This window comes from Cavia porcellus, unplaced genomic scaffold (genome assembly GCF_034190915.1).
Source record: "Cavia porcellus strain 051 isolate PalLab524CR breed Dunkin Hartley unplaced genomic scaffold, mCavPor4.1 scaffold_4, whole genome shotgun sequence".
Classification (NCBI taxonomy): domain Eukaryota; kingdom Metazoa; phylum Chordata; class Mammalia; order Rodentia; family Caviidae; genus Cavia; species Cavia porcellus.
The window spans coordinates 88,054,299-88,631,014 of NW_026947487.1; the positions used below are offsets into that span (position 1 = coordinate 88,054,299).

The 576,716-nt window shown below is 35.0% G+C and overlaps 1 protein-coding gene across 5 annotated transcripts; it reads right to left on the minus strand.

Annotated features, from left to right (window-relative positions):
- Window positions 1–71,300: 71,300 nt before the first annotated feature.
- Cdh8 (cadherin 8) lies at window positions 71,301–409,233 on the minus strand. Of its 5 annotated transcripts, XM_063247432.1 has the most exons (14): window positions 408,777–409,233; window positions 395,046–395,495; window positions 284,920–285,214; window positions 246,487–246,606; window positions 219,844–220,011; window positions 215,969–216,156; window positions 212,204–212,457; window positions 192,471–192,607; window positions 141,006–141,127; window positions 126,915–127,032; window positions 78,874–79,125; window positions 77,359–77,541; window positions 76,246–76,412; window positions 71,301–71,518 (listed from the first exon to the last, which is right to left on the minus strand). In XM_063247432.1, the coding sequence occupies exons 2-14, from the start codon at window positions 395,295–395,297 to the stop codon at window positions 71,498–71,500; spliced, it is 2,277 nt and encodes a 758-aa protein (XP_063103502.1). In that variant the 5' UTR covers window positions 395,298–395,495; window positions 408,777–409,233; the 3' UTR covers window positions 71,301–71,497. The 5 variants fall into 5 exon arrangements, with proteins under 5 accessions (XP_063103502.1, XP_063103503.1, XP_063103504.1 ...); XM_063247433.1 differs by lacking the exon at window positions 76,246–76,412 and having other exon boundaries at window positions 77,322–77,541; window positions 408,777–409,232; XM_063247434.1 differs by lacking the exon at window positions 76,246–76,412 and having other exon boundaries at window positions 408,777–409,231.
- Between the last annotated feature and the right edge of the window lie 167,483 nt (window positions 409,234–576,716).

Sequence of the window (576,716 nt, forward strand, 5' to 3'; positions counted from 1 at the left end):
GGATACAGACAAACTATATCATGGCTCCTTTATGTCCTTTACCAAGTCCAGTAAAAGTTGTTGGCCCTACCAACATAGGCTTCATAGATCTGCAAATGACAATATTGGTCCTAGCAGGAAGCTACAAATTAAAGAAGTGAGTGAGAATAGGAAAGAATGTTTAAGGAAAAGCTTAGTGATCTCATCCCACAATCATTATTTTCCTTATTGTTGGCCAATGTTTTTATGCTAAGAATGAATTCTTTTTAGATGCAATTCCAAAATGCACAGTATTAGTAAAAATCAGTGTATACCTTGTTTTGTATGTATATGGTTTTATTTTTAATGATATCTTTGCTTCTCAAAGCAGTAGAAAGTATGAGATATATAAAATCTTAAGAAAGAGATTCCAGGTTGCTACCACTCTGTTCAGCACTTTCCTTGACTCTGCTGACACAAAGGGAGTGAAGGAGAGAGAGAAATAAAAACGTCCTTTCAAATAACTTAAAAATACAACACATATTTAGTGAACATAGCATATACTGAAATCCAATTTCCATTTATGATGACATTACAAAATCAAGTATAAACAATTAGCAAACTGTTTACAATATCTTTAAATATTCACTAAAATGAGCTGTGTAAATTTCAATTGCAAATTTCAAGATCTATCTCAAGTTCTTATTTCTTACAAGGAAAGTTGTTTTCAGTGTTACCAGAATTTTTTTTTCCTGTAAAGATTAGTTTAACAAAAAAGGACAAAGCACACACACACACTCCAACAATTATACATCCATTAATATTTTCCAGTGGAAAATATTGATGTGTCACCTGAGGGAAAATATTATCAGATATCAAAGAGCATAGGACAGTTAAATGTGATGTTTAATTGAACAATTTGTGAGGACTTTTCTGAATAACATCATGCTATTATAAGAATTGGTTGTTAATGAGGTGGATGACATGAATGCCACCTCAGTTAGCCCTTCATGTTTGCTTAAGCATAAGTTTTTGGTTTTTTTTAGAATTGTTTGACTATAAATTGGAATTCCACATTCTCTGTGGACATAAATTCCAGGTAGAAACATGAGCACGAGTATGTGCAGTCCAATTTTCCATGTGCTATTGCATTTTGCAGACCATACAAAACAGGATGGACAAAGCAGTCATTCCTGTGGAAATGTTAATTGGGAAATTATGATAGACATGTATAAATATAACATCATTTAATTTATTTTAAAGGGGAAAAATACTATTTGGGAATGTTGGAAGTATATTTACAGTATATTTTCTTCTCAAAATGCCAATCATCAATAATATTGTTCTATAATTAGAGCATACAGTATTTGGAGAGAAAGAAGAATATGGGATTTTGAAAAGAATGTTGTGAGAACTTTAATAGTTAACTCACTTTGGGTTTACTCTTTACTCATTCTGATCACATTAACTCATTGAATTGCTATCACGTAACATATAACCTATGTGTTACTATGATGGGAAATGAGAAAGGCACTATTACTGCCTGCTGGTGCAGGAACTCTCATTGTAGGTAAACCAAATATACAATAGGACAGTCCACAAGAGGAAATTCACTTTTGTTGTTGCTACTAAGTTTCCTTGTACCTCTCTATGTGATAACTTACAGACCAAGCATAGAGAATTAGTTGCTTACTAAGAGATGTTAAGTTAGAATATATTTTGTACTGATAATCCTACCTAAGCATATAAATAACATATATCAAGGTTGCCAAATGAAGATGGAGTATAATTTACTGAATGAAAATAAGCAGGAAATAAGGACATAGAAAATATTTAATAATTTTGGAAATAGGGAGCCATTGAAATTTTTGACAGATAATGTTAGTGTTCAGTTCAATTGTTAAAATCAATGTATATTATCCATCTAGATATGGATTGGACAGCATGTTACCTACTGTCTGCACATGCTCCAGTCTATCATCTGCCCTTCTCTCCGTCTGGTATCTCATTTTAAAAACTATATTTTCTAGAATCTATCTTTAAAACACTGTATTTTCTAGAATCTATCTTTCTGTGGTTTCTACTTGTTTTTTCATTTAAGAAGATACCTTGATAGGAGTTTGGAGAAATACTCTTCTTTCCAACTTACTTTATGTTTGGATTCCTATGCTGCACCTGACATAGCTGCAACATGTTTCCACAGTTGCCTTCCAAACTGAAAGATCTTGCTCAGTTGCTGGTTACTTATTGTCTTAGTTACTTTATGATCGTTGCTGAGACAAAATACTTGAAGCCCAAAGTTGGGAAAGGAAAGGTTTATTTCTAGCAGTTTTTGGAGGTTTCAGTCCACACTCAGTTTGCTCCAGGACAGGCAGGCATGGGTGGGCTGCATTTCATGGCGGCCGCCCACAGCGAACTCAAACCAGCAAAGAGAAAGACACACCTTCTTCCTGCCATTACATCACATCCTTGCACCACCCCTATATGGGTGGAGCAGTGACACCATCAATCCAAGTACTAGACAATGAACCAATCACAAATGCACAATGCAAACTCATGAGGCTTGGGGATCATCCCTGTTAGTTTGATAGGTTTTCCATGACTTTCACTACCACTGTGAGCAAGTGTATATGTATATAATTCAAGTATTTATATATAATTGAAGGGCTTAGTGTTCTTTCTGTTATTGAGTCTGAAATCTTGACATCTACAAGCCAAAGCCCTACAGAACAGAGAGAGAGATAATGCAACATTCTGTCCTAGTTTAGAACTTTAATATTACATATGCATTATTCTGGATAAACTGGAAAGATATAAGGACATTTGTACTATTTAGAAGATAAAAGTTAAAATTTAAATGTTTTTATGGTAAAGACAAGGAAGAATGATTTCAGTTTTGGGAGGACAAGGTTAGTGTCTAGGGAGAAATAGAACATACAGTTTAGGACTTGATGTGACAACAATGTTTTCAATGAGAATATCATTTTATATGTATTAAGTTGCCTATTTCAAGAAAGAAAACAAAAATGTAGAATTTTACTATAGAAAAAATTATTTGCTATTGATCTTTATCTTTTAGTATTGACCCAGTTTTCTGTAATGCAATTTATTATTTCTCATGAGAAGTTTTCTTTACATATTTTTTGTAATGCAACTGTGTTATTAATGGCATTCTATTTTTTTTATTTTTGTGTTAAGTAGTGAATTTCCCTTTTATTTGTGGAAGATATTTTTAGTTGATACACAATTCTAGATTGTGACTTCTTTCAGGACTTTGTACCTGTGATTTCATTGCTTTCTTGTTTGCATAATTTTGTGATATGAAGTCTGTTGTATTTTTTTATTTTCATGGAAATACAATGTAATTTTTGTTTCATTTTTTGGTCTTCCTCTTCAAGATTTTCTTTTATCTTTGCTTTTCAGTTGTTTAAATGTGATGTGCTAATGATGTGTATGAATATGTATTATAATCATTTCTTGTACCCATCTCTAAGCTTCTCATTCTTAGGTTTATATTTCAATATTTTTGTTTGATGTTGGAAAATTATTAAGATTTCCTCACATGTTTTGCACTTCTATATGGTATTGTCCCAAACTTTTTGCTTGTATCATTGCATTTTTTCACATTGCATAAATACTACTGATTTTCTCAATTATTCATTTTTTCATAATGAAACACCACTAAATAGGAGGCATGTAAAATAAAAGCTTATTTTTAATAGTAATGGAGACCAGAATGTCTCAGATATGCTTGCCAAAAAGGTTAGATTTTGAAGGGAGGGAAGATTTCCAATTTTCATGATTATCTTCTCCTGTGTACTCACATGCCAGAAAGACAAAAAGCATTGGATTTCCCCCCTCTTCTTATAATAATATTGAGCCCTCCCTGGTGGACTTATTGTGCATTTAGCCAAATATCCAAATATCATCATATTATGGAATAACATTTAAATCATAAAATTTGATGAGGCCTAAATATTCAGTCTGTAATACTACATTCCCTAAACTGCCAACATTCATTTTTTCATCTTAAAAAAAAAAACATTTAATGAATCTTACCATTACAACTATTTCTAGTATGAACTCTAAAGCCTAGTCTCATTTAAATAAAATATAAATATAATATGGTGTGAATCAAGCTATGAATTTGTTCCCATTCTTCAGATATAAAACTTCAGGAAGGGTTTTCTGTAGCCTCCTACTTTGCCACAAGAATTTTCAGATTGACATCTGGTGAGATACTTTTAAGATTCTGAGACATATTGTAAAAATCTCTGTATCTTTGATTCTGAAGGATTTTGTAGATACAAGTTATAACACACACAGCACTTAGGGTTTCACTCAGTATTACTGAATGCATACCTCCTAAGTCTGTGTCCCAAGTTGCTCATGATGTGACCCAAGTGAGGCAGTATTCATATATTCATGCCCTAGTTGTCCTTGAACTTGGAGGAAATTATTTCCTTCAGATCTTAGATTATTTTGTTTCATTGTGATCTCAGGTCTGTGATCAGTTTAAGAAAAGTTACGGTACCCATCTGTTACAGCTTTTTTCTTGTTAGGATAATGCAATTTTCTTTCTTGCTTTCAAAATCCTACACAGAAAATGGAAATCCTCTGCATATTTTATGTTATATATTTTGCCCTTACTTCTTCATAGTGTTCTAGGGATTTTCACTTTTGATCAAGAACAAAAGCAAAATTTCTACCCGTAATTATGTTTTTGCTACCTTATGTTTTCTCACATCAGTTCTGAAAAATAAAAAGCTGGTGACCAATGAATGCAGTAATCCCACTTATCAAAGAATAAAATGCAGTAAATACTTTTACTTTTTTAACTCAGGAGTATCTCATCAAAATGTGTTGCTCACCACTGTGTATCCAAAATCTTATTTTTCTTCCATATCTTGAGAGCCAATATATACTAATATAGTGACAATATTCAATAAAAGTGAAATGTATCAGAAAATCTAGAACTTTCTCTAAATATCAGATTTTGACACTGGATATGTCATTTCTGGATAGGATGATTACAAAATTATAAGCTTTAAACAGATTGACGGGGACATACTTATATTTTGCTTTGTTATATTGTGAATCAATGATGTGCTATTTTCAAAAACATCACAAATACTTCATGGATTTACATAAAAATTTCATGATCTGAGTCTATAAGCTATTGGAAGACTATGTGCTTATATTTTCTTTTCTCAATGCATTGCTCTGATGAGACTCTGTGTGACCTAGTGTTCAATAATATGTAATCTGCCAAATTTCAACTGTAGTTTCAAGTACCTTCAGTTTCACAGAGAAATAATGTTCACTGATACCATCATCATCTCATTACATATAAATGTACACCTGCTAAACGAGAAGGTTAACACCTTTCTTGACACTTTCTGTAGTTGGGGTCACTGACACTATGATCCTTTGTTAATATTTAGATAGGATTAATCCTATTAATACCGAGTACAAAATAAATAGCATTTAATCTTATTTTAATGGTGGTGAAATAAAGAGCTTTTCAGTCATTCTAAACATGGTTCATCTATTTTTACATGATCTTGCAAATAACCAAAGAAAGGAAGAAGGAAAGAAACAACATTTATCAAGCTTGTACAGTACACTAGATATTGTGAGAAATGTTAAGTACACTGTTTTTTGCTCTGATTCTTCAACCAAATAAATAGATTTTCATGAAAAATCATCAGTGTTTTTGAGGTCAAAGCAAACTCTGAATTGAGCCTTCCGGCATTTCAAGTTCTACAGAATGTCCCCATATAGGAATGAATAATTCAACTGAGCATATGAAAGAAAGTGAGAATGACAAGAATTATGTTATTATAGGTGATTTAGTTGAAATCATAAACCTATTGTTTCCTGCAGAAACAAAAAAAAATAGATCATTAGAATAATTAGAGGGGGATTTATCTGAGTTGGCCTACAGCAACTAGTTCTTAACTACAGTTACATGATAGATATTAGGAGATTCGTTTAGAATTAACTGAGCAGAAGAAATTAGCTGACTAAAGATACAGCAAATGAGTGGGAATCATAAATTTTGATAAACAGGATCATAGCATAAAATACTAAAAATTAAATTTAAAAGCTACAGTAGATGCAACACTTGTACAGGACTGAAATTATGAATTTCAGGCCTGTTGACCTAGAGAAATTGCAGTGTGTATTGCTCAGAAGGGACTAACATGAGGCAGTAATTTATGTTTTGGAAGAACAAGTGATAAATCATGAGTTTGGCGAAAGACAACAGCACTGGATATAGAATTATATATATGTAAAGCCCATCTCACTATGTGACCATGTAAATCCAACACCTCCCAAAATGAAGGGTTAAAATCCCTATCATTGGGGCTGGGGATTTAGCTCAGCAGCATAAGCGCCTGCTTTGCAAGCGCATAGTCATGAGTTTGATCCCTGTTATTGATTAAAAAAAAAAGAATAAAAAATACGTATCATAATATTAAAAGTAAACACCATCAATTGAGTTTACTATTATTCTATATTTGGCTATACTTTTATGTCATATATTACACAATATTGTATTTACATTGCCTTCATGTTATTAAATAATTCCATAAAATGAGATTTCACTTGACAGATGAACAACTTGTTTCTGAGATGCTCACATAATTATCAATGGAGGAAAGATTCAAAGTCACATCAACCAACAAAATCACTTACTGCTATCCCTAAATTTCTCACAACAAATAAGCTCCTGGGACATATATATTGAATTTAGATCTTAAGCCAAATATCTGCCCAGAAAACAAATTCCTAAAAAGTAAGAAACTTGGTACAACTTCTGAAGAGGGAGAATTATGGAGTGAGATAGGAAAACCTACATAACACTGTGGGAGTTCTATTATTATTGCAATTTTATTTTATTTTATTTTATTTTAAAGAGAATATAAAACAATACAAATACAGAATCTCAAAACAAGATGATAGGAAATTGACAATGGTTATTATATTGCATATTGTCTTCAGGATAGTTGCTCAAACTATCAGACATAGGAATGAAACAGATTATCTTATACATATATATTTTCCTTTGTCTTTCTCTTTTCCTTTCCTCCACTCTAGTTTTTACTTCCTTTTGAACAATTTCTTTCCCTTGCATGACAACTATTGTATATTTTGGGTCATTTTTCCTCTTTCAGTTTTTCTATACCAGGGAGACAATTTTTCTATACCAGGGAGACAGTTTTTCTATACCAGGGAGACAATTCAGTGTTTCCACATGTAAATCTGATTCATTTCACTTATGAGTATGATCTTTAATTGTATCCATTTACATATAGAAGCCTCCAGTTTATCTTTATACATAACTGAGTAGTAGTATTCCATGGTGTAAAAATTCCCCATCTTTTTTATTCATTCCTTTGTTGAAGAGAATTTGAGTTTATCTTTATTCATAACTGAGTAGTATTCCATTGTTTAAAAATACCACATGTTTTTATCCATTCCTAAATTGATGGGCCTTTGGGTTGTTTCCAAGACTTAGCTATTACAAATTGTGTTGCTATAAATAGGGTTACCCATGCATCAAGTGGCATGGATGTTTTCAGTTCTCCTGGGAAAATATCCAGAAGGCTAACAACTGGGTCAGATACGGTGGTCAAACTTAGGTTTATGGAGAAATCTCCAGACTTCTTTTCACAGTGGCTATACCAGCCTACATTCTCACCCACTGTTGAAAAGTGTTCCTTTTCCCATACACACCTGCCAGCATTTGTTATTGGTTGATTTCTTGATGATAGCCATTTTTTTTCTGGAGTGTGATGAAATCTTAGTTATGTTTTAATTTGCATTTATTTAGTGACCAAAGATGTTGAACATTTTTTCATATATTTATTTACCATTTGCTTTTCTTCATATGAGAAATATGAGAGGCCTGTGTCTCAGATGCCAATTTTTGGCCTGGATCTTTGAAATAGGGGTCTGATTTTTTTGTTTTTTAAAATATTCTAGACAGAATTATTTTGTGTGAGGGACGGTTGGCTAAATTTTTTCCCTTTCTTTGGGCTATTTTCTCATTCTGTTCACTATTTGTTTTGATGTGTAAAAGTATTTTAGTAAGCTGAGATTCCAGTTGTTTTATTCTTTAAAATATTTCCCATGTAATTTCATTTTTGTTTAAGAACTTTCTACCTACTCCTGTGTCTTTAAGATTTCTACCTAAATTTTCTTCAAGTCGATTTAGTATTTCTGTTTCAATACTCAGATTTTTTATCTATTTTGACTTCAGTTTATTGTACATGTGTCTAGTTTTACTCTTTAGCATGTGGAAATCCTATTTTTCCAGCACCATTTATTATTTATCACTGTCTTCCTTCCAGTGAAAATATTTGGTTCCTTTGTCAAAGATAAGGTAGCTGAGTGTCTGTAGTTTTGTCTTTATCTTCTAATATGCTCCACTGATCCTCAGGTCTGTTTCTTTTTGTGAGTACTATGCTCATTTAATCACAGTAGCTATGTAGTATAATTTCAAGTCAGAGATTGTGATGCTCCTACCTTGCCTCTGTTGTCCAGGATTGCCTTTGCCATTGAAGGTCTCTTCTGGCTCCAAATAAATTTTAGAAATGTTTTCTCTAGATCTCTGAGGTATGTTAATGTTATTTTTATCAAGATTACATAAAAGTGTGTAAGAGTGTTGGGAGTATTCCCATTTTCACAATGTTGGTTTTTCTATCCCTGAGAAAGCAATATCTTTCCATTTTCTGAGATCCTCTTCAATTCCTTTTTTTCAAAGTAATATAATTTTCAGTGTATAGATCTTTACTTCCTTTGTTCCACTGAGATTCCTATTCCATTTTTTGTATGTTAATGTGAAGGATCTGATTTCTCTAATTTCTCTCTCAGTGATTTTTTTGTTCATACACAGGAATGCCATTTTTTGAGTGCTTACTTTAGATCCCGTTATGCTACAGAATTTGGTTATTAAATCTCAAAGTCTTTAGGTGGAGTTTTTGGGGATCTTCCATGTAGTATAATGTATAATATGTAAATAATGGTAATTTCAGTTCTTCTTTGCTATCCTTATTATAGCTTACATTATTATGTAATTACTGAAGTTAAAGTTTCCAGAAGTATACTGAATAGCAGTTATGCCACTAGACATCCTTATCTTGTTCCTGATTTAAAGTAAAAGCTTTTAGTTTTTGTTCATTTCATGTGACATATGCTGTTAGTATGTCATAGGTGGCTGTTATCACACTGAAGTAATGACTATCTATTCTTATTTTCTATATATTTTTTATCATAAATGAGTGCTGGATTTTGCCAAAAGCTTTTTACGAAACTACTAAGATGATTATGTAATTTTTTACTTTGGTTCTATGGTTATGATGTGGTGTATTTATTGATTTTTGTGTGTTGAACCATCTCAAATTTGTGGGATGAATTTCACTTTATCAAGGTATATAATCTTCTTGATGATTTGCTGCATTCTGTTTGTTAGTATTTTATTGAGAATTTTTGCATCAATGGTCATTAAGGAGATTTGACTATAGTTCTCCATTTTGGTCCAATCTTTCTCTTATTTTGATATCAGAGTAATACTTGTCTTCTGGAATCAGAGAGAAATGCTTCCCTTTCAATTTCATTAAAGAGTTGGAGGATTACTGAAATTAAATCTTTTCATTAAATCTTTTACAGCATTCAGCTGTGAATCCATCAGGACCTGTTTTTTGTTGTTGTTGTTGGTGGTGGTAGTATGATTTTAATTACATTTCCAATCAGTAACTGATACTGAGTTATTGAAAACTGTTTTTATCTCGATTCAAATTTGGTAATTCATGTAATTCTATTAATCTGTCCATTTTTCTTTGTTTTTCATCCCATGAAAGTAAAGATTTTGAAAGTATGTATTGGTGATCTGAATTTTCACAGGATCTGTATTGATTTCACCCTTTTTAACTTCTATTGCATGAATTTGAGAATATTCTTTCCTTTTCTGTAGGTTTGGCTAGGGGTTTAGCAATTTTATTTATTCTTAAAAAGAAGCAACTCTTCAATTTGTTAATTTTTACATTGTTTTCTTAATCTCAATTGCATTAATTTTTGCTCTGATCTTTATAATTCTTTATAATTCCTTCTCTGTGTTTGGGGATTGATTGTTCTTCTTGTATTAATTTGAGCTGAAATAAATTGTATTGTGTATTTGTGATTTTTCCAATAACTTGATGTGAAAAGGCAGTGCAATAAATTTACCTCTGAGGAGTGATTTCATTGTGCTCCAATGGTTCCTATAACCTGTATTTGCATTTTATTTCATTGCAGATATTATTTAATTTCTTTAATCTAATCTGTAAACCATAGGTTGTTTAAGAGGGTGTTATTTAATTTCCATGCTTTTTTGGAATTTTAAAGTTTCTTTTTTCCATTAATTTCTAATTTCAACGCACTCTGGTCAGATAATATGCGTGGGAAATTTTCAGTACCTTTGCATTTATGTAAGCACATTCTATGTGCTAGTATGTGGTTTATTCTAAAGACTATCTTATGTGCAGCTGAAAAGAATGTGTATTCTGATTTTGTTGGATGGAATACTCTGTGCACTTCTACTAAATTCATTTATTCACAATAAATGAATTCAATTTTGCTATTTGTTATTTTTTCTAGTTGATCTATCTCTTTGTTACAACGGAATATTAAGGTACATTGTTACAAGTGAGTTGTTGGTTATTTGATTTTTGATGTCAATTAATATTTGTTTTATATAGTTGTATGTTCCCATATTTAGTGTATATAAATTTATGATGGTTATCTCTTTCTCCTGAAGTTTTTCCCTAGAAAGTATATAGTGATATATGTCTCTTTTGATCAGTCTTGGTTTGAAGTTCATATGGTCTGCACACAACAGCTACTCCTGCTTTTTTTCTGGGTTTGTGTTGCATGTTTTTCATTTTTTAACTTTTGATTTACAGTTTCTGTGGCTGTTTTGTTTTGTTTTGCAGTTTGTTGTTATTTTGTTGTTTGTTTGTTTGTTTTTGTACCAGAGATTAACCTCTCAACCTCATGCTTGCCTGTTAGAGTATGAACTGTTAAACTTTATCTTTTTAAGTTAATTTAATTTAATTTTAAAGAGATTAACATAACACAGCACATAAGAAAGCAGATCAGAACAGAGCAATGTAACACAGAATCTCACTAAAAGATAACCCATAATTAACAATAACTACCACAATGTCTCTTTCTTTGAAATAATTGAGTATAACTTCATATACCATAGTATCAAACATATCAAAATAGTATAAAAACATACAAGAGAATAGAGTATTGCAGGACATTCATGTTGGGAGCAGGAACCAGGGGTCTGGCAGTGAACGGGTGTGGAAAACCACACACTGAAGCTGGACCTCAACCAGTTTCTTATCCTGCAGTAACCTCAGCCTTCTAGACAAAGCATCGCGCTGATATTAACCTGGGAATAGCTTCAAAACATAAGCAAAGAATTTTCTCATGGACCCAGGAACATGTTTATCTCCTGGACTGCACAACAAAGAAGTTTCTCATGGGCCCAAGAACATGTTTACCTTTGCTGTATGCACAAGAAAGTGTCCTGAAGTGACTTGTACTGCTCTTTGTTTTGAAACACTATAAAAACTCTGAAGTCCTTTAATAAATCGCCTTTTGCCTCCTGAGCAACTGGTCTCCCTGCGTCTTCAGTCTCTCGCCTGACTCCTTCCCCGCACTGGCCGCGGTGCATTCAGAACCAAATAACGGAAAACAAACAATGGCTACTATGTTATCTCATTTTCCATAGAATATTTATTTATTCTTTCACAAGTAATACAGTCCAATAAGGTACAACATGATAGACGCAATGGAAACATAAGAGCAAAAGCATGGTAAGTTTCAAAGTAAGATGATGTTATACCAGTACTGGCTATTATAATGACTTGTTTCCATCAAGCTTGTTTCCATCACAGTTAATAAAATAAAATAAAAAAAAAAACAAGGACAACTCATTACAATTAACCAATGTGATCATTATAATGCTTCAAAACAATGTAATGGGGAATCCTAATTACCATAAACTCTTATGTACTCTTACTATTTCTTACGCTAGGGAGATTATACAGTATTTATACATGTGAGTTTGATTTATTTCACCTATGAGTATGCGTCCAAGTTGTGCCCATTGGTTAGTAAATATCTCAATCTGATCATTCATTATAGCTAAGTAGTATTCCATTGCATAAAAATACCACAACTTTTTTATTCATTCCTCAGTTGATGGACACTTAGGTTGTTTCCAAGATCTGGCTATTACAAATTGTGCTGCTATAAACATGGATGCACATATATCACTGTGGTATGATATTTTCAGTTTCTTATGGAATATGCCCAGAAGTGGAATTGTTGGGTCAAGTGGGACCTCCAATCCCAGCTTTTTGAGGAATCTCCAGACTGACCTCCACAGTGGTTGCACTAGTCTACACTCCCACCAATTGTGCAGGAGAGTTCCTTTTTCCCCACAGCTTCTCCAGCATTTGTTGTTGGTTGTTTTCTTGATCCTGGCCATTCCTTCAGGACTGAGATGGAATCCCAGTGTTGTTTTAATTTGCATTTCTCTAATGACTAATGATGATGAACATTTGTTCATGTATTTATTTGCTATTTGCATTTCTTCATCTGAGAACTGTGCATTCATCTCAGATGCCCATTTTTTGATTGAGTCTTTGAATTTCGGAGATCTGATTTTTTTAAAAAAATTCTTTATATGTTTTAGACAGAAGTCTTTTGTCTGAGGGACAGTTTACTAAGATTTTTTTCCCAAGTTTCTGGGTTTTCTTTTCACTACGCTGGAGATTTCTTTTGATGTGCAGAAACTTTTTAATAACATGTGATCCCAATTATTGATTCTGGGAAGTATTTCCCTTGAGGTTTGATTCCTGTTCATGAATTCTCTACCTACCCCAATTTCTTCAAGATGTTTACCTATTTTGTTTTCCACAGAGTTAGTGTTTTAATTTAATGTTCAGATCTTTGATCCATTTAGATTTTCATTTAGTATATGGTGATAGGATTGGGTCTAATTTTAGTTTTCAGGATATGGAGAGCCAGTAGCACCATTTATTAAAGAGATTGTCATTTTTCCAGTGAACATGTTTGGCTCCTTTATCAAAGATAAGGTGGTTGAGGGTGTTTGTAGTTGTGCTTGTATCTTCTCATCTATTCTATTGATCATCAGATCTGTTTTTATTCCAGTACCATGTTGATTTTATTACAGTAGTTTGTAGTAAAATTTCAAGTCGGGGATTGTGATGCTTCCTGCCTTGACTTTGCTGCCTAGAATTGGCTTTGCTATCCTAGGTCTCTTCTCATTCCAGATGAATTTTAGGAGTGATTTCTTTAGGTCTGTGAGTTATGTTGATGGTGTTTTCATTTGGATTGCATTGAATCTGTATAACAGTTTTGGGAGAATAGCCATTTTCACAATATTTATTCTCCCTATCCATGAACAAGGGATGTCTTTCTACTTTCTGAGATTATCTTCAATTTCTTTTCAGGGCATTATATTTTTCCCTGTATAGATCTTTTACTTCTTTTGTGAGATTAGTTCCTAAGTATTTCATTTTTTTACATGCTAGTGTGATGTGTGTGGCTTCTCTTATTTCTCTCTCCTTGATAAAATAAATAAATTCAGCAATGTAGCTGAATATAAAATCAATGATCAAAAATCAATAGCATTTCTATGTACCATTTAAGGTTACCCTAGTCCCGTTAATTTCTTTTTGAGTTAAATGTGTTTCTTGTGTAGAACACATTATTGCATATTATTTCTTGATTCATAGTTTAAGTCTGTTTTTTATTGGTAAACTGAGTCCATTTTCATTGTTGTTTATAGCTGATATGTACTAACTTATCTTGTCATGTTATCTTCCTGTTGTGTGTTTCCTTCTTTTCCCCTCTGTTTAATTGTTTGCTCTGGTTGATGTCTTCTATCTGTTGTTCTTAGAATTGTGGCCATTTTTATATGTTTTGAGAATATCTTTGAGATTTCATTGTAGGTTTGGTTTCATTGTCATGAAATTCTTCTCTTGTTATTTCTTGTGGAAGTGTATTACATCTCCATTAACTTTGATGACATTTTGTAAAGTATATTAATCTGTTTTGGAAACTGTTTCCATTCAGGACTTGAAATGCTTCTGTATAAGCTACTTTACTCTTGATGGTTTGTGTTGAGAAATCTGACAGGATACATGTTGACTTACATTTATAGGTAATGTGTTGCTTTACTCTAATAGCTTTTATATTCTGTTCTTGTGCAAATCTTCGGTGTTCTTGATTATCGTATACTGTGTGTAGCCTGATTTTGTTTGGGCTTAACTGAAGTTCTATATGCCTCACTTACCTGTTTTTCAGTTTCTTTTTTTGGAAATTTTCTGCTATTGCTCCTGCAAATAGTCTTATTACTTTCTTTGCATTGACTCCTGCATTTTCACTGACTTCTATCAGTATGTATTGTTTTTCTTTGCATCATCTTGCAGCTATTGAATATCTATTTGCTGGTTATTTACTAATTTTAAGAGATCTTCCCCATTAGGATCACTATCTGTAGTTCCATATTCAATTTTGCCAGCCTTCAGTGGAATTTTTTTAATTTCATGGATATCTTTTTAAATTTGTTTTATGAATTCTAACATTTTCCTATATTGTTCATTCAAGATTTCTATCATTTTCCAATGCCCCTATTATTTTAAAAATCTGTTCTTTTGGTAAGCTCAATAATTCTTTCATTATGGTTATAATTTCTTTTTTTACCTGAGAGTTTTTCTGGTATGATTTCCTCTGCAGCCTCATGGAATTTTTTCATTTGTTTGTTTTGTTTTGTTTTGTTCTTTCAGCTACTATCATTTAAGAAATTTCACATGTGTGACTTCCAGTTTATTCTATGTCCATATCTCTTGGACTTTTTCTAGGTGGACTGGACTGGTGGTCTGAGATTCCATTTGGCTTCTTCATCTTATCTTTTCTATTTCAAAAGTTTTACTTTGTTTTCTGTGACGATCTTTTGAATTTTCTTGATAGGTAGCAATATCACTAGTATCAAGGCATGTCTAGGAAAAGTCTGCTTCAGAGATACTTTTATGTGTAGGATAATCAGGGTTTGTATCAATCCCAGGACCCTACCTCCCATGGTTACTATCATTGTATTCTCTACCAGTATTGTTTTTAATTTTCATCTGTTATCTATACATTTGGTCTAGTAAAAGGGGTTGGGACAATTACTGTAAATTTGGATAATGGAAAATTAAAATTTAAATACCTACAATAGTTGAAGTAATGTAGAAAGTGTTTTTGTGTGGGGGGGGTAATTATATCTATTTAAACCACTAAGAACTAGAATGTCTCATCCCATTTTATAGATGAAGAACTTGGGACTTAACAGACTTCCATAAGACCCCACTTCTAATAGCACTAACACTAGAATATTTTGTTTACCAAACCTAAGCTCTTACCACAACTAGAGACTCATTAGCTAGGATAAGCACAGGCCTAACAGGGGTTATGCTGATGCTGACTCACTCTGCTGCTTACCTGTTGCTAATGTTACTACCATTGGAAACTGTCTGCAGGCTCCAGAGGGGTGGGAAAGTCCATGACAAGGGTAATTAAAACTTTTCTGATAATTGATGATACCTGAATTCTGGAAACCTAATAATTTCAACTGCCTACTGTGGTTCTTTGAATAGATTTATGGAATTTTTATTTGGAGAAATTCAATAAGAACAAATAATTGTAACAATAATGAATTTACACAAGAAAATGTAATAGTTAAAGGGGGTAAAGTAATTGAGAGTTGGACTGTGCTATGCATAGTTATCAGGATAAATATATTCAAGAAATAAAGTTTGAGAGTTGTGTGCAAAATAAGTGGATGAAAAGATACTATTTTTCATTAGCAGCACAATTAATCAAAATATAAGATCAATCTAAAAAAGTAGAAAATAGAGTTAGTTGCATGAGAAAACGTGGGTACCTTACCTTTGGGTTTTTTGCCCGATCTACATGGAGAGCTGGGAAGTATCTTCTCTCTCAAACAGGAATATACTCAGTGCAGAAGAATGTATAAAATGTCACCCGGATGTCTTTGCGTAGCTCAAGCTTATACCTATTTCTTCCTTACTCCATGTTTATAATGAGATCATCTTATTATATCTTAATTTGAATATAGTAAAAATGAAAAAATCTGCTAATAAAGCCAAATTAGTTTTCCACAAGACCAAAAAAATACTATTTGAAATTTGATTTGAGACATAGTCAAGGGTTGTAGTTAGCCTTATTTTTATCTTTACAATGCCCAGCCAGAAAGACAAAGGAGTCTAAGTAACTGAGACTACTACTTCATGAATTTTGTCCCAAGATTGTGATATACTAATAAATGTATGTTAACCAAAACATTCTTCCCTTGGCAGCTTTCTGAAGGACCCTAATTAGAACCAATGGCACTATGTGGTTGAATTTCATTTGATTTTTTTTTCTTTTTCTTCTCACCAGAACAGGAATACTGAAGAAGTAGCTGATATTATTAGTCTGTTTTAAGCCCCTACAAAAATGACATTTATCTCTGCAATGAAGCAGAATACCATCATTCAGCATCTGTGATCATCCATCTAAAGATTCTTTTAGAAATGCTAGATAAAATTATGTCTAAATAAAGTAAGGCCAATGTTTTCTTCTACCATTTCATTTTATTCTTTTGCTGAAAAGAGTAGGCCTGTTTTTTTCAGAAAAGACTGCACTGTATAGGTGGTAAGAACTGACTCACAACCCAAAGTTGAAGAGCCAGTCACCCCGGTTCTCAGAATTCAATTTGAGAAACCTGTATTAAACAGAGAATGTATAGGATAAATGCTAATACCATGAAAATATTCAAAATTATCCTTGATAAAGAACAGACAGAATATTAAACTATCAAGCTTATTTCCATCCATTGCCATCTTGACAATTGTGTGTCGCTTCATCAATATTATAATAACCAAGAAGAACTTTGGTGTAAAGAGAAAACTTCTGTTATGCAAAACTCTTCTTGGTGTATCAGCAAATGTGATCAAGAAAATTACTCAGAAATTCTAAAAGAGGAACATGATGAAATTATTAAGTTGATAAAGCTTATGAACAGAGTTAAATAGAGAACCCTAAATTATATACAATATTAGCAGCACAAGGAAGTTTTCAATGTCCAAGTTTTTTTAAAAAATGTTATGTACTAACACAGAATAAGATGCAGACAAGAAAGTCTTTTGTTAGGAACTGAAACCAAATAAAAAATATGCCACTGCTGGAGAAGCTTTCTGATGATGAGAATGGGAAATAAGAATGTTGGCTCATTTTTTAAACAAATTGTTAAATAGTATTTTATTGTGAAAAATGTATTTATAGTAAATTTTGAAAGATGATCCAGAGGTTCCCTTGAAAATCTGCACCAATTTTCCTGTTAGTCTTAACTGAAAGAGTTTTGGCCCAGACAGGACACTGTAGCCAGTAAAGCCAAGGGACTCTATGTCCCCCACCCCTAGGAATCTACCTCTGGCACCAAACTGGTGCCAATGGGCTACCTGTGCATCCCTAATACCCCCTCAGGCACCACCTAACCTAAGCTACATATATGCCCCCACTCCACATGTTCCATGGAGAAATTACTGACCCCGGGGTGGAGATGCTGCATCCCAGGGATTCTGGGGTGTCTCTCCCTGCATTCTCAAATAAAGGTCATTTATATTTCATATGTCTTATCTTTTCAGCTGCCATCAATCCCCCACAGTTGTATCATAAGGTTCCCTGACTGAGAACAGCAGATGAGAGACCCCTGGGGCTGGTTCCCAGTTTGAGTCCCCTGGTGTTCAGAACCAGGACCAGACTGTATCCTGCATTAATTCCTCACTTCTACACTCAGGAGCTATAAGCTTGTCACTGCCAGTTTGCAAACAACACCAACCCAATTTACTACAGGTAATGAGCAACTCCTGGAGATTGCCGCCAGACCCCAGGCAGGTTTTCTCTCCATTTCTGTGGGTTCCCGTGACACTCTCACATCCTTAAGACAGCCCAAGACATGGTCTTTGTCAGCAACCTGTGTCCACAATGGAGGACTCTCACATCTTTGTGTTTGGATAACCCAAGGCAGAGCTTTCCTGGGCCAGCCCACACTGAGAGACTCTCATATCCTTCAGAGCTCTTTAAGCTCTCAAGGGCAGAGCTGTTACTAGACCCATGTGAAGTCCACTTATAATAATTGGTGATGACCAATTATTAGGAGTTCTGGAGACATCTAATATACTGATCAGTCTGCAGTAAAAAGTGATGACTTTGAACTTGGCAGACCACAGTCCATTGTCTCATCTGGATGTAACTCCATGGGCTAGACCTCACACAAGATTTTATCTTGGGGACCACTTCCTGTCCCCCCCCCAAACCATACCTGTCTATGGCTTATCACACTGATGACAAATTTACAAAACTCTCTATCTTTAAGCCTTTGTTTTGAGAATGTGTCCTTTCCCTCCAGAGTCCCCGTTCCTTTTGTTTCCTGGATGCCTCCTCCCCCCCCCCCACTGTGCGTGCTAGCCCTTTCCCCACTAGGCTGGGGGCGAGTCCAGACAGTGTTGAGAGATATGCATGGGACTGCTTTAAGCTGCTTCGGGCTTTGGGCAGCTTTGTGCTCTTGCACCGCCTTCCAGCTCCTCTGGATGTCTTGTCTCTCATGTGGCCAAGTCCTTGTCCACGTTTGGCTTTAATACCATGCCATAATCCACGTGTCCTGCGAGCAGTTTCAGCTCCACATGGCAGTTTGGCCATGCCAGTCAGCTACCAGCCTCACGCCTCTGTGAACAGCCCCAGCTTTATGCTGCAATGGGCCGCCTCCTGGCTCCGACCCCCCCCCTGCGAGCCCAGCGCTGCCACTGTTGCACCATCTCCAACTTGCACATTTCCAGGGGCAGTCCCAGCCCTCCCTTGCAGCACCATGTCCAGACACTGACCCTGCCCCCACACTGGGCATGCTCTGTCTGAGTGCCACAACAAAAACAGATAAACAGCAGCTCGGTGGCTAGACTCAGAGATGCTATTTTTTTTTTAACAAATTCTCAAACAATTTAATCAAGATTAAATTAGTGGGCATTACATCAGACTTTGGCTGATAAACTTGGGACAGTGGCCACCTGGTAATTTTACCAGTCTCGTTTATCAGTCAAAGCCATCACTAATCTCCTGTTTCAACAACTAAAATTGGGAGGTATTTTTAAATTCCTTTTTGCTATAAACCACCAATAAGGGTCTATGTTAAACTTACTGGCTATATTATACTGTATTGTCTTTTGTAAATTCTTCTTGCTGTGGACCATCAGTAATGTTCTATGTTGGGCTTATTGCCTGTATTGTACTGTGTTGTCACCTATCTCCTGTTTAACAACTAAGGTTAGGAATAATTATGGATTCCTTTTGCTGGGAACCACTGGCTCTTTTCCGGGACAGGGGTTGTGTGATATATGCAAAACAGAAAAACCAGCACTGCGGCAGAAGCCAAACTTAAACCTTTTCCCATATAAAACACAGTTATATAGGTTTCTCTCCTAAATAAAAGAGTAAAAATTAATAAACAGGCCATCCTTTAAAAATCAGGTGGCATTAGACATTGTAATACCATAAAGAGATACATATATATATATATATATATATATATATATATATGACATAAATAACATGTCAGTTCCTAAAGTTCTCTGGACCTTGTCCTCCTTATGAGAAGTAATTACTAAAGTTATAAATACCCTGTTGACTCCTGCATACTTACTTAATTCTACAAGTACCTTTTACGGTAGTCCAAATCCCAAATAAAAAGGCAAAACTTGACCTTCAAACCTTATAGAGATCTTAATATATTTTTTTTTTATGTTTTCAACAACAGAGATAACAGTGACACTTGGAGTTATGAGACTGGTAAACCTACACAAGGTGGAGCTGCCTCCCACCCACCATGGACCATGCTCAAATGCATCAGAAATCATTGGGCAAGAGAGTGCCCCATCCTGGCATTCTTTGTGACCTTACTCCAGGGATACTGGACTGTCCTAGCTACCAGAGAGTGGGTAATCCATCCTAACTTCTAGCCCTCACATGAAATTCCTGCACTGCCAGATTCATCACTGAAACTTGCTGCCAAATACTGATGGGGCTCAGGGCCAACAGCCCCGTTTGTGGGTGTCCATCTCAGAGTCCAAGTCGCACTAAAAGTCTCAGGTAAGACAATTCTCTGTATTTGTGGACATAAAGGCCATATATACAGAGTTCGCCCTGAGTTTTCAAGCTGCTATATTAAGTCCTCAATCTCTATGATGCAGTATTGGTGGTCAACCTATGCCATTTATAACAAGGCCTATTTCATGCAGGTCCCAGTCCTAAACCTTAAAATGCCTTTTATACAGACTGACTTAGACACACTGGGGCCTCAACAGCTTCCACCTGTTATTGCTAGTAAACCTCTCCTCAGTGATATAAGACCACCTCCTTCCTTTCTTATTCACCAATTTCTCAGGCAACCCTGGTCAAGACTGATAGATACATTTTGTCTTCTCACTTTGTTTATACTTTTTCAGGATACATAAAAGCCTTTCCCACAACCAGGGAAACTGCTGATATACTTGCTAAAGGTCTGTTACAGCAAATCATTCCAAGGACTACAATCAGGTTACAACGACCCATACCTGATATTCTTGGCAACCTCAACAGAAATCAAAGTTGCTAGACTGCCATTCTGGTTTCACATCACTCAGGCCCTAAATCTAACCATCCTGTTGCCTATTCATCTCTGCCTTACAAAGACCACAGCCAGGACTCTCAGGTTGTCATGTTTTGTTATCTGATTTGTTTCCTAATTTCTTACATTTTATTAATGATCATTTTTACAGCAGGACTCTTAACAGCATTTCCTAAAAACTCCAAGGTCATGCATACCAGAGACAAGCCTTACCTACCTACCATTTTAACTTTTACATTTTCAGATGAGAGAGTAATCACCTCTCATAACTTCACTCCTCCTAATCCCACATTTAATTTTCAGAATTCGGCCTTACCATGGAAATGTTTCTACCTCAACATGGTCCTGATATAATGGCATGTCTAAATCGAAGGCACCTTTCCTTTTACCTCACCTGGGTCCTTAAATATGACAGTTTCATGCCTCCTCATAACATCTTGTCTCTGTTTTTCCAGTCTAACATACGTGCTTTCACCAGTGAAGTTGTCCTGGCCAAAACACCTGGCACCAGCTTCTACCTGGGCATCAACCATCATCCTGTCAACTCCCCTAGACCCCAGTACAGCACCCTCTGCCAGCAGGAAGCAGTTAAAGAGAGAAATCTTCACCCCTTTTCATAATAATAATCATAAGATGGGATATGAAAGAGTTTTGGCCCAGCAGGACACTGTAGCCAGTAAAGCCAAGGAGCTCTATCTCCTCCACCCCTAGGAATCTACCTCTGGTGCCAAACTGGTGCCAATGGGCTACCTGTGCATCCCTAATGCCCCCTCAGGCACCACCCCTAACCTAAGCTACATATAGGCCCCCACTCCAAGTGTTCCACAGAGAGATCACCACCCCAGGGTGGAGATCCGGGGAGATTGGGGATGTCTCTCCCTGCATTCTCAAAATAAAGGTCATTTATATTTCATACTTCTTTTCAGCTGCAGCTGGTCCCCCACAGTTATGTCATTAACAAATATGGATATGCAACAGTACTATAAACTAATCTCACAGACTTTATAGGGACTTTTGCAGTATTCCACTATTGTATTTATAGATTTTCTGGTTCTATTGAAGGATAATATTTTCTATTAACTTTTAAATTACTTTCCAATGATTGAAACCATGTAAAGACACACTTTTGAAGCTGGGAAATGCAAACTGCAGAGATATTTCCACTTGAGGTGCAAAATAGGAGAAAGAAAAGCACAGCCCTGAGGCCAAATGTGTCCAGCAACCACATATACCAGGTTATACCTGTTGTTTTTAATGTTGAAATTTGAGAAGTCTCAACTTTAATCATTTTTGTACCAATCTTGATAAGTGGATATTTTGTCCACAAGTCATGGAACCAATAGTACATGAAACTGAGAATTTAAACACATTTATTTGGCACTTTAAATTCTTTGTTTGTTTGCTTGCTTTGTTTTGTTTTTGTACCAAGAATTGATTTTACTACTCTGTACTTGCCAAGAAAGTGTATGAACTGCTGAGCCAAATCCCTGACCCTAAACCTGTTGTTTTGAAATTCTAAAATCAAATATTTTTGTTTAATACTATATCCAGATGTCAAAATCTGTAAATCATGCTGAATGCATCACTGCTCTATAAATATCTTTAAATTTAGAGATATTACTCCAAATTTTATATACTTAGTCTTAGTTTATTTAACTACAGAATGACAGGAATTTCATATATATATATATATATATATATATATATGTGTGTGTGTGTGTGTGTGTGTGTGTGTGTGTGTGTGTGTGTTAGTGTATTCCTTACATTAAATTTCAGTTTTATCTTTACATGAATGAATATAATGAGTGTATTAATTTTGAAAAGTTAACACAAATGCACATCATATCTTAATTCTATTTAACCATTCTATCATCATCAATTGCCCCCCCTTCTCATTTGGAAAAGATCTATCTCCATTTCCTATTATTCTTTTAATTTATTCTTTGTGTTTATCATAGAAGAGAAACCATGTGATTTAAAAATTTTTTGAGACAGTGTCATGTAGTCCAGGCTGACCTTGAGCTCACTGTATAGCCCAGGCTGGCCTTGACTCATGGTGGTCATCCTACCTCAGCCTCCTGAGTGCTGGGACACGTGCCACTATGACCGGCTGAAATCTTATGATATCTAAACCTGTGTGTCTGATTCATTTCACATAGCCTCAGTATTGGCCTTTTGACAGTGTGCTGTGTATAGTTAGAGGTTGAATTTATCTGCTCATTGCTCACTGCTAGGTGATGTGGTAATGTGTTTATGTACTCTGTTGAGAGTAATGGTTTAATTTGAATGCCACACCCTGGTTGTCCAAATTGCATTTAACAAAAATTAAATTGTTTGCCTCCTCCCAAAAAAGAATGAAAATGTAAACAGATTATAGGACCATGAATCTTGATTTCTCTGTTAATACATAAGAATCATGCTAGCCTCACATTGATTCTGTGCATTCAAATAATCAGGTCATGGACTAGCGCCAACAGAGCAACAACAAATGAGAAAGAAGTTTTGGAGGTCAGTAGAGCTAAGCAGAAAGGATGCTTTGTCTGTGGTTTACCACATATTGTATTTCTTGCTATTCTGTAACAATTTTTGTTGAATCTAATAAAGTTTTCATGTTTAGTGACCAAGACTTGAACTTGTTTGCTTGTTCCCAGAAAACCACAAATGTTGCAGTCAATTCACGCAGACTAAGAGGCATGACATTTTCAGGGTATAGACTTCTCAAATGTTTAGTGGGCCAAGATGTTGAGTTAGAATCTCATCACCTCTACTTCTTCACATCCCTTGCTTTTAAGCCTTCTTGTGTATTGTACAAAAACCACCAAGACAGTGGGAAAGGATTGTAAAAGGTTAAATTAAGTAGTTTTAACTTGTTTTTCTGTCTCTGAGGTCTCCAAATTCCATGCAAATCATTACAAGACCTATGCCAGGAGGTTCAAATGAATCACTAATTTCATAATGCATTAATTGCATATTCTCTTCACCTTTCTTATAAAATCTCTATTTCTTTCAGACATTTCCTTTCCCCAAGAGAAACTAATAGTTGAAGCCAATTTTGACATTCATATGTTCTGTCAGTGAGGGATTGAGTAACATGTATTTGACACAATTCTCCTTAATGAAAAAAAAAAATTCTCTGAAAGGATTTTATCTGGGACAAAGTTGCTATTCTTCCACTTGAATTTCTTAAGTCTGGAGGTGAAACTGAGGATTGCTCCATCTCTCTTGAAAGCATAAACCCAGACTGCTCAAATCAAGTTAACACAGTTTGGCAGATGATACTAATTTTAAAAAACTGTATCCTCAAAGATGCTAAAGCTGTCTTAATTGACAGAACATAAGACACCACGAGGGTTGCATCAATGAGAATATAAATATTTTTAATGTTTATGCTTCATGGATTTCAGTTCTTACATCAGTTGTGTTTGATAATATACTATGTTATGGCTTAAAAAGCATGCATTACAGTCAAATATGTGATAAGCTTTAAGTATGTCTTTGTTCATCTTCCTTCTTTTTTTTTTTTTTTTCATTTTTTCCAGTTAATACCAGACTTGTCATCTCTAGACCCGACACAAGTTCCCTAAGTACATGTTTCAGTTAATGGCCTGGTAATTTGTATTGCAGACATAAGGAAGGAAACACATACTCTGTAAGATTTTTACTTCTTCCTGGAAGAGAAAGGAAGATTTCAGTTTTCAGTAATGACTCTTCCCTAACTATAGAGTAAAGGTAGAAGAACAAAAGAAAAAAAATCATTGAACCCAACAATAAAAATATAAAAAAGCCTATTGCCCCAGGAAGAATGACAATTTCAGGAAATTCGTTTTATGCATTTTATGTTCCCTGCTCACAAACACTAGTCTAAGAACATCTCCACTTATTTCCACTTACTAATGTCATAGCTGTAATTTTCACTCATCTCTGACACTTCTTTCATGAATGACTCCTTCTGCCCAGCTGTTCATCCCACTGTCCTTGTCACTCCACTAATGGCATTGACAGCAGATTTTGACAGAAACACCAGGCATGATTGGACAGTGAGTAGACTCTCTGTGATTCTCAGTGTCTGGTAGCAATGTGAAACTCAACAGTCTGGTGTCGTGACTAATCAAAACCAATGCTTACTGCCTCTCTGTAAGCGCAAGCACATAAATCTCTTTGTTTTGGCCTTGTGTCATTACTAGGTTTGGATGTCTAATCCAGAGTCTGGACCACAGTTATTTGCAATAAACAAGGCCCCCCCCCTTATCTAGAGACTATTTTGTTAATAATTTACTGTGCTAACTTGGAATACAAAGTTCCCAACAATGCTCCAACATACACATGGAGCTTTTAAAAAGTGTATGATGATATGCCCAAACAAGTTTGAGGTGAGTTGAGTTTGCCAATTTCCAAACTATCATATAGTGTTGTTACTTCTTTTGGCACATTGTGTATTACTAACAGAATAAAAATTTGATGTGACCTGACTATATTTTTATAAATTCATGAATTTAACAACTGAGACTCTAGAATAGTAAAAAAAAAAAAAAAAAAATGACTACGCAAATAGGATAAGCAACGATTTAGTGATTATATAACAGTTTTTCAGATAACACTCCCAACCTATTTAATTGGAAGCATTTTGAGGTTTCAAATGTAAAGTCTTGGAATAAATTTCATACTAACTATGGGCCTCCTATATCCAGTATCTACTGCCTTCATCTTGATATTTAACGAGATGTTTTTGCTATATTGTGAGAAAATTTTCTGAGTGAGTTTTTAACTACTGTGAACAACTAAGGAATTTAACAATCTAAGCATCAGTGGTACTTAATAAATTTTCTTTGGAAACTTAGAAGTAAAATATTTTAAAACTTATAGTCAATTTTCAATTAAAAATTCAGGTCATTAGTTTATTGATTAAATAAAGTTGAGTAAAACACATACTATCAATCATCATTATTGTTATTTTCTAGATAAGAAATTTAACTTCTAAAAAAATTGCTGTTAGTAGTGATGACATAATTAGGCTACCTGGTTTTAATAAGTAATATATTTCCAATGTGTTTTACATATAAGAAAGTATTTACACTCAATCAAAAGGTACCTGGAAGACTGATCAAGACACTGCTCATTTTTGTTGTAATAAATTGATGAGCAAAAGCAGACATGAGGGATATTCCTCCAAATATATAAATAACATGCAGTGAGGGTAATAGTGACAAGCATGTCATATCTATCCTTTCAAATGTGTTTTCTAAAATTTCAATATAGCAGAAAGTTCTCTTCTAGGTAAAATGGACTTGAAAACAAGAAGACTGGTAATTTACATCCCGATATATTGCTTTCATCTAATTCCATTGCAGACATATATACACCTGTTTAGATCATATATGATATGTACATGTTATCTTGTGCTATATGTTTGATGACTACATTTTGGTAGCATTGCCTTAGAAGCTTTTGTTGGTTTATAATTTAAATATGATAATGTTAACTATTTGAGATTTTGCAAATGCACTTAGTTGCAAAACATAAAGATATAAAAGTCTTCTAAAATTTTCTTTTGCTAACCTTAATAGTTTACGCTATTTACTCCTCATTCTAGCCACTAATAATAACAGATTTTTGTTTTCTGTCTTTATATTTTACTTTTATATGTGATGTGATACAAATTAAATTTACAATGTATGGTCTTTTATGTGGTTTTTTAAAAATTATCACAGTTTATTGAAGATTCTCTCATACTATAATTGTTTCTGCTTATAATTGCTGAATATTAATGGCTAAATTGTATTTTTTTTTCCAGTTTGGGAGTGTCATAAATTAAGTCACTGTTGAACATTTACATGGAGGTGCCCTCAAAAATATTAACTTTCATTTTGCTAGCCTAAAGGCATAGGCTTGGGACTGCTGGTTAAATACTTAGTGGTTCTGATAATTAGATTGATATCAATGTGGTGATACCATATTGTTCAGATGTATCGTCAAAAATTATTGTGTGTATAGTAGAGTCTTTTATGGGTTAAGTGGCTTTTTCATTTTAAAGATAATAAAATCCAACATAATAAAATAGAACACAATCAATCAAAACAAAGTAGTGAAATTGGTACACAACTTTGAAGTAGGATACTAGATAAACAATAATGGCTACAATAGTATATCTTGTTATCTTTACATTAGTTGTCCATTCCATTAGGTGTAGTAAAATCAAATCAAAATGAAGCAGAATAAAACCAATCAAACAGAACATTGAATAATGCAAAACAATTAAGCAGAGCAAAATAAAACATTGAGAACAACATTTGCTTTCAAAGAGAAGATAGAAGAAAATCCCCCATATTTGCTATATTGCATACTTTCATCTTCCCAGTAGGTGATCAGACTGTTGACGCTAGTCCTGCAAAATAAACTGAACAATACAAGCATTCAGTTGCTTTTTGTACCTCAGTTGCAATCAACTCAGCCTGTCCTCTGAACCAATCAATTGCTTATTGGGGTAGGGGAGTTGATTCTCAGCCTGCTCTTGGGCGGTGCTTTCTCTAGGCTCATATGGGTGCTATCTAATTTTTCTCTCCCTGGGTCCCTCTATAGCTTGTGTAGCTTACCAGGAAGGCTGGCTAGTTAGCTTCTTAAGTGTCTTTTTTAATATTATACTTTTTGGCTGACATTTAAGAGTATGGGTTTTAAAAATGGTGGATTGACGGTCCTCTATGTTACATGTAATCTACTAATATGTCAAATGTAACCTACATAAAATGAAACCTACATTTGTCTGAGCTAGCATGTGGATTATTTCAATCTGGTAGCGTGCAGGTCGAAGTTCTATCGTCATGTCCCTCAACATCATAGAGATTGAGGGCTTGAGCAATTAGAATTCATAGTTTATTCTTTTCTCTCCAAAGACTATGGCATTCGGTTTTGTTGCTAAACCAAACTCTGCAGTAATATTTGCAGAGAATATCACACTAATTATTATATGTTAACTATCTGATTGCTACTCTCTAGAAAGACTTGCTTTATTCTCTTTTTAAAATAAAAGACATGTAACCAATTTGCATTGTTGGCATTTAAGAGATGACCAGGAGTCTAACCACAATGACAGAAGCCAAGTTTAAGTTATTAAAATTGGAAATTATGACCATGTTTTTTTCTCTCTCTCTTCCTTTCCTTTCCTTTCCTTTCCTTTCCTTTCCTTTCCTTTCCTTTCCTTTCCTTTTCTTTCTTTCTTTCTTTCTTTCTTTCTTTCTCTCTTTCTTTTTTCATTCTTTCTTTTTTTTATCTTTAATTCTTTCTTTCATTCTCCTTTCTTTCATTTTCTTTCTTATTACTGGGAATTGAATCTAGGGCATTTGCAACAGCTCTTTGTTATTTAATTATTTATCTCTTTATCTTAAGACAGAGTCTCACTAAGTTTTTAATTTGCCTAGATGTTGGTGTTATAGGTTTGTACCATTTAACCCAGCTACAAAATGACTTCTCTGGAACAAGATGGAAGAAAAGAAGTTTCATGAATTCATCTAAAATGTTAAGGCTCTAGATAGTCTGCTGACTGTAATAGAAGAAAAGTATTGAAAATTTCAGATTGAATTAATGCAGTTTTAGTGACCCAGCTCAAGAACACTCATTGAAAAGTGCTTAATTTATTGGCTTTATGAAAAACAAAATCTTCATAACATACCTCTGCTATTATCTGATTTCTGGAAAGAGTGTATCAGAGATCATTTCCTCTCAGGGTCTAAATTACCAGAGGAAGTTCCCTGCATTGACTAAATACAGAGATTGATGTCTATTGGCAAAACTTCAGACAGCCATATTTCTCAAACTGATGCCAATGGCATGACTTTGGAAGCCTTGATATGCATTACTTCTCAGATTCAAAGTTTTAGACTCTAGAAAAACATTATCTGATTTGTGATTCCTTTCCCCAATAAACATAAAACATATATTGGAACTTTGTATCCCATATACACTAAATTACTAATTGAGAGAACACTATTGTGTGATGGGTGGGCTTTCTTAGCTTGTAGAATGAAAAGAGAGTGACACAATACATTTATGAGCATGTATATACAGAAGATGAGGAGGAGAGAGAAAGGATTGTCACAGTGCCAGCTTCCAGAATTGTCCCTTTCCTTATTTGTGATTAAAAAATAAGGAATAATAAAAAAGTGTCAGACTTAGAGTTAGCTCACTGACATAAGTGCCTGTCTCGCAAGTGTGAGATTGTGAGTTCTATGTCCTAAAAACAACAACAACAACAACAACAACAACAACAAAAAGCCTCGGTATCCTTTAGCAATTCTATGACTAAATAAGGCTTGGGTTATTATTAACTTTTTTAGGAGGCAGAATTCACAGTGAAATAAGAATAGGGACAGGGATGCCACTCAGGGTTCAAATAGGCTTCCTGAGTTATGAACTATTCTTTAGGTTTCACTAATCTTATAAAGTATGGGGACCAATGATGCTTGCTCTCATATCCTTAGAGATGCTTTGCAAAGAAGCTATGGGTTTGAGTTTTTGTTTTTTTTGAAATGCAATGTGTTCCCAGTGCATTTTCCAATTTTGCACAGCCTGTCATTAGGTGGTGGTGACGAATCTCTCACTAGTCTTTGTTAAGAAGTGGCCTTCAAGTACCACAGAGATGTTTTATGAGGAGTTTAAAGTTACCCAATTATGATCTTTCAAATGAATCAAAAATAGGGTCTGGTAATCTTCTGAGGACATGAGCTGAGGCTCTGTAGAGTCAGAGATGAGAGTAAATAGCAACTATTTCTCTGTATGGGTTATTAAATAAGAAATGGAACTAGCACATCATAGGCATTGAAATAAACAAGGCTTGCTCATTTGTTGTCTTGATTCAGTTTTGTTCTGCTCTGTAATTTCAAATAAATCCAGAAAACATACAAAAGTACTTTACTTCAAGGGAGTTGAAAAAATATCCTTTGCCTTTTACTGTATTTCGCCTTTATTCAGTGGGCAATCAAAGAAAAAGATATATTTTTTTCTTGTTCTTGAGTGTTAAATTTCATTTCTCTAAAATAACTACTGAAAATTTAAATCTATGAAAATAATATCTAAGGAAAAATACTTGTGCATTTTTTCTGAATGCAATTATAGAATCTATGTGTCTGTCCCTACTATTTAAATATTTGGAGAGAGCCCCTCCAACAAAAAATAGGGAGATCATTTTGCTGATTGTTGTATAATAACTGTCTGATGGATCAGAAGAAGGCCATGAATACCACACCTTCAAGAATGAACTATGTAACTTTTTAGGCTATATCTTGCTTAAGCCTTGACTATTAACCAGGTCCTGGACTGCCATTATACTTTTCTGAACCTGCATATGGTCTAAAGTATTTCTCATCTTATTTGACATAGCCACCTATGTACATTTTTGAGATCTGTGATAAATGGGAGTAAGTGATCATTATTTTGGTAGGTATTTTTATGAGTATTGTCATTAAAATATATATTGTAGGGGAACCGCCTATACTGGGTGGTGACAGGTGAATGCCTACAAGTGAACTCTTAGCCAGGCAAGCTTGGTACCTCATTCAGAATCTGGTAGGGCCTTGCTCAGTGCCTCAGAACAGCTGAGGGCCTGCGGTAGGTTATTTGAGCTCTTGATGGACCCTGCCCAGTGACACTGAGTGGCAAGAGAACCACCTATGCCGAGCAGCATGAGATGAAGCCCTGCACAGCAAACTCCACCTAGCCTCGCAACATTGGGTCCTCCCCACTGTCCCTTAGCAGCTGGGGAGCTTGTTTGTGCCTATAGCATAAGCTGAAGCCTTGCACATTTTATTCCATCTAAGTATTCAGCCTTGGTATACCACTCAGAACCTGATAAGAATGCCACCCAGCAACCTCAAGCAGCCAGGGGCATTCAGAGTGCCATGTGGGGTGTGCTGAAGGTCTTCTCAATATACCCTTCCATTTAAGGAATATTTGAATGCCACTAGAGACCTAATAAGGCCTGCTTAAAGGTCCTCACTGAACTGGGGAAACTCCTTGCACTACAGACAGACATCCTTGACTCAGGAATCAACTGTGAAATTGCATTTGGTTTCTTCAGGGCAATGTAGCAAAATAAAAGAGCAAAATGCAATCTCAAACCTCTAGCTCATCCCAAATAAGCCTAGGAGACATGAACATAGAAGAAATTGCAAGATACACAGTAGAAACCTCTGGAATAATAGCAAAGTAAGTAAAGAAACAACTCCATGAAGCTGTAGAGGAACTCAGATCACAAATGATTTCCCAGGTAAAAGAAGAAATGATAAATGTAAGAAAAGAAATGCTGAACATTTCTAAAGAAGATATAGTTTAAAAATTTGAGAAGCACTACAGAAATACACAAACCTTGAATGAACAATATAAGAAAGCAGTATAATACATGAGACAGATTCAAAGATATCCAGGAAATCAAAAAGTCAATCAAAAGCTGGCGAAACTGCCTGAATGAATGTGAAGATAGATTTTCAGGCACCAAAGATGACATTGAAGCTAGTGAACAAGAAAGGATAGATCTCTTAAAATAACAAGGAAGCAGGAACAAAAAACAAAAAAAAAAACAAACAAACAAACAAAAAAAAACAATTCAACAGTTGCAAGGTGATCTAATGAAAAACAACATAAGATCGATAAGTGTAAATAAAAAAGATGACACAAATGATATCAAAAGACTTTTGACAGAAGTAATGGCCAAAAATTTCCCAAACATGGTAAAGGAAAGTCACATAGAATTAAAGAAATCGTATAGAACTCTAATTGGTCATAACCAAAATATTTCTACACCCAAATATATAACAACTGTCATCACAGAAATTCAACATAATAACAAAATATTAAAACCTGTTAGAGAAAAGAGCCAGGTTACTTACAAAGAAAGACCATCAAAATCACAGCAGACTTCTCAACACCAAATGTAAATTAAAGAACATGTAGTGAAAGATTTCAATTCCTAAAGGAAAACAACTTCCAATACAGATTGATACTGCAATAGTATCCTTCAAAATTGATGGAGAAATAAGATACTTCCTTGACAAGCAGCAGCTGAAGAACTTCATGACTACCAAATCAACCCTGCAAAGGATATTGAAAGATATTTCAGACAGACTTAAAAATAACTATGACTACAAGACCACCAACAGAAAAAATAAAAAGCATTATGCAAAGAAAACAATTAGAGTGGAAATCTAAAGAACCAAAAGCGGAAAGATAGCATGACAAAAATGAGCCAATATATGTCAGTAATAACCATAATTATAAATTGCTTAAATTCACCAATTAAAGGAAACAGCCTCACAGAATGGAGCAAGACACATCTAACAACATGCTGTACAAAAGGACCTCATCTAACACAAAAGGAAATTAATAGAGTAAAAGTCAAAGGATGTAAAACAATACTTCATGCAATAGGACTACCCCCTCCCCCCAAAAAAAGCAGAGGTAGCCACTGTTTGCAGACAACATGAACTTCCAATGAAAAATGATTAGAAGAGATAAAGAAGATCACTGCATACTAGTTAGGGGAAAACTTCAAGAAAAAGAGACAACAAGGCTAAATAAATGTACATCTAATATGGGAGCACTCAGCAATGTAAAACAAATGTTAATAGAAATGAAAACTCAAACAAACAATAACACAATTATAATGGGAGAACTTAACACCCATTGACACAAAGAGGTAGATCAACTACACAGAAAATCAGTAAAGAAATAACAGAACTAAATCACACTCATGAGCAAATTGACTTAGTAGACATATACAGTGTTCCACCAAACAACATCAGAATTTACATTCTTCTCAGCTTTACATGGGGCTTTCTCTAAAATAGACCATGTCATAGCCCACAGAACATGCTTAAGTAAAGGCAAATGAATGAAAATATCCCATGAATATTATCTGATACTAGTTTCATGAAACAAGAAATTAATGACAAAAGAAGTTGCAAAAACGCCATGAAGTATTGAAAATTCAAAAATACATTCCTGAATAATCAATGGGTCACAGAGGAAATTAAAGAAAAAAATTTTAAAAAAATGTCTACATGCAAACAAAAGAAATACAAATACAACTTACTGGAACATGTGGAATGTAATGAATGTAGTCTTCAGAGGGAAACTGACTGTGGTGAATTCCCAAATTAGTAAAACAGAATGAACAAAAGTAAATAACCAAATAACTCAAACATCTAGGAAAGGAAGATAAATTCAAGCCCAAAGCCAAAAGAAAGGAGGAAATAATAAAAATTGGATCAGAATTTAATGCAACAAAGACTAAGAAAACAACACAAAGAATTAATTAATCAAAGAGTTGGTTCTTTGAAAGAACAAATAAAATTCATAAGCTACTAGACAACTTTATTAAAAAAAGAAAAGAAAAAAACTCAAATACGTGCAGTAAGGAATGAAAAGGTGGAAGTCACTACAGATCCTGTGAAAATACAGAAGATCATCAATACTTACTTCAAAAATCTTTACTCACATAGGTTCAATAACACAGAAGAGATAGACAGATTCCTAGAAACTTAAGAATTATCAAAGCGGGATCAAAAGATGTAAAGCTGCTGAATAACCCAAATTCAGTTAACAAATTGAAAATGTAATTAAAACCTTACCAACAATGAAAGGCCTAGGTCATGATGGATTCACTACTGAATTCTGTAAGAAATTCAAGGAAGATTTAATGCGAGCACTCCTCAAACTCTTTGATGAAATTGAAAGGGAAACAATTTTCCATAACTCATTCCTGGAAACAAGTATTACCTTAATATTAAAGTCAGAGAAAGACCCAATCATAAAGGAGAACTACAGGCCAATCTCCCTAATGAACATAGATGCAAAAATCCTCAATAAAATACTGTCAAACAGAATGCAGCAAGTAATCAAGAATATTATACATCATGACTAAATAAGATTCATTGGACTAAATGGGAATGCAAGGATGGTTCAACATATGCAAATCAATAAACATAAAACACCATACCAATAGAGCCAGAGACAAGAATGGCATGTTCATTTTAACAGATTCAGAAAAAGCTTTTCATAAAGTTGAACACTCATTCATGATAAGAACCTTACAGGAAATTGGAATAGATGGTCTTTACCTCAATCTAATAATAGCCATATATGACAAACCAACAGCTAGTACCATATTAAATGGTCAAAAACTGAAAGCCTTCACTCTAAAATCAGGAAAGAGACAAAGATGTCCATTGTCACCACTCTTATTCAATATAGTTCTGGAAACAATTAGTCAAGAGTAATTAGACAAGAGAAAAATAAAAATAATGAACATTGGAAAGGAAGAAGTTAAATTATCACTATTTGTAGATGACATGAAGATCCCCAAAATTCTATTGAACGACTTTTAGATATAACAACCAAAAACAGTAGCTTGATACAAAATCAACACTCAAAATCAATAGCATTTCAGTATGCAAACAACAAACTCACTGAGAGAGAAATAAGAGGAACCACACCCTTCTCAGTAGCTTCTAAAAAATGAAATACTTAAGAATCAATCTAACAAAGGGAGTACAAGAACAACCCGGTAAGAATTACAATACTCAGAAAACAGGAAGATATCCCTTGTTCACGAATAGGAAGAAAAAAGTGTAAAAATGGTCATCTCCCAAAATTGATATACAGATATAATGTAATTCCAATCAATATTCCATTACCATATCTCACAGATCTAGAGAAGTCATTCCCAACACTCATCTGGAATCTTGTCTTAGTAAAAAGATTTTCATGTCAAAAGAAACCTCCAAGAGAGTGAACAACAACAACAACAAACCCATAAATTGGTAAAAAATATTTAGTCAACTTTCTCTCAGAAAAAGGACTTCTATCTAGAACATATGAAGAATTTTTTTAAAAAATCAGACCCCTTAAACTCAAAGACTCAATCAAAAAATGAACATCTGAGATAAATATACACTTCTGTGCTTAAGAAATACAAATGGCAAATAAATGCATTAAAAAGTTCAGCATCATTAATAATTAGAGAAATACAAATTAAAGCAACACCCCATCTCACTCCAAAAAGAATTGCCAGGATCAAGAAAACTAGGATCAAGAAAACAATAACAAATGCTGGAAAAATTTTGGGGAAAAAGAAACTTTCTGCATTGTTGGTGGGAGTGTAGACTGGTGCAATGACTGTGGAAATTAATCTGAAGACTCCTCAAAAAGCTAAGATCGGAAGTCCCATTTGACTCAGCTATTCCACTTCTGGGTATATTCCCAGAAGAGCTGAAAAACATCATACCACAGTGTTTGTTATATGTGTACCCATGTTTATAACAGCACAACTTGTAATAGCCAGATTTGGAAACAACCCAAATGGTCATCAACTAATAAATGAATAAAAAGATGTGGCATTTTTATATAATGGAGTACTGCTCAACAATAGAGAAGGATCACACTGCGGCTTTTATAGGTAAATGGACGCAACTTGAGGCCATATTTTACGTGAAATAAATCCAACTCACATGTGTATGTACTATATTATCTCTCTAGTATAAGAAACTGGAAGCATAAATAAGAAACAAAACCTTCAATAAATCTTGTAAAAGTGTACGAAACTGCTCAAACGGGGAAAACAAGTCAGGGAAAAAGATAAAAGGAAGGCAAAAAGAAAAGATAAAATTTTACATATACATTAGAGATAGATGATTGTATTACTAATTCTATTAGCTCTTGTAACAAAACACCTCACATTCATAGATTAGATCAACTTTGCATGTTTACATCTGGTAATCTGAATAACTCTTCTGAAAATAACTATGCAAAATAACAACCTTAGTTATGTTCCTACCACCTTGTTTTGAAAGCCTATGTTGTTATTTTGAGGTCTTCATTATTACTATTTATTTGTTTCTTGTTTGTCTTGTATTTTGTTTTGTTTTGTTTTTCCCTCTAACACAAGAAGTATAAATGTACAGCTATAGGGTTCTACCTGCCTACATCTTCTCCTAAAGAGTTTACAAGAATTGATTTTATTACATATGATATCAACCACTATGTAGAAGAAAATGAGACACCATGGTAGGCATTGCTGATTTTCTATCATCTTATTTTTAAGTTCAATAATTCTTTTATTCTTTATCTTGATTGGTTTTAGTTTATTTTCTATTATTTGATTTCAATATGTGTGGAGGTATGGATAGCTATTTAGAAAAGAACAAGGGACACTATGTAAGACATTGTTAACTTTCCTAGTGTCTGGTTTTGAAGGCATGTAATGCTTTCATTCTTTTGTTTTGATTGGTTTTGTACTATTTTGTTTTGTTTGAATTCACTATGTATGAAGATATGGACAACTATTTCAAACAAATCAAGAGATATTATTGTAGTTCCTGTTGTCTTGTTTTGACATTACTTGCATTGCTTTGTTCTGATCTGCTTTATTCTCTTTTGTTTTGCTTTGCTTTGTTCACTTCAAAGTAAAAAAAAAATTAGAAAAAAATCGTATTGTATCTCTGTCTGTCTCTGTCTTTGTCTGTCTCAGTCTGTCTGTCTGTCACTTTCTCTTTAGTCAGAGTAAAATTATAACGTAAGGAAGTCTACCTCTGTAACTCACTTTGATTTGGTATTTATGGATTTATTTTCAATTTTCATTATGACAAAATATATATCATACTCAATTTTCTATCTCAATCATTTTAATGTACATTCCAGTGATATTAAATACACTTATATGATATGCCTCCAATACCACCATTCATCTCCAGAACATTTTTTATCTTGCAAAATAGAAACTACACTTACTAAACAAAAATTCCTGATTTTTTTCTCTCTTTAATCCTTGTCAGTAAGTATTCCATGTTCTGGCTTTATAGTCTACATTGAATGCCTCATATAAATGGAATCATCTAGTATTTATCTTTTTGTGACTGCTTTTACTTAGCACATTGTCCTTAAGTTTCACTCATACTGCATCATTACTCAAAATTTTCCTTTTTAAGAATGTAAACTGGTAATACTGCTATAAAATACAGTAAGGCATTTCTCAAAACATTAAATGTAAAATTATCACACAATAGGTATATACCATTTTGGAGGTATATTCCCAAAAGAACTGCAAGTAGGGACATTATGATACATTTGTACCCTGTGTTCAATATCTACAGCATGCAAAACAGGAAAGATATCCCAGTGTGTCTGGGTTGGGAGAAGGGTAAGAATTATTTGCTAGTTTTGTACAATGGAACATGCATGTTCTTTTAATTTTGATAAAAACTCCTGGAAGTTTTATCACTTTCATGTCCTCATAATAAAATGTTAGTATCACAAAGTTAACTTGTACAAGATTAACAAAGATTTGTGATTTGGATCTAGTGTTATCTTGACCCCTGTGAAGGATAACAATTGGATCACAATCATTTCATTCCTTTAAGGTGAGAATAGACACTATGTCTTATATTCAAAAAGAATTTCATTTATATATCAGTTTTTACAGAATTTTTGCTATAGAATAAAGCAATAAGATTTACATACACCAAGTACACACAGTGAAAATAAGAGGATTCACAACTGTTTACATGACACACATGTGGACATGGGAAGGCTACAAATTCAATTTAAAGGAGCTAAAATGTAAATCTTCCTTTACTCAATAACTTACTTAGTGACTTGAAAGAAGATGTCTCTTGTATATTTCTGAGTGATTCTTGTATTGTGCTCTAGTCAAGAAAAAATATAACTGGCCTGTTCTCCCGGCATTTGGTAACTTGAGACAGGAAGATCACCATGAGTTTGAAGCCGACCTCATCTACATAGTGAGACCCTGTGTCAAAGCAAAACAAAACCAAAAATAAAAAGAAGAGAAAGAAAGAAAAAATATGCCTTAGTACAATACACATAGAATTTAAAGTACACTTGATTGAAAGTACATAAATCTTAACTTATTTTTACATAAAGTATTGTATTTTTGATGCCATTAAATTATTTTATAATGAATATGAAAATAGTTATTATAAAAACTTGTAGCAAGAATACAATGATATATATAAGGCAGTGATTGTGGAATAAACTTAGTTTTCACACTGTAAATTATAGAAGTGTTACCTATTACATTTTAATTAAAATATAAATTCCACATTTGTACTATATTCAAATAATGTCTCCTCTGATACTTTAAAACGCCATGTTTTATATGTCTCAATGTCTGGCACAGTAAATATTACATAAGATTTGTTAAATTAGTATGAAAGCATTTAACAACTGCCCAAAAATGGGAGTCTTTGGTATGATGCTCATATTGTTATTTTTTAAAAATCTATCTTTATCTCTTTTCCACAGTTATTTCACTGTAGAATAAATTCATAAAATAATATCACTTCAAATTTTCTTTTTTAATGTAAAATGAAATATAATTTTGTCCTCAAAATTAAGGAACTTTTCCTTACATAAGATTACACCTCTACCCAGAAGCAAACAATTCGCTGAGGGACCTTTATTAAGGATTACAAAAATAAATAGGCAAAACAATGTGAAAAAGTAGGACAGAGAAGCTAAAGATGTCACCAGAAAGGATACAATTTGAAGCACAGTCTCAGCTTTGGCTCAGTATCCATATGTGCTATAACTCAATACTGGATTATGAATTATAACTCAATATTCTCGAAGAAGAAGCTGGATTTTCATAGCCAAGAATCAGCCAATCCTTGGTTTTTACCTATTTTTACTCTAAGAAGGCAAGTGGTAAAAGCCAGGCAATTCTTCTAATATCGATGTGTGCAGGCAAAATCAGCCTAGTATCCAAAGGTTGTACTACAAGATTTCAGAAAAAGCACAGCAAGTACATAGATTGTAAAGGGACAGAGGGAGAAGTTCCAGGTCCACTTGGACATATTCAGCCCTGTCTCGGGTCTAGCTGATGATCATCTATGGAAATATCATGTTCTTGTTTTCTAAAACTCCTGCTTTCAAGGAAGAGAAGAACAAATCCTATAAAAGAAAGGAAAATATTTGGTAGAGAAAAACAGAATCCTTTTGAAAATTTCACAATGAGAAGCACTCATCGGTTTAAATATAGAATTTTACAGTAAGATCTATTTTGCTTAGTCCAGGACTCTAGCTAGTTCACATAGATACAATTCACATAACATGGTATATCCTGTTTCGAGGGTTTTCATGACATCTTGCCCTTTGATACCTTAATTGAGTCTTATAGTCTTTAAATTCTGCCAGGTCAAATGTTAGTGGTTTTATTTTGCAATTACAGAAATTCAAGTTTGGAAAGGCCATGGGATCTATTGAACATACATAAGAGTAAAGAAGCAGAGCTGGTACTAGTTTTCAACATATTGTCTTCAAATCTGGTCTTTCATTTGTTAGCAAGGCCGAATCTCAGTTCAAAACATTAGGAGCCCACAAGTAAAACTTCTTATTTCTTTATTGAGCTCTGATTCCAGTCCTCATGGACCAGTGAAGTACATGGTGCGCAGCTAAATTTACCTCAGTTTCTGTTCCTTCCGTTTGTCTATTTTGTATCTCAAAGTGTTCATCTTGCATTGGTGTGCTGGTGAATTATTTGTATTTACATTCATCAGGAAACACTACAATAGCAAAACTTTGACTATATGTTTTAATTAACTTTTGAAAACCTCTCTGAGTCTATTCCAGGCGTAAAACTGATGTTCACTAAGAAGTTGCTGTTAAATGAAGCAGTATCATGGATCTGCAGAAGATCAATATACATTAACTCTCTTTCTTTCATGTATTCTCCAGTACTAGAGCATTTTGACTTTCTTTTTCATATTTATCTATGCGATTAACCACCAAAGATCACCTTAGCTGAAGAATCTTACAAATGTTACTTCCTACATAAGTCTATTTCCTATTACTACAACTAAATATCTAAGGCTGAGTACAAAGAAAATAGGTTACCTCACAATTTTGGAGATTCAAGAGCAAAGCACCAATATTTGCCCAGTTCAGGAAAGAACCCCCTTAGTTCATTGTAGTGGTAAGAATGTGTGTAAGAGTTGACATCACATGGTGGGACAGGAAGTCAAGAAGTGAAGAGGTGACAGTTTGGTTCTTTCACAAGGACCTCCTCTGATAAGAGATAACTGGTGTTCAATGATTGCTACATTAACCCCTTCCAGTGGTAACATACTCAATATTACTCAGATTACCTTGCACTAAGATTTATCTTGTTAAGGTGTTACCTTCTGTCTTTACCACACTGAATTCCAAACCTTTGACAACTATTTACACATTATATGCAAACCAAATCATTTGTCAAAGTCATCTACAGTTAATTCCATCCACTTCTTAAATGAAAAACATTTTATTAAGAAGTTTCTTAGTGGAGTTGTCCATATACATATTATCTCACATTGACAAAAGATAGTATCAGACATTAGAAAAAGAAATAGTAACCAAAAATGAGGTTGTATACATTATAGATGGTTAATTATCAGCTAGGTATAGAATAGCTCACATATATAAATAGACAAATTTAAGAAAATCTTATGAGTAACATGTTATGACATACTATTACTACAAAAATTAATAAGCTAGGAAAATAACTACTAGTCCAACTAACCCTAATTAGCATTTTCTGATCTGAGCATCCTCTCAAACATTTGGTAATTCTTAGGCAGGAGATGCAGCATGGAACTCCTATATCCTTGTGAGAGGGCATTATATGAACAGAAAGAGTAAGGAGGGTTTAATAAATGGAGATGAATAAGATTAGAAAGATAAGTGTATGTGAACTGGTAAGTAATGAATGAAAGAGCAGAGGAAAGATAAAGTTTCAGAATGAGAGTTTTGGAAGAGTAGGTCATTACAATGAAGTTTGTGTTAGGAAGACAACTGTGACCAAGAGTAGGCGCATTGGGAATTGGTTAGAAGTATGTCTTGTATGTATCTCCTAATTTAGTCCCAGTGAGAGAATATCCTTGCATCTGCAATAAAGCAAATGTGAGTAGAGATGAAAATGAGGCTGTATTTCTCAACATATTGGAGAAAAAAATTTAAATTTAAAAATGAATTGTATACAGACCACCTGTCATTAAGATTCAAATTTGTAAAAGGGATGCTTAGATGATATTATTCATCAAGAGTTTTTGTTTCTTTTATTTAAGAAAATAAAACAGGAAAAAGAATACAAATGACAAAAAATTTCAAAAAAAAACAGGAATTTCACACTAATTAACATATTGCATGTTATCTTAGGAATAGTTGCTAACATTACATACAAGATTTAGGCACAAAAAAATGACCAGACAATGAAAGCACAAACTGTTCTTCTCAATGAACTGACAGAGATCAGTAGTATAACTATCCATCATGTACATATGTACGTATGTATATATGAGTTATATACATACACACGTCTAGATATGTATACACGTGATCTTTTCCCATCTTCCTTCTCTTTATCCTACAGCAATTGTTATTTCCTTTTGAGTACTTACTTTTCCTTTCATTATCACAGAATCAATTGTACACTTTGGATCATATTACTCTTTCTCTTTCAGGTTTTTTTTTTAACACATGAATTTGATCTTTTAAATTTTTAAATTTTTTTGAAGTATGTCTGTACTATTAAGTTTGTGTCTGGCTATGGAAATAGCACATAAGTACTGTCTTAATCTTCCTCACATGAGATATCACAAAAAGCATGAGCTCAGGGGAAAATATAATGCATTTGCTTATTTTATATGGGGGAAATATTCACTGTAGATAGAATGCTGGGAAATAAGGACAAAGGATAACGTTTAGTTCTGACATATAATGTAGAATGACATCGTTTTATTTGGGGCTGCTGCAACAGATTATCAAAGATTGAGTAGTTTAAGTAACTTTTATTTTTCACAATCCTAGAGAGCAGAATTTGAGATCAGGGTGGCAGGAAGATGGAGGCCTTCTTTTACAGGTAGTTGCCTTTTTGACATATGTTCCTGTGGTGAAGAGAGAAAGGAACATTACTGTATTTCTTCTTTCAAAAACAGTCATCTCATCAGTGAAAACTCCATGTCATGACCTAATTATCTCCCCAAGTCCCATTCCAAGTATCAGGACACTTGGGATTGGAGTTTCTGTATGAACTTTGGGGGAACACTAGCCCTTAGCCAAACATCCATAGCTGTCATTTCCCTAAATTTAAAGCCAAACTTAATCCGTAATCTTTGCAGAACTTGAGACCAAGGAATAACCAGAACACAAGATAAAAGAAAAGAGGAATGGAAGACAGGAATTAAGTATGTGATGATACGGTTTAATCTGCGACAGTCCATTAGAAGAGAGGGCCCTGGGCTAAGCCACACTAGGTGAACTTAACAGCAGAACAAAACAAACAAGCAGAAAACATTTATGGAAAATAGTGAACACGCATAAAAACAGGGCGTATAGTGTAAATTTTGGTGTGCTTATCTTTCAGCCTTAGCAGTCATTAAAATAATTCTATTGTTTTCTTATATATTTGGGCCTAAGTAATCATTTAAATGGCTATCTATCAATATAACTGTAAGACTTTGAATATATATATATATATGTTTATATTATATGAATATATATATATATATATATATATATATATATATCTTATATATTTGGGCCTAAGTAATCATTTAAATGGTGATCTATCAATATAACTGTAAGACTTTGAATATATATATGTTTATATTATATGAATATATATATATATATATATATATATATATAACTTTTCAGGCAGAAGAATTTAAGTGTCTTGGTATTCTGATCCAAATATATTAGCCTGATTTCCTCTGTAGATAAGGGGGAGGTGTGAGTATAAATTTTCCCCTCTCTCCCCTATATATGCAACATCCAGTCACACGTTATATCTAGGATTTGTGGCTCTACCTTTACTGCAGAGAGTTTTAAATCAATATCCAAGATTCACATTCATATTGTAATGCTGCAAATAAAAGGAACATGAAAATTTAAATGGCAAGAATTTTAGAATAATTTATACAGACTAGCAAAGCAATATTTTTCAGAAGTGAGAAATTAAATACAGTATACTGCCTTAACATTCAAAAAGAAGCAAGATGTTGGTTCTTAAGCCGGTCAGAGTTTCCTAAGCCCAGTATCAGAGCAGGATAATGCTTTTCTCACAGGTGGGGAATTACAGTGGACAGGGAGGAGTGCCCAGCAGGGAGACCTGCAGTGAAGAAGCAAAATCCTGAGTGGATGCACATCAGACTCTCAGTTCCTATTTTAACGACAGGAAAGAAGAGTTAGGCAGAGAGCCACACCCAAGTCACACTAAACAGTGTAATTCTTCTACACATTTATATGATGGGGTCTATTTAGGAGAAATTAAAGCTGTTCTGAGAATTAATAAAATTTATATTGAAAATTATGATTACTTTAGAGATAATACTAAAATTTTCCACATATTTGTTGTAAGTTGTACTGTTTTTTCATATTTTGAAATAAATCATTTGTGACAAATTTAATAATGGCCAAGTGAATGGCTGTTAAATTATTACAAAGCTGACATTTTCAACATTGTAAATAGAGGTTGGTTGTTCTTTGGTAAAATAAGTACTTGCAAATTTAGAAATCATCTGAAAGAAGTCCATTCTGCTTGATATCAGCAAGAATAGATTAACTTTTTGAAGTTAAAATTCATATTGAAAACTTCTATGAACTGTCTCCTTCTCATGAGATGTAATTTAATTCTACCTTTGCAGGTAAAAACTTGACCAGGTAATACAACATTACATAGGAAACGACTTCACATCTCAATCAAACACATTCTCTTGCTCTAAATTTGGTCTCCTCTATTCTTGTATACCAAAAATTACCCCACATTATTTTTTTCCTATGGGAAGTATTAAGTCCTATTTATGTCACAGTATTTAATTTCTAAATTATTTCTTTTGAGAATACTTCCTAGCCTCCTTTCTGGGAAATAATTTCATATACAGCTTTTATGTTTTCATATTTTTAGCAACTTCATTTGTAAATGTTCAAATTAAAAAATATTAAACTCCAGAAATTGTCTTCGGCTTAACCAAACACTGGTTTAATTAACACAATACATTTTCTGTTGGAGAAAATAGACACAGAGTCAGCATGCTCATCTGTTGCCTTCGTATTTGTTTCTAACATTGCCACACTCTCTTTGATGAAACTGATATCAGGAATTAAATTAGAAGTGACGCATTGCACATGAGAATTGTGCAATAAAGGCAAGTTCGAATTTTCATTAATAGGCACATATGCCAAGAAAAAATTTCTCACGGTAAAACAAACAAACAAACAAACAAACAACAACAACAACAACAAGAACAAAAAAACTGATGAATGAACACTTACATGTTCAAATTAATTTTCCTTATGCTTTGAGTACTCATTTTGGTGCTTGGATTAACCTTGATTTGACTTTTGCTAACCACATCAGTCAGGTTTCTTCCAGGAAAGAAATAAAACACTAAGATGATTTAATGAATAAGTTAATAACATGTGATCTCTAAAAAGTATAAACCAGCTTAGGGAAAGCACCGAAGGTTGGTTGAACATTTACCTTCTCTAAATATCCATTCTTAATACCCAGAACTAAAAGTAAAAGATTTGGTGTTCCTGTAGCTGGGCAAGTTTTGGAAGGAGGAACTGAAGGAGGAATTGAACATATTCAATCCTTAACAGACCACTGCTCTGCAGGGAGAAAGAAGTATCGTGACTGCATTTTTCTCTCTCTGTCCAAATGATTACTACAACTGTCTTTGTTCCAACACACTGATCTCTGAAAGAAACTGATCCGGTCTTCCAAAGAGAGTACTCCCTTGGACTCTTTAGCAAATTAGCAAAGTATGATAAGCATGTGAGTAATTAAATAACAAAGCCACTGACCAAGAAGCTGTTTTTATCATGCTGTGCAAGTAGGTTACTACTAAATTCATTTACCGCATATCTTCCCTTTAAATATAAAATGAATTCTGCAAAAGCCAGCACAGTGAACAGTAAGCAGTAGTGTTAAACTCTGCAGTAGTGTGGAAGATAGCTCAAATTGTGTTGCCTTAATGCTAATGATCTATGAGGAACAAAAATCAACATTAAGTTGACTTTTGCTTTTGATTTTCTTTTTATCTTAAGGTAAGAATAGTACGAGTTGGTGCCAAGTCCTGGTTTGAGAAAGCAAATTTTGTCCGTATGCTTCTGCAACCCCTGAACGAGCGATGCACTGGATTTGGCTGTGATTATTAGCAGCAGCAAGTGGAGGTAGGCCTAGTGCCCTGAAGGGAAAAGCATCCTTACAAGGACCTCAGCTGTGTGTTCCGTTAGTAGAAAAGTTAACTTAATTAGTTCTCAAGACAGCACTACATCTTTTTGTTGTTCATCATTTTTTTTTTGTTTTCCTACGACTCTGTTAATTTATTTCAGCAGGCTCACAAAGTAGCTGCAAAGTAAATTATGTACTCTCACCATGCACTTGATTTATGATGCTTTCCTAGAAGAAAACAACTCACATAAAGCTCTCAAAATTACATATTCCTGTTATTTCTCTCAAAGTATTTCATTCTTTCTTTTTGTGATATCACTCTATTTACTTAGACACTGGTGCCTGTAAGCATAAAGATTTAGAAAACTATTTTGACACCTTAGATTAGGTAGAAAGTTAACACATTTGAGAACTATTTTTAAAGAGGATAAGTAGTGAGACTGACTTTAGTAGTTAAACTATTTCTGGAAGAAAAAAGCCTACATATTTCTTACACAAATCAAACACAAAACTTATACAAATCCTCAGTATTTTAAATTATTTTTTTCCATAAAAGGTGTAATGAGTGTCTTGTCCAGGCCTTGTTCATATTTTCTTCTGAGATAGGGTCTCACTAAGTTGCCCAGGCTGAGCTTCAACACATAACCCTCCTGAGACCTTTAAAACCTGAATTTACGGGCATGTACCCCCATGTCATGCTTATGTGTTTATGTTAAGTGAATTCACTGAGTACCAAAAGGAAGAACTGAATTGTCTAACAGTAGCATAGAATTCCATGCAAAAACTCCACTCAGCCCAGCAGCCTCCACAGGCAGGATTTCAGAGTTGTCCCTTGTACTCTTCCATTTCAGATCCAGCTCTGACTTGAGTCCTTTGATAGCACATTATCTGACTGTAACATGGAAATGTGACAACAATCTGTTCCAGACTCTAGTTATTGGAAGATATCATCTAACTCATATTATCCATGCTGTTTCATTGTGTTTTAAAATGATTTTATGTCAAAAAGCAGCAGATAACAAGATAGCAAACATATAGTAAGTACTGTGTTAAAAAATAGTACCAGCATAACCCATCTTCTTGACCCACTATATGTTACCATATACTATTTTTAGTGTTTTTTGCTAATTTTTTCAAATATTTTAAAAATGAAATAATTCCCTATCCTTTATTTTATGTGCTATTAAATGAGGAAAATTCTTAATCCATTAATGTACAGAGAACACAAACTCAGCCATAGTAAGCAACAATACCGTTTCCTCAAAATTTAGTAAGTTGAAATTGCCACGGCTCCTTTAGAATTCTAAAGATTAGATTAGGGAGTTCTGATTCCCTTTTGTTCCTCCTACATTGTGCTCATAGCAGAGAAACACGTGTTAACAAATTGCTCTTTTGTATTTTCTGTTTATCTAAACCCCCTAGAAGGGAGTTGGAGCCGGAATCAGAAGGCAATCGACATTGACAAGGAAGCATGCAGTCACCAGGATGACACACATGGACTGTGGTTGGTATGGAGTCTGAGTCACTGGTGCTGAATCTGGACAGGGACTGTGGGACATTAGGGAGGGTAGTGGTGGTTGAGGCCTGAGAAATAAGTCCTAAAAATATCAAGATATTCACATATGGCTTTAATTCCTGGGTTGTATTTTCTGTGAAGTGCTAGTGTTCATTTTAATTTATAAACATTTATCAAGTCACATAAATTATCTCATAAATTAATGAGAAGCACCCATACACATATATGAATCTGCACATGTGATAAAGCAAACAGATCTGCAGACCTAAATAACAGAGAACTTTCAGCTCTGGTAATGAAAATAAATAAATCAATGTGAAGTAAAGGCTTGTGCAAATATTTTGAGATAGGGGCTACAGTTTCTCACAGGTAGCACACACACACACACACACACACACACACACACACACACACACACAGTATAGCAATCATTTGGTCCTCTAATTAACATTTGCCTGGCCTGTGTCATGTTATGGTATATCTGTCCTCCGTGTATATATTTTAGGTATTTTCTGTCCTATGCGATGCCTGCTATTACTGATAGGTAGGACCTATCCTTACCATTTTAGAGATAAGGAAATTAAAAGATCCTATATTATATATTTAGAACATAGTAGACTGAGCTTGTGACAGCTAATATTTTGATGTCGTGACTGGATTAAGGCATACTTTCAGAAAAGTAAAGCACCCCTTTAGGTAAGTCCAGTGGAAACAAAGAGTGATGGCCAGTATATTTGGTATCTGGTATCTTCTGCCCTAGTGCTGTTCTTCCACTCTATGTCCCATATGCAATGAAGACTTTGTTCCACCATGCCCTTCTGATCCTGCCTGCAGATCAATCTGTGGGGTATCCCTGGAGGTGGAACAGGGATTAAATAAAAGGCATAGGGGAGACAAAGAGAGATGGAAGCAAGTCGAGATAATCCGATCAAGTCCCCGTTTATTCAGGAAGTGATCACATCTTTTATAGGCCAAGGGCGGGAGGTGGGACAGGAAGAGGCTAAGGGGATGAATACAACAGGGTCACCCTTTACATCCGGGTATGTGACATAAGCAGAAGAGGATTATGGTTAATGTAGGCAGATGCAGTGCCCATAGGAGAGAGAGAGACAGGGAGGCAGCAATGGTCTGTCGCTCACCTCCCTACACCCTTCCACCATGATACTCCTGCCTGAGAGCCTGCCAACCGTGGAACCAAGGGAAGAATTAAAATTTCCTTTTTCAAGCATTTGGTGCTGAGAATTTGGCCCCAGAAACAGGAAAGATGAGTGCTACAGAGATTTCAAGTGTGAAACAAGACTCCAGATATGTCCAGGTTGATCATTCTGTTATTTTGCTTTACATGGTAATTATTACTTAATGGAATATTTATTACGTGACTGAGCACACACTTGGCACTGAAACAATGGAACAGAACCATTCAAAGACTCAGGTATTCTGATGCCTGTTTCTAGGACAGAGACAGGGACGGTGACAGGGGCAGGGAAAGGAAGCCATGCAAGAAATTATTTTGTGTATAATAGCAAAATCAACAGAAAAAAGAAAAATAGAATGATGTTAAAGAAGACTTTAAAGACATGTCAAATAAGTTGAAATGTAATATTCAAAATTTAAAGTTAGATATTACAGAGAGAGACCCTGAGGGATAAACACACTCTGTCTGTTCTAGAATTGAGAAAGATTGTGTGGCTGGAAAGCATAAATGGAGCATAGTAGAAATTAATGAGGAAACAGTGTCCAGAAGATAATTTATGCATGATCTGGTGGTCATCTTAAGGAACTGAATAATGTTTTCAATGACCACAGTATTTGCCACCCCTATTTCACTTACAATGTTTTAATTGAATGAGCAGTATATTTCCATTAAATTCTTCGCAGTGACTGAGATTCTCTTTTATGATTTTCAGAGTATTCTTTAATAAAGTTATTGACCTTTTTGACTGACTAAAAAAGTTTAAATTAAAATTCTTATATACACTCTGAGAAAATACTCTTCCCACCTAAGCAATATTTCCCAGATTAGCTTCCATATGTAAAACCAAGACACAAACTCTGAAGGTCTTATTTCTATGTCTAGCATATTAACTAAAATGAGGCAAACACCATTAACAGAAGGATTACCTACTTAGAAAGTTTATAATGGAACTTTCTATTTTGCAAACATTATTAGATAATTTTATTTGTTCCAAAAAAGAAATTTCTGGCTGTAAAATTTGTAGAAATTTTCAGTGGTTTAAAATTAGATTTAATTGCTTAGAAGAAAATATATATATATTGGAATAATTAACGAAGAATTAACTTGGATAGTTGTGTAGGTTCACAATCTTAAGACTGAAGGGACTCCTAGGGAATTACCTGCATTCAACTAATCATCGCCAACGTGGAAGGGGTGTTTTATATTCAACACTTCCCAGCATAGGTCATGGCAGTGCACATCTGTAATCTCAGCACTCAGGAGGCTGAGACAGGATGTTTGCCACAAGTTCAAATCCAGTCTGAGCTACATAATGAGTTTAAAGTCAGCCTGAATTGCATAGTGAGACCCTGTCTCAACCTAAAAAAAAAAAGTAAAAAGAAGCTTTTAAAAGTGATATTCCAGACTTTAAAATAAATATTTTTAGTCTGAAAAGCAAATGTTAGTTATCTTTTTAAAACAGATGCTAAAGACAGAAAACCAAATTTACCAATAAGGGAAATTAATTCCTATTCAAAATATTTAATTGTTGGTTCATATGTACTCGCTATGCATACTAATGAATTTTGCATCTTGTTTCACGCATGCCCTCATTGAGCACTGAACAAGTTCAACTCTTTTGTACCCATAACTCCCCCACTCCATACACACACGTCACTGCCAGTCTTTAGGAATTATTGTTCCACTTTCAGGTCTTTTTTGTTTCTTTGTTAATGTTTGGTTTGTTTGTTTGTATGTTTCAAAAAGTACAAAGAATACTTGGTAATTATCTTTTTGTTTATGATTTATTTTACTCAGTATATTGTTTTCAAGTTCAATTATTTTAGCTGATATATAAATGATGTGCATAAAAGCTGTATATGTTTTGAGGAATTGATACTTACTTGAATCGATCTTGATCTTGATCATTTTCATACCCAGTTGAATGCCTGAAGACAAAATCAATTCCACAGCCAGCAACTGAGTATAGAAATACAAGACTTAGGTGTCAGGTGCTAAGATCTAGAATCTACTTTACAAGCTACATATGAGATAATCATTTCATAAACCACACAATTAACATTTGGACAAAATGATATTTTCTTAGAATTTAAGAAGACAATTTATTAATTTAACATGTTAAAAATATTTGAATAATCTATGCTTTTCTTCTTCAAATTTAATAGTTTTGTATATCTCTGTAGTTACAGTATTTTTGGAGGCTGGGGCAGAATGATCATACATTCAAGCCCAGCCTAAAAATTTAAAATGTGTGCTGAGGATGTAGCTCAATGCCAAGGTCCTGAATTGCACCCTCATTACCTACACATGCAAAAATATATATAAAAAATAAAAATAAATTGTTGTCAAATATACAGGCATTATAAATAAAATTATTTATATTTTATGTGAAATAACTTTTACATTTTAAAGCATGATGTAAGTTCAGTGAGTTTTCTGATTCTTATCTGTTAAATTAAGGTAGGACTTAATGAAAGATAAATATTTAAATGAAGAATATAAGGAAGAAGCATGTAACTTCTGGTTAAGGGACACTAATTGGATTATAAGTATTAAATAACTTTATAGAATTGTCCCTGAAAAGTATAAACAATTAACTTATGCATCTACCCTATGATTCTTAAGTGTATGTGCTTTTAAGGTATTTAGAATTTGCAATGACCTAATGAGATATTTTATGAACATAACATTCATGAATAAGTAGCCAGAAGCACCACAAATGCTGTTCCAAAGTGTATCCTCTCCCACTCTAACTTCTCCTCAACCTTTTCCCCATTATTCAGTGTAAGAAGGAATAGAGGGGTCAGAATGGGCTTCTGTGTCCTTACACTTCTCAATGAAGTAGCCATGGAATCCTTAGCAGAAAAGTGAAGAAGAGAGTTGATTATCATTGAAATATATATATATATCCATTTTTAATATAAAAAGAAGTGAAGAACAGTCTAATTATACTTCTAAAAATTCCTATTTCAGGATGATGTTTTCTGAAGGACCCCAAATATAAACCACTCATATCTTAAAACTTCTAACCTAATATCCCTCTTACAACACAGACTCTCTAGAAAATTCTTACAGAAGAAATCTAACCAGCTCTACATGTATTGGTATTTTTGGTGATTTGATTCTAGTCTTAACACTAGAAAAATTACTTGACTTGTTTGCTTTTTAAATATCACAGAACTGTTAATTACCACTCTATAGTTGCATAATTTAAGGCTAATTCAAGTCAAAAATATATTTTCTTACTTTAATTAATATTCATTCACTATTTCGTAGTTTCCATGGTTTTGGCTAAGACCGTAACTTTCTAGGTGAGGTTATTCACAGTTTATATAAGGAAATGTAAGACTGATTTTGTCACTTAATTAATAAAATGCTGCTACAATTAAAATAGCAATAATATGCAACTTATATCATGAGACTGTGTTTTGCTTAGTTGAGAAAAGGGAGGTTGGTGAAAGTGTTGGAAGAATTTACTGAAGAATCAGTTTGCAACATTTAAGAGGAAAGCATGCTGCAAAGTAACCAATGCAAACATGTGAAGTAACTGAGAAGCAAGGGTGATAGCGGACAAGGAAATCCAGCTTGTGTGGTGTGTCACCTCCCCAAGACTTAGTACAAGGAGAATAACAACAGTAGATTTAGGCAGTCTACAGAGAACCATGAGACAGCATGTGTCTGTGATTTTAGACATAAAGTCATAAAATATGACGACTGATAGACTATGGAGAAGATGTAGACCCAGGAGTCTTCCTAGAAGCCTGTAATTTTCTCATTCTGCCTTGAGGAATCCAAGACAGAGATCAGTCCTTTCAGTGTTTCTGTCCTCTAGAATCAGACAACTGTAACTCCCACTGTCTGAAAGCCACCAGATTAGCATATTAATTTCTATAAAATTTTTCACAAAATAGTTGAAGTGAGCTAGAACTTTTTTTTTGCTTTGTTTTGATTTGTTTTTACCACTAATTTACCTCAAGTTGTCTCCATAATCCAAAGAAGTCCATAGACCTTTTTTTTCCTACTGCTGAGTAGAATCCCAGACCTAATTTTTAGAAAGGCCACAATATGAACTCTTATTGTGCCCCAGGTTGGCTTTACAGGAGAACTAACAATGGTCTTTAAAAAGTCTTAGTATCCTTGTTGCATATCAGAGTAATTAAATCAAAATCTCTTCAGAAAGACATCAGTATTTTGAAAGTTCCCTGGTGATGATCATGTACAAAGCTGAGAACAATTGATATAATAAATGGTTTCTCAGCTTCAACAATATTTCTATTTAAACCAGATACTTCTTTGTTGTACAAGGGTGTTCTACACATTATAAGATGCTGGATAGGATTTTTAAATGTCAAACTTTCTATCTGTCCCACGGCATTAACCAAAAAGTAGTCTTTACATAGTTAAATATTCATGGGGTAAAATTAGTGCCCCTTTTGAATCTTAAGGTGTAACAGTTTTGCCTAAATCTTTTCACCATAGGATTAAAACATTCCCTATTGATTATTTTTATCAATAACTTGAGGTCTTAATTTGCTCATCTATATTTTGAGAAAACATTTTATAATCACGTAAACTTCTGATATGTCACAGTTACTGTAAAATGTCAGTTATTATTCCTTTTTAGATATTCCTCTATTTGAGGAAAAGTTTTACTGATATTTTGAGTCCCAGATCATATTCTGAAATGTATAGATTTTTATCTTGGCAAATAAAGAAGCAACAGATATTGTTGTACAAATAGGCAAATCTTTTAAGAGGAAAAGATTGTGAAGTTACAGTAACTCTAGAATAAACTGAAAGGTTACTTAGCTGAAGACATGATGGCTATTACTGGAGTGTAGAAATTTTTATGTAGATATATGTTTTAAGCTCTCTTCAGTCTATACATAGGAGTGGAAATGCTGTGTTACACAGGAATGTTTTGTTTAACATTTAAGAGTCCATTACAAAATAGGTCCAGCAAACAAACAGGTTCCTGCTCTCCATGAATTCATCAACCCTTGTGATCTCACCATGTATGCTGATGTCTTACTCTGGTTTTGATTATTTTTTCTTTAATGATTAGTAATGTTCAGTACCCCTTCACATGGTTATTGATTATTTATATACTGTTTAGTTTTTGAAATTCTAGGTTTTTTAAAATTAGTTTATTTAGATTTTTTTCATTGTGATACAGGTATTTATATTTAACATTTTGAATTTAAGTCAGAGATATGACTTGCTAATATTTTATCACTTTTTTCACTTCTTCAAAGTTGTCTTGTGATGATCAAAATGTTTTTTATTTTGATGAAGTTCAATATTTGTATAGCTTTTGTTGCTAATTGTTTAGTGTCATATAGCACAAAATTTCCCCCAGTCCAAATTCAAATTTACACATTCAATTTTTTTTGTAACTGCTGCTTTAGTCACATTCCATAGGTTTTGATAAATTATATATACTGTTCATTTATTCGTAATGCTTTATAATATATAATTTATCACGTTTTTACTCACTGGTTACTTAGGAGTGTGTTAATTTATTCACATCTGTGAATTTCCAAAATCTTATTCTCATATTAGCAATCCCATTTTAATTATTGTAAGAAACATATTTTCTATTAACTCAATTATTTTAAATTTTTTATAATATATGGTTTATCTGCTAAATATTCTTTGTGAACTTCAAAAATGTGTATTTTATACCCATTATATACTATTATAAAAGTTTGTTAGACTTACCTACCCTATATTATTGTTCTCATCTTTTATATTTGTGTTAAGTGTTTTTTATGGTATGCATTATTGAAAATGAGGGATCCAAAAATATATTTAAATGTTCTACTTGTATATTTAAACCTTCAGTTTTGTTTCATATATTTTGGAATTTATAGGAAGAAAAAAGGCAAGGAAAATAGAAAGCATCCAATCTCAAAATACAGCAGCATTAATAAATTGTGTCATTGAAGTTATTTTTAGAACACTGAGTGGGAGTGGGAGTTTCTGGACTTTGTATTGCATGCTAAAGCTATAAATTCACACATACATACATTTAGTAAGTATCTAGGGAGGGAAACATCCATAATCTGTATTACGCGTGAAAATGTTGTTTGTAAATTGCCTATTTTGTGCTGACAAGTTTATTCCTAATAAAATAATTTTCAGTTAAAATTGTAAGATCAGCTTGATGACCTCTTTTACAATAAGATATTCTTCATCTTTAAAAAATATATACTTTATCTTCAACTTCTCTCTGTCTCTCTCTCTGTCTCTCTCTGTCTCTCTCTCTCTCTGTCTCTCTCTCTCTCTCTGTCTCTCTCTCTCTCTCTCTCTCTCTCTCTCTCTCTCTCTCTCTCTCTCTCTCCCCCAGTGTCTCTCTCACGTGTGTGTGTGTGTGTGTGTGTGTGTGTGTGTGTGTGTGTGTGTGTGAGATGCTTGAGATCAAACTTAGAACCTCCCTTTGGCAGATAATCTCTGTACCGCTGGGCTTCATATCCAGCCCCCTCCACCACTTTTTTATTACTATTCCCAAGTTCTGTCCTTTTCATTATGTTATTAATAACATGGTTGCATATTTGATTTTAAAGCATCTCGTATTAGCAACACATATTTGATTTTTTTTCTCTCTGTTATGACATTTTCTGTCTTTGTTTGAATCATATAGTCCATTTATTTGTAAGTCATTGATGGTTAACATGTATGTTTACTATTTTCCTGTTTGTTTTGCATGTGTCATTTATATTTTACTTTTCTAGTTTTCCATTACTATTTACTTTTGTCAAACATGTTGAAGTACATTCTAAATCCTCTTATAGAGTATTTCTTGGGGCCACATTCATCACATGTGCACATTTGTAAGATTTTCTTCTAGGTTTTGGGGAATCAACTGCAAGTGACTTTTCTAAAAGTAAAACTGAAGAGGAGATAAGTGATTAATTCTACTCCTCCCATTATATTTATCAGCTGTGCAGCGGAGCACAATGTTATTTCACACACAGTACTCTCTGCCTCTCTCTGCAAGAGTGTAGATCCTGGAAATTAGGAAAGTCTGCACAACAATACTGTTCTCTGAGGCAAAAACAGATTTACCACATGTACAAGGAAAAAAGATGTAAATGATACTTTTGAGGACACAGAAAACCATATGAGCAGACCTATAAATCTATGAGAAATCGGGTATTATGAAGATGGAGATGGATTTGATGAAGTCACAAATAGCAACTTAGACCTCTGACTTGATGTGCTTCACTTAAAACTGAAGCATTTGGACTTTGTTTTATCATGGATAATGCAGTCGACTCATTTAGGGACTTGCACTTTACTGAAGAGAGATATTTTTAAAATTAGCTTTATTGAAAAAACCTTTATGAAGTCACCAATGTAAAATTCCACACAAGATTAGATATATAGCTCAATGACAGAACACTTGCCTAGTTTGTATAAGTTCCTGGATTCTATCAGCAGCATTGAAACAAAATTCATGTACTAATTTGAAAATAAGGCAGCTAACTTGACCTCCTGTTAGATTTTCACTTTTCATTTTTGCCATATAATATGTAAGAAATTGGGCACAGTGATATCTTTGAAAACATATCTGGCTAAGCCAGAAAGGAAACGGATAATGAAAATAGAAAATACCTAGCTTCAAGATATGGTAGTATTAATAAATTTGTATTATTGAAGATGATACTAGAAGACTGAGAGTCTCTGGGCTTTAAATTCTGTGCTAAAGCTATAAATTCTCATATACACATATTTGATAACTGTTAAGGGAAAAGAAAGTACTAAAATCAAAAGAAGAAATTTTTAAAGGTGGGGGTGTGGCACATGAAAATCACTTTTGATAATTGCTCAGAAGATTATTCCTGAGAAAATAATTTTCACTTAAAAATGATCAACTTGTTTACTTAGCAAGTTTAACGTACAAAAAAAATACCTTTCCAAGACTGTCTATACTTTATAACTATGCACAGGATACAAGGACCAATCCTTCAGATAAGTGTGTGTTGTGTGTGTGTGCGTGTGTGTGTGTGTGTGTGTGTGTGTGTGTGAGAGAGAGAGAGAAAGACAGACAGACACAGACATAGACACAGACACAGAGTCGAAGTCTCCTGATATTGTTGCTTTCTTACAGATGCTTTCTCTAACCTCTCCCCCTCTACTTAACTGAGAAAAATATGTAAACAAAAAATGTAAATTGTCTTCAGACTTACAATGGATTCTAAAGTCCCTTGTAGAACACAGAAAAAGACAATAGAGTGAAAATATTGAAGATTAAATATAAATTATACATCAACTTTCACATGAAATTAGAAGAGTTCTAAGATTATTGGGCCTACAATTTCATTGAAATGAAATGTCTTTTTTAACATGAAAGTAAGTATAGTTTAGAATCTAATTGGCTGAGAATTCTAAGTTTCACAATTCTAGATAACAATTTTACACTAAAAATAAAAAGAGTCCCTAAGGATTGTTGTCAACTTTTCTGAAGACTACAAAGGTAATAATGAAAGTCAGAAAATGTAAAAAGAACATTATTGGACTTTTTTCCAATTAAAAGAAAAGCAGGTAGAGATCTGGGAAAAAGATGAGAAACCAAAAATTCTGCTTCTTACTTCTTTTGAAACTTCTTTAGTAGGTTTGAAAGTTCCTTTTCTGTATTTTAGTAGCTACGAAGTAGTAGTAAAGATGGAAGGAAAGAGAGAGAGAGAGAAACTGAGAAAAGAGAGGAAGACAGACACAGAGCAAAGCTAACCAAATTATATCACGATACCTGGAGCTCTCAAAAGTCTGATGAATGATTCTTTTAAAACTCCATGATCCCATTTTTCTTCTTTCTTTTCTACAGCACCGATGCTTACACGTATCATAGCATAATAGTAACATCCCAACATTAGAGTGAGACACCTCTTATTGGACCCCTAGCCTTCATTTCCTCATTTATAATTGAGTTAATATTTGAATTCACCCAATTATTGTGCTTTTGAAGCCCCACCGCTCATAAACTCCACAACTTCCACACACCTCATTCTGACTTTTACCTCCTAAGAGAAAGGAATTTGTGGATTTGACCTCAGAGAGGTTAAAAAATGCATCTCCCATAAAGACTAACATTGGATGAATGTATCTCCCCACAAATAGTACTTTTGATTATTTATGATCTGTCCCCTTCATTATGCTATAAATATGTGGGCAGTGTATGTTACTTTATTTTTTTCAGTGATCTTACCCAAGTGCCCAGAACAATGCTTACCATGTAGTAAGAGATATGGTTAAACAATGTTGTGAATGTTTTTAAAAATTAAACAGCATAACACAAGACATTAATTTCCTTCAAAATATTTCTCTTGTTTCAGATATAACTGTTTTATCATTCTTGCCACTTTCTAAAGCAGTTTCTAACCTTTTTGTGGATACCTCCATGTTCTGAAAAAACTCTAAGCATGTATGGCAATTTTTACAAACTAGAGACATGTTCGTGTGTCCTCATCCACTCTATTCAACTGAATCTGGTGATGTGTAACCTCTATCTTTCCCCAAATTCAAAACAACCATGAAAGGTGAATGTTTTGAATTGATCTGGAGTATGGAAGCAGCCATAATGATATAAATAAAAGACATGAAAATAAACTTCTAAATTTCCTTCAAAACTTTTTTTCCTTCAAAACTTTCCAAATAATGGCATAAGGGTGTTTTCATAGGAATTAATGGCAATGTGTCTTGCATTGTAATATTTTTTTTTAAATTAACATTCACCATAGTTTTTCATCATACCTCATAATACTGTACTTGGTAAATAAGTGAGTAAACAGACAAATGAATAGGTAAAGGCAACATGTGTTAAAACCATTCACTTATTTGCTATTATTATGAAATGTACACTGACAATATTATGATATTAGCATATAATAAGTTAGTGATCATTAAATTTCTATTTTAAGATTTACGTTTAAGGAGAACCGTGCATGAGTAAGAAAGTGTTTTCCAACATCATTTTAGGATTAATTCCACTTCCATGTAAATTCTGATTTTTCAATTGTCCTTTAATCTTTAGGTTCACCTCTGGTCCGTAATAGAGCTAGGTAAGCATATTTCTGATCTTGACATAAACATACTGTTTTTCTGCAGCCAGTGAGGAGAATCAGTATGACAGAATCTTTTTAATGGATTCAAAAGTGTTCTCCATGTACTGGGCCTATGTTTTTGTATTGAGTCATATATCCAACAGATACAGTCCTAGCTAAGGCCCTAATGAAATCTTAGAAATCACACTTAGTGATCCATGAAGGGGAAATCAATTTGGATACTGCTAAGTGAAAGATTAAAGACCAAAGAAGCAGCGGAGAGCCTCTCTATCCGGCCACATATTTCCATGTCCCCACATAGAAGGCAGATTAAATTAGGCTCTTTTGGGGAAAATTTGGATTCTTTAAGAATAAGTGTGTGGGGATATTATGATGCAGGTCTAATCTTAAACTCAATTTAGAAAACATTAACCCACATTCCTTGAATCCACATCTCCAAATGTGAAGAATTTTTTGCTAATGAAGGCAAATGTTTCTAGCTGAGGTCATTACAAATCTGCGGGAGGACAGAGGGTTCCTTTTCAATGTCTTATCGGGCAGTTTTTGCTTGTCATGCTGTTTTCAGGCTTGCTTGACAGCCATCTGTATGGGACACTTAAGGACCCTGCAGTAGAAATACAAGAGGGAATAAAAATCTCATTATTGAATGCTTCTGTATTTTCTAAAGATTTGGACAATATCAAGGTATTTTCTCTTTTTCAGTGTTGATATGTTCTTAAATGATGTAGTGTATTAAAAAAAAAAAGACAATTTCACACAAAGAACTGTTACTGACCCACTGATTATTCAGGTATATTTGACTTCTGTTTTTATGATATAAAAGAATGTGTAAACCCTTGCAATTAAATGTTTAAAGAAAGACAAATGCACTTTAATAGCATCTAAAGTAAATATTTAAAATTTAAAATTTAAATTTAAAAATTTAAAAAAACTGGGAATACTTTAATTAACAGAATTTTTTTCCATAATGATTCACTAATTTAATAAATGAAAGTGAAACAATTAAAATGAAAAGTACTTCAAATGGATAACAACTTCCGGTATCTTCCTTTGTACTTCCGGTAGAAATACACTAAAAATCTCTAGGGAAAGAATAGCTAATATTTGAATTCACCCGTGTATGTAAGGTGTGTGTATGATGAGGGGGGGGGGCAAAAGAAAGAGACAGAGGCAGAGAGACAGAGACAGAGATAGAAAGAGACAAAAAGACAAAAAAACAGAGAAATAAAGAAAGGGAAAGTAGGGAGCAAAGCTGCCTGCAAACCTGTAAAGGCATTTTGTGAGTTCTAAATTAGTAGCAATTTCCACTGCACATTAATTTTCCTTTAACCAGCCTTGAGCACCTAGAAAAATTTTAGTATCTTACTCCCCTGCATTTCAGTGAGATGCTTGTAAATTCATTTTGTCTTATTATGGATAATATACATTCCAGGAGGGAATTTTATTGTTTTTAACTGTGGTTGGTCTTCCATTCAAAATTGTAATGCCTCTCGATTTTATGGGCCATGAAATATAGTTCCCACAGCCACCTCCTGTTTCTCGCAGCCTCACTTAAACCACTGGTCCATATTCTCTTGGGAATATCAAACAATACAGTTTTTAGCCACATAAATTTCCTTTCCCTTACCTTTTTAAGAAATAATAAACTCCTTTATTTCAAAGCCTTCCCTCTCTAGTTTCTCTATATTTAACTAATATTTGTAGAATATTTACAGTGTGTCAAGGCAGGTTGCTAAAAATCTATGAAATTATCTCTCTAAATTGGTACAGCTCCAGGCAGCAGTTATCATGAGCCCTAACTTAACAAAGAAGAAGAAAAAAAAAAGTGTGGAAGAATTTAAGTAAGAGCTAGTAAATGCTTCCACTTAGAATAACCTTTCATTTACAGTTCTGAATCTATGTCTCTGCCTCTATCTCTGTCTCTCTCTGTCTCTCTCTCTCTCTCTCCCTGTCTCTGTCTCTGTCTCTCTCTCTCTCTGTCTGTCTCTCTCTCTCTCTCTCTCTCTCTCTCTCTCTTTCTCCATTACATTTTTTTTTTTTTTTTTTTTTTGAGACAGGGTTTCACTGTGCAGTCCAAATTGGCCTTGAACTCACTTTGTAGCCCAGCCTGGCCACAAACTCTTATCCTGCTTGTTCACCATCGTGAGTGCTGGGTTTACAGTTGTATGCCACCACACCTGGCTCTATGCTACATTTTCATAATTCATGGTTACTACAACTTGTAATCTCATAATTTCCTGAAAGAATTAGAAAAATAAATGTGTGCACAAATTCATCTTTAGGTATAAACGGTAATTAGTACCCAAAATTTTTATTGCAGCAGAAAACCTGTATAACCACCCATTAATTCTCCTTACAATTAATGTAAAAATTCAGTGCTACTATTAATGGATGTAATTACGTACAGTAGAAAACAGTAAATCCTATCATGATGCTAATAAAATATAAAACATTCCTGAAGCATCTATGAACTTTGTAATAGCTGAAACATCAGGTTACAGCATTTTACCTGTTAAGACAAAATTGTGCACAATATACAGATTTTTTTAAGAAATTAGTATCAGAGGCTGGGGATTTAGCTCTGCAGCATACGCACAAAATTAAGTGTTGAAGTAGGGACATAACAGCATAGCATATGGAGATTCATCTAAAAATGATAAATATTAATAAAAACGTCTCAGTATGGGAAAACATAATTTTAAGTAAGTAAAGATAAGTTTCTAAGAGATATTTCCTTAAATAAGTTGATATCACAAGGTTTTACAAATGCTCGTAGTTCCCCAGAAGCTTCCTGGTACTAAAGTGCATAGATGTTTTTGTTTAGGAGCAGCTCTGAGACCTGCCTCTGATTCCCTCTTCTTTCTCCCCATCAGAACAGTCTTCTTCCTGTTCTGTCAGCCCACACACTCTCCCGCAGGGCTCCATGTAAATACCACCAATTCAAAGAGCCACCTCTTTCTGCTCCATCAGAATCCTTTCCCTGTCATTCTCATTATTTTATAATTATTTTTGTCATTTTACTGTTCGTTTAGATATTGTCTATCCCCTGCACTTGATTCAAATAAAAGGTACTTGTTGGTGGCAGCAGCCATGATGCTAACTTGGGGATACTTAACCTTTTCTACCATGAATAGAACACAGTAATTGCTTAATAATTTAAAAGTTATTTTAGAATAAATGCCTAGACCATGATTTATTCCAACTTGTAAGTGAGAAAATGGTGCCAGACCCCTCACAAACTTACTGTCCCACAGTCCTTTCTGGACTGCAGCCTCCATTTACCCTTTCTGCCTTGTCAAGGATTTTGATCCTACAGTTGATTACCGCTTCTTAATCATCATTCACCAAAATCTCTTTATTTAGTCATTTATTCCTAATAACTTGGGACAAAAACCATTAGTTGATTATTCAGAATCAAGTTGAAAACATTTTAATGTGTTCCCTTAACCTTTAAATATCCTTGTATTTCTTTTTCTAAAGAAATTTACCCTGAAAAACTGCTAAACTCCACATATAACTTCTGCCTCTAGTCCCTAAACCTCTACTCTAGCTTTCAACTATTCAGTTTACTATAATCCAAATGGTTCAATCCGTTCTACTGTCCTGATACTGTGTTGACAAATTCACAAAAGACAAAGCCAATAAGTATTTTCAGGCCCTATCTCATGAAGTCACTTAGCTCATGTAGCCAAGGAAAACATTCTCAAGGCCTCTCTTCTCTTGATATTAAGTAATGTACTTTCTTTTTTAAAAAAAATCTTTGTGCTTTTTAATTATATTGGTACATTTTCAGGATACATAATGATCCCATTCATTGTAAGGAATTTGTACTTGTACATGAAATGTCTTGATGCTCTTTTTCCACTCCCCCCTCCCTTTCTTCTGGACTCATTCTCTAGCTGCTCTCTTTTTGTTATTGTTTTATTTTTTCCTACTTTGATTATTTCTCTGTGTGACTGGTCCTTCTTCTGTCTTCTTAGCCATATTGTGATTTCGCTCATTAATTAGCACATAAATACTGATGAGGCTTAAAATTCCATCCCAGGGTGTTCGGGAGTTTCTTGTGTGTAAACTTTCCATTCCTCTTCTCACTATGAGCAATGATGGTCATCCTACCACCAAGAACTGATTTCATCATTGGCTAACGTTTAAGTGAACATTAATCATGATGGTCTACAATTTCTGCTTGCTCCTGTCTAGCTCTCCAGTTTCATCTCGTATTACATTTCCCTTTCCCTGCTCCAAAGTAACCACACTCCTCTTTCAGTTTTCTTTTCAACTAGTCAATTTTTTTAATCTTTTCGATTTTCTTTCCTAGCTTTATGAACTGCTTCACTGTGTTATACCTCCATTTCTTATTTCTCTTCTGATTGGATTTAATTTCCCATATCCTTGTAATATTAACTTAAATGCAATTTTTTTTATTTGTCAATTTCCTGGTTAACTCAATGAAATCAACTTCCCTTCTCATTTTCTCTTATAGATACTCAAAACGATTCTACATAGCATGCCAAGGCTCTTGACCTATCATACCATCTCTCTATGATTTAGAAAAGCTTTCTTCCTCCAGATGATGAATTGAAAAAAAAAAAAAAACAAGGTAACGCTTCTGTGTGAATGAACAGAACTCCTTTCCATAAGATAACCCAGCCACAAACCTTGACTCTTGGCTTCCCTTTGCAGACAACTGGGATTTCTGCTTCTACTTATATCCAATCGGGTTTGAGCACTTTGTGCAGAACACAATCCATGGTCATTCACACTGCCAACTTAGTGACACTTTCTACAGTTTATAAGTTAGGATGTTGGTATTCATGTATATCTAACTGCCCATATCTAACATTATTAGATTAAGGAAGTCAGGAAATATGCCATTTTCTCCCTTTGCAATTGTGTACACAGTAATATATTTAGCAATTGAGAGCACTCAATAAGCATTGCTTGAATAAATAACTATATGACAGGTGTCTGTCAAAAGACAAGGCTTATTTTTCCTTTTTTCACATGATACAAAAATATATAAAAGTATACATCAGCAGGTGGCAGAAACAAATAACTTCACATAGCTGTCTGTTTAATTTCTTTCTTTGAATGAGAATTTAATAGTCTGTTACTCCTACTCTCAATGGCGGAGGTATATAATCTTTTTTTATTTTGCCAGATATATTCAGGAAATACCTCTTCTTCCACATAGCTGAGGCTAAAGAGGGACTCACATTCTCTAGAAAGCATGAGGTCAGTTTTCCCTATGTCATAAGTGTAAGAGGTATAGAAGCATACCAAATTTATTTTCTTATATTGTATTCTACAGCTACAAATAAGAATCTCTCCAAATGTTTGTACAGGCTAAAAGGTAAACCAGATCATATTGTAAATCTTATTTCTAAGCATTGCTATCTTTGGGTATAATGAAAACTCCAGAAAAAGTGACAACAATGCTCAAATTGTTCATGAGTAATGAAAAAAAAGCATATTTTTTCTTGAAGAGAGTAAAAAGCAGTTTAAAGAGTCCAAGAAAATATGGAAAGTTTTCATTCTACTTGGAAGTAGAACATTGTAAAAATTGCAGAAACAATGAAGACAGTTTGAGTATCTTGAAGAAATCATGTTGATGCAAATAAATAAAAAGATAATTCTAACACCTCTGAAAAATATTATGTGCAGGCAATTAATCCATGGGTAGTATATTTCAAATTTTAGAATCAGAAAGAATAATTATGTGGCAGGAGATACAGGTCAATGGCACAGAGGCTGCCTGGGAAGCTCCAGGGAGAATTCAATTCCTGGCACAAACACACAAACACACACACACACACACACACACACACACACACACACACACACACAAATGTAGCTTTGTATTTAGTCTTAATCTGTAAATGGGTAACAAAGTAGCATTTATTGTATAATGTCTTATACAAAATTTTAAAAATAGTATCTTGTAATACCTAGTAACTTTACCTAGTAACCTGTAGTTACTTGCAATACCTAGTAACATTTTAAATTATTTATTCATTCCTGCTTTCTCTATAGGTTCTTATTCAATGAGTTAATCAGCAATGGAATGTCACAAAACAAAAAGGAGTGATAATTTCTTTGCCCTACTTCTGTTTCCTGTACTGAAGATAAAACACCAATTTTCTTTCTAACTTTTAGTGAATATTTTTCTTTTCCTCTCAGAATCAAAACTACTACAGGTTTTCTTTCCACTGCTGGGTTTGGTATTCTATACAACTTTCTTGCTTTACCTTAGCTATGCTTATACATTTGAAGTTATACACCCATAAAACCATTCACGAGGAGCAGACAGAACTTTCCTTACCCATCAAATGTAATAGAGAAAAGCCAGTCAGCAAGAAGTTAAAATTGCATACCTTGGGGCCAGGGATTTAGCTCAGCAGCATAAGTGCCTCTTGGCAAGGGCAAGGTCATGAGTTTGATCCCAGGTACAAAACAAAACAAAACAAAACAAAAAACAAACAAACAAAAAAAAAGACCAAAACATAAATGCCTTAGTTATCCAGATCCAAAACTTTTGAAAATTAAAAGATTGATTTGAAGAGATTGGTTCATGAAGGTGATAACTGAATTATTCAGAAAAAGTGTAGTTGACCTGGGATAACTTCCAAGTGGGATCATTAAGGATCATTATTGCTTTTCAATACGTTTTTCTGTATAAATCAGGAGAGGATAATTTATCCTTAATTGTGATCATATTGTAAATATTTGTGATCACAGCATAACAGATGGTTAAAAGAGATAGTTACAAATCTTCTTGTTTTCTTTAATATATGTTCCCTTTAATTGATTAAATGGGATTTTACAAGATTTGATTTTACAGATAAATTGGTGGTATAAAATTGAGAAATTCATCTGATGGTCTTATTTAAGCATCTCTACCCAGGTTGGAGACTTTATCTTCAGAAAAAATCTTGAAGGCATTTTCATCAATGCCCTACAAGCACATCTGTAAACAGGTTGCTATTTCTCTCTGAGAAACTTTGTTTTCAGTTCGTGCCAACCTTTGACATTATCAGGATTGGTTGAAGAGAATATTCATTTTGTTATATGATTACAACAGTATCACTGAGTGGTAAAGCTAATAAAACTGTTTTCATACTTTATTAATGCCAGAATATTTTCAGATATAAATGTAGAAACTGTATGGACCTAACGTAAGAATATTAGCCTATATGTGACTACTATTCCATCAATTCAATATGGGCCTTTAGGGAGCATTTGAAATAGACTGAGAAAATAATGTCATAGAAATGCCACTTTCCTCTGCAAACAATGGTAAGAACGATAATGAATTCTTGCAGGTTTTCACAATGAGTCATATCCTAACCAGGACAACTTACAAATGCTGAGTTTCTATGGATGACCTTTCTGGTGTGACTGAGAAAATATTGTGAACAAAAGCTCTAAGTTCCTTTTACGAGGAAACAAATATTCTAAAATCATCTTTGCCATATTTAGAAAATTTCAAAATCATCTTTCCATCTTCTTTTTGGCACAGAATTTGCTGATTATATTTATATGTGCATTTAAAAAAAATTAATCTGCATTTTTTCTCCTACATGTGAACATTTTAAGGCCATTTTTTGTCTTTAGTTTGTCATTTTTTTAGAATGGACCCCTAACTCTTTTTGGTTCATATCTGATCTTGGTGCCCATATGACCCAGTCTGTTGTGTCATCTGACAAGTTCCCCACAGTTTATCAGTACTTCTAGTTACTATCACTTACAGTAGGTCACATCACTTAATTATCTCCTGTGTTAGATTTTTGTCTCCAAATAGCTATGTTCCTTATTTTACTGTTTAATTCCCAATTTCTTATGCCACAGGAATTCATGCAGCATAGTTACAGGTGATACATGAGTACCTTGGTGTGATGCCCTCAAGAGGATGGAAAATATATTAACTTTGATTATATCCGACTCCTGTTTAAAAATCCTCATGTTTGTCTTCTGATTCCAAATGGGATGTTCAAAGCTTATTCCACAAAATGCACTTATCTAGAAAGATGGAATTGGTTTTTAAGTGGAAAAAAATCATAACTGCATTTGAAAAACCCTGGGGTAAACAAAATAAAAGAGATTTGATTGCATTAAGATTTCTAAGAGCTTTTAGTATGTGAATGTGAATTGTGACCCTTAAAGAGTCTAACAAACAGGCTGGGCATTGCACCAAATGTGAATTATGCTGGAAAATCGAAACTCAGAACACTTGTCACAGTCAATTTTCTTTTCTATGTAACGCAGTCCCACATCCCGGGGACAAAGTTTCAGTCTCCGCCTGGGTTCCTTAGTACCCGCAAAATATCAGAATCATACTGCCATCCATTCATGTTTTCATATTTCTGGCTCCCCACAAAACTTTTTCTTAAGCACATCTTTTGTTACTCACTTTACATTTATTTTTAGTTGTACTTTTGTTTACCTATTACACCTCAAATGCAAGAAGTTAAGTCATTCTTTCTTCTAAAGTTACCAAAAATAAATATCCTTAAATACACAAACTTTAAAATGTGAGCTGGAGATATAGCTCACTGGCACAACACCTGTTTGGAAAGTGCGAGGGCCTGCCTGAATGTGATTCCAGTTACCAAAATAATAAAATAAATAAAAGTGTATTCTCCTTGATATATATGTTTTTAGATGATATGGGTGCTTTTGTGCCATAAATTTTATTTTTTATTTATGTTTTTGTTTTCACTTCATAGTATTCCCAAATGGATATGAACTGACCTCTGGAATTTATTTTATTACTTTCAAATGCTCCATATTAGCATGTAGTATTTATTGAGTGAATATAATCAATATCCATTTATCTGATGAAAATGCTTAAATAACATATGGTTTCTCATACAAGAGAAACTCATAATATAAATAATGACCAAAATAAATGATCAATAATACAAAAGGAAAATGGATCTTTTACGTAAGTTTAGGAGGCCAAGAGAGGGAAAGAATGGGACCGAAGAAAAGGCAAAATAAATGGAAAAAGAATTATGATGTGTTAAACACACGTGTGAACACCCAATGAAATATATAATTATTAGGTACTATAAACATGTCCCTATAAAAACTAAATACTGAATAAATATATTTAAAAGTCTATTTTTCTGTAATGTAAATGCATAAAGTGTTTTCAGTATCCTATTTTTCTTTAAAAAAACACAATTGGTCATAACTTTGGACATCTACACTTATGAATCCACACAAAAACTACTCCAGAGTTTCAACCTTTAGGTAGCATTGCTGGATTACAGTAGACATGTATCACTTTTAAAATTCTCACCAATACTTAATGGTAGTCACCATGTTACATCTCTCTCATCAATTTAAAGTGATATCTGACTGCATTTTTTAAAGTCAAATGAGTTGAATTTATAGTTTGCATACTTAATCTGCTTTGACAATTGCAATAAGAATTTTGTATGTTTTTAAATAGTTTATTTCTGATAGTTCATTGTAGTTTCCTTAATTTATTTTGTGCAGTTGCATACTAAGTGTTTCTTAGCCAGTGGTCTGAGGAGCACTCTGTTTTGTACTTCTCCAATAGTTTTATTTAAATTTTCTATGGGAAGATGGAGCTCGATCAAAATTAAAACTTGAAAAAAATAAAAGCCATGTTGGTCGTGCATTCAGTTATACTTATGATTAAAATGGAATTATAATATAGCTTGATTTTTAGGTAATTACATCTTGAATACTTTAATTTCCTTCATCAGTGACATATGACTCAGATTTAGCTGCACTGTTGAAGTATTTGCTTAGTATTATTAACAGCTTATCCATGTATTCTGTAACTTTTCTATGCTTATGATGATCTAACATGTAAATGACATATCTGTTATCTTACTGGTAGATCTAAAAAAATTTCCTACTGTTAATTCTAGAGTGGTAATGATGAAAACACCCCTTAATGGTTATTCTTGAATAAAGACATGAATAGAGCCCTTACTATCATTTTAGGGGAATGTCATGAAACATTCTATAAGTTATTTTATTGCTATAAAATCAAATAGTTTATCCTTTGTGAAATTAGAGGCAGTCTATGCTTATTACTGTTTTGTGATGGATTTTAATCTTAAATAGATTATAAACTTCATTAGATTTTCTCTTTAAATGGAGCATCCATTACCTGGGAATAGAGGTATATGCCTATAAACAAAGAACAAAGGGAGGCAGAAGCAGGAGGACCACAGGTATCAGCCCAGCAGGAGCAACCTAGGAAGTTAGAAAAATCTTATCTCAAATTATAAAACACACACACACACACACACACACACACACACACACACACACAGACATGATAGTGATGTAGCTCTGTGTGGAGGCCCTGACTTCAATCTGTTTACCACATTAAGAAAAAAACATCCATTGATGTGTTCATATGGTATTTTTGTGTTTGATACTCAATGAATTATTATATTAGATGATCTTTATGTTCCTTAAACGAACTCTGTTAAAATGAGGATATGACGTGATTATAAAATACTAGATTTCATCAGTGATAGGATAAATGAGTGTAATTTTAAGTTGTTGGTTTATCCTTGCCGAATTTTAAGATATATACAAGTATTATTTAGGCTCTGAGTTCTCTCCTTCAGCTTTTCACTTGGTATCATCTTTGTACCATCTCTTACCAGGCTGACCAGTTGAGTTCATAATTTATGTGCATGCGATAGCACAATATGTATCAATCCCTGAACTCATGAAGCATTAAATATTTTCTAGGAAATCTTAGAGAAATCTAGAAGCTTTGAAGCATGAAAAAATAAAACAGCAATGCCATGATTTTAGAAAATGAAAACATCTGGCAAACTACTACAGAAGACTGTAAATGTTAAAGGAAAGGAAAAATCTTACTATGTATGAGCAATATTATTTACCATATATGACCAATATATTATATATGACCAATTCCCTAATATATAGAGAGACATTATAATGTCTATATTAATATCTCTATATATTTGTATAATAATTTATACATAGTAAGTGTGTCTAAGAAATATGATGAAACTTTTAAAATTTACAATAAAAATTCTTATTTTGCAGGCTAGTATCACTTCACTTTTGTGTACCTCTTCAACTTCCAGCGAACAAGATGAACATTATCAGAAAGCATTAATAAACATGCAATTCAAAAATATTTGAAGTAATCATTTTTTCAGACTTGTTCTACCTACACCACAAGGACAAAATATTTCTTTTCTTGAGGATTGTTCTTCAACCCAAAGCAGAAAGATAGACCTCAAGAATGCTTCCTTGACAATGTGTCATAATTATATAGTAGTATAAAAGCACATGTGACTTTTGTTGCTTTTTGTTAAGCATGGATAACTGCTTCAGTATATCATTTGCTTATTTTTATTAAGAATTGTTTCCAGGAAGTGAACCCATCATATGCCAGCAAATGAAGAAATCATTGAATTAGAGCATGCATTATTTTTTATTTCTAGAAAACTGGAAAATATGATGCAATCAGACTGACTTCACTATATCACCATGTCTTGTGACCTTCATATATTTGAGTATTAATAAGCAGAAGATTCAAAGAGTAGTGAAATGCTTATAATGGTCCCTGAGCTGGTTAATTTTATGTATCAAATTGACTGGGTCACAAGGTGCCCAGAATCAGCATTATTGCTAAATATATCAGTGATTTTTTTTAACTTTAGTAATTGAATGAATGAATTCAGTAAAGGAATAGTCTTAAGCAATGTAGGAAGTGAATATCATATAATCCACTAAATTAATAGTACATCATATACTTCTCATAAGACAACTACTGACATTGTCATCTCTTGACTTATTTACTATATCTTTTTTTTTTTTGGTATTGGGAATTGAATACATGATGTTGTGTTTGCCAAGCAGGTGCCTGCCGTGTTGCTGAGCTATATCCCCAGCTCTTACTCTATCTCACACATGTACATGTATATGCATACACACATGTACACACAAATGGCATATATAACTGCATTTATTTCTCTAGGGAATATCACTAATATTGTCATTTATACACATCATTTTTGTACTTCTTCTGGATTAGCATACCTACTATCTTTGTCAATTTGTGATACATTTAAAAGTTGGTTGTCAGCCTTTGTTATCCCAGTCTACTCTATCTTAGCCAGTGGCATTAAAATCCACAGAATCATATAGTAATATCCCTTTAAGTCTTCTAAAATTTAATTTTTTTTCATTTTGCACTTTTTCTATCATTACTACAAAATTTCTACCTACTATCTACTATATGTCTGGATTTTAATTCTTTCGTGTCTATTACCAGTGCAATAGGAAGAACCAAGTTATAATTTGTTCATTGGGCTAAAGCAACAGTTCTTCTGGCTTCATTCTGGTATCCTATATTTTGTTTTTCTATAAAGAAACCTAAATGAACTTTTAAAAACTGTAAGCCAGATTATATCATTCAATGGCTTTCAGATCCTATCAATCACTTCTTTCACACAAATTAAACATGACCCTAAAATCCCATTTGACAAAGATCTGGACATTGTGATTTCTGCTCCGCTCTCCATGTCTTATTTTGACTCTTTTGCCTTCATCCTTTATGATCTAGATCTCATTTCCATCTGTGGCATGTGTTCCTGGATTACCATAAGAGAAAAACTAAATTTTTTGCTTTTGTTTTGAAATTGACAACTCAAATGTCAGCTTAATTGATACAAAGTACTTGTTCATAAATCTGTTTTATTCCATGTTCCATCATACTAACATCTTTGTTTTTGTTATTTTAATCATTTACCTTTCTCCCATACAACAAGGTCTTTGAAAAAATTCAGCCATTTGCCTGTCCTCTTCACTGAGGTATTTCCAGTATCTAAATTAGTGGATTATTCTCTTATCTTTTAAGGAAATAAGATTCTGGAATTTTTGTCACATGGAGAAATTCACTTTGTGAGAAACTATTGCAATGAAGTCCATTAAAGAATCCTTCAATTCAGCACCACCATTCATTTTTCAGTGCCTGAAAATTAAACTATCCTTAATCTGTAGTACCCTCACCTTGATAGTTTATTGTTAAGCAACTCACTCTGGCTATCCTCTGGCAAGATCTCATGCCTTGGAAGGCCATGATATTCTTGCTCTGTGTTCTCATAATACAGCCTCCTCATCTCTTATAGTGTAGTGAAATTCATTGCTGTATCACTTATAAGCTTTTGAAATTTATCCAATAATACTGCTGCTCTATTAGAGGCGAGAGAAATATATTGAGTCTATGCTTTTTTCAGATACAAGTGTATGTATATGGAACATATATTGTAAAAAAGGATTTTGTTAAGAATGATGTTTTAAGTTTATTTGCAATATTGTTATTTATAGCTCTAACATTGAGCCTTGATCATCCATTCACATATTCAACAATCAAATTTAACAAATATGGAGTATCTTTCTAACTTTAGAGAGTCAGTTAAAGAAAACCTAGGGTATCAGTAAAGAAAATTTTAGTCAAGGGATAGCATACATTAGAAAAAAGTTATCCTAATCCATTATTCACAAATTGTTGTGTTCAGTCTTAGACAACGGTTGTTAAAATCATTCTCATATTTATTGGGGAAGCATAGCATGGCCCTTTAGACCTTTGCATGTACAGAGGAGGTCTGAAGGATTTAAAATTTGCCTTTAGTAACCTCTCTTTTCCTTTTGTAGTGCTGGCCTCTGTTCATTGAAGTCACTGTTTTCCACAGTCTTTTTCTTCATGCAGCATCCTGTGATACTCCTCCTAGCAACCCTCTTCTGTAATCTGTGAATAATAATAGAGATATCTATTATCTATTAGTAGAGATACCTGTTAGAGGTAAGACTTGCATTTACGGTGTGAATCAAATGGTGAGACATTCCCTAAGTTGGGAAAATAATTCCCACAGGCACCATGACCTCCATCAAATTCTGGTTGAGATCTAGTGAAAAGTTCCATAAATAAAGGATGGGGAGCATACACACAAAAACAGTTGCAGTTTCACAATCCCAGAAGTCATCCAGAAGTCTGGACTTCAACTTCTCTCTCACTTATTCAGTGTGCAATTTAATCCTGGAAAACGTGACGAGGAATCTGAGTCACTTTCTGTTTGCCATGAAACATGCCATAGCATATGCAATATGAAAATGTCCTAAGAGCATCCCATTTCTGAAACTTCTTAATCTTTTATGTGACTTTTTAAAAAGTTGTTTACTCATTTTGTTTCCAGAAAAACAGAGTTCTTTTACAGTTCTTGTTCATTCCCATCTTTAAAAGAACTAAATTAATATTTAAACCTACTCTACCCTGAAGCTTTCTTGAGCCTCACAAAATGTCATTTACTTTTTCCTTGTGCTTCCATAGCACAAAATATAACTCATTTTATTTTAGTTTTCTAAATTTTATCAAAGGTAGGAAAATAGCTCATTTAGACCAAGTAAAAGTATGAAGAGAAACAAACCCTACAGTGTAGCAGGCCACCATGTAAGAGAGAAGGAACACAGTGGGATAACCAATTTTCTATTTCCTCTCTTTAGACAACTTTTATTATGATTGCAGATAAAATTCTTTAGTACTAAAGGGAAATTAATTTCAGAGAAACTGAAGTATAAACATAGATTTATATCCTATTTAACTATAGGCAAAAAAAATGTTTTAACAATTAGCTTAGTTGTGTTTAACTTCACTTTATAAAGATAATACATGTGGACCTGCCAACACATTTAAATCTCTCATATCAAATACGATGCTTAACTCTTGCACTGGTAGATGCTCACTAAATTTAGTTGACTAAATTCTTGCATTTTAGTGCATCAAGGCAGAGGGGTTTTAATTGCATATACCTTATGGAAAGAGGATTGTTTCAAAAATACTAGAGCTATCTTAAATATTAAGAATGCACCACTTAACCCATAAATATCTGATGAACATATGTAAAATATTAAAATAAATATTTTATTTATAGACAATATATATACAATCCCCTACTATTATCATATACAGTAATTACTAAGTAGCAAAAACATATAGTCAACATGAATCAACTGAGTAACATTGCAAAGAAACTTTGCATAGAAAATAAAACTGTATTGGAATTGAAGAAACATAAAAATGTATGGGAAAATATTTCCTACAAAATTATTTTCTCCACAGAAATACAATGATACAGAAACATCTAAACCAGCCTCATACTGTGATGAATTTAATTTTATTCCCAGGTATTATAAGTAATTAGTTTGTTCACAAATACAGTTTTCTTTTAAAGCATTTACCCGTAGTCAAATTGCTTTCAAATTCAAGGTTAGATTCAGTAAACAAAAAAACACCCTTCCAGGTTCTGGTGGTGTATAAGATTGTGAAATTAATTTTTATAAATTATCTTCAGCAGCTTAATTATTTTCTGATGTGTATATGCATAAATATATGAAAGTGTATGTATATTTCTTTAATGTTGATATTCATGTTTAAGTTGTGCATTTATACAGCCTTCGTAAGTGATGCCCACAGTTACCTTATCTTTTTGACTGACAATGATGGGATTTCAGTCATGCTCAACCTTTCCGACAGTGCCAGTGATGGGATTTTTTGAAATCTTATTACTAGTTGCACTGCCTTGATCTCAGATGGAACTTTCAATCAAAAAGGCAATCAGAAGGTTATACATTCGCGAGATTCCCTGCAAAGCCAGTGATCGCATAATACAACTTGTTGGAAGGGACTACTTGCCTTCAGTCCTTATGTGGCTATAAAGAATAATTGACTACTTAGCTCTCAGCACCCGCTTTTTCTTCTGCAAAGTACGGCATAGCCCCTCACTCTGTTGAGTCTCAGTGTGGAGTCTGGCTGCTCCTGGGAGATTTCTAAGTCTCATGCAGAGACTTGTCTTACTTTAAGCATATGATTAAGCAACTCTCCCAAAGACATATTTGTCTATTCTCTAAGCATTCTAGCTATACTGGTGATGCCTATGAATTCAAAGAAGACATATATATATATATATATATATATATATATATATATATATATCTTTACCCAAGCATTTTCCAAGACATTTTCACTGCAATTTTTATATCTTAGAATTTACAATACTGTGAGGCAAGTTAAAGTTTTTATCATAATTTAATTGTCTTACTATAAATTACTTTTCAATTTCCTATGTCTGTACTCTTAAAAATCATTGCAAGAAACAGCACCGCACCTTCATACTGTATATGCATATGAACGGGTAAGAGATATTAAAATGTCTACTCACTAAAGAAGAATCATACGTGAAAATAATCACACACATATATATGATAAAAATTAATATTGATGGAACAGAAAACAATACACAGACATAATCACTTTAATAAAATTTAAAATGTATTAGTTAAGTTGAGCATGGAATAATATCTAAAAGAGGTTAACACACTTGATTTCTTTTGTTTATGGAAGTTAAGTTAGGTCTTTTACTGAAGTAAAAGCTTCAGTCAAATTGAGGGTGTGTGTGTGTGTGTGTGTGTGTGTGTGTGTGTGTCTTCAGAAATATTTTTAAATTGAGGATACTCTAAAAGAATTATTTAGAGAATATTTCACTATTATGAATACAGTATTTCTCACTTTATCCCATATTAGAAAAATCTAAAATTAGCTTTTATGCACAAAATGCTACAATGATCACTGTAAAAAAATTAACAAGGAATTCATGCTTTTTCACCCTCTCTTTTCCGAGGCAAAATAATTTTGAATCAAGATACGGACATGTGGTATATCAGAAATTATGTCTCAACTACAAAAAAGAATAATCTGATAATAATTCTATCAATTACTGACACTGGAGGATATAGATTTTTTGTTCCTGAAAAGCAACAGTGTCATATTTGTGTTATTTCTGATTGTGTGATCTATGACATTTCCTTGTAAACTAAATAGAAATAAGTCTGATGAGTGAGAGAGAAGGAGTTTCACCTTGATTTAAAATGTGTAAGATAATTGGAATACCACTATTGATTGTTACAACTACTATTAATATTTTACCACCAAGTCCTGTTTCAGACACTGTACTGACATGCTATACGTAAGTCACCCTGGATCTTCATTTGACCTCTATAAAGTATTGCTAGCTATTAAATTCTTAGTATAGTTTTCAAGTATTTTGTTTCTGTCACAGTGCAGACAGCTTCCATAAGTTGCCACCTTCTGTTTCTAAACCAAACCAAGGTTTATTTTATATAGTTCCCAGTCAATGAGTGAGGTGGCAACTGACCAAAGCCTGCTTTTGCCCGTGTGGTCTTATTCTAATGGACAATCTTTTTCTGATGCCTGGGCAGATCTGCATTGTAGTCTAAGTCTCTCTTGCAATACTGGTTCTATGATCTTTCTCTGTTTTTTCAAATTTTAAATCTTTAATCTTGTCTGAAGGATTTCCCTACCCAATACTGCTTTCTTTTTTAAATGTTTTTCTTTTAATATTGTCTCAGCATCTGCTTCCAGAAACACCCAAATGACACAGCTGAACTCCACCCTCCTTTATGTAACTTTTGGTGTCTTGTTATTTGATCATTAGAAAGCCTTTTATTTTCTTCAGACATTAAAAATATATATGAAGACTCTTACAAATGAAAGTAGGTTCTTGGGATGGTTTAGTTAAATATTTTAGGATTTTAGTTAGAGTTGATACTTTTGTTAAAAGGTCTTCATTTAGCTGGAAAAAATAATGACAACAAAGGTATTTATAAAAATATATTTCACAAAGTAGGAAACAATACAGGAGTTTTTCTGAATACAATACATGGAGTAAATAAACAATATTGCATTAAAGCAAAGTAGAAAATTAAAATGATCTGCATGTAGTACTTGAGTTTTATCATACATTCTCTACTCCTAAATGGCAGGTTTGCATTACAAATTAAATATGTTCACATCTTCTAGTGCTGTTCTTTTTTTTTTTTTTTCTTTTTTCTTTTTCTTTTTGTAGTCTAAGACATTCTGTGCATCACCATGATTAGGGACAGAAGTGCTAAAAACATAAGCAGTAAAATTATGTACAAATCAGATCCTTCTCTAAAATAGTGGGGACAATTTGAAGCAAGTTCCTTGGGCATAGGTTTATATAGGTATCTAAAAGACTAGACTTTAAATATTCACAGGAATCAATATACTTTCTGATGTTTGTGCTTGTAGTAAAAACACCAAATACTAGGATTATGAACAAAATAGAAAAAGTCCAAAAGGTTCTCTGGGAAAATGCTATTCCTGCCATCAACAGTCACAATAACACTTTCTACTCTAAAGAGACTATTGGCTCTCCTTTTTATAATATTGCCTGCCATACTTATCTCATTGAAATGTACAGGTATTAAACATTCATTGTATATATATTTTATAAAACAATCTAAAGGATTATTAATGAATATAATTTAGGGCTTTTTCCATATAGTCCCTTAATCTACAGATTACCAACTTAATGAATAAAGCATTGATGGACATCAATAAAATATTTATTTTTAGGTTAAACAAATATTTTCACGCACTAGCAATAAAACCTTCTGTCTCTTCTGTAGTCCACTGTGGGATACAGTAAATCTTTGTGTCCTTGTGGAAGAAGATGAAGTGGAGGGAATGAGGAATCCTGCTTCTAGAAACAAGTTTGTTTGGAAGGGATTTCTCTGCTCCCACCACTGAGTTGGCAGTGCCCACCCTGCAATGAATTACAAACATGAAATTTTTTAAGGCTTGACACAATATTTAAAGATGCTATTCAGTCTCTAGTGAGTGGGGCCAACAACTGTGTACAATGTGTGGTCACCGTACTGTATAATCTAGGAGGCCTCTCAAATCTCCAAAAAAGTCATAATGTACAGCAGACCAAGTATTGCTTTATCATTTGTGACGGGATCCTTATTGGTGAAAGGGAAAAAAACCATTTGCATTCATAAAAATCCTTGCAGAAGACATATCAGCAGCAGATTCCTTGCAGGTCCATTTTTCTAAGAAAGCACCTTTTAATTTTGAATTTTTCCTCTTTTTAAACCATTTCTCTAGGCATTAGCTAGGATCCCAATATTTGTCTGTGGCAGTCAGGTAAATATCAAATATTCAAAGACTTCTAGACACTCCACATACTTAATTCACACGCCACAAGATTTATAACCTCCTAACATATACTTTTTATTTTCATTATTTTTTGGTTCAACATTAAAATGTGGTTGAGTTTATAGATGATTGGCGCTAAACTTGCCTCTAAAACAAAGAGCCACATCGGTTGTATCTAAGGGGAGTGACCCTAGAATATTACAGAATGCTCAGTTCCAATGACTTAGTCATCATCCACTGTCAAGTTTCTTTGTCACTTTCACCAACAGAGTAGAGTTCTCCCAGTCTCTTAAAGCGGGGCCCCCAGTCACTGAGGTAGTCAAAATTCTGGTCTGAGTCTGATGTGGTGGACTCCAAGGAGCTGAGAGAGCCAGCCACAGACCCTCGGCCTTCATAGCCGTAAATTTGAATGGAGTCATATGGTGGGGCCGTGGGGTCATTATCTGCCTCATGCAGCCTTACATTTATAAATTCATCGACATCAACACCATTTGGAACTGGAGCAAGCCCTTGCCTTGGCATAAACTGCAAATCTGGTTTAATATCCTTACGGGGTAAAAATCCATTAATTCCATCTGGGTTTTGTAAAGTCGCAATGTCAAAAGCCTCTGTGTCCTCCTCCCCTCCTCCTTCGTCATCATAGCGGATGATATTTTCTCGAACATCTTCATCATCTTTGATAATTAATGGCTCATTTTTGTGTCTCCTCAGAGTTACAAACAGCACCACAATGACTGTAGGGAAAAAAAAAAATATCAGTTAACCAAAGGAACATATCATTTTATAAATAGCACACCATATAGGCTAAGAGAGAGGGATTTTAAAAAACTTATGATTGTATAACTTGAATAACCCATAATAGGGCTTTAAACTAAACTCATTTCTGATGGATGAGTACCAAATTTTGCATGAATATTATTTTGGAACAGTTCAGCTTCTGAAATGATGATTGAGCATAGTTAAGTGGACAGGTTTGCACAGAGTGGGAATGAGAGCTAAATTTCATACTAGTATCAACTCTAGAGTAAATGACAGCAGTCACATGACTAACTTGCGGTGTACTTTTACAAATCATTTCATGTTTTTTGCTTCTGTGTTTATTATCTGTTTAAAAAAGTAAGTTAATTCTAACTAGTGTATTTTGTGTTTTACAGTTCTTCAAGTCCCTCTCCAACTATTATTTTTGCACACAAATGAATAGCAGGATTGTCCAGGCAATTTCTTTTCTTGGATATAGGCTGGAACTCTTTTACCTGCAAAAGTAACCTTACTGGTGGGGAAGGGAAAAACAATGTGTACCTAGCTAACCAGGTCAGCTAAAGCTAACTTGGAATACAATGTATCAGACAAGTGTTATGGAATACAGGGCACTGGAGGAGGAAGACAGATGCAACTGAGAAGACAGTAACTGATGCCACCTTTAAGGTGTTTTATTGTTCAAGAATAGGACAACATAAAAGCTTTCTGTTATATTTTTCTACCATCCAATCTCACTTTTATAATTAGAATTTTAATGGAAGAGTTATAGAAGCTTTCCCTTAATTTGCAATCTTTGCTTTAATTTGATGATAATACTAATTAAAACAACATTGGAACGTAAAGCTCTTTTGAGGGAAACATAATTTTTGCCAGTCTGTTTGTTTTCTTTTTCTCTGCTTTGGGTTATGATAGACTCAATAACCCAATCGCAGAATGCATAGATGCAGCAGTAATGTGGGCATATGGACGTCTCCTATTTCAGTGGAGTGGTAGGCAGCAGAGTATTTAGATGTCTTCTTACATAACAGACACTTTTTTAAGCACAGAGAAGGCATCACTATTTCTATCAATGTAATGCTGTTTTTATGGTTTGTACATCTTCTCATTGGTGACGGCATAGAAAAAAACACTGAAAATTCTCTCTCTCTTCCCCACCTGCTAGTGATCGTCTAGTGGGGGGGGGGGATGATTCTCCTTCCCCCTAAATTGCTGATGCCTGGCCAGGTTAGAGTTTGCTGCCCTTATTTACAGTCACTTATGAACCAAAAATAAGAAAGCTGACATTAGATTTTGAAGGAAGTACATACCTAGCAACAAAATGATGCACGCTAATATGGCAATTAAGGCGCCCATACTGAGGCCAATGGGGAGAACATAGGCTTCAACATTGCAGGACTGGACAACACCATCACTGCTGCAGCCGCAAACCCGGATGGTCAAGGTGCTGGTGCTGCTCAGAGGGGGATTCCCACTGTCACTGATCACAATCGGTAAAAGGTAGACTTCTTGCTTCTGGCGGTTGAATCCATTATGCTTTGCCAAAATGCTGAGCGAATTATCTGGAAAAAGTGAAAATTACAATCAATTGCCTCATTGCAAAATGGCTTCCTAGGAGCTGGGAATTTAGTTCAGTGGCATAAGCACCTGCCTGGTGACCACAAGGTCACCAGTTTGATCCCTGGTAAGTCATTCAAAATGACTTCCTAAAGCATATTTGTTTTTCTAATTCATCAGTCCTCTGCAAACCCCAGGCTCTCCCCATCCCCATCTTCCTTTGTCCGAATTTTCCAATTGCCATGAACCAAAGTATTCACTCCATAACAAGGTGAATGAATGGAACCTCATTTTGAACTGAGTTTTATTATCACTTTATAAGTACAGAAGATTATAAAGTTATCTACCAGCATTCTTTTGAGAAATGCACATTAACAAAATTCTTCATAAATCCATAAGCAGTTTATTTTTTCTCTCATTTATATTAATAAGGCATTCAGCTTGGTTGACTGGAGAGAATTTCATCACATTTGAGATTTGTTTCAAAGATTCTTTGTTAGCATGCACTAGGCCTCAGGTTCCATTCCCAGCACTGCCAATAAAGAAATCTTTATTAAAATAAAGACTGTACGCTAATACAGCACGCAAGCTGATGTACTTTGTCAACTTCCACAGGAACCTAAAGAGAGTCAGTAATGTCTAAGAAATTTATACAAAAGTTTAACCAATACTCAAATTATTGCCAGATAAAACAGATGTACCACATATAGAAAAGTTTTATAAACAAACTTGCATACAATGCTTACAGATGTAAGAAAAAGTGGGAAGTCATAAGAATAGATTTTCATTTTGCGTGCCAGTTGTATGGCACTATATTTTGATTATCTGGACAATAAATAAGAACATTTAACCATTGCTTGAGGAAAACTTCCAGTTGTAAGTAAAACTAAACAGTAAGATGTTCTGTGCTAACACTTCAGTTATCAAAATTTCACCTTCAAGATAATCTTTTGGTTGCTGTTCAGCCCATCTCATGAACTACAGTCCAACTAAATATTATTAAGCTTTTTTCTCATTTTGATTAATGAAAAACACATATGCTTAAAAAAACTAATTTCTCATATTGGTATTTTAGCAAGAAAATAAAAAGAAATTGGTTACTGTGTGTACTGTTATTTGAGTAAAATGAAGGTTTCAATTTTTTTCAAAGAGTGAAAAACTCCTAGGTCTGGGGCAGAGGATTTAGCTTAGTGGCATATGTGCCTGCCTTCCAAGCAGGCAGTTGTGAGTTCTATCCCAGGTACCGACAAAAATGAAAAAGACAAAACAAAACAAAACAAAAAACTCCTAGGCCTTAGAAATTGGCTAGTTTTTGCATGTTTTACCTTTTTTTTTTTTTACACCTAAACAGTTATGTGAAAAATTTCTGTCAGTTTGTGGTTATTACTGCACTAATAACTTACAAAAGAGTCAAATAAACAAATATTAGTAGTTCCCCCAAAACTGAAAGGTATTCCCAAAACCTGATGTGTGTCTTTTTCTTCTGCTTAAGATATAAATACGTCTATAATGTCTTACTAGTCAAACAGAAAAAAAAGAGCTTTGAGTTAATATTTTTTTTTTTCAAATTTCTTCTGGTTGTGCCCCATTATACAGTAATTTGCACATAATTTTGATGGAGTTAAACAGCTATATCAAATGAATCCAGTAATCTATATTTCCACAATCTAGAAGAAAATATCAGTAAGCTAAAAGCAAAAGATTATTGTCTCAAAAGAGATACAGGATGTATAGTTGTGTTACATTTTCAAAGTATGTGGCAACTTTAAGTACAGTTAATTAGTGCAAGGAACATTTGTGGTTGATTTTGTATTCAATGGTTTAAAACAGAAGATGGGAATGGTTCTTCAAGAAGCAATTAATAAAATAACAATAGGGCTTTTGTCTTTCTGTGGTTGACATTATTTATAGGGGAAAGTAACTTTACATATTCTCTTTGTAGACTATCAGAATAATTTAGGAGCTGCAGAAGAATATTCCTCGTTGCAGAACAATGCCATTTTCTCTTTACTTTGAGAAGTATCAGTGACTACAACGTTAAAGTTAGAGTCATTTTATTTTTATTAATTTTGAAATATGCATATATTTTCCCCTTTCTACATATAGGAAATCATTGAGTGAGTAAGGAATTCTGTGAGTCATTCTAACTAAATTTTACTTGTTAGTTTCAGGCAACAACAATTCTCTTTATGCTCCTATTTTAAAACATTGTGTATGTATTTATTTGTATAGATTATAAATGTATTGAGTTTTTGAGCGGAGTGAATAAAATTATCATTATTACACATAAAAAATCATTAAATAATAGTTCACACAATTCAAGTTAATGGTTTTGAAATACATTTTTAATATTACATAGTGCAAATACAATCTACTCAATCTACTTAAAAATGTGTCACTTTTTCATTTCTTCAAAATCTTAATTTTAATATACTCAGTGTTATCAATCTGTATTATAATCACTTTTAAAGATCTATTATAGTAATTCCTAATTTTACAAAATTATTTTCATAATACTATATGCCTGGTATGGATTATTATGAGGAATTCATTTTGTATGATAATAATTGACTTTCTCAAGGTTCATTATGGAATAATATCCATTATATATTCCAAAATGCTAATTTCTCACAAAATTACCTACATCCTGATTCTTTAAGAGATGTCTACTCTGCTCCAAGAGTCTGTTTTCCAAACCCTGAATTAACATTACTCTGTCTAAACATGAAAGTTTTATGTCTTTAAATTTATGAGGGTATTTTTCCTCCATCAATTTGTTCTTCAAGAGCATTTTATTCTTGCTCATTCACTATAATGTGACAAACAAAGAATTAGATTATCAAACACCACAGAAACTGCTAAAAGAAATTTGGTAAAATTATATAAAATTATAAATCAATTTTGAGGACAATAAAAACTTTATGTTCATTAGATTTGCACCATTCTCATTTCCTTAGTTTTCTTTAGTATGTGCAAATAAAAGTTTAACTACCCAATTTTTTTTTCATTTTTTACTGGATTTAGCTTTTCTAAAATAAGTTACATACTGAAAATTATATTTTTGATGTACTTTGCTTATTATAAATATAATTGTTTTGTACATTGCTGTTAATTACAGTAATATTTCAAAACTTTTTCATATCAAAATATTTCATCAGAGAATTCTACTTAAGTGTGAGATGCCTTACATACTTGCTTCCCAATGAAAACAAAAATTACGAATAGAAATACATGTATTGTCCCAATATATAGTTCTGGAAGACAATCACAAATAAAGAAACATTTATTTAAGAAAGTAGACACGGGCTGGGGATTTAGCTCAGCAGCATAAGTGCCTGCCTGGCAAGCATTAGGTCGTGAGTTACGTCCCCAATACCAAAAAAAAAAAAAAAAAAAAAAAAAAAAAAAAAAAAAAAGAAAAGAAAAAAAAATAGATAAATAATAGTAAAATCTTTGAATGCCAAAGCCAAAGGCACCATCTGTAAACCAAAAAAAGTTTCCGTCAGTGCTTTCTAAGGAATTCTAACATGATTAACAATTGAATTTTCATAAAATAAGAAGTTAGAAGTAAGACAACATTTTAAAGTGCTCAAAACACACAAATCAATCAAACACAAAACCTGTCAACTAGAATTATAGCCAGCAATGCTATCTTTAAAGTAAAATATGTATTAAAATAAAGATATTCCCACAATAACACCAAAATGGTTTGTTTGTTTATTTATTTATTTATTTGTACCAGGGATTAAACTCAGGATCTCATGCTTGACAACCAGGCACTTATGCCACTGAGCTAAATTCCCAGCCTAAGGAGATAGAATTTTTAAACAATAATATGAACCAATGAACAGACAATTATGCAATTTTCCACTCAATAACAGATCTATTCTTTCAGATACAAGTGGACCACCCTGCAGTGTAGACCATATTAAAAAATGTCTGTTAGTGAAATTAATGTGAAATATGTTATACAAATATTGCTAAATACAACAGAAAATTAACAATAGAAATAATCTTTGAAGCTCAAAAATAGGTAGAAATTAAATGATACAGTCCTTAATAATGCATGTTTCAGAAAAGAGAGTAAAAGGGGTATTATAAAATGTTATGAAATGAATGCAAATGAAGATACAACAAACAAAAGATATCATATACAGCTAAAGCAACACTTACAGTGGAATTTTTAGCTTTAAATGTATACACTAAAGATACAAAAAGTTCCCAAAATATTAATTTAAATTTCTACTATAAGAAGTTGGGAGCAGTAGAGTTAAGTAAACCTAATGCAAGCAGAACAAGGGAAATATAAATATTAGATTGAAAAACTAATGAAACATAGAATAGAAAATAAATCTGATCATGTTTGAGGTAATTCTTTGTATGCATTCTCTACAATTAAAAGCTTTTATATATTTATTTCAAAACACTAGTACTTCAAATCATTTTCTCTTACCATACTCATCGCAATTGGTAATATAATTTTGAGTACCAAAAATTTAAGAACCGTAATTAGTTGTTTGTGGTCTGTTTTATTCTCAAAGACATAAAACTGACTTTCATAATTTAGTAAAATATTTTATACAGCTAATGTAAAGGTGTTTTAATTATTGTTTTTGTTACATACACATTCATATTCTTTTTTATTTTGTTTCTTTTTTCAGTACTACAGAGAAAAAAAAAGACAGTCATTAAGGGATTCATCTGTGCCTGTCTCTAAACTTGGCTTCTATTTTGCATTATTTAAAACTTTTTAGTGATTCATATTTTGATGCATTTCCATTTTACATGTTCTTTTTATCTCTGCATCTTAGTCTATTCTGCCCATTTTTTGCATTTATGGCATTAATTTTTCCTTTTGAGTATAGCAACAGAAACACATATCCTGGTAATGATTTTGAGGAAACACTGAGACATTTTCTAAAAATAGAAAAGTGAAGAAACAAACATTGATACCCACTGACACATTATGGTACCTCATCTAAAAAAAAAAAAAAAAAAAAAAGGAAACTAAATTTCTTGAAGTTATATATTCAATATTTTCCAAAAAAATAGAAACATATTTTGAAAAGGTCTTTTTAAGAAGTGTTTGGACTGAAAAGTATTGGCATTTTCCAGGATAGATGAAGAGCTAACGAAAGACCATAATGAGTAGTTAAGTTGACCAATAGTATTTGAATATTTTAAACAACAATATGCCTAAGACAGTTGTAGAATTCCTTTCTCTTTGACTGAGAAATACAAGGCATATAACAAGTGAAGAAATATTTAGGAAGATTAAGAAAATACATTGGAATTTTATTCATATCTTTTTACTTCAAAACTGAATCTGGATGGAAAAAATTACACAGTAATAAACTAATAAAAATTAAGTCTTTGTGAAGCCTAACTTCTCCAGCATCATTATAACTTCCTGCATAATTCATTGAAGTATAACAAAATATTAAACCTTTCACAAATAAGTGGATACTTGAGCTACCTAATTAGATCACAGGCTTATTTCTCAATGTTTTTCCATTTCTTTCTTCGTTAGATTTTCCTTTGTGCCACCAGATGTCAATATCTCAGTATGTACATTCTGAAATAAATATAATTTTTAATAATGTCTATGTAGGCATAAAATATTGATGAAGATACATTTAATTTTCAATACAAAACAAAAAAAGATCATCACGGATTCTGTTGAAACTTCCCAGATTAACACCAAAGTTAGTGTTTAGTCAATAATTTACAATCATACATAGACTGTATTGTCACTTTTTAACATAGACAAATATTGTACAGGTTCTTTTTGCATGATAACTCTCTATCTCTAGACATCTATAACTTAAATATAGTTGTCATTTTCACCTTGAGGAGACCAGGTTAGAATTTTCACTTAGAAACCCTATGATTGATCAAGTAGTACATGGATTTTTTTTTTTACTTTTTTTGGTACCGGGGATTACGCTCATGACCTCATACTTGCCAGGCAGGCGCTTATGTTGCTGAGCCAAGTCCTGGGGTCAGCACATGAATCTTAATCAGGCTCTAAGGCCAAATTGCTAATATAAAGCAATATTTTGATTATGAGAAGATGGTACTTTGTGGAATCGTGTCTCTAAAAATATTGCTTATTAGCTTCATATTCTTCCTTAATGTTGTTCATTATAACATGTATGGGACTACTGGTGTAATGATCTGACTGAGAGAGTTCCTTTCATCCCACATTAGGATGTGAACATCCTAATCCATGGAACATGTATGCTACTTTACTTGGAAGAGTGCTTTTTTAAGATAGTTATGTTTCAAACTTGAGATGCGCATGTGGGATTATGTGTTGGGCTGTAAATCCAATAATATGTCTTGATAAGAATGAGGCAACTAAGACAGAGGAAAAAAAGAGTCAGTGTTACCCATGAATAAAGATGTACATGATGAGGCCACACAAAAGAAATCCGTATGGCCAGCAGCAGTTAAAAGAGCAAAGGACAGAGACTCTCCTTGAGTCTTTGGAATGAGCATAGCCATTCCAAGAACTCAGCTCCAGATTTCAGGCTCTAGATCTCTGAGACAGTACATTGTTTTATGTTTCCTGGAATGTGCCAGTTTGGTATGGCAGCCCTAGAAATCAAGCGTGCTCAGGAAACCTGATTAAATACATTCACAGCTCACAGAGGCAGTAGAAAGTGTTTTTAATTCCATTTTACATATCAGGAGCAGGGTTTTTAAAAGATAATGTGACTAGTTCAGTGGTTTTCAAATGGAAGATCAGAATTACAACCAAGTCCAATGTATTTTCTATGGTATTTCTCTGTCACCTTGCTGAAAAGTACACTAGAAAGCAAGGGATGGGTTCTAAGAACATAATAAAAAAAGCTCTTGGACAAGACAAGAAGTGAGGATTCTACAAGGTTTTCCAGGTCATGACACTTGTATTAGAGACAAGGAGCAAACTAAGTGATCAAAGCCATTAATTATGTTTAAGAGAGACTGTGAAGATATTAAAGCAGGATGCACTGGCACACACTTGTAATTCTAGCTACTTTAGCAGCTAAGAGAGGAAAAAATAAGTTCAAAGACAGTTTGGGAAACTCACTGAATCCTTGACTCAAACAAAAAAAAGTAAAATCGGCTGAAAACGTAGCTCAGCACTCACTGGGTCCATTCCTTAGTATCAAAAGATTGAAGATATGCAAATCAAAACACCACATCTTGAGACTAAACAAGATGTAACATATGTGCTTAAGACAGCAGCGACAGCAAACGTAACACCCATAAATTCAATATGAATAGGTGATGATTTCTGATTCCAGAGAGAAGTCAAGTACCACAAAGTCAATCCTGTTTTACGTTCAATCTCACAGTCCTAGATCTTATGAATTTGAAGGTTTTTCCTTGCACTTAATTAGCATGATTACTCTTACTTAGCATGCTCCATGCACATTTTAAAGAGCCCTTACTGTGCAAACAAAAGGTAAATTTATTCCACTCTATGTGCTGACAAATGAAACGTGAAGATTAATATTATCTGCATTTTAATGGATGAATACATGTATTAACTAACACACAAAAGTGAAAACTGTACCATGAACCAATTTCCAATCACTTTGAATGGAAATTTTAAGCTTTTATAAATATCAACAGGTTTAGAAAGAACATTTTAATTGCTTAGATCTACAAAGATGTACAAAAACATACATTTTTAGCATACAAGTTGGAAAAAACTAAAATAAACATATAACAAAGTCCTTTGTAGAATTTCTTGGAAAATTTTCAGAAGATAATTCAATAACATGCAGATTAGAAATCTGCCATTTTCATAAGATTGACTTGTACCATACATGTAGATACATCTAAATATTTAAGAAACTATAACAAATGCATTTTCACTGTAGTTGATACATTTGCAGTAACTGGACCTTTGATATAAGGAATAGTTTGAAATAGAGTAAGATCTCTTTGAGTAACAGTTTAAATGAAATACACATTTTACCCAAGATATTGAATTCTTTAAATATTATGAAAGTTTAAGATATGAAACTAAGCACATGTAGTAGATTATTACCTAGATACTTTGCTTTAAATTGAAGGATGTCAAATAACCCTATAATTATCATTTTCTTAAGTCCTGTGATTTCTCTTAAAATTTGCATTTTCAAATGTGACAACAATGCATGAATGTTTCATCAAACGTGTCACCATATATGATACAAATCCATTTTTCTTCCTATGATCCATCTCTCCATCTTCATTTCATTCAAGTCTTCATTGATACAATTAATTCTGCCTTCAGTTATTCAGTACCTAATATCTAAAGATATTACTGACAGGACAACTCCATGGACTCCCTCAGCCCACATATTACCCAATGTGGTACAACACAATGGGACATCCTTTGAAACAGAGATTTTTTTTTTTTTTTTTTTTTTTTTTTACTACTACATGCATATGAGAGTCTATTAAGTGTATTCCTGTATAGAAGTTTCTATGGTAAGATTTCAATTAATCATTAGTGAATGAGTAAATACATATCTACCAAAGTGAACATTTGATTATTAATTTCAAAGAACTTCTGAAATAAGAGAAGACAATGGACTGTAATTGGCACAATATCAGTCAGTTGATTTTTCAGTCTTCAATTGTCCTCCCTGTCCTTCTGTCTCTGTTTCTCTGCCCTGTGGTCCACTATGACAACTGTGGCTAATTTAAATCTCTATCATCAAAGACAAAGGACAAAAACCCTTAAGGACTGTGGCTCAGGAGAAAAGGGAGGGTTTTCTACTAAGTCAGCCTAATCTCATCTCCTTACAAATCCTTCTGCATTTTTCCTCAGTTTTTCTCTAAATTTAAATGAATTTTTGAACCCTGAGCTCTCAGTTTTATTATATTTTTTTCTGAAACATCAACTATATCCCTCCTTCACTTACCAAGTAGGCATATCCACTTTAATTTTCATTAATATTTTAATAATGATATATTGATATCTAGTTTTTTATCTCCACAGCTTTCTTCATTGTTATAATTTATTATTGTTTTTGTGACTATGATTATATATATGTCTCCTTTTGTGTCCACTGATATCACATATTTATCAATATAGGGATGTCCCATCACTCTTCAGTACTCAGCTAAGGCTTTACTATGCTTTGTGAAACAGTTGATAGGAACAAGTAGTCCAAGCAGTTTGAAATATCTATATGTATGTTCACAATTTGATTTTTTAGAAAGTACGTGATATGTATTATTATTCATCGGTTACTTTAGGAATATTTAATAAGCATTAGGGAACATAAGTCAGTGCATAACAAAAGGCTCAAAATAAAAATCTATGCATAAGCATAGATACCTAAAACATACCAAATCCTATTCAAATTGAATGCAATAAGAGAAGCATACATTACTGATTTTGCCTTCATCTTTGTGAAAATTCTAAATGAAGTGCCTGCGTATGTGTGCATATTTTAAAACATTACATTATATTCAATAGAAATATATAAGAAATGATTATCAAGTTGGATTTTTAAAAAATAATTTTTAAAATAATCACATTATATTCTAGAAACTGTGTCCATTTTCACGCTGAAAGTTTCAAATATGCTTCAGTACTTATTTGTTATGTCTGAGCAAATATAACTAAAGGAGTATCATGTTAAAATGTCATGCAATCATTTAGATAGAGATATGCATATTAAAATGCGTATTTGTGGATTTTGCCCTAAAAAAAACAGAGTAAGAACTTCTGGAGATGGGCCCTGGGGGGCATCTACATTCCAAATAAATTTTGTATGCATAAAAATCTAGAAAACTTCAGCACCATTGCATTTTATTATTTTTCTTCCCTAAGGTGTTAACAGTGGTTAATGGGTTGCCCCAAGCTGTCTGAGCTTCAGTAGGGAAATTAGTATGCTCTGGGTTATGTAATCCAGCAGGGTTAGCAGCTGATAGCAATTTTCTTGCATAATTCCTTCTTTCAAGGTTTAGTGGTAAAATAGCTGCTAAAAAAGTTGATAAACGGCACAAGAAAATGCAGCATCCTATTGTGAGCCTAAGTTCAGTGTTTGCCCTTGAATCATTTTAATGTTTAATATGTTATATTCAAAGAGCCTGGTTAAACATATATTTCTGGGCAGAAGTCTTAATATACAGTGAATGAGAGAGGATGGAACGCAGTTATGTAGATAAAATTATCATTTAAGCTGTGGTCACATTATCATTCCTCTCAGGTTGCTGAAAATGCCACGTGCTTTTGAATCTTAAAATCCACATTCTTTCTAGTATTGGAAATTGTACTGTTTTGATTATTCAAAAATGACTTTACATTAAAGGTCAAACTGATTTGCTTTTCTTCAAATTCACCAGTATATTAATAGGTTAAAATACAAATGGAGAGAACAGAAATAAAATGATTGGAACAAATAGATACCTGTGTAGGTCACCCTTCTTTCTGAAACCGAAATCACATCAAACTCATTCAAATTCTTCTTATTGAAAATGTAATCTGATAAAATTCCCTATTGTTAATGCACTATTGAGAAATCCAAATACATTTTGAAGTCATGCATGATTTCATTTTAATACTTTCTTTTAAAATAAAAAGATTTTGGGATGAGTCTTTTTGAATATTCTCAAGATGATATTTGATTTTACGGTCGTGCCATTCCTAGTTGGCAATGAACATGTGGTATGACTTGGAACTGGTAACAATTAAGATCCTTATCCTTTAATTTGTCACATTTTAGCATAAGAGCTGTGCTTAAAAAATACAGATGTGCACAGAGTATACTCCCTTTTGAACATTCTGATTCCAGAATAGTTTATATGATATATAGGTCTTTTTTGTTTCGCTTTTATCCGATATTGATGTTATTTTGAGACAGGAATTCATAAGAAATTCACAGTAACATTCAACTCACTACTTTGTACAGGCTGGTCTTAAACTTTTGGCAATATTCTTTAGCCCCACACGTGCTGGTATGAGGGGCACAGTCCATTGAGCTCAGCACTTCTATCTGCTTTTTTTTTTTTTTTTTTTTTTTTTTTTTTTTACTGATAATTGAACCTAAAGCCTGCCATGTACTCGTCTTTCACTCTATTACAGGGTTACACTTCAGCCCCTATTCTTCTTCAAGATGTATTTCATCATCCTGAATGCAGTATCGTTTAGTGCCCAGACTCAGAATATATCAAGAGTTGTGTTTATAATGCCAAATTCATTACTAACCTTGTTGTACTTTAAAATAATTTATCTAAGATCAGTAAACACTCTTCTAATATAGTAATGACTAATTAAGGAAATGAATATAGAAATTCTTTGAGAAGAAATTATGTTATCCCATTTAATATTTTTTCCCAAGATCTTTTTGTGTTCAAAGTGCTCAATAAAATAAACAACTCAGTAGTTGTCATTACTAAATATATAACAATCATGTATTTTATATTTGAAAGCAAAAGTTTTTAGGAATGTTTGGATTGCATATTTTCATTGTTTATAATAAATACATATTTGGAAGCCTGGAAGAAAATATAAAATACATTTTTAAAAGAAATATATGTATTTATGTTGATAAAGTTTTTAAAATACATATAGAAGTAGAATTATAGGAATGGAATAGGATTAATTTTATGGTATCTTGATGCAATATAGAATAATTTGGAAGTAAATATTCCACGTACAACATAAGTCCATCATTCAATAGTTTTGATAATCCACATCATTATTTAAAATTAACTTAATTAAAGACAAGCCCACATGAAAGTAATAGCATGAAAATCCTACTTTGAAAGGAGGATTAGAACTCTCTAGAGATAATGATGCTTGAAGCTGTCTGTGGTTACTTTTTGTACCTTTATCTTTGCCTTCTAATACATTAGGTTGCTTATACAGTAGGGGTTATATGAGAACTTTCTCTCTCTTGAAGGCCTTTTAAAGCTCATGATTATGGAAATGGTAGATATTATTTTTTTTTATTTTTTGTCTTGAAAACTTTGTCCTACCTTGCAAAATTTTCACATGTATGTATCTAACTGTGCACACAAGTTTTCTAACTTCTGAGGAACATTTTGAGTGTTCCCTAGGAAATACTCACATCACTTCAGGATATATTTCAATCATCAGTAAAAGTTTCTTTCTTTTTTTTTTTTTTTTTTTTTTTTTTTTTTTTTGAAATGGTGTCTTTTATGTCAATTCTCCTTTCTTCAAGTGCAAATCAATTTTATTAGAAAATTAATATACAGCATTTCCCCTTATAAGTTTCATGACATTTATATCTTTAGTGATACATGGTTCTAGCTGTATTATGTTTTCTTGCACTAAATATTTTATGAACAAATGCAACAACTATAATTCATATGTACACAGATTTATTCTTTATTACCATGCAATATTCAATATCACTCACTAGATTTATCATTCTTTTTTATTTGGAAAAAAAATGAGTCACGTTCTCCAACTTATTCAGTGAGTTTTAATGAAAAGAAATATGTCATTTCATATTTAAAAACTATTCTGCAATATAATTAAAAAAACTCAAGCAAATCTGTAGCCGATACTAACAATATTTCTGAGCGGAAGAGATAGAATATGGGTGTGCAGGTAGTTGCTATTAAACCAAGGGCTATAATGTATTATGTGAAAATAGAAATAGATAGAGCTGAGCAGAAACAGAATCTGAGAAATATCATTAGAGTTTTTTTTTTTTTTTTTTTTTTTTTTTTATCTTAAACAACAAGCTAGACACACATAGGCTAAGATTCTTGAGAAGACTGAAAAAAACAACTGGATGCAAAATATTACAGATACGGAGTTCTAACCTAAATCCATGGCTATGACAAGAATTGGAAAGAACTGAGCTCTGATCACTTAAAGAGATCACTGACTATATGAAGTATTCAATGGAAAAATCAGAAAGATACCCTGTAAAAGTAGGAATAAACTAACACTGGGTTAATGGCTAGTCTAGGTCTGCCCTATCCGTTTGTATTTACATAATAACTCTCCTACAGTTGAAAGCTGTATGGAATTATATAATTGCCGTCAAACAAAGCTCAAGAGACAATAAGAACTACAGCAAATCCCAGATAACAGACAACCAACAGCTATAGGGCCCAATGGTTAAATACAATCAAAAGACATATAAAGAAAAACATATGCATCTCTAATCAACAGAAAAGTAAGCCAAAAGAACCGAACACAAAATGACAGTTGGAAAGACACTCAAAATATTAAGTGACATGTTTATTTATAAGTACTTAAAGGACTCAGAAATATAAACATATTTGAAATAAAATAAATTTAGTAATGCATGAAAATTATGGAGCTTAAAATAATTACAAGTAAAATTTTAGCTGACAGATGTGACAGTAATTTAATTATGATAGAACAAAATATTTGTGAACTTGAACATTATCATAGTAACTATTCAAATTAAAGGAAGATAATAAATGTGACTACTAAAAGAAACAAAGCAAACAACTTTAGTTTTCTATATGATAAAGCCTAGTAGTTTAATATATGTAATACCAAAGGGATGCGAATATAGCTCAGTGGCACAGTATCTGCCTGGTAAATGCAAAGTCTTCAGTTCAATGTTCAGTACCAAAGGGGTATATATAAATAACAAAATCATTAAAAATTGATATACTGAAAAATGTTTTCACCACTCGACTGCATGACTGAGAGGTATTCAGTTTGAAAGTAATTATTCCAGATACAGGACATAAGTTCAGAAAAAACACTAAAGGTTTGAATTGGCTTGCATGTGGATTACTAAAACATAATATCTTACTACTTAACAAATGCATTAAGTATATATTGATTAAGTTAAAAACAATATCACTGTGACTTCATTATGTGTGGAAACAAATGTGAAGGCTGTGATAACAGGATGGCTACTGTGAACACAGAAATTTCTCATTGCAAGCTTTTATATTACATTATATGTTCAGTAGTATAATGTTACATTGTGCTAGACTTTATTAATTAAACTCTAATCTGAGATTAATGATAATAATAATTAGAAATATATTACTAATGAAGTAATATAAAATACAGCATAAAATGATCAATTCATTCCCAAAGAAGGCAATTTAAAGAAGAAAACACGGCAAGAACATAACAGAATGGAATAATAAACACAAAGCTGAGAATAACCAACATTACTTACAAATAGACAAAAACCTTATGTAAAGAAGCAGACATTGCAAGTCTAGATTAGAAGAACCAGAAGGATGCTAGCTGCAAAAGCCTTGTGATATCATGGAATTGTAAAGTTTTCAAGTCATGAAGAAGATGACAAATGAAATTATTAAAAGGAAAATAATATAAAAAATTATGAAAACTCTAATTGTAAAATTTCTTGGGTATTAATTTTAGTATCAAGCAAAGTAAATGTTAGAACAATTATGTTTCCATAATAAAGAAAGATCTTTCATAATAAATAAAAGGTCCATGCAACAAGAAGACACACTGTAAAAATTATATCAACATTATCTTGTGTGACTTTTGCTAGGAATATAGGTTTGTTTCAACACTGAACACTAATTACTGGGTTAATATAATAAAATAAATGAAATCACATGATCTTTTCCACAGAACAAGTGATTTAGAAACTTATTATACATTTATAATAAAAATGTCCAGTAAACTATAACTAGGAAGAAATTTTCCCCAATAGATTGAATCAATAATAAAAGCCTTTTAGATACTATGTTTAATGCTGAAAACTTAATACATTTTTCACTCATCAACACCTCTCCAAAAAAAAAAAAGTATTCCCACTAATGGACTCATATGTAAACTTTCATAGGAACTTTATTCACAATAACTAAAAGAAGAAATAACTCCAGTGTCTACCACCTGGTGCATAGATGGTCAAAATGTGGTGCATTCAAATAATGAAATAGTTGTTAGCCATAACAGGAAATAAAGTCCTCATATTAACCACAACTATTTATTTATTTATTTATTTATTTATTTATTTATTTATTTATTTATGGGGGATACTAGGAATCAAACTCATGACCTTGCACTTGCCAGGCAGGTGCTTATGCCGCTGAACTAAATGCCTGGACCCAACTGCAGTTTAAATAAACTTCAAAATCATGCTAACTTGAACATGACAGATACAAAATCATATACTATATTGTTTCATTTCATTCATTATAAAATGTCCAGAAAAGACACATTTCTAGAGCTAGAAACCAGTTTATTTGCTTTTGTGAAGCCAGGCTATTAACAGACAGTGAGTGTGAAAAGACAACAGTGATGCTTCTGAGGTGCTGGAAATGTTCAGTGTTAAACTATGAAGATGACTGTACAACTCTTCTTCACCACACCTCAGAATAGCATCATTAAATCACAACATATGGCTTCTAAAAACTGTAAAAGAAAATGTGGAAGAAATAAGGGTTTCACCATGTTTATATCAGCATTCACATAAAAAAGCAGGATATTCTAAACCTTTAAAAATTAAAAGAGTCACAAAGATAAAATTATGACCTTGTGTTCTATTCCCAGAATATATTTTAAACTATTCTGTGCATGAATTGCCTCCTGACAATAGCTAGTATCTTCAAGAGTTTCATTTGGTAATCTGGATTATGCTACCAGTATTCATGAGGCTTTGCAAAAGATGTAGAAACCCTCTCTGAATCTCCGAGAAAATAATCTCTCAAAATAAAGGAGAATAAGCTCATAGAAGTAGTACATATTTTAAAAATAACCATACAGCTCAATAAATAAATCCTGCTGTTTAACTCACAGAAAAGAGCATTTTCAGTTTTTTTTTTTTTTTTTTTTCTCCTTTGTAAAAAAAGAAACTTAAGCTAAACTTCTGAAAAGAGTGTCATTATTTTATTTTCATAAGAAGTCATTTAAGGGGGCTGGGGATTTAGCTCAGCAGTATAAGTGCCTACTTGGCAAGCACAAGGTCTTGAGTTCAATCCCTGCTTTCGCAAAAAAAAAAAAAAAAAAAAAAAAGGCATTTAAGAAGGGAAATCATTTCGATGAGTATTTAACGGCTTACTACTTTCTACTGATCAGATACAACGGAAGTTTATTTATTAGGAAAAACATTAATTTTATGCTATTTTTTAACTTGTAAAGTACTAAAATGAAATGAAACCTGATTTCAAAACACTCTCAAGAGACAGTGAATGTGAATTTTCTACTAATATTCTGAACTCTTATTTTTAAATATACATTTGTGAAGACCTTGACATTCAAGACAGTGTGGTTTATGGAGGTGATGTAATGCTTGTGTAGTTACTTTTGCCATATGTATACAGTTCAATATTATTTTGGTTTTTAAAATTATTACTTTCTCAGTTTATTTGCAATTAAAATTTGCAATTAATGATGGGTAAGGTTTTTTTCTTGACTACTCATCTGTTCTTTTAGCCCTTATTATGAAGTCAATAAGACTTGAAAATTGCATGCATTTTGTGTTCCATTTTTTAATTTTTATTGTATCACATTGTGTTTATCTATTTATTTATTTGTTTATTTATTTTTGGCATGGAGGATTGAACTCACAACCTCGCCTTTGCCAGATAGGCGTTTATGCTGCTGAGCTAAATCCCCTGCCCAAGTTCCATTTTTTAAAAACTTAAATACTTTTTCTGTCTAAGAAGCCAGACCAGCATTTGTAATTATCCAGCTGAATTCTTGGATTTTTTGACTCATCTGTGTAAGCTGAAATGAGTGGTTTGCAGTGACAGCTGAAATTGAAAGTGGTAAATTTTACCACTGCCCACTAATAACTACTTATGCATTAAAGTATCCCCAACTATATGGATCATAAGTAGCTATGTTAAGAGGAAACTTAGAGTATACTAGAACATTTATGAATGAATGATTTGACATCTGAAACTTGACACTGATATATAAAAGTATGGCAAATCATTGAAGAAATGAGTGAAATAAGATTAGATCTGAGTTGAGAAATTTTATACAATGGAGATTTAGGCATGCAGAGTTCAATAAAACATTTTGGCTGCTTTTATATGTTCCTAATACTTCTCAATGTAAAAAGTATAAAAATAAATAACCTAGATAGACATTTTCCAATAACATCTTTGCTTTTTATTAGGTTAGCGATTTGTACAAAATGTTATACCTCCTCAAATAATCTGTTGCCTAGCTAAAAAATTGAATCATACCATATTCCACATGGTGCTGTTAGAAGTCTTAAGAAAGTACCATATGTGTAAGTAGTGTAGCATGATTTATGAGAGAGGAATTTACAGTTTTAATTGATAATCTGATGATATACGACATGTAACTATCTCTCTATAATGTTTATAATAGTCATCAAGAATAATTTTGGAATTCCTTCTTTTTGGCATTCTCTAGTCAGCCACAATCAAGAACTGTTCGAAGAGTATATTGACAATGATAGCTTCCTTAAAAGTCACATGATTTATGGTAGTAAAAATATTTAAGTATCATTTAAATATTAGCGTTTTTCTAGAGGGACTGGTTTGGGTCATTATTGATTTTGTCAGTCACCACTTTCACTAATACCTTTATAGGGTTCTTGGTTACAAATTTCTGGATGTGGTCCCATTAAGAATGTTATGAATGGAAACTTATGAAACACACTTGGCCTATGTTATTGCTTTGACTTAATGTTTGTATAGAAGGCATTATTTCAGCTATCCTTGTTAGCCATGCTGAAGAACAGGAAGTATGTTTAGTAATTCTACAAAAACTAACTAAACACAGAAGAATTTTGAGGACATATTTTCTCAACTATTCACACACTCTTGCACCCTTTTGTTTAGCACAAATGGTTTCTCTCATTATGGCATTGTGTCTTTCTCTTTTTACTTTTCTCTTTCTCTCACATAAAGAATGAAACTTGGCAAATATGTCATGAGCAATGATTCTATGAGGATAGAAATAATATCTTCTTCAAAACACTGTGATCAATTGTATACTTTACTCATACTGAGTATAAAAGATTGAGCTCACAAATGGAACCAAAACCTAGAAACAAATCTTTCATTTTCTTACTTTTTTCATTATGTAAAGTAATAGCCTTTCTTCTGGCAGATTTGTAGGTGTGTGTAACATATTTTGATCATTTTCCTCCATCACCCTCCTTATTCTATATTCTTCCTAGTTTCACACTTTCTTATATGAAGGTCAAAGTATTTATTTTGTTCACATCCATTACTCCTATTACCTACTATTGCACCCTTTACCCCTTCTCTTGTATTTTGTTCTCATTTCCTAAAAATAGCGTCCCGTTCCACTTTCTTGTTGTGTTTGTATGTTCCAAGTATTAGGGAGAACATGGGAATTATGTGTCTTTTTAAATCTGACTTATTTTGCTTAACATGATCAGATCTCCCCATTGTTCAGCAAGTGACAGGATTTAACCCTTCTTTATGACTAAAAAGTTTTTTTCTCTTACTGGATTTGTTTACCAGGTAGTCATTGAGAAGACTTCCAAAAGTCTTTTTTATGGAGTACCCATTATTGACATAGTAATATAAACGTCTAGTTAATTTCATGGAGTTTGAAATCTGGTGTGGGGAACAATAAAACCATACCAACAATAGTATCAGGAGAAATCACATAGCTATTTCATTAATTATAGATATTGAATGAGTTATGCAGGAATTTAAGTTAATACTGTAAGTCTACATTAAGGTACCCTAACAATCATCACTAACAATGTTTTTTCTTTCTTTCTTTCTTTCTTTCTTTCTTTCTTTCTTTCTTTCTTTCTTTCTTTCCTTCTTTTTCTTTTACTTTGGTTATTCACATTCATTTACTCACCTTCCAGTGCTCTGTTCCATGTTGCAGGAGATGCTGACCTCACAACTCTTGTGTGCCCTGGAGTTTGGTGAGGTGAAGCGAAAGGAAGCAGTGGCTGAGGCTTTGAGAGCAGGAGAACAGGCTTCTCTTCCACTTCCAGAGGCATTTCCAGACAGAGCCCAGCCTGCTAAGTGACCTCAGCTTCCCTGTGTTTCTTTTGGTCTCTTGTGATTTTAATGTCTCTATCAGACCTCCCACTTAGGGACCGGAAATTCTATTTTTGTTGTTGCTGTTGTGGTTGTTCTTTTGTTTTGTTCTTTAGTACTGGAGATCAAACTCTCTGCCTCATACAAGGAAGCAAGCATTGCAGCACAGGGCTGCATCTCCAGCGACCCCTTCTCTTTATATCTCTGACAAAGGGCACTCTTAACTTCCTTTGCCAGTCTTGAGGTTGTTGCCCCTGTCCTGTTTTACAATTCAGCGTTTTTCACTGTCTTAGCAACTATTGTCTTGCAATCATTTTCTTGTTTTAAGTGTTCAACATTTTAAAATTATTATTGTTTTCCTTTCTTTGTATTCCTTGTGAACCCATTCAGTTTTGGAATGAGAATAGAGTTTTGAACTAAATGCTTTGTTCTCTAGGTACTATTTAAGAAAAAGATAACTTTCAGAATTTTCATAAAGGAGAAAACATAAGAATTTAGTCAATGAGATACCAGAGAAGATGAAAATTGTTACAGTGCAAATTAAATCAGACTTGGAAGTTAGGGAGAAGCACAGAAGAAAATGAGATGAGTCACAGCCTGACTCAATGACAAGGGAGTACTTTTTTAAGGCCAAGAACTGAGTCAACAATTGATAGTCTCAGTGGGGAGTCTTCATGAAAGTTGGTAGAGGAACTGATACTCTGAGTAAGAGAAACACGTAATAGATAATTTTCTGTACTTTCAGTAACAACTTTTAGGGCATTGAAAGTTCGGTTTCCTTTTATATATTATGGGCATACTAATGTCAATTACCTTATATAAAAATGGAGGGGTGAAATGGCATAGACTATGCAAGCTGTTTAACATCCTCCAGGAATATAATGATCATGTTAATTACTTCATATAATTATGATTATTGTTAATGTTATTATCATCATTATTATTACTTTTTTGTACTTCCTGTTCATTCAGAGCTCTATTCTTCAATGGAGAAGATAAATCTACATTCCTCCTTTCATAGTTATTTACTACGTGTTTATGGCAAAACCAGTGGTGAGCAATGAAAGAACAACTTGCTTGCTCACCTGAGAATGAAATTACCTTAATTAACCCCTACTGTGTTCGACAGATTCATATGGTAAATGCCCTTGCTGCGAGGGTCTTTGTCGTGATATTACAGATAAATAAATTTATATAGGTCTGTTGTTAAGGTTTAAATTTTTATGTAAAGCATGATGAGTTATCTAATCAAAGTAGGTTATATAACCTGAGGAAACTGAATAAATGTCAAGTTGCCAGTCTTACATTTGACTGAAGCAAAACATGCTGATCATGTTGGGATAGTTCTGGATCCATGCAGCTTATTTTTTTCAAACTAAAGTAAAGCCATATATACACCAAAGCATTCTGTGTAGATAATCAAACAAATAATTAACACTATTCATCTGAAAATGCTTTCATTCTTTATATAACATTTTTATGACAGCAGGAGTTTTGGCTAAAATACTAATTTCTCCAATTTCTTAGTCATTTACTCTGTATAAGGCACTATTCCCAATATTAATTTCCTTAACTAGTCTTTTGATTTTGCCTGTACAAATGAAAAGCAAAATGGGAAGTGCAAAACTGCTTTCTTATTCCAAAGTTCATATTTTAAAAAGCAGCAGTTGGTTTTGTTCAAGTGTCACTTTTTAAGTACCCCTCATCTGGTTCTTTTAGCTCTGATGTGCTCTCTTTAATATGTGCAGATTACTAAATATTCCTGCTGTGTAACCTTCCATCTGCCTACCTCAGGTCTGCCACTGTCTTCCGCTAGCTTTTAAGCTCTCTGTAGAAAGATCAAATCATTAATGTTATTAAAGATGTCACACTAAAATTGTTATCTATGCTGGAAATACTACTTCGTAAAGAAAAGAAGAGATTTTTAATTGGAAGACTTGCAGCTGTAAAACCCAACAGGACTGCAGTTTGTGTTTCTTTATACTTATTGAAGTGACTGCATTTTAGGTTAGTGTTTGTAAATTAGGGAGACACTTCTCTATGTTGTGAATGTCCTTCTGAGGTCTGGAAACAGAAACCAGGCTTTATCAAATAGCATTTGAAGCCAAAGAAATAAAAGTTTCCTAACTGCAACCATGTATTTTGGATGAGAGAAATAGTCATAAATGATACATTATTCACTTTCTTGTCACCAGGACAAAATACTTGGTATCCACAATTTAAGCAGAAAACAATTATTTCTGGCTCACCATTTTAGAAAGTTCAATCCATCATATACCGGCTATAAAGCATAAATAGCACAGTACAGAGGTCAGATGCAAAGAAGCTACTCAAATTATGGTAGCCAGTAATCAGAGAGAGTGGGAGAGGGAGGAACTAGGGACAAGAATACAACTTTCTGGGTCATGACCCCCATAACCCCCTTCCAAGCAAGCTCCACCTCCTCCCGGCACATTTGCTTATGAAATAACCAATAAGTTAACCCTCTCTATAGCATCCCTTTGAGGCATTTACCTTCAAAAGTGCCACTTCTAAATACATGGAACTTTTAAGTGGCAGTTTAGATCTAAACCGGAAGAGACAAGTTTTATGAAGAGTCCTCTAGACCAACTCTCTAACTTCTGAAGCATAAAAATATATGCAAATTGTATAATTTCCTCTACCCGTCCTGTAAATTATAAGTGACTTGAAATATTTCTTAAAGTTGTGGCTGATTAAATAAATCATTGCACAATATTCATGGACGTCAGTGGATAGATGTTTGTTTTATCTTCCCTTTTCCTTCAATACTGCAATAAAAATATGATAAAATGTGATTATGAAAGGAAGCTGAGAATGTATAGTCTTGACTTCATTTGTTAAGGCAAATAGAATCGTAAAGTTCACAAAGTGTATAATAATGAACTTTTGTTAATATGTATTGTACATATACAGATTTTATGTAATAAGACTTCTAATTCCTGTCGCTGAACACAATATTTGACACCCACAACACAAAAGAGCAGTTTGATTTGTTTCACATTTGAAGAGATTCATTCCATGTTCAGATGGTTCTAAGACAAAACCACCATGATGAAAAGATATTGTGGAAGACAGCTGCTCACAGCTCTGGCACTTAGGAAACAGAGAGAGAAAGGAGGAGCCAGGGACAAGAATACATCGTACATGTTCTCCAGTGACTTATCTCTTCCATCAAGACTCCACCTCCCAATGCATGTGATTTCAGGAGTATATTTTAGATTTTAAACTATGATATTCTAACTTTGGATCTTGTCTATCTCATTATACAAAATGCATTAAGTCCATCTCATAAAATAGTAGCTAACCTCTCAACAGTTCCAGCATTGCTTAAAAGTTCAAATTCAGTCTCCTTTAAGACACGATTCAAAGTCTTAGCTGTGAGTTGCTATGCAAACCAGAAAGAAATTTTAGTACTTACACTATACAGTAACAGAGTAAAATATTTCCATTCCAAAGGGAGCAATAGGGATATAGAAATAAATTGGATCCAGTCAAGATTGAAAATCAGCAGGGCAAACATTAAATCTGGTAGTTACATGTCCAGCACTAGGATCAAGTTTTGGAGAGATGTGCATTCGGAGGACTTGCAGAACCCCCACTTCAGTGGCATCATAATTTGCCCTCCACATTGCTTCTGTCTATGGGTGGCTCTGCTCACTGCTGTGACTTTCCTCAGCAACAATTTCAGGATTCTGGCATCTAAAGATTTCTGAGGTTTCAACTCTGCTTTTAGTTTCATGATCACAGCTTCATGTGTCACCCTCTTAGGAGCACATTGTCTGCTGTCCTAAGCTCTACTATGAAATCTGCATAGATGCCTCCATGATTCCATAATTCTTACACAATGCAAACCTGTATAACCAGCACCATGAAGTAATGTCATGGTTCGTGGTTAATTTGAGTAATAACCATGCTATCTTTGACCTTTGCTGTAGAAACCTCTAAATATCTCAACAACTACATTTGGAAAAAAAAAATACTCTTTCCTAGGAGACTATATATGAGCAGATTTTCCAGGGGCTCTCTTCTCAACTTCTTTTGCTTTTTAAAATTTTATTCTATTACTATGAGTTTACAACACGTGAAGTTTACATTTGTCTTATGGAATAAGTATATGTATGTAACACATGTTTATATTTTTATTCCCCTTCTTCTCCCTTCCCATTCCTTCTTGATTCTCCATCCCCTTTCCATATTTTCATTGTTATTGTTATGATTATTTTAGCTCATGTTCATAGCATGCAGCATTTACATTCATTTTGGGTATTTAACACATGTGCCTGACACATAAATATATTTACTTCAGATTTTCTTCGTGCCCCTCAAAGTGTCTATAAGTTTATTCTTTTGGATTTTTGAGCCTGCAAAGCATTGGATCTTGACAATTCTTGAAATACGATTTAACCTGGTTTTTCTATTATCTTCATACTGTATGTGACTTTTTAAAATTGTAGTCTTTTTAGCTGCGGTGCTGTACCTTGCCCCAATTTTTAGGTTTTTTTTTTTTTTCTGACAAAACTGCAGACTTTTAAAATCATGTGGTGTTTTTTGCTCTTGATTTACAGTGTTGATATGTAAGAATCAGCCAGAAGTGCTCATACTACAGCCTGTAAATTGGGCTTTCTTTCTTTCTTTCTTTCTTTTTTTTCTTTCTTTTTTTGTACTGGGGATTGAACACATCTTGCACTTGCTAGGCAGGCTATTACACAGCTGAGTTAAATCCTCAGTCTGAATTCCCTTCTTTTCCAGATAAATTAGTCTACCACCTTTGAATTTAGTCTCATACAAAACTTTTAAGACAAGACACACACACACACAAACACACATGTACACACAAGCACACACACACACACACACACACACACACACACATTCTTGACTATATTTTCCAATATAGTACTAATACCTAACTGAAGCTTCATGAACCTGGCTTTCATTGCCTACATTTCTATCATCAATCTAAGTCCGAACTCTGACCAGTATTACCCGTCAACTCTGAGTAAGAGATTACAGGGGTTTCTTAGCTAACATCTCTATACCTTTCCAAACCTCTCCTGCAAATCAGTTCTAATGGTTTCCAAAATCACATACTCAGGCACAGTCCTACCAACAGCCTCACATTTCTGATAACATTTTTCTGTTTTAGGTAGCTTTTCCACTGCTGCACTCAGGGCCTGACACAATGTAAAAGAGAAGAGATTTGACTTGCCTCACATTTTAAATATTCACTTCATGGCTGATTTACTCCAAAGCAGAAACAATGTGTTACAGGGCGTGGCAGAGAAAATTTGCTTAACCTCATGGTATCCATGAAGCAGCGAGAAAGGAGTGGCTAGAATACACAACTTCCGAGCCATCACCCTACCAACCTGCCTCTTCCAATGAGTTCCCATCTCTGAACAGAGAATTTGAGGGACATATATTTAAAATATAAAGAAAGAATAAAATAAACATAGAAAATAAGAAAAGAAAGATACATGTTTGCTAAAAGGGAAGAAAATTAAGAGATAGAGGTGGGGAGTGAAAGGTGGGGGGAAGAATGAAAAAGAATTAAGATGTGTTATATATGCATGGAATGTAATTATGTACCAAAATGTATACTAATTAAAGTGAAAATCTTTAAAAAAGAAATGCTTATTAATAAAATATTTTCAGTTGTGTATTTATACGGAAGTAATTAAGCTTGAACCTGGTTTCACATATATCAAGCAATTGGGCTACTCACTCTATATTTACTTTAGTATTACGATCTTTAAAGTGGAGAAAATAGCAGTCCTAGTCCAAATGAGCTCTAATGATCTTCATTGAATGTGTGCAATCTGTAAAATTCGGGCTGTATGTGGTCCCTTCGAAACCTTTACTTCTTTCAACTATTGTAGTCATTTTTATCACCCATTGTTTCTCTTTATTCAAACTAAGTGGAGGTCAGAAAAATCATCAGTTTCTTTTAGCAAAAAAAAAAAAAAAAAAAAAAAAAAAAAGAACACTAAGAATGAAAGCAAGGAAATGACTCATTCCACAAACAGAAAAAACAAGAGCTTCTCATACATACATCTCTGTGCCTAGTATTTGTTTTCTGAAACCTCTTTTCAAAGGAATTCTTATGGTATGCTGGACCAGCAGAAAGAGACGCAAAGATGTATTTATTTGTGTTCACTCATTTATTTTATTATGTCACTTGCAGTGTTATGCCATCTTTGTCATTCCAATCTCTGCCAAAGCAGATCATATATTTTCTTAATTCAGTTTTGATTCAGTATAAAAATGTAGCCTCTTACAAACTCTAATAAAAGATGCCATATTTCTTTGCCTATCAAAATAAGAATTCAAGACATGAAGAGCAGCAATTCTCACTAGGTCTAACCTCCTGCAGGGTCTTAACTTGCCTAAAGAGCACGGTTTTTACAAGACTTCAAGAAGGAAGGGTTTTGCTCCTTTTACAAGTGTTTCTCTTTCCATGTGGTTGGAAGGCCACTGAGAAGTCAGAGGGAAGGAAAGACCCTGGCTGTCTGGGATAACCCTGGATGCAGCACTCCAGAGGTCTTAAGTTCTTAATGATTAGTATCCCCATGTGGTTTGTTTCTGCAGAATTATCCCACTGAGATGACAGTGGGATTATGAGGATTTGGATTACATAAATTCCCTTTCACTCTTTCTCCACCCAGGGGTCTATCCTTCCTGAAGAACCTCAGGTCAATTCCCTGAGAAAACACAACCCATTTAAGAAAAGGATTTTCATCTTTCTCCATAGAGTGGATGGGCAACCCTCCCTATTTTCTCTGCTGGTCTTTATCATCTTTAAGTAAAGTTCTGAAAAATGTAAGAAATCTCAAACCCATTTTGCATCTAAATTCTTTTAATAAAACACTGGGGTAAATGAGGCACACGTTTGAAATGACAAGATATTTCCTTATGTGCTTACGTTTTGTTTGTATATGGAGGGGGTGTTGGCGATAGAAACTAGAGTCACACATGTGCTAAATATGTGTTGTCCTGATGAGTTACATTCTGGAATCTATGTCTCCTTTAAATTTTAGGCACTTATAGCACACATCTTTCTCATGCAAGCCACACACCAAAATATTTATAACATGGGAATGGCCAAAGTCTAGAACCCAGGAGTTGAGAAAGACTCACTGAAATCTTCCAAATTGCTCTAAAGTATAGAGATGTTTTAGTGTACAGCTTTTTTTTAACTTCATTTGATAAAGTCTTAATGTCCTCTTTGTTATACAGAAGTTTTCAATGCACTACTGAGGGTTTTAGAATCAAAGTCATTTCAAGTTTGACTCTAAACTCTTCTGAAATACTGAGAAAATATCACTTTTCTCAAGTCTTTACATTCAACAATATCACCTCTTAGGACTATCATAAGGCCAAAATGAGATAAGGTATGTAAGTATTTGGCATCTACCAAGTGTGAGCAGAGCCAAACTCCTCTCCCTTTCACAGGCATTTTATCCCTCAAATTGCCTCATTTCTAGTTCACACACATCCTCTGAATGCTGCCTTTACCACTTAATTACCACTTGTTTGCTCCATGACACCAGGGCAATCATGTACCCTAAGTGTTACTAAGACCTAATTTCTACAGCTGTATGCTGAAGATAACAATCCCATCTCCTTTGTGGCCCTTTTGAAGAAAGGAGTTGTTGTGGCTTGCATCTCATGTGATAATAGGGATTTTCGGAGGTTGTTGGATCTAGAGTGTGTGACGCTGGATTGAAAGTGTGATGCACGCTTACTAACTTAGTTCACTCTTTTTTAATTTATTTTTTTAGCATACTTCTGGGTGTGGATAATGGAAGTACCACTCTAGGTGTGCTTATAGCCTGAATGCAATGTAAGGGGAAAAGGAAGGCAGATGTCCTACTTACTACTTTACTGCCTCCTATGTACTTCATCATAGACTGGTTCTGCTCAGCCTTGCCTCTCTGACGTGCCGCCCTGATGGAAACAACACAACTGTGGGCTGAAACCAAGAGCCAAAATATATGTTTCCTCCTTGGATTTTTAATGTCAAGTACTTCATCTCAGCAACAAAAGAAGTAAGACCTAAATGATCAGGGAAAGTGAAACCATTGCTTTTCAACTGAAGACATAATCCTTGTTATGTTTATTGTGACTTCAAAATATTTTTAATATTTGTCACTGATGATAACAATCACCAGGTATTTTGTACAAGAATTAAGTATGAAATATTTCTGAAGATTTTAGGAACAGTAATCAAAATAATGTTATGGAGATTTATTAAAATGCTTATTGTTTTCAGGTAAGGACTAAATTTTAGAGACTTCTATTAACTTATTCAAGGTCACTTACTAATGCATGTCACCATGAGAATAAGACAATGTGATCATTTTATAAAATACATTGCTTCAGATTGTCTTCCCTTTCGTAATGTCATGTTAGTTGAAGAGTTACATTATGCTTCAATAAGCCTATAATCAAAGCAACAGTCTACAAAAGTTGACATACTTCAAGAAGGATAAAGAACAGAGTTTGCTTGACATATTTTGAATAATGGGTCCTAGATGAATTTGTTCTGTGTTTGTTATTATAGTACCCACATTTTAAAGATCATCAAGTCAAGAGAGTCTCTGAAGAGCTTTCCAGCTCCTGAAAGCATGATTGGAAAGAAGGTACAAAGATAAATTCTGAAAGAGAATGATGTGTTTCTTTCTCACACCTTAAATGCTGGATTTTATTGTTACTATTTTCTAAAATTCTGGAATAACTCGATACAGTTGTATCAGGCTATAAATGGCCTTGCTAAATGAGTTTTTCTTACACATGATGCAAAAATGATTTCTTTCATCTCTGTAAGGCCTTTTCCACATGATAAAGATGAGGTACAAAAGAACACCATTTTATCAATAAGTATAATACGACCTTCAGAGTTTGGTCAATGCTAGAAGAAATGGGAATTGTGAAATATTTATGCTCCTGTGATAAACAGGTACACTTTTGAATTTGTCACTGATCAAACAGTAGTAATATATCTCTCCATTTTCTTATAGTTTCACTTTTTTTGTGCCAAGTAACATTTTATTAACAATACTATGTGTGAAAATCTGTTTATTGTCTAATGTAAGAAAATGCAGAGGCATATACATCATTATAAATTATAATTGGTACCTGTGGACTTTTTTTTTTCTTAACACAAATTGTTTGTTATATGTGGTCATCATCTCCTTCAAGAACTTTTATGATATCTAAAATTACTATTAATGCCACCTTTTTAAATTTTATAATCTCAACCTTGCTTTTACTTAAACTTTCACTGAGTCTTTCTCCTACCTCATTTTGAAATATTTAGAACCACAATTTCTTTTGATATATCTGGCTATCTAGTCAAGCTATTTCTGTGTCTTGGGTAAGACCTATTTATTATTCTTGATAAATTGTGTATTTTTGTTGGGCACAGTCACCTTGAAAAAAATCATCCCTCAGTAATTTGTTTCAGAGTTGACTATCAGTGCTATTTGTGCTATAGTCTCCCTTATTATTGTGTTTCTCACTGTTTTAGTTATCAGTTTTCAAAGCATCTTACAAGGCAAAAGGTTGTATGTGCACTTTTAGTAAGCCTTAACCGTTACTGAACTGAGCTTCTCTATTTGCATTATCAGGCACTATCACTGGCATTTATATTCATTATGATTTCACATAAGTTTTCCTTTCCCCATTTTCATCTCTTAAAGTGCAACTAAGAAAATGTGTCTTCCAACTCATAAGCTCTGAAAGACATACTTATATATCAATTTCTCCAAGAAATCTTCATTGCCTTTACCTGTCACCCCAGTCTTGTTGGGATCCATATGCATGCTATCTTATTGTGACATTCAATATTCCATATTTAGAAAGACAAATCAATGGTGATAGGGTAGAACAGGATTTTCAATAGCCTTGCTGAGGAGAAGGACTATAGCTTTAAATTTTATGCCCTGTATATTTCACAATGCATTTCCTGGTAATTATACGAAGGCATTTGATAAATGTGTCTTATCAAATGTGCATGAATGGGTAATAAATTGAAAAATGCATAAAAGATAGATTCTGTAATACTACTGTGTAGCCAAAGAATGGGCAACTTAAATTCAGTTAGCCATTCAGTAAACAATTTTTGGCTGCCTTGATCAATGTCTGGTCATCTTGATAGATAGTCATGGATATACGGTTAACTACTTAAAATTATGAACATATAAACAAATTAGATATTTTGTATCATAGAATTAAACTACATTTTTGTAACATTCAATTTATTAATCAAATATTTTAGAACAAAAGGAGCCATTATTAACAGATATAATAGAATAATTTATATAAGCCTAAATTCTACAGGCCATATTATGTTGAGAATTTATCATACAGTGTGGGAAAGAGTTTCATGACAGTCATTTGCTGATATGAATTTGAATGTCCTATAAGTGCAGTGATTCTTAGATTCTCCAATCAAAATTTATCTTAAGTGCTTTGGTTGCTTATGAACTGCATCTTTGGGTATCTTTCCTAGTCACTTGCTATTGTATATCATTATTACAGTTTACTGATTTTTTTTTCTGCAATAGCTCATATTTAGAAATGAACAGTTTCCTTTCTGCTTTTCAAAAAATTGTTAAAACTTTGTTAACTTCCTTTCTAAGAACTGTACTTATCTGTTCTAAAACCTAGTGTTACATAGTGTAGGCTTTTGTTACAATGACTCATTAAGTCAGTAAATCTAAAAGAATATCTACTGCATTGCTCCACTTCTGAATTTATTCCTTTAGAGAGCATGTGCACATATATTATTGAGACTCTTAATACAGATAGTACAATTGGGGTTTCAAGACTATTCTCCTTCACCTGAACCTGGACAATGCCCAGGCCACCACCAGCACACATCTTTTTCTTAAGGCCAATTAACAAGAAGCAGAGATGAAAAGATAGCCCACCCAGTCAGTTCTGGTAAAATCTGAAATACCAAACCAAATTGCACTTGTGCCAGACCTACTGGTGAAATAACCTTTTTTACTCAGAACTCATTGAAGGTTCACACATACGGAACACTTCTCTTATTCCCAATTATAACAGAGTGAATTATCGGAAAGGACATACTCAGTAGACACAGACAACACCTCAGTACCTGTGAATCATTCTGCAAATCATTCTCTGGAAAACTTAATAGGAAATGTCCTGGGCTAGGCACAGTATTTAAAATTCTTAAGCCCAGTGATTTTAGTGTTCTGCCATTTCCCTTTCTGCTTGCGCAACCCCAATCACTGTGCGCTATGCTCATCTAATTAAATTTTTGTTTGCATTGTATCACTGCAGCTGCAATGTCCACTTCTTTATCATTCGCAAGAACCTAAGAACCAGTTCACATCTTAATCATCCTTGGTAATACTGCCACAAATATTTTCACTCACATAATCCTCAAGTGTGTGTGTGTGTGTGTGTGTGTGTGTGAGTTGCACCTTGATGTGTCAAGCTAAGAAGACAGAGTTGTCTTTCTTGATTGAAAAATGGATCCTGTTTTGCATGAAATTTTGTAATGGCTGCAGCTACACCTTCCACAAAAGAATAATAAACTTCTATTGTCCTGTGGAATAATTTTAATGTGCTTTTCTCTGATGAAAATTACTGAGTATTAAGTAAATTTGCTACAATTTTCCGATTTTTGTGACAATATTCTTAATAAGTTTTCTAACCTGTAACTATGCCCTTCCAGTAAGTTCTTCAATAATGACTTTGTAATAAGCCTGTATCTTTATTAGGCCAATGGGACAGTGTAGCAATGTGGAAGAGCATTGGATGGTTGCCCTTTATCCTTTACCTGAAAGTTGAGTCTCACCTTTGATCATGTGCATATTGACCTTCTGGATGGTGAGATGCACACAATGAAATCATCTCATCACTCAACTATCACTAAAGTCAATCAGCACGTAGTCTAGTAGGCTTCACTAGACCTTTCAGTTTATCAGAATCAGTTCAGACACGAAGAGTCATCCATGTGACTACAATCATGGGAAATGAAAAGCATTGGTTTTAAGTAATGAGATTTCTGAGCAGTTTCCTCCACTTAGAATATCAACCAATAAAAATAATCCATTGTTTAAGAATAATCATTACAAAAGAATTGCAAAATAAGTAGATTTAGCCTTTGGGCTCGCTATAATATAGCCATAGTATAAATTCTGGAAAGGAAGTTAAGACAATGTTACCAATTTCTAGAAATACAACAAACAAACTATTAACTTTTAAGTAAAGGCTATTTAAAGTAGTGGCAAATTGCTGTAGTAAACTGGCAAGATGGTCAACTGAACCATCTAGCTGCAAAACAATGGTCCAAACACCTGTAGTTAATGGCGCAGATTATTTTTAAGACCATTTAATAAACATAATGCTGGACATCTATAATACCAGGATTCTGCGAAGCTAACACAGTAAAGTCTTAAATTTGAGCCTGGCTTAGGAATCTTAGTGACTTAGCAAAACCGTCTCTCAAAATAAGAATACGAAGAATGGGATAGAGATATAGCTCAGTACAAAGCATCTAGTTTCAATCTGGTTTTAATACCTAGTACAACACAAACATACACACACATACACACATACACACCCCAAAACAAGGATCTGAAAGATTTATGGACCTTGGCAGGATATATCCCAGACAAAATGTTAGAAATTAATTACTTTCTTATAATAACTTGTAATAAGGTGCAGAAAAAGAGAGATGAGTAAGCAATTATTCATTCCAAGCATGTTTTAATGAAATTAAAGATATAAGGATTCGACAATAAAACTGTTTGCCTTCAATTCTTTTCTTTCAGTGTGGTAAAATGTTCTCAAAGTATAAAGTGACTGGAGTATAAAATTACAGATTATGACCTATGACCAAATCTAACACGCCACCTGCTTCGTGGAGTTTTATCAAAATACGGCCATACAAATTATTCAATGTACTAATTTGTGAGGTGAAAGGCAAATTTCAGTATATGCAAGAGAGATGTTAGAGCTCACAAAGCCTTTTGTGAACCCGTATAAAAAGTTTTTTTAACATTTAATGTTGGATAAAGATAAAATGTGAAGCATGGGGCATTCCTTATTAAGGTCTTCAAAAGATTTAAGTAAATCCATAAAGTAGCTTAAATTTTATTAACATATAGGAAATACAATGATGTTTTCAAAGTATAATGATATTTTTGCCAAAATTCACCAGAGTAGATCCATGTTTTTATCTCCTATTCATAAAAATTTATACCATAAAGAAACATTTAGGCATTTAGATAACATTGTTGTTGCTGCTATTACTGTTATTATATGAGTCACGTAAGAAACAGATTTTGAATGCAAACATAGGACCCTGAGATTCCAAGGGAAGCCACATACACACACACACACACACACACACACACACACAAAAAAAAAAAAACAAAAAACAAAAAAAAACACCTGATGTGAATTTGATATGGTGAAAGATAGTGAAATTAAACCATCTCCATTTTATAAATATGTTTGCCACTCTAATGAATTCCAGGTTAATTTCAGAAGTATTTTATATAAGATGAGACACCTTCTCCATGTCAGGTACCTTATACACATTATCTCCTATTCTTCTATTATAATACTAAGAAATTACTAAATAATAGCTACTATTATAAGCATAACTGTAGTACATGCATTGCATCATTATCACATTTAATCCTTAAAGTCACTTTTATTGGAGACATTGCTAATCCAAACTCATGGATAACACAATGAAAGCAGTTGGTTCTGAAACAAGAGACCCACATAGAAATGGACCTGCAAACATCATAATCTAAGTCATGGGATTTTGTTTATACCTATATTTTACTTTTGTTTCCTTTTTACCAGCATTACTCTTAATTTCAGCACAGGGAAATCTGATGTTGTGAGAGTTCCTTGGCAGATCCAATGTGACAGTGGACTTGCTTTGTCCTTGGAATTATCCTTCTAAACCAACGGGGAGGTTGAAGGAGTTGTCCACACTCATGAATGGTATGGAACATCCAGTATCTTCCAGTGCTTGAATTATAATCTTAAACAAAAATCACACCTAGAAGGACCCTTTGAGTTCAAATGTTTTCAAATCATGACTTGAATAGTAGCGAGACTTCATAATGTTGAGGCTGAAACGCCGATGGGGCCTGGAGGCTCCCTGGTTCTCTCTCCTATGAATATTACTTTCATTGAAGCTCCACATCTATGTGCAAAACATTTACAAGAATACCTTTAAAAGCAGTTCTCTTTCTAGGCACAGTATACATTTTATGCAAATTCACATAACATATTTGAGACTACTGGAGCTTGAGAGAAGAATCCATTTCCCAAAGACACTCCAATAAAGACCCAGTGATACATGGAGAATTGTATCTCAAGTCCCTTGCTTTATTCCCTTTATAAGTACTGCTGTGAGTTTGTTAGTGGAAAAGAAATTCCTAATCAGTTTTTTGTACAAAGTGATTCTGTTGTGCCCCATAAACAAAGAAAATTTAACCATATATTTAAATAATAAGTTATGTTACTGTGGCCTATCTCAATGGTTGGATAAATGGAAAAATACAACTCTCTATTCAAGAAACTTGAATTACATACAAAATGAGGTTATGACTATATTTGAAATGATTAATTTAATTTATGGCCTCTAGAACCACAGAGTCTTTGGTACAACCTTCAGTATAATCTGTTATATTATTTCTCCTCCCAGTGATGACAATGATGACAACTTCAGATTCCATATCTTATGGATTATAAATCATCTCCAGGTGAGAAGTGTTCTTTGGCTTAGATTGTAAAACATTTTATTTGATCATCACTTTCTACCAATATCTACCATAAAACTAAACTCACAGTCTAAAACAATATTGTTTTGGTTTTAGAAATGAAAACCAGATTTTTGAGTAAGACTGATGCAACTTTTGAAAGATCTGTTTTTAACCGATTCATGACAACCTAGTTATGTAGACACTGAAGTGTTTGCAGATGTTTCAAAATGACCTGCTTTTCACGTACATCAAATTTTGGATCTATCTGTAAAAAAATGGATTGATAGCTGCTATCAAATTTGATAGCAGATTCTGGATATATAAAAATTTTTTTCTTGCTGTAAAATTTTAGCTGCCTGTCACTTCCATTATATTATGTCACATCTCAAAATGACATATCGCAATGTAACGCAATGTAAGTCACAAAATAGACAACTGCAATTCATAACTTTCTGAAAAGAAGACTCATTCTTTACTGAGAAGCTTCTCCCGGAGGGAAGTAAAGGGATCCCGCTGCTGAGGTCACTTACAGCACTAGAGCCGCTGGCCTTTCTATGACTCTTATTTATTCTGCAGTTACCAAATATGACTTCCTTTTAAAACTGACTTTCCTCCATTCCTTCTGATTGGCTTAGGACTATCAATCAAGGGGCTCCAGTGGAAAAGAAGAGTTGAACAGAGCACTCAGATTTCTCAGCTGCAGTTAATCTAGAGCAAACTGTCCTGTGGATCAGAAGCTGGTGTCATGATCGTGAGCCCATAGACTAATGGGTTCAGGAACTTGACAATGAGATCTACTTCAGAAAATATGACAGGGGAGATGCACTGAGATCAGGAGATTTTCGTGAGAAGTTTGGGTAGAGACCTTGAGAGAACAGATCATATAATTGTAACCAACAGACCTAGGAACAGTTCACTCCTATACACACACACACACACACACACACACACACACACACACACACACACCAGTCAGGTCACTCTTCTCTTCCAAGGACAAACATAGAATTTTTCCAACAAATTATATGTTGCCTCTAGTAATAAAAGAAAATCTTTCATGACCTCCCTGATAAAAGCACAGCAGGTTGTGAAATTCAAACACGCTTTCTCTTGCTAGGGCTGTTTTTACCACTCTGAACACTCTACAGGGAGAATCTGCTGACAACAGTCAAGCCAACAAGAAGACAAAAAATTGGAGGGACAAGAAGAAACAGAATCACAGCATCATGCAACATCTTTGAAGAAGAACCTGGAGGTGGTCATTTAATAGGTAACTTCAAGGCGATATTTGTGTTATTTGGGTCCATTTCCATTTATGTTACATTTTTCAGAGAAGACAAGGGCTGAGAGGTCCAGTGACTTATCAAAGACCAGTGGCAGGTGATGAATTCTATAGCCAGGATCCATTCTGTGGAAAATGACTTCCTTGCCTTTTGTGATCCTTTCTATCCTTGCTCACTTTTATCAGTGTTGCCTCTGATAACTTTTCATGTGTTAGAAGCCTGAGAAAGACAAGAATTGTGTGGGATCATGGACAGTAGTATCATAGCGTGACAGGCTATTCCTTTTCTTATTTCCCAAGTTTGCTATATTGTATTATTTATTCTCTAAACTCTTGCATGCTTAGATAAGCAACTAATGAATCCTGTATATTACCAGGCTTAGACTCCAAACAATGTGTATGTTTCTGTTATATATGCCTACTATATAATAGACCTACAATAATAAAACTGGCAAAGACACAGAAATTGATCAGTAGATTCTTAAGTTTCTCTGCCTGTTATCTAGGACCTGTTCACTCATTGAATTTCTGAGTTACACTGGATCTCTTGCCAGAATTTACAGCATTCTTGACTTACTAACTTTTCTTTTCATCTTTGGTCTTCTAAAGAGCAACTGAAAGTCTGCATGATGAAGTACCTTGACTGGTTTCTCCTCTGAAAAATGAGTCAAAGGTGAAACCGTTTTGTGCCAAAGGTGGTGGCGGTCATGGGTGGTTATGGCCACAGTGGTGGTGGTGGTGGTGGTAGTGGTGTTGTGTGTATGTGTGTGTGTGTGTGTGTGTGTGTGTGTGTGTGTGTGTGCACGTTCACTTTTGGAAATTCTTTCTGCCATGTTATATTTAAATATTTGAATCTTCTCATATCTTATGATCAATATATTAAAATTAAGAATACATTTCAGAGTAAAGATTTTTTTTTACCTAAATTAAATTTCATTCTTTTTAAAGCCAGATTTATGATGTCTCACCAACTTTGTGATTGGGTTCCTTTGGACAACAATACTTGAAATATTATTGGCTTTTGCCCTGCTTTTTAATACCTGCCCCTTACCATTTGACTTCTGAGAATGAAAAGCTCTTGTATGCAGTTCTTAGACAGTAAAACTCCATGTCCTCTTACTCAAAAATAAGATCCAGTACATATTCCAATGATGCATTTCAATGAAAAACTGATCATCCAAATTTTGATTCTCATTTTTCAATTTCAAATTTAGATACTGTGTTTTTGAAAGTAATGAACAAATATTTTTGTTAATCATTTTTAATTATTTTCAAAGATGTATAAAAATTAAGCAAGTAAATAACATAAAAATTATGACTACCTTTGTAAATGTGCTCTACCTCCAGCTCTTTGGTTTGTCTATGCTTTAACTTCATTAGAATATTGAATTATATTATATCATCATTTCACCCAGAGTTATTCTTTTTAGACTGCTTCTTTTTTTCTTTTGTTCTGTTCATGAGCAAATGTGCTCTGCTCAATTACACCCATTGAAATACTAAAGGTTCTATATTTTGTTCATATATTAACCTACCTGGAAGAGCTATGTTAGAGTTGATGAAATGTTGTTTTTAAACATCATCTTTTTAGTGAAACATTAGCTTTCTTTTTTATAGTTTCAGGCAACAAGAGTTGCACTCTTCCAGTCTCAAATAGTCCAGCATCCTACACTGATATATGCTTCCACTGCACCCACAGAAATTTCTACTTGGTTCTATAGGGACATAATCTCTCTACAGATATTCAGGGAAAGAGAATATGGGTCTAGGACAGGATTATTCTTGTGCTCTTAAGCTTTAAATCATTTAAATTTTAGGTTGTATTACTAAAATGGAATAAACACCAATTATATGTAGTCATGGAGCTACAAAATTCTCGTTTGCAGAAAGCAGTAAATATTTTAAAAGGCTTTACTTTTCATTTAACATATTTACACTTTTTCATTTTTAAAAATTAAAGGAATTTCAGTGCCAAGTTTTCTAATGCATCATGTACAGGTTAGCAACTATATATTAACATTAAAATAAGATAATCCAGATGGAACAAATACTAATGGAATTAAATAGTGATTTTTTTTAACTTCTAAAATTTCCCAACTATTCACTGGATACTTTCTGTCTATTTTATTTTTGGGAGTTTCAGTGATTTAGAAGATGAGAGAGCACAAATGTACACCTATGGAGTACTAGTTATTTAATCTTTATGCCTGTTAGAAATTTGTTTTTAAATCAAAGAGCTACTGTAGCTCTTCCAAACAACATTCCTAACAGGTAGATCTCCTTCAGTTAGGAATGATTTTTGTGGTGAGTCATAGCTGTTTTTGCTGTTGCTAATGGTTTTATACTATTATCTGTACATTGTAGTTGTGTAACTTTGTTTTGGAAGAAAACAGGTAATAGATTTTAGGTAACTGCCTCTTAACCATTTTGAAATTTTCTTTGTTGAAATTTAGCCTATTAATATTTAAATCAAAATCAAGCTTTATATTAATTTTTAACATATGCGTCAAAGCCTGACTGAAGTGTTTTTTTCTTCTTTTCTTTTTTAAGATTTGAAACTACCTTCTGAAAATATTTTCATAAATAACTGATACATATAAAATGTGTTTGCATCAACCTATCTCTCAATATCAATATTGCACTGATATCTAAAAATGGATGTGAAAGCCTTTTAAATAGGTAGGACACATTAGGTATTGGGCTAAAATCAAAGGAATTACTTTTTTAAAATAGTTTTATTGAACATAGTAAGTTAAAGATCATATATATATATATATATATATATATATATATATATATGATGGATTTTTATTTTGCTAAAATCCAGAGAATATAACACATATATCCAAAATACTAAATGTCGCTTTATTAATTTTCTTTTTATTACCAAGCAAAGATTTATGAATATAAAGTTTATAGATCTTCACACAATTTTTCTTTGTAATTGACATTTTAAAACGTTTAAGCATTAAGTTTTCCTTTAAGTGATCTATCTGTATTTCTGACCATTCTACTGAATCTGCAACAGACATAAAACCATAATTTCACTTTTTCATAATTTTATGGAGGCTATCCATTTCTGAACGATCTCACAGATAAATCAAAGCTGAATCAATTACATACTCTCACAGAGTTCTTGTATTACCTTGTATTCAGGCTTAGAAGTTATACAACACTATCAAATTCTGAAATATAGTAATCTTTTGCCATATATTTATTGAGTTCTTTTAGTATATGAGAACAATTTAATTCTTAAATATGCCCAGAATTCTTCCCAAAGACACTGAGAAAGAGAAACTATGATGTTTGGAAGGGTAAGTTTTAATGATGCAACCCAATATTTTCTGTGAAGGAGATTTATGCAATAATTGCTATGGGGAAGACCTCTTTTGTATGCATTGTTTTGAAAGTTAGTAAAGTAATCAAAGCATATGAATCATCACGCAAATCACAGGCATTTATTTATTTGGCATTAATGCTGTATTCTTTTATTTGTTCAAAATAGAAAGTTTAATTTAATATTGTCAAATATTTAATGTTTATTATATAACGTTTAAAACCTGACCCAATGTCATATCTCCATTAATTAGTGATCTCAATACTTATCTGAATTCGAAGCTTAAAACACATCTTCTAATTCCAAGCTTGACCACACAGAATGTAAAAAGGGAAGAACACTTAGCCCTCCAGCATTCATCCACTCATTAGAGTGTGAGGAGACTAAATTCCACGTAAGAAAGTAAATCACACAGGTTGACCTTGTTGACACTTGCACTGCTTTCTGGCCAAAAAGAAAAGAACGAAATGCAGAGGATAATTGTACTCAGCCAACTAGATATGCCATCAGTTTTGTTGATGCTGTTGTTGTTATTGTTTGTTTGTTTTTACTCTGACTACACTAATGCAAGGAGCCTCAGAAAAGCGATAGAGAGAAGAAATTTTGGTAGCCAAACTGCAAGAATGAATGCAAAACCAATGAGTAGCTCAGAAAGTTCCAAGGACAACAATTATTATCTTCCTCCATGAAGTGCATCAGCATATTCACTGTGCATTAGCATTTTACAGAACAGATAGAACAGGGAAATAAATCAAACATCATGTTCCAATACCAACCTAATTGTATTCTCTAGTAGACAGGAAGTTACAGTACATTGAATACTGTACAATGTACAGTATTGTACATTGAAGTATTGTACTTTGAATTATGGTCCTTTGGCCTTCCTTTACTGACAAGTATCTGAATTAATATTATATAGAAACTGGAAAAAGAAGAAATACATATAGTATGTTGTGGTCAAAACTATTATAGATTCTAATACAGGTGACAATTGAATCATCAGTCCTATAACACTGACTGTTCTGCAAAATGAATTATAATGACACCAGTGGGTCACTGTCAATTTGGAAAGAGCTTTGATCCTACAACTAGGGACAGTTTTGATAATATGTTCCAACATACCTTATCTGAGTTCAGTCATAATGGATATACTAATATGAAATTTGGAGGGAGAATTAGCTGTCCAAAGTTATGGATGTATACCACTGCAATGAACAACCAAACAGTTCCTGAAGATTAGAAAGAGGAAATCAGTGACAACCTAACTTGTCTTTATGTAAGGTCAGGTTCACAAATTGGGAAAGCCTTGAGAGGAAAGTCTGCTTAGTATGAAAGTTAGAATGCAATTTTACTTTAAAGCATAATGAGCCTATGTTTTTCTCTATTATATGACAGAAGTGCATGTTAAATTATAGTTTTCTATCCAAGAATTCAAATTGATATTCAAAGCCTGAGTCTTGAGATACTAAAAATAGATTGTACAAGAGAGAGGAAGCAGTGCCTATTTTATCCACTCCTTTGTCCCCAGTACCCAAGGTAACAACTAGTGCATGGTAGACACTAAATAAATAGGCATCAAGTGAATCAATGAGTAAAGAATGATAAAATCTATCATTAATAACCTCAGAGAACAAAAGAGGAGACAGCTCTCCACTCATGTCTGCCTTTCTCATGTCATACTGTGCTGCAGAGGACAGCAGAGAATAAACTGCACGATAACCCTTAACCACCTACTTTTCAGCTCATAGATGAAGAAAGTGTGAGTTATCACAGTTTATTAGAAATTAGCTCAAAACAGAAGGGAAGACAGAGGCTACATATTTTAGAAGAAAGAAAGGGGAAAGTAATTTAAGTAATTTTAAAAGAGTAACCATTTCTGCATGTTTAAAACAAAGTGTGTACAAGAGGAAATAAACATGCACTTTTAATGTTCTATATGTTCTTTTGTTTTGTTTTTGTCTTTACACAATTGAAATCCACCCGCTGCTGTTGTACTAGAGATTGAACCTGTAGTCTTGCCACTACATATTTAGCCTGTTTTCTATTGTCATTGGGTTTGCTTTTGCAGAGCCAGATGAGGCATGGTTTCACTAAATCACTAAATTACTTTAGCGAGGCTCAAAGTTATGCTCCTTTGGCCTCTGATTCTTGGAGGGCTGGGATTACAGATGTGTGCCACTATGTTAACACACAACTGAGATGACATATTTAACATCTAAAGACCTCATAAAGTAGTAAATTACTAAGATGTTCTTACTTGAAAAATTTTGTTTTTCTCTCAATTCTCAAAAATTCCATTTTACAATGTAAAGAGAGATACACTTTACCTCTGTGGAAACTTAAATTTTCTAGGTAGTTTTCATTTTCATTTTTTATTATATTACTCTATTGAGAATTACATGCAAGAAATTCTTGAATTACCCAAATATTCCTATTTTCCATTTTACCTTTCACTCTGCTTTCTTCATGGATGATTTTAGCTGGCATGATCAAAAACTGGCCAATTAGGTAAGTAGCAATATAATAAAGTATTGTTAATTATCTGCAAAATACTGTATTCCAGATTCTTTCTTAACATTTTATATTACAAAATTGGCAGGTAAGAAATTTCAGGAAATTCCAAAATATAAGAAAAAGAGAAGAGGAGGAAGGTGAATGTATTATTTTTATTTAATATATACAATAAACTTGATAATGAAACTGTCAGAGGACCATTTTATTATTATTTGTACTTGACTTGAATGAATATTGTAGAAAATAATATTCAGGAAAAATCATAGGAGTAAGTTCAATTTCCACTTCACAGATAAAGTTTCAAGACTCATTCAATTATTTGAACAAGTTCTTGCATACCAAAGTCAGAAGAGCTAGGATTCGAATATAAATATTCCTCATTCTGAATCCTCTGCTCTTCTTTGATCTACAAGGTCTCTGTTTTGTATTTCATTCTAATTCTTCCCAAGTCATTTTTGCCATATTTGTCTGTGTGAAGTGTCCCTATTAGGGCTGCCAAATTATCCAACTACCAAATTATCCATCTATCTTTTCTATCCACTTCTTTGATAAACTGAGGCATCCCAAGAAGGTGGAGTGTGTTACTCAGGTCACATCTCAGAATGTCACATATGCCTGTTGTATCCACAAAGGGCTTAAATGTATTCTAAATGCAAACATCTGGCTGCAAAGAGATGAAATGATTGTGTTTTAATGTGTTTTTAGAAAAAGAAAATTTGCATAGACTGACAGCTCATTTTGCTTCCACATTCAATTTTAATCCTTGGTTGTGCTTTCCTCAGAACGGGCATGTTTGTTTCATATCCACAAACTCCCAAAACTTATTTTTGTGTTTGGAAATAGATGATAAATCAGTAAATAGTATTATTTTAATGAAACAAGGCACCATCAAAACTAGATGAGTGAAAAAGATTTCTTTAAGTAGTTCTTTATATAGCCCCTGATGGTCAGCTCATCTCTTTATTTTTGTTTACAAGAATGTAAAGCATAATTCTCAAAGTAATGTTCTCATAGGAAGAGTTTTGCCCTATGGTTTCTTCAAGATAGCCAAAATAGCTCTAAGGTAACTAAGCATGTGTCCATTTATTTTATTTTACTTTTTTTGTCTTTCAAAATCATAAGGCTCTGCAAGGATGAGAAATGATTGCTAGAAAACTGACAGAGAAACTCTGTTACAATTCACAACTTTGAATCATATTCTGTAAATCACACATATAAGTCCATGTTATGTATCTAGATTACGTCCCAGTAGTCAGTAATCTCAGAGCTAAATTGTCTCTATGCACTATAGTATACATACTGAGGAGAGTTTTATGTCTGAGCAGAATAGCACATTTAAAATTTTTAATATGTATAAATAAAATCTTAATTTATGAAGGTAAACTTGCACTATTTTGTTTAAAAATGGGAACCAGAAAAAAGAGGTTAAATAAAGAATATCTATTTTTTTTCTGTAACCTAACTGCACAGCCATGTGCAACTCAGAAACAGATGTACTATCTATTTTTCTTAGTTTGCACACTGCCCTTAATTATATGTGACAAAATAAAACATAAGTGCATTTTCATTAACAACACATTGCTGGAAGCACAAACAATAAATTATGAATTGCTAAAGCAGAAGCCTTTGAGTCATGTATGCATAATGCTATTCTACATATTCGGCATTTCTGTTAAATGTAAATATAATACTACTATTTATTATTCTTCATTGAGGTAAAGTGCCATGCTCCATAGGCGTGAGGTCTAAAATTTAATGGGAAGCACACATAGTCAGTGCTTGGTGCTATGAGTTTTCTTCTAAAAAATGTTACTATATGAATACAGCAGAAAATGTAACCATATTGGAAACACAGATATATAGGCTTTCATTATCATATTAATTTAAGTACTCCAATGTATGGCTGCATGGAAAACCCAGTAAAAATGAATTATAGCTGAGGGGATGAGGGCTCTTATAAAAGCAATATGAAGACAAAGTGTCATTTAGGAATATTCCTTCTTGATTTCTAAGCAATCTGGGACAATGGAAAACTCTCAGATGAGAGATGGCCAGGAAGATCACCCATGGCCTACTCAAGTGGCCTTCTTTGCTGTGTGGAAGAGCAGCAAGTTCTTTCAGGTGCAGTACAGCCTGGATGGGTGTAGGGTATAGGCAGGTTAAGGCAGAAGAGAGTGACCTATCTACTTAATTCCTACATCCTGAATAAAACAGAAAAATCCTAAGAAATGCATGGAAGAAAAGAGGGCCCACACTTTCTGGCTTGGACCCAAGGATATTTATTTTCATTTTCAGGCAGTAAGTTTTGATGTTGTAAGACAGAAGCCTAGAATAAGTGAACATAGAAAAATTGTGCATAATTTTCAAGCTTGTGCAAAATGATTCTTACAGATAAATGATTACCCCAACTTCTTGTATTAGGATTCAGTGATATTAAAATTTAGGAAGCTGGATTTATCCATTTGTGGCGAAGCCAAATTTCATTATGGCAAAGGAAATGTAGGAAAACATACAGAAAAGTTTTCCCATATTCAAAACCAAATCTAACAATTATGCAGATGTTTCTGCGGTTGGTGAGCATTTAATTTTTTCTCCTTATTCCTACTCTTTAAAAAAAAAAAAAGTTTTGTCTTTCATCTTTTAGACTACAACACATTACAGTACTGCAAAACTGATTTTTTGCTATACCTTCTCGAGTCAGTATGTTTACAAAGATTAATGAAGCCCCTTTCATAATTACTGCTTAAAATTAAAGATTCTCTAGAGCAAAATGTACAGAGACATGGCTGACCATGATGTGCCAGACGAAACATAGCACAACACAAGAAGTTTAGAACTACTAGATTCATATGCAAATAATTCTGTCCCACTTATTTATAAGTGATTTTCTTTATACTAAGAGATACACTTCTTTACATATACCCATCACTGCTTAACTAAAATGCAGGTGGAAATTGTTATTCTCACTTACAGTGATTTGTTCAGAATAAGGGTATTTTACAAATGCTACATCCACAGTTGGAAAAAAAGATGATAAAATATATATAGTTGAAGTATGCTCCTCACTTGAGATAAAAGTTCTAAAGATACACCCTTAATCATAGTCTGAATGGATAACTATGCTAGTGACACTGAAGTAATGCAGGGCATGCATATTCCAAAGCTCTTATTAGCATGTGCATTATTCAGATCAATTATCAAATTAACACCTTTGTAATGAGCTTCTTATCAACAACATTTAAGTCTGCTAGAAACTATTAACCAAACCAATTCATACTATTAGGCTCTGTGGGTCCCTTACTGTCTTTTCTTAAGCATAAACAGGATCTAATCATGTTCATGTTCACTGTATATCTCTCTGCTTCCCACAGACTCTCCTAAGCAGAGTTGTTTATCCTCATGTATCTGTATACATGACTCAACAATTTCAGCGTAACTGCTGCACTGTTCTCTAGTAATTCCAATGAAGGTGTTTTTGTTTTTTGTTTTTTCTTTTCCCACCTATAATGTGCAGATTGGAGAAGATCAGGTTTCTGCAGACCTCAAATTTCCCGCAAGCAAGATATTTCAGTATCTGTAAAAGGTCCATTTATCTTTCCTGTCTCATCATATTGAATTCTTGAGTATTTTCCATTCCCACAGTTAGAATTGGAGCAACACTGAAATATGGCCAGCAAACCTCTCGGTTTATAAATTCACCCAAATAGAAGATGGAGAAACCATTGTCTGAGCTCTATAATTCAAAAATTCAAGGAGCTAGAATTTCTTCAGTTATGTACAGGTCATAAATGACATCATATTTTTGACCTTTCATAATCTATATTGATCATGATCTATATTGAAGGCTGTCTTTCTATTCTGGTAGAAATATGAACCTGTATATTTAGAAGGAGAATTATTTGTGAAATCATTAAACTGCGTAAGATACAAGAGACAAGACATTTCTCTCTTTTTTTTTTCTTTGACTATGAATTAGTTGGCTGAAAATTGCATTAAAAACAAGCAACATAAAACAGAAGAAAATGTGCAATAATTTTGATCTGAAAGACTTCACTGAATATTTCTTAGAAAATACCAAATACTTGAAAATACTTCTCTTAAATATTAAATTACAAAGCGGAGTAATCCATCCTTAAAATGTGCATATGGATATATTGCCCCATCTCAAAATCGGTACATTGGTCTGGTGGACTGGAATTTGTAATTCATAATGTACTCAGTCAAGAAACATCAAATCCTGACAATGTTAAAGTCCATCTTAAGAAGAAAAAAATCAACTTCAAATATGACATACAATTTGATTTTATTTCTTATTTCTAGCATAAAATGGGCAAGTACTAGAGTTTGAGAATTTTTACTGTCTTCAAGTTCTTTCATTATTAAAGATTAATTGGCAACAAGCCCAAAAAATATCTGCCAATCTACCTACTGACCTAAAACCAAGACTGTAAATTTCACAACTTTGTTCTACATATTAAAAAGACAGAAATTATTGTTTTTATGTTTAATAGGGACTGCTCAGGTGGGAAGGTAGTGGTCTATGAAGCTAAACAGTCATGAATTTCTCATCTATGTAGAGGAAATACTGCATAAACTTTATATTGCTACTCTACAGACATATGGGTTCATGATTTATTCTTTGAGGAGATGTTGAATATTTGGATTCTAAATGCAAAATCACTGCGATCATTTGTCCTACCTTCTACAAGACAGCCTTGGTTTATGATGTTTTCCAGACATAAATATAAACAGCATCTCTTTTTGCTTACAAAAATAACCAGTTGGAATAATAAATTATATGGTCACTTTTAAGAAAGTAAATGCATATGTAAGTTAAAATAAACAATCACAACACAGAGTGCCATATGTATTCTCAATTATTCTGCATTTTAAAAAAATTCTTCAAAACAAACATCTATTAGAAAAGTCAGAAGTATAACTTCAAAATTCTAAGGCTATTTTGCAGGATCTCAGTATGTTATTTAGGCTTGTTGTGTACTCACTATGTTGACCTGGTCGGTCTCCAACTTACAGCGGTCCTTCAGCCTCAGCATCCCAAGTTTTCTGGTCACAGTGTATATCAACATGTCTGGCTAATATAGCTTCTGTTTTGTAGTACCAAAATAAAACATAATCTACAAGACTTTGAACATTGTTTTGCAGGGTTTACTGAAATATATGAGGGACCTAAAGGTTTCCTATGAGTACAAACCTGTCTTTTATGTTTATTCCAAAAATTAGAGCAAAAATGAAATTACTGTAATATTAAATCTCTCCTGAAGTTGTCTTAAATATAGGTCAGAATTATATCTTCCTTGGTACCTAATATATTTTCATCCATCCAACACTTTTATAGGTAGCTCTTCCCAGGGCAAAGATGTAACAAGTGTATCTTAATACTATGATATCAACAGAAAATATGTAAGACCTCTTAGCATTTGGAATCAAAAACATTCTTTTCATGGAGAATCATTTAAAGTGTTTTATATACAAAAATAATTCCAGAAACTTCTTATCTCACTTTCCAAAGAAGCATGGGCATTCAGCATGAAGTGCACAGACTTCAGCTCAGTTTGGAGTTTCTGAGGTGAGTTTTGCCTTAGATAAATTTTTGTGGCTGTCATAAATAACAAATTTTGGCAGCATTAGTAGATTAAAATGTACATTATTGGGTTGGAGTTCCTAATAAAAGGTGACTAAAAAATGTGTTCTACATTTTTGAAGACAGAGAACAAGATTTCCACACTTTCATGTTTACATGTTTATAATTTATAATCTTAGTGAGTGATATATATATATATATATATATATATATATATATAGACTTTTTATTTTCTCTTCTGTGATATAATTACCTGTATTCAAGCAAACTCAGAGAAATAAATAGCATTATGTTAAAAAAAATAAGGCCATATGTTTGATGTGTGCCATAAAATGTTACTGCATAAAGAAAATTTTCTCAAAATTTACCACCTACTTTTAACAGAATATACCAAAAACCCAGATTTCATGTACCAAATTTGACATTCCGAATTGAATATAATGGGATATAAGTAATTCAGAAATTAAAAATATGCCTATAATAGACCAAGAAAACAGCTGAGAACATTACTTATATTGTACTGATGTTTTTCAAACAACTATACTAGTTCATATACATTACAATTAAATTAAAGATAAGTCATTGTTAAACATATATGAATTTAGGAAACAATTTACACATCACATAGGCTTTTAAAAATGATCTATAACCTTCATATGAAGTAGATCATAATTTTTATGGAAGAGTAATACACTCTGGTTTCTGAAGAAACAATGTAATGGACTAAATAGTCTCTCTGAGTGAAAGACTTAACAATAATATCATCTTAGGTTAGCTCCAAAATAATACTGATAAGAAATGTCCTTCAAGAAGGATTTTCTCATCTAATTGCTATTATTACAATCAGAGCAGGCTTAAAACAAATACTTCTAATGTGTGCCCACAAACTAGGAAAATTAGAATGGACATCCCCAATGACTTGAAAACATTTAATTAAAATTTATCAACAGTGAAATGCAAGCCAGTTCTTCTTGACAGATATTTCAGTATCTTAAAGTTCTTCAATATCCTCTGACAGACATTTCAGTATCTTAAAGTTCTTAGAAACTTTCACAGAGGTTAAATTGTACTCTTCATTTTATAAAGTAACGTGTTTGAGATATTCTCTGAGATAAAATTAATTTTCATCTGAACAGTTTTTATCTATTATTTCAATATTGGAAAAGGTAAATGATGTAATTATTCTGATGGTAGGCTGATAAACTGGATTTCTACTGCCTGTGGTGAACAGAAATAAATTTAAGAATATTTTTGCTATGTTATAAAACTTCATTCTATTTTAGAAATTTATGTTTAACTTAGTTCACAAAGTATATATGTACCTTCATTTTTCTTGATGGTGAAATTTGGATTGTTGGCCATTTCTGGAAGAAGACTGTATAAGAAGTAATGTCCATTTTTGGGATCATCTTTGTCCATGGCGCTTACAGTTTGAATGACCTGTAACATAAAATTGACATCAGCATTTCTGACCAAAACACAAAGGTTGCGATTGCCTTTAAAAGTTTAGCGATATTCTTTTTGTGATTGGAATCTTTGGTCCCAAGGCCAAAGACAATTTCAGCTTTCTATATTGTCATGAATGGTTTGTACCAAGAACAAGGAAAAAATCCATCCCTTTAAAACCTCACCTGAATAAGATGATGAAAAATAAGCATATTATCTTTGTGCCCATTTGGAGTCTATGACTTGAAATACTAAAGTTAAGTGTATTTCAAAATTCGGCTTGGCAATTATAGATTTCTTTCCAAGTTGCCACTTTTAGGTATCTAGAATGAGATTTGGAATTGTTACAGTGTTTGCAGTGCTGTTCTCCAGGAGGAAAGACTTAAATCTTGAATCCTCATAGCTCTTCTTTCATTCACTCAACCAGCTTACAAGTGTTTTCCAAACAGAGTGGTCCTGGGCACAGGCATCACTGCAACAAAGATTCTTTTGAGTTGCATCTGTTCTTTCCCAGTAATGGATACTGTTTTTAAAGCTAGTGGATAACATATGTAAACCATGTTTTACAATGTGTCCTGAGATGAATAAATTATCAGGATTAAAAGAATTACCACTGTGCAGAGAACAGCTTAGATGACACAAATACTTGGAATCAATGACTCCTCCATATGCCTGTGTCATTTGCAGTTACATTAACTCAATGCTAAGTTGTGTCTTAGAATTTCAGAACGTTATCTTAATTCATATTTATGATTCATTTTATGATTCTGTGATATTTATTACTTCAATATAAGACACTGGACAAGAGTTCATATAGTGAAAACACAGTTCATATTTTATTGTAAATAGCTACAATATAAATTCTACAAAAGTACCAATCAAGCACAGTAGTCAAAGTGATAATACATTTACTATAACAAAAAGTAAAGGAGAGCTATTCACAGGTTTATAGAAGGATGTAAGCATCAATAATTATGAACATGTCTGTTTCAACATTTACATGGTATGACTGAAAAGTAGTCTGAGATTAAATTTTTAAAAGTTTTACAGTAAAGGACATGTGGTCGTTGAACTCTCCTAACGCTGTACTTTGAACACATTTATTCTGTCATCTTGCCACTTCGAGAAGCAGTTCGCTAAAGCTTCCTCACGTGCACTGCCATGACTGGCTTGATATCTTGAATCAGTTAAAAATATTTAGGTTCCATGGGTATTTCACCTTTCCAGAAACTCAGAAGTCCACAGTCCATCACTCAGTGAATAAGGTAGATGGGGACACAAAGTAATGTTTTTATGAGACTGTCTTTTACTTGAATGTTAGAGAATTTACTGCACATTTTGTCACAGCACAGAAAGATACTCAGGAGAGAGGTCTGACTTCCAGAACCGCTTCGGGAGTGACAGAACAATGGGATAAGTATGTTAGAGATCAGGGGAAGTATTTTGAGAGAGACAATGGCAATGTGTCTTTTACTTTTATAGTTTTCAAATTGAAATATTTATAATACATATCTTCCTTCTTTTGTCTTCCTTCTTTTAATTTCATTAAAAATTAAAAAAAAAATCATTTCAGTTTACCAGTGGGTTGCCATTACTTTGTGACTTATGAAAGAAACAAATGGGAGAAACTTTTAATAGTTACAGCACTTGGAGTTGTACAAAGCCCATAGAATGTATTGACATTGCCTTAATTTAAAACAAATTAATGCCTGTAGACTTCTAATTATTCATTTTTAAACAAAAGCCATATTCTTACTTGGCAAGTATTTGAATTTTGTTAAGAAACTAGTGATCTAGTGATGTTTGTAGCTAGTCATATTTTTAATTAGTTTGATTGATGATATACCAACACTGGACAAAACCTAACTCATGGTGAAGGCAGTGAGGCTGTCAGTAAGAGAAAGAACTCGGGACAGAAACTTGTTGAGTGGAAGTTGCAATTTTACTCTTTGTCCTTTGTGTGACATTAAAGAAGTAAAGTTTCTGAATCTTCAATTCTTCCTATTCCTAAAACATAAAAAATACATACTTTCATAGGAATCTTCTGATACATGAGTTACATTTATCTAAGTCTCTTAAAACATGCTTTTTTTCAATTAAATGGCCAATAAGACATTGAATACTATTATTACTGTTATTATTATGGTCATTTCTATCTGTTGATGACATCACTTTAGTAAGTGTCACAAAGCTGGTGTTACTCAATAAGGATACAACCTAATCAAATTAGAGAAGGATGAAATTATGTTTACCATTGATGAACATATAGCATATTTGCCTTGACATTTAAGTGCACAAAGAGTTTCAAAAGTTCTGATTTCATTAAAAATGTATAAAAATGCCAGAGAGAAGATTTGAAACATAGATAAGTCATTGGGAAAACATGAATATATAAATATTTATCAGGGAAAAAAAGAATTCTTCACTTTATATGGTAACAACTGTGCTGGATTTTCATATTAGAAAGTCAAAGGACTGGTCAGGTCTTTCTGTGTACAGATTGAGAAACTTTCACTTTGGAATCTGAGTCATTTACATTGCTTTCTTCTGATGAGCCTTGTTCTGTTTTTATTATTCTTAAATTTACCCTCCCTAAAATAAAATTAAAAAAAAAAAAAAAAAGAAAAGAAATTCTCTTCTCAGGTGTAACTGTTCAACACTGTGTGAGTGTAAATGGGTATGTGAAGCCAAATGAAAAAATGATTTCTTGGTAATGTAGGGTAGAGTTCAGTCATAATTAAGTACATAACTGTGCTGTACTTCTAAGATGAAGTACTACTAACTTTAATATTGTTTATAAGGCATGTTCATGTAAAAGTTCTTAATGCTGGTAATGGCATCTCAATGGGGGATGTGGTGATTAAGTCATCATAACCAAAATGAAACAGGCAACAATTTAGCTTACCTGGAGTACTATAACTACCTGTCATGCCATACCTCAGAACCTTAGTGCCGGAATTGAATATATTTCTTTCACCATTTGTAAAAGCCAGGAGCTGATTTGGCATGCAATTTCTTTACCCTTGCCCCAAAACTCCTGAAATGGAAGGTATCAGAGTATAGCCTAGGAATCTGCAAATTAAACAGTTTTCTGGGTGATTCTGCTGCACAGTCAACTTGAAGAACCATTGTATTGAGCAAGGAAAAGTGTTTGGAGTTCACATTTCCTTCATCATTCTTCATACAGAAAGTTTAATTCATTAAATTTATGTCAACGTCGGCACACGATGTGTTGGGAAAAAAGTGATTAAAATGGTGAATCCTTAAATCATCTTCCAAATATTCCATAAACTCTCTGTGATAAAGACTGAGATAAGCCATGTTTGATATTTCATTTCATACAAATTCAAATAACAACCACCTGGGCATTTTATCTAATATTAGAACTCAGGATATCACTTGAATGATTCTATGTCTTTAAAATACATAAAAATACCCACATTAATAAGGCTGAAATCTTCATGATAAAGTAATAACATACTACACTTAATTTTAAACACAGAACAAAAACAGGAGCAGATAAATTTAAGGAAGTGATCTTCTAGATATGTAAGTTGTATTGATATGCTGCCCAGAAGGAAAACAGAGATTGTCAAGTTTCTCCTGTAAGCTACTATCTTCAATTGGGTTTTAAATAAATTAGATAACTAGTTGATGGGAATGATTTGAAAACTTCTGAGCTGGTATGATTTTTAACATTATGTTTCTAAACTTCAGTATAAGCATTGCCCTTTCTATTGATGGCGTTAGGATGCAGCTGAAAGTCGAATGCTTAATTATTTAATACAAAACTTACTCAACTTCAAAGGAAGCTAAAAGCATATATATATATATATATATATATATATATATATATATATGAAGAAAAAAGACGTCTGTAGTGTCAGGAATACTTTCAAATATATGCTTGAATTTTGAATTTTGTTGGGAACAGCCACTGTTTTTGAAACCATGGATTTAAAAACAAACTTTCTAAGGCATAACACTGAAAAGTGAGAATTAAATACCCTGACTTTGACTTTATAATGAAATTTTGTTCATAAGTTATCCATAATTCTATATCCAAATCCAGTTGTTTAAACAAAGACTATTTATTATACTTTATTTTGGGTTAATTAACTAAAATATATTTAGTAATAGTAGTCCCTTCTTGGCCCACTAATAACTTTTAACAGGCAAACAATCAGTAAACAATACATTTCTGATTATCTGATCTGTTAACAAGCATAATAGTGTCATGGGATCTATTAGAACAATGTCATGAGTTCTCGTAGATAAGATTCATTGATTCATTCTTAGGTGTCAGCAAGACAATCTATGAGATTTCCCCCATCACTGCTCTTAGAACAATATTTTGCACATAGCATCTATTCAATAAGCACTGGACTAATGAATTAATGGATGGAATATATATATATATATATATATATATATATATATATATATATATGATGGCAGACATATTTTAACAGCATTGCTAATCCTCCCGATGTGAAGATTAAGCTTTGAGAAACTGAAAACTGTAGTGCATCAAATACCTTGTATCATTCCAATTCCCTACTTACAAACTCTCTTCTCTCAAATATGGCAGTTTGCCTGAAAGTATTGGAAATATCATACTTTCAGTGTATGTCTTTATATCAGTTTTGGCTTAAAATTTCAATGTTTTGGCGACCACGCATGACTCATCTGTCTTGTTTTTGCATATTCGTAGTTTCAGCAGTATAAGACTGATTTATTCTGATGGATAGGACTCACTACCAAAGGAACAGTGGAAATCATAGTTCTCTCTAAGCATGGACAACATGAGAGAGGACAATTCTGCTGCAAAAATTTAAATAGTTTTAACAACCTCAGGAATATATCTCTGTTTTCCAGGAGAAATTGACAATGACAGCAAACCAGGAATCTGCAATTGAAACATGCCCAGCTTCTCAGGTAAAGCTCAACTTTTCATGAAATCCTCCAGAAATGATGCAAATTGAATGATGACATAAAATCAATCAGTAAAAGAATGGGAAGTCATGGTTGTGCAGAAGAGGTCATGTATTTTTTTTTTATTTTCTATTTTCATCTATTATTGCTAGTTTATCAATATTAGTTTTCCTGACACACTAATGTGTGTTTTGTAGAGCAGTACTTTCAATTTCAAAAGCAATAGGTCATCCATCCATAAGTGAGTTTCACATGGCTCTCATCTGTTAACATGAATGTGACATCATATAAAGCTACATATGCACATATACGTATGAGGGCCAAGTCCATGGTTTTACATATGATGTGCATAGCCAAATAAAACAAATCAAAATATGTTGAGAGTTAAATCTTGAAAGGGGTAGAACTACGTTTACAAGAAAAAGAAACTATGCATCCAAGAAAAATTGAGTTATAAAACTAATGTTAACTCTAAGCAATGTCAGTTATCATCAATTACTTCAAAACTGTACACAATATTTCAAGTCTAATCACAATCCATGTCCATTTGAAAGATATTGTCAGGATATTTTAAATAATTTGCAATGGTAATCCAGTCATTTTCAAGATTTTTTTACTACCTACTCAATGTGTTTTTCCATGTCACTTTTTCTTACATGTCACATCTTGTTCTAAGAATTAGATATACTAGATGATCATTTAAAGTATGTATCTTTGAAGTCTAATCTAGGGAATAAGACAAGAGAAAGCACAGAAATTTCTATATGTCTTTAAATTCTAAATTAAGACTTCAGTCTTCTATGTGTACACTTGGCACTTGTAACCTCTTATACCCATTTTAAAACCTCCAAAATTTTTTGTATAGAATCATTCTCTCCCTTTAGTTTTGACAGTAAATTGTAGTAAAATAATACAAAAAAAGGATACTGTTACTATATACCAGGTTAGAATTTTCTATATTATTTTACTTCCTGTATTTCTGTGCATATCTCTGAATACCTCATGTATACATCAATTAAGTTTCACAATGTTAAAAATAATCATATGCCCTGCTTTATGAATCCTTCAGTAACCCACTTCTGCTAGCATGATAAAATCCACATTTCACAGAACAGCTTAGCGATATCAACTCTTTTTTCAGTTTACCGTCTTTTCTACTTTTTACTCTCTTACTTCACAAGAATATCATATTTAGAATACAAATTTTACTACCTATGCTGAAAATGTTATCTATTGTTTCTATCTCAGAACTGTTTTTCCAACTGAATCTGATCTACCACTATTTCTATAACTTTGTCTGGAGAAACTTGAAAGATTTTTATAATAAACTAAGCTTGATAAAGATCAAATGTCATTTAACACTTCTGGAAATTAATGTGTACTTACAAATGTAAGGGAATCTTACAGGTCATCAGAACAAACAGAAAACTGTGTGTTTGTTTAATTCAAGGATTCTTAACCTCATTGGGTGAAATACACACACACACACACACACACACACACACACACACACACACACCACCACCACCACCACCACCACCACCACCACCACCACCCCAAATCTCTTCATATATTTATGTCACCACAAACACTTTCTTGGAAACTTTCTTTTAGAAATCTTAACCTTTAAAGCTTTACCAAGTCTTAATTTTCTGGAAGCGTTTTTTTCAACCTCTTTGTGAAAGTGTTGTTTCTATATAACTTTGGGGTTATAGTACTATTACTATTCATTTCTTTGCTTTTCCAGGAATCTGTCAGCCTCACTGGTACTAAATTGCATCCAATTTAAGTGCTTAGCACATAGCTCAGTCATAAAGCTTCTACTTAGGGTCAGTTTGACTTTCTAAAAAAGTGTGCTTCTCATCCTGGCACTTAAGAACAAATACAGCCAAGTATTTCTGTGTATCCATTGTCTCCCATACTAACTCTAATTCAATAATTCAGAGGTCAAAAACTAAAGAATATACCAATCTGTGATTATCTAAGACTTTTAAATCTTAGACTTTTAAATCTAAGACTCTTACACAATTTTCTCTGTGAATTATCTGTGCCAATTAGATTAGGGACCAGAATAAGATATGTAAAATTTATACTCACATGAGTGTTTCAGAACTCTTTCAGAGCCTATAAGTAAAATCTTCCTAAAAGGTTTAGATACCATGTGTTTCTGTATGTTGATCCAGTGAATTTGAAAAAAAGAATAAAAAAAAGAGTCCAAATATTCATATGGGGAAGAAAAAGTATCAATTCTTTATAACTTTGTCCATGAAAGTTAAAATACATATAAATCATCATAAGAAGAGCTATTCCAATATAGGATTATAGATCATTCACTGTTTTACGACCCATTCAGGAATCATTTATAGTATGTTCTTTCAAACTAGGTCATTCATATATAACAATAACAATGAAACCTAACAAACACAATGTATGAGTGGTCCTTATATGAAATGATAGGAATCAGAAATGTGTATTCCAGATGTTTTCAAATTTTTGCATATTTTTGTAAACTTACTAAAATATATATTCATAAGTGTAGTGAAATATCTTCAAGATGAAACCCAAGTTTTAATTTTTTTATGCTCCATGTATATTACATACCCTTACACTTATGGTTATTTTACAGAATATCTTCAGTTTGTTGTATGTATGTTGAAATGTAATGTGCTTTTTATGGTTTATTTAAGTATTATTTCATGTATTTTATTAATTTACCATTTCTAACTCCACCCAAAATGGTATTTTATGCATTTTATTGAGGCATGAATTTTATAGGTTTTAAAATCAATCCTTATGCTCTCTTGTGTATGCAGATAGATCATTAAAGATGCCTGCTGGCAGGAAAGTTAAAATTAAATCTCCCATATTTATTGTTTCACAACAGTTATAAAATACTATAATTTAATTTTATTGCTTCATATTTATTAGAAAAAGGCCCACAGAAACTGAAATAGAAATTAAAAAAATAAAAAACCCATCCACTGCTCTTATTTACCAAGGGATAATTATCTCTACTTCGTGTATATATATATATATATATATATATATATATATATTTTTTTTTTTTTTTTTTTTTTTTTTTTTCATTTAGGGTTGTAGGAAATGATTTTGAGTAAAGTATGCCACATGTTAAGGGCTTGAATTTCTCTCTTTTCAGCTAACACTCCTTTTTTATTTTATTCCTATGGTTATTTTTGTCAAAATATGTCACACAGGCAATGGAATTTCCAGGTTTTGCTTCCTTGAAAAGCGTTATGAGATCTTAAAAAGTAGCTACCAGTCATGGTTGTAGGTAAAAACCTGCACTGTTTTTCAGACTCAGTCTTTGTATCCAGCACTCAGAATGCTGGTGTTGATAGTCCAAGGTGTAGTCAAAATATACCATAAATGGTTGACTATAAAATCTTATTCTAGTAAGAGATGCATTACAATGAATCCCTTCAAACTCTACCCCTCACTGTGAACACATTTTTCCTTTCAACCTTATCCCTTTCTGAAGCTGTTCTGACAGTTTACATTCCTGAGTACCTTTATGATCTGTGATCAGAAATGTGACAAATGCTAGTGCTTAGCATCACTAAAGGAAAATTAAGCTGGCAAAATTTACAGTTTGTCCTCATTCCCTTTATGTAGGATTTTTCACCATGCGTTTTCTACCTCTTACTCAAAATCAAAACAATCTTAAGAGGTAAAACTTTGAGTTGATTAAAAACATTCATACCGAGTCTCAAACTGAGACTCACCAAAGAGAACTTTCAGAACTCCTTCAGAAATTGGCAGGAATAATGAGATAAGTGTGTTTGAAGAGAGAGAAGTTTTTTAGGGGATGGGGTGGTTTGGGGAGGGATTAATTGTTACTCATCTTTTACTGAAATCTCTTCTTTTTATTTAAACATGCACCACATTTTTATCATATTGCATATGTTAAATGTCTGTATGTTATTGAATTTAGACCAGTCAGCAGCTTCCTAAATGTCTTCTCTTTATCCCTCGGGCCAGCACCCTAGACCAGGTTACCTTTATCTTTTGCAGGCACAGTCACTTTAAATAATCTTCCGACATTGCTACATGATCATATTGGAGCCCGCATGCGTGTGTGTACACGTGCCCACGTGTGCGGATTTATATTGGACACGAAATTATTTCTGACCAATCTCCTGTTTGCTTATTACACTCTAGCCAGAGATTCTTTAATTCTTCCACCAGACCAATGTCTTCCTGCCTCAGAGTCTTTGCAGGTGCTGATCCTGCTGACAAGTCTCCTTTTATGCCTAGTCTCTTTTAATTTTTCCAGCTTCAGCTTAAATGAGACATATGTAAAATGTAACTTTCTCTGACAACAGCATTATTTCCTTGCATTTTCTTCATTCTAGCTTCTTTCATGTTTATTTCAACTCAGCTTTTAAATTTTTTACTTATATTTTTTATTTATTCTATTCTTTTCCTAATCTCTGTTCCTCATTAAGCTTCATCAGAACATTCTATTTTACCTTTCATGCTGCTCCCCCAGGTTGTCTTACAATGATTAGAATCTTGTAGATACATAATAAATAATGTTCAATAAGTAAATGAACAGTTTTTTTTTTTTAAATCAAGGAGGTTAACATGTATACTTGATGCCTATGAGTAAAACAATTGTTTCCATGGTAATGCCTAATGCCTCAAAATTAATTTTGAAATATTTGTTATGGCTAAATGAAATGAACTAAAATAGAGTTTTAAGATTTTGAAAATATCTTATACATTTCCAACGTAAACCTGATTCATATCACTAAGAAATATGAGTGACCATATTTTTTTTTTTTTTTTGAGCTGGAATAGTCCCATAATAAACAAACCTTTTGTTGTTACAGTGTTGGCTGAGATAAAAAGATGAGATTCCAGGAGGTAAAACAATAGATTATTAGTTTGTGCTTCTTCCAAGTCAGACATAATTATATGAGATTACAGGGCAGATTACAGCTGGTACAGATAGTGCTAAAGCTCCCAGTAAACTCAGCATCCGTAGTTATAGGAGAAAATGCCTTTGAAAGAAAGAAGCTCCCGAGCAGGCTGTCGTCTAATTTTCAAGTTTTCTGAGGTAAAACAACAGACTTTGACTCACCTAGAAAGACAACTGTCAATTCAGTCTCCTGGGTTGATGAATTATCTGAAGCCAGTTTCGCTAATTCGGTGTTCTACAATCACCACTGAATAGTGTTATCCCAAATAACATCTTGATGAGGAGTTAAGTCATTGAGAGGAGCTCTGGAAGCTGCCACTGGCCCCCGCTGCTCTCCAGTCTTCTTTCAAGTATGGTTTTGAATATGATGATGTCAAGCATACTGAAAGCAGATACTGGTTTCTCCATATGTGCTACCTGTTACCTCCACCTGTCCAGTCAGATTACCATTCCATTCAGACAGAATCTGGTTCATCCCCAGCTCAGTCATTTCCAGTACTTGAAGTTTTCTTTCCCCAGTAAAACTTGCCCTACATTGACATGTGTTTTCATTGAAATATCTCTGTTTCCCCTCACCTCTTCTTTCGTGAATGTTTGAATCATTTTCTTGCAAATTTATCATTTATAGTTTAATTATATATTTGTCAAAATGTTCTATTTTGATGAAAGCCTGATTCTTAGCTGGTACATATAATTAAATCTTCTGGTCCGAGCCAAGCTGTGGTACACACAGCGACTGTATGGTTAACTTACTGACAAAACCTAGCACGGTATTATGTCTGCCAGACGTAACTTTGCTAATTTTGGAATGATCATGTCACCCTCCCATTTTACTTTAGACAACAGAGTGGTATAAACAGAGAGCATTTTCTCTAAACTTATTAAACAGAGAACCAAGTAATTTGTAGTTGACTATATCAGAAATATATCAGAGTCTAAAACTGTACACAATCTAGTATCTTTGATTTAAGACAAATTTTTTCAATCAACTCAAAAGTTGCTAAATGGAATTAACTATGATCACCAACAAAATATGTTGTTTACTTATGTAGCAGCAGGATTATTTAGAGAATTCTAATCCAAATTATCTCTGGTTGATTTTGAAATTGTAGTTTTAATTTTCCTGTGTTGGTGATTGCTACTCTCTTCATGGCACAAATTCAAGCGCCTTTATCTTTTTTTTTTTTTTTTTTTTTTTCACAATCATGACAAGATGGTAGAAACAAGTTCTGCTTTCAAAGTGAACTTGTTCCTCTTTTAACACACATGTTTTATGAACAAAGGGGTCAGTCTGTTCTCTTTATTTTGAATTCCGACTATGTTTAGGTGTGTTCAATTCTGTGGAAAAGAACAAATTGCAATGGGTTCTCTGTATTTATCTGAATGCTTTCAACATCTTAACAATTTATGCAGATGGAATTTTCTGGTGGTTGCCCTTGATTATTGCTAAAGATACCCATTTGCACCTAGCAAGCTGATTCCCTTTGTATTTAACCTTAAATCCACACCTTCCAGGTGAACGAAACATTTGAATGTCACCTACCCTCCTTTCCTGAGGCTATTATGAAGCAGACATTAATTGTAAAAAAAAAAAATTGAGATAAAGATGAATTTCATGCTAATTCAGTTTTTGACATTTATTTTTCATGACAGCATGATCATCTGAGAACGAAGTTTCTAATTCCAAAGTGAGTCAACCATCGAGCAAAACTACGAGAGATGATTAAAAATGTCTCAATGTCAAATTTATGTAAGTGAGCACTATTTGGTGTGAATAACAAATACAAGTTTTAGAGAATATTATATATAGAAATTACATTCTTAACATTAAAAATGACCTGGGAATGCCTTAGGATCAAATGTGAATTATGGCTGACATAGAGTTCAGATAATTCAGGAAATTCAACTACACAACTATATATGCCTAAACCAGCCAGTTATATGTCCACAAATGTCATTCAACAGTGTGTGGTGGACACACCCATAATGAATACATATTTCTGCACAGAATGAGTCATTCATTTTGATTTGCAAAAATCATAAAACGAAGCATTGATATTTTTTATTTTGATCTTGCAGAAAAAAAGTGAGAAACAATGTAATTATTCTAAAGATAAGAAGATCTGCTGAGAAATCATTAAAGCCTTGGAAACAGTCAAAATCCACAAGATATAACCTTCAGATTGCTAGACATCCAAGAAGCATGCTTGTCAATATAACAAGTGAAGCTAATGTTGAGTTGGTGAAATATCAATGTCATTGATTCTCTGAATTTCTGTGATGTGTCCTGCATGAGTAATGAAGATTCACTTAAATTCTCAAGTATTTTACACATTCTGTAGGTTATCAAAGGCTAGTTTATGCATGTGATTGGCTTCCTGCCCCATGCAACTGTCTGTCCTTGAAACTGACCTGCTGAATTTTTGTATTTTGATCAAACTAATATATATATATATATATATATATATATATATATATATATTAGACACATACATTGCCATTCTCAAAGGATTACAATTGAGGATGTTCAAAAAATACTGTTGAGGCCCGGGGATTTAGCTCAGTAGCATAAGCACCTGCCAATACAGTTGACAGAGGGCAATACTTTATGATAAAATTAAGAAATATTTGTGCTAATGTGGAGTGTTATGTAAATAAAAATATATGCTTTCTAAAACTTAAAGTTTTGATGAGATCATGATATCTAGATGCTTAAAATTAATGAATTTTATGATTAGACTATAGCTTCATTTTGTAGGGGTGATGTATCATATTTTGCAAATGATGCTCATGATGTAGGGGTGATGTATCATATTTTGCAAATGATGCAAATGATGCTTATCTTTCACATGTGTAGAGTAGTGTGGGGGAAATGCCTATAGCTTTATGGGCAGGCAATACATTCATCTTTTATCATAATTCCATAAAAAACATAGAGCTACAGTGTTATTCCTTTCTTTAGAGAAAAACAAAAAACCCTGACTTTTGTCAGGTAAGTTGCTTGGCAAATAGTGAGTTTAATTCTTAACACCCACATGAGGCACAAGAATAGTTGGATTAACAACTCCAATGTCATGCTGTCAGCTGCTGTTTATTTAAATTAAAATGTCACCATCCAGAAATAAAGTAGGAAGTTGAAAAATGATAATGTTTTAAACATACAGTAACTTTGGCACCTTGTTAGAAAAATTCTATTACATTGTGATTTTGTAGAATTTTACATAGACTGTTTCCATTTTGACATTCAGAGTATAGCAGGTTCTTACTTTTGCATTTCCTCCTTCCCAGGCTCTCCTTTCATTTCCTTCCTCTTTCTCTCTATCCCTTCTCTTCTCCTCTTCCTCCCAACCTTCCTCTTCCTTTCTCCTTCCTTCCCTCCCTATTTTCTTCTTCCTTTCCTTCATTTCTTCTACTCTTCATTCCTTCTTTATTTGCTTTCTTCCATCCTGCTTTCCTTCTTTCCATCACTTTTTCTTTCTATTGATTGTTTTGTTTTTGTCTCTATTATCTTTATCTATGCTATATGAGGCAGGTGAAAAGAAATGCCCCATCATCACACAATTATTAGATATTTTTCAGGCATTGCTAACAGATATCACTCAACTCGTGTTTAACTAAATATATCTACATATGTACAGATCTCAGTATTCACACCCCATAACTTTCCTTCTTGGGGTTCACTATTTTGTGCTATTCACATGTTTGACAGAAAGAGAAAACTCCCGTCCCCTGAGGTTTTCAGTGTCTCCTCGTCATTGGAAGGTTAAAATTGAGGCTCTCTATCTCTCTCTCTCTCTAAGTCGATCTCCAGTTATCATGCATACCCAAATACATTTTTAGATAGTGATTTGGCTCTGGGTTCATGGCGCAGTAGGTTTTTCAACTTTTAGGAGCCAGTATGCACAAAAATAGGAAGAGAATGAACATCTGAGAAGGAAAACTATTTCCTTTTTGTTTCCATTTGGATGTGTTTCTTGCCTGTGACTTGGAAAATCGTGAACGATGTAAATGCGCACTATAATGCAGGTTAATTAAATATGAGACAGTGGAATACAAACATATTCAGCATTAACAACATGGAGATATTTACTTGGCCGGGTTTTCCATTTTCACATAAAAATGCCTCATATTCGGATGCGAATTCAGGGGCGTTGTCATTGACATCCAGGACTTTAATAGCAACAGGCACTCGTGATATCTGACTGTGGTTCCCTATGGGAAGGAAAAAATAACATCAGCATCGAGGGCATTACACTTTTACGTGCAACTCAACTTTCCTTCTCTGTATCTATTTTCATTTCCCTTAATTAGGATGATCTCAACATGGTGATTATGGAGTCTGACCACTCATTAAGGAAGTATATCAAGTGTTTGACTACTTTAAATTTGCCCAATTATTATTTCAAACACAGTTTGCTGGTGTTTCGCTTGAAAAAGACCATATCCTAAATAAATTACAAAAGATTTCCCTGATGAAGCAAAGTTTGCATTATTGGTTAATCTCAATATTTAAAAGAACAAGTATTGTAGGCAACAAGGATTCATATATTTGCCTGTTTTGGTAGAAAATCAATTTTGAAATATTGTTTGGCTAATTACCTATACCTGAATATATGTATGTGAATATGTATAGATATATCTAGATATCTATAGAGAGAGATAGAGATAAAGACAGACAAATATGGATGCGGATACAGGCATATTGCTATCTAGATGGATATTGCTATCTAGAAATGAACACTGAAAACCCACTGTAAGGCCAGAACCAAGTCACTTGTTGAGAACGAGATCTTAATAATCACAACAGAGATAAAATTAAAGGTGGGAAATCGCATAAGATTAGTAAGTTTAAGGATCTTTTACAATTCATTTTGGGGTAATTCCAGATGAGGAAAGTCCAAGTTATTTGAGTCTTTTCATTTTCATTAATATTTTCATTATTGTAGTTGGTAATAATCTAATCTCTTAGGTTAATTCTTATAGTAGAAATTCAATGTATATCCTAATTCACAGGTCTTTAATGTTGAAAAAAGTAATATTTAACTGTCTATATCTATGTATCTATATATGCACACATACACACGGATTTGATCCATTAATGCTGACTTCAACTATACCATCAATACTCCTTTATTATATAGACAATATGACTCTGACTGTATTATGTAGTAATCTTTTCTTGTTTTTATTTTTCTTTTTCCAGGCTGCCCTAAAAATCTCTATACAGACTAGGCCTGCCTCAGGCTCCCCAGTGCTGGGATTACAGGTTTGTGCCACCACGCCCAACTGTATGTAATAATCTTGATCTGTTGTATATTATACAGAATGCATCAGAGATGCTCAATTATTTATCATTGTTTCTGTGGCACTGAATATGTATAAGTAAGCCGAGAGGGAAAAACTGTTTAGCTTTTGAATACTAGCTGACTTGCACTTGCTGTATCAATCTCTTTATTTTGACAATTGATTTAAGTTCGGATCTCTAAACACCTTCAGATACTTTCAGAAATTTTTGTATGTCTTATTACATGCAAAAATAACCTCTAGAGAACACAAAGAAAAATTATAGCCATGCTACCCATTTCAGGCTATTTAACCCTGGTGCACATACTTTAGGATTTGAATTTAATTAATTCCTCTTGCTAATTTCTAACATTCGAAGTTAACTGTGAGTAGCTTAATCAGTCACTTTAGTGATGGACTAAAGTCCACTTCTATAAAATCAATATGACAACATTAAATGTCTCACAAGTTACACCTTTTTCCTTTTGCTGTTTTATGTCTAACAAACGACTCCTTTTTCATTCAGAGAGAAAATATGCACCCCTCCTAGCTTTGAGAGAATGAAAATTTTGCGAGGCATGTAACCTGTCTCTAAGACAAAGAGCTGATGTTTTACGCTTTCCACTCAACAAAACTGTGCAAAGGTTAAATTTAATAACACTATGTTTAAGTCCTTAAAAGTTTATATCTAATTTCTGCTCTGACTATATGTTTAAAAGCAACACTTGGAAAATAAAGTGAAGGGTATTCAATAAACAAAATTAGGAGCCTTGTCTTTGCTTTCCACCACCTACATAATCCTTAGCAAGTTGTGTAAGCTCATTTTATCCCAAAGGAAATGAAAAATCAAGAATTTAGCACGTTATTTTTGGACTTATTATGAACACTATATAACAAAAATAAAGGTTCTCTCATAATACTGAGCACATATTCAAGGGCATTGTATCTAATGTCTTTGGAGTCTTTCAGTATAAATGATACCATGCATATTAAGTGTCTATGTGTCTGTGGTGGGCAAAATATATCAAAAAAGTCATGTCTTATTTAATCTTCACCAAGTAGAAATAAAATTGATAATGGAATTCCTTTAGTCTAAATGTGAATAGCGATGCTTGCTTTCACTATTATTAAATTAATATCTAACACAGAAATGCAATGTTGGACTTTCAAATATGATCTAATTTCAAAATAAGATAATACAGAGGAAGTCATATGCATACATATGTATACATACATATATATACATACATATATATATATATATACATACATACAACCAATTATTACCTTTTTCTCAAGTGTTTATATGTTTGTTATACATAATTATCTCAAGGGTGCTCAATATTAGAAGATTGATTCCAAGTATCAGGCAAGATATATAATAGACTGCACTACTAATATTTTGAAAATTATACTCATAATTTAAAATCTTTCCATAGACAATGTATCATTATACACCTATGCCACACATAGTATTTCTTCCCAGAAAATTCCTTTCATTGATTATATTTCTTCTGCAACTCTCTGTATTTCATTGGAAGAACTGTTGCTTTCTCATTTGTTTCTGCATTATGCATTTTTCCCGTTATATAATGATTCTTGTTTATGTAAATAACTATAGAAAATTTCTATTATATAACTTTATATTAAACATTCAGTTAAGAAACCGTTGTCAACACAGACAAAATAAATTGCACAGTAGAATAAACTGAAAAATGAATATACAGTCTAAAAAATGGAAAACATAAGGTAAGAAAATTCTATCCTTCTCTACACAGTATTTTGTTGCTTCTGAAGAGAAGAAAACACTAAACTTATTGGATAAGTTTCAAAAACAATGGTTGGCTAGGCCAAGTCTATCAATATGATATCCATTAAATTTTCTTTCTCTAATATTGTACACATACATGGGTATGTACACACATAAACTTGGATATATACATATTCCCCCCTATTTAATAAAATGATAATTATATGAAAGCCCATGTTTTAATTTTTCACTCATTTTGATTATTGCAGTTGCTGTAAGCTGCAAATATCTTCTAATTTTAGAGGAATGCAAGAAGCAAAATTCAAGCATCAAAGACAGGAAAGCTCCATGAACCTCTTTGGGGGGGGGATAAAATAATAACATTAAGTTAAGTACTTTTTTCTCCTGTATAATATCAGGTCCAGGGTGGCATTTACTGCAAAGACCTGAAAAAGTAATATCAAGTTCTTTTTAGAATCATGGTGGAATCAGGGAGCTGACTATTAATGTTGTTAAAAGATGATGAATGAAGCTTCTAACAACATCTTCCAATAAACCATATTTTATTAGTTTCAGCATCCTCTACAAGCAAATAATTACTTTACGTGTAATGAGCAATGGGCACATTGCACATTTTTGTTTAGTACTATAGTGTGTTTTATGGGAATCTCAAAACTGAAGGTATAATGTGTGTTTCATAGCTAGAAAATACTCACAATATGCTTTTTACATATTATGTTTAACCTAAATTCAATTTAATTTTGTACCTAATAGGTACTAAAATGTGCTGAACTGATGTCTTATTCCATTGCATTAAGCATCTTTTTAGGTGTTCTTTTTCCCTCCTCGTTTTCCTCCCGCTCCTTTTCCAACTCTGTCATCTGGATGCTTGTTGCCAGACATAGAACCAGGCCCTTGTCCGTGGCCTTCTAGTCCTGAAATAAATACGAAGATATTTTTGTTTTCCATTTGCCATTTTATAGTACTTTTCCTCTGGAATGAAAAGTAATTCTAAACTCTTCCTACTGTGACATAGATATGTTAGGAAAACATTCAGATCATCAGAGTTTCTATAGTTTAACTTTCCTTGCAAAAGAAAGTGGGCAGTTAAATCACACTAAGAACAACTCTATTCTTCTCTTCTATAATTATTGAATTCCTTGTTATGCATCAAGATTTAGCCAATGCCACATTTTTAAGGCGGTGGGAAGATTTTTAACACAATAAATATTTATTTGTTGGTTGCTTTTCTTTGATTTTTTGAATTCTTTTTGGTTTTATATATGGTTTTTATTTGTTTAGATTTATGGTGTGACAATATGACAAATGTCAAAGACTAAGAAAAAGTAGTAAGAATTATTTCAAACATCTCTTGAAAAAGTCTTAAGGGTGTAACAAGTAAAGAAAAAATGTTTAATAAAGGATACTGAAAATATGAAGAAGGAGACTGTCATATATGTAACAAGATCTGCTTACTAATCTATCTGCACAGTTTAGCAAGATAGAAAACTCACTATAGATTAGCACAATGGAGAGCAAACTGAGCCTTCTGCACTACTTCAGAACTATCTACGCACACAAGGGAGGAGAAGGATATTAACATTCTATTATAATACCAGTTTCTAGTGGTAAGGAGAAGTGGGATGGCTTATTCTACCCAGTGTCAGCTCTTGGAACTTCCTGGAGCAAGATGCCGTTGAGGATACTGAGTTTTGATCACTTCTGTCATGGCTGATGGTTTTATGCTAGGGGAGGTGAGCCAAGGAAACCTGACTACCACCTCCGCCTCTTCTCAATATTATGAGCTGCTAAACAGTGCGATGTTATTTGCAGAAGGTTCTAGAGTCCATCTTGGCTTTTTGGGTTGGAGTTTAATTCCTATTTTAAGATATCAATAGAATTTAAGTGTGCATGGCAATATGTGTCTATATTCTGAGCTATGTGAGAAAAGCTAACATTCTCTGGGGGAATTCCCAATTCAAAGGGTAAAAAACAAAAAGGATCATATGTGATTATGTAAAGGGCTGTACTGCTTAGCATTAGGGTCTTTGGAACGTGATTAGGTTTAGATAAAGTCACTAGGGTATGTATCATCTATGATTGCATTATGCTAGCTTTTTAAGGGGGAAAGGTACAGGTAATAAACACATCCACACTTTTTTGTCTCTTGCCATTGAGGCTCTGACCCTCCCAATAAGGCCATTACAATGTGTGGCACCTCAATACTGACCTTCCAGGACTATACACTAAGTACAATTATTTTCTTTACAAGTTATCCCGCTATAGCTATTTCATTACAACAATGCCTAATAAACAATATATCATTTAAAATGATGCACCAGAGCATCATAGCACAGAGATTTTCCTCAGAATAGAAGAAATTAGAAGGCTGTAAAGCAGAGGGCTCTGAATCTCTTATGAAGGAAGAAAATACAGAGAAATGAGTTTAATTATAAGATGATCTCAAAACAGTGCATATAGCTACTATGAAAGATAAATGGAAGAATACTGATAAATTTGATAGAGTGGATTGGGGATAGAGGCTAAACCCTAGTTTACATAGTTGTGAAGATAAATGAGGAAAGACTCAGTTGTTAAGAACCAGGAATCATAACAAATACTTCCCTTACAAAATGTCCCTTGAGAGAAATCCTAATTTAAACAGATTAGTTTTCAGAGCAAATTATCAATCAAGCCAGTGTTGAAAGCCTAGAAAAATCAACTGGCAATTAGTGGAGGCTAAAAGTGAGATTTACCCAGAAAGCCCAGGTATTTGTGGAAATACTCAAGACCTTGCCTCCTGGACAGAAAAAAGAGGTCACCCATTGGAGGAGGAAATGTACTTCACTAAAGTAAGGCAGCAAGTCACTGAAAAGAAAATAAATGAATCAAATAACTAGCTAATAATACCAATTCCTGAAGCAGGGATAATAACTGGTGTTAATTCATTGTCTAATCAGAAATGCCAAATTTTCAACAAAAGTTAAAAACACTAAGACAGGAAAACAAGCAAATAGAAAAGTATGACAAACACTCCCAAAAAGCTTGAAAAACAGTATGTTAAAGTGATTATATGTCAGATTCAACTAAAAGTTTAAAGTAGTCATTAAAAATATGTTCAAAGTACTAAAGTGAGTCACAAAAGAAAAAATAAAGGGTAAATGACTATTCACTTGCAATAGAAAATACCATAAAGTAGGTGAGAAGTATTCTTTTAACCTAAAACTTTCCCAGTTGAAAGATAACATAACTAAAGTGAAAACTTACTAAAGGGCTTCAAAAGCATATTTTAATTAGCCCCAAAATTTAATGAAGCTGAAACTTCGATAAACAAAGACTATGCAATACAAAGTACAGAAGATGGAAAAGCATGAAGAAAATTTAAAGAGCTCCAGAGCCATGTGGAACAGTATTAAATGCCTCAGCATGTGCATAATGGGAAAGAGGAGAGAAATGAGAAAGATGAGGAAGAAACATATTCGAACAAGACAATACTTAAAAATGGCCCAGGTTTATCAAAAAAACTAGTGCACACATCCTGAAATTCCTCCAACAGATTTCAGCAGGCAAAACTCAAAAAGATTCATGAAACCATAATGTTAAAAATGCTAAAAGTGAAGGGCAAGCCAGGTGTGGTGGCGCACACCTCTAATTCCTGCACTCTGGAGGCTGAGGGAGAAGGATCCCTGTGCGTTTGAGGTCAGTCTAGGCTACAAAGTGAGTTCAAGGTCAGCAAGAACTACATGGCAAAACCGAGTCTCAAAAAGACACAAAATAATGTAACAGGCAGGAATAATTCGAAAGCAAGAAAAAAGATAAAACTAAAGAAAACCTCAGGAGGAAATCTCAATGGGACCAGCAATTCATTTCTCATTGGAAATTATGGAAGATGTAAGAAATTAAGCTAAGGCATTGAAGTATGCAAAGGGAAAAACCTCAACAAAGAACCCTTTATTCATCAAAGATAACTGTAAATAATGAGGTAGAGATGAATTTAAATTCCCAGATAAATAGAAATTGAGAAAATATATTACTAGGATACCCCCAAAATCCCTCAAGAAATAGTAACTTTTGCATTTATTCTCCAATTTAAAAAGAACCTCACAGAATAATTAAAATTTGCATAAATGACAACTATGCAAGTACCAAATATTTTATAAATATGAATTTGTTTTATTGTCTTAATTATTAAAGTGATTATATAAAGTATACATGCACAAATATACACATACACACATATATACACAATTGGACTTTTACATTTGAGGGTCCATACCTGCAGATTCAACTAGCTCAAATGGAATGTATTTGACAAAGTGAATTATGTCTGTAATAAATATGAATAAAGTTTCTTTTGCTCCCTTAACAACATGAAATAAATTTTCATATGGTATTTATGTTGTATCAAGTACTATAAGTAATCTATACATATCTGAATCTATACATATCTGAAATTACACCAGAGGAGGATCATAGGTTATATGTAAACAACATAGCATTTTACATAAAGGTTTTGGGCATTTATTGCTTGCAAGATCCAGTCCGATTTCTGGGGCTGATGCCCCTGGATACTAAGTACAACTGTAAACAGCTGTACTGTGTATCTGATGACATACAGAAATGTATTTTTCTACTAACAGTAAAAATGTGATGGCCTGCTGCAAAAGTGTACTGAGATTGGGAATTGATAACAGATGATTATTGAAGTCTACAACAGAAAACTGAAAAACCAGAAGTTAGATTAGGAAAAACAGCTGGCTTAGCCTTTCTTCACATTCTATAAAAGAAGATAGTTCTGTTAAGAAATAATTACAATATCATTGGATTTTGTAACATTTGTGTGTATGTCTTTGCTAACTAAAAAAGGGGGCAAAAGTAAAATAATAGAGCTCTATAGGAATAACATTATATATATGTGTATATATATATATATATATATATATGTATATATATATATTAGCTATATTTGAAATACCCATATATGTTTTGTATATACCATGTGCATATTTTTGAAATAGATACATATATTATATATAGCAGAGTTGAAGTAGGTAGGTTGAGAATTATCCCTTTTCAAGAAAACATTGACTGGGACTTATCAATTCTGTAGTTAGGAAACAGATCATATTATGTGTTTAGTTTGTTTCCAACTTGAGACAAATGCGATTTTTGTCTTTTATTCCCCCTACTATCTTTTTAGGGCCATTCTACAGAGTTTTCAAAGCCTATCTAGACTGATTCATGCCTGTCTTGAATTTATAAGAAGCAATTGTGTCTGCTTTTCCATCATAGCTCTTCTATTAAGGCCTATTAAAAATGTCATCTTCTTTAGAAAACGTGTTACTTTCTCTCTGCACATCAGTCACTCTCTCCTATTTTTATTCTTTGTATCATCACAAGAGAAACACATGCTATTAGACTTAGATTATACTCAAGTAATCTAGGAAAATCTCATCTCAAAATCTTCAAGTTAATGAAATATGGAATTTTTTTTTCAAATGTGGTAGTGACACGTTTCTGCTAGTAGAATTTGCACGTCTTCATGAAAGTCACAATTTAATTCACTGAATTCTTTCTAACGGAATCCATGATGAACTAAAATGATATAAACACATACTCTAAACGCTCAATGAGGTTCAATAATTTAATGTCATATGCTGAGAATTTTGATAAAATCTGTTATTCATCCATTTATTAATTAAGCCTTCTTATATTCAGGGACACGAGAGTTATTATGTGTTTCTCAGTTACCCAGACAAATTTCCTATTACAATATAATCCGTGTTACTGAAAGAGAAACTACTTCTTAATTTTCCCTACAAATTATTCCTTAGAGAATGCCTTCAATAACACATAAAGTAGTCTATTTAAAAATAAATAAGGTAGATATGCCTTCAACTGAGAGTCAGAAATTATGACAAAAAATAAAAGCCCGGAGACTTGCATTCAAAAATCAGTATATTCAATGACACAAATGCCCAGAGTCAGTGCTGGTGAGGAAGGGAGGAAACAATGAAGTTGGAACCACTTAGGTGTTTGCCGCAGATGCTAATGATCAGTGAAAAAGTCAGGCTATTTTGGCTCCGCTTTATGATTTTTAAAAATAGCATAAAAAACATTGGAAGTCAGCTTTCATTTTGTTCCATTTCCTTAAGCATACGCCTACATTAGATACATGAATGTCCAAAAATATTCCTTGATACTGCCAAAGCAGGGAGAAAATCAATAAAGCAAAATAAAGCATGCAAACATGAAACTGTTGTCCAATATCTCCCCTAAATATGCTATCTTTATATCAGATGAATGAATATGATTGAAATTACAAGTTATCTTTTCCAGAACAAGTGTCATATTTAAGTACTGAAGATTTATTTTTATCTAAATTAATGAAGTGATAACAGTCCAAATTTAAAAAATATTATAGAGTAATAGAATTAATTAGATATTCTTCTAAGGAAATTATTCATGTCCTTTGTGACTGGCCCCAAAATGTTTGCCTTTCATCTGATACATAAACATTAAATATAAAAATATTATAATTAGAAACTTGATTAACATTCATTAAAGATTAATTTTCTAAACACAAGAGATGGGGCAAAGTGGTCTGGGAGAAAAAAGCCCGTCTCAATTGGCCACAAAAGCAAGGCTGTTTTCACATATGATTGAAGAAAAGGCTGAAATGGCACCTTGTATAAACAATTTCTTGAGTTCTACCATTTGAATTGTAGTGACTTCCTGTCACCTCTCTGTCACACAACCTCATGAATTGCCCATTAATTTTGCCCTTTTATAATCAAAGGTAATGGAATACTGCCAAGTGTAAGTTACTTGGGAATTTGTTTCTAACTGGTTTCCATGAGCTGCTGTTTTTGCAGGCATCAACAGAAGTAAACAGCCTTGCCTTTTCAGAACGTAAGAGAAAAAATAATTTGTCAAATTTAGATATACAGTGAATTTAATAAATAACTATTGAGATTTCTACAAGTAGAAAAAGGATGCCCTGAGCAGAAAAGTATAGTCAATCAGTGAATACAAAATATGAGAATTAATAATTAAATGAGGATATTAGAAGTAGTGAAATTTTAAAAATATAATGATGTGATCTGATACAAAGATAACAATTTAAGAAGTTTAAAATAAAACTATCTGTAATTTGAAATAGGATTTTGAAAAGTAGTTGCAGAAGTAGATTTAAGATCCCAAATGACTAAAGACAAGAATATTGGGATAAATTTTCCCATATATGTTATGATAATTTCTAAATAAATGGTGATAATTTAACAACACATAGGAAATTAGTTCTGAAACAACTTAGAATGAACTTAGTTAAAAGATGCTAACTAATGAATATGACTTGCAATATTTTTGATAGGATTTTCTCTGTGCAATATTATTGTTTTAAATATAACTTTTATTTACCATAACACCTATGAGGATACACTGGTTCAAACACAGTGCTATGATGTCTTGAAATATCAAGAAATTTAGACATAGCGGGCTAGATAACTGCTAGAATTTTAATAATTTTTATTACAGGACTATAAAGCTAGTTCTAACATGCCAGACAGTATATAGAAGTGTCACTATTTTATGACATGAAATCTCAGTCATATGGACAGAGTAGTTTAATGAGATAATGATTTTAGGATATAATAAGCAAAACTTACTGGTTTTAGCTTTTCTAAAATCAAAGAATCAGTCATGTCAGTGGAGGATTTTTTTTTTTTTCTCACTGAGAAAGCTAAGAATCTAAGAGGTATGTAAAAATGCCTTAAACCGGCTTTAAATGCTGACTGTGTGGAGAGTCCTAATTTTACTCTCTTTGGTTTGAATTTATATGTGTATTATTCAAGTCTTTTCATCTTTATTTATCTTTATATCTAAGTTTTATTTCTGCCAAGAAATGACTTGCATATTGATGCCTTTTAAATCTAATCTAAAAAGCACGTCTATTATTTAAATATGTAGTCCATTATTATTATTACTTATGTTTGCATTTGATTTTCTTGTGATTTTTAGAAAATTTATTCGTTTTTTCATTTTTCAATGATTTTATTTTTCATTAATCAATTTCAATTTTTCCATTTCTTCCATTACTATATTCTAGTCTTCTATAAGTGTTATTTGAGTGGTAATATTAAATGTAATATATATATATATATATATATATATATATATATATATATCCTTGCCTTATTTGAGCATCACTTTTAGTAATACTTCAGACATTTCAAATGCAGTTTAGGAATGTTTGCCATGCATTAATTTTTTGTAAAATGTCTTAAAAATCTTCTTTTCTCTGTATCATTTTTGTGTATTTTAATTCTACATTTTTGTTATGTATTTTAATTATATGCATTTATTTAATTCAAGACATTCTGAAGGGAATAAACTATGCCTAATTTAGGAGATTTTTCAATCTCTCTCTCTCTCTCTCTCTCTCTCTCTCTCTCTCTCTCTCTCTCTCTCTCTCTCTCTCTCTCTCTCTCATATCTTCTTGCTTCCCAAAGTGCTGGATGCTTTCAAATAGCATCTATTTTATAGTTTTGTTACTGTAGGGAAGTTTTTCTGATATAAGCCCGTATCACAAACATAAAACATTTATTTTCCTTACATATCACACTGTAATAAGCTCTTTATTTCCCTAAGGAAACTAAATTGTAAATCATCCTGTGCTTGTTGAACACTGGACAAAATCTAAACTTATTTTAATCCTCTGATTTGAAAAGCACACTATGGTCAGTGTCTAACAAAATCTGTGGAAGGTGATTAATGCTGTGTGATTTTTAGTTAATATTCTAAAACTACCAGTCTCTCTCTTAAGACTGTGTTTCCTCGGTTTCTGCTTTGATCACAGTGAATTCAGCATTTACTATGACAGTAGACCAAAATATATGCACCACATGAGTTAAAAATATACATACATAATTAAAAATAAAGGATTAGCAGAGCTACCGAAATGACTGTAGTGTGACCCAGTACCTTCATGTCAAGCACACAACATTAAAATGGATAATGTTCATTTACTCCAGATGTTAATATTAAATGGCTTGAATACATTTGAATGAAGACATAGATATGCATAGTTACATCTATACATCATTACTTCTTCCAACTGTATTTTTATCCACAAACCATCTGCTCATGTATATTAGAAAAGTAGCTAAGTGAAGAATATTATGTATTCCTGTAATAAAATTTAACATAATTGAATAAAATATGTAAATCTAGAAGTAATAGTAAATGATTTGTGTTTTTTAATGTATTTGTAGAGAAAAATATAGGTGGCCTCACTGTAGTGGCACTGTGCTGTTTAGAATCTTTGTAACCACTCATCTTCATTTTTATTTTATTTTAATCTTAGCTAATATTTTGGTCCTGCACAAAGCTTACTGTATAAGAACACACCTACCTCATTAAAAGAAAGCAAGCCACTGTGCTAACTTTGGACTAAGAAATTTTATCCTCCAAGTTTGTAACATAGTTACTGAAATGCTGATTGAGACACAATGCATCGGGTTCATCTTGAAACATAAGCAAAAGAAAGAATGCAGAACTCTTTAATCTTGTTAACAAAATAATTCCCAAAATAACAAAAGTAAAAAGTGCTAGTGGTTAACTTTATTTCTGAAATCTTGAACAATGGGGAAAAAATCTATATATACTGCCAAGAAAACCTTTATTTCAAAAAAAAAAAAAAGTCAAATGCAAAGTGAGAAAAAAGAGAGATATAATGAATTTAATGAATAAAAGAAATAGGGAAAATCTAATAAAATTGTACTGCAAGCAAAACAAACAAAAACCTGCTAAGTTCCTCTTGGCATCTGCAATTTGCTGTCATTTGTGGTGATCTTGACTGGCATGGTTGGGACAAATCTTTGGGAAAAAAAAAAAAAAAACAATAATAAAAGCCAGGCATGGTCTTGCTGTCCTGTAATCCCAGTAACATGGGAAACTGAGGCTGGAGAACAGTTTGCAAGTTCAAGACCAGCCTCAGCTATACAGTAAGTCCAAAGCCAGCCTTAACTGCATAGCAAAAACCTGTGTCAAAAAGACAAAATAATACTAATAATAATAATTTATCTCCATAAAGTACACCTTGCTGTTATAACGCATCAGCTTGATGTACATTTTCTCTGTCAGGGCACTTGAATCGATCAGTGGAATTAACCACTTCAACTTTATTCCTCTGCTCCATTAGGTGATACAGAAATTACATGCTCAAGACCCAAACTCTGTGAATTCATTATATTCAGTACAAGCAAGCTGACAGTGAAGTCCCAATGGCAAAGGCAAATCCTTCTCCATGAATGACTGGTCCTTGCCTTAGCAGGTATCGCCACTCTCAGCATGCCATCATCCCTGTGTGCCAGGCTCTGAGCTGATAATGGAACACTTATCCTCAGGCACAATGATTTCTTTTCACCATAATCCTACAGAGACAAGGCCATAGCTAGTCTTTCATAAACAGCATATGACTTTAAAGTATCATTATAAACGGTCATTTATTCAACATATATTGACCTCATGCCACTGGGTACCAGGTACTCTCAGAGGCAGTAGAGGTAATAAACAGTAATAAAACAAAGAAAAAAAAAATTTCACTGATGTATACCTGAAACTTACTATTAAAAATAAAACTAGCGAATATAAAATCGACACATTTTGGAAAGTATCAGGCCTTTTAAGGGAATGCCATAGCCCTAGCCAGATTCATTTTCTCAGTGCTTATAAAACAATTAAGAGATGAAATTTCAAGTTGTATATCTTGATTTCTTTAGTTTCAATGATTAATTCTTTCCTTTATCTATGGTATTCTGATATTTGCTTGTGAATCCTCATCCCTGATATGGGGAGGAAATAAGACCTACTCTGCTCTCTTAGTGAGAGCTGGGGTATTGTGTTGTCAGCAGCGGCCCCCTCCCACCACCCCCCCGTGGCAACCACTGATGATCACAGCGCAATGACTTCCACAGGTAAATATGTTCCAGAATAGTCATGCTAACTGATGCTCTGAAGAGGGCACAGGCCATTTGGGAAGTAAACATTTTTGGGGGGGGCGTAATTCTCTTTTGTATTGAGAGAACCAATGAGTTTATTGGATGCTGGCTATCCATGCTGAGAGTTTACAGTATTGAGGAAGGGCTGAATAGAAAATTAAATGTGTTTGAATCTTCCACAATGAAAACTTCAAGCAACTTTTCCCAAATTCTTGTATATTACTGTGTGAGTGAAATATGCCTCTGTGGACCTAATGTGGACTTCAGAAACCAACTAGGAAAATAATATTTCAAAAGAGCCCCAGAGTTTGATCAGGATCAATATAAGAACCATGGTAAGAAAACTTGTTTCATTTAGGAATGCTTACCTGTTTACACACTGAATGTTGTGAGAATAGAAATGATAGCAATAATATGTGCTGTTATTTGTACATGCACTTTGTGATGCTTTCATTCTAAGAAGAATCTGTCTTCTGGCACTAGAAATTTAGACTTTTATCTGATTGAGACACAGATATTGCAATTCATCAACTTGGGTATCATTAGTAGAATTTAAGCTCCGTCTGGAAAGGAAACTTGAGTCGTAATAGCTCTTTGCAACCAGCATATAGAATAGTACATGGTACAGATACACACCCAAAAGTCAAGATAATTTCCCTCTCAGGGTTTATCAGGCAAATTTATACTAAAACACCAAACTAACTACAAATTGTTGAGAGTAAAATCATGCTTCGTGTCACTTTCTATATTTTGTGTCAAATTTCCAAGCTATCTCCTAACTGACTCAGCTGCATCTGAGATTCAGACACCTTACCATTTGTGCATTAAATTGTGTTTCTTGTCATTATTTCAGGAAATACGAACTGTGTCATGCAAACACTCTCCATTAGAAACTTTGTGTAGTGGGCAACAAAAGTAAAATAAACCATCAGTTGTATTTTTTTTTTTTTTATTCCAAAGAAGAGCTAGAACAGGTTCTCAAGAGACTAATAATAATAATAATAATTTCTGCAAGTGTGCAACCATGGTGTGACACTGTGATAGAGCAAGGGAAGCACAAGACAGAAGGTAAATATGGGTAGGTTTAATTATCTTCGCTAACCATTAAATTAAAACAAACATTGCTTTTTATTCTGACTCATGTTTCTACTACCAAATTTATATTGGGAAAGTATCTCAATGTTGATTCAGTGAAACTAAATTAGAAGTTGTTACAATTTGCCATCTCTTTTGGTGCCTACACTAAAACTGCAGTTCATGCATTCACAGCACTCCAAATTACAGTTTTCCTATAAGCAGGTTGACTTTACCTTATTATATAACCTGCAGCACCCCTCTTCCTACTAAGATTTTACTGGTAGAGTTGTTGCCCCAGAATTCTCTACAAGGCAATTCTCCCAAATACAAATCCTACCAATGGGTTCCACTGTGTAGTTTCTCATTCTAATATTCATATGGATTCTTAATTAACTGCAATGGAGCAATTCAGAATTTTATAATTTCAAATATTGTCTATCCAGGTGACTTTTGAGCATTATTTGAGAAAGAAGTGCAAGCTTTTAATGTCTTGCACGTAAAACTTCATTATAATTTCTTCTCAGGAAATTGTTGGAATTTATTCAACGCTAAAAGGAATTAATTGCCTAATGTAAAAGCAATTAAACAAATCATTTAATCATATGAATAACAATGAGGCTAGTTTCAGAGTAACAGAAAGTGAAGGCAAAGACAGGAAAGGAAAAGAGAAAATTGAGAATGATAACTGTGCAGTTACTGTTTAATATGTACTGGTGTCAATTATATAGATAGCAACACAAAAGGAAAGAAAAATTGGCAACCTCCCAAAGGTCATACAATTAATAAATACTGAAGCAATGCATGGTTTGAGATTCATGCGTACCCAATTCTGAAGCACATTCAAACTTTTTGCAGTTATTTGCTTGCCTAAAATTTTGGTTTTCTTATAGACATCAGAAAAGTCTTACATGATCAGAGTCATATATGATATTTACAAAGTCATACATGCACAGAAAAATTATTCATAAAAGGTAAAGTACTTTGGGATAAGTACTTTCCTAGTTCTTTATTTTGAAAATATTTTAAGACAAATAAATTACCTAAAAAGAAATATTAAACTCAAAATGTTTGACTTCAATGAAACAAGATCTAATGCATTTATAAGATAAAAGTTATTGATCATCAATTTAATTGATTTCTTATTTTATGGTTCACACTGAACATATTGCAATTCACAATCATTTTTCCTAAAATTTTCTTTCAGAAGTTACACCCTTTTAATTTGTATATTTTAAGTCAGTCATGCACTGTAAGATAATTTTGTGTAAAGTACAAAGAATGAATAAAATTTCACTTGAAAATTTGTTTTACGTATGGAAATTCAGTTGTTGTAGCAATGTTTGCTGAAACAATTATACTTTTACCCCTGGATTTGTGCTTTTGTACTTGTTGTCAAAATAAATTCACCATATTTCTGTTGGTCTATGTATGGACTCTTAATTTTGTTCCATTGGTCTATTGTCTCCATCTTGATGTCAGTGTCATAGGGTCTGAATACTATAGGTTTATATTAATTATGGGATTTAGGCAATAAGATTTCTTTTAACTTCCCATTTATGTATCTCTTTATTTTTATTAATATAATTTTATATTTTAAAAGGTACAAGACTTTCATTTATCATTATATATTTTATTAATTTTCATGGTAAGAAAACTACAAATGTTTTTTAAATTCTATCTTAATAGTGTATTCATATGTAGAAATAAAACTGATTTTTGTGAATTGGTCATGTTTCTTGTAAATGTGTTAAACTACATGTTGGTAGTTGTGTTGTTATTTTGTTGATTCTATAACATTTTCTCCAAATGATGATTCATATCTTCAAGTAAAGTATGCTTATAATTAACAAAAAGAGTCGTCACCAGGCATAGTGGTGCACATCTCTAATTCCAGCACTTGGGAGGATGAGGCAGAAGGATTACTGTGAGTTGGAGATCAGCCTGGGGTACATAGTGAGCAGAAATTCTGTTACAAAAAAACTGAACTTGGAAGAGGTGTCCAATCATATTTTTGAGACTTGATAAAGATTTCGAGCAAAAAAATGTATTAATAAGATGAGCATGAAGAATAAAAGATTGGCTTATAAAGTGATTGCATCAAAACAATGTAGTGACCAGAACAGTGTACTAAAATGCAGGGTCAGCAAGCAATTACTAACATGCATTTGAACTCCTTTATGTGTGCTCCTCACTTCATTTTTGAAAACTGAAAGATAGAGTTGTGGGTGAACTTTCTAGTGAACGTCTAGAACTCTAGGTGTCTGTGACAACTAAGCAAGTTATAGTATTGCTCGATAGTTTTACACATTGTTACTGGCTAATATTGCTTAAACTAAATAATAATGTCAATAATCTGCTCGTTTTATCCCTTTCACATTCATCTCCTCAATCCAAAATTTATCTCCTATTCTCCCCTTCATTTGATAAACATTTATCACGAACTTTCCACTACTAGATATTCTTCTGCTCATAGTAGCAAGCTTCTTTTCTAGATGTTAGGGAGATACCTGTTTGTAGCCTAAAGTGTTCTGCTCAGGAGAAACAGTTCATGAGCAATAAACATGTAATAACCATATCATATAGTATGTTGAAAAGGATTAACTGTTAATAAAACAGAGTAAATCAAGATCAGGTGAGGCTTGTTTGAAAAAGGAAATTCAAGGAATCAGTCACGACTATACCAAGGGGATGCATGCTCTAGCCAGGGTAACTATTACTGCTGAAAGAAGACTAATACATATGTATGTCCCATCATAGTCTGTTGAATGATTAACAAGCACAATTATTTTTAAGGGTAGTAATAGCCTTGTGCATGATTCTAACAGACCGCAAAGTGAATTATGCATCCTATTATTGATCACTGAATTTAGTTAATATAAGTGAAAACTGTGATAGGCATTAACTAAGAATTAATCCTGGTTTATTAACTTCAAAGGATGCACTCAAGTGCTATGTTCTTGCTAGGTATTTTAATTACTTAAAAAGACACATTCCCACCTCAGAATATTTGTAAGTATCCTTTCTTTTGATAAATCTTGACAATATTTTTTCGTTTCTAAATAACGAAAGGGTATAAGCAAAGGGTAATACGTAACAAAATCCAAAAAACAGCCATAAATATTATTTAGTCATTCAATAAATATTTGCTGTCCATTTACAATGTGATACTATACATGATAGGAGTTAGAGGGATGATAGAAAAGTGTTCAGTACAGGCTCTCCCCTTGATGGCATCAGTCTAGAGGGACAACAGATGGCACATACACAAATAACTATAATGAAAATTTAGATAACTCTGCCTCCTCTGCACCTTCTTGTACTTATAAGCAACATATACAGCTTACAAAAACAAGCAACAGTTTCATCCGGACCTTAAAGGAAAAATAGTATTTTGAGACACAGACATATGACAAGATATTTAAGGATATGAAAAAAAAAGTCACAAGTGAAGTCCAGAGGCAGGGCCTTCACCAGCCATCTAAGATACAGGTGAGGAACACCATGAGTTTTGAGGAAACAGAGGAGATAATTTTAATTAATAATAGTATAGACATTTTTAATGTGGGATGAGGAAGAACCCATAGTAATTTATGAGTATATTTTTTCAAGTTTTAAATCAAAGACATGTTTTTGATAATTTATATTTGTCATAGATGTTAAGAATGCTAGATAAAGATATGAGAAATTTATCAAACAATGTAGGCACAAAACAGACTTTTCTATGAACTAACAGGGATTAGTAGCAGTTATTCTCTCATATAAATATGCACATCCTTATCACTTCTAGGTAGCAGTACACAATATACTAACAGTTGTTAATCTCCTATTATCTTGCTTTGAAAATTTGTATCATCATTTTTATTGTTTCATTTTAAAAAATTCCAAAGCATAACACTGAACTACTAAACTCATAATTTAAACTTTAAACTTCATTAAACTATTTTACTAATTTAGTGACTTGCTCATGTACAAAACTTGATAACTCATTGTTAGGTGATAAATAAGATGAGGCAGATTCAGATTTCATAAGCTACAAAGAGTTTTCATCTCTTAATTATGACTAATAAATAGTACAGACTATAATTCATAATTTAAATCCAACCATGAGAGCCAAAACAGATGTGTTTACACTATGCCAAAGTTAGTCTCTAAGGTGAGCTTACTTGAGTTAGAAGTGGAAGAATAGTAATGTCAAATATGACCAGCAGGCAGTAATAGCTCCCACATCTTCCACCTATTATTACATTCTATCTCTTTCTCTGTATTTATTTCGTGAAAATTAAATCTTTTTGACAGCATTCAAACAAATAAATTATAGGTACTACTTTTAAAACATACAGGCAGGGATGCCCAACATTTCCAGTTCTTAATGTTGGCTTTCAAACTGAATTCTATTAATGGAGTCCCTCCTCTGTTTCTGTTCTAGAAAAATATATAAATTCTCAAACGTAAGAATTCATTACAGCTCACATACATGGTGATCAAAAAATTCAGCGACAATTCTTTAAAAAATATATTACAATGAAAGTGACATTTTCACTGTTCTACAATCATATCCCTTCACTTTGAACACATTTATTTCATTGTTCTGGCCATTTTCCCAAACACTGTAAGAAATTCCTTTTCCTGTCTTTGGAATGCGTGTTCAAAAATAAACTGACAGATGCTGCCAAGTGCCATCCAACAGAATGACAGGCTTGCAAAAATGTTAAGCTGGTGTGTCTTCATTCTCTCTCTTCATTGGATCTCTTGGTACAATATGACTTCCGGTTATTCCTCAAAATCAACATTACCATGAAAAATAAGCATCCTGAATTGATTCAGGATATCAAAGGAGCTGCAGTGGTACAATGAAGATATTTGTAAGACTCGGCTCAGGCTCAGTGTGTATTACATAATGTTTAACCAATGCATTTTTACAAAATCAGTGGATGAATAAAAATGTATTTAAAGGGTAGGAGAATAGTCTGGATATATGGATGGACTATTATGGGGCAGCTATTATCAAAAACAGGTTTTGCTTAATATGAAATGTACTCATTTGGAAATTCAAATCAAGTTAAGAGGTATATGGCAGGCACCCACTATCATCAGAAGAAAAGATTCATGGTAGATTCAATTCACCAGAGTTAGGTTACAGATTAAAGATTACAGATAAATTCAGGCCTAGCAATGAGTAAAATACATTGGGTAAATTTCAAATATTTACTTGTTAGTGAACAAATATAGTATTAATCTTAAGAACTCATAATTTTCATGATAAATCACAACTAACTCACCTGCAATAGTTAGAAAGCAGTCAACTGAGTGAACTGTGCTATTTGAATTATATATTTTGTGTATGCATTTTAGGCATTTGATGCATTTATAATATTAAGTATTCACTAAATTATATTTTATATTAATATATGGAGGCATGTGTATATATGTATATATATATATATATATATATATATATATATAATATTCATTAGTGGCTCAATTTTATAATATTTCTTTTACTTCATGTTTCAAAATATTGAAGATGATACAGCAAGTTAAAAAGTTTAATTTCTCAGATTAGAGAGAAATTTGAATTAAGTATAATCTAGCTGTCCAATAAAATATTAAATAGTAAGTAATGTAATACATATAAAGATATTTTTTCATTGCATAGCAAGGGAAAAGTGAGTATTTCAATTACATGTGGGGTACAATTATAGAAAATAATTAAAATTAAATATACTAAATTATAATAGAGGCTATTTCCAGATTGTATATTTATATAGAATACTGTTGTCTTTCAGATTATCTGTATAACTCATGCATCGATTTTAATCATGGAAAAGTTACATATTTTTAATGTTTTAAATATTGAAATTGTTTTACCTATTTTATTTCCAGTCTCATAAAACTCTAGCAATTTGCACATTTTGTGTCCCTATTACAGAAAATATAAGCATTATTATGTTGCACAATTTCTGTTGGTTTACATTCCTTTGCTTTCTCAATACACAGCAACATTTTCCTATTGAAAATGTTTAACGTAAATTTTCTGTCACCCACTCCATTTGCAAATTCACTTTTCGAAACTTTTAAAAACATTTTCAAGAAATTCTCCAGAGGAAACATTATATATAAAATTACTGAAAAAGTAAACTAAATCATGAATGGTCACTAAGAGAAGCCTATTTTGTTTTAGATTTATGAGGCAAAAATACCCTCCCCCACACACAAACACTTACCGTGGATGACTATACAAAGCCAACGTACCAATGTTTTTTATTCTACGTATACTATTGATGTGTAAATTGTCAAATACAGTTAGTAATTACTGAGAGTGTCATTTTAAACATAATGTGCTATATTAACAAGGAACTTGGTACAGTAACTTATCTAAACAAGCACATACATTTTTTACGAATCTCAGGTTTGTTTGTTTTGTTTTCATTCTCTGAACAATGTTTCTCAAAGTGCCTTCACCAATTTCCCATATTGAAGTCATTCATAGTATTTCAAAATTACATTTTATTAAACTTAAATTCTAGTGAATAGGCACCCCTGAACTTTGGAAGTGATATTTGTAGTGTCCTAGATTTGGATTAGTGTTGACTTTCCCCAACCAGATTTCCAGTGGATGAACCCTTCTTTTTGAATCCTCAGAGATTTGGATTAAATATCTTTGCAATAAGGTAATATAGACACTGCACTCCTGTCCATGTTCTATTTTGTTACTGTCTCTCTTCGATTTCAATACTTTGTCTATTTGCCACACAAATTCTTCTGAGTTAAGGAAAACAAATTTTACAAATATTCTAAGACTGTGGAGGAAACAGAAAAAATTTAACCAGTTCAAGAAATATTACGTCTCAGATCTGATTAGACTACAAAGATAGGCCTTAAAACAAAAACAAAATAGTAGTGGTTGTAATAGTGATGATAATGATAATGTTGATGATTATGATGTATTTGCTTTAAGCAATTATAAAGTACAAATAAAACATCTAAATGAGCTAAAGAAACAAGTAAATCTAAAGAAACAAGTAAACTTAAAAAATGGTCTCTGCTTTTACGATATTTTATATGTTAAAAAACAACAATAAAATACTTATGAGGTATCTCATATTTAATAATTTCTAATATTTATAAGAGCAAACTATATGTTAAATATTATTTAATGCTTTAAATTATTCTGAAACTAGCAGTTGTCTTTGTTAGCAATCCTATTTGTATCATGAAATTTATATTATGATTCAAAAATATGGTCTACAAGATTTTTGAAATGCCTCCCATTGAAAGCTTGTCTTTACATGAAAACCAGTTTCTATGACTGATGGTGTGTGACAAAGTGGTTATATCCTAATTTGTAGGCTCAAGTCTGAATATGTCACCTGTTTCCCCTTTCTAACTCCCTTAAGATGGAACTCTTGGAACCTACACCCCGGAAAGCCTTTATTTTTGCTTTTTTTTTTTTTTTTTTTTGGGTGTCTGCAGTCCCATCTTGGAATTAGTCAGCTGGTACCACATTCTTCAGAGGCAAGCTGACTCTGAAAAGTCCTGTCCAAATTTCATATTTGTAAACAAATGTTTAGTGTTGCTGCTTCATGCCACTACCTTTTGCGATTGTTTGATATGTTACAGTAGATAACAAAAATTTTAGTGCCCAGGAGTAAGGTGCAGCTCTAAGGAAATTTTAAAATACATGACAAGCTTTGGAACCATGTTGCAAGCAGTGCTTATTCAAAAGATAGTGGAAACTTAAAGGGCTTCTGGAGACATCACTCTTGCAATACTGAAGAATTCTGAAAAATTGACTGGTGATTCTTATTGTGATATAACTGAAACAAGGAACATGTTCCTGGAAGTTAAAGGAAAGTAGATAATCATACAGCAGGAATGCTGAGATCGCTACCTGTGGGGTATGCAGCGGAAAGAAAAGAGGAAATGCACACAATGAAACTGATGATGTACTTAAAGTGATTTCAGGCAGAATATCAGAACTACTAAGTGGTTTCTTATCATTGACCACATAGAATGTGAATGAAAAGTGATTTTAAGAGGTTTTTTTTTTTTTTCCAAGAAACTTGCCAATTGAGTTTGAAAATTCTCCTAGAGAAAATCATATCCCATGTTAAAAGTTTCAGTTCACAGATAGCACACAGACTGGCAAATCACCCTCCTTTTATGTTAACATCTCAAGAAGATCTGGGTTTCCTCTTGGGAACTCTCTGTCAGATAAACTTTCAGAGCATCATACAGACCAAGAGGTTCTTCGAGTCCCTCTGATAAAATCTCCAAAGTATTGACCACAGGAGATTCACTAGGTGCCCAAGGCCAGGAAGTACCCATCCTGAAGAGCAATTTTATCTAATGAAATAAATCCCAAAGTGTCTTATAGGAAGTTTGCAAAGTCTTTAGAGAAAATGTATTGGCTTCTACTAAAAGTAACAGCAATGAAAAGTAGCTCTAGGACTCAAGATATTTCTAGGCAACTTGCAAATTGAGAAGATACTTTAGATTTAAGTAGTTTCGGAAAAGAAACAGAGACAAAAGAAAGAGAAGGCTAGGAGGAAGAGGAGAAAGATCAGGGAGAGAAGTGAAAAGAAAAAGAAAAAAAATAAGGAAAGGAGGATCAGCAAAAGGAGGAAGAGAAAAAGGTGTCAGAAGAGGCATCAAAAGCCATGAGTATAGAGCCAAGTGTCTATAAGGATTAGTTCAGTGGATCAGTCTTGGATGCTGATCAATGAACCAGCACGATACCACCAATTGATTTAAAGAACTGCCCTTTACTAGTGACTATTATGTGACTTTCAGATTCTCTCTTCTTGAATAATGGTGGCTTCAAATATCCCCATCTAACCCTATCACCTGATATGGGGTATAAGGTAGACAGACAATTTGATTTTATAGCTTATACGACTTCCCTAAGAACTTTAATCCTCCCATGCTCTTCGTCTTTATTTAAGATGTCAATATCCTTAACCCTAAGATTGAAATGCTACTGCACTGAGTTAAAACTGTAGTGCTGTTTTAGTAGGAATGAAAAGAAGTTGTGGCCAAATATGTGTTCGTTGATTTCGAAACATGGAACAAAATTTTAATACCCTTTGAGTTGAGTCCTTTCTCTTGGATCTAGTGTCACATACTGCTTAAGAAATAGAAGTTGACAGAATTATTTCTGCGTCAATATCAGAGCTGCCCTAGTCATAAAACTGCTAGGTATTACTCTGTCATTCTTAAGTTGTTTGTTCTTGGAAGTCAGAGATCATTGATTCCAAATACCAAGCCATGTAGTGCAAAACTCTTCTGAGGATAAATCTAAACAAACACTAGTTTTGCAGCTACTTGGATGAGCCAGGTGAATCTCCCAGGCTCTGTGTAACTACACCAGTTTTAATCATGTAGATGACAAATAAGGTGACCCTGTTTCCCTGCCAAATCATAAATTTATGAGCAGCTTATTTGATTGTTATTGTTTTAAATCGCAAAGCTTGGATTTGATATGCAGTATCAGATACTTAACAATATCACTTCTGAATTTGAAATGTTAAAAATGTTTAAGATCTATATCTGTTTTTATTTCTGTGGATGGCATTGAGATTTTGTTATAAAAATTGGTAGTATAAACATAATTACAGAGCGAGGGATTTAGTTCTGTGGCCTAAGTGCCTACCTACAAGCCTGAGGCTGTGAGTCCGATCCTCAGTACCAAAACAAAAACAAAAAACCTCACATAATCGCATGTGGCCAATATAAGAAACATTAACAAATGACTTCAATTTTTAATATTTTAATATACATTTATGATAGATAATAGTTATATTTAGTTGGGGAAACTGTCACACACACTTTTACATACATACATATATATATATATATATATATATATATAGTATATAAAATATATCTAGATGATTTTACCTCCTTTTTATATATACCTCAATTTAATTTTAAATAAAATTCCTCAAAATGTGAGATAATATTTTTGAATATAAAAACGTAATGTTATTTAATTTATAAGATATGTCTTTAGGAAGATAAGAAAGACACAAAGAAAATTTGTTATTGTAGTTTCAAAAACAATTTACATATCTGTGTTTTATCCAAAAGCAATTCCTTAATTCTATGTAACAAACTCACACATGTCTCCCCATGACATAGACTTTCACGTAACACATCATGGAGCAAATGTATGATGCATGTACACGTATACGGATTTATGTATAATTTAAAGTTAATTTATTTCTTTTAAAAAACAAATCAATACTAATTTCTCTGCTATAGCTTACATCATACTTGATTTTTTATAAAGGGTAGCATGGTTGCTTAGGGAGGAAACAATTGTCAATCTTAGTCTTCTAAACTCTAAAAGCAGCCCGTATATTTGAAAATAAAATTCCCAAGTTACAATCAGACGCAATCCTTACAACATGAATGATTCTACTGCTTGGTATAGGAGTAATCTAAAGATTTAAAAATTCATTTCCAAGAACACTTCTTATTTTATGAATTTCATAATGCCACCTAGTTTTGATACATATCACTCGAAATTTGGCAACTCAAAGGGAGAATTTGTCCTTATGTCTTCTCAGTGGTAATTAATTCCTAAAGCAAAGAACATCATTTATTGGTAGGCAGTGGTTATAAATCCTGTCTGAAAATAACTTTACCTGAGAAATTACCAAAAACATGATGTGTGGGTCCCATACTACAATAAATATAAATACCATAGTGTGATCCAGGCAATAATAAGTTTAAAACCTGTATTTGTTTATATACCATTTATCCCATTTATATCATTTTCAAAATGATGTTATAAAATTAAAAATGGATCAATGGTTGTTAGGAATTATGAATAGGGATCTGACTAGAACATAGGCAGGGCTGGAAGGACCCTTGAGGCAGAGTTACAGCTCTGTGTCTTGCTTGTGGCGATGTACCACATTAATTTACACATGTGATAATTTACACAGTGATAAAATGATTATGTGCATGCATTCACTTAATACTTGTTGAAATGCAAGTAATTGGATGAATCAGATTTCATTTTGCAAAGATAATGGTTGCAACATTGCTCCATAGTTTCACAAGACACTAGGATTTGAAGAAACTGTACATGGAAGTTCTCTAATGATTCTAAGAACTGAATTCAGATATACAATTATCTGATGTAGAAGTCTAATTTACAAAAAAAAAAAAAGCCTACTGTCTCCCTAAAATTAAAACATATGTTTTTCAATGTTATAAATAGAAGTTCTCAGATTGTTAAAGAATGGGATCCATTTTGTGGTTTTTTAATTCATGATCCACTCTGTGGGATGAGAAACACCAACAAAACTTCTTAAAATTTCAAATTCCCATGTACTTCTAAAGAGGTGTGCTGAGTTGTGAACTCAAAAATGAAGACTAAAAATTCTGCAATTTAATAATCATTTCAGGTGAGTGTGATGCATGTTGAGAAACACTAGCCTAAGTTTTTATTTTGTGTTTGCTATGAAATGTGAATTTGTAGTAATAAATAGGTGTTAAATATGAATGGAGCCTTTCTACTCAAAATTAGTTCCCTGGCAGGCAATATTAGCCTCCCCTGGAATGTTACTAGAAATGTAGAATCTCCACTGCAGACATAGGAAATTCGAACCTGTGATTTAACAAGATCCCCAAGGAATTCCTCAGCTTATTAAGCTCACAGAGTATTTGCTAACCAGTTATTATATGCATTTCATTATAATGCACCTGTGCTTAAGTGACAGCCCGAGCATGTGGGTAACAACTTCCTGTTGGGACACTGATATTAAGTGAGTTGCCTTTGACTGTACATCCTATAAGTACTCCACAGATAATTTGGGCTTCCACTGGACAGAAAAGGATAACTGGGAAGATGTTTCATGTCTGGATATGTTCAAAATCCATGTTGACAAATACTGTGTAAAACGGCCCAGTCTTTATCAATTAGGCCAACTCCTATGGTCTAGTTCTGGTTTCCAATCATCTACAACAGGAAATATCTTGAACTGCATCCACTCTAGCCATGGTTGGAATAGATATGATTATGATTCACTCACACAACTCAAATAGTGACACTCTCTGTACACTCAACTCATAATAGAAGCCTTAGATCTACCACCCCCGTGTATTTTGGCTTCTGGACAGCAGGTTGTCTGCACTTTGTCCTCCTCTCCATAGCACTTCATCAATCCTTCAATGTGACTCACTGAGCACAGGCGCCAAGTCTAAGAATGTGAAGGTATACTGTCAGCCACCAGGGCAGAAAAGGTAATCTAATTATCCTTGGGTTTTCTGCTTATTTGTCTTCCAAGCTTCCCATTCTGTGGAAACATGCAAGCTGAACCAAGTATTATTTCAATGCACAACTGAAAACATAAAAGAAATAATTGAACATAATTATATTTAGTGTTAAATTTAAGAAAATAGCCTAATCACATTGAGTTGACGGTTTGGAGACTTTATGGGGAAGGATTTTTTTTTAATTGCTTTGCTGAATAATCAGGGACCAAGACTGGAATGTGCTTCAAAGCTCTAAAGACTAGAGTAGTATTCAATCTATTTCATATATCTTTATAAGAGAAATAATATGAAATATACAAAAGCCAAAAATTAAGTGTGTAACAGCAAAACACAGGCTAACAGAGCACAACTGACATTGATTAATAACAGATAAGAGTGATAACTACTGTTAGTGAACATGATGTTGCAAATTCTCTGGTAAAACATGGATAATCAAAAATGAATAATGTATCATGAGCAACACATAAATATCAAATACATTAATGTGTCTACTGTAATTAGTTGACAATTCCGATGTGTCGTGTATGATGAAAGATGTTAAATATGGCTTCTCTCCTTTAGAGCACATTTCACAAAATATAAACTAGAGCTAAGAAATATAAAAAAAAATTTCCCAATAATCTACAGCTAACAAGTGACCCAGACAGAAATCGAATAAGGGATGTTTACTGACAACTCCATATCTTAAAAAAAAAGAAGATTAATTAAAAGGATTTGGAGAAAAGGAAAAAGTTATAGGGAAAATTAGCTGAAAAATGAATGGATTTGAATTTATATAAAATAATGTACCATAACTTCAACACTTTTCTTCTCTCACATATCATTTCAAATGTGTTCCATCTATCTTGAAAAAGTAATGATAATTATTATAATCTATAAGCAATTTTAACATTTACATTCAATTATTAATGCTGCATAGTAACTCATATGGATTCCCATAAATATGTCAGAATGATGTTACTGTATATTTTGGTTCATCTAAGTGTTGAAATGTGCTAGAGATTCTTTGTCACTGTAGTCTGCTGTCCCACGAGCTAGCAAGGGAAAACAGGCAAACAAATGTGTTTAAGGAACATGTCAAAGACTGCATCACTTACACAAAGGACAGCATAGACACATAGACACAGACAACAGATAGCACTATCCAGACAAAAGAGTGAACATAAATTAGTTCTCAGTTCTTAAATATTCTTGTTAATATCAGAGTAAATTTAACCCCCAGTTCTCCTTACCCCTTTGTCTTTAAGATGCTCTCCTTTGCCTGTTTGTGTCTGTATCTATGTATAATTTCCATCATGATAAAAGGTAAAAAAAAATCATGTGTTATATGAGCAATAAAGACATAATAATTAATGATGTAATACTGTAAAATGTCTCAAGCAACTATACAGCTTCAAATGTCAGCTGGTGGCTTGGTCCAGCTTCTTACAACTGTCTTAAAAAAATGATTTTCCTTCTCATTTTATCTTATTTTCTGCACTTGAAAAATAGGTCTAATAATACCTGCCCTTTTCAAATCTCAGAGAGTTGCTGCAAGGATTAATGAAATATTGGTAAAGACCCATAAACTGGCTCAATTAAGATAACATCACATTACTTTATTGAATTCTTCAGATAAAATCTCTGTAAATCTGACCTTTCCTCTTTGGAATAACACACACATGAGCATATAGAAATTGTATATATTCAAAGAGATGATTATTGGATAATACAAGTGAACAAATTAAATGTGTTAGTGAGCTTTCCTGACCCTGGACACCACACATATTTTAAAGGGGGAAAAGCGTAATCTGACACAAGTTTTAATGCGCAATCTAACGTCTTTAAGGCTGGAACATTATGGTAAAAGACAAGAAAGAGCAAAGCTACTTCATGGCTCAGCAGGACAACAGTGCCAAAGCAGAAGGAACAGCAGGGGATCCGACAATCCCATACATACCTCCATGACCGTGCCATACTTTAAAGTGAGTCTCATCAATCCCTAAATTTAATCCTGAAACCTATACAGTAGAAACTCCACACAAATGACCACTTCCCAGGTCTTTTTAACTTAACACCTAAACACATCTCCTTAAATCTTGTGTAATCTCCAAAAAAGATAAGAGCAAGCTTTAATTCCACACAAAATGACAAATATATTGCATACAACCAGAAAGATGATAATCCTTTTCCCAAAACTTCAAAACTTTCACACCTTTAAAAGTTGACCTTCTGGTCTCGTGAGACTCTTGTAACTCTTGGATGTAAACTTCTGTAAAGAAAATTAATAATAATAACAACAATTACATAATCTCAGGGTATAATTACACGGAGTAAATTCCCATTGCAAAAGAAAGAAATAATCAAATAGAAAACTGAACCAAATCAATACTGAAACTCAAATGGCAATCATAAAGTCTTGCATCTACATGTACAGCATCTGAATACATGGTTGTAAAATGTGAATTCCAAAGCATCCAGGGAGCGCCACTCTTAAGACCTTGCTAATTGTAAACCACAGACCTCCTTCTTGGGCCTGCAGCTTTCTTCAGCAGACATCACACATTTCTAGAACATCCAGATTCCTGAAATCTCAACTTTACTTTTGGCTTCCTTCTCACAATTTTAAGCACTGCCCTCTCAGGGGCTCCACACTTGTCTGCCCAACTCTTCTTGAAACCATCCTGAGCCTTTACCCTTGCATCCTGAATGCCAGTAAAGCCAGCATCATATGAACAATGCTAAGGCCTACTGTCAGTGAAAGCAGTGGCCAGGCCTCCTTGAATCATGACTACAGTAGACAAACAGTGCCTGGATAACTAAACATAGTTATCAACCAGCAAACCAGCTCTCCATGAGTCTTCAATCAGGTACAGCATGGACTATCTTCTCAAGTAAAAGGTTTACACTTTTGTTTCCTGTGCCTGTGTTGGGAGCCGCCGACACCGGTCGCCTTACTTGGCGGACGTAGGGCCTGTGGGTGGGAGCGGAGCCTGAGCTAGATTGCCCCTCCCATCGAGTGAGTCAAGTTGGCGCCTGCTTCCTGCCCCCTGATTGCGCTGGCGACTTAAACAACCCGCTCTGTAAGATAGTCTGCCTAGCAACAACTGATGTTAGCCAATCAGCCCGCATCGCGCGCTTTGAACTGATTGGCCACTGTCACCCTATAAAAGTGAATGCCTCTCCCGCCACGAGACAGGAAGCACAGAGAAAGCACAGAGAGAGATAGAAAAAGTCCACCGGCGAGAAAGGGCTGGTGGCAGAGTGGAGGCCTCGCGGGGCCCACGCGGAGATAAATAAAGGCAAGGTTGCACACCGCCAGACTTTGTCGTGTGTCTTTCCTGCCGGCCGGGAGCGACCCCGACATGCCTGCATTAGGTGGCACCCCTGTTGATTTGTTAGGTCATCATTTTTCTTGCCCCTGTACAAAATGCTAGTTCTCTTTATAATTCTCTCTAATCTCTTTAACAGCCACATCTTTTTTGGCCTCAACTTTATACATTATTTCTTCTTGGCTAAAATTTAAATGTTTAAAAAATTTCTGCTCTGCATTTTAACTCTTATTCTCTCAATAAATCTAGCTGAAGGAAGCTAGCAGAACCTATGGCATAGCTTGAAGCTTGGGTTATCTTGAAATATTCCCTTCTGAATTAAATAGTATCTAACTTTTAATCTCAGCCTACGCCAATGCCCCATTACATGGGCAATATATGTTGATACATTTTTCATCAAAGTGTGACAAATGTGAAGTCCAGTTAAATGCTAATAGACTCTTTGTTCATAACTGAATCATTTAGAGTGTGACTTTTACTGAGTTGGTTCTACCAGCATTTAGATCTTCTGAGATCTGAACAGAATCACCTATATGTCTTTATTTATTACAAACTAGGGCTTCTCTGGACTTCATCTCCAAACCCCTCCAAATTTCCCAGCCACCCACTTCCAAATGTTTCTAAACCACATTATTGGGTATGGTCATAAAAATGACCACCCCTCTCCCATATGAATTGTCTATATTTATCAACTTTCTTATCACTGGAAAGAATACCCAATGCTTACATTTTGAAAGAGTGGAAGTATAATTTGGTTCACAATTTTATTCCATGGTCAAACTGCCACAGTAGAAAGACTATGGTAGATGAGTGAAGCAGCTCTGTGCTTAGAGGCCTGGAAGTGGAGGAGAACTGAAGAGAGACGGGCGACATAGGCCCACGGGCCACACTTTCTTGATTCTCTCTGCCAAACTGAGACGTGTGCTCCAGCAATCTCTGGGGCAGAGGCAAAGCCTGCTCCACTGGAAACTACCCTAATTAAACTACCCTAATTACAACAAATGTCTAAATCTCAAATAGATCTGAGGAATCAAACCTTTTGAAAGACAATGGACACACTGAAGAAAAGAGAAACTAAGAAAAGAGGTAATGTTGAAATACTGTATGCTTTTATTCCAAATTGTCTCCCCATTCCCAGATGAGATTACTGCCATAAAATACATGATCCCAAAGATGTAACAGATGTACAAATAAAGTTTGATTATTTAGGTATTCATCAAAATTATTTGGGCTACGCATCAAGCTTTTCCCACATCTGTTGTTTGGTTGTGTGTGGGTAAAATGCTAGTTGATTAAATTTCTCCTTTTTTTCTTATAGCTGTTTTGGTATTAAAGAAACAGAGATAGATTTAATAGTGTTCTCAGACCAGTGCAAGAAAGTTCTAGTGCTGTGCTCTTTTTAGGCTTTTACTACAAGAAGAAACTTTATTATTTCCAATGATACAACTTTTATTTATACTAACCCAGGGTAACAATAGATCTGCACTAATTTTTTTTTAATTAGTTGTTTAAGAAATGCTAGGCTTATTCAATGGAACAAGATAAAGTTTTTTTTCCCCCCTTTGGTGCTAAATAAAATTATGATGTAATGCAAGATAACTGCCAGGAGTCCAGGCATTTTTGAAACTGACATAGTTTATTGCTGATGGAGAGACAAAGTTAGTAGAAATTTTAACCTGGTTGAGTGCCACTCCAGTGATTTTAAAGAAATCATTTATATTTGTGCACTTCAAGTTTTCTAAAATAGGGATAACAAAACCTGTTTACAAAATCATATATATCACATACATAAATTTATCACTATTTTACGCCAATGTTATATGCATGGAGGTTGTGCTAAAAACATTCATTTGTCTCCTGTCTCATTCAAGTGATGTATGCTCTAAAAAGTCACTTCAGGGTAAGATTTTCCTAACACCTTTAAAGAAGGGTCAGGCAGCAGCCTGCTTCAAGCCAGATCTTCAATTCATCCTTTACAAAGATAATCTGCTGCTAGGCCAAAGAATACTGTACCAAGCAAGGCAACAGGTAAGCCCCTTCCTGGAAGAGGGCAGAAACATGCGATCTAATTGTGTTTCCTCTGCTGTACTCACAGATCCCAGTGTACTTAACTGAATGACTTGTAAATGACTTGGGAATACATATGACACTATTCACACAGGTTCTAGGTAAAGCAATCACTTCAAAATTGACTGTGATACACAGTGTGATCTAATGATGCACATATTGTTATCAGTGCCACAGTTTGTGTCACTTGAGTCAATCTGTTTTATATTTGTTCTTGCAGAATGCATATTTGGTAAGCACTTTCTAATTATGAATTCATGAAAAGCCTTAGGGTTGCAGAAAGACTTTGCACTGTCCAGATGCACAATCTTGAGGAAACAACTTAAAATTTCTGGCTTTCAGTTCCACCATGTAACACATAGGACAACAGCATCCCTGAGCCTGTCCATAGGGTTGTATGAGGCTTGAACATAGAGTAAAGCACAATCAGTTTCCAAATTGCACCATATTATAATTACAGTGTAAAGAATTCTGCTCGTCAACAAAGAGAAAATGTGTAAGCCAAAGTTATCCTTGCCTGGCAGGAGTGGTTCATCAACCAGGACATCAGTCTTTCTGTGGTGACATCTAGAGAGATTTCCTTGAACTCTACTCTACTCTACTCTACTCTGCTCATAATACTGCAAAAGACTTAGCAACAGGAAAGTCTTGATCTAGGCTTGATTTTGTCTCCTGAGAAGCAACCTGATTTGTCATGATCCTAGAAATGTAAATTGCAATAGCAACCATTTCCTTAAGACTGTCTTCATTTTTACTCAGCCCCTCATGGTAGCCAGCACTGAGTGAGCTTTTACTCCATACTCCATACTGAGAATGCTACTAAAGATGCTACCTGTGCATCTTCTCTTGGTATCCAGCCTACACATTAGCAGCAATGCAAGTCTTTTTTTTTTTTAAATCAATGTATCTTAAACCAAATTACCTCAAACTAAATGAGAACGTAAATGCTTTCCCACAATAATAGCACCCAATCAACTTGACTTTTGATTTTTATGTGTTTAAAATTTTTCATTATTTTCATTGAAGTTTGGTTACCAGACATACCTTTTGATATTTACTATATTAGAATCTGAAATTTTTTTAAAAGTCAAAATACTAAACAATCATATACTCTGGTAGTCATTCATCAACAATATCAGTTCTTATCATGTGGACTCTGTAGAACACCATCCTTACTTGTGAAACTATAAGAGAGAAAGAACCAAATAGAGATTAAGAAATTTTGTGAAAAATATTTCGATCTTGCAGAAGCCTTAAAAATATCTCAAACTCTCTATGAGGCTCTGGACTGCATTATTAGAACTTTGCTATTTTAATAGTTATTTCAATAATTTATTATTGAATAAAAGACTCAGTAACACAATCTTGTTGAATTGGTTTCAACAGCTCTATTATTTTTATGACTGTCCACTATATTAGATACATTTCATGCCAACATAAAAAAGCAGTATTATCTAGATCTTATAAGTGATGAAAGTAAGGATTAAAGAGAATATTTCCACAAATCTTATGACTTAGAAATTTTGTCAGTTTACAAACTTGTGTTCTTCTGTCCTTAAACTTGTGTTCTTTATTATCATGTAAGGTAAAGCCACTGAGAATTGCCAACTAGAAATAAAAACTGGGTGATTCATTTAGCATAGACACTGCAGAGAATTCTGAAGTTCAAAGCTACAAATAAGACAGGCACAAGAATTGAACCTATATTTTCCAAATGTATATATCACACTAACAATTTTAGCGTTTTAACATTAGATTTTTTTTTTTTTTAATCAGTACCGGGGATTGAACACAGGACCGCCTGCTTGCAGGTCAGTTGCTTATGCGGCTGAGCTGAATCCCCAGCCCATTATTAGATGTTCTTATTGCAATAAAATTAAAGGTAAAAATATTCATATGAATAAAACGCTGAGTCAAAATTCATGACAAAGCTACACTGAATGAAATAAGTATGCCATCTTCCATGAGTATTATTTCTATTATTCTCTTCCCAAAGCAAATCTCAGTAATGTAATTTCCAGGGGATTTTTTTTTCCTTATTTCTATTATCTATCTCGAGGTTTGGCAACTACTAAAATGTCTAAAATTTGCACCAAGATTACATTTCAAAAATGTTCACCTACCCACAGTTAGTTGCATGAAGCAGTGGCATGAATTTCATCTTTGACAATCGATCACCTTGATTTATTAGATCTGTGAACTTTCTGGGTCCTCAGACTTTTCCTGTGTCCTGTGTGACACATTTCTAAACACATCTTCGGGGTACTTGCATCTCAAATTTGTTGTGAGGTTTGAATGAAACAAAATAGTATTTTCACAGCTACTAAGTTTCTGCCTCACAAATGTTAATTTTCTCTGTATTATTGGTACAATGGGGTGTTACACAGTTTTATGGCTCTAGACATTGAAGCAATAAGGATCACAAGGAAAACAAATTGGAGTATGAGTCACCTATTTTGTATCCATAATACTTCTTTGGATCATTATTCTTATGATGCCCAAAGAAGGGTAAATTATCACCAGAAACATATGTTTGGAATCTTTTTATATTACATATTACTTCTTACTTTTCAGGTCAAGTATGCATTACCTCAAAAGACTAGGACAAGATGTGCTTTAAACTGCAGAATGTTTTTCAGATTTTTTAAAAAAAATAAGTACATACATGTACTGAAATACCTTGAGGACAGGGCCCAGGTCTCATCATGAAAATCATTTGTTTTACGCAGTTTGGCAAATTTCTTGAAGGCAGTTGTTCATAATATTTTAATATTTGTGCATTAAAGAATGTTGACAGTCTAGAATTTTTCACTTGTTAGAACTCAAAACATTTGATATTTTTGGAGAATTTCTGATTTTGAATGATTGCATTAGGAATTCCCTACCTGTTCTAGTTACTCCTAAAACGTACGTACTCAAAAACCCACGTGGCGACAACTTATTTATAATGGAGGCTGTTATACCTCTTACTGCATGTAACATACCAAGAGGAACAGACCTTCTTTTCATCATGAAACTCCTCAAACCACCTGGATGACCTCACAATAGCATTTGTTTATAATCTTCTTGCATTTTTTCTTCATTTGTCAAAATGCAGCATATAGCTTCTCATGAAGACTCTCACAGAAATCATGGTTTACAACTCATTGTTTCCTTGTGTTTGTAGTTTCAATGCTTTCTGTCTCTCCCACTTAGGTCACATCAATGAGGACATAAACCTCCTCTCATAGAAGCTCCAACATGATAACTTTCCAGGTGCTAGTTTTTCAACAATGTGTATCCCTGAGTAGACTCTTTGACACTCTGTGCATTGTTTCTGCAATTGTGTCAGTTAGTAATGGTTAATTTTATCCTAACTCTTTAAAATAAAAAATTCTAGGGGATAGAGATTTAGCTCAGCAACATAAGCACCTGCCTTAAAAGTGCACAGTCATGAGTTCGAACCCTGGTAGTGATTAAAATTTTAACAAAAAGAAAGAAAGGAAGAAGCAAAAAATGACAATATTCTAGACAAAATAAAACATTTAAGTGGAAATAGTTCAAGTGAAATAATGAATTTCATCATTTCTTAATTTCATTAAGATCTATAGTTTATATGCCATGTCATTTACAGCATATATAACTTTTAAAAAAATCCATGTGTGACCTATAATTTGTAACAGATATGCATATTTTTAAATTTATTTTAGGTATCATTAGACTGAGAATTCACCAAACACATTAATTTCTTTCTCAAAGCATTTTATATCTTTTTCTTAAATAAACAAGTGTGGGTTTCTATGGTATTCTGTGAAATTCATTCTTTGTTTCTTTGTAACCATTACATAATTGTATTGGAAATGTGAAAAACAGTTTAGTGGGAAATCAAATGCTGGCTCAAGATGAGTATTTTTATATTCAGAGATACATAAATATGAACTGGCAAAGACATTTAGATACTGTGCCTAACACCCTATCTAATGACAAATCATATTTAAAAGCCAGCAAAGAGAGGAGACAGAGAGTGATTTTTCTAAGCACAGATTTTCTTCACAGTGCATTAGGTTGTGTGTTTGCTAAACAAACTGTTAAATAAAAATCTACCCAGAATAGCTCTTTAAAAATCATTGTCTCTTACACGTCCAGCTCAGAATAAATCACCTAAAAACAGCAGATTCATAAAGAGTTGTTTCCATTGCTAAAAACATTGCCTTGCTAATTGAAGACATTTTTATATCAGGTACATGAAAAATTTTATTCCTACAATACTTCCTGTTAACTAACTGAGTCTGAATACTACAAACTTCTTTTAGTGATAAAAATAAAACAATCTAGGTGAAGAAAATTGTTTAATTTCAAGTAGATTATGTTTTTCGTTTGAAAAGCAAAACATAAAAACTGGATAAAAGTGATAGAGAATTTTTGAAATAGTAGGAAATTAGAACTAGTTAATACATTTCATGTTATCTTAGAAGTATTTCCCAGGGTTACAAGATTCAGGCATACAAAAAAAAATGGATCAAACACTCAAACAATGAAAGCACAAACTGTTCTTTCTGATGAACTACCAGAGAATTTCTACCTATTTTTTAATGGAAACTACGTTGGAACTCATGTGTCTGAATGCAGTGTACAAGACTTCTTTTCACACTTGTTATTCACAGCTTTATTGCCTCCCTGATCCCTTTTATTGTTAGGCATCATTGTTAAACTATAGCAGTGGGGGTGTGGAGCCTGTGCCAGTACCATTCCATGCTTATCTCAGGGGATACCAAACATAGGCAAACTTCAACTGTAGTTCCTCACTTAGACTTTAGCGTATTTTTTAGCCTTATTTTATATATGTTACTATTATATGCTTGCATTATGCATTGATTAGTTTCTTTTGGGAAGGTGATATATAGAATACATTTTAATTCTTTCTTTATTCTTTTTACTGCCTTCCCTTCCCAACTCTGGGTCCCATTTCCATTTGCAAATTTCCTATAACCCTACTTCCTACTATTTTAAATTTATTTTTCTCTTTGTTTATATTTTAGGTTTCTCATGTAAGAAGAAACTATACAATATTCAAGCTTGTATGTCTAATTTATTTCATTTAATAATATGGTTTCAGATTGCATCCATTTGCCTACAGAAATCCTTCTTTATGATGGAGCAATACTCCACTGTGCATAAATGTTGCAAAATCTATTGATGGACCTATAATCCACATTCCTCTGGAACATAATTCCCATATACAAATGCTAAATTTCTTAAAAATCATTAGGGCTTCTTCCAACCCACACCACCCTGTCATATACTTCAGTGGAGTAAAAGCCTACGATGATAACCCAATAAACTATTTTATGAACAACTATCTGAAGGATTGTGTGACCAATTAAACTTTGGACATAATGGGCTAAACCTGTGCTGCAATCTGACTTGTTAACATGAATCATCTGCCTGCACAGAAGTGGGTTATCCATAGAATAATACATATGTTAATGTGCAAAGGTCTGGCAGAGGAGGTGGATAAATTTAGGACTGAATCCAAGCCCAGCCATCTAAATCTAGTGAGTTTGAGCTTTGCTGTGTTTGTTTATTAGTGAAACAAGAATTGATGATGCTGACTCCTAGGTTTACTGTGAGATTTCAACATAATAAGTAGCATAGAAGGGGTTGGAACGCTACCTGGTACATAGTAAGTAGTACCACTTTTAATTGTATATTTGTGGTGGTCACCAATGCTTACAACCTCCAGTGGAATTTGCTTTTCCTCTATCCTCATTATCCAATTTCTGTCAATTTAAATTTTTCTTCCACTGCACTATTGTTTTATCATGAATTAAAACTTTAGGGATCATAAGAGTACTTCCCATACTGTGGTCCCTCATCTAGAAGTATAAACTCTCATATGGGAAACAATTAGAAATACAAATTATTCACCCAATAATTTTAACAACCCTTCAAGTGGTTCTGATATACCACAAAATTAAGGAACCAATGGATCCTTGTCGTATTTTTCTTCTCTCCATCCTCTATGATATATCTATGACAAATTCTGCCTCTAAGTTCGAATGTTAAGATTATTAACTCTGTTTCTCTTATTTCATAGTACTTGATGATTCTTTTGGACCCTGGGAATAAAATGACTTTGTTACTTAGCATCTAAAGGTAACCATAGCTGTCTTCACCTACCTTATAACTACTTATTTCCTACTGAGTTCCCTCATCTTCAGTAGGTATTGTAAACGCTTGCCCCCTTGATAAAAAACATTTCCTAGGGCTGGGGATTTAGCTCAGTGGCATAAGTGCCTGCCCTACAAGTGCGCAGTCCTGAGTTAGATCCCCTTCCCCCCAAAAAAAGCCTTTTAAAAAACATTTCCTAATTTTAAAATGCATTTATGAAAAAAATTCCAACATGTATTTTATGATTGTGATAAAAATATATTTCTTACCAAGAATCTTCCCAGCAAATATCATCTATCCCAACCAGTGGGGAAGCTCCCTCCCTGCATGCTACATGGTGTTATACCAAGTGATTTGCTAGTTTCAAGTGCAAGCTTCTACTTCTTGACCTCTCTTTAGAGATCAAAAAGCAGATATCACAAAACAAACCTGTGTGTAGGAGATAATGCATTTGTTAATTCACTTAATATAGCTATCCCATAATGTGTACATGTATCAAAACAAGTCACAGGCAATCGCTCTGTATCACATATCTGTCAATGAAAATAGCTAATTATTTTTAAAAGATCATGGAGGAAAGTATCAGAGGCAATTTTTTTTTGATTTCCAAAATTTTACCTCTGAACAGAATCTCAACTCATGAAACACTTAATGAAATAAGGTGAATCTGTCTGCTCTAAGTATTTGTTTATAAAGCTTTAGAGAAATAACAACCGACATGAGAAGATTGATGTATTATGTTTCAGAGAGTTTCCCTGTGAATTTTGGCTCTGTGAATTTGGGCCTGGATAACGGACTGTACATCTTATACTTCCACATCATTCCTCAGGTTATTTTTGGCAGGTTTGTCAAGAGCTCAACATGGTTTCTCTTAAAAAGTTGCTGGTCAAAGCATATTAGTTTCTCTTTCCTTAGCTGAATTGGATTCCTAGGTGAATAGAATTGGCAGCCGTCAAAGGAGCAGGCATGGCTCTTCTTTTAAGAAACAGTATAATCTTCGACCTCGGGTGACATATGAGGTGAATCCTTTTCCTAGAGGGACTACAGAGACCAAAAAATACCAGCCATATAAGGATGCAGAGAAACTGACACTTGCCACCTGAAATAAGATGGAAACAGGTTATCAAAGGGAAAATGTCCATCATCTAGCTAAAGACCAACCTGAACTGACCCAGAAATGCAGGCAGATGGGGTAGAAAAAAATGGAATCGAGGCTTATTTTTGGCTCCAGATGGTAGGCTTTGGATTAAGGAGTCCTGTAATCAAAAAATGTGCCGCATTTTCTTCTTTTGGATTTGCTGCTTTGTAACCTGCTTTCACTCATTCAATACAGATCAGATTAAACGATAAACGGCCTTGTTGGGTAATGAAGTGTGGGCCAGCATTATTCTGCACTTGCCTCAGGCACTCAGAAGGAAAGCGAAATGAAGGTTTCTAAATCGGAAGCCTGGTTCCTTGGGGAAGGAGATAGAGGACCTGGGGCGCCTGTGCACCAGCACCTTTCTTACGGTCCCTGGCTCCCCAGATTGGTTAGTATTCTATGACAGTCCTCTCTGAGCAGTCAGTGCCCCATGATTTTCATACAACAGCAACACATTCATTCCTGGCCTTTATTTCTCAACTTCAGTCTCTCCAGAAACAATGATTTCTTTAAAAAATAATAATCCAGAGACCATAGCCTTATATGTTCTTGTCTGCCTGCGGTTTTTAACTAAGAACTAGGTAGCATAAATTAAGGCAAAGATCTTTTCCACCAATCAAATAATAGTGTCAGTCTGGGGTCAGAATTTATAAGTGTACTCCCTGATGGTATTAACTCCTTATTTCCTTTATTTATTCACTCATCTAATAAATATTTATTGTGAGCTCAAAGAACTGGACTAGAACCCCAGGATAAATAAGTGATCAATAATAAAAAATAATAAAGTGTTTCATGAGAGCAATGGTCTTAACTATTTCTACACTTAGCAATGTGTTTTCAAACCTCAAGCAAATATGTGTATAATAATCCTCAGCCAGTGATGGCAAGGAAAAGAAAACTACAACAGTGATAACTCATAGCAAAGGAGCCTGATCCAACTAGAGATATTAGGAGATAAAAATAATCATAGCTCACACTTAGATTAACATTTATGTGGCAGAAATTTATTCTGAGCATTACGGACACTTAGACAGATTTGATGAATTAATATAAATTGTTACTACAACAAGGATTATGAAGAGTCCATGGTTAACAAGTTGTTGGCTGTTAAAAATAATAGGAACTATCTTTGCTCCCAAAGAAATAAGGTGTTGAAACAAACAGCTCTGGATGTGCATGGACAATCCTGATGAGAAGGTTCTAGAAGGAAAGCAGAAGGGCCCCCCTGTGTAAGTTACAGAACAAAGTGCCTCACTGGTCCTCCACAATAAGCTTCCCCACCTTAGTTTGAAATAAATTCTTTTTTTTTTTAAATAATATTATTTTCAAGTCCTTTGACCAAGAAGTAACATTTATTTATCTACCCCTTTCATCTACTCTTGAGAGGGTGACTTATTAGGTCTAATACAGTATTATCGATTTTGGTGCAAAACTAAGATTTGAAAAGAAAATTGCTTGTTCCCCTTGGTCATGTATGCTGGTTCTTATAGCTCTGGCACTACCACTAGCAAACATGACCCAGCCCACCAAATGACAGAAGACCACATAAAGCATAGATAAATTACGTCGGACAAGCCACAGACTAAACGGGCAACTTTTACATGTAAAACCCATAGTCTGTCAACCCAAAGTAGTCTACTGCTGGCCCAAAAAAATTATCAAAACAAGTCCAAACCAAAATAATTGTTCAATTACTCCATAGAATCCGAAGAAATATATGTTTATTTTTTTAAGATACCAAGTTTTATTATATCGTCTTATGTAGCAGAAATGAAACTATACAATATCTCAGATTCTGGAATAATAGGAAATGTGGCAGCGGGCAACTTGTTTAGTTTAAAACAGGATAAAAGGGACAAGATGATAGAATGATAACAAAAATAAAAGAGGAAAGGTGTTATTGAAATATGAACATCCATCTATGTACATGTTTATTTTATATACTTTATCTGTTTTGTTATGTAACAAGAGAATAAGACAAAGAGATGTTGTAACTTATTAAAGTCCCACACAGATAATGCCCAACATTTAGAATAAGGCAAACTGACTTTAAATTTGATGTCTTTAAACAACCTTTACAGTTTACAAAATAAATGGTTATAACAGTGCTTATGAACGTGCTTTTGCCTGAGAAGGGTTTTTAAAGTTGTTAACATTTTCTGGATATTTAGAATTGATAGGGGAAATAGGGAAACTCTATTGGAAAATATCATTTTAAAAATCATGCCCTAGATATGTTTCAGATATAAAGTGTCTTATAAACTCATAGGAGCAATTTTGGAAAGCTGATTGAATCATGGGTGCACTACACTCATCAGTGGATTAGGTTGTTGGTGAATTCATTCCCATCTGTGCTATTTAAAAATGGGGCCAGTCTGGAAAATATTGGTGACAGATAATGTTACCTGCAAGAATATATCTTGTCTAATTCTCCAACCTTCTCTCTGCTTCTTGGCTGCCACGAAATGAGAAGCTTTCCACAATGATGCCTTTCTACCATGTGGTATCTGCCTTGGAATCAATCAACCATGGACGGGCCCTTTTCAAATCATTAGCCAGGATAAATCTCTCTTCCCTCAATTTGCAGGTGTCTGGTATTATGACACAGTGCCACAAAAGTAATAAATATCAAAAATTTGACCAGGATTTGGGTTTCTGGTATAATAATAACTGATCATGTAGTGTAGAAGCCTTTGGAACTCGTTTGGAAAAGACTGGAGATATGAACCTAGAATGTTACAAGCAGCACACATAACAATGGATCACATGAATAGAATGCTGAGAAGAATGAACACAACAAAAACAAATCTAGAAAGGTTTCAGCTTGTAGTGATGCTAATACTGGAAACTTAACACAAGCCCATGTGTATTGTACCAGAAAGAAAATATGTCTTTTTTTGGAACATGCCTTGAGATTTTATGTGAAAGTAAGATTAAGGATGGTGGACCAACTAATCTGGAGGTTGGAAATTTTAAATTCACCCAATATTTAAGCTGTCAAATGGATACTGCTTGTTGCTTTCAGCCACAATTATAGTGAAAATCAGGACAGGAAAGCAGAAATGAATAATCTGAAACAATTTGCTGATGGCTAGAAATGAAACAACTATAAATCTGGGCCCAAGGAGAATTTGGTTGGGGAAAAGGATCTCATTAAAAGAAGTCAAGTACTTGTTATCGATACAATATTAATGATGGCTTGAAGGCATAGCCAGAATCATTAAGACTCCATAAATAACAGGCTCAAATGTACAAAATTATAAAAATTATATTTGAGATTAAGCTTGTGCTCCTCCTGCTAAAGAAGGGCTTCCTCAGGAGTTACTTCCCTAGGACTCATTTCTGCATGATCAGGCACTCAGACAGAAAGAAGGCACTAATGCTATCTTCCAAGGGGGCCAACCTACTGCTCAAATATGCAGCAGACATTGGCATCACCAATATGGGTCTGTTTTTTCAAGCATGCAGAAAGCAAGACTTGGAGACTTCCATCCTGAATCCAGAAGACCTTGGAGGACAGGAAAAATGTGTGACAGGATCAGAACCCCTGCTAAGAGTGCATAAGAGTGGAATGTATCAATCTGTGAGAGTTAAGCCAAGGGTACAATGGGATCCCTAGAAAGTTGAACATGGCAGGAATGTGAAACATTTGCTCATGAAAAGTGCCGGGAGGGCCAGACAAAAAAGAGGGGATATGTGAGTTGAACTGGCGAGGTCACAGGAGTGGGGCAGTCCAAGTCTTTGAATTTCACACCTCACTACAGCCTCCACTGGGTACTGGATATGGAGCTAAAGGATTTAATGTGAGCCCCGCTCAGTTTAATTCTTGATTTAGTCAAATTCTTTTCTTTACTCTTTTGGAATGAGAATGTTAATCTGTGCTAATGTGTGTTGAAAATACTTAAATTTCTTTCTGATTTTTATAGAGACTCATAGCTAAAAGTTTACCTTAAGTCTCAGAGTAGTCTTTGGACTTGGACTTGTCAGAAATGATAGAACTCTTAAGGCATTGGGAACTCTTCGAAATGACCTTCATGCACTTTTCATAGTGACATGAACATGGATTTTTGGGGACCATGGGTGGAAAGTTATATTTTAGATCTAAAATATTACCTAAACATATGGCATTCAGAAACACGCCTGTTCAGAAGGAGTAGGTGACTGAGTGTGTGACCTGCAGGGGTATATTCTTGTCCCTACCACTTCCTGTCTCTCTCTGACCCATGGCTGCCATAGGGTTACCAGCTTTCCACTGTCACGGCCTTCCACTACGATGTGTCTGCCTTAGAGCCAGCCAGCTGTGTGCTGCATCCTTTAAAATCTGAGACAGATTAAACCTCACTTTCTTAAAGATCTGGGTACTGGAATTTAGCTCCAGTGACTAGAAAAGCTAACTAAGACATCCCTCAAATAATCTCAAAGTAATAATTGCAGAAGAAATTCACAATTTGCTAGGTCCTCTGTATGAAGGTGATGTTCATTTAATGACAAAATGGTTACTCTTTGGCATAATGTTCTTTGATTACGTAAAAATTGAATTGTCTCACATTGTAATTCATACCGTAATTGTATCAACATAGCCTTGTCATTAATATGTAGAATAAAAAATATACATTTATTTACTCTTCTCATGCTTTTGAATTTATACCTGTATATTCTTTATTTTATAAATGGAGAAACTAAGCAGAGAAAGCAGCTGAATAATTTACTAACAAAAATGTGTAGATAGTTTAATAACAATGACTAGAACCTAGTCATTGAGTTTAGAAGCCTGTTTGTATAACATCCTGCTCATTTTCTTTGATTTCTAGACTGGTATCTATATATGCTTTCCCTTTTCTTATAACTTTCCCATTCCTAAAGAAAAGCCAAAGTCTAAATATAAATCAACCCAATATCATTTTACCTTTATGGTTTATTCAAATACCTAAAATCTCTTCAATTTCCTGAATCTGGTATTCCAGTATACTGTTTACAGTCAGTTTGTCACAACTTACACCCAAACTATAGTGCTGATGTTTGCTTCTTATCTCTTTTCTATCCTTTATCCACATTGAGAGGTACTATTCAAATTTTCAGGAATATGATTTACAAAAGAAGAATAGGAAAATTCAGGAAGAGGAATTTTATTTTCCAAGGTAACTCTTTTTCAAGATCACAACTATGGGACTATATATTACAATGGCATCCTAAGTGGATACAATCTTTTTGGTCCTTCCCATGGTGCGTATTATTTTTAATTGAAAAAAAATGGGAAATTGAAATGTTATGAAAAAGAAATTGTGAGAAGAAATTGGTAGAATGCAGAAGAAAGAGAAAAACTGAGAACTCTCAAGTCACTATGCAAAGAAATAAAGTACACATAACAACAGCTGGCAAGAAATTCAACAAGGATTACAATGAAGTTGACATGGTCTATGTACTGAGTTATACTCATTTTCAGTTCTCATTAGTTATCTTCTTAGTCTTGGAATGGCACAATGTCCAATTCTTCCCTAAGAGCAAGTGTGTATTGGATGCCCATTTCTCTCCTACAATCAGGGCTTCCCCACATTGTTCCCATATTTGCTTTATTATATGTCTCTTTGTTCAGAACACTGTTCTCTACCGTACAGCACTGTTCCATCTACCTGAGTAGGAGGATCTTGACAGAAACTTGACTTGCAACTATATTATGAGGCAGGCTTATCCCTCATACAATGCTACAGCCTCCCTAGTATATGCAATCATTTAAACAATAATGCACCTAAATTTCACTGCCCAATATAGAATCTTACAGCCTTTTCTTTTCTGTGAAAATTATCTTACTCATCCATAACTTGTCCTCATCTCCTTCCCTTCCACTTTGTGAATGATATCCACCTTAATGACACTCTACACTTCATTGAGATATAGGCAATAAACATGGATATATAAATATTTTGAACAAATTATTGCTGTATGATACAGGCTTTCGTTACCAAGGCATTTACTGTGTGGAAAAGAAGAATTAATAGATGGCATAAAATGAGTAGATAATTTTATATTATGCAGTTATTAAAAACTCTAGCTAAGGATTGGGTCAACCATAAGAATATAAACAATTTGTATAGCATTTTTAAAGATTGTACCTGTATTCCATGCTAATGGGTACCATAATATCACTTTTAATTCTGTTCTGCCTGTGCTCCAAAGTTTAAAGAAAAATTAGTATTTTCATTTCACAGATGAAAACATTGAGAATAAAAGAGAAAAAAGTAATGTGCCCAGGGTTAAATGCCAAGACATGGCCAACACTGTAAAGCCATCCAAATTCAGAACCCAAGACTCTTCCACACACTGAGAAACCTATAAAGATATATATATTTTTTCTAAATAGCTTGGGTTAGACACAGCAATTATTCTGGAAACTGGGCCTTGTGCCAGGAAGAAACATTCCTTAAGTACTATCAAACTAGTGTTTTCCCTGGGAGATTTAACCATCATTAGTGAAAAGCTTCATTTGCAATATTGTATGCAGCCCACTGTAGTAGGCCAGAGCAATGCATTATCACTAACTCAGAGAGATTAATTTAATGGGCAATTATATGCTTCCTGCTTTGAATACTTTCAGGTAACCAATAGCAGTGTGCTTTCTGTAAATGCCCATTGCCTGCTTGCACTTATAAAGCCTCGGATTTTATCCACTTGCCTTTCCACATCATCAAGATCTCTGTGAAGGACTCTAAAATTGGCATTCAGTGCCCGTACAATGTGCTGGTCCACTATGTGCTAAGTACAGCTTAATAATTTAGGCACTGTCCACTAATATCTTGTCTCTCTCCTGTGGCTCTGCTTATTCCTCTCATTCTCTACTCTGACTTACTTCAAATCTCAGTTTAATGCTCAGTGAAATCTCAAATGATCAAGACATAGAAATATTTTAAAATTAATGAATAAAAACCATCTTAAGATTTTCTCTTCCCTTGTTTTTCAGGATCGATAAATGTTAATGTTTGTCTATTGTAGGAGGAGCAGAAAGTTGTGGATAGTTTTCAAAAATAAATTTTCAAAATTCTCACTTGAGATTTCGATTTGTTAGGTCTTGGACTAAGTTCAACACTGTTTTTTTTATGTTTATTTCCTTGTTTAAAGCAACTATCTGAATAATTGTAACTGATGATCCATTGAAAAACACAGTCCTCTGAAATGTAATATGTCACATTTTCTAGTCTATGTTCATTAGTTTGTCTCTGAAATAGGGATAGAATTCCAGTTTGAAAATTTCCAAACATTTTGCTTATCTCTTAAATAAAAACTGCACAGTTCTTTACAAATTCTAGAATGGGAGAGTTTGAGCCTCTAAAGTGAATCTTTCCTCCACTGTACCTTTCTTTTTACCCCAGTATTTTACTTTGTTTAGAAAAACTACTTCATGGGGCAGTGCCAAGAGCTCAGATGGAGCACAATGTGGAGAAAAGGCCTAAGAAAGGATTATGTGAAGGTGTATGGAAACGTAAATTCTGCATTTAAGCAAAGCTCCAATTCTGCATTTAGAAACCTCCCCTCAGTGTTGTTGTGTATCAAGTACTAGACAACTTAAACTTTGTCTTAACTTCATTCTTTGCTATTTACACATGATGACAATGTTTTCAGAGTACTATGTGGTTTAAATGCACTGTAGGGCTGACTGCAATATTTTTTCAGGAATCATACTCAGACATATTTACCTTAAGTTTCTACTGTGAAAACAAGCAGCAGCCATGGATTGCTGCTGCAGTGGATGGCCTCAATCCTAGCAGAGTTATGCTACAGTAGCATAATCTTTGATTGATACAATGGCATACAACTACAGGTTCCTGGGCTGAGATATGTCCTTGTTCAGGATGGCAGAGTGGATCTATTACCACTGCAATACTAGGGAAATGCACACAGTGAACAATCTCAGTCTTTTCTAAGTGAATCTGACACAAGAGGATAAAGGACATCGGCATTCTCATTAAGAGATAACAGATGGGCTTCCCCAAAATCCACTTTTTAGCTTAATTTCATTTGAGTAAATCATTTTGTCTGACGAGATGGCATTCTGAGAGTAATTTTAAAATGTCCTCTCTGGAATGAGAATTTCTTTACCATTATTAGAAATTCCTCCTATGGGGCTCTGTGATCCTGGGTAGTTTAATATTCACCTTGTACAAATAAAATAAATCTCCTTTTAATATTTTTCCAAGACATAATCTGTGGCTTTAGAAGACAAACCTTACATGACAGCCTAAATAATCAGACCAAATTTCTGATTATTTTTGTAGCAAGTCTAAACAAATTTCTAATATTTTTGTAGCAATTCCAAATGTTTTTAAGTTCTCTGTGAACTTAGTTATGAATATTCCTTTAATTAACTAGAATAATAGTTTATGATACATTTAATGTTTCTTGATTTATGCTCTACCCAACAGTTATTTTATTGTCAAAACTTAGTTTTCTTATATGTTCTCATTCTTGTTAATAGTAAGACAGCTGTATGAAAAATTTCAAAAACTATCAAACTGACAGTACGTTTAAATATATTTCAACATTTCTTAAGGTATAAAACCTAAACATAGCTTGTTTCTTGGTCAAAATGTGCTCATGTTGTTTATGGATTTTTAAATTTCTGAATTGAAGAAAAGATAACTTCCAAATATTTTCAGTGAACAATGCATGTGTGTTTTATATTTTTGTATTCTATAAAATTCCTGATCAAGCTCAGGTTCATCATATGGGCAGTGGCACACACTGTCAACCCCTTCATGGAACCAAGTTTGAAACTTTCATCTGTGACAGACTTGAGACATTTCTCTGAAATTGTTAAGATAATTTTACCTGCTCTACTTTTGTGTAGTTTGGTTATCTTGTATATAATACAATCATAATAATACTTCAAAAGTAATCTTACCTACTTATTTTACTGATTTACATAAGAGCTTATTTTTCTATTTATATTGATTTTTTTCCTCATACCAGGATCAAACTGCTAAGCTGTATCACCAGTCCTGTTTACTCTGAGATTAGAGCTTGCCTAGATTGAACCTCAGACTTGGATTCCCTTTTTCTCATTTTCTGGAATACCTTAGATTACAGATGTGTGCCACAACATCTGGTTGAAATAATTTTTAATATAAGGAAAATGTTCATCCAACAGCTCTCTTTTTGTTCTTATTATTAAGATGGTGCTTCTTGAATTTTTAACACTTACTGCCTCTTTCCTTACCTCTCTGTCTTTCTTTTACGATTATCTCAGTGAATTTCAATGCTCTTTTGATAAGGAGCTACTTCTGGGTCTCACTGGAAGGAAAATTCTAAGAGGAGAAGACTTTTGAGTCCATTTTACTCTCTGTTTTATCTCCCATCACTAGATGAGTGGTTAGAAATAAAGCCTCCATAAATAAAGAATGAACAAAAGAGCAAATGAGTGTCTTCTCTATGTTTAATGTCCTCCTCTCCCAGGAGTTAAGTGCTCATTGCCCTCCAACATCTGCCTTTCTGTCATTATCACTTCTCTTTGATTCCTGGCATACAAGTCTGTCATTTCTGCATTGTTCTGAAATACAAGACCCTGTTCTGTGTATTCATTCATTGCTGTTCTTTAGAACACAATGCATGATTGCTTACAGTGAAATTGCCTTGATAAATATTTAAGTAAAAACATCCATCGCATAAAGAATGACACGGGTTAAGGATAAATTGTCTAGATTTGTTTTTTTTTTTTTTTCAATGTATGAGAAAATCCTTTTAAAATTGCCCATGTGTCTTATAGAAAATGGTAGATCTACTGAGCTTTTAGGAAAGTCTTAAACTAATCTAAATATATACAGTTTTTCTTAGAGGCTTAAAATGATAATAGGGCTTCAACACTATAAATTATACAAAATTCAAAACTTTTCCATTCTAAATGGATTTAGCACTTCTAGACAACTAAAACCTCCATATGATATGTTTTGTTTCCTGCTTCCTTTATGTTACAAGGGAAAATCACTGCTATCATAACATGTTAGGGCAGAAAATAATATTTGGCAGAAAATGCAGAAATTTCTCTGCTTTATTTCCATCTAGAATCAGTTTGTTAAGATTAAAATTATGTATTAAGTGAATCAACATTTCTTTGCCTGCACTCAAGGTAGAAACAGTGTTTACCCTTAAATCTGTTCTCCTTTACACCGATGTTCTTCTAGTTTAGAAAGCTCCATGTGGAAAATTCTTCTGATATCTGGGAACAATGAAAACTTATGCCTCTTCTGAACATCTGAACAACTTTTTGCACAGAAAAGAATGTCATGTATCTCAGAGGTATTTCCTCTGCTCATATTACCTATCAGAGATCATAGAATTAATTTAAGAGTACATACCTATTAATATCTTCTCCCTCTCACATATATTATGCATCTCCATGAATATTTTTTACTAATCATTGGTTTTCTTTTGTACTAGAGACAAAATCCAGGGCTTGGCACATATTAGGAAAGCATTCTAATGCTTTGCATCAGACCTAGCCCCTTAAAGCTGGTATCTGTTTTCTTATTCAGACTCTGTTCACTCCTAAATGCTTCCACACTGTATTACCTTCTTTGAATTAATATACAATTTTGAAGGTCTTATCTCTGACACAGAAAGAAGATGCTAAAATAATGTGTAAAATGTGTGTTTTTTGGACATAAAATAGCCTGAACCTTTGGCATGTTGTGATATAATAAAAAATTAGTGATACAGAGTCCAAATTGGCAAAGATAAAGTAACAATAAATTTCATCATTGAAATACTATTTAGATGCAATAGTCTTTTTGTTAATTACAAAGAATCTATGCTTATTAACAGAAAGATTATTAACAGAATTACAGAAAGCCTAAGTGTTATTTTAACAACCAGTACCTCCTTTCTTATATAATAGTTTAAATTTTTATACATAACTTTAATTATATAAAATTTATGATGATAAAATTTAAATAGTCTATCATTGCTGTGTAAAATATATTAAAACTTAAAAAACAAAATATAAATTATGTGTACTCTCCAAAATGATCAATATTAATAGTGTGATGTCCCCTTCCATATTTTTACATGTAAATAGATATTGGTAAGTATGTAGTTTAAGTATGCCAACAATTGTTTCTATATTGTATAAACTGTCTTGTACAATGTATATTTTATAGTATATATTTAATGTAGAGTTCTTGAGCTTAACTTTTTTTAGCTACTCTTTTGCTCAGTATTTTCTCATATTATGTATTCAAAACATGTTTAACTTAATGTGTACAAGATATAAAAGTATTACGTTACAAAAAAGCTTCCTTCCCACACATCCTTCAAACATTCTGGTGACTTACTCTTATGTACATTACTTTATGTTGAGCCGATACATTCAACTGAAGCTTGTTGCTATCAGTTATATAAATTTCATCACCAGCTTGTCTAACAGACATAGGGAGCACTTACTGATGGATAGGTCAACTGAACCCAGTCACACAGCAAAAAGGGAATAAACCCAGGCACTCACTAATTTCCGTTGCAATGATTGTAATGTTGTGCCACACACTTAATTCTCTGTCAAGTGGTGTTGCCAGCGTGATCTTCCCATCATCTGCATTTATGTTGAATTGTCTCTCCAGATCAGTGTGACGGTCGATGGAAAACCTACAAAAGAGATATATATCTGTACACTATTTCAGTGTTTATATGACCCATACATTCCACAGCAGATCTTTAGTAATCCTTAGAGAGTCATAGTTGTGAAGTCAAATGAATTAGGAAACTCTGGGGCATCATAATTTGTTAAGAAAAAATGACTGAATGAGCCACAAGAAACTTAATAATTATTGTCCAAGGAGCCATTAGCTACATATGTAACATGGAGGTTGTAAACTGCCGTCAGTTTCAATAGGTAGCATCTTCAAAAATGGATGCTGATGAAGAGTTAATTGGACCATCCATCATATTTATTAGACAGCCTGTGATAATTAGTAGTTGCCACAGAATATCATTTAAAACAATAATCCCAAACCCAGAGTAAGATGGTATAAGGCAAGATGCTATTCATAATAATTCCTGGAAAGCGCTTTTTAAAGTTCTATGTTTTAGAAGTTTTGTTTACTTTTGGTTGTTAATGGTTTGATTTGTTTCATTTTCATTTTAAATGCATTTGGTTATTCTGTTCATCTCCACCCATGGGAATCAGAAGGTTATTTACTATTTAGTAAATTTCTTTAGCTTTAAAATAAAAATTTTAATACATTCATAACACTAAACCTCTCCAAATTAACATTTTTCAAATGGATGTGTTAGTAGTTCTAAAGAAAACCTGTTCAGATGAGACAATAGTCAAGATGTCTAGTGTCTGCAGCAAACTGCTCTTCTGGAACACTTAAGTATCAAGTTAATGCAGACATTGTTTCCACATCACTTGCTGATTTTTTTTATAACAAGATTTGTCCTCTGGCTAGAGATATTTATATTCAATAAAGTTTTTGTTTTAAGGAATGCAAAGCATACCCAGGATGATACGCTTGTAAGAAAGCAGAGAGATAAACTAAAGCCGTATTGAACGGAAACCCAAATGATTTTATAAGCAACCCCATGCCAGGAGGGAAGACCAAAGAATGTCTAGAAGATTGACGTGCACTCCTAGGAAGTGCACAGGAAATGTCATTATTTACTGATATTCATTAACCTCAGATCTGAAATTTTACTGACCACAATTTCTTTTCACATTATTTAAAAACATTTGTTATAGATTCAAAACTAAAATGGTTATTATAATAAAATTGGAAAAACTGATTTTCCATAACCTTCCGTTGTACTTTTGTATTAACATTGTAATATTGTAACATATTTTTGCAAATATTGTGCATGCAAGTACTTGAATACATATGTACTCATTTGTTCTAAATCTACTAATGAATTATAGTATATAAGTAGATAGCCAAGTAGGATTAGAGAGAGGTATATATATGAATTACTTCTTAATATTTTACTTGTCTTTCTTTAGAAATTATATTGATACCCTTTACATTATGTTCAGAGGCCACTATAGCAAAGAAAACATGAAACATCAAGAGGAGTATAAAGCGTTAAACTTCTTTGAGAATTATTCAATGATAAATTGTGAAAAAAAAACATGAAAAATGAAATTATAGCTTGACAATAATAACTTAGATATAAATAAAATTAAGCAGTGGCTTTTATCCACATGTCAGATATTTACACACTATATCCCCACACGCCTGGGTGACTTGAGAAATAAAGGATTCCAAAATTCAGAGGCAGATATAGATTAGGAGTGACCTGAACAAAATTCTGAGAATGAAGAGGTGTTTACTGTACCACATCTGAAACTGTTGCATTATGAAAACAATACCAAAGGCCATTTTATTGGGGAACAATAATTGTTTAGACCAATGAGATCCCAGGTTTAACTATAAAATATCTCTACAGATATTTGCAGTATTTTACTCGATATCATATATACTGTGAATTTTTAAAATCCTAAGAAATATTCAGAAGGTTAATTATCACTTCCTGTATCCTATTCATAAAAAATGTTGCAGGCATTTTCAAATTTAATAATTTTATTATTTTACTTGTGATATTTCACGCATTCATGCACAACCAATTCCCTAAAGAACATAGTAATAGAGAAACAGTATAAACAGGAATATTCAATGAAGTCCAAATCACAAGCACACTTCATGGCTATTTGGTTGGTATCCACTAATTGTTTTGAAGAAAGCCTAGAAGAAACAGTAAGGACAATGGTGGTAATTGAAAATTAACCTTTAAAAAGTGTTTATATAATCACATCCAAATATATGTTTTTCAAATCACAAACTTGGAGCAAATTGTATTTCTATTATTTATGTAGCATCATTTCTGAGTTAATTGGTAAATTCATTTAACTTCAACTTCATTGTCATTAAACTATGCATCTGTCATTACGTGTATCCAAAGACTGGTTGTGAAAACTAAAAATGAAAAATACATCACTTTCTGCACAGTAGGTACAAGAAGTGAAGCATCATCATCATCAATAATATCATTCAATAAATGAAATCTTAATAAATATCTGTACTTGGAGGATAGTAAAGAATGTCTGTGGATCATTTATAAGTGCTACACAATAAGAAGACATTCTGATGTTAACTATCCTTCTATAACTCTAAGCCATGGATATTTTTCTCAGTGTTTATAGCTCCAGTCCATGAAAGGCATTATGGGGTAAGTCACACGAGTGTATAAAGGCTTTATGGGGTGAGTCATAAGGATGTATAAAAGAGGCTGTTAGTGTAGTCTTTAGTAAGACCTGAGGTTAGCATGTCCTACTATTACAAGGTTACACAATGGGAGGAACCTGAAGAGAAAGGAAGGGCTTAGTTTAAGGTGCAGTTAGAGTCCACTCCGACCTCTTCAACAAAAACCTTGCTACCTCTGTAGAAATTCCACACATGTTCTTGCTTAGAAAAATTATGGTAAGCCCTCCCAAGAGTGGCTCAATAACAAGAATATTCAGAACACACAGTGGTCAACAAAAATGTTTTAATCACCAAATGTGTTCCAAACACTTCTTTTTTCATCCTTCTGTCCTCTGTTTATTTTACTATAGTAAATCATATAAAATACCTCCCACAGATAATAAAATTTGAATGTCTGAAATTTGGAGAGATTTTCAAATCTTTTATATAAACTTACAATATTTTGTGTAACTTCTCCACACATTACAATGTACTTTAAATATTTTAATTACTTGTAATATTCAATAAAAAATGAATGAAGAGTAAACAGACATTACACTGTATTGTTTAGGTAATAATAACAGCAAAAGTTCATGAATGGTTAGTATTTGCACAACTGCCGCATCCATAACTACACAATGCAGGAATGAGACCTGAGATGAATAATGCGCAAACAATGGATGCTGAAGAGGGAGTGAGGGTCACAGAGGTGGTCAGAAGTTACAGCAGGTGCACTTATGTGTCAATTCTTTTGAATGAATCACATGCATACTTGGCATGGGAAAATTTAAGTTTTGATTTCAGGAATTTTCCAGAATTATTTTTTCTGAATATTTTTCAATCTGTGGTGAGTTGAATATACTCTTCTTGGAATCTTTGTTTGTATATATAGAAGGCCCATTGTATAATGAATGAAAGAAAAGCAAACATTCATAAATCCCAGGATATCCATAGAGCATGACGGGTGAATGGCAGGACTAAAATAAACATGCATGTTTGATTTGCTCTAAAGTTCAAGCGTAAACCACCTCAGGAAAGGCTCACCCATTCATGTCTACAGAACCTATTTGAACTCTTGTAAGAATCGGATGAGATGGAGTACATGGCTCATTTCACCGATGCATGTGTCGTGCACTGTGTGTCAACCACGGTACCAAAGCTCTCACAGTGCTTACAGGACAAGGATGTCCTTGGACACTTGTGTGTGTATTCAATAGACTAACCCAAAAACTGAGTCATGAAGTGGCAACAGTAGAATGTTGGGTGCTTCCTCCCAAACTCATGTTGCCGTGCTAGCCCAAGGTAATAGTGTTAGAAGCTGGGGGCTTTGGGAGGTGATTAGAGCATAAGGGCTCTGACCTCAGATATTAAGTTAGATCCCTTATTTAAAAAACAAAAGTCCAGGGAAGTAGGGAGCTCTTTCCCAATATATGAAAACATGACTTCAAATCTTGGTGGAGGTCTTTCATCAGAGCCTGAAAGTGCTGGCACAGTGATTTCAGAGTTCTCGACTTCCAGAACTGTGAGAAAGAGTTGTCTTAGTATATAGGTCATCTAACATATGGTGCATCTTTAAATCAGCTTAAACCAACTAAAACAAAGAGTTTAAATGTAGCTCCTTTACTTATTTTGAAATACACTGATTTGGATATATTATAGATGCCTTAATATTAAAAGAGAGCATCTAAGTTAAGATGATTTACCAAATAAAATAATTAATATTTAGATGCCTCCCAAAATCCAAGAAAATCCACTACCTCTTATCTTTTTTGCATAATATCTTATTTGAAATTTTAATTCATTATTTTTTGTAAACTATGGTCTGTAATTTGAAGGCACAATTTGGGTTCTGGCTTTTTCTTTTTATCCACAAGAAAACTGCTATCCCATAGGTCCCTCACACACTCCTAATCTTAATACAATGAATACACATTATGCACTGAAAACGTTTAAGAAAAAAAAAAAGACAAGATGATAAAGAGAAACATGGAGGGAGAGGAGGAAAGGAATGGAGAGGGGATTAAAAATTTAGAAAAAAAAATGGGTCAAGCATGTTAGCTAGGAGGATTGTTGTGAGTTTGAAGTCAGTGTAGGCTACATAATGAATTCTAGGCCAGTTTGCACAACCCTGCCTCAAACAATAACAACAACAACAAAACAACAACAAAACGACAACAAAGAGAATTGGGTTGTGTTATGTACATGCATCAATCCCCATAGGGATAGTAAAGATTACGTGCCACACACATGTACCAATACAAAAACAAAACAAACAAAAAAAAAAAGCAGTGCACGGATCCTACTGTGACAAGGTACGTTTTATTCTTACCTGATAATTCACAAAAAAATACTTTGATAGGAAAAGAGGGTGGGTTATTTGGATTTTAGAATCTAATATGCCATTCACATCATATGCAATGAACACAACCTGGAAAGCTGGAGAATCTTCAGATGACTCTGATATAGGCGAAATCTCCTGGAAACTAGAACATTAGAACAAAAAATGTTCTACAATGAATCCTGGATAAAATCTGACTTACAATCATTCCTTTAATGTTTACATAAATCCTTTGAGAAATTCAAACTACATACTAAATATTAGGATCAGATGATCTATGTTATTGATAAAATTTATTTCATGCAGCAGTGCTCTACAGTAAAAGAGGTGACAAACAAAATAAATAAAACAATGGGATGATTATTCAATCTGAAACAGACATCTAAAAGCTCAGATTAACTGTGAGAATGGAAATACAGAAGTGGAAATACATATGAACAAAACTATTAATATTCACATCCTTTAGCAGCTTTGAGAAGGACAGATTTTCCTGAATGATTCTCGTTGTGGTATTTATGAATACCACTGTTCATCATATTGGATGCTACAATAAAACAGAGAAACCTCCAAGTTGAAAAAATGAGAAGCTGAATTTGGGTCTGGCTCAAAGTTCGTACATAAAAGCCTTCAACAGCTACCCCAGTTTTGTTAATCTTCCTTTCTTGGGATATCTGTCCTATTGTTTTTCAAAAGTCACCTGACATTAACTCTTTACATACAAAAACAATTTTGACTCATATCTTCATACACAATAACACCAAATAAGCTAGACTTGTGTACCTCTGATATTCAATAAGTACTTCACCAGTAAATCTGCAATTTTGTCCAGAATGTGGATTATTTTCTCTGAAATATGGGTTTAAAGAAATGTGAAGAGCAAGAATGAAAGAGAGGAAAAAGAAATAATCTAGCTTTCACCTCTCATATTCAAAGGTGTAATGTCTTCTAATTTTATATTTAAATCCTAACATTTTGATCTCTGTTATTGAAATCTCCATATATGAACCACAACTCGTTGATCAAAAATGTGAAAAACTAAGAATGTCTAATTAAAATATTACTGTACAATTTAGATGAGTTAATGCATTGTAGACATTTTTATCCTTTTTTGAGTGATATCACAGGGAATGTTTCTTATTATTTGAGGAAGACAGTCAGTTGAATATCTTTGTATTAAACAGCACAAATATATTTCAAACATTCTGGTGTCTGAGTTTCATACAGAGAGAAACATAATTTTGTGACATTCCCACTTGCTAACTTTCACACAAAAGAGGAAGGTGATTCATTCGATAGAATCATTATGCGGTGTCTTTTATTTGATTTAGGAAAAAAATATAGAAGTCTCAGCTTCTAGATACAGCTTGGTTCATTTGTCCCCTCAGTTTCTGTATCATTTTATCCTTTATTCTACATACACTTTGGAAAAATAACCTTATACAAATCACATTGTGTGCAACATTAGAACAAAAAATGATCTAGAGTGAATGCCAGATAAAATTTGACTCACTATCATTCCTTTAATATTTACAGAAAACCTTTAGAAAAATTCAAACATTATTTTACAGCCATGAGAATCATGATGCACAAAAGAAAATTTTAAATACAATGATGGTTGCAAACAAAGAAGAATAGAATGCTGTATTAAATCTATGAACGGCTTATGTTTAAAATTTAATTTTTTATTTAATATAAACAGTGATTCAGTTGCCTCTTACTGACAAGTATAATGTTCAGAAAGGAAATCTGTCTTCTGATAATGACTTAGAATAAAATGTCAAGCTCCATAATGGAGACATGCTTGCATTGTGCGTGTGTATCTGTGTATGTACACATGTGTTCACAAACACCTGTGTGCACATACATGTGTGTGCTGGAGGAAAAGGGGACTGTATAAGTGAGTAACAAGAGGCAGGGTCTGTTTCAAAGCAGAGGGATGCAGAGATTTTTTCAGAGAGAATGTAAATGTATCTTCCATAGAGAAGCACCCATACAGAGAGCTGGAAGGGTTGGGCTTATTTAGAAACCAGAGATGCTACTTAAGTTAATTGGTACTGCAACAAAAGCTCATACTAATCTGTTTATGAAGAGAAATACAATTGCAATAGCAGTTTTGGAGGTTTCAGTGCACATGCACAGTTGTTTGACTTGGTTGCCTTTGAGTCTGTGGCAAGGCAAATCACTGAACTGACAGCTTGGTATAAGCACAGCTCTCAGTGTATGTCCAGAAAGTAGAAGGAGAGAGCAAAACACACAAACTCATACTAGCTTTCAAAGGTGAGCCCCACAGTGTATTCAGACTCCCACTGGACGACCATCTGTAAACGTTCCACAACCTCCCTATAGGTCCTTGGACTGGGCACAGCATACAGATGAAGGGTCTTTGGGGAACATGTATGAAAGTTGTAACAACAGAATTAAAGACTACATGCAATGGCAGCTAAAATCTGAGAGAAAAGCGTGCAATCATTTCCCTACCCACGATAACTTCCATTTTACATTTCATTCTTCTTTCTTTCAATTTAGTTGAGTCTCTCACACGTGGGAGCCAGTGCATTACCTACCAAGATAGACATGGCCTTACTCTTATTTAATATAGGCTAAATGTGGGTAAAAAAAACAAAAACAAAAACAATAAAGGGCCTAAGTTTCTGCTTGGCAGGTGCAAGGTCATGAGTTCAATCCCCAGCAACAAATAAATAAATAAATACATAAATGCAAGTAAGCCCTTTGAAAAAATACAGTGATATAACAATTAAAAAGATACAAAGGGCTGAAGTACACAAAATATTTAAAAATTTATTGTATCAAAAGAAGTATATAAAAACTTAAAATACTAAAAATATTACCATCAATAGAAATCAAACATGAAATCTCTGAGTTACGAAGATTTACAGCATGTTTGAAGACTAACATATGTTACTGTGATGCAAATTTAGGAGTCAATGGAAGAAATATACCAGAAAACAAATTGCAAGAACATTGGAGACCATGCCAATATATATTTTTCCCTTTGTAAATGTGAAATCACTTGGAAAGAAAACCGTATGTGTGTGTGTGCGCATATGCGTGTGCGGTGTGTGTGTTTGTGTGTGTGTGTGTGTGCGTGTGTGTGTGTGTGTCTCAGGGGAGTGCTATGATCCAAACCACAACTGTAGTAGTGGAAATATACACAGTGTTTAGAATATGGTAACCACAATTAGCCATGTGAAGCTATTTAGTTCTTGCAAGATAGCATGCACAACTAAACTGAAATTATTATTTAATTTAAATTTTTATGTAAGCTCAGAGTTCCATGTGCCTGGACAGCACAGATTTATACTGAGCAACTTGCCAGCTGTGTGGGGATCAAAAATGAACAAATAAGGATGTTACAGCTATTCAAGTGAGAGATTGTGGTGTGCTGTGTGAGCTTAGAATACAGAGTTACCAGGACATGGTGATTACTTAGATATAGGAAGTAAAGGGATTGGAGAAGTCTTAATGAAGTGCTCTTATAGAAGGCTCATAAATTCTTCTTATATTGCTTTTCAAACTAGATAAATGTTCTCTGGCCTCTTTTTCTCCTTTAAGGCATTTCAGTGCAATTATTCAAATGCACCAAATGAGTTATAAATATTCACATAAACATTAGCAAAATATAATTAAATCACTGTTAAAATACATGAAATCTGGAGCTTCCAGCAGTTACGTGAAAATTATATATGGTATATGCCTTTTTGTACTGGCAGGTTAGGAGCAATGAACATCAGTTTGTTTTATACTGAAGCCACCATGGTAACCTTCATCATCATTATTCACCTTGAGGACAAGGAATGTCCATGAGTGTCCCCATGTCCACACAGACCCAAGGATACCAGGGAACCTAGGGTTGAAGGGCAGGTCTTACTTCTATTAAATAGTATCTCTTTGGTGCTAACAATCATGTCAATAATGATTTCTGTTTACAAGAAAAGGAGGAACAGTTAGCAAATATTACAGAGAATAAAGGACAGTGATGGTGTAGAAAAAATATGCAATATTCTACATAGACTATGTGTAGAATATGGTCTACATACTGAATATAACTTTTAGCTATGCATTTAATGTGCTTACTCTATTCTTTTTAAATTTCATCTTTGCTATGTCTTTTATAGTGGTTTCTTATTTAATCGTTCCCACAAATTGGCAAAATGCTCCATGCGGACATTATAGAAGCTTAGTGTCCATAGGTATCAAATGAGGATGATATCAGTTTTCCCAAATCATAAAGTTAGTGACACATTAATAACATCCTGATTAGTTCTTTTGACACATAATGAACTACTATTAGGCATTAGGGAACTGTTAACATGGTAGTATTTTATTAGGTCTTTTTTCTAATTTTGATCAACGTTGTTAGTGCAGAAAAACATTTTTAGAGAAAATATGCACATTCTAAAATAAATGAGTATTATATAACTGCGTTAAAACTTTTAAAAAGTCACAGAATCTTGTATATTTTGTTATTTTAGTGAATATCTAGACTTCCCTAGAAAATGCTAAGGTCTTTTCATTAGTCCTGGGAATTAACTAATAAATAAATTGTTGTCAAATTTTAAAAACTAGTGATACATTTATATCAAAATGATCTACTTATTTATATAGCAGTAGGAATAGCACAAGCATGTCATTTTAGTGTCTTCCCATATATTACATAATCCAATCCCAGGGTACCTAAGTATTTTATACATGAAATTTCCATACCTGAAAAAAGGCCTAATCCACATTTTTAAAAAGTCTGTGTATCTGTATAAATTCAAAGCACAGGATCATGTGTTTGGTATACAGAAAATTTAGCCAAAAATGCTTCCTCTTATGTCAAGGAATAAACCTCTTCACACTTGGCATCTTGCTGTCTTTCTAATACAAGGCCTTTGGCATTGGAAAGGCATTTAGGTCATGTCTTATTCTCTGCACCAAACAATATATCTCCATGACTTTGAAAATTCCCAAACACTTCCATAAATCTTATTCTCATTTACTATCGAGCTACATAACTCAGTAGATCATCCCATATTTGATTTGTGCTTGGAGGCCCCTTTGAAAGGTATTTCAACCAGGGTCATCCCATTCCCTAAAGTGCAGACATCATACAACGGGAGTTCATCTAATAAGCTTTGGATAGGTGGACGAAATTGGAATTTGTCCATTTTAAAATTGTCTTCTTAAATATACCATATTATGTTTTACTTTGTAACATTCAGTCAAATCTGGTTGCCCTGTATCTAAAGCAAGGTTGGATAACACATTGTGTTAGACCAGAAAGTTGAAATATAAGAGAAAATAAAAGACAAGTTGAAATTACTCCCATAAATATTGGAACATCAAGATAAGGATGTCAGTGTCCCTTTGCCATGTTACAAAATCTGAGATTTTTTTCTGTCTTATGAATATAATAATGCTAGATATTATTTCTTGGCCTATACTAGCATTTTTATTTCTTTCTAAATATAAGCAATATTATGATATTTGCTCCCTGAAGAAAAGAGTCTTTGCCAATTAGAAGAAAAGGAAAGAGAAATTTCTTTCAAAACCATAGATTAACATTTTCCATTTCTTTGCTGTTTTTTGCCATTCTAGGCTCCTTACTTTAAAATATACTATTAATATCTGCAGTTTGATAATCATTGATAACTAATAGCTTGATTACCAAGTCTTACCACACTCATAATAGTTCAGGTAATTTGATTTGCCATTTGTGTTCATGGCTCAGAGTAAATCAAATCTATATTTATGACAACATAGACTGATACATACAGAGGCAGCCTAGAGTCTAGACAGCGACAGCAGAGCAAATTTAGACAAATGAGTTCCTTATTGAAGGAGTCCTGTGTGTTCATTCTTGATGGATTCAGAAAATACTGTGCAAAATCCCTTTCAGGAATGATGCAAGAACTATGAGAGGTGAAGTCAGTAGACAGCCTTCAGTAATCTATTCCTGTGACTGAGGCAGGTCCATCTCCACATATTACTAGGATGCAAATAAAGAGGTACAAATTCTCTCCCTTTTTTTCTCTCCCAATATTTTTCTAATGGGCTGCATTCCTTCCAAAGAGGCAACTAGGTCTGTACTGCAGTTTCATATTTCCTTTCGTCTATCCTGCTCTGTCTCCTTTTATGCATAACTTGCTTTTGGCCTCCATCTAAGTCTAGACAACACAACTTGTAATATATGTGTATAATGATGTGAAAAATGTGTAATTCATAAGAGTTAATGTAATAAAATGTAATGAGAAATCTATGAATGTATTAGTACTCAAATATTAAATATGTATGAACAATGATACACAAAGCACTTCCTTCCTCACGGATGCCTACTATCTTATTAGAGAAGAAATACTAAAGTTTATCACATATGACATCAAGTCTATGCTAAGTGAAATTTGGTTTCATGTTTCCCATTCATCAAGTCAGAGAAATCTTGCTGAAATTTGAGAACTTGCCAAGACATGGAAATGTAGAGGGTACAGTTTGGCTGAGGCAGTTACCAGCCTCAGCTCAAAACACTGGTATGATAATAGTCTCTGAGGGTTGGAGAAGGGAAAAGATAGAAGAAAAAAGGAGTTTACAGTCAACTAATGGAGGAAACAAATACATTACTCTTGAAGCATATAGCTTCATGGTACTTGTCTGGATGCTCTCCTGATAGTCTGCATGATGACTGTGTTGATACGTAGTCCCTAAAGCTATACTAAAGAGCGAGCTTTTGGCAGCAGACTCAATATTGAGTGCATATCATCACCGGCCTCTGGGCTATTCAGGGCTCAGCATGGAGAATCTCAGTTCTTATCAAGTATAGTTATGTTTCAATACAAAGAGCTTATTTGATGCTAAAATTTTTAAAATTATCTTGAGAGCCTTATCTTAAGGGAACTTCAGAGACAGAGTAATACCTGAGAATAACACAGGAGCACACTGTGTAAACTACTGCTGAAAATACAAATCCTTATCAGTCTAGTGTAGGGGTTGTCATTTCTTTTTGTAACGTAAATATTTTAGGGTTTGCTAGTTGTACTGTTTCTGCCACAAATACTCCTTCCTGTACTTGTAAGGCCTAAAAGAGGGAGGACAATTACCCTTCAATAAAATTTTATTTTATATTAGTCTTAGGCTGGACTTGGTCCAAGCATAGGGCTGTGTAATATGGGTAATACAGGGTTTCTGTAATACAAAGTATTTACTAACATCAGTAATTCTTCTCTTAGTTTTTTTTTTTTTATTCCTCTTAAAGAACAGAGAGACACATCAAAATGCACATAGTAATAAAATGCTACACAGTCTGCTAGGGACAAGTATGATATTTACAATGATGGATATATCAGAATCTAGAAACAGTTTGGTACAGAGCTTAAGTAACTTCCCTTACATGAAAATGACAACTTCTGTGCTCCAGTTCCTCTGCAGAGAAAAATAAGGCTCAAAGATGAAATGCACAGTTTATGTTCTCTCCTTCTTAGAGAGCACATTGTACCTTCACAAATTAACTGATCTGGGAGGTCCTAGAGTAAATAAGCTTGGATTCAAAATCATCTTACCACTATATGTCTATTCCCAATTGTATTTCTCAGAGCACTGATAGGAAATACTGCCCTTGGAGAAAGGCAGTGTATATCTATTTTTCAAATTTAGCAGGCATAAGTGCACTTTTATATCATACAAAATGTTTTGGCAAACATTAGTTTGCAGCCTCTATATGGGAAATTTATAGGAAAATACAATTTTGAGACAACTGTGAGTGAAGATGCCATTTAGAACCACACGTAATGAAATAAACCCCTTAGTTATGAATCAGTTATTGTATTTCACTGAACTCCAACTGTTTCTTCCTCACTGCTTAATTTCATTCTAGCCTTTGTTATTATGCCTAAAGAAACCATTTTAACATTTTCTCACTTGTGCTTTGAGAATCAAAATATCCATCTAAAAGTTTTCAGCTTTTTGCCTCTAATTATTCCACTCATGTTCTAATTCCTTTAAAAAATAATGTTTTCTGAGTTTTGACAGGTTCAAGCTTCTGAGGTGTCTGCGTCACATATTATTTATTATTCCTCTAAAAAATAAGAGAGAAACTACTATGCCTTTACCTAAAATAAAGAGAGAGGGAAAGAGAGGAAAAGAGCTGAGGACGGAACATGTTTTAAAAATGAGAGTAAAATAATTAAAACAGCCTATATTTAAATTATTATCAAGTTTTTTAAAGTATAGAATATTTTCACTTTAACACTGTTGACTATTTCTGGTTGCTTTCATTCAAATTCCAGTGGGAAATGTCTCCTTATGAGCTCCTAAATATCCATAATCCATTTTTATCAATTTTAGATTGAAGTTTTATTAGATTGACAATGGAAAACCTAGTTTTCTCATGTGTTTTCAGGCAATCTCTTTAACACAGAATAAGTTTATGATGGCACATACTGTGTTTTTACAGAAATTACCTTGAAAAAGTTGAGTTAAACTTGTACAACTAAATATATTAATCCACACGTAAAAGCATGAATAACTCATTGGTGCAAATGAATGATTGGCTGTGTGAATATATGACATTATAAATGAACCAATTAGAGGTAAATGAAGAAAATATAGTGAGTTTTTTTGAAGCAGTTGATATTTTTTTTTAATTTGGAATCTATAAAACATTTAAGAAAATCTGATTAAGAAAATATAAACATAAAATTAATCAAGGTTTAATTATTTAAAAGTACTGTCTTACACTAGACTTTTATATACCACCAGTGGGAATGAAAAACAGTAAAATTATTATGGAAAACAGTAAAAATAGAACTATAATATCCAGCAATCTCACTTCTAAATACTCTAAATTGAAGCAAGGAACGTAAAGAGATACTAGCATTTTTATGTTGACTGCAGTATTATTTACAATAACCAAGATGTGGAATCAACCTAAATATCCACTGACTAATGAGTGAGTAAAGAAAACTTGTGTCAACACAATGGAATATTATTCATAAGAAGGAAAAATGAAATCCTGCAATAGCTCCAATATAGATGGAGACATTTTGTAGTGTGAAATAAATAACTCACAAAAGATACATTACGCATGATTCTGTCTACATGAAGCGTCTAAATAGCAAACTCAGGGAATCAGAATGAAAGCTGGTAGTTGCCAAGGACTGGAAGGAGGGGCAAGTGAAAACTTGCTAATCAAGTGTCGATTTTTCATTATGAAAAATGATTAAATTCTTGAAATCGGTTCAACAATGTCATGCCTATACGTAACAAATGGTACTGTACCTGTAAAAAGCACTGGAAATCATGAGTTTAATGAGTGTTTTCAGAAAAAGAGCTCATGAACAGCTAGTCATGTAATCTGGATGAATTATAAAAATGCAGTACCAGGGATGGAAATCAAAAGAACAGTACAAACTTGTGTGAAGTGAGCACTTAAGTTTCAGATGTCAATGAGGACTATGGACCCATATAGGCACTGTGATCGGGTGTCAACCTCCTACTTTGCTTGCTAAGTGGCCATCACGCCTAATTTTAACTTAAGTAATTTATGTAATCTTATTCTGGGTGAGTCATCTGAAATAAATAAGGAGCAAGTACCTGATAAACAGTTGTGTGCATCCCAAAATCATGGCAATAACCAATAGTGACTTTAAATAAATTTGAAAGGGAAAAGCAGGTCACACTAATTTTTTTTTCAGTTTATATGAAAGTGCTGATTTATTTTTAGAACTTACTTTATCCTAGGAATTTTTACCTTCTACATAGTTTGCTGTGTGTCTATCAAAAAATATGGGCTTAGTAAACATCAGCTGTTATCATCCTTCTCCTTATTCAAGATTCCATACCCTAGTGGAGCATGCACAGACACAAAGACAATGGTCAGAATTTACTTGAGTTTGAAACTAGTACCTACAGCCACCTGCAATGTCATTATGCACAAGCAACTCTTCCTTTTAGAGCTTCAATTGCCTTCTTTGTAAAACTGAAAACGTACTGAGCACTTCTCAGTTTCTTGAGGGAGTCACATATAATAGCATCTTTGCATATTTCCTGATTCATCACATGAAAATAACATGATTTCTTCCTTTGCCTCCTAGATCGCCATATGCTTTACAGCCAGTAATAACAAACTTATACAAAGTAGCTAGACAGATGAGCAAGTGAACACCCACCCATGCTCTGTTTAATTCCACAGATTTGATGCATTTTCCTTCTTTCTTACTCTGCACCTTGAATTCTATGAGACTGTTTAGAGAACAAAGATGCTTTTCTTTCAATTGTAAATGTTCCTGCTAAATCACATTAACGTGTACAGATGTAGTAGTAGTTGTAAGGATCTGTGCCATATTGGTAGAGAACAGGCATCATATTATAAGAAAGGCTCAGTACTACAGCCTGCATCTGAAGATCCTTCTGTTCAAGGCTCAGATCCTAGCCTACAGCACTACTGGAAAGCAGGAAGAACTTTAGAAAGTTTAGCCAGGTGGGAAGAAGTGGGATCATTGGCAGTGTGCCTTTGAAGGGGATTTTGAAACCAAGGACTATATTGGTCTCTTGTTTCTCTGCTTCTAGCCCATCAGGAGATGCATAGCCTTCTTAGCCATATCATTTCTATGACATCCTTTGCTGCCATAGGCTCAAAGGAACATGGTCAAATAATTATGGCCTCCAAAGCTGTGAGTCAAAATAAACCTTTCTTGTGTTAACTTTATTATGTCAGATATTGGTTCATAGTATTGAATATATAGCTGACAAATCCAGGTAAATACAATTTAGGAAGTTTGAACTTTTATCCTCAATTTTATTCAGCTCTTAAATGGGAATAAATAACACATCTTATATAAGAGTGTTAGAAAATAAATTTGCCATATTAACATAGTCCCTGACATATTAAAAATTAGTAACAGTATTAGTAGAGGTAAATAAGAAAAGAACGAAATGAGTTATACTATTCAGGATATAAAATAATAAAAAAAAAATAGTTCACTGAGTCTATGGTCAGCCATGTTAGAAAGAATCTGTTAATATAAAAATTAAATTTTTTGTTTGCATCTAAAATATAAAATAAGTGGTGGTTTATCTTTCATTAACCAGCAATGTTTATAGAAACAATGTTATCTATTAACTTAATTTATCACCTTTTTGACCCTGTGAAGAGGACAGTAATATCCCATTCTGAAGAGGAAACTGAATCTCAGAGAATTCCAGAGACTGAAAGTCTGCCAGAAATGCAGTAGAGATGTGATTGGAAGGTTTTTCTGCTTCAGTTCAAAATATGCCATCTTTTGAATAGTTTGTGCACACTGTATTACTGAGAGATACATTGTATTCCAGAATGCAGCAAATACTTAATTAAACTTCCTGGTAGGGAAAAGAGAAAGCATAGATTGTGCTCTATGTCATTATCTTTTTGGCTTGACAAGGGAGTATATGGATATACAGACGCAGACACAGATATAAAAATCAGTATAAGAATCTAAAAATACATGAAATTGGAGCTAGGCAATGTGCTCTAAAAAGAAGCCTCACAGGAAGTTGACCAAACAACCAATGACTGTTTTATTTAACATGGCAGATGCCATTATAAATACCTATTTTTTGATGGATGGTAAAGCACACACATATTATCATAAAAGTTGGATACATCATTGTTAGCATATGAAATGCAATCCTCCTAAAGAGAAAATAACGCATAGCTATTTATTACTCTATAATTCCATGAATATCCAATTCTTTTTTCTGTTTAGAAGAGATAAATAGCTCTAAATCTGTCTACTAGCCTCATGAGGAACTATGAAATGCTCTGACTAGTCAAGAAATTTGATTTTCTACTCAAATCAACCAGTTGTGCATAGACAGAGGAAAGCAGCTCTTCATAACCCAGCTGGCAGGAGCAAGGGGCTGTGGAAATGCAGAACAGATGCAAAAAACTGCAGCTAGTGAGCCTCATACCCTTATTTCATGAAGCCCAGTCACTTCCTTCCAGGCCTACGTGGGGCCCGCATTCTAGACTGATACATCAAAGCACATGTAAATGTTTGAAGTGCTACCCATGCCTTCTTTAGAGGGGACCAGAGATGCCTAGGAACTAACACTTACCTGACAGCTATCAGAAGCACATATATGTCTGTGTCACCAAATAATACTTTATCTATCCATCATTTTCAGGTAGCAGGGCCCTACATCCCCTTTTACTTGCCTATAAATGAAATGCTCTTTATACACTAGACAGTTGTTGCTGAGAAGCTTCCAGAGTCCTCTACATATAACTTTCCAAATAATAGATGTAGCAAGAACAATCAATGTCAATGAAAAATGCTGCCTGAATCCCTGTGAATTAGAATTCTTATCGATAAATCACCACTTGTCCACCAGTATAAAGAATAGATCATATTATAATGTGAAAATGTATACGGAACTTATGAGCATGGATTTAAACCCGGCTCTGTTAATTCAAAGTTACTTTCTCTGTGGAATGAAAAGTGACTCAGATCCCAGTTCTAGCTGATTAAGGACACATCTCTTTATAGAAAGTCCATTTCAACTGATGCCATGGATACCATGTTTGGGCTGCATTGTGATTGCCCCATCATTTGAACCCCTGTTATTCCTTGGGGCCATTGGCTTGTTATCCTCCTGAGCCCTTAGGTGTTTCTTGCTGCCAGGAGTACAAATCTTGTCAAATCAAAGGCTAAAACTTGCTCATTGACTTGCTTCTTCGTTGAACCAATCTTGTTTACTACCCTCACAGTGTGTGTCAGGCTTGAAGATGCAAAGAAAGTGACAAGTCTTCCTTTCTACATTTCTTTTGAAAAATGGAGAAATATGAATATAAGCATATTGACTTAATCAACAAAAATGGTTGTCTGCACTTATATCCTAATTCCAGTATACTGTTCCCCGAATAATAGCTCCAGCACAAAGCTACTGTACTCTGCAGTCCAAAAACTGGATTCTTATATAATTATTTTTTGTTTGTCTATTTCCTGCAGTAGCATTTAGCACTTATCTTTTTGTCAGATACTATTATCAAAAATGAGTTATAATTCCCTAAAAATTAGAGATATTCTATATGTCTGGACTGTGTCAAATTGCTTTCAAAGTTAACCTGTCCAATGCACCATTCTTAAAATTCTTAGGTAGAGTGTTATTTTCTTAGAGGTTACATTCCTGCCGAAAGTTTTCTCTGTATACTTATTGAGTGCACTCCTATTTATCATTCTAAACTTAGAAATAGATGGGTTAGGAAAAAAATACTTCTGATTTGAAAATAATTTATTTTTGTCCAAACTCAAGTTATTTCAAGCACTGAGTGATTTTCAGAACTTTGCTCTGTGTCACAGCTTTAGGACCTTTGTGAGTAATAGAAATTTAATACATTTTTTAAAAAGCAAATAAATAAAACCTCCAGAAAATCCACTTGTCTATATTTTCCCTGAATAAAGTAATTGGAAGAATGTCTGACCTAGATATCTGTGACTTGGAAATTGAAAGTATTCAGTGTGAGCTGACATCTAACATACAGATTAACTGGACAGTTTTTTTAATTGTATTCTTCTCTCTGTCTCTCTGTCTCTCTGTCTCTCTCTGTCTCTCTGTCTCTCTCTGTCTCTGTCTCTGTCTCTCTGTCTCTCTCTCTGTCTCTCTCTCTCTGTCTCTCTCTCTGTCTCCCTCTCTCTCTCTCTCTCTCTCTCTCTCTCTCTCTCTCTCTCTCCTTTCTTTATCTCCCCTCTCTTTTTCTCCTTCCCTCCCTCCTCCTCTCCCTTCCCTTGCCTTTCTCTCTTCTGAGTTCTCCTCTTTGCAACAAATATTTTAAAGTCAATATTTGAAATCCACACTGAAACACATCATTAGCCAAGACTTCACCCTTGGAGACCAGCATACAAGTTATAGATTTTCAGTGTGCCTTCGGAAGGAATCTATTTAGCTTGAGCACCTGTACTGTCATTTGGATGACTGGCAAAAGAAAAAGATGTATACAGATCAACAGGGAGAAAAAAAAAGTAGAATTGAAACACATTTCTAGACAAGGCAGAAAAACTTTAATATAGGATTATTTCTCATCCTGGGAAAAATTCAGAGCAGAGAAATTATAAACAAAATACTTTTTTAAAAAAGACAGAAAGATTTTTGAGTGAAATGTACCAAGCCAGATCTGCTCACCAATCACAAATGTCCATGAACTGAGAAGATAATTTCTAAGTCAAACACCAAACACAAAACTAAAATAGAAACCTCTCAATGCATTGACACACTGGTCTCATGCCTCTAAATTCTAATATATAATTCATTGTAGCTGTCAAAGGATACAGAAGACAAACTAGCAATGCTTTCCCAATACTAAAGAAAATAAAGCAAAAAACATAAAAGATCCACACAAATGTGCTGCAAAACACTTGCAGTTATGCAATCATTGAGCTCTACAAGAGCTATAGTAACTTGGTTTATCTTGATGTTTCTAGGTGCAGACATTATAAATAGCTCTTAGTAGGAACATATATGCATGTGCAAACACACACGAAGGCATGTGTGCACACACACAATAGGTACTGACCAAAATTCCACTGTATTGTGAGTGTAGTCCCAAAGGCAGTGCCAGAATGGGTATAAAATTATGTTTTGCACTGATTTGCTTGGTATTTGGAGTAGCCAATATTTCATTTAAAAAGTAATTACCTTATAGGACTAGCAGTGACATCAGGATCACGAGCAGTCACTTGCCCAATGACAGAGTTCAGAGCAGCATTTTCATGAACTTCGAGAAGGTAAGTTGGTGAGGAGAAGACAGGAGGCTCGTCAGCATCTTCAACAACAATTTTCACTGTTGCTGTGTCTTTAAAGGGTCCCCTGCTACTGAAACGAGGGTCAATATGGATGTTGGCTGCCTCTACCTTCAGCGTATAGGATTTTTTGGTCTCAAAATCCAGAGGCTGTTAAGAAATGACAAAGATGAATGTTTTTCACTAATGACCACAGCAGCAAGAACAAATGAGTATAATGCTGATGGATGAAAGTTATGTGCATTTAAGCCCATTTGCGAGTCTTAATGAGATCACTCTCCATTCCCCCAGATTCAACCTGTAAATTTTACAGGCATTTATTGGTATCTGTTTATTATAGAAGCGCAGTGAACCTAATCTCCTATTGTTTTGTTTTGTTTTGCTCATTTCACTTGGAATTCACAAAATATTCACAGTCATGAATTGTGCCATCAAAATTTCACTTCAGAGTCATCATAAAATTTTACTAGTGATGGCATGACCTGCATACTAATCAGCCAGTTAATCGGGCCTCTGCTGGTAGAAGATAAGGCAGCGTTGAACACAATCTCTATCTGAGAAGAATATTTTATCATTTCTGCAACAGTGTGTGAAATGCAAAGAACTAGAAATAATCATTGTTTAGTCCAAGGAGACATTATAAAGCATAATTTAGCACTAATCCAACAAAGAGTGTTTTCTTATTGCATTTCCAAAGCTCTGCTACTCGACTGATCATGTGGCTAAAATGAGGCTTATTTTTTAGAGTATTCTTAGAAGTTCTCTATTGTAAATTTCAAGCTATGACAAGGGTGGGCATACAAAGAAAGGCACAGGCACATACAAATCTGCTTGTGTGTCTATTTTGAAGGATGAGTTGAAGCGGTATAAATAGCTAAAGCTAGGTCTGACTGTGTACCTACCCACCATTAAATAATTTGAAGTTAGCTCTTTGCACCATTTCTGACAAAATTTTTGACATATTAATATTTCATTCCTCGATTGTTCAAGATACTTTAGTCCATGACCTACGCAAATGTCATTAGGTAGCAGAATATGGTTCCTTTTAATACCCAGAAGCTCATCTTTATCAGAATACTTATAGAGAAATTCTTAGCAAAATAAAATAAAATGCTCCAAATTTCAAGGACGCAAATCTGCTGTAGTTTATGTCTGCATTAGAATTTATCATAAGAAACACAGTTTTCAATCTGCAATGCAGATTTTTAAAAAAAATAAGACACTGAAACGCAAGCAAGCATCAGTGAAGTCTTTCAAAAGTTTTGTGCAGGCTTAAGTATATATTCTTATTTCAGAATCTTGTGTTGATTTCTAATCTGAATTCACATCTAATGTGTCTTAGTTTTTCCTCTCAATATTTTCTAGTAAATGATGCAAACAGTCACTTGCTTGTTGATTCTGAAATTGCTAGGCACGTGCATATACATGTGAATGGATGATTCCACATCAGCATATTCATAATTTGCCAATCGCTCCTACTGTAACAGTTGAGCAGTTTTAGGTTCTTTGCAGACATGTTTCAGTATACTAGATTACATTTTGTTTCATGATTTCATTTTTAATTGAAAAATAATACCTGTGTACATTTATGGAGTAAAATATGACAGATAGTTCTATGTGTATATTATAAATATGATACAGTAAAGCTGGTTAATAAATCCACTATCTCACCAATTTGTTTACTAGGAGAAAAGAGAATATCCAATATGTATTCTCGTCACTTTGAAATATACAGAATATTATTATTAGCACATTATTATCAGTACATTGCCCAATAGTCAAATCTTACTGGGGCTTTGGAGAATTTGATTTAACCTTATTCCTTTCTCCATCATTTTTTCTCTCCCAGCTCTCAGTTTCTGATACTTTTCTAGGCCTTCTTCTCAAGATTGTTCCAGACATAAGTTTCTGTAGCCCATCATCTAAAGAAGCTGAAGATCCTGTTCCTACTCAAAAGGAGAAGTGGGTACCCTCTCCTCTTCCCTCTGATTGGCTTCGGCAAGACTTCAGAGAATTCCTGCTGCAAAGGTGCTTCAGTAAATAGTCAGCTCAACATAAGGACAATATATCCAAATACATTCCACAGTGTTCTTAGGTTTATTTCAAGCAAAACAGATACCTCAGGCACTGTAGAAATGTGACTCCTTATATACTGTTCTATAGAGTAAAATACATGTATGTATTTCTCAGTGTCAATGTACATGGTCTATGAGTTTTGGTTTCAAACTTATGAATAATAGTGCATAAAACACTAAAACAGATAAACGTTTCAAATTTGTAAAGGCAGGTTATGGTAACAAAGGATAACAATTAATAATAGCAATAAAATAGGGCCAGAGGCATACTACCTGCCTGGCAAGCACAAGGTTATGAGTTGGAGGTCTGGTACCAAACCAAACCAAACCAAATCAAACAAGAAACAATAAAATGAGATTAGAAATAGCTAGCCAACGAAAGTGCAATTAAATAATTGACTCAAGTAGAACCCTACTGTACTCTGTTGTATCTCTGAGTTTTGAATACTGACAGCTCTTAATTCTAAACTCAAGCCAGGATCCTGGTATGATGACAATGTTGCTAACCAGAATTAAAATAAATGCAGACATTTTTTTCTTACACTAAATTTTAAACATTATATTTATACAAAGATATATCCAGAAAATCCTGTGCTTCCATGCTTAATACTTCTGCAATGAGGAATTTTAAAAGCAAGACCACTGAAATTAGGTGTTTGTATAGCATGATAGACTAAAATAGTAAATTTAGAGTTATATCAGTTTAATGTGAATCAAGAAACATTATATTCTACCAATAGTGTGTCTAACCACCAATTTTTATTAAAGAATAAGCAAATCTGTTTAAAAATTAATCTTTTTTTCAGAACAAAGTATGAGGAACAATATTAAATAAAATAATGGTCATAAAAATGCATTTTTTCTCACAAATACATTGTGCACTTAAAACAATGGATTGCTTTACACATTTTTTGGAAGTCAGAATTTATGATGAGAAATACAAATTTAAACACTTTTTCATATCAATCATATGAAAACAAGTTGCTGGTGAAAGCAATCTCAGACTGACTATGCTATTTATAGCGATGTTTGTGTCCCAAATGGTTGTCACAAACCCAGAAGCAAGGCAGGTAGAGAGCAGATGTGGAACAATTATATAGGCAAAGACTAGAAACTTTTGAATTTTTCGCCTGTTCAGGACAACTGAGATGTTTTCTCACTGAGAATCCTCTTAATAAATTAATGCCTTAGAATACTTTCTTCAAATATTATTGATAGTGTATCAGCTTTTATTCTTCCTTGGTTGAGGGTTATCTGCAGGAAATTAGTGAGAGTGTCCTGTACAAAGACCATGTAAATGCCTGTGGCTTAGGAGACACTACTGAGGCATAGATTAGTAAAGAAATGTACCAAGTAGGGTGAGACACAAGGGCCACCACAGAAGCTATTTACCAGTGATTTAGCTGAACTGTGGAATATTGTCTCATCGTGTTACAGGTGCTAAAATGAATCTAGCTCTTCTGTGTCATCAATTAATTGAAACTGTTTCCAGCTATAAAATGCTGTCAATTGACTTCACTCAAACATGCTTCCAACCTCATTTCATAGAAATGTTTCAAACATAAACCAAGTTGTTCTCTGCTTACCTTTCGTAGTCTTATGATGCCATCTTGGGCCTGAGCATCAGAAGTGATTTCAAAGAGTGCTGTTCCGTCTCCATCAATGATGTCATATGATGACTGTGCATTTTCCCCAATATCCTGGTCATTGGCTTTGACCCTTCCTATTGCAGTACCAAGAACCACGTCTTCCGGGACTGAGAAGTGATACAGACCTTAGAAAAGAGAGAAACACTGAGCACTAAACACCATCTAATTCAGTAATTCATTTAGTAAATATATGTTAAGTAACTCTTGTACCAGGCACTATCAAGACAGTGATGTAAAATACAAAAATATCGCTTTTCCTCTGTGAATTGTACAGTATTTAAAATAAACCAGTCACAAGCATTTCCCAGAAGTAATGAACTCTCTTTAAGACTTTTTGACTATACGGAACTTATTCACCTGTATGTTTACCAAGTATATATTTGGAACAGCTATATCAGAATATTACTATGTCTGTGTGAATGTTCTCTGCAGTTTGCTGTATAATCTCATTGACTGCCTGTGGGGATATTCATTGTTGCCCAACATAAAATAGTAAGCTAATTTCAGCACAGAAAGATGCAATGTGTAACACACTGAAAGTCACTTTTGAACTCACTTTTATATTTACAGACTTGCAGACCCTTTTTGATAAAATCCAATTACTAAACTTCTGCTGTGCCCTGCAGCAAGCTGCTCAAACACATGAAACACTCCTCTTGTTACTGAAGTCTTCATTGCTCTGAAGACTAAAATCCTACCTTCAAAATTCCCTAGGCAAAATACAATTACAGTGTATTTTCATTCTCCTAGAGGGACAGTAGAACATGCCTAATTAGTGGCATTGGTCCTATTTTTATTCAAATTGCTGCCATTGTGAGATTGTTGTTGCTCAGCTTCAGGTAGTGAAAGTAGATGACGCTCCAACCATACTATTACCATTTTAATAGTCACCTATAACATTTAATATAGGGTAGTCACCTACCCTATAACTTTTGCACTTTTTTCCTGAGGGTTTTACCTGGTCTTGAGATTTTACCTAAGGTTTGTCTGGTTGGACCTACCAGAATATTACTGGTCCCACAGAAGCAAGTTCAAAGACTAACAGGAGTTAGTATATAAAATGATAGTCTCTTCTCTTCTCTAGTAGGACAACTGAGTTATTTCTTTTGTTTCTTCCCAACAGTTTAGAATTTCCAGTCATTTCTAGTGGTAACTGCTTCAGTCATGCAGGCGTTTTTTGGAGCTCTATCTATCTTTCACTCTCCCACTGGTGTTTCTTGGAACTAACTTCCAGTTAAATGACTTATTAGTCACGTTATTGCCTCGTTCCTGTTTCTGGTGAAGCAAAATTCAGATAGTCACAAAATTTTAATCCTTTTGCAACAACAAGGGAAAAATAAACATTCAGTGAACTATAAGACCAAAAGGAAAAACTGAATCTGGAAAACATTACCTAATTGTGTTGGAACTCAATCACTGAATCTCTTATGTAAACCAAAGTTCATTTTACCCAAAACAACAAAACATACTAAACAAAATTGGTTTAACTGATGAATAGTTTCTTCTAGCACTAATACTTTTTGACTTAATGAGGAAATAAAAAAGATCTTTGGAATCATGAAATTTTGGAGCTGAGGAGCAAAAAAATTTTCAAAGAAGTTTTACCGTAAGGTAAGCATTAAAACCATTGTGTGGCACCCAAGTCTCCCAGAACTCTCACAATTAGTTTAATAGTTCCATTTTCTTCATACTTTATATTCTGAGTGAGGCTGGAGATGTCTTTAGGTATTCTTATTAAGTAAATAAGCCAGCAAGGGGCATGAATTGCTGCCAGTGCTCCACTGAGGAGTCTTGTGAATCCAAGCAAATGCAACATTCCTTTATCCATTGCTGTTCTGAACATTCTCACCACTTCTATTTGTGTGATCATAGTTAATAGTTATTACCTCTAAGAAAAGGCAAGCTTTTGAAGCTCATCTGCAATTGCTGAATTCAAGGAATCATTTTTGTGAGAAAGAAGATTTGCATATTAGTGTATTAACTATAATGCAACTGCAAAAGAAAGGACTTGTAGGATAGGATAGGAAAAAGGGTGACTTCCATTTAAACAATTTTTTCAGTCCATTGCTTCCTACTTTATAAATGGTTAGATGTAAAAGTTGGGATAATTTTGTTAAAATATATATCTGTTCTATATTTTAGCCCTGAAATTTCTGCAGATAAATTCTCAAAGCTATGTGAAATGTGTCTGTTCAATCTTCACATTTTCTTACTGCTTCCCACTTCTCTTCCCTCCTTGTTTTAAGCAAATGGTTTTCCTGTGGTGTTTCCAAATCTAGGAAGGTGCACCAGGTGGCATTTAATCTCAAATATCGCAAATTTAATAACTTCACTTCTTTAACTGCAAATGCAATCAACCCTCAGAATTCTGCCAGTATTAACTCTTACATATTTATTACAACTAGAGTCTATTATGCTTCCACTGTTACCATTTTTTCTTACCAAAGTTAACAACACCTTTTAAATGAATGTTTATAAATATACATTCAACTAGGTATAGTATGGACAAGATGCTAGAAGACCAGATTTCCTTTTGTTCTGATTTATCTGGATCCAAACTATCACTTCAACTATAATCTAAAATATTTTAGTGATTTCTCAGTGACCTTTGACTTAAGATCATGGTGCATAAAATGACCTACAAATTGAAGTACAATACTGCTAATTCCTCTCTGGCCTCATGCAATACTATCTCCCTGGTTTTCTGTTCTCCAGTTTCAGTGAAATTCTTCCTATTCCCATACAAGTTAATATACCTCTTTTCATGGGGCTTTTGTATGGTGTATATTTGACATACATAGCATGATTCTTTGATATACAACATTATTATTTTATTTTATATACAGCATTTTTATAGTCATCAAGAAAAAAAAAGAATACTGGATAAAGAAAGGGTGGGGCACATGGTCAATGAAATATGATGCAGCTTTTTAAAAAACGTAATCTTTCAATTATGACAACGTGCTTGATCCTAGAGGAGAGTATGGTAAATCAAAAAACTCTGAAATGAAAAGAAAACCATCATCTAATGTTATTTATATGCACAACTTTTAAAAAGTAAATACATGTACGGAGGACTTAATGAACATTCTTTTAGCTACAATGTCTACTTTTCCTCTCTGGTGTCATCCTCTTTAAGCAAATCTTATTCACTCTTCATATCTCACTATAAAAGTTCTCAGGTCAGAAACGCCTTGCAGGATCATGGCTCTATGTCACTTTCCTTGGACAGAAGCTCAGGAGCAAAGTGTTCCATGAACATATAAGAAAGCTGGCCAATAATCGCCTGACTCAGGGACGTGGCTGCCTGAAATTCTGCTAAGGTTTCCAAAGTAGAGCAAAGCCCTAGAAGGGACGAAGACAGTCAGTGATCACTCATGTCCCTCCCAGTGACAGGAGGCAGGATGTTGGTTTGCAGTGAGCCCACTGTGTTTTCTTTCCTACTAGACATTGGGGATTTGGTTTCTTTTATACAGCAGGATTAATAATAAATCAATATCTGAGCTAGGTTTTTATCATTTTCTCAAGTTTACTCAAATTCTTAGTTATTACTATGCACTTGATATTTGAAAATTCATCCAAGTTCATTGAAATGAACTTGGGATGTATTTAGCAGATAGGATAGTTGGTTATACATATATACACATCAATACATAGAAAATATGCAAAAAAATATATATATATAATTTGTCATACCTTGCAAATATATACTCAATGTATATTATCAGTTTGGGGAAGGTCACTGGATATTATAATATGCATTCAAGTGAAAATATACTCAGATTCTCACCTAATACAGGAAATCTACTTACTCTGTGCAAATTTTGGAGGATTGTCATTAACATCACTAAGAGTCACGGTGAGGGTCGTGGTCCCAGACAGGCCACCAGAATGTCCACCCATATCTTTGGCTTGGATAACAACCAGATATTCTTCCTTGGCTTCTCGGTCCATGTTGGGAAGGGCAGTTTTTATAATAGCTGAGAGAAAGAAATGAAAGAATCACTTCCCTGCCAAGGGCTCATTAGCAATGAATATGTGAGTCTTACACACACACATTCACGGGCACGTACACAAACTTGTGTTCATACATGAAGTTTCTACTCTGATAGTTTTCCATTTTCTCCTCACATTTAACTGGATCATATCTCTGACATTAATGCTGAGAAAGCTTATAGTCATGCAATTATGAATAACTTGAAAAACTATGTTCCATAATGCATAGGATAAAACTTGCAAAAATATACATTAGAAAGTAAACTGCCCACCAAATTAAAGCATAAATCATAACATTGCCACTTTCACCCAGGAAAACCCTGGAAGTGAAAGAATCCTACAATTTATCATATACCCAAATTCCTCTAAAAGATGAGTAAATAGATGAATAGCTTGAAGGCTCTAAGGTCAAAGATAAATTATCCTGAACCTCACAAATACATTAGAAGATGAAGGAAATAAAAGCATTCTTAAACTCAAATGTAAACGACAAATCGGAACTAATACAGTCAAGTTTCTAAATTCTAAGGTACTCTTCAACTACATTTATATTTTAGTGATTCAGGTATGTACTGTACTGTACATACCCTACTGTAAGAGTGAAAAACATTTTAGAAAAATGAGAAGAAAAATAAAAACACATAATACAAAAATCACATAAAACGATACTTCTAAAGCTTTGTGTTGTTTTTTTTTCTGCTTATTTTCAGTTTCGTGTTTTTGTTTCACCATAACAATTTTTTATGAAAGATTCAAAATTTTCTTATTGACTTTTGAAGTTATGCTTAAAATATTTATTTAGCCTTCTCCCTATCCTCCTACCTTTTATTCTCACACAAATATCCATGACATTCTGCTGTGTATAATTCTACAGTTATGAAATATGCCCACATGTAAAGATGCATATGTGCATACAAACACTTGTCTGCAAATCTGAACATGATATAAGAGTTTTCTGAAACTTATGTTTCTGAGATCCTCTCTTGTCAGTGTAAAATGGTCCACCACATTACTTCTTATAGCCTCATAATTTTTCATTTTTTGAAGCTATTGTGTAAGTAGCTTAAAGTTTTCCATTTAATGGGTGTTCAAGGTATTTCATTTCTTCCCATTTCACACATCTAATAGACATATTATTTTGCCACTCTACTTTTTTATTTCTTATATTTTATTTAACATAGAATCAAGGTGCCCTCCATACTGTTAATGTCATAATAAAAATTATTATGGCTATCCTAAAATCTTCTTGTTGGATGGATGTATATTACATAATTTTTTCAAGTGATAGGAAGCTGTCAAGATTAAAGACACTTGTATCTTCTCATTTCTAGTCCCAGAAACACCATAAACGTTTACTTTGAATTGAGGATGAGGCACTCTATTAGTCAATTTTGAAGCTGTAATCCTCTTTTTTTTTTCTTTTTTCATTTGTATGCTCTAATTGAATCATCTGGCTGTAAAAGATTTTCAAGGAGTTCAAGTTCATGAATTGCCTGAGTAGCAAGCAAGTACAAGAGTAGCCAGTGAAATCTAATACTCCCAGCACTGAGCATGCCCTAGGGAAAGCTGAATGTTCTTATCATGTTATTAGACCTTGACATGACTTTTATATCAGGACTTGCCTTTTGGGGAGCACTCAGTTGGATAATCCTGCTTACTGGGAAACATTTAGAGTAATATAATAACATCTTTAAATATAATTATTTGTTTTAGGATATGAACATATCATAATATAATACAGAGATAATACCTAGATGTTTAAAATAAAAACAGGAAAATAATAAAGACAGAAACATAGCAGCCATTCAGATTTGACGACGGTAAGGCATGACTGAAGGGAAAATGAATGAGGAAAAAACACACACACACTAGTGATATCTCTCAGACACTTGAAATTAAAATAATTTTGTGACTCAGTTTAAAATAGCTGGGTGTCAGTGAGTTAATTCAGAAAAAGAGTGAAGCATCACAGTAGAAGCTTATCAAATAGAATAAGAAATGCTCCAAGGATCTCCACTAATTACACAATTTATTATGCCTTCCAACATTCAGATACACAGTTTCTTAAAATACATCTGTATTGACAAGTTTGATTCCCCTTATGAATGTTCTCTCATAATTAAAGCTAGTATTTTGATTCCTTATCTTTATTTTCACACTTCATAGCTTTGTGATCATTAAAAATTATAAGATCCATCAGGACTCAATACTCTACCCTGCAAACTGAAGATAATAACCATTACCTTGTGGTAGATATACCAAAGTTATGCAAAATAATGCTCTCAAAGTTGTGGGCATTCAGAAGTTACCCAGAGAAACTATTTCCCTTCTCACTTCAGCTTCCCTTGCCAGCGTTGATGGAAATGGTGGTTAGAGTGCTGAATATTCTCCAGTTGTTCCTGCAAATTCATTTTCTGCTCTCTTACACTTGGTATGAATGAGAGATCTTAATGTAGTGTTTATTTTTTTTTTTTTCAACTAAATCTTTCGCTTGCTAACTTTCGGTTAGGTTCTACCAATACAGGTTATTGTAGGAGATTGCAAGAGTGGGGCAGGTTAAGGTTTCAGACTCTCCAGAGTCCTTCACTCCATGATTATGCATCCCTTGTTAGGATCCTTATTCAGGGATATTGGTTAGAGCACACCTCGGCAAGGCATCCAGTAATTCTCTCAGTTCTTTCAGGCACAGGAGTGATGAAAGTACTTCCCTTGCTAGCATTGGGAAGCTTCATTAATGGTCTCTAGATTAGGTCATGCTTTTTGTCACCAACCCTTCTGAAACTCTCTTTCCCTACACCATTTCTGGTAAGACTCTAAGAGATATGATTAGATCATTGGTGCTTTAGCCAAATGCTCAAAAGTTCACCAGCATGCTATTCTACAGACCCCTCCCCACCTTAGCAGCATGTCAGAGTGACAATGTGTTGCGTGGCAGAGACCAGCTCCTTGAGAAGCAGGCAGGTGTGTGCCTCCTTATCTGTAAAGTGAGAACAATTTCTACTCAGCTAAGTGAGCTGTTCAAGAGGACCCAGCTGGGAAGGGGCTCTGCCACAAGTCTTTACTCATTCTTTTCTTTAACATCAGGGGTGGCTTTCCTAATTTCTAAAGCAGGAAGTCTCCAGTTTCTTCAGGACAAGCAGCCTGCTTAATTGGCTTCAGTTCGAACTCTCTAATAAACCATTCCCGCTTTGCCTGAGCCCACTGCCTGTATTCTCAAGCCCACAGCTAGAGCCCAGTCATCTGGAAGAAAAGACAAAATTGCTAGAACTTCTTTTCAGCTACCTTTTGGCTATAAAGGGGGGGGGGTGTTAGAAACCACAGGTGGCCTTAATCTCCCATTTTTCTCTTTGCATTGAGTCTCACCTAAACATGTTACTTAACATTTTCATTCCTATTGAAAAGGCAGATCATTTCCCTTCCATAGATATTGCAAGATATCGATAAACTCCTAAAATAGAAGATTAACATTGTCTGAAAAGTCTCTATTTCTTTTCCTCTGCTTTGGCTCACATATTTTCCAATGCATTAGTAGCTTTAGGCTGTTTGTAGACAAGAGAGAGATCTTCCCTATTTTTAAAATCATTGTTTGTTATTTAATAACTCCTAACATAGTGCAGAAAATATAGTAATTAGGGCAAGGTTTTTTCTGTCTGTCTCGGATACGTGAAGGCAAAATGTTTGGTTTATGGATTTTAACAAAGGGACTTAAAACCTCAATTAAATAGCATTTCTTACCTATTTCCAACTTGGATTTTAAGTGTGCAAATAGGAGATGGCTACTACCTTTCAGCTTAATAAACTAAAACACCTTTTAATGGTTCCTCATTTAATAACTTTCCATTGCTCAAGACATGGAGGCTGTCCTACTTTTTCTTAAGAGTGGTCAAGCAGCAACAATGCACATACATATCCCCTGTGTGCTTGTACTAACATCTTTGCAATACCCAGAGACATGTTGAAAAGTTTATGTATATTTAAGCTGCCCTACACCAGCTTACTAGCAGGTAAGGTTTTCAATGTTTTAACAAGCTGCATGAGAAACTGATTTCATTATTTATTTATTTATTGGGAAGTTAGTAAAATCCCTTGTGGATGTTTGATAAATTCACAAATGAATAAACTTAGATTATTTTTTAAGCCATGGAAATTCCAGGATAAATTTGAGTTGATACAATTAAAATAATCTCACTACACCTAAGATCATAAATTTCCAACTCACTAATGGTTGTATATTTGGGATACAAATTCTCTTGTCACACTGCCTAGCTTAGGGACACAACTAGTCTGGGGAAGCTTTTTTCCTTGAAAATTCAGGATTCTAATCAGTTGGTAATTTCGAGAAGTTTAAACTTCAGTTGGTGTTCAGAGAAAAAGTGAGTGAGCCCTATAGGACTCTGAAAAGCATTAACTACATAGCAGATTCAGAGCAGAGAATGAAAGGATTTGCCTGTAGGGTAGTTTCCCTGAAGCTCTGTTTTGAAAATCTAATCCAGTGAGATACATAATGAGAACATGTCTTTCTCCATGAATTTAATTCATTGAGGATTTGAACCTCCAACTATAAGTAGAGGCAGGAAGCTGGGGGATTGGAGGTGGCCCCAGACAGGAAGACTAAGAAGTGGTGGAGAAAACGTGTTTCTCTGAAGCCAGCATCCCTTATCTAGCTGTAAAGATGCGCATGTGCTTGATTCTCAGATAGTTAAAAGTTTTATTTTGTCTTTATCCAATCAAGTAGAGATTTCCCTAGTGCAGAAGTTTAAGAATGTAAATCGTAGACTGACCTAAATGCTCCCTAACGCGAGGCAGCTGTTCCTGATGTCTCATCACACACGGGAAGTACTTCTGATTTGAATAAAAATTTCAGTCATCTCAAACATTTAAAATGTATGTCTTTTTTCTCTCTCTATTGTCTTTGGTATTGTCATTTGGGAAGCATTTTGTATCTATCATGAAGTCTTCTTTTTATACTTTCTGTGCTTTTCCCAGATTGAGAGGCTTCAGGAGAAAGGCAAGGAGATGCTGATTAACTCTTTTGTCATTTTGGAGGCTGATTACTGTAATTCACCCATCGCGGGTCTCCCAGATTGTGCTACTCAGAGATTGCAGTTAATATAAAATGCTGTGCTAAACTCATCTTTTGAATAAGGCTTGTTGGACACATTATTCTGGTTATGAAACCATTGGCTTTGTTATCCCCAGAAACCCTTAGTAATTCGGTGTCTATTATGTTACTAACCGTAAAACAGGGTCTTTCACTTATGAGGTTAAGTGGCAGATATTCATGACAGATTAGTTCTTTGAGGGGTGCATATACAGCATACATGAGTTATGTTACTGTGTGGTTTGTACTGCATGATATCTGTCACGAAGGGTAAAAGAGAAATGGAGACACATGTCCACCATGACGTAGGATCACAAAACAGCAAACCTACATACCTATTTTTTTTTTTTTTTTAATCGGTACCGGGGATCGAACTCACGACTGCCTGCTTGCAAGGCAGGCGCTTATGCCGCTGAGCTAAATCCCCAGCCCCCCCTACATACCTATTTTGCAAACAGAAAGTGCCACATTTAGACAAGCACATTAAAAAATGAGTCAGCCTCCATATAATATGAAGAAAATTGTGTTTCCCTTTCCTTATGACTAGTAATTTATAAATTGAGCAGGTAGGTAGATTGAGATATATACATATGTAATTTGAATGACTTTGATTTCGAGAAATTGCATTTCATAGTCACAATTAGAGCATATATGTGAACACAGAAGTTCTTATTCTTGATCCTTAAAGTAATAGAGTATAGCAAGTATTTATACAGTATTTATATTTCATTGATCATTTATAAGTAACCTAGAGATGATTTAAAGTACAAGGTAAGATATGCATATTTTATATGCAAATATTTTTCTACTTTATTTAAAGAATCTGAACATCTAAGCATTTTGATATTTACAAGAAATCTTGGTAGCAATGCAGAATCACTGCATGTATTGTTATCTTTGTGAAATATAATAACACCACTGAAAATAAATTGGTCAAATGCTTCAGGAATCAAAAGCTTGTTTATACACCTGAACCAAATATTTTTTAAAGCTTACACTTTAAGAAAATCATAGTATTTGTTTCTTCTTGATACTTCAAGGCATAGTTGATCACTTTTCTGTATAATATTTTAAAAGGAAAATAGTTTTCATAGAGAAATATTAAATTAGTGATATAAACTATAGAAATCAAAGACATACATTGTTAAAAATACATTTAAAAATGTTACAAGGATTTTGTAGCAAAATGAAAATGTTTACACTAAAACATTACTCAATTTTCTCTGAAGTAATGCATGCAATGTTTATACTATGTTATAACATGCATATAAAATTTGGAACCAAATATGCACAACAATAATTTGATGGGTTTCTTTGGGCATACTAGAGGAATATTACCCTCTATTTGCCAGAATTCTAGCAGAAAACACAAATCTTTGTATGTTAAAAAATGAACTATGCAGTTAGATTGATGAAAATTTGTTTTGGTGGGATTATTAGAAGTCATATGATCATAGACAGGTCATCTCCCCTGAGCCTCACCAAACTCAAAACAAAATGTTATAAACTGTTAAACTAGAGTTTAAGATTGGTATTATAACATGATAGTTCAAAAAAACTATTTTACTTTATACAATACATGCACACATACATATACTAAAATCAATATATGTAAAGAGATAATTATTTTGTATTTATTTATTTATTGGTACCAGGGATTGAATTCACGACCTCATGCTCGACGTGCAGGTGCTTATGATGCTGAGCTAAATCCCTTGCCCTTGTATTTATTCTTACACATATGTATATACATAAATGGTACATATATGTCTAATTTATTAATGTTTTCTCTTATACTACATAAATATACACATGAAATTTTAAATTTACTTATCAAGTCAGTGATAATTAGCACAAATATATATGATTTTTAGGTAGAAAAAAGATACTATCAGATGTGAACATCTGTACCAATTTCAAAAAAAGGTTTCCACATTAGTTACCAGATCATTTTTTTTTTCTTTTGCATTCAAACTTCCACATGATTTTTGCCAAATATATTTTACCACAAATTTGTAAACAGCATATACACTTGATTCCCCAGGCACTGTCCCTTCTTCAGGCTTGATGCCTTCACAATCTTTGTGTGGGTAATGCAGCCTAGACTATTTCCCCCCTTCATTCTACCTCTTAAAATTCTAGTTAAGCTTTCAGCCCCAGCCCTGGTGTCTCATCAGCCAGGAAGCCTTCCCAGGTGGAACTAATTACTCCCTTCCTTTTGATCTTACACACCTTTGTTGGAAACTTCTTCACAGCATTTATTTTATGCTGCTTCCCCATTCTGCCACCTCTCTTACTGTTTAGCCTGTCCTGATAATAAATGTCTATGTATAGAAACCTTGACTCATTCATTCTGCTATACTCAGAACAGAACCTAATACAATCCCTGACATATAGTAGGTGTTCAAAAAAAACATAGAAAGGAAAATATTACAAAGAGGAAAAAAGAAGATAGGAGCTGATGACAAATGAACAAAGAGAAAAAATGGCAAATAATATCTTCCAAGATGCTTCGGAAACTCAGTTGTTGAGTATACAAACATTTGATAAACACTGTCATGTCTCCAGGAACTAGAGATATGTAAATATTGCTACAAGGTCACAGAAATACTAAATATTAGGACTTGACCTCTTATCTTACTATCTTCAAGGTTCAAAGACTATTTCAATCTGAAACAATGCAAAAAGTCACATGTTGAATGCATGCCAGTGAATGCATGCCAAGGAAAAATACCGCACTTTAGAAAATGTCAGTGAGTCTGTAGACTCAGGAACCCAGGGGTTCACATTGTTTTCCTAGGCATTAATCCATTCAGAATTGACATTTGGGGTATTAATTAAATGTCTTCTGTATAAAGTTATGATGTAGTGTTCTAATATTTTGAGTATTCTCAGAAGTCTTTGAAAAAAAGAGATAGTGCCCATTGACTAGGTATTCCAGTAATACTTTGTGAGTTTAATTACCTGAGAATGTAATAACGAAAAAGACTTTTCTGATATATTTGCTTTACCAATGAATGTTGTTCTCGTCATGCTTGTTCTTTTTGAAATTCCATAGTTATTTGTTTCTTCTACCAAATACATAGATGTGACATTAAAATTCTCCTAGAACAACTGATAGGGAACCTTAATTCATTCCCTAGAGTTTCCAAGTGTAGTGTCACTTGAATACTAAGGGTTCAGGATATGGCTCAGCATGGGAAAAGGTCTAGGGCAAGGTCATATAGACCATATAGACTGCACTTGCACAAGGACTCAAATCTCTGTCTCTAAAATCTAAGTTATAAAATATTAATGAAATAATACATTCTGCTTTTGCTAACAAAAATCTCTATAGAGTTCTCAGTAAGATGTTTGTCCAACAATTTCTTCCTATGCTATCACAGCATCTTAATGAGTCTGTTTGATAGGTGACATTTTTCATATAGATTTTATATCTTAACCCGTGCATGCCCTGAATCATTTAGCTTTGAAAATTTTTTCTAGAGAACATCAAATCTGAACGATTTAAATCTACCACTATGGATTATTCAGTTGCTCAGTGTGTAAAAATTGGTTCCTTAGATATACATTTCTTCTCTCATAATGGTCATATCCTTAAACTAAAACTCCATAGCTCCTTAATTATCCTGTTGTATTTATAGATCACAGCAATGTCTATACTCACATCTATAGGGAATAGCATATAAAATCCTTGTAAAGCTACTAATAGTTACACCTAATTTATTTATCTTTATATGTAGCATACACAGTGACTTTAGTACATGCCTTGTTGCTGTTGTAGTTTTGGGTTCCCCTCTTAAATAATTCTGCCTGAGCCACAATTTCCAGTATCAACACATGGCTGGCCAATAACTGATTCTACTTAAATTGTCAGTTTTGAGTTACATTGAAATATTTGCAATTATTCCTATTCAGAATTAAGGTGAATTCTTTTCCCCTAAGTGAAAACACTTCCAGAGATTCCTCAATCAAGTAGAATTATTTCTGTGAAGAACATGATGGCACTATTCTCTCCTCAAGGCATAATTCCAATAACTAATTATACATATAATAAGTATGGTTGGTTCAAAAAGCAAAGTGAAATTCACTGTAAAATTGAATGATTTGTCCTAGCAATTCAGAACTTAACTAGATAAGGACAACAAGTTTGTAGATGAGATAAAAACATGCTTCAAAGTGGCCTCCTCAGAAATAGAGCCAAGATTTGCAGTGAGTCTGGGTAGATGATTAATTTCAATTCTTAGAAACTCAGAGTCTTCATCTAGAAAAGGAAGATGGAACCACTCTCTAGAGTTTGAATGAAATAGTGCATACCGTAATTCACAGAAGGTAGCATATGCTCAAAATAATTCTTATCAAATCAGTCTTATCCTCAAATGTTAAAGTGATCTTCATTTTTCTCATGCTTCAAAGGAACTTGCTGGCCCTAGATATCAATCAGACATGCTATGTCTTATTGGTCACAGCCTGCCAATACAGACAAGTAGGACACAGTTCATAAAGAGCTCAGATTTGATATCATGCACTGGGTTTGATTTCTGAGTTTTTGACTTCCTGACATTATAGGTAAACTGGGGAATTGGCATAACATCTCTTATTTAGTTACTGATTTTTCTTCTGTTTACATGAAGAAAAAACTTACTCTAGATTTTTTAAAGGATGATTGTTAAGGTAGAATACACATGTAACATATTTTGGTAATAATTAAAAACTAGTAATTAATTGATCAGTGTGACAGCCATGACAACTACGACTGAGACGATGTGATTACTCTAAGGCATATGGCTGGCTGCGTCGAGCTGCAGGCATGCAAGGTAGCAATTTGCTTTCATTGCTCTCACACAGGGCAGAGAGGCGCAACTACTTCAATGAGAGAGGTACTGAGAAGGAAGATTCTCCTGTCAATTACGGTAATGGCCTCAAGGGGCATCACATATGTACTGATGATTTGCCTAACTCCTCCTCAGTAAGAATCAGGAAGTAGAATGAACTACAAAGATATATTCTAGAGCTACCCACTACCACCATGCCACCAAGGCTTTTCTTTGTCAACCAAAGAAGTTTATGAAACACTGTTATACACAAAAATGATAGACATCCAAGTAAGGAGAGGAGTTACAGGCTAGAGTCACTTAAAATTCTGACAACTTTATTCTTCTACAGTAATTCACGGGGCGCAGATCTCACAGCTATCCCGGGATAATTGGCTCACCTCTCCTGTGGTTCTTTTCAGCCCTAAACCTTCCTAGACGCTTGCTTGCTGTATTTCATGAATTCTGGTTTTGAAATCCTCCCACATTCTCCTTTGGAGGTGGAGGCTTTTTTCTTCCCCAACCCAGTGACTTTCCTCCTTTCCTTCATATTATCTCTGAAAATAGAATTCTCCTCCTCCTTCCCTCATGCTTTTCATCAGAAAAAGCTGCTGTATACCCACTTATTCCAGTTGGTGACTATTGCAAGACTTATTGTCAGCAATTGGCACAACACTCACCACTGATTTTCCCTCTTGCTTATATTCATTGGTTTTAGTTATTGTAGACCTTTTTCTATGTTTCCATCAAAGCTGTTTGTACTCATGTAGTCAATACCTTTCGGCTCCCACTCATGGAAGGATGAGGGCAAGTAACACTATTTAAAAAATACTGATTCTATTTTATACAGAAAAGAGGGAAGAAGAAGTATGCTAAATAGCTTTCAGGGCATGAAGCTGTCATTCCATAAGAGTTTTTGAAGCACTTACTGCTTACCCAACACCATCTCAAGTACCAAGGATATGGTATTGAAGAGAGACAAAGTGGCTAAACTTTGCAATCTTTACATTCTCAGTAAGATAGCAGCGAGGTGGACCACAATATGTAGATAAGTAAAACAGGGGGGTAGGAGGCTACAGGAATTTTTCACTTATAAAGGAATAAGTGCTACTTGTGTGGCAGAAAATCTAAGGCTGATACATGTAGTCTGCAAAACCATTTATTACCATGGTTCTTGTATGCAGAAGCCACTATGAGCAGCCCACTGCCTTTTGTGGAAGTCACAAACTGAGTGCGCTTATTTCCCTACGACAGAAAAATAAGCATAGAGAAAAGGGTGCCTAGCTCCCACCATGATGGAGATAGTTAGACTGGCAAAACCAAGAGATGGAATCTGACTTCCTACAAGACAAACCAGACATAACAGCACTGAAAATAGAAAGTGAAGTTTTAGTTAATGAAGTTGCCATCCAAAGAATTACTAAGAGCAGATTTTTTTTTTAGAAATGTTATTCCTTAGTGAGCATTTTCAAAATATATCAAATATTACTTTTCAATAGACTGAATGACTTATGGTACTTGCTCATTTTTTAAATTTTATAATAAATATGTGTATCTTTATTTTCATAAGATTTTCAAAATGAATTTTTCAAAAAATTAAATGATTTTCCTTTGCCTTTCACTTCCTAGTTCTCAGGAATATGTCATACCTCTCCTTTCTCTCCTCCTTTTAGTCCTATGTGTATATTTCCTATGGATATCTTAGTTCCAAGGAATCTATGAAAACTACACATTATGGGATATGAGAGTACATGAATGGATGGATATGGAAGCTTAGTCATTTCTTAATGTTTGCTTCCTTCAAGTCAATTTAACAGATATTCACTAATTAGTTTCTGTTTGCAGTGCAAGACAGGATGGGGGTCTTGTGTATGATTGTCCGCACCTAGATACCTAAAGTAGGTAGATAGTCATCATAATGATCTAGAGTCTGAAGTTTATTTGTTTGTTTCCTACTTTGTCCTCAGAACACTAATAATGCAAGCTCCTGATCTCCAAGAAATTTGTGGTCACGACTTGGCACGTGACATTTTTATACACTGATGCTGAATACCTGACAATCTTAAGAAACAACTTCTGTAGATGCATATAAGATCAACAATGGGAAAATTTACATGATACTTGAAAAGCAATTGTAGGCTAAAACAAAGGTACAAATGTTTTCAAATACAGCAGTTGTGTTTTGAGTAAGTCACATACCCTTATAATCTCTCTGGCTTATTAAGTGAAGAACACTATTATTTTTCTCTTGAACATGATCAAGATATTCAATCAAGGAGATAGGCATGGAATTATTTGAAATATATACTTTTCCTGCTTTTTAAAGTATAACATAGTAAATGACTTAAAGTGACATCACTAAAAAATTATGTTGAAATATAGAATTTTCTTACTCCCATTTCAACTGTTCTTTCCATAGGCAATATAGTATGTTTCTTCAAATATCCTTCATAAACATATACATTTTCTGAGAACCCATGTAACACGTCAAAATGCATCTTTTATTCGAAGCAGATTTATCTGATGATTATGGTGACCTTCAACTGTTTTATTTAATTTTCTTTTTTTTTTTTTTTTTTTTTTTGTCTTTTTTGTTTTTATCGGTACCAGGGATCGAACTCACGACTGCCTGCGTGCAAGACAGACGCTTATGCCGCTGAGCTAAATCTCCAGCCCCTAATTTTCCTTTTTTAATGAATCGTTATTGTGTTTATCTTAGAAGGAACCAAAGACGAGGAAATGCTATTAATATTTTCTAAACTTATCAATCACTCTTTTCATAATTCCTTGTGTGAAATTAATTTTGTAGTTGTTATATTAGTTAGAGTCAAATAACATTTCATAAATCTCTGAGTCTTCATGTACCTAAATGATCTACTATGACAATGAAGTTCTAGGAATGTATTTGTAGTATGAGTGGATTTAAAATATTCAAAGAAATCTTGTGGGAAGGAATCAGGATACTGATAAATAAATGAACATTTCCTTTTTTCTTAGTGATTTTTCTACAGTAGTAACTGTCAAAATACTCCAAAGTTAAATGCAATTTCTTAAGTACACACAGCAGGGAAGGTTAAAGTATGTTTTATTTCCGTTAGTTCTCCATCTTTGCATAAACTTGGGCAGTCTGATTCAAACCAAAGACCTTGGAGAAAGCACATACTCTAACAGGATAGAGGATACTTCTAACTCTGCTTCTTAGTTTTCCATCACTCTATCATAATTCTTAGCACAGATAATGGTTTTGTGTATGTACTTATTTCTGTTCTTAGTATCTTCTTCTATACATGTCCCACTCTATCAAACTTTGGTGTCAGATCTTAAAAATCATTTTTTTCCCATTTCTGCTTCAAGATTTTCTGTTCTAAATTATATGCCAAGGGCTGGGGACATAGCTCAGTGGCACAGTGCCTGCCTGGCAAGTGCAAGGTTGTGAGCTTATAAGTAAATAAAATTATATCTCCCTTGATCACTTTGATAAATGTCATCACACTATATTTAAATGACTTCCATCACTCCCTATCCTAAATGTAGAATCTTAAAACCGAGAACATCCTGTAATACATGCCATAGACTGTGTGACTGTGTTCAAGTCACTTTATCTCTTTGGTCCTCTTCATGTATAAAAACACCACTATATTTTCTCCAATGTAAAATTACCTCATGAAAAAAATTAACCACTTTCAGCTGGCAACCCTATTCTTCTTACTCAATTATCAAAGTGTCTTTTCAAAACCTTTTACTGAGAGCAGAGAGAAAATAAATAAATTGACATTCCTTGTTTATTGATGTTCATTCAGCTAGCAGAACACTACCTGGCACATTAATCTCTGGGTAAATTTTAATATTTTCAGTGACTGAGGATATGAATGAAGTTTTTTTTTTTCTCCATTAACTTGTGAAAAATTTCTATGATTTGAATGTTTGTACCCTCTAAACGTCATTTTGAAATGTAATTGCTATTGTAGAAGCATTAAGAATGGTACTTTTAGGAGATTATTAGGCCCTAAGGGCTTTGTCTGTATAAATGGATCAATTCTATTATTGCAGAAGTGAGTTTCTTAAAAAGGGACAAATCTGACCCCCATTTGTCTGACTTCTTATTATACCATTGCTCTTCAGCTATGTAATGCCTCATAATGTAGCTTCGAGGCACTCACCAGGCACTAGTGCCTTGATCTTGTGCTTCTCCTCCTACTGAATTGTGAAAAAAAAATATGTGCAGATTATAAATTACTCAGTCTGTAGTATTCTATTATAGCAGCACAAATGGACCGAGGCAGATACTCTATATAAGCACTTGCAAGTAATGTCCTCCTGCAGCCCTGTAATCACAGTGCTTACCTCTTCACCTTTGGGATTGAAATCAGCCACAGAATGCTCAAGCCAGGGCAACACTGCCCTACTTAACAAAAAGGATGTGGTGTAATCAATTTATGCCTGGGAATCCTTCTGAAATACCTTAGAAAAAAATTACTGTTGCGCGTATTCACACTCTTACGTCAATATTTGCACATGTGACAATCCAGCACCTTGACATTTATTGAAATGATTCCAAACTTAGGCAAACTGACTCAGAGACAAGTGTTGGCACTCAGTGAGGAGGAAGACAGTCCTTTGTCAATGTGACAACTGCACTGGTGCATCAAATACGTGGAAACAGGATCTACTGGGCTGGGTGGGATGAGAGGAGGCTCAGAAACGCCGTTTCCTCCTCAGATGTTCTCCTCTCAGCTGGGCTTTCTGTTCCCGTGCTCCAGAGCTGCTCCCCCAAGACAGTAGGGGTGATTTTGCTTTGTGTATTAAATATAAGCAGAAAGTCAGTGTTTTTTAGTCAAGTTCATTTTCAACCTAGTGGCTTCTGTCACCAGCAATTTTCAGTTGCAATATGGCCCACTATTAAGAAATATTGATCTAGGTGGGTTATATTTTAATTATAGCCTTTCAAGAGAAATTCTGCCTTTGGTAAACTACAGAACTCAGGAGTTATGTGCAAGTTATGAGTTGGAGATTCTTGTTATCTCCATTTGAGCACTATAAGAATTCTGAAAAGTAGCAATGGTCATTTATGCTTAAGACAAAAACAAACAAACAAACAAACAAACAAAACAAAACAAAACAAAAAACAAGAAAATAAAGCAGCATCTTGGGGATATGAAATACTTTGGTCAAGGCCATGAAACTAAAGAATATTGAAACAGACATCCAACCTGACTGTCTCCAAAGTTCACACCGCGGACCTCTAGCATGTTGTCATTTTCCCTGCATTCTACATCATGTTGCCACCACATTGAATCTTTTCTGTCAGAAACATTGACATTCAATGGCTTTGATTTGTTAAACATAAACGTCTGCATGTTACACTGAACTTGTGTTTGTCTTTCTGTTTCCTTCTAACATTTTGGTTTTTGGTTACTTTAAGTGAAAATTTTTGGTAACTCTTTTCCAGAGTATTGGGAGCACATTGCTTTCAGTTCATATCAGATGTAAGTAAGCCAGGTTTTGCTTTTAAATACATTTCCCCCCAGTCTATTTTCAAGTGTTATGGAAAGTTATGTCATCTCAGAATACATTCCACCATGAATACTTAATTACTGTAATATCTTCTAAAGAGTAGACAGAGAATAAAGCATAGTAGGATGAGTTTATTTCTTCCTATTGAAGAATAACTCTAGAAATACATGATGAGAAAAAGCACAAAACCAGTTCTATATTGATTAACACTATTTCAATATCTGATCATTAAAATCATGAGCAGGTATCTCATAAAAGAAAGATTTTTAAGCCTATGATTTTGTAAAGTTAGCAAAATGTTGTTATTAAGAATGCTTCTTTGTTAGAAAGTCAGATGTAAACCCAAATGCTTTGACTGAAGACAGAGAGAGAGAGAGAGAGAGAGAGAGAGAGAGAGAGAGAGAGACAGAGAGACAGAGAGACAGAGAGAAGCAAGTTAATTCTGTAAGAATGTTACAGGGTTGCTTTTTCCCCTGCCCCCATTTTGCAGAGGAGAAACTGAGGATCAGAAATATCCATCCCTGGCTCATTCAATTACCAAAGATTTTTACCTGCTTTATTGTCCCAGGCCAGTACATAGTAAGAATGTTCAACTATTCCCTTTTGTGTCTGAAGTTGCCAATTTATTCTGCTGAGAGTGAAACAGGAAAATCAAATTTTCAGTTTGCGTCATCATGGAAATATAGCCTTTCTATGATTATTATTTCAATCACAATTCAGCAGTCTGAATTCCTGTATTTAAGAGATTCACAGGTGTCAGAGTGCAAAGGTGGTTTCTAAGGTAGGTAATACCTTAGCAACAATATGAAAGATAATGAGATACAAAGGAAAGCACCAATAATATTTTGTCACACAACAACATTTTATCATTCATGGAAACTATTTTTAAAGGAACTTTCGAGACATAGACATATAGAGATGAACATGTAGAAATATGTATATATGCAATTAGAGTTATGCCTACATTGATGAATTAATTTGACACTTCAACTCTGTTAATTTTATTAATAATTAAAAAAATGTTCTGAGTTCCAAATTTCTCATTCTCAGGACTATATAAAACTGCTGAGCTCATAATAAAATAATCACTTAAAATAATTTAACGAGCAAAATTAAATAGAGATGATAGGAAACAGAAATAAACTTTAAGTATACTTTGATGAGATGGGAATAGGTGAGGAAAGGGAAGAAAGTAAGGAGACATAGAAAGGCCAAGATGATAGAGAGATAGAGATAGTAGGTCAGCACATCACAATGGAGATATTTATTATATATTGTAAACATATAGTTATATGTTTTTAAAACTTAAGTGGCAAAATGCACATATCATTAAATTGTCCAATGACTCATAATTTTTGAATAATTTTCATTTTTTATACCTACATGATTTGTCCTTGCCTGTGAAAACTCTACTACTGTGTTTTTTATGTGCTCTGTGCACAATAGCTGTACACATGATTTTGAAGATTCTGTAATATTTATTTTAAAAGGTATTAGTATAGATAACCTTGTATTTATAAATAATGATTACATAGTTTTTAACTATAAGGAAAAATACTTTCCATATGTTTTAGCAATCATATCCAACATTTCTTTTAACTCACAAATTGAAAGTGTCTCAAGATTTTGAAGATGATTGATTCTGTTGGGAAAGACTATTCTTTGCAAGTAGCTCCATTTTGGGCTCTCCCACTCAGCATTCCTGTCATGGAACTTGAATCTAAACTAAAACACACACATACACACACACACACACACACACACACACACACACACACATAAATGTACACATAGATTTTTTAATGTACAAGGAGTCTCTACAAGTTTGCATCTTGTGATATTGACTAATTTTGGATAGTTTTATTAGGTAAATTATGTTTCTTTATAAAACAGTGAACATTTCTGAGTACAGCATCACACACTTGTAATTAAACAGAGGTTGAAAGATCACAAGTTCCAGCCCAGTCTGGTCTATTTAGCAAGAACTCTTATCAAAATTCGTAAAACATAAATTATAAAAGGTTTGGGGATGTAGCTCAGTGCAAAGGTCCTGGTTCCAGTTCCATTAAAAAGAATCTAAATAAATTAAAATAAAACCAGTGAAAACTAAGTGATATCGTTCTTTAGCAAATAAATGTTAAATAGCTAAAATGAAACTCAGAGCTACATTTAGAGAAAAACAATACCAACATTATAGAAACGCAAAGAACAACTTAATTATTTAGGGACATGGTATAAATGGCTGGGAAAATTTCTGACCCGATCTGAGGTATAAACAAAGGATGAGTGTCAGTGAAGAATAAGTATGTGTTTTGCTTCTGTCTAAACTCACCACGAAGCCCTCCAACCTGACATCAGTGTGTGACATGTTATGGAGCCTGTATGTTTAATAATATTGAGGTTCACCATGTCCCTTTCAGGACCTTTATCCAAAAACACTATCTCCTTCCTCTTGCTGTGGTCAACTCTTTACATACTTAAAAAATATTTCTTCCAAAGACAGAGGGAACGTGAAATGCACATTACTTAAAGCTTATCCAAATCTATTTAATATTGTATGCTCCTGATGTGAGGGAATTATTTTTAATCATCATAAAATACTTAATATGGTCACAAGACTTACTCAGTCTGCTTTCTTTCCCTTAGGAAATATCAAACAGGAAAATAAATCATTGTTAAATCAAAATATGCAAGCACCCAGATGTCACATTTACTGATATGAAGATTTAATCGTCAGTAAAGCAGGAGAAAGATGACATTTTTGAGGATGCATATCAGTACATGTTAAGCACAGACCTATTAGAAATTCAAAATTAAATTTTGTTCCTCCTCATCACCATTGTCATTAAGTTTGGTCATGTCAAACAATACAATGAGTTGTAAATTTAGGTACCAAATAAAATTAATCACTTTAGATTCTCATTACTCACCCACCAATTTATTCATCCATCAATTTGTCCAACAAATATTTATTGCAATTTATATAACCAAGCATTTGTCACTTGTCTGATTTTGGCCATGTAATTAAGAATTTCCATAATCCTTATCTTTAATGAAATATTTTTAAATGATCACTTTATTTGGTTTAAAGATTAAACAAGAGCACAAAGACATGAAGAATCCTATAGTAGTTTAGGTCAAAAATGATTCCTGACATTTCACATGCTTGGAAGGTGATTGAATTATGGGATCTTGTACTCAAAATCGGATCATTTAGGAAGTCCATCACTGTGGATATAATCTTGAAGAGTACATTCTTTGATTCAGCTCTTCTCCCTCTCTCTGTCTATCTCTCAGTTCCTCACCACGTCTCTCTGTCTCTGTTCTTCCTCTCCCTCTCTTTCCCTCTCCCTCTCTCCTGATTCTCACTGGTTGAGCACCATTCTTCCATGATAACTTTCTGCCTTCTGCCATGATGTTTCTACCATGGTTTCACAAACTACATATTCTGAAAACCATGACCCCAAAGGGACCTTTCTTCCTTTAAATTTTTAGTGTCAGATGTTCTGTCCCAGGTCTCAATAACAGGAAAATGACCAATACATAAACCATACTATAGTGCTTCATATAGCTTTTATTTTGTGTCCTCTAGTGACTCATCCTGTAATGTAAAGGCCATGACAAGGGCAGCTATCCTTCTCTGTACTCTAAAAGAAGTATAGAGTCACACTGATATATTTTAATCCTCTATGCTTCCGTTGAGTCTGTGTGGGCATGCGTGTGTGTTTGTTGTGTTTGAAATGGATGCCTCTTTGCCCATTTTGTTCCTTAAAATGTTATAAACAGCTAAGCTTTGTATGGTGTAAGACAATGGAAATTAGAGAGAGTGGTTTAAGACAATAATTCCCTACAATACAGAAAACCACTCTGGCTTCGTCCCAAATTCTCCTGCCCAGTGGTCTTGTGTCTGATTTATGCTGAGAATTTCCAGGAGAATTGGGATACACCCAGATATCTCAGCACCAGCAACCTGCCTCTTCTCTACCACTGCCCACCCTCTATAAGAGATGACATGATCTCAGGGTCGTCTGAGAGTCTTAAATTTGAGTCAGCTGCAGGATGTGTTGAGATGCCTAATAATTTGAACTGAATTTGACATGAAATGATATGTTTGGCCCGTTGTGATACAACTGTGTCAGTTGCTAAGGTCCCTGTTCTCCAAGTCAGCCTTGTATTTCAAACTTTCAACCTCAAATGCAAGAATTTTAAAAGATAATTTAACACTGTTCAAGTATGTTCCCACCTACCACAAGGCAGTAGGTTATTCTATGTGGAAATTTCTCATCACAGAAACAGAACAGAAGTATAATATTTTGTCTCATTCTATGTACACTGAAATAAAAATAATATTGATGATATCATTACCCTGTGAGGCTCAAAAAAAGAATATATATATATATATTTTTTTTCCAATATCAAGAATGATTATAAAATGAAATTACTACTAATGTTTTTACCATTGGACTTACTGAACACACGATACATACATGAATAAAAATCCTTAATCTGTACAATTAATGTTAACAAAATTTAACTACTTTGTTATAAGAAGTAAAAAGCATTCAGCCAAAGTCATATACAAATTTGTAAAAATATTTATAATTCTAAATTCTAGGCCAAGATTATCATACATAGGAAAATCTCTTCAAGTGTAATTTCCTGATACTATAAATCACTAAAAACTACTAATTTCTAAATTTCACGTTAAAATCAATATTTTTTCTGACCACCATACACTTTGACTTTGTTGTTGTTGTTCATAAGATCTCATTAAACAAGCTCCTTAACAAATAACCTTCATTCATTAAATGGCTATCAGTTTTCTTTTCTGTTTGTCTGAGACAGGATCTCATTATGCAGCTCAGGCTGGTCCTGAACTCAGTGATCCTCATGCCTCAGCCTCCCAAATGCTAGGATTATAGGCATGCACCACTATGCCCAGATTCTGCTTTCTTTTTGACTCATTCTCTGGCATCACTAGCTCTATGAAGATTTTCTTTATTTCTTTTCTCCATCCAAGTTTTCATGTTTCTTATTTTCTTTCATGATTATAATGTGAACCCTGTGTCATATGTATTATGATCAATAGTGTTATAATTTCATTACTTTATGATACTTCGTAAATTTAATGTATATTCAGTATTTATCATATTCAACACTTTACACCGAGTGCCTAGAACATGACCTAGCACACAGTCACTAGATTAAAAGACAATAACTTTGAGCTATCAACTTTCTCCCAACTATCAATGTATATCCCAAAATTCTTGGGCTGCCTGAATACATTTAAAACTACTTTGTGCTAAACAGATACTTTAGTCAGCACTCCTAGCATTAAAAATGATAATCTATGCAATCCTGATTAAAAACAGACCCTGCATGTTTGCAATTTGTCACAGAAGGTATAAAAATGACTCAATTCCGTGAAGACATTCCAAGAAGACTCCATGTATTATCTTGATTTTTCTAAAACAGAACCATTCATTTCATGGATTTCTTTTTTATCCCAAGGAGTATTTTTTTCCTTAGTGCCTTTTCACAAGTTCCACTGAGACAAATGTTATTTGTAGCTAATAAAGAAAGATGGTCTGAGTTTAATAAAAAGGTCAATGAATTAAGTTAGTTTATTTTTAAGCAGGTCATTTTTCATACTCTCACTTGCCAGCAGCAAAGTTTGGACCGTCCTAAAACTTTACCAGGCTCTTCTGAGATAATTAAGCATTTATTATTCACTTGCCTTGTTTCATTTAGACTTTCTGTCTTCAATCACCACGGATGGACTACAACTGTTACTTCACTACTGTCCTCAAATTAGTGATTTTTAAATAAATGCCATATTTCTCCCTTTCTGTACCAAAAATGTCGCAAGCAAACATATGGTATTGGGGTGATGAGGAAAAAAAAAAAAAGTATTTTTAGAATACAAATAAACTATTTTCAGCCTTTGAAGAACCAGAAGAAAAGCTATTCAGAAAAATCTTGATTCATTTTACAATTACTGCTCCCTTATATCTTATCCAACTCTACACTACTTCTAGACTCTACTTATGAAGAAGTCCTGGGCCTGCTCCCTAGTTCTATAGGTTCATTTCCAAAACATTGGTATATCTTGCCATAAGCCTGCTTATGATTATTAATGCCAAAATGCTTCTTGCAAGAAAAGTAGAGGTCCATGGATATGCATAAAAAAAATAGGGCATGGAATTGAACAGATTCACATTGAGTCCTGGGTCTAACATTTAATAAGAGATATATCAAGTAAGACACTGTTCTCTCATCAGCAACCTAGGATCTCACTAATTACCTTCCGAAATAGCGTTACTAAATTGCTACCAAAGTATTACATGCAATAATTTAACCTAAATTGGATAATTGATGCAAATACAACTAACACAGTGTCAAAAATGCAAGTGTTCAGTAAGTGAGATCGCTATTATGTAGGATTTTATTGTTTTTTATTCTGTTGTTAAAATTTGATAAGGAGTTTTATGTGAAGTGAAGAATGATTCTCACATTATTGTCTTTTTTGTAGTTTGGTTTAATTCTTTATCAAACAGAGCACTGTACAAAGACAATGATTTTTATACTTATTGTTGATTTTTTTCTATTTTTAATACTAGTAGTAGTACCACATGGTCTCTGGGATATGAAGATACACGTTAATACCTCTCATTTGCTTGTATAGTGGCCCCTGAACACTTCTGTCTTTCCATCTATTGACCAGTGAACCTGACCCAGTGAATCTTGTCTCATGGTTCATTTTTTCAAGCCTCAGAACAGTGCTACATTGCCTAGACAAAAGAGATAAAGTCCAACTTCAAGTGGGATGAATGCTAGTCCCAAATGATTCTCAAACAAACAATACCATGTTAGGATAAAATTTAGTATTTGAATTAATTTATTTCAAAGCAACCAATAAAAGGAAAATAGACTGGAAGCCAAGCTGTATTTTCTAGCTAGATTCTCTTACATTTTCCTTATGAGTGTAGAATTTGCTTTTCTTGAGATTAATTCAATCCTATCTCCTTTTCACCATTACCTTATTCTAATTCCTCCTTGTCTTCCTCCCTTTATCTCTCTTTCTGTTTTCCCTTTCTTACCCCTTTCTGATCTTCCCTCTTTTCCTTGTTTATTTCTTTCCTCTCAACTACACACTGTACACTCTCAGGTGTCACACAATCTGTGAAACACACATGCAGAAATCCCAAAATTGCACGGGTTCCCTTGTTTTCCTTTGACTACACAATCGTTGTGGGAACTGGTCTCAGGATACAAAAAGTCAATAGACAAGATAATTCCTGACTTATTTAAGCTCAAACAAGAAAATAAGCAGAAAAAAAAAGCCAAAATTCTCTGTTTTCTTAGTGAATACCTGAAATAAAGGGAAGTACCTCTGCCTGAGGGAAACACATTGTTATTACAACAGAATATAATTCCATAACGTGGGAATGTAATAAGCAAAGAGAGAACACAATTTGTCTGTTTCAAAGTTGAGAGTTCTGCTTAGTGTTCTTGCAAGAAAAAAAAATAAGATACATAAAAGTTTGTTATTATCCTCTAGTGTCTCTCTCTCTCTCTCTCTCTCTCTCTCTCTCTCTCTCTCTCTCTCTCTCTCTCTCTCTTCTCTTTTCCCCAGTGTGCATACTGAGACAGACAGAGGTTTATTGCTTGCCCAATCAAATGAGGCTTGAGCTGGCCAGGCACATCTCAGTCCAAGACAGAGAATAGTAGTTGAGCTAAAGCCTGGCGAGTTCTGTGTAGCATGGGTTCCTTTTGAGGGCTATCTTGGTTTCGGAAATCCTGAGAGCTTAGCTATATGCTGTCACATTTTCATTACTTCATCCTGCTTTGTCTCCTCTTCCTTTGCATAAGTGGTGGATCTGATATGCATGACTTCCATGCATAAGCTTTCCTTCCAGCCCCTTTAGCTTTCACAGGCCTAAAAATCCCAACAAACCACTTACACTTCTAGCTCCATCTCAGCATCTACTTCCCAAGGTAAGCAATTGGTGCATATTTTCGAACACCAGCAAATGTATTTAATTTTCATGTGATCCCAAAATTAAATTCCAAGTGTTCAATGCTATTTTCCTATATATATTTAATATAAGAAGCTTAGTATTTTTCATCTGTTTCAACAAAATTCTAATTCTCTCCCTCTGTCTCCCTCACTCAAGCCCACACATGCACACAAGCACATGTACATTATACATCCAAATTATTTTTAGAAACAAGAGAAGAAGGCTTCATACAATCCTTTTAGGTTCAGTGTGAACTAACCACTTTTTGCTTGTATCCGGAGATGCAGGCATTTATGCAAAAATATTTACATTCTCATTTGTAGGTATGCAGTATGGTACAATCAAAAATATGGTGAATATTAGTTATTACAATAAAAGACACATTGTTATTATTATCAGTTATTATCAGTCTTCCTCATTCTGAACACAGATGTCTCATCATTCTTGCTACTTTCAGAAACAGCTCTGGAAGTTGGCTTTTCTCTCTTGGATTGTACTTTTGTGGGTGCATCAATGTCCTGAGCAGATTCAAAATATTTACCTTTCATGGGCCATTTTGACTGGAAAAGAACCCAGAGTCACTTGGTAAAAGATACAAAGACTGCAGTGGGTGAGGACATATCTGACTTTTTTTGACAGAAGTTGTAGATATTTTGAATTTTTTTTTTTTAGATCACTGAGGTTTCTGCAAAAGCACAACTAAAGACACAAAAGAGGACTTCAAGAACTACTTCAAAAAGTGGCAAGATGGATGGGAACAAGATGTGTAAATCAGGAGACAGTATTTTGAGGGAGGTTAATGGCAATGTGTCTTCTACTGCCATAAACTGTTTTAAACACACACCCTATTTTTTGATCAGCTCTTGCATGTTTCACTAAAAAATATAGTGTTACTCTATGGATTATTGAATGGCCTGTATCTTTTACTGCATTAAATCTGCTTTAGTGAAAAAAACAGAATTTTTATTTGCTCCATATTTATTAAGTAACTACTCTGTGAATCATACATGAATCATTTCTCTCCATAACATTATCCAAAATAAAGTCAGCATAGTCTTTCTAAAATATGAATCAAACAATTTTATATCTGTCAAGTTGGAATAGAGAAAACTACATCAGGTGTGTGTTCAGATGAGATTCATTATGCTGGGTTGAAATATAAATATTAAATATAACTGACAGCATTTCATTAAGCAAATGAGATTATGTATCAATACAACTTGAAATTTCCCAAATTTTCTAAGTTAGTAGCAACATTCAGTTAACTATATCTCATAGTTATTTATTCCTAACTTCTAAATTATTTAAAGGACAGCAACATGCTTCTTTTACTTACGTTAAAAAATCTGTCTTCCAAAATGGATTGTGTGATGCTTGCAAGCTAAGGCTAGCCTTTGTAATTTTTTGTTCTCCCTATGTTTAATTCAGTCCCTGGCACACAGTGAATGTTCAATGGATATTTTCTGGCTTCGTATCTATATTATGCCGGGAATGGTGAACAAAAAGGCCCCAGTGAACTAATGGGCATGAAGCAAAAGGGAACACTAGTCAACTCCACTTAGCCAGTTAATATATTGCTGTGTCACAGAAGCCCTTGCCCCGTGATGAGAGCCTATGAAGAGCAAAGTTGAGAGAAATCTGACAGCATCTCTGCAATTAGGGACCTGGATATGAGTCCTCATTCTGCTCTCGGTTCTACTACTGTAATTTTGGCTAAGTTATATGGCCTCTAGACTTTCTTTCCCCATGAAATCCAGAATTGACTACCTACATTGAAATTTTTACAAGATCCTTTTGGGGTATGAGATAAAATTTACGACAGACTTCCTTCTCAGCTCAGGAAGAATACATAATTATTGCCCTAATCAGAGCATTGTGAAAATACATTTTTCTGTTTGTAAATCGAAATTCAATTTTAATCCATGCATTATTTACAAATAAATGTATTTTTTCACATTTAAAAGCATAAGGATTTTATTTTTTGCATTAAAAACGTGAAGAAAATTTACATCTTAAATGTAATTAATTATTGACTGAAAGGCAAGTCATATACATTTATCCAAATAATACTGAGACCTCATGAATCAAAAAATATTTTTGCATGCCAAAACACTGAAATTTTCTGTGCCGAAAACTGAAGACAAAATCACTAGATGCAGAAGAAATATAAAAACAACCAAAGACAGTTTTAATAGCTTCTCTTAATAATTTGAGCAATAGTGGTATTAATAATTTTACATATATCATAATAAAAACCCCACAGGATTTAAAACTGCCGAGAGAAATAGAAATACTCTCTTAATATACTGTAAGTTAAAACATTTAAAATGAATAATTTCATTACAAAATTCAGTAATTTACAAACTATCTTCCAAAAGTATTTAAAAAGATACTTTAAAATTTTTTTAAGATAACTTACTTTATGGTCTATAGAATCTGTAATATCAGACCTCAAAATATTGTTGGGTTTAATAGTAGCCTTAAAAATATTTTCACAATATCTTTAATGTATAGTCATCCATATTTTCTCTTCAAATGATGAATTTAATGGCAAATTTAATAATAACTTCAATTCATTGAATAATTTCCACATGCCGTGCACAGCATGCTTGGCCTCTTCATCTGATCTTCATAAGAGGATAGTATCAAGTACAGTTTGAAACTTAAAAGGTTATAAGCATTGCAGATCCAACAGATAACTAAATTCATATTTAAACCTAATGTTTAACATTGTCTGATGCATAAGCACCATTTCCGCTTTTATGCCATCATGAAATGTGGTGTGAGACCACCTGTGTAAAAGATGTAATTCTACATGGGCTTAACAATATATTTTAATCAATATCAAAATGAATGCAGGGATCACCATGTACCACATCGCACAAATTCAGATATTATTGGTATTGCCCGTGAAATACTTAACTGAGCATTTCATAACCCAAATCCCAAGGAAAGTGTTTCCCTGAAGCAAAAATATGATAAATAGAATTTAAAATTTAAGCTACAAACCTGTTTCCGGCTCAATGGAAAAATAAGGCTGCCCTTCCAAGATACTGTAAACCAACTTTGCACTGTTCCCGTAAACTGGGTCATCAGCATCTGTAGCTGTGACATTAGTGACAGATGTACCTATTAAAAAATAGGAAAAATGTAATCATTAACACATTATTTTTTGCCAGGAGCTAAATTTTGCCAAGCATAGCATGCAGAAATTCATGTGTGCAAATAAAGAGAGGAAGAATTTTCTTTAAAAAGATGGAGATAATTCCTTTGCCATAACTTCAATATTCAAGTCATTTAAAAGAAAAAGAATATCATGAGGTTGGAGTGCTACATAAAGATGGTTCTTTTAGTATCTGGAGTATTTAAGATTCCTTTGTAGTTTTCACTTTATGGATATCTACTCAATTCATAAAGCCTTGGATAATATAAAAATTAATCATACCAAAGAAATATAAAAAGTAAGGTTAATAATGTAATAGAGCATGTAGCATTTAAGTTTTGCAAAAGCACAACTGAAACTACCTGCAAAAAACTGGCTTTTGGAAATATTTGCACAGAAATATCGCAGGATTACTTTAACCCATTGTCGCTAATTCTCCAGACTATCAAATTAGATTGGAGCCACCAATTAATGAGCATGCTTAGGTAACTAGTCCTATAGACAACAGAATCCAAAGTTTTATTTTAAATTAATTTTCTCTTCTTCATTCATTTATGCATTTAATGGTTGAACACATATGGCTCTATAAATTGATGCACATATGCATTTAAAACAATCTATCTCTCTAACCCTCAAGAAGCTTGCAGTTTGGTGGAAGAAAGGAAGATAAGAAATGAATAGATTCACACAGAAATTCAGCTGAACATGTACAGCGCCAAGTGGACTCTATTATGTGGATCAGCACAGACAGGTGATCAAAAAGACTTTCCTAGAACACTTTTTGCTTAAGTTAAATTACTAAAGAATTTTAGCTAAGAGGACAATAGCGAAAGAATTCCAAGCAGTAAGTCATGCATAAGTAAAGGCAAAGTAGTGAGCGAGGGATATTCTGGAAACTTCTGAAGTTAGGGAAAACTTAGAGAAGCCTCGCATGATGATAAGGATCATGAGGATCACACCTTCCTCCTCCACTAAGTGCAGACACATATATTGATTGGAGTCATATTTAATAGCAAAATGAATGAATGAGTGAATATATTAGTCAGTGTCGAAAATTAGTAGATTGTAAAATAAAGATTTCTTGCAGGATTTTCACTGAGGTGTGCTCTTGGGAAGCAAAAAGGAAAGACAAGCTCTTAGGAGTAAGCCATACAAACAAAACAAAACAAAACAAAACAAAACACAAACAAACATTATATTCTTCCCACATACAGTGGCCCAAGGCAAACACTTCAATTTCACAAAATATGAGCAGATAGAAAGGAATTGAACAACAACAGCAACAACAACAAAAAGATGGAAACTCAACAGCACAAATATTAAATACTATTGCTCCATGTCTAATACCCAGGAAGACTGTAGTAAGATGTGATCTCAAAAGGGCTTGAGTAGACCTATTGCTATGATTTGCTGGTTGCAAACCCTATAGCCTTTCTCTTCAGCAGGTTCCAATCGCAGTCTACAACTTTTCTTGACAGGCATTCTACATTTCCAGAATTACGGACACTGAAGAATCTCCAAGAAGTTTTGGCTTCACACACTTCTGTGTATATTATCTTCTCAATGACAAATTTCCTGACATCCCAGGCTGTCCTTGGAAGTGTGGGTAGAAGCCTCCATGACAACACAACTTTTACATTCTTTTACAACTTTTACAGTCTTTCCTAAATACTGGCACCCTGTGAATGAGGCCAAGGTTTTTCTCCAGTTCAAGCAATAGCTTTGAATCCCTTGGATAGAGGTTCCAGAAGCTTTTGAGTGCCTAGAGAACCAAAGTCAGGGAAACATTTCCCTAGGAGTCGTTATATGAGCAGAATATCCTGGAGCACTTTACAAGTTTACTTTTTTATACCTTTCCCCTTGCCATAGATGGAGTCTGGTCTTTTCATGAAATGCCTTCTAGATATGTGTCCTACTGTACTGATGCAAAGAACTCAGCTTGTTTTCAATGGTGCTCATATTTTTAGCAATCACATTCCCCTTGGCCCCAAATTTACAAGTGTTTCCTTTCTGGCTCAGCTACACAATTTTCACATGTTTAGGTTTTGCTTAATGCCTTCGCTTTGTATTTTAAATCTAGCTGAAAGCAACCAGCAGTTACCATGTAATAACATAAACAGTGAGCAGGGACTGGGATGTAGCTCAGTGGCTCAGAATCTGCCTGGTAAACACAAGGTTGAGATCATGACTTTTATCCAGGGTACACACACACACACACACACACACACACACACACACACACACTAATTAACTTTGTTACCAGTGGTCTACCTTAATTCTTACTCCATGTGGTTAGTTAATCGAATGGCCTTAATCTTAGTCTCCTAAAATGTTTCCAGACATGAGCAAAGCGAAGAAACAATTTCTGCCAGAACGTAACAAACACATGTGACCTCTAGATTTCTTATACTGAAAATAGATTCCTTATTCCCAACTGAAACCTTTTGAGTATGGCCTTTCCTATCTGCATTCCTACTAGTATTCCAATAGACTGAGTTTCTGCTATAGCCACCCATCAGGTTCTGCTTATGTGTAGTGCTCTTTAGCAGGCAGCTCCCTAGTATTTCAAATTCCTTTGCAAGGCAATTCCAAAGACTTCTAAATCACATGGTCAGGTATAGTCATTGCAAGTATCTCAATCTTGGGATGAGTTTTCTGTATTAGTCTGTTTTTCTACTGCTAAGACAAAATACTTGCTATCTACAACCTACAGAAGAAAAGACTGAATTTGGCTCATGCTCCTGAGGTAGACAGTCCGCAGTAGACTAGCACCAGGAAGAAGTGGCATGGGAGAAGGGCATGGCTGTGGAAAGTTACTCAATCCAAGGCAGCCAGGAAGCAGAGAGTGAAGAAGCCAGAGACAAGAATTCAGCTTTACAGGTCACATTCCTAGCGACCCATTCACTTCAATCTGGCCCCGTTTCTAAACATACTAAGCTTCTGAGGGACATTTTAGATCTACATAACACAAGGTATCTACTAAAGTCAAGGATTTTACTTAATATGCTGTTAAATTATGGAATCTTGAGTGTTCATTCACAGTCATTACCTAAAAAATGAAAATAAGAGAAGAAAACAGTAAAAAAAAATCTCCCTGACAAAGAAATATCTTTACTAAACAATTGTTTCTAGGAGACAACATCATCATATCATATGAATTATTTATAGCCTTGTTTTGGCAGATAATAGTGTAGAGTTATTAGTTTTGAATACCGAATAGTTCTACCTTGTTCTGAAACACTTATCATTATCTCTTCAGGCAAATCCTATAACTTGTCCTAGTCTCAGACTAAAACCAACACCTATATTTGGGTTAAAGTGAGAGATAAACAAAACAATGTATGTAGGTGCCTAGAACAGAAATTATCACAAGCTAACTAACCTCTAAATAAGAACCATGTCTCTGGATTATCTTCTAGCTTTGAAAAATTGCAAGAATGATATGGTGGAGACAGTGGTAGAGCATTTCTAAAAATCTATTTAGAAAGGTAGATTCTATCCTTCCAGTGTGAAGCCACAATTCAAAACAAAAATAATATGCACCAGACTTTTAAAAGTTCATCTTCACCCTCTTACTAAAGACATTAATTTTTGTCATGATTACTTTGAATGTCATGATTACATTCAGGTTTTTTGTTAAGTAAAGCATTTTTATACCATTCATATGGCACAAAAAATCATAGACACCATTTCTCCTTAAATGGAAGATAAAAATCTCTTCTCCAGGGTTTGCTATCACAATAAATGATAATCATTTCCATGTCTGTACTTATCATAAATTTATCTTATCATACTTTAAGAGGCATCCCATCACAGTACCAGTACAGGACTGAGTGGGCAGGCTTCTGTAATTCACACATTGTATGAGTCAGCTTTTCTTATGTAAAAACAATCATTCCTTTCTGTAAACCTCAGTTTTACGTGAAAGTTAAATGCAGTTATTGTAAGCACACAAAAATAGCAGAGAAAAAAAAAAAAAAAAAAAAAAAACTTGGACTCAAATTGTCTTGAACCAGAACACTTATTTCACGTTGTCTCCAAAACTTAGTAATGTTTTGTATTAGGTCAAATAAAACTTTTCTAAGTTTTGTTTTTCTAATCTTGGAAACAAAGGATATAGTTACTATTACTTCATATACTGAGATAATTAAATGTAAATGTTTTGCAAATAGTATAGAATTTTTGGTGTTTCATCATTTTAGAAGCTTACTGTCATTGTTGTTAGACTATATGCATATATATAGGTGAAAATGAATAATACGCCAGTTTTTAGCAATTGTAAAATGGTAGATATTTTAATTTAAAATTTTCATTTTGCATAATGGCTTTAATAGTAGCAGTAATCTATAAATTGAGGAGGAAATGAATACACAAGAAATGGCAAATGGAACAATATTAGATTAGATAAGAGGAATCAATTTTGTTGTTCTGTGGCACAGCAGGGTGATTATAATTAACAGTAATGCATTATATATCCCAAGGAATTAGAAGAGAGAATTTTGAATGTATTCATTAGGAATAAATGATTAAAATGTAAGTTGATAAATATATTAGTTTCCCGCAGTTGATCATTACCCAACAGATATGTAAACTGAAATGTCACAATGTACATCATAAATGTGTACAGATGATTTGTGTCAATCAAAACTAAAATATATGTATCAATATACTCACATGATTGTTAAGAAATATATTCATTTACAAAATTGCTCAAGTTAAGTATATATACACACAATTTCACATCCATCCATCTAATCCTCCTCATATAAGACTCCTCTTTCAGATGAATGTGCTCTGTGTTCAAAAATTTTTTAAAAAAGTATTAAATGTAGTAGAACAGGCAGGTTGTTGGAGATACAGTGTTGCATGCTTCCTGCTTCCTTATGTTATTTGAGTGGATGGCTTTCAAACACATGCTATAGCTCCCAGCTTATGCAAATTCCCATGATTTTCAAGATGACATACTAGGCTGGAACCAAACAGGGCTAAGACAAGCTTTTATTTATATACTCATCGAAGATATGCCTTCCTGATATCTGGCTTCCCAGAAAGCCACATCCTTCAATTTTAGACATATGGAAATAAAAAGGCAGCACTACTTTCCAAAAAGAATGATATTTCTCCTAATAATGATTCAAGACTGGTGCTGACCTGAACCCTGGAATAGATGTGTGTGAAAGTTTTGTAGACACATTTGTCAAGCGATTACCTATAAGGGGAAAATGGATGTTTTGAGGTTAATTTTTCAGCAGAAAAGATTTCTAGTCAAGTTGCAGTGTAGGCTTCTCCCAGGAAATGTATGCAGAATGCAGACCACGGAGGAGGCACACTGAAAAGTGTGAGACTCACAGAATAATGTTTCCTCAAAGCGGCGAGTGTTGGTGTGTGATAAATAGGACCCTGAGTAAAATCCAGGAAATATAAAAACCAGGATTCTTTGTTTGTGTTTTCATTTGGAACTGTTTTTGTCCCTTTGTTGAGTATACAAGAGACTCATTTAGCTAGTGACTATAAATTTGACACTGTGCCATTTCTCCAAGAAAGGCCCTATTATAATCCAACTTGATGCTGATCCTAATTATAATAATATAGCTGTTGTATTTCTAGCTGTTGTCAACAAAAATGATCCCTGTTACCACAATTCATCCAACTACTATCAAGTCAAGTATGAAAACATTGATTCCAAGGTGGATTTTGCTTCCAACATAAGCATTTTTCTGTTTCATTTCTTGGTTAAGAGAAATTTGCCAATATGCCACTTGGATTTTAAAGAACAGAGGGCCTACAGTATCATTTGCCAATTGCCACACCTAAAAGTTTCCTCCCATTAGCTGTGGGACTCACATATTTTCTTCCAATCATGACAACAAACACTACAAGCAAAATTAGCCATCAAAGATGTTACACTGTCAAGTTAGAGGCCCTGTTTGCTGACAAAGAAGATGAAAGACTTTTGGAAAATAACATATTGGGGTTTAGATAGTGCCACTCTGTTAGCGAGGCTCTCCTTTTTATGAACAAGTCAGCACACCAATTCTGCACATTATTCAGAAAGAAAAATGCTGGTACTGACTCCCTTAGCAGGAAAACAATGGTCTGGTGTAGCGTGAAAATGCACACATTGAAAAAGCTGAAACTATTATGATAAGAAGAACAGAAATTCCACTTGCAAGTATTCATCTGCAATAAGGTCTTAGAGAATAAGCAATCCAATAGCAGGAGGAGAAATCGAGAAATAGAACCTTTGCAATTGCTGAAATTCAGAAAGACGTTCATTACTAGCCTCCTGCTATTGTTTTTAAAAATTTGAATTGAGCTTCTAGCTCCTCTGTTCCACGATCAGTACAAACAATTCATGGACAAATCCATTTCATGCATTTCATTTTGCATTGTCATGTGAGAATGTCTTAGTTAAACACACATTGTCATAACAGGTCATGGCAATTGTATCACTGTTTTCATTATTTCAGTAAAACTAAACCTTCCACCTAGCTTCTCTTTCCCTCCCTATTAATTCCCTCAGGAACTATACACAATAGTTGCTAGAGCACAGGTGTCAACATGACATTTTCTGGTTGTCATTGTGTAATAGAAATAATTTAATGTGACCTGTTTAACATGTTTATATTTATATTAATGCACATTAGTATTTTGAGTATTAGGCCTTGAATGTTTTAAATGAATCATACCTACTATATTATTTTAGTTTTGTAAACAATGATCTAGCATATTGGTTACTGACATTCCTGGATCTCTGTAGATTTTGTGTTTGTATATTTGTCTCTTATTACTCCAGTTGGATCAGATCGCAATTATGTATCATTAAAGAAAAAAATGAGAAATAAATGCAGGCAAGTCAATGTATTTTTCTTGCTACATCTCTAACTGACACCATCATCTTCAACATTCATTTCTCCAGACCAGCATCAAGCAAATTTTCCCTGTGGGAAACTTGGCCTAAATCCTACCAGTATTTTTCAGGTTTGCTGCTTAATTATAGAAGACACATGCCAAATATTGAAACCTCCAAGGAATACCTTAGGGGATCTTAGCAAGATGAGAATTAACCATGTATCAGCAGGGCCTTTAAAAAATTAACCCTATGTAAGGAGATTTCTTCCCCAGGCAAGTTTAAGGAAAATAAATAGTAATGCATACCATACAAACATTCAACAGTAAACAGAAGACAAGGTTTCTGCATCCTTTCAGGAAACTCTGCCTTGAATTCTGGTGAGTTAATGAGGAAAGTTATGTCAGACTCATAATAGACGATTAGATCCTTCTGTTGTTTGGTTATCAACCTTGATGTTAATCAAACCCAACTAACTAAGAAGCAGAAGTAGGTACACTCCCCATTCCACAACAAAATCCTGGAAATACAGGGATTATCAATGATGAGTTCCTCATAGGATTGGTTGGTTATTTGCAAAGAACTACCCAATGCTCACTGGATGTTCTGCTCGTATGCTCTCACCCTGTACCTGAACCAGCAAAAATATCAGGTACTCCAAACTGAATTTATTGTTGGAACAGGGACAGATTCTTAACTGCAGTCACATGGAGGGACAGCACTGAAATGTATCTTGTCATTTTTTTTTTTTTCCTACATGATTTGGGACATAACCTGGGGAAATAAAAATTCAGTTCCTTTATTTTATTCTGGAATATTTTGAGATCTAAACAGTTGTGTAACTTAATGAAACACTCATGAACACTTAACATTTCGCTTACAAAATGAGCCTGAAAATTTCAGAAACAATTAAAACACTTCAGAATATGCAGTAGATGTCTTCTATTCACCCATGTATCATTCCAGCTAACGTCTGTAATGTGCATTGAGTGAAAAAATGGAAAATATTGTGTGAAAATGTGCAACTGTAAAATCTCACCCACGTTTACTATGCACAAGAGAGAAGCATTCTCCACGTCCTTTACAAATAGTGCTATCATGGTGGCCAACACACTGCTTCTGCAAACAGATAATGAAGACTTGGAGACCTGGTAGTAAAAATAATAAGCTGCCTGTTTTACAGTTCTGCGTTCTTAAATAAACCCTCTAAATATCAGGATAACTCTGCTTCAAACATTATAGGAAAAAGTAATCTATTTTCTTTCCATAGGTTGCCAACTGCCAGCTATTGGGACTTTGCTAAATCGGTTAGGTATGCGATGAAATTCTACACATTCTAGAGAATTAAACTGGCATCATCTATACTTTAGATTGGCAGTTGTACCCATTCTGACCTTGCACAATTACGCTACCAATAAAAATGCAGGTGGCTTTTTCACTGTGTAAGTACAGCGTGCGGCAAGTGGAAATGTCACTCATTTTGTTTTCTTACATGAATGCCTTTATTCATTCACACTCATAGCATGGCAGTTTGCATCACATATAATGCATGCCAGACACAAAATGAGATGTGAAAAAACAAGAATATCCATGAGAGTGAGTTTCTGTCCCACTAGTGTTTAAAGAGTATATATTCATCTGGCATCTCTATATTACAAAAAAGTACAAATCTTGGGTATATGTTTTTCTAGAAGATATCAAAGTACAATGTAATTATAATGCCGGATATTTCCATTGACACTTAAAAGAGGCTGAGCTCATATCCCCATCTATCACTCAGCATTCTCATCAATCAGGATTTCTTTACAGAATTAGGACTGTTTCATTATCTAAAAGGCAGGCATAGTGAAAATCTGCTGCATAATCTCTGAAGCCCAGAAAGGTACCATAAATCAGTATTTGCTGGTGAAGGGGCCACTGTGTGAGCCACATTCCTACTGTCTCTAGGACCTGCTACTTTATGTTCAACACAGAGTGAATTTAAGGCCTGCGTATTTTAGAATAAAAATATTAATATAATGGCACCTTACTTTCCGTCATCTTACAATCATTGTAATTTATATGCTAGAAGCGAGAAAAATTTTTTTACATTTTCTCTGGAACTCTCAAAATATATATTCTTCTTTTTGTATTTTTTGTACATATTTGTATTACACGATGACTACATTTCTTGTGGAGAGTTGCTACATGTACATAACACATCTCAAATCTTTTTGAACCTCATTAGCTCCCCTTCTCCCCCCACTCCTTGTAAAATTTACATACAATAAAATCTACTTAAAAGGAAAGACAGAAAAGTAGAGGAGAAAAGAAAAAAAAAAACAGAAGTGAGGAAAGCAGGTTGTTTTGGCCCTCTTTTTAACATTATAGACAAATTCCATTAAAAATAAAAAGCGGCAAAAATTCTAAGCTAATTGTGCTATTGGGAAGAAAGAGATGTAAATGAAATAGATCAGATTTGATGATCATTACAAGAACTATGATTTGAATGAAATTTTAATATGTCAGCTGTAATTGCACATTCCTATGTTTAAGCTATTCCAGAGAGCTGAGGCAGGAAGATCACAAATACAAGGCTGAACACTTGGACAAATTAACAAGACCATATCTCAAAATAATAAATAAATCAAAAAAGCTAAGGATGTAACTCAGTGCTCTCTGGGGAAGGGTGTTTACTAACTTACACAAAATTTAACTATTCTATTCCTGCTGCCACCCAAGATGTTCCTAGCAGGGATGTCTGTTGGGATTATTTCTTTTTTGGACCTTCACTATTTCCATACCTTGCTGGAGAAATCTTGCTATGAGTCAGGCCTTGTTTTGAGTACCTAAGTAATTGCAATTAAAAGATCCTAGATTTCCTGAAAGACAGACTAGTGAAAGGCAGAAAACTAAACAATTAGCTGTCAAGTGACATAAAAGTTCTATATCTGACATAAAAAGTGCTATATCATAAAAGTTCTATATCTGACATATCTGACTGAGGAATACAGAATGCAAAGATCAATCTGTGAAGCAATTTTTTTGAAAGGAGATAATGAGATTGACATCGGGAAAAGATAGTAGTTCAATGAATAAAAAGGATCCTGGATCAAAGTTCCTAGATGAGGTTTCAAAAGGAGAAGATTTCCTTGCTTTAAATTAGTCTGTTTCCCAAGTTTCTTAATAAAATGTAATATTAAGAAGGAATTTTAAATAGAAAATTTACCAAATTAATTTGAATATTCTAACATTTCCAAGTATTTCTTCCTTAACACAATTCCTATGATTCCCAAGTGTACTCACTAGCCCAATTCAAGGTCATATACAAGATCATATTCAAGGTTTAGTTTACTCTAAAACTAAATCATGCCCTGTTCTGAACTGTGAAAACACATTTTTTACTCTCTCTAGGAGAACATTTTGCTTTCATATATAAATTGCAGGGCATACAGTCTTTCCTTCTATGGGCTAAAAGCTTTTTGAGAACAGTACTCTTTCTTATCAACTTTTCCTCTAATTCTCAGCTCTAGGAATAAGCCACGGGACACTGGAATTCTCAGTCTCTTCAGAGGACTAAGCAAGAAATGTCTTTAAGCCATTCAGTCTGGCAATTTATTAAAACAGCCCCAGGTGACTAAGATATAGAAGATCAGCACTTATTATCAGGGCCCAAATGATAATCTTAAAAGCTAACACTTAGTTCTTTTCCATCTGATTCAAAACCATGCTGTTACTTAAACAAAAATAAAACAACAACAACAAATAAAAAAGAGCAGGAAGAGAGACATAGTGCATGCTCATACATACTGCTATTATTATTGTGTTTTAAATTAAATTTTATTTCATATACAAACAGTTTTGGACATAGGAAAGACATTGAGAGCAATGTCCTGGTCATATTGCCACATTCTAGTTGAGATAGGGACAATTATACCTCTATCTCCATCTTTGTGCTACAAACTCTACAGATTTTTAAAAATATTTTCTTACTCATTTTTGCATTCTAAAGATATCTAGTAATAAAAAATCATTGTCTCATCTTTAGAAAATTCAGCTTAAAGAAGTTAAATAAATTGCATTAGGATAAGTAGTCATTAAGTGATAGATCCAGTTAAAACCCAGTTTTATTTTTTTCCTCAGGTTCAGAGAATCCAACTTGTGGGCAATCAAGATGATATATACCTAACAGTCCAACTAAGAAATTCACACATTTAATTCTTATAAATAGCCTGAATTATGAGTGACATTATTAGACATTAGTCTTGGAATGAGATAGGTCAAGAAAAATGAACCACTGGATTACAAAGAAAGGCAAAATAGAGTAATCTGTTTTCTTCTTACCTTATTCTTTGTTTCTCAGGTACCATGAACTTACTTCTGAATATTAAAGTTATATATATATATATATATATATATATATATATATTACATAAATGTGTTTTCTTAACTCCAAAGTCACCTTTAAAAATTTATGGAAGAAATGTGCTCACAGTTTATACAAAGTAGTAAAAATGTGGTCATATTAAGAGAGGCATAGTACGGAAAGAAATACACTAGAAGGCATTGGTACATGAATGCCTGCAAAGATTGGAAGATATATTGGAAACTATTTCCCTAATTCAGATTTTGGTAAAATCAGAGTATGTGAAAGACCAAGCATTAGGTTTATCAAAAATAATTAAGGCTCTGCCAACTTCATGAAGGTTTTCTAAGCAAGTTTGAGGTCTTTCACCCTGTCTTCCCACTCTTTGCTGGTCCTTGCAGAGCTCATGGAGTAAGAAGAGAGAGACCTAAAATGACCACCACTGCCTAGGCCACATATCTCCAAGCAGCACAGAGTGACTCTGAGAACTGCTACTAGTGAGAAGTGGTAGGTGCTATAGAAGTGTGTAAAGTTGTCCTAATGAGATCATGTGACTCATGGCTCAAGGTCAGAGGTAGTCTATGATTTTGGAATATTGATTTAGCAAGTGAAAAAAGAGTTATCAGTTTATGTGTAGGTATAGGACATTTTTCCCCAACCCCTAAAATCTGGTCACATTTTAAAAATTGAGTTTTATGTAAAAGAGCATTCAATGTGTGTGTGTGTGTTTTTTAACTTTTAAATTTTTAATCACAATATCATATTGAGTTGTCAGGTTGAGTACTCCTAATCCAAAAATTTATAATTCAAAATACATATTTTTCAATGAGAATGTAATACCTCAAAAGAAAATTTTGTGCCTGAATTCAAGTGATTTGTTTGTCAAAATTCAGGTACACTAAGAATGTTGTATTACCTTATCAGCATGCCCTCACTAATGTAAACAGTGAAACAGGAATTTGGCAAATAGGAAATTTATGACAAAAATGAGATGTAATATTACTATGTTCCCCCTTAAACCTACTTAATAAAATCTTTAAGACTGTTAAAAATAAATAAATAAGACAAACAATTTTTCATCTATGTATATGTAGCAGTTGAATAAACAAATAAATTTTGCATTTAGATTTGATCTCTTTCCAAATTATTTCTTTATGTACATGCAAGTAATAGAAAGTCCAAAACAAATTTAAAGCTACTTCTGGTCACAAACATTTTGGATAATGGGTTCTTCATATGCAATAATTTTGCTAGATGCTTATTAAAAGTAAAAGTAAAAATTAGCAGGATTTGAAACACACAGAGAGTATCAAGAAACTTATAAAAATCTTAGTTATGTTTTGATAGTAGTTTAAGTGATACAAACAATTACCACAATTTATTATTTTCAGTTATTCTTAGTTATCATATTTAATAATTTTGAATGGAATATGAAGAGAAAACCATGTTCTTTTGATTGTTTTTGATGTTTTGTTTTGTTTTAAGATAGGATCTCTCTACATGGTCAAAAATGACCTTAAACTCACTACATAGCCCAAAGTGTCATCAGACTTGTGGAGATCCTTCTGCCTCAGCATACCAAAGTACTGCAATTACAGACATAAGTCATCACGCCTCACTCAAAAGACTACATGCTTTTACCTGCCAGCCATACTTCCCAGCTATGTTTTTTAATATCTGTGAAGTTTTTCTACTTAACATTTGTTGTACCTCTGTGTTTACCCTTAGGACTAATTTGTAGTTGACCACAGTAATATGGCCCTTTTAACCAACATTTTTGTGACAGACACTCATTGATTCAGCAACTCGCAGAATGTTTTAAAAATCGATAGATCCAGAAGGAACTGGCAGGATTTCATAATATCACATCTCATTTTTATCACAAATTTTCCATTTACCAAGTTCCTGTCTCATTATTTATATCAGACAGTGCATGCTGATGAGGTACACAAGCCGCTCTGTCCCTTTTGGCAATCCATTTATAACTGAAGCACAATTAATATCTTTACAGATGTTTTCCAAGCAAAAAGAAAAATGTGACAGCCAGAATTTTGTACATTTTGGAGGATAAATGTGTGAAGTAAGCAGCACCAGGATCTGCCTATAAACAGTGGAATTTGGGTTTTTCCTGTTTTAAATTCTCCAGAGAGAGATTTTCAATGGAGCATTTCACACATAATAAGCTACCTTCACCAGCAGCACCTCAAATTTCCCAGATAATAGTTAGGAATCAGGACAGCCATCAAACATTAACTTCACACATGGCCTTTATCCAAAGACAAAGTATAAGGGGAAAGCCACTAAATTTGTAATGAATGCCACATTATTTTAACCTTTTTTTATATCACTGTTAATTGAGGTGTTTTGCCCAATATCAATACTTATTTTAATTAGATATTAATAGCTGCCATCAAATACAGAGGGGCTATTCTGTTTTGGGTCCAAAGATTTTATTACTTTCTATTGTTTTATTCTGAAGAAACTCTAAAAATTGAATTTAAATCACACTGTCTATGCAAATGTACTCAATAAATGGTAGTTTTTCATTCATTCACATACGAAGTTGTATATGCTTTCCTTATGATATTTGTGCCATTGTTATATTGTCAGCACTCTTCATGCATTAGGAGAGGGAAGCGTGTATGCTTTTTAAAAGTTGTGTGTTATGTTAAATTTTTAATTACAAAATTAATACATAGTCAATGGTGGGAAACACACTTTATGAGGGAACTCGGAAACACCTTAGAAGACACAGAAGTGAGAAGGCTGGGCTTTTAAGACTGCAAAGAAGTGTTAAAAAGTTAATTAGCACCTGTGTTCTAAAGAGCAGTCAAGTACAATTTAGGACAGATGGGAGGGTCAGAATCTGTGAAAAATATCCAGAAGAACCTGGTGGATTATAAAAGATAACAGCTTAAACTTCACTTTTGTTAAGTATTTAAACTTATATTTTGTAATTTTTCTGTTATTCTCTTCTAAGTTTCTGTCTAATTAGAGCTTATCTTGTGTGCCTATATGTTTTCATTCATAGAAACACAGGATGAATACAGTAATTAATATTACACAAGTGATTTTAAAAAAGATTAGCTATTTGGATAAGCACAAGTGTCCTGTAGATTTAAAACGTATATAAACCAACCTGAGATAGGCTGAATTGTGTTTTAATTCCACTTCATTCTTGGTGGCATGTCCTGCAGGCTAGCCTTGTGTTTGAAAAAATCAAAACTTTTATAGCAATTTTTCCTAAATTGCGAACCACACAGCCTACTTAATGCAGAACCACATTATAAATTTGCTCAAGCAACAGATCCCCAGGCCCTCCAAACAAAGAATTTAATATGCAGGGATAGATATAAAACTCATCCGTTCACGAATTAATTAGTAATTAAACAGCCATGTGGCACTGGCTAAGCTAGAAATCTATTCCATATATTTTGAATATTTTCACATATTATGTCTAAATGAGTCAGTAGAATAGATTTCTACTTAACCCAGCCCAATGAAGTAGTTCTATTCATCGTTACTTTTTATTTATAAAAGATAGAGTTAAAAAAATGAAATCTTTCCTTAAACCTTATGCTGTGGCCAGGCACAATGATATAAGCTGTGGATTCAAAATTAGGCAAAAGGTACTTGCCCTTAAGAAGTTCTTAATTTTGTAATATTGGGGAGGAAATACTTGAAAATCTCTAGGTAGCTAGGTAGTCATATCGAGGGACAGCTTTCATAGGGAAAAGTACGCATTTATAAAACTGTAACAGCTCTGAACTCTTGCATTTTTCTCAGAATATGTCATGCAGTTTCTGCATTTTTTCCTAATATACAATGTTATTGTATATGTAGACTATGTGTCTACAAATGTTTATTTCAGTAACACTTCAGAAAGATGTACCATAATTATCTTATTTTGTTTTTAGTGTCTCTTGGCCACATTACCATGGACCCCAAGTGGAGAAATTCACAGCATTTTAGTCATTCACTATGTGATTTGCAGATTTGTATCAATTAGCATCACCCAGAAATATGTTAGAAATGACTCTTTATCTCCACTCCAAACCTACCAAATCGTAAAGTCTAAAAGTAAAGCTCATAAAATGTACTTTAACTTTTTAAAATGTACTTTAACAGGTAATACTATTTAGTATATTTTAAAATTAGAGAACCAATGGATTATTTTAATAGCAACACTATCATTATACCAGATCAACACAGTCACCTATGACCTATAAAAAATACTATTATAATGTGTTATATAAGAGCCCAGCTTCTTTGTATAACTTTACAACCATTTGAGGGGGGAAGATAATTATGAAATTTTTAATTTGGTTAAGAAGTAGAGTGAAAAAATTCCATAAACTCTTAGAGAAATATAACAATACTTAGTGTACATTGCAGTAGGCTTTAAATATTTTTTAAAATATATTATTTTTAAATCTGTCAGAATGGATATAACTTATAAACTTCCTTTTTTTCACCTAATACTTTCCAATAATTATGGTATCTTATCACCAAATGGTAATGTGTTGTGACCAAAAAGCCAGTTTTACTTTTCTGAGTGTGGTAAATTAAGAAATATAAAATATAACACAGTCATCAAGCTAATTATATTTTTCCTCCAAAATTAATATATGGTAATGTATCTGAGTATAGTCATTACAGTTACATACTTTATGAAAGTCTGAATGGTCATAAATTTTCAGGCACACGATTTTACAAATTTTAGCTGTTGATACTTTCTACTTCCCTAGCACTCCCATTAAAGTCAAAGGTTCAGATTTTGATGGCATTCTCCTGATGCTCACTTTTTATACAAGGCCTTTGTACTTTAAGGACTTGGAAATGGCTAACACTGAGAACCCTGAAGATTTTGTTTATTGACAGTTTTCAGTTAATCTTAGAAATTACATCTGGATAGGTTTTAATTCCTTATCAGAGAAACGACTTCTGCTTGTTGGGACTTGCCTATTTCTCCTCATATTCATTTTGAGGAGAAAAAAAGAAATAAATGTTATGAGATGCTGCCTATAAAAGAATTCTCAGATACATGCATTCAGACCCTCACAGTGCTCTCTTCCTGTGAAATCCACCAAGCAATCACCAGAAACAAGCTAATCTCAACTTTTTGTTTGTCATTGCCTCTTTCTCCTTTACTTCCAAACTGAACATTATCCCAGATTTAAAAGAAAGCATGTTTTGTAAAAGAATCATCATAGGTGAGGTATCTAACAAGAGGTGAAAATGAGAGACTTAAAAGGCAACACTATTTCAGAAGGCATAGAAATCTCATGCAAATATTAAAAAAAAAACTCATAAACATAATTATGATAACTATACTTAAGCATTAGATGTCAGTTTTCTTACATCTTAAATTATATCTGTGTCACCATGTGATTTTCTTTCAAAAGAGACTGCTATATCCCCAAACCCAGGGAAATAAAACACAATTATTTTAAATACTACAAAAAATAAATGATTTTGTCATCTTCTGACAATAAGCCTTTTTAGTGCTACAACTTATGTTTGAAACTGACAAATGTGTTAAAAAATTGTATAATGTGGAATTTTAAAAAAACAAAACAAACCAAAAAAAAACAACTTCCTTGGCATTTGCTGAAATTCAGTCCTTCGGAACTTGGATTACCTTGAATTGAAGCCTTCAATTTAAATAATTTCTCGGGCTCATTTTTGCTAAAATAATACAGGATTAATGATGTTTCATGTTCTTATGAAGATGTAAGAATTCGCACATGAGTGCTTATATGGAGAGATGCCTATCCGAACAGGAAAAAAAAAAAAAAAAATCCCTGTAGGATAGAATTTATATTTCAGAGTAGAGAGCTTGTGAGTCAAAGCAGCTATTTTTGTTGTTGTTCCAGCATCTACACATTTTTCTCTTTGATTTGGAAAGAAAGCAACATTTTCTTTCCAAGTTGGACAGTATATATCACACAAACCTACACACAAACAGTCAGACATTGTAACGTATAGAAACGAGACATAATGGAGAGAGAATGCATTGTTGTGTACAAAAGACAGAGGCAGAGAGAGAATGGGTGGAACAGGCAAGAAGTACTAGGAAAGCTTTGTTTCTCTGAAATATTAAAGAGAAATGTTTTAGAAATTATAATGACCTACCATGCATAAAGAGGACATTAGAAACTAAGAAGAAAGGGGGCCAGAATAGACTTCTTATAACTTTTTCTTTGTTACATTGGAAAAAAACTGACACATAAAGACAAACATGTCTGAGTGATTCCTATCTAGGAAATATCTGAGGAAAGTACAGTGCAAAGCCCAATGGGCCATGCTGTTGGTTTCGCTTGATCCAGCCATCTGGCCAGATGTTAGAAGAGGTGAGGTTGGCTTTGACTGCTTAATTTGTGTTTAACTGCAACTTGTTAGTTATAGGGGGTAGCCTTAGTCATAAATTCCATTTCCAATCCTGAAAATGATGATGGCTCCAGGAATACCTTAAATAACTAACCTCAAATAGAAGACATGTTTCGGCCTCTCTGACTGAAGGTATTTCAGTGTAACATCACTGGCTCTGATCTAATGTGAAAGAATGGGAAGTGAGGGAAGCAATGTATATCTTTCAAATAGTTACGATTTTTATTTTAAAAGACACATACACTTAGTATACAGGGGAGAACTCTACCTCCAAGTATAGCATAATGTTTTTCTTCTGTCAAAGGATTTGTGGTAAGGCTGAGAAGAGACCAAGCACAACTTGACTGCATATTTCTATAATACAGACTGTTACTTCAGTCAGTACATTGTTTTGATTTCAGCAATTAATTTTTAACTACTTAAATAGTTCAGTTTGTTCTATAGGTTAAATCAGATACAAATGACCAGTACAGTGTTGGTCCACAGAAGTAGCAGTAACTGTGAAAATGATGACAGTGAATGCCAAAATTCACTGAGAACCTACCACATGCAAGACATTAAACCCATATTTTATTCGTGACCTTAGACCTAAGGTGCTTTCTTGTTTCTGAGACAAAATACCTGATACCACTAATTAAAAGAGGATGAGTTTATTTTAGCTCAGAGTTTGTAGAGGTTTCAGTCTCCATAGGCTGGCTCCAAGGCAGGTAAGCATGGCCGAGGGGCACTGCAGGGAAGAAGCAGTTTACCGTAGGACACGCAGAGAATAGGAAGCAGTGCACCTCCATTTCTCTTGTTATTTCATTTGCACCACAGCCTATAGGTTGTTGCCACTCATACCCAGAGTGAGCCTTCTTGTTATCCAAACCCACAAATATGCCAAGTGAATCAGAAGACTGATCCAGTTATCAGCTCCCTAACCCAGCATTACCTCACAAAAACCCAGTCCTGTGAGCACGTGAGGCTTTGGGAAGATGCAGAGACATAAAGCATAATACATTGTTATTATTATTATCATTATTATCTTTTCTAAATTACCAGCTAAAAATTTAATAGTGTCCAGTGTTGTTATATGCATATTAGTTCTCCAAATAACAATAAAATAATCCCATTTTACAAATAAGAATTGGGTTGGCAGAGAAACCATAAATCCAGATTTGCATGTATAATGAGTGGCCTTTATGAGCCCCAGATCACTGTCCAGAATCTATCAGGTCTCTGCTGTACCACACAAGGCTCCTTTTAACACCTATTTTATAACAGGCTATCTAATTTACTATTTGAAGATTTAATCCCTTGTCTTTGAATGCAATTAGTGCATTCACCTTCATATCCTGCCTGAAAGGGTTTTGGCCCAGACAGGACACTGTAGCCCATAAAGCCAAAGGGCTCTATCTCCCCCACCCCTAGGAATCTACCTCTGGCGCCAAACTAGTGCCAATGGGCTACCTGTGTATCCCTAATGCCCCTCAGGCACCACCCCTAACCTAAGCTACATATATGCCCCACTCCACGTGATCCATGAGAGATCACAGACCCTGGGGTGGAGATGCTGTGTCCCAGGGGATCGGGGTTGTCTCTCCCCACATTCTCCAAATAAAGGTCACTTATATTTCAATCTTCTTATCTTTTCAGCCGCGGCTGGTCCCCCACAGTTTTATCATTGCCTAAGTTTCTAAAACCACAAAAAATAAAACATGATAGAGTGAATTTCACCTTCTGTTGCCCAAATCTCACACAAATGAGTTCCGCTGAAAGTACATTGCTAAATAATTTCCACGGTTTCCATTATACACCCATCTGATGACACAAATTAAAAGATAACAATAAATAAATCAACACATTTATTTTATACTGTTGAAGGAATGAGTGTTTTTGAATAAGATAAATGTCTCTTAAATAGCAGGGAAACATTTGAATATCAAAAGAGGAATGAATGAGGGAGACCATGAGCTTTTCCTCTGTTGAACGCATAGTACTTTCTTTCCTCTTTTCTAAATCAATTTGGTTCATGTTCAGCTGTTGAACATACAATATCACCTAAAATGAATTCTCTATGTTCATGTTTCAGGGTTAGCTGTCATATCATTCTGAAGTCAATTTGGATCTGGAAAACACTCTAACACCAAGATGTCTCACGTTTTAAAGATTCCTACATTCTTGCATTCCTTGGTTGCTAGTATTTTGGCTAATTATCTGCCAGTGTTCTCAGAAACTTCTCTCTTCCCTGGTCACTCGTGAACCTCTCCTAATCCCTCCCACTATATCCCTCAGAAACACGGACCTGAAGAAAGCCACTCTGCTACCCACGTAATCTTACTGCAGAAAATTATATGGGTTATTTTCTAACTGTGAGTGAAATCTGTAGTCTAACACTGCTGATTGTCTGAGTTTTAGCTTCCTTTCGCTCAACATATTTTTCCCAGATAAAACTGCTCTGTGTAGGGAGCTTGTAATAGACTTTTAGGACAATGATGACCAATGCAAAACAAATTCAGCCTTTTGGGTGTTTACAAACAAGCACAGATAATAATGCCAGTAATTAGTTAAACAAATAGTTACACAGAAAAAGGGGGGTGGAGATGTAACTAAGTGGTAGAGTGCCTGCCCAGCATGTCTGAGTTCAACATGAAGCACCAGATGGAGGGAAGATCCTAATACATTCGCTTTTTAATTTGTTGATGGCTACAAAAGTGCCTCATATTTATATGTACACATGATAGCAGCAATGTGTAGCATAGGTTGAGAACTCTGGGTAAAGAACTGAAATGAAATATTACTTTTGGACAGTGACTTCTACAACAATAAAAGACAAAGGGTAAGAATACAGGGGAAAAATAACCAAGGAAAACTTGTATCCTGAAGTAATAAAATGATCAACTTTTCTAAACAAACTAAAGTGCTAAATTCTGGAAATGTTTTCCTAAAAAAATATCAAAAAAGACATCAATTTTTACACATTGATGCTCAGAGTATTCAGAAGCAGTTCTTCTGATAGAGAAATAATATCAAAGTAAACTTTTTTTTGACAATAGTTAATTCCTCAGAGTCAGACAAAGCTCACATTTCTAGAAATTCCACATGTCAAGCAAAGTAATTTTTCATTTCATATTATTTTCCTTTTTAAATCTTATTTTCAAGAAAAAACTCAGATTCAAAGTTGCAAATTTTCTTCTTATGATTGCCCAACAGTTAAGGGAATATCCGTGACTCCAGTGTTGTTCTAGTTTCAAAAACCCAAGCCTTCAAATGTAATTATTTTAAGGAAGCATTAAATCACACACTAAACTGGGGATTTAGCTCAGCAGAATAAGCGCCTGCTTTGCAAGCACAGCGTCATCATTTCAATCTCCTGAACTGATAAAATAAATAAGTAAATAAAAATAAAATATTTTTTTAAAAAGTCACACCCTAGGACACACATTCTAAAGCTGTCCTATGCTTGCCTTCGAATATCACATATCTTAAGTTTTCCTTAAAGTGACTTGTACAGTAATAGAAGTTTTGTGGAATATAAAGAGCAATCAAATAGCTAAGATGTCAAGCTTTTGGAATTAATATGGAATGTCTTTTCTCTTCAACGTAAATGCCAGGTTAAAGGCAGGAGACTCCCCCTTGAGAAGACAATATGGCTTGTGTTTCTATGGCTGGAGGAAGAATAGCTTTCAGCTTTCCTTTCTCAACATTGCTGGTAATGCATGGTAACAACATTAATCAGGATGTGTTGAAATATCTCCCAATAAAATGTCTTTTACTTGAAAAATATTATTTAAAACCTCCCATCCTGAACCACACACCTTTAAATTCATCCATCTGCTTGTTCATTTGAATATGCTAATTTCTTAGCCCTGGAAGTTGAAAGTTGGTGCTCAAATGTTTTCCATTTTGCAAATATCAAAGTTTTAGCAATTTATTAGAGCTCATGTAGTCTTGTGAACAGTTTCTGCTCTACTTACATGGTTTAACTTGGAGAGGGTGACATGTGCTTATTTTTTATTAGTTGCAAAGTTCTTTAAGAAATGGTCACAGCTCCTTATAACCATGATGAAACATGAAATTTTAATTGATACCCTGCCATGTAACCTTTATGCAAGAACTGCCCTGGATGACATTTCCAATCATCTGTGGATAACCGAGGTCATAATGGCTTATGCTGTGGCATATTTGAAGATTGTGGCAAATTTGAAGATTGTAGGCTGTCTTCCCTTCCAGCCCACTTGCCCTTTGGAACCAGCTACAATTAAGAGAGAGCATTTATTGGATGTGTTTTGGCTTGATGTACACCAACTCATTGCATTTCACTTTGCTTTCCAAAATACACCAGTAAAGTCTCCCTGAGTATACAAGAAATTGATATTAATTAATTTTGAAACTATAATTAGGTATTTATAAGCATTTTACTCTTCTTTAAAATCTCTTGTTTATACCACAAAAATATCTCAATCTTATTCTATTATGTGTTTTACATGTTTTTGATGCTTTTAAATATACACTGATATAGCAAGGAATAAGCTGGCTTCTACTGCCCTCTCATTCAACACATGAATCCCACCATTCTTAACCATGTGCCTTCTACTGCAATAGAGGACTTTAAAATGGAAACACTCATGGTATCTTTGATCATCCCTTGCACACAGTGCATTAACTCACTTGTGTAAACTACAAAGCAGGCAATACTTACTCACACCATTAGAATGAATATATTCTGGAATAGAGCAGAAAAAAAGAGCTTAGGAGTTGGTGTTATTCTAAATTTCAATTGGCAAAATACTTTCATATACTTGTTCACCTTGTGCTGTTATGATACACACATTTCACATGCAGACTTTATAGTTCAGTACAAAACTTAAAAGTGCACAGAAGACAAGATAAAGGAAAGTCTGTAGAAAACCTTGAAAGGGAACAAGAACCGCTGTCCGTGCTAATGAAAACATCTAAGTTATGTGTTTCTTAATGCTAAATCAAGTGTTGGAAACGATGTTGGATTTGCATTTTATCATATAACCTCACTTGCTTTGCTGCATATTCTGTGAAAAAAAATAAAGGTTCCACAAGATAACTGTGTGATATTTACAGCTGTAGAGACAGCTCTTAAGAGAGATTCTGGGCTTTTTACATCTAATTTTGGTTACTTGTTACACATACATAAACATGTGGGAATGTTTGACATTATTTCACTGTCACCCAATGATATTAGCAGCCTTAATAATTACACAAGAATAGCAACTCAAAAAATGAAAAAAGCAAAAAGGCATCCTTAGGTGATTACCATTATTCACATTATTCTGTCAAGGTGGAAAAAGGACAATAAAGATGTTTTCAGAAGTGAGTTGTACTCTTTGTTTGAAGTCATAATCATCCAGTTTTTCTTAGTAGTTGTTTCTATGCGAACAAAGTACAGAAGCCCACAAGTTACCTTACATCCATTAGAAAGACCTAAGACTGTAATTGGATGGAAGACTCACAGTTCAGTCAGCATGATGAACTGAGAATACTCTTTCCCTAATTCTCTTTTTCCCAGGTCAAGGACACATATGTGACTTTCTTGTGCTTTGTAGAAGGAATGTGCCACCCCCACCTCGGTCCTAACTTTCCTAAAGATTTAAGTTTCCAGCTCATCAATTTTATCTGTGCAGCAATTGATAGCAGATGAAGAAGAAAAATTTCCTCTTTTGTTCTTATTATAAAAATAAGTGCTACACATTCCTAATGTCTACACAAGCTTTGCCATGAGGAGCCAAGATCTTTTACAAAAAAAGACACAAATGACAGTATTCCCAAGGTCTGCATAATAAGATAGCTGCATATAATTTGTTTGGACATTACACTTTTACCTTTGTGTTCTGTGCCATTTAGCAAGGCAGAAAGACACTATAATGCACATGTTCTAACAGACCAACATTCCTTTGAATAACTAATTTTCAAAGTCACTCACAGCATCTATTGGACAGCATTAAATCCTTCAGAAAATATTTGTTTTTAATCAACGCAATACATCCCTGCCTGTTTTGACTGGTTCTCTATGATAGATAGAAGCTAGAAAGGGAACTGCCTGAGGCTCACTATGTTTCAAATAAAAAAAATATTCTAACAGACATCTCATAGTCTTTCATATTTCCTTTTCTTTGTTACCTAATCTATAAAGTACCTTCTGTTCCCACCTGATGGCTCCCAAATTTGGGTACTTTTTTAAACTACTCAGACATTACTATTTTAATATCTGCTCTACATTCCTTGGAAATATCCATGAGGGAGATGATTCAACTCAATATGACCAAAGGTCTAACTGCTGGAGTACCACTCCATCAATGGGGGGATGGGGAGTTATGGTGGAATTTTTTTTTTCCACTTAAATCTTTGGGGGGGGGTATTTAAATGTTCCTCAAGGAGCCTCTCATATTGAAAGCTTGGTTGCTGATTTTTGTTTTATGGAATGTGATTGAATGAAGGTTGTGACTTCATCAGTGCATTATCACATTAATATGACCATCATTTGATCTTACTAACAATATTGAGAAAGAATGAAGTAAAAGATGGGGCCTAGTTGAGATATTGGATCATGGAAACACAACACTGAGGACAATATATACTCCCTGGTTCTCTCTCTTGGGCCCTTTTCCTCATTTTCTGCTTCTTTCCTGCCATTAAAAAGAACAGAAGAAATTGAAAATGTTACCTTTTGCCCCAGAAGGAGCTATGTATTAAGTTGAGGTCCAAAGAAGCTGCTGAATAGATTAGTGTCTTTAAACAGAAACTAACTGCAATGGTACCTCAGTTCAACAAACTTACTTTGTTCCACAATTCTAGGTATCATAACTGCATTTGTGTTTGTGTTCAGAAGATAGCCATGGTCACATTCATCATTCACTGTGAAGTTTGTGAACAGAAGCGAAATTTTGCCAAACGCTTCTGTTTGCAAGATTAATTATTTGCAAGAAAAAACATAAATTAACCTAGGTACTTTGTAAGGAACAAAAAGTTAGGTACATTGAAGGTATCGTAGGAATTAGCAAAATGATTTCCACTATAGGCACAAAGGTACAAAATTGTCAACCTTTTGTTTGAAAATAAAGTCTCTGAGATCCTTGCTTGAGAATGATTTCCTACTCCTAGAGAACTTTTCCCTTGGATTCATTTCATCATGCTCAGCCAACGAGGTATTCAGGGGCTGCTGCAGCATTGAACCGAAGGAACTAATTTACTGCTTCTCTTACAGCATGCTCTAGTGTCATTTACGTGACAATGCTTTACAGGCACACAAAATGCAAAAGTTGTGACCAGAGAGGCTTATATGAGGTACTAGGTATTGTTTTTCAGTAATGAATCAGCTGTTCAGCATTACTTGCATAATGCGCCTTTTTCTAAAAATATAAGTAGTGTTTTTACAAGGCACCCATCTTACAGCAAAAGGTAACTGAATTGTGTCTGTCATGACCTTGTTCTCTATCAATTTAGGAAATCGGGAACTGTATTCCAGAACTCGATTTTCCATGTTGTGCAGGTTAAATACGACATGAGATTTTGAAGGCAGAAGTGGAGAAGACAGAGGCAAAGTGACATAAATTACTAGACATCTCTCACTGGACTTAGAAGATCTTTGGATCACTGTATTGGAGTGTGGTAGACACACTTATAAGTTTGTTGGCAGCTACAGAATTTATTCTTTCTGGTTCTCTGGTCTTGGTGAATGTGAAACACTATGACAAAAGATACCAACTCCTATAGTTTGCCCCTTTATGGAAATTTGGGATAAGAGAGAAAGATGTAATGTCTAGCTTATCTAGATGGTTCTACTTTGTCTACTCAAATTATAGTACATTCCTAGGTTTTCCAACTCACTTTCAAATTTCAGACCTATGACTGGAGGCAGAAACAATAGCTTTGGATGCATTTTTTCATAATGTTGTAACATCTAATTTGTGTAACACCATTATTCTGTAGATTTGAATGCTATTGCTTGTTTGAAGGGGGTCCTATTCTTACCAGTGAATAAATCTTGCATAGCTACTTCATGTTTCTGTCTCTGTTTTCTTACTTGTAAAATAAGAAAACTAATATTCAACTAATAAAGTAATTGATAGGATTGAAGTATTATAAAATGCTTAGAATAGTTTTTGACAAAATATTTACTGAATATTATTCCTTCTTTAGCAATAAAATACTTCTTCATTATACTTGCCTTAAACTAATATCAACACTGGAGATTTCAGAATGGATAATGTGTAATATTTACATAGTTATTTCTAAAACCATAAAATTTATTTGGTGACACTTCCCTCAACTGTAATGCATTTTCTGAACTCAAATATCTTTTGGTAACTTGTGATAATTCATAATTGCTAGATGATGGTGCAACTTGGAAAGTGTGACATGGTTATAAAGAGAAGATTCTATTCGTCACACTTCCTGACATTAGGGAAATGAATAAAACCATATCTTGCAGTGGCACAAGTATGATCATTCATACTATAAACTCTTTGATAAAGACACAAAGGATAAAATGTCATTCTTGTCCCCTGTGTTCCATATGATCCATACGTTCTCACCTACAATCCCAACTTACAATTGTTATGTCTTTTTCAAGATATAAAATGTATATAAAATATATGAGCCCACCCTTGTATCTCTGTCCCCTACTGGTTGATATACATAGATTCAGATTTAACAGTCTTGTATGTCTTTCCTTCCACTTCCGTCTATTGACCTGGGTGCTTATCTATACAGATCAAGTTACCTTGCCATATAATTTACTTCCATATTTTTTGTGTGAAGTGACTGATACATCATAAAATTTATTCTACAAAACTAATTCTGTAAGGGTTAGTCAAAAAATAAAGTATTAGATTTAAATTGAAGAGCAGCATCTCATTAATTAACTAACAGAATTATCAAACTTATATTACCGAGATATAAAATTTTTAAAAAATAATATGTGAATGCAGGTGTTAGGTAACTCCACTGGCTCTAGCAGCAAAGTTCTGAGGAGAGCATCCTATAATCTGAAAGTATATTGAGAAAGATACACGTTTATTTTCTAAACCAAGACTTTAAAATTTCATAATTAAGTGTTTTGGAGATTCTTTGACAGGCAGTTGATCTGTTGTTCTACCAACTGAGTAAGGACAAAACTTGATCTCTGTCAGTGTTTTCTTTCAAACCCCACTTAATTAATCACTTTTAGAATGGTTATGTAACAAAACAGAAATTTTACTACACTAGATGCTAAATTATAGAAGCCTAAGACAAATGAAGTTGGAAAAATATGTAAGAAAAATTTGTCCATTTCTTGAATTAATAAATAGACTGAATCTTGAAATATTAATTTTAATGTAAGAACAATGAACAATAAATAAAAATAAGAATAATAAAAACTAAAGTTCAGGATCACAGAAATGTCAAGGCAGAATTCCACTGTGTTCTCAACTTGTATAATATAAAGTTTTCTGTCAGGGTTTTAGTTTGCCTTGAGATAAGTGTAGATTTACTGATTTGAAAACAATTTTCAGTATTTGGAATTCTAGAATATTTCTTGAAAACAAAGTGATAGATATCTTATTTTCCTCAGAAGCGCTCAGAGTAGACCTGGATGAAATACTTACCATAGAAATTTTTCAGAAAACAGAGAAATGAGGTTTATTTGTTAGAGAGACAAACCAATGAATCTAGATGTAGTAAATAACAAAGCCAATGAGGTGGTAGATACATGTCTAGGAAACAGAAAGTCAACCTGAAGATAATCAAATTTAATTGAAGATAATTCTGAAAAGGAAGCATAGAGAAAAAAAGGAGGAAAACTTTAAAAGGAAAATAAATAAAATTTGAGCATTAACTACTAGTGTGAATTACCTTGGAAACTAGGGTTTAATTAGTACACAGATGGATTGACCTTGTTTAAAAACATAGGTTGTGCTGTATCATCAGTGTTGTCCCTTCACTTAGAGACTGCAAAGGCTAAGTCAATTCTTTAATTTAATCTTAATTCTCTAAAACATCCATTTAAATTGTACTCATGAATAGATGCTACCAGTTTCTAAAATAAATTGTTGACAACAAAATACAATTTTGTTGTATTTTGTTGTATTTCTTTAGGTATTCTAAAGAAAATGGGTCAGTGTACATGGTAGGAATAGACCCAGAGATTAAATTTGATCCCAGTGAGTTCAAATTTCAAATTCTATATGGAATTTTTGAAATACATTTTTCATAATATTGTTGAGAACAAAATGAAAGTGTTGCCAATATTCCCACTTGCAAAATCAAATAAGGTATTTTATTGTCAATTATACTATTCTAATGAAATTTTGCTAGCTTAATTTTGAAAATTCATCTTCTAAAAAGAAATACACAGATTTGTTTATTTATTGGTACTGGGGATTGAACTCACAACCTTGCACTCTCCAGGCAGGTGCTTATACTGCAGGATTAAATCACCATTCCCAAAAATTTCTTTTGAAAGGGACTACTGGAAACACTTCCTTGATGTGGTATTGACAACTTAATAGGCATGAGCCTCATGCATCTCAGACACCCCTCCAATGAACATTTCTAAACACTTGGTCTTGAAATGGCTAAAAGAGAAGTCTCCCTAAAATACATAATTAACTTCCTTAAGGTATTCCCTCCGTGTTAGTTTATTTCCATATTTGCTTTATAATTTCCATCAAAGAACCTAAAATGGAAGCAATCATGGACATGAGTAGATCAATGTGAATATCCTAAAAATAGTGAATGATTTATTAGGGACATACAACGGAGGAATTGTACTTTTCTGTTCCCCATAATTGACTCATGTAATGTAATCATGTAAATCAAGTATTAAAGAATAAAAAGCATTAAAGCAAAAAAAAAAAGTGGTGGGAGCATCATCATCAATAAAATTATGCAAATAAACTTTGTAAGTATTCCCATTATCACTCACCAAACTTACTCTTGACTACCATGTGTAAGTAAGTTGATAATTACTTAATTCATTTTAGGCTTCTCTCAATTATCCTATTTGGATATTGTGTTAATTTTTAAACACAGACTTCAGAAACACAAAAATCTGCATTTAAAAAAAAATGTTTGTTTTTTCCACTATGTGTGTGTGTGTGTGCTATTCACTATATATATATAGTCAGCCATTTTGATAACGGTTTTTATGTGCATAATGAATGCTTAGCTTCTTTATGCAGAACAGAAATAACAAAATCTTCAACCCACCTCAGAATTTGAAATCCACAGCTTTTATTGACACTCATATCAGATATAGCAGCTGGATTTCTTTTGAGAGTGTTTATTTCAACCTTCCTGATTTCCCAGCCATGGTTTCCTAAAGAATTTCCATTTTATTCCTCACTCTTAATAAAGCCAGACAAAAATATATTCAAACCCATCAAGATATTTTTCCTCCTTCTTACTTTACATCTCTCCTTTACATCTTTAAAAATAGAGAAATGCTGCTGAACTCCTTTCAAATCTAGATTAGATCAAGAAAGAAAGCACAATCTCTGAATTATGAAAAGGAAATGTGTTAAGATTTAAGGAAGTGTGTTAGGTTTAAGACATTTGTCAGTATGTAACATCCTTTCATCTTTTAAGATTATGTGATATAAATTGTTTCTTTAATACTGAGAATATGAAAAATTAATCTCTTTATTACTTTGGATATATTCTTTATGTGTGTCTAAGATATGAACTGAGCTATGCCAATAATAACAAGCTGATCTGTGTAAGCTATAGGCATCATAACTTGAGATTCACTTTTTAGAAGCTGCAAATTTCACTATTTAGCTGCAGCTAAATTAACATGTGGTCTTGCATAGAAACAAGAAAGTATTCTCTTTAGATGTGTGTTTCTAAGGCTTTTGTAGAGTAAAATCCTCTAATATTGCAGACTACTTCCTTTCGAAAAAGATTTCTGTAATCATGTAAATGTCTGCATCTCCTCATAAGGGCATACCTATGAATTTATTATACTATGATATATTAATATTTAAGGATTCGAATAGAAAAAGTTTGAGCACAGTTTGATGTTTAGTACATTGGACCATTTTCATTAATTTAATTTTGTATATAGACTACCAAATGTTGCCATAAATCTATTATATAATAATAGTTGAACAAATGTAGGAAGCATTATATAGTTTTTGTCTTCTTTCCTGTGTGAATGCCTTTGTCTGAACAATTCAATCCAAATGTCTTTAGGCGTAACTGGGTGAGCTTGCAGTCCAGCTTCTGTCTGTCAATACAAGGAGGTGAAAGGAGAGTAGGGAAATCAGATGGTTAGCTGAGAAAGTACCAACCCTAGTTATGCTCCTACCACCTTGTTTTAATGGCCTAGATAGTCATTGTTTTGGGCTCCTTGCTGTTGTTACTTATTTTCTTTTATGTTTTGTGTTTTTCTAGTAATTTGTTTTGTTTTTCCCTCTAATACATAAAACATAGGTATACATACAGAGGCTCATACATGCGCAGAACTTCCCCTAAACAGTTTAGGAGAGTTGATTCTATAATGCATGATGAGATGAACGGCTACTTTGAAGAAAAAGAGGCACTATGGTACCCATTGCTGATTCTGTATTATCATGCTGTGAAATCCAGTAACGCTATTATTCTTTGTTCAGAGCGGTTTTAGTCTGTTTTGTATTGTTTAATTTCAGTGTACAAGAAGGTGTGACATTACAGCAGCCATTGTTGATTTTCCTACTGTTTGGTATTGAAGGCTTATAATGCCTTCATAACTCTGTTCTCATCAGTTTAATCTATTTGGTTTTGTATGAATTCATTGTGTGTGAAGATATGGACAACTGTTTGGAAGAAAAAAAAAGACATGATGGTAGTCATAGTAGATATTCTGTTATCTTGCTTTGAAATCTGCGTTATTATTTTCTTCTGATCTACTTTGTTCTGTTTAGTTTTACCCTCTTGAAAATAAAAATAAAAAAGAAAGCAAGTGGAGAAAAATCATGACAAGGCCAATGAGTGATCTGATTAATCCTTATACTAAAGGTAACAACCAATCACATTTCTCACCATTGGGGAAAAAGAAAAAAAAAAAAATAGAATGAATCCTGAGGTGTAACTTCGTCATTGAGTATACTGAGGTGAGCTCATGGTTTCCTATACAAAGACGGAGTGCTTTTAAGTTTGTCACGAGAGGACATGACAAATTACTGCAAATCAAGTTGCTTAAAACAACAGGAATTCATTTTCCTGCAGTTTTGGTCCAAAATCACAGTGTTGGTAGTCTCAAATTCCTCCCTGAAGTATTCTCCCTTACTCTTTAGAGCTCCTCATGCATTCTGGCATGTAGAAGCTTGTGGTGACACAGTTCAAGTCTTTGCTTCCAACTCCACAAAACTTTATGTGTGCATGTTTGTCTGTGTTTTTATATGGTCTTTTTTATAAGAATTCAGTCACTAAATTGAGGGCCCAGTCTAGTCCAGTATGACCTGGGTTTAACAATTAAATCTGTGCAGACACCTTTTCTAAATAAGGTCATACTCGAAAGTTAAAAATAGACAACAAATCTTTATGAACAGAATTCTTTAGATCTACCCTGTCCACTAAGTTAAAGAACATTGACATGCTAATAGTAATGAACAAAATCAATATTTAGACTTTCATGTATAAATATCATTCTCCTTAAATGGAACTAGACTTCTTTGTATAAGTGGCTAATTTTAGGACAGGAGAACAGTGAACACATATGAGATTCAAATACTTTGTTAGTCAGAAATTAAAAATGTACTCCAATAATGTTGGAGACATGTCGATAGATGATAGAATACTCTTTAAATCCATATCATTACCAATTTGGAGAAAATATGAACATCAAAATAAATACTCCAAATAATCTATTAGGGCTCATTAAATGAAACAAAAATCTAAAACTCCACATTAATATGAATAAATACAAAATTAAGTACGAAGTGAGGAAAGCAATTTTCCCTTGATGAGAATGCTGTTATGACTTATGCTTAGACATCCCTTCAATGATTCATGCAGTCATAGGTGGAATTTTTCAGAGGTAGCTAGATTTAAAGTGTGTGATAATGGAATTAAGGGTATATAATTACTAAACAGTCCACTGATTGGTTTGGTATTGTTATGGGTGTGGATAACAAACAGGCCCGCTCTGGGTATGGGGGACACCACTCAAAGAGTGGGTATCCTGGAATGGATAAGAGGGAGAGGCAGGCTGCTGTTTATTTCACTACTTTGCTGTCTTCTGCCTGCCATGAACTGTTTCTCCTCTGTGATACCTCCACTATGCCACTGTCGCTAGAACCAGAAAGGTATGGATTGAAAATTCTACAAAGTATGAACCAAAATACAGCATTTTTCTTTAGCTTGGGATATTTGCAAGTTTATTTCAAAGTTGTCAAGATGAGAAAAGTAACTAAGACACAGACAATCAATGTATGTAGAATGAAAAAATCAAGAAAAATCTTCATTTCCAGCTCTTATAAAAATAATTAATTTCAATGGATGTTAAATTATGGGTTCAATGGATATTAAATTATGGATTCATAGTTTGATGTAGAATAAGATATTTATGAGGTTTGAATCTATTTCTCCACAGAAGATTAATCATAAAGAGAATAAGAATAATTTTACATGGCAGGCACATGACAAGCACCTCCTTATCCAAATGATCAAAGTTATAATTACCAATAATGAAATAAATTAGAATCTTGTATCACTTGATACAAATACCTAATGCATTATTTCCTATAGTGTCATATGTATATATATATATATATATATATATATATATATTCTGAATATAATTACAATGAAACCAGACAGACTGATTCTAACTAAGGAATTTTAAAGAATAGTTGTTCTAAATTGTCAATTGTAAATATCATAACAGGAAATGAAAAACTGAAGCAAATCGAAGCACCATTTCATATAGAATAGGAGTCATGTGGTTCGGGATAAGATCCTTTTTATTTAATTTTTTTTTCTGCTTCTTTTTCTAAACCTACAAGGACATTATTAGGACAATTAGAGACATTTGAGTAAGATCTGTGTATTTAAAGACAATGGTGTATCACTGTCACATTGCTTATTTTGATAGTTGTATTGTGGTTGTGCAGAATACCATTTGCACTGGGAGAACTTACTAAGGTAGTGGAGCAAAATGTCAACAGCTTACTCACTAAGAGTTTAAGAAACACATTTTGATTATATTTGCTACTTTTCCTGAAAAGCAAATTTATTCTAAATGTGCAAAATAAAAAACAAAATTTTAAAAAAGAAACAAAAAAATAATTCATATTATATATGGGTCTTCTTCTGAAACAGAATTTGAGGATGTATACCATTACAAGATGCATTTAGAAAGACAAATCACAATGTTAGTGCTAAGGAAAAGCAAAAGAATACAAGTAACACATAACTGCAATTTTCATAAGAAAAAATATGAATCATATAGTAATTTTAAAATTTTTCCTTTAGCTGTATCATTACTCAAGCAGAGTAAATAGGCTTGAATATTGTGGACAAACTTTTACTATCTTTTGGGGAAAAAAAGACTTCAGAAAGCAGTGATGTTTGCCTTTAAAAAATATTTACCAAGTTATTTTCTGACCTCTTGATATTTCAATTAATATTTTTTTTTGGTGGAGGTTACACTTTTCTTTTGTATTCACCACCAAAATTGCAGAGTTAATTCAAGTTGCTTTTTGTCATCTTTGTGTTTAATATATTAGCAGGATCTTAGCTCCAGTCATTCACCACGTGGATCTTAATTAATTTTACTGTTATTGGAATTCTATGTGATCTAATGTTCTCACATTTTTAAAGTACTTATGTTCTTTTAAAGTACTTATATTCTTATCTTGCAAATTTCATACCTTAACCGTCTTTCCCTTTAATTTAATTTTCAAAGTAGGCTTATCTCAGAGTTTGCCCACCTTTGAAACCCATTAACTGTTAGAAAATGCAGTAGAATCATCAGGCCCATATAAACTAAATTCTCTAGGGATATTATAATAGATCTGTACAATACACTGCTTAAAATCATGAGGAGCTAGAGCCACATGTCCGGACTTAAATCCTAACTCCTTTACTTAATATCTACCTTATATTAGCTATTAATTATCCTTTTTTCTGATTAAAAAAATATCAGGGAAACTAATATTGCTTCAAAGGTTGTAGTACTCTTGTGGATTTAGAACCGTGTAACACAGCTTCTATCATGTAGTTACTTTTCTATACATATCTATCACCACTACCGAAGACCTGATTTTGCAGAAAATTGAGGAAATTGTTCCAGTGTCGAGTTTCACGTAAATGAGTGCAAGGCAATGCAATCATGCCTAGCAGTTTAAGCACTGCTTACTGTCTTATCTCTTTATTCCTATCTTCAATAATATGCCGTCTTGAATAAAATAAAGTTAATTCCAGCATATGACTTTTTGAATTACAAAGTTAAGTCTTGTTGAGCAATTTTTCATTGATCAAGGTACTCATATAATACAGAAAATTTATTGAATTATACCAGTCTAAGTAAATAACAAAGGATGGTTTATAAAGATACTAATATGTTTTGGGGCATCAGTGAAATTCTAGACCAAGTAATTAGCACTTAGAAGAGTGATCATTGAATATTTCTAAATATACCTCTAGAGAGGGATTATCATATACACATAAAGTGAGCCTGAAATGGAGTCATTTACGCAAGTGAAAATTAGATTTGGAGCTAAATACTCTGAGTTCCAATTTCCAAGTCAAAAAGCAACTTCATTTTCCCCCAAACTAGGCTTATATAAGTAATCCAGTTTACAATATCCCTTTCCTCAATATCCAGTAACATTACAACTACAGATTTAGACCTTTAGAAACAATAAATGAAGGCAAATTTTCTTTAAAATGCCACCTTCGACACTGCTATTTTCCTATCCACAGTTAAAATCAGACAAGCTCAAATGTCTTTCTTTATTCAGTATTGCTATAAAAGTGAATTCTCTCATCAAGTTCTGAAATTCACAGTAGAATATAAAAGAATCATGTCTCCAGTTTCCAAGTAAGATATTTCTAAATTAATTTGGCTGCCATTTGGGCAAATATATATGTGTGTTTTGTCTTGACAGCTTGTCAACCAGCAGACAGTTCTCGAACATCGCATTCATTTCAGTTTAATATTGGTAAATTTCTCAATTAGAATTTTATTTTTCAATTTCTGCACAATGAAATCCCTCAGCCTTTGCTGGCATTCCTCAGGGCATACAGGTGCAAGTGCTGGCATTTTTGCAGTAGCAAACGAAGAAAAATGAAAGAAAGAAAGTGGGGTGGGAAGAGACAGGCTGAGAGAGAACAGTGGTAATGGGGAGAGAAAAGAGATAGTGGCTGACCTTCATCCTGATATTCACCTTCATGAGAAATGAAGAGAATAATTCATACTCGACAATAACATAGCACAGCTGTGTCTACTTCCTTTAACCAAAGAGGCTGGAGTCAAACAGAAACCAGACACCCGGTGCTTAAAATCAATACATAAGGGGAAGTACAGAGGTAAGAGGGGAAACAAATTAATAAAATAATTTCAAGAGCCACAGCAATCAGCAATTATGGCACAGTTATTTACTTTGTGACACTGTTTTACCTCGTGTTTTATCATGCAATTCTCATACAAAGAAAGCAAGAAAAGAATTATTATCCTTGCATTATAGTTAAGGAAAATAAGCAGTAATATAACCTCCCTGCACTTCAAAGTCAACCAGATAATAAAGGATGCAAAAGGGATTCAAACACAGACCTGCAATTGCAACACTTTATCTTTGATTTCTGGGAGACACGTCACAGGCTAATCATTTAAAGTATATCTATGTTGTATGCATGGATGTGTGGATGTGTATGCATATATGTAAGTGTGTATGTAAGTGTTAGTGGGTGTTATTTCTTTAAGTCTCAACTTTCTTAGTTGGAAAAAAATAAATCTAGAAAAAGGATGAATTTACAGGCACACATTGCATTCTGTAGTTAATAATATCTTTAAAAAGCTTTTCTCCCCTGAAAATATATTTACAATTGAGGAAGTTTCTAAGGTTTTCTTTCTCAACAAATCTATGACTTTCAAACAGAAAGGGGAGTTTCTGACATACTTATTGCCAACAGATAGATGGTTGGTATTAAGATTGAGAAAACATAACAATGAGGAAAAATACCACTTTCCTGTTCATCATTTCTTAGTAAGCTAAAGTATGCTGTGCATTTTGGAGATGCCAGTCACTCTTAAAAGCATCTAACTGAAATCTACAGAATAGGATGAAATAAACAGTTTTTCTGATGTAAATGAGTTGATCAAAAATAAGAAAAAAGTACCAAAAAATGAAAATTAAACAGTATTTCTCAGTTCTTGTTTTGTTTTTTTTTTTTTTTTTTTTTTTTTTGTATTTCAGAATTTAGAGGACGTGCATAGATGGAGCTTTGTATGTTATTGTGTAAGTTGTTTGTATGTATTTGTCTTTTTCATTTATTTTAGGAGTATGATGTTGATTGTTAGAAGATGACTTCCTGCTAAGAAGTCATAAAAATTCCCTAGAAAACTTTAATTTTAGTCAGATATAGGAACAATTTTGTTGTGATAGGAAAAAAAATAATCATAGACTGTGAAGACCTGAAATCATTTCTGATTCACCGTATCCATGAGTGTATCTACCAAAGGAGTGTTGTAGCTAAGAACAATGAGGTCAGATGGAGTCAAACCATCAAAACTTTCACTGACTAAGAAACCTGGGAATTTTTACTTGATGGAATGCAGACTCTGGTAGAATATAAAGGAGGTTTATTGCCAGCATAAATATACAGATTACCTAAGAATTAAGGTTAGAAAAATATAACTTACTAAGGTAATCTATTGGAAGATATGAACTAAAGGAGCAAAGTTAGATAACATGTTAAGATTATATTATAGGCAGGAGTGCCAATGTACTCTAGAAAACTCAAAGAGAAATAAATTTGGTGTGTCTTGTGTTTCATATAAAGGATTGTAGAGAGTAACAGGATCATTGATGAAATCAGAGCAGTTAGAAGTTTTACAAATTCCATAAGGAAAAGTTGGATATTTTAATATGGAGCCTGATCTTTCCATGGGCCATCAGAGGAAATTTTTCAGGGAGCTCCTAGGAATGTGGTTAGTACTTCAAGTAGCAGATGAAGAAGGGGATATGTATTGAAAGTCATCCACATAGACCAGATGGCTGAAGACACAGATTGACCAAGGTAGGCAATGAAAAAGGAGAAAAGAAAGGAAACAGGAATAGAGGAAAGCAAAGTAGAAGAGGAGAAAGACAAGAGAGAAGAGGAAGACCCACAAAAGGTTAGAGGGAGGAAAAAGAACTACAAGCTACAAAATAATTTTAAGTTGTCCATGACAAAAGAAGAGAGAGTTGTTCAAATGTAGATGTAGCAGATCAAGGGAGTACCACACTGACTGGCTAAAATAAATTACAAATACCACATCCACATTTGAGTAGGTAAAAGATGATCTGCATTTTAGCTGATAATGGGCCCCAGATTAGCCTTGAGATCTGCAATCAGTCCTTTGCATTCATTTGAACCTACAGTAAAGATTTGTGAGGATCTTTCATCCACATATTTCTTGCTATTTTTCATATGTGCGTGTGTGATTTTACTGAACAGTTTTATTTTATTGCATAGAATTTATGAAGAGAGTTCTTGATTTTTTTAACTCAATAATTTAACATAAAATTTGGGATATTTAAATGAAGAATATGTATGTCTGTATTTACCTGTTTCTGGCCGTCAGTTTATTTTCACCTGCTTGTATAAGCATGCTTGCCTCTTGTCTTACTATCTTCACATTCTAATTTAGGTGAATTGCTGCCCCCGTGCACTGTTAAATGTACTCAAACTTGGTGTATATTACAAACATAAAACTCACTTCTGTGTTTCTGTACTTTAAATATTGCACCCTTCCTATTGCTTTGGTCAGACGAAAGCTTGAACAATGTTCCTTTCACTATTTCAATTTTGAAGTTTTTGTATTATGGCTGGGTTTGGAATAGGAGAGTAGATACAACTTCAGAAAGAAAACCACAAAAACTAAGTTTTGGGACATGGATTGTGCATGCAAAGTATAGTAGATGTTTTGATGCCTCAAAAAAAGTAGAAGTGCTCAGTAGTGACTTCAACAGCTCCTACAAAGTGTTCAGTTGAGAAAAGCTGGCCACAATCCTAAGTCCCATTGGTAGTGGTGGCTGCCTACCCCATAGCAGATGCAGAGGAGCTCAAGTCCATATCTGGCTGACTACAGTCCTAGATGGTTTCCTGTTTCTCTATGCACTACATCTGCATGTGAATATGCACAAACAAATAATTAAACATGAAGCAAATATCAATAGGATTAGCTTGGCATGTTGAAACAAATCTTGATAAATCCGCCTCAGTAACAATACTCAAACTACAACTCTACGAGAGGAATACAAATTCAGCCTATTGAAGTATTGTCCTGTAAGAAGAGATATTTTAATAAAACTGCTCCTTTGTCAGGCAGCTCCTATTACTAAGGGAATAAAGCTATTGAGCTGTGGAATTTAGGCCAAAAGGGGGAATTTGGAAATGCAAATTAGAGATAAGTCAGTATTAAATGTCTCTCATTCAACAACACACCATCCCTGATGCCAGAAGCAATTTTAAATAGGACTCTTAGTGATTTAGTGAAATTGGAAGTGTACATACCCAGAATGGACATCTCTGGCACAGTAGCATGATAAGGTCCATTGAGAAACTCAGGTGCATTGTCATTGATGTCTTGAACTTTAATAATAAACTCAGAAGGAGGCTCCAGAGGTTTGTTCGTCTCCCAGTCTACTGCCTGGGCCGTTAGTGTATATTCAGCCTTTTCCTCTCGGTCAAGTCTCTTAATAGCATGGATGTCTCCAGTTATATCGTTTATTTGAAAGATTGTCCCAGCTCCATCACCTGATAGGATATACTTGATTTTTTTGCTTCCAGGATCCAGGTCTGTGTGTAGCTAAAATGAAAAGTAACATCAGTTAGTGATGGAGTATTCTGCAAAGTTCTTTTTCTACCTACTTTATGTTTGTTTGTGAGATTAGTTCTTTCAGCATCACCGCATCAATTTCTACTAAGAGTATCTATGCAAATACTCTGCATAACACTAGGGATAGCTATCAGAAACAAATATAATGAAATTCATTAAATAAATTAGAGTAGTTCTTAAGTGCTCTGACTTTAATATAAAATTACATGCTTTCTAAAGGATAAAATGGTCAAAGAGAAAATACAATATATATGTATACTCTTTTTCAATTTACTAAATAAATTTATATTAAATTATTTACTTATTTTACATTCTTTTGAATGTTATTATTAGCTACCTTTTATGAATTACTACCTCTGTGCCAAGAATTATATAATCCTTCATATAATAATCATTCTCTTAAATTTTACAAAACTCTTATTTAATATTTCATTTAAATATGAATAACTTGAGATATGACAAGGCACACAATAATCACTTCAAGATTCATATTTTATAGACTAAAATTAGCTTCAGATTTCCTGCTATAATTATACAAAAATTTTCTAATAATCTGACATATTAAGATCTTATGGTTTCTGTAGGACTTTACTTTTTTTTAAATTCTTACTCTTCCTATGGTCCAAGAAAATCCTATTTTATAAAGAAGAAGCCTGAGGCCAGAATATGACAGCATATTTGCCCAGAAATGACAATTTTCTACAAAAAAGACAACTTTCCAAAAGGAATCTAAATCCATTTAAAGTCCCAACACATATTTATTGAATGCATTGCTTTAGTTTATATACCATAAAAATATTTGGACTGGCATGTTTTGTAGGCTATAGGAGAGGATTCCTGGTTTCAAATCTTTACATTGTGTTATCAGGAGGATATAGGAATATTTTGAAATATTTGCTTTTTCCTTTCACTATGTTGATTTTGCTTCAAAAAAAGAAAAATGAAAGGAAATGGGAATGGATATTGTTTTTGTTTGCATTATTAAAGAAAAATTATAGAATTACATTTGCAAAATGTTTAAATATGTATAGTTTGAGTTAAATTAAGTTACTTCAATGCCGTTGTAGTTCCCATTATTGTTCCATGAAATGTCAAATATATGTCCTTTAAATAACACTGTCTCATTGAAAGAAACTCTTGGAAAATCAAAAGACATTGTGTTCTCTTGGGATCCCTTTTATTCAAAACAGGCTCTATCACTTTCTGTGCCAATTTGAATTGTATTTAGCGCTTCAATAAATGAAAGAAAGGATTATAAAAAAGACATAAAATAGGAACACAGAATCCAAATGCATCTAGATATACTACTTTACTTTTCCATATTTCAAACAATAAAACAAAAGATTACATCGAATATTTATTGAATCTCAAAGTGTATTCCTTTCATTTATTGTATTAAATTTATGAACAAGAACAAATATTGAAATGGCACTTTATCTTAATGAATGTGGGATTATAATTCATTAATGTGATATTAATCCTAATTTATGATCATTTTAATTTATGTGCATTTAAAATTTTCCATTAGCATTTTTATTAAAAAAAAGAAAATTTGAATAATATATCATTCGTGAAGGCTTCTATTCATATGCAAGTCACTCCAGAAGCACAGGAGATATCAGTGTGTGTCACTCTTGCCACAAATTTTTGCAAATTAACAAATAAAGTATTCATATTAGACTTATTGTATTTGTATTAGAACTTATTTGTATCATATTTTCTTTCTGACTGCTGATAATCACTGGTATGTAAATTGAACTATGGTCTTAGGTTTTGATGATTCCTTGTATGTCACAATAACCAAAGGAAAGGCAGAAAAGGACAAAGAATTTTAGAAGAACAAATCACAAAAAATAATACATTTATTTAAGTTTCAGTTACTAAACTGTGCAATAGATTTTGGAACCTGAGACCATCCATCTGTTCGAAAATAATTACAACACATAAGTGACAATATTAAATGACTTATATCTGAAACCATTTTGGTTTCATAACATTAAATCCTCCATAAATCTCTTGAAATGTTAGGGTAAGCCAAGTAGCAATTGAATTGTACACAAGTCCCCAAGATTCATTCAAAATTAGCTTTTCATACATATAACACTCAGAAATAAAATAGAAAAAAGGAATTAAGGAAATATTATTTGGTTCTTCTTTTTCCAGAATTTTTTTTTTTAGTTCATCTGGTTATATTCTAGATCCTGAGGCCAACAATAGTCCTAATAAGGATATTGAAATTATATGTTTATTCACTCATCTCATTATTTGTATCATGCACATATTATGGTGTGTGTAGGTAACTAATTTGACATTACAAAGATAAAGCTATGAATGCAAAAAAACAGAAATTTAGAGAGACAGACATACCATCATCATCATCATCATCATCATCATCATCATCATCATCATATGTATTGACTATTACCTGGCAAATATTCTGTACGTGTACAATGCAAGTGTGTATTCTAAGTATATCTTACATATGTTTCTCCATTCAGGGCATAAAGTAAATGATCCTGGTGGTTAGACAAATCCACCTTGTTTAATTTTCTGGTTTTTAATTTTCCCAGCACCCTGAATAAACAAACACCATGACACTAGAATCACACACCTATCTCTGAATTTGGTAATAAAGTGAAACTTGAAAAGAAAAATTTAAAGAACATGTTGAAACCACAAACACAGTGTGTTTTGCACCAGGAGGAAAAAAATATTAATAAAAAGCATTTTTACCTTTGTGATTGTCCATTTTTGCCATTCTTAGAGTTCTAAAAGCAGCTTCTAAAACTGACTGTTTAAAACATATGGAATGATAATTGCAGATTACTGAATTCTGAAACTTGCTATATTTAAAAGTCTTTCCAAAAAAGTGTATCTTTTAACAAACTGTGACTATTTCTCCATTTTATCAATAAAATGACTCAGATTAATGAGACTTTCCCAGAAAATACATAATCATCATGCAGCAATATTAACACCACCTATTTTAAGATTAATTTAGGGATTCATATGCATGCGTGAAGATCTATGATATGCAAGAAACAAGAATACATAAGAACAAAGAAATTATACATATGAAATAAGGTTTAAAGGAACAGAATAGATTATCTCAAAGAAGTAATGGTTAAAAGTTCATTTCTCAGAAGAACAGAAAATGTATGCCAGACACACTTTATAGTAGGGTTAAGTATTCCTTTAATATTAATTTTTTAATGGTAATGCAGTCTGCATAGAATATAGAGAGAAAGGCAGATAGTAACTGGAAGACTAAGAAGCAAAATGCGGCTACACTATGCAATTTGGAAAGCAAAGTAAAGAGTTTAGATTTTACAAGAGACCGTAAGTAGAAAGATTTCAAAAAGGAGTGTGTCCAAGACCTGATCATAGTTTTGTTGGTATCATATCACAGAGATTGCTACATACTAACTAGAAAGCATCATAAAGGCACAGAGAGGGGCAGATCAGAGAAAAACCTAAGACATCAACTCATACAGATGCCTCAGTGACTATTAAATCCAACCCATTATCCAGGACCTGTGACAGGTGTAACCAGAGGAATCCCAAAGCTTCTGCAGCCTAGCTGGAGAAACCCAGGGTCAAAGAAGCAGTCGTGATTGTAGGCATTCACGTTAAGTCTTCAGTTTCAGGACTCACAGTAGGACTGCTACAAAATTGAGGGGAATTCTAAGTATCAGCATCAGCCCGTCCTCCTCACCTTCCATATATTTGCTTAACGCTTCTCAATTAAAAGATAAATTTATGCCATAAAAGTTGTGGGAAGGTGCATTTGCATTTCATCCTACTTTGTATTCCCTCTGTCTAGTAACATATTTGTCATATTGTTGTCAATAAATTTTTTAGAGTAAAATGATTGTAAAGAAAGGGAGAAAAGAACATTTATTTTATTTTCAAAACAGTGATTTAAATTTTAAAAAAGCAATAGAATTTAGAAAACTAGATCCAGGGAATGTGAAATGCTTGAATTCCCCCAAGTAAGTATTCGAATTTGGCACTCAGTATAGGAGCTAATATATTGTGATGGGATTCTTGGAAAGAAGGTTCTGAGCTGGATAGATACCTATGTATATGGATAAAGGATAAAAAATTTGTGAATATTAATAACAATGTAGTGGTAGCAATTATATACAGCCATTATCATGGTCAGAGTTAGAGTAAGAACCTATATCTCTCTTGTGGTTATACATATTTATTGATAGGAAATAATGATTTCTCTGCTCTCACACAGAATCTTCTAGGACCCCATAGTAATCTAGTATAAAAGAACTTAGAGGAGATACATTTTTCCCTGTTTCCATTTTAGTACAAAATTATGAATCAGTTATTGGAGAGGTTCAGACTGTGCCACTGTGACTTCTTCTGGTACAATGAGGTGAGGGCTACATCTGAGCAAACGACAGGACAGATCACCCATTGATTGAAAACTGGTTAACTCGCACCAGAACTTATTTTGTGGTTCTGCTCTATCCAAAGGACTATACAGGAGAATTTACTCCAATTTTATTTCTTCTTCTAGAAAAGCATTTCAAGAAGAAAATAAACCTCTTTTAGAACCCAAAGGATCAAGAAGGATCTCTTCCACATAAATTTGCTATTTGCTGGTCCCAGATTTTCACGAATCTAATCACTCTTGGAGAAGGCAGTGCGGTTAGCACTTGAATCAAATTCACTTTAATACAGTTTTTATAAGTGGCCAGTACCTGTCTATTCGGGAGAAATGTCAGTATGGGTTACTAATCTAACAATGAATTATAATCTTCAAATCTCAGTCCTTCAGTACCAAAGTTAGGACTAGTTGCTTTGACACAATGTTTTTGAGCTACGGTTTGAAGTGAAAGGACAAGAACTTAATTTATGGCAGACACTCTGATATGCTGTTGGCGTGAGGAAGGAACAGCGAAGGAAAAAGACAAGAAAAACAGTAGAGTTCTTTTATGTTTTCTGAATGACTCCCCAGAAAAACCAAGAGCTAATGTTAACATCTGTTCTTCTTAACTTCTAACTCAGTCCTTTTGTGCACAACACAATATCTTCCAAAGTACGTTAACCAAACACGAAATGCACCCTTCGAGAGAGAGAGAGAGAGAGAGAGAGAGAGAGAGGTCCTAACATAATATTTAAAGTGAACTGGAGGACCAAGGGTTCTTGATATTTTAGTTAAAAAACACAATGATTGATGATGGTAGATGGGGTTGGGGGACGAAGCATGTCATGTTGGATCTTGTAATCTGTTAAATGCCTCTATGTGCTGAAAGGTTTTAGTAGTAGAATTAATATAAATAAGCCAAATTAACTTTCACTTAGGCCCTCCATTCTAAATGAATTGCAGAAACAAATTTTATAATGAAACAAAGTCTATGTAATAGACATAAAACACTCCAAGTTTTGGCTATGATCATGTTGTGATATGCAATCACTTTTAGGATCACCATACATTTAGAATATAATAGTTATTGAAATAATAATAATCATTCTCATCATAAATGTCATATAAACCAAATTATCCTAGCAGTTTTTATTGAATGAAAAAGAAAAACAGATATAAAAGAGTAGAAATGACACAGAATTTCAGAAAAATAAACAGTAAGAAGTCACCAGTTGATAAGTTACATACCATCATCTTGAAATAGTTGCTCGAGTTACCAAATTAAAGCATACAAAGTGACATTCAAACAATGACACTGCAAACAATTCTGCTCAATGATCCAACAAGAACTTAGTAATATGGTTATCAGTCCTACACACTTGTTTTTTATCTTTTTTTTTTGTCTTAAGGAGGGTAACAAAACAGAACAAAACAGTTTATAAGGAAACAATTTAAAGAAACATAGATTTTCAAAGCAAGTCCACTGGAGATCTTCAATGTCTATTTTATTTTCTCTAGTTTTCTTCCAAATAATTGTCCCCATCTTCACATGCATTGAATATATACTGAACATTAAGAGAACTAATCAGATCATTACAGGATGATGAAGGCTTTTTTCCCCCCCTGGCAGTTTTTTAAGAGTTGAAAAGCTAAGGAAGAAACAAGCCCTGAAAAAAATGCAAATGCACAGTATTCTACACTAGAAACAAGCTGTGCTTCAGAAAAACAATCACACACACACACACACACACACACACACACACACACACACACAATACATATACAGCTAGAGTTGTTCCTAATATTTTCAGTAGTTAAATCTGTGGGATTCCAGTAGCTCAGACACATGTTGTATTTCATCTGTTTCAGCTTCCAGTGTGAGTACTAAATGACTTGATTTTGCCATCAAGACTGACACTCAGACAAACAAAACTGGAAGCAAGTCCAAGTGGATTGCTGTTTGGGGGCATAGGCATCTGACAATATAGTCAGAAAAAGGAAGAAATTACTTGTGCTACATTTTTAAATGGAAAATTCTTCAAAAGCAGACCTTCTATGTACATCATCCATCACGAACCTTATCTCAAACATTGTACTTGATGCATCCTAAGTGCTCATTTAAGTCTAATTACGCTGTCTACATAGGACACATCCTAATTATCTACAACTTGCCAATGGCTTTATAAAATGAAAGGCTTATGCACCATAATTGCATTGTCTTTCTCAGATGTATACAGTCTGTAAGTGGAAGAATCAAATGTAACACTTTCAGGAAGATTCCAGACCATGCACATTTCAGCATAATTCTTAAGATTCTCAGGAAAATGCAACAGGTTAAAATGGAGATCATCTGAACTCAAGATGGAGGGGAAACAGAATCAAGAGGTCTCCCTAGTTTGGCCTGAAAGGGTAATGCATGTTATTATATACATTTAGAAGCTTGTGCATAAAACAACACAGCCAAGGTACAATGTATTGACCGATTTATCCTGTAGAAGTCTGAAATAGATCAGACACAGAAACTGAAAAACAGTATGTGTGCCTAACAGGAATGCAAAGGGACAATACTGACAAGAAGAAAGACTGGCCGAATCTCCTCCCAGAGACTGTGTAAGCCAATATTAATGACTTTGGCATATTTGCTACCAACTTCATTCTGAACTACAGCTTTACAGATTTGAAGACATGAAGTGTCAACCTTACAGTAAATCCATCACTTTTAGCCACGGGTCAATGTGACTTACATGTCACACTGTTTTGACCTAAAAAAATGCAATACATTGATGATAATAATATTTCTAGAAATTTAAGTTCTTATGATAATCAATCAATTTGTTAAATAAATATCCACACAAATTATGTGGGATCAAATTATTTTCATTAATAAAATTTAGCAAAAATGAACTTAAGGGAATTAATTCTAATACACTGATAAAAATTACTTATTATTAAAATTTTCTTAAGATTACTATAAGAATTCTAGGTCTAAAAATTGTTCTTTCTGCTTTCTTACAGAAGTGGAAAGTAGATATACCAAAAATTAACCAAATAACCTAGAAAAAGAATAAAATCTTGATCAATAAAATGAGATAAAATGAGATAAGAAGACAGACATAGATGCAAAGATAAAGAAGTAGAGTTGAGTTTTTGGCCAAATACCCATGAAGTAATATTAAAGTGAGTTTGTGAACAATATAGCAATTCAAGCAGCCTGATACATAGATTGATAAAAGAATAAAAATGAGCAAGATAAGTAGGGAAATTAAATGAGTTAAAATGAACAAGATAGGTAGGGAAAAGTTCTTACTGAAGAATGCATATTTGGATGAAAGAGCAGATAGCTAATTAAAGTAATTCTCAAGTATTTTTCCACTTATATCAATGAGATTCAAAAGTACCTGGTGTGAATCTCAACTTGGAAATAGCATCCTAGACAAATATTTAAATGTTTTCTAAATTAGGGTTTCCTCCTGTTAGTACAAACAAGACCACTTGGTAATATTAAAAAAAAAAAAAGAAAGAAAAAAAAGAAAGAAAGAAAGAAAGAAAAACAAAGAGAAACTTTTCAGATTATTGCGATGACAATACATAAATTTTTCAAAAAATTGCTATACTCTCACAAATACCATTATAAATATAGTTTAAATTTGGAAGCATAAGCCTAATACACCATCAAATTATCAGAATCAGATGTTAATAGTATTGCTTCTAGTGCCACAAATGTGTGTGTTTAAATGTGTGCAGGTACATGCTATGCAAGTTTTACCACTCCCAACTCCAGTTTGGCTCCCAGAATCTCCCAGAAGAAAATAACAAACAAGCAAACTCGAGGTCCTGAGTTCGATCCCCACCCCTCCAAAAGGGAAACCTCAAAACTGACCATGCCTTTGCTGTTTCACACCAAATAGATCTTTCAGAAATTTGTATTCTTTTACTAAGAATAATACTCATCAATACATGCATACTTATGTTTATCACAGCACAACTCATAACAGCTAAGTGATGGAAGTGACCCATGCACCCATAAACAAGTGAACGGATAAAGAAAACATGGTATTGATACACACTGAAGTGTGTGTGCACTACTTTGCTGTGAAGGACAAATAAGAGTCATTTGCAGGAAAATGGTACTATTGTAAATGCCACATGGTTTCTCATATATTAGTAATCCAAAGTATAAGTAAAAGAACAAAATAAAAGATAGGTCATAGGAAACAGGGAGGCAGATCTTTTACAGATGGAAAGAAGATTGAGAGAAGGAGAGAGATGTGAGGGAGGGGAGTGGAAGCATATATAAAAAGAAAAAAAAAAAAGATGTGTTATGTCCATGTGCCAACTCCCTATCATGAGTGTAATGATTATATACTCATAAAACTGAAATTTTAAAAATTATAGTCATATCTGATGAGAATAAATAATGTATTTTATCTCAGTTCTAATAAGAAAATGAAATAACTATTTAAAGTGCATTCTTACTGATTGAGTTGTTTTCTGTCTGAGCACATTTGAAATCCTATAACTCCTGGAACTTCAGAAGACGACTATATTTCAAGACAGAGCCTTTGAAGAAATGAATAAATCAAAATAAGGATATTTAACTGACTCTAATTCAGTTTGACAGATTTCTCTATTATTCTTCCTCTTATTATGAAGAGGAAGTTCAGATACACTGAGAAACACCAGGACTGCACCACACAAAGGGCCAACTAAACGCACAGTGTCAAGAAAGTTAACCACAAACCAAGGAGCAGAGCTTCAGAAGTCAAACCTGCTGGCACCATGACATTTGACTTTCAGTTTCCAGAATCATAGCACACTATCATTTCATTGTGTGAGCCACCTTCCCTGTGGTACTTTGTCAGTGTTTCACCTGTTTGCTCCCCAGTTTTGTGGAAATTACATGGAGGTAAGTGGCATCATTTCAGTGACACAATACAAAACAGAGTCCTAGATGAAATGATCTCTGGACACCTATAACATTCAACTCATACACTGGAGTCCAAGGTCTGCCGATGCCCCAGTGGAAAGGAGCATTTGATGGCAGCATCCCAAATTTGAAAGCTGTGGTACGGAAAGAGACACAATTGGTGTGCCGAGAATTTTTTCTTGGTAACAAATGCTCTTGGGAAACCTAACAAGGCCAGCAGGTAAAAGCAGGGAGATGAGGAGATGTATTTACAGAAAACAAGGGAAAAATGGAGAACTGTTAAATATGTTTTTGTAAATGAGACTCATATCAAATAATTATGTAGTAATTTATCCTAAAAAACCAGTTTATTCATTTTTTTCACTCCCATTAATATAACTACAGTGATTTTCAAATGTCTCCCAAAGAACGTGGATTAAAGGATTAAAAGCATAAAAGTGCTGTAGGGAGGTGACAAAACTTTCAAGATATGAGAAAAGAAAAGAAAAAAAATATTCTCTCTCCCTCTCTCCCTATCTGTCTTTCTCTCTCTCTCTCTCTCTCTCTCTCTCTCTCTCTCTCTCTCTCTCTCTCTGTCTCTTTCCCCATCCAACCTCGCATAATGTAAACAAATTTCATACACCACACACTGCAGCATGATGTCCTCTGCTACCAAATATCTGAAGCAATGTGACCAAGTAACCACAGACCTAAACTTCTAAAACTTAGGAAAAACAAAACAAAACCTCCTCCAAAACATGTTGTTCGGCCTTCTAGTTTGACTCTCTCTATACTTTGTCAAATTGATGAACAGCTAACACAATCATAATATTGTTAAGTAACGTGGAATATTCAAAATGATTGTTTTGAATATTAGAAAAGCTCTATTCTATTTCTTCTCTCAACTATTCTGTTTACACATTTTGTACTTAAATTTATAGGGGTCTGTGTACACTCACAATTGCTTCACCCACTTTTCAGTGTGTGTGTGTGTGTGAGAGAGAGAGAGAGAGAGAGAGAGAGAGAGAGTGCACACATTGTGATACTGCAAGTTGGATACTGAGTGGAAAAGAGAAGACATGAAAAGACCATAGAAAAATGGAATCATACTCTGATTGAGTTTAATTTTCTATATTTAAATTTAAATTAGGCTAGTTTTGCCATCAAGGTACAAGACAGTTCCACAAGTAGCCTTGTACAAATTGAGTTTCACTTCTGTCTCACTTGTAGTTCTCAGCAATAATTAAGATGTGCTGGGAATGCAGCATCCTGAGATAAGCAGAGACTGGCCGGCATAGCCAGAATTCTGTTTACATCCTCTAGAAATGAGATGTTCTGTAGTGCCTCAAGGCAATTAGTCCTTCTTTTCAGGTGTAAATTTTAGGGTGAGTTGCCTTCTGTAGTACTTCCTAGAAATGCAAATAAGATGAGCTGAGACATTCAGTTCGCGTGTCATAGAGCAGCATCCAATGACTCTTTCTGCCATCTGTCTGTAATAAATCCACGCCGTGGAGTTTATCATGTCTGTAAGCATTCTACCTAACCATATTTACATAAGTAGTACAAGTGTACTTCAAGATGAGTGGATAGAAGTGGCAACCAGGACTCAGTGATGCTGATTCACACGGAACAGTGGAACTGTCTGGTAAGTAGAACTGTAAGATTAATGAAGAAATCTTTCTTACCTCTGTTGGAAACATATCTGTCAGGATATGGCAGCAGAGCACTGGAAGAACCAGGAATGACCAGAGAAAGGTTCTCATAAGTGGTTCATGGCTGTCTGGACATCTCTATGGCCCTTGTTGGGCATCTAACCAGTAAAAATTATGTCCTTTTCACCATTTACATGGAATAGTGAGTAAAACTACTGCCACATCAGGACTAACTAAAATAGAGGTACCGAACTGAACCGAAAGTCATAGTATATCTCACTATCACAAAACCTGGGGAATTAAAAGCAAGCAAAGAAACAACTTCTATTAAGGAACATTTTTGATGAGAAAATAAAAATCCTTTTTTGGACTGTGAGCCCCATATACTCTTTTGTTTAATGTGCTGTGTAATACAGTGGGTCGAACACACAGTCTTTGGTTACATGCCAAAGTAGGTGGATCTTCTCGAGGAAGTAACCTGATTGCTTCTCTTGCAAGCCAAACTAACCACATTTTCGGTGGAAACTTTTTTTCTTGAAACAACAACTGAGAAACAAACTATAGCCACACTGACATTCATGTGTAGAATGTTTTATCAAAATTACAGAACACTAATCAATCATTTCAAAAATAATCAGCAGTATCTGCTGACCACATCGAAATCAAGACTTTCTACAAATGGTAAAATTTTAGAAAATCTGCACCTGACCTTCATGTCAAATCTTCTAAATATCTGAAGATTTTTTTGAAGGTAGATAATATTATATTTCTTTCTGATTATATACTTCAGTTTGAACATCTGTATAGCTCAGAAGACCAACATTTTCTAAATATGTGGTGTTATAAGATTACAAGTTGGCAAATGATTTGTTCAAAGTAAAGATAGACCAAATGATACGATGAAGAAAAGTAAAACTAAATTATTGATGTAGTTTCATATTTTTCTTGGAAATAGGCTTTTAAGAAACTATCATGTGTGGAGAATCAATGAAAAATTTCTACAGTTATCTGAAAGTTTATTAAAAATCTCCATCCTTTTTCCAAATACATATTTTTGTAGGACTCAATTTTCTTCATACAATTCAATGAAAACAAAATATTGCAACACAATGGATGCTGAAGCAGATAACAGAATATAGCTCCATGTTATTAAATCTGAAATTGATTTTTCTAACTATAAAACAATTTCAATCTTCTTGCTATTTTTTGTTTTGAAAAGTATAGCTATTTTCATTAATACATGTTATTTATGTAACATGTAATAAGTTTATTAATTTAAATTTTAACATCTTAAATATGTAAATTTTCTGTTTAAATTTATAATTAGTAAATGTCCTTCAATTATGCTAAAATTTTAGGAAGTACTGAATAAGTTGTAAAAGTAAAAAGCAGTCCAAAAATTTGGGTTACTTATCTAAATTTACTGTTTGGATTTGTTTTGTTCCCTGTTACAGGGTTTTTCTGTGTGGCCTTGAATTTTCTGTCTAGTCCAGGCTGACCTTCAACTTGCAGAAATCCTCCTGCCTTAGCCTTCCAAGTGCTGGAATTACAGTGGTTTGCCACCATTCCTAGCTAAACTCACCCTTATTTTACCTCAATGATGTTTATTATTGGAGAATTCTATATTTTTAGACACAGGCTGTTAGTCTACATTGCCTGGTTCATGAAAATTACAGAGACTAGAGTTGTATGATAGGCAATGAAAAGAGGAAAGAGGAAAGGAATAAACAAACAAATAAATGGAAATAATATTTACTAAAACATAATATTTGCCTGATGTCCTGCTTGGAACTTTACTACAAATGTTCAGTTTCCTGTAACTATGTAAAAAATATTGCAGTGATCGTCATCGTAGCTGATGACATGTCTTTTCTGTACTTAGTGATTAAGTAGGAGGCAGATGGAAGACCGACAACCACCTGCTCAAAACACATACACTGCAGAATATATGAGAGTGGCAAATAACATATCATATAACCTTTAATTTCATAAGGGATGAAAGTACAAAGTATCCTGTCTCAAACACATGGGTAATAAACAGCAGAATCATAATTCCTTCTCATTATAAAAAGCTATTTTTTACTAATATTTACCAGTCAGTATGGCAGCGCTAGGCATCACCCTCACCATGCAGATAAAATGATGAAGTTAGACATCCCTAACACCTAATGGTCAGTTAGGGGAAAATATCTCATTAATGTCCCTACCACATGACACTGGCTTTCAAGTGTATAGAATGTCCATGAGCTGAAACTTTTGAGAATCCATGATCTTTTCAATTATGGATCATAAAATAAATTATGATCAAACTCTCCAGAGACAAATGAAATATAATGTGGAATTCTATGCAAAATAGGACACAGTCTATGTTTGAATTTCTCTAGGATCATGCTGTCCAAATAATTTAAGACAAATTTTAAACATAATAAATAACAGGAGGAATTCAAGCTTGTCTTCTTGTACAGAAATAAATAACATACAGCTTTATATGTACTTATATGTAAAATTGGTATGAAAGTAATCACTTTAAACATATTTTTATTATGAACATTCATTTTGTTGAAGAAAATTTGGCTTAGTAAATAAACATTCACAGAAACATAAATCATGCCATCTCTAAACAACTAAAAAAGAAAAGAAAATTAGACCCCCTCCGCATAAAAGAGCAAACAAAAAATGGATGGATGAAATTAACAGGCAGTTTTGGAAGGACAGGTAGCCAATAAACACAGAAAAATGTTCAATATCATAGGCCATAAAGAAATGGAAATATATATATATATATATATATATATATATATATATCTTATTCAAGAAAGAATGGATATATAACAAGTGCTGATGAGGTTCTGTACTAAAAGGAGTTCTTTTATATTTTCAGCGGGAATATAAACTGGTACAAGCACTATGAAGATCACTATGAAGATTCCTCAAAAAAACAAAAGCAGAAGTTCCATTCCATACAGGTAAACTCCTTCTAGGAATCTTTCCAAAAGAGTTAAAGACATCATACTTCATTGCTACGTACACAAGAATATTGATTGCAGCACAATTCACAATAGCTAAATCTTTTGTGGTGGTACAGGCCTATGATGCCAGCATTCAAGAGTGGGAGGCATGAGGATTGCCATGAATTTGAGGCCAGTCTGGCTACATAGTGCATTGAAGACCAGCCTGAATTACATAGTGAGACACTGTCTCAAAGGAAAGAAAGAATGAGTAGGGGAGGGAGAGGGAGAGGAGGAGGGAGTGGGAGAGGGAAAGGGAAGGGAAGGGAGAGAGGAGGGGAGGGAAGATAGAAGTGGAGGAGAATGGGATGGGAGAGGAAGAGAAGGGAAGGGAGGGGAAAGGAAGGGACGGGAAGGGGAGGGGAGACATGTGAAATCATTCAAGAGGATGAAAGTATTACAGGATATTTAGCACAAGCTAACCGAAAACGAATAATGGTTTCTATATTATCTCTTTGCTTATAAAAAGTTTTGTTTATACTATCACATATAATAAAATCCAATAAGATACAATATGATAAAACCAGTGGAGACAGAAGAACAACAGTTTGATGAGACTTCAAAACAAGATGATATTAAATCAGCACTGGTTATTACAATGTATTATTTTCTTCAAAATAGCTGTTAACACCATCATAGACAATAATATCAAACAGCCCAGGTAAAACCTTACCAATTAATGAGTGAAAACATTATAAGGCTTCAAAGCAATATAATGGGAAATCACGATTACTGAATATTTTATGTATTTATATCATTTCTTTATCATTTCTTACACTAAAAAATTATTTGGTATTCATTCATGTGAGTTTGATTTATTTCACTTATAAGTATGCTTTCAAGCCGCACCCATTCATTATAAATATCTCAATGTGGTCCTTTTTTATAGCTGAGTAATAGTCCATAGTATAAAAATACCACAACTTTTTTATCCATTCCTCAGTTGATGGACACTTAGGTTGTTTCCAAGATCTGGCTATTACAAATTGTGCTGCTATAAACATGGGTACACATATATCACTGTGGTATGATGTTTTCAGTTCTTCTGGGAATATGCTTAGAAGTGGAATAGCTGGAACAAATGGGACTTCCAATCCAGCTTTTTGAGAAATCTCCAGTCTGACCTCCACAGTGGTTGAACCAGTCTACACTCCCACCAACAGTGCAGGAGAGTTCCTTTTTCCCCACAGCCTCTCCAGCATTTGTTGGTGCTGGGTTTCTTGATTGTGGCCATTTTGTTTCAGGAGTGAGAAGAAATCTCAGTGTGGTTTTAATTTCCATTTCTCTAATGACTAATGATGGTGAACATTTTTTCATGTATTTATTTGCCACTTACATTTCTTCATCTGAGAATTGTGCGTTCATCTCAGATGCCCATTTTTGGATTGGATCTTTGAATTTAGGGGTCTGATTTTTTTTAATTCTTTATATGTTTAGTCAGAAGCCCTTTGTCTGAGGGATAGTTCACTAAGATTTTTTCCCAGTTTGTGGGTTTTCTATCATTGTGCTGGAGATTTCTTTTGATGTGCAGAAACTTTTTAATAAGAGGTGATTCAAGTTATTTATTCTGGGAAGAATTTCCTGTGCAGTTTGATTCCTATTCAGGAATTCTCTACCTACTCCTATGTACTCAAGGTTTTTACCCAGTTTGGCTTCCAATAGATTTAGTGTTTCTGTTTTAATATTCAGATCTTTGATCTATTTAGATTTAATTTTAGTACATGGTGATAGGCATGGGTATAGTTTTAGATTTTTGCATATCGATAGCCAGTTTTTTTTTTTTTTTTTTTTTTTTTTTTTTGTCTTTTTCCTTTTTGTCGGTACCAGGGATCGAACTCACGACTGCCTGCTTTCAAGGCAGGCGCTTATGCTGCTGAGCTAAATCCCCAGCCCCCGATAGCCAGTTTTTACAACACCATTTATTAAAGAGACTGTCGTTTGTCCAGTGAAACTGTTTGGCCCCTTTATCAAAGATAAGGTGGCTGAGTGTGCTTGTATTTGTGGTTGTTTCTTCTAATCTATTCCATTGATCTGGAGCTCTATTTTGATTCCAGTACCATGTTGATTTTACTACAGTTACTTGGTAGTATAACTTCAAGTCAGGGATTGTGATGCCTCCTGCCTTGCCTTTGCTGCTTAGAACTGTCCTTGCTTTTCTAGGTCTCTTCTCACTCCATATGAATTTTAGGAGTGATTTATCGAGATCTATGAGGTATGTTGGTGCTATTTTTATGTGGGATTGCATTGAATCTGTATAAAAGTTTTGGGAGAATGGCCATCTTCACAAAGTTTATTCTTCCTATCCATGAGAAAGGGACGTCTTTCCATTTTCTGATATCATCTTCAATTTCTTTTTTCAGTGCATTATAATTTTCCCTTATAGATCTTTCAACTTCTTTCATGAGAGTAATTTCTAAATATTTCATTTTTTTGGTTGCTAATGTGAAGGGAATGGTTTCTCTTATTTCTCTGTCAGTGATTTTGTTGTTAGTGGATAGGAATGGTATTGATTTTTGAGTATTGGTTTTGTATCCAGCTACATTGCTGAATTTATTTATTATACCGAGGAGTCTTTCAATGGAGTTTCGGGGTCTTCTATCTTGTCGTCTGCAAATAATAATAATTTAACTTCTTCTTTTCCTATCTTTACCCCTTTTATTTCTCTGTCTTGTCTAATTGCTCTGGCTACTATTGCCAGTAAAATATTAAATAGGAGCGGTGATAAGGGACATCCTTGTCTTGTGCCTGATTTTAAAGTAAAGGCCTTCAATTTTTGGCCATTTAGTATGATATTGGTTGTTGGTTTGTCATAGATGGCCTTTATTATATTGAGGTAAAGACCATCTATTCCAATTTTCTTTAAGGTTCTTATCATAAATGAATGTTGGATCTTATCAAAATCTTTTTTCTGCATCTATAGAAATGATCATATGATTCTTACTTTTGGCTCTATTGATATGGTGGATTAAATTTATTGATTTACATATGTTGAACCATCCCTGCATGCCTAGGATGAATCCCACTTGGGCATGGTGTATAATCTTCTTGATGATTTGCTGCATCCTATTTGCCAATATTTTATTGATGATTTTTGCATCTGTGTTCATTAGGGAGATTGGTCTGTAGTTCTCTTTTTTAGTTGGGTCTTTCTCTGGTTTTGATACTAGAGTAATATTTGTTTCCAGGAATGACTTAGGAAGGGTTGATTCCCTTTCAGTTTCGTTGAAGAGTTTGAGGAGTGTTGGCATTTATTCTTCTTTGTACTTCCTGTAGAATTCTGCAGTGAATTCGTCTGGGCCTGGACTCTTTTTTGTATGTCAGGACTTAATTATTTTCAATTTTATTAATTGAAATTGGGTTATTCCACAGTTTTGCATCTTGTTGAGCTAGCTTTGGTACTTCACATGTTTCTAGGAAGCTGCCTATTTCTTCTGTGTTAACAAACCTTTGAGAGTAGAGGTTTTTGAAATAGGTGTTGATGATGTTCTGTTTCTATAGAGTCTGTAGTGATTTCAACTTTATCATTCCTTATTGCATGAATTTGAGCTTTTTCTTCCCTTTTGTAAATAAGATTGGCTAGGGGCTTACCAATTTTATTTATTCTTTCAAAGAACAAACTCTTTATAAATGTGTTTATTTTTTTATCGTTACCAGAGATCGAACTCACAACCATGCACTTACAAAGCAGGTGCTTGTGCCACTGAGCTAAATCCCCAGCCCATAGAACCAACTCTTCAATTCACTGATTCTTTGAATTTTTTTCTTAGTCTCTATTGCATTGATTTCTGCTCTGACTTTTATAATTTCCTCTCTTCTTTTGGCTTTGGGCTTGACTTGTTCTTCTTTTTCTAGATGTTTGAAGTGTAACATCAGGTTATTTATTTGTAGTCGTTCTGTTTTCCTGATGTGAGAACTCAGTGCAATAAATTTTCCTGAGGATGGCTTACATTGCATCCCACAGATTCCGGTAACTTCTGTTTTCATTTGCTTGTAGGCATTGCTTAATTTCTTCTTTAATTTCCCCTGTAACCCACTGATTAATCAAGAGTGTGTTATTCAGTTTCCATGTATTTGTGGGATATCTGAAATATTTTTATCATTAATTTCTAATTTCATGGTCCTATGATCTGATAGCATGCATGGGATAATTTCAACTCTTTTGCATTAATTTATATGTTCTGTGAGCTAATATATGGCCTATTTTAGAAAATGACCCATGTACTGCTGAGAAGAATTTGTGTTCTAATGTTGTTGGATGGAACACTATGTATATGTCTATCAAGTGCATTTGTTCACAGGTGTAATTCAGTTCTTTTATTTCTTTACTGATTTTCTGTCTGATTGATCTGTCCCTTGGTGTCGATGATGTGTTAAGGTTTCCTGTTATAAATGTATTACTGCTAATTTGGTTTTTCATTTCTGTTAATACTTGTTTTATATAACTGGGTGCTCTGAAATTTGGTGCATATGTATTTAAGATAGTTATCTCTTCCTCTTGAAGTTTTCCCCTAACCAGTATGTAGTGATCTTCTTTGTCTCTTCTGATCACTATTGGTTTAAAGTTCACATTGTCTGCAAACAGAATAGCTACCCCTAGTTTCTTTTGGGCTCCTGGTTGCATGAAGTATTGTTTTCCATCCTTTGACTTTCAGTCTGTGACTATCCTTTTGGATTAGATGAGTTTCTTGTAGAGAGCATATGGCTGGATTTTGTTTCTTGATTGATTCTGCCATTCTGTTTCTTTTGATTAGTTCATTGAGACCATTTACATTAATGGTTATAACTATTATATGTTGATTTATTGTTAATATGTCTTCTGTTGCATGTTTATTTTTCCATTCTGTTTGATTGTGTGCTTTGCTTAGTGTTTTTTTTTTTTTTTTTTTTTTTTTTTCCCAAGTGTATCTAATCTGTCTTTCAGTATTCTTTGTAGGGTTGGCTTGGTGATCATGAAACTCTTCAGCTGTTGTTTGTCATGGAAGTATCTTATTTCTCCATTGATTTTGAAGGGCAGTTTTTCTGGATACATCAATCTAGGTTGGAAATCATTTTCCTTTAGGATCTGAAATACTTCACTCCATGCTCTTCTTGACTTTATTGTTTGTGCTGAGAAGTCTGCAGTGATTCTGGTAGGTTTTCCTTCTTTAGTGATCTGTCTTTTCTCTCTAACAGCTTTTAATATTCTATTCTTATGTTGGATTTCTGGGATGGTGATTATTATATGTCTGGACGTAGTTTTACTTTGGTTTTGACTATTTGGAATTTTATATTCTTCACTGAATCTGATGTCGGTTTCTAATCTCTTGTTTTGGAAATTTTCAGCTTGACATCCTTTATGTTGTCCCTTTCTTTTTCATTTATCCCTATCAATCTTATATTGTTTTTCTTTGTGTCATCTTGCAGTTGTTGAATTGTTATTTCCTGATTCCTTGTTATTTTTGAAAGATCTTTCCTTTCCTGTTCACTAACTGCAATCTTGTCTTCGAGGTGTGAAAATCTAACTTCACTTTCATTGAGGCGATTTTTACAACTTTCAATGGAATTTTTGATTTCCTGTATATCTCTTTGCATCTGCTTTATGTATTCTGTTTGCTTCTTATATTGTTCATCCAGGGATTCTACCTTTTTGTTTAGTTACTCCAATTTTTTAACTGTGTCTTCTTTAGATGTGTTCAGCATCTCCCTCATTTCTTTTATCATTTCTTCTTTTACCTGGGATATTATTTCTTGTTTGAATTCCTTTAAAGCTTCCCAGAGTTGCTTCTTTATTTCAGTTACTTTTATGTCTGATATTTCAGGTGTATGACATATATTTTCTTCTATGTATGTAGTTCCTAAGGTTTCTTGGGATCCACTGGAATTTTGAGATTGTAATTTGGTTTTTTGTTTTGTCCTTTTCCTATATTTCTGTTTCAAGTGTTATTCCAAGGTTTCACCAGGGTCTGTTGGAAATCTTCTTCTATGCCTTCAGCTCCTAGGATTCTAGCCACCCAGTTTCCTGATTTTAGAGAGGGTCACTGGAGTGGGGCAGGCCAGTTCAAGACCTGTTGAGCTGGCCCAGTGCAACAGGAAGCAGTGAAGTTCCATGTCTACGGCCCAGCAAGGATCCCAAACTAGCTGGGCTCAGGAGATGATGTGGGCCACTCACCCCAGGCCACCCAGCCTCTGGAACTGAAGGTGCCTGTTTACTTAGAACTTTAAGAGTCTACCAAGCACGGCCACAAATTGGGGAGCCATTGCAGGCCTGCTCAAGACCCGCTGCACTGGTCCAGTGCACCTGGAAGCTGTGAAGATTCCTGTCCAGGGCCGAGTGAGCATCTCAAGCCCTGGGCTCGGGGGAAGGTATGGGAGACACTCACCCCAAGCCACCCAGCCTCTGGAACCGATGGTGCCTGTTTGCTTAGAATTCCAGAGCCATGATTCTTTTCATAAATGGAAATTTTCATATCCATTAATGAGGCAAACTAGATAGGCATGACTTGCCCATTATTGTCCTATGGTGAGAACATCTTCAGTTCTCATGTTTATGAGAAATGTTGTAATCAACTTCTTTGATCTAGAAATTGTAAATTGCAAATTCACTCCAAAGAAACCCAAAATCCAGGCACTGTCATAAATGTCTTTTTAAATTCTATGATTTTTAAATCATATATGAATTTATGCAATTTGGTAATATATATTTGCCTAATGCTGTAGTCAGAAGTTGCAAGGAGAACAATTACATACAGGACACAGAATTTATATTATTTTATGGTGGTCCTTCAGAGTTAAGTACAAGAAAGTACAGGAAATCTGTCCACAACACTAAAGATCTAGAATATCCAGTTAAGGATATCCCACCGCAATGTTCTCTATGAATCCAGCTGAAGATCTAGAGCTCATGGCAGTGCCTCCCATGAGTCCAGCTGGAGATCAAGAGCCCATGAGAAGGATTCATGCCAGTCTGTTTTATGGATCAGCCCTAGTAAGGCCCAAAGGTCAGTGGAGGATCCTGAACCATCTATGCCAGCAGGGTGAAGGATCTAAGCTAGTAAGTTGAGCGTCATATATTAGGGCCACCAGCAATGCTCAAAATAAGGACCAGGGCTTCCCAGAAAAGTACCACAGTAGTTCTCAGTGACAGTGAGGGCCTGAGCTCCTCCTCTGATAAGAACAGTCAAGGACATAGCAGGAAGACAGTGTGACAAGCTTCACTTGGAGATTAAATAGCACACATCTTCCCCTCCAAAGCCAGTAAGTAATGTTCAAAATAAAGAACAGAGCCTCCCCAAAGTTAACCACAGCCATTCTCAGGAGCAGGGTCCCAAGCTCTCTGTATCATAATGGCTGAATTCATATCGGGAAAGCTAGCATGGCAAGCTCCAGGAGAACCAATAGCTCCAAACCATGACACTTAGGAGAACCCACAATGCCAGGCTCTTCCTCTCAAGTCTCCTTTTATGCTGGCAACTTTCCTCAGGTGGGTCATCTACACTCAGCACCATGCTGATGTAATTCAGCTGGTGTTTTTGACCACCACTTTTTAATCCATAACACCTACATTGCAATATGTGGAAATGAATAACAGCTTACAGACAGATAAAGAAATGTACTAAAACTGTCATGTTTCTAACAACAAACACATTCATATATGATAATCAATTTTACAAATTATGTTTTGTATTTTATCATCCAATTCTCCTATATGCCTGAAGACTAGTTACTGTATAAGGCTCCATCAGTTAATTATGAATAAAGGAAATTAGGAATAAAAGAATTATGAATATTTATGCCTAGGACTTTTCATTACAAAATTAGCTCTTTTCATTCCACCAAACTGACAAACAAAAAGTGTTTCTTTGATATGAAATTAGCTAATAATGTATACCCATGCTCAATCTTTAGTCATCAGCATCCCCTGTGATGATTTTTACTTCTAATAATGAATACAAATGACACCATAACTTTTGGGGGAATGATATTGTTGGTTTCACAAATCTTGAGTTTCAAAGCTTCAATGCATAACTGTAGGAATGTCAAATGTATCCTGTTTCAATTTGATGCGATTTAGAACTAAAAATGACAAGTGCTACCCACTATCTGAATGATGGTGAATATTAAATAAATGCTACATATCAAATATATACCAATAAAGTAGTAGATTCAAGTTTCCTGCCTAAAATATCTTTCTTGACAGCAAACTGTACAATAATTTGCAAGTTGAAACAATTATTTTGATGCTTGCCAGGAACTCATTTCAAGACACACATGAGTATTAATTTGGTCATTATGAAATCCTAGCAACAGGAATCCTAAGACTCATTAGGCATGAACACATTTTCATATAGATACGTACATTTATTTAAAATAGGATAAAATTTAGAGAAGATCTCAATCATGTATAAAAATGGAAGGATGGGCACTCATCAACAATTTTTGGGAAAAAAATCAACACTCTCAAAGAAGTTCCCAGATAGATGCTTACAATGTTGCAGTTTCAGGAAACAATGCTTTAAAGAGAAGCCTTACAAATGAAACTGCAATTTCTTTTAGTGGTTATTTGTTCTTAAATCCTGATGTATGCTAAGTAAATAATTTATTTGATAGTGGCCAAAGCTATTTGTAATAAATAGTTCAAAATATCTTTGCTATTGTAATAATCAATTTTAGTTTCTGAATATTTGGGGAATGTTCTCTAATGTCTGTGTCCTGAATACTGAGATACTTTGTTCTGTGAAAATACAGTCATTCAATCCACAATAATTTATAATGTTTCTACTATGGATCTAGCACACAGATTCTCATCCTGTCTTCTTCCTATAGGTAAAGGTGATTTACACTCTTCTCATACAGTCAAGTTTCAAGTCATACTGTACCTAGACACCCTTTAAAGCTTCATAAAACCATAACCTGAAAGATGACTGGATTATGGGTGTGGTTGATATTACAGAAGGCCTCCCTTGATCTTAGTCAAAAGGCCAAGAAGTGACACAGTTGGTTTCATATTAAGACTCAGGATCTGGTAGGGAGAGGTAGTCACTGGGAGCGTGGCTGGCAGAGTTTATCTCCCTGCCTCTTCTTTGATTTTTGCAGCTTCCTAGAAGCCACACCATACTTCTGTGCCATGCTGCCAGTCCTTAGAGCCAGGTGACTACGAGTGACTGAAACTTCAACAAACTGTGAGCAGAGATAAACTTCTTCTCCTTTAAATTATGGGTGTCAAGTATTGCATCTCAGTGACAAGAAGGTGGCTAAGACACCTCTCTGCTCCTCTACAACTATGGGTGCTTAGAACATTTGATAACAAAGTCTTGCCTACAACTGACCTCTGCATTCACTACTGAAATATTTGAGAGTGATAAGCTTTCCAACCATTATCAGTGTGTGTACTCAAGTGAAGGTTAAAGCACATCACATTCAAAAATTGCACTCATAAATATACAGGACTTCGTGATTGATTGAGCAATATAATCAAGATAAATGAATATTACTTTCTGTAAAAAAATACTTAATCACTTAAACTGAAAACCTTTTTATCTATGCATGGCATCATCTTTAGTTGAAGCAACACCAACTTTGAACTTCTATTTTTAAGATCTCTCTCTGTTTGAGAGGGGAAAAAAGCAATTTAAATAAAGAGCTGTTAGTTGACCTGGAGAGAATTATTTATAAGACACTGTTAATGTACAATTTCCATAGAGTTGCTAATTGTTCCTTACTTTAAAATTCATTGTTCTGAGAATGAGTTGCATCAAGTAATGTAAACATCAACCAGGCAGAGGGCTTTGCTCTGCATTAGCATCCACAACACGATTCAGTCATAATTAATACACTTCTAAAATAAAGTGTTGACAGCACTCTTATTCAAATATATAGCATATGTTTATAGTCTCACACATTCGAGGTACACACATAATTACAGTATATGTGTGAGGGAAATTGCAGAGGCAGTCCAAGGAGCTGTGCTTGTACTAATTGAGAACTGCCACTGACCAATTAAAATAAGGGAGACCATAGGATGACAATACAGTCTACTACCTAAGAGACAAGGCTGGGCTGATTAAGTTACCAGACAAAAATGCAATGAAAAGAGCAAAGGCATTTTTTTCTTCTTCTTGTGACTTTTTAATAAAACATTGAGACTTTAATGGAAATCAGGAAACTCACTGTTTCTCCTTACCCCAGTCACTGATCCATCTCAATTGAATAATATACAGGTACTTGTAAATTGAGAGGTCAGAACCACAAGATTCAACTTTCATCAATAGAGATTCACCATTTGCAGGAAAATAATCATTTTTACTCATTAGAGATGTGCTTAATGGTGTCAGCTAGAGACACTATAGAGGATTCCATCATGTTACCTTCTCGTTTCCATATTTGAACCTATTAGAAGATAATGAATTATGCATCATCACAGAGAATTTCCTTAAATGTGTTTCAAAACATCATGTGATATGAATTTCAAGAATAATTTAAACTGGGATCATTCTTCTGCAAAATAATAATAGACCATTCCTTTGGGGAAATGTATGTCATGAAATGTTAAAATCATGACTCATAGTAAACAAGCATAAATAATTAAACTCCGGAAGTATATGTTTTAGTTCATGACAGCAAACAATGTAGCACGAGGTCATTAACTTCGTTTGAAAATGAAACCAACAAGACTGAATCAGGCAATAGGAAAAGATACAAGAGAAGAAGGAAAAGGTAGAAGAGCAAAAAAGTTGTAAATGCATTTTAAGAATCTACTACGTACCATATATTGTTCAAATTGCTCATCTCTAAAATATCACTGCAAGATAGTTTTTATTTTTTTCATGATGTAGATGAGAAATATAAGACACAGAGTACGCAAGTAGCAAGTTCTAGGATAGAAAACCATGTAGCTAATGAGCAACCCAACCAAGAAGTTTCGCTTGTAGACTGAATGTGTGCATGTGGATGCCTGAGTGTTGAGAGAAAGAATGGTATATAATACTAGGAGTAGGGAAAAAGTGTGTGTGTGTGTGTGTGTGTTCTAAACTAGGGGAAAAAGGAGTTAGAATGGACATTGTCTGAATTGTAATTCTTTGGCAAAAGACTGAAGTCATAAGACAATTAACAAAAGTACATGTATTAGAACTCAAAGTCTGACAGCAGCCCCTTATCCTCTACCTCACATCCCTTTCCAAAATCTTGCTTCCTGTCTTTGTCACACTTGCAACATGAACATGCTGATCTGTGTCCTTGCTAGCTGTTTCTTTCAAGAGGTCAACTCTTAAATTTATCAAACAGATGAAAACCATTAGGTGGTAGAAGGACACTTCTATGTCCTTAGATTTCTGTGACACCTGACAGATGGAGCAGATGCCCACGGATGACCCAGTGTTGAAACGATTGTTGTCTGTGTAGCAAAAATATAGACAGGATGCAGTGTGCTCATTTCCAAGTAAGAACTATTGAAAGATTCATAATTTTGATTCAATAGATTCCATTATTCCTTTTGTGAACCTACTTAAGTCTCATTACTAGCAAAGGCAATTATGAGGACACACACTGAAGATCTGCATGGAGGGTGTGCTGAGTTAATGGTGAAATCCAAGAGGAAACATTGGCTAGAAATGGTCTCATTTAAGATGTTTTTCATTTTTTTTTATGTGAAGTGACTAATTACTGCCATTGAACTCCGCCACTAGTACCTTTTATAACAATTTCTCATAGAGAATAAAAAGCAACAAATGCATTAAAATGCATTGCATGAGCTATGTACTCTGAGTACTCCAACAGGTAGACCTGGAAATTATTCACTTTCAGTTCTTTCCTTCATTTTTACCTTGATTCCTTTGTCACATAATTCAAAAGTATTGTCCATTAAGAAGGGTATGTGTTTTGTGGTCAGTTAAGCCTCAAAGCCTTCCCCCAGATTTGTGATTCCAGCATCGTGCAACTTTAGAAAAATTCACTTTAGTTAGCTTCAGTGTCTACATTGTTACAGGCATGTTAATTGCTCATGGAGTCAGTGTGAGATTTATATTAGATTGAAATACATCTGCGAACTGTTAATAATAGTAGAGCTTATAGTATAGGTATAGTGTGCATAGATCTTGATTACTGAATACTGGCTTATTTCTATTTACATATATTTTTCACTATGCACACACAAACTTCTTTATAGTGTGTGTTTTTAGGTGTGTAGAAGACTAGACCATTGACAATGTATACCAGATGACGTGACAAAATTTACAGTGAATGTTTAAATTTAAAATAGTTATTATAGTAAAAAGCATAATGCCACTAATTAACTTCAGACTCCTTTCTCTGTCTCTTAGGATTCATCTCATAGTTCTTGCCACTTTCTGAAGCAGATCCAGAAGGCCCTTTGATGTGAGAGGGAACTGTGATAATAATGTGAATGCCGCTTTTGAGTGCCACTCACCAGAAAGCCGGGATCATGAGATCATTTCTGTGTCCTGATCCATAGTATTAACTGGATTTGGAACTGTGCAAATTCTGGAGTTTTACAGAGTGAAAATAGCCATGAAAGGTAAACATTTTGAATTAGTGCAGGACATCAAGACAGTCAGGACAATACAACTAAAGCCAATTCATTAAAGAAAAATTCCGGAAATACTTCAGAGAGTGGCCATAAGAGTATTTTGGGCAATATTAACGGCGATGTGTCTTTTACCAAGTTATTCTTTTTAATTTTAAACATTCACTGTATTTTTTCTTACTTCATACAATATAATTATAAATGTATTATATCTATCTGTCTCTCTCTCCATATATATATATATATATATTCTAAAATTCTATTTGAAATGATACCAAAATTGTAGTTATAAATTTAATCATATGATTTCTACTCAGTCAGATATCAAAAGGCTTAGTTCATAATTTCATATAAAGCTCACTTCACTAACTAGATCTACTATTTAAAACTGGCCTTCTGGTGTTAGTCAACTCATGGCCAGTGTTGGAGTTAGTGACACCTCATCAACAGATCCTTTGATTCAGGTGTTTTTCGACACTTTGAGAAAGTCAGGGCCCATTGGTACTTCTTGAAGATGGAGCATTCAAGCAGGGGACGATGTGTGCAAGATGGCCTGCTGCACGAGGCTGAAGTCTCAATTATTTTTTCAAAAATTTAAGGATATTCATTGAATATACTGTTTGACAAGTTTAGGCTGCATAAAATACCAGAAAATCATTGTTTTAAATCCTGCAATACCTAATACTAAACTATAAGGAGACAGGGTGAGCTGCACTGCAGTATCGCTGATGTCACTCGTCCTTCCACTGAGTACAGTTAGTTCCACTGAATTGCACTTTGCACACAACACTTGCACTTTTGTGACCCACATCAAAGACTATCAGAAATTAAAAGTCCCATAAAACACCTCACTGTGATATTACATGGCTGGTGCTTTGCATTGCTCATTACACTGCCTCGTATACATCACAGAGAAAAAGCTTAGCTGAAAATACAAGTATTCCCAACACTGAGACAGTAACCAAATTTTGCTAGGTGAACTGGTGTATTAAATGAGGACAGTAATTGCTGAACACCACACAAGTGACAGTAATATTTGCGGTGCCATCAATAACAAATATATAATAATTCTATGACACAATTAGGTAGCTAAATTTACTATGATTTTTTTTTGCCTATGAACATGTTCTCTGTTTTCTCAATTTCTTTCTCAATTATGATCAATTTATGGATTCTTATTATTGATTTTTTTATTTTCAAAACAGTAAAACCAAATGAGATAAAACAGAAAGAGTCTATCAAAACAAAACTTTGAACATGGTACATGACTTTTAAAATAAAATACAAGTGAATCAATCATGGCTACCATAATGCCTCTTGTTTTCTTCAAAAGAACTGCCCATATCTTCAGGCTTAATAAAATCAAACAATATAGTACAGAGTAAAACTCATAAAAATAAAACAATTGAAGCAGTACACAGGAACTCAAAAGAAGATAATAGTAAAAATACAATGGGTATCATAATGCATCTTGTTATCTTCAAAGTCGTTCCCTATACCATCAGACATGATAGAAGCAAACAAACAAAATAGAAAGCAATCAGTCAAAACAAAACAATGAAGGCTATACAGGGCTTTTAACAAGCTAATAGGAAACCAAAAATGGCTACCATAATATATTTTGTTATCTTTGAAATAGCTATCCGTGCCTCAAACATAACAAAATTAGATAAACTGAAGCAGAATAAAACCAAATTAAACAGTACAATGAAAACAATATGGGTTTCAAATCACAATAATAGATTAGCAATGCTCCATGTCTTCACTTTTTAGACACTTCCTCCCCTTTCACTATACCAAGATGTATTGTGCATTTTGGATCCTACAAATTCCTTTAGTTTTTATACAAGAGAGACAACATCATATTCACCCATGTGACTTTGAACCATTTCTCTGATGAGCATGATCTCAAGTTGTATCCATTTACCTAGTAGGGCCTCAAGGTTATCTTTCCTTATAGCTAAGTAGTTTTCCACTATATAAAAGTGCCATGATTTTCTTAACCAGTCTGCAGCTGATGGGCAAGCTACGTGCACTTCTTTCTGGTTCCCTGTCACATAGAGCATTGTTCCCTCTCCTTTGACTTTCAGTCTATGCACTCTCTTTTGGGTTAAATATCTATTATTGATTTTTATATTTTGTCTTATTAATGTCTTTTTCTCTATGGTAAACGTTAGTTTCCTAAGGTAAATTAGGGACAGTTTTTGAGAAATTTAATTTCTTACCCATTGCATGCACATAGTAATTCCCGTACATTTTTATAATTCTACCTCTTTTAGAAAAATATCTGGTTAACCCTAAGACAAGCAGGAAGAATGCCGTGGTTTCAATGATTCTTGCTTGTCCTGGATAACCGTATTCATTCCGTCCCTGTGCTTTCCTTATTGTCTTTTTCTTCCTCTCTCTCATCCAACTCTATTGCTGACAAAAAGTACAAATTCAACGATCAGCTCATTTCCAGATGCCAACACTGCCCCTTATACCAGACATCTATTAATGGCTTGGCATAGTTTTTAACTGGTGAATGGAAGAAGCACTGTATTTTAGAGACACTAAAGTTGGTAAATGGTGTGAGGCTGTTTTTAAGTGTTCAATTTATAGGTGCTGATGTAGAAACCACCTTATCAAAATATCCTTTCCCTGCCAGTATTCTGAGATATCTCCATATTTGGGCCTTAAAAGGCTCTTAGCAGATAAGAACATGTACAAACAAGCAGATGATTATGTCAAACTGTGTATGATTGATTTAATGTGAAGTGATCTGATGTGACCTCCAAGAAGCTTGGCCTCAATGTGGAAGCACAGAGATCTTGGGGTTAAAAGAAAGATTTTAGGACTTTAGAGGATGCTTGGAAACAGACTGATGTAGTTCTTTTGGGACGCTGAGCTTGTCTGGTGAGTGAGCTGTTTTTGAGTAAGCCTGGCCTCCCCCTGACCCTTGGGCCTGTCTCTTCTTTGGGTCTGGCCCTGTCACATGTTCTCTGGCTGGAGTGCCCTCTATACCAAGCTGACATTATATAGGTAAGAAGGCCCTAGCCCAAGCCAAGCAAATGCCAGTGGACTCTAACCTCGGTTTATCTTTTTGTTTCACAAATTAGCCAGCCTTGAGTATTTTGCTACAATAGAAAGCAGACTAACAAGAGCTCACAGAGATTGATTTGTTTTTCTCTCTCTTTTTAAAATGTTCATTGTTGTCAGGTCTGTGTGCTTTTGAAGTACACACTCACATAGAATTGTTAAGGTTTGATTTCCTAATAAGTAAAGAGGGATTAAATCACATATTTAGTATTCTTAACATTAACTCAGCCACTCAGATTCCAGAATTTCTGCTCTTAATCATGTGATTAAAATAACAATTTCTTGACAGCACAGAGTTTAAATATTTTTGTTCTCAGCTATCTCAGATTGACTAATGGTTCACCCACACAAATCAGAGATTCTAAGGAAGAAACTTATTATAATGGATTTGTCAATAGACACTTCTAGTAAATCTATAAATGGTGAAATCCAAATAAAATTAAAATATGAATTAATTTGTATATACATACAAATTTACCTGACTCAAAAGCCAAAATTTAGTAATCGTAAGTCAGTTAAATATATGCTAAGCCTTCCCTTCTTTGACTCTGTTCCATAGCAAATATATGCCAGGAATTGCATTTAAACAGAAGGTTGATCATTAATCAGTTTGTAATCACAGTGGTGATTACAAATGAGTGGTTCAAAACAACTGCTTACTTAAATTTACATTCTGTGGTGCCAAGAGCAAGAAAAAATATTTAAAGTAAAGATAAATAGTATGAACAGGAAAGGTAAAAGAATGCTGTTACTAAGAAGTATAAACCCAGGAATTTCTTTTTAAAATTGTCTAAAATTAGAAACAACACAAACACAGTTGTACACATATGTATTTTTTCAATGAGAAATATACATTTGTTTCTGTCAGGTATGAATCATTTTCAGGTACAAATTAACCTAAAGGACAGATCCCAATTAGAAAACAGTGTAAGAATGATTTGTAACCAGCATATTAAATCTCCAATCTTGGCTTACACTACAACTATTTTTCTGTGCACCCTTGAAGAGAAATTTGAAGCTAGCTTATTTCTTTAATGCCAAAACAACAAGTTTACAACTCTGCCTTGACCTTTAAAATTCAGAATGCTTCATTTACAAACCCTGGGAGACACTTACTTGCTTTGGACTTAGAATGTGGGTTAAATAACTGTGTGGACTATTTATCCCATAAAAATATACCATAAAGTCTTTTTTTTTTTTTTTTTTGATATGGGTAAAATAATGTCTGGATTTAAAATAACAACTAAACATGTGTACCACACAGTTCCTTTCTTTGAAGACTATTAAGGATTTCAAGCTGTGATTTTTGTATTGCTAAGAAAAGTGGTCTCTAGGTATTTGAGCGCAACAAAACAAAACAAAAGGCCTTAAATGTCACCCCCAGTGAAATTTCTGATGTCACTCTTCACAACATAGCTTGAGGAGCCCAAAAGAGCAAATGTACACTTTCAGAAGACATGTTTCCAACAAGGCCAGGGAGCTACATGCAGATTTAGTGAAATGGACATCTAAAAGTTTGGCCTGGTAAATAGATACACCGGACAGGTGGGATTTTAGGATTTCCTGTGTATTTGGTTATCCTAACTTGATACTGAGAGATACAAATGCACTCATAATATCTCACTTAAAAAAGAAAAAAAATTGTAATGATGAGGACTTTTTAAACAAGCATTAGGAATCACTGATTCAGGGCAGGCAGGCTGAGGAAAGTACCATATTGGGGTGTCTTCATACTCTGAGCCCCTTTTCCTGACTGTAAGTAACCCTCACTTTCCACTATTAGAAAATATGACACAATAACATTTGGTTTCATCAAGAACTTCATAAAGGAATTTTTTGGCTGTCATAGGAGTAAATGTGAAACAAAATTGTTACCATTAGGGGATATACTTTTAAAAACTCTGCAATACTAAAGGTGTGGCACTGGGATGTCTACTACCAAGATATATACACATTCACATAAGCACATGCACATGACCAGGACTTAGATGCGAGATATGATAAATTATAACAAAAGTATGAAGCATTTCATGACAGAATGCATTGTTAATTTAGAAAATAAGCACTCCAGGACTTATTAACTTGAAAAACTTAAACATTTTTAACACAAAAAAGTAATCCATTACTGTGCTCTAAAAACATGTTGGGGATTTATATACCCCCACATACATTTTATATATATATATATATATATATATATATATATATATATGGCTTATAGAAGATTAACTTGGGTTATATGTGGCTTTGTTGGTTGGCTTTTTACATTTTTGTGGTACAGGAGATTAAACCCAGAGCTTTATGCATTCCAGGGAGGTTCTCTGCTAATGAACTACTAATGAACTACATCCCATACTTTAACACAATTATATTATGACTTAGAGTTACTGACATATACTTTAATAGTAGCTTAAGAGTTTTAGAAACTGTGTCATGACTTATGTTCTGTGCTTTAGTACTCACTTATTATTTTTTAAAAACTGTTACTAAGTACACTACTCTAAACCTGTGAGATACAATAATGAATAAATCATAATTGTCTCTTGTACTCAGGGCATGTATATTCTATTGGGTCTGATATTTTGATTTGATTTCCACAAGAGAGTATATAGTAAGTAGTTAAACAACATAATGAACTCAAGAGAGAGACATTCATAATCTTTAGTCTACTGTTTCTAAACCTTTTTTTAAAACCATTCTAAACTTTAATATGTGCAGCTCCTGAGAAATATTGTTAATATACAAATTTTGATTCAGCAGATATAAGATTGGGCCTGAGAGTCTTCATTTCTAAGACTCTCCCAGATAATATTGAGTTGTGATTCAACAAGCCAGGGATCTATGCAGTAAGACCCAGAAAATTCAACCTTTAGAAGGTAAAAATAGGAGACAGCTATTCCTATAGGAAGTGATATTTATCCAGGAAGTCACATTTATTAACATGTCTGGTATGTTCTTTCTTATTTCATAAAAATTCAAAAGGAGAGAATTCCTCATTTAAATCAACAGAAAATAATACTAAGAAAATTATACAACTAAATTTAAATCAAGGTTCATCTAAAGCTCTTTCCTTTTTCAATCAACTCTATTGTGGACCAAACAAAAGAAACCAATATTAGTTGAATAGTTTTAAGAAATCAAAATATGTCCAGGCTCATCAAGCCACAGAGGATGAGGACAAGAATGACACAAGGAGAAGCGGGGTGTGTAGGCTTCGGCTTGTTTGTGGTCAGCCTGCGTCTATCTTCAGGATTTTGGACTACACCCATTGTTATTTTAGAAAACTGATGAAAATTGAGATCAGGAGGTTGCCTTGTCCAGATCTGTCTTTTTGAAATATCAGTCTGACAGCATTGTGGAAAACTGATTGAAAGAATTTGATCATGAACTCAGTACCAATGTTTTTAAAACTAAATGTTTTTATTAAAGAATATATGATAAGCAAAAATAAATATATAGTTTAGTATGGCAGGAACACAAATAAAAGACATGATGTGACTTAAAAAAATTTTGTTGGGATAAAATTGTAATCACCATAATTAATTAACTATGTAGGTCTTTTTTTTTTTTTTTCTTTTCTTCATGTTTTTTGGTGGATCTTCTTGTATATCTTTGGTTTATAAATGTGACAAAAGATATAGTGTTCCTTTAACTTTTTCTATTTTAAAATTTCATATGACCTAGTAAATATTCTTCAAAGAATGAGACTCAAGTGACTGATAAGTGTTGCAGATAGAACAAGTTCAAAGTGTTTAAATTTATTTTCCTCTCAGGAGAGAATTAACACTGTAAAAAGGATGACTGTAATGATAGTACCACTATGTGAGAGCAGGTTACCTACTGCATTTGGACTAAATCAATAACAGAAGCATGCTTTATGGTGTTACCAAAGCACAAACTCAGAGGAAAGTCGAATAAATGAAGTTGCTTTTCCCCATTCCTACCAGAGGCAGTAAGTGATCCCAGACTGAACCAAAGCCAGAAGCTCATCCAGACCTCTAGAACACCAAGGCCCTATGTGTCGAAAGGTAATCTGCCCAAGGGACATGTGGACAAGTAGGTTTCAGAAGGTTTAGAAGAAAAATATAAAATATATTTAGGATTCTACAAAAAACACCTACCTTGTCAGGCCTTTCCTTAGGATAAACTCAGCTCATTATAAAGAGCTCCCCAGATGCTCTAGGTAAGTAACTACTTAGGGTAAATTGAGGGATTAAAAAATGAAAAGAAAATGTCAGAAACTGATTAAGAGACTATTTTATTGTGTAAACTATACATTGAAGAACATGAATTGTAGATTAGTTGCAGCTGATTTGACGCAAACACTATTTAACCTTAAATATTTTATCTCTATTGTAATTTTTAAATGGGAAAATAAGAGTCAAATTATAGAATGATGAGCTATCGGTATCTAGTATAGCAATTACTCAATCAGCAGAAGTTGATAGTATTATTTCACTATGAGTCTCACGACTCTTTCATTCTCCTAAAATGAATTTGAGCCTCTGTCCTTATTCCACTCATCTTTATACTCTGGCACTAAGCACAAGGCTTGGAGTACTGTTGGTATTCAAGACACGTTTGTAGAATTATATGATGACCACAAGCTCTAAAATCACCAGAGAATTTAGGTCTGATTGTCACCCGAAGCTTTTCAGGGATAAAAATGTGAGCTTCAGCTTCCAGTGAAATAATTACAACTGCAAGACCCAGCTCCAAAGATAGACTCCATGCCAAGTCCAAAACAAACAGAACAGAGAGGAAACGGTTGAGACAGTTGCTTACTAGAAATATTTTGAAAAATTTTAACATTGCTGTTAACTGTGTGGCCGTATTTTGCAAAGTCACAGCAAATGCAGCTTTATGTAAGAGGGGAGGAGATGATTATACATGGGTTGGTCATTAGATGGCATTATTGATGACAATAATCTGATGTTTTTCAAGTGGACTTTTCAAGTGTCAAAAGTCAAGCAGTTATCTCCATTATGTTAAACTAGCATGATAAATGTTAGTAGGGTATAATTATCCTATTTGGAATGCATCAATATTCAAGATGTTTTTGTGTAACTTAAAACCAGAAAAATAAAGTCAGCATATTATTTTTTATGAAATAAATTAACTCATGTATTTCCATTAAATTTCCATTAGATCCCAATGCAGGTTTATGCAGGCAGAATTCTGAGTGGGAAAATTTGGAATTGATTAATGGCAATATGATAAAACTAAAAGAAAAACTATATATGTATATCAAGATTTGGTCTTGGATCTTAGAAGTACAGTAACAAGATTGGAAATGAATGGCTGTGTTTCCTCATTTCCATCCCCGTGCTTACCAAAAACTCATATGCGGGTATGCTTCTTTAATGAAAGAGAAAGAGAAAGGAAGAAACCACATATTCCATATTTCAGTAGTTCTATTTATTTTTTTAAAAAATTCACTACTTACTATTTACTATTCACTATTTTTCACTTTGGTTTTCCCATTAACATTTTTGAGCATCCAGTGCATTCCAGACACTTTGAGGTGGATTCAAGACATCTAAGTAAATAAAACACACATGCTCCACTATTGGACTGTGTACTCCTTGAGAAGAAGAAAATAAACGATGCATCACAGGTACCTATTTTTAGTCTGTGTAGAATACAGTACAGGAAGTTGATCACTCTGTTTTGGAGAAGGTTGTCTAATATATATTCACTAGGCCTAGATTCTAAGAGAAAACAGTCACCTTTGTGAAGGATCATTACACATGTGTTACTCTCAACCATACTGAGTCAGTTCCTGCGCTAACTACATCCTTCAGAAGTTTACACACCTCTTAGTGACCCAGGGCCTATCCCTAAAGTGGGGATGATATTAATACTGATCTCATAGATATAAGAAACAAGCCAAACGCATAGCTAGATAGATAGAAAAATATGACATAAAGCAATGTCCGTTGTATGGTAAATTCTTAATATTTATTCACCTTTTATTGCATATGTTTCCCTAGTGAGAAAAATACAAGATATTTCAGAAATAATAAATACTGAAAGAAAAAGCATGAGTTGCAGCATATTCATAAATAGTTATACAGTGCTGGAAAAAAACTGTAATAACAGCCAACATTTATTGAACAGTTAACACTGCCAAACAACTGTGGTATGCTTTTGTGTGATTGCCTTATTTAATTCCGACAAATGCTGCCAGTGGAAAAGGATTGCTGAAATATCGCTGACTTCATAGCAGGAAGGAAAAGATGAGATTTAGCCTGACCCCCTCAAGGAGAGGATGTGTATGGCTAGGAAGAGGACTGTCGGAGTCAATAATAAGTAAATTGTTTTCCAAAGAGACATGTTCAAGTCATAATCACCACCTGATAGGAGGAAGACAGATTTAAATAATCAGAAGTCCTGCTGAATGGCATCTACTAATGAAGGACGGGAACCCAGAATTTAATTGTTCAGGAAACAGATGAAACTGAGGACTGCCACCATGGGTCCTACTTTCCTGATCATTTTCTTTGCCTACCTATATCTTGATGAATAAAACAGCCCACAAAGTAATTTGGGAATACATTAAGAGCCTTCAGATTGTTTCATTTTACAGGTTATTCTTAATTGCTAGGCAATATTATCTTTGATTATATTATTATAGCATATTGAAGTGTTTCTATAATTTGGATACAAATTGAAATCACCTGTCCCTAGAGGACTGTGTAAAATAGCAGTGTCCAAGCACTGTTTCCACGTATCCAGAATTCATAGATTTCAGGGAAATCCTTATTTTTAAAGCTTTTCAGGTGATTTTAATATGTACCCAGAATGCCTACCAATTGTTTTCCTGGTTTTCTGAAAAGCAATTATTTTCCAACTCTTCACTGAGTCAAATTAGTGAAATATGAATTTATAATCAGTGTAGCTCTCATGTGGAACTGTAAAACATGAGTGTAGACTATCAAAGAATGAAGAACAAAAGAGAGTTGTTGTTTCATATTCCAAGTTTTGTGCCAGGAGATGAACCCTCCTCATTTGCTACTAAAGAGAAAGGGAAAAGAGTAAAGCGTTTGCTACGCAATTGCTAGAAGATACTCAAATTTGTGTTGTAGAAAAAAAAAAATATCAAACTGACCAATTCGAGATTCAGTTGAGTTGAGAATTGATGAAACTTAAGTGGAACGTTAGTGACAAAAGAACCTTTATGCTTGCAATCTGCTTCTTCCTCTCCATTTTTCTCAAACCCTAGAAAACTTGCAGAAGTCAAAGAAAGTAGTGAATAGAACTTTATTTTTAGTGCAAAGTATTTTATTATTATTTTAAAGGTAATAAAACAGAACAGTAAAATGAAACAAAACAGTGATAAGACGTTAGGAAATTCACAAGAGTTACTATACTGCATATTGCTATCCTCTAAATTGTTGCTCAGACTACTAATTCCAGGGCTGCAAAGTCAATCAAGCAACACAAATGTCAGGTCCCTTCCCTACTTCCATTATCATCATCTCAGCCTTTGTCACATCTGGTAGCTTACAGGTGTGTGAGAGGGGGGTGGGGGCGGTGGAGGCAGTTTCCTTGCTGGTTCTCCCCGGCCAGCAGGGCCTGCACCAGCACACAGGGAGGCTGCTTCTACTTGGCTGATAGACAAAAATTTTTAATGAATAAAACCTTACAGCAATTCACTTTGTAAGTTTTCCCCAAATATCCTTCATTTCCAAATATTAGCTAATGGCAGAGATGTGTTCACAGTATATACAGCAACCAATCTAATCAGACTTTAAGAATCAACTAAATGTCTGTAAGGTGGACCGCTTGCACCTCTAAAGAAAAAATCTTCCAACAACAACTGAAGCCAGGAGTACTAAGTCAGAGGCTAAACATCTAATTGTGTTTCATTCTTTTATCAAAGGCACACCTGTTCCTAATTGCTTTCTTTATTTCTATTTCTGTTTTCAGCCAGGAGAAGTTCTGGGAAGATTAATTATAGCAGTTAATGCTTCCATTTGAAAGAGATGATACTCTGTATGTACCAAATATTATTAAATGTAATGGAATTAAATTGCTTTAAAAGCGACAAATGGTACAATTCAGTATTTCATGGATGCCCTGAGAAACTACATCTTATGTTAAACTATCAAAATAAAGTAATGAAGAATTTTTCAATTCCCTAAATCATATATAAAATTATTTCACCGAATGTATATCTTAGAGTATCCTAATGAAGCAGATATCTAAATCAGTGGTTGTGGATAACGTAATGAGAAATAAATTATGCATTTATTCCAAAGAGAACACATTTTACAATATATGTGATTTCCATGGTCCTATAAGTAATTTTAGAATTCAAGTAGTTCCTTCTAAGGGAAGAATACCATAAAATTGAAAGTGTTTACTCCTTGAAGTAAAATAATAATGCAGAGCCCCACACCCCAGCCTGTTGGAAATTGTCTACCTGAACCCTTGTTTTTTTGTTTTCTCTGGCATGATGCAGAGCCAGAATCCCTGCATCTGGACCACATGTCTAAGAAGCACAAATATGCCTTCTAAATGTGAGTTCTGGAAAATCGACACATGAGCAGGAGTACTGTATTAAGAGGAACGATAAAAACATTAAAATGTAAATTAATAACAAAACAGTTAAACTGAGGATAAAAGCTTGAAGCATAACTATCTGATAGCTGGTTTTTTGCCGACTGTAGCTGAATAATGCAAATATTCAAAGATCGTTGACTCCAAGAGGTTTTTTATCCCCAGAGGGTATTCATGGGGAAAGGAAATACCAAATTGAAGTTAGGCACAAGAGGGTTGTTTGTGCCTTTGGCCTGGCTTTGATGTTTATCCATCGCGTGCCCTTAAGCATTTTGTTCAACCTCTCTGTTACTCAGCTCACTCATCTGAAAACGGGATGATGCTAGTTCAGATCTCATGAGGTTTTTCCTGAAGAATGAATGGGAAAATATGTATAAAATGTTTAGCACTGTTCCTGCTGCTTAGCAAACATAAATAAATGTTGATGCTACTACATGTATCTTTATCATATAAATGTCTTCAGGTAACATAAAGCAGAAAGGGATGAAGAAAGCAACACAAGGCTTGTAGAGAATTACGCATTATTTTTTGTTGCTCTAATACCAAGTTGCTCTATTCATGGAAGTAGTGTTATTTGTTGAATATTAAGCACTCTCACCCTGGTATGATGGCACAAACCTGTAACACCAGCACTCTGGGAGGCCAAGGCAGGAGAATCATAAATTGAATCCCAACCTGGGAAACTCAGAAACTTACAGAGACCTTGTCTCAAAGTAGAAAATAAAAACACGTACTGGAGATGTACCTCAGTGTGAAGCCTCTGGGTTCAATTCCCATTACTGGAAAAAATGGAAACACTCAGAATTGCCCATCACTACAAAATACAAACACTGAATCCAGAATGGTGAATCTGTGTTAAAATACTTCAACTTCACCTTGTTTCTAGTTTGAATTATATCACATAATTCAATTCAGGAAACATTTGCATACAAAACACAACTTCTCAATCTCAAGTTGGGGGGAGGCTATAACATTAAAAAAAAAAAAATATCCAGGTCTTCCAAATTTGTTAAGATTGATATCTGCAGATATAATTCTAAATTCAAATTAAATTATGTTTGAAGGTGGGACAACATTTTATTTCCTACTTTGAAGATTTTATTCTGACAGTTAAATATTATTTATGCCATCGCTGGACAGAATTTCATCAAGTAACTTTTCCTCTGATGTTTGAGGAATCCAGCTACGTATCTCATAACATGACATTATAATTTATTATCGTTCCAATTAAAAATATAATTTATCTAAAACCTTCAGGTTTATTATTTATACTGAACCTTCTTAGTAGCTAATAAATCACTTGTAATTGACTATAATACTAAAAAGCTAAATACCAAGACCTACCATAATAGAAAAATGATGGGCTATGCAAATAGATCTGCCTCTCCTGCTGCACATAAAGCACCAAGAAAGGCTAAAGGTTTAACAGTTCACTTAAGCTGTGAAACAATATTGCAAATAGCTGTCACACACTGAATATCTGCCATTTTCAGGGACGCAAGCATGATTTGTCACATGGCATAGATAAGAAGAAGTGTGTGCAACAGCTCATAGAATCAAAGTGATAGATCCAGAATTCAAACTACAACTTTCCAGCTTGAAAAAGAGCACCTTATTCTCCAAACTATCTTCCAAACCCACATAAAGGGGTACATTCCCTTTTTGCATAGCTCTTGGTTAATTAATCTATTTTACCACAACACAAATAATAAAGTCAAAGAGAAAATAAAATCATTCTGTGGATTATATTTCATGGATAATGCATAAATATTTTAATGGAAATGAAAGACATACTAAAATTTTATTTCCAACACTTGTCTCCTTTTACATCTTTCTTGTCAAATTTTACCTGTCAGCATAAACAAGTCACCATAGGATGTCATTATACTGTGCTCCTTCCCCATCTAATATTTATTTGCACATTAAGATCTTGTTTCGGGCCTGAATTGGGTTCTGAATATTTGTGCTTCTTACCAGGGCCAGAATTTACAGCCCTGCTAATCTGAGCTGTGCTAATGGACTGTTTCGTCTTAGAGAAAGTCCTAGACAGCAGCTACTGCACTGCCTAAAATTCTGCCTGCATCTGATGTAACTAGGACTGAATCACAGCAACTTCCTGGCAAGAAAATACTGCGTGAAACACTTCAAGAGATGCTCTTTTCCCTGTCTTCATTTGTCTTTGAAGACCTAAGTTTTAAGGTATTTTGGATTATTTTTGCCAAGAGAAACACATGTGATGATAATCATAAAAAAGTTAGCAGCAATAGCACTATTAAGAAAAATTGGAAAACACAGGAATCACAGGTAAGCTCATAACCTTGCTAAATTTTAAACAAACATAGAATTCAATCAAGCTGAAATATACATAAAGAAAAATTAAGAGTCATTAATAATGGAGTGCTGTTTTCAAATAACTAAACAATAATCTACAAGAAAAAAAATGAACTGCATTCATTCTTGGTACTCATTTTATTCATGTGCAGAATTAAAAGATGTTTACAGCTATATGTTGAAATTTCCATAGAGGTGACGTAGAATTGTGGTTAATTGCTTTTTCTCTTCATTTTTTTGGAAGTTAAGATTTCTTCAAAGAGTATCTTCAAATAGTTCTTGCTTTGACCAAAATGATTTCAATTATAATAATAGGAAAAAGTGAATATCAAGAATCATATTTTTCTTCAAATACTTTGTTTTTCTTCATTTCTAGGACATTTATACTCCTGATTTTTTCTGACTTCATTGTCTTTCATACTCTTAATATCTTCTGTTAATATGTTTTTCTCTTCCATACAGATTAAAAAGTTAAAGTCTCTCCTGTACTGTCCTCAGACTCTGTCTCTATTTCCATGTTCTGAAGAAATTTCAACTATTTTACCTGAATGCCTATGATTCAAAAGTCTATATTCAGTACTGGTCTTTGCTATAGAAACCCACACTAATATATCCAGCATTGTGCTAGACATTGCACAAGAACAGTCAAAATTATCCTCCCTGTTAACATTACCTGAGCAGCACCCACAATTCCTGAGCTCTCCTTTCCATATAACACAGCCTTCTTCATTTAAGTGGTAATCCAGTGTACCCAGTCATCTAAAGTAAAGCACAAGAAGTCTTCTTTGACCCCTTTCTTCAACAAATACTATGTTTAAATAGTAAGTATTGGTGATTTGTCATCTAAAAATATCTCTAAATGATTTAGTTAGCTGATCTCTATTGCTACCTACATTCTCAGACCAACAAAATACAGTCTTTGCCATGACTACACAGTCAATTAAATTATTTTTCTTCTCCTATGTTTATCTCCTTAATATTTTCTCTATATACTGTAGTCTTCATGATCACCTTGAGATATTAACAATATAACCGTGATGTTGCCTCCAGTTTAAAACTCTTCATTATCCACCTATCACCTTCAGAAAATATGCTAAGCTTGCATTGTGAACTGGACTAGGCGATACCTGATTTTAATCTTAGTTTCCTAACTCAATACATGTCTCTTTATTCTCAACTCACAACTGTCTAATCATTCTACATATTTTTATGTTTTTTTTAACCAAATCCATCTTGTTTCCTGCTAAAGGCATGTGCACTAAATCCTCTTATGTTTCCATGATTGGTTTCTTTCAGTCATTCAGACCATAGTTTAAGACACAATCAATTGTGATAAAATTTTCCAGACAACTTAAACTTAATCATTCAATAATTCCAGAATAAAATAACTTTTTGCATCTTGTTTACTACCTTCCTGTCCTAAAACACTAAAAGTTGACCTGCATGGGAGTAGAAACCTTGTAATTTTCTTCAGCACCCCAAGAATATATTGTAATATTGGGTTTTGGGTGAATTGCTAAGTAACAGAATAAAAGAACAGAAATATATGATTGTATTAACATGGATTTTCTTCCATTGAGATTCTACACACTTGATAAATAGAAAATTCGGGAGGTATACTCTGTCCTTTAGATTATTTTGGGAACTTAGATTTTTTTTTAAAATGATATGGAGAGTAGATAGCATGATCATTCTATTCTGAGTCAAATTCTGGTTGGTTAAAAGCATAACAACAACAACAACAAAATTGCCCAGTGCCTGTGCATGAGAATTGGGTTTATTTGGATATATAAGACATTAATAGAATTCCTTGAATAAATATATATTTTACTTTTCTAGGTACTGTATTGACTTGGGATAATATATAACATTTTTATAGCATTGAATAAATCTAATCAGGTTGGTAGAAAATACATAAAAGTTTAATCCTTTAGTACAGTAAGTGAAATTGTATTGTAGGAAGATATTGTCAAATCCAGAAACTAAATATCAAAGAAGCTCTCCTTTCTGGGTTTCTGAAGGCAATATAACAATTAGGTAAGAAATTAGAGGAACCGAATCAAGGACAGTGTCAATCAAAGAAGGAATTTAAGTTTCCAAAGGCTGTGGAGGAAATCTCCGAATAGATAGAAATAGACTAAGGACATAATCAGCATAGCTGGAGAGAAAATAGCATATTCTCTATGATGAGGCAGAACTGTTTTTGCATTCCAGTTTCATTACATGTAAAGTGTGTGTCTTTGGCATATCACTAATTCCGCCTTCCTACAGACAGGAAGAAGGGAGACTTGAAGAATATCATTGTTCACTTCAGAAAAGCACTGTGAAGTTGAAATGAGACAGTAGTAGGAAGAAAGCAAGTAATACTGATTTCTAGAATGCTGCCCAGTGAATTTTTCAGCACTCAGTAAGAAACATGGAGAGACAGGAAAAGAGCTAACTGCATAGACATGGTCCAAAGTTGATGTTTGCTGATTTTCAAAGAAGCAGCATTTTTTGAAGGCATCGAATTAGCATGTCTTTCCCAGAAAGATGTAGATCTATTCTAAGAGTTCTCAATTTTCCTTTTTATACACTACTGTGAAGTGGGAATTCGGTTTAATATACAACATAATGACTTTACTAATGTCTTTATTAATTTTTAACTTTATCAGATTATCAAAATGGTTTCAACTGTCATTTATTTTGTTTCTTAAAAAGGAATAATATTGGTGCTAACTTGCTATGTTGTTCTAAGGATTAAAATGTTTAAAACATGTAAATCACTCAGATTTTAAGATAGGATGACTATGCATATAACAAACAGGAGCAGTGTGTCAGGTGTGGTTCCTTCTTGCACATTTTCCAAACAAGATTTCTCAGATTCAAGTATATCTATCAATAATGCAAACACAGAAATTTCTAAAAAGGTGAATTATGTTTACATGCATAATATATATTTAACAAACACACAGTATTTTTAATACTGAGGATATATCCTGACAAAGGTGTTATAGGCAATTTGTTCTATAGACATCACAGACTGCACTGGCACAAACCTGGATGGTACAGGTCAAACACTTGAAGTGATCTCTTGATGTAATCAAGAAACACATTAAACACAAGATACGTGAGACTGTTACTGACTTAATACAGCAGTACTGCTTTGAATTTTAAAAAAGACATCGAAGGAGTACAATGTAAAGTATTGATAACAATAAAGTGTGATTAAATATGTAAACCAGTAATGCTGTCATTTTTAGCATTGTCAAGTATTATGTACTGTGATTAATCGTATGGGCTTTCATACAACAGGAGGCACAAAAATTATCTTCTACCAGTACCAAACATGTGAACAATGTGTTGCTGTATAACATTTCAATGGATAGAATGTAGCTAAGCAATAGGTATTAGTTTAGTGCTCCTACGTTAGGGGCTATTGTCATATACTCAGTTTGTCATTGTTGGAAATGTTATTACATGTTGAATGGCATGTTTGAACACAAACACACATAACATTAAACTCCTGTGATAAAAAGAAGGTAAAAGTAAACTGGCCTATCTGTAAGATGACATGCCCCCTAAAAATCAAGTTCACCACATACACACACACTTCAAGGAGTGGCTTTCAGTTGAGGCTTTAAAATGATGGAAACATTTGTTATTTGAATCGGACGTGACCACGTTTAACAAAGATTCTATTCTTAAAATCTGTGTGCTATTAGCAATTTATTAAATTTTGGTGCCTCTTTTTATTTTTTTAAAGCTGAAATGAGAGTCTCCATTAAACAGGCTCCTCGTGAAGATTAAATGCAATAGTAGAAGAATATACTTTCCATTGATAGTATTTGTTCCTGCATGGATGGTTGCAAAGCCAAGTGCTCTTTTAAATTTGTTGCTCTGCTCAAAGAGAGACATGCTAGGTGGCAATGTCTTTGCGCCTCAATCATTCCTCTAAAATACCAATTTCATTTTGTGCTTGATAAAAGAAAGAGATTCAAGTTTATCCACTACAATACGTCATTTTTCTTACCCTTAAAGGTTACCTAAGTTCATAGGCAATATGGATTTGTGGGAGCATCCCTGCTCAAAGGGTAGCTGCAAAACCTAAGTTTGCTTAAGGGTTAAGAATTTGAGAAGGAAGAACAGAGCAGAGCAGACAGGGCTTGAAGAGGGCTAACACTTTCTTTAGGAAATCCAAACCCAGGGAGTCATCTGCAAAGGCTGAGAGATTAGCTTCAAGGGAAATAGCTATTCCAAGACACTGAGGAGAAATTAGAAACGACCAGCTGGTGTGAAGCAAGAGAAATATGTTGCTAAAAGGTGGTGGAGCAAGCTGTTTACAGAGAACAAGGCTTTCTAACAGCTTTCTGAGGCACAGTACTTTTTTCTTTGTTTTGGTTTTATTTCATTATTTCCTCCTCTTTTTCTTCTAAATCCTTTGTAAGGCTTTAGAATGAATGGTGTATAAAATGTGCAAAGAAATGTGGCTGAATCAAAGGATGCTATGTGATTTCCTTTCATTTTAGTAAGTGACATGCAGAATAGATTTCAGCATATTCAAAATTGCTGCCTATCAAAGAAGTCTCAGAAATTTCAGTCTACTTTCATATCTCCATCTTCTATTCTCTGGCTATCCCCGCTTTCACCCTATTACACATGAACACAGATGCTTGTGATCAAACACACACACACACACACACACACACACACACACACACACATACACACACAGGAAATCTGAGTCATGCCTAACGAAAGTCCTGTGTAAGGCCTGCCTCTGTTTTAGAGAAGACAATCAGGGATTCTTTTCAGTGCTGATTTTGCTTCTTTTGGTCTGCAATTTCTCAGAAAACTATATAACTGAAGATTCTACGAAAAGTTTGAACGCAACTTGGAACTGATTTTCTACTTCTGTTAAGTGAAAATTATCTCTACAAGTAATTGTAGAAACCACATGAATTGAAAATCCTGCATCCGTCATGGTGCCTGGCAGATTTCTAAATACAGTGTTACTTTTTATACCTGTATGTACAGAATTACTGGACAAGAAATTTATGGAAAAATAAAAGTGATTAATTTCATAACCAGGCCTGTCAAGACTTGAGGCAGAAATTCCAAAAGCTGCTGCCTGTTCAAACTTCTACGTTCTACTTTGAGATAGAAATTTATACTCATATTTATTTAAAAGACTAGGAAAATAAGTTTACAGGTACCCTCTTTGATACACAATAAGTGTCCAATATCTAGAAGTTTTGTTCTACCTTCTCTTTTCGCATACATTCACTCTCATGATTCTGAAGATAAAAATTTAAAGGAAAAAAAAAGGTTATTCTCATAATCAGTTGCACAAAGTAACTTGCCCAAGTAGACTCAGCCTAAATAGCCACCAACAAAGTATAAATCTCTACCTTTTAGCCTTGTAAGAAATATTTGGTAAATTGAATGACAGTCTCTTTATTTCCTTGGCTGGAACTAAACTATCTTACATGTACCCTTTATAAAAGAAAAGAAAAATGACTGATGATCCAGGTAGAATATAGAATAAGATTTCACGGTATCTAACACTGCCAAAACTAATTACCTATTCTGCATGTCAATTAATCTGCTCTCCTATTTATTCTACGGAAGATTTCATAGTAACTGAAATAGTATACTTCCACTAATTCACCAAATAGTATCTTGCTAAAGAATGTGAAACAGGTTTTTGGTTTTCTAAGGCTAAGAATTTCAAAAGCAGTGCCATAAGCACTTCTACCATAATCTCTAAACATATCTATTTTCCAAATATGAATACTATTAGACATACTATTTTTAAAGTGAAATGTATTTTACTTATGTTGAATGCATTATTGTCACAGTGATTATGAAGAAATAAGCAATTTTTTTTTTTGGTGATGCGCCGAAGTATTTCCTATAAAAACGAAAAACAAATGAATAAACAGGAACAATTTGAATAAACCTTTATATGTGTCTAGAAAAATGCTAAACATCCCCCAAGGACATATTGTTATAACTATACCACTCATAGATAGATTCAGTTTCTTTCTGTTATATAGATTCAGTAAACACAAGTTCAGTTCTTGCTATTTGCTAGAAGAATTACACAAAAGGGCAATAAATAATAAAGTGTCCTTGTCCTCATGGAGTTCTCAATCCGGACTGAAGTCTCTCTTCCTGGAATATATGAGTAAATGGGATGAAATTCAAGTTTGATTTACTATAAATCTGAGGGAATAGGAAACATAGTATTTTTTTTCTCCAAATGGAGTAAGACTCCTTTTCAGGCTTAATATATTACTTTTTTTTATTCTACATGTTTATTTCAACTCATTTGTAAGAGTTTAATTATTCTGCAACATTGTAAAAAATCTGAATATGCCTAAAATAAAATAATGTTAAAATATAATCCATGAATGAATAAAATATTAAAGTGTGTCAAAATGTTTTTAAATTTCAATAAAAATTGTTACTGGTTTATGTACAGAGCTGCTATGGCTCTACTGGCAAATATTAACCAGGTGGCAGGAAGAGATGAAAATAATCCACAAATAGGTTTACCTGATGGAATTTATATCCAAAGTATGATCAGGTACTCTGTGGTCAACAGCACAGAGCTCCTGATCGCATGTAGTTAACAGTCTAATAAATCTTCCCCATCTGTACTTCTGCTTAGTTATCCGGGCATTAGGAAAACCACACTAACAATGGCATCATAACGAGAAAATCAATTATCAGTCAATCAGTCAATCAACCGATAACTATAAAGCTGAGCTAGACCTGAGAAAATTAAGTTGCAGACTGAACTGGGAAGGTGTTTGGCTAGATCTGATACTGTGAAGAACAATAAAAATAGAACAAGGGTACACAAACATCTTGCATTCTGAGAAACCCAACCGATATGTCCTCATAAATATACTATGAGCTGAAAATATTAAAAGTCCGAAATTCTCTTAAAACTTTTAGCCTACCAAGCATCATAGCTTAGTAACACATGCTTAGTAACATGTGCTGTGGGGCACTGGCTTACTCTTGTGATCACGAGGCTGAAAGAATCCTGAGACACTACCTGCTGCCTAACATCCATAGAGAACATTAGACTGCATTGTGTAGCTAGCCTAGAAAAAGACTACAATTTAAAACTGAAGGTACAGTCCCTACTTAACGAGTATCACTTTCACAACTTCTTATGGTGGAAAAAATTCATAAACCGAACCTTTGTAAGTGATAGGTCACCTGTATAAAAGGCTTGACTAACATCTGCCTGTAAGAATTGCCCACTAAGGACTTTCGATCTCACGCATCTCTGAGTGTTCTCGTATATTGCTCTCGGCTTTATAAAAAATCACACAGTTGGAAGAAATGCACATAAGGCATTCAGATCATGGACAAAATGAGCAGTCAGCAAGCTTCTCTACTAAGTTGCTCATTCATCACTCAACAGATATCCTTCAGTATGCAACCAAAAATGACAAGAGCTCCCTCAAAGTGGCACAGAAGTTGCCGAGTGCCAATTCAAAGAAACAGCAGCCCAAAGGCAGACATAATATGCATAAATTTGACCACTTTCAAGAATATGGTGAAGATAACAATAATAAAGCTTCAATGCATTATCTTTTTGAAAAAAGTCATATTTCCCCAATGTTGACTCTCAATATTTTGACAAAAATGGAAGTTAACCTGTGAAACCCTTTCTTTAAATTACATGACTAATCCTGACGCATGTGGGTAAAAGTATCCTTTTCCTGTGGAAGCAGAAGTAGGGGAAGAAGTATTTTTAAAGTAATCATATTTACCAAAAATAAATCAAATGCATTTTCAACTATGTCCATCTCATCCCTAAACTGCAGAGACACACACAGGTCATCATGATAAAAAAATCTGATTATGCCTAAAATAAAATAATGTTAAAATATAATCCATGAATGAATTTTGTGTTCCACAGCAGGAAGCTCTTTCATGTGACTCCCACTAATACCTTTCACGATGTGCTTGAGCAAATGTGATAGTTAAGACCTCTTAAATTCCACGAATGACAGCAGCACACTGGTACTGGTTTCTTGCATCATGCATAGTCCTGAATAATCCTGCAATCAAAACAGTCAGGGGCCAGTAAATGAAGCTGTATAACAAAAATATTGATAAAGCACTTTATGTCTGTAAAGGATGAGTGCAGTACACTCCCTGTAAGTGATACAAGTTATAACAGAGATGGCAAGTTCTTTTGATCTTAAGTGGATTTTTTTTTCCTTCTCTGACTTGTCTGTTGAAAGATGGTATAGAGATATTTTTAGCTGAGAAGCTGCTGTTCTTTAGAAAGACAAGGTTAAGAGATAGTGCTAGTGGATACTAGACTTATTTAGCAATAGCACATAGTTCAATACTTGTTTGTTGAGTGAATCAATGCTTAAAGCATTAAAGGATGTTAGTGCAGAACATCATGGAGTATATAATTCTGTGTCTATCCCACTGATTGCTTTTGATTAAAATAGGCTTGGGACAACAATGGCAATATCAAGAAATACTATGACAAGATGTGAGATTATTGTATCTTGAGCTTCTCTCAAAAAAAGTTGAAAACAAATTTGTTTTTCACACTTATCCCCCAGCGTACTCAACTCTCATTTTCTGTTCTTCATAGCTTCAGTTCATTATAACTGTATTTTACAGCCTTTGAATAAGAATAACCAACAAGTTTATTTGAATGTGCATTCTGCTTTTTGAGGAATTCTACTGAGCATATACTTATATTTCATTTATTCCTCTCAATAAAGCTGTGAGAGATCTCAAATTATCTTCTTCTTTTCCTATGTGAGGATTATGGAGTTCAAATTGTTCAATAAATCATTCTACATCATTTAGGGAGTGAAAAATTCTGGGATTTCAAATCAGAGGTCCTGTATAGCTTTTTCCATGGAGCCTCCCACTTTATTGCATTGAACCTAAAAGCCTGAAAGTGCTTCTGAGCCACCATTACCCTTTCTTTAACTGCAGCACTTTTATAGGATGTTAACAATCCCTAGCACGCCTGTTCCTCCTCCTTTTCTCTTTACTCATTTTTAAAAGGATTTAATCTCCCAGTGAGCTACCACTGTGCTAAGCAGGAGAATCCTGTAGATATTCCTCACTAAGAGGAAACACATTTTCAGTGTAACAATGCAAGTCAATAGGAGAAAGGGATTTGCTTTGCAGGACTCTGTCGACTTTGCTGGAATTCACTCATTCTTAAAGCTGGTAGAATCATTTGATGTGCAGAGAAATAGAATAAACTCCAAATCAATTGCTAAATATTACTGCACATTCTGAAGACAGTGGCTATGTCTTCTGATTCATCTGTGTAGTCCCCAAAGCAGATGACATTCAAAGATTGTCTGTTACAATAAAACATTTCTTTGATATTTTTGAAAATTGATCCTTACTAAGAGGAGTTAAATGCAAAGTAAATTGTGATTTCTTTCAAAAGTTCATAAAATAGAAATAAATTGCCAGTAATTCGGTTACTGAATAGCACAAGAACATTGTATTGTTTCAATTAAATGTTTATTAGAAAATAAACATATTCCAAGCTCCCTTATCGTGTAAGGTGCTAAAAATATAATAGTGAATGAGAAGAAAATAATAATAGCAATGCACAATTCACAGTGGAAATCAGGCGTATGGTTTTAGTTGTAGCATACGTATTGCTAAGTGTTATAAAGGATAAGTATTAGGTAATAGGTCAGGATAAGATTTAAGTTTGTGAAAAAGAAAGGTTAAGTGTTAACAGGCTGATTAGAGGGAAAGCAGATGAGATACATTCAAAATACAAAACACAGTTCATTCAGAAATCCTGGAAAACAACCCATGTGTGACTGGACAGTCTAGCAACAAAAAGAGGAAAGATATGAGTTTGTGAATAGTGTTGAAGAGGGTTATAGTCTTCCAAGGTTCAGATCTAGACAGGGGCAGGATCATGTAGTATCTCTTAGGGGTCCTCAGATTGCATCTTCTTCAATTAATGAAAAAAGAAAGAAAGAAAAAACTTACACCTATTGTTTTGAGTTAATGCCTCAAATGTGAGTCATATCAAATCTTTATGATAGAGAGAAGAGAGAGAAACAGATGCATGGAGATCATTTAAATGCTTTTACAACAACTCATGAGTATAGATAAGTATTTGGATCTTGCTACATTCTGAATGTCTCCTCAAAGTTCTTACTTTTAAATGCTAATCCCCTAAATATAGCATTGTTTGAAAACATGCATTCTTATCTCAGTAGGTATTATGTTTTACATACATGCTATATAAAACATATGGACTTTATCCAGCAAGTGACAAATGATTTAATATAGAATTACTATATCCTAGAGATTTAATTTTGTTTACTGCTATGCTGACCAAGGTCATAAAACTATTTTAACTAGTGTATCAGTTTTACAATGTAAGATGACCACATGTGGAGATCAATGAGAAAAGTCTTCATTATGCTGAAGACTCCTGTGGGACATGCTTCCTGTCCAGGTTTTCTGTATGTCATCAGGACACATTTCAAATGTTGTCCAGCACTCTTGTACCACCGAGTGGAAAAACAGATATTAGATATAGTGTTTGTCTTTGTTGGTTACATAGTTATAACGCTCTCTCCTATTCTGCATTTCTCCTCAAAACAATTTCTCAGTGATAATTGTAATTATAAGAGTGTTCTTTAAAAGTAACATATAACATAATGACTATCTCAAATTTATTGGTATGTCTTGGTATCTCACAAAGATAGTCTTCTATTATATCATTCTTTCTTTTTGTTTTGAAAATTCAAAATGCAGCACAATATTTGTTAACAATGCATAAAGAAGAATTTATTACATTATCAAAAGTAGTTGTACAAAAGTTTGAATAATTTTGAATGAGGAAGTCCTAGCAGGGAAACTGCTTTGGATTTTCTACAAGAAATCAGACCATCTCCATTCAATATCTACTATGCTATAAATTTAGGTCTTATAGGGCTCTTGGGAATTCAGAATTATTGGGGGACCCTCATGACAAATGCATAAATACTGGAAATACCATTTAACAATACATGCCCAAATATGGATAGTCTTGTTGTTACAAGTACAGTGTGAGATAAAGAAAAATGAAATACAGAAAAAAAGCTATTCTGTACATTAACCAAGAGGTGGAATTGAGCTTTTTATTAAAGAAACTCATAGTACTTTGTTTACATTAAAACCATTAAGCTTAACAATAATTGCACTCAATTACTTAAGTTACATATATTAGTGTTTAAATAAGAGACACACATAAAATATGTTTTTCTCTAATATAAATTTCCATGTATACTTTAATAGACTAATAGCATCAATCCTGCAGACTACTGCCTTAAACATACACAGATTTAACTATTAATATATACAAGTACTGACATGAAAAAAATGATCTATTTGGATCTATTTCCTGAAATAATTTGTTTCATAACAGAGCAGTTGTTTGGTTGTTTCATTTGTTTTAAAGAAGACAAGACAGTCTGAAAAAGCAAAGACTTCACATGGCAAATCTTAATATAAACTTAAAGAAAATGTCTGCAGTCGACTCAGATAACCATTAAACTGCAATAAAATTCATCTTGCAAAAAGGAAAGAGAGAGAAGGTAAATTTATATTGTATTTTATTGTATTCGTTAATGTTATCTAATTTCCAAACTGCAGAACAAAGGTAATGCGAACTCTGTTTTATGAGGGCAAATTAAGCCTAGTTTGCACAAGCATAAAACTGCATCTATTTTTACAGTAAAAATATCAAGTCCCTGAATAGTATTTTTATGATGCTGCCTAACAGCTTTGTAATTCTTTGGCAAAGGGAAGTTATTTTACATCTCAGGAGTAAAACAGAAATAAAATTTTAAAAGTTAAAAAAATTCTTAATTCCCTGCAATTCCCTTCAATTTGAATAGTAATGGAACAGGTACATTGGTATTGCCTTTCTGAACTCTGAACACACAGACATGGATTTGAACTACTTCAGACAGGAGATGCACCTGCTTGACCTTTGCTGTGTCCTCAAAACTGGCATCACATGATTAGTTTCATTCTCTCAAATCAGCTTTCATCCTCCTGTAGTCAAAACAAGCCATGTTCCTAGGTCAGTCCTCATCCAAATAAAGGCAGAGTGGTCAGTGCCTGTGTGTAATATAGAGTGAATGCTCCATTGAGAACATTAGGTGTAGCTGGGTAATTTAGTATTTCTAACTGATTTTCAGACTGGATTAGGTGTTAATGTAATATTGCTTGGCAAATCATTCCAGTAGAAGCAGGTTAGTGGATGTGGTTATATATTCAAAATTAGGTTTTGGCCAATTGATTCTTAATTATACAATCTGAGACTCAAGAGATCAAAGTTAATAATCCTTTCTCCTCCTCTCAGACACAGATACACACACACACACACACACACACACACACACACACACACACACACACACCTTGAAAGTTTCTAGCTGCTCTCAAGAATCAAAGCCTATCTTGGCAGCATTTGTCTAAGAATAAAGCTTCAAATGTCTAAGCAAGACCACCCACAGTTTATCTGATTGTTCCCTTCAAGGAAGCCAGAAAGAATGTCGATTTAAGAGCCACAAGCAGCAGCTAAGTGTGGTTTAAAAGGAACACATTGGAAACCCTCCCTCTCTGTCAGCTTTACTGTTTCTGTGAAAAAGAGCACCAGTTAATGTGACTTCAAGAGACTTGAAACTATTTAAGTAGCCATTCAGCTTAGGTACAAAAGAGAAGAGGGCAGGATTTAAGGACAGGAATAAAAGAACCAATCTATGTGAAAAAACATATGTAAGTATATGAACACACACACACATGGATAAACATTCACTTGTTCTGTTCTGGCCACACAGGTTTTCTGAGCATACCAAATTTTCCTGTGGCACAGATCCTTGGATTTGTGATATTATCTGAGAATGCAATAATTTATATATGGCTCTTTACATGACTAGTTGTCTAACTCCAAGTTATACATTGCATGATATGCACTAGACTGACCACCATATTGAAAGCATTTTCCTTTCCTGTCTTGAGTTCAGATTCTCATATTTTCCCCTTCCCTCTTGGAGCCCAGCCACCTAGCACAATGTGTGCCTTAGAATGGGAATACAACATAATGTTCCATTAATGTCAGGTTCTCTATTAGAAAGGAAGTTTCTCTCAGGTAATAGTAATGCATGCTATTATAATAGAAAAGTGAACTGACAGGGCACTCTAGGGACTGAACAGCATGGACAGAAATAAGTTTTTGTCCTCGAGAGATTCATGTTTTATGGGGCTGAAGGTTAAGTAAACTGATCATATGGTGTACCTGATTAGAGATCACAAAATCTGAGCTTTAAGGATGCCTGGAAAAGGGATACCACTGCAGTCCACAGGAGGTAGAGAAAGTTCCTCACAACGAGAATCTAGGAGGTAGTTCCTGAGGGGTTGAGGTAAATAAAAGAAAATGTGACAGTGCTTTCAGTCATAAGGAAAGCATGTATGCAGACTTAAATTTATGAAAGTTCTTTGATCTATTTGAAAGTGAACTCATCTAAAAATATAATGATATGTGGAAAAGCCACTAAACAAATCAGAACTCTTAACACAAGAAAGCAAAATTGTCACATTCATCCATTACAACACAATAAAATTCCATCTTCATAATTTAGGTCAACCATTTTTGATTTGTCAAAGCCTTTTCTGTCACTGTTGTTTACTTTCTATTCTATAGGAAGGAGGAGAAGAGTGAAAGTTAAATGCATAGCTTCAGGAGTAGAAACACAAGCATCAATCTCGTTTTCCTGCTTAATCTTTCGACACCCACCTGGACAGTAGCAGGTTCAATCATCATTTCTTTCAGCTGTCATAAGGATTAATGATAAGCTTCAAAACATTTTACATATTTAAGTAAAACACACAAGGAAAAACATGTAAATGTTCAATCATCAAAAGTGTCTCTGTCCTGAAGACCTTCAGAATTGCCTGCCCATGAGGTTTTCCACTCAAAGTAGTATTTCAAAAATAATTTCTTTCTTTATTCAAGAGCATGACACAGCAGGCTCTCCCTGACCTGACACTGGCTACTTCCATGAAACTCCATTTCCAGGCAATGTGACCCTCAAGCTCTTCCATGGACATCAGCCTTCACATCTACTTAGTTCTCCAGGCAGGCAGAGCCCCTTCATAGCTGCTCACATGCACACCTTGCTTGTTCTTTCGATCTGAAGATCTTTTTCTCATTTACTCCAAGTTTTCTTTTAAAAAATCAATTCAATTCTCAGTGGTCTCTAAAATTCTTCTGAGAAAATTAGGGAACAGCAAGGGATCGGAAGAGGAAGAAACACAAGGCTATACCCCCTAACACGTCTTCCTATTAAAAAATGGTGTGGAAAATGGACAGCAAAATAACAGAGGCCTTGAGCGCTAATTTATCTCACTTGTCTTCAAGACTGGGAAAACCAAGATAGAGTAAACAAAGTTTTCTTAATATTTTCAAGGGCATCCGATTGGTGGCTTCTGTGTGTCTGGTTGCAGACCTCCTGAAATCCTGCTTAGCAATCTCCGGGCATTATTGTAAATATGCCATTGCATGGGGCTCCAGGAATAGAAGGAGGTAACAGGCAGATCAGCCCACGATGAAGTCACTTACTAAGCAGCAGCTACCTCATGAAATCGATGCTGCCCCCAAATTGGGTAAATCCTTTTAGAGGAGATTGGCTATTCAAACAATAAGGACTTCTCCGCAGCCACCTCCAAAGCTGAAACTGAGACAAAACTCAGTGATGCTTTCCTGTTAACTGGCCTGCTTGACTTTTTCAGTCTTTGAGACAACTCCCTTCCCCACACCAAAGCTGTATACGCCTTCTGATTCTCTCTGCGCTCATCTCACTTCTATTTCCACCAAACCTGAAGATTGCACATCCAGGATCACTACTCTTACCGTCCCCTTAGATTGCTCACACTGAACTAAATTCTTTCACTCTGTGCCTGTCTGCAGAATCCTCTTACAAAGGAAAGGACAGCATCTACCACATTATCAGCAACGCTGGTCACATGCCCAGCTAAAAGAACAGCTGCCTAATTTTTGGTGTGCAGTGCAGAATGAAAATCTGTGTGCATTTGGGTGAGGTCTGGAAACAAGTCATTTAAAGCACTAAAATAACAGTATAACCTTTTCACATATACCTTTTGCTTAAGTGGATGCTGTTCTCTCATTGAATATCGCCTTAAAAAGATATTAAGAATTTCAAGATGGTGACAATGGAACATTTACTCCAGCATAAGGCACTTGTGCACAACTGAGCCTCATGGCGTTCTTGAAAGACATCTGCAAGAAGGCACTGCTGTCTCACTAGAACCAAGTTCTTATGTCATAATGCCCAAATTCCCTATATTTTATATTCAGTCTATGACATAGATCTACACACTCATGAAAAGCTTACTGAAATATTTTTCTACATAATGTAACATGACATAATAAGCCCATACCCCAGTGCTCAAATGTATTGATTCTAGTGGTAAAATACCTACAGAGAAATAACTGGATAAAAGGGTGAATTTCTTCTAATTCAGAGATGTTCTCCTTCTTGCACTCACTAGGCTTATCTGTTTCCCTCCATCTCCCATTCTTCTTTCATTCATCTCAGGAACTGAATCCTTGTTCCTTCATCTACTGGCTGGATCTTTGTGGTCATCTGAGCAGTACGAGTTTCAGGACTCAGATCACTCACTTCCCTTCACCTTCCTTCCCTTGTACACTGTCTCTGAGAATTGGAGTTCCTTAAAGTTGTAAGCTAAATACTCTAAGAAAATCAAGGGAGCAGGGCTCTCTGCTTCTGTTCCTGACTTCTTATACATTATTCTTCTCAAGGAAACAGAAAGATCCCTTTTGAAAACATAAACAACATCACATCAGCTTCCCACTAGAAGTCTCCTTTGGCAATGAATCTCTGTCACATATTTCCCAAGCAAATCATTTTCCATGGTTTGTGGGGTTCTAGCATTTTGCTGTCTCTGTCCCTGGAATTATGAGGATGTTATATGCCAGTAGCCAGCCTTGCCTGGCTAGAACCTGAATGTATAAAGCCCGTATCACCCACAGTACGCCCTTTGCCTGTAATGCAGAGCTTGTCATATTGTAGGTACTTAATAAATATATATTGAAAAAAAAACTTTACTGAGCACATTGAGCTCATGGCTCAGTGTTCAAAAAATCCATTCTAATGTTTATAGATTAAAGTTTCTTTCTTTTTCCTGAGATCTTCTCTGCCCCTACCTCCTCAGGGAAAGGGCTTTCAATGCCTTTTCATTATAACCTCTGCTCTTCTGTTGACCTCTTCAAAGAAGAAATTCCTAACCATTCATAACTCATTGTTGTCTAACCCTGCCTTATGTGTAGCACTTTTGTAAATATAGCTCTCTTTCATTAAATGCAAAATGATTATTTGCTTTAAATCAAAAATAACAATAGGTACTTGGTATGATGTGCCCACCTGTATTCCCAGCTACTCAAGAGACTGAAATTTGGAGATAACCTTGGCAATATAAAAAGATCCTGTCACACACATACACACACACACACACACACACACACACACACACACACACACACACATACACACACACCCCTAAGCATGGAGCTCAGTGCTGGAATGGCTGCTTAGTTATTTGTGAAACCCTTGATTGACTCCCCAGACCAACACACACAAAAATAGCATTAGGTAAAATCTGTCTTATGAGCCTCCATGTCTTTGTACCTAGAACCATATCTAGCAAATTATTAAATTTATTAAAAGTGGGAAATGTAAATACTAATTAAGGATGCCTCCATATGAGTGAGTCTCTGTATTAGCCTTGCAGGTGTATAAGGGAAGACAGGAGTGTGAAGAAGGATAATCCAGACACTGAGTCTCTCACAGGGTTCCCTGCTAATATTAGTTGATTTGCACAAGCACTTATCTGCCCACCAAGAACAATACTGAGCTCATCTTCTACTTAGGTAGTCTATGCTGTTGGCTTAAGTCACTGATTCTGCTACTATTAGGTTTAATGGGCTTTACAATTAACATTGGTGCTGCACATCTTTCTTGCAAAAACTGACTATGAGCTATTTCTTCTACTTTTGTGGAAAAAATAGAATGCCATAGCCATGCAAAATGGAGTGCACGTATAAAATTTTTTCCAAATCTCAAGTCCCACAAATTGCCCACAGCAAATAATTACTAATTTCCTCATGTGCATTTCCCCAGATATTCTCGATACATATTCATGTTAGAATGCATGCAGCACTTCTTTTTTAAATATAAAAACAGAAAAATAAAATGGTGCAGCTTTATGATCATTCTTCAAAGAATATATTTTGAAAATCAGTTACAACACTCTATGAATAGCAGTTTGGTGTTGTCTCGATAAGTATACCTTTCCATGGGACATAATAGATAATTTATCTTAAAGAATTTCCTCTTGATAAATGTGTACATTACATGTCTGCTCTCCCAAACCAATCCCCTTAAGGAGCCTGGATTCTGAGGATGAAGGACGTCTGCATCTTGCATCTGCTCTCCTACTCTGCAAAACTGGTTCTTCCTTCAGGGTGAAAAACAAGATAGTACAACAGGACAATGGGGCAGATACAAAAGCCTGGTCCCTAAGTCTCCCTCTCTATGTCCTGTCCCTGTCACCATTGGGCATCAGTGAAATAATAGACACAAGAGCGCTAAAATGCTAGTGTATCATGGCCTAATACCCTTGCATCATCTGTATCGTTTTGATTTTTGTCTTGAAGTTGTAGCTGACCTTTTACTCAAATTTATTTTAAAATAAAATTTTATGTTACTAATAAAAACATAAGATCTGTATCCCATGCCATATATAAATGAAATCATAAAAATAAATTCAAGGGAAATAGTAATGTTTTTCAATTCTGTGGAGATGCTGTTGCCAGCTAGAAGCTCTAAGAAAGAAAGAAGGGGCCTCAGGACCTGGAGTGTTTTAATGTGTCTTTTCAGCATTCACTGAAGACTAAAAATACACTGAAAGTTTGTCCTCCATTGTGATAGGAACTGAAAGAAAAAGAAAAAAGAAGCAACAAACCACCCAATTTCTAAAGACTTTCTCAAACCTCAATACGAGGAACCAAATGTACCAGTAATGTTAATTGATTTTTTGCTGTTTTCTTTAATTGGGAATCTTCTAACAAATCAGATGTAAATGAATGCTTAGAAACCTACTTTTAATCTTGTTCAAAGCTTTCTGTCATGTTTATCTCTATAGAGCTAGAAACAGCCAATAGCAAAACAATTAAACCCTTGGGCCCTGCTCTCTAGAAAGTCCTTCAGATCTTTACATCAGCACAGGCTTATGGAGGAAGAGACTCTGAGTTGTAACCTTAGTGCAGTGTTGGACCTATTCCATGTGATTGGGTTTCAATCAGTCCCAAAATAAATGCATCCAACACCTACCTCTCACCCCTCTGTGGAGCAATATCCATCAGTGCTTTCTGCTTACTGACCTCAGAGGTGGTTCACTGGCTCAATTTCCTCTTCCACACCATCTCACTGCTCTACAGAGGACACACTGATTTTTAAGATAAAATATGAATCAGGTTATATTTGTTTTGTTGTAAAATACTTTTTGATTTCTTTCCTGTGCAGAAACCATAAAATCTAAACTCTCAAAACTTCAAATTCAGCCCTTATCAGACAAGGAGTCTGTGTACTCCTAGTTCTTTCCCACCCTGATTTATCTCAAGGCTGTGATTACATGTTGTTCTATGGATGATTTCTTTTCTCCCCACTTCTATTCTTCTTACAGCCTTTAGCACTAAAATTGGGGATGTATATCCTATACATAAGAAGTAACATGTTAAAATGGTCTCAAATTAGTTTTTAATATTTATTATGCATACCAAATTGAAATCCTCTCTCTCTCTTTCTCTTGCTCTCTCTCTCTCTCTCTCTCTCTCTCTCTATATATATATATATATATATATATATATATATACTCACATACACATCACCAATGTCTAATTAAATGTTAAAAGTTGCCCATTCATGGCCACTTTGTGTATAGTGAGTAGAAGTAACCTAATTACTTGTAATTTTCTATCAGCATCTTGTTTCTTTCAACCAACGTCTCATTCTGGTTCTTTATTAACATGCTTACGTTGCTGTAGGGGAGACGGGATGAAAGCAACAGGCCTTGTCCTATGGGCTACTGTAATGTTAACTATGGAGCTTTTAGTACTCAGTACAAGGCCAAGTTCAGTTTTTCATGCGTGTTTTCTAACAGTGCCAAACAAAAGACTGCTTTGCAACTGCCAAGTTTCATAATACAACATCTGAAAATCCAGTATTTATTACTCAATTTGCTATAAGTCATGATTCCTGGGCAACTGAACAGAAATATATGAACTGAGTTCACATAAGGGGGAGGATTCATAAAGTAACTCCTCTCTTTTGTTACTAAGCAAATTTCAGATAAAGATCAGGAAAAATTTGTGTCTCTTGAATGATCATTGATGTTGAGCATCTTTTTCATATATTATCTGTCCTTTATATTTCTCCTGCAAAGTGTCTTTTCATTTCAGGAAAGAAAAAAAAAAAAAAGAAAGAAAGAAAAAAATAAAGAAAATGCCAAAGACAAAAGCAAGGACTTAGACAGACAGACATACAAAGCATGTGACAACGAATTGTCTTCCTGGTGAAGCAGGCTGAGACCCATGGAGTAGTACTAACACACTTTGGGGAAGAACAGGACTGCACACTTCCAGCTACATGTACTCATTTGAAAGCAAGCACTTCCATGAAAATGGGCCGTAACATATGCTAAGGTTTTTTTTTTTTTTTTTTTTTTTTTGCATTTGCCGTGGTTCTTAACATGTACATACATGTATAGTAATGCATATTTCCTAATTATCCTTCTTTTTCGACTTGAATCTCTGACACTAATTGTTCTACAAACAACTGATAGGTTTGATAAAAATTGACACTTATTTAAGAGTTAACAAAATTGGCTTCCCAAGGTGAAACATCATGTTTGCAAGATTTAGAAGACTTATAAATTAATTTGTTGATTTTTTAAATAGCAAGCCTTTATTAGGACAATTCTCTTTATTGCAAATGTTACCTTGAAATGATAGGTATCACTTAATATCATATAATAGCCCATATATTTCATATACTTCTTTTACAAAGGTATAAGCTTGATAACTAACCAATTTTGATATTTTGATAGCTCACCAATTTGTACATTGATTGTTTTGGGCACTTTTTTAAAAGTGTGTTTATTAAGGACAATGCACACGTACACACATACAGTTGTATGTATGTTGAACTGCACAATTTATCTTCATAGAATCTATGTCCCAAGAAAAATACTAAAGAAAAATTCATTCAGTCAAACTCCTATAATCATGTCAATCAATATAACTATGTTCCAAAATGTAGAAATAAGTAATTTTTTGGCATAGGTGGAGAAAACCAGCATTCTAAAACAAACACCCATGCAAAGTTTTTTCTTTAGAAATTTGCATGCTTTATTTAATTTATTAATCAAAGAAATTATGAGAATATGTGCGAATATTTTACCTTTAGAGAGGAATAATTTGAGTGTTAGAAGAGATAAAATAGTAGCTGATCACACAAGCAGTAAAGAGGTAGACCTATTAAAGCACCCCAAATAAGGCTGACTTCAAATAGTGTAATTTTTTTTCTTTTTCTAGTACTACCGCATTTCTTCTCAACATGTTAATAGTGATAATTAGTAACCAAGTGAGAAATCTCAAGCTGTGGTTAAAATATTCTTATTACTTGTTTCGCAGTTGGACTTAAATAGAAATTATGACTTTAAGGCCAGTGGTTCTTTAACTAGAATAAAGCATACTTCAAGGATAGATTTATGCAAATCTCTGTGATCCCCTGAAAAAAGAAGTATAAGTGAATAGGAATTTTGCCCCTGTCGCAGAAATCATGTGGGAGACAATGAACCAGGTTATACACGTAAAAGTTTCCTCTTGTTTTGGATTTGCATGGCATGTTCTCCTTTACTACAATCACTCAGCCCAATTTTACAGATTAGATTATTATGTTCAGTCTATATAGTAGGTAAAGATTGTCTTAAAATTCTCAAGCTCAAGACCAGTAAAATAAAGTCGGGTGAGTAAAGCACAGTTTACTGGATGCAGTTGCAACACTTTCCAACCTGAAATGTTTACCCTCTCTTCCCTTCTAAAATACTATAAAGTAACAAAATTAAAGGAGCAGGGTCAGTGAAAGAAAAGCCTGGAGTTTAGTGAGAAAGCAATTTAAAAACATCTGAAGAGACATTCTGATTTCTACTTCTTAATTTAATAAATGAGACCTTGTTCTTAAGATCCAAGCATAATAAACTCTCATTTACACTGACTGTATTCATAAATTCACACTGTAAGAAACCTTCCAGGGTTGGCCCAAGCCCCACAGTTCTCAGGAGCATTCCAATTCTGGAAGAAGAAGGAAATTTCCCAGGAGAAGCAACAGCAGCATGAGTTCATTTCTTTGCGTGCTGCTTCAGAAAGTGACCTGAAGCCTGGCAGTATACAGGTTCCTCATCTAAGAAGGCTGGGGCACCACTCCAGACCCTTCACCAGCTAATGATAATTTTTCCTGGAAAAAGTCATGGTAGAGTGTTTGGAGTGTAAGATCTTTGAGATTATATGCACCTAGAGACGAGTACAAAGACAGAGAGAGAGAGAGAGAGAGAGAGAGAGAGAGAGAGACAGAGTGAGAGAGAGAGAGAATGAGAGAGAGAGAGAAAAAATACACTGAAACAGAAAAAGAGAGAGGAAGAATAAAGAAGAAAGAAGCGTGAAATCGAAGGGGAAGAGGAGAGAGAAGAAAAGGAAGATGTAGCAAAAGAAGAGATAATAGTTTCTCTTAAGCAGTTACATATTAAAGAGAAAGAGAAATGAATCCGATTAAGTTTAAAAGCCTTATTTCCTTCCTCCTACAAATCCAGTAATGATACAAATGACACAAAATAAGTAGCCTTCTTGTTGCACAAGTGAGACATATGAAAGCAGAGCTATCATTTGACTATGACAGTTTTTAGGAGTTAGGAAACACAACCAGGCAGAGAAAAAAAAAAACCCCTCCCAAGGCAGTGCCAGTGCCAAGTGGATTCCTGGGGAGAAGGAGTTTTCCCTGGAGGCTTTCAATCTGTATTTCCATCTGATCTGTGTAACATAGCAGGATAAAGAGTGGATTATGAGTCAGAAGAATAGATTTCAGAACGGAGGGTGTTCTCTTATTAAAATCATAGAGGCATAGAATTGAATCATGGCTCTGACACTTGTAATTGTTTGCTTTTGTATAAGTTACCTAATCATTAGTGAACTGAGATATGCAACTATATACTGCTTTTAGCAATGAAGTCACTGTGTTTCTGGGTCTGTAGCAGGTGCCTTGAATAATACCTACATTTCATTTTGAAATCCATGAAAGAAAATCTGGTATAGTAGAAGTCCTATGAGCTAAATATAATTTAACATTCTATTACTAGTACTAATAGGTTAATTCTGCTCCAGAAATGATTATATTCATTTATCCATATGTAGAGATGTAGATAAAAAACAAATAGTGCATTTGTTCATTTGCCAGTGATTTACTGAGCATCTAGAGATTTATTCTGCACTAGACCACTGGTGAGTCAAGATTATATATAATGTCATTCATGATGCCATTATCTTATATTGCATTCTCATTGTACAATAGAATGAATACTGATCTAGTAAAAGAAGTATGCCTCCTCCCCAGACTGATACAAGAACATGAATCAGGCTTGGGCTCAGCTTATGTAACATACTTTGGACCCAAAGAAAAGTCACCAATCTTAGGAACTTTGCTATAACCAATATGTGCATGTTAAAAGAATAAGAAAACTATTGCCTTTTCTGATCAAGTTGAGATGAATCGATAACAAAAATAACCTTCTTTGAATAGCTATGGCCAGGCCATCTGCTCATGGCTTGAGAGACAGGATTGCTGATCTTCAAAATATTTCATAAAAGCATGCATTTGCACACTATCTTTCACAAGGTCACTTCCTTCCTAAATTTAGCATGTGGAACTTTTGCGAAAGTCCATAAGGTGTCATAATGCATGTACTTTTAACTGCACCAGTTAATTTGAGCCAAATCTGCTGATGGGAACTCTAGGGGGAGTCTTTATCCATGTGGTTTATGAACTTAAAAGAGAGACTTAGTTTGGAAATGCATATATATATATATATATATATATATATATATATATATATGTCATCACCATCTAAATAAAATATGAACTTACAGGCAGCACAGGAAAATAAAATCAAATAAGCAATGTTAAAAAATGATCATACTGGTAAGTGGTAACTGAAGGGATGGTGTCAGAGGCATAGAAAAACAAGAAAAAGAAGTGGTTATTAATTCATAATATGAAAAAATTATAGGGTTAGAGATTTAGCTCAGTGGCATAAATGCCTGCCTGCCAAGTCCAAGGTCATGAGTTCAATCCCTGAAACAATGCATAAATACTCAATAAATAAATAAATCATATTAAATGCATAACAGTTTGTTTTCCAAGTAAATATTAAACATGAATAAATCTGGGAAAAAGTAAGAAGATGGGAAAAATGAGAAACAGCAACAAAAATTGCAAACCTGTATTCTACAAGAAAATAAAAAATGAATGAAACTTATTTGCCTGTAAGAAGCTCTTCATACAGACAGTTCCTATTTTGCAGTAGGGAAGACTTCAGGTGACTCACTATAAGCATCAAAGCATCACATGTTATTCCTGAGAGGAATGGCAAGGCCAGTGAAAAGTTGGATAGGTGATAAGGAGGTAAGATGTGGGGTGACATTGCATTTGCATATCTTTGTTACCAAGTTTTAAAAAAAAATTCCTCTAGGAATGCAGTGTGTGTGTGTGTGTGTGTGTGTGTGTGTGTGTGTGTGTTTCACTCTGTGTTTTGATGGGGCCTGGTACCTGCAGTGTCAGTAACAATGGCAATGTGATTGGCTTATAAGCAGAAACATCACCCAATCAAAGGTAATCACAATCTTCCCATCTTCCCGTGGAATGCCATGAAAGTGCAAGGTGATAGTGGATCATAATTTTCCCCTTTTCTTTGGAAGGAGCAGATAAGTCTGCAGTGCCAGGAACTATTATACTCAGGTTCCTAGAAGAATGTGTCTGCATAATAATCTCTGAGCAGAGAGGAAAGTAAATCTAAGACTTAAAGATGCGGAGCTCGGCCGAAGTTGTTTGAGGCTCTGTCATCAGAAATAGATAAAACCTCTGTCAATAGATCTGGCTTTAGGACCAGGGGTTTAGCTCAGCAACACAAATGCCTGCTTGGCAAATATGAGGTCCTGAGTTAAATCTATTGTATTAAAAAAAAAAAAAAAGAAAAAGAAACAAAAGAAAAGAAAGAAAACCAAAAAAGATCTGGCTTCAGACATTGTTCTCTCCAAGGAGCAGAAAATTCAGCTCATACTAGCCCAAGTGAGAAAGGTGGTTTTGAGGCGTAAGTAACTATTACTCAAAATCGTGAATGGAGTGCATAGGGTTTGCTGAAGCTCCTCCCACCACTTCCCCATAACACACATCCCACAGTTCAACACAGATATACACACAGCAATAGAGAAGAATTATTCCTGGGTGCTGAGAGACCTTCACTGTAACATCTGAAAACAATGCCATGAAACTTGATAAAACCAAAGACATCACCAGAAAAGTGATTTGAAAACTACAAGTTCTCAGTTACAGATAAAAGACTATGATTTCCAATTTGTAAATGGGTACCAAATCATTCTGCACATACAACATACACTTTTCCAAGTCCTTGTTATGCAGTACCTAATGCATGCTAATGTCCCATTCCAAAATAGTTGAAAGGGACCTTAGTGCTCACGCCTCAGTTCATTTTTTCTGTAAGGTTTGTATTCTCAGACTCATTCTCCAGTGAGTCACTCAGCCAGTGCCCAAAATAAAGTAAACAATTTGCATGAATCAACTCGCATAAAAGTTTTATGATGTAAATATGATTAGCCCCACTTTGAAATAAAATATTTTGAGAGTTAGAGGCTTTTCCAATGTAGATAGTAATGGATCAAGATGAGACTTTTCTATAAAGGAGGTAACATGCTACAGATAGCACATACACAAGCATATGCACTAATAGAATGATAACATATTTATCTCCCAATAAATTTTATAAGAAAAGGATTAGGCCATGTATTGAACTTGCAATAACAATCTGTTAGAATTGAATATTGTTTGAAGTAAACACAGTTTTTCCCTTTGAAGTCCACTGTATTCACCAGGACCAACCTATGCAGGAATAGGAGATCTGGGGTTAAAACATATTGGCATCATTTTGTAAGGCCTGATAAAGGATTTTACAACACAGAGAGGCACTGTGCTGGGCAGAGATACCATGAAACCTGTTCTGAAATTTCTGAACCACTTCAACAGGCTTGGTGGCATTATTCTTCATAGCACATTTTTTGGGAAGCCTGAAAACAAACTCAAAAACTGATAAATATAATTGTAGACATTCTCAGTTTTTCGAAAATTTCCAAAATACTCAATATATTTGATAGTACAGAAAATACAGAAGCCATATCACAGGAAAGTAATGACTGAACATTTTGTTCTAGCTTAGATGGGGTTCAAGGGTTTTAATTCTAGAAGATAGGACATTCAAGATGATAATACCCAGCAGATCTGAGCTCAGAGTGAGAGCTCTCTGTCCCAATTCCATTTGGTTGGGCAGATGGTAAAGTGCACTGAATTTCTCCAAATCACCCATCCTTGATGCCCTGTCAGCACCCTGATATCCTGATGGGAACATACAGAAGGTTTGGGGGTGGGGAGTTTGTGTGTTTACCATAAATGTATTGATAACAAGACTATGATTCTTTCTGACCTGACCTTAAGAGTAATGAAAGAATGCTTTCCAGATAGCACTCTTTAGAGGAAGAAAGATGAGGATGATCTGAAAATAATAAAATATATCAAGTATGTTGAAGTGTGATACAAAGAATTTTATTTTACTCTTAAAGAAGCACAAGACAATCTCCAGAAAACAAATCTTGTTGTCTTTCCCATCAAGGGTTTGTGATGGTCTACGGCAAACAATAGGAGAGTAAAGGGTAAAAAGAATGAGAGGCAGACAGAGATGGGGAATGGGAGAAAAAAGAAAAGAAGAAGATGAGACAAGTTTTGGACAACTTCCAATCAAGAAAAAAAAAAGCAGTATTTTGACATTTGAAAACTAAAGTAGAAATTCTATAGTGTTATGACATTTCTCACCAGGAATGGGCTACTGGATTAAATAAAAGTACCACTTAATACTTAGGCAAATAAGCTATGATTTTTCACAACTCTGTCAAATAATAGTAAAGATCATCTCCAGCCAGGTATTGCTTGGTCAACCTTAATACCAGCACTCAGAGAGCTAAGGCAGAAGGGTTGCCATGAGTTTGAGATGAGCCTGGGGTACACAGTGAATTCAAGGTCATCCTGTATTACATGGGAGGACCGTAATCAAAAGGAAAATAAAAGAAAAAGATCACCTCCTTTAGCAAGTCTTTCAAAGTCATTGGGTTAAGCATGGCATGCACATACAGTAGGAGACTTATCAAGACAACTAATGGTTGCAATAATAAGTAGAGTCAAAAATAAAGAAAATGATTAAGCGATATCAATAATAGCACAGAAAAGTTTCCACCATCTATTTTACACTTGTGAATTTTAAAAGGTTTTAATGTAATAAATATTTATAGTCAAATTAATAAATATTATTTATATAGTTGTATAATATACTATTTTGTAAAAAAAAAAAAAAGCCAGATTTGTTTCTGTGTTTATGAAGCCTTTCTTTGCAGATATTTTTATTTTCAAAAGAGCAATAGTGAGCCTGGTGAAGATCATTTCCACAATCACTGGGTTCGATAGTGGAAGGGAAGAACATCTGGCCAACATTATCTACAGCCTGCAAGGTCTGTGTGTACACTCATCACCCCTGAGTGCGTGACAACAAGAAGAAGGGTCTCTAGTGGATGTCAGGGCTCTAGAGACAAAACAAAGCTTGAAACAGATTATTGAGTTGTAGATTTCCTTTCACGCCTTTATATCAGATTCTGATTAAATATCATCGATGTCTACTCTAGTACCTGCATAAAATTGCTGCCTTTTCAACACTGTCCTCCTACGGCTGTTGCATGGCTGATCCTAGGTATAATTTGTGACAGAAAGCTTCCCAGGAAGGATGCAATGATGAAATGTGTTGCGTCTGAAACCCAGTTCAGGCTCTCACTAACCATGCAAACTTGAGGAGGTTGTATAGACTCTCAGATTCTTCATTTCCAAAACATGAAAAAAAAAAAAAAAACCTGCAAACATTTTTGTAGTTCACATGTATCATACATTCTCAGTGTCTTGTAGTTGAAGTTCAATAGGGCATTATTTCATTTTAAAAAGAGCCCAGATTGTTTTGTTTCTGTGATCTGTCTCTATCCCTATCTGTCTCTCTCTGTCTTTCCTTCTCTCCCTCTCTCCCTTTTTCTTTCTCCCTCTTTCCTTTGCTCCCTTTCTGCAATACAGTTTCTTAGACTCCTTTTCATATCTTCATAGACCACTACCACTGATGAACTTGAGTAGTGATTCCAAACTTTAAGGCATAACTTTCGGAAGAGTCATAGTCAAGCTATCAACATCTGAATCTGCTCTGTGAACAAAGGTTAACACACTTTGTATTGATTCTGTAAATCTTTTGACATTCTGCCACTATTTTTGTTTAAGTATGAAATTTCCAAAAAGTATTTTAGAGAGAAACAACACTGATAATAAGCTTGTAATTTGGTGATATTTGTGCTAAGAACACATCTGTTTATTACCATAATATAATGACCAAGGGGAGAGATCTTAATTTCAGGTAAAAGTTAAGACTAAGAACAGCTAAACTGAAATATAATGCCTTGTTATCCAAGTTGTAGATAACTTGTTCTTTTCACTGGAAGATTCACTCAGCATACAATTCAAATATATCTTATAAATGAACTTTAATCCATTTGAGAAAAGTGTGGAAAAGAGGCATCCAGTACAGTTGTCAATTTCCAGGTTACTTAATGGCATAATCTGCGGGCCTCTGAATATTTTGTGACATTACAAATTCATAACTGTAATAAAGGACACATGGCCACAGATTTAGACTACATCTGCATAAAACAAGCAGAACTTTCCTGCTGTGGGGTTAGCATTCAAAACCTGACATTTTTCTCTGGATTTGTATTATCTTTTCCTGCTTGTGCGGCATTTAACTTATCAAGAGATGCTGAGATACCAGCTCGTTAAGGCAAAGAGAACACTGTAATTATCTTTGATTCTTCAGCTCCCAGAGTATAATAAATGCTCAACAATGTATGAGTACATAATATGAGAAAGCAGGAGGTGGAAAGTTTGGGAAGACAAGTCTTGAAAATTTCAAAGATGTTTTCCCTAACAACTTTAAAGACAAGTGCTTTCTCCCTTAGACTTGTCTCTCCAAAAAATATGATGGTTGAATTGCCAATGTTATAAGTTATTAACAGCTGAATAGTTATAATGAAGCATTTTCTATGTCTAAAACAGATTAATATGTCCCAAGAATGCCCAGGAGTCATTCTGGAAGGTGAAATGAAAGAACCAGGGTAAGATTCCTTATTTTAAGTCAAAACAGGTAGAAATGGAGAATAACCTTATACATGGTAGCTGTTCCATAGGACTTGACATTTTATTTTTGAGATTCTGAATTTGAATTGTGCATTGAGCTGTGTATTCATAGACAAATCATAGTCATTGTCCCTTGTTCTTCACAACCCCAAAGGTTAAGTTCCCTAGGCTTGTTGGGAACTCACCAGATACCTAGAAGCATAAGCTTCCAGCACAAATGTGGTTGTTTTCATTATTGTCATTTTCATTGTTGCTTTCATTATGATGGAAGCTCAGAACTAAGTAAAATGTGCCCAGTTGTAAACAAACAAATGCAAATATTAAAAAAAAAAACTTTTCTCTATATTCACATTCAGTTTAAATCCAGATTCTATAAATTTATAATCTCCAGTTTGACAAGGAAATCATAATACTATCTGCATTCACCAGTGTTTTCTTTTGCTCTCTTATTAAAAACTTTACATGACTTAGAAACATATACCAAAATGCAAAGTGAATGGACTTGTTTAAAGACACTGTAACACAATGTTCCCCATATGTGTGCAAATAAGTGCGTTTGTGTATGGATGTGAATATCTTTCTGCATGAATTATGTTTTCCTTAGCCCATTAGTACAGCATTCAAGTCGTTTGTTACTGACTGTGTATGTGAGATAAATTGTCCTTCACTGGACTTCTCATTGCCATTATTGTCATTAGTGTTATTGGTGGTGATGTTGCCAGCGTTTTGAGGTGAAATCCCTGAGTCTATGAGCTCTAACAGTCCAGGTCCAACAGCTCACCCCAAAGTACCTATGAAGGAGGTAAGTATGGGAGAGGAGAGCAGAGGTGCTTTAATCAACATGGCCTTGATGGGAAGGATAGATAAAGACATTCAATATCTAATTGCAAAGGACTAACAGAAGCTTTGGGCTTTTATAGTAAAAAAGGACAAAGGCAAAATTAGGAATGTTACAACTGGGGGAGTTGCATAGCTTGCAGCAGAGGTAATCTGATCAAGCAGTGATCTGACCTATCATTAGCTCAAAACTGGATCTGGAGAGGTTTTATTGTTTGAGGGGGCAATTTGATTAACATCTTGAGATGACTCCTGCTCATAGGTGCAGCCACTGTCACAGTATGGTTTAATTACCTCCACTTTTGGAGTGCCTTCATCATGGGATGGTTTGCAAAGCTCTCCTTTTCCTGGAATTCAAAGCAACAACATGTTCGGGAAAATGAGTGGAGACTTCTAGGCATAGCTCCAGTGGATCTGGTAGTTGATATTGTAAAACCTGGCAGCTGGATATCCCTGAAAATCCTGAAAATCATTGTAAGTATTCTGATCATGGTATCTTCATTCTTGAAAGAGGATGAGATAGGTTAAATAAATTCAGGGATAAGCAATGTTGAATTACAGGCTCTTTTGAAGTGACTAAGAAGCCTACTGTATGCTGATCTGAGCAGGGTTCTCACCCAAAGTTTAAGATAATAAAGGAAATGTTCACACAATGAAAGAAATTGCGTCAATCTTTATTCTACTTTTAGTTACCAATTATGTTTCTGCAAGCCCAGCCTCTAGTCTTTTGCAAGGTGATAGGCTTCAATTACACATTTAATACAGCAAACATATTTCCCCAAATAAAATGCTTATAGAAATTTGATTCAAAGTATTCTTGCAGAATTAAGTGATTCTGATTTTCTTGGAATTAGTCACATACTATTAAGTCACATTTTTTCCATATTGTTAAACTTGGACAACCGCGCTGTACAGCTGACCATATACTGGGTGTCAGTTGTAGATATAGTACTTGCATGCACTGGTCCCCATCTTACAGACAGAGAAACTGACATGCTGAACTCTTAAACCAGTTATAAAAGCTCACGCCATTTGTAAGTGATTCAAGTTCAGATATTTTTAGTTCAAAGCTTATGTTTTTTTCTACCAGATTACTTCTCTTCAGCAGCACCTACAAAAGGCTACTTACAGCCTATTTCACTTGTAACAAAGTGGAAATTGCATTCTCTGTGTATAGAGCTGTAACACACATGCTGCTTTTGCCTAAAAGCTTCCTTACCTCCCTCCTGCCAATCTTTACCTTTTAATCCCTGTTTGAGTCTGCAAAGTAGAAAACCGCAGGCAAATATTTATTCATGAAATGAGCCATTTCTCCCATTTCTAACCCATCGGAAGCTGCTCTAGTTTCTCTTTAAACTTTTGAAAAGTAATTTGCTTCTAGACTGAAAAAGAAAACAAAAGCAGAGGAAATAAAGAATTTCAGCCCAAATGCAGGACCAGAAACAATGAGCCAGAAGTAAGTGTCTTTGCTAAAATACACTCTGCGATGGATTCCTGATGCAAAAAAGCCCCATGTCTTTCAGATATTAAAGGTAAGATATCACACAGAAATTCTGAACTTGCAGTGAAAGGTTCCTTTTCTCCCTTGTGGATAAAGTAATACAAGTACAGTGAAAAGTAGAGTGAACACCTGCAAGGTCCAGTTCCAAATAGAATTTTTCATTGAATGAAACTTCTCTCATTGATTATTAAACATCTTTACTTGCAGAACAACATGAATTCTAGATAAAGGTCAGCAGGTGCTTTGCATGGGTGCCTCAGCTCTATGATCATGCCCACATGGCAGATATTACTAATTGATTAGGGCACTTGACCTCACTAGGGCAGGATTAACCTGAGCATCCTTATAAATGTAACATTGCTGATGGATCCTCAGACAATCTGAATAAGAACTAGGGTAGAAAGTAACTTTTTCACCTCACCAAACATAGACTATAGACAATACTCAGGATGACTGTGATTTTGTTACTTTTTGTCTTTAACTTACAATTAAGTTTTTCTATAATTTTAGTCATGATTCTAATCAATGAATACACCCATACCTTTAGCAATGCCTTAAGATTATCAAATGAGAGATGACATTCAGCCATTAATATATGCACCAAATATTTATTAAGTACCATGTTCCTAGAAGGCTCTATGGTGCCCACTGGACAAACCAAGGTAAAGGTTCCACTTTCAGAGTTAGTGATTTACTCCACTTATAGCCCACTTTGATGAAATTTTTGTTTAAAACTTTATAAAAATTTACTTAGAGCTCATTATTTTTATTTTTTATTTTTTGTTACTGTGACTGTAGTGCAATTTGAAATCAAATAGTATGATGTTTCCACCTTGCTCTTTTTCCTTGGAGTTGCTTAGGTTATTCTGGCCCTTTTGTGTTTCTGTACGAATTTAAGTTTTTTTCTTCTAGTTCTGCGAAAAATGTTGTTTAGATTTTGATGAGGCTTGCACTGAATCTGAAGATCACTTTTGGTAAAAACGGTCATTTTAAAAATATTAATTCTACCATTAGACAAGAGGAAGGAATAAACGGGATAAGTGGGGAAGGGAATTAAGAGAAGGAAGCAGGAGGATGCATATGATCCAAATAAAATGAAACTCAATATTTTGTAAAATTAACAGGTAGTACTAACAAAATGAAAGTAATTTACTTAGAATTGGTGCCAAGTTGGATCCACTCCACTCAGACACCATCAGAAAATAGGAACCAGAGAAAGAAGCAGCATCCAGAGCCTAAGACAGTAGCAGAAGGCAGGCAGGATTCTACGTGGAGGAAACACAACCTCGGCGAAGCTTGAGGAAAGCAGGTATGTGGCTCCACAAAGAGGGCAGCCTTCCATTCAGAAGGGCTGCACATCGTGAACTCTGGCACTAGCATGTCAAGCAGGGAACCAAGGAAGTGCCCCCTGGGACTAGAGAAACAGTGACTATCTTTTCTTAGTACTCATTTAGTAACTTAGATTGGGGAATTTGAACCTACAACTCAACATTTGTGTCAAAATGCAGTATGTTGTATATGAAAACGAACAATATTGGCTTCATGCCCCTCTATTATGTATCAGCCCTACAAATTTGGCCAATGATTTTAACTCTGTTTTCCCATTGTCTGTATAGGTAAAATTGACACATCACCAGAATATCACAATAATACATCTTTCGTGTTATGAGTTTGTTTAAGGATGGTAAGGGTCTTCATATACTCTTTACACAGGGTCCTCACCCTACAGTTCCCTGGTCACTAATGGTTACTGTCTTTTTGTAAATAAAAATTTGTTGCAACTCAACCATACACATTCACTTGCATTTATTTGTTTACAATTATTTATTTGCAACAGGGTATATGACACTCACAGATCCAAAGACACTTACTATCTAAACATCCTAGGGACAAAATATCAACTCTAGAACTCTGGGTTAGAATACAGTCTGTGCAGAGAAAGAATTATGCATCTTTTTGTTAAAATACAGCAGGGTGATAAAAGTATTATACAGTTTTAGCATATTATGCATTGAGGTATAAAGTATTTAGGAACTAAAAAGCCAGATTTGGAAAGAACCTCAAGTTAACAACTATAATATTTAATAAGTCACGTCAGCTCTCTTTTCGCTGTTTTGCTGTTTTTGTTGTTTGCTCCTCATCTATACAGCAAGTTCATCAACGTTGCCTCTTCCAAACATTAAGCAAAACAATCTTTCCGAAATATTTAGAAGAGTGCCTGCCTTTCAGAGAGAATTTACAAAGCACTAGTTATTAATGTTTTATACCTTTTGACAAAAAGACCAACAAGATTTATAACCATTTAAACAATGAAGTAAGGAAATCCTGAAATCTGTCCAAACAAATGCAGATGGAAACCAACAGTTCCGTGTCCTCCATAATTATTTTAGAATGTGACAGTTTTCATTATATCAACTTTTTAATAAGACTGGTTTGATAAGTGTAACAATTTTATTAAGTTCTGATGTTCTCAACTTACAGTATCTAAGAATGAATATATTTCTTAGTTTCATGGGCTTCTACTTTGGCTGTTTGTAGTAATCTAAAGTTAAACATAGCTTTCTGTACTCACTTTAAATCAGAAAAATACATAGAGAGAGCCTCCAGGACAATACATAGAATTAGTCTCCCTATCTTTAAATGCACAAGGAATACATTAATTCATTCACTCTGTATGTCATAGAGGAAGGAGGCAAGAAAGTTATTGGAGCTAACCCTGAGCAGTGTGTGTGTGTGTGTGTGTGTGTGTGTGTGTGTGTGTGTGTGTAAGAGCCAGAAAGAAAAATAAGGAAAATATTACAGCAGAGATAGTAACACAAAGTTTGTCAAATAAATCAGTTCACTCCGTGTACATCAAGGAACATGGAAGCAATATAAAAATTAAGATTCACAAGTACTGTTTTGGAACCAGAAAATGAAAAGCCATGTCACAAGTTTATTTTGATAATAGAAACATAAAATATCTTTATCATTCCTTCTTTTTTTCTGCTTCACTATTTTCTTTTTCCCCAAATTCACTAATTTCTTTCTCCTTTTTCCTTTTATTGTGAGCAGGATACTGGCTCTCAGCAAAGAGCGGTATTACCTTATTTTTGTGTCCACTCTTTCTGTGACCGAGTGCTGATATTATAGAACAATGGAAAATGGAAATTACATGCTTAATATCATGTGTCAAATAAGTAAATTGTCAAGTTTGCCATCTTACATAAAAATCAAAATATCCATATGCAGTAGATCATTACAATGCAATGGCCAAGTGCATACTCTGAAGTCACATTCCCTGGGTAACAAACAGACTCCTTGGCAGCTGTGAGATATTAAGCAACGTATTTAAACTCTCCGTTTTGTTTCCTTATCCACCGAAAAGAGATGAATAATAATATCCTCTATTCTGAGTCATTATGAAGATAACAATGTTTTAACTCAGTTAGTTACTATGTATTAATCTCTTCAAAAAATACCAGTTCATAGTCAGGTGTCAATGGACTCGATGGTCTCATTTCTCGAACCTACCAATCTCTAAGTGATCCGAAAGTTCACAAAATTTTAATTAGTGAGTTAATGAATTAATGAGTCACAGGAATTCTGAGTTAGAGTGCAATAAAACAAAATAATAAATTAGCACATTCTTCAACTTATGAGGGATCGCAAAGTTTCTCTGAAGTTGGTGAACGATTTGTGATATGTGTGCTTACCTTTTTTGATAATTGTATTTCATTTTAAATTAAAAACTGTTTATTTTAAATACTGATGGGTACATCATGAGGTAATAAGCATATATACATTATGGAATGATCAAATCCAGCTAAATGATATCTTTATCACATCTAATCATTTAATTGTTTTATTAGAACAGCATTTAAAATCTTCCCTTTAGAAAGGGAGAGAAGTTAGTCACTGAGTACAAAAGTTACACATAGTTAAGAGGAATGATCTGTGATGCTCTACTGTAAACAAAGGTGACTATAATGAATATTATAATACAGTGCTGCCTTTCCTTCATGAGTTTATGATTTTAGGAAAGATTGTTGTGCTTCCATTTCATGCGGAAGCTAGTCATGTCTTGTCATCTGATACAGAGTTTGCAAATGGAAGCAAAGATGTTCAAAATGCTTTTTTCTATGAGCTGAATCATTTACAAACAGAAGCATTCACAAACTGAAGCATTACTGTATATGGTACATTTTAAAATATGTAGTTTATTTTATAAAGCAATTTATACACTTCCAGAATCATGTTTTGTATATAGTTCTTTACGTATTATTCATTTTCAATGTTAAATAAATTTCCTGTATTTAAATATACATATAACATATTAATGTAAGATAAAAGAATAACTTTAAAAGGATTATATATGGATCAAATAAATAAAATAATAAACTTGTTATCTGAACTCTCAAATGTGATTCTTCCCTATCACATCATTGTTTCCTATCAATGTACCTATAATTCTGTATTTAAAGTACTTTTTCTCTGTTTCAAGTTCAGCATCACACATACTGTGTTACTTGATTTTTGTTAATCTCTCTTTGAGATTTATTTTTCATCTCACTGATATATATAGTTATGGTTTATTCAATTCAACCAAATTATAGTAAGAAAATAGCAAATCTACCCATTCTGTATTAGTGACAAGTTTGGGTTATCCTAAACTATTATAAATGCTAGGGTTCAGGTCTAAGAAAGTTTCTATAGCACTTACCCTCAAGAAAATTTCTAGGTATTGAATATATGCAAAGCTTCTATTTTTCTGTCTCTTCCAAGATAGTATGAAAATGTCTTTAAAATGATTTTATGAGTTCACATTCATAAGTTATAAGAATGCAATGCATCCTCATCATTTGATAGTGCTCAATTTTAGTTTTTGTAATTTCTTAATGCTGCTTAATTTTAGGTTTTAATCTGTAGGGTGTCTTAGTCTCTTTGGGCTATCACAATAAAATGTTGTAGATAGAATGGACTAAACAAAAGATATTTATTTCACACAGTTCTGGAGCCCAGGAGGGAGAGATCAGAAGGCCAGCACAGAGAGAGCTGGCTTCCTGGATTGCAGACAGCAGCCCAGTTGGCCTCTCAGGGAAGAGAAACAGCCCTGGTGGTCTCTATTCATTAGGGAACTGGAACCATTACAGGGCTCTGGCCATTAGAGCCTACCTAACCCAAATATTGCCTATTTTCTTACCTATTTGCATCCTCACATTGAGGGTTAGAGCTTTCACATAAGAATTTGGTAGAATATACCGTTTAATCAACAATATACAATAATTGTAGGACTGAGAATTTTTCGTATGTTAAAGAACAATATGAGTCTGTTTCTTTTACTTTATAAGAGTATTTACATATTAATTTTAATAGTTTTATGTAGACTAGTGAAAAATCCTTCATCAGTTACCTGTGGCAAATATCTTTTGTTTTCCATTCACTTTTTTAAAATCTTATGATGGCTTGTGATAAACTGAAATTCTTAATTTCACTGTCATAAATGTATTAATTTCCCCTGTGATGGACACATTGTTTATCACTTAGCAAATGCTTCTCTGCCAACAGGACATAAAATATTCTTTCATATGCTGTTGAAACATAACTTCCATACTTAAGATTTTATTCATTAAATTGGTTTTGTATATGATGTAAAATGGAAATATAATTTTATATATGGATAACTAATTGTCCCTAACGTACTTGTTGAATAGCTTTTAATTATTGACCTGCAGTGCTAGGCCTGCTTATATAAACTTTCTCTGTGCACAAAGTATCTTTCCTGGCTCTTTAATCCATATCTACTGTTTACTTGCCTAGCACCGCATCCCTGCACTAGTGTGTATTTTCTTCCCAATAAATCTTGATACATGTTAGTCTAAACACTCACAGCTTGTTTGACTTCTTCTAGGATAACGGTCTTTTTTCAAATGTGAAGACTCCTGATAATCGCTGCTATATTCCTTGTGAATGGCATGACTGCAATCATTTTGCAGAAAGAATCAGAATAGCGGATACCGCACCAATAGACATAAAGCGCCATATAGAGAGCCTCATAGACCAACTCAGGAATGAAGTTATCAACGACCTGAAGCTAGAAGTATGCAGAATAGTTAGAGAAATGCTAAGCACCACCCAGGAAAAAACAGATGGTGGAATGGAAGAACAGAAAAAGAGGGGAGAATTGTTTGATGGAGAAAACAGAGAAAGCATAGAGTACGTGAAGCAGGTTCAAAGGGACTACCAAGAAACTAAGAAGTCTATCCAAGACTGGCATAACAGCTTGAAAGAAACTAAGGACAGACTATCTGAACTGGAGGGCAGACTTGTAATATGGGAGAATGAAATGAAAAACTTCTTAAAAATAACAAAGAAACAAACAGAAATAATACAAAGACAAGAAGATGATAAGAGGAGCCATAACTTAAGGATTAAGAACATAAAAAGAAGAAGTAGGGACACAAACAAATGAACTACAAAAACTACTCACAGAAATAATCCAGGAGAATTTTCCTAATTTAGCAAAAGGTAAAGATACTCAGATGTATGAGGCATACAGGACCCCAGCTACCTACAACCCGAACAGAGCAACACCCAGGCATATCATAATAAAAATTCCAGAAATTCAATACAAGAACAGAATATTAAAAGCTGTCAGAGACAAGAAACAGACCACTTACAAGGGAACACCCATCAAAATTACAGCAGATTTCTCTGCACAAACCATCAAATCACGAAGAGCGTGGGGGGAAATAATTCAAGCTTTGAAAGATAATAATCTCCAGCCAAGATTGAGATATCCTGCACAACTGTCCCTGGAAATTGATGGAAAAACAAGGTGCTTCCAGGATAAAGAGGAACTGGGGGAATTTGCAACCACCAATTCAACTCTACAGAAAGTATTGCAGGATATTCTAAAAAAAGAAAAATACAAAGAACCCAGAAATAGTGGCGGGGAGGCCACAACGAATGGAGCAGAGAACAAAATGAAGAAGACAAACTGACAGCTACTGACAGAAAAAGAGCTCAACAGAAATGAGACAGAGAAGATTGGATGATAGGAACAGCTATTTTGGAGAAAATGACATCTTAATAGGTAATACTGATTTAGTATCATCTTGTTTTGAAGTCTCATCTAGCTTTTGTTCTTCTGTCTCCAATGGTCTAAATAGGTTGTATCTTATTGGATTTTATTATGTACGATAGTATAAGCAAAAACCTTTTAAAGACAAGGAGATTATACAAAAACCATTGTTCATTTTCTGTTAGTCGATTCTAAATACTCTGTAATGCTGTCATTCTCTTAAATGGTTTTACATTGTTTTGATATACTTAATGCTACAGTATACGAGGTTATACTCAAGGACTTCAAGGAAAGAGTCAATATGGTAACTACTTTTGGGTCAGAATTATCTGGTGGTGAAACACTATTCTGCTTAAATGGTTATGTTTTGATCTGCGCTGTTTCGCTGTTATGACCTCTTTTATCTCAATCTCCACTCCATTATTTACTTTTTTATTTTTATCCATTTAATTAAAGGGAAAAAATAGCAGGATATATTATAGTAACCCACTTTGACTTTCTATTATCTCGATTTGAAGCCCTGTATTACTCTCACCATCTTGTTTTTGACTGATGTTCCCCTACTCTGTTTTGCTGGATAGTATCAGGCTCGAAAGTTTAGGCATCAGCTGTGAAGATAATGAGATTCATTATAACGCCCATTCTTGTTGACTTTTATCTACTTTTGAAGACCTACAATGTCTCCAATGGTTTGGTTTTGTTGGTTTTGTTCTTTACTGTTTTGTTCAATTGTATTATAACTAATGATATAGGAAATTCTATTAGAGATAGCGGGAGGCATTATGGTAACCATTGTTGATCACCTTGTATTATGTTTTTACATTATCTATTATGTCCACCCTTTTGACTTGACCGATTCTGTTCTGTTATGTCACATTTGGTTTTACTCTCTTCCAAAAAAGCAATAAGAACCGTGGGAGCAATGAAACCCAAAATGTGTAATAGTCATTGTACAAAAGAGAGGAAAAGAAAGTGCTCTAAACTATATAACTGCATGTATATTTAAGTGTATAAGACAGAAAATGATATCACAGAGTTTTATTGGATCATTGAACAGAACTGTTTGCAGTATCATTGTTGGACTGTTCACTCTACAAGCTTTAATTTTGTGACTTGAACAATTATTTCTAAGATGGCAATATGTAATCCATTAACTAGTGATTTCCTACTGTTCATTTTTTTTCTGTAAATCTGTATAACTTGTACTCTTTCACTGTTTTTCTTTTCTTTTCTCCTTAAATAAAATTTAAAAAAAAAAAAAAAAAAAGAAATACTGTCTGGGAGTTAAATAACTCTCGAACAAAGCCTAGAGACATTCTAAACATACACTAAGTAATCTGACCAGTAGTCACAGATTTCCAATTTAGTTTATATAAATGCATGAAAAATACAATGAAATACTGTTACTTAGATACACAATCTACATTTTAAGTAGTTTAAGAGACACAAGTGCCTAGTTGCTACCATTTTGAACAGTACAGGAATTAAACATTTCCAATACCCCAGAACGCTCCACTAGACAGTGTTAATTCAGACACTTAACATAGAACCATCAAAGGCAGTCGGTGTATTTGATTTAGGGAAGCACATAGAAGCAATAAGCTCTCAAAGTCTGATTTTCATAGATTTGCTCATCCTCTCCACTAACCAGCATTTGGATTTCTCAAAATCTCCTCATGTAATATATGAATGCTTTAATATGCAGTTACTGTCCTCACTGTGATAGGTAAAAAATTTAATAACAAAAATTACATAAGCTCTTATATCTGTGAATTCCATATCCGTGGACTCAAATCAACCACAGAAGGAAAATATTCAGATTAGAATTACATCTGAATTTACAATGTATTGTTTATATTGTTATTCACTAAATACAGCATAACATCTATTTGCTTAGCATTTAGATATTATTAGGTATATTAAGCTCAAATTTATTAAGTATTATAGATCATTTAAAGTATGCAGATGACTATACATAAGTTACATGCAAATATTGTACCATTTCATATTGGACATCCAAAGATTTTCACATCTGCAGGAATTTCTGAACCAAACCTCCTACGACACTGAGGGACAATTGTATTCAATAGAAAAATTGTGGCAGCATCAAGAGTCGATTGAAATGTCCAGTTCTATGTTATTCCCTTGCCCTTATTTACTCTTTGGATATTTGGGTCACCTGGGCAGCTTTCAAGTCCAATGGTAAGAAAATCATTAACACCTAAGGCTGTCTGTTCCCCCTTGAAAGCACAGTGAAGACACCAAGACCTACTTAGATAATGAAAAACAGAAGACATGTGCTTTGGAGGGGTTCTGATTTTTCTTTTCTGGAGATAGTATTTAGGATTCAGTATTCACAACAAGCACTCTCCATTTAAGGCACATCCCCAAACCCCTAGCCTTGATATTATGGTGACAGAATGTGAGTCAGAACTGGAGACCAATGTCTAAACTGAGACATTGTAGCAAAAGACAGACTGTAATACATTGTGATGATGTAGGGCAGAGACATTGTACTGTGCAGCAGGGAGTCCACACATGCACAGATGGTGAGACAGGTAATGCAGGAGGTCCACCAGCTTAGTCCTGGACTCTGTCAGCCAAGGGCTATGGAATACCTTTGAGGGCCACCTTCTGTCCCTTTGCCTGCAAAAGCCATTTAACCTTTAAAAAGCCAAAAAGTCACAGGAGGATATGGAATGTTGGAAACTTAAGTATTTAGATAAAATTATCAAATTCCTCTCTCTGTGAGTGACTCTTCAGATACAAATATCAGGTGGGCTGAACTGTCATTCACCAAAATAAAACAAGAAATGATATAAATTTGGGCTTTCAAACACGTATGTGCCTTTCCAGTCTCCTAAGAAGTTAAATACAAACACATTATCTAAAAGGAAAGAGGTGTAGTCATAGTGTTGACCCACTTTCTGATCCTAATTCATAATAGCTTAAAAGAGGGTGTTAAAATGAACTGAGTTATTAATAAAGGCCATATAGTTTGGAGATAGCATCACTTATTTCTTAAAATAACCCTTAATGGTAAGATATAATGAAATAGAAAAATAGTGCATAATTTAAAACTATCTGGAAAGGAAGGCATGGCCAGATCCCAGAATACCTAGGCAGGACCAGCTCTCCATACTGAATGTTGACTTTACTTGAGAATTCCAGCAAGTTTCTGATGGGCTGATCTGACTGTGATGTAAGTATGGGAAATATAAAAAGCAACGAAACAAACGGATGCCATTGAGAGCTCACTATCAGGCCACTTCACGTGAGTCAACCCTATGTTCTAGGGTGAACTTTTAATTTTATTTTATATTCTTAGTTTTGCATTTATTTTTCTTCTCACTTTTTACGTAAGCCAAACTCACTCAGCAGAGCCCCTTTCTGGGCTCTACACTTATTTTTCATTTCACTAATGAATGTGAAACTTCACTGCAGTTTTGCTTGTTTCATTCAGTACCTTATGTGAGACAGAAAGAACCTAGAAGCTACTCCAGTACCCCAGAATCCAGAAACAATATTACCTCCACCTGGAAGGGGAGAAAACTAGCAGTGATAAAGCCAGACACCAAGAGAGAGATCTGTTTGATTCCACAGTCTCATTCTTCACCCATTACAATATAATAACAGTGACATGAATGCCACATTGTTCAAGTTACCATCACAACAATGTTTTAAATCGGTAAAAATAGAGAATCTCAGAAAATTACTCATTCATTTATAGTTTTTCTTGGAATGTTAACACTCATAGCTAGCATTTATTAAGTGTTAACTGTGTTTTAAGCACTTTGCATGAACTGCTTCATTTAATTCTCTCAATAAGCTTATGAGGTATGTAATATCATTTTCATAATTCTCCAAATAGAGAAAGTCTAGGTTGGTAGACTGCTTATAGTCTTGGTAAATGATCCAAGCCTCTATAGTTTCAGAGGATTAAAACTCCACGGTGTGATCACTTTATATTTAGTCTTAGACAACAAGACTATTCCATTAGAAAGCATTCTCTCTCTCAGAATAGTCAGGACATTGTTACTCTCAGTTCTTTTTTGATCTGAACTTTTATATCTATAGAATAGTATTATGAAAGTCCACTATAAACATTAGAAATCATATTCAAAACACATTCACAAACTCAAAATCCAATTTACTTACTAAGTAAATCTTTACACACAAAGTTCTTTCTTAAAAATAAAACTGAGTGGGGGGCTGGGGGTTTAGCTCAGCGGCATAAGCACCTGCCTTACAAGCAGGTGGTCGTGAGTTCGATCCCTGGTACCGATAAAAATGAAAAAGACAAAAAAAAAAAAAACAAAAACAAAAAAAAACTGAGTGAATATACAAAGAACAGTCATAAAGTGAGAAAAATCTGGATGAACATAGATATCATCAGAGACAGAATTAATATGCAAGTCAGCTAGTCATCTGGTTGGCATATACAAAACATGATTTTCTATCCTTGATTAAACAGGTGCTCTTTAAACCATGCTCTGCATTTTAATTGTAAGTATTGTTGTAATAAAGCTTAAAAACCATCCCTGGTACCACACAGCAGTTAATGACCAAACCATCCTCTCCCAATGCCAGTTTTCACAAGCAACAAACACTAAATTGACAAAGAAACACGCAAGTGGAAATGTTCAGCAGATAGAACATCTCGGAGAACATATGGAAAAGAATTACAGACACTAAATTTCACAGGAAGCTTCTTAAATTGCTTTGTGTTATTAATCTAAAAAAAGGCTGTGGGTCAGAAACGTTTTGGCAGTTTTTTACTCTAAGGTGCCAACTCTTAAAATTATGAAATGACATCCAGGAAATCCCAACCTTAGGCTAAACAGAGACAAGGGGCAATGCACGGAGGCCAGTAGTATTCATACATGAGATCACTGCACCAATGTAAAAGAAATTATTTTGGGGGGCAAGAAATAGAATAGAAGAGTCCAGGTGCAGATAAGAGTTGGGCAGAGCTAGCAGTTTTGTTTTTCCTTTGATCTGCATTTGGGTTCAGAGATAGTAATTTCCTTTGGTTATGTGAAACTTGCAAGTAACTGGAGACTTCCGCAACCCTTGGGAATGAATTGGCTTAGAGACGAGTTCTAACATCTAAAGTTAGATATAGAGAAAGATAAAATAAATGAAAAATAAGAAAGATGGTAAAACCATCATTTCATGCATCTATATGCTTCATCGAGCATGCGTTCTACTCTTGATATACTTTTTTTTTGACCAAAAGGATGGTATAAAATATTCCAGATAAATCAATACTGTGATTGACTGAAATGAGTTCTAACATAAACAGAGGTCTGTTAGTGGGACAGTGCTAAAGTTCAAGTGTGTCAGTCAGATTTGTTGGAATTACAAACTCCCAAGATCCAGTGATTCACTGAGATTCCTTGTAACTTCTGCTTAGGGTGTTAGAGAAAGCAGAACATCCAGGACATGAGCGAGCACTATACACATCCAAAGATAACATCAGCGCCCAGGGCTCACCTCAGAGCCACAGTAGTATCTTTTATTTCAGATATTTGCTTATGTAGTCAAAGCCCCAGTTCCTTCAACTGCAGGTCAGTACTGTGCTCAGACTGCTATCCTTAGTGCCTGTGATGAAATAAATTAACTGTGGTGAATTGCCTTAGAGCCCAGGAGATAAAAAGCATGAGCATGCTTCTATTCTGTCTTTTGAGTTCCTATTCCAACAAACAAGCACTCTACAAACTTTAATTAAGCTCTTTCCCTATACCACTGAGATTATGCTAAGTGTACAATTTTATTTGCTGTTTTTGTTAAGAGTTTGGATTCTATGATATTCTACGATCTGTTCAAGATAATGAATTTTAATTTTGGTAGAAACCAGAATACACAGACTTCTGCCTATTTTTCAGTTCCCTTCAAAAAATATCATGTGTAATTTAGGAAACAAATAAGTGTCCAAAGACAGACAAGACAAGGTCATCATTGTACCTCTACTGACTGGAGGTTTAACTAAACATAGTACATATTGTCTGGTTAAATTAGACGATTACTTGATAAGTAGCGTGATGATTTTTCACTTGATAGACAAAAACCAGATTTGATGGTTAATACAGTGTTACAAATCATACAATAATAATTATTAATTGTACCTCAGTGGTGGTTATCATTACCTAGTACCACAAATTAGGAACATGACCAATAAACCAATATCATTTACCGCAAATTATTACATTTATCAACTTTCCTATTCGTACCTATATACTTTTATGGGTCCTAAAGTATTTTTAGCTCAGTTCCTCTGAACATCCTCATAAATCAGAAAGCATTTGCACTTTGCAGGAAGGAAAGCTCAAAGAATGAAGTGCAAAGATTCGCACTCATGGAATAACCTTAGAGTTAGATTTGGATGCCTCTGTTCTGTGACTTCCAAACTCTTCACTAACAATATTCAGATACGAATTCCTTATGCATATCCCCAACTAACTTGGTAAGTGTAGGAATCCAATTTTCTCCAAACTGCCAGTTAGTGTTTCAGAGTCATTCGGAGGAAGCAGGGCAGAAGGGAAGGAAACTCACATCTATTAAGGTTCTACCATCCGCTCCATGGAGCGTGAGGCACTCTGTGTGCAGCGTCTGTATTACAGGTTTTTCTCCCTGTAACCTTCTGCTCTTGTTTTCCCTTAGGGACCAAACAGAGCAGGAAGGTAAGTGATTATAACCTTGTAGTTGCTCTTTACATTTCACAGAAATACCTACAAGAAGCAGCTTGAAATGGCTCGATTTGAATTTCTCCACCACTGGGAAAGTGTACAAAACGCTTGCACGTATTTCACTTCACATGGTTCTTTAAAAACATTTGGAGGCAGATGGAGGATAGATCATCTGTTCTACATGGGAAGAGCTAAGGTTTCTTAGAGAATTACAGTGCCATGCAAAACAAAACAAGTTAGATGCACAGGTACATGTTTACCCACATGAGTCATAAACAATCGGGAGGCTTTAAAGGTCACACTTGAGCTCTCTCACTTTCTCCCTTAGACTCATTTCACATTGTTCTACGTCTGTAAGTCTCAGGACCACTGATTCTCCTTCGTAGACCGAACCAGGAGAGATAAAATGTCACCACTCTCTAGCTCTTCCACAGAGACTAGAGTAAAGGTGGTTCTTGGTGAAATTTGATGCCTAACACTGCTCCTGTTTAGCTAATAGTCTGGATCAGCAAGCTGGCCTTAACACAGGAGCATGTCTAATACTTTGTATCTGTCACATGTTGGCCTAGCAATGCATCGATGTATTCAGTGTCTCCCTACAATTGTCATACAGTAAAGAGTGTGCTGTGTGTGTGTGTGTGTCTGTGTTTGTGTGTGTGTATGTGTGTGTGAGAGAGAGAGAGGGGGGAATAGGGAGAGAGGGGAGATCTTTGTCTTTGCAAGAAATATTTTTGACTCAGCACAAAGGTTGTGAATAAAGTACCTTCAATGTGTGGTCCAGAGAATAAATTTAAAAAAAAAAAATTGAACAGAAGCAAAGAATTAAAGTTCTGGGATTGATCCATTTAACAACAGTTAGTAACACTTGCCCAGGAAGTGCTATGGACATAACACTCAGCAAGAAAAATAAATCCCTTATCACCACTTAGCTCACCCTCTGATGTGGAACACTGAATTTTTTCATGTTCATAAATCATGTTGAAAGACAAATTGTGTTCATTAGTGTAACTCCAGGAGACTTCTTGGTTGCATGAATCTTTTAGAATCAACTTTATTCTTTCTGTATAACCTGTCTCAGTCAAACTTCTAACTTTAATCAATACTCCAGGAATTAACTAAGAGATGATAGCCTTCTTCTCTTTGGATTGCTTATTGAAATCCACTTTTTATATTAACAATTGTTTTTAATACAAAATGAGTCTAAGTACCAGTATTAACAGTACTAAATATTTGTACAATGGAAAGTAAAATAACAGCAGGGCAAAATAAATGTCAAAGAGTGAAAAACAGTATGCAACTCCAAAAAGTCTCTTTACAAATCAGATTTGCCCTCCATGTCCTCTCTTCTGAAGGAAACTACTGCTCTCAAGATATATTTTATGAGTTTTTATCTGTATATAGGTGTCTATATAGCCACAAGAATATGCAAGCAGATGTGCTGTTTTTGATTTTTCATTCTTCTTTGTACACAAATAATACTGTGAATATTATCATACAGCTTGCTTTACCAACTAGTCTATAATTTGTGTAGTGCCTTTCTTATAGCTTTATAGTATTCCCCAAAAGTTGTGATACCATTTATTTAGAGATTTATAAAAGACATCTAATCTTGTTATTCATTGGTTTAAAATGGTCAGCACTTCTCCCCCATCATACACTTAATGACCTGAAAATTCCTGAAAACATTAGGAAAAACTTCTCATGATGGGGAGGTGAATAGGAATCATGTGCTTTCACGGTTATACCCAGGAAAATACCTGTTGATTTTAAATCATGTCATTATTTCACCTCATTGTGCCTTTGCCATTTATCTTTTCTGTTTATATAATTGTCCGTCTGAACCCTACACAGTGCATAAAATCCGCTTGAGATTCCTGCTCTCAAGCAGTTAGCCTTCAATGAAGGCCCAGGTGCCAATGCAGCCCTGGAACTGCTCCCATAAGGCTTTGAAGGAAAGAGAATCCAAAAAAGTAGGAGTACTGAACTGGGCTGCAATTGTGGATTTCTTTGTCTCCTCCAGTTCACTATAAATTGCCTTGAATAGAAAGACTTTCCTTGCCAGTCTCTGTGTAACTAGGTCATAGCCTACAATTTACCAGTTATAGGCTAAGAAAAATGTGTTGAATGACTAGTTGCATGTATAAAGCTTTATGACCCTAGCTGACTGTGGTAGCACCCACTTGTAATTCCAGCACTCTGGAAAGCTGATGCAGGAAAATCTCCCAATCTCAGTGATAAGAAATCAGAGACTGTCTTAGTTACTTTTTACTCATCGCTGAGACAAAATACCTGAAGCCCAAAGTTGGGAAAGGAAAGGTTTATTTCTTACAGTTTTTGGAGGTTTCAGTCCACACTCAGTTGTCTCCAAGACAGACAGGCATGGCTGGGCCGCAGTTCATGGCGGCCGCCAGAGCAAAACTCAAAGCAGCAAAGAGAAAAACACACCTTCTTCCTGCCATTACATCACATCCTGGCTCCACCCCTATGTGGGTGGAGCACTGACACCATCAATCCAAGCACTATACAATGAACCATCATATGTGAACAATGCAAACTCATGAGGCCTGGGGGACACAAACATAAACCATGACAGAGACTCTGCAGGCTTCTGTCTTCTCGTCCCCCATACTTTAACAAGACTTCTGTTTAATTCTTGAGCTTAGTGAACTTTTGGATTCATTAAGAGACTTTTATGTTTCTCAAGTCCTTTTTTTAAATCTCCCCACAAATAATTTGCTTCCCATGATTCGCTCCCTATCCATTGGGAGAATAAGTATACATTTGCTTTGATAGTGATACAGAAGTTCTAACAGTTCCCTTCCAATGTGTCTAACCAAAGGTTAATTGGGTCCAAGGAGGTTAAGGAAAATGAACCGTTTCAAACATGGTAAAGACTTGCATGACATCATGCTAGCTCTCTTGTTATTAGCCAAGGTATTAGTCATGGCTACAAGCTCTATCGAGGAGGAATAAGCCTTGTACACATACAAAGAAAACAGACTGCTCTGTGAGGCAGGCATTTCTTGCAGTAGAGGATTATGGATGGGATAATGTCCCAAGATTCCCCCTTCCTAAAGCTATACTTAAAAAAAGAAACAGAAAAACAAAACAAACACAAATTGTTTAGAGGTCATTGAGATTACTACCTGTTTTCCACAAAAGTTCAGTGTGAATTCTCAGGCACAGGTGGACCTGCTCCAGTAGTAGCTATTTTAATCTGACTTTCATCTTCTGACATCCTTTGCTCAGTTGAATTGAAACAGAGCTGTTTTATTAAGACAGACCGAGTGCCCACAATCCAATGTAAGCACATATTCTCTTATTTTTTCAATAAAAATGAATAAATAGAATTTTTAGAAGATGGAGAAAACATTTCTTTCAACCTCGTAAATGTTCATCTCATCTATCCAACTCAGAGAGTGCAGCAAAACTCTCCTCTGTCTTCTCAGCCCAGTTACATTCCAGAAAGAATCTATGAAATCTGTACATGGACATCCTGATTCTAATTCTAGGTGAAAATTTCCTGTGTTTTTAAATCATGCTGAAAAGATAGTACAGTTAGGAAATTTTAAAGACATATGGCTCCTTTGCCTCAAGAAAAACAAAAAGTAAACCTAATGCATCTTTGCAGATAAATTCATCAAAACTCAAGGCCCATGGAAATATTTACTAGTGCTTTTGCTATTTCATAGCTTAGACTATTTAAGCTAAGAGGAACCTGACAGATTATCTAGCCCTATCCTGGAAGCAGAGAGAAAGCAGTCACATCAGGGCTGAGGTTAAACCCTGGATGGAAGACTCCTGTCTTCTAAATGAGCAGCAGAATCTGGTCACAGCCTCCACAAAGACTAGCAAACACTGCATGTAGAGGTAAGGTTTTCCTTCCTCAAAGAAAGAATGCACTTAAGTATTTTTCTCAAACTCTACCCAGGTGACCCAAAAACATTTTCCCTTTTTGGGCACAGAAAAGAGCACATTTAAGCATGTCCATCTATAATGGGTTTTAATTGGGGATATGTGAAGTCATATAATACTAATATTTCCTGAAGCTATAGCAACACAGCTTCATCACATCCTAGATAAGATGATCAACAAAAACAGAGAAACTTTTACCTAATCCCATAACTTCAAGGTCATTTCATTGATGAAATGCTTTTCAAAAAACATTGAATTAGATCACATGAGTGGAAGTAGTTTATTATATGAGTGATAAAGACTGAAAATTTAAAATTTCTGAAACACTAGGTAGTTTAACTATTTCTTTAATTTATTTCATATATGAGGCTAATATTTTAATAAATATTTCAGGGCCTTAGTTTTTAAAAATAAAAATCTATTTCTGACTTTCTAGTACCTTTGGTTTTATAGTTCTAATTTTCTTTAAAAACATTATGATCTTAATGTTGCATCCAAACCATCCCAACCTAGAACTTACTGGAAACTACTTGGTTGATAGGCCAGAAATTTCTACCTTATTCTATAGTCCTGCCTTGTGTTACATCATTTGAAGTGAGTTAAGGCATAATATCAGAAAGAGAACAATACGTGTATCTATTTGAAGCTTTGCCTGTATTCTGTTGTACAGACTATCAAACTGATTGGTGAAGCATCCCATAAACCAGCTACTCACTTGGGCACTTAAAGTCTTCGCTTTATTATGTCTTTACTGTGAAACTTTTCTCTTGTCAGAAAACAGATGTTAAATGATCATTGATTTTTGCTGAATGGAATACCAGTTTATAACTATGAAACAAATAATGGGAATTTAAAGGAATCACCCACTGATACTGAAATCTGATGAAGAATAAAAGTGCCTCACAGTATTGCCTCACAAATTGCTTATTAATTATTGAAGGAAATAAGCTTTACATAGAAAACCCTTGACAGACATCTTAAACAGGTGGGCATGCAAGGTCTCATCAGTATTGAAACAAGCTGACATCACTTATGATATGATGGACGAAGAAGAATTCAGCAGGTTTTTCTTACAAAAATGAGTATCACGTTCATAAACACAAGGAAATATAATGCAAAAACTGATGAATAGTCCCCAAAATAAATGAACTATAGCATTCACAAATATATATCTTATGAAAAATGGAGATTTTTTCTAATCAAAGGACAATATGTATAAATTATAAATGTAGTTATTTAATAAATGTATTTAATGTGCATTAATATTTAACAAATAAATAATAGAATTTATACATAGTAACATGTCACCTTCAATTCCATACCAACAAATACAATAACTATAAACAAGTTTTGGGAAAATTGTCAAAATACCATATAGATCACAGGTTGGGTAATAGTAGTTTGCTGGTCTTGCACTTCCTGATTATGATAAGGATCCTAATTAAGACATACATTGAAGCACATTGTAGCAATGGGTGAAGTAATCTCAGCTTGTTTGTAAATGTTTCAAATGAAAATATAATATGCACAGGATAGCAGCAAATGATCAAATGAAGTAAGGTGTGTGTGTATGTTCAACCACGTTCAGATCTAATGCCAAAGATGAACTTTTAATCCATAGGAGAAGTTCCTGGTGCTATTCCTGCCAGTTTTCTGAAAATTTTAAATTTTATTAAATTATCAACCTTCCCTGTATGTCAAAATTAATTAAATCTGTTCATCAAATTTCTCCAGATTGTCAATTTGTGTCTTTTGACAGATAAGCTAACTGAGAGTTAAATCTATTAGGTTATTTGCATGAGAACACATAGCTATTTGGTGGCACAATTAGCATTTTAAGTATAACCTGAAACATTTTTGTATCCAAGACTTCCTAATCTATCATACTCTCATCACTCAGGTCTCTTTGTTCCTAAACACAGAGAAACCTACTAGGACTTCAGTGTAGCCCACTCTTGCCTCTTCCTCTCCGATCTATCTAAACTCTTACCTACCATTAAACGAATGATGGGGACCATCAGTTTGATGTCACTCAGTCTGAGCTCACGCACAGGTCAGAGGATCTCCAGAATGGACAGTAGCACTACCACTGACACAGAAAACTGTCAGACAAGATACAGTGGAGTCTACTTATCCACAGAACATACATCCCTATATCCCATTTGATGCCTGAAACTACAGGTGGTACTGAAAAACTATATATATATATATATATATATATATATATATATATGCAATAAAATTTAATTTATAAAGGTTATGTGTGTATGTTCAACTATGTTCAGATCTAATGTAAGAAATTAACAACAATGGGCAATAACAAAATAAGACAATTTAACATAGTGCATGAAACACTGCCAGCATCACTACACCAGTGCTTTGGGGACCTTACAAAGTGAAATAAGAATTACTGAAACAGTAACAGTAACAGTAATTACTGAAACAGGTGCACCAAGATCTGATGACAGGTGATCGGTAACTTGGACCTCTATGAAGGGACTCAGTGGCATGGAGCAGACAAAATGTGAATACACTGGACAGACAAAATGATAATTCACAATTCTGATGGAGCAAAGTGGGATGATGTGAGGCTTCATCCCTCTACCCAAAGTAGAGCACAGTTAAAAATTTATGAATAATTTATTTCTAGCATTTTCTATTTGACATTTTTGAACCATAGTTGACTACAGCTAACGGGAAATGCTGAAAGGGAAACCATGGGAAATGGAGGCTTCTGTTTTCAAGTTTGTTTCCACCAGGTACCTGCTGGGTCTTAGGAATGCAACTGGGTTTCTGTTGCCAAAGACAATTTTCTTGGAAGTAACTCTTTTATTCCAAGCACTCTTTGAGTTGAAAGATTTAATCACATCTATACGGAGGGGGGAAATATTCAGTTCTGAACAAATAGAGGGATAAAATCATAGGGGATCTGAAACTAAGTCATTGGTGTGTGACAAACAGGTAAGTTCAGTTAACTACAAGAGTCTCATTGGCAAAAAGTTCTAACGCATCTGTGAAAGGATAAGGATTTTAATGATTATGGTACCTGTGCACTATCTAACTAGAAGCAAAACCCAGAAGTTTAAGGAAAAAAAAAGAATTGATGTCACTGATTGATTTAATCCTGGATGAAACATACTGCTCTGTACTTCTCTCATATAGTCTGTCAGTAGGAATCTAAAATCATGCTCTACGTCACAGATGAAATAACTGAGGTTAGTGACACGGAGCTAACATGCTCATGGTCATGAGGATCTTTCCTGAAATATGATGCAAAGCATAATTTTGCTAAAATATCCTCAGATTTCGAAGAATGCTGCTTTTAGAGCACAGGAGTAGGATCTGGAGGCAGAAGATCTTAGAATAAAGAACCTTGAAAGTCCAGAAAGTTATAGGTTACTCCTGCAGTCAGCATAATGAATGAAACAGGATTTAAAGCCAGATAGGTGAATGGCAGACATCACAGTGAAAGCTTTATTCTTACTCTGTAGAAAAATTCTTATAACTTTTGCAATGTATTTGTTTCTCATTATGTAACTGACATCCAAACCCTAGCTTATTATGAAAATTAAATTGTGTCACCGGTATAATGTGAGAATTGGTGATTGTAAGTGTCAAGGGCTTTGAAAAGACCATCTCATGTACACAAGTTTCCAAGTGTCACCAATGCTTATAGTGCGTTCATGGAGTGATATGCAGACATAAGTTAAACAGACGATTTTTTAAAAAATAATCATCATGAAATCCTCCTTCTATCTTGGAAACACATGGCTCAAGATAGCTGCTGCTGCGTTTCTTTATTCTGAGTGGATTTTTTCAAAATGCTATAAAGGAAGCTTGAAGAAAAGAGCACACATTTATTTAACACTTACTAGTGTGAGGTGGTTTCATAAATTTGAACAAAAATGTTACACAGATATCTCCACTAATAGACATTTACTATGTGCTCACACACTGCCAAAAGCTGAACAGAAATAAGTGGCTGAGGACAACATGGTATAAAGAAAATACAAAGCCTTGGGCAGAAATTTTAGTTGATCCTTTTTTCAATTCTGTGAGCTCAGTTTCTTCCTGTAGGGGCTGAGGAAATTTTATGTAATATTTTCTCATATCTGTAGACACAAATTCAGTTTTCTTAAATAGTACTGAGAAGTAACTAGCTCAGTGAGAGTACTATAAGCACCAACTATACTAACATATACTCATTATTGAATAAAAATACCTTATTACCATTATAAGTAATAATTACACAACACTATTTGGCAATATTCTAAGTGCTATCTATTATTCTATCAACTCACTAAATGTTTTCAGTCATCCTAAAAAGCAACTTTCCAAGGTCATGTAAGGGTAACAGTTGATCACTGACACTAGGAAAGCATTTTGAGCTCACCCACATACACAGAAAAAAACAGACATTTTACATATCGGGAAATGACACGTCTAGCTTTTAATTCATAAAAGATGCTCTTCTGCATCACAAAAAATTGGACTGAAATAGCAAACGTCACAATTTCGATAGAGAAGATCCAGATATTCTCAACCCACCATGAAGCTGAACAAATGGCAACTCATGCCAGAGGAAATTTTTTACATTATTGCCTTGAGATTTCTGGGTTTGGACTTGGAGAGATGGAAATATAGAAGTCCTAAGGATAATTTAAGCCTTGAATTTCTGATAATCTACCAAGAGATGAGACTTGGCCTTCACTACAATACATGTTTGTGCATATGGGTAGATATTAACCTGCTGTACGCATTTCTTCTCAGAGAGCTGTCCCATGGAGACAAACAGCCTTAGGTAAACACACAAACGATACATTTTGCTTTTGACTGAAGGCTTAACTTGTCAGTGATAATAATTTACATAGTGATCTCCTTTCTGCCTAGAAGGTTGCGTGAGCTGCAAGCTATATTCTCTGTTATACAGGCCAGGAGAGAGAAATCTTTCCCATTTCAAGCACTTTTATTATTATTATTATTATTATTATTATTATTATTAATTTTCTTCCAGAGTGATATGAAATCTGGATAATGTAGATAAACTGGTAGTAGAAAGCAAGTAGGCACTATTTTAAAATAAAATTGTTTAAAAAGGAATAACTTGCAATTGAATATTTCTGCTTTGTATTCAAAGCAAATGTTCAGGTCATCCAAAAATAATTTTGTATATTTCAGTTATTACAGCAAAGTTTCTGAAATACTCTATTTTAGGCTGTAGGTTTTTTTTTTTTTTGTTTTGTTTTGTTTTGTTTTGTTTTGTTTTTTTTTGTGGTAACAGGGATTGAACTCACCAACCTCGTGCTTACCAGGCAGGCACTTCTGCCGCTGAGCCAAATCAATGGCCATATCTGAAATACTCTACATTCCCAGTACTATGGAACAATTACATTCATCTACTTTTATCGAATAATTTGTCAGTACTTTAGAATAGCAAGGTAATCAATTTTATTATATTTGGAAAATAAAAGAAAACAAATCTAGAAAGCCGTATTAGTTCTGAAACCGTGGTTGCATGTGTGTTTGATGAAGACATAATGTAAAATGTTTTACCTAAGAAACTTCAATTTTTTTTATGACAGACCATATATCAGGAAAATTTAGGAGGAAAACTGATGCAAAAGTATTATGTTCCAATTCAGTAACATTCAGCTGACTTATCTTAGCCAGATTATAGAATCTCATTAAATCTATCTGTCTAAAAAATTAAATATATCATAGTATCTACTTCATATGGGTCTTGTAAGCATTAAATGAAATAGGACAAAAGTATATTTCTAACCATAAAACTGCTAGAAATGTTAGCAATTAGCATTACTAATAGTGTCAGATCTCCTATTCTCTTTCAGAAAACTACAGAATAGAGTTGGAAAAGAGTACAATCTACCTCTTTTGGTAAATCACCTCATTTTGATTTAAAATACTAATAAAGATCTTAAAGGAAATATAAGTATTAAAACTCATTTTTGATGATGAATATAATTATGATTGTATTTAAAAACAAATTAATCAGAACAATAATTCTTCTTTAGTAGGTAAGTTAATAATGAATTATCTGATTGAGTGTCAGGTTTCAGCAGTACTCATGTGTATGTGTATCATGGTTTGCCATTCGTAAGTAATTATGGACCTAAGATTCATTGCTTCCAGCACTTATAAAATATGCCATTAAGTTTAGATTTCATTTCAATAGATTTTAGATGCTTCAATTATAAGGCTTTTTAATGAATTAAAGAGTTTAAAGGTCAAGGCATACTTTAAATTTTGCATGAAAGAAAACAGCAATTGAATAACACAAAATTTTTTGAATCTAATAAATTGCATAAAGTATACTTTAATAATGTACTTCTTTTATATAGTATCTTCAAAAGAGATAATAGATTTAATATTTCATTATAAATTATAATATTCTGAAGGTGGTGACTCTGCATTAGAATATTAACAAACACCATTAAATTTAACCCCCTTTGAGTGAACCAATGTATAAAGTCTACTGCTTAGAGAAATTCTTACAGGACAAATCTTATACATTAACTTTCTAGATAAGGAAAATGAGCCTTAGGACAAAATGACATGTAAGGTCATAAAGTATAGTATGTGGCCCCTATGAAATGATTTGAAGCCCAGTTCTGTTTCATTGTGCAAGAGATATAATTCCCAGAGCACAGTGTTCTCCAGAAGCTACTCAGTTTCAAGGATAAATATGGAAGAAAAATTTGCAAATGATGTGATTGCAGCAACAAAATATAGATATTGGGCTGAGGTGTAGCTTACTAGTACATGCATGACTAGTATGATTGAGGCCCTGGGTTCAACTCCCAGTACTATTAAAAAAAAAAAAAAAAGTATACAGATTGTGTTGGAAAACTTCTGTTGAATCCAGAACTTCATGCTAAAACATTTCCTAACCTTGTGTAAGTGCGTGCGTGAATGTTTTTTATCCCCTGAAGGTGAATGTTTTTATGCCCTGATGCTGCAAACCCAAGTCTACTGCTCATAAAGACTTTGGCTTGGGTGAAGCAATAATATGCAACAATAACAAACAGGAAGATAGTGAATACTACTCCTTTAAAAGAAAAGAGATATGAATTGAATTATTAGAATTCAACTGCTCAGTCCTTTTGCACAGTTTTCAGTGAAGGGAGAATGAAAACTGAAGCCCTCACTAGATAGGATGGAAAAGTTTTCCTTGTGCTAACACTTTTTTTAAAATTTTAGAAGAAAAAGCAGGACCGTGTGGAGTGTGCAGAGTAGAAGGAGCAGATTTTGCATTTGCAAAGATTCTTGGAAGTCTCCAATTCCAAAGTACAAATCCTTTCTTCAATAACCTCAAAAGTTCTCTCAGAGGAAAAGAGCATACAGATACAGACTTTTTCTTCCCTGTCACATCTCAAGGAACAGTTCCCTGGCATATTGATTTCCTTTGTAAATGTGACAAACTTTTTTTTTTGGGGGGGGCAGGTCATAGTATGAAATCATATACCAGCACTTGTACAGTCAAGTGGCACGTACATATGCCACTGTCCCCTCCTACATACCAGTAGGGTGAATACTCCTATAAAAGTTTTTACTACCATAGGCGTCCCTCAAGTAATAGCAGGAGAATTCTCCATTCTTACATTTACGGTTTCTCAGACTGCATTATACATCATTCAGAATAGGGTGTGCTGGGTTATATTAAAGAAAATAATGTTGGATAATGGGCAGTGTAAGCTTTTGAAAACCTCATTCAGAATTATCCCCTGGGAGAATGTCTATTATTAATCCAAGCTCGCAGTCACCATTTGCCAGTGTAAGTAGGGAAAGGAGCACCTTCCCTAGATTTGAAAGAGCCCCCGTAAACCGTGGAATTGGACAATGCACTTAAAGGTAATCTCACTCAGGGCTTTCTTACCTCCTAGCATTCACAGGGTACACAGTTTTGGAGTGGATATTTTAAGAGGCCTGCCCTGTAGTGCACCCTAAAACTGCAGTAATAATCTCAACACACTCCCTAATGGAAAGAAGTCCCCACAGGGGAAATGCCATCTATTATGCTAAGTGATTATAAAAGATAGGGGTGTATGGTATGGTCATTTGAAAAAACATGGCGTCACATGCTTGGTTTCCAGTGTGAGTCCATTCCAAGCTCAGCTTCATCCTCCCCCATAGAATACTGACAAAAAGCAAAACAAATTAAAAAACTCCAATACAGAAGACCAAACAAAGTGAGGAAAGGGATAGTACATTACAGCTAGAAAACTGGACAGGTTTGGAAATCAGTTTTTTACTCCAATCCTAATTCCAGACCTTATCAAATCCCTGGAACAGTGACCAAATCAAGAAGGGGTGCAGGTAACAGCCCTACCTCATAGAATTCAAGTGAGGATGAAAGATTTCTTATGCCCTGGAAGGTACTGGTTGCTCTGAAAATGTTACTTTTCTTGGTTCTATCTATATACAGCCTTAAACTTTTGCCTTGCCTGGAGTTTATTAGACCATTAAAATTTGCTCAATATATATGCAAAGTAGCAGAAGTAAAAAATTAGCCCCAGCTATATCTGACGTCATTTTAATTACTTAACATTAAATACACAAACTAAGTGGTTTATATATTAAAAATAATAGAAAAATAAATACTAAAATACTTTTCCAATAATTCAAAAGCACATTATATATAGTTTTAGAAGACATTTGTTTTCCACAGCTTTTAACCCATAATCTTTCTCTATCTTCATAATCTTTTGTCTTATAAACTAGTATAATAGTTTACAGGCAAGAATTAGATGATATTTTCATTTAAATACCTCTTATGAAGTCATTATGTGACTTATCTGCTTTGAAGCACAGCAGCCACATTTTGTTCCTAAGTACCAATTGCTACAAAGTATGCAGCGGTAAAAGCCAAACTGGCTCTAAAATTTTAAGCAGTAGGAAAGAGCATGTCTGTTGGTTCACTCAAATTGTTCTGACTTCCTGCCGAGTCTTGCTGGCCACAGTTATTCAGCAAATGCCATGTGTCAGAATCAAAACGCACTCCTGTTCAGAACAGCAGACCTGTATGATAGGAAATGTCATAAAAGTATGCATAAACCCGTCTGGCCAGGAGCTGAAAGAGATTAGTTTGAGCCTGGTGAGACTCACTGGGTAGATCCAAAATCCACCCCATATGGCTTTTCTCTGCTTGTTTCTTTCCTTCATTCCTTCTTTCCCATTCTCTCTCTCTCTCTTTCTCTCTCTCTCTGTCTCTCTCGCTCTCTCTCTCTGTCTCTGTCTCTGTCTCTCTCTCTCTCTCTTTCTCCTCTCTGTCTCACTCTGTCTCTCTGTCTCTCTCTCTCTGTTTATCTGTCTGTCTCTCTGTCTCTCTCTGTCTCTCTCTCTCTCTCTCACTCTCTCTGTCTCTCTGTCTCTCTCTGTTTATCTGTCTGTTTCTGTTTATCTGTCTGTCTCTCTGTCTCTGTCTGTCTGTCTCTCTCTCTGTCTGTCTCTCTCTCTGTCTCTCTCTCTCTCTCTCTCTCTCTCTCTCTCTCTCTCTCTCTCTCTCTCTCTCTGCCCCCGTCTCCAGTATCCAAGGTACTTCCTCTCTAAATGTTGATCTTTGCCTCAGGTCATTTTTCCACTTATTCCTTCTGACCTTCCACATTCTTAAATTTTACACTCTAGTAAAAGTCTCTTCTGTATGATTTCTGTCATACAGTCAATGTCAATGTCAATGTGCCATTTCTCTGTATATTTCAGGATTTCTGTCTCATTTCTTATTTGCCACCTGGCTCTATTCTTTGCATCTCTTTGAGATGGTCCCATCTCACCACCTCCTTTTGCTTGTGTGTATGTGGTCACAGAGGGCACTGAAATATGTGTCTCTATTTTACTATTTAGTCTTTTAGTCTTTATGCTTCTGTGTTTCCTCCACTTGATGGAATACAAGAAGAAATGAAAATACATTTCAGATAGTCTAGTTGGGGTATGACATTGGGTTTATCTATTAAAAAAAATCTTAGGCTTCTCCATAAGTCTAATCATAGAGAAGCAGAGGAAAGATGCGAGAAACAGTGACCATGATCAATAAGACCAGCCATTGCAAATGGCTAATGATTTCTGAAAACAGCTCACAAAGCTGAATATATATGTTCCTGCAAAGGCAAGGATGCAATCAGCGGATGAATTCTGCCAAGGCAATGAATGCTTCTCTGTGAGCAAAAATAATGGGACACACACATGCACACACACTCTCTCATACACACAAGACAAAAGGCAAACCTGCAAGGAGAAATCCATCCATGCTTCTAGCTGTGCACAAGAACATAAAAAAGAAAAGCAAAGAAAAACTTCACTATAAATAACCCTGCCACATTCTAAGTAAAGCCTTCAAGTGGCTGGGGAGTCTGACTTGCTTCCAGGAGTTACAGGATTTGATCATTTTTAATAGCCATGTTTGTTCTTTCATCAAATTACTCTTCCTCAGAAAATCTGCTAAAGGCATAAAGAAGTTATTCTTAGTTGGCACAGGTGCAATAGTAACAAAGGATATGACTGGGCTGGCCCAGGGGAAAGACATCGTTACAAGAGCTGACAAATAAGAAAAGGGACAGAAGAGGTGAACCAGAGAAGTACACTTCTGTTCGAGGAAATATGCATAGGGTTGCAAGGTGCCACATTGAAGTCACTGTGGAGAGCTCAGTAAATCATAGATGCCACCTCTGGAGCTTTGACAGTACTGTTCACCAGCTCTGATTCACAAGTACAGGGAACTGTTACTAAATCACTCAGCATTAACACAATTAGTTCAGTCAACTGGAGGGTATTGTCTTCTTTTAGGTCCTATCTATGTGCACAAGATTTTATTTTTCATTCTACTCAAACATTCTACATTTTCTTTCTGCTGTTCTGGTGATTTTTCTCTTACAAGACAAACTCAAAAAGTTGACCAATTCCAAATAAAAACTTTGGTGAGTTAACTTAATGTTGCATTTCTGGAGTAGCTAAGAACACTGCCTGACTCAGGCAAATCACTTTCCTCACCTCACAAGAGAGAACTGACACCAGCCAAAAGTTCTTCACGTTTGTATCAGTAAAATAATAAAACTGTATGAAAATATACTTAAAGCAACTAGCAAGATCCATGAAATGTTCACTAAAATATTCTCCTCCTGTTAATTATCTTGTATATCTTTTTTCTTATGTCATCATTATAATCATTTTAATATTTATTTTGAAATCAGAAAGCAGTGAAACACTGCACTCTTATACTTGGAGAACAGTCCACAGATTACTCTACAGAGATGAGTCCTTCCTGCGCTCAGATTACAGTAATGCAATTTTCTCATAAACAAAAGAAAACAATATCTCCATGCAAAACCCTTAAGAATATGTTATGTCTCTCAATGGTTTTATATATCACACTACCTCTTATAAGCAAAGCCTATAGAAGTGCATGCCAAAAACACTCACAATTGTTTTGCAATTGGATAAGCACCTGTCATTGTCTGACTGCACCATGCTAAATATTTTACACACTAGTTCTGAGACAATACCTTGTTTTATATCACAGCCTCACTGTTTTCATCTGTAAGTTGGGATAACAGCCTAGTACTTTGGGGACCTATGCCCAGGATTCTAATGAGATAACATCATCATGGCTATAAAAGCAAGAGCAGCAATCTGTTGCCCACATTTCACTCCCTAGTTATCACTTACTACTTATTTAACATACTTTCTAATGGAAATAATTTCCATTCTGTGATTCTCAATGTCATAATAACACCTGTATAAGCATTGCTATGAAGATTTAATAAGAAAACTTTATATAGTAAGCACTTAATGGATACACTCAGGATATTTTGAGTGCTTAAAATTAACCTTCTTCTCCACTTTAATAGGCCTGGACATTACATCCATTTCATGATCTCCACCATGAGACTGGCAGAGAAAAAATATGCAAAACAGACGGGCTTTTATTTTATTTTACTTTATTTTTTGTTTTAGGATTAGGGAGAAATAAAAATATACATCCAGTGTTTTGTTCCCTGCTGTTTCTTGATATTCTCAGCCCTTCTGATCAGACTCATTTCAATTCTGCTATTGTCTCCCACTGAAGCCCAGTGACATTTGATACTCTGCAGATTTCAGAACACATCTGCAGGGCTGCTGTAAACACATACAGAGAAAAGGGAGACATCCATGGAACTGAGCAGTAAACAGCACTGACGAAAGGAGATGGGTGGGGTGGGGAGTACAGGCCATCACCTTCTCCAGCACCTGCAACCCAGGGCAGAGGGAAGTCATCCTATCTGTAGATGGGCGTCACAGCTGGCCCTTTTCTTTAATCCAACAGACTCAAGCAGGATGCGGAAAACCAAAATAGATGGAAAAAATATAATTCATGCCATTCTAGGTTTGATGGGTGATTGATTGATTGATTGATCTATATATTTACATTTAAAGTTTTTAGATATTTAAATAACTTTTATTGTACATTCTGCATATATAATAAATGATATATTTAAATATATACTTCATGTATGATGTTTTTATGTAAATATGTAAACTATGGAAATACATGATTTTAATGCTTTTATGTGCACAGGAATTACCTGGGCATGGTGTTAAAATACAGATTCTGATTCAGTATGTCTAGAAGTGGGGTGGGTGAAATTCTGCATTTCTAACTGGCTGCTATGTGCTGTCCCTGCTTGTGGTCTGCAGACCTCATTTAGAAGGCTAAGTTCTACAGATCGCATACTTTTACTCCAGGTTAAAACATTTAAATATACTGAAATGTGAAGCGAGATAGTCCATGCTTATCAATGTACATGCCTACATTTTAAGTGAATGTTCAGGCTTTTTAATGTTGGCAAGGCTGTCTCTACTCTATTTTGAAATATTAAGAGACAGGGATATGCACAATGAACGCTAAGATGTGTGTGTATGTGTGTGTGTGCACATGCGTGTATGTATTTAAGTTAAATATAATGGAAATATGGATAGATCAATTACATTGAAATACATCTAAAATACCATCACTTAGAAAATATGCATAGCCAAACAAACCAAATGCTACACATATATGGTAGCACTTTTGCTTTTTGTAAATAGCATAATTTCATAAATAACTTCTCTGGGAATACTTGTTTCTCAAATAATTGCAAGCATCACGACTGTATTACCCAAAGACTTCTAAGGGTAGTTTTTCACTTCAGGACTGAATTTAAAAACCCTCATGTCTGGTTAATAGTTGCTCTATTTCATGGTAAAAGAAGTCTCTTAATATGCAATTAGAACTGCAGCAAATCTGGCTGTTTTTTCTTCATAGTTGCATAAAAATCATTAAATATGTTTATGCTTTAATTTATTAATCAATGAGATTGGCCTGCGAAGTGTTTAACATAGGTATAGCTTTTAAAAATGAGATTCTCTTTAACAAAAGTGTTTCACATGAAATAATGTTTACCAGAATTCACCATGGATGCATGGCATTGATTTTTAAGAAAACTGAACAATAAAATGTTACCATTTATTTTTATCTTCTTTTATAACAAAAACCTATAACAGCAAACAAAATGCAGAACATTATTTTGTATAAAACTGATAATTCAATCACACATATTGGGAAAAAGATTGATTATACTGCTGTATTTCTTTACAAGTTTCCCTTTATTGTTTTTAGGTATAGTTATTAGTCTGAATCAACGTCAGGAATTAATTCCTCATTTTGTTTTTAAAGAGGTTGCCTGGATGTCACTTCTTCATTAGTTACATTCAGTATTGGGGATATTTTATGCTGTTTTCAACCAGTGAAATATTTACAACCAGAACAATAATAGTCCTTATAGAAGCAACTAGTGTTCTCCATTTATCACTTTAAAATCAAGAAATTCGTGATATATGTGTATTTACTTGGAAGAAGTAAGTAAAAAAAAAATAATAAAGAAGGGTAAAAACCGTTGAATATGAGTGAGCTGAGTGATAGGAAATAATAGTTCATCAAATGTGAATATGCATGTGTCTGACATTTGAATATATATTCTTCCTGTACACACATTACATATACAGCTTTATAATTAAATTATATACTATGAACATTTTATATCTTGCTGCTGGCATTTATTATACTGCAACCACCTTCTCCTATTATAAATCTCAATTTTTAATGACCTCACAATATGCTCTTGTGTGAATTTGCAATGAGTAATTTCCTACTCACATAGTACAAATGTTTGTCCAGAACTTCACAATGAATTTTAGCTTCATTCTTGATATAGGAAGCAATTTTCTGCTACATTTTCCCGTTAACTACTTTATTGCTCTTTATTCATAAAAATAGGATTATATAATCTGACTGTTTCACTCAAAGCACATGACTGTATCAGTCTCCTTCAAGTGGAAGAAAATAACTGAATTAATGTGATGCCTCTCAGTGGGCTGACAAGAGATGCAAAGCTCTTCTTACAAGAAATCTGGTGGAGTTTACTTTTCAGGCTATGAGTATGTGGCTGCAGAAAGAATGAACTACAAGATGACTTAGATTTTTAGTCACACAAAACTTAGATCTTTCATGCACGTGTGTAGCTATGTATGCCTGTACATGCACACGTGTGTGTGTGCACACATGCATGTCTAATAGTTAGGGCCACTGCTGATTTCAATGAGTAATATTGTTCCCTACATTTATGTTAGCACTCAAAGATCTTCAACTGCTCTGAGACTTTCAATTGCTCTTTTACTTCCAAGTCAGGTCTTTGTACCAGAGGCAGACATTGTTTGCCCAGACTAAGACATGTGATGTGGACTTGCATTTTGCCAAATTGTTGGTGCATAAGGTTCTCTTTGAGAAGGCAGAAGCTTCATGGACCTGACAGTGAATTGTTCTCTCAAAGCCGAACATACAATTTGGCTGTGGCTGCGAAGCCCAGTGCTCTTAACATGCAAACAAGCAACAAAAATAATGGCATGTCAAGTGCAATTTTCTCACCAGTCGCTGACATCATAAACTGTAATACAATGTAATTATTTGGAACCCCGTGTCCTTCATACTAAGCACCCCCCAAACAATTTCCAAGCTAACAGGGAAGAGGGAAGGTTGGAAGGTCAAAATTTAAAGAGAGAAAATGAGTCAGTGCCTTGGAGGAAAAGGATTATAAATAGATGTGGCATCAGCAGCAAGAGTTACATCCAAATAAGGAGGGCTCAGCAGCCAGGTAGGAGGGAAACAGAGGAAAGAGCAGGGGATTTATGTGGCTGTGAGGAGTTCAGACACAATCGCTGGGACCACCTGCAGAGCAAAACATTTTTTTTTTTTCCTAAAATAAAACAATATGAGGAACCGAGGATCAGAGTGTTTCAGGGCAACAGATTGAACCTTGCAGTTTGCCCACCATCAAAAAAAAAAAAAAAAAAAAAAAAAAAAACATACACTGAAATTCCACTCCAGTTTGACACAATTAGGAGGCAGAGCCTGTGGGGTATCATTCTGACATCAGGGTTGTTCCCTTATAGATAGGACAGGTATGGTTGTAAAAGAAGCACCAGAGAATTCTCTAGACTCTTTCTGCTGTGTAAGATGCACTGTGAAGATGGCAACGCGCAACCTGGAACGAAGCCTCAACAGAACCAAACCTTGCTGGCACCAGATCTGCCTTCTGGGCCCCAATACTGAGAAATTTCCAATGTATATAAGCTACCCAGTCTATGTTAACTTGTCACAGCGGCCTGAATGAAGACATTCAGTTACACTGACCTTCTCTCCACTCTATAAATAACTTTGCACATGCTGCGTTAGGAATGCTTTCTCTTTTTAACCCTGCATCCTGGCTCCTCTGGTTAATGTGTCTCAGCTCACAGGCTGCTTTCCTAGGGAAGATTCCATTGTTCCTCCGAAGAGGTCCGCTTCCTCTGTATATAATTCAGCAGAACCTGATTCCTGCACTTCAGAGAGCTTGTCTCAGTTTTAATGTGGCATTTGTTCATGTGATTATCTGTTTTACAATTCATCTACCAGCAGCCCATTAGTTTCATGACAGGATATACATCTGAATTTGCTTAGTGCTGAGACTTCACTGGCAATGGAATACTTAGCAGATTTAGCAGACAGTAAATGCTCAATAAATAGTTTTGGCATGTACCTATTTAATCACCCTCTTTACTAAGACAGAGAGTTTTCAGGATGACCTCAAGCTGTGGACCAGAGAGTGAATACATATTTTACCACAAGGACAAGATTTTTTTTTTTTTTTGTCTTGCTTACAAGATTTATCAAAAAGTACCATGAGGATTCTCCTTCTCTTTTCTGAGACCAGAACAAATAAGCCTATTTGGGTTAAGAGTCCCACGAGCCACTTTGTTCTCTGCTAGAATTTCCAGAGGAAGCCAATGCCAAAATACATTGGTGATATGGAGCCCCGAAGACTTCCCTGTTTTGGAATAGGTTCTACACCACCTTGTTCCACAGAGAACTGGAAGCAAGAGTGGACCCTTCTTGGCTACTAATTTGCCTTCCGGAAAGTTAGACAGAGAATTTCCAATCAATTTCGTGCTCTAAGCACAAACAGAAGTTTGAAAATGCCTTGGAAGAAAACGTGCTGTTTGTTGCCCTCGGTAAAAGACAGTCTACACAAAGTGATCCTGCAGATGCTTGGAAAGAGAGTTGCCTTACTAAGTGAAATTTTCCACTGTCATTACCTCTAAAAGTGACTTTAAAAATCAATATACAGAAACAGTTGTTTAAACTCCCCAGCTGGCCCAGCAATATGAAAGAGAGAATATGAAATCAACACATTATTCTATATATTAAAAAGCCATTTATATTAAATTTGATTGAGTTTATATAGCTTTTATGCATCTCTCCAATTTTCGTATGAATTATTCACTCATGCATTCTTGCCAAATATTATGGAGTATTTCTTATATGCAGATAGTGTTTTAGGTTCTGGGGATTTACAGTAAAGAAAAATGGACACACACAAATTTTTGTGGACCCTAAATTATGGTAGGAGACAACTTATAAGCCTAATATAATCATATAGAATAATGACACCAGAAAGAATAAAAAACTATGACATAGAAAGAGGGTATGGGATATAGAAGGAATGATAATTGTAGGTTAGATAGAATTGACAGAGAAGCCATCTCTAAGATTGTGATTTTCAGTTCTGTTCTAATTCAACAGGAAATAGAAAAGCTTTTGACCACGAGAATATTCCGTCATCTTACTCTATTCCCATGACTTGTATAAACTCTTCTGACCAACTGGATTGCCTCACTTCTCACCGGACCCCACCTGATCAGACTAGGGATCAACTTCAAGATATCATGAAACATCATTTCCTCCCCGACCTCATCAACCAGGACTCATGTAGGTCCCCTCTCTTGACTCCAGGAGTTTGGTGCTGACCCAGGGATGCAGTTGTTGGCATGTTTTTTTTTACCACTCTCACAATAAACACCTATCTACATAATTAGTCATATAATTATAATTAATACTATTGCATGCCAAGCACTAGCCACCATCTCTTATTTGTCTTAATTGCATCACCTTTGAAAGCTTTAATACCTTTCCTGATAACTTTCTGGCTAGCAGCTAGAAGGTGAAAAGGCCTGTTCAAAGCTCTGGGATGTCCATCTCTAATGCTTAGATTCTTTTCCAGCATCCAGCTGCTACAGATATGTAAAAAGCAGATGACAGATGATGTAAGGGTGTATGAGCAGCTCTTAAGAGCCCATCACTCAAAAGCTGGCTCTGCCCTTGAGCTTGAACTCTGTCTGCTAGGTCCAAGGCCCCCTCCACAGTGATTTGCAGGGGGGCCTTTTAAAGAGCAGGTATGCTCATAAGTAACTAATGCTTCTCAGCTGGCTCCTGGGGAGAAGCTCCGCAGCAAAGTTGTTTAAAGAGTCAGATGTGGAAGAGTGTGCACAGAGATAAAACACTGGAAAGCACTGGTGGGCATTCTGATAGGGATCATCCCTGCACTCTGCCTGACTCCTAATCTGAAGCAACCACCTGAGATGTATTTTTGGCTTTGCCACGACCCAGGGTGGGTGGCAAGACTAGGCTGTCATAATTCAGGAATAGTATTTTGAAGAGGAAATGCATGTGGTTATAAGTATTTACAGAAAAGCCCTTCAGGAATTAAGTTTAGGGCCAGGGATATAGTCAGCAACACAAGTGACTGCCTGGCAAGCCGAAAGTCTTGAGTTCAATTCTAGTACAAAAAAGAAAAGAAAAGAAAAGAAAAGTGATTTAATCCTTGCCTGACAATTGTTTGGGAATTGGCAGAGTGGAGAGCATGTATGCGAAAGGTCTACTTCACACAAAACGGGTGTTGCCAGGACTCAAAAGCATTTCTACCATTTAAAGGGTTCACCAGTGACAATTTTTGCAATTCGAAGAAGCACAAGCATCTCAAGTGTTACTAAGTCACATTAGGATGCTGTATGCCTCTGTTGCTATTACTTCTGTTAAGGAATGGAAGTGAAATCAACCATCAGATTCTTCGCCCAAAACAAATCCTACTTTAATTACATTCTCTTTTCAGATAAAAAGGGAATGCACTCTGGGGTCAGCATATTCAGTTACTTACATTATGCAGTACATGATCAGTGTGACATACCTGCATTATGAGGTGACTAAGAAACGTAGGGAGGAAGTATCCATCCATTAAATGTATATACATATATTTCTAAAATTTAAATGGTATGAAAATGACTTGCTTGAGAGTTGATTAAAGACATTTTGAATATCTAGAAGTAGAAATGTAAGAACTTGGAATTCTACACTCAACAACTCAAGAGCAAATTATAGTTTTAACTCCAGATGCCTAGTTAGTAGTACATAACAGGTTACAGTGGATGAAATTATGGCCTTGGGAATTTCCAACAGAATTTAAACACAGGTAGGTCATTTACTAATTTTTTGATATTGGTTTGGTTTATTAATTCATCTTAATCTCAGTTTCTGCATCTACAGAAGAAAGAAAGAAAGTGAAGGAAGAAAAGAAAGAGGGAAAGAAAGTGGAGAAGCCCATATGCAAAACTCCTGGGGCTAGATGTATTTTGGAATTGAGAAACTTTCATAGAAACATATCAAGTTTCATAAACCATGAAATAAGTACCACCCTCAGCAGGGTCTGGGGTGGCATCTTATAACCAACTACATTAACATTTCTGTACTGAAATATATTAGCAGTCACAGTAATGTGATACATAACTATAAATAGTTTCAAGTCAGTTCTGCTACCTGAATTTGTATCAAGCATACTAAATGATTTTGTAAGCTTTTGTGTTTTGAACTTAGGAAAAAAGCACTATAAATTCATTTTTTCCAGATTTATTTTTGTATGTGTATGTATACATATGATCATACAAAAATAAATATACATATGTGAGATTATTATCTGGGTCAGATTGGTTTGTGCCAATGAGATACATTTATAACACTGCTGAACAGATAAAGAACACTCAGTATCAGTTAGAGTGTGAGTTCCTTGAAGGCAAAAGTGGTTGCTTGGTTGCTAACTGTATCCCCAGGTGCCAAGTGGAGAGCCTCGTACAGAGGAGGGGCTCAAAAAAGATGAGTGCAGTGACTCAAGATATCTCCTCATCCAAGCTTCCTTCATCCAAGGAGAACCACATAAAATGAGGAATGATCCTTGCTTAGTAGATCCTTGTAAGATAATAGAGTAGACAAAGTAATGTTATCAGAACTTCTTAGTGGAACACAAGGAGTTAATTCAAATCTTGAAGATAAATATTCAATTCTTCTTTTATTTTTCTTTTAAATCATCACATTCCGGAAATGTCATGATTTTCCTTCTGAAATCTAACTTATCAGGAAAATCGGCCTTTGGCAGGCTCATAATGGAAATTTTACCTATGATGATAGTGTGAGTTAAAGAAGTTTTTGAACAGTTCTGAGGCGAGGGGAAGTATGTAAAATCTTCAATAATCTGCAGCATGATTTTGCAAAGCAGGCATCCCGTGTTGATACAAAGAACTTGCCATCCAGTGTAATGCACACACACACACACACACACACAACTAAAGCTTTAGTTATATGCATTTGCTTCTACTAGGAAATGAATTCGTTTCCTACTATAAAGTTAATCAAAATGCAACACAAGACACTGTGAAGCATCTACATCGAATATTTCCCTCTCACTCCTATGAAGTGAGACAACAAACAATGAAACAGAAAGGAGAAAAATATACCTGAAATTGAAGGTACATGGTAGTAAAATATAACGAAATAATAGCATAACAATTCAGATGGCAGGAATTCAAACTCAGTAAAAACATACACCTCTTCTAAGTTCCTGTCCAAGTACTTTAAACTAGGATTAAAAATAAGTTTGGCATAGAGAACTCACAAGTGAATGTGAAACAAAGATTATTGGTTTATGCATTACACAAATGTCATAGTATTATCTCTCTGGGGGATGAAAGAGGTGGAATTGGGGATGGGAAGAGCTTTCCTTAGAGGATTATTTTAAATCATTACCATGGCATTATCCGTATTCCTAAAGAAACTAACAGGTTAACTGACTAACCATCTGGCCTAAAGGAATTACAGCTATGTGTGGTAATAACTGTGGAGAGTCTGACGTTAAACATAAAAAAACCACGAACAAACCCTGAAATTGGGATCTTAAAAACAAAGCTTACCCGGCCAACAAGAATCGGTTCAGGTCCAGAAAACTCTTCCAGGACGAACATTTGATTCCAAACCCAGCCTCTTTTGGAACGGTTCAAAACCCGCTGTTCTTCACTCAGCCTGTTTAGTTCCAAAGGGGATCCACTTGTTAAAAGTTGAGACTGATTCATTGGAGCCATGTAAATGCAAGGGGGAAGAGTAATCCATAACATTATTAATGGAGTCCAGAGATCCAAGAGCATTTCTGCTAGCCGTTCTGGCATGGTCCCACCAGTTAAGCAAATTGCCACGAAAATGAGATAATTATTTTTTTTGCCTCCGGTCTGCAGCCATCCAATTCATCATGCAGTGTGTGGCATTTACTTACAGCTCTGCCACGTGTTTGGAGCACAGGAAACAGACATCATGTAAGCAGTTTTCTAAGACCACAATCCATTGGCTTTCGTTTTCATTGAAATTACCTGCAAAAATGAGGAAGAAATATAAGGTCTGCTGAAACAGATATTAAAACGAAAACACTGCTTTTCAAAAGTGCCCAATTGATGAGTAGGGGCTTCCCTTCCCTTGAGCTAAGAAAGTGGATCTGAAGAACTAGAATTAGCCAGAAAGTCTTTTTTTATTTTTAAGAATCATTGAGATTTTAGGATTCATGACATTGCTGTCATTTGTCAAAAACTTGACTAAAAGAAATTCTCTTTTTCTTCCTGGTTTCTTTTGTTTCACTTCCTTTCTACTTTCCTTATTTGTATCCTACCTTCTCTCGATCTGCCCATCTCTTGCTCTTCTTTCTTACATGTGTCTTTGTTTAAAATGCAAATTTGAGTAAATGGATACAAGACCATATTTGTTCTATTTCCACCTTTGTAATTAACCTGAAGCCAGGTTATGATGATATCTATAAAAAATATAAATGGAATGGAGATTTTCCCAATTGTTAGGATTTTTGACAGCCAGTACTTATCAGAAGAGTCTGTTGAGGATGCAGAATACAGTTCTCTACTAGGATGCTAATAGGGAGGAAGTAAAATTAGAATGGTCTCAGAGAAACTGTAATGTCTGGCATCTATAGTCTAATCAGGACAGTGTCAGGGCTCCCATTCAAAACGTACATATGAACAGGAGATTTAAATTTATGAAAAGCTCCTTTGGAAATTAAATATGATAAAAATAGAATTCTCAATTGAAGAAATTGAGAACATAAGGAATATATATATATATATATATATATATATATATATATTCCTTATAACCTGAGGTGTCAAATGCATGTTTTGCTTACTTTAAAGGTGGCAAAACATGTATCTTCCTTCTCAAAAAACTTACTTATAAAGAAGTAATGTTCACTACAGATCCCAGAGCAAAGACTTGCTGAATTAGATTAAATGGGGAATAATTCTTCAGGACATCCTAGGGAACAGTTTGACTTAGGGAATTCATAATATGGTAGAGAAGCTTTCACCTTGGGCGCCTGCTTCTATTCTGGCTCAGAATGAGAAGTTAAGCAGGTTATTAATGTTCATTCCTCTGGTGAGTGGCCTCAGTAAAATCAGCTAAAAGGGCCAGATAAAGATTCTCCTGCAAACACAGGGAGTACCTGACCCAACAAGATGCCCAGTAGCATTGCCCTGCTTGTCACTCTTTGCTTGGGCTCAGCTCAAACATTGGGATTTTGCATCTAAATCACATCCCACACTGGTGAATGCATGGGACAACACTGCAATCAAAAGTTGGTTTGCAAAAAAGCGAAGAACACTTTGCAAAGGTACAGAAACTCAGAGAAAACATTCCAGAGAAACGTGTTCTCTCCTTTGCCTAAAACTGCAGAACACTTGGGAAATCAAGTCTTCTCTTCAGACACATTTTCCTTAAGATCCACTTTCAGGGGAAAAAAAAATTTGAAAAAAATGAATCTACACTCATTTCAATGTGAGAGAAGAGTCTCACAAACTTCTGAACTGAAACAACAGTATTCAAATGGTCTCAATAAAGAAATACCTAAATATTTGAATTTTATTGATTTTTCAATCTACCTAATTACTCCAAAGGCATTTGCAGCCATGATCTCTACTAGACAGAGGATATGGAGGAGGATCAGAGTTTGCTGAAGAGTGTCTGTTATATAGACAGATAGACCTACCCTTGAATCCCAGCTTGTCCTACTTTCTCGGTATTGAAAGACAAGACACTCAATTTGAGCCGTAGTTTTCTTGTCAGCAAAAGAATAGTAATCATAATAATTCCTACCTTACAGGGAAACCATGCTTATGGTTGGGAACCAGAATGCATCAAGAGTAACCAACATATTGGAAATCATTAAATTGTAATTCATGTAGTTAGCCTGGGCCAGACTATGAGGGTAGTGTTGACAGGGTCCTCGTCCTGGAGAGGCATTGGTAATAAAGATAAAGAGTGATGTTGTGTGATCCCTACAATAAAAGCAAGCATGGTATTGAGCACAAAAGTGGCAGGTGGTGGGAGGAGGGAGGCCATGCTGATGAGGCAGGGCTAGGCTGTTCCACTGGTGGACTTCCTCTAGTCAGGGAGTCTCCACTCAAACACTTCTCAACACATAGAGAGATTATTTTCTCCAAATGTACTCTGCTCCATGGGAGGCCACACTTGAATTCCCAACAGCCACGGGTGCTACTCTCCAATGTCCTGAATGCCATAGATGCAACAAATGGATGTGAGTGACCTCTAGTGTCAGCCTGTGTGGGGGCTGGATTTACCAACTGTACACTTAGAAGTTCATTGTTGCCAACAACCAAAAAATATGAACAAAAATGATTACAATAAGGACCCAACTGTTTATTTTGAGAACAAAAAGAGCCTGTATTGATAAAGTAGTTTATATAGGCTCGCATGTACAGCTCTTTTAAACTGCCTAATATGCTATGTACTCTGGCAGTTAAGTTACTCATAGTTCCAGAATAAGAAAGCTTAATCCCAGTTAAACCCAAAACAGACACTGCCTTCAAGGGACCACCCTGTGACATTTGGAAGAATGGGACATGATATAGTCCCTATGTGAACTCACCAGAATTGAGCAAAACGTGATAACAAACCCTGAAACAGATTTACACAAACTCATCAGAATAAGCCAAAAGGAATAATAACACCCTGAAGCAATGCTGCATAATGGCATAGTTTTGTTAGGTTAGAATGAATACACTAGTAAAGAGATATGTCAGTGGTCATAAATAGTATCCATTACCCCAATATCTTCCAGTCAGGTACAGCTCTCTAGATTGTTGAGTTTAAAACTGAGGCAGAGAAGTCATTAACTTAAATGACTAAAGAATCGTCCCAGAAAGGACAGAATCATTTTTGAATCTAGGTAGCATAACTAAAATTCTTTTTTTTTTAACATGAACTCTCCTCCCATTACATAAATATGTCATGTACTTATACTATGTGTTGTACACTGAGGGTAGCGAGGCAAGCAGTTCAGATTACCTACATTTGGGAAGCAAAGAATCTAGGTAGAAAAGAAAATGGAATATATAATTACTATATTAAGAGAAATGTCATTATAGAGGGACTAGAGGAACATGAAGCAATAACACACTCCTCAACCTGGAAGAATTAAAGAAGGCTTCCTGGAGGAGGTGTCATCTAATGATTCCCATTGAGAAGGAATCTTCTGGAGGAAGTAGATGTGAAGGACATTTCAGGACACCGATGGACAGAAACAACACCCCCCATCCTAATCCACGGTCCCTGGATGAGTCGGTATCTAAAATCATTACGGAATTATCACTGTAAACCAAATCCAGTACACAGCTGCTTTCTTTTTCCCCACCACACATTCATACTGGTCACAGTGTCTCAAGAGTTTATGTCAGATGGTTTATTCTCTTCTGGGCCAGTTCTTTGTGAGAATGTCAGATTTGGTTTTTTTTCCAAAGGTTTGGAAGAATAAAATTATAAGCCATCCCGAAGAAAGAGTATGCAACTTTCATAGAAAAGGATGAGGTGTGGTTTGGTAAATGTCTCCTTAGTGAGTGACAAGAGATGAGAAAAATTTGCCTCTTTTCAATAGAAAGCTTATTTCATGCACACATGTCTTTCACATCACACCTTCTATGTGAAATTTGTAGGGACTGAAACATTCATTTGCTAGCTTATTAAATTTTGACAAATTTTTGAATTATCTGTATTACTTTATATTTACTAAAACAGTTTTTATATGTTCATTTAAAAATGAAAACCTATATAATTTGCTAAATGCAACATAATTGTAAAATTGCAACATAAGTAGTGAACACTGAAAAAGACTCTTGGGCATTATTCAATCATAAAGCAAGATTGTATACACATCTATTCTTTAAAAGAACACTGAGATCAAAATGTTGCTGTTTTGTTGTTATTTCATTGTAGGGATAAGAAAACTGAACCATGTCACTTTAAATATTGCTTAGTTTTTACTAAACTAGATACTATTCAGTCCCTGAGGTCATCTATTATTAAAAAGAAAGATTAGCATTAATTAGAGACAGCCTCTTAAATTTTAACAGGTGGCTCTCTGAAATATAAACAAAAATCCTTGAGTTGCTTTATTCTAATTTCCATAGTACAGATGCCAATTTCACCCTTCTGTAATACCACTCACCAGCTCTGGCTATTACTGAAAATTTAACTGTGAGCTCCATTACGTTTCCTAAAAACTCAGTTCTAGCCCTTTTCTAATTAGGTCATCTATGCATGTAAATATTCACATAAATTACTTGGAAATCTTTGTGTACTACAGATTCTAATCTTGTCTAAACTGCAAACTATGTTGAATGCATTTAGTATTTTTATATGATGGAATATATACAATTCCCCATTCCCTTCCTTCCTATTTATGTGTAACACTGGAAAAATTACCACCGATAAGTTCACAATCACACACATTCATGTAATCAGATGATTTTGACACAGCATTCAAAGTTCTCTCCCCCTCGAAATATTATACTGTGACATTTAGAACTCTACTGTTTACATGTTTGTATCTATAACATGTACAGAACTACTGTTCCCCCTTAAAAGATCAAAAAATAAACAATTTTAGATGAAACCCATGTGATGCCACTTATCAAAATTGACACATTTTGGAAATAATAGCTGCTTACACAAACACAAATTAAGCAAGGCTGTAAAGTTTAGGTTAAAAAATCAATTTATTTTTACATTTTCCCAACCATAATATTTATGTCTGGATAATCAATTCACTTTATTATAATGCTACTGCATTGACTTATACCCACAAAAGTAAGAAAAGTTTGTAGACTCTCTGGAATTCTTATACATAGCAAAGTCTTTAGAATTTTCCCCAGAAAATCGCCCAGAAAATATTTCCTTGTATACTTGTAATCTGACTTTCCATTCATATTCAAATTTTAGAGCTGGTTCTAATTACAGCCTATGTCTAGCTCTGTTGACCCAGAGGCTTTTCTTTTTAAGGAGATATTGGTCAGTTCTTAGATATGATAAGTCATTATGTAAAAGCACATTATAGCATCGATTTGTAAACAGCTTGCAGATTGCAGTTCCAAATGATAAGACACAAATGATAGTAAAGTTTAAAATAAAAACCGGCTCTTACAGATACTTCAGGATTCTACCCAGTAGGTTATTGTGGTTGACAGGAAATTATACTTTTATTATCCACTGTGTTTACTGGCCACAATATTTCATAGGCGCAAAAATGGCACACAAGATCAGAGAGTTTCTATTAAAAATGTTTCTGACCTTGAATTTAGAGTCATTAGCAGCCTGCTTCAAAACAGGTAAATGCACATTGAATTCAAAGTGGTATTTCAGGAACACAGCGATGTGACTCAGTGTGTAGCCCAGTGCAATTCATGTCAAGCCCTAGGCGAATGAAGCTGAGCAGGGCAAGACGGTTTTTGGGTTTTAGAGAAGAATAGCACTTAAATGTCTCCAAATATAAATGGCATGAGAGAATCACCTTATTGGAGCCTTCAGAATGCTCTGACGGGATTCCCTTGGTAGAAATGGATTATGAAATGCTTTATGTACACTTATTTGCTTTGTTTGTTCATCTCTACCTTCAGCCACAGCACATCTGCTTGTCCTTCTTAGCCACTGGGCCCTATTCTTAACTAGACATTAGCCTGTCCAAAAGTGCATTGTGTGCCTTTTTCTCACTCACAATAACTCTTGACAAGTTTATTTTTCCTGTAATTGACATGCTATTATTTTTGACCTAAAGATATTTTGTATGTTTTTTTGATTGTTTTTCCTAAGTTCTAGAATGCTTGATCACCTTAGAAAAAACAAACATACAAGCAAATAATAAATACCTCCTCCTTTCTCAAGATTGGATCAGAAATTTATTTTTAAATAGAAGTTTTTTCTATTATAGATATTCAGAATGACTGTAACTAAGCCGATGACAAAGAAAATCAAAATGAGATATTTGCTCTCCTGTTATTGAACCAAATCTTTATTTCTGCAACTTTCTTGGAATCTTAGTTAAGACATTGAGGGCAAATCTATTGTATTGGTCTGTCTTGATGCATATTATACTGAGATATTTTTCTCCCCAAAACATAAGTGTATGTCTAAAACTTCCTTTGCCAGGAAGTCATTGCTTAAATTCATGTTCAGAATTTAATATTTGAAAACATAAAAGTGATAATTTGTGTTGGTTTTTTAAGTCAAAGCAGCCAATCAGAATCAACCTTATTCTTATCATTCTTGTAATTGTGTGAGAAGTTCTATGAGGTAGCAGCTTAAAACACCAATTTTGGAATCAACCTGTAGTTTCAATCAGAGCTCTATCATGCATAGAATACATTACTTGAGCAGATTCATCACATTTCTAACAGATAAGGAGATTGATGCTTTGTATTTCATACTACCTAAATTGAAGGACTGAGAAAAAATTAAATAAAGTAAGTAAAACTGTTAGTAGTGTAGCAAACTTTGGAAGTATTTCAAGGGCTTAATAAAACGTTGAGTAACTTCTCAAAACAAGTTTATTTAAATCTCCTGTTGTGTACATCAATGGGGGAAATTTCAATGTTCTATGCAATAAATTTTTCCAACTACTGACTTAAAAAAACTGGCACAAACAAAACTGAGTATAAATCAAACAGCATTTTACAAATAGCTCTTCCTGCCCACAGCTAACATACAGTTAAAGCAAAGTCTTTGTGTCTTATTTTAAGTCTCTGCTGGGCCATATGTTTACCCCCCAGAGCCAATCATTTTTCTTCTTTCCGTAGAAGACATGGCATTCTTCCCATCACTGTTTTTCTGCTGAGAGAGCAAAGTGCAATCACTCCTTGTACGTGCCAGAGCTACTCACTTTCAATCAAACAGTAACCACTCATTTAAAAAACATGGCCCATCATTTCTCTTCTAAAAGAGAAATCTCATAGCATTTAAAAATCATCTACATTCTTGTATGGATGGTGTAAGTGAAGCATCATACTAAACCCAAGACGAAACCAAGTTGATACCTATGCAGTACACAAACAAGAGCTCGGTGCACATAGTGATGGCTAAAACCTAGATTCAGGCAATATCTTTTCCCAAACATTTTCAATACCCTTTTGCTCTTTAAGGAATTTTAGTGCTACTGATGATAGAGAGAGAAAGATTTCCTTTCTCCCTTATATATGTGGCAATCTTTAAAATCAGTTACATTTTACCCAGGATTACAGAGAATGTTGTATTGAAATTGAAATGCTGCCAAGTATCTCCGTATGATAATCAAGATTCTGCCAGTTAGATTACGTTGTGTAGTAACCACGATTATAAGCATATCTTCCTGTCACTCTTTCATGTTTCAAAGACTTTATAGCTTAAAACACACCCACTGACACTGTTAACATAAATTATGGATGCAAATGATGGATAGCTAGACAGACGGAGAGATAGCAAACCATCATTTGACAAAAATAATATTGGATTATCACCCAGAATGTATAGCACATGAAAATTAAGGGAACTGCTTACAGGCATTCTAAAATAAGTATGCTAAATTCAGCTACTATATGTTAGTAAAACTGAAAGGCATGGCAAAGACAACTGTAATCAAAATAAGCATGTATCATTTTTTCATTTTTGAGCATCCTGGGAATAACTGGAGACAAAATTAAGTTCTATTGGTCAAATTCAAATAGCAAGAAACAAAGAATGAAATGTGCTCTGGCAATTTTTATAACAAATTCTGGAGCAAAATTATCAATATAAGAAATGAAGTCATCCCCATATGGTAATTACATCACTTTCTCCATCTACTTACTTTATGATATTTGTGCCATATTAAGAATTAAATAATCATGTATTAATCTAGAAGGAAACAAGACATGCAAAATACTGTTCTAAGTGACAATAGAGTCAAAATACAATCTTTCACACAATGATTACTTATAAAGATGAAGGTAATTCCACTTATCAGTACTTTGAAAATATTAAAAATATGCTTCACAGTAAAACACATCCACACAATCATGTTATCTTATTCTACGTTTTCCCTTGATACATATGTGATGGTCAGATATGCTGTTGATTAATAACAATAGAGGGGAGCATGGAATTGTCTCCATGGATACCTAGATTGCAATTCAGATGAGTTTAGCATGAACTGTCCCAATTAAATATGAAAAAAAGATGTATTAAAGAAAGAGAGCAGGCAGGATGGAGCAAGGAGAGTGAGGAGGTAAATTCCTTTTTGGTTAACTTTTATAGCTTCTTACCAAGTGAGAGGTACAGATACTGTTACTCGTACAAAGATCCCACAACTAAAGCATTTTGCCAATAAAATATAACTGTGTATCACATAGAATTTAGTAGCATTCTGTGATGCAAGTCAAGTCTTGGAGGCATTCTCATTTTTACAAATCTGAATTATGTCATTTTTTATATTCCCATATCATTTAAAAATGATTGTGAAGGGAGAAAAACATACTTTGCAGAACATGGATAAAATTGATTTTTAAAAATGAGAAAAGCTGTGTCTAAAAATAAACTTAGGAGGATCTATGAAATTTCTGTAAAGAACATTGTGGTAGGTAAGTCCCAATATTGGACTTTGGAGATGATAGTATTCTCTCCCACTTTAATGAAAGTAGCATATGAAAGAGGGGGACTGTAAAGTCTCTGCTAATTTGTTAATGTATTAAGTAAATGTTTCCTGGGCATTAACTTTGCAATCATCCTCTTGGCATTTGCACCTGTCTTTATTATGGCGGAACAGGAAAAAGAAAATGCTTGAAGGTTATAAATACAAGTGTCAATCTTTCATGACACTTTCAAAATAGATACAGAAAATCACAAAAATATATTTGTACCTACCCAAGGAACTATTAGACAAGAAATGTTTACAGACAAGAAGAAGGTGAGTGATATTTATGATAGGGAATAGCACATGACATTTAAAACTCAGGAAATAAAAGTTTGGGATATGATACAAAAAAGGAATCAGTATTGGCCTTGGTGCTTTGTCAGGAAGCATCAATGGAGATTTAGTTGCAGCAAAGTGAGGAAGAAGCTAAACTGCACGCCTTGAACTTATTTCTTTTCTGACCTTTTGAAGCTGCCAGGTTGAACTAATTTTCTCCTGTGGTTACAGCTGAAGTGGGTTCCAGAGTAAGGAAACAACAGTTCAGCAGGAACACAGTAGATTGTGCAGAGCTTTACATGAGAATGAAAGGAGAAAGTGCTGACAGCCCTTTGATGAATTAAGACATATTAAATCAGATGATCATTTTTATCCATCAAAAAATTGTTCTGTTTCATTGTTCTGTATCGTAGCTATTCAATTAGATGATCTGAGTAGAAATCCCCAGCACCACTGGATAATGTTTCTTAAAAGAGTGATCAATATATAATCTGAGTAACCAAGAACGCAATCTCAGGCAGATAAAATGACAAAGAAAACATGATAAAATCCCCATACTTGAAAAAGCAAATGAGTTAGTTTTCTTGGCAGATTTTTAAGAAGTAATATTGCTGTGTGTTTGCATTGCTGCATGTGTACATGTGTGTGTGGTACACACCTGTGTGTGTGTTAGTGTATAATTTGGATGTCATAAGGTTCTGCCTTGCTTTATATGAATACTTCATAAGAAGTATATAATACCCTAGAGTTAGAAACTTTTTTCTAAATTAAAAAGCAAAGTCAGTCCTGTTTGATTTATGAATGCTAACAGTGTTGAATGCAAGACATAAAAAGGAAACTACATTATTGTCTCTGCTTCACTGAGTAACTCTGTAACAAATATAAACTACTGAAACCAATATTAGCAGGACCACTGAGCATAGTATTTATAAAAGCAAGACTGGGGGCCTTAAACCACACTTACAATTAAAAGGCTGCTCTGATTATGCTTGTCCTCTGGTTTGTTAAATGCAAAACTTTGCTGATGGACCAGAAAAATGGTTGGAAAAAACAGAAATTATAGATCCTTTTACTCATTGTAAGCTTTTAGTTTTGCATGGTAAATTGGTTAAAAGTGGTTGATAAAGCCAAGAGACATTTTGAGTAGAAAACTAATGACCATCATTTTTTCCTTAAAAGAGTTTACTTATCATGATAAGGTTTACTGAATGGCTATTGAAGTGTGAATACTAACTTTTCAAAATGAGCTTTTATTTTTCCCACCAGTAAAAAAATGAAAAGCATCTCCAAAGCAAATCTCAGAGGTACAATTTCTTGACTAAAATCACTGTTTCCTAATTCTTTGGAACTTTCCTGCTTTGCTGCAAGTCTGATCCTCCATGTCAATAGGGAGTATCGCATTTTAAATTTCAACATAGTTTCCTAAGAATTTTACTTGATGAGTATATTTATAGACCAGTCTTTACAAATACCCTCAAATTTGGACTATTCCATATTGCTGGGCAGGTTGCATGAAGATTTTGTGCAGTTTTATTTTTTTACATAGACCATAATATCACTGACTACTTAAACTTTGTTCAGTGTTAAGTTGAAGGATTGTGATGGATGCTGTCTTGACCACATTTTAAAATAAATACCAAAATAAGGTAATTTTACAGAGTAAAGACTCTTTCCCTCTAGAATTGATGTGCACACAACAAGTAAATTGATCTGATTATTTTTTTTTAAGGTGGGCTGCTCTAGGATGGTCTGTTCTCCAGCAGTTGCACAGTTTCAAGAACTCAAATGATGCATTCTAGGTACCAGAAATGCAGCCAAGAAACGTTAGTCTTGGGTTCAGATACTGTCTTCCTGAAGGTTCTATGATCCTAAAGATTATAGGATAAATGCATTTATTATTTAAAAGTAATAATAATTACGAATGTACAATCCAATTGTGGGGTTTACAAAGTTTGAGTGAAAGCGTTACAGCATAGATTTCAGAGATCATTAGCTAGTGCCTTTAAATTATTTTCCCATCAGCAGGTACCTTGACAGGCATTCTAGTGCTATGTGGGTCCACTGAACAGCCCTAAATGCTCCTCTCTGTTTGCAGGAGGTATTTCTCTCAACTCCTCATCCTCCTCAGAGTCCAGGAAAAAAAAATAATCAAAGGTGATTTTAATAATCCTGAGACTGCTTCTGCAGGAAATGGCCATGTGGCAAATAGATCAGAATTGCTGAAGCAGAATTACAGAGTTTTATAATCAGTATTATTATTTAATAATATAGTGGATAGCTCTAAAATTTCTTTCAACCTTAGAGCTCAAAAAGGTAGAACACGTATGAACATGATTAGGAGAACCTCCTTTGAGGAAAAAATTGCAACCCTTGGAAACATCTTTCAAAGGTGTCAGTCTTCTCAGCAAAACAACTCTCTCTCTCTCTCTCTCTCTCTCTCTCTCTCTCTCTCACACACACACACACACACACACACACACACACACACACACACCCGCACACACACCCACACACAGAGGAGGAAATCCCTGCAAAACTGGACGCAGCTGATGAAAGGCAATGGCCAGGGAGAAATTTCAGTGGTGTTTAGCATGAACGACAGGGCTCATTTTGCATGCAGTGAAGTAGAGCAGCCAGGCTGAATGGATGGAAAATCCCACTCTCAAATCTTACATAAATATCGCTTTCCCACATACACTTTTCCAGTTGAAATGCTCCTATAATGAAGCCAGAGGTGACAGCACCGGGAGGGTTTTTAACCACTGAGGAGTCTGTAGGAGTGTTATAAAGGGGACTGGCGCTTTCAAAATGCCTCCAACCAACCCCAGTCCCCCTATCTCCCTGGTGCTGGTGCCCAGGAGAGGACACTGCTCTCACATACCTTCTCTCAAGTCCTCTCTTTCCCTCTGTCAACCCACAAAAGCAGCGAAGCCTGGCGACCCAAAATCAGGGGCCGCTCTGATTAGCAGCTCCGCGCTCCGGGACTGTGGGATCATGCTCCCCTAAAGAGGAAACTCTTGTGGAATCTTCAGGAAACGGTGTAAAGTTGAAAGGGCCTTTTCTCCCTCCTGCTTGTTAGGTTACAAGCTCTGTTCTTTAATTGGAGCTAAAGTGAGCAGCTGACAGCCTGATTTTCCATTAAGGACTAATGTTGTGCGTTCGCAACAATAAACAATTAATGCTGTTTGATTTCTTGCATTTAGCAACCCAAGCAAACAGCTGCCATCTCCGCTGGCGGAGGCAAAGGGCGAGCGCAGGACGTGCTGCGGGCTCTGTGCCTGCGGTGCAGGGTTGACAACCACAAAACTTTGAGCTTTTTCTTACATCGGGTGGGGCGAGATTGATCTTGGGGAGGGGAAAAGCAGAGGAAATCCTGGATACCTGTGGCATCATCTGCGTTGGCGGCGGCGCGTTTTCCCTGTTTCCCAGGCGGAGCTGGAGCCCGGGAGGAAGGGATTAGGTCTCCTGTAAACCTGTTATGCGCTGGGGAAACCCGGGCGACGGCGACAGCCCCCTTTGCCTCCGGCCCTGGAGGGGCGCGCCCCCCCCCCCCAAGGCTCTCGGGTAGAGGAGTTAAGACAGCTCCGAAAGCGCAGCTTTCCGGAGGCTCTGCGGGTTCCGGGGGAGGAACCCCGGTTCAGGAGGCCTCCGCGAGCTCGTTCTCCGGGCTCAGGGCGACTGCTTGAGGGTCCTGCGCGGGCGCGGGGCAGCGTTCGGGTGTGAGCACAGCCGCGAGGGGGTTCGGGAGCCTCGCAAGTTTGTGGCCGCCACCGCGCCCCCCAGGCTGGAGCAGCCACTTGTGGGAAAGCTTTCGCGCCGGGGCTTTCGAAAGGCGCTGAGCCTTGGCCCTCAGCCCCACCGCTGGGGTCGCCCTTCCTCGCTCTGGAGAAGAGGAGGTGCAAAGCACCAGTCGGAGGGCACCTCCCTCCCGCCCCTCCGCCTCCTCTCTCTCCCCTCAGGATCGCGCCTCCTCCCGCCTGGGGGTGTCTGGCGCTTCCCATTCCCCGCACGGACCCCGCAGTGAGGGCGCGCGGCTGCGGCGGCGCCAGCCCGGATCCGCAGGCGACGAAATCGCCTGGCGACTACAAGGATGGAGATGAACCCGAAAACTGCAGGGGCGCAGTCTTGGAGCCTCACGACATCTCAGATCTGTTAGCAGAGCAGTTTGCCAAAACTGTCAGGCAAATTGAGGCGTCCGCGTCAGCCGCGATTATCGCCAAAAGAGGCGCAGCCCAGCCTTGCTGGTCCCACCAACCCGCACCCACTATTGGGGTGGGGGGGAGACGTGCGCAAGGGGTCCGAAGGGACCTGGGAATGCCTAAGAGAAACATTCCCCGCCGGGTCTTGGGCGGTGAAGGAATAGATGGGTAGGGGCAGTACTTACTCTCCTGGTTGTCCGCGTTGGCGAATTTCAAGCCTCCTGTTTCACAAATGGCTGGAGGGGGTCCGGGTGGGCTCCCGTGGGCGCCTGGTGCTGACCGGTTCCTGAGCGCTGGGCAGGCGCCTACGGATTGCGTTCATGCCTCTCGGAGATGCCGATCCCGGGGCGGAGACGTGAGGCGGGAGCGCTGGGCTCTGGGTGTCCGCAGCCCAAAGTGCAGCCGGTGAGTTGAAGCTACCGTCTATGCACAAACCCGCGGAGACGGCGGTGGGGCTTCGAGGAGGAAGGGAGATTCCAAATAAATCCGCTAATTCTGAGCTGAGCGCTCCGGCGTGCGAGCCCGCCTGCCTGCCAAATGTAACTGTGAAGTGATGTGGAAAAGTGAACCGGGTACCTCCCCTGACGGATCTCATTGGGCAGAGCGCAGAGGCAGGTCTACCACTTGGAAATGCATGTAAGCAGCCCCCCTCCCCACCCCACCCACGCCTCCCCCTGTGCTCCCGCGCGCCCGCTCTCCGCTCCCCTTCCTCCCTCCAAGTGGGCGCTCAACTTTTCGCTCTTCGCTCGCGAGCACGCCCCGCGCGTCTCCGCCGCCCGAGCCACAGCTTGAAGATGCGCCCTCGCAGGCTGTGCGCGCGGCTCGCGGAGGGCCGACCTGCGGGAGGAGAGAGTTGTCAGACGGGAACGGGATGCGGAGGAGGTACCCGCGCGCTGATTCTGCCAGGTCTCACCTGAGCACTGGGGCCAGCGTTCTCTTGAAAAGCGTCTCTGTGAGGCTCATCTATTTGCCTTTAGAGGAGCAGGAGGAAGAGGACCCGAGAGGGCAGAGCGAGGCGTGTGGGCAGTTTACCTTGTCTTTTTCTTGGGCCTCTTGAGTGTAGCAGAGGGTGTTTGTAAGGCTACTCCCTGCTACTTAGACCCTACTGGTTTAGAGGTTGCATTTTCCTGGTCACGGAGCGGAGTGCATTCCTGATGCTCCGGACTTCTAACTCATTTGGGAAGAAGGGATGTGGGACTTTCAGGAGGGGCGTGACATGGTGCATGTAAAATAGAGCAGAACTTGTTGGCCAAATGGAGGGAGAGACTGCCAAGTCCTCCCAGTGTGCGCTGACCTGTTCTCTAAGGTCCCATCCCGAACCTGATTCCGCCAAGGTACCCTGTCTGTGTTCTCTTCCAGTCCGCTGATGGGTTCCACTCAGATCTTGAAATGGTCACGCAGAGGTGCAGCCCTGCAGGAAGGAGAATGAATCAGGAGGTCCGGATGCCTGTGTTTTTTTCATGATTGAGACCAAAATGCAGAAATATTCAACAGCTTTGATCCTATTTTAATAAAATTGGTGAAATATAAGACAAATTACTCTTCACTTTAGAAAAGAAAGTCTCCTTCACTGGAGACTCTGGTGTAGTTCGTTCTCTGCATCCTTGATGTGAGTGCTAAGAATGGCTTTGTACCATCTGGGGACAGAGCTGAAGCAGAAGGGGAAAGGGTGCAGGGGACCAGACACATGGCCTGTAGAGCTTGTGCTGTCTGACTCAAATTAATGAGACACAGTGAACAGAAAGGAAAAACAGGCACAATATGCTTATGATATGTATGCAAATTTGACTATTTTGTACTGCATGGAACATCCCTTTGTAAAACATTGCAAAGAATATTGACTACAGGTCTGATATCTGTCTTGCACTCTAGCCATCACGGGTAAGGAATTTAGTGAATTATTTCAGAGAGGGAGAAATGAAGAGAACCACAAATTATTCCCGCCCTCCCACTGCAGGAAGTCACTAAGTAACTGTTTGTTCTCCCCTCAAATTGTGTCTGCTCCCAGGGTATTCTGGAATTGGCTAATTCTGTTTTAGCATAAAAAGAACAGCGGTGAATCCTCAATCAAATTGTAACTGTGGTTAAACCAGACAGTCCCGAATGGACAAAGAAAGACCACCTCTCAGGTTGTGCTTAATTTTTGGATGTGCATTCTCACTTTGAGCAAGTGATCTGAACTGTTCCTTGGGGTGCTTTCTTACATCTATGAAAGTTAAAGGAAAGGTCATGTGTTACGGAAGCCTGGGGACTGTCACAGGTAAACTCCTTTCAACAGAAAGTAGAAATGTTAAACAATATTCTGGAATCTCTTTTTCTTTAGAAAAGTAAAAGAAAAGAAATTTATGCTGACCGAGTTGAGGGACAGAATCTCCTCCCTTGGGTACCTTGAGTTAGGATATTTGCTTTGTCTTGCTCTGTCCATATTCATTTTCCTCAAAGCCATTGTCCTCATTTCACTTTGGACTCTCTAGAATTTACAGTAACCTTTCTACATCTGCTAATCTCTGCTGGAAGCATTGCAAGGAATTTCCTGGCAAATTCTTAACAGAGGTCTGGATGATTAAGAAGTGTAAAAGAGGATTAGGATAATGTAAAAAATCCTGTAAGGACATTTCTAAAATAATCAGGGATGCTACAAGACAAGCCCTTTTCTCTTTAACAATTCCACCCACTGGTGATAGGAATGCAGTGTTATGTCACAAGGGTGAGAGCCTACACCATCTTCTCCTGGGTTAGAGCCTTTCAGCAGGCATGGGGGATGCTACACAGGTTTTAAGGAATGGTTATCAAAATCACAAGTATTTTGGAGAATTGCAGAGGAGGAAGGCTGAGAGATTATTTAATAGGACAGTAGTATAACCAGGAGGAGTTCAGGGGAGATAGAGAGCTGAGTTCAGAGTAACCTTGGCAGTAATGCTCAAGTGGGCTGAGGCAGGAGGTCTTTAGCCTGGGTTTCAGTGATGGGCAGACAGTATTGTAGGTATGACTACTGTAGTTGAGAGTGAATAACAAGGAGACAGACTTCATGTAAGAAAGGGCATTTTTTCCTTCACTTTTCTAGAAAGGTTGTTGTAACGGGCTGAGAGAAACAGCAAGCCAATTGGCCAGTTAGTGGAGGTTAGTAGGAGCATGGTGAGCCAGCTGGTTGTAGTACAAAAGAGAGCTGGGCAGACCCTAAATTCTCCAATAGAGCACAAAATGGCAAAACTGGAATATGTAGATAATGTTTGCTCCTTTAAAACAAGCATTTCTTGTTCTCATCCTTTAGTTTTCTTTCATTTAAAAGTGCAAACTAATACAAGATAAAATATTTTTGCTATATTATGATTATTAAGAATTTTCAGCTTGATTAGACTGCTTTTAAGTTTAAATAAGCTGTTGAATTTGCGGATATCTTGTTACAAATATTTTGGGTGATCCAGGAGTATGGATTACATGAAATAAGAGGTTTTATAATGTGCAATCTGACAAAAGTACTATGAAATAAGATGAAAAATTTAAGAATTTGAAAGATGTATAAATCAAAATACAAATACAGCACTAGTGAGTGTTTAGCATTGTTCTACTAATGCAGTCTTTTTAACATATTTCATTAGAATGAAGAACTCTGAAAGTTTGTCCTTTATTGGGAGTTGGAAGCTAAGCAATATATAACAATTATGAACTTATTCATAAAGCATATCAAGTTTCATTTTGAATTCCAATACTGGAAATAAGTCATAACAAGAGTAAAAGTATAAAAATAGTTTTGAGCAACACACAAATATTTAAACAAATTTGGGTAAGTTTTTCTTAAAATTTGTGAGTTCCTTTTAAACCAGGTTCTTAATAAAATCACAAAAATGGTGGGGTGGTTTTCAGTTAAAGTGAAAGTTAGGAATTATGAAGGATTTCCTTAATAAGCCAATGGTTTTCAACTTATGACCCTTGGACCAATTTCAACCTCAGCATCTTCTGAAGGTTTCAGGATCTGTGTTTTAACAAATACTCCAGGGAATTCTATTGCTTACTAAAGTTTGAGACCCTTTGCTATAAAAAATTTCCCACTCTTGTGGTACATTAAATGCATCATATTCATTCTTTTTCTGGTTCTGGAGCATTTCATTTAAGAAAAAAACGTGAGTACATTAAATTTATCATGTGGTTTCTTCACCATTGTTTTTCATGGAATAAAAATAACCCCTATTCCTTAAGAGGTTATGAATTCTTAGAGTAAGATCATCTTCAAGCTTGTTGTTCAGGGTTATGATACTACGCCATTCATGAATGCTTATTTTAGCTATTCCTGAAATTAAGCTTGTATCCCTGAATATTGTCTGTAATTACTAATCTTCAGCTTGTCATTATATTTTCTGTAAATGGACCTGTAAACACTTTCTGAAAACCACATCTGTGCTGTGAGCATTGGGGAGAAGGTCTTCAAATTGGCCTTATCTCTCATCTCTCCAGGTGCCAGGAAAGAGATAAGCTCTAATTCAGTTTCTAACCAAAAATGGGTGTGGGGGGGGCAGCTTTAGAGGAACTGGCACAAAGCTATCAATGAGCCAGACCAGGTTTTGTGGATTTCAGTTTTTTGTTTTGTTTCATTCATCCTGAAAGAGACTTATAAGTAGTTTGAGATTCTAGACTCTTCTTTTTTTAACTTTGTTAACAAGAGAAAAAGAACTTAAAAATATTTTGGATTGTATTCTGAAAGAAAGATGAAAGAAGGAAATATAAAAAGAAAGGATACAAAGACCTTGCATTAGTGCTGGTTGATAACATTGTATTTCATAATAACACAAAATTGAATTTAATTTTAATTCTTGTTTAAAAGTCCATTATTTAAAACTTACTTACTTACACACACATATCACTACAAATGCACAGATGCATAAAGATGCATAGAGCGACCAACACGCCTCTAATTATATATAAGATAGAGTTTATAGTTTGGATTAATTGTTATCAAATTGCTTATTACAGAGAAAACCACTTCTATATGCATTCAAAAAATTCTCTCAGAAAATTGAAAGGAAATTACATTACAGAGACTGTGAGCAAGATTTCTTTATCACTCAAAGCTGCATAATGTTGGCTAAGGATTTTTTTGTCTGTTTTTCACAGATGCTACCATGTGGAAAATGGGCTACGGCTTTTAGGTGGCCGTCTCCTGCCTGCACCGAAGACTGGTCCTATTAGATGGATATCGAAGCTTTTTTTCTTCTACTTCAAGTGCCCTCTAGCGTGCAATATCTGCGCAGGTTGCTGTGTAGAAGGAGGTGAAAAGAAAGAAAAGGAAATATTTCGCTAATTGCTCTTCTAATTCCTGAATCGCTCTCCTCTTCTTTTCTGCCTCCTCAAAGGGGTCATTTCTTCATAAGTATTTGGCAAAACAAAGAAAGGAGCTGTTGCTTTTGCCTGAAAAACAAATCGCTCATTTACCAAACCGGGAAACAAATGCTAATCCTTTCTCAGGGGTTCCTTTTGAGCATTCATCATTTTTTTTTTTTTCCCAGAAGTTGCAGGCACTCTTGTAATCAGGCAAATAAAAGAAGGTAAGTTGCTCCCTGGGAAGAAATTCTGTGTTGTTCCCAGCTCCACCACAGACCAACTATAAGGCTTTTGATGCAAACTGATTAACCTCTCCATAGGTTTTAAGTTTGCCTCTCCACAAAAGTGCTGAATACTTCTTTGTTGCCTCACGGGGGTGGTATGAGGCCTAATTGAGGCTTATAAAACAATTTCAGTTCCTCAGATACAATTTGATATACAGCTGAACTCACCTTTCATCTCAAATCTACTAATAGAGTTTCAAATTGTCTTTCATAGTCCATGGGGAAATTGTGATGAGGAGCCATATTTTCATGAACATGCAGTAAAACAGGTGTATTGCAAATAGTGAATTTGCTTAAGAGACTCAGAATGGTAGGACGTTGGAAAATATTTTGAAAAGGAAAACATGGTTGTTTTGCCAAGCATGTCTGTGTATGAATAAACCTAACTAAATGACAAGACAGAATTCCTGCAAAGCATATATTTGGTGATGTCTCCCTGCACCTTGTAACAAAGTAATGATGATAGAAAAAAATTTTACTCACTAAACGTAGTCCATGAAGTTCTTAAGTTTCTGAAAGAAAAAGATATATCTGTAACCTAACTTGGGAGTTAGTATCAGTTTCAGTGGTAGTGTTAACTGCTAAACAATGCAACATTTTTTCTATTATCATGACTATCATTCATAATGATGTCTCATCAATACTCTCATAGTTGGAATATTTTAAAAAGTGAGAAAAAAAAGTGAGGTAAAGCTGAATATACTGGGCCACGCTTCTAATCCCAGCTCTCTGGGAGGCTTAAACCTGAGGCACTAAATTTCAAGTCCATTCTGGACTACTCGAGGACCCTGTTTCAATACACAAATAAAGTGAAATAAAATCTTTGGGTATGTAGTTTAATACAAAGTCCATGGATTCAATCCTTATGACCTTTGAAAAGGAGTTGGCAAGCTGACACAATATACTTCCATGGTTTCTTTACAAGTGGGGCATTTCTAATATTTAAAGCACTATATATTGTATATGCCTTACATAGTAGTTATTTTTGCCATCCTTTAAAGTGCAACAATGAAGTTAAATGATTTTCTCAAGGTTATAAAATGAAGAAATTAAAGAACAGAGTTTAAATCAAAGGTTTCCACGTCGAATAGTATCTAATATTACTTCTTAACATGAAAAAAGTAATAAATGACAATTTTTATGTATCATGCTGTGGATCAAGCCCCAGAGCCACATGCATGCTACATATATCCTCAATCTTCAAGCTTCCCATTCAACCTCTTTAAAACTACTTTTAATCACTATATTACTTCACTATAGAAAGGAATCATAAGTTGCATTGTAAAAAGAATGCAACATTATATGCTCACAAGTAGAAACATAATCGTTCATGTCATGTGACTTTGTAAGTGTGCATCCCAGAGTCCACTGGTTATCAGAGACCTGATTAGCATCCCCAAATTCCTGTTTAAGGGGTACGATGAAGGATGAAATAAAAGACAAAAATAATTTATTAATGCATGGAAAGGGGAGTGAGATAAGAAATCAATGTCTCTGGATGTGCAAAGGCCAAGGCTCTCCACTGTGTCACTATTTTTATTGTCAGTGCATTGGCAGGGGTGGCGAGTGTTCCAGGAGCAGTAAGGGCAGTGTCCTCAGTGGATCTTATCTTGATTTCTGAGCCCCACAGCATTGCTAGCCATAGGGCTTCAGCTGGGACCAGGACAGAGTATGACACAGTAGGACAAGGACAGCTTGGATGTCCTCTAGACTCAATTTATAATTTGCAGTCCCCAACAATTGGCTAACTAATTTTATCAAATTTTTTAAAGAGAATCTACAGTCTTAAAAAAATTAAGCTGGGTAATCCTGATTCAGCATAATTAATACCTCTATGGAGATTATTTGTGAATAAAGTGACCATATAGCATCTTGAGTCTTGATTTACCACTCATGACAGAAATCCAAATTGTCACACATTTTGTTGTTACTATTTAGCTTTATATAATGCTTTACATATTTACAAACATGTCTATGATCTCATCATTCTTGCAATAATCTTCTGATGGTGTTGGATTAGTATTGCCTCAGTTTTAGAACTGACAGGATCTAGGAGCCAAAAGGAACCTTGCAGCCTATCTAGTTCAAGTTCTTCATTTTTTTAAGAAAAGAATTGGACAAATCTTTTAAATTATATGGCTTGGTATCTTAAAAAAAAAGACCCAATTCCAGGCATTGATCTTTAAAAGATGTTAATATTTCACTCATCTTGCAAATATATCTCAGGGGAAAATCTTTAAGCTAACAATTTGAATACTTTTAAAGCTACTAAGTCAGAAGTTTGGAGAAAACTATACAAAACAAACATGAAATACAAATCCAAACTAATGCAGTCTAGAAAAAAGCTCTCATATTTTCTAAAGAGATTAAATCTATTCCTTTTACCTAGTATCTTTTCAGTCTAATAATATATCATGTTTTGGTTCAATTATTCTGGAACCTTGAAATTTGGCTCACAAATGCAATCCCAACACTGGTACAAAGCAGATTTTGGAGTGAAGATTATGGGTAATCAGAGCCAGCCAACAATGTGCCCCTCTGTTCTAATGTATCTGAAAGTTTTTCTGGTATGTTGTGGTAGAAAATGCAAACTAACTTCAAATGGCAATACTATCTTCAGTATTCTGCAAAACCAGAGAAAAACCAGCATAGATCACGTGCCCAAATCATAAGGCCTAATGAATGTTTTCTCATACTTGGTTACATAATGGTATTCTGGCTTTCATATCTCAAATTATGTCACTGTTCCAGGGAAGGAATAAATCTTATTTTTCACTGGGTTGTTTTTCTCCCTTGAAATTATATAAGGCATATAATCACTTTTCCTTAATAGAACGTGATAATAGGACTTGTAGTCTGCATTTGTACTGTTGAGATTTAAGTCTTGCCAAGAACTATAAGGATGGACGTATAGAAATTGTCTCATTTATGATGTGTAATTAATTCTAATTTTCCGAGGAAGAAATTTGAAAGGAAATATATTTTACTTCTCCAAATTCTAATTAGGTCATACTTATTATTCTAATGTCACCTTATAAAACTATCTAGCTCATAGCAGCCTAACAAAAATTCCCTAAGTAGTTCAAAAGTGCTAGCTTCCTTATCAGGGGTGAGAATAGTGGAACCTCAGTAAAGGCAAGACACTTGAAATCACTTACACCTAATTTCAATTCCTGGAAGCACATGACTGGCTGGACACATTGGACTACCTGATTAATTGGTTTGGTAAAATTTCTAAGTCTCACTTGCCTGTGTGTACATTGATAATGAACTCACAGGGTGATGTATTAAAAGAAATGTGCCTGTTTTGAACGTACATGTTCATTTCCTTTTCAAAAGCCCACTGATATCTACCTAAAAGCATTGGGCCAGAGAACAGATCGCCCTGGTATCCCTGCAGCTTGACTAAGCCTCTTAATTGTCTGATTTGGTCTCATGTTCTGTAGTATAAGGCCTCATATACTACCCCATCATTTTATGCTTGTCTGCCGTCATCATTAGACTGACTCTGAGTGCCTAGAAAGTAATGAATCTATTATCTATATCTGTGTGTTCCAAATGAGCCAAAATCCTGAGATGTAGCCAATGTTCAGAAAGTGTACTATGTAAGATAATGAACAAGCGAATATTACTGCAAAGATAACTATGGTATTATTGTTAACAGCTAGAAATAGATCCAGTTTTAGAGTTAGAAAAATCAGATGGCCCAGCAGATTGGTGTGGGGAGCTCAAAAAGATAACAGATTTCACTGAAAAAGGAAGAGGGAATAAAGAGGATGGCAAAATAAAGTGAAAAGAAACAAAACCAGGAAAACTGTCTCTTAGCCTAGAAATAGAACAGTGAAGATACCAGATTAAACACTGAAAAATTGAACGAAATCAAATCTACCTCCAACTGACATAATTAAGACTGAATATAAGGAAACAATTCATGTCCCAAAGGGTTATTTATATTATGCTAATAATAATACTAGCAGTATTAACAGTTATAATGGTAACAGGTATTAATGAGCATCTATCTACTCCTCAGTGCCTCATAATTTAGAACCTGAGTATTTGAAAAGTAATTTTCCATTCAGGACCTAGGGAGATCCCACTGGCAAAACAGATTCCCAGAGTATGTTCTCTGAATCTAGGAGTTTACTTTAAGAAAAAACAGAAATACTTTTGTACATTTATCTTTGAGTCCCCAGAAGCACAAAAGAGATGCTCAAAACATTTTTATAGATTTATTGTCTTATGTTTATCCCACTGCAACCTTCAGGATGAATAGATCTTTTTCTGTACCCCCAATTTTTAGATGAGGAAATTGGAGACATCTAGCGAGGACTGAAGCTGGAAAATAGATCTTAATATTTTAACACACTGGCTTTTTCCACAGGGCTCTGCTACAACTTACAAAGTTTACCAAGGTCACATTGCTTATTAGGTACTTCTTTTCTGTGAGGAACTCTAAGAAAGCACTTTCCTTTGGTATTCATATAAAGGACCAGAGAAGTCTCATGGCAAGTTCCCACTCCTCAAGCTTCACAAGATCAAGGGCAAGGCTAAGCACTTTCGAGTTGGCTTTGAGCACCTAAAGCACTCTTGCAACATTTAAAGTGCTGAGGAACAGGAAAGATATTTTTGCATCTGGGTGTAAAAATCCATGTGTATTTGAAGGGAGACAGAATCCATGCATTCCTGATTAACTTATACTTAAATCAATAAAGTGTTTTGCAGATGATATTTGATGTTCAAGAAGCCTTTTTAAAAGAGCCTGATTGGACTTTAAAGCTGTTTCTGTCTTAAGAAATGCAACTTATTTTCCCTGTGATCTTATTATATCCAAATGATATGACTTCAAGATCTTATTTCTCACCAGAGGCTTATTGCTCTCAAATTCTTTCCAATTATCCTTACTCAGAGGGCGAGAACTTATGAAGTATTGTGTTGTTAACAGTCTCTGTCTCTCTATCTAGCTAGCTACCTGTCTTCTACTATCTATCTCTACTACTCATCTATTTTTCCAGGGGAGTTCTCTCTACAAAAATCACATATTTATGAAGCTTATCATATGTCACACTTATCAATGTTAAGTGTGATTTCCTTAGAACAACAGGGAACTCCTGGATTCTCTCACAATTGAGAGATGAATCACACAAGCTGTTCTCTATGTGCAGGAGAGGGATGTAAAGGGGACAGACAAAGGTGAATGGAGAATTCCTATCTGTAGAATGGATGGGTTGAGAGGATGTGTTGAGTTAGGGGTAAGCAGAATTAATCCAGCAATCGTTGTGTGCAGTGCTTCTCAGAGATGTCTTCCATTGTAACCCACACAGCCATTTGGACACACAAATGTTTTTACCTCCCTTTTTTAGATGAAGAATGTGAAATGCAAGAAATATTGACCTACCCACATCCACACCTTGTAACTGGTGAGTATAAGGTTGACATCTGAGATGTGGGTTTAGCTCAAAATTGTCAGGAGATCCTAGCACTTGTCATGCTATGAGAAACTCCTCCTCTATGGTGATTTCTGGTGAGACACAGGTAACAAATATGGAAAACAAATAGGTAAAAACATTACTCTCTTTCCAATTTTCTTTCAACCTTCTGATTTTGTCAAGGGAGATCATTTCAGCTTCCTGCTAGTGCTGATCCTTCTAACAAGCAGAATGCTGGCCTCAGGCTGACAGCCTTAAGCAGACTCCAAGTGCCTTGTTAGAATGTAAGAACACTATTTCGCGTTCATTCAATTTATTTCCAAGTTTACCTTGCATTTATGGCAAGTAAAAATAGCTTCCATATTTTTAGGTATGGATATAAGTTTCCCTTTTAAAACAAATGTTTACTTTACATTTTTAAAGAAGTGAGTTGATTAAAATATTATATCACGCAGATGGTGTACAGACAAAAAGAAAAAGCAACATAACTATATAAATGGCTACAGCTTGAGAAGAAAAAGATATATTAAATCAACATCTTTTCAAAGTATCATTACCAAGTAAATTGTCTTCTTAAACTTGGAGGTTTACCCAATTAAAGCAGTATTCCTGAATTTAAAAGTTTTACTCAATTTTAAATATTCCAGCTCTATTTTGACTTCCTATAAAATCAGTTCTTGATAATATAAATGTCAGGTCTTGGAGTTACAAAGAATTGAAACAGAATAAGCTAGTCAAGCAGACATTAAAGAAATGCTTTTAGTTTTCAGGTACAAACTTGAAGCATTGTATGTTTGTATTGTATCTTTCCTTGCATCCGTTCATTCATATTTCAAGATACTAATCATCTTCAGTTAAGATCTTAGATATATGTTAATGAAAATCCCACTGTAGTTTCTCTTATTCAGAGAAGACTGAACTGAATAAATAGTCTTTCTAGCATACAAGTTTGTAGCAGAGTATGTGAAAACAAAATAAAACTACTTGTATTTTTGTGCCTACTTTATTTGGTTTATCACACAATTTCATTTGGGGAGACATTGTGGTCCTCTTCAGTGAAAGTTTGTTTTATTTTTTTCCTTGCCATTGCAAAGGGAAGTCAACATATTGCTCATAAAGTGTTAAAGTCTTTATGAACTGATGATAGATATCAAGAAAATGCTCTGAGGATTAGGAGGTGATATTGTGGCAAAATATCTACTTCCTCTAAATATTACCTTCAGTGGCTGTTTGGCAAATATTGTTGAAGAAAGAGAATATAAATCACTGAAATCCACAAGGACTCAATACTGGAGTACCGTTTATGTTTCCCTTTTGTTTGAACTACACTCTATCGAATAAGGGAAAAACGTTTTACAAAGAAAAATAGAGAACGAGAGAGAGAGGCCTGAGAGAGCAGCACTGAAGGCTGCACGTGTTCTTGCTCCCGTTTTGTTGCTGTGTTTTGTTGGAGATGAGATCGCAGCCTATCTCCCAGGTCGCCTTTTCATTCCTAGATTCCAGTGTTCCTGCGCCTTCTGTCTTCTGAGTTGCTGGAACTGCAGGGTGTGCTGTGATGCCTGCCCAGCTGTCTGGCCCTTTGTTGCTTTCCTGTTTCGACTCTAATGTCCCCAGGTCCTTAGAGCATTGAGCACCTATATAAGGATATTCGAGATTATAAATCACATGTTTCTTGCCAATTATAGGCGTGAAGCACCCAGTACAGGGAAACATCTTGAAGATGTGCATGCTGTATACAGAAAATCTGATACATTCTGGTTCTCAGGGTTTATGAGTTATAGGACTTCTGAAACAACAGCTACTCTTCCTTTTGTTGTTGTTGTTTAATAAATGAGATTCTGGTAGTCACTACTTAGTAAATTTAACCGGACCCTTCCCGTTCTCTTTTCTACCTGCCCTGTGAATTTGTTCCTGCTGATTGAGGCAGTCAAGTTGAGAGTGCTGATTTAGTGTGGCAGGCTTTTGTCAATGTCACACTGACATCTGTACAGAACTTTTGTCTTTTTCCCCCTTTCCACAGTCAGCACCTCCACTCCACTATTCCTCAGTAACAGACTTCAACTTACCTGAAACTTGGGTTTTAAACAGAAGTTCTGGAAAAATGACTCTTATGTTACCTCTCTTACTTGATTGTAGTAAATTTATAATATGAAATGTATGTGACAAAAGTCGATTATCTATAAACACACATCTATTTATATACTTAGAGTGCAATGGTCATTTTTGTTGATGTTTGAGATCAGAGACAAGAATTTTTCTGAAATTTTGAATCGAACATTTTATCTGTCAGTTTCTATATTTCCTTCTTTCCCAGACATCCTCGTCTGGTTTACCACTGTCTTTGAAAGTTTTCCCATTAGTATTTCTTATTAAGAGCTCAGGTATTATGCAAGTGCTTAACAGTAACAGTATTTAGTTTGATTAATCCATGAGAAGGTAGTATCTTCTTAATGTACAAATAAGTGCATACTTAAATACATCTACAGTGCTGTACAGTTGCATCAAGCATGTATTGAATCTCACGTTGTTCCACACTAGGTACCAGGTGCAGCTAATTCAGAGACAGATGAGACAAGATGCTCTCAAAGGCTCAGTCAAGTGGCAGAGACAGATAATGTAAACACAGGATCTTGGCACCACAACAGCTCTCAAGTGTTGCAGCAGAATGAATGTATGAGATGGTGAAGCCTTAGGAGTCAGAGGGTATCCTTCGAATGTTACTGAGCTTCTCTAAATATCTTTATAACCCTGGGCCTGGGGAATCTCTTCTCTAATAAGTAGTCAGATGTGACTGGAGGGAAGGGTAACTGGAAAAGTACAAGGAGAGCGAGGGACCAAGGGGCAAGAAATTAAATAGACCAGCTCATGGGAGCCTTATCTTTCCACTGAGGAACTTGGACATTCATCTCTCAATTCTCTCTCATGTGGAAAAACATTCATTAGGTACAAATGTATTGGCTTTGTAACAGTTATTTAAAAATATATCTCTGGAATTTGGGTGAAGTGCATATTGGATAAAGAGTCCAGGATACCAGAAAAGAAATTGCAATACAACGAAACAACAAATGTAAAGTAGCACTATTCTAAGTGTTTTCACTCATTTACATTCAAAGAATTCCCATGATACAGGTACATTTTATTGTTCTTATTTTATAGATCAGAAATGTGAGTTATGGAGCACTCAGGTAAATTGTCCCAGATCATGCCACTTAGGATGGTTTCAGGGATTCTGCCTTCAACCATTTGTTGTTTTGCAATAGTGCAGAAGAAACAATTAGATTCTGAACCAAGATAAGATATTATGATAGCACAATTTTCATTTGAATTTGGTGCCTGTTATCTCTGTGCCTCTTATATTATTAAACGTAGGATAGACATTCTGAATTCTATGAATAATTATTTTATTATGTTTTTAACAGACCCTACTTTAGTGCACAGCAAATTGCTCACATTTGTTTACCAAATACACAGTGACGATAGAGTCAGAATTGTCAGTGAAGTCTAAGGACAATTCCAAGTGTACAATTCCGTTGTAACATTTGACAGAGCATTGTCATGGAGGCATGCAGTAGTATCTATTTCTCTTTCACTTCTCCAATGAAATTGCTTATAATTTTAGCTGAGAATTTATTCATTACTGTTTATTGCCGTTTTTACATAAGAATAGCACACTCAATCTCAAGGTCCAATTCGCTGACAATGTAGCTCCTAAAAAACATCTTTACTATCTCTGTCCTTCTCAGTATGTCCACCAGGACTGCTGTAGTTAGGAGATGTTGATAAATCTTCCGGATGTCTAATGTCTGTCTTGTCATTCCTACTGAAAGCTCTATGAAAGTAGTGAACACATGATTTTAGCTGAGTGTAGGTTACACACAATGCAATATGTAGTAGGGAAAACAAAATACTTTGAAGAAGTGCCAAAATTTGGGATACTTACCAATAGTAGTTTACAGTGACTAAACATGCAAATAGGTGGATGAAATCTAGTTTGGCCCACTAGATTGTCATACATAATATGGTGAGTACCAAATACACAAATGTATAATTGTATCATAACATGTAATTTCCTCAGCCTGACTGTGCACAGCTATTTACATTTGCCCTCAAATGCCTTTTGCTAACCAATGTCATACCGTCAGTGTAAATTTTGTCTCTTTGTGTATTTCAAATTTGGTATTAGGTTCAGATCATTCTTTGACTGCTGTGAATACAGCAGCAGACACATGTGATGGATCATAGTTGAATCCGTACACATTTTTAACATTTATCACAGTACAGCACTTAAGAATGCTACTTGCAATAATTCAAAATTAAACATTTAGATTACTTTCCTTCATCATGGAAGTTTACATTGCTCCGCTCAGCTTGAAATGGCCTGCTTCATCCACTTATCTTTAGGAATACTGTGATCTTGAGAAAGTTTTTCGTGAAGCTGATTGGTTTCCTTAACTCAAGAGGAACTGCCTTCTCTAGCCTCAGGCACCACAGATCTGCAACACTTAGAAGATATTAATCATTTCATCCTCAATCTGGCTGCCTAGATGCTATTATCACAGTTACCTTTGTGCCTAATATTACTTGTATCTTTCTCATTAGTAAAAACACTCTTTGTATTCTTTATGGCACTGGTTTGTGTCTAATGCTTCGTGGAAATTCAAAGAAGCTGCAGTGGGCTGAGATGGCTGATTTGTTAGTGGAATAAAAAGCAAACTCAAATACAGACTGATAAAGTTTAGTATAAACCAAGGAAATGAAGTTTGCAGGGCGACCAGATTGACAGGACCGTTATGTACGTTCATTTGTTCTAAGATATCAAAACCATTCTTGGTTTCCTCTGACTTTCAGTCTGCATGAACACCTTGTCCTGAAGACAGACAGACAACTCTGGGGTAGATTAAATAATCAGTCAAGTGAGAAATACACCTCCCAATATGTTAGCAGAAACACTTCTATTTCAAGAATGATTATTGAAAGTCACAAGGAAGGCAGTGATAACAGAGTTGAAACATTGACTTACTGATCAAAAGAGACACTAATGCACACTCCTTAAGGGAAACATTTAGATTTTAACATTCATGCAAACAAATCCATTTGCTCCTTCTCTTTCCTTCTGTATTGTCACACAACAATCCTATCTTTCATACTTTCCTTTTGTCTCCCAGTTCTTCTTCTGTAAATAGTTTGATTTGCTTTCTGTTTTTACATTCTTTCCTTCTCTTTTTCATTTTCACCTATTTTGAAAAGACAAGTCTCATTAGGATTCTATGTCTTTTTCCCATCAATCTTCTGTACTCCCTTTTCCTTGACTTCACCTGTTCATTATGTTCCCAGAGATATTTCTTCTCAAATAGATGGTGTGGCTACTAAAATAGCACACACTGTACAATTTTTTGAAGACTAGATTTCATCGTATAAACTTCCAGTGAAAGATAGGCTTTAATCACCATTTTTTAGGCCTGATGTTTTGTGTCTCAAATTTAAATTTGTGCAGCTGAACAGTAACATTGGTACAGTATAACTGCCACACAGGAAGACTGTTGAATGGTAGTTATGTTCGCTTTCACCGATATTGCATATGAAAACTGAACCACTGACACTGGGATGTCTGTATCAACCCAATGCAAATTGAATGTTTCATTACAATTCCCCGAGTTTTTATCGCATTTCATGATCATCTTCCCACTTCCTGAGATGCCTGCTTTTTTCATCCAGGACAAGTGTCTTTGCAACACACTAACATTCATTTAGTGAATGAGCAGGTAGAGGGAGCACCAGGTTTGTAAACACTCCTAATTGTAGTGCATGGTGCTGGAAATGTGAAAGACACAGGGAGCTATAAACACATCACCTGATGGTAGCTGACAGCCATTTAATGAATATATCATTTTGAAATCATTTTTCAGGATAAAAAATAAGGCAAGATCAATTTTTTAAAATATTTTTAAACATTGCATGTGAGTAATAACACCACTTCAGAGATGGAGGCGCACATGATGATAATTTGGGTCACTGATTTATCTTATAGATGTGCAATCTGAGATCTGTGTTATTCAAACAACTTTTGCTTAGGATTACACATGGAGTCTGGAAACATCAGTTCTAGCTGAGCTTTGGCACAACAATCTTGTACATTGTGTTTTTTGCTCAGTGAAGAATTGTCATAGCTTAAGGCCAGTACTAAAATCCCAAAACCCTGACTGCCAATTCAGAGACCTTTCATGTCATTCATGTCCTAAAATCGCATTTATAATTCATTCATTGAAAGGGAAAATAGTTCTGTATCACTTAGGATGCGTATTTACTCCAGAGAATTGCGCATCAACCCATTTGCAATCCTTCCTGGATACTTGGTACATATTACATACCTTATCATTTTTAAAACTGAAAAATATGTTCCTTTCTAAGAGACAAAGAACAGATTATTAAAGAAATTTAATGACTTTTCCAGTGAAATTGATTGAATCATAGATTTTGCCTGACCTTTTAATTATAAGGCCCAAATAATTTCAATAAAACAATTCTGCCATCTAAATTTTCTAAATAGTGTAATTATAATTTCCACTGTAAAACTGGTCATCTTTTGACAGTATTTCTGATGATGAACATCTCATATTCGTAATCTTCATTTAAAATGCTGAAATATATGTGTGTATATATTGAATATATATTCAATTGATGAAATATGCCTTGTTGGCGACCACAAATTATAAACTGGGTCTAGAGGATGTCTGAGGCTGTCGTCATCCTGCACTGTAAGCCAAATTGCAATGCAGAAACTCTGCTTTCTCTGGGGCACAGCTGAAGCCCTTTGGCTAGAGAAGCTGTGGTGTTCACCAGGCAAGAACTGCTGAGTACCACAAGCCTCTTTAAAGCAATATAGCAGCGGTAGTAAAAGTTTTGCCTGGGGAAGCTAGTTTCCTTATTGGCCCTTGTCTCATCCTTGCAAGATGCTTTTGTTCTTTTGCTAGTTTGCCCTAATTGCCATTAATGCTGCTAAAATCACTCGCTATCCCTCTCCATGCACTGGCTAATAAAAATAGTGGCGAGCTGGAGAGTATTAATCTTTGGCCATCCTGAGACACTGACCTCCCAGCCCCTTCTGCCTTATTAAAATTTTCTCTGTGATTTATTTTATCTTTCACCTTACCCCTCATACAGGCAGTTGGGAATCTTGACCAGGTCCCAGATAACACCTGTTTAATCATCTATTTTTTTGAGGCTAATCAATTGAATAGTAAGATACAAATAAAAAGGGAAAGATCGCCATCTTAAGCAGAAATTATATGTTCTTTATAGAAGCAGTCAAAATCTTATTTGGAACACCATTATAAACCTTGTTTTCTTGGATCAAACACATGAAATTTTATTTTCTAATAGTATAGCCACAAATTATGTGTATTTTTGGAACATTAGTTAGGTTTCCTAATATTTATCAACTGTTTATTTGCATACATTCATAATAATTCTCACCATAATCAACTTACGTTGTTATTCTGTATGCCAAGAACAACACTAAAAGAACAACATTGTTCTACATTTAATCTTTTAACCCTCACAATACTAAGCAAAAGTAGGTGTAATTATTATTTTTATGTGAATGAGGAAAAACAAAATCGGAGACTTGTAGCATTTTGTCCTAGGTTGTGCAGCTTGAGCTTAAATCATAGGTGTTATAACCAAAAAATCTGCCATCCTAATCATGGGCTAGGGCCATACTGAATAACAATCCTTCTCTCCAGGTGGAAATGGTAGGACTAGCTGTCCCAATATCTGGTCTTTATTCTTCCAAAGAGAAATCCTAAAGTTATATGGCATAACAGGTTGAAATTTTGGATGCATGTTTTTTGGTTTTTAATTTTGCAGATTCTTCAAGATCGGTGTACAAGCAAAAAGAAGAAAATCATGTCGAGTTCGTTATAGGAGTCCCATACAGTACTCGGGCTTCCAGTATCCACGTCCTTTGCTATGTTCTATTTTTATCACAAATATTTTAATTTCCCAGGTTGAAATTTATACACACACACACACACACACACACACACAAACAAACCTTCTTGATATGAATGTTGACCTTAAACAAAATCTTTTTACAGTTATTGATAATACAGCTGAAAGAACAAGATGAAATCTAAACATAGTTTAGGGAACAGAAGATGCTAATTTTGGATAAGTGAAATTTTGATATATTGTACTTGACATTGGCTTATATCTGTGGAATTACTGAATCTACCAAATTCAAGAAGTAAAAGTGTCTCATGTGAATGTCAATGTGTAAGTAGTTTGTGCTTTGTCCATATGGGTATGTTGGCCCTGGGATAAATGCTATGGGAAACAGTAAAGGCGTTCTCCACTCATCTTGTCATTCAGTTGTGTGAAGCCTACTGGCTGAAAAAATTAGAATACGTGTGTTATCTGCTCTCAATCCTTGGAATTGTCATCTGCACAGTGATAGCATCATATTCTGACAGTATCCTCAGGTGCTAATACCTCTATACTCTCCTTTTGCCTCATACATTACAAAACTCTGAATGTCTAGAGTACTTCTCATCCTACGCCAAACGCTTCCTTCTTCTCTGCATTGGGAGCACCCTTTGAACTATTTTCTCTTCCATGGCAATTTCAACTCTTTACTTGTACTCTTCTTTCTCCTTGACCACTGATACACCTACTCAGAGTTCATTTTATTTATTTTTCAGTTTTCAATGCAATCACTCTTTCCTCTGGCAAACCATCTCTGAATCTATGTGCATTTTCGGTAAGTATGTTGATTTCTGTTAATGCTCGTACGATATCACCCCTTTTTTGTGCAGACATAGCTGCATTCAAATTCTGGCTTTTTCACACTGGAGAAGCTACCTTCCCACAATCAGCACCATTCTTTACTGCAAAACTGCAGATGATGATGTCTAAATTGTAGATAAGTTGTGGGAATTAATTGCAATTATAAAAGTAATGTCAAGGGTTCTGTTTTCTTCGCTTTTACTTTTAGTGACTCAAGAGAGACAGACACAGAGACACACAGAAAGACAGAGAGACAGAGACACAGAGAGATGACAGAGAGAGAGACAGAGACAGAGAGAGAGAGAGAGAGGATTTGTTAGAGATTTTAATGTTTTGATTATGAATACTCCTATGGAAATATTTACACAATTACTATATGTAGTGCCAGTACAGAATCTTTCATCCTTCTGGTGTTATCCAATCACCTATTTCCTCTCTCTCTCTCTCTCTCTCTCTCTGAGTTCATTTTCTTTGCATAATTCAAGGGATTATAAGTCATGCCAAAGCACCATTTAAAAAAGTTCTAAATGGAAAGAAATATAGAAAGATGATATCCCTTGTTCTCTTGCACATATTGGGTATTTTTTCTCAGATTCTTCCTTACGTGCTGTTGTCTCTCCATAGAGAAGGGTGTAATGGACAGATTGTTTCCTCTGAAATCTGTTGGTCATGAACTTACTGGTCTACACACAGATACTGTGTTTTTCACAATCATAGGTTATCTTTAGGCTGTCAAGGAGGAAAGGAGCTAGCCATTTTAATTTGGAGATATAAAGACAGGCATTTAAAAAGTCAACTATTGATTTTTCTAGCATGTGTTTCATTTTTCAGAATAATAGAAACTTACAGAGGCTCAAGCATCCCTATGTTCACCTCCAGGGTATATTGCTGAATTACCTCACCTAGACTATTTGTCATGACTTCTCTTTAAAATCAGAATGGTAACAGAGTTTAACTGATAGACTTGTAGGAAGTATTAAATTAATGCATTAGAATAGTGTTCATTAGTATATGAGACCTAGATGTTAGCAAAGATAAGACTTTTACCTCCCTTGAAAGCCTGTGTAAAGATAAATGTTTATCTATCTTGAAACCTCAATTAAACATGTTTTTTTCCACAGTGATAATGCCCAGAACTCATCAAAGGTACTAGGAAATGAGTAAAATGACATCCAGGCAACCAGCAGTCATCATTTTGTATTATTTATGCATTGCACATGTGGAAGTTAGACACAAGTGAAGATAACCGTTCGTCTGCTTGCCTGTTAAGAGTCAGGTTTGGGGCTATGAGTAACATGAAATTAATAAATAACAACAAGAAGCATCTTTTCATTTCTGTTCAATATCCTTTTTTTCCTGAAAATGATGGTACATTTTTTCAGGATTTTACAGACATATAAATGAAGTGTTGAGTCTCTGCTCATGAAAAAATGATGCTAAAACATAAATAGCCCCTTATTATTTGTTTGATTTTGCTTACAGTCACATGCTAACAGTTTTTTTTTTTTTTTAATTTTTTTTAAAGACATTCCCCACTCTTGACCCTCAGCAAACGCTAATGAATCACCACTGGTGCGCCCCTCCCGTAAGAGAAATAGAACTCTGGATGTAACCATATGGCATGGAAAATATAAACATGCCCTGTTCTCTCCCTCATCTTTCAGGAACAAATCTCCCTTTCTCCGTGTCTGGCTCATTCCTGTACATCAGTATTTACCTCAACTGTAATCTCCTTAAGAAGGCTTCCCCTAAGCTTCTCCATCTCCCCAAGGGTAAGTTCTATATCGTTTGTTTCATTCTAGTCTTTAGAGAAGCTCCCACTTAATGTATTTATTATGCCACTGCCCTTACAGCTGCCTATGGAGTGATGGCAGAGGAGCAGTTGAGAAAGTGTATTTCTACAGAGTAGAAAATGACATTGACAGTTCTGACAGAGCCTTTAGAGAAACCCTGGCTTTCAATAATTCACCTCCACTGAGAAACCTTTCAAAACCCTAATCTTTCCTTACTCGAGTTAGCCTGGTCCTTTGTAGAGTTCACCCTGCAGTGTTCCCACCTCTATCAGAACTATCACCATCCTGTTCATTTACAGTCTACTTGTACATCTCTCAGCATAAGTGTGTAAATGTCTGTGGGTTCTGTTTAAAACTCTGAGTTGAAGATTCAAAGCGGAGAGCCTGACATGATAGTGATGGCTGAAACAGTTACATATGTCCCGACACGAATATTCAGCTCTCACCCACAATTGGTCCTTCAGCTTCATACAGATTGATGCCATAGGCAGTTTAAAAGATTAATACAGAAGAAAGTCTACCTTACAACATCAGAGACATAAGATGTAGCAGACAATTTTATTTCTCCAGAGAATGTTGAGCATTTCCCTGAAGACCTGTTCTCTCCTTTCATGTATTATGCCTGAATGTGTGGTAAACATGTTGATAATTGCTCTCCAGAACACACGGCTGTGAAATCTGAATGCAAATTTATATGCAACTAAGAGGTATACACATCTTATCTTTTACAAATCAACCTAACCAAACAATTGTATCCTAGGTGGTGACATTATTTTGTTCATATTTGTTTCTGACTACTTGTTGTTTAGTATCATATATTATTGATTTGCATTACATTTAGTAGACAGGATTCCATTTTAACTAGTCTAAAACTCACTCATACTTTTACTTCTCAAGGATTTTTGTTATAGTTGATTGTCTTGCATTATTTGGCTAAAATATATGTAATAATGTGGCCATGAAGTTCAGAGAGTGTCAGGAGTACCAAAGCTTTCTTAGAAGTAGAATTTCTAAAAGACTCATTTGAATGCTCTACAATTAATATTTAGTTGTAAATATTTTAGTCAAAAGTATAACTAATATTGACACTTTAATTCTTCAATTAATAATTTTAGCAAAACTGTATATTACATGCATATTAACAATATAATTAGTCATTGTAACAAATGTGAAACTAGGTTATAAATACATATTTGTTCCCATAATAACTCAAAAGAAAACTTAATAATTAAATGACTTAAATGAGATATACAATAAAATATAATTTTAAAGTTCAAAGGTTTCAGAGATTAGTGTCCCTAAAGAAATCTTCAAAACATCATATATTAGTTTAGAAGTTAAGAATCAGTTTAGAAGTTAAGAATCAGTTTAGAAGAATTAGTTTAGAAGTTAAGAATCAGAAATTTCCCAAGTGCTTGATTTTGTGATCTCAAATTTCTCTACCAAATGAAGATGCTCTATGCACTCAGAAGCAGAGGAGTTGTTAAATTTGAAAATGTAAGCTAATAACACATAACTTTGGTAACACTAATGTAAGTGCAACAGAATAGTTTTGTTTCAAGTGCACACATCTGGTTTTACTATTACGATCATATATCCTAGAAGTTTATTTCAGAAAGGAATTATTATTTGCTATACAATTGGAGTCCATGAAATGTGCTTAATACCTGTTTTCATAACAGCTACTCTGTGTACTTCAGATTATTCCAAAGAATTTTTAGAACGCTGAACATTCCCATCTTTGTCACTCGCCTTGTCACTGCAGCATGATAACCCACATCTGTGGCCTAATGGAGGGGAGGTTTATTTGAGCCACAGTTTCTAATGGTTTCAGTCCATAGTAAGTTGGTTCCAACCCAGGACTGCATGGCACAAGGGTATCTTGGAGGAGAAGCTACTCCCATAATGGTTACAGGAAGCAGAGAGAAAAGTGGAGGGGGGGCAGGAGGCAGAAAAATCCTTAGGGGCCATGCCTGCAGGGATCTGACTCACCACCTAACCTCAAGGCTGCTATAAACCCCCATATCATAATCTCCTTCCAAAAGCTCCACCAATGAGAAAAGGAGTCTCTGGGGAAACATCTAAGTGTAAGCCATTAACACTCCCTCTGTGCTTGACCTTCTCCATTTTGGTCACCTGTCAATGGCAGGGATCCAGGGACACTGCATGGGTCCCCCAAGGAATATCAAATCATCTGGAGGTCTTCAAAAAGTTGTGGTAACGTACAGTGTTTCCAATTACTGTATGAATGATCTTTTAAGAATTTCAGTAACCTTCCAAATAGTCATTCTAAGAGGACAAGATTTGAGAAATGTAGAGAGACAGACTAGGCTTCATTAATCAGCCATTGTATGTCAGAAACTTCACATTTATTAGCACATGTAATTTCCACTGTCATGTAAGGAGATAGTTGCAATTATTTCAATCTCACCATTAAAAATTTTAGACTTTGAGAAGTAGACTTCTCAAGGGGGTTTAATTAAGTCATACAGCTAGGAAGTGACAGTTCGGGCATTAAAACTCATATCCATTTTTTTTCTAAAATCATACCTTTTCTGCTAAAACCTTCTGTTACCCACAAATGGAATATTTATTCAAATAATTGCTTTCATGAATTTTTATTTTTTCTTTGATTACTAACTAAAATTTATTCTATAAGGCCAGGAATATAGCTCAGTGGCACAGTTTCTACCTGGCAAACTCAAAGTTGTAAGTTGGATTATAAAAAGCAAAACAAAACAAAAAATACTAGTTTTGATCATTTATATTTATGTAGTGCATGACTTATCAAGACCACTCATATCATTTGAATTTGATAATCATACTATTATTCTGTACATTATTCGGGTCACAAATTAATAATCCTGTTTTACAGTTGAATTTTCTATCTGTCGTAATCTAGTACAGATTGTATTCAGCTAATGGGAAGGTTCTATTGCTTGTTGTGAAACTTAGAGAAATTCAGATATGTTGGACGTATGGACTACTAAATTCAGAATAAAAACAAAGATAGATATTATCGCCCCTCATTTTGACAGGGAACACATAACTGGGCGTCAAAGTTTAATCTGTAATAAGATTGGCTTTGTAATTTTGATCTCTATTTTACCTACCCATTTTATTGTATGAGATAAGTAAAGCTACCACTGTGGTCCATCATGAGAATTTCAGAGCTTTAATTATAGTGTATTTTTTCTTGCATCCACAGGTAATGGGATTGTCTATCTGCCCTGTAAGTAAAATGTGAACATTCCATTGCTCTAGATAAAGAAGATGGATTCATAAATTATATGGTGTCTCAAAAGTTGATTTCACCTTCATTTGTGCTTTCCCTCTAGAATAGACTAGCTCATTTCCCTAGTCTATACTAATATCATTAAACACTGTAATTGCAAACCAAGTGACTTCTGGCAGTTACTAATCTCTTACATCAGTTGCACATAAAAAGAACAGATGGAAATAGTTGCAACACTCAAAGGCTCCCGTATTTTTCTCTGTTAGCAAGCATAAGCAAACATGGAATTTATGATTCCGTATTTCACTACTCCTTGGATCTTACCCAAAAACATATCTCTAGTGCTCTATCAGTATCAGAGGTATTCTTCTTTCACACAGAAACTTTCTCAAGGTAGAGTAGAGTCAGAGCCTCTGGAGAGTTTAGCTCAGGGTAGTATGTTGATGGTTATGGCAGGGGCCAGTAACTTAGTAATTCTCTTGTTGTATTTCCTTCTGTCTTTACATGGCTATTTCCACACAATCTATTCTGATGTCCCATGCTGCCTGAATAGTTTTGCTTAAAAAGTATAAAACACTTCAGCTGGCATTTCATTTAAGGTGTGCCTGGGGAGTTAGGATATTTTGAAGAGATATTTCGAGTTGTAAGTATCAATTTATATTAAAGTGTCAACATGCATCTACTTTGTTTAAGATTTAGGTTTGGGTCATGTCTTACTTACTTTCTTATTGCTGGCACAAAATACCCAACGCCCATAATTTAAAGATGAAAAAGTTTATTTTGGCATAGGGTTTGTAGAGGTTTCATTTCATCATTGACTGGTTCCAAGACAGGGTGGCCCAGCCAAGCAGCATGACAGAAGAGAAACAGTACATAGCATGACAGGCTGAGTGGTTTTGTTCTCTTTTTTCTATTTATTCTCCAAGGCCATGAGCCTATTGCTTGGTACCACCCACCCTCCGGGTGAATTTACCTCTTCAGTAAGTCATCAGCAATACTCAGAACTGGACTAAACCAATCAGCAGACCTAATCAGTATTGCATACCTAAGATCCAGTGTCAAGGCTTTTGTCTAGATTTCTCCTAAAGCCTCATACAGTCATAGATGGGCTTTTTCAGAGTTGGCTAGGTCTGAAATGTATGATGCTGGGATTAAGGGTTGTGATTACTAAATCAATCCATTGATTGATTCGGTACCACCCTAATTCCCGCAGCCTATATAGACTATACAAAAGGTAGAGAGACACTGTTAATGTCCCTTTCTTGCTTTGCTAATTTTGCCTACAGTGAACTATTTTTTGCCTGTGATGTCTGTCATGCCACACTGTTTTGGAGCCAGTTGACTATGGACTGAAAACTCTGAAAACTGTGCGCCAGATAAGCTTTCCTTCCTTAATTTTAGGCATCAGATATTTTGTCTCAACAATGAGAAAAATAACTAAAATATCCAGTTACTCCCAAAAGCCCTACCTATGAAAACATGAGGCTTTGGCTTGGGGACAAATATAATATCATCTAATATAAGCTATAGCAGAATATTAGATTATTTACTCACCAAGAATGAAACAGGCTGTTAATTCCCAGTGACCACACAGAAGAGCAGATGAATACAAATTTTAAAAAGTGTCAAGTTTAAATCTGTAGATTTACATCTGCCCAGAAGTCTTAACTGGGAGTAGAGATAGGGTCACTAGGTCTTCTATCATACTGTGGAAAGAAAACAAACAAACAAACAAACAAACAAAAAACATACTTTTGCCTGTAATGTGAGTTTTAGTACATGCATATTTGTATTAGTAGAGGCTTTAGTTACTATCAAAAAAGTTTAGGTTTCTATTAGAGTTCTGCTAAGGTGTGTTTTACTTGGTTTATTTTATTTTCCAAAACCATTAAATGATTATCTAATAATATATAACAGTCTTCTGGCCAGGGTTGAACCAGTCCAGATTTTTCTGGCTCCCATCCTAGAATTCACATTTTTTTCACACCTCTTCTTAATGATAATTCTCCTGGAGAAAGCTTTTCCATGGTCTGTTAGGCTCAGTCAAGTTCCATTATTACAGACTTCACAGAATGGCATTATTCTCCTCCACAGCATTTTTACCAACTTTTCATTATTCATTTATTGCGGGGTTACTTGATCAGTGCTTATCCCCCTCACTTGATTCTAAATGTCAGAAAATCTGTAGACTTACCTTTCTGTTCATTTCGGTAACATAATGACTTGAACTACTAAACGAAAAATCAGTTTCTCATTACTATTTTTAAGAGACAATATGGATAAATACTCTTCACTAACTTCTTTGAGCGTGCCTTACTCATTTTTATAATAGGTTATCATTGTATATATTCTAAAATTTTAATAAATCAAAGAAGTATTTTAAGGGGAGAATAGTTACTCCAGCACCATCACAATATCTCAATGAATCTTCGCTGCTCTGGTTTGGATCTACAATGTCCCTCGAGGGCTTTCACATGTGACAGTGTTGTAACTTACGCTTTAAGTCACATGAAGAAGTTTCAATGCATGGTATTATTTTTTTCAATGCAATTTTTTTGTTTTGTCTTATTTTACATATAAAATTATAAAGCTAGGTCCCTCAGAAACAATTTTCCCTGGAGAATATTCTATGCAGTATAATGCATACAATTAATACTTAACCTTACAAAGTTATGTTTATGGGTCAAAATCTGTGGCTTCCTTATTGTTCTTTTTTTAACTAAATGATAAAGACAGTGGTCACCATATACACATGGTATAATAAATTACATTTCTTTAGTTTTACTAAAGACATGAAGTAGATGAGTTTGGATGCTGATTTCCCTTACACAGAGGAACCAACCTAACCTAGTGTTCCCCTTCTTGGTTTCTATGTCAAGCCCTTGGTCTGGGTTAGAGGGAGGCACAGTGGTTCAACTCTGAAAGGTCATAAAGAGGACACCGTGTACCCCCAAAGAATAAAGACATCAGTGAGAACTTGCTAATGACAGCAGAATCCTTCCCTCCTCCCGCAAAGCTTTAGATAGGAGTCTAGCTGAAGATTGAATTATTTAAGTATTTTAGAGCTCCTCAGGTTCTAAGAATGAAAAAGATTGCATGGTAGAGGTGGTGTATTAAGGTTGTATAGTTTCAGTTTGACAGACAGCCTGTTTAATACGATTTGGGGGAGAGCGTCTAGCTTCAACACTATAAAATGTTATTATGATGTTACATTAGATAGCTCTGTAACCTGGCATTGTTTTATTTACATGATACTGGCAGAATTTTAAAATGTCTCTAATTTTACAAATGAAATTGTAAACTTTAATGTTAAATGGCTCAGATATCTCTCTGAGTAAATGAAAGAAAAAGTGTAAGTTTAGGTTTTGCATAAGTTTCAACATCTAAGTAAATTGGCTTCACTGAGGATAAAGTAAAGCTGTGAACAATTTTGAAGATGATTTTGTTATTGTCAAAGGTATTACTTATCAGAGAAGGAATTTCTCCCTTTGTTATTGGAGAAGATGTTTGTACAAGTCTTTTGTGCTTGATCATTTTATTTCTCAGAGTGTCAGATTTTCTGCAGCTCTTTGATAATACCATAAATGTTCATCGGGTCATACATAACATGTTATCAGAACTCTTTTGTTCACCCAGGAATTATTATTTTATTGATCAACAGCCCATGCAGTTAAAGTTCTGGAAGACAGTCGTCAAAATGTATAGAATGCTAACAGGAATCAAGACAAAATGTGCATTTACTATTTATATACAGAAGTATATCCGACAAAAAATATACATCTTAGAATTCTATCAGTTTCAACCTTCAATCACTAGTCCACGGTCTATAGTGAACACTTGCTGAAATATGACAAAAACAGTGACGTGGAAGTTGAATATAGTGGGAGGAAATTCCATTGTGACTATGATGCGAAGACAGCTCTCTTTCTTCTAAGAGGCTCCTTAAAAATTAAATTTAATAGTCTTTTACTTATTTGCACATCAACTTTTGAAACATAATGAATAGTGTTTACGTTAGACTATGGTAGTTGGTATTTGTTGTTAGCATAAGATACAGATTCAGAAGTACTTTTCAAAAATATGTTTATAAAGATTCTACTTATCTGGAATGTACTGGCACACTCATTATTGGCTAAGGAACAAATGCAAGAAAAAAAATCACACACACACACACAGACTTACACAGACCCACACACACACACACACACACACACACATTGAGAAGCATCAATGTCCTTTCTCAAATTAAGTTATACTGGGTACCTGTCACAGGGAAAGAATATAGCTGCTTGGCTGTTCAGGGTTATGAAGTTACAGTGCTTGCTTTCCATGCAAAAGCTGGTATCCAATGGATCATTTACTGTAATTAGAGTGGATTAGCTGTTTTAATTCTGAAAAGGAACACAAGAAAGATCATCCTCTGCAATATCAAAAGTCCGTAAACAGTTAATCTCTTTAGCCAACATGTCAAGGTTTTGATCCTATGATCAGCAGCAGTGAGCATCGTCCTAAGGAGACATTGCAACAGGCAGGAAGGAGACAAGAATAATTACATTTATCTTGCTGGTATCAATAACTCATCTTCCAGTTTCCTCACAAACACAGAACTGGGATGCAAATGTGTAAGAAATTGAGAGACCTCTAAATCACACCTTAAAACACACATTTTACATAAAGCCCAGTGTATGTAGTAGAAAAACACTCAAACAATAAATTTAAAACACATTTTTCCTTATTGTGGTTGCTTTTATTTTTTGTTGCTAATGGCATGTCATATTTTTAACAGCCTTTCTAGGCCAGCTTCATTGGATATATTTTCTTATTTAATTTCTAAACTCAGTCTGTTATTGTCAGGTTAAAGATAAAAATTAGAATCTGTTAGAGGTCAAATAATTATCCCAGAGTTACCCAGATCTTCAGTGGTGGATTCAGCAACACAGAATGAATAGTTCAAAGTATGTTTCTTATCCTAAAATATTCTGTGTTCTTTTTCCTGAAAAATTTTAAAACATTTTTTTTTAAATTTTCAAATAATGATAAACTCACAAAGGTTACACAAATAGCATACAGTCTTCTAACTCTGGGGTAGATTTCATCCAAAGGTTCATATATATAGGACTGGATTCAAAGATGATGGTAAAAGGGGGTACAATTGACTTTTAAAATGTGGGGGTCAGTAGGCAGTACATAGGTCCTAGTGGAGTGTTTCTTTAAAGGAGGTCATGAGACTTACATCTTCCCATTTCTCTGTTTCTTGACTCAAGATGTGAGCACCCCTGTCATGATATGAAACCATATGCTCCTCTCACTGGAACTGAATTGCTACCTGCCTTGTGCCTCTGAGCCTCCAAAATTGTAAGGTATGTAAACATTCTCTCCATATGAGACAGTACCCTCAGATATTTGTTGTAGTAACTCAAATCTAACGATTAGAAAGTCTCATGGGCCCTTACCTTCATACCCTCAAATGGCAATATCTTATGTAACTTTAATATACTGTCTAAACCAGGAAGCTGTCATTGGTGTTATACTACTAAATAGACATCATTCAGTTGCTGTTAATATTTTATTAATTTGTATTAATATAATCACAAATAAACTGCATTACTACATTAGAATTTAATGTGAGAATTATTCTAGAATAAAAGGAAAATTATAATTTACTGATGAAGTCCTGCTGTAAGAACACACCAAATACTGAAAATGAGTTTTCATTATAAGTGCAACTGCAGAATGTTATAAAAGCAGGTCTTAACAAGTTGTGGCTACCTGACATTAAATGAAAATAGTCACATCACAGATCCAATTTTCTCTTAAGAGCAAATGTTCAGCACATTCTTTAATATCAAGTGGACAGTTCCAAGCTCATTTTATCTCCAAGTCATAAAGTTCAGAGGAGAACTGTAAAAATCAATCAAAATGAAAATATAGTGAAATGGAAGATGTATAAACAGCTCTGTGGTTTTTGAGTAGAATCCTTGAACCATGCATGAGTGAACAGCAAACACTTGAAGGCTTTGTGCTCCGTGTCAGAAGCCTTGGGATGAATTAAAGGAGGATAGAGTTTCTACTTTTCCTCTTTTTTTCAACAGCCCCAATGGAAGAATAGAACTATTCAATTCTCCCAAAAATATGACTTAATATAAATATATCTTATTTTTTAAAATAACCTTCAAATTATAACAGAAAGAAAACAAGTGTACATGCATTGTGTATTTGCAGCACTTCCAAATAGCTGCCATAGGATTTCTACCCTTGCCGGACTGATCCCTATTAGTTGGTAGGTAATGTTTTTTTAGGAAACACTTTCAAATAAATTGGTCCATAATGATAGCACTGAGAGGAAATTAGATGGTTTATAAAGCACTTCTCTTCCACTGGGAATTTTTTGAAGAATTCAGTGGATGTGTGGAGAGGTTAGGGTTCACGATATATCCTCATCAATAAGGCTTAAAAAGCTATTGGCTCTTTATCCTTGCAAGACCAAAAGTCAAGATGAATTCAAGAAGGTGGGTTTTCTGTGGACAGCACAATCTATCATGTGACTGTTTTCAGCAGTAAGGTTCCCTCCTCCACTGTAGCTATTTTATGTTTCTGAAATCCTTTTTTATGCTTTCTTCTTTTTTTTTTTTCCTTGCTTTCTGTCTTCCCTCTGTTTGTCATTCTTCCCTCTCAGGGGAAAAAATTATTTCTCTTATTGTCCTCACCATCCTATTACTGTAATGTGTTTGTCTCTTCCTTTACATTATGTAGGTAGTTTTGTAAAACTATTGTTTGTGCCAATATACCCAATATAGTGTATGGCATGCACCATATTAATCTTTGTTAAGCAGTTGATTCTAAAACAAAAGTAGGCAAGAATTGTAGACCCACATAGATGTTACACACCCTGTCTGAATCTGGACTGGAAGGGGAATGGTGCTTCCCATGGTGAGGTGGAGAGTAGGGAAGGGAGGCAGGCTTCCCATCTGCAGGGTCCTCATCTCACTTCAGTACCTTCAAATATTCTTGGTTAATTCTTTCCTGCTACTTTAAGCTCTACAAATTTCTTCCTTCCATAAAAAGTACAACATTAATTTAACTTTTCAATAATTTCATATATTACCATAATAATAATAATATCATATATTATGACCATTGAACTAATGCCATGAACTGTGAGTTCTAGTATTAATGAATCACTACTTTTTTTTTTTTTTTATCGGTACCAGGGATTGAACTCACGACTGCCTGCTTGCAAGGCAGGTGTTTATGTCGATGAGCTAAATCCCCAGCCCCGATGAATCACTTCTTATCCACTGAGTTTGATCCTATTTTCTTAGCTGCAAAATGTACTCAATGCTGTGCTTATCATAGCATTGTAGCAAAGATTAAGTAATTTGAAGCACAGCATAGTTTAGAAGAGAACCTAAAACAATGTAGGAACACTCCATTGTAACAGTGACTGTTTCTTTAAGCTTGGCATTTTTCTTTTTAATTTTCTCTGGAAATTTTATTTTTCCTCACACTTCTTTAAACTTTTCTCCACAATGACGTTTAATAAAAACTTACTATGTTTTTGTTACTTGCTACGTGTTAGTAATTTTAAATTAATATTTTTAAGTAGTATGGTACCAGAATTTGTAGATGCTAGATCATCATTGAAAAAGAGACAATAATTTATGGACAGGAAATAATCTTTAGGGAAGCATTTTAACTTGGAAGACTTCTTTAGGAAAACTGCACTGGTCACTGAGAAATGCCTAACTCCATTACATTATATCCAAGAGTCTACTGTCAGCTTTTACTCCTTGCAAATTATTACACAAGGAGTTCTTTCTCCTTGTTGTATCCTTTAACAACAGTCTTAGATTCCTAAACTGGAGTAGTTTGATTCCAAATCCCCACCCTAGCCCATAACTGAGATCTCTGAATATAAAGCATAGTGCTTTTAAAGGACTCTTCAGTTGATTCTAACAGGATGAGCAATACATTTGAAACATAAATTGAAATTAATTGGTGGCTATCTTCAGTGGACTGAATATTGATGATCAATTTCAATACCAGTTGAACTGAATTAATGTGGTGCTCTGTCTAGATGACCCATCTGATGATTGTTGCCGCAGAAAAAGGAGACCTAGAGAAGAAGAGTAGTGTTGTTTGGAGCTGTTGGTTCTTTTGGAGCTGTTGATTCTCCTGGAGGAGCCTGTCATGCTGGCTTCCCTGATATGAACTCCACTGGAGGATCTCAGGACCTTTCCACCGAGAGTGGGTGAAACTCATTTTGAAGAAGTTCTCCTGTTATGTTCAGCATCACTTCCTGGCTTCACAGGGGAAGATGGTGTGCTGCTTAGTCTCCAGGAGAAGCTTGTCATACTGGCTTCCTGACATGAATTCAGCTGTTCTCATAGTCAGAGAAACTCAGAAGCTTATTATCACTGACAATGGCTATGGTAATTTTCAGGCGAGCTTTTGTTCTTCTTTTGAATGTTCCTTCCCAGCTCCATTACAGAACCCTCAGCCTGCTGGCACAGATCCTCCATCCCACTGGCCCAGACTTTCTATTTTCCACTGCTGACATTAGGGCCTTCCCACCTCAGATCATGAGACAGGCTCTAGGCCTCCAGTTGGACTCCTGGGAGGCACTGCATGGGCTCTAGGTCTTCACTGAACTCATGCAGATTATTACCATGGTAGATTATTACCAGATCCTTGGCTGGATTCTTTAGGTCTTTCGCGTATAGACATTTCCTGTACTTTCTTTGTATTGAACTCCTTGGATGACCATTATAAGTAATACCAAAAATCATGTGTCCTGTATTGTCTTCTTCTCCTTGTCAGCACTCCCTACAACACAATCCTTTGGACATGATTTCCTCACTAAAGGTTCATGTACTGTAGGTTTGTTTCTCATTGTGGCACCATTGAGAATTAGTGTGACTTTTAAGAGAGCCTCATGAAAGATTCGTAGATCATTAAAGTTTCTACTTTTGGAAGACATCAAGCTAGTTCTCATAGGTCTTTGTGTTAGTTATTATTTTTTTCAAATGTTTCTCATTTATTAAAGTTATTAAAGTTAGGAAAGTAAGTATGCATTGCAGAGTGAATGTGGGCCAATTAAATGTAGGAAAAGAAGTAAAGAAGTACATTCTGCAGAGTGCAGAGTGGGTCAATAAACACACAGTGGTGACAAGGTTAATGGCAGCGATCTTGTATCTCCTCCATTCTGACATCAGATGTAGGCTAACTCACAAAAATCCTGTTAGGTTTCATGCCAGATGAATTGAACATAGCATTTTCTAATCATAACTTATACATGTGTCCTGGATCAGTTCCTCTCACCCCATATCTCTGTGACTGAAAGATCACACCCTCTTTCCCAGCCAACTGGAACACTTCAATATTCCTTCTCATTCCCCCCTGAGAGGTATAAATTCTAATAATCCCCAATAGGTTACAGAAGGTGTAGAGGTCTTGGTCTTCAAATAGCTCTCTCCAATTGAAAGGGCCTTATATGTAGGCCTTATATCCTAGAGATCTATACTATCTACCTACCTTAGGATGTTGTAACACATTGGCTGGGCTGAGAAAAACAATTCCAAATACAATGAGAAGAGGGTTGTGCTGGTGAATAACTGTTGATCTACCTCTCAAAGGAAGAAAGCATGGTGAGGTTTTCAGAAAAGTCATGGGCTTTAGTCTGGATTATCATCTGAAGCCTTGAATGGAGAAGTTTAACTATTAGCTTGGGGATATAGAGCCCAAATACGAAAAGAAGGAAGTCAGAATATTTCTGGGTCTATCTTAAAAGACAGACTATGGCTTCCAGGCTTCCCGTGAAATAGAAAAAATGGCAAAGAGGTACATTATATCGATTACCAAGAGCCTGAGGGCCATAGCCTTAGAAGATTACTTACATTATAGATATAATTAAAAGCAGATGTTCAGATACAGTGTCCACGTAAACTGTGGTGAATTGGCATCATTAGTGACTCTACTTATCTGAAGGCAAAGTAGTAGTAGCACCTTGATTTTGGAAGAAAATCCTCAGTTCCTCCAGACACTCAAGGGGTACCTTCTTTCGGTGTTCTTTTTCCTCAGATAGCTCAGGTGGGACTGGGATTAGATTATAAATATAAATCTATCTATCTATATCTATCTATCTATCTATCTATCTATCTATCTATTATCTCTGCCACCTTTACTGCGGTGAATGTGACAATGATCACTGAAAGAAAAGCCCTTTCATTTTGATTTTAATGGATCTGTGGGATTCCCATTGTTGTGGTTTATTTAAATGTTCCCCCAAAGCTTCCTTCAGTTCTGGAGGCAACTGAATCTGGCATCTGTGACTGGTCATTGCCTAGGCCTTGGATTGGTGGTGTGTTTCACCCCCAGGGGTGGAGCCAGGATATGATGTAATGGAGCTTAGAAAGTGTGTCTCTCTCTTTTGCTTTCACCTTCGCTGTTTGCAGTGGCTATGAATGGCTGCCATGCGGCCTCAGAGCCAACAGACCTCCAAGAACTGTAAGAAATAAACTTTCCTTTCACAACTTTGAGCAGCAAGTATTTTGTCTCAACAAATAAAAAGTAACTAAAATACTCATCTTCCAAATTTTAATGATTACCCCATCTCCAAGTGATTATCCTGGGCCAGGACCTGGCCAGACTCTGTTCCTATATAGTTGGATTGGCTGTTGTACTCAACCTAGATTAATAAAATATTGCAAGAAATCTGTAGTCCCTGCGTCTACTATCATACCAGAAGATGAAGGCATCCCATGTAACATTTCAAATGAATGCGTACCTAGGCCAGTTTTGGATGTTACTTTTCTCTTGTTGCTAAGACAAAATACTGCAAGGAAAAGTGTCATTTATTTTACAGCTTGTGGAGGTTTTAGTCTATAATCAGCTGGCTCCAAAGCAGAGTGGCACCACTGGGGAAATAGTTTGAGGCAGCAGAAGACAGCAAAAGCAGAAAGAAAAAAGTAGGGGAGAGGAATCTCTTCTTTTCTCCCTTATATTTTATGCAGAGTATTGGTCCACACAATTTTAATGCCTCCCTCTTGCACAAGACAGGAATGTTCAAAAATTAAGGAACCTGGCTCCCTGCTGAGTCGCTCAGTTAAACTTCCAAATTTCTCACATTGACACAGTATATCAACCATAGCAGCAGGTGTTTTGAGTCCTCATAAGAGTATTGACTCCTCATTTTGAATTGGAGCCAAGGCTCAGAAGTATCTTGGCTGTGCTTTGCCAGGGTTTTCTTCAGGTCAGATTGGCTTTTTCAGCCTTTCTGGAGGGCTGAGAGATCCAGGTAGAATGGAGATGGAACTTTATTCCTAAAGTCTTTGCTATCTCCTGGGTTATTTGAGAGGTATAAAAGGTCTGCTTTTCTCTGAAGAGAATGAAGTCCAACATGGAGAATGATTTCTTTGAAGAACACCTTATCTATTTTTGCCTATCAGCCTTTTGATTTTCCAAAGAGACTTTAGACAAATCTCACTGGTGTCCCTTGCAGTGAATAAAAGCAACCTATATGGGAAAATATATTGTCACCAGTTTTACTAGTAAATCTCTTCCCAGTAAATGAGTAGGACACTTTGGGAAAATCAAAGACTCACGGTTGAACATCTGACCTTTAAACTGACATGTCAAAGTAGGAGTAAAAACGCTTTGACTGGGGCTTTCCTCAAAACAAATTATGGCTATTGATCCAGACAAAAATTTTTCAAAAAAGAAGTTAAAATAGAGTATCAAAGGAATTAAAACTACTTATACATGATATCTAAGGTCACCCAGGATTTCTCACAGAAGATGCAAATGTCTTGGGACAGAGTTATTGCAGATCAGCCTGAGCCCTTCAGTCCTGTTCATCAGAGTGGGCGGGGAATGTCTTGGCTGACCTAGCTCCTCTCTGGGAGTGGATACATTTAGTCCTCCAATGCCATGAGTCAGCCACATTGGCTGCCCAACTCTTGGAGCAGAGTCTGAGTGGTGGCCTGGTATGATCATGTGCCCAGTGTCAATTTTTCTCGCATTAAAGCAGAAACTTTTTCTTTCATTGGGTTTCTTTGGGTGATTGGAATGTGCTTGAATCATTGCCATTTGTGACAGCTTTAATTTTGACATATATTTTTTTTGTCCTTCTTCATTTATTCTCATCTAGACCCTGACTGCTGACCACAGATAACACAAGTGGGTCATAAGTATCTGGGGTGCAGCCAGTGGACAAGTGGACAAGACAAATTTGTTGTTTTTCCACGAAAGGTCAGAAGCAAAGATCAAAGTTTGAAAACCATCTGCAGACTTCCTAGGACAGTGGTGGTGAACTTATGGCCTGGGTGTTATTTGTTTTTCTTTTAAGACAAGAGATATTAATATATGAGGGGTTTTTCCTAAAATCTCAGTATTTAGTTTTAATTTCAGTTTTGGCACTTTGCAATAAAAACTGGGTTTGGGGTTACAATTTGGGCACTGGTCTCTAAAAGCTTTACCATCACTGTACTAAGATTTTTTTTTTTTTTTTTTTTGCACTGTTATGTATCTGCCACTAAAAAAGGAATCTGGACTCAATTAGTCCCTTTTATTCCTTGTATCTGTCTTGGTAGAAGGATGAACTTTGAGCTATAAGAGCAAGTGATTTCTCCGTGAGCATGTGCTTCAGGTTTTAAAGCTGTCTGAGGAGCACAAGAAGCAGTTGGGGAAAACTGAATCTCTCTGTGACACGAGTCTCTGGGGGTTTCCTGAATATTTAATGGGCTGAGGATTAAAAGGAGCTGGTGGAGGAGACCACCTAGTGTGGCTGTTTTTATTAAACAAGTGAAAGGCACCCAAATACCCGAGAGACAGGCATTTGAGGACAGGATCCTCCAGCATAATCAATTTCCTCTTCCAATGGGGCCACAGTTCTTGGCCCTCTCCAATGGTAAATAGCTATAAATGCCTAAATATAAGGATTCCACACCACTTCCCTTGTCTTTTGTAGAAGGGTAGTATAGTAGTTTAGACTGTCATTATGTGCCCATTTCTCACCATTTCTAAGTTTATACTAGATGTAAACGGTACTGCAGTAGAAGATAAATTGTTCTTTTCTCAGATTGTCAGGGTCAAATAGCTTCCAGTTTTCAAGAAATGAGTTACTGGGATCTGCAAGCTGTGTCCTCTGGCATGGCATCATGCCTCCTGGATAGCTTGGCCAAAACTATGATAGCAGTTTGTGGGGTGCTGTGCCCTTCTCAGGGATCCTTTCTAGGTTCTTACCATCCTCAGCAAAGAATTGATCAAGACAAGGACAAAAGGTAGAAGCTTTACATTTTTTAGAGATGTTCAAGGAAGGGAAAGAAGTACATTATGCAGAGTGAATGTGGGCCGATTTAAGGTAGGAAAAGTACACTCTTCAGAGTGAGGACAGGCCACCAAGCAATACAGAACACACGATGGTCTGCAGCTAGCTTTTGCAAAAATAAGTCTTTATAAGAACTTATTGGTCTCCTAAAATACCTATTTTATGTCTACTTCCGTCTGTTTTTGTTTCCACAATGCAATACCACGCAATAGGTAGTTAACTCTCATTGCTTTGGAGCCTGGGAAGTCTGAGATCGAGGTGCAGGACATTTTATGATGGCTTTCTTGCAGTATCCTCACTTGGGGGAGAATTTTGTGTCCTCATGTTGCCAAAGGTGGAGGGGAAAGTGAGCAAAGTGTTGTACACAGTCCCTTCTATAAGAACGTTCATCCTACTGTGTGGGAGGGGCTCTCATGACCTCAACTTCCTAACATGATCAACTACTGATTGCAGATGCTAAAGTTTTAAAGAACATATTTAAATCATAAAATTTTTCCAATAGTTAATTTCTTTACCATGGAGCTGCTTTTTATTCTGTACTCTCAATCTGGCCATTTTTATTGAAGGTCAAGTTTTCCTGGAGTCATTGGAAGCCCTTATCTACTTTGTTAGGAACAAATTTTCTTAATATGACTACTTCGGATTTTGTGAGATGTCCTGAAAATGTCTATTATAGCCTAGTTTTAACCCTTGTGCCTCATTTCTGTACTGTAAGTGCCACTCAGCCCCCACCCCTCCCTTCCTATCTTTCTAGGTTAAGTTTCAATTTCCTGAGAAAGCTGTAAAAGTCTTAGGTATCAGTTTCCTGTAACTCCCTCACCTACCCCTCATCCGGCTATCTTTAATAAAATGTGCTGTTCTTTAAGAAATGCTTAACTTCAAGGAAATTACAGGAAGTTCTGTAAGGCCCAGATGCTATCTAACTGTGTCAGGGATTACAACATTCCTGTAGTTTTTAGCTTTAAAAGCTTAACCCCTCAGCTGTGAGGTGCGCAGTCTCCAAATTGGCTCCCGGGGAGTGCGTCGCCAAGGCCTGGCCTAAAATAAAGCCTTTGCTCGCCAAATTTTAATTTCTTGCTTCCTTGGGTTTATTCTGGGGTCTGAGCTATTACATGTCAATGAAATTTTTTGATACAGACTTAACTTTCAGGAGTCAGATTTCTTATCACTAAAGTATTAATCCTCTGAAACTTGTAAGGAAAATGCATCAAAATGAATATCTAAAGGTCCCATCATGACAAAAATTCTCAGCGAATGTTGATCATATTCTTTTATAATGCCTTCAGCTGTTTTTAAATTCATTTTCATTAAAAAGCAACAATAAGATTCACCAAAAAGAACAAGTTCCACACTGCGAATATAATTTAGTCACTCTACAAAACAGATCTTGTGCATAAATATATACATATATCACCATATGCTTAAAGATATATGGTGTTCATAACTTTATGTATATATAACTATATGTGATTTATGCATAAATGATTTTCTGCATATTGATACCAACTACAAGAATAGTAAAGTTATGAACAATGACTTTAAGTAGAAATCTCTAATCACTGAGGTGTTTGAAAATTACAGATCATGGAGTGTTTGTAAATTCTAGATAGAGATTACTATGTTATTACATACATGGAATGAAAAATGAGATTCTATCTACAGGAGCTTCTTTGAACTACTGCTTGTGTGAGAATTCCAGATGATTTATTCTTATATATTGTATAAATTTAGCCTAACTTCTCTGTGTCGTATAAATCAGACACAGAGTCTGATTTATCTAAACATGTGAGATTAAATAACATAGCACTTAGCAAAATTTCAGCACACAGAAAATAACCATAAGGGGTGAATTATGTGTCTCTCAAAGTCATATGTTTAAGCCCTTATGTTCAGAATTTCAGTATACAATTGTGTTTCATGACAGGTTTTTGAAGAGATGATTAAGTTTAGAATGAGGCTCTTAGAGTAGACCCTAATCCCATCTGCCTTATGTCCTTATAAAAGGAAGGGATTCAACTAACACATAAGACACCAGGAAAAAAAGACACAGAGGAAAGATTATGGAAAGACACAGGAAGGAGTCACCTGTACGTCAAACAAGAGAGTCCTCAAAACAACTCAACGCATCAATGTGGATCTTAGCATCCTCCACAACTGTGAGCAACAAATACATGTATGTTCTTTAATATGAGTCTGTTGCATTTAATCATAATACCAGTACAAAGTGAATATGCATAGAACTAAACTAAATTACGATGGAGGAGGTTATTATATATATGGTGTATATATATATATATATATATATATATATATATATATATATGGTGTATATATTTATATTTATTTATTTTTATTTTTAATTTTACCATTGATTTTCTAATAAGCACTCCTATTTCCTTTATTCTGCCAAGAATGTGCACCAAGTGAATCTTGCTTCATTCTCTCACACTTTTGGGAGGATATTAAAACAATTTGACTCGTAGATATTTGAATGTCAAATTCAGTATAACCAGAAAGAACCTTAATATTTCATCAGTTGAATATATATTTTTTTGCTCCCATGTTGAGCTTCATCTCCATAATTATATTTGCATTTTATTTTAGTAAAGTGTATTTTTCTTCTCAGAGCTGGGCATTAACCCAGGGCGTTGTACATGATGTAAGAGAGCTCTATTTCCAAGACACGCTCAGCCCTAATCCATCAGGCCATCTTCATGGACCCATAGTCTGAGACACTCTTCTAACCCTCTGTCTCTGTTCCCTTGCTCCTCCTTTCTTACTTAACTTTCATCCTTTAGATCCTGCCTGGTCACAGTCAAGGTGATTCATGGGAAAGGACAGCACTGTGGGATTATTTCACTCAGAGGCCCTTTTCCTTCCTTTCTTTTGGTTGCAAAATAGCCCCACTCTCCTCTGCTCCAATCCTGGTTCCCTGTCCATGAAAGGGAGAGTGCGTTGATTTCTCCTGGAAGCCTATGGAATTCTTGCATTTTCCTGGTCCAAAGATCCTCTCTGGTGGAATCAGGTAAGGTCACTCCAGCTGGGGTTGTGCAGGGGATCTTAGCGGTGGCCTCCAGCCTCCTCATTAACACATCAGTCACAGGAAGCACAAGGACTCCATCTATTTCTGTACCTGGAAGGTCAGGCCTCTGTGTCTTCGAGCTCCAGGTCTGGCCAGCAACTTCATTCTCTAACAGAAGTTGTTCTCTACCCCACTCACTTGTTCTGATTATTTAATTTTCCTCAGATTTCTTCTCCTTGTTTCAAACACATATCACACCTTTCCTGGCACTTTGTGAAGTCCTGTGTTTTTATTTACATTAGTTGTGCTGCCCCGGGTGCCTTGATGTTCTGAACAGATTCAAAATATATTCCTTTCCTGCTCTTTTTGAGTTTAGGGAAAAGTTTGAAGTCACAAGGTGCCAGAATCAAGAATAATGAGGATGAGGACATACTATAATGTTTTTTATTCAATAGAAATTGCTGTAAATGTTTTAATCCATTCAGGATATCAGAGCAGCCATGAGAAGATACTCAACAAAGAGGATTTGGAGAACTGATTCAGAAACTGGCAAGAATAATGAAATAAGTGGGTCAAAGTGAGAGGGAGAATTTTTAGGGGTATTAATGGCAATGCATCTCTTCATATAATGGAATTTTTCAATTAAATGCACCTTTGTTCCTGGAAGCATGGATTGGAGAACACCCTCTTAATCCTAAAGCTTAATAAGCACTCTCCTAAGTATACCTGTGCTATGTATACATTTATTTTCTGGGGTCCTCTCACCTATAACCTGGTGATGACACTGGTCTGGAGCCAAAGAATTAGATTAAGCCACAATTCTCAGAGCATTCCTGCATTGATGATCTAATGTTTTTTGAAAACTTGGGGTGCTTGTTATCCAATGCTTTCTAAAGTAGACATGATCTAATATTCTGAACCAACAAAGATGCCTGTTAGCATCCTTTTAACTGGCTATGTAAGTGGTGATGAAGGAATGAGAGTTCTCAGTCTCTAGGTGTAGATAGATCTGTCTTCTGTCACAGGGTTTTACAATGTATAGATTTCTAACACACAAGAAGCTCAGGGAATTACAGGAAGAGTATGTAAAAGTCTTCATTTTCTTCTTTATTTTTTGCATCCAAATATGCACAAAATATGCACATGAAGATTGGATAAAAATAAATATCTATCCGTTTACATTATCATTTTGAAAGTATCCATAGGCACAGTGAAGCCATGCATGCAATGAAGAATACAAATATTTACTTGTATATTTTCAAAGTGTAGTATAAATTTATGATTACTTTCAAATGATTTTAAAGGTAACCTATCATTAGCTTGTATAGAGATGTATTTACTTTTGAAATGCATCTCCCACTTCCACAGAATATGTACCTGATTTATGTAGGAAAAAGAATGGTGTTTGAAAATTATCTGCAGATTTAAATTGCAATGATTTCAAAGCAATAATTCCTCTCTCAAAGTCCATACGTTTGTGTAAAATGCAATCTATGAAGAGGATTCTGCTACTCATGCTGCTTATTAGATAGCTCTGAGGAAATAATTGCTTGGGCAGTAGAGTTCTCTGTCACCGTAGTACCACCTCTGATGACTCCCCAGAACTCTTTCTCCACAAAGACTTCAGGATTCTGTTGTCTAAAGTACAGCAATTGCCAATTGCAGCTTTCACATTTAGCTCTGGAGTGTAGCTGGACTACCATTACCTGCAGCACTCAATTCTAAACTCCTATATTGTGAAAAGAGATAGAAAAGATAGATGAGTTTCCCTATGGAATCTTGCAAGCTTTTCTCCTCCCTCTTCCCTTCTCACTCTCTCTCCCCTGCTCTGTAACTCTCCTCCTCTCTAACTCTTCCTTTCACTTTTGAAAGCATGGGATAATATCAGCATCACACGTACAAAGACTGGAAATCACAGTTAAGCAAGGATGCACAATGTGATAGTCGGAATACATGATTTGAATCAAAACAGTTGTTCTAAGGCTGTGCCATTATCTTGCTGACTGACTCGGCATCATTCACTTCTTTGAATATGTTTTGTGTCCTGTGAAATGAACATAACAATACTCTCTGGGAACTTGTAAGTTCAGAGACCAAAGGCAAGGCTGGTTACTAGATGCCTTGCCATTTTGCCAGGGATTATGAAGTTTTAAAGCTGGAGGAAATGAGAGGAGTGGCATCCATGAACACTGAGAGGGGCTGCAGGTGATGGACATGCCGTGCAGGTCGTGGATTGAGGGATAGCAGTGAGATGGCTGGAGGGAATGAGGTTCATATGGGCACATAGATCCAGCAAAGGAACTAACATATATTTACTTCTTCTTACGCCAAGCCCTGCATGAGGCTTTAGGCATGCTACAGCTTATTTAATTCTCACTAAAACCTTTAAAGATAAGTACTATTATTATGCTTTTGTCCTTAACAAAAGAAATAACTGAGCACAAGGCACAGGGAGACCATTTACCAAAGAGACACATGGAAATAATAGAGTAAGTATAGTGGATCTCAGATTAAAACCCATATTTGCAGGAATTTAGGTCGTGTGCTTTTAGTTACTGAGCTGTTCTCTAAGAAACAGAACCCAGGCAGGTGGAGGGTCAGCCCTTGGTGGTTTAAAAAGGAACTACCTAAAAATGGGTAACATTTTTTGTACTAGTTATTCTTCTTACAGAGGACTCATACCTAGGATATATGATAAAGTAAAAAAAAAAAAAAATTAGAGCTTCCCAATAAAAGACCTCATTTAAAAACTGGCAATTGAACTAATAGAGACTACTTTTTTTTTTTAATAGACACTTCTTGAAATAAAATGTATAAATGGGAATTAAGTACATGACAAAATATTCAGCATCTTTGACCATTAGTAACATGCAAATTAAAAATGATACGGTGATGCCATTTTATTTCAGAAAGAATGGATCGCATCATACATTCACACACACACACACACACACACACACACATACACATGCACAGACACACACACACACACACACACACACACACACACACACACACTAATAAACACACACACAAATGTCAGTAATGCTGTGGGGAAACATGACACCTTCTCCACTATTGATGGTAATGTGAATGAGCACAATCACTATGGACATTACCATGAAAATTTCTCAAATAAATAAAAGTAGAAACCCCATTTAACCAAGCTATGCCACTAATAGGTATCTTCCTGTAAAAGTTAAAAGATATAATGTATCAATGATACATAATATCCATGTTTACAGCAGTATAACTCATGCTCATTATCTTGGAATCAGCTGAAATGCCCTCCCCCTAGAATTATGCACATGTGCACATATGTATGTGACCATGTGATGGAATATTACTCAGCCATAAAAAGGATAGCCTTAATTTTTTTGTAGGAAAACGGATGCACCTTGAAACCATAATCCTGAGTGAAATAAAGCATATAACTAAGAGGTTAAATATTATGTGATTTCTCTATACAAGAAACCAAAAATGTAAATAATGTAAAAGGTCGATCATGGGGAAAGGGAGGTTTCTCTCCTTTGTGGAGATAGATGGAGACTTTGAAATGAGGGATACAGGAAGGAGATGATGATAATAGATCATAAAAAAGAATAAGATGCAATATGTTTATGTATGAATTAACCAAAATGAATACATTTATTATGTATTATAAACATTTACTAATAAAGATGTAGAAAAAAGAAGCAAATGGGAAGAAAAAAACCAAAACAAAACTTGGCATACTGGGATATGCCTGTAATCCCAGGTCTCTGGTAGGCTGAACCAGGCAGATCACAAGCACAGGCCCAGCTGTGGCTGTTTAGTGTGTGTCATGGTTTATGTCTGTGTCCCCAGGCCTCATGTGTTTAAATTGTGCGTTTGTTATTCGTTCATTGTCTAGTGCTTGGATTGATGGTGTCAGTGCTCCACCCACATAGGGGTGGAGCCAGGATGTGATGTAATGGCAGGAAGAAGGTGTGTCTTGCTCTTTGCTGGTTCCGGTTTGCTCTTTGCAGCCACCATGAATGGCAGTCCAGCCATGCCCTCCTGCCTTGGAGCCAACTGAGTGTGGACTGAAACCTCCAAAAACTGAAAGAAATAAACCTTTCCTTTCCCAACTTGGGCATCAGGTATTTTGTCGCAGCGATGAGCATAAAGTAACTAAGACAGAATTTGGTACCGAGTGTGGGGTCGTTGCTGTGACTATACCTGACCATGTTTTTCCAGACGCTTTGGAAATGGCTTGCGGGCGGGGTTTGGAAAGGTTTGGACATGTCGCCTGGATGCATAGAGCTGGAGCAGCTTAGGCTGTTCTGTAGAAGAAATTCTGGTCAGAGCTCAGGAGATGAGAAGGCTAATAATAGAAAGCCTCATGTTAAAGACCAGGCTTGGGTAGTTTCTGCTGGGATGAAGGACTGCATTGGTCATTGGACTCCACATGATGTGTGTTATGGCTTGGCAGAAAGTTTGTCTGCATTTTGCTCCTGCCCAGAGACTTTGCCTGAGACTGAGACAAAGGGCAATGGACTGATTAATCTTTAAAAAAAAATTAAAAAGCAATCAAATGTTGAGGCTGTGGCATGGCTATTGTTGGCGGCTTTTAGCCAGCTTTATGTTTCAAATAAAGAACAAAGAGCCTGGCAGGATAATTTACAATGCTGTGAGTTGGGCCAGAAGGAAAATTCCAGGAAGGCTGTGGATTGTAAAGACAGAGTTGAGATTTTGATTCCTGAGGAGAAACAGAGAGATAAAAAAGATGGCCCCAGGGCATCCCAGGAGGCAGGTCCCCACCCTGTACAGCCTCACAGCAAAGGTGAAAAAATTTACTCAGAGGAAAAGCTGCAGAGCGCCGTGTTCCAGAATGGCGATAATGGCCACATGAGGTTCCAGAATGGCGGCAACACAGAGAAGCTTTCTCTCACAATCAGGTAAACAGAGCCCTGCGATCCAGGCAACTGACCAGTACAGCCACGAGAGAAAAGCCTGGCTACTGCTTCAGCTGGCAGCAGACCATGGTGGCGTCCAAAGGTGCTGGTTTTAGGTGCAAGGAAAATGCCCAACTTCTGAGGCTAAGATGGTTTCCACCTCGATTGCAAAGGGCCTGGCAGGCCAAGTAGTGTGCCCCTGAGAGGGCAATTTGTGAAGATGTAAGGGTGAAGCCGAAGGTGCAGTGGAGACCTCAGAAGTTTGGAAAAGCCAGGAACATGGATGATCCAAGGAAAGATGCAAAAGGCAAGCAGAGGGGCTGGAGAGTACAGTGCTCCCTCAGTAGCTGCAGCAGCTTGCCTCTAGCTCTAGCATTCATGGAACATGAGTCCCTCATATTGTGTGGTGTAGTACTTGCATATAACCTCCATATCCTTGCATACCCTTCAGCAAAGCATCCATAGATTGTTTGTAGTACCAGAGTATGAATTCTGTACCCATAGTGGTAATGTTTGTTGTTTATGAAATAGCAGGAAGAAATCTTCACATGGGTTACAGATAGAGTTTTATATGGAGGGGATATTTTTGATCTACAGCTGGTTATCTGTGGCTTTTGAAATGCATCATCACCTGTTGGTCTCTACTTACTTTCTGGCACAAAGAGATGTTTAATCTCCACTCCCCCATCTGCATATGCATAGGGTATCACATTTTGCTCCGTACCATGCAGAAATTTTGAAATGGTACAGCCACTTGTCTTTCTCAACCCTATCAGAATTGTCCTGGAAGAGATGAATAAGAGGAAGAGGAGAATGGATACAATTTTGATAGATCTTCCATCAGGAAAAGGGCATGCTTAAAAAATTGATACAGAAAAGAGTTTTGAAATCCGGCAGTGCATTGAAAAATCACTCTTCTAACACATTAAATTCTTATCTGGTCAAAGACAGCTCAGAAGCAAGAAATGAGGCTGGAGAAATGGCCTCCAGTTTGTGAAGGACAGTGAGTTTCTACTGAGTACAAAATCTGTCTCTGCTACTTTGGGTGCTCAGTAAATTTTTAATGAATAAGTTTGAATGGATGCCCTTATTCATCCAAATTCATCAAGGAGTGACCTGGAGATGGATATAGCTACTGAATCTTTGACATACGATTTGGTTCCTGGACAAATTTCCTCACTTTGGAAACTGGAAAAACATTCATTCCTCAATTTTTTGTCTCTACTTCTTAGGAACATTTTTATTTCCAGACATCTTTTAAAAGTGATGGTGCCTAACTTTTTTTCCTTTAATATGTGTTGTGTATTTATAACTGAATACTGAATCATTAGTGTTATAATTAATTACTTATAACAAAGGAAACCAAAAATAATTATTATTTAATTATTGTTATTCATGCATGTAGACTAGAGATTTTTATAACCTTCAGGAGAGTCTCTGTTCTTCATGGTTGTTGCCCTAAGATTCTTAATATATCACCCGTTAGTTTAGTATGGCACCCCATGCACCAGGGATCATTTGTTAATTCTACAAAGGTTAAAAGAAATGGGTTTCCTATCTACAAATACAATTCGTTAAATTTGTACATAAAACTGAGTTTCTAATTAACTTACATGAATCTAATTACCCGGTCATACCCCACTTCTTAGTCCGTTACTGCTGCTATCACAATTTAAAAAAAAAAACAGAAATTTATTTCTCGAAGCTGTAGATAGAAGCAGGGAAGTTGGAGATGAAGCCATCAGTGACATAATATCTGGGAAAGGCTTAATCTCTGCTTGAAGACAATGCCTAGCTTCTGTGTCTTTACATGAAACATGGTGGAAGGACAAAAAGGCATTGTGTCCTCCTTAGCAAAAGATAGGAAAAAGGATCCAAAAGCACAAAAAAAGTTTAAGAGATTCCATTTAATGGCCTTTATAAGAGCATAAATCCTATATACAAAGGCAAAATCCTCAAGGCATCTACAGCTCCCAATAGACCCACTGCCCTCCATGTGGGGAAGTGAAAGTCCTACATATGCATTTTGGAAGAACACACCCCTTCAAACCACAGCACCTTACAACACAGAAGCTTGAGGAAAGCAGTTTCAATTTCTAATTTCACTAGTTGCTGGTTTGATTCCTTCACTATGAAAAAGGAGAGAAATAGACTCAGAGGGACAAAGTCTATGTTGCAAACTTACTGGCATGTGTGTCAGTCATGCATGTTTTTATGTCTGTCCCAAATTGACCTGCATATTCCGTGTAAATGTCCACATATTTATTTATTGAACATACTTTTAACAATATCAAATGTAACTCACAGTTTAGATGCACTGATTGTGTGGAGAATTTAATACTGTGCTGAAAACAACGCCATGGATACTCATGAAATTCTTCTGTATGTTATTCCCAGCACACTCAACACTCTCAAACACAGGACAAGCACTTAAAAATCTGTTGTTAATTAAGTGAATATGGGCTGGGGATTTAGCTCAGTGGCATAAGCACTTGCTTGTTAAGTGTGAGGTCATGAGTTCAATCCCTGATCCAAAAAAAAAAAAAAAAACAAAAAAAAAAAACCCTTAAGTGAATAGAACATAGGGTTCTATATAAAATCTGATTCAAGGATTTTATGTAATGTAAAAGAAACTTATAACAGTCCAGGACAGGATGAAAGTTCAGTATCTGAAGACAACATGCCTTGCTGTACCTTCCATTTCTGTCAGTTTCTGAATGGCTTTGATTATCTAACTTTCTTTAGAATGTTAATGGGTGTTCTTCACAGTGTTCTAAGAGGGGTCATATTTTGTTACATGTGGCAGGTGCATGGCAGAATATATGGTACATTATAAATACTCAATAAATTTTATCATTTTTCTAGGAACTTGTGGTTTTCTTTTGCTTTCTCTCTTATATCAGACTCAGAATAATTCTTCTGTGGCCAGTGCTAATTCTTCAATGACAGGGTGTCAAAAACCATCTGTAGCCTGCAGGTAACATACGTTTACAGGACGACACTGATAGAAATGCTCCCTTGTCTCCTATGCTGCTGCCATTGTCTTCAATTGCTCAGTTACAAGTGTTGCTGCATATGTGGCTTCAAATCATCATATTTTAAAGCTTACAGTGCACTTGCAACCTAGCTTCAAATTCTGATGATTGTATCCTGAAGACTAATCCAGCTGTGGTAATGCACACTTGTAATCCCAGTATTCTAGAAAGTTAAGGAGGAAGGCAGATAACTAGAAACTTATGGAGACCCAGTTTCAAAATTAAAAAAAAAAAATTAAATAAATAAATAAATAAATAAATAAATAAATTAAACAAGGAGAGAGGATACAGCTTAGTGTGAATGCCCTGAGTTCAACCTGTACAACTGACAAAAAATAGTTCAGATTGAAAGAAAGAAACCCCAAATGATAGTACAGAGTACTACTATATTGATGGAATACTGATTTATCAATAGAATATCAGAGTTTTTCATTTCTCTTACACTTGGAGTGCTAAACTTCTGAGATCATTCATGCAATCACATTATCTTTTTTTTCTTTGTTCTTACTTAAAAGAATCTTTGTCTCTGTTTTTCTCCATCTCTGTCTCCTTTTTTTTAGAAAAAATGTGATCACCTCCTACAGTGTTACAAAGAAAATGGTCAGTTCAATGTTACTCTGCTAAAGAACATGCAAGAAAGTAGGAAGACAATGATCTTTGAATTTTTGGGAAAGAAGCAAAGAAATAATGTTTATTGGACACCTGCTAAGCTTATGAATTATGGTTAAACAGAAGTTCAATGCAAGAGCTCTGAGGTTAAGAAGCCCATGTTTAAACTGTTTGTCCCTCATTTACTAAATTAATGAGGTTATAGGATATCCCCATTCCTCAGTTTCTACATCTGTAAAGTAGGGTTAATTCCTACCTCATAAATATCCTGTAGGATGAAAAGGAAATATTCTATGTTTGACATATACTTTGGACTAAAATCTATGATATATTTGAATCCCTTTTAACAGAGAAAGTGGTGGCTTAGAAAAGTTCAGGGATAAATTCTCAGAGATAAACATGATTTGAATTTCAATGCAAGTCTATAGAACCCCTGAGCCATCACCCTTAACTTTTCTGTCTTGGTTGTGCTCATTAAATTCATGTAATAAGCAACAAAGAAACAAAAAACTAAATACATGCTCTGGGTTTATTTATGATATTTTCTTGTAATTGCCATTACTATAAAACTTCCCCAAGTGATTTAAAATGTAGCCATACGTGAGAAGCATTGCATTAAAATCTAGTCCTTAGGATTTATTGGACATCAGAATCACACAGAGGGTTTAATAAAACAAAGATTATCAGGCCCAGCTCAGGGAGTCTGATTCAATAGGTTTTGGATAGGATGACAGAAATCATGGAACAAATATTCAATTCGTGCCAGTGTTGTTGATCTGTAAACTTAACTTTGAGAGTCACTGCTGTAGACACTATTGGTTCTGCTAAACACTTTCCTAGAAAGGTGCCTTAGAATAAGGTCCCAGTTGTAACTGCTCAGGGTCTGTTAGCTATTTCCAAAGAGACAGAATCTATCACACAAACAACGAAAGGTGAACCTGTGACCTCAACAGCAGTGTCAGCAGCTTAACCCTCCTTTCACAGCTTCCTGGCTAACCAGCCATGAAGCCAGAGATATGTTATAGCAAGAATACAGTTACACAAACGGGCAATTTATCTCTGAGTGCTGGCCAACCACTTTGCAATGCTTAGTAAGGCGACCTTTCATTGGTCTTGAGACAGTGGCTGAAAAACATTTTCACCATAAGGCTTGCGTTCACATTAAGGATGACCCTCATGGTCGTTGCCCTCATAGAGTTGTTTAGTGGTGGCTGATATGACACGAAGGTGTCCAGTGGAGAAAGAACTTAGAGAATTTTCCCACTATGGATTTTTCTTTGCTTGAAGAACTTTAATTTTGCTACAGAAAAGTAGCTACCACTGCACATGATCTCTGGAACAAATAAGCAAGCCTATTATCATAAGTTTCAGAAGCACTGCATTTTTTACTGAGATGACTCTGACATAGACATAATTGATATGCTGAGATACTTGTCTCTCTGACAGTGAAAATTCACAACTAGTGTCTTCACAGGGAATTTGGAAAACCTCGTGACTTGCTGGCATTGCTAATGGTTTGTTTATATGTGGATATTCTACATGATAAATTTTGGTCTCTGCTCTACAAAAATAAGAAATAAGGGCTAGGGACACAGCTCATTGGCACAGTGCTTGCCCGGCAAGTGCAAGGTCCGGAGTTTGATTTCCAGTCCAAAAAAAAAAAAAAAAAAAAAAAAGGAAACAAGACGTGTCACGATACCTTTCCAACCTCCTTTAAAATGACTGTAATGATAAATAACTCGTAAGACTGTTTATATGATTCAGAGGAATAACATAAAGGCATGTAATATGTACTATGTTTTATATACATGTAATATGATATTATATAATATATATTATATAATATATATTGTGATATTATATAGTAATAGTGTGATAATATTTACTGAGCATTGTTTTCTATAGATATCAGACATACAAATAAATAAATGTTCCATTCACAAAATATAATACAGAAAATATCTGCTAATACGTTAAATTAACATTTATGGGGCTGGTTTTTAATAACTTGGTTTCGTCTCTAGTTATTGAGTTTTTGTAGAACATAATACCTCTCATCTTTAGCACAAGGGTGAGATGTATCGTACATTGATTTATTCAACAAGAGACACAAAGTGAGCAAACAAGAGGAGAGCAGAACATAGATGGAGTTGTCAGAGCACACATTCTGAGATTCATTTTTCTAATGTGATAATTGCTATTTATTTTATAGGCTTGCACATGACATATCACCACTGAAACAACTTCTAATTCTGCTTTTATTATTAACCCCACTTTTCAATTCTTTATCGACCTTGGGCAAGACTATTTTCCTCTTTATAGCATTGATAGGAAAGCGAGTTCAATTTTTTTTAAAAGAAATTAATCTCAAAGCTATTCCTACATTTTAAAAAGACCTTCTGTGAGAATGTTAATAGCTGCTATTAGGATTGGAATCAGCCCTTCTTTAAAAGGGAAACAAGAGTGCAGGTTTAGTGCCATTTGATCAGAGAAAATAATAGGATGTCCATTATGCTACGGAGCAGCTCAGGACAGAGGAAAGCCTTCCAGGAATGACATGCTCAGTCCAGGGATTTTCTAGCTGGCTGGACTCAGATAACTTCTTAACTTTCTTCCTGTGTCTCAAATTTCTTTGAAATTATGCGTACTAATCCATGTATTATTTTATATTAGTTCTCCACAATGTTTTCTGAGCCACATGAATGTAAGGAAGAAAAAAGGTAAGAAAAGGGAGAAAAAAAAAGGATAGAAAAGAAAGGAAGAATGAAGGAGAGAGAACAAAACATGACACTTGAAGTCAGACAAGTATGGGCATTAGACGGACACAGTGAGCCATATTTATCTTTTATTTATTTACTAACTATTTGAGATAGAGTCTATGTAATTCAGACTACCCTTGAAGTCACTATGTAGCCTCGGCTGGCTTCAAGCTCATAGTAATCTTCCTGCCTCAGCTTTCTGAGTGCTGGGATTACAGGTGTGTGACCCCACGCCCTGTGAACAGAATATTTAAAACCTGGACTTGGTATCACAGCCAGCATTTCACTACTGCACTTATGACTTATATTCAAGTCTTACATTTTGATCTCTGTGGGAGATGTATTACAGTCTTCCCAGAGAAAATATTGAAAGAAGGAAAGCAGACATTGGCTGTCTGCAATGGTCAGAGCATGAAGTACAGTGCTAACCAATCTCACCATGCTCTCGTAAGTTGGTTGCCCATTTCCATCTCCAGGGCTACAAAGAGAAACTCAAGGCTAACAGAGTTGATATGAAATACCTGGGGTTACAGGAATAGTAAATGTAAACCATCAATATAAGCCAATTTGGTTTCAAAATCTGTGCAGTATCCACTAGACAGTGTGGTGTTGTAATCCACAACATTCTGGAATATTAAAGAGTAATTCAACAGACTCTGTCAGTACAGTATCTCCATACCCTGCAAAAATGTTTGCCAGATGAATTTTCAGAACATGTGTAACAGTGTCTCATGAAAGAAGTGCTCCTCATACTCCATCCCGTTTCTTTCAAATGAAAAGTTGTGTAGAAAGTTTAGAGATCAAGTGACATTGTAGGCAATTAAGGCCTCAAAGAGCCCAGGAAGGAATGCAGAAGTTTTCAAAAAATAATTTTCACCATGGCAGGAATGCAAATTGATTGAAGTTACAATGTCACTCACAAAGTTTGCTAGTCTTTTTAAGAATGACATTAAGGAGTGACAGACAATTGACAGGGACAGACATTTCAACAGAGCTTGACAGAGGGACTGAGATGCTTTAAGAAGACCAAAAATAATAATAATAATAATAATAATAATAATAATAAACCAGGGAGAGACGTGCATAATGAGTAATGAGTGATTGTTTCCTTTCCATTCTTTTTCTGCATTTTAAATATAGATGTCAATATATTTTCATTTTATGTTTTTTTTAAATATAAAAAATTGCATTTATATTTATCTTTTAAGATCTAATACTAAATATTATGATTTGCATTTCAGCAAAAATACCTTAAATAAAATGGAGTTTATAAAATATATGTATGCAGAAGAGATCTGAGAATTTGTGGAAAACGTGTAGATAGCTGATTTTTTTTTTTGCATTGATAGCATGCATAAACTAAGAAGCTTATGGGGTTCCCCCCCACAAGCTCTGCAATTGGAAGATTTCTCATTTGTTTCTCGTCATAAAACCAATTGAGTGTGGATAAGGTTGTGATCAGATAATATTTGAATCAGGCTTCTGGAAAGAAAGCTCTAGTAAATTTTACAAGCGTAGAACTTGGATCACAGATGGGCCAAGAGGGTTCCCACCATCACTTAGTGAGTAAATGCCAGAATTTGGATTGAATTAGTATTAGCCCTCGATAACATATTCCTCACTCCTTCTCTTCATACAACAGTACGTGCCTTCCTATAGAGAGGTAGTTTCACCCATCATTGTCTGAGTCCTAGAGCAGTAGTTTAAATTACAAAATATGTAAACTTCAAATGATTGTGTTGTGATCCCAAGAAATCCATCACATTTCAACACAGCTGATGTTTGCTGAGTACTCAGGATGATCCCACAACTTGGCTGGTATCTGGGTCACAAAGGAGAAATAAGGCTTTCTTAAAGGATTCATAATGCTTTAGTTGTTACATAGCTTGTCATTCTAGGATTGAAGTCTTGGTTATGGTTGGATTTCAAAAATCTAGCCTGAAAAAAAAATTTTTTTTAAATGTAGAAGGCATCAAAGGTTTAATAATTTCTGATTTTGTGTAGTAGCAAGCTGCTAGGTCAAGACAAACAAAACTTACGTTGTGTTGTCTTTTTTGCCTTTCTGTATCTTAATCTATTCCAAAGAGCTTCACTGAGAATTATGAACCTGTGAACCACCCAGGAGCATTCATTGCCCTCTCTCTCTCTCTCACGAGGAAGATGTGATTAAGAAGCTGTGAGATACACAGAGAATCTTACCTCTTTAAATATTTTTAAAATATACATTGGACTGTATAACAACACCTAAGTGGCAAATATGTTTTCTAAACATAAATTTTTCATACTTAATACTGAGACTAAAAAGCAAGTAAGTAAGCTCTGTGGGAAAGCTTTCGAACATTTATACCTGGGACAAATAAGTCTCTCAGCTATGTAAGGAAGAAGATGAGCAAGAAATATTGCCCACAGTAGATTTTGTTTGCTTGCTTCTCAACATCATTTTCATTGATACTATAGTCTTCATGGAAACCAGGCCAGAAAAATGATGTGTGGAGACGAGCTGTCTTTTTTGTATTTTCCCTCTTATTTCACAACTTTATGAAACATATTACTTATTAAATAGAATTTGGGAATCAGAATTTGGGGTTGTCAGATTTTAATCTTAGTTTCTTAATTACTAGTTCTCTGGTACTACATAACTTCTTGGGAAACATTTCATTAGGGAACAAACGATACAAACAATGATTCCAAGCGCATGCATCCTTTTTTTTTTTTTTTTTTTTTTTCATAAATGGACAAATACAGTCTCAGAACAATGCAAAGTATGGAAATTAAGGCTGTTTTTACAAAACTTGAATACTATGATTATATACATACCACACACTGCTATATTTGTGAATTCAGAAATCATATAATTACCATTAAAATATTCTAGTAGAGATCAGAGTGCAGAAAGGAGCATAATCTGAATTAAAATCTAACTTTTGGCATCGGCATTTGCAAACCATGTGAACTTTGAAATGTTGCATTAAAAAACTTTAGACTCACTTACTATAGGAAATCTGCATAATATTCAAATCTACATTGTAATTTTAGTGGATGTTGAGAAAAAGAATCTAAATGCAAAGGATATAATGCCTGTACACATATTGGGATCAAGAAGAGTTGTTTTATAATTGCAGTTACTAATATTTGCTCATTTCTCAATGTATAGCCATCAGTCACTTGCTGATATCCATGAAGCATATTATCTTGTAGGGAAAGTATTTTTGAACTTTCCTCCTTAATATCGAACAATGTGCTAGCAAACAGTAGAACCTCAATGAGTATTTGTTTATTGATTAAACAATGAGTTTTGAACAAGAGGAACAATATTTAACCTAGTTTTTCCTCTCAGTGTAATATTTTCAATTACTTTGCCTTACTAAATTTAGAATGTCTACAAACCTAAAGTTAATGCTTTCTCTGTGACCTTGAGTAAATCATTTTATCTTTAACTTTTTTAACTTACTGAAACAGATGCAAGGATTGCATAAATATAAGAAACCTCAGTTGAAAATGTAATTATAAGCCATTGTACTTTTAATAGTATTTAAGTGTTTGGATTTTGAATGTCAAGCTTATTTGTAAAAATCATTCTTTCTTAAGATTTTTAAAGTATAATTTCATTTTACTTAGATGAATTGCATGGTTTTGTTGCAAGTGAAAAATAATATTATCCGTTTCACCTATGGTCAAGTTAAAGTGAACTATTTTTTTTCCAGATTCAGTAAAATTACATTAAATTCACTTTTTAAATTGATGCCTATCATCCCAACACTATTTTGAAGAAATTAGTAGCCCCTTTTATGTTCAAGAAAATAAATAAATCTTGCTAGGCAATTGTGCTGCATGTTATTTAAGCTGGTATAAAATACAGCAGAGACCAATTAGTGTGACTATCATAAGTTGTTTGCCTGAGACTTATCTGGGTTTACCATGGAAATATTTACATCCAGATATATACTGTAGGCTTGGGTTAGCCAAAATCACAGTAATCCGATCTTAAATGTAAGGAAATTTGAGTATTTAGACAATGATTCTCCAGTGGAAACATTCGCTCTTCAGTAGACACTCAGCAACTCTTAAAAATGTTGTTAGCTGCCATGCCTTTGAGAATGGGCTATAGCTACTTGCATCTATGAGGTAAAACCCAAGGATGCTGATAAATATCATTCCATTCACAGAGAGATCCCTTGATAAAGAATTATCAAACCCAAATGTCAGGACTAAGACCCTTAAAATGCCTATTGGATACTGTTGGAGGATTTGTGCTTCTTTGAATTCTATCCTTTCTTTTTCTTCTGTGAATTCTTGCAGCTTTGAAACGGGGATACTTATTTCTGATTGCAATAAAATCTTTCACGTTTTGGTATCACCCAAAATAAAATATTTTCATTTGTTTAAAGACTCATCTGTCAGGATATTTTTTACCCCAAATATTGTCATTAAATCAAACAATCTATTTTTCCAAAATAGCAATATGGGAAATTAATTTGTAAAGTGTCTAATGATGAAGTCATTCTGTAAGTTATCTCTTTGCACTCAAATACAGATCTTCTCAGTTACGTAGCTTATTGCAAAACCTTGGTTCTGTCCTGTCTCTGTTAGAGCTATCTCTGGATTAATTAGTCATTCAGAAGTTTGGAGTGGGAAAATTTTGATCATTGAGTACTAAGATATGATCAGGAAAATTAAGTTCTGATGTTCCGTTACACAATAGGGTAAATATAGACAGTGATAATGTACTGCATATTTAAAAAATACTGGATGCAAGAATTGATAATTTTTTCACTATAATTATATTATAAATATTTGAAAAGATTGATGGGCTTTTCTTGATCTCAACACTACACAGTGCACCCACATATTTAAATATTACATGGTACCCTCTAAATATGTTCAATTTTTATGTGTTGATTAGACATAGACATATTTTACCCCTGATATGAAGACGAAAATCTATCACTATATCCCCTTTTGAAACTCATTCTTCACACATTTTGATTTCACTCTGTCCTTCAATTCTAATTTTCCGTGGCCAGGCTGACTATGGTAGATATTTTGTGCTCTGCCTAGGTTCTACTGTAGTATCAAAGCCTCCATTTCTCATTTTACGGCACTATTAGCAATACTCTGTGTACCCTGACAGCTGTCTCAGTCACAGGGATGCATGATTAGTGTGGAAGTACAAAGGCCAGCTACTTTAATTCAAAGTTGATTAGTTTAGAAGGGCCAGCCCAGCTCCAGGGATTCCAGGAGGATTTTCTGAGGACTCAATTGCAACTTGATAGTAGAACAGTTTTTCTCTATGCCCAAATGGAACTTCATCACTTTCTTATAGGTATAATTTCTGAAAGTATTCTCCAGTAAAGGTTTGGAATGCAAACTTGTATCACAGAATATCCTTCCAGTGAATATATTCTACGTAACTCAGTGGTCTGGTCCCAGGTTCATGAAATTCATCACCTTTCAGGAATTTTTAGCTGAGTTTTAACACTGCCCACTGTTTTGCCATTGTAAGAAAAGCAATGTTTCATCTAAAATCTCTTCACAGCATTCTCACCATGAAAACAGTAAGTCAAACAACCTGATAGTTTCACATAATACTGGATGTATCTTAGAATGAAATTCTCTGAATCACTGAATAGTAAAAATGTAGGATATCAGTCACATAGACGTGCATTTATATTTATCCAAAACAGCAACTACAACAAAATCCAAAATGTAATGTCACATCCATCACTGTTAGCACATCTGTCAAACAAGATTGCTATGCATTTTTTTAAATGGCTAATAGAAAACATCAACCATATAGCAAAATACTTAGCACCATCAAGACATGGCTCTTCCTTTTAATTAAATTCCACTTCTTTTCCAAGTTACAAACAAACAATAAATTTTCACTTCTAGAAATCCTGTAATACTGGCAGTAAGTCTTATTTGCAATGACTTAAAGGATATTTAATATTCTCATACACTGCTGGTCCTTACTGTTCTTATAGTCTGTCTGTGTTCTGCTAGCTTCCACATTTTACCACTTTTTACACTCCTCCAAGCACCTCCCACCCTGTGCCATGAATCATAGGGCCCTTCTTACTTTCAATCTTCTTATTCGTGGAGCACAAACTTGATTTCTGTCAAGCACAAAGGAACAGCTCTCTCCTCCCATCAATCATTCAAAAGACTCAATGACTAGGCAGAAGCAACTAAATTCTCATATTTTTAATCTTATTTTAAGGTGTCAGAAGTAAAATTAATGGGCCACTATTAAAAAGGTACTATTAAAAAAATACTTGGATGTAGGAAAGGAAGTTCATGATCCAGAGATTAGACATTTGTTCTGGATGCATGGATTTAAGATATAGTGACCAAAATGTTGTAAATACAGTGGAAAAAGACTTCTGAAAAACCAATACAATGAGTTACATATAAATATCCTGTACTCATGTCCTATTTTCAAAGATGATTTTCCTCAAGGATCATAGCAAAAAGACATCACAGCATACCTCAACCGGGATGGGGGGGAGCTTTTATATTGTTTTTGTGATCAAGCCACAGACACATCTTACATGTATAAAAACCAATCCATCAAAATCAAATTCAAATATGATCCCTAAAACTGGGCAAGATTGTCCAGGTTGATGCTCAAAGAATCATTTCTTTCCAATGATTTAAGCAATGTGTCTCTTTTAAAACATGACAGGGTTGGGGAATAGAATACTAATATCCTACTTGGCTTGAGACAAATATCTTGTTTTTCTAACTGGATTTGTTAGATATACAAGAGGGACCTTACCACATAGCTTCAGAAATTTACTTGGGCTTTTTATATGTAAAGAAAAGCTGCTAATGTGTTCTATACATCCATTCAGTTTTTTAATATGTTTCTGATTCCCATTCTCTGCAGACTTCAGGTAAGCAAGATAAGGATAAAATTAAGTAGTTAACATATTACAAATGGGATTTTTGCAAATGATTTGCTTTTGTAAACTCAGGAGATGACAAAAGCATAAAATTCTCCTTTTGTCACTATGTGCTGTTTAAAATTTGTCTTTTTAAGCTGTGTGTTTGCATGAGATTAAGTAATTATGATTCAACTCCTCTTTGGAAAGCTGTAGGGTAGAGTATTTCACAGCCATGGTGTAGTTTGCTCAGGAGTATGCATTGTTAAAAATAAAGTGAATTATTTTGCAAAGAGTTCCCTTTGTTTTTGCTTTGTTGTTTGTGTCTTTGCTTTATTTTATGTTGGAACTAAATTAACCTCACATTGGATAGAATTATTTATAGGAGGGGAGACACAGCACAAGATACAGGGCAAATCCTAACCACATGATATGCAACTTCCTATCAAGTCAGAGAACACATTTGCTCATACGTGATGCACTATAATTAGTTAACTAATTCAACAAATGCACACTATATTGAGTTCTATAAGTTTCTATGAATCATCTACTTACTTGGTTTTATTAAAAATGCATAAATAAGAGCAAATCCATGGTTTTTGTGTTCTTGTTTCTTCATGTTAGTATTGCACTGAGAGTAGGGAGATATTATATATAACATATTTTTAAAAATTTAAACATGCATTTATTTTATTCTACACTTGATGGTAGGCTGCATGTATTTTGTTCTAAAGATCTTGTTACTGCTGATGGATAACTGACAGTAAGGATGTAAGAAGAGAAGCAGAAAGATCAAGAAAATGAATAGTAAAATAATTAAGTGAGAGATGAAGACTTCATGAACTGCATGGTAATTGGTAGGTAAACTGAGCAGTGCAAGTTGGAGCTTGTGGGCCTTAGACGCTAAGGTTTCACTGGATTCTAAAATACCAACACGTTCTTGAAGAAAAAAAACAGAAAAGATTGACAGTAGAGAGAAGTGTGGCTTTCCTAATATCATGCCTCTGCTCAACTCAAGGCAGAAAACGCAGTGACAAGCATCACAGTTAGATGAGGGATGGTATTGAGAAGGAACACTAGAGTTTCAGGAGTCCAGGAGAAAACCTCTTGTTCTTCACAAGCAATTACTGGAACGTAACTAGGAATGTGGAACAGTGGGAGATTCATTACCCAAAATACATTGGAGACATTATTTAGGGAAGAAAAATGGGCTTCCATCAGGAGTGTGGTTCGTGCTTTGTCTTGCTCATTTGTGTTTTCCCTGTATCTTTCTATCACATCAGATCCTCCACTTATAACATGGCAGCCGACTCTACAGGTAGCCAAGCACAAGTGAAGCATGTGGCTACATGAGTCACAGCTTGACAAAACACGCACTTACTGAACTCCACAGCCCACTTCTTGGAAACTTGAGAGAGATGCTAAAATAAATACCAAAGTGCATCTTGGTGCAAATGTTGCTACGAAAAATAGATGTTGTGTCATTAGAACTGAGGGACATTTTCCCACTAATGGCTTTTCCCCACCCATTATTTAATCTTCAACTTTGCGTTACATGACAAGGTAACATTTTTATGAACAACCTGAGTATCTGTGATCAGCCTTTCTATGAAATTAGTTTTGTCCCAAATGCCTGTTATTCCAGTTGTTAAATTACTTCATGTCATGCTCCAAGGCTTATATAGTATACAACAATCAAGTGAGAACAACACTTTGCATCGCATTAAATGCCAGATATTCTCTGACACTCGAGTAACTGAACAACAGCCAGAAAATACGTTTGCTAAGGTTGCTTGCTGTTCTGATTGCCAAGTGAGTCCATCTAGGGAGACACTGCTTGCCAAATACAAGCAAGATGTGAAACTCTACTATTCATTCTCAAGACTGCACTAATAGTGTTATTATTCTTTGTGGCTAAAGTAGATAATATGGTTTCCTCTAAAGGTGTTATTGATAGTGTGGATTATCATCAGAATTTATATAATTATTGCAGCACTAATAACAATCTCTTTCATTGCAAATTTATGCAACAATTCTGGTTCTTTCAGCAATACTGATTTTCAAGGTATTTAATGAACTCTTTCATATGAACTCTGTGGTCCAACTGAATATCTACTTCTGATGTGCAATCCTAAACAATAAAGGGTGAAAAGAGCTGGGACACTAGATAAGATTTGCCCTAGCAATAAATGAGAACAAACTGGAGGCTATATACTGGGCTAAGGAAGCCTACTACTACTACTACTACTACTACTACTACTACTACTACTTAGTCAGCTAATTGTCTTACTTTTCTCTAATTAAAGTAGAATAATTCTTTCCCTGATTTACCTTCAGCAATATGTCAGATAACAGAGATAGCATTTTCTAGAAAAGTAAGAAAAGAAAATAAAATACACTGTAAAACTATAGATTGTATGGAGAGTACAGACAGAAATACCCTTTCTTACTAATATGAATATATATATATATATTCTCCTAGCACATCAGACTGCAGTCCATCAGCCATGTGGACTGTGAGGATGGAACTCTGAAGTGACACTGCAGCACTAGAGATGGTTTCCAGCTCATGTATTTGCTGTGTTGGGATTTTCACTAGGTTCAGAAGGCTTGGGAGCGAAGGCTTGTCAAAAGAGAGTATTTGTAGGCGGGGAGGAGTACAATTTCATGAAATTTGAGAAAAAATACAGTAAAAAGAAGAAATCAAACTAACAACTCCAATTTTGCTAAGCTCAGTAGAAAAACAACATTATCACCACAAAGAAAAAATTGAGTCTGATGCAAATTTCTCTTTAGGGGAGTAATGTTTGAAGTCCTACAAGTATTTACTTAAGAAAGGGCAATAGGGTGATGTGCATTCTTAGCGTTAAATTAAAACAGTGCCATACATGGCATTAGAAAGTCCCCCACCATCACTGTAGCACAAAAGCGATGGGCCATTAGCCTTCATTAGCAAATCAGGGACTAGGTTAACCCTCTTTTCTGTCTGATTATAAAGACTATGATACAGTCCATGCCACTTAATCTGGACCCAGGTAAAAAGCACATCTTAATTAAGATGCCCTGCTGGGAGCCAATTTAATGCAATATATATAATAGGATTTCAATTTTGCTTTGGCGTCTTTGTACTAGATAATAGGAGAGGCTAGAGAAGCTTTATGTCACTAATTTCAAAAACTGAATACAATCTCAGTATCTCAGCATGAGCATTTTGAAAGCTCTGAGGAGAAAAAAAATGAAATAACATCAACTATTTTAGAATGGTGTTGAGGGAACGGCTTTTAAACTTCTTTTCATCAGTGTCTCAGTTTTAGGAGCTGTTTAAGTGCACTGATAATAGCATCAATTGATCTCTTCTTTCTTTGTGTAGGGGCTTTGCAGGCTGCTCAATATTTCTTAAATTTTAGAAAAAGATGTTTTCCCCTGTATTTCTTTTCTGATACATTTTGAACAGAAAGAAGACCCAGTTGGCATACTTAATTTGAAAAATATTCAAGTGGGTAATAAGGAATTATTTAATAAAATCAGGTTTTGGGGTATTCATGTATTTTTAATATTTTAAAAATTTCAACCAAAACTGTAGTGTTTGACGGAAACAAAGGCAATCATGTGCTCTTCATCTATCCATCCACCTTCCTGTCAACTCATCCACTTGTCTGTATATTTATATATCATGCATTAATTTTTCTCAGATATTCATTTATTCCACATGATTTATAGACCCACTATAAACTATTCAAGTGCTATTTCTATGCATTAATTAATTGGCATTTCAATTCTTTTACAGGCTATGAACATTGTAGGAGCAAACTAGAGTAGCAATAGCAGCAGTTGTAAAGAGCATTAGTATATAGTGAGCTTTGCTACAGGAATTGATCCAAGATCTAAAATATGAGCGTGGTAGATTCATTATATGCTTAGAAAGTTGGTTGGGTCAGTGTGAAGAGCCTAGAAACTTACTGCAATTTAGAATTTTATGCAAAACATTTCTAAAATTATTCCTGTTAGTTGAGAATAGTTCTCTTTTTGCCTGGTTTTCATTTGCTTTTGGTTTCCAATTCCCATGCACATCTTAAGAATTTTGCAGGTTTTCTTCCCTTTATTTTATTTTTGGTAGTAGAGGGAGGGGGTGACAGCAGAAATCTTTTTCATAACTCGCCAAACTGTGAAGTCCTGGTAGACAAACTGAGAAAGCAGGCTCCTTGGGAGCTTAAATATTGGCGAGATTTAAGGAGTAAAAGGTAGGAGCCCTGAATATGTAAACTCTCTTCATTTTATCCCACCTGGGGAGGAATGTAAGAAAGATCACATCAGTGAACTGTAACAAATGAAACCCTGATTTCAGTCACATCTCTTTCTCAGGATAAATGGTAAATGAGTTCCATGATTCTTTAAATTTCATTAACTATTTTTCAAAATTCCATTTATCTAATGCATTTAACAGGCTATCTACTGGTTATATCATATCTGTAAAACAAGTATATATTTCAAAGTGAACCATTTTGATTCCTTACATGGAACTCTTAACTCTACAGGATTTTTAAAGGTCAATTAGCAAATTTATTTTACACTCTGCATTTTAACTTCCTCTCATGTAGATTATGTCCCCCACTAAGCAATACAGTTAGGAAGCTATATTTTGCAAACAAATGTGAAAGAATAATAATAGTTTGCCAAATGGAATTGTTTGCAAACTTACTCCCAGTACTATAGAATATCAAAAGCTGTAACTAACAACCATGCATATTGAAACCTTGTAAATCATTCAATGTACATTTTATCTCAATGACCCATTCCTGAGATCAGATCATTACTTTTCTTTGGTAGATTATTAACTTAAAATTCAGAACAGGTAGCATTGAGTAAATGGCTTTAGCAGCTCATACTTGAACTTGAGTTTTTCTTCCAAGTTCACAGGACTTCAAAGGACAACACGAAATCTATTGCATTTAAAAAAAAAAATTTTGTGAAATTTTAACAAGTGAAATTATAATGCCTACATCTAAAAATTTTCTCCAAAACACATGATCAATACAAACCAAAGCACAACAATAATCAAGTCACTAAAGCTCTTTCATTAAAGAGCTGTATTGTATCACAAATTGATCACCTATCCAGTAGCTGCTTTACTTATTCCCGCATAACTTACAATAGGTCAGAGAGGCTGAGAGAGTGACTCAAGGTGATCAGGCTTAGTTAGCTCTGTGCACAGGCCTGGCCAGTGAGACTCCTGAGCACATGCATCTCTCACTGTCACTCGTGTCCATCAAGCACGACATTTTATTGCCTTTCATAAGGCATCTCACAGTTCTAAATTTTATAGTGAGTCCAAAAGTCAGGTACCTTTGCCTCCTATCTCACTTGAGAGATTGCTGCTCCCTTTTCCTCTACACAAAAACATGAAAGTTTTCCATGAAAATGACAAATATCTGTTCATTATTATGCTTGCACAGTTTAGATAGCTAAATTGTTCCTAAGCCATTTGTCTTTGTAAGTGACTGCTGGGAAGCCTGGACAACAACGGTGACATCCTTTCCAGTTACCTTAAGGATAAAAAATGTTAATTGGTGAGAATAGGGACTTTCTCTTTCCTCCCCACTCACACCTTCTTACTGTCTAGCTCTCACTTGGCTTCTTTGGTCTGAATAAGAATAACATGGCTTCTTTCTTGAAATCTGGTGGACAGATTTCTTCCAACTTTACTCATCTTTTGCAAAATTGTTTTAAAGTGTTTTAGTTCTTTTTTGTTCCCATGTACATTTTAGAATAAGGTTGTCTCTATTCACATAAAATGCTAAGATTTTGATAAAAGTTTCAATAAGTCTGCATATTTAGGAAAAATTGAAGGATTTATCATGTTATTTCATCCTAGCAATGAACACAGTATGTCTCTTCACTTATTCAGAGCTTTTTTGATTTTTCTCATCAATAGGGTGCGATTTTCTTTAGAAAAATGGTAAAATATACTAATGTGTTTCCTATGAACCATCTTTTATTTCTGAAATAAATCTCACTCAGTCAGAAAATAAGTTTAAGAGAAACACATGTTTTTCCTTAGCCATTCCCGCATATTAGTTTCTTCGTTCCACCACTCATATAATCAAACAGAGGGAGTGTAGAGTGGGTCAAGTGTTTTACAGGCTGTGTCATGACCACCCTTCTAGAAGATGTTATATATTGTTGACTATTTCAAAGCACAATGCAGTGTCCTCACCTCTCCCCTCATCTCCCCTCCTGATATTTACAAGCTGCTTCCATTTAGTAGTTTCTAAGAATTCTTGGTGAAAAGCAGCTAGATTCTCAGACATATTAGTTTTCTATAATAGCCAATGAGATCATTGTGTCTTATATTTTGCCCATTAGAGATCTGGCCTTCACTTCCAAAGAAACGGAACTGGGAACTAATCCTCACTGAATGCATGTTGCCAGTTTACAGTGTTCTACAAAGTTGCTTTAATAACCCTTCTAAATGAGAAACATTGAGCTATTCTCATCCCATATCTGTCACCTTGTCAGAAAGAAGGTTCACAGCGAAACATAAAGAATGGATGCTGCGGCTGCTGCGCCCATTTCAGAGTTTAAACACCCAGAATGATTTACTCGTCTGCTTCTTATCTGCAATACTTTTTTCCATAGAAAAACTGACTGGTAGATTCTTTGGACTTCTGGTGAGGGTTTCCACTCTTTAGCCTTCTCTCCTACCACCAATGGTCTTGGATGAATTCCCATTTCCCTCCAGCTAGCACTTGCATGATGATGAAAATTACGTTCGACCTCGTACATTCCCCTGTGAGAGGTTTGATATTTACCAAAATAAATGTAGAGAAAGTAAATTTTTGTTGCAAAAATTATACAAGTATTTTGTTTCATTGTTTTCCTTATAAAAGATAAAAATGACACCAAAAAGTTGAGTGTTTTGTCTTAAATTCTAGAATTGTTTGGCTAGTTCAAAACTACAATTGAATTCTATTGATTTTTTTTTTCTTCCCATAGCACCCAAAAATTTGAAAGAAAATTCAAACAGACATCAAACTGTCAGTGTGGAAATAAAGTGCAACAGGGAGTTTACAGACAACAAGCTAAACATGTCCAATTGAGGGTCTATTGAAAATTTAATCTATCAAAACTCAAAACAGTTTATATGGTTTTTATTACATGTCCCACTGTGTCCACGTTCAGATGTTGTGAAATTGAACACGTAAAGAAGAATTTTCATTTTTGTGCCTCTTTGTTTTATTCCCTCTGTAACAATAAGGCCCTGATGTTTTCATGATTTTAATGGTTGTAGCTGGCTGTATCACTCTTTTTCTTACAAGTATGGTGAGACTGGAGATTTCACCGCACATTACTTTGAGAAAATGAGGAAATGAACCTCTCTAATGGTGGAGTCAGTTATCAAAACTTTAGGCAGAATTGACAGCGGGACGAGTGGAGACAAGGACGAAAGTTCAAATTTGGAAGATGAGGGTTGACTGGTATTAGTAATTAGATGAGGATACTTTATAAACTCTGCTTGAAGGAAAGGTACCTTTTTCCCCCTGGTTTTATCTTAGAGTCAATTCATATTGCTTTTTGATTCCAGAGATAGTAAAGTCCTTCATGAGTGGAAAAGTAATTCAAAATTTCCACTTTTAGAAACTTAGAGATTATAAAGAATTAAATGAGTGGGAAAGTAGGGCCATCCTATGGCACACAAAATTCCTGGCTGCCTCCAGCCCCCTCTCCATCCTGATCTTCTACAAGTCACTGCTTCATTTCTACTATTTCTGCATGTCTTTGTTCCTCTCAGATGAAAACTTATCCAGCTGCATATAAAAAGTCCTTAAGTATATATCCAAAATTTTACTGCCTCTGTCTCTTCATAATATCCTACACAATGAAATTGCTCTTTTTCGAAGCTTCTAAAACTCTGAAGTTTCAAAAGTAACTCATTGATCTAGTAAGTCTCTGGTCTCTACTTTTTGCTTCTGGGAAGTTTGACATGACTAATTTTCATCTCCGCTCACTGATTCTTTGTCAGCTCTTCACACACAAATATAATGTAATCTTTGTTTATATATTTTATGTTCCAAATGTTTTATTATGTTGCATGCATTTTGGACTCCTTTTCTGAAGTCATTTTGGCCTTTCTGTATCTCACTTTCATCTGATCTTAATCTCTTGGTACAATCCGGTTTGCACAATCATTTGAATTTTTTTCATGATTTTTACTGAACTGCTTTATAAATAAGTGAGCAGAAGTATTTGCAGCAGTGATAGAATACTATAAAATACAATGAAATTTAAACTGTGTTAGACATCAATAAATCCTTATCAAAAGCAGTATATGTCTAAGATTAATGGAATACTGAACATAAGTCAGTCATCAACAATTTATAATGTTTTAGGTCTCTAAAAATAAATTACCATAATTTATAAGTCCAATATCTATAACTTGTATCTTTAAATTTGGATGTAGTTTTATGAATGTGTTACTTACAAGGTGAAACACTTCTGGACTGACTGGTTGCCACTCTTCTTTGCCTGAATTTCCTTGCTTTCTTGTCTTTTGTGTATAGAAAAAAGATCATTTCTCTCCTTCCACTGTTGTAGTTATGGGGTGGGAGGAGAACAATTAGAATCAGGACACAGAATTTATAATATTTTATGACGGTCACCCAGAGTTAACACAAGAAAGTGCAGAAAATCTGTCCATAACACTGGAGATTCAGAATATTCAACCAAGGGCCTGGTTCCAAGAGTAATGTCCTGCATGAGTCCAGATAAAGACCTAGAGCCCATGACAGTGCTTCCCAGGGGTACAACTGGGGATCTAAAGCCCAGGAGAAGGACTCACACCAGTTCGTCTTACAGATCTGTACTGGAAAGGCTCAAAGGTCAGTCATGGAGGCTAAAATGTCTATGCCAGCAAGGTGAAGAAGCTGTGCTGGTAGGTTGAGTGTTCTACACTGGAGTCAAGAAGTGACACTCATAATGGGGCCCAGGACTGTCCTGAAAAGTATCACAGCCATCCTCAGTGACATGGAGGTCCCGAGCTCCTTTGACGATGACAGTTGAGTACATTCCAGAAAGTTAGCATGATGAGTTTGTCCTGGAGATTAAGCTGCACATGTCTTCCCCTCTTGAGCCAGGAAGCTATACTTGATGGACCATTGCTCCCTCTGAGTGAATCACAGCCATTCTCACTAACAATGTCCCAAGCTCCCTTTGATAATAGTTGAACTCACACTAGGGAAGCTCCTCCACACATGATGAGCTCTTCCAGGAGAGCCAATGGCTCACACAGCAACATTTAGAGAAACCCACAATGCCTCACTCGTCTTCTCCAGGTATATATTTATGCTGGCAATTTTCCTCAAGTGGGGCATCTAGGCTTAGCACTGTAGTAATTTAATTCTGCTGCCATTAATTTAACCACCAGTTTTTAATCCAAAACAGCCATTTTTTCTATGTGCAAGATAAGGCCCTGTGATTATCTTCTCTATACTGATGTAAGGAAAATATAATAGAATTTAAATTATAATTCAGTTTTGCCTTAAAACTGAAAGGCTTATTTACTTTTTCATTTTACTTTATACGCATAACAATCCACTAAATATATAGAAATCTTTCCATTATTGTCAACCAAAGAAATATTAATTTGTAATGAAAAATAAAAGCTTAATAATATGCAGTAATTTATTGTTCTAAAGACTTACAGAGAATTTGATTTCCTCATGTTCCCACAATATTTTCTTCACACTGATACCATTCCTTCCCTTCTTCTAAACATATAAAATGCCATTAAATCCAACTCAAAAATCTCTTGACTCCCTTCATTCTCTGGTTCAGCATTTTTTAAAATGTCAATTACATTAGTGCCTATGTTTACTTCAAATTTCTTGTTCCCATGCATAAATCAATATCAACACTCCTTACAGTCAAAAGAGACAAGATAATTTATATGTGAAGGGAGGATTATTTATTTTTACACATACAGAGGGAGATACTGCACACATTTGTAAGTAATTTTTTAAAACTCTCCAGGAGATATTTGGCCTTTTAATGAGGATTTATGATAACAGTGTCATTACATTTTTATTTTCTATAGTAAGAGAAAATGATCACTTCAGACAATTTGAATAAAACAATTCAGGAAGTGATTGTTTGTTCTAGAATGACTGGTTTGTTTTACCCATTCTTTATTCTGTAGAGACCTAACACTTGCTGGAGGTTGTGAGCTGACTGAGAGCAAAGAGTAGAAACTTGGAATGACTTTTTAGCAGCTGAGAGATGCAACTTTAGTCTAAAAACAAAAGAACAAAAAAACAAAACAAAACAAAAAAAACTGAATTGAATCTTTTCGCAGTCATTGCATTTTTAAGGAGGTATTTAATACTGTTCAGTACTATAATTTTCTTCATAAATTGTGGATAAAATGTTAGGAATTATTGACACTATGTACATACAGAGCACCAGATACACAGTGTATTTGCCATACCATTTATCCTTCAATTTTTTCTTCAAATGCAAATGCATGCTGCGTTTTCTACTTTCACAGATTATCAACAAAGTTTCTGTGGGTGAAATATATATATATATATATATATATATATATATATATATATATTCAAAGTAGTTAATGCATCAGTGAAGCATTTCAGTTTGTCACTGAAGAACCAACATCTGATAAAGCTACACTGGTTGTCATATAAAATTTTCAAAGCAGGGAGGATGCCATCAGGTAAATTAATATCAGTAGAACTCAAAAGTAGAACCATAGTAGCTAACAGGGTCTGCAAGATGAGAAGGGGCTTCCTCAGTGAAAGAGGTCATTGAGAGCCAGGCAGACCTTTCAGCAATCTGTTTCCATCAGGTGATATTGGAGGACAAAAACGTACTCTTGGGGTACTCACTGTTTTGTATTTCCTCTGTGCATCGGCTCTGACTGACAGTCTTATTGAATGTGTCTTCTCTGTTGGCATACAAGGTGGGACTTGAATAAAATATGCCTTATCAGTTACAGTTTAATAATTTTTATCAGCTAAAATGCTGATGTCTTGATTCATTGATAGTTTGAAAAGAAAATAGAGTGAAAGTCCCATTTTTCATTCTGATGAAGTTATCCATTTGATATAACTGGCAGGCTTGTGCAGAATGTACTCATCAATTGACTTCTTCATGATCTTCTAGCTTGAACCAGTGCTGAGAACTTTCTATCACCCCATATGCACATCAACAGATGAATGGTAAGGAAAGTGCAGTGTTTATACACAGTGGAGCACGGCACTGCTGTGAAAAAGAGATAGACTTGATTTATTTGTAGGAAAACTCATGTACTTTGTGACAATAATCTTAGATGAAATAAACTAGCCTTAAATATCACGTGTTTTTTCTTACAGGAGAAACCCAATATATAAATGAAAAATAAAATAAAGGACAGATAATAGGAAACAGGAAAATAGATCATTTGCACAAGGGAAGGGAACCAAGGAAAAGAGGGAGGAGTAATGAAGGGGCGTGGAAGGGGTTGAAAAAGAACTAAGATGTGTTATATACATGTACCAACTCGCTCAGAAGAAGTGTAATCATTATGCGCTGCCAACATGTACTAATAAAAATAAACTAACAAAAATGTGAAGTCTAATTAATCTTCCTCTCCTTTATCAGACTACATCCAATCAGGAATTATTTTGTCTCACTTTTTTTTTCATTCCATTACATCTACCTTAGTTTATTATTATTTCCTGAGAAGTTTAAATATCTTTACTTGCAATGGTTAGCTTCAGGTTTGGGCTTTATGACCCCTCCGTCATTTTGAATGAAAAGCGATCTTTCTGAATCCTATGTCAGCCACACACGACAGTAGTTTGAATGTTTCACAGGCATCTGAGGGTGATTTATAATGTAAAAACCTTAACTGTGTCACTATGTTTCCAGAATCTTATGAAGCTACTTGCTTCTTAGTCAGTCTATGTACAATCACGAAGTCTGTTCATCTTCAGCTCTGATTACTGCATCTGTGCACATGCTTTGTCTTCTTCTTAATAGTCTTTACTTGGGATGCCCAGGTGCTTCCAGCAAACATACACTTGTTAAAGAAAAATGCATCTTGTTTAATACTTGCTTTTTTGGTGAAACCTCGTGTATCTCCCATGACTGCACACTCTGTCCCCTTCTCCTCTCAAACAAGAGATAACCACTTTCTCGTTTAAGTCTCAGAGCAAAAGATTACCGCATCCTGGCTATTATAAGTATGGCAGGATCAGTGGCTGATTTTAACCTCTCATATCCATACAGTTTCAGGTAGGTTAGACAAGCTCTGTCATGCCAGTTAGGCAAAGCACTAACTCAGAAGGGGGATGATCTTAGTACACCTGCCACATTGGACTGCTGTGCCTCTCTGATGACATTATGGTTATGAACAGTCAACTCAAAGTAAGACACAAATAATGTGCTTTCCAAAGATTGTTATTCTCATCATAATTGCAAAACTTGATAGTTTGATGTGATGTGATGTTTGTAAAAATTACAAGCTAGTGACTTAATCTTCTGTAAAGTACCAGTTCCACATACATTTCTTTTATAAGTCTGCAAGTTCGTTGAAGAACGTTTTACTTATTTCTGTGTCATTAGTATGAGCACAAGTCTAGGATACAATATTTTTTTAAATTTTGAATTACTGAATAAATTTATCTAAATTAAAACCTTTTTCATTTTCATAGCCTCATTTATTATCGATAGTTGCATCTCTTGTGAGAAAGCATTTCAGGCATGGTATGCTGGGAAAGTACAATAGTAGTGCAGTTGAAACTGTCCTTCTTGTTTAAGTGAAAATACCTCCAGAACCAATTTCTTCACAGTAGAATTTCAGATTAAACAGAGGATGCCCTTGGTTGAAAACTAGGCAGAAGCCAATATACTACCTGTTAATCCCTATATATGCACCTAAACAATTACGCACAAGTATTTTCATGTGCAGCAAAAGACAATTACCTTGACAACAATTCCTGCTAAAAAGAGAATGACTAACAACTATTTTTTAATGAATTGGTTTAGGGGAAAAAAAAAAACTTGCTATCTAGAAGTGAATCAGTATAAGTTAAAAGGATTTTAACAGAAATAAGAAATAATTGAAAAAGAACACTGGATAAATGAACTCAGAAATATTTCATTTGCTTTTATAAGGGTTATCTAAATAAAAGCTACACGTGCAAGAACTACACAGAGGGTTGCACGTTTTGACCCTGAGGTTCCGTGTGACAGTTATTATTATAATCATACAACTGAGCGTGACTCTGTCTCACATTGTTGGTAGAGGTTGAGATTCTTCCAAGTTTTTGGTACCTAGGACAAGGAATTGAGCAGGACTCATAAAGCATAGACTTATTAGGTGGGATACACTTGCCAGGGTGGAAGAGAGCCATGAGAAGATGTCACACCCTCAAGCATCCAAGTGCCAGATGTTACACATGGTTTTTATGGGGAAGGAGTAGTTGTTTGAATGAGTTAGCAATTTACTTCATTTGAGGTCAAGTTTCCACCTGTTTGTTGGAGGAGGGATTTGGTCCGTATATGGACACTTGAGGAAGTATCATGGTGCCAAAATCCCAGAAGGTAAGAGATGTATCAAAACTACAGTGTAAATGAGAATATGATTAATTGTAATTGAATTGGGGTCAATTCCAGGTGTTTAGGATATTCCACACATATCAGTACCCAGGTGTGTCAATCACTAGAGGTGCTGAGGTTCATGATTTTTAGAGAGCTATCTGTCCCTGTCAGGTTACAGTTCTCAGTACTTGGCACTCTCTGTAGGCTTTGGAAAGCCAAATTCCTCTTCACCCTCTGGCCTCCAGGTCTATCCTTCTAGGAATTTCTCCACACTGCCTCCTGCCTCAGGGGATTAGGCAAGATTGTTAAGTGAGAAGAGACATGCTATTTCTTCTAGAAGTAAATATTGTGCTATCTAGCATACTTTTAATGTTTTTTTTTTTGTTTCCTTTTGACTTCTCTCCTTAAGCTTATGATACTTTAAAGAACTTAAAGTTTCAGAAATAGCACGAGAAGATGGTTACAGAAACCATCATTATGTGTCACACTTATTTATACAATGTGATAATCATAATAAAATAGCAGTTATCTATTCATCACACTCGTATAATACATATTATTTATATATGTATATTAATTATATGTACCACAACTATATGTTTTCCCTATGTATAACTAATATATAATATATTACACATACAATTGCTAATCATTTGCATATATATGAATGTGATTCTCTTTATATAGAAAACACATTTATTAATAGTATATATAATGGCCAGGGATTTAGCTCCACAGCCTAAGTGCCTGCCTAGCAAGTGCAAAGTTGTGAGTTCGATCCTCAATAAAAAAAAGGGTATATAAGTCATTACAAACATTCATAAATGCAGATATATGTCCTGGTGGTTACATTTGCTGAAATACTGAAGGATATATCTCCAAAATTGTAAAATATTTCAACTGAAGTACCCAGATAACTTTTTATATCAATGTGTATTATAGTCACTTTCAAGAAAATCTTTACAGATTAAAAAAAAAATCTCTGTTCAACAAGCATACTCTGATACAGTATACATTTTATTAGCATTGCCAAATATCAAATTGCATTAATCCCAGCTAATCTTCCATGACCTTGCTAACAAATTGCTAATAAGCACAGAACACACAGACACAGAACATTCTTTTAAAATACAGATAACACACATTAATAAATAGAAGGGCAAAGCACAGCTTTTGAGAAGTTTGCAACATAAGAGCGTAAGGGTGATTACATTCTCACAAAACCTCCTCAGGCGATCCCCTGTGGTAATGGCTCAGACATTGGGACTGTGTTTACTTGCTGCATTTTCCAAACAGAACTGTATTTTACAATCATTCTTATTGCAGGAGTTAGAATGGTGATGTTACTTAATGTGTGACCTGAGAAATGTGCGCATCACAGGAATTCAAAATGCTTTAACATTATTCTCTGCTTTTTTGAGGTAGAAAGTGAGAATACACAAACTTATGGCCAGTACCTGTGAAATAAAAATAATTAATGCCATTTTAAAGAATAAGAAAATGAAGTCCCAAAATTAAGCAAAAATAATACTTTGTCTTAATTTAAAAACTGATAAGAATATAAAAAAACATTTACTGAGCACTTATCCAAAGGATGATAGTACTTTTCTTGTGCTTAGAAAAATGCTGGTAGTTATTATTATGCCCATTTAATAGCTGAGCGTTGAGTGTTGGAATAGTTAGGTAATATTCCCGGGTTTATGTGGCCCAGTCACTGTTGAATGCTAGGTTTGAAGGTTTTCCTATTTACTGAGAATTATTTTTTAAATGACATATCAAATCCTAGGTATTTAAAGGAGAAACTATTCTAAGTTTTGATAAGCTTTAACACTTCTCACCCTCAGAAATTTAATTCCTTTTCTCAGACTTAAAAAGATGACATAGGTGATCTCCAAATCAAACTTTTCAAAGATTAATCAGAATGATATCAGCTATTATTTTGAGGGACTATTTGCATGTCAACCACTATATTAATTGTGTCATACAAGTTTTCTCATTTAATCTGTAAAAGAAACTCTGTGAAGCAGAGTGATAAATAACCAATTCTTCTTCCTAAAAATGTACATTCTTGTTTCTTATTGGATTTTATTATGTGATAGTATAAACAAAATTTTTTATACACATTGAGATAATAAAGAAACCATTGTTCATTTTCTGTTAGTTGGTTCTAAATTCTATATAATGATTTCATTCTCTTGAATGGTTTTACACTGTCATGTTATGTTTGATGTTATAGTATACAAAGTTACACTCAAATATTTCAAGGAAAGAGACACTATGGTAACTACTGTTATGTTGGGTTATCTTGTGGTGAAACACTATGTTGCTTAAATTGCTTTGTTCTGACCTGTATTATTATGTTGTTATGTCCTGTTTTATCTTAATCTCCTTCTTTTTAAATTTTTTTAATAAAAAATAGATAAGCCAAGAAAAAATAATTGGAAAAATAACATGCATTCTTACTCATTAATCTAGCTACTGCTGAAATGGGATTTTATGCACGGAATTAAGGTTACTTATTGTAGATAGCATTAAGAATTATGATTATTAATTTGATGATTATAACAAAGAGTTTTTTGGGTGATCTTGGTAGATCCATATATTCACAAAAAATTCTTAAAATCAGAAAAGGAAGGTAAAGGGAAGAAAACAAAAGAGATGCAAATCATGAGAAAAATTTTCCCTGCTCTTGCCAGTTTTGAAGCCCAAAGAAAGAGGTCAGAAGTCAAACTCCTAAACAATGCAATGAACTGACTAGATAGCTAATTCTTCTGAAGGTTTTGTACATCAAGCACAAATTGTGTGCTAGCAGTTTATTATATTGTATAAACAAAATTTTAAATACAAGGAATTTAAGTTAATGTTAAGAACAAAAATCTTTTCCAAACACAATAATATATCATCTTATTTTGAGCATTAATTCCATTTCTAAAGCAAATATTTTACTGAAAAATATTAAAATGGAACTCTTGCAGGATCATGTTTACTCCCCAAACCACAGACCCAAAAGTCACTGTTTTTCTACCTCATGTTAATAGTAATTTAATAACATTTTCTCTACAGGTTGGTAAACATGGATTTGCATTTTGAAAAATAAAGAGGGAGAGGTACTGGTGCAAATTGGAAATGGAATGAAACATGATATTTATACTGATTTTAAATATTAGCATTCATCTTGTGGCATTTTAAACAAACAGATTAGAAATAAAGATGTCAGAATTTTTCATTTTACCAAACAATGTGCAGCATTTGTTATGCTGGAAATTTTTAGTTTTTTGAAGTATAAATATGCTTTCAATCCATTTCCAATTTATGTGCTCATCTTCCTCATGGCATCTCACAAGGTAGAAATCAATATGCAGTGTTTTTTAATAATAATGATAATAACAATGCTAAGATGTGGCAAGGACTCACTGTCAACTGAGAATTTAAAATGCATTCACTGCTTCCTGTCTGCTAAATTTATGAAGAAGATTACTTGTAATAATGAGTAAAAGGTGACAGACAATAAATAAAACAGGAGATATTATATCATTAAATAAACATTAGTTTAAAAGACAATAAAAATTTTTCTTGGAAAAAGATCTCTGATTCTTTATTGTTTGCCAATATGATTTCTTCCTCCTTAAACTATTCCATATGTATATATATATATATATATATATATATATATATATATGAATGAAATGTTATTTTCATGTGAAAAGTTGCTATGAAGAAATGTTAGTATACTTTCATACAATATATTTTAAAGTATAACAATTTTAGATTTTAAATAATTCAGTACCAAGCTATTACTGTGGCTCCAAATACCCTGGTATGTTAAATCATTAATTCTCAATTATTTATTTTTCCTGTATTAGAATGATATATTCTATGGCTATATCCTTGACTTTTCAGTGTTATCTAGCAGAACCGGATAAATTTACTTTATCATTATATTCATAATGAATTGCCCTTGTGATTTATTTTAAACAGTTAATGTTGGCAGAAGTGATGTTGTGTCATTCTTGGGTTCGGGGTATCAGAAGAATCCTGATCTTCTATTCATTCTCTTGCTTTTTGGTTCCTGTTAAAAGAAGCCCTTGGGAATACAGAGTCCCTATCTCAATCTGATAAAAGCCATCTGTGGCAAACCAACAGCCAGCAGCATACTAAATGGACAACAGCTGAAAGTTTTCACTCTAAAGTCAAGATCAAGAAAAAAAAGGTCCACTATCATCGCTTCTATTGAATACAGTTCTGGAAACATTACCAGGGCAGTTAGACAAGAGAGATAAATAAAAGGAACAATAATAACAACAGAAAAGGAAGAAGGTAAATTGTCATCATGTGTAGATAACATATTACTCTTCATAGAGGACCCCAAAACTCGACCCAAAGATTAGACTTAATAAGCAAATTCAACAGTGTAGCTGAATACAAAGTCTGCACTAAAAAATCAATATCATTCCTATACAGAAACTACAAAGTCACTGAGAGAGCACCTTTTATAATAGCATTGGAAAAATGAAATACTTAGGAATCAATCTAACAAAGGATGTAAAAGATCTATATTTTGAAAATTATAGTACTCTGTAAAAGGAGGTGTCAGAAAATGGAATGATATTCCTTGCTCAAGGATAAGAAGTACCACCATTGTGAAAATGGTCATACTCCCAAAACTATTATACAGATTGTGCCATTCCAATCAAAATACCATTAATGTAGATTACAGATCTAGAGAAAAGATTCATTAAATTCATTTGGAAAAAGATCAGGAATAGCAAAAAGAATCATAAACAACAAAGGCAAGTCAGGAGGCATCACAAACCCTGACTTAAAATTACATCACAAAGCTACAGAGATAGAATCAGCATGGTACTGGCAAAAAAAAAAATGCAGATCTGAAGTTAATGGAACAGAATAGAAGAAACAAATAAAACTACAACATACTCAGTCACCAGTCACCTTAACTTTGACAAAGGGCCAAACAAGCTCAGTGGAAGAAAGATAATCTTTTTAAGACGTGGTGCTGGAATATTTGGCTTTCCTCATGCTAAAGACTGAAACTACACACATGTCTATCACCATGAACTAAAATAAAGCCCAAATGGATCAAAGATCTAAATATTAAAGCAAAAACACTAAATCCGCTGGAAGAAAAGGTAGGTACAAACCTTACAGATATAGGGGAGACAGAGAGTTCAAGGACAAAAACTAAATTGGAAAGTACATCAAAGAATCAACAACTGTAATCTCATTTTATTAAAAAGGTTTTTCAGGGCTGGGTTTTAGCTCAGTGGCATAAGCACCTGCATTGCAAGCAGGCAGTCATGAGTTCGATCCCTGGAACTGATAAAAATGAAAAAGACAAAAAAAAAAAAAAAAAAAAAAAAAGGTTTTTGCACATCAAAAGAAATCACCAACACAGTGAAAAGACAACCACAGATTGGTAACAAATTTTAGCCAACTGTCCCTGAGACAAAAGACTTCCATGTAGAACATATAAAAATTGAAAGTAATCGGAACCCCTAAATTCAAATACTCAATTCAAAATTGGACATCCGAGATGAATACACACTTCTCTTATGAAGATATACAAATGGAAAACAAATATATGAAAAAAGTTCAACATCATTCATCATTTAATAAATGTAAATTAAAACATCATTGTGATTTCATTTCACTCCAGAAAGAATGGCTATCATGAAGAAATAAACCAATAACAAATGCTGGTGATGCTGTAGGAAAGAGGAACCGTTCTCCACTCTTGGTGGGAATGTAGACTGTACAACTGCTGTGAAAATAAGTGTGGAGATCCCTCCAAAAAGTAGGATTGGAGGCCCCATTAAATCTTGCTATCTTTCTTCTGGGTATTGTTGGGAGCCGCGTCTGTGATAGCTCGCCTTGCGCAGCGGACGTGCGGCCTGTGGTAAAGAGCAAAGCCTGAGGTAGATTACCCCTCCCATCGAATATGTTAGTTTCCTGCTTACCGCGTAAACAACCCGCTCAACAATATAGTCTGCCTGGCAACTGATGATGTTAGCCAATCAGCTTGCCTTGCTTACTTTAACATGATTGGACACTGTATCCGTATATATACTGGTGCCACCCCTGGGGGGGAAGAAGAAGCCCGGAAGTAGAAGCCTAGAAGGAGCCGCGGGGAGCGGACCAAAGGAGGCTTCGGCTGGGAGCGATCCCAGGGCAGGCTGTACGGAGAAGAAAAATAAAAGAAAAGGTTGTCCACTGCCAGACTTTGTCGTGTGTCCTTCCTGCCGGCCGGGAGCGGACATCGACATTTGGTGGCCCGTACGGGGACTGATCACCCCCGAGACGTGACAGCGGACAACGCTCCAGTACAGAGCTGCGAGACAGGTGAGTTGGGGATAAGCCTGGGCTCTGGGTGGCGCGCACCTACAGGGCTTTTAGACTCCCCTCAGGCTCACGCGTAAGTGGCGGATTCCTTGGGCCTCACGCGGTGAGTAACATATTAAAAGATGGGAAACATGTTAGGTAGCAACACTAAGAGCGAGGGTGGTTGTGGAGAAAGCTCTCAAGAGCTTACAAAAGTACGCAGGGTATCTGAGCAGGCCCAGTCAGGGAGCTCCCGAGAGGGGTCCGTCAAGGGGAACAAGGATGCTAAGGAGGAGGACGGGGCTCTAGCCTCGGAGTCGTCTGACTCCGAGGACGAGGGAAAGTTGAATGACAAGGAGGCCAAAGAGACCAGCTGTCAGGAGCCTAAATCGCTCAATAAGGAGTCGCAGGGTTCTTTTCCAGCGTTGCCCCGCGAATTGCGCTCTGCTCAACCTGGTCTGCTGAGGAGTAGAGAGCTCCTGAGCGCTCCCCGGCGCGAGAGGGAGGCGAAGCCTTCCGCCCCACCTTGGGGGCCGTTTCCGGAGGCGATTCCTCGCCACGAGGCGGCCGCCTGGGAGCTCTCTCCCCTTTCGCCAGAACAGGAAGTGATGCACGGGCCCCCATTTTCCGCCCAATCACGGCCGCTGTCTTATGCTCCGCCGCCGGCGGGTCGGTATTTTTACAGGCGGCTTTGGCAGGGGGGACGCTTGTCTCATGAGGTACATCCACCTGGGATAGATAGTGGCCCCTACGGGATATTTCCTGTACAAGTAGCTATGGGCCAGGGACGCAATGTATGGGAGCCTTTTGAGATAAAGCAGATTAGAGAACTTAAAAATGCAGTTACAACCTTTGGGCCGACTGCGCCTTACACCATTGCCATGCTGGAGAATCTGTCTTCTGGGCCCCTCACCCCCGCGGACTGGATTCAGCTGGCAAAGGCGTGTCTGCCCTCGGGCAGTTACCTGGATTGGCGAGCCTGGTACGCAGAGTTCTCTGCAGAGCAGGCTGAGAGAAACGCCAATCGGGGAAACCGGGGGTGGAACAAGGAAATGCTTATGGGAGAAGGTCGGCACGCTGATGACCAGACCCAGTTCCCCGGCGCTGTCTATGAACAAATCAATGCCATAGGGCTCCGCGCCTGGAAACAGGTAAGTGGTGCCGGAACAGCCTCCTTGTGTCTTTCAAAAATAATTCAGGGTACCACAGAGCCATTTGTTGACTTTGTGGCCCGAATGCAAGATGCTGCCGATAGGATATTTCCTGATCTGGGAGTGGCTCAACCGCTGGTAAGACAGCTGATTTTTGAGCAATGTACAAAGGAGTGCAAGGCAGAGATAGCTCCTCATAAGAACAAGGACCTCAACGCCTGGATTAGGATATGCAGAGAGATAGGGGGGCCGCTCTCCAACTCGGGAGTGGCTGCTCTCCTGGCCGCGGCTGTACAGCAGAGGGGACCTCGCGGGTTAGAAGGGGAATGTAAGGCTAAAGGGTGTTTTGCCTGTGGGGAGCCAGGACACATTAAACGTCATTGCCCAAACAATGCAGATGCTAGGCCTCGCCCTAGGAATGAAGAACCATATGTTTGTGGGCGATGCAAGAGGGGATCACACAAAGCTGAGGAGTGTAGGTCGGTCTTTGATGCTCAGGGCAACCGTATTTGTGGACGAGATGTTAGAGGGCCAAAAAACGGCCAGAGGGGGCCCCCTTCACAGGCGGGCCCCCACCCCAGAGACAGGACAGCTCAGGATGGCAGCCTTCAACAAGGGCCACCCCTGGGTCAGCAGGTGTGGACCTCAGTGTCGCCTCAGGACTTATATTAGTGCCTGATATGGGTGTTCAAGTGGTTGAAACCACCTTTAAGGGACCGTTACCCGAAAATTCCGTGGGTCTGGTGATCGGGAGATCCTCCACGGCCCTTCGGGGTCTCATAGTAGTCCCGGGGGTCATAGACTCAGACTACACAGGACACATTAAAATTATGGTTCAATCTCTTGTGGGTACTATGGTAATCAATAAAGGAGACAAGATAGCGCAGCTCTTGCTGCTCCCCAGTCTCCACAAGAGATTCCCCTCAAAGCAGAAAATTAGAGAAAGTCAAGGTTTCAGTTCCTCAGGGGAAGTCTTCGAGGGACTCCATATAATACTTGATAAAAGGCCCATGCTCTCACTTAAGGTCAACGGCAAGAGTATAACAGGGCTCCTAGACACAGGAGCTGACCGTTCCATTATCTCTAGAAAGGATTGGCCCTCCAACTGGCCCACCAACACTGCAGATAACACGCTGCAGGGCCTGGGGATGGTGTCAGCTCCTCAGGTTAGTGCTTCAACCCTGCTCTGGTGCGATGAGGAGGGTCATCAGGGCCATTTCCAACCATTTGTGTTGCAGTTGCCAGTGTCTCTATGGGGAAGGGACATCCTCACTCAGATGGATGTCACGCTTACGTCAAACTGCTCCCCCCAGGCTAAGGATATACTCAGGAACCAGGGATATACCCCCGGCAAAGGCTTGGGCAATGCCCTGCAGGGTCGGACATCCCCAATACCAGTAGAAAACAAAAAAGGTAGGCAAGGATTGGGTTTTTCTTAGGGGCCGCTGAAGAAGCTCTCCTACCCACTTCGATCAAAATCACCTGGAAATCAAATGATCCGGTTTGGGTACCTCAGTGGCCCCTGCCTAAGGAGAAGCTATTAGCCTTGTCAGAAATAGTCAGTACACAACTTAGATTAGGACATATTAAGCCGTCAACCTCCCCATGGAACACCCCCATTTTTATAATTAAGAAAAAGTCTGGCAAGTGGAGGCTGCTCCATGATCTAAGGGCGGTCAACGCGCAGATGCAGTCCCTGGGGGCGGTCCAGAGGGGGCTGCCAGCTCTCTCAGCCATCCCTCAGTCCTGGCCAGTTTATGTTATAGACCTTAGAGACTGTTTCTTCTCAATTCCCCTGCACCCAGAGGACACTCATAGGTTCGCCTTTACTTTGCCCACCATTAACCAAGAAAGCCCTGATCTCAGATACGAGTGGATAACGCTGCCCCAAGGTATGGCCAACAGTCCCACTATGTGTCAGATTTACCTTGATTCCCTACTGGCCCCCCTACGGAAATCCTTTCCCAAGATAAGATGTGTGCATTACATGGACGACCTTTTGCTCAGCGGCAGGGACCCAGACATGCTAAATAATATGCTCGGCCAGTTGGTCGAGGCCCTGAGACAAGCTAATCTGCATGTTGCCCCCGACAAGATTCAGGGAGGAGAAATGGTGACCTACTTAGGCGCAAAAATCTCCCCTATGCTAGTCTCTCCACAGAAGGTCACCATTAGGACGGATGGCGTTAGGACCCTAAATGACATGCAAAAACTATTGGGAGACATTAATTGGATTAGGCCATATTTACATATACCAAATTCAGATCTCAAACCCCTGTTCGACCTTCTAAAGGGAGACCCAGATATAGCCTCCCACAGGAGGCTCACTCCTGAGGCAAGAGCTGCCTTACAGAGAGTGGAAAAAGCCTTAGGTGGGGCTACCTTACACAGAATTGAACCAGGGCGACCCTTTGATGTCTGTTTGCTACAGACTAGTCTACAGCCCACAGCGGTGATTTGGCAGAAAGGACCATTACTGTGGATACACCCTAAGGTCTCACCTGCAAAAGTCATAGAGCATTACCCGGAGGCAGTCGCTTCATTGGCCCTTGAAGCGCATGATAGAGCTGTCCAACATTTTGGCTCAGGACCACAAGCCATCCGAGTACCCTATACCGCCAGCCAGATCAAGACCCTGGCTGCCTGCATAGATACATGGGCCATTCTGAGATGTGTTTTCCATGGGGATATAAACAATCAATACCCTAAAGACCCTATCTTGTCATTTGTCACTCAGCACCCTATAATTTTTCCAAAGGTTACTGCCTCTGAGCCATTAGTCCTAGCAACTACAATATACACAGATGGCTCCAAGACGGGGATAGGCGCCTATGTGATCCTAGGATAGCCCCCGGTTACCATACAATTTAAACCAGATCAGCCTCAGGTGGTAGAACTGCAGATCGTTAAAATGATTCTTGAACGGTTCTCAGAAGCCATTAACATTGTCTCCGATTCTAGGTATGTGGTCAATGCTATGCAAGTGCTTGAGACTGCCAGTTTAATTAGATCCACTTCCACAGTGGCTGGACTGTTCCTGTCTATCCAGACATTGCTTCAGAACAGACACCATAAGGTCTTCACCACCCACATAAGAGCACATACATCCCTGCCGGGGCCCATGGCACAGGGGAATGCGGCTGCTGACACTGCCACTCGCCCGTTATGGATTTTTACCTTACTAACACCAATCGAGCGAGCCCGTGCCTTCCATGATAAATTTCATGTTAATGCCAGGACACTAGCAAACCATTTCCATGTTTCTAGAACAGATGCACGAGATATCGTGCGACTATGTGACTCCTGTGCCACATACAAACCTGCCATACCGATGGGAGTAAACCCTCGAGGTTTGATCCCTGGTGATGTTTGGCAGATGGACATCACACATATACAGGAGTTTGGGACTCTTAAATATGTTCATGTTTCCACAGACACCTGTTCTCACGTCATATTCGCAACAGCAGAAACAGGTGAAAAAGTGTCTAATGTGATCAATCATTGCCTGGCGGCTTGGGCCGCATGGGGCAAACCAAAAATATTAAAAACTGATAATGGACCAGCCTATATAGGCAAAGCCTTCAATGAGTTCTGCAAAATGATGGAGGTTCAATTAAAACATGGTATCCCATACAATCCCCAAGGTCAAGGAATCATTGAGAGGGCTCATAGAAGCCTCAAAGAAATTTTACAAAAACAAAAAGGGGGAGTAGGCCAAGGCCTGGCCCCAAAGGCACGATTATCCATGGCACTATTCACACACAATTTTTTAAATTTAAATAATGATAATCGCTCCCCAGCTGCGGAGCACTGCAACCCTTCCCCCAACCATAAAGGGTGGGTGAAGTGGAAAGATGTCCTGACAGGACAATGGATGGGCCCGGATCCAGTGGTCAGCTGGAACCGAGGCGCGGTTTGTGTTTTCCCACAGGAACCGGGACGAGAACCACTGTGGATACCGGAGAGACTGACACGGGCGACAAAACCCTCGACTGAAGATCAGACCTGCCCTACTGGAGATCCATCACAGACCAACCAATAAGATGAATAGAAATAGCGGTAGCCCGAAATGGACAAGAAGATCCTCAGGCATATGCATGGCTTGCTCAATTGGCCCACGACCGAGTCTAGATATGGCAGGCATCCCTCATTCTCCTCCATAAGGTGACAATACACAGCAGGGTAGGTGAGTCAATGACGGGTAAGAGCGTGCCTCCCCAGCACGACTCGACCTAAGCCAGGCCCTACCCCATCCTGCACGTAAGCCGCTGGACTGTTAGATGCTGCCCAGGTCTAAATTTCTCTCCGAGGGGATTTCTTTACGGAGAGGAAATGAGTGCAAGCTTGTGTGCATCCAGGTTCCGTCCAGTTTGTGCCTGGCCCTAGCAAAAGGACGAGGGCCTCAGGGCCTTGGCAGACCATGGCATGGCCAACCAGGGTCTAAGCCAAGGACCTACGGTGGACCTACACATAGGGCATAAGCCTCTGCACCCAGTCCAGGAAGGGCTACGATGCGCACATTCATAAAAAATAAAATAGGGGGAGATGTTGGGAGCCGCGTCTGTGATAGCTCGCCTTGCGCGGCGGACGTGCGGCCTGTGGTAAAGAGCAAAGCCTGAGGTAGATTACCCCTCCCATCGAATATGTTAGTTTCCTGCTTACCGCGTAAACAACCCGCTCAACAATATAGTCTGCCTGGCAACTGATGATGTTAGCCAATCAGCTTGCCTTGCTTACTTTAACATGATTGGACACTGTATCCGTATATATACTGGTGCCACCCCTGGGGGGGAAGAAGAAGCCCGGAAGTAGAAGCCTAGAAGGAGCCGCGGGGAGCGGACCAAAGGAGGCTTCGGCTGGGAGCGATCCCAGGGCAGGCTGTACGGAGAAGAAAAATAAAAGAAAAGGTTGTCCACTGCCAGACTTTGTCGTGTGTCCTTCCTGCCGGCCGGGAGCGGACATCGACAGGGTATTTTCCCAGAAGAATTGAAAACATCATACCATAGTTATACATGTGCACCCATGTTTATAGCAGCACAATTTAAATAGCTAAATCTTGGAAACAAGATTAACTGCAGAATGGATAAAAAGGCTGTGGTATTTTTATACAATGCAGTACTACTCAGCTATAAAAATTAATAAACTCAAAGCATTTATAGGTAAATGGATGCAACTTGAGATCACAATCCTAAGTGAGATAAGTCTGACTCTTACATGTAAAAGTCATATTGTCTCCCTAGTGTAAAAATTTGAAAGAGTAAATAAGATTGAAAATGTACAACTAATATTGTGAAAGTGAAAAGAGAAGAAACTGCTCAAAAGCCAAAAACAACTGGATAAAGGAAAGGAGAAAAGAAAGAAGGAAACAGACATATATATATTGGATAATTGTACGACTAAGTTCTATTAATTCATCAAAATTTTCGTGCTTTCTTTGTTTGATTACCTTTTTTCATGCCAATATCTTATAATCTGAGCAACTGCTTTGAAGATAATAATAAACAATATATTAACCAATGTTAATTTCCTGTTTTGTTTTGAAATTCCATACCATCATTTTTATTTTTATTTTTATTTATTTATTTATTTTATTTTATTTATTTATTTATTTTTAAGTAGGAAAAAAGAGAGAAGTTCTTGGTTTGTGTGTCTGCTTCGTCTGAGCCCGAGTTTCAGAATGGATACATGGGCACGTGTCTGGTTTAAACACAACACACCGTGATGGACCTGAATCACTCGGTCCTGCAGCTTGAAGGGAAGATACCACCAGTCAAGTGTCGCTGGCATCAAAGCATTCTGTAACCAAGCTGAAGCGGTACAGTAAGGCTTGCTGAAAGCATTGTAAACCCAGCCAAAACACATACATGTGAATGAATAAATGCTTATCCCCTGCCACTGAGACTTTGTAATGGTTTACTAGACCACAATAAAAACCTAAAAATACTGTCTCCCTACCTCTTGCCATACTAGGTATTGAATTCAGAGCATTTGCATTGAGCTGCATCCCCAGCCTTTTTACAAAAATATCTTGAGGCAGGATCTTTCTAAATTGCCCAGGCTGAATTTGAACTTGTGATTCTCCAGTCTGAGCTTCCAAGAATACTGGGAATTGAGCACCATTACACTCAGCTACTCTTTGAATTTTTATCATTGATAGCTCTATTTTCTTTAATCAGCCATGTCTATTTTTAAAGGAATCCATCTTTTTATTCATTCCTTCTCCATCTGAAGCACTGTTCTTATGAGTTGGCTCATATGTTCCATTATTATCTATTATAATTTAAAGAAACACCTTGTCTGTGTACTAGTGTGTCTCAGTGAGTGGAGAGCTCTTGGAAGGCGGGGACTGTGCCTTATGCAGTATATCTTAGGTGCTGCTAGCCATCACAATTGTCAGATGTAGCCAGTAGTTTAACATAGTATGTAACGATGGGAAATAGATCAATCTATGTGTATTCTATGCACTTGATGCTACATGGCATTTGAGTATTTAGTGTGGTATGTACTGTTCCAGCAAGGTAATCAGATGGAAGAAAGTTGAAATTGTCTACCCTATTCAAAAATGCAATAATTTAAAATACAATATTTTAAGTGTAATATTTAAATAATTTTAAATGTAATATTTTAAATGTAAAATGTAATGTTTTAAATAATTTAAAATATAATAATTTAAATCCTTTAGATTATCCTCTTAGGTTTCAGAAAACACACACACTTTCTTCTTTGTGTCTTAACATAGTAGATTGACTAGCAAGATTTCCTTGACAAATTACATGTTAAAATTTTATTCATTATGCATTTTAGCATTAATGTTTTTTAATTCACATTTTTCCATAAAATTTATTCAATTTCTCAGTATAGCACAGGGAAAATGATGATTGGGCTCCTGTTACTATTCCTGGAAGGGATGTGAGGGAGCCAACTAAAAAAGATGGAATTCTCTGAATTTGAACCAAAAAAGTTACAAAGAAAGTAAGTAGAATTCTGGCTTTGTCTTAGTCCAGAACTTGACCAGAAGTTTAAGGCTGCTTTTAATCTGGGCCACATTAACTGTATGGTGGTACAGAGTCTCAAATGCTCATTATATAGGGATATATGATGGTTTTGAACACCCAGAAGCTTATTTACAGGGTTTAGAAAATAATTTTGAGTTTTACTAAATGATAATCAGAGAGTGATATTTGCAAGTTTTACTTGATGAGAATTTTTGGTTATTTTATATTTTAAAATGCTATTTTTGATATTTCTGATGTGTTGGGAAAGGTGTTTTCTTTATTATCCAGGTATTATTTATTTGTTATTTTATCCTTTTTTTTTACAGATAGCAGTTTATGTTACGTATTTTAATGTGTTTTTTTGTTTGTTTGTTTGTTTTGTTTTACTTTTCTTGTACTGGGTATTGAACTCAGTACCTCATGTGTGTCAGGCAGGTACTGTGCCATTGAGCTAATTTTCTGGCCCAAGTGTTTTGTTGTTGTGGTGGTGGGTTTTTTGTTTGTGTTTTTGTTTTTTGTTTTGTTTTTTGGTGTCAGGAATTGAACACACAACCTCACACTTGCCATGATTATTTGCATTTTTTGCAGATTTTTTTTTTCCTCTCGGAAAGTAACTGCTGTTTTTGTGTCGCAAAGAAGCTTACAATTATTCTTGAAGAATCAAGATATTTACCATTGAAATAGGTTCTTTGTATGGATAACATTTAGGATCATGGTTCATTTTTATCATCAGTGTTGCTATCTCTATTTTCCAACTGTGACTTTGACTAGGTGCTTCTTACCTCAATGTTTTTTCTTCACGTTTCTTAAATCTTGGTATTAATTTTGCCTTTTGTAATCAGCACATGGTTAGGTCTATGAATCAGATAAAATAGGTGAGTAAAATCCACATATACTTACTGATCTCACTTAAGTGCCTGACCTCAAATCTGCCATATGGTTTCGTGGTATAATTAGCACTTACACATGTATTTTACATTCTCTTCAAAATATATCTCATTTCATCTTTAATTTTTAATTTACTGTCACATTTAGAAAGTTGTATATTATCATTTTATTGAGTACATTTTACTTGCTGTGGTGTTTTCTTTCACTGTTGTTAATATATCTTTACAGTACATATTGATTATGTTCACTGTGGAGGTCTGGTGTATGTACCTAATGTATTTCAGTTTTTTTTTTTCCTTTTAGCCCCTCCTTCCACTCCTCTTTTATTTTTCCCACATTACATTCATTTATTTGTCTTATGACTTTATAAACGTAACATACACAGTATACAGATTGAAATCCAGATTAATAGACAAAAGAATATATAAAATATTTTAAGACAATTTTATTAAATCAAGGTATGCTTTTTGACAAATTGTCCTTGCAGGACTACTGTCTCTCTCTCTTTTCCTGATATTGGTCATTATTTTGTTCTTTATATACTGAGCTTTTCATATAAGAGAAACCATGTTGATAGGATTTTCAGAGTGTTAAAAGAGAGAATATAAAGTAAAAATGGCCTTTATTCTAAGGACGTGGGGAGAACTCCATGACCTCTGGGAGTCTGGCTTTCTCTGCTGGAAATGCGGGGTGGGGGACATACGTATAGTTTCCGACTGCCGTGGTGCTTAAAAGTGGCAATGCTGATCCGCGAATAGCTGATAGGAACTCTTTGTGCCACAGGTAGGTTGCCTAGGGGCGGGGGAAGTGACCTCAAGGTAAACATCCCTTGGTCCTGCCTCTCACTACCATTATGCCCTATCTAGGGCAAAATCCTTTCACATGTGATATTCACACTTGTGTGTCTGAGCTATTTCACTTAATACTATGATCTCTAGATCATAAAATCTCTGAAGTTATTTGTTCTTAATGGCAGAGTTATATATGAAACACCGTATTTTTTACCTTTTTATTTGTTGGTGGACATATAGACTGTTTTGAAGATTTGGGATTACACTGCTATAAAGAAGAGGGTGCATATATCACTGTGGAATGATGTCTTTAACTCTTTTGGGAAGATACATAGATGCAATTTCCACTTTGAGTTTTCTACGGAATCATCATTCTGATTTCCATAGTATTCTCACCAATTTACAGTCCCTCCAACAACAGAGACGCACTACTTCTCTCCACATTCTGGTCAGAATTTGTTACTGGAGGCTTTCCTGATGGTAGCCATTCTTTCTGGAGTGAGAGGTACAGTTTTTGCAAACATGTTTTGTGTTTTCATATTCAAAGTGTGTCTATATGTTTTTTTTATTTATCAATAACATTCTTGAACTCACATTGTTTCCCATAAAATAATTGGTTAATTTAATCCATTTTACATTCTTTTTCACTTTTCTTTTTTTCAGGTGTATATTTCTACTTTGATTACTTAGTTACAAAGTGTAGCTTACATATCATGTCATATATTATTCTTCCCCTCAAAGCCCATTTTAGTTATATTCATATAAGTGCAATATTCAAGATCAAATAAAATATTAATATTTATCCAGACATCTTTGGGATAAAATTGATGTTCTAATAGAATTCTCAAGAAGGGTTTGCACAGTCAAGATTCTCCAAAATCTAAGTCTTCTAGACTTTAAAAAAGTTACATTTGATGTTTGAAGGAAAGCTTGGTTAACAGCAAACTGAACAAAAAAATTCAAAGTAAATTTTGTGCTCAAACTTTCTTATATCAAATTAATTGAAATTGTTGCTCTATTTTTGTCTTGTTGTGAATGCTAGTTTTGCTAAGTCAATGTCTTTTTCCCTTGTATGACATCTTATCCAAAATTTCTTAGGATAGTTTAAAATTGTTACAGAATGCTATTATACATATATAATTATTCGAATTATATATATTGCATTATTCATTATGCATATGTGTTTATTTTTTATATTATTATGCATTTGTAATACATAAAACATATCCCATTTGTAGAAAAATAAGCACATCTTGAGACTATATTTCTAAGTGAATTAATAAATATAAATATATATGTATATATATAAATATATATATATATATATTTCTTCTTTATTTATCAGGGGGCAATTGGTCACTTCCAAATGAGTTGTGCTACTATAAAGACAGCTACTGAGGTACAGCTGTAATATGATGACTTTAACACTTTTAGTTAGATATTCAAGGAAGATACAGCTGGTTTAAATGGAATTTTACATTTTTAGGAAGTTTAATATAGATTTCTATGGTGTTTATTTTATTTTATATTTTTAGTAAACAGTGCTTTCTTTTTCTTTATAGTCTCATAAGAATTTTTTGGGTTATTTATAACAGCCATTTTTCCTGGAGTAAGATGACATTTAATTGTTGTTTTGATTTGTATTTTCCTAATGACCAAATATGCCAAACGTTTTTCAAGCCTTTTGGTCATTTGTGCATGTACTTATGAGAAGTGTCTATTCATTTATATTGCCCATTTTTTGATTGGTTCTTTTATTTCTGGAAGTCTAAGTTTTCTGGGTCCTTTCTATTTTAGACTAGCCCTCTGTCCTAGGAGTAATTTCCAAGATTGTTTTTTCCATTCAGTGAGTTATCTCTTCACTCTGTTACTTGTTTCTTTTGCTGTGAAAACTTTTAAAATTTGGTACAATTCCCTTTGTTCATTCCTCCCTTTGTTATGTTTTTGGCAACAAGGCTTCTGTTTGGAAGGTCTTTGCCTTTATAGCCTATAGCTTCAAAAGTCTTAGGTATTTATCTCCCAGCAGAATCCATATTTCTGTTTTACTATCTAGATCTTTCTTACACTTTAGTTTCATTTTAGTACAAGAATGAAGATACACATCCAGATTCATTTCTTCTGCACATGGATAACCAGTCTCCTCAGCAGCAGCATCTGTTGAAGATAATCAAAGTGCTATTTTTATCAATATATACTGTCAAAATAAAGAAAAAGAAAAAAATATATAATGTGAATTTGATAATTGCAGTTCAGTTTTTTTTTTCTAGGAATTGGTGATTTCTTTAAATATGTTGGTAAGTATTTTCTCTTAATTCTGGAAAATGTTCCTATATAACAGTTTTAATATTATTTTTATCTCTTTATCTTTGTTATTTCTGTGACATTTTACAGATGTTATTTTTCTTTGTTCTAATTTCAATTTTTTTGAACACTTTTTGTTTAACTCATTTTCCCTACACTGATAATTTCTCTATTTACTTCAATGCCTTTTTAATTCTTTCATTAAAATACTTTAACTTGACTACTGTGTAATTTAGTTTTAATTTTAATATAATTTTGACTTTGTCTTCTATTTCATTTGAGAGATCAGTCAATTCATACTTCACTTTTTCATTTTTGGGCCCATTTTTATTTTTATGTTTTGAATTTTTCATTCAAAATGATTTTTAATATCCTCAAAGGTAAGTTTATGCATACAGAATTCAGTATCAGATATACATATATGATATATATTATATATGCATCGTATATAATATTACCACATATGTGTATATATACAACACATACATATATATTTTTACAAATAAAAGGTGTCCATCCTTTGCATTTCAATGATCAACTAGCAGAGTTTGGAGTGATTTATCTGATTCCTCTTCTAGAACATCTATTCTCTCAGAGGATATCTTCATATTTTTTTTGAGGGGAAAGAAAGGAAGAGACTCCTGGAAAGGTTGTATGCTCCTTGGCATCTTTTATTAATTTTTCTTGCAATATCTGGAATTTTCACTTCTTGATCCACTTACCTTACCAATGCAGTATTCAAACAATGCCTCTTTTTTTCCTTTCTAGCCTCACAAATGCTTCAGTCTTTCCCCTGTACTCCATGCTTGATCTGCATATACACACTTCTATCATTTTCATATTTCAGAAACTTTCAGGCAGAAAGAAAGATCCAAAGGTAAACTTTATCCATTATATAGTAATGGCTTGGTTCTCAAACACTTTTGTTCATGAATAATTCATTTCATGGTTAAAAACGTTCGATAAAGTATTCCTCTGTTGACGAGCTCCTCATCATGTGACGAACATGCATGCAAACATCTTCCTCAGAATTATGGGATGAATTAGGCTCTTTGACCAAAGTACCACTATAGTTTTATCCAAATTGATCTTGTATTTCCAAATTCTTTTTTCAGGAAACACAGAGTAAGCTGGCAAGAATTTGGCATTATTTTTATACATAGACATTTTAATTTTGTTTATTACCTTCATACTCTATCGACAGTGTAGATTTCCGTGACTATACTCTGGTTTTTTTACTACTTATTGTGTTGGGGTAGAGGAAGCTTTCAATTTACAAACTCGGTATTGCCTTGGATGATTAGTTCGAGTTTTTATAACAAATTCCATAAATGAAGTGGCTTAAAAACAAACACTTGGGGCTGGGGATTTAACTCAGTGACATGAACACTTGCCTGGCAAGTGCAAAGTCATGAGTTTGATCCCTGATACCAAAACAAACAAACAAACAAAAAATACCACTTATACCTCACATTTGTGAAGCCTTAAAATGTTAGAAAACAATGTCAGTTCGTTTGTTTCAATGACGAACCCTTTGCAGTTCAGGGAATAGTGACTTCTCATACCTAAACATGGCAGGAAGACCAAAAGCAAGCGACCTTTGGTTGTTATTATAGGATCACTAACCTCCTTCAAGAGGATGGTTTCCAATAATAGGAAAAAAAAAAGAGAGAGAGAGAGAGAAAGAGAAAAACGTTGCCATAGTCCAGCATGGATAGTGTATCTAAAATTGTGCTTCAAATTAAAATAATTGCTTTATGGCTCGTATGTTTTTTGTTCTGTTAGCCTGGCTTGTTAAACTGTGTCTAGAATTAACATAATAAAGTCCTCTGTAAGTAAGTAAGTAAGTAAGTAAATAAATAAATACTCACCAAAAAAAGAAAAGAAAAAAAACCAAAAGAACACGGACATGGTGAGGAAAAGAAAAGAAAGTGTTGAGATATGTTGTGTACATAGTCAATAAGTAAAATCATTATATACTGTAAATAGGTATGAAAAAGTTAAAAAGAAAGAAAAGGACTACTCCCTCATGACCTAATTACATCCCAATGACCCCCACCTCCAACTGTCATTATATTTAATGAAATTTTAATTTATAAATTTCAACGTATGAATGGGTGGCATAATCACTCATTCCACAATTGCTATGTAAAATTGTCTATCTAACACTGTTGTGTATGAGTGTGTGTGTGTGTGTGTGTGTGTGAACTTTACGTACTGGAAATAGCACAGTGATTAGTATACAAATTTATCATTTTATAACAATGTTGAATTTGTATTGGCGGCAGTTAAATTACTTAGCGATCAGTATAAGCCTCCCCATTCTTGCATGTTGATGAATTCTGTTATTACTGGTCTTCAGTAACTATTATTCTAGAAATGTTTTGCCCAGCTACAAAGTTATCACTCGTTTGTTACCTCTTGGACCCTGCACATGTTCAGTGAGAAAGTGCCATTAAGACAGGCCAGAACTCCAGAGATTTTCAGCTTAAGAATTTTTTGTCCTTAAGTTTCAGAAATAACTCCTACTTGTTGCACCATTGTATTGAATAACACACTCTTGGGACTACTTGTGGATTTCTTTTTCAGCATAGTTTCATTATTTTTTGTACTGTACCTAGTGGCAACAAATTGCCTGGCATTGTTCCTTGAAGTACAGGTTTAGAAATCTACACCAGCTCCAAGGTAGGAAAATTTTAAAGTTTACTTTCCTCACTTCTTGTGTCCTAGGTACCAGAACTCTAATGGCCTGTTGTGCACAATCTGACAAATATGATCCATGTGTCTTGGCTAGTTTTCTACTTGTTTACATCAAAGATCTGAACCCATTATTCCATTATAGTGACAGAGGAAAACTTAGGCTGCATTAATTTTTAAAAGCTTTATGGGTTATGCTAACATGAAGCTAACTTTAAGAGCAACTATTTCAGTTTCATAGGGAGTGAAAAGATAAAAGAACATTTAATGATTGTTGCAATAATTAGAATGCTATAAGCAGCTAAGCAGCATTTAATGTTTATTGTAGTGTAACTATTCTAAGAACTTTTAAAGACAAATGAATCAAGGCCACCCTGATACTCAAAATGGCACCGCCATGCTACCTTCCTCCATACCACCCTATCTATCCTGACCTTTCCAATTGCCAGGAAGTTGATTGGTCACAATTAGCAGTTTGAATTGGGTAGGATCAGGAAGTCCATGGTTTGCGCCCACACCCTGTTGGTTCTTTCCGGGGCTCCAATGTCCCAGACAAACTCAATTCTATCTTTGTCCCTTAGCAACAGGGAGCAGATCATATTGTAATTCCCTGGGAGAATATTTTTGTGCTCATTGGGGCTGCGAAACTGTTGCAACAGAATGGCAGCCCACCTTCCCCGATAAACTGACATTGGGGCCACTGGGGTGCAGCCTAGATGATGACCCACCGGCCAATCAAAGAACCTGTCAGGTTCTAAACGTCACTGTCACCACTCCTGAAGACCCTGGCTGGCTGACAGGATGCACCTGGGGACTTCAAGTCTATGAGTCAGGCAAAGACGGGAAATCTTATTCTCATAAAAAAGGTTCCCCTACAGATTTCATCCGCAGCCATAGGCCCAAATCCTGCTCTAAAGCCAAAATATAATCCAAATCCAAAATGCAATCAGTCCAATACAGATCCTGTTAGTGTTGTTCAAAAAACCATAGTAAGTCACCCAACCATAAGCGTTTCTCAAGCCCCCCCCCCACCAGGCAGATCACATACCTGCCCCTCAATATTCACATTCTAACCTATTCAGTTTGATTAAAGGAGCATACACGGCTTTAAATCATACTCAACCTGATCTCACCCAATCCTGTTGGTTATGCTTGGCTGCTCCTCCCCCATATTATGAAGGAAAGGCCCTCAGTTTAACCTGTAACAGTTCTTCTAGCTCATCTGCCTGTGACTAGGGCAATCACCACAAGCTGACTCTCCCTGATGTCTCAGGTAGAGGGACTTGTCTTGGGGACTCTAGCCGTCCACCAACACTGGCAGCACGACTCTGTGCCCAGGTTCATTCAGAGTTCAAGCCAAATAATTACCTCATTCCACCCCCAGGAACATCTTGGCCCTGCAATTTCGGCCTCTCACCCTGTACAGCAACTACTGTTTTTAACAAGTCTACAGATTTTTGTGTTCTTGTACAGGTTCTTCCTCACATAACCTTCCACCCAGGAGACTACTACCTCCAGACATCGCAGACCGGCTATATGTAGAAGAGAGAACCTGTGACACTCACCTTAGCTGTATTACTAGGGTTAGGAGTCGCAACAGGAATAGGAACAGGGACTACAGCTCTAGTGTTGGGAAATCACCATCTAGCTCAATTACAGACAGCAGTAGATCAAGATTTAAAAGAAATAGAAACATCTGTGATGGCTCTACAGGCGTCCCTGACATCTCTATCTGAGGTAGTCCTACAAAATAGAAGAGGGCTAGACTTCCTATTTCTGAAGGAAGGTGGCTTATGTGCTGCCCTCAAGGAAGAGTGTTGTTTTTATGCTGACCACTCAGGAGTCATTAAAGAGTCTATGAATAAACTAAGGGAGCATCTCAAAGAGAGAGAAAAAGAGCACCTCGGAGAAACCACCTTCTCCTCCATGTGGGGGGTCTTTTCCCTTACATTGCCCCCCTCTTGGGACCCTAGCTGCCTTGCTGTTACTGCTTACTGTAGGACCTTGTATTTTTCAGAGGATCATGATGCTCATTAATAACGTTAATAACAGGATTGACACATTTATGGCAAAGCCCATTCAGGTTGGAAATGGCAGGACAACAAACTTATCGGGAAAGAACACCCACTGATGGCCCACCTGATACTGCGGTCCAAATGCCCTGAGGCACTGGACAGGCAGCCAGAGACGGGCAACTAGGACACATATGTTGCACCATTGGCCACCTAAGACAGGCCCAGGACCAACAGCTGTCCTGCAGGCCCACGATGGGTAAGGCTTGATTGGGTTCATATGGGGAGTCCTTGACTCATGACAGGCGCTGTCCTCCCATGGCCTGCCATATTCCTAAAATATATATATAATAATAAGGGAGGAGATGTGGGGAGCAGCTCAGAATGGCTGCTGCTGCCCTGCCATCCCACCTGAGGGCATTTTGTGTGTCACCCTACATTTCCCATGATCCTCCCCTTGCCTACAGTGTGCATGATGTGAGCAACTTCCTGCTTCGGCCTACATCTTCCATAATGCTCTCCTGCTTACGTCATATATCCGGATGTGATGATGACCTATCAGATAACACTCAGTGCACTCTTCCTGCCCATTGGCCTGCCTCTCCCCTATATAAGTTGTAGCCATTTTAAGAATAAATGATACTTGAATGGAATCCTGCCTTGTCTCCATCTCTCTTTTCTCTTGCCCAGCCCTCCATCTCCGTTCCCTCTCCAGGCAAGGCCCACGGACCTATCTGCGGGACAGATCAAATTCCTTTTTACCTCAGCCTTCCTTCCATGACTAGAATCTCTTCTCATTTACAAATCCACACTTCCTACTATGTATCTTATTTTGCTTTTTGTTTATGTTTTTCATATAACAGAAACCACGAGGTATATAAGCTTATGCATCTTATTTACTTCATTTAACATCATGGTTGTAAAGTGTTTAGCTACTTTTTTATGTCTTGAAAACAATACCTAATACCCACAATTTAAAGGAGGGAAAATTTATTTTTGACTCATAAGTTTGTAGTGGTTTCAGTCATAGGCTTCAAGGCAGTGTAGCATGGCAAAGGAGAAACAGTTCATTACTTGAGGCATGGAGAAATAAAGCAAGACTAAAGAGGAAGCAAGTAAAACATTCCTGCCAGGCTTCCCCACCCACCCAGTTACCCACTTTTTCCAAAATGTTTCGCCTCCCACCATCATATTTAGCTATAAATTCATCTGTGAACTAATCCATAATGAGTACCACACACCCTGGATGCAATCATCTACTATAAACCCACCTCTGAGCACATGAGGCTTTAGAGGAGATATAAATATAAACTAGTATATTCAGCCCCCAGCCTGTAAAAGACTCATGCCAACTCCTTATGCAAAATGCATTTTGTATCTTGAATTATTATGTTCAAACAGTTTCAACACTGCTGGGAGTGTATGTCTAATATACCTGAGATCTAAGCACAAGTCTTGGCCATGAGCCCCTGGAAATATCAAAAGAAAGTTACAAGTTTTCAACCTACCATGGCACAGGATAAACATTCCCATTCCAGAAGGTAGAAATAGAGAGATGGTTAGAAATGGGACCAAAGCAAGTCCTAAATTCAGCAGGGCAAATATTAAATTCAGTATTTTCAAATTCAGCACCAAAGGGCAATCTTTGGCAAGACTGAACTTTGAAGGCTTGTATAGTTCCACTCCTATGGAACTTCCAGTGAGTATAACTCTCGTGGTTAATTGCTCTCAGGATCAACTTTGTTCACTCTTTTTTTTTTAAACAGGGTTTCATTATGCAACAATCCTATTGTGTAAGCCTCCTAAGCGCTGCAATTATAGGCATGCACTACCATATCTAGCCTTTTCACCCATTCTTTGCAAAATTTCCTCAGGCATTCCATGTTCTGCACTATTTCAGCGTCCCATGGTCTCTGATGCACTGTTTTTACCTGCAGAGTTTCACAAACTGCCTTTTCAGGAGCACACTTCCTGGTCTTCTAGGCCTTTTTTCTGAAATCAGGGTGGAAGCATTTGTGACCCCACACCCTTTGCATTCTACATGCACCTAAATCCAGCACCACATGGATGATGCCAAGCTCTTGTGACAAGTGTAGCGGTAGCCAGGCATTTTTCTGTCTTGGATATAGGGCTCTGTAAATGCCTTGGAAGCTGAGAATTTTTCCATTGAAAAATACCCTAATTTTCAATATTTCTGAAGCATGGTGCTCTGGGGCTATCTGCTCAAAACCAAGTTTTCTCTTTTTGATTGGGAATCTAGTGGTTCCTCACATTCTTCAAATACATTTTCTGTTACAAGATATTTGGCTTCTGTATAATGCTACTGTTTTCAAGTATCACATTCTCCTCTACTCCATTTTTGTAGGTTCCTTTCCAGGACCTACAACTTTAATTGGGGTTCTTTTCTGGCTAAACTTGAAACTCATAAAACCATCCAACTATAACTTTTCTCTTGATTCCAAGATAGAATTGAATAAAACCTTCCAACCATAACCATGTCATTGCCTCAACACTAGACTGCCTTGAAATTTTCTCCCCAGATTTCTTTGTCTGCCATCTTTAATCTTAGTCTCCTGCAGTATCTCTGAACATGAGCAAAATGCAGACAAATTTTTTGCAACAATTTAACACAGACTTTTGAGTCCAAATGCCAATGAAGTCCTTCTTCCAAACTAAATCTTTAATATCCTAGTCTTTAACTACTGTGTTTCTCTCACCATTCTAGTCTTATAAGATCCAAACAGAGTCTGCCAGCATGTTTGGCATACTGAGTTCTATGGCTGCTTCTCCAGCTGATATTACCAAATATTTCCCAGCTTTTCCTGAAATCCAGATCCGAAGGATTCTGAACTATATGGTCAAGAGACATCACCACATGGATTGCACATCTCAGGTGGAATTTCTCCCAAAATCTGTATGTCAGAGCTCACTAGAGGAATTCATATATTCATATATATATATGACCGTACAAGGTTTGGTTACAATGGTCACCTATATAGCTGTACAGTCAGATCAAGAACAATATGAAAGAGTTGTCTGTGCCCTGAAGATCCAAATGCAAACCTTGAACTCCCTGCAGAGTCCAGTGTGAGTTCACAACAGAAAGCCAAAGGGTTTACACTATAAGGCTTGATCAGGCCTGGAAGTCTGGAGACAGGTCTGTTTTTTAAAAAATACATAAACTGGGATACTAATATACTACATTTTCTTTACCTAGTCATCTATTTTCAGGATTTAGTTATTATGAATTATGCTGATATAAGCACAGGAATGCAAGCATCCCTGTAATGTAAATGTCTTCAACACTTCAGAAAAATACCTAGAAGGGGAATAGCTGGGTCAAATAGAATTTCTAGTTTTGTTTGTTTGATTGAAATTTCCATACTGATTGTAGCAGTTCACATTCCCAGCAACAGTGTAGAATAGTTCCTTTTTCTCTGTAGCTTCACAATTTTCTGATTGTGAGTTTAAAACTTTTTATTAATATAAAATAAAATTAAAGTATGATACTATAACTATAATTGATTTCAATATATTTATCAGATGCCTTTAACTATCAATGATTATTTGTAATTTCCATACTATCTTTTGCATGGTGGTGTCAGCAACCTGGGAAGGCACAGCCTATGCCCTCCCCTGTACTTACAAACACACTGGGTGACTTGAAGAAAATTGAATAGGGTCAACTGCTCTGTGCAGTGACAATTTGAGAAGAAAAGATATTCTTTTAAATGGCAGGAGTTGGCTCTCTATTGGCACACACCAGGGATGAAATTAAATGACACTGAAAGGAAGAGATCCTATATATGACAGGAAGGAGAAATCATTATGGCTAAGTCAGCTCACCACAGACACATTGTTCTGTGATTTTGGTAAAATTTTCCCTAGGAGGAGAAGTCAAGTGAAAAGGCAAAGGAATAAAGAGATGACTTCAGTTACAAGAGCTACATAAAGAACTTCACAGTATATTCATCTAATATTTAATATGAGCTTTTCTTCTTAGAGCCAGTAATATATTTATTGGAGTGCATATAAGCAGTTAGGTATACGTTCCAAAATAAATAAAAAGGAATACAGGAGAGAAAGCTGACTCATTGAAAGGTTTCCAAGCCTTCCTAGAGAACTAGGCTTTTTAACAAGAAATCAAGCAGAGAGGAAGGGAGTTTCCCAGAGATAACTTGCAGAACTGTTTTCTATGCTGCATATTGGAGCACATTCCCCAGTCTTCAACTGATATCCAACACATTCCAAGGCATCTTCTGCTGTGCTGTTGCAAACGGAAGTGTGGAGTGTTGATTTCTCATAGCTAAATCCCTTACAGGAATTAACTTTGACTCTTCCCAAGTGAATATTACATTTCTGGAATAAATTGATATCCAGATAGTGATATATATAGTAATATAGATATTTCACAACCATGTTTCAATTTGGGAGAAATACGAATTGTTATTCCTGTTCTAGAAGTCCTTTACACTAGCTCTAGTCTCCATTGTCACTATATTATAGGTCAATTTGTTCTTTGTCTAATTTTGCTACCTTTATTTGTTCACTGGTATGGTATTCTTGATATTTTTCATTTTGGCGTACTTTTAAAAAACAGCTCATCAATGCATTTGCTGCTTATAAAGTTCTTTCATGGTGTATGTGTTCTCTGAAACATGGTCTAAGTGGCTTATCTTTTAGGAAACCTATATCTTAGAGTCACCATTTGCCTGGGTCTGATAGTTTCCTTTCTATGCTTTACCTAGATGATTATCAGGAAAAGCAGGATGCTTATTCAGGATATCTCAATCACACACATTATACACTTTGGAAATTCTATCCTCTGAAGGACCACAAATGTCATGGGTATTATATCACCCTGTGCATTGAGGTCTTGATCTTTTGTTGATCTATAAAATCTGTCTTTGCCAGGGATATAGCTCAGTGGCATAGAAGCTGATTGGCAAGTACAAGGTTCTAAGTTTGATTGCCAGTAGCCAAACAAACAAAAACTATTTTTTTCACTTTTTGTCTCACCAGTTGTCAGAATTCATATCCTATTTCATTACGAGTTCTCCATAGACTGCTGACCTCTTGATTTATAATTTGAATCATGTGATTCAAAGCCCTTTAATCTGTTAGAGTTGTCCTTGTATTCAGTTCTTTTGTTTTTTTCCCTCTAAATTGCATCCAGTGATAACTTTATAAAGTGGAGTTAGGATCTATTAGCTGCAGCTTAATTCCATGCCATAGCTCCATGTTACTCTTACCATGGAGTTTAACCTCCTGCTTCCAGTGTTCATTGAGGACTTGGACTCAGTTCTGCTCCATTTTGTTCTCCAATGACTTATTAGCATCAACTTAAAGGTCCAGTGATAAATTTTCCTTTTCTCAAGCAGGCTTTTGCCCACCCATTTCTCTCTAAAAAAAAAAAAAAAACTGCTCATTTTCCTGTGCCTGAACATTTTCAATTTAACTGATTCACCATTGCTTTTAGTTGTGTTATGGTTTGCATTTGGATGTTCCTTAAAACCCTCATGCAGGCTGGTGGCTCCCAGCACTTGGAAGAGTGAGGCAAGGTGATAATTGCAAGTTCGAGACCAGCCTGATTCTGAAGTCAGCTCAAGGCAAGCCTTAATTGCATAGCACGACTGTGTCTCAAGACCGGTCACGGAGGGTGAACTTTCAGAGGCATTTGATTCTAGAATCTGTGATAGATTCATGGTTTGATGCTGGGATTAAGTGTGTGAATACTATATCCACCCTAGGATGGGTAGCCTGCGTATAATACAAGGGACAGAAAGAAGTTTGTCTCTCACTTTCTCTTGTTGCTTTTGCTGCCTTCCCTCACCGTAAACTGTTACTTATCTACCATGTGCCACCCTGCCATGAAGGCAGTCAGTTATTGACTGAATCCTTTATAAACTGTGATCTAAATAAACATTTTCCCCTTTAACTTTGGATGTCAGGTATTTTGTCTCAGCATTAAGAAAAGTAACTAAGATGGAGTTCTACTAAGAATATATACCTATTGTTACTTACCACCTGAATTTAGACTACAGTTCCCTTATTTTCCCATAGACCCACATTTTTACTTTCATAAGTAAAGTCTTTTCTTTTCATGCAGTCTTCTCATTTTCAAAGGCACATTATCACTCATCATTACTAGAAGCAGAATTGTCTATTTTCTCCTAAAGTTGGTCGATGCTTGACCTCTTAACCAAATTTACAAGGTGTATTTACAAGGAAATATGAGTGTAACTTATTTTTATCCATGTTGAGACAGTTTCTGATCAATCTTTGGATAGTGTTCTACTCTGTCTCTTCCTCTGCATCAGTTACTGGGAAGGATTGGGTCACAGATGGTACAACCATCATGTGGCATAGCCTCTGACTGTCGAGGCTTTGGTTGATGGTGTTGAGCACAGCCCCAGGCTGGCCTGCATGAAACTTTTAGAATGAGTGAGAAATAGACTCTATTGTGTTGTGCAAAAGTGATTTGTGACTTTTAGGAATATAATCTAGCCTACCCTGCTTATGGCAAGTAATGGTATGAGTACAAACAAGAGCACCAACATGTGGAAAAGACTAAAAAGTAACATATTGGTAAGACAGGCTTAGCTAGATTTAGCCTTAATGAATCATATTTACTAACCTGCATAAGTTAGTTCCATGAGAGGGACAGTTACATAAAAGGAGAGCTGGTAGATAAAATTGCTTTGATGTGTCGAGATTGAAAGGATTTTTCTGTCTACTCTATCCATCAATCCTCTATTATCCATCACTTGAACCAGAGCAACACTACCAGTTACACACAGATTGTGAATCTATGATCGACACCTTCCTATCTTATTTTCATGTCTCTTTCCTAGGAATTTTGCGGTGCTCTTACCAAATTTCATAGCTTCAGAGGGATAAATCTACCCCTCAGAACATACAGCACAAGATGATTGGTATGGCTTCAAGAAAATCACATTACATAAAACATTTTACAGTTAGTACTAAATGAATCATAGCTTTCCAAAATAACAAATCTATGCAGAGTTTGTAACAGGGAGTAAAAATGACAAGTATCATGAGGATTATTGAATTAGATGCCATTATTGATGTGGCACAATTAAAGTCATCAAGCTGTAGTTACCAGCAGCAGTGTAATTTTTCAAGGACTTATAAAAACCTCTTAACTCCTGTCATGGTTCAAGTAGTTGTCAGGGCTTGAGTTTGACTTTGAGCTTCAGATTTGGAAAATCAAGGAATTCAAAGTGAATCTCAGCCAGCGTTCCTTAGCCTCCTGTGATTTCCCTGCAGACTATAAATGGATCCTGTTTTTGAAAGGAAGCCCAGATCCTTAAAACACGTTCCAGTCTCTTGAAATTCACTAAGGGAATATATCCAATGAAGGCTGCGCTTTTTCTGCACCCTCTTTCTGGACCATCCCCTTGGTAAGCACTCCAATTCCCTTCTGCGGGTTAGTGCCACTCTTGCTGAGTACATGTCATGCCCATCATTACACATTTCAACCAGACTCCCCAGATGAATTACAGCCTGACTGCCCATTGGCCAAATGTCAAAAGCAAGCTACTCAGGGTCAACTTCTCTGAAAAGACCTGCCAACTGGTCTGTTGGCCTCCTTAACACTTGTGAAATTATAGGAATCAGAGCAGGGGATAGAGGTCATTGTCCCAGGCTCTGATTCCTTTCAGGACATTGCTTTACACATGGTTCAGAGAATCTTTCTGAAAGATCTTTCATGTCTTCTGAGTGGGCACTAATTAGACATAGATGTACATAGTTAACACATTGGTCGCTACATTACTTCATTTCAAAGATGCAGTTATTCTATCTCCAAATACCATTTCATTTTCAATCACTGAAAGTTTCTTTGGTTTCACTGAAGTGAGATAATTACTGTTGGATACATACCTCTGAGTGCTTCTAAAGCATCACTGCATCTGCGTGTTTGACAAATATATCCTGTTATCTTATATTGAGCTTGCATTCACCAAAAAATGTCCTTTGACATTTTTTATGAATGGCTCTTCATTTACATGTGGCTCATCTCAAATTGATACTTTTTTTTTTTCTAAAAGTTGAAGACCATACATTTATCTGAATTAAGATGAATCAATTCATTCTGTCAAAATCTGATTTTTGTTATTCGGTAAATTACTTATCCATTTTAACTTTGCTAATTGAAGAAAATCATTTCTGTTTTCTGTTTAGAGTGAGAAACATCCTGAGAGAAAAGTGATTTAGTTTATTACTAGAAATGAGTGCAGAGGACATTAGTGCACTAATGATCATCCTCTGGATAGCTGGAATATACATAGTGGCATTTTTAATTCTCTCTTTGTGTTGATTTTGGATAAAATATTATTTCATATTGGCCCCACAATTAGTGATATGAAAGAAGTGTTGCCTTATCTTTATGCAGATATGGAAACTAAGGATTAATGAAGTAAAATCTTGTTTACGAAGATGACATTTCCTGAATAGTTGTATAATCTATGTTTCCAAGATTTTGTCTTCCTGTTCTTTTATCTGACACTCCACCAACATCCAATGACTCTAGTTATCTCCACTTCAGGAGTTTTGACAGCTAGTCTCTGGACATACCATTCCCACTTTCTGGGGTCTCTTATTCTATTCATCATCATTTTACACCAATAATCATCTATTCTGCCTTCATGGATGAGTTAAGATGTTTTTTCTCCATCTTCTTAGCCAGAATAAAGCCAACTGTTGTGAGAAGCAAGAAATAACAGTGCATATAAATTTCTACCTACAACATTTTCTTAAATGATAATTAGTAGAATCAACACATTTTATTTAATGCAAAGTCATTTGAGCCATAAAAGTTTATAAGGCATAGAATTAAAAAAAACTTTGGATGAATTGCTGAAGACCACATGAACATAACAGAAAATATAATATTTGATAGACCACAGAAGTAAAGTCATTTATTAAGGTTAATGCTAAGCACTGTATCAACTAGCTCCCACCAATATTTTCTGGTTTATATTATATCTCTTCTCCCCTTGATTTTAGCACAATAACCATTGGTTTTCTTATACTCTTTCAAATAAGTCCCAGCTGGTTCTCAGACCAGGGTTCTTCAACATAGTATTCTACTCCTTCCATTCATTGCATCTTCCAGTCACCAGCTTTCATAACTAGCCAAGTCAAATTATTTCCTTCATTCTAAAGCATTGATTGTATCACATCATTCAGTTTAATTTCCTTCACTGTAGTCACAGATATCTGACTCATTTATGGCTATGCACTCTATGATGTTTCCTCTTTTAACATTGTGCTCTACTCAGAAAGCAGTCTTGTCAATTTTTCTTGTTAGAGTGTTCCTAGGGCAATGCGCGTTGCATCACAGGTGTCTGTAAGGAACAGCATGAGGCAACAACCAGCCAAGACCACCAGGCTTGTGCAATGGTAACATGCCATGGAATTTATTATGTCTGGGTGAAGACAGACAGAGCAAAAAAGACTGTCTCAATGGAGCAAAGAGAAGCATGCTTTTTCTATGTATAGAGCTTGAAAGAAAGTAAGGGACATTTGGTGGGAAGATCTTAGTAAACCTCTGTGGTCAAAGTTCTCTTGATGTTGTTTGCCTCAGAGGGCAAAGCTTTTGAGGTGTCCTGCTGTGAATGCTTGGGTATCTTTAGATGTAGTCCATGTTCCATTTTGTCTCTTTTTTTGACCTGTGTTTGCTGACAGCATCAGTGCTAAGTTGAGAACAATGCTTCTACTGGAGGATAGGTTCGGTACTGGGAAAGTCATATTTGAAACAAGTCTTTCAGTGTCTACTATATTTTCATTGAGCACCTAAAGAACAGAGTATTGACGAATGGAGGGAATTCATGCAAATCTTACAAAGAGTGAAGGAAGACTTTCTGGAGGCCGGCAGGCATGTATTTGTTAGCTTTGGCTGCTGTCACAAATTGAATGGGTTAAAGATCACAAATGTATTTTCTGCACTTTTGGAGGCTAGAAGTCTGATACGTGGGCATTGTTATAATTTGATTTCAGATAGGAATCTTTTCCTGGCTCCCAGGTGGCTGCTTTCTCACTGTCTTCATACAAAAGGGAAAGAAAGATAGCAAGCTTTCTTTGATTCATCCTGGTAAGGGCATTAATTCTACCTGGAGTGAAGTTTCATGACCTCATCTAAACGTAATCATTTCCAAAAGGTCGCACCTCTAAATATTATAAAATTGGAGGTAAGAGTTTCACAAACTAACTTTTGAGTGATAAAGTTTGGTTATAGTATGTCACGGTTATTGAAAGGTAAAATAAAAAGTAGCTAATCCAGACAATAAATGAGAGGATGCAGAGACGACTAGTTCTAAATCATGAAGACTTTCCCATCCTTTCCTTCCTCATCCATAACATTTGCAATATCTGGGTACGTTTTCTATTTTCACATGTTGGGAAGAATATTATTGGAAAAAGTCCAGAATGTTGCTAAATATGCTATAATATGAAGCTCCAGGGGTACAATCTGTTAGTGTGTGGTACTTATAATACACTGTGATACACAGGACAGACACCTTCCACAAAAATTAGCTATCCAAACAGTGCCAACATTGAGAAACCCTGCTATAGGCTAGGAAATTTTCCTTAGCAACTTTCTACTTTCTTAGGTATATATATATATATATATATATATATATATATATATATATAGTTTGTTTGTTTGTTTAAATCTGTTCTTCCTCATTGTCTCTGGTTTCTCTGAGTGGACACTTCCACTCTGGGTCACACTGAATTATTTGATCAAGTTTCTGTACCCCAAAGTTTCCCATCTTCCATGGATTAGGAGCAATCAAAGGTCAGACTTGTTCTTGCAGAGACTCTGTAGCTTAGAGCTGAAGAGGGCTAATATCACATATTATATAATCAAGAAAGCAGTGACCTGCATGAGGCACCATAGGCTCTAACTAAAGAGTGTTAAAAAGCTCTCAAATGCAGAATGCAGGGGTTCAGAAGTGAAGGCTAGGAAATCACTTGGATTCTGCTGGAGCTGGTGCATAGTGTATTCTCTGTACTTCATCTGTCTCCTCATGTCCTCCCTGGTGAGTTCAACAACCCTGAAAAAATTACAATTGGCTCAATTTGACCAACTCAGCAGTGCATGAGTACCAAGGGGATTTTATTTCCCTTTTTATTTGACTTGCAGGAAACCAACTTCAGTGATATTTTATAGTCTCTTGAAGCCTGGAGAATTTTCCCCAATACTTTCATTATTGCAAAATCTGATAAAAGTATAAAACAACAGTTGATGAATTTCAAGCAATTTGAGCTTCTTCACTTATAGCAACCTGGTACAAATGCCAGGGACATGTTGCCAATGATTCATTTATAATTACTCTTTAGACCTATAGCTAAATTCCAATGAAGCACTGCTAAATGAGTGCATAAATGCATTTATTGATACACACAAGAACAATACAACATTGTGCAGTTAGATGTTGCTCAAAATTCTAGATAGATGTGTACGAATATATTTTCTACATTTTCTCATATTCTTTGATTATGAGTCTTTTTTATAGTTCACGCTGAGATAATGAGTCTTCTAAATTGCTATTTGTAATAAATTTTGGGTACAATTATTCATTTTTCTTTGTATTTTTTTTTCATTTTATGCTCGGAGTGTGGAATCTACAGAGAGCTACAAATTGAGAGAAACAAACATTTTAGAGAAAACAGACCTCCAGAGCTTTGGAAAGAGCAAAGAATTGACAATTTGAAGGGCTTCAAGTATGCCAAGTGGCCATCATAACTCACTCCACATTTCAAAGGGAAAAAACAAATCAAGCTTTGAAAACTTTATAGAGCCTTTTGTTTACCGAGAATGTTTTCATTGTGTGTTGGCTGTAATTACTGTAAAGATGCATTTTAAGAGCAGCTCAATGCAAATTTATAATTTGTAATGAGAAAGAATATCTGAAGTCATTTTAGCTTTTAAATGAGGATTAATGGTGTGAACTGAGCTATCTAATATTATAAGCTTGTCAGTAGTAGAGCTGGGATGAGAAGCATGTGCCCTAATACCCATTCTAAGGGATTTTATGGGAATCTACACTTTTGAAGGTTATGTTACAAAGAACTATTGATATATTAAAACCAAAACTATGTCATCATTCTTTGGGCAATTTCTTTGAGAGTCTGACTTGATGTAGAATCTGGCAATGTCAAATGGAAAGGATTCGTGGATTCACCTATTTATATCACACAATTTCCTGAATCAGAAAATGATGTCTGGAGCATGGAAAAGCATTCTGTGACCCAGGAGCACAGCTTTTTCATCTTGAAGTGACTTGATTAGTATTGTACCTTTAAATTGAAGAAAAACAATCTTTGTAGGGAGAAGAAAAATCTATATGATGGGCAACAGATTCTACTTTTTTGTAAATAACAGAAGCATCTTTGTCTCAAGATTGGTTTCTAACTCCTTGGAAAGGCTTACAAACCTTGTGTTCAGTTTGTGGGATAGTTTTATAATTTATAAGCAAATATCCATACAATGATACTTAAATTGTGTAAAATAAGAGATAACAACAAACAAAATAAAGTCTTCGGTGAAATCAATTCCCTGAATGTTGCACTTTGTCTTCTATAATGAACTTATAGTTTGTATAAACTATCCAATATATATATATATATATATATATATGCATATATTATATTCCTATTCCAATGTGCTCATTTTATGTCAGCCAACTTATGCATCATTTCTTTTCTGAATTCTCAACTTTTCTGTATTTGCAACTAAAATGAAATGGACTGATACTAGTATTAACATATTTTATTGTGTTTCTTCTTTTTTGAATAAAAATACACAATCAGTTGTTAGACTAGTACCATTCTTAAATAATTCAATGTGGTAATAGTTATAGTATTAAAACTAGGCTTCATAGACTCAAGTTTTCAAATCATGGCTAAAGCAATGAATACTCATAAAAGTGTGTAATACAGAATCTCAGTCTCTGAGATTTTAAGTTTTCAATAGTATTCAAACATACACGTAAAACTCCTGAGAAGGAATTCCTGAAAATGATTTTTACCTGCTCGCCTATCTGTCTGCCTGCCTGTCTATGTACCTATGTACCTATGTATCTATCTATGTATCTATCAATCTGTCTGTCTGTCTGTCTGTCTGCCTATTTACCTGTCTTGCCTGCAAGTAGTGTTTCCTACAGAATGTATAAACTTGATGTTATCTTTTTGAAAATATTTTAGCAACCTGCATGTTAGCTTGAAGAAAGTAGTATAGCTACTAAGGGTTCAACTAAAAAAAGGAAAGTACAATCAGTGGAAATACACTGATCTTAAAAAAAGTGATCAATTGTTTCATGCAAAGAAAGCATACGCCTATGTATTCTTCATGTTCTCCTTAAGACAGTTTAATGTGGTGTAAGAGTGTGAACTTAGAATTAAGGAAAATTGTGTATGTTAAATAACACATCAGCATTCTTACTGTTCTGAGCATACACCAGGCTTGTCCTTGTCTCCAAGTCTTTGCATTGATACTGTTTTATCTCTATTTCGTATGTTACCCTTTGACCTTGACTCCTTTCCTCAGGTTTCTATTAAATTATTATTCCTACTTGAGTGTCTTACTAAACACATGTTTCTGGGTATAGATATTCTCACATATTTTCTTAATGTACCTTGTGTATTTCTATTTCTCCAAAACCTAAAATGAGAAAAACACAAATACTTCTGGCTATAACAGACATGAACTTGGAATAAACACACAAAATTTGTTAATAATTTGCTCTATGACATAAATGCAAACTACATTTGCAGTCAAGTGTAACTTGCTTTCATAAAGTAGCAGAGGTGCTTAAACACCCTGTCTCATTAGGTTTTAAAATTCCTGGAAATTGTTTTAATTTCAGATGGAAAAAAAGATTTAACACAACTAATAAGAAATAATTTTATGAATATCTGAGCACCTAAGGTGGATCTAACAGATAATAACATCACATCAGTCCATGATGTTACACAAGTAAAATTAAGAGGCCCATTTGCTATTTATGCTGGAAATCTGTGCGTAAACAATTCAGTGAAAGTGCAGGTGATTGATGAATAAAACATCACTGATCAAGCTAACTGTGATTAAATTTTGGCTTAATCCTGCTGGTTTAATTTGGGTTAGTGGGGCTTCTTTCTCCCTTCTTCTGATGTTGTTTTCACCTGAGGTGGATAAGTATATATTATGCATAGCAAAAAAATGAGCAACATAAATTTAAATACCTGGAACAGGTGACAAAGTTGTTCAGCTGCTTTCAAATATTATGCTTCTGTTAAGGAGAAACATAAAAATAACTCTCGACTCTTAACTCTGGAGAAAAAGTGTCATGGACTCTTTAAAACAGAGTCTATTTGAAAAAAATATGTGAGTTGACAGATAAATGCATTTCTTATCAGTTGTCATTATGCTTAGAAAAATTATACATAATGTATTACCCCTATATGTACAAGTGTAAGAGTTGGTACAACCGTCTTTTAGAATAATCTTGGATAATGATTTATTGATGCAGGAGAGAAATGTAAACTTTTAGTAAGTCACATGACATTGACAGGTGACAAAGCCACTGAGTTAGTCATGTATCTTGTGGCATGTATCTATAATATTAGATCAGTTTGGATTTTTTCCCCTGTATGATTAATAATTCTCATCTAAATATATCACATCTCTTTCTTAAATTGATGTCCTCTAAGGCCCAAATCTGGCTGCATGAAACAGGAGGGGAAACACTACCCAAGTAAAACCAGCAAAGATAAGATATCAAAGATCCCTTCTATAACTCAAAGTCACTGTTTGTACCATTACTTGTAATTTGGAAATCACTAATAAATAATAATCTTTCTCTTTCACTTTGGAAATATTATTTATGGGGGGCTGGGGATTTAGCTCAGCGTCATAAGTGCCTGCCTTGAAAGCAAGCAGTCGTGAGTTCAATCCCTGGTACCGATAAAAAGGAAAAAGACAAAAAAAAAAAAAAATATATATATATATATATATATATATATATATATATATATATATATATTATTTATGTCATTCAGAACTGGGCAAAATGTTAATTTATGTGTCTTTTCTGTCTTTCTGCTTCTCATGGTACCCGATAAAGTACAAAGGTTTTATAAAACTGACCTAAACCTAGCAAAATAATCTGAAAATATGAATGTAAGTTGGTTGAAAGTAACAAAATACAATAAACATCTTTATTTTACTTAATAAATGATAGCCAGCACCACACAGAAAATATGTGTGGATTTATATATTTTAAAAACTCTATAATGGAATTCTTGTAGAAGTTTAACTTTCATACCACTGCCTGTTGCCAGTAAAATGTGAAGTTTATCTGTTGTGAGAGGCAATGTGATTAGCCATTATTTCTGTAACTTTTACAGTATTGAAGCAGCACTTTTCCCCCTATGTCTTTACTAAGTTTTATATTATATTTTTACCTAATTTTAAAAACACGCCTTATTTTTCTTTTTCTTAGGATGCCAGATGTTTAATATTAAAATAAGAATCAGTTTGGAAGCAAAAGGAATACTATTAACTATAAAAGTTAAGTAAGCTTTGATAAGTGCATTTACTATAATAAAATAAAATCCATTGTTATATTTCCATGGGTTTGTAAAAAACCTAGAAATGTCATGCATAATATTATATGTTCTACAGATCTCAGTATAATTAAAAATAGCCTATTTTGGTACCAGGAATTGAACTCAAGCCCTTGTGCTTGACAGGCAGTTTCATATGATGCTGAGCTATATCCCCAGGATATAATTAAAAATAGAGCTACACAAATATATAAAATGCACATGTAATATATATATATATATATATATATATATATATATATAAAACATAAAGAAGGGAAAATGAAAAGAAATAAGAAAAAAAGAGTAGACAGAGACTCCTATAGATCACTAAGAAAAAATATTTTTAGTTTCTTAATGCTTGAGATTATGGAGAAATTGTTACTATAAAAATTTTTCAATTCATGTTTTGTACATTTTAAACTTGTATTTAATATGGGTTAAATATAACTAAGAATGAACCCAATTTATTAACCTAATTGTACAATGCCAAACATATGTAACAATTCAAATACTGATCAAAAGTTTAAAATATGTTCAAGAAAATTAATACTTTTATAGGCAACATTTACTGACCATTTTATATGTGACATTGTTCTTCCACATGAATGCATTGTCTCCTTTAATGTCAATGATCCTATGAAGTTGTTCCTGTTATGGTTCCTGTATTTCACACCTGAAACCTAAAGAGGAAAGTGGCTCAGCAACTTGACCAAAGCCACAAAGTTATTAAGTCCAACCAGTCTTCACATCAACAGTCTTGTCTCAGAATTCATGTTTTAAATATTCCTCCATACTGTCTTCCCCAATTAATTACAGTATTCACTCCATTCTTAACTGACCCAAGATTGTATTTCTGAAAAATTTCAGAAAAATTTCATAGCTCCTAAGTGGGATAATGTAGATTAGACAGTATCCCTTCTAAATATGTATTGATGTCTTCAGCTCTGGTTTTTATAAGTATGATCTTTTAGATATAGGCTCATTCAAGTTGTAATTAAAATGAGGTAACAGTGGATTGATGGCAATGACTGGTGTCCTTAGGATAGGAGATTGTAGTTACAGACACAGAGGTCACACAGGGAGGAAGGCGGCATGATGACCAAGCTGGGATCAATGAAATGGGATCGTGAATTGTGGGTAAATAGCAAAAGGCAAAGCTTATAGGTATAAGTGGCATTAAACTCCAGCTGACACTTTAATTGCTAACTTTAGCCTCCAGAACTACAGTGGGCTGTGATTTTGTTTTCAACAACTGACTATGTGGTAATTTGTTATGGCAATTTAAGGATATCAAACAGTTATTTTACCTGATAAGAATATCTGCATGGCCATACTGTATGATGATAGTGAACTGGTGACCAAAATGTCACAATGGATCTGTTATTTGCTAACACTCAAAATGTATTCAAATTTTTTAGAGATTCCCATTTACCATATGGATTTTAAGCAATCATTTGTGGTGCTGCTGTTACACCCCACCTCCACTCAAAATAACAATACATTATAAATATTTAAAATTTATATTGGGATGCAAAAACAGAAAGGTTTTTGATGAAAAACAAAGTAAAGGGAAGGAAAGTCTTTGAAAGTGGTGATTTAAATGTTGCTAGAGTAGCAGAGGCAGGATATATATGTAAAAACATGTGCTCATGCTGTTATTGGTGGACGCTCTCCACAGGACCCGGAAGGTTATTACCGTGTATGATTAAATCCTAAATTTCATGACCTTATAGTTTCTAGAACTCCAAATTCCCTGGCCCCTGAGCTCCTTTTCCATTATAAAAACTAGAAGAATGTCATCTCTGACTATTCTACAGTTAAATTGCCTATGATCAAAGTTAGAAGAGGTTTTCTTTTCATCCTTTCATTTGATTATATAGTAACTATTGCAATAATCTCAAATAATCTTCACACCTCAAAGTCTTTAATCATATCTATAAAGTCTTTTTTGCCAAATACAACTTTGTAGATTACAGGGAATAGATGGTTTTCAGAGCCCAGCATTCTGCCTACACTAAATCTAAATCACAACATAAGTTTTTAAGATATATATATATATATGGCATAAACTAATAATTCTTTGAAAGAACAAATAAAAGATAGAGAATAATAAGTAGGGAGATATGAGGCTGGGGATTTAGCTCAGTGGCATGAGCACCTGCCTGGCAAGTGCAAAGTCAAAAGTTTGACCCCAGGTACCAAAAGAAATGGGGAGATTGATCACTCTCAGAGTGGAAGGAGAGCAAGAAATGAAGTAGGTAAAGGATAAGGGATGAAAAATAATTGAGTTTCATTATGTACATTACCAATCATATGTGAAGTACATAGACATTATGTATGGCAAACATGAACAAAATAAAAGAAGATGATCAAGAGCAGGGTGGAGCAGGGAGGAAGAGAAGAGAAAGCGGATTAAAAAAGGAATTTTATCATGTACATGTACCAACTTCCCAAAGAAATGTAAAAATTATGCACTACACTTGTGTACTAATAAATTAAACATAAATAAAATTCATTTATGTATTCTGCATTGAGGCCAGGAGCAAGAGCTAGTGAAAAAAAATTATCTATTAAAAATTGAACCTTTGTGTAACAACACCTTATGTATTAATTTTTAGATAACAAGATGCATTATGGATGTGTTTTGAAATTGGAAATAATACTTTCTGTGTCATGGAGTCGCAGTGAATGCAGTATTTCAGAGATCCCCTTAGCTAACTAGATCATTTTTTTCTGTGATTTCTACTACATGTGAGCTGCATTCAAAGGATCCCAGGAGACTCTCAAGCCACACAATGATCTGTTGGGGACCAACAGGTCTGTGCCAGAAGCCCAAGTGGCCTGCACTGCAGGCTGAAGAGTTGGTACTGAAAACCAGGGGACGACTTCCAATGTGAACCCAAGCCCCTCCATAGAAACACCGGGTACCTATGACTTCTTGGATTCAGCTCTTAGGGTCAAAAATGCTAACTGACTTCTGGGAGAACATGGTGAATAGATAGCAGCAGCTTCGGAGGCTCTCTGAGAAACTGCACTTAAAATCCAGGAATGGTGCCAGACGAGAAGTCCTAAGCAAGGGGAGATATACTTTGCCGACACAGGAACAAACTAAACTAAGAGAAACCAACTGGAAATGCAATCCCGGTGATATAACAGGAACAGATAAGGTCTCAGCACGGAAGCTGGGGACCGCACCACTGGAAGCTGCGATTTGAATTTCCTGCAGCCACTGCTGCTTCCCAAACAGCACAGCAAGGAGAGAGGCGTGAAAGCTCTGAGAGTGGGAAGTGGTGAATGGAGGTGAGAACGGGACTGGCTGTACCTGCATCAACCTGCAGTGAGTGAGCAGATTGGGGACCCTTCCATAGCGTGGGAGGTTTCAGCAAAGGACATACTGGGACCGGGCAGACTACCCAGAACAAGATGGTGCATTGACTCCAGTCACATATTTCCCTCTCAAGTGGGATTGGTAGGGAGTGTCTGGCCTGCATGATGCCACTGACTAAGTCCCAGTAGGCTACCCCAAACCAGGTCCCAGCGCCTGGAGGTCCACCCTAGCAGTGAAGCCTTCAGTAGGTTGACCTGGAAGTGGGGGGCCCAGCAGAGGCTGCCCAGGTCTGTGTCTACTAGGGTATACTGCAGTGGGCAGGAACACCTAGCCGGTGCAATTCAAACAAACTGTAACCAACAAAGAAAGAAACTGAGCCTCCTATATACACTTGTATAAAAGGAAAAAAAAATATGGGAACAGGGAGCAACAAGAAAGGGTCCTTGGCCCCCAATCCTGAGAAACATGCAATATCAGACCAGCACCAATAGACATAAAGTGCTATCTCCAGAGCCTCATAGAAGAGTTCAGGAATGAAGTTATTAATGACCTGAAGCAAGATATAAGTAGAATAGTTAGAGAAATGCTAAGCCCCGCCGAAGAAAAAACAGATGGTGGAATGGAAGAACAGAAAAAAAAAAGGGGGGAGAATTGTTTGATGACAAAAATAGAGAAAACATAGAATATGTGACACAGGTTCAAAGAGATTACCAGGAAACTAAAAACTCTATCAAAAACTGGCATAACAGCTTGAAAGAAACTAAGGATAGATTATCTGAACTGGAGGGCAGATTTGTAATGTGGGAGCATGAAATGAAAAACTTCTTAAAAATAGCATGAAAACAAACAGCAATAATACAAAGTTTAGAAGACGATAAGAGGATCTATAACTTAAGAATTAAGAACATAAAAGAAGAAGTAGGGACACAAACAAATGGACTACAAAAGCTACTCACAGAAATAATCCAAGAGAATTTCCCTAATTTAGCAAATGGTAAAGATACTCAGATTTATGAGGCATACAGGACCCCAGCCACCTACAACCCAAACAGAGCTACACCCAGACATATAGTAAACAAAATTCCAGAAATCCAATATAAGAACAGAATATTAAAAGCCTTCAGAGACTAGAAACAAGTCACTTACAAGGGAACACCCATCAGAATTACAGCAGACTTCTCAGCACAAACCATCAAATCACAAAGACCGTGGGGGGGGGGGAATAATTCAAGCTTTGAAAGACAATAACCTCCATCCAAGGTTGATATATCCTGCACAACTGTCCCTAGAAATTGATGGAAAAACAAGGTGCTTCCAGGATAAAGAGGAACTGGCGGAATTTGCAAACACCAGTTTAACTCTACAGAGAATACGGCAGGATATTCTAAAAAAGGAAAATACCAAGATTCCAGAAATAGTGGCAGAGAGTCCACAATGAATGGAGCAGAAAGCGAAATGAAGAAGACAAACTGACAACAAACAACAGAAAAAGAGCTCAACAGAAATGAGGCAGAGAAGATCAGATGGTAGGAACAGCTATTTTGGAGAAAACAAGACATCATAATAGCTAGTGCTGATTTAGTATTATCTTGTTTTGAAGTCCCGTCAAACTTGTATTCTGCCTCCATCAGTCTTAAAAGATTGTATCTTATTGGATTTTATTATATATAATAATATAAGCAAAAACTTTTATAGACAAGGAAATTATACAGAAACCATTGTTCATTTTCTGTTAATTGGTTTTAAATACTCTGTAATAATGTCATTCTTTTGAATGGTTTTATAGTGTCTTGATATGTTTGGTGATACAGTATACGAAGTTGTACTCAAAGATTTCAGGGAAAGAGACACTATGGTAACTATTTTTATGTCAGGATATCTTGTAGTGACACACTATTTTGTTTAAATGGTTATGTTTTGACCTGCACTGTTCTGTTGTTATGCCCTCTTTTATCTCAACCCCCCCTTTTTTCAATTATTTACTTTTTTCATTTTATCTTTTAAATTAAGGGACAAATAAAAATAGCAGGATACATTATAGTAACCTACATTGATTTCCTATTAACTTGATTTGAAATCCTATATTTCCCTCACCATCATGTTTTGGCTGATTTTCCCCTATTCTGCTTTGCTTGATAGTACGAAGTTTGAAAGAATAGGCAACAACTGTGAAGACAATAAGATTCATTATGACACCCATTCTGGTTGACTATTATCTTCTTTTCAAATCCTGTAATGTCTCCAATGCTCTGGTTTTATTCTTTACTGTTTTGTTCAATTTTATTATAACTGGCAATTCTTCTTAAAATAGCAAGAGGCAGTATGGTAACCATTGTTGATTACCTTGTATTTTGTTTTTACATTATCTATTATGTCCATCCATTTGATTTGACTGATTCTGTTCTGATATGTCGCATTTGGTTTTACTCTCTTCAAAAAAAGTAATAAGAAATGTGGGAGTAATAAAACCCAAAATGTGTAATAGTCATTGTACAAAAGAAAAGAAATTGCTCTAAAAGTTATAACTGCATATATGTTTAAGTTTCTAAGATAGATAACCATATTACAGAGTTTTTTTGGATCATTGAACAAAACTGTTTGCACTCTCTCAGTTTGAAAGTCTACTTTATATGCTTTAATTTTGTAACTTGAATAACTATTTCTAAGATGAGAATATGTAATCTATTAACTAGTGATTTCTTACTGTTTATTTTTTAAATTTTTCTTTTTCTTCTTAAATAAAAAAAAAAACTAAAAAAATTGCTAAAAAAGAAATTGGAAGTGTGTTGTATAAACTATTTTGTGTATACTTTTCAAATGATCATTCTCAAAGGGAAAGGAGATCAAAAAATGAAGGAAAGAGGGAGAGAGAAAAGAAATAAGTCGTAAAAAAAGAATTAGTAGGATTTGTTATGCACATTACTAACCATAAATAATGAATGTAAACATTCTATATTGCAGACAGGAACAAGATAAAGGGAGGTGATGAAAAATGGTTGGAGTAGGGAAGGAGGTGACAGACATATTTATATGGGTCATGAGTTTATGTATATTTCTCCTCTTTTTCATTTTGTTAAGAACATTTAATATGAGATCCACTACATAAACATATTTAAATGCACTTAAACTATCCACAGAACGTTGTCTAGCAGTCCTGTTATGGTTTATATCTAGATGTCCCCCACCATTCCCCATCTGGGCATGTGACTTCTGAGAGGTGTTTGGGTTGGGGGTTAAGTGTGTGTGATTAGTGAATTAATACACTGATTGGGTTGGCATAGTTCAGAGAGTTGAGATAAAGAGAAGTGTGATTGTTATTCTACCCTAAGCTGTGTAGCCTGAATAGAATATAAGGAACAGAACGAGGGTTGCTATGGCCACTTGCTATTTCTTCATTGCTTTGCTGCCTTCTTCCTGACATGAACTGTTTCTCTTCAGCAATACCCCTTTGCCATACCTCTCTGCCTGCACTTCTGCTATATGGTGAAACCTCTGCAAGTTGTGAGCTGAAATCAACCTTTCCCCCTTTAACTTTGGGTGCCTGGTATTTTGTCTTAGCAATGAGAGAAAAGTAACTAAGATAAGATCTCAAACTTATTTGAATTTCTGAAGTGTTTTTCACCACTAGACAGCAAATGCCTCCCTCCTCCTACCAATCAGCCCCAGGGAAACCATCATGTTTTCAATAAGAATAAATAACTGTTATGCCTAATCAGAGGGAATCATCCTGTATTTGTCCTTCTGGTATTGGTTCTTTCACTTGTAATGTAATATAGGATCACTCATATTATCATATATGGCAAAATTCCTTTATTTTAAGACTAAATAATATTCTATTGTATAGTACAAATACACCATCTAAAATCATTTCTATAGATGGATGTGTAGTTGTTTCCCCATATATTGACTATTATGAATAATACTGCATTAAGTTAAGCCTAGATACAAAAACAATGGTCTATTTGATTCTACCTATGCTGTGTATTCATAGCTATTTAGCCCCTTTCTGAGCTATCTATCTATGTATATTCAGGTCAGTACCTTCCTTCCTGTATACCTGTGCACAGATTTTTTTTTCCATTTTGAAAGTTTCTCTATTCTTCCTTGCCTATCTCTTTAAAAATATCTCCTCTTCAACTTCTGAGCAAACCTGGAACAAGCAAAAAAACTGAACTTGTCTGAAATGTCTTTACATGTTTCCATGGTGAGATTTTTTTTTTGAACACTTAAATAAATATTAATGCTTTAAAAAAAAAAACTTTCAGAAAAAAAATATCAGACTCATTCTAATATCTGTACTAACCAGATGCCAAATCTAAAGAGATGCATCACAGCTAAATCACAAAGCAATATCTCTAAGGATGTAGATGCAAAACAGTTTAACAAATACAACAACAGTTCATGTAAGCATGAAGAAATGGAAAACTTCCTGCACTGCGGTTGGAGATCAGTGAAGTAGTCCTTGGGAAAACTGATTTGATGATGTCCTCAAAAGTGACACAAAGATTTGCCACCTCATCCTCCAATCCCAATCTCAAGATGTAACTAAGACTATTTAAAACATGTGTCCAAATAAAGATTTGTGCATTACAAAAGTAATGTCTACATGAGGGAAGAAGTAAAAGCAACTCAAACACCTGCCGGCAAATGACTGGGTAGATAAAAGTGGTTCATACTCATCATAGAATACAATCTTTTTGCCATAGATATAATTAATGACATATGACATATCAGGGATAAACTTAAAATACACAGAAACATACAAAAGAGTTAAATATTTTTTTAAAAAGCCCTCAATATTTTGAGATGTATGAGAAATTCCAAAAAAAACCACACGAGTGTTTTTCTGAAGCCAGGACAGAGAACCAAAAGAGACTACAAAGGACAAAGGACATTATGAGAAAATAGATGTGTCTGGGCTGTTAGGATTTCTCGTCTTTCTAAATGTACTCAAGTTTAATAAATTATACTTACATGGTGACAGTTTTACAGTACTGAACCAATATCTTAATAATGTGAATAAAAACAGTCTGCATGGCATCAGTTTGAGAGCCAGAGATGAAACAATTGTGAAATTATCCTGATATTTATTAAACCTAAATTTTGAGTATTAGTTATTCTTTATTCTATGCTGCCTACTTTTGCTTATATTTGAAAATTTAATAAAACATTGCAAAGTGAAAGTGAGTTCAGTAACACTTTAGCTTGGACATAAAGATTAGCAGTGCTTGTGGAGTTTTATGGACAGTTCTAAGAACAACTGAACTCACCTGACTTAATTTTATTTTCCAAATATATGCTTTATATGAAAGATTTAAATAGAAGTACTCAGATCAACACAAGAAGCAAGGGTTTGTTGATACTGCATTATAGTATAAGCAAATTACTTCTGACTTTTCTGAAGTAAAAATGCATATAAAATTATTTTAAAAGTAAAGAGGGAATTATTCATGTCTCCTGGTATCCAGGAATTTGAAAGTTTTCAAGTGTTTACTACTTTTGATTATTCCTTTCTTTCTCTTTTGTCCTCTCTTCCCCACATATTATCTCCTTGCACTTTCTTCATTTTTCCTTTTCTCCTCATCTCAGAAAAGTGGCTGGAAATATAACCTTCTCCCAAAAACAAATTTAAAGAAAAATATGCATAACAAATACATTTCCTGCAGCAGGAAAAAAATAGCCATTCTCATGAAAATTATTCACTGGAATATTTCTTGGAGAAACAAGTGAAATCTATTAAAAATAGCAGACTGCGTTCATGATCTTTATCTTTTTATCAGCTTATTTCTGGTTCTAGACTGCATTTGTATCATCATAAGTCGATATTTCTTTACCTAACTTCAGTGGTGAAATAGACATACTTAGCACTGTGACTTACTTTAATAAGATGATTTTTACCAAGAAAAACACATGACGCATTGTAATAGACTTAGGCACTTTAAGATCATAGTACTTCACATTGTTTTATGTTAAAAAGTGATTTTACAGTAAGGGATCAAACGTGTTGAATAAAAAGACTTATCTGTCAGTTAACATTTTATATAAATCTCATGTTTATGTTTAAAGAAAAACTATGCGAACTTAGGCAAAATAATTCCAAATCTGTGAGACACCACAGTTACTAGATACCTTTTGGTCAAGATGTCCAGCCTTCCTGAGACCAGTTAAAATATTTGGTATGAGAGTTGATAATGGTGACTTTTAAGGTATTTGTAGAAACATAAAAGAAATGATATATATCCAATGCCTATCATAAAGTAGTAATTCAATAAGAAGTTATGTGTGTCCATAGTTTGGATATAATTATGTATGCTGTGTGAGATATATTAAATTATTCTGATTAAATTTTTCTGGTCTTCAAGTGACAAATCAATAGTATTTTGAGAAAATGTTATGAGAAAATTTAATAGATGTTTTGGGGAATGTAACTTTAGCTTTGTTAAGTAGTTAACAGGAAGCATAGATGACATTCATTGAGATCTCCTTAGGGATGCTTCTAAATACAAGTGATAATCACATTTAGAGTTAAATAGTATTATGATCTGCATTTTATGAACCTCAAAGTAAGTATCTAACCAGATGTTGTTTAATAAGAGACACAAATGAAAAGTAAACACAGGTACTCTGTAATGGTTAAGCTATGCGGTTCCTTGTCAACATCCCTGTTCAGTGAACTTCAGAAAGTTAAATGAGTTCAGTGACAACACTCAGTCTATGTGAGGTGCTATGCTAACAATCATGTTTGCTTAGCCTTATGTAATCTTCGTAATTACTTTTTGTCAGGGTTGCAAAATGTATTTTACAAGGCATCCTGTGTCCATTTAAAAAATGATTTTTATTCTACCATATATTTTTCTACCAACTTAAGGAACACATTATTGTACTAAATGATACTTAGTTTTAAAGAATTTTCTAATATTATTCATCAAGAGTTTCTATAATTTTTGGCCATGAAATTTCTAGAGGTTTATTATTATTGTCATTATTAGTATTGACATTACACAGATCAATTTTTCTTTTTTTTTAAATTTTATTTAAGGAGAAAAGAAAAAAAACAGTGAAAGGGTACAAGTTATACAGATTTATAGAAAAAAATGAACAGTAGGAAATCACTAGTTAATGAATTACATATTGCCATCTTAGAAATAATTGTTCAAGTCACAAATTAAAGTTTGTAGAGTGGACATTCCAACAATGATACTACAAACAGTTCTGTTCAATGATCCAATAAAACTCTGTGATATCATTTTCTATCTTATACACTTAAATATACATGCAGTTATATAGTTTAGAGCACTTTCTTTTCCTCTCTTTTGTACAATGACTATTACACATTTTGGGTTTCATTGCTACCACGGTTCTTATTGCTTTTTTGGGAGAGAGTAAAACCAAATGTGACAAAACAGAACAGAATTGGTCAAGTCAAAAGGGTGGACATAATAGATAATGTAAAAACATAATACAAGGTGATCAACAGTGGTTACCATAATGCCTCCTGCTATCTCTAATAGAATTGCCTATATCATTAGTTATAATACAATTGAACAAAACCGACAAAACCAAACCATTGAAGACATTGTAGGTCTTCAAAAGTAGATAAAAGTCAACGAGAATGGGCATTATAATGAATCTCATTATCTTCACAGCTGATGCCTAAACTTTCGAACCTGATACTATCCAGCAAAACAGAATAGGGGAACATCAGTCAAAAACAAGATGGTGAGAGTAATACAGGGCTTCAAATCGAGATAATGGAAAGTCAAAGTGGGTTACTATAATATATCCTGCTATTTTTTCCCTTTAATTAAACGGATAAAAATAAAAAAGTAAATAATGGAGTGGAGATTGGGATAAAAGGGGGCATAACAGCGAAACAGCGCAGATCAAAACATAACCATTTAAGCAGAATAGTGTTTCACCACCAGATAATTCTGACCCAAAAGTAGTTACCATATTGACTCTTTCCTTGAAGTCCTTGGGTACAACTTCATATACTGTAGCATTAAGTATATCAAAACAATGTAAAACCATTTAAGAGAATGACAGCATTACAGAGTATTTAGAATCATCTAAAAATGAACAATGGTTTCTGTATAATCTCCTTGTCTTTAAAAGGTTTTTGCTTATACTATCGTACATAATAAAATTCAATAAGATACAACCTATTTAGACCATTGGAGACAGAAGAACAAAAGCTAGATGAGACTTCAAAACAAGATGATACTAAATCAGTATTACCTATTAAGATGTCATTTTCTCCAAAATAGCTGTTCCTATCATCCAATCTTCTCTGTCTCATTTCTGTTGAGCTCTTTTTCTGTCAGAAGCTGTCAGTTTGTCTTCTTCATTTTGTTCTCTGCTCCATTCATTGTGGCCTCACCGCCACTATTTCTGGGTTCTTTGTATTTTTCTTTTGTTAGAATATCCTGCAATACTTTCTGTAGAGTTAAATTGGTGGTTGCAAATTCCCCCAGTTCCCCCTTTATCCTGGAAGCACCTTGTTTTTCCATCAATTTCCAGGGACAGTTGTGCAGCATATCTCAATCTTGGCTGGAGATTATTATCTTTCAAAGCTTGAATTATTTCCCCCCATGCTCTTCGTGATTTGATGGTTTGTGCAGAGAAGTCTGCTGTAATTCTGATGGGTGTTCCCTTGTAAGTGGTCTGTTTCTTGTCTCTGACAGCTTTTAACATTCTGTTCTTGTATTGAATTTCTGGAATTTTTATTATTATATGCCTGGGTGTTGCCCTGTTTGGGTTGTAGGTAGCTGGGGTCCTGTATGCCTCATACATCTGAGTATCTTTACCTTTTGCTAAATTAGGAAAATTCTCCTGGATTATTTCTGTGAGTAGCTTTTGTAGTTCACTTGTTTGTGTCCCTACTTCTTCTTTTATGTTCTTAATCCTTAAGTTATGGCTCCTCTTATCATCTTCTTGTCTTTGTATTATTGCTGTTTGTTTCTTTGTTATTTTAAAGAAGTTTTTCATTTCATTCTCCCATATTACAAGTCTGCCCTCCAGTTCAGATAGTCTATCCTTAGTTTCTTTCAAGCTGGTATGCCAGTCTTGGATAAACTTCTTAGTTTCTTGATAGTCCCTTTGAACCTGCTTCACGTACTCTATGCTTTCTCTGTTTTCTCCATCAAACAATTCTCCCCTCTTTTTCTGTTCTTCCATTCCACCATTTGTTTTTTCCTAGGTGGTGCTTAGCATTTCTCTAACTATTCTGCATACTTCTAGCTTCAGGTCGTTGATAACTTCATTCCTGAATTGATCTATGAGGGTCTCTATATGGCGCTTTATGTCTATTGGTGCGGTGTCCGCTATTGCCTGTTTCTCAGAATTAGGGGCCGAGGAGCCTTTCTTGTTGCTACCTTTTCCCATATTCTCTGTTCCTTATATATGCAAGCTTACATAGGAGGCCCAGATTCCCTCCCTGTCAGCCACAGCCTGACCGAATTGTGCTGGCTAGGTGTTCCTGCCCACCGCAGCGCACCAGGGAGTTATGGACTAGGCAGCCTATGCGGGAGTCACCCCTCTGGGCCACTGTCAGGCTCTGGGATCTGGGTTGGGCTAGCCTACGGAGTCCGCCAGCAGTGTCACGCAGGCCAGGCACTTTTCACCAATCCCATCCGAGAAGGGAATGTGTGGCTGGAATCGCCACCGCGCCCTGCTCCCGCAGGACTGCCCGAGCCCAGAAAGTCCTCCGCTGGAGTCAAACTGTGGTAGAGTGTCAGTTTCTCTCACTCACCTCACCACAAGTCAGTGTACGCCTCCCTGTCCGTCCTGTTTTCGACTTCGTTCGCAGACTCCCATTCTCAGAGCTTCTGCGCATCTCTCTCCTTGCCGAGCCGATGTAGAGGCAGCCAGCCGCGGCGCGGCGGGAAACCCAAATCGCAGCTTCCAATGGCACGGGGTCTAGCCTCCACACCGAGGCTTTTCTGTTCCTGTTTTAGCACCTGGACTGCATTCCAAGTTGGTTTCTCTCAGCCCAGTTCGTTCCTGAGTCAGCAGAGCATATCTCTACCGGCTTATGTCTCCTTAGTCCACACCATTCCTGACTTCTGAACCAAGCCTTTCAGAGAGCCTCCATAGTATCTGCTATCTGTCCGCCATGTTCTCCTGGAATTCACACAGATAAATTTTTCATGGAATACACTTCAAAATATATTATTTTAATTGAAGTGACAGTCTTTAATGCCATATTTATAGTCACTCTTACAACATTTAGAATACTGATCTGCTGAATAATGATAATACCTTCTACCTTCATGTATGTAAAATAGGAATTAGAAGTCCAATGGATTTATGAACATTCCATGGTGAAGTGTCAGTTCTTTTAACTTAAAAAAGTAAATTGTTCTGCATTCATGTGCCCTAATACCATATGTATGTGGCTGAGTTACATATTACATAAATCAGTCTAAGTTTGGATGGTGTTTCTAAATGAAATATTACACTCATGTCTATTGGATAATCACTGAATACATTTTGAAGTGTTATTGGTAATTTCAACCATGTGTCATTCTTTGTTTTGCTTTATTTAGTATTTTAATGCATTTATTTGATTTTGATCTGGTAATTACTATAAACATAATTATCTGAATATCCTGACTGTATTTTAAGTACATCATATGAATATATACTTCATTATTACCAAATAATACTATTACTACAATAGTTTTTAAATTACTATTGAGTTATTATTTTTCATACTTACAGACTCTACAGAAATCTAAATTTAGAGTCTCAGAAATGAAGAGCCTTGCACTCATAAGCCAAATAAAAAATTTGTTACAAAATTAAGTATGTGAAATTTAAGATAATTGAGTATCTTAAATGTATAAACAAGGGTGATTTATTTCAAACTTATGTAACTACTAGTTGGGTTTATTCATTTGCTTATTGGCTGAGTTACTTATGATATTAAGTAACTTTGCTGCAGTAATAGAATGCCTCAAAATCCAAATGACTTCTAATAACCAATATTAATCTCTTACTCATGTGATTTGTTTGCAGTGGATACAGACCAAAGAAGTCATTCCATTTTACACTTGTCACCGCCATGGCAGAAAGAAAAGTACAGAAGCATTGCAATAAATATACAGTAGCTTTTAAAATGCAGGTTAAGTGTGGCATACTTTATGTTATATATTCTCACATTTATATATTCCCATTAGCAAAGCTAGTTCAGTTGAGTTTGGCAGCATTGCGCCCCCACAGAAAACAGTGAAATCCAACTTCAGTGGGTGAGGATTCACAAAGCTATTGCAGAACCTTAGAGTGAATAAAGTAACTGGAAAAAATAGTGCAATTTATTTTATTTACTTTTTATTATTGCTATTACCTTTAATAACACTCTCATTGCTCTTATAATATGTTTGGCCCTTTTCTAAGCAATTTACTTGACCTTCATACCTCTGCTTTGAGCTTGATACTAGTCAAAGTTAAAGGAAGTTAAAGGTAGGCAAAGCTCAGATCCAGTGAGGTTACATAAAGTTACTCAGGTTTAATAAGTTTTCAAGTCATAGAAATTGTACTTCAACTCAGGCATCCTTGCTTCAGATTCTTATTTACACCCAGAGACAACTACAGCGGCGACGCAGTTGACTAGCAGCAGATCATTTCTCTTTTCTTTCTGGTAAATTTTGTAGTTTCAGAATTTTTAACACATTTTAATTCCTTTCTCTTCTACATTAAACAAGACACCAAAGACCATAAACACCAGACCATCTTGTTACAGTCTCTTTATTAGAAACTCTGAAAACATCTTCAAAATCATTTCACTCCATACTCTGATTGCATCACAGAACCTCTCCTATTCTACTGATTCTTAACTTTACACAAGGTTGTTTTGCTTCCTCATGCCAGCATCAGGGAAAACAATAAAGTACTTATCATCAGAATTCTGAAATGAATTATTTAACCCAAATCTTAATGCCAAGACAATGACAAATCTGTCATTATATTACAGGTTCAGACTTAGACTTGAGAAGAATTTTCCACGTATAAACATGTTTCTCCTTTTGTCGGTAGTGTCTAAGTCAGTAACAGGTCAAATGGTATCTTGGTTATTTTTCTCTGATTGCTGTGACAAAATACCCAGCACCCAAAATAAGGAAGTTTTATTTAGCTTACAGTTTTTGAAGGTTTCAGTCCATGCTCAGATGGCTCCAAGGAAGCATGGTATGGCTAAGGTGCAACCGTTCATGGAGGTAGCAAGAGACAAAAGAGTAAAGGGTAAAGAGGAAGCCCACGCCTTCTTTCCTCCCTTATATCTATGCCTTCCCTCCCTTTTATCTATGCCACCCTTGAGTGGGTGCATCACTCACATTGCCAATCCCAGCTCTAGACAGCAAACCAGTCACAGACACTACATTCAGCCACCTGCATAACTGCATGAAGCTTTGCTGGGATATCAAGACACAAACTGTAACAAACTTGCTTGCTAATCTGTATTCTTCTTGTTTCAGTCACAGAAACAACGTGTGGTTACAAAGCGGGCATCTCTAACCAGAAAATCCAAAATGCTCCAAAAGCAAAAGATTTTGAACAAAAACATTTCAGTACCTCCAAGAGTAAAAAAGCTCTGTGTGTCTCGATTATTTTTGATAAATGTATTCCACCCTCCACTCATATCCCCAGATAAACATACCCACAGAAGGTAATAAAATAGCCAGTGTGCAGTCCAGGCACATAAGTGATGGTTTCCTCATGATGTCCTGCAAAGTCCCAGACTCTCATGAATTACTCACTGCTTTTTTGGCCTTATTGTCTGCTCTGTGGCATAAAGATATTACTGAAAATGTCAAAAAGGCCTGAAAATATCCTTATGAGTATGAGTGATAAAAAGCATTTGTTTATGTACGGCACAGAGATTCAAGCTACTGGAGAAATTGGACAGCAGTGAAAGTCTGAAAGAACCTACAGAAAAGAGTGGTGTTAGATTGGCCACCATATATGATGTAAAGTACTAGAATAATAACCTGTTGAGAGTTCTCTGCTGAAAGTGATGAACAGAAGTTAATGAAAAAGGGGAAACTAACATTTCAGAAAGCTAAAAATGAAGATCTTAGTCATGTAATAGAAGACTGGATGTGTTAGCACTGCAGGAACACATGTCACTTAGTGATATGCTGATTGCAAAACAAGCAATGATCTATCATGATGAACTGAAAATTAAAAAGGGCTGTGAATATTCAACAGGCTGGTTACAGAAATTTAAGAAAAGATGCAGTGTAAGGTTTTTAAAGATTTATGACGATGAAGCATATTCAGATCGTAAAGAAATTCATTCAAGTCAATACAGAAATTTTAACATAGATTTTTAGAAAGCGTCAGTGCTCATTCATTGATCAATAATGAAATAGCCAAAATAGTTCTGAATCTACATGATTGTCTTAATAGCGATGACAAAGATGACACTGCAAACACTGCAGAAAATGTGCATATACTTGACGTGGTGGAATGTGTGATAGGCGCATTAAATGACTAGAGCAGTGTGCATGCAACACAGAATGAGAAATCATGTCAGTTTTTGAAATCAAAGAGACCCTAACATTTCAAAAGCAATTGTTAATGAGGCAGATGTCTTAGAGGAAATAGTTGAAAATCTCATCCAACAGAATCCTCCCTTATCCTTTAAGGTCTTCCTGGGCCCTCAACTGCTTCAGATGTTTCTTCTCACTTAAAATATTTAATTGCAGGGTACAGCAACCTTTTAACCAAGCCACAGCCTCATAGGTAGAGACTGACACCTGCTGTTACTTGTTGCTGTTGCTTAACAACATGTATCCTGGTGATGCTGCTATCCTGCTTAGATATCCTGAAAATGTGGTATTTTTCACCATGTTACTGGTATGTGTGTTAGAGTCCTGTCACTGTAACAAATAACTGAGATAATCAACTTATAAAGGTATATCTTGGCTCACAGTTTTAGAGATGTTAGTTCATGGTCAATTGGCCCAGTTACTCTGAAGTGAAGCAACACTTGCTATCATACTCGTATGATACAGTGTATCATATAGTCGAAGCTCATCAGGTTCTGGTAGGAAAGAAAAGAGAGAGGAAATAACAGAGGGTGTGGTCTCACAATCCTCCTCAAAGACTTACCCACAGGGACAAAAACAAACAAACAAACAAACAAAAAAAAAAAAACTCCCTGGGCTCTATCTCTTGAAGAGTGTATCACTTCCTGGTAGTTTCCAAGCTGTAGACCAACAGGGGACATTCCAGATCAAACTGTAGCCTTATGTTATTATTCTTACACTGAAGTTCACTGTATATACGTTTCACTGTAATGTTTCCTTATTAGCAGCATAAAATTGAGTCCCAAAAGATGGTGATTACAAATAAGCACACGTTATACATAGGTGGGTTGAAGAGGGATATCTTTGCTTCTTGTTTCATAGTGAGCAAACTTCTGTCTCATGTACAAAATGATTCAAGAGAATGTGTGGCATTATCATTGAACTCTCTGGATATGTAATATATGATACATAAACCAATTTCTTGCTTTATCTGGGGTCTATTCTGAAAATATCTCATTGCATAAATACAAATATTTTAAAATCTGAAAAAATTGTAAGTCCCCAATTCAAAACTCTTCTGGTTCCAAGCATTTCAGATAAGGGATACTCAATCTACATATTTTTCCAAAGAATCTTACTAAGTTTCATTTATCATGTTGATTTAATTTTCTGGAGATGGAGTAATATGTAACTTAAAGTAATTTTACTCAGTTATATGTTGACTTTATTTTATTTATAGTGATGACTCTAAGTCAAGCATGATTATAAGCAAGTTATGTCTCAATCAAATCAGAGTAATTTGATCCAGCTGTTCCCTACAGGAATGGTAGTTGTTTGCCTATCCTTTGAAGACATGGTTCACACAGTTTAAAAAATCCCTTTATTCAGACATGGTGGCTCACTTTGTAATCCTAGAACTTAGGAAGCTGAGGCAGAAAGATTGCTGTGATTTAAAGGCCAGCCTGAATTGCATGGCAAGACTTCAAAAAGATAAGCAAACAAATAAACAATCTCTTTAAAGAAGTTATCACCATGCCAAAACTCTGTTTTCTAGTCTGTGAGATGGAAATGAGAAAGCTTACTTATTTTGTCTTTTTTCAATTTTATAATAAATATGCAAGGATACTATGAATAAACACATAGATTTTTGATAGATATGCTTAATATAAAATGATTGTTTTTCAATGTTTATTGATCTGCTTATATGGTAAAAATAAATAACCAGATCAATCTCCTGACATGGAAACCTATACCAACTGTATCCAACAATCCCATTAATGGTCCTGATCTTCTAAAATTAAAATCTTTTGATAACTGCTTTGTCCGATATTCTTAGGGAGACACTGGGATAGAAAAATGTTCTAGTTATACATGCTCATTTCGCTGGCTGACTTTTCACTCTCATATTGCCAATTTCAGGTTTACTTAGGACGATGAATTAAAATTCAACAGAAGGGATAACTCAGTCATTGCTCACTGTACTAACCAATTTTCACAAAATTTGATTATGCTTGAAATAAGTGTATTGAAACAGTAGTGAAGAATCTGGCTGAGGCTGTATATAAAAGGCATTTATATTGTAATGAGGTTCATTTTTTTTTCTAGCGACCATAGCATACTAAAATACTAGGTGGCATTAAAATATTGTTATTAACCATAACTCAGACTTAGATGCATGATTACATTCCAAATGAACAATCAGAGGATGACCAGAGGACAAATGTCAGAACTGAACTTAACAAGCACTGAGTGGGGTATTTGGACCTGTCACAGAAGCCACATTGGTGTGGGCAGACATTAAACTTTTCAAGTTATCAAATTTTTGGGCTTTCTTTTTTCCCATTTGTAATAAAATGAGAGAGTATTCGGGAGAGTATTTAAAAGTGCTTGGCCACTTGAAGTCTATATGAACTATTATTTTTTATATAAACCAGAGAACCATTAATTTTTTAAAAATAGAATTCTCTGATTTTTTTTTTTTTCTTTTTTAACTTTTTCTGTACCAGGGATTGAACTCACGACCGCCTGCTTGCAAGGCAGGTGCTTTTGCCGCTGAGCTAAATCCCCAGCCCCAATTTCTCTGATTTTAATCTTTAATTCTATATCTGATTTTCATTTTTTTTTAATTTGAAATTGTGATTGGGTACAGAGGGAAGAATGGCTGTCAGTACTTATGGGATGAATAAAGATATAACTAGTGATAATTTTTAATTATCAAGCCCTTAATATATTTCAGAGGCATAGTATTTTGTCCTTTTAAAATATTCTTGTAATTTTTTAAAAGACCTCTCAAAATCTTCATTTTCTTTTTGATATCATAAAGTTAGTAACACTTGAAATTTATATGAATATCCTAAAACAATTGGAGGAGATCTCACCAACTTAGCTATGCTATTCCCCTACTAAAATTACCATTGTTCTGACGTTGTTTCTTAACATTATTTATTTACTTTGATGCTCCCCATTCAGTTTATTGGAATCTGTATATGCTTAAAAATGAATGTTCTTAATGTATTTACCACGAGCAGAGAAGATTGTGGTTTTTTATTGTTTGTTTGTTTCTTGTTGTATTTTTTGTTTGTTTGTTTGTTTGTTTTGAGCCAAAAATAATACTGTAATAATGATGGGTGCCCTGAATGGAGACCAAAGAACACATAACCACTGTAAACTTTTCCTTTTGGAAGGGAAAATCAGAGTAAGTCTACAGTGCCTAAGGCTATGTTTAGTGGATCCTCTTAGGCTTCAGATTACGTGAAGAAGATAGTGGCTGTACCCTGAGCATCAGAAATGTAAAGCAAGTATGTTCATTAATGGAAAAGGCATGTTAAAAACAGAGTAAAAGATGTTGAGGCGAGAACAGTGATCTGGAATGGCAAGAAAGTGACTAAGACAGCAAAATTATGCATGATGATTACATATAAACCTGATATGTTCCTGCCAGGATAAGAAAACTTTCCATTTTATGCTTCACATGGAACCAGACTCTGAAGACAACCAAAGTCTTAGAGTGGAAGAAGGTAAGTCATGTTCTTTGAGGCGAAGAAAATTTTTCACTCCAAGCACTTGGAAATACAAAATAAGCTGCCTAATACAACTGATTTGTACTAATCAAGTAGAGCGTCTAATGATTATAATAAGAAGCCACAATTTATATAAAACTTGTAATAAGAGCTCAGGCATGGTGATGCACACCTTTGATCACAGCACTCAGGAGGCTGAGGCAGGGGGATTGTTGCAAGTTCGAGACCAGTCTGGGCTACAAAATGAGTGCATGGCCAGACTGAATTGCATGACACATTGTCTGAAAAAGACAAAAAAAAAAAAAAAATCAAAAAGCAAAAACAAAATATTTTAATAAGGATTTAGAAGATTTTAAACAGTTTTAATAATTTTACCAATTATTTATCATATAAGAAATTTGTTTTAATGCTACAAATTTATCTAATCTATGTTAGGTTATTCAGTTATTTAATGCAGAATACAAAATTTTTTGCAATCACTACATAGCACTGTGAAAGCACAAGCATGGCGTGCTTCTTTAATTTTGCCTGTCTCCAGATTAAAATATATTTTAGGTGTGTCTGTGCATTTATGTTTAGATACATTTAACATGTAAATTTGTGACTCCACGGTTTAGATGACCCTTCTCAAAGTGTGACCATCTTCTAATCTACTGAAAGTTGGACTAGGACAAAAAGGAAATGAAAAATAGGAATCCATCTGTTTTGAGCTCTCAATACTTGCTTCAGCTGAGATTTTACTCTCCCACTGCTTTTGGACTGGGATTTATATTATTGGTTACCCTGGTTTGAGGTCTTTGGACATAGACTTGAAATATTATATGTATTAGTTATTTTCCCAATTCTAGGACAAACTATTCAAGCCCTGTGGCTTAAAGAAAGTAAGGTTCATTTTAGCTCATGGTTTCCTAGCATTTAGTCCATGTGCATCCAGGTGACTCCATGGCAGAAACAGCATGGTGGAAGACAGTTGTTCAGCCTGTGATGGCAATGAAGCAGAGAGAGAGAAAGAGAGGGACAGAGACAGAGACAGAGAGATAGGAAAGAGCTGGGCACAGGAATATACCCCTGCCCAGTCACATTCTGGTCAGCTGCCTCTTCAGAATAGACCCTACCTCCTTAGGGCACATTCCACTGTGGATTCATGTGTGGGTTAGTCCACTTAAGAGTGTGGTATTTCCATTTTCCCACTCCCTTCCAACATCTCTGCTTTCAATTCATGAGATATTAAAGGCATATTTTACATCTAAACCATCTTGCAGATGACAGGAGCATGACTTCCCAACTTACAAAATTGCATAAGCGAATTCTTGATAGATATTTTTCCATGCAGATAAATATACCACTAATTTTATTTTTTCATAGAATTATGTATAATAAAATCTCCAAATTTAAACAGTGTTGTCACATTTCTTTTTATTGTCTCCCACTTATATTGAATGATTTCTAAATTTGACAGCATAAAACATCATTAGCATGTGTTGATTAAATTAGGATATTATCTAAACTTATTAAATATTTGTCAGTACTTTCCTGTTACTCTTAAAGCTCAAAGATATCACAGGCCTACCTATTAGACAATGCTGCAATCTTAATTTCTCCTATATCCTACTGCCTATACACCAATATTTAATAGCATTAAGCTATCCTCTGCAGTTTTTATGAACATCTTTGTAGATAATCATCTAAATTGTATTGTTCTATTTTTCTTTTGTCCTTTACCCATCTCTTTATATTTGTCCACACAATATCATTCATATTTCAAAACACAGGTCAGGCATTACTTTTCTTTGGTCACATATTTCGTGACCATCATTTCTAGCCCAGTGTTATCCATGATTTCCACTCTGTTTCATTGGATCCTTTTGCAACTCTGTAGTATATTACAAGCACTTTCTGATGCTTGCTTTTTTGCTTATTTCTATGTCCACTTACATAGTGAGCTTATTGCAAGCCACCCTCTAAACACCAGACACTTGGGAAAGCTTAAAATAGTGTCCACTGGCTCACGCTTCTTCCAAATCCCATCATCACATAAATGAAGAAATTAAGGTCTACAAAGGCTGCAAGACTATATAGTATTCAAGTATAATCATTTGTAAAGCCAAGTATGAAATCACTGAGAATCAATCACTTTTTCCTAACATAAGTATGAAAACAAACATAAAAACACCTAGTCTGTGGTCACCGCTTCTAGATTTGTTTCTTAAAATGAAAATAATCTTTCCCAACAAGCTCACTAGGCAATCACAGAACAAACCCAGATTCAAATTGCTGTAAATTATGATGATTTATCAAAATACAATAAGTAGCTCTATTTTTCAACAATATCATGTCCCCAAACACAATTACTTCAGTGACATAAGCCACAAGAATAGGTTTATTGGCTCTACAAAGACAGTATGCTCTTTATGACAAAAACTTAGATTCACTCTGAGCTGATCCAAACCTGCTCACCTTTGTGTTTTATGACGGATACATGTTTTCAAAATTAGTACATTTGTCTCAGACTCACTGGAGTTTTCCTTGGTGACCACCACAAATATCTAGTGTTTGCACAACAGCGTTCACTAGTTTCCCTGGATGCTGTTGTCACTGAAAATAGGCACGAAGGTTAGGGAACACATGCAAGAAAAAAATAGGAATTCTCCATTTTTGCTTAAATATATGTAGGAAGGAACATCTCTCCTATCAATATGGTTAATAATCCACCAACATATACACTAGCTATTTCTTCCAATTACATTTCTCCATATAGATCTGAGAAAAAGAGCTGTAATAAAGAATACAGGAGCTATTAAACTTTCTATTTAGATTCAGGAAAGCAACTCAAACAGTGTCCACCTGGAAATGCCCAAGGGTGTAATTTTATTGAGATAGAAGGATAAGGTTTGCTCAGTTCCATCCCAAGACAGCCATATTTTATTTGCATCTGTACTTGGTAAAATTTTGCTTCCCTGGTTGCCATTCTTATTTGGCTGACTCATTCTACTATTCCTGTTAAGTCAAGATTGTGACATTCTTTTCATAGATACACAAAAATAGACTTACAGAAGAATTTAATCCTGGCAATAGGAGTTTTCTTATTTCAATCTAGTTAATACAACACACACTGGACTTTGTAGAAAGTGATAATGGTTTGACCAGCCAATTGTGTGATCATGAGTAAGACACTATACTCCCTTGAGCAACAGTGTCTTCTGTGAACAATATAAGAATCATATAATACAACTGCAGTAAGGACTTACATATTTTTATGTAAAATAAGGTGTGACAAATGCTTTATATAAAATAGGTAAGTCTTAGTAAGTTTGAATTCCCTTTTTATTCCAGCTACATACTAGCCAGAGATACGTGCTTATTACCTTCTATGCTTTGGAAAACACAGTACCACACTCACAAAGTTGTGCAAAGTCAACAATTGTTTACCAGTGAGGCAGTTTGAAATTTTAAACCTAGATTTTCCAGTGGTAAATAACTTTATGCTAAAAAATAAAGTTCAAAATGAATGTGCTAGTACACTTGGCATCCATTTTCTCTGGAGAAAAAACTGTGAAATGTTAACAGTCAACATCTCTTCAAATGTTGAAACATCTACCAAGTCTGGGCATACCTAAGACTATGTTGTAGAATTAGATCTCAAAAGGAAATTTGCAAATACTCAACAGAAATATGAAGGTTAAAAAACAAACATAGTGTGCACATCTTTATATTGACTAGTTCAAAATGTCATGAGTGAATTTAAAGAAGCAGATAAATTAATTCATTTTGAGCCCAAAGCCAAATTTCAATCTTGGTTTCCCTGGATATTTTTTTCCTAAAACTCCTCTGAGATTTCCAGCAGTAGAATGTCTATTAATTTCCCATGTACTTGTTGATGCAAAAGCTATCAGGATTATGGGCTGAATATTTCTAGTGTAGGGAAAGTAAGGGATGCAATTAATCTCTGTGAACTAAAATATACCTCTTTTCATTAATCTTTTATTGTAAATGAGCAAAGTAATTGAACTAGCACCACACTGTCAGAATGAATGCAATGCCAGTGGGATATGCTTGAGAGAGCACATACTGATTGAGTATTAAATATCTAACAGCAATAATTTATGGTTCATTACCGCTTTTGGAGTTTCTTAGTTACATAGGGCTTGAATTCTAAGTAGTCAGACTTCTAGTTGAAAACGCCTTTCAAATGCTGAAAACAGCAACTGCACTCAGCCCACGGACAATCTCTTTAATTTGAGCTGTATCAGACTTAGTTGAACTGAATTGCAAGACTGTTTGCAGACAGGATTCATTGTTTTGGAGACAGAAATATGTTGCCTCCTTGCTCCAAAATCCCTGCTATGGTGCATTCATGCAAAGGCTAGATAACATGGGTAGAGAATTGTGAATAGGGATATCATTTCAGCATAGATTCTGCAGCTTCCTGCGTGTTATGTAAATCCTCATCCAACTCCCTGGTGGTTCAGACACCTCAGCTTTTGGTTTTAACTGGCACTAGCTTCCTTAATTATATTCTGCCATCCCCTGTGTCACAATTTTGTTGCACATGGAAATAGAAGCTTTTTCCTGCTGGTAACAAAATACGATTAACCTGAAGCAATGTTTATAGAAATATGTGATTTGGACTTAAAGAGTGGGTCTATTCAGCCCTCATGCAGTTTAACAACAAATTCTTTTAAAGGAAATCAAAATGAGCCCTATATCCATGGCTAAGAGGTATGATAACTATGTATTCACTTGTTGACTTTTAAACAGTCTTTTATTCTAGTTTTAACTCAATATGCTATGAAGTTTATATTTGAGTTGAACTCTTTTTATTTATCAGAGCAAATATGCGTTTTCTAGGATTTATAGAATCTGTACAACTTGTATCATGCTTCTGAAATATAATTTCAATTGAAGGATATAGATTTTGGTTATGATTTTGATAGGAGTGTACAACCATGTAGTAACCTGCCTACAAAAGATTTTTATATCTATGTGTGATATATACCAACATACAGTCAACCTTCCCTGCCTATCGATTTCACACTTGTGAATCAACCAACCACAGGTAAAAACACAGTTTATACTTAAGATTTAGAGAATTTTTTTGTCATTACACCCTAAATTGTAACAACTAACCATACAGACTTTACATTTTGTTAGATATTAAAGAACATTTGAAGCACATGAAGCAATTTTGTTACAAATACTGCATCATTGTTTATAAGGAATCTGATCTTTCCTAGATTTTGATATCTACAAGGGTCCTAGAATCAGTGCTTTTAGAACACTGAGGGATAATACTACTCTCGTGTATGTATGTGTGTGTTTACGGTGCTAACCAAAATAACGGCCTCCAGGAATGCTCATTTCCTAATCTTCCTTTATTTGTAAAAGAAACTTCTAAATTATTATTAACATTAAGAATTTTGAAATGGTGACAATATCCCAGATTACCCAGATACGTTTAATTGAATTATATAAACAGTGAAAAAGGAGGACTTTCTGGCTGTATTGTCAAATCAGAGAGATGGTAACAGGAGAAAACTTTGTCTCACCATTGCAGATGGAGGACAAAAGACAACACATGTGTGGCCTCCAGAAGGTGAAAATGGCAGTGAAGTGGTCTCCACCCTAGAGCTTTTGAAAGGAGTACAGCTCTGTAGACACCTTTATGTTAATCCCATGAGGCTAATGTCACACTTTGACCTTCAGAACTGTAAAGTAGTAAATATGTGTTTTTTTAACTATGTGGTCATATTTTAAAGCAGAAAATAAGAAAATAAATAAATTATATAAATATAGGTATATACATTTCCTTTCATTTGCATAGTTTACCCCTTTAAATATGCAAAATTTGGAGCATTTGTTTCTGTTGAATAATTAACAAATGGCTAGAAACCGATGTGGTTAAATGATTTTTTTTTAATTTAAAAAGAAAAAGAAGAAAGGACATATAAAAACAAAGCAGTAAAAGGGTAGAAATAATACAGTATTTCAAGAAAAAAATATACAGTAAGAAATCACCAGTTAATAGGTAACATATTATCTTCCCAGAAACAGTTGTTCAAATTACAAAATTAAAGCATATAAAGTGGACATTCATACAGTGAAATTGGAGACAGTTCCGTTGAATGATCCAACAAAAGCTCAGTAATATGGTTTTCCATCCTACACACTTGCACGTACCTGCAGTTATATCCCTCAGTCCACCTTCCTTTCCTCTCTTTTTTACAATAACAATTAGACTTTTGGGGTTTTATTGCTCCCACGGTTCTTATTACTTTTTTTGAAGAGAATAAAACCAAATGTGAGTAAGCAAAACAGAGTCAGAAGAGAAGCGTGGGCATAGCACATGATGCAAAAATAGAATACCAGGTGATCAAAAGTGGTTACCATTGTGACTCTTGCTATTTTTAAATTGAGTTGTCTATATCATGAGGTATAATAAAATTGAACCCAACAGTACAGAACAAGACCAATAACACCTACACTGAAGACCTTGCAGGACTTCAAAAAAAGGATAATAGTCAAACCATAATGGGCATCATAATATATCTTATTGCCTTCAAAGTGGTTGCCTATACTCTAAAACTTGATATTATCAAACAAAATAGAATATAAAATAATCAGACAGAACAAGATGGGGAGAGCAATACTGGGGTTCAAATCAAGTTAATAGGAAAACCAAGAAAGTTACTATAGTATGTCCCGCTATTTTTAATTTAGTTTTCCCTTAATTAAAAAAAAATGAGAGGAAAATAGATTAATTTTAAAAAGGGGGAGAAGATTGAGATAAAAGAGGACATTGTAACAGAACAACACAGGGAAGAACCAAACCATCCAAGCATCACTGTGTTTCACCACCAGATAATATAACATAATAGTAGTCACCATAGTGCCTCTTTCCTTGAATTATTTGAGTATAGCTTTGTGTGCTATAACATCAAGCATATCAAGGCAGTGTGAATCCATTCAAGGGAATGCAAGAACCATAGGGTATTTAGAACCAGCTAATACAAAACAAACAATGGTTTCTTTATTATCTCTTTGCCTATAAAGAATTTTGTTTATACTATAGCACATAGTGAAATATAGTAAGATACAACTTGTTAAAACCAGTGGAAACAGATGTACCACAGCTTGATGGGACTTCAAAACAGGATGATATTAAATTAGCACTAGCTTTTATGTTTTGTTGTTTTCTTCAAAATAGCTATTTGTACTATCACAGATACTAAAATCGAACAACCCAGGTTAAAACCATTGCGGTTAATGAGTGAAAACATTATATGGCTTCAAACCAATATGATTGGGAATCATGATTACCACATACTTTTATGTATTCTTATCATTTCTTACACTAGGGAAATTATTCGGTATCTATACATGTGAGTTTGATTTATTTCACTTATGAGTATGGTCTCAAGCTGAGTCCATTTATTTATAAATGTCTCAATGTGGTCATTCTTTACCGCTGAATAGTACTCCATTGTATAAAAGTACCACAACTTTTTTATCCATTCTTCAGTTGATGGGCACTTAGGTTGTTTCTGAAAGGGTTTTGGCCCAGGCCGGATACTGTAGCTGGTAAAGCCAGAAAGCTCCTATCTCCCCCACCCTTAGGAATTACCTCAGGCACCAGACTAAGACCAATGGTCTACCTGTGCATCCCTAATGCCCCCTTAGGTTCCACCCCAGGCCGAGGCTACTTATGTGTCTCACTCCACATGTTCCACAGAGAGATCGCCTGCCCCGGGGTGGAGATGACATGCCCCAGGGGGTCGGGGGGGTCTCTCCCTGCATTCCCAAAATAAAGGTTATTTATATTTTATACTTTTTATCTTTTCAGCCGCTGCCGGTGCTCCTCCTCCCCCACCCCACAGTTCTATCAGATGGTTCTCTGACCTGGAACAGCAGGCGAGAGACTCCTGGGGCTGGTTCCTAGTTTTGAGTCCCCTGCTGTTCAGGACTGACCAGATGCATCCTGCATTAATTCCTCACTTCTACACTCAGGAACTGTAAGCTTGGCTGCTGGTTTTCAAACAACACCCACTAATTTACCACAGGTGAGCCACTCCCCAGAGAGAGCCACTGGGCCAGGCTCAGGTGGAATTTTGCCCCCCTTTGCATGAGTTTGTGACGCTTTCATGTCTTTTAGACAGCCTGAACCAAGGCCTTTCTGGGCAAGCCGATGTCCACTCTGGACAGCCCACACTGAGAGGTCCTCACATTTTTCCAGAGCTTTTTAAGTTCTCACAAGGCAGACTGCCCAAACTAGGGGCTTTCTGGGCAAGCCTGTGTCTGTTCTTGGACTGCCCACATTGAGAGACCCTCACCTTAGAGCTTTTTAAGTTCTCATAGCAGAGCAGGTACTCGGCCCATGCAAAGTCCACTCTTAATATTGGTGACTGCCAATTATTAAGAGTTTGGAGCCATATAGCCAACCCATCAGTCTGGGGTACAGTGTGATGACTCTAATCCTGACAGACCATGGTCCATTGTCTCATCTGATTGTAGCCCTGTGGGCTACACCCCACACCAGATTTTATCTCAGGGACCACTTCCTGTCTCCCTCCAGAAACCATACCTATCTATGGCTTATCATACTGCAGACAAGCTTACAAAACTCTCTTATCTTTGTTTTGGGAATGTGCCCCTTCCTGGCCGCTTCCCTGTCCCTTTGTCTCCTCCAGGATACCTCCCCCCCCTGCACTTAAAGAGATAACAGCATCTTCCCTTGCAGTCTTTCAGAGTTTTCTCAGTGTCTCCCTTCCTCCCGGCTTCCCCTCCCCCCACCATGCTGCCAGCGTCCCTTTGTTTCCTGTGGGCACCAACCCATTTCCCGCCGCGCCAACCCATCCCCTGCTGCCGAAATTAAAAATAAGACCAAAAACTGTGGAGATTCACATAAGATTTTAAACAGCTTTTTGGCTCTCACACCATGCTCTAATTCTGTGCAGTATCTTGATTCTCATGCGGTGCTTCAGGTCCACACAGGGTTGACGTTTCTGTGTGCCCCACAAACAGTTTCAGCTCCACATCCAACCCATTCCCCACTGCACCAGCACTGTTGAGAGATATGCACGGGACTGCTTTTCAGACAGCTTTTGGCTCTCGCACCCTGCAGCGCCCAGTTCCACACACTGTGTATTGGCTCCCACATGGCCAGGTCCTGTGCTCTGGTCCACCCCATGGGTTCAGTTTTTGGCACTGTGTCCTGGGCCGCACATCCTGTGAGTGGCTCCTGTGGGTGACTGTTCACAGGCTGCTGGCCGTGTGCCTCTGGGAGCAGAGCCACACTTGACTAAAAGCTGTAGTGCATCTTCAAGCCCCAATGCCGCTGCCACGGCTGCTACAGTGGCCACTGCCGCCACCCTGCCCTGCCGCCATCGCCCTTTGCGCTGTTGGCTCCATCAGCATCGGACCAGCCCCTGAGCCACGAGCTCACCGCAATGGCCACCGTGAGTCTGCCCGCTGTAATGGCAAGCACAGCCCCCCCACCACCATCACAACTAAAATGCGTATTTCCCTGTGCCATCCCAGCACCATCGTCACCATTTCTGGGTGCGATCTCAGCCCACCCTGTGTGCTGTGTCCCAGTACTCTCCCTGCCCACTCTGCATGTTCCATTTCAGCCCGCCCCTGTGCACTGTGTCGAGGCACTCACCCCACTCACTCTTCATGTTCCACCTATGCGCTCCATGCCAGATAATCTCGGCCCCACCCCAAGCACAACTATGCTCTCTCTACAGGTGCGCTCCATCTGCCTCAGAGTTCCAGACTGCCTTAAACACTGCGCGTTTACAACATCTCACGGCTCCACTCAAACATATTTTTTCACAATTAGTTCCACTCAAGAGAGGCTAGTTTTATTACAATTTTCTACCATTTATTCAAGGTCAGTGGCCACCTAGTAATTTTACCAGCCTTGCTTATCAGTTAAAACCTATACTAATCTCCTGTTTCAATCACTGAAATTAAGAGATATTTATCAAATCCTTTTTGCTATGGACCACCAGTAATGTTCTAAATGTATTGCTTCTACTGTACTGTGTTGTCGCCAATCTCCTGTTTAACAACTAGGTTATAAAATCTTGAGAGTATATACTAAGTTAATATATTTATTCATAAGATTGGTAAACCTTTACTGCAAAATGTTTCCATTAAATACTTTTTTGTTAATTCCATGTGGCACTCTATAAAAAAGTGGTATAACATCCAGATAAAGCCTGCTTTCTAATCTAAAATGCCAATATTAAGCTCCTACATACTTACTTAATTCTACAGATACCTTTTTCTGTAGTCTAGATCTCAAGCAACAAGGCAAAACTTGACCTTCAAGCTCCACAGAGACCTTGAAATGGTTTTTCATATTTTAAATAACACTTGCAGTTCCGAGACAGACAAATCTACACAAGGAAGAGTTACCTGCACCCCCCTCCATGGACCATGCTCAAATGCAGCAGAAGACATTGGGCAAAAAAATGCCCCAACCTGGCGTTCTTTGAGACCTTACTTCAGGGCTGCTGGGCTGTCCTGGCCACCAGAGAGTGGGCGGGCCATCCTAACTTCTAGCCCTCACAGGGCACAGCCAGATTCATCACTGACAAAAATTGCTGCTGAAGACTGAGAGGGTCTAAGGGCCAACAACAGCTGCCTTTGTGGGTGTCTGTCTCAGAGTCCAAGTCACATTAAAACTCTCAAGGTAAGACATTCTCTATATTTGTGGACATAGAGGCCATATATACAGAGTTTTCAAGCTACTATAATAAATCCTCAATATCTGACAGAGTATTAAAGGTCAACCTATGTTATTTACAAACAGGGCCTATTTTGTGCAGGCCGCAGTCCTAAATCTTAAAAATGCTTTTACTCCCTTTTATACAGGCTGACAGATACATTTTGTCTTCTCACTTTGTTTATACTTTTTAGGATACATAAAAGCCTTTCTCACAACCAGGTAAACTGCTGACATACTTGCTAAAGTTCTGTTCCACCAAATCATCCCAAGGACTAAGTTGCTAGACTGCCATTCTGGTTTCTCATCACTTAGGCCCTAGATCTAACCATCCTTTTCCTACTCATCTCTGCCTTACCAAGGCCTCATGGCCATGACTCCACAGGTTGTCATCTTCTGTTATCCACTTTGGTTCCTAATTTCTTACATTCTATTAATAATCAATTTTACAGCAGGACTCTTTAACAGTATTGCCTACAGACTCCAATGTCATATATACCAGAGACAAGCCTTACTGACCTACCTTTTAACTTTTATGCTTTCATATGGGGGAATAAGCACCTCTCATAATTTCACTCCTTCTATTCCCACATTTAATTTTCAGAATTCTGCCTTACCGTGGAAATGATTCTACCTCAACATCATCCTGATAGAATAACATGTCTAAATCAAAGATGCCTTTCCCTCTACCTCACTTGGGTCCTCAAATACGACAGTGCCATGTCTCCTCATAACATCTTGTCTCTTTGTTTTTTCAGTCTAACATATGTGCATTCACCAGTGAACTTGTCCTGGCTAAAACACCTGACACCAGCTTCTAAATAGACATCAACCGTCATCCCGTCAACTCCCCTAGACCCCAGTACAGTGCCCTCAGCCAGCAGGAAGTAGTTAAAGAGAGAAATCTTCGCTCCTTTTCATAATAATCATAAAACGGGATATGAAAGGGTTTTGGCCCAGGCTGGATACTGTAGCCGGTAAAGGCAAAAGCTCCTATCTCCCTCCACCTTAGGAATTACCTCTGGCACCAAACTAAGACCAATGGGCTAACTGTGCATCCCTAATGCCCCCTTGAGTTCCATCCCAGGCTGCGGCTACTTATGTGCCTCACTCCATGTGTTCCACGGAGAGATCACCAGTCCCGGGGTGGAGATGCCACGCCCCAGGGGGTTAGGGGTGTCTCTCCCCACATTACCAAAATAAAAATTATTTGTATTTCATACTTCTTATCTTTTCAGCCGCCACTGGTCCTCCTCCTCCCTCTCCCCCCACAGTTCTATCAGTTTCTAAGATCTGGGTATTACAAATTGTGCTGCTATAAACATGGGTGCACATATATCACTGTGGTATGATGCTTTCAGTTATTCTGGAACTATGCCTAGAAGTGGTATAGCTGGGTCAAATGGGGCTTCCAGTCCAAGTTTTCTGAGAAATCTCCAGACAGACCTCCACAATGGTTGCACTAGTCTATACTCCCACCAAAAGTACAAGAGAGTTCCTTTTTCCCCACAGCCTCTCCAGCATTTGTTTTTGGTGGTTTTCTTGAACTTGGCCATTCTTCCAGGAGTGAGATGAAATCTGAGTGTAGTTTTTTTTTTTTTTTAATTGGTACCAGGGATCGAACTCATGACTGCCTGCTTTCAAGTCAGGCGCTTGTGCCACTGAGCTAAACCCCCAGCCCCCTGAGTGTAGTTTTAACTTGCATTTCTCTAATGACTAATGATGATGAACATTTTTTCACATATTTATTTGTCATTTATATTTCTTCATCAGAGAATTGTTTTTTCATCTCAGATGCCCACTTTTGGAATGGGTCTTTGAATTTTGGGGGAATGATTTTTTTTTTAATTCTTTATATATTTAGACAGAAGTCCTTTGTCTGAGGGGCAGTTCACTAAGATTTTTTTTCCCAGTTTGTGGGTTTTCTTTTCACTATGCTGGGGATTTCTTTTGACATGCAGAAACTTTTTAATAAGAGGTGATCCCAGTTAGTGATTCTGGGAAGTATTTCCCATGTGGTTTGACTCCTATTCGTGAATTTTCTACCTATTCCTATATCTTCAAGGTTTTACCCAATTTGTCTTCCAATAGATTTAGTGTTTCTCCTTTAATATTTAGATTTTTGATCCATTTAGATTTTATTTTAGTACATGGTGACAGGCATGGATCTAGTTTTAGTTTTCGGAATATGGAGAGCCAGTTTTTCCAGCACCACTTATTAAAGAGACTCTCATTCTCCCAGTGAACATGTTTGGCCCCTTTATTGAAGATAAGGTGGTTGAGTGTGTTTGTAGTTGTAGTTGTATCTTCTAATCTATTCCACTGATCTTCACCTGTGTTTTGGTTCCAGTATCATGTTGATTTTACTATGGTTGCTTTGTAGTATAACTTCAAGTCAGGAATTGTGATACCTCCTGCCTTGCTTTGCTGCTTAGAACTATCCTTGCTATTCTAGGTCTCTTCTCCCTCCAGATGAATTTTAGGAGTGATTTCTTGTGTTCTGTGAAGTATGTTGATGGTATTTTTATTGGGATTGCATTGAATCTGTATAAAGTTTTGGGAGGATGGTCATTTTCACAATATTTATTCTTCCTATCCATGAGCAAGTGATGCCTTTTCATTTTCTGAGATCATCTTCAATTTGATTTTTCAGTGTATTATAATTTTCCTTGTACAGATTTTTCACTTCTTTCATGAGAGTAATTCCTAGATATTTCATTTTTTTGGTTGCTAGTGTGAAAGGTGTGGCTTCTCTTATTTTTTTTTTCTGTGAATTTGTTGTTAGTGTATAGGAATGCTACTGATTTTTGAGTATTGAATTTATATCCAGCTACATTACTGAATTTATTTATTATATCTAGCAGTCTTTCAATGGAGTTTTGGCGATCTTCTATATAGAGTATTATGTCATCTGCAAATAATGATAGCTTACCTTCTTCTTGTCCTTTCTTTACAGCTTTTATTTCTCTCTCTTGTCTAATTGCTCTGGCTAGTATTTCCAGCACTATATTAAATAGGGACTATGATAAGGGACATCCTTGTCTTGTGCCTGATTTTAAAGTAAAGGCCTTCTATTTTTGGCCATTTAGTATGATATTGGTTGTTGGTTTGTCATAGACGGGCTTTATTATATTGAGGTAAAGACCATCTATTCCAATTTTCTGCAAGGTTCTTATCATGAATGAATGTTATCAAAACCTTTTTCTGCATCTATAGGAATGATCATGTGGTTCTTACATTTGGTTCTATTGATATGGTGTATTACACTTATTGATTTATGTGTGCTGAACCATCCCTGCATGCCTGGGATGAATCCCATTTGGTCATGGTGTATGATCTTCTTGATGATTTGCTGCAAACTATATGCCAATATTTTATTGAGGATTTCTGCATCTGTGTTCATTAGGGAGATTGGTCGATAGTTCTCTTTTTCTGTTGGGTCCTTTTCAGGTTTTAGTACTAGTGTAATATTTGCTTCTAGGAATGATTTAGGAAGGATTGCTCCCCTTTCAATTTCACTGAAGAGTTTGAGGAGTGTTGGCATTAGGTCTTCTTTGTATTTCTTGTAGAAATCTGCAGTGAATCCTTCTGGGCCTGGGCTCTTCTTTGTAGGTAAGGATTTAATTACATTTTTTATTTCATTAATGGAAATTGGGTTATTCAGTAGTTTTATATCTGCATGACCTAGGTTTGGTACTTTGAATGCTTCTAGGAATCTGTCCATTTCCTCTGTGTTATCAAGTCTTTGAGAGTAGAGGTTTTCGGAATAGGTGTTAATGATTTTCTAAATTTCTATAGGGTCTGTAGTGATTTCTCCTCTTTCATTCCTTATTGCATGAATTTGAGCTTTTTATTCCTTTCTTTTAAATAAGGTTTGCTAGGAGTTTATTGACTTTATTTATTCTTTCAAAGAACCAACTTTTTGATTCGTTGATTCTTTGGATTGTTTTCTTAGTCTCTATTGCATTGATTTCTGTTCTGATTTTTATAATTTCCTCTCTTCTTTTGGCTTTGGGTTTGACTTGCTCTTCTTTTTCTAGCTTTTTGAGGCATAGCATCAGGTTATTTATTTGTATTCACTCTGTTTTCCTGATGTGGGAACTCAGTGCAATACATTTTCCGCTGACGCCGGCTTTCATTGCATCCCACAGATTCTGGTAAGTTGTATTTGTGTTTTCATTTTCTTGTAGGTAGTGTTTAATTTCTTCTTTAATTTCCTCTGTGACCCGCGGATTACTCAAGAGTGTGTTATTCAGTTTCCATGTGTTTGTGGGAATTTTGTAGTATCTTTTATCATTAATTTCTATTTTTATAGCACTATGATTTGAAAGCATGCAAGGGATGATTTCAACTTTTTTGCATTTATTTAGATATGTTTTGTAAATTAATATGTGGTCAGTTTTAGAAAATGACCCATGCACTGCTGAGAAGAATGTGTATTCTGTTGTTGTTGGGTAGAATACTCTGTATATGTTTATTAAGTCTATTTGTTTATAGGTGCAATTCAGTTCTTTTATTTCTTTGTTGATTCTCTGTCTGGTTGATCTGTACATTGGTGTCAATGGTGTGTTAAGATCTGCTGTTAGAATTGTGTCACTATTTACTTGCTTTTTCATTTCTGTTAGTCTTGTTTTATATAACTGGGTCCTCTGGAATTTGGTGCATATATATTTAAGATAGTTATCTCTTTCTCTTGGGGTTTTCCCCTAACCAGTATGTAGTGACCTTCTTTATCCCTTCTAATCATTATTGACTTGACATTCACATTGTTTGCAAACAGAAAAGGAAGCCCGCTTTGTTTTTTTGGGTTCCTGTTGCATGAAGTATTGTTTTCCATCCTTTGAATTTCAGCCTGTGGGTTTCCTTTTGGGTTAGATGGATTTCTTGTAGACAACATATGGTTGGATATTGTTTATTGATCCATTCTGCCAGTCTGTTTCTTTTAATTGGGGCATTGAGACCATTTACATTAATGGTTATAACTGTTATATATTGCTTTATTTGTTGACATGTTATCTTTTTGCTGTTTCATCTTTATCTTTCAGTTCTGTTTAATTGTCTGCTTTGTTTAGTGGTTTTTTTCCTAAATGTATCTAGACTGTCTTTCAGTATTCTTTGCAGGGTTGGCTTGGTGATCATGTAGTTTTTCAGCTGTTCTTTTTCATGGAAGTATCTTATTTCTCCATCCATTTTGAAGGATAGTTTTGAAGGGTATATCAGTCTAGGTTGGAAATCATTTTCCTTTAGGAAATGAAATACCTCACTCCATGCTCTTCTTGACTTTATTGTTTCTGCTGAGAAGTCTGCTGTGATTCTCATAGGTTTTCCTTTATAGGTGATCTGTCTTTTCTCTCTGACAGCTTTTAATATTCTATTCTTTTTTTTCAGTTTCGGTAATGGCCATTATTACGTGTCTGGGTGTAGTTTTATTTTGGTTATGGCTACTTCGAGTTCCATATGCTTCATTGATCTTGATATCAGTTTCCAATATCATGTTTGGGAAATTTTCTGCTATTACTTCTCTAAATATCCTCCTGACATCCTTTATGTTGTTCCTTTTTTTTTTTTTCCCATTTATCCCTATTAACCTTATGTTGTTCCTCTTGGCATCATCTTGCAGGTGCTGAATTGTCATTTCCTGATTTCTTGTTATTTTTAAAAGATCTTTCCTTTCCTGTTTACTGGCTGCAATCTTGTCTTCGAGGTCTGAAATTATATCTTCACATTCATTGAGGCAGTTTTTACAGCTTTCGATGTAGTTTTTGATTTCCTGTATATCTCTTTGCATCTGATTTGTATATCCTGTTTGTTTCTCATATTGTTCATCCAAGGATTCTATCTTTTTATTTATCTCCTCCAATTTTTTAACTGTGTCTTCTTTAGATGTGTTCAGCATCTCCTTCATTTCTTTTATCTTTTCTTCTTTTACCTGAGAGATAATTTTTCCTTTGAATTCCTTTATGGCTTCTTAGAGTTGCTTCTTTATTTCAGTTACTATACAGGAAATTCAGTTATGTGGCATGTGTTTTCTTCTATGCACATGGCTCCTAGGCTTTCTTGGGATGGGCTGGATGTTTGAGATTGCATTTTGAGCTTTCATTTTTGTCATTTTCCTATATTTTTGAGCTTCAAGTGTTGTTCCAAGTGAGGGAGAGAGGTCAGCCAGGCTGGGATGGAATTCCCTGCCCCCTCCTTACTCAATGATCTCAACAGGAAGTCCGGGCCTGGTCCCCAGGCAACGAAGAGGGTTCTGCTGGGCTGGGAAGTGGCTCCGGCCTCCTCTGGACCCTCTTGACCTGACAGGAAGCCTGGATCCCGGCCCCCAGGCGAAGAAAAGAGATCACTATACTGGGGGGGGGTTCCCCACCTCCGATGGACTCATCTGACAGGGAGCCTGAGCCTTCTCTCCAGGCGAAGAACACTGTTCCAGGCCTCCACTGGACTTACTCTACCCGTCAGGAAACCGGAGCCTGGCCCCCAGGGGAAGAAAGAGTTTGCTGGGCTGGGGTGGGGTTCCCTGCTTCCACCGGACTCACTAGCCCGACAGGAAGCCAGAGCCTGGCCCCCAGGCGAAGAAGACAGTTCTGGGGCCCCTGCTGGAGTTACCTGTCTGACAGGAAGCCAGAGCCTGGTCCCTAGGTGAAGAAGATAATTTCCTGGGCTGGGGTGGAATTCCCTGCCTGTGCCGGACTCACTAGTCTGACAGGAAGCTGGAGCCTGGCCCCCAGGCGAAGAATACAGTTCTGGGACTCTGCTGGACTTATTCAACCGACAGGAAGTGGGATCCAAGGCCCCAGACCTGGTTAAATGATTTTACAATATATTCTGTATTTTTAGATTTTGAGACATCTGATCTGATCTATTTGAAACTTAAATATAAGTAATTTAAAATAAATACAATACATATATTTTCTTCCTATGTAATAAAATTATGACCCGTGTCAAACTGGTGTGATAAATCATTGTTTTCCTCTGTAACTTTGTTGAATTCTGATGGAAAACAAAATTCATTAGTGGCTAATCAAAGTACAAGAACTTTGCTGAGTTATGAGATGTAAATAAAGTTTACTTTCAATTTTTAATTTATATTTTCTTATGAATTATTTCTTTGTCTATGGACACTTCTAGACAATCTTTTATTTATCACAATTAAATTTCAAGGTGAGTTAATTCACTTTCATTTATTCCATCATCTAACATTTACAAATATCCATCAATCATAGGACCTGTGGATTCAGACATGAATTTCAAATACTGTTGTTAAAGGAGAGTTTCAAACATAGAACCTTAAGGAAATCACTGCAGTAATATCTGGAAAATATCACAGTGGAAAAAAAAAATGGGAACACAGAAGAAACCAGAATCACTGTCATGGCAGAAAAATGATGACTTAGAATATTTGCTGATAATCAAAACTTAGTGCAAATTACTAAGAAATAAAAAGACTCTTCTGTAAGAGCTTTTTACAATGATTTGTTGTGAAGCTGCTGTAAATGTGAAATTCTCTAATGATTGCAAGGGAATAGGATACTTTAAACTGGTGAAGTATGAACAAGAATTCCAGAGTTAAAAGAAGTCATACCATTTGTCCTCTAGAATCTATCTTACTATATTAATCCAACAGGCTTCATTGCTCATGATCAAAGTCTACTCACGCATATTAAAAACAAACAGACCAAAGTACTCTGGCTAAGTAAAAAATGTAGATTTCTTTTTTTCAAGCAGAATAATAAATGATGATATGTCACAAAAACAAGACACTTAGAGACCCAGATTGTATATATGGCCCAAAATATTTTCTTACATTCCATGTCTCCAATAATTGGATATGGTATGCCAATAAGAGAATAGAAAAGATGTCTTTGGTTGTGTAAAAACTTTGATCCAAAAAAAGACTGAGGCTAGTCATGAATTATCCATAAAAATAGACCCTGTCCCCATAGCTCAAATTTACACCTCCCCTGTGCTCAGGAAGCTACGTGGTGTTGACTGAGCTAAATGGACTTTGGGACAATAGAAGAGGTAAGAGGATTCCCCTGATGAAAATAGACTCAGACATAGAGATTTGCTATCTAACACTCTGATTTTAAAATTAAAAATGCCAACTTTTTTCTTTTTTAAGTTTCCTTTTAGATCCTGTTTTGCTGGAGATTTGAACATGTATTTATAGTGCAAGTAAAATGAGAACTTCTTTCCTCCCTTTTTTCCATTTTTGGATATTTCTGGAGAGAGTAAATTTGGGTCTGAATTATACAGACAAAAATGAATACATCCATCTCTCTGTCTCTCTTTCTCTCCACTTGTGCACAGCAATTTCCCCCAAAGGTCTAGGAAACATTTGGTTTTTGTTCCTCTCTTAGTTTCTTGACTTCACATTCTTCTTGCATAGGAAGACTTTTTAAAATTATAGCCTATGTTATAAACTGATCTTCCATTCTGCTTTAGGATTCCTCTTCCACACACTCCTTGGGATATTTATTTGTGAGGTCAAAGCATCAAATAAATGATGGTCTGTGCAAAAGTGTTACACAGACATTTACTGATAAAAATGTTGGCTGACTATTGTATATCAGGTTAATTGCTGAAAGTTAGATTGCTGGATGCTGAATGACTTAAACAGACACAGATGTGGATAAACGTGAGTACCTCCCTCTTTTATTTTATCTTTTAATTATAAAACAGGGAAAACGAGAGTGCTGACTTCTACCCAGGATTTTGAGAGCATGTGTATCACTTTGCACACTACATAGGAAGAGATAAAATCTGACTACATATTAAATACTCTTGTCTATAATGAGTGTTATGGGTTTGGGATGAGGAAAGCAATATCTCCCCTTATGTCAAAGGTCAGTGAGTTTTCAGTACTTTTGTTACCTTTCAATTATAGCAGATAGAGAAGTCAACAAATATGAAAGTAAATTTTGGTATACGTGCTGCCAATGGGAGCACTTGAAAATAAATTTCAATATTCATCTGTTATCTTTCAATTATAATGGCTAGGGAAGTGGCTTGGGAATGATCTTGACACGCCACTTCATGAGATTTTCATGCTAGTATATAACATGTGGTAATGGGTTCCATATTCTATGTAACAAAGTATGACCTTGTCTACTGATTTAATGAGGACATTATACATGCCATACTTTCCTATTTAGCACAGGTTTTTGCAATGAAGGTATATCGAAAGAGCTCTCTGCCACAAGAAAATAGTTGGGTACAGCACAGTCAGATAGCAGAAAAAATGCCATAGCCATTAAACTGATGACCCACAGTATCTCAGACTAGGTGTACAGGAAGGCATTTGGGAAAAGGAGAAGTAGGTGAATCACCGGGCAGCAATTTGTGTCAGGTAAGTAGTCACCATGATTCCACCTGTTCATCTATAGTGCCTGGTATCGACACTAATTCAGAGTTGTTGAAAGCATTTTACAGTGCCCTTAAATGCAAAAAAGGACTTAATTATTCACATAATTACAGAAAGACCCGTTTGATCTGTGCTTCATATTCCCATATGGCTGGGTGTTTGCTGAACTTCGGTAGTCACTAATCTCCTAACAATCCCTGTTAATTAGATAACAGTAACATTCTCTTACAGTGACAGTAGAATTTTCTAACTCATACAGATTAAATCGAGCTAACTTTGTTAAGCATCAAGATTCTAGAAGATCCCTGAGGTACACTGTGGCATGCAGGCAAAGGACTCAGTGCCTGGCTGATAGTTGATCTCCATTTTGGGTGCTGGAGATACAGTTTCTAGGAAAGGTCTTTTAGCAGTTAAGAATCAGTCTTCATTGTCTTATTTCCTGTGGATTGAAGCTTAATAATTAGACATTTGAATGCACATATGGGATCCATATGGGTTTACACATGTACACACACATGTATAGGCTTAAAAGAGGCTCAGTCTCTAACCTGACACGTTGTACAGCAACAGAGCAGTACAGTATTAATCTGTTTTTCTTTCGGTCTTTGGAGAAGATAGTTTATTAAATGACATAATATTACAGCTGCAATGAATGTTAGAATTTTGCTAACTGATTCATCTATTTGTATTTCAGAAGACTAAGGGCAAGAGAAAAATGGTTTTTACAAGATAAAAAAGTAATTACTTTCAGAACTAAGAAGAACTAATTGTCTACTTTCCATTTTTAAAGTTTATATTAGTACATGTTTATAGTACATAATGTTTACATTCCTTATAAGGAGTTGGCACATACATAGAACACGTTATTTTTTTTTTCTTTTCCTGGTGCCAGAAATTGAAATCTGTATCTTGAATTTACCAGGAAGGTGCTGTACAACTGAGCTATATCCCCAACCAACATAACTTACTTCCATTTGTCATCCCTTATTCTCTCTTTTCCACACTCCTTTGATCTTCCCCTTTGAGAAACATTTATCTCCCTATTTCCCAGAATCTAACTTTTACTTTGCTCTTTATAATTTGGATTATTTCTAGAAGAAAACAATGTGATATATAAGTATATGTTTCTGATTGATTTCACTTAAAATTATGGTTTTTCAAGTGCACTCATTTTCCTGAAAATGACTCAAGTTTATCTTTATGACAGTACAGTATTCCATTGTGTGCATGTACTATATTTTCTTTATCCAGTCATCTGTCAATGGACATACAGACTGCTTCTGAGATCTACCTATTATGAATTGTGCTGCTATAATACTGAGAATGCATGCATCACTGTAATAGGATGTCTTCACCTCTTTTGGAAGACATCTAGAGGGGGATTAACTGGGTCAAATGGAATGTCTGTTTTACAGTTTGGGGAGGAATCTCCATACTGATTTTCATAGTGGTTGTACTTATTTCCATTCTCACCAATATTGTGGAATGTTTCCTCTCACATTAACTTTCCACCCCAGCATCCTTGCTGTCATTTGTGATAGTCTGATTTCTTCATGATGGTAATCGTTTCCCAAGGTAAGATGGAATCTCAGTATTGTTTTAACTTGCATTTCTCTAAAGGCTATGCCACTTCCCAAATGAATTTTTCCCAATAATCCCCATTTTACCACTAGTCATATTTAAGATCTGAAAATATAAGGCTCCAGCAGAAATTCTGGAGATAAAAGATTATATTTTTTCTTATTTTATTCAAACATACACGTTATTCTATTCGTTGCTTAGTAAGATATATAGATCATAAAATCTAAGGCTAAAATCATTTGGTAGAGCAAAAATGAATCAAATGTAGTTTTGCAACTGAAGAATATTTTTGATTTTTATCAGAATTTTAAAGTCCAGAGCGCTCGAATAAATATTCTGTAGTTTTGTAAACTGTATTCTGCTCTGTATTTCTCATTCTCTGTGTGGCCATTCTTACCTTCATGGTGTAGAGACGGCTTTTTCTTCAAGTAAGCATCAGTGAAATGTTTTGGGATTTTCACATTGTTAATGTCAAGTTTTGTGAAAGAAGTGATGACAAATTTCTGGTGTGGAACACAGAGGAACTCAATCGAGCCACAGAGATTCAGGCACTTGCAGCAAGCACTCTCAGCTGTTGCAGTAAAAACATTCTGTGGCCTCTGTGTAGCCCAGCAGTGATGATCAGGGGGCTCCCAGGGGTGACGCTAGCTCAGAGTGTTATTGATTTTTGTCACAATATAACAGCTTTCTAAAGGCATATTCAGTAGAATAAAATTTAAATGACTTGTAAATCGTGACTTCCACCTCCAGGTAGCACAGTTCTTGTTATCACTTACTGGATTTGTGACAGCAGCAAAAACCTTTTCCTTTATCTTTTCAAACTTGTGCTGAGCAACTGAGTACTTCCTCTTGCATATGGCCCCTCTAGAGTGCTTAGCAGATCAGGACCTGAGCCAGTTCCTCTGATGAGGGCAGGGTTTGTCATCCAGGTTTTACCCTTCTTATGTTTAATCTTCAGTCATCCTTTTAACCTTGCCACTGGGATCCACCCTCTTAGGCTCAGTTTTGTTCTCTCTAGTGTCTGACTTCTCAGCTTTTTCCCTGCCATCTTTCGAGATGGCAGAGAGCAATGATTTTTCTAAAAGGTACATGATTACTGTGAGCCTTAAACAATGCTATGTTTCATAAATTCCGAATATATTTTGAGAATTGCTATGACCTCTGATTATGAAATATAAAAGGAACTTCAATAGATATGACAGTAAAATTTAAGATTAATTTATTTGTCTTTGGAAGCCCATCAGCATGAGAAAGAAGTGAATTTGGCTGGGTTTTTTGTTTGTTTATTTGTTTTGAAATGTAAATGCACTTTAGCTTCATTCCAATATGGGACACGTAGAGGCAAACACTACTCAAGGCACTTTTGGTTATGTGATGAGCTAACGAATACCTCAACCTTTATGATTTTACATTCCCCAAAGCAAAGATAGCAAGAACAGGTCATGTAAATTATTCAAAATTTTGGTAAAATGCTAAGTGTTGCAGTTTAGAAAACAGAAACCAGAACAGAGTGCAGGAGATGGAATACATACCTGTTTGAGGAAGGGGATCTGGAGAGAATATCAGTACTTTTAACTGGAAGGTTACTGTAAACTGAGGAGAGATGATGCATTTAAATTCTCAGCATACTCCTTTAAGAATGCATTTTCAAATATTGTTAATTACTTTTTAACAATTAACGATTAGTTCTACTAACATATCACATATATAAAATCTTCATAGCTCTATGAATTCAAACAAAGTGTATAGACCTGCTAAAATTTCTACTTTTAGATGATGAATCTGATGCAAAGAGAATAATAAACTAAGCATCACACGACCACCAAAGAAAAATGTTAGAGTTTAGTATCTGTCACTGAAAAGAAGCCCAAATACATAGGATAAATAAGTAAGTAATGAGCTAAGGATCACACTACCAAAGAAGGCCAGACCCCAGATGTGAGCTTGTGTGGCTTGGGAACCTTAGCATCTTCTTATTGATTCAAGTTCTCTCAAAGAAGAAATCAATGGCTAAACTTTTTAGACTCTTGAAAACTGGAAAGGAGGACAGGTACAGAACAAGAAGTATATAGTAGTTGGACTCAACAGGACAGAGATATTTCAGCTTCCTGATTGTCAATGAAATGGAATTTATCAGCAACTTCCTAGGGCATCTTTGTAAAAATATAGACAATGCTGCTATGTCTCAGAGTTTCCACGGAGTGGCAGTGTTCTAGAGCTTAACCAAAGTTAGCACTCTGCATTCAAAAGTTTCTAATTCAACCCTTTTAAAGAACCTGATCAAAAAGTAATAATAAGCTCATACATACATGCATAGAAAAACATGTTTGTGTGAAATTTACTTTTGCATGAAAAATTACAAGCACAAAAACACAGGCAATACAAGAGTCCCTGTACCTTATGCACTAGATATTTCATTTAAGGAATAAAATGCAGTAATTGCAAATAACATTTAGTGTTAAAGTTATACTGCAGGTTATTTGGTTATTCCAAGGCACTGGGTGTAAGTCGACATTTTTGTCAAGAAAAAAATAGAATGAATGCCAATAAAACAAAGACAAAACCATCTGAAGACATCAGAGTCACCTGGAATTTGAGAGGTGGAGATTGAAGAGAGCAAGAAGGGTCCCTCAGGTCATATTTACACTTGCATTATTTACACTGGGATAGCCATCTCCTGGAGACATTTTGCTTATTCATTAGCTGTGCAGTGCAAGAGGAGAAGAAACTAAGCCACAAACAGCTGAAACTTCAGTGGTGTGTCTTGTGGTGATTTCAGTGTATTGGAAAGACAATCATTGGAGTTTACTATCTGTCAATAGAAAGCACCCAGATATATACTTAAAGAGTTGGAGCAAACCAATGGTTAACAGGCACGTTTTCTTCTTAAGTCTGAAATTCTGCCTGAAGTCTGCTCAAGCCCTCATTAGACTGTATTGATTTGCCCCTACTTGCCAGAGGATAATCGAATCCTCCTGGAGAATGACAACATCATTCGCAACCTCTACAAAATTTTAAACATAATGTCTGACATTCACTCAAAACCAATGAGGCTTATCATAAATAGGACCAAGATGAAAGAGGGAGAGATGGACCCTTACTTGAACCATGTTATGAATTAATCATATAAGCTTTAAAATAAGATTAAAATTGCATTGAAGAGAAGAAAAAGATAAAGTGGAGGACCTAACAAAGAGCTTGAATTTTTAAATAATAAGTACTCAAATTGAAATTCTGGAAGTAAAGCAAATGATCATTGAACATTGTTGATCACCACAACAAGTATCAGTGAAGCAGAAAGTTTGATCCAAGTGAAGAGAGGAGAAGTGTAGTAGGAGAACACTAATAGAAATTATATAGATAAACCTCACGGAGAATATACAAGTGGAAAACAGCAAGAATGGAAAGCAGAAAAAGGTAACACATCTATGCTACATGGGGAGATGGTCTAGAATGTGTCATTGGAGGCCCACGTATGGAAGGTGAAAAAATAGGGTCAGAATTTTGCTGAAAGAAAAAAATATAAGATCTTAACACAAATTGATTAAAGATGTTGCCCCATAGATTCAAGAAACTCAGAATGTAACTGAAATAAGCCTGAGAAGAATCATTCCTTGTCACACTGTAGTTGAACATCTAACCACAAAAGGCAAAAAAAGGAAATCATAAAGACAATCAAGGGTGAGAAATGAGAGGTCTATAGAGAAACACTGAAAGAGCCATCTGCTGCCTGGTGCAAAATGTGAAAGCCACTGAATAATGGGATATTACATGTTTAGTGCGGAAGGAAAATAGCTGGAAAACCGAAATTGCATACACAAAAAGTTTTATAGATCATGAAGGAAAAATAAAAAGCACTTGCTACTTGCTAACATTCACAAACACACAGACACGCAGACACAGACACACACACAGACACACACACACACACACACACACACACACAGAAACAAACAATAAAGGTAGTTCTTTAGTCAGATGGGGTGCATATAGAGAAATGTAAGAAGAGGAAGAATAGAAACAGTAAATGTGTAGTGAAATCTAGATGACCATGAATTACAAAATTAAAGTTGAATTTTGGAATTTAATTGTAGGATGACCACACACCTAAAGAAGGGGTTCTATGGAAATGAAATATTAGAAGTTTCTGTTACTATACTGGAAATGATAAATGTATACATTTGTGTCAGCCTATAGTAAGTCTTAATGAAACAAGTCTAAAATTGTAATTTTTTTAAACTACAAAGAAAAATAAAGAACATACATTAATTAAAGACAATTAAACAGAAGGCAGGACATGAAATGGTTACAAAGATAAAATGCATATAAAACAACTATTGAAAGGAGCCAGAGTTCAAAATAGAAATTAGACATACGTTGAAATTTACGAAAAATGAAAAATAATATCTTAAAACTTACACAGTGCAAATGAAGATAGTGTCACGGTTTATGTCTGTGGCCCCCAAGCCTCATGCCTTTGCATTGTGCATTTGTGATTGGTTCATTGTCAAGCACTTGGATTGGGGGTGTGAGTGCTACAACAGCCTGGGGATGGAGCCAGGATGTAATGTAATGGCAGAAAGAAGGTGTGTCTCGCTCTCTTGCCCATTTCTGCCTTGCTGTTTGTAACCACCATAAACTGTGCCCCGCCATGCCACCCTGCCTTGGAGCCAACTGAGTATGGACTGAAACCTCCAAAAACTGTAAGAAATAACCTTTCCTTTCCCAACTTTGGGCATCAGGTATTTTGTCTCATCAATGTATAAAAACTAAGACAGATAGCTTAAAGAAATTATACAACCTGCCTGTTTATATTTAAAAGCTAGGGAATGACTACTCATAATTTAAGCTTATTACTTATAGAAAATACAAGTAAGAATAAAAAAGAAAGTTCAGAAGTCAATGCAAGAACACCAATAAAGTCAATTGAAGAAACAAAATAAAGAGTCTAACTAAAAACTCCTCATATTGAAAAGATAAGCAATATTACACTCATTCAAAAAATGTGACAGCTTCATAATAAGTTAGATAACACTGTCAAATTCTTTGAAAAACATAATTTATCAAAGCTATAAAGAATAGCATTCTACTAAATTGCATAAATTACATGTTGTGCAGTATTTAAAAATATTATATTCTCTTAGTTAAATAGGAACTCTTTCTAATAAATAAAACTATAGTCAAAGCATTTTACCAATTTACTCAAACATTTGGAGAAAAGCAAAAGTACTGTACCAATCTTTCCAGAGAACAGAAACTCAAGTAACACATATCATGGCATATGAGGTTCATGTGTATTTGTAATCAAAGAATAAAAAAGACACAGAAATGACAGCAAATATTTTCTACAAACAGAGGTGAAGTAAGTGTGATTACTTCAGCAAAATATTAGCAAACAGAACCAAAATTAGGACAACATAGCCAACCACCCACACAATTTTCTTCCATAGTAAAGAATGAGATTTCAGTGAAAGAAGATACAACTTAACTTTTTAAAACTGGCAAAGACTCCTTTGGGCAATTTTCCAAGATGAATGTCTAAATAATCAAAAATATTTGGAAAGAACTCATTAACACCAATTATATAGCACGACATGTTAACAAATTGGTCATAGTCGATGTGAATATTCAACTAGATCATTATCAAAAGATTCTCCAAAGCAGTTAAAGCAATTTATGTTTTCATCTGTATTGTCCAAAGGTTCTGCTATTGTACATCTTCATCTACACTTTGATGTCTTCCAGTTTGTGATTTTAAAATATATTTTATTCTTGTTAACACATAGTACTTTACAGTTTGCTCTTATGGTTGGAGGTAGCAGATTCATGGTTACCACAGCTTGTCAGTAGTTAAAGTTTAACAGAAGATATTATTGTCACTACCTGTAATGCTTTATTCAGGATGTCATACACATTATAATCAGCTTTACTCCCTTGTGTGATAACACTGTGATTATATGGGGTCACAGTCATTATCACAAGGCATTACAAAAGTACTGCACTAAACTAAAGTGCAGTGCTGAACTAAATAATAACTTTACATTCTTTACAAATCGGAAAGGTAGATTTTTGGGATAGCTATAAAGAACCACCTACATCTAGAAAACAACCCTGAAGAATACACATCTCTTAGAGAAACATTAATAATAGTAATAAAGCTGTCTACCATAAGAAATCAATAAACATCAACATGGAAAGCAAATTTCATTAAAAAGTTTGAAGAGGGTTGTCATTAAATTTTCTCTTTTGTTTAGAATTCAGCAGTAAATCCATCTAGGCCTGGGCCTTTCTTTGTTGATAAGTTTTTAAATTATATTTTTCATATCATTAGCAGATATTGGATCATTCAGAATTTTCATGTCATCTTGATTCAACTTTGACAATTTGTACTTATCTAAGAATCTGTTTATTTCTTCTGTATTTCCCATCTTACGTGAGTAAAGATTTTTGAAGCAGGTATTAAAGATTCTCTGAATAACTATAGCATATCCAGTGATTTAACCCTTTTCATCCCTCAATCCATGAATTTGAGTCTTTTCTTTACTTTTTCTAATAAGGTTGGCTAAGAGCTTGTCAATTTTATTTATTTTTCAAAGAACAAATTACTTGATTTTGCTCTGATATTTATAATTTTCTCCCTCATATGAGTTTTAGATTTGTCTTGCTATTGTCTTTCTAGGAGCTTGAAGTGCCTCATTAGGTTATTTGTGCTTGACCCAATGATTCCAGTATGTCATAGCTGCATTTTGGTTGAATTATAGATAGTGTTAATTTTCTTTTTAATTTCATCTGTAACCAATTTGTTTTTCAGTGTTATTTAATTTCTACATGCTTATGTAGTTTTTCAGGTTCTTTTGCCTTTAATTTCAAATCAGAGAATGACTCAACCAAAAACAAAGGAAGAAAGAGAGGAAGAAAGAAAAAAGAAAGACAGACAAAAAGAAAGAAAGAAAGATCAATAAAATATTAGCTAACAGAATGCAACAAATAAAAAAGATTATATAGCATGATCAAGTGGAATTCATCTCAGAGATGCAGGAATGGTTCAGCTTACATACATTGGTAAATTTAACACTTTGTTTTAAAAGAGCCAAGGACAAAAATCATATTTTCATGTCAATAGATGTAGAAAAAGCTTTGGAAAAAGTTAAGCATCAATTCATTATTTTAAAAAACTACAGAAAATTGGAATAGATAGATTTTTACTTAATCTTATAAAAGCCATCTATGATAAACCAAAGACAAGATAATATTAAATGGACAAAAACCGAAAGCTTTAACTCTAAAATCAGGAACAAAGCAAGGATGTCCACTGTTTCCAGTCTTATTCAACATGGTTCTGGAAACATTAGCTGGAGCAATTAGGCAAGAAGAAGAAGTATAAGAAATAAGGGTAGGAAAGGAAAAAAATATTATCTGCAGATGGTATGAGAATTTCCATTGAATAGTTCAAAAACTCTACTGAAAAACCACTACATTTCATAAGCAAATCAGTTAAATAGCTGGATAAAATGTCAAAAGTCAAAAATCAATAGCCTTCCTGTACACAAATAACAAAGTCACTGAAAGAGAAATTAGGGAAACAACAAACTTACAATAGCAGCCAAAAAAAAAAAAAAAAAAAAAAAAAAAAGAAGTGCCTACGAATCAATGTAACAGTAGATGCAAAGGATCTCTACATTGTAATGCTCAGAAAAAGGAGATTGAATAGGATATCAAAAAACATAAATATAACCTGTGATCTTGGGTAGGAAGAGTCAATGTAGTGAAAATATCCATGCTTTCAAAACTGTTTTACAGATTTAATGCACTTCCGATCAAAATTCTAACAGCCTATCTTGCAGAGAATTAAAGAAAACCTTAAATTTCATTTGGAAAGAGAAGAAACCAAGAATAGCAAAGGCCATTCAGGGCAACAAATACAAGGGAGGAGGCATCACAATCCCTAACTTGAAATTATTCCATAAAGCTATGACGATAAAAACAGTAGACTCAATGGAACAGATTAGAAGATAGAGAAATTACTACAAACTCAGCCTCCTTATCTTTGACAAAGGAGTCCATCATGCCCACTATAAGAAAGATCGCCTCTTTTATAAATGGTGCTGGTAAAACTGGATCTCTATATGATGACAACTAAACCTAGACCCATGTCCAGCACCATGCGTTAAAGTAAAAGTGGATCAAAACTCTAAATGTTAAAACAGAAACCCTAAGTCTGTTAGAAGAAAAAGTAGGTAAAATTTTTGAAGACATAGGTGTAGACAGAGGCTTCATGCACAAAACCCAGATTGTATGTGAGACACTGCAAGGAATCTACAACTGGAATCTCATGTTACTGAAAACTTTTGCACATAAAGAAATCACCAACAAAGTGAAAAGCCAACCCAAAGAGTGAGAAAAAATTCTTATCCAACTGTACCTCAAAGCACTTATATCTAAACTATTTAATAATTGAAAAAATCAGACTCAACAAAATTCAAATACCCTATCCAAAAATGGGTCTCTGGGGGCTGGGGATTTAGCTCGGCGGCATAAGTGCCTGCCTTGCAAGCAGGCAGTCGTGAGTTCGATCCCTGGTACCGATAAAAAGAAAAAAAAAAAAAAAAAAAAAAAAAATGGGTCTCTGAGATGGATGAAATATAAACAGCAAATACTTATATGAAAAAAATGTTGCACAGCATTGGTCATTCAAGAGATACAAATTAAAACAATTCTGAGATTCTATATCACTCCAGAAAGAATGGTTATTTTAATGAATCAACCAATACCAATGTTGGTGGGACTGTCACTAAAAAGGAATCATTCTCTGTTGTTTGTTGGAGTGTGAACTGGTATAACCAGTATGGAAATCAGTATGGAAAGTCCTCAAAAAAGTAGGGTTAGAGGTCCCATTCTATCCAGCTATTTTACTTCTGGGTATTTACACAGAAGAATTAAATGTATCATTCTGCAGCAGTATGTACTACATGTTTATAGCACCACAATTGTAACAGCTAAATCTTGGAAACAACCTAAATGCCCTTCAGCTGATGAATGTATAAAAAAACATGTAATACTATTTACAGTGCAGTGCTACACAGCTATAAATGAAGATAAATTGAGGCTTTTATAGGTAAAGGAATGCAACTTGAGAATATGTGCCTCAAACTTGCATATGTAAGAAGATGTCTCCCAAGTATAAGAATGTAAGTCAATAGGATCCAAAATGTGTAATAGATATTGTGAAATAGAAAGAAACTAATCAAAAGAAAGGAGAAACTAGAATGGAGGAAAGGAGAAAAGAAACAAGGGAAAAATTTTAAAAAGTAATAGTTAAATATAGTTAAGATAATTATACTGCTGATTTCTATTATTTCATTATAAAGAAAGGTTTGTGTTATCTCATTTGATCTGTTTTTCAAGTCTATGGCTTGTAATCTGAGTAACTACTTTGAAAATAACAGCACACAATGCAGCAACCATTGCTACTCTCCTATTAATCTGGTTTTGAAATATTATATTTTTGTTTCTCTTGGTATTCTCCTTAAAATAAAAAAAAAAAGTCCTCATTGTGCACACTTATGAGGTTTTTCACTTTTTTATATTTTTACTTGACTTTGGTAACTGGGTTAACATTTGAATTTTAACTGAGTGGTGTCTCATTCCAAGTTTATCTATTTTTGAACAACTAATTGTTGCACAGGGTAGGGGGGTACACAAGATTTAGCTCATAGATGAATGCTTCTCAGAAGCAGTTTCAAAAGCAGGTTGTCTTCAACAGAAAACTAAATCTTTCAATTACTGCACCAGTGATCCCGTGAAAGCAGTTAACCCTCCTCAGTTTCAGTTACTGTGAAATTGGAAAACTAATAAATCTTCATAAAGTAGTTTTGATCCAAATAAAATGAATTTGACAAGGACTTCACTTAGTGTAAGTACTCCATAAACATTGATTGTTGTTAATTACTGAAAAACGCAGACTCTGGCCTTAGTTTTGCCAGTGTAAATGTTAAATGACCTTAATTAAATGATAATCTGAGCCATTATAAATTTTTACTGTTTACTTTTCAGTTTAGTAATGATTTATAAAATTTATAGAATATCTGATGATTAAATTTGTTGTTACATAAAATGTTTTGTCATCTGAAAAACTCTATTAAAGCAGAAGATATCACATTGAGACATATTTAATACAAAAATCAATAAAAATATAAAATGAATATAAAAAAGAAATAGTAAATTGATTTTGTTTCAGCAAATATATATAACTGTCAGCATTTTCTGATGAGACCTCTTACATATAAAAAGTAAAATATTAGCACAAAAGCTAAGGGAAACTTGGAAAACACTGGGAAATAAGAATAATAACAACAAAAGAAATCATCATGAAATTACAAGGTGATGAAATTTGTTGCTTGTATCTAACAAGCACTTGCAATGACATCACAGGAGAGAGAAGCTAGACATGCGGTTCCAGGGCTGTGATTATTTTCCCTTCACTTGCTGTCTTCCTGTTTTGATGATTGCAATTCAGATGTGAAAACACAGTTCAATCTGTGAATCAGGTGGATGGACATGCTGACTGAGAAAGCAGCGCTGGTGCTTCCCATGACTTTCGATTGTCAGGGACAGCACGAATGTCACAGTGGAGGGGGAACTGAGCTTTATCCTGGTGGATACACAGCTGTTCTATGCACTCATTTATTTAGCTGCTATTTGACAAGTTAGTCTCCAGGGTGTATCGGATGAATGACTTATAAAATAAAAATTTTAAATCATAACATCACCTGCTTTTTTGTTTTCTTCCCTTAAATATTTACAAAATTATAGATACATAAACAATTGCCCTATTACTTATCTGTCCCGGGTCGGGGGTTTAGCTCAGCAGCCACGCATCCTGGAAAACGCGAAGTCATGAGTTGGATCCCTGGCGCGCGCGCGCGCGCGCGCGCACACACACACACACACACACACACACACACACACACACACACAAATAAAATAATATAAAATAAAATAATCTGTCCCTAAACCAAGTACTTTATTTTCTATTCACAACTCTATGCTTCCTTTTAAATGAGGCTCATTATAAACGTCTGCCTGCAACTGAGAGATAGTATAATTGAATGAACAAACTATGCATGTTGTTTTGAATCATTATGCATCAATTTAGAGTAAGAAATATTGAGATACTACATATTATATGCAGATACTAGTGACTCAGAGATACCAAGAAACACAATCTCTAAGATGTTCAGGAAACATGAAAAACCATCACACAAGTAAAAAGCAATATATTAAGAAGTATTTTATGATAATAATATAAAGAACTATCAGGACAGCATGACCTCTTGTTGGCAAATGGATGAGGATATCAATAAAACTTATGAATGATTCAGATTTTTGTATATAAATACCAAAAGCATTTCAAAATTTAACCTTATAAATGTTATTTTTCCCTAAATACTGATTTAGACAGGATTTTGGCTACATGTGTAATGGTCATTATATGTTAAACATTAAAACGTTTGGAAATCTCTTTTTCTTTTTAATAGTACCTTGGAAGACATATCAGGTAATTTTCAAAATTTATATGTGCATTGTGCACAAGTGCACGATTTCTGATGAATAGGGATCACATTAACATACTATGATATACCTCATATGTTTGATATATAACATAGATTTCATCTAAATTATAAAGATGGGGTTATCTATAGCACTATTATTCTGCATAACATTCTAGTTGATTGATGTATAAGGGTTTATTGAGTCTTCTATTGATAACCATATATATTTCAGTAATTTATACTGTCAGTTTGTTTGGCCTTGTGCTTTCTATAGTCATTGTAATATCTGGTATGAAAATGAATAATAAACCAGCGTAAAGATTAGTGTCCTTTAGCTTGTTAGGAGACTTGAAGGAGATATTTCTTTTACTTGGGCTTTAGATTTCTGATTTATTTAAAATTATATTAATTTGAAAGTAGAAGACATGATTTAAGGGTCTTCCACTTTGGACAGACAATGAATGTTGAAAGCAACATTTTTTTTTTAATAAGGATACATTTCAATTATTTGTAGTGCTGATAAATTGTGGAGTATTTCTTGCATAGCTGATTTGGGGATATATAAGAATTTATATAATCAAAGACAAATACATGGTAGATGCATAATAAATATAAAGAATGAAAGTAAAGCCTAAGGAAAATAAGATTTTAAGAATGTGTGTCACAGTACACGCTGAGACACAAATTTGACTTTCAGTTTCCTGGAAGCTAGCACATCAAAAAACACAACCAGCACAGAATTCCTCCAGAAAGTTACACTGCTTTGAGAAATTTTCAAGCTAACAGAAAGAAAATAAATATTGACATATCTTCACATACATGCAGACACACAAAAATCATAAAAAATCTTCTCTGAGCAACGGGAGATATAGGCTGTCCTCTTTTCTAAGCTACCAGTTGTAATGTACGTGGTCACTTACTCATCCAGCCGTGAAGAGTTTGGCTGCATTCAGATTAAATGAGCAGTAAAGCACAAGCACAACCTAATAAATAATTCTCCTCAAGGAAGAACTTTCCAAAGGTAAGATAAAAATTTTCCAAATGTCAATGAAAAACACATGTCTGGCTGGTCATGGTGGTACAAACCTGAAATCGCTTGCTATTCAGGAGGCCAAGAAGGGAAGTTACAGATCGAGACCACCCTGGGCAACTGAGCAAGATTCTGTCTCCAATAAAAGGAAAAGGACTGAGGATGTAACTTACTGGTAAGACATTTGCTTGGATTTGCAAGTTCCTAGGTTTATCCCAGAAACTTCCCCTGGGGAGCTGTGTGTAATGGTGAGTACACAGCCACAGGGAGTGGGATTTAGATTTAATAAATTTTATTTAAATTTCCTTTGGTCAGTATGGATCGTTGACGTCTCAGATGACCATAAGGAGCAGGAGTATTGCACCTGCCTCTCCGGCTGTCTCGTGGAAGTATAGGCAGCTTCACCTGAACTGTGGCTGAAGGGATTCAGACAGGAAATACCCATGTATGTGCCGCTACTTAACACGGGAGGCCCTTGGTAGCCCTTGTGACCCTGCAAGGTGATTTCTTCAAAAGACACACTTGACACTGAGGCTAAGATGAGGATTTTTTGTTTTAAGCAAAAACATTTCCAAAATAATATAGCTATTCTAAAACTTCGAACTTTAAAACACCTGAAAAACAATCCTAACTCAGTGTTAGCAAAGGTGACTGGCCCTGTTTATTATGTTTTACACCTGAAACAAAGGAGTCACACAGAGTAAGTAAAAAGCTAGTGACAGCAAAGATTTAAAAGCTGTTTCTTTGATGGAACATCAACAACCACACGTTTCTCGTATTTGCATTCAGATCGCTGGCTCTGGTCCAAGTTCAGCCATCCACAGACAGTGTAACAATGATCTTCATGATAAATAGATAACTAGCGAACAAAGAAAATGCACAACTAACAAAATACATTGGGTTTTCCAAAGTTAGTATCTTTCTTTGTGTACCATGACTGGATTGATTGGCCATTGGTTAGCTACTAAGCAGAGCTTCTTTGTGGAAACCAGCAATATTTTTCATCACATTTCATCAGCACAAAGGGGGAAGGAATGATTCAAAACAGATCAAGTGTTATGCTTTTAATCCATCTCAATCACTAAAAAAAGAAATGTGGAAAAGAAGAAATTAACGTAAAAATGGACGGGAAGCTCAAAAAAAGGAAAGCCTGGCATGACAGTGCCTTTGTAATCCCAGCACCACAGGAGGCAACGGAAAGAGCACTCTAAATTCCAACCCAATTCAGCTACTTGGCAAGACCGTGCATCAAAAAACAGCCCCACCCCCAGAACAAACAATAAATTGGATTAATATCGTAGGGATGTAGGCTCGCTGAGAAGACCCTGTGTTCAATTCCTAGTACTACAGAAAAACCCAAACCAAAACAAACAAACAGAATACAAAACTAGGTACTGGGGTATAGTTCAGTGGTGAAGCTCATGCTGAGTGTGTGTGAACCTCTGGGTTCTATCCCGAGCTCCCAAATAAAATACCAAAATCAAGTAAGGTAAAACAAAACACCTTCAGGAAGAGAAATATATTTGAGCTCCAGCTCATTTATTTACTCTATAGACAGAAAAAGAACATATTATAGTGAATTGGAAGATAATGGATACTCTACGATTTTAGAGATTAAAACAAAACTGAGACATGCAATGAGAAATTGATTATTATGTTTATTGCATTCATAAATGCTTACAAATAGTACAAATTTTACATATACTTGACTTAGGA

Bases quoted from the DNA above. Each gene is read 5' to 3' on its own strand.
- Cdh8 (XM_023565998.2), bottom strand. From the start codon at position 395,297: ATGCCAGAACGGCTAGCAGAAATGCTCTTGGATCTCTGGACTCCATTA. The intron at 216,157-219,843 runs GTAAGTAGATTT...CTCTTTTCTAAG, and splicing joins TCCTCCAAAATTTGCACAGA to GTCTGTATCACTTCTCAGTC. The intron at 79,126-126,914 runs GTACATATATAC...CACTTTTTCCAG, and splicing joins CACCATCAAGAAAAATGAAG to ATAATTCGCTCAGCATTTTG.